The sequence below is a fragment of the Girardinichthys multiradiatus genome, chromosome 18 (assembly GCF_021462225.1).
Source record: "Girardinichthys multiradiatus isolate DD_20200921_A chromosome 18, DD_fGirMul_XY1, whole genome shotgun sequence".
Taxonomy (NCBI): Eukaryota; Metazoa; Chordata; class Actinopteri; order Cyprinodontiformes; family Goodeidae; genus Girardinichthys; species Girardinichthys multiradiatus.
Genome location: NC_061810.1, coordinates 44564321 through 45059398, shown reverse-complemented (window position 1 = coordinate 45059398; position 495078 = coordinate 44564321). Strand labels below are relative to the sequence as shown.

The following is a 495078-nucleotide window of genomic DNA, read 5'->3' as shown; positions in this document are numbered from 1 at the left end:
GCCAGATGTACCATTTGGTCTCACCAGTCTTCTCACAACTGAGCCAGTTGCGTCAAAGCAAACTACTGAGGGGCATTTTTTGGACAATGCCTTATACACATGTAGCTGTGTTTGACTCCAATAGTGGCAGAAGAACTTGTCTAGACCAATGTCTCTTATACTACCACTGTGAGGTGTGCTATATTTTAATAACTGCAAAGACAAAATGGGATCTTTGTCACCTAATTCCAAATCTCTTCTCTCCTGCTTAGCTTTTCGTAGGGTGGCCAAATTTGGAAGGTGACTTGGCTCAGCATCTCCAATATCCATCAAATCTGATGCCTTCGCTGACCTCCATACAGCCGGCTCCATCCTGCCCTCACACAGCTCTTTTGAAATCTGTGCACGAAGGTTTCCAGACATGAACCTCTTGGATTGCCCAGTGTGCAGGGAGATATCAATGTCTTCGATGGAGCACTGAAGCAGCATTTGGCTGTTTACCGTTGGCTCTCTAGCACAAGTCATTTTAATATGGCCTTGACACTCTTTACAGAAGCCTTTGATATCTATATATTTGTTTGTGACAGTTGGATAAACCTTTGCTCTCTGGAACACAAATGTACATGTGCTTTTGATCTTTTTCCAAATCAGATGGTTAATTACATGACTCCAAGTGCCAGGCTTCAAAATCATGTATTCCCTTTTGCCAGATGATGAAAACTTGTCATTATATTCCACTTTCTCAGGTACAAATTTGATCCATTCCTCAAAAGGAACTTCAAGCTGAAAACCTGAGCAGTCGTCTTGTCCAGGAGAAATGGAGCCAGAGTCAAACTCTGTGTCCACACTGCTCTCACGATCACTTTCCTGCTCACTGATCTCCAAACATGACCAGATGTTGTGTCTGTTAGATTTTACAAAAGTGTACAGGGCTTTTGGAGACATCTTGTTTTCCAGCTGCTGACTTAATACTGTCCAAATAGTGGCAGCTGGAGTGGCTATTTTGCCATTTAGAAGGATATCCTCTTTGGAAGTGCAGAGAACTGCAATAAGGGATTCCCTGTCTATTGATGGCTGTCGAGGCATCTAGTTAAAGAACGAAAAGGCTTTGATTAGCATTAATCAAAATATTATTCTGGCCTATATAATCTCCCAAAGCCACAAAACATTGATATTTCAGCATTCTATCACAACTCAAAAACTCAGTTTAAATTGTTCTCTCAAATCTGTATGCCATTTATGCTGTGTTGTAATTATAGTATGTTTTTATTTTATTTTAAATGTTGAATTTTTTACTACTACTTGTCTTGTGAATTTTCAATTGAAGTATCTGTTCAACTTTAAAAATGTGTCTTAGTTCTGTGGAGTCTACTGATGTGCCTAAACATCAATGACTAAAAATGAATGGAATAGTTGCAAAATGAAACCTTGCCGAATCTTTGTTTCAACATTTTTTAAAAGTCTGGACTTTTAAAAAACAGTGTTTTATCTAAAACCTAAACATTATTAGCTTACTTACCTTGTACAAGTAGTAAAACGTTTAAATTACGGCCAAAACAAGGTAAGTGGTGGGGGTCAGTACGTGGGTGGAGCCAATCCCTATGACATTGTGTGAGAACTTAGTAAATCAAAGTTGCCAAGCGCTTTTAAAAATTCTCACATTTAATGTCAGAAATTAGAAATTAATGCTTGATGCATTTTAAAATTTTATTTGAACAAAAAGTAAATTACTTGGTTATGAACTTTGAGCCAATGACCTACTCGCACTTCCGCTTTTGTCCAGCGTACACGAGCTGAATTAGATTATTAAAACCACAACAGTAACACAGAACAGTTATTGAAATTATAAACATTACATCATAGTGGTCGCAGACCATGTCAGGTTTTGGGCAAGGAATGTGTAGCTGCAGCTGGTGGATTTTTCCCCATTTGTGAGAGGATAATATTGAATTACTGTGTAGAAAGATAAATGTATTGGTGACTTAGTAGACATATTTAAAGCAAATTTCTTTGAGACCAAAAAAGTTTCATAATCTTAAAGAATAAAGTGCAAAACACTATAACAAGGCATACATTTTACAACATCGGATAAAAACACAATTTAACTTGCATGATGAAAGAAAAACACGAAATTAATAACTGCTTGCTTGGTGGTGATGATGTTCAGCGCAGGCCATAGACGTCATCGATTTAAGTCGTCAGTGATCACCTGAAAGAAAATTATATAGTTTGTACATAAAAGCGGCACAAACAGCATTAAAAAGGTAGACCACTCCGGTTCAATTTGGAGCAAAATGGGGGGATGGTGACCTCTGGATGACCTAAAAAAATATATTATTTAATATCTCATAAACCAAAACAGCAGAAACAAAAATTTTAACGGCACAAACCTGCACAAACGAAGCACTAAAAAATGAACCCACTCCGGTTCAATTCGGAGTAAAATGGGGGGATGGTGACGTCATCGGCCGAAATTAAAACTTATAATATCTCAGAAATTAAAACAGCACAAACGAAAATTTTAACGGCACAAACCTGCACAAACGAAGCACTAAAAAATGAGCCCACTCCGGTTCAATTCGGAGTAAAATGGGGGGATGGTGACCTCTGGATGACCTAAAAAATAATCTTTAATATCTCAGAAACCAAAACAGCACAAACAAAAATTTTAACGGCACAAACCTGCACAAACGAAGCACTAACCATTCTGTCTATTTGCTTGGAATTTTTCAAGTGGGTGGGGTGTCAGCTTCACGCAGAGAGCTGCTCGCTCCTTCACGGGGACGCGCCCGATCTTACCCGATCAGTTTTTGGCAGACCATCACTTTACGGCACAACACCGGCATGATTGGCCGACATGGTGGAGGCACCACAAGCTAAAAAAGCACTAAAAACCTTAAAAGGGTTAAAAATACTATACGCAAATAAAAAACAAGAAAAGATACCTAAGACGCAATAATTAAAATGGTCTAAAAATATCACAAGACACAATAAATATACTATAAACTAAGCAATTTAAAAACGCGTGAAGAAAGTTTCAACTACTTCAAGTTTATCTTTTCTGCACAAAAGAGAAAAACACTTCTGTCAGATGAAAGCGGCTAAACCACAACAAGTAAGACTCTCACCACCCAGAGGTGTCGATCGCTGTCTTAGCGAAAAGACCGAGAAGCGAAGATTATTGTTTTATCATTAATATATAATTTATCATTGAACATATATGGGAGGTGCACCGTTCCTGGAGGTAATGCAATACCAGGTCGATGCGTGGAGTGGACGGAGCAAGCCCCTATTCCATCTCCCTGTTCCAAAAATCAATTTAATATATGGTCCCCGGGTAGGGGACGTATCAGATATTAAACTGATAAGAACAGATTTTTCTTTCGAAAAAATTTATTGACACATACATTCAGAGCACAGTTCTTCAGGTAATACAATACATTGCAATAATACAATAATAAAACAATAGGATTAGTCCTCTGATCTTAAGAGATGTTTAAAACGTCATATATATTGTTTTTTTAAAGTGGCAGTGCAATTTTTAAAATATGTGTAGGAGCGGGGTGACTCCTTAAAAAGTCATAGAAAACCATCTCATTCTCCCGAACAGTCATGGTGCTCAGAGGGGATCCCCACCCTGATGCTCCTTCCCACCTGCCTCACCCGGAGAGCCAGGCCGGCGCTGCTTTAACCTTTGTTTGTGTGGCTCCGGCTCCTTCGTCCGAATGGGCACAGAGGCGATGCTTCTTTGTGGCTGTGTCCTAGGCCTGCCGCCGGCAGCTGTGGTCGACTTCCTTGTTGCTGCTGCCATCTGGATCACAGCCACGGGGGGAATCTGCTTGTGCTTCCTTACCAGCAAGCTTCTGGAGGTCCATATGGCGTCTTTAATGGCGGCAAGGGTGAGCCACATCTCGGCAAAGTCCTTTTTCTCTGTGTGTATGCCACGGCTCACCCCGTAAAGCACTAGTTGTGCTGTGAGGACCTCCCTTGCCGGTAAGTACGGGAATTGTAAGGAGCCGGCCTTTGCCCACTGGTCTACGGCAGCGCTGCACTCCCAGAGCAGGTGCCTCACCGATTCAGGCGCGCCACAACCTGGTCGGGGGCACACAGATGTTACTGACATGCCCCGAGAGTGCATGACGGTCCTGACTGGGAGGATCTCGTGAGCCACCATCCATGACAAGTCTCGAAGTCTGTTTGGGAGCCTGGGATGGTTCACATTGAGCCAAACTGTCTTGGGCTCCCCAAAAGAGAGGCCGCGCACTGGAGTCACTTGTTCCCGCTCCTGCACAACAGAAATGAGAGAGCGGTGGTTAATTAAAATGTTCTGCTCTTCTTTTTCCAAGTTAAAATGCAATAAAAACTTCTTTATAAGAGAGTAAGCTGGGGGCATGTTAAAAGCCACAGGTATTCTAAGATCAGGGCTTAAAAGTTTCAACTGTCTCAAATAAGATCCCATCCAAAATCTCGTCATCGCTTTGGTTTTTGGATTGCTGGAGGGATCCATAGCCTGCTTCAGGTGGGTGCTTGTGTATAAGCTTCCTAAAAACAGGTACAGGTCAGGGACCCCTTTTCCTCCCTTCTCCTTTGGCTTCTTCATTATGTCTCTTCTCAGTCTTTCCCATTTGGAGCCCCACAAGAAATAAAAAATGGCACGTTCCAATTCTAAAATCACTCTCCTGGGTGGTAAAAAAACAGAACTGGTCAATAAAAGCAAAGGTAAAATCACTGCTTTAATGATTAAAACCTTGCCTTCAAAAGTCAATTTCCTAAGTCCCCAGAATCCCAGTCGTTGCTTTACTTTACCTATCATGTCCACCCAGTTTGTGTCTCCTCCACCCACATTGTTAAATTTGATGCCCAGTATTCGTTGGTCAGTCTGTGTCACATCTAGTGGAAGTCCTGTCGTTTCGGTTGTCGCCCATGGTCCATAAAATTGTGCTCTCGTTTTATTTTTATTTAGTTTTGAGCCAGAGGCTTGTCCAAACCAGTCGGTCACGTCAAGAGCTCTGTTTACAGATAAAAGGTCAGTACATAAAATGTTGATGTCATCCATGTATAAAATGCATTTTGTTGTTTGTCCTCCTCCTCCTGGTATTCCTACCCCCCTGATTTGTGGGTCTCTTCTCAAGATCTGTGCCAACGGTTCTATACAAATCACGTACAGGAGGGCAGATAACGGACAACCCTGACGGACACCGCAGTTAATTTTTACTGCTTTTGTCAGATGCCCGTTTACCATGAATTTGCTGGAAATGTCCCGATACAGCAGTCCCACCCAGACTAAAAACCTTTCAGGAAAACCCATTTTATGCAGTACCTGGAAAAGGTACTGGTGCGAGACCCGATCAAAGGCTTTCTCAAAATCTAAATTTAGGACTACTAGCCGAATGTTTCTGTCTCTCGCAAAACAGATGGTGTCTCGAATCAGTACGAGGCTGTCGGTGATCTTCCTGCCTTCAATGGCACAGGCTTGATCCGGGTGGATGATTTCTTTTAAAACCAAACGCATACGTATGGCTAAAAGTTTGCTAAAAAGTTTGCAGTCACAGTTTAAAAGGGTAATGGGTCTCCAGTTTCTCAAGTCAGTCTTGTCTTTATCTTTATAGATAAGAGTCACTATCCCTTCTCTAAAACTGTCTGGGAGTCTGTCCAGTTGGCTAAAATCTGTAAAAACAACAAGTAAGTCAGGTGCTAAAATGTCCCAAAAAGTCAAGTAAAACTCTAGAGGGAGTCCATCTGATCCTGGGGACTTCCCTCTCTTAAAACTTTTAAGACATTTATCGAGCTCTAAACTGGTAAAATCCTGACCTAAAAGCATGCCGTCTTTGACAGTTTTTTCGATAAAACTTAAGGTTTCTGTGATGTTCTCCATGGATACAGCTTTTTCTTTATATAATTTGCAATAAAAATCTTCTACTGTTTTGGTTATTTCTTTTGTACTTTTAGCTAGACATCCATGTTCCTGTCTTAGCTCTGAGATAAAGCATGGTTTACTTAAAATTTTCTTTAAAAAGTATCTCGTACATTTTTCACCTTCCTCTATTTCCCTCTCTCTACTTCTTAAGATAACTCCTATGCTTTTTATGTCAGTCAAGGCTGACATTTCTCTTTTAATTTCTTTAATTTCGTTATTAAAATTAATTCCCTGTTGATTTAAAATGTAGTACCGTTGCAAACGTTTCTGCAGCCCCATCATGCGTCTGTTTTCTTTTTCTTTTTTCCTTTTCCCGGCCAGTCGAAAGAAAGTCTGGGTCCTTCCCTTCACCATCTCCCACCACAGTGCACGTGTTTCGTATAAGTCCTGGAGGGTCTGCCACTCCCGATACTGCTCCCTATATTGGTCGGCCAAAGCCTGGTCGTCCAAAAGGGAGCAGTTGAGCTTCCACAGACCTTTCCCTGTCGTCACACCCAAAGAAAGTGAAAGAGTGCAGGACAGCATTAAGTGATCGGAAAAGAACACCGGTGTCAATCTAGCATCCGTTGGTGAACAGTCCCGAGTAAAAACATAGTCTATGCGAGAGGCTTTGGAACCATCATCACTGACCCAGGTGAAGCCCTCCTCTCTGGGATGCATTGCTTTAAAACAATCGACTAGTTTAAAATCCCTAACTATTCCCTGCAGTAAAAGCGATGTCTTATCCACCTTAAAATCTTGTTTTGCTCTTTTCCTATCTTTTCTGCTTAAAATGCAATTAAAATCTCCCCCGACGATAAGTGGTTTCTTTCCAAGCATGTGGGGCCGCAGCTCCTCTAAAAGGTCATACCTGTCATGTTTGTCATTAAAACCATAAATATTTAAGAGGTTAAAATCCTGTCCCATAAAAGTCAAATTTGCTAAAAGTGCTCGTCCTTCTCTCACCACAGTGCTTCCCTTCACCAGAACCTGAGGATTTTTTATTAAAATGGCCACTCCATCATTTTTATTGTCGTTTGATCCACTCCAGATCGACGTCTGTGGCCACATGTTCTGCCACTGGGTATAGTTAGTTAAAAAAGGTATTGCACATTCTTGAATTAAAAGCACATCTGACTTTACAGAACTTAAAAAGGATAAAACACTTTGGGCTCTAACTCTTGACTTCACACTTCTAACATTGATTGTTGAGAAGGTGAGGGCCATGAGTATGGTTAAAGTGACTAGGTTTGACATTTTAGAGGTTAAAACGGTTAAATATAAATAAATACACTTAAAATCCAAAAGGGGTGGGGTGTCTAGTTTAAGTAATTTCTTGTGAATGGAGCTCCTCCTTCACTTCACAGGGTGGGCAAGGAAGGGATTGAGCTCCATTCCCCTTCCGGACTCTAGGTGTTGGCCTCTGTTGCAAGGTTTTATTTAACATTGTGTCCTTTGGGGTTGATTGAAGAGCTATGTTCAAAAAAGAGACCTCATTTGGTGAGTCAGAGGGGAAGACTCTGGGCTCCTCCTCAGATGAGTTATCTGAGGGGTTCCCAAGCCTACCCCTCTTTTCCAAGGCAACGATGATCTCAGGAGACAACTCTGATGCTGGCCTCTTTGCCAGCTGGGCATCGGGGAGGGGGGCATCCTCACTACTCTCATCTGATTCCATTTCCTCATCCTGAGACATAGCTCCGCCTTCTGCCTGCATGTCCTCATCTTCATTGGATGTTTCAGTGTGTGGGGACATTTCAGGCCCCTCCCCTGTTCCCGCCTCCACCTGTTCCTCTCCTCCAATCACAGGTTTTGGCGGGAAATTTAAATTTTCTGGCCCAGCTGCTTCAATTAGCTCTTCAACTGTTGTAATTTGGCTTACCTTTTCAGTTTGTTCACTTACTTTTCTATTTTTAAGCTTGTTTGCAAAGGACTTTGGGCAGTCTCGAAAAAGGTGGTCCTCCTCTCCACACAGGTTGCATTTTCTTCCATTTGTACATTCATCGAAAGTGTGTCCAACTTCTCTACATTTCCCACAAAACAATTTGTCACAAGCTTCAACCAGGTGGCCGTGCTCTCCACATCTCCGGCAGAGCTTAGGCTGTCCCTGGTAATGGATATAGCCTCTGTTTTCCCCCAGGACTACCATTGAGGGGAGATGTTTCAGGCCCTGGAAACCTTGGGGGTCTTCCCATTGTTTAATTGGGACCCTCCAAGCACAGTTCCAGATGCCATCCATATCCCTCACCTTCATAGCCTGGCCTTTCACAGTGCAATATCTCCCCAGCCACATACAAATGTCTTCAGCATTAACTGTCTCATTGAACATCCTGACAATAACTGTTTTCAAGGTATTATCAGTCAGCTTCTCAACGTTGAATGCTGAAAATGGGGGTTTTTCATTTTCAAAACGTGTCCAAAACTCTTGTAACAGCGCACTTGTGCAGAAACTTACATCAAATCCTTTGTTGAAAGGCAGGGTCAGGATACAGTTCAGGTCATTTGCAGTAAACTTCAATGTCTGCTGGATCAGCTTCCTGGAAAAGTCTAGTCTGGACATTACCATTGGCTTACCATCATTTTCTTTGAATAAAAAACGGACGCTGTGGTGCCTCCGCATGCCGGCATGATTGGCCGACATGGTGGAGGCACCACAAACTAAAAAACACTAAAAACCTTAAAAGGGTTAAAACTACTATAAACCACTAAAATGGGAAACAAGAAAAGATACCTAATACGCAATAATTAAAATACTCTAAAAATATCACAAGACACAATAAATATACTATAAACAGTAAGCAAATTAAAAAAGCGTGAAGAAAGTTTCAACTACTTCAAGTTGATCTTTTCTGCACAAAAGAGAAAAGCACTTCTGTCAGATGAAAGCGACTAAACCACAACAAGTAAGACTCTCACCACCCAGAGGTGTCGATCGCTGTCTTAGCCAAAAGACCGAGAAGCGAAGATTGTTGTTTTATTATTAATATATAATTTATCATTCAACATATATGGGAGGTGCACCGTTCCTGGAGGTAATGCAATACCAGGTCGATGCGTGGAGTGGACGGAGCAAGCCCCTATTCCATCTCCCTGTTCCAAAAATCAATTTAATATATGGTCCCCGGGTAGGGGACGTATCAGATATTAAACTGATAAGAACAGATACTACACTTGATCTTAGCCAAAAGGCCGAGAAGCGATACCAGAAATACCTCGGAGGAGACCAGGTCATTCTGACAGACCTCAGTTTGACTCACGGTTCAGAAACGTTAACATTTTATAACTCACAACACACACAGTAACGATAATAAATCACGATTACCAACATTATATGCAGCTATACAGCGGTAAATCAACGTAAACAAGCCACATCAAGCTAATAAGCGCTACAAAAGTAAAGCCAATTTGTTTATTTCCGGTCACGCGGTACACTTTTGTCCAATAGGAAGATGAGAAGCGATAACAAACACAGAAACGACAGTTTCATATGGTATACGATCATAAGTGAACACAGCATTTATATAAAGCTATACAATCAATTTATCGTGCATTATATGAAGCGTAAAAAGTGTTTATAGGTTAATACGAAGCTTTGACGGCGCAGTCATGAAAGCTGCGACAGCAGCCTCTAGTGGACAAGCGTCCTAACTGCAGCTCTTCATGCTATGCTCCTCCACACAAATTAAACATTCGAAATAAACGCCTAGAAAACCACACCAAACTATTTAAAATGTGTTTTGTTATTTTTTGATACATTTAGGCTTAAAGTAAATTAAGTTTAAATGAAATGTATGTAGCGTGAGTTAGTTATGATAGCGTACCACACACAAATTGCCATTAATTAACCGAGGCCTTCAAATAACCACCACCACTCGGACAAGCCGACTCGCTCAGTTAGCAACATTTAATGATTTTTCATTCTAGTTTTCGCAATTAAACTAACTAAAACGCTAAATCCACAGACAATAGCAACAACATGAAAACCAACAACGATTAAAGTATACTTATTAAAACTTATTTTAAAAAATGCAACCAACCGTTTTAATGAGTTAGCAGCATACGAAACTTAAATTCACCTCTCAGTTGTTGCTTTTCATAAAGTCAACACGACAGATTTTATATGAAAAAATGTAACGTATTAATAAAGGTAAACTCACGGGGAGATAACATCCGCGAAGCCGCCTTGTCCATCGTTTAGCTAGCTGGAAATAGTGTGAAAATACATCAAAAACAAAACATAAAACTTTAACACATTTTGAATGACTCATATCTCCTACATTTATTGTTTCTGCAGAAACATCATTTCTAGTGTAAGTATGATGAAAAAGAACAAAGCCTAATTTAGCTCAAAATGTGAAAAGGTCAACATGCAGATTTATTTTTAAAATGGTCTTTTCTTTTTTTGTTGACAATGTAAATGTGAGACAGACTTGTTCATATATGATTTTAAACTATCTGGAAAATTTAAGCATGTTCAAAATAAAACCTCCAGTCCCCAAACATGTATGACCCTTTCTGAGTTCCTCTTTTTGGATCCCAGAAGAAAAACTACATATATTGAAACTGAGTGACTACTTTGGGGATGATAGAAAATCTGCTTAGGCAGACTATAAAGAGGAAGGTCTGTTAAGCAGGATGATAAAACAACTCCCCCAGGACTCAGATGTGGAGTGTCTTAGCAGTTAAAGTGCAAGCAGTTAAGTACAGCAAGGTGGATGCTGGTTCAGTCAAGAAAACTGCAAAAATCAAAACTGTAAAAATCTAAATAACAAGTTTTAAGAATATGCAAATACACATTAATGGGTAGGCCTTTTCAACATGTGTTCTGAAATTCTTGACCAAGAAAATGTTATTAGAAAATAGCAAATAAGAAAAATCATCTAGATGTGGTGAAGATGACTTCCTGAAGATCAAACAAAGCATTAGAATGAGGAAGAAAGTGGATGAAAGTTACTTTGAACGTAGCATGATTGTTGTTACCAGAAGAGCTGATCCCATTATTTCAGAAACTGTTATAGTTTTTCATTGTTTAGAGAACTCCAGAGGAAAAACTGAATGCAGATGTCTAAATGACCAGGAAAACAGAAATCTGAAGGAGCTCCGGAGAAGGAATTTCAGGGCGAGAGAAAGGAAAATGAGACGAACAATGATATACTAAAATTAAAAAAAAGGGTTGGTTTCTTCTCAGAGAATGAAGCAACTTCCTTATTAGACAGGAAATGAGAAATCTCTTGTTTATACTTGAATACTGTTTCTGAACAAGAAGCCTGATCTGAACAGGTTCAACCCTCAATATTTATGGAGGTTTGTTTATAGTTATGTTGTGCTTTTGTTGCAGCAGTAACTCCAGAGATTAAATGGCCTTGTGGCAATAAAAGGTTCAGATAACAAAACAAATCTGATAATCACTGTTATATCTGAGAGATAGACAGTTGTTGTGTCGAGAAATAAACAACCTTAGTGAAAAAACAAATACTAGGATCTGATTATTTGATCTATAATAGAAAAATGTATTAATGCTTTGAAGGAAATAAAGTTGGACCCAAACTTTACACACCAGGAGCTGGTTTTGAAAATTATATACCAATGGTGTGCGAAAGTTGGTTGAAGAAAACTTCCACAGACTCGTCTGATGCAGCTCTCACAACTGTTTCCTTTTAATACAGCAACAAACATGTTCTGGTTAGACCAGGAATCGGCAACCTTTCCGGTCCAAAGAGCCAGTTTTGCTCTTTTTTTGTTTCCATTTGAAGCAGATATATAGGTGAAAAAAGGAAAAACATCAACCTTTTACAGAAAATGAATGCAGATTCTTTAATTTCATGTTTACACAGAATGAACTATAAGACATGTAGTTTCGGACCTGAGGACAAAAAAAAAATGAACAAAAATGTATTTTGAACCATCATTGTAATTCTGTTGGAGAAAATATGCTAAAAGTTTCCTTTTTTATTATATTAAAAACACTGCTCAGCTCTCCAAAGTTTTATGAGTCACTCTGGAAACCTTTGAGAACCAAATATGACTCCAAGCTGCAGGTTGCAGAACCCACTAATAGACTGATGAAGAGGAGGGATCTGTACTTAAATAATCTGGATCAATACTTCTGAAACTCTAACATCATAAGAGTTCTCTAGTAACAATGTCTTGTTATTAGAAAAAAGTTCACAAAAGCAGCTGTTACGAACAATAACGTATTCAGGATCTAATGTAATGTAATCTGCTACTGCCTACCTTTAGGTCACCAGTTTGTCAAAGGGAGACACACAGATACACAACCATACACCCACATTCTCAAACTTAAGGACAATTTAGGAAGACAATAAACCTGACATGCATTTTTTTGCACAGGGAGAATGTGCAATCTCCACGCAGAAAAGGGAGTTGAACCCAAGACCTTGTCGATGCAAACTTTCCAATGAAAGTTCATGTGTTTTTGGGTCAAAATTTACAAGACGATTGTCGTGTAATTTTTTCCTTCTGTTTTTTATGCAACCATTATTTTTCTGTTCCAGCCTAATTGTTTTCAGGGTTCAGGGTTGGGGTGTTCCCCAACATCAAGACACACATGGGATAAACAATGTTTAATGCACACTAACACGTCTAAGAGCAATTCAGTACCGCCAGCAGGCATATTGTTGGATTGTGGGAGGAAACTGGAGCACCTTGACAAAACGGATATTCCACACAGAAAGGCCCCAGCCTCCCTGGGATTTGAACCCAGGACCTTGTGGCTGTGAAGAGTAAGCACATGTCCACTGTTCTGTCCTCTAAGCCTGTGAGCTTTATTTTCTTTCATTTGGCATCATATTATTGGATTTGTGTATTTTCCCAGTCAGGAGTCAACACATAGTAATAAAAATTCCTCGTGTTTATTTCCATTGGCACAGCATTTCTGCAATATTTCTACATGTGCACCATTGTACAGTAACAACTCAATAAATAAATGTTAATATTTTAACGCTTGAGCTGTTTACATTTGAGTGCTGCATTCAACAATACGATCTTCATCAGTTTCCTCTCCAAGTCTCCGTGATAAATCAGAAGCCCTCCTTGTAGTTTTATCCGCTTGCTGTTCTTCATCCTCCTCCTCTACCTCAATGGGGATCTCAACGGGTGCATCCTCACTGGTAACGTCATTCTCAGTTGCCCCAGGATTCTCATAGAAGCCTTCCTCACAGTTTGAGGAGGAAGAAGAAGAAATGCTGGTGGCTGTGGGAATGGTGGGTGTCGGCACAGCGTTGAAGGTGATGAAGCCAACGAGGATGACCACAAGGGAGACCAGATAGAGTCCAGAGAACTGAGGTGATATAGAGAGCAAAAAGTTTATAGCTATAAGTTCACAAATATCACAGATGCAAAGAGAAAAATATAATGAAATTAAATACGAGATGGTGATAAGATGAGAAAATTACTTGTCTCTTCAATGCTCAGGATGTCACATACACAATAAAACATGCTGCGACTAGCATATAAACTTATGTGACATCCAATTCTTAACCCACAGGGTTCATAATGACATTGGTCCATTCTTTGCAGCTCTAACAGCTCCAACTCTTCTGGGAAAGCTGTCCATCAGGTTAAGGAACGTGCTCATGGGAATTTCTGAACATTCTTCCAGAAGCACATTTGTGAGGTCATACACTAATGTTGGATGAGAAGACCTGCCTCTCGCTCTTGACCTCTGAAGGTCCCACAGCATTTTAATCAGACTGATGCATTGACTTTGACTAGGGCATTTTAACACTTGAATCGTTTTCTGTTTTGGTCATCCTGTTGATCACCCAATCAGGCCATGCTTTACCTGTCCACAGATGTACTCCTATTTGACTCTAGAATACTTTGTTATATAAAGGACTTTATTTTACTCAATAACTAAAGGTGCCCTGGTCCTGTGACAACAACAAAAAAAATAATAATAATCACACCTCCACCACCATGCATGCTGGTTGGTATGAGATGTCTGTGCTGATTTGCTGGGCTTTCTTTTATATGAACATCTTGCTGTGCATTATGATCAAATATCTCTATAGGTCTCATCTTCTGCTACTATTTTCTGTTTAAAGGCCTCCTATTAACCCTGGTAAATATTTTTCTAACTGCCCTGTCAAAAATTTCAACATGTGAGAGAACACTTTCTGAATACAGATGACTGTACTGGTGAATGATGTTTTGTTTCATTTAAAGACTCAGCTTTTTAACCTGGCTTTTAATTCAAGTCAAGCAGAAATATCAGGCAGATTTTATTAACAAAGTTTTTTGTATTATTTTAACTTCTCTTATTCAATTTGTTTTACTGTAGAATTTATGTTTTATTTCTTAATTCATATTTATTTTTATTTGTTTTCATTTTATGGACCTGTACAGCACTTTGGTCACCTTGGGTATGTAAAGTGCTCTATAAATAAAGTTTGATTGGTTGATTGACTGTGAGATTGTAGGTTAACTTCAGTCATTATTCATTAACACTGCAGAATCTCTATAAAATCTCCAGGTTACTGTGACCCAGAGAAGGGCTCTGACTTTGGACTTTGACTTCAGATTAACCTGCTTCCAACATGTGTTAAAAATTCACAATAGATGGCACAAAAGGCTTCATTTTCTGTCATTTTGTGACTCATGTTGTCAGTTTACAGCTATAACCTTCAGGTTTTTAGCAGTGCCGTAAATGTTTTCTTATTCTCAGTGAGAACACTTTTGAAGATGACATAACTGGATCAGAATTAGACAAAGTAAGAAAGTTAATGAGTAATTATATGGAAATTAACTCTCCGGTAAATATGCAAATGTGTAAGGTCACTCACGCTGTACTGGAAGAGGAAGATTCCTAAGAAGAGGCTGAAGAGGTCAGCGGTGAGCAGCGAGAGGTTGACGGAGGTGGCGCTGCTCAGCTTCATCACTATGGGCATGAAGCTGTACAAAGCATACATGCAAAAAGCATATGCAGAGAACAGGAGCCCTGAGAGGAGACAAGTGCAGTGAAGTCAGATAAAATCCCACTGTCCAGTAAAGAAAATCCAAGTAACTTAATGATTGGGTTTTGTTTGCAGGTGAGCTGTTTCCTCAGATGCGGCCTGTTGTTGTTATAAACAAAATGTTGGTGTGTGGGAAACATTTCAATAATAATAGAAAAATAAGGGATACAGAACAGTGCAAAAGATCTCGAGTCATCTCATTTCTTTAGTATTTCTTCAATCATAATAGGTTTTCTTGTAATCTGAAAACCAGAAGCTTAAATGCTGAGGGAAGAGTGGAGGATGCAGGTTAGAGTTAATTAGGGGCTCATGTGGTGCAGCTGAGGCAGCAGGACCACAAGGAGACTGAAGGAGGGAGACTAATTAACACAGAGAGAGCTAAAGTAAGACACAAATAAACTTTAAAGCAAGGCAAGGAGAAAACAATAACACTGAATTAAGAGAAATTAATCCAAAGGCACAAAGAATAGTAATAACAATAATATGGAAACACCTTACTAACAACAATGAACACATAGAAAGGAACTGAATATGGCTAGACCTATAGAACATACATAAGAACATACATAAAACCAAAACCCAATCACCTGTGGACCAAGAAAAATGCAGCCAAAAGAACAACATTTTTAAAACCAAATCTTAAAAAAACAGATGAAACTTTTGATTTAGACGAAAAGATTGCAAGAAAGTCTGGATCTTTCAAAATCAAATTAATGGTTCATTATCAGGCCTTTGTCAGGTGTAATTTAAATATTTAGCACACAACTGTATAGTTCTTGCTTTTCTTTGTCAGCATAAGCCACCATGGAAAACATAATTTAGTTTCATTGACCTGTAATTTTGAATAACAAAAAATCTTTGCATGCTTACCTATTTCTGTTTTCCACATACTTAATATTCAACGTTTTTCTGTGTGAAATGAGTACTAACCGACTTGCCAGCTCCAGACGATGGCAGAGACTTCATTACGCTCAAGGATCACCCTGCATGCAGTGGAAAAAATGTCAACCGCCCCCCCCAGGTTAAACATGATGTTAAATGAATTCATGTTGTTGATGACGACTCACATCTGGACGGTGCTAATGATGCTCCCAAACAGGCCAATCATTCCCAGGAACTCCACTCTGCTCAGATTCTTCACCGTGTACTCCTGAGACACGTTAGACACACCGTACAGAGCAGCACTGAGCAGCACCAAGCCGTCACCTAATAAGATGTTGGAGGCTGCAGAAAGAGGAGAATCAACTTGACTATAAAGACATAAGAGGAATAAGTGAACAGATGGGGAGCAGCTGTGAGAAACTAGGAAGCTGAGGCACTGAGGGAAGCGAGTAATAATAGAAAACAACTAAGACATAAGAGACTAGAAATGGACCAAAATGAACAAACTGAGCTCAAAATCCTACCCATCCTGACAAATACTTTGTCAGAATTTACTCAAAACAAACAGCCTCAAAATGCAAAAATGGGGTCTAAAAAACCACGTACACCTACTAATGTTATTTAAAAACTAGGTAAAAACATCACAGGTGTTCTTACGAGAGCCCTGATCTCTTCTCGCCAGCAGGTCAGCCCCCACCATGGCCCCCACTCCCAGCAGACAGATGCTGACTGCCACATAGTGGATCAGTCTGTAACGGGTCTTCAGGATCCACCAGGACAGAACCATCAGGACCGGGATCACAAAGCAGTCCAGCAACTGGGGTGGGAAGACAGGCAAACTAACTAAAATAAAATCTATTAAATACAGTCACAGAAAGTACACCCTATTGAAAATTATAAAAATGATCTTGTCTTCCAGAGTTTATTTTAACAAACATGTGTTTAAAACCACAATTGACACTCTCATCAGTTAACACAGATAAAGCCTAAATGAAAAAGCTAAATGAAATACTAAGTACACCCCATGGTCCAACAACTTGTTGAACAACCTTATGCAGCAGTGACTTGTTGTTTTCTTCCTATTCCTCAGTTTGCATGGATTTGTTTCTGCACCACTCAGAAGGTCCCCCCAAAGCTTTTCATTCATGTTTTGGTCTGGACTTTGACTAGGCCACTGCAACACCTTGTTGTTCTTCAGCCATTCTGTTGTAGGTTTGCTGCTGTGTTTGGGATCATTGTCCTGTTGATGCCCCAGTTTGGGCCAAGCTTCAGCTGTCAGACAGAGGGATTCACATGGGCTCTAGAATAATTTGGTGTACAGAGGACTTCATGGTCCAGTCAATGCTACTTTTAAACCGATGAAAACAGGAAGGGTGTACTTAGTTTTCAACATACAGCATACAATATTGTTGAAAATTATAAGCCCTTCTTATGATTTCTTTAGGCAATAGTGGCCTTTATTTTTAATTTTTTGACAGGAGGCAGACAGGAAAGAGGGTTAGAGAGAGGGGGAGACATTCGGCAAATGTCGCTGGGTCCGGGACTTGAACCCGGGACGGCTGCTTCGAGGACTGTAGCCTCTCTATATGGTCGCCCGCTTTAACCTCTACACCATCAGCGACACGCCCCTTTATCGTTTCTAATGTTAGAAAGAATCTTACATACTACTGGAGATCATGAACTGATTATTTAACAGCTATACAAAATTCACAACAAAACAGACTTTGTCCAAAGTGACAAACATTGTACACAATATAAAAAAAATTTCTGTCTGTAAAAGATCAAAAAACCGCTGCATACAAACATCCTGTACGCACCTGCACACTGGTGAGAGTGGTGTACTGATAGGCTTTGACCACAGTGTAGTTAGCCTCCACATCCACCAGAGCTAGCAGCAAATACTTCCACCATCTTCTCTTAAGAATCTGCAAGATATTTCCATCCCCTTCGTTTTAAAGGGGATCACCCCTGAGTTTCAGTAATGAGGGGTCTGTTTCTCCAGCAAGTTTAAGGACAGTTACTCAGACAGTTAAAAATAAGTTGATCAGATGAAATACGTTTTAAATTTTGCAGACAATGGTAATCTGATAAAACAAATCCAATAAACTTAAGAAAAATTGAAGCGCAGAAAAGCTTATAGCTGCAATTATCATTCTAAGGCGTGAAAAAGCAGCAAAAGTCCAAATGAACGTCTTTTTAAATTGGAAAAACTCAGAAGACCTTTCAAAATCCTTCAGAGCTATTGATTAGCTGTGCAAGAAAACATGGAGGAATTTGAGCTATAAAACGTTAGCATGCAACTATATCACTAAAAATAGAAATGTTTTGGATAAAGCAAGCATTCGGGCTATTAGCATTAGTGCTACCTCTCCTGCAGAATAGCATGATAGTGTAGGTGATACACAGTAGCATGTAGTTCAGGAAGCTCTGCAGCATCGGCGTGTTCAGGTGGAACTCTGTGGCCAGGTACTGAGAGGTGACTGCGGTACCACAGATGAGCCCAGCTAGACCCTGACCCATGGCCAGCGTCTTGGCGAGCTGCCTGTGAAAAAAAATGTATCAGTGGTTAGAGACACTTTTATTTATATGTTTCCCAGACTAATGAATAAATCAATGAGAAAACCTATAATCTCCTCACATTTGTATAAAAGGGTGAGGGTCAACATTAATGCAACACACTTTACAAGTCTTGTAAGCAATATGTTTTATTTAATTTCCTTCTTTTTTTATATAAACCAAAATATAAGAGGCTAAATGGAGAGACATTTTAATCTTTTAAAACTGCTAAATTAAAAAAAGTGTGGAACGGGGTTTTATTCTAAAGCTTTGTTATTCTGCTGCTGGGCATCTGTCAGGGATAATTCATATATTTTTAATGGGCTGGAGGGTGGGGCTTTGAAAATCGCTTTCAAGAATCTAAATGTTGGCCTGCTTAATCAAATTTGATCATTTTCCTGTTGGACCCACTTTGTAAAGTGCCTTGAGACAACATTTGTTGTGATTTGGTGCTGTATACACAACCCGAATCTAACCGAATTAAACTGACAACTAGAAGTGTCTACTTGTTGGTAACCAGGATTAGCAAATGTTGGATATTACTTTGGAAGAAAAAATGATCTCTAGACTGATGGAGACTTGTGGCTTGGGAGGAAAAACTGATGTGGTTCCTACATGGGGTTGCTCTTACAAGGGACATTTTGTACAAAACCCCCCCTTTGCACTAACTAAACAGAAATCAAGATTAAGTTGAGGGTAGTAGGGTATTTCCATGAAAGTTTACATTCAGAGACTTTAGTTACTAATAGACAACAGCTACAAATCATCAGTTTCACATCTGCAAACTATTCAGAACTCAGCTGCCAGACCTCTTACCAGATCTACAGGTCCTTCTCAAAATATTAGCATATTGTGATAAAGTTCATTATTTTCCATAATGTCATGATGAAAATTTAACATTCATATATTTTAGATTCATTACACACTAACTGAAATATTTCAGGTCTTTTATTGTCTTAATACGGATGATTTTGGCATACAGCTCATGAAAACCCAAAATTCCTATCTCACAAAATTAGCATATTTCATCCGACCAATAAAAGAAAAGTGTTTTTAATACAAAAAACGTCAACCTTCAAATAATCATGTACAGTTATGCACTCAATACTTGGTCAGGAATCCTTTGGCAGAAATGACTGCTTCAATGCGGCAATCAGCCTGTGGCACTGCTGAGGTCTTATGGAGGCCCAGGATGGTTCGATAGCGGCCTTTAGCTCATCCAGAGTATTGGGTCTTGAGTCTCTCAACGTTCTCTTCACAATATCCCACAGATTCTCTATGGGGTTCAGGTCAGGAGAGTTGGCAGGCCAATTGAGCACAGTGATACCATGGTCAGTAAACCATTTACCAGTGGTTTTGGCACTGTGAGCTGGTGCCAGGTCGTGCTGAAAAATGAAATCTTCATCTCCATAAAGCTTTTCAGCAGATGGAAGCATGAAGTGCTCCAAAATCTCCTGATAGCTAGCTGCATTGACCCTGCCCTTGATAAAACACAGTGGACCAACACCAGCAGCTGACACGGCACCCCAGACCATCACTGACTGTGGGTACTTGACACTGGACTTCTGGCATTTTGGTATTTCCTTCTCCCCAGTCTTCCTCCAGACTCTGGCACCTTGATTTCCGAATGACATGCAGAATTTGCTTTCATCCAAAAAAAGTACTTTGGACCACTGAGCAACAGTCCAGTGCTGCTTCTCTGTAGCCCAGGTCAGGCGCTTCTGCTGCTGTTTCTGGTTCAAAAGTGGCTTGACCTGGGGAATGCGGCACCTGTAGCCCATTTCCTGCACACGCCTGTGCACGGTGGCTCTGGATGTTTCTACTCCAGACTCAGTCCACTGCTTCCGCAGGTCCCCCAAGGTCTGGAATCGGCCCTTCTCCACAATCTTCCTCAGGGTCCGGTCACCTCTTCTCGTTGTGCAGCGTTTTCTGCCACACTTTTTCCTTCCCACAGACTTCCCACTGAGGTGCCTTGATACAGCACTCTGGGAACAGCCTATTCGTTCAGAAATTTCTTTCTGTGTCTTACCCTCTTGCTTGAGGGTGTCAATAGTGGCCTTCTGGACAGCAGTCAGGTCGGCAGTCTTACCCATGATTGGGGTTTTGAGTGATGAACCACGCTGGGAGTTTTAAAGGCCTCAGGAATCTTTAGCAGGTGTTTAGAGTTAACTCGTTGATTCAGATGATTAGGTTCATAGCTCGTTTAGAGACCCTTTTAATGATATGCTAATTTTGTGAGATAGGAATTTTGGGTTTTCATGAGCTGTATGCCAAAATCATCCGTATTAAGACAATAAAAGACCTGAAATATTTCAGTTCGTGTGCAATGAATCTAAAATATATGAATGTTAAATTTTCATCATGACATTATGGAAAATAATGAACTTTATCACAATATGCTAATATTTTGAGAAGGACCTGTAGTAAACACTCTCATATCACCCTGGCATTTTACGCTCTACACTGGATCCCAGTGGATTTTAGAATCCAGTTTAAAGGTCTGGTTCCCACCTCACCTCACAGCTCCTGATTATATGTATCAGCTTTTACCAAAGCATTTTGCTGCTCGTAGCCTTCAAGCCCAAGCCCAGAATCCCTTGGCTGTTCCTAGTTCAAGGCTTTGAGTTTGTGTTTGTGATGGGTACTTTATAAATAAACTTTACTTACTTACTGACTTACAAAGATTACATTTTAATATGAAATCAGTGTTTTATTTTGTCAACGATAGTTTCTAGTTGGAGGTTTTGGGAATCACTTGCAAGATTGTATTCATGACTGAAAATAAAATGTATGTTTTTGACAATTTTTAAGTAAAAAATTACAAAATAATTCTCCTGAATCCTTTACATATATGTTTCCTTGGAAAAAAAGATTTTAGCCCAAGAGCTCTTTAAAAAGAGGTCTCCTACACAAATTTCACTTAAACGGGGCTTTGTCAATCTTGCTTTGTGCCGAGATATCTGCAAACATCATTACAGAGTAACTGTCATATCGTCAAATAAGTTATTTGATCCACTCACCGGGTGAGAACCTCCTTTGGTTTGAATTCCCTGAACCTCACCAGAAATCCACCACGCTGGTGCTCAGAGCTCATATCCCCGCATGGTTCCTCCGATTGTTTAGAAGCCATGTTCTCTCACTGGAGTGGCTGACAAGTCCTCACAGTTTCAGTTGTTACAGGCTTTTCAAAATCCTTTCCCTTCATTGTCTCGGAGCTGAATGATTAACGGTCTCAGCGGTCAAAGATCATTCCTTTACTTATCTATGTTTTTAAAATGAATGCAGGAGAAAATCAGCAGGACGTAAGATAAGAGCTTGTGAGAGACATGATGATGAAAGATTTTGCTATAATCATGCTTTTGCTTTAGTAACTATGAAACAATTTGAAGAAGAAATCACTGTGTTTCCTCTGCTGATGAGATCAGTAACAGTATTTGTTCACCTTTATTTCAGACAAAATTGGTCCATATCATTAAAAAAGAAAAAACATACATCTGTGAAGAAAACCATATAAGCATCACTCTTCAAGCAGACAAAACTTTCACAAAACATATTAACGGTAGAGAGATTAGTTACTGTTTTTTATGATGAAAACTGTGTAAGTAGATTATTTAAACATCTATCAAATTTATTTCCCGTGATATGAAAAGTGAACATGTAGTTTCAACATACTTATTTCTGTGTTCTGTGTGCCATCTAAATGCATTTTTATGTCTTTTAAGTCTTATTCAATTTTTGTCATTTGTATGTCCTCTCATCTTTCCGTCATGCCTTTTAATATTTAACCCAACAAGCAGAAATTTGATGAACGTTGTGCAATGACAGCGAAGGTATTGAATTAAATTAATTTAACAATTTATTAGGACCCTGTATAATTTTCAATTATTTAACTGCAGAAACTTTGCATCTTTAAGAGCTCAAGCACATTTTGTCCATTTTTATTTTTTTCTTGTTTTTATGGTGAGTCAAACAACAAATAAAGAGACTGGAATTGATGTTTTTAGATAATTTGCTTCAATTAAATGAAAGAAAAACCTTTCATTATTTTAGTTGTCATAGTTGTAAGGAGAAGGTGGGATTTAACAAGTGTACACTTCTTCCCTATTCTTTTTTGGTATATGTAAACTAAATAAATGAAGAAGGACTTTTAACATTGCTTTTTTTTATTTTATTTGCTTGGCTTTTATTATGTGTATAAATGTGTATGAGCATTTTGTTTACATCTTAGAAATAAAAAATAAAACCAAATAAAAAAATATTGTAAAAAAGCCTTTACCTGATTTATTAGAGCTTGATGAAATAAACAAGGAAAAAACAAACCATTTAATTGTATTTTTTATATACATATCTTTAAGCAATTTTAAATTTACTTCTGTTCACACATTGTAATATGTTGCTCTATTAAAACTAAAAGCACCAATAAGACATGTTACACTTAAAGAACTTCAAAAATTACCTTAATATATACTTTGAAGGGAAAACGTTCTCTAAATAAAAATTATTGAACAAAACTAAATTTCACTTTTCTGATGTGTGTTAGATTAAAGCTTTGTCACATTTGTATTTGAAAGTGCAAATCAATGCCCAATGAAAAATAAAGCTGGATAATATTTGCCTTGGAAGGATGACTTTCCCAGTCGCTTCCACTTTGGTCATAATACCACTAAAAGCTGACTGTGGAATAGGTAGAGGAACTATAGTGACTGGACTTATTTGTACAAGGCAAATGGCAACCTATCACAGCACCACACTGATTTTCACTGAGCTCCTGGATGCGACCCAACCTTTTATAAATATCTATAGAAGCCATTTGCATGCCTAGGTGCTGGATTTTATATATCTGTAAAAAAAAACAATGAATGCAAAATAGATGAAACATAAACCAAAAATAGGGACGCCAGTTATGTTACGTTAGTTTCACTCTGATGTGCTTTTTATGCTTGTTTTTATATTATGTAGAACTTAAATGTGATTTATGTTGTATAGCACTTTGTGACTTTGTGTCTGTGAAAGGCGCTTTATAAATAAACTTTAGTTACTGTAGTGGGTTACTGGCTCAACATGAGCTGGGTCCATGAAGGCTCTGCATGTATGACTTGGTTGCATAGTAAACTTCTTCTTTGACGTTAGAGTTAACGTTTAAGAAATGACAAGTTTGTTCAAAAACAATTTACCCTGGAGGCCCAAAAAAACCCTTTCCGACTCACTGTTAAAACAATGATCATTGCTAGTACTCAGACAGAACAAAGTCTGTGTGTAGATCCGTTCTAACAGATTTAATAAATAAAGGGAAGATGTTTTCCCAAGTTTTACTTTTATTTTATTATCTGAAACTGGCTGTGTTAGGTATAAAGGTCAATCTCCAGCTTCAAGATGGTTAAAATATGTTATTTTAAGGATTAAGATCCAGAAATCTTTCAACCTCACCTTATCTGTTATATTCAAATATGTTTAGTTTAACGATCATAGTAAATATCTTGTCCAGTGTTGCTTTTTTGGATTTTATTCCCTGAGAAATAAAACCGGACGAATTTTTATTTTAGTGAAATAGATTTAAATGTATTTTAACTATAATCGGAATATTGTATTACACATTAAGAAAAGACTAAGTATTTAACGATGCCAATAATAAGTCTGTTTTTAGAAGCAGGAGAGTTTATTTCTGTGAACTGGGTTACCATTACCTAATCCTGAATACCTGTCTCGCGAGAATCCGCGAGGTGATAAGTTGGAGAAACATGGCGACGCCTAATTTGTTAAAGGTAAGAAGCAACTGAATTACATCAAATGTTTATGTACACATTTAGGTTCTTTGTTGCTGTATCTTTTTAGGTTAACTGCAGGTAAATGTTCTCGGTGCTTTGGCCTCCACGCGTCTCCGCGGATTTCAGCATTTATGTAATAAATGCTGAAAAAGGTGCGCCTGAAGTGGTCGCTGCCGTTGTTGAAGTCCGGTGTTATGCCGGGGTTTGTTTCCCCGATCATTTTTGTCCCTTATTACCTTTAGTTTAACCGACACTGCTGTAAAATTATGAATTTAGCCTTCTTCCCGAGATTCCGAACCGAAAACAGAACCATAGCCGTTAGCTATTCAAAGATTGTTTTCGTGGACCAATCCGAGAGATGAACCAGAAGCGGCTCTCAGTCGAAACGCTGGAGGAAAAACATTGGAAACACGTCTCGAAAGGAACGCAAACCTCTTTAACAAACCCACAGCGGAGCCGTCAAGTTGCTTCTGTTTAGACTATTATGACCAGCTAACCTTTCAACCACGAGTAGCTAAACCTAGCGTCTGTTTCTGAAAGGCCTTTATAAACATTATTCACCTCAGCCGAAACTTTAGTCTGCAGAGAGAGCTACGTAAATCTGATCTAAGGACTTTAAATCTCCAAATATCCGCTAACATGCCGGGCAGCGTCAAAACCAACCCACTAATGTTTGCTCCAGTGTAGGTCTTGTGACCTAGATAACACATTAAATGGGATATTAACGCTCGCTTTCTCTAAATACACCTGATGATTCTTACATGTGATTAGAAACGTAGCAGCACACACAGTCATGGCTAAATCTAGGTACTACCAATGAATTCCAGAGGGAAATTATAAGACAAATGCTGATAATCAAATGCATCTGATTAAACTGATCAAAAACGTGTGTGAACGTTTTGGAAGTTTGCTGACCTGGAGTCTGCAAACCTGCAGACTTTTACACAACCTCAGGGTGGAAAGACATCAGCAATGATTTAGCAGGACAATTGTTGGTGTTCATCAATCTGGAAAGTCGTATATAGCCAAATCCAAACAATTAGTAGTCTGTCATTACAGGGTAAAAAAACAAATATTGTCAATTAACAAGCATTTAAGACAGTTGCTAATCCCTCATTCCCTCCCTCCATCCAGGACTTGTAGAGGTCTAGGGCAGGAATAGGGCAGCTAACATTTCTGCAGACCCAACACATCCCAGACACAAACTGTTTAGACTTTTATCCTTAGGACGGTACTACAGAGCGCTATTTTCTAAAGCCAGCCGCCACAGAGACAGTATTCTCCCTCAGGCTGTCACTCTGAACACCTTACAGCCTGATTAGTTTGCTACTGCGAACTAAATAAGCATATTTGCACTATGACAACCTGTCTTTTTTACAATATAGAAAAAAAGGTTGAACATACATGACATATTGTTCCATTTATCTTTTATTTTATTTCCTCTAAGTTTATATATTTATATTTAATGTCCCTGCACTGTGAGCCTGTAAAACTAAAGGCACACAATCTTGGCCAATAAAGCTGACTTTGAATCTTACCAGGAATGTTTGTCCCTGCAAATCCACCCCAAGGCCAGTGTGCTGTTACCATAGGAATTATGAAAAGCCCAACTGCCAAGTTAAAAAAAGACTGGATGAGTATTGCTTGCTTGAAAGAGCTGAACTAGAAATACAGTTGACTTGGGTTTATGAAGTTGTATCTAAAAGGGTGTAGGGCAGTGTCCAAATTATTAAAAAATCTTTGTTGTACAGAAAGGAACATTATTCATATATGCAAAACCGTCGAGAGTTGTTAGGCTTTCTAGAATTGGTCATTCCATCAAATTCACCCCATGGTGAGACCCTGCAAAGCTGAAATGAAAAGAAAAAAACCCAACTAGCTCCATCTCTGACGTTGCTGGCCTCAATTAGCTCATACCAACTGTCAAGCATGGTGGTGGAGGGCTGATGATTTGGGCTCGTATTGCAGGCACACGACCCGGTTACTGACTTGATCATAAACTCCTCTGAGTATTTCAGTCATGATGAGTCACCAGCAGGGCAGTGATCCCAAACATAGCTGCAACTTTCCAACAGAACCGCAAAAAAACAACAAGAAAATGAAGGTGTTGCATGGGTCTAGCCAAAGTACAGACCTCAACCTGATTTAATGCTGTTTTGGGAGATTAAGTTAGCTCTGCAGAAAAGAATGTTTACCAACCTCAGTCAACTGGAACAACTACACATATTTTAAAAGTTGTAGCTATGAAAATGCTGCCGTGTTGAATTGTGGAGTAATCTACTACATGTTGTCTAAACCAGTGTTTCTTAACCCTGGTCCTCTTGGCCCACTGTCCTGCATGTTTTAGATGTGTCTCTGCTCCATCATACCTGATTAAAATGATTGCATGATCTCCTCAGCATGCGATCTAGTGCTGCAGAAGCCAGTTAGTCACCCATTCATTCAAGATAGGTGTGCATCAGCAGAGAAACACCTAAAACATGCAGGACAGTGGGCCCTGAGGAACAGAATTAAGAAACCGTGGCCTAAACCACTTCCATTTTTTACAATACCTTTTTACAGATAGGCCGGTTGCCAAATTTTGTATTAATTCTATAAATAGAAAACTGTTAAAAACCTTATGTCATTGTCAGAGTTTTAAAAGGTTTTCTTTAGCACTAACAGTTAGAAATCTAGCTATACTTCTGCCCCGCTAGTACAGATACCATAGTCTTTCTGTGCAGTCTGACTTTTACTCCAACTAGAGATGCACCAATTCAATTCAATTTTATTTATATAGCGCCAATTCACAACACATGTTGTCTCAAGGCACTTCACAACAGTCAGGTTCATACATTCCTATTAATCCTAACAATTGAACAGTGCAGTCAGAGTTAGCTTTTTATTCAAATTGGATAAAAATGTTTTCTATCTAAGGAAACCCAGAGATCAATCCAGAGATCGGAATTGGACAATCTTGTGTCATGATGAAGCAACGGTACTATTTCTATCAAAGAACCTGCATTGCATTTTTCTGCTGTATGTGGTATAGTCCTTAGAAACAGAAGCGTATTCATTACAACTGGAATCGACAGGTCAGACCTCAAAGACATCTGTAATCCGTATCGGCCAGGAAAACCGTGATCGCTGCATCTCTTCTGCAAACACTTTTTCTCACTCCCAGCTTGTATTTTCTCATTTTTGTGCTGTAATATTAGATTGTCCTCCACCCTTCCCACATGTCTTTCTGGCAGAACAAGGGGTCCCTGCAGTTTGAGGACAAGTGGGACCTGATGCGGCCCATCGTTCTCAAGCTGCTAAGACAAGAGGCCGTCACCAAGCAGCAGTGGTTCGACTTATTCTCGTAAGAGATGCTCTTTGCTCTGTCGCATCACAGCTGCTGCTTCAGTGAAAAACAGCTGCCTTTTAATGCAGATTGGACAAACAGACAGCAGTCAGCTATGCATTGGGGGTGTTGTGGCATGTACATAATCTTGTTCTGCAAACAGTCCGTTTGATGTTAAAGCTGTCTGTGCAAGACTCTAGTCTTCCAAAGAAAATGTGGTTTATTTGCTTCTTAAAGAAGCTTAACCTCGTATTCAAAAGCTATTCTCATTTCATGTGAGGCTGTTCACACCTCGAGTGTTTTTGAATATTCCAAGATTTATTATGGTAGTTGTCATCCAGACTGATCACGCACCCAGACTGCATGTGAGATGTTGCAATCAAGACTTGATTAATGGCTGCATTCACTGTGGCTAATTTTTGAGGACAGAAGTCACCACCTGTTCTGAGGGAGTTTTCATCCAAATTTCAATCCATCTACCATCTCTGTTGAGAATGTGTGAATTTCTCTCTTCAACAAAGTATCTATTAGAATATCTTTTAAGAGGTAATATTGATTGGTGTAGTAATTTTAAAATGTGAGTAAAAGTTTCAGGAAAAAAAGATGCAGAAACATCTAAGGTAGGGTTTTTTTTTTTTAATCTCCTCTGGAAAGTACAATAAAGATTAGAGACTTGATGCCAGAGTTTGAGGTGAATAGTTTGGAGTCACATACAGTCATGGGAACAGCTCAGTGCACCCTTGCTCGATCGCATTATGAAAAAGATGGAAAGTACTTGCCAGTTGCAGTCGATTAAAGCACTCGATTAACTGATCATCATCAATGACACCACTGTCTGCGAGAGCAGCTTTGGCAGACGTCTGGGCTGAAATATGCTGCTGTGTAGTAACACAATGCCAAGGGAGAAAGACAGTAGCCTTAGAAAAGCAATTGTTTCCTATCAATTTGGGAAGTGTTAAAAGGCCATTTGCAAACATTGTTAAGTATATTGTGTCTGGTGAAAATGCACATTGCAATAATGGAAAAACAATTTAATATTTGGGGGGGTGCGCTTCAGGCAATGAAGCAACGTTGTGAAGAAAATCGAACGTTTTAAACAGAAAATAATCACCTGAGCTTGTTGCTGCTGAATGGGCTCCTACATGTTGAACCATGAGGTGTATTTAGATTTTCACACTTTTCATCTTTTTTTTTATTGAATAATGTTTTAAATCTGTTTTTGTTCTGTACAATTCAGGTTAGATAAAAATATGAAATAAATATAAATAATTTTAGAACCTGATAAAGAGCAGATCATCAAGGTTATATCCTCACACCTGAAACCCTAGGGTGCGCTTCATTTTTAAACAGACTGTATTTAGAGTTGCGTAAATGTCAGAAATATTATATTTTCTGTATAAAACAAGATATTGTCTTTCTCATATGTCTCTCCTTTCTAGTGATGTCCATGCTGTATGTTTATGGGATGATAAAGGTCCTGCCAAAATCCACCAAGCCCTCAAAGAAGACATCCTTGATTTTATCAAACAAGCACAAACTGTAAGGAGCTGCTTTATTTCTGTTTTTTGTTGTTGTTTTAGTGTAATTCTCTTTCAGTCATTTAACGCATGTTGTTATTCTAATGTCAGAGTTCTCTTTCTCTGTAAAGGACCCAGACTTTCATGTTACTCTCTGCTGTGGTTCTGACTAGTTCAGGCTTTCTGAAGGTTTTCCAAAGTTATTCTTTGCCCTTTGACTGCTTTTTCACTCTTTTACTGACCATCCTTCAGTTGATCAACTACTGTCTGCCCAGTTTTCAGCTAACAACTAAAAATCACCATGTTGCTGTTAAAATCTTATTTTCTGTTTGTCTGACTGTTTGTCTTGGTATTTTTAATAGATTTAACAAAATAAATTAACAAAGTGAGTCTTTGTGTCTTGCCACTAATAAAGAGCAAAAATATCCAATATAATTGTTTTTATTTTTTTTCTGTAAAGTTCTCTACTATCTGAAGACAGTGTTTCATCCATAGAGTCTAAGAGCTTTTTTTTATGCCTTATGAATGATTCAAAGGTAATTGACTTGGCATACTGTAGAATAGCCAGTTCATTCTAAAATAGTCCACCACCAGACTGAAAATTGGTGAAAAAACAGCCAAAGTCTATGAAAAACTTCCAAAAGGTGGGAGAACTATTGTTTAAACAAACTTTAGGAAGGAGCAAAGTACAAGAAAAAAGGGGATGAGTAAAAACGTTTGCACTTTCCTGCAGGGCTCTGCAAAGCAAATTTAAAGACCTCTCAAAGCTGGTTTGCTTTTACTTCTGTGGATGTGTTGGATGACTGTTTTCACGAACAGTCTGTTCCTGGGTGACTGTTGTAATGTAACGCTTGTTATCTCTGTTCAACCTCTTCATTGGAAAGTACCTAACACTATTAATGGGAGTTTTCAGGAAGGTTTTCTTTTTTAGAAAGCATTTTTTGGGCTAGATCTGTATCACCTTTCACATTTATTGCCATGGCAGCGTGTCCTGAGCCACCAAGATGACACGGCGCTACTGAAGGCCTACATCGTGGAGTGGAGAAAGTTCTTCACCCAGTGTGACATTCTTCCCAAACCCTTCTGTCAGCTGGAGATTACGCTGATGGGCAAGCAGGGCAGCAACAAGAAAACAAACATGGAGGACAGCATTGTACGCAAGGTGAGACTGCGGGATGAGCTGCCATTAACTGGGAAAGCTTCACAACTGCAAGTATGAAAACAGATAGGAGGTAAAAAACTGAAGACAATTTAAAAAAGAGAACTGTGTGAGCAGCAAGAAGGGAAGTCAGTACAGAAGCACAATTTTACATGTTAGCAGACAGAAAAAGAATGAAAAATGATCAAATCCCAAAGATATTGGGGAGCAATAGCAAGAAACCGCCTTAAGGGATGTTGAGAAAATAGAGGTTCACACATTTTTCTAATTATCAGCAAACAACAAGACAATACAGAGCATCTATTGATCCGCTGTCTTACAAATCCTTCTGGTAAAAAGTGATTTAAAGTATAGATCACGTGTCTTTCACTTTCAAAACTTAAGAAAACTGCTTAATTGTTTAAAAAAAGTCACATTTTAAGTACAAGAATATAATTTAGTTGGCAGATATTTTGTGTAAAAAGCCTTTGTTATTAGGTGTTCCTGATTGTTATTTTGCATCATAATTAACCATTTCTGTGCAGTTTTAACATGCTCACTTTGCTCTCTGCAGCTCATGCTGGACACATGGAATGAGTCGATATTTTCCAACATTAAGAGTCGCCTGCAGGACAGTGCAATGAAGCTGGTGCACGCCGAGAGGCTGGGAGAGGCCTTTGACTCCCAGCTCGTTATAGGTGTACGTGAATCATATGGTAAGAAAGATTGGAAAGTCAGCTCATAACGATAATTGAATTGAATTAAAGTGTGTAGAGATAATCAACTTTACCAGCAGAAACAAATCCAATACTTCATAAAAACACATGGTTTTTGCAGACACACAAATGTTTTGTTTTCCAGGTTTTGTGGTCACAGATCAGGTTGTTTTAAGGTTTTTGTTTTCCAGGTTTTGTGGTCACAGATCAGGTTGTTTTAAGGTTATTGTGCTTAGTAATCAGTTTCGGTTTATTTATATAGCGCCAATTCACAACACATTTCGTCTCAAGGCTCTTCACAAAGGGTTTGGAATGGTGCGGGGTTGTTGGGGAGGTTAGATTAAACTACTGAGTGTTAGAGTTTGGCCATTTTAGAATGGACTATGTGTAGGAGTACTGAGTAAAATAATACACTGATAAAGTGTGTCCATCTAGAGCCCACTGGTGGCCATTGTTATACTAAAAACCACAAGGTTTGGGGGTACATCTCTCTGTCAGATTGACCATAACTATTGGAAAAGAGAGGGGGTCGCACAGGAACCAGAAATGGAGGGTGTGTTTGCACCTCAACTATAAATGAGCCGGTTTAGGCTAAACCTGACTCCCCCTTACTCCAACCAACAGGGAGGGAGGAAGGCAGAGGTAAGAATAATTGGAGAGTGTTGTTTCCTGTTGCATTGTGTGAAAATTGGGTAACTTTAAAATGGGCTAAGTCAATTCAGTCGAATCATATAGATTTCAAGTCAGGTATATGCATTCCAATTAATAACTAATCATTGAACAGTACAGTCAGATTCAGTTATTTATTAAATTGGATAAAAAGTTTTTCTATCTAAGGAAACCCAGCAGATTGCATCCAGTCAGTGACTTGCAGCATTCACTCCACCTGGATGAGCATGTAGAGACAGTGGACAGTCACTGGCGTTGACTTTGCAGCAATCCCTCATACTGAGCATGCATGTAGCGACAGTGGAGAGGAAAAACTCCCTTTTAACAGGAAGAAACCTCCAGCAGAACCAGAACCAGGCTCAGTGTGAGCGGCCATCTGCCACGACCGACTGGAGGTCGTGGCAGATGCCTTTTAATTTATTTGTATAGAACTTTTTATATAAAGCTTGTTAACAATGATCAGCGTCTGTATGTCTAGCCCTTGCACATAAATGATCAGCTAACTTTATTTTAGTATGATAAATCATCAAGCAGTAAAGGAGTCCTCCTAAAACTCATCCAATGAACCAAACTACCAGAATGATTTCTGTAAAACAAGGAGATGTGCATTAAATCGTGGACGTCTTCTGTTATGGATAGTTACCTCCAGCGAAAGCATGCAGCCTTGTGACAAAATGGCTTCACATGCAGAAAACTGCAGCCAAGAATATTGCACCTGAAAGAACATTTTTCTGGATAATCTTCCAAGTGGGAGGCTGTCCTGTAAGGAAGCTCCAGGACGGCTGCACCTGGATCAGTATGCTACATTGTTTTGCGTTGCCACCGTTGCAGAGCTTGTTTGTCATTCACATAAGGTGGCTGTAAGTGCACATGCATGCACAGTAAGGGGAAAACTTTGCCAAGTCTTACAACAGGAAGTACAGCAAAGAGGCCACCAATTTTGAATGTTTCTGACTCTGGAAAATCCTTTTTCTGGAGAGGAAACGCAACAAGTCGTTATGGGTGCCAAGGTGAAGCCTCTTTATTCTATCCATTTGTGGGGGTTCTATCATCCGATAAAGTGGGCTTTGCCCCAATTCTGCCCAAGAACAGTCCCTTGAATAAATAATGGGATGAAAACATCCTCTAGGAGAAGTCTCCTCCAGCGATTTAGGAACAACTTGGTGATGATTTGTGGATTTTTAAGCATGTCGGAGCACCGTGACAGAAGACAAAGTGATTATTGACATTTTAGCCCCGTTGTCAGGACATTCCACTGATCCTAACCCCACTAAGAACCTGTGGTTGGTTCTCAGAAACATGGTGGAGAAACAGAAACCAACAAACTGAGAAGGACTAATAAGACATGGATGGACAAGTTGACACGTGTCAGAGAAATGATCTGAACCTATGAAGAAGATAGGCCTGTACTGAAATGTCTCACTCTTAGTATAAATTAGATATATTTGCTAAAAGAAATGTCCAAAATCTCTTTTGTCCTGACTGTAACAGACCAGCGTGAATTGTGTTTTCCTCACTTTCTGTCCTCTCTCCCTCCAGTCAACCTGTGTTCTAACCCAGAAGACAAGCTGCAGATCTACAGGGATAACTTTGAGAAAGCCTACCTGGACTCCACAGAGAGGTTCTACAGAACCCAGGCACCGTCCTACCTGCAACAAAATGGTGTCCAAAACTACATGAAATATGTACGACACAATATTTATTTTTTTCTAAGTTAATTCATTAGTAAGGGTTCCCTCTTCAGTTAATTATAGACTGAGTTTTCTGACAATCCTAAAGTTTTATGATTAAATTAATGTTGCCCACAATCATCAATGAAAAATGCACAAAAACAAAATACTGATCATTTATTTTTTTTAACCTGTTCAACATTAACAAGTAAAATACAACATTTTAATGAAACAAACAAAGTAGTTTGATTTTTGTAAGTGATCTATAAATCATTTTAGATCAATACACAAAAAGAGAATTTTGCCATTTTAAAAGAAAGACATTGTGGATTATAATTTATCTATTTTTTATTTTTGGGGCTTTTGATGTTTTCAAGGGAACAAGAACAGAATATGAGTCACTATGTTTGGAAAAACACTCGCTATATTTAGCCATGTTTGATGAATGGGTGTGCCCAAATCTGCTTTAGTGTTCCTACTACTATTACATAAACATTAAAGCAAAAACAACAACATTGTAATAAAAGACTTTCATTTGTAAGCAAACCGCATCAAGCACCTGTGATGGGGGATCAATTTTATATCATTTTTGAATTGCAGTTGGGGAGGGGAGGATAAACTCATTTCAGCTGCAGCATGTGACCCCCGGGCTGCACTTTGGACACCCGCAAATTAAGTCACACCTTCTTAAGAGTTCTAGTAGGGCATCTGTTTAAAAAACTAATTGGCAGGGATCAGAAGCGTGGCGAAGCGGCAAAGCACGCGACCCATATTCAGACGTCTCAGTCCTCGACGCAGCCATCTCAGGTTCGACCCCTGACCCTGCAGACCTATGCTGTAGGTCTTCCCCTTCTCTCAACCCCTCTTCCTGTCAGCGCTACTTTGGAAAAATAACAAAAGCCACTTATGCCGCAGAAACATAAAGCAAAGACTAATCGGCATACTGCAAAGTCAGGGCAGAATTTTATTATTTTAATGTATTTCAGTGAAAACTTAAACCGTTTTTTTGTCTAGAAAGTTTCCCTAATGTTCAGTCAAAATGCAGACTCTTGTCTTCATGTCCCTTGAAGTTTTGCCCACAAACTCTATAAAGTATTTTATTGGGCCTTTGTGTGATTGACCCACACAAAGAAGCACATAACTGAAGTGGAAGGGAACGAATAAAAATCTGAAGCTGTATTGGGTTGTCTAAACCTGACCCAGTCTCACGTCAGCCTCTAACAGGTTTTCTACCAGGATTATTCTGTACTGAGCTCCATCCATCTTTCATCTTCTCCGACTAGCTTTCCTATCCCCACAGCATGGGGCATATTTCCCAGTGGGCCTGGTATGGTACAAGGGGATGTTCAGTGTTAGAGCTTTACAACACATAGCCTTTCATAGGTCTGCCAAAAGGTCAATTCTTCTCTCAATTGACACCAGAGCGCCTTGTTCCGCATGTTTGTCCCCTACTGCTTCTCCAAATTGCATTGATGTATTACATAAAATTCCTAATAAAATAAACAGAAGTTTGTAGTTGGAACATGCCACTTTCATTTCATTGTTCATTTCCTTTTCACTGCAGGCTGATGCAAAACTCAGAGAGGAGGAGAAGAGAGCACTTAGATATCTGGAGACACGTCGTGAATGTAATTCTGTTCAAGCAGTAAGTGTCTTTCATGTGATCTGGGGTGTCAAATGCAATTTATTTTCCTTTCATTCAACCATTTTCACCTATAAATAATGGAAAGAAAGTAATTTTCTGATTCTGTGAACAGATAGGACTCAGTATGACAGCCCAGCAGATTTTAACATTGTAAATATATGAAGAACCCTTGCAGGTGCATTAATGGATTTCCTTAAAGACTCTTGTTTATTTAATTTCACTTACTTTGTTTGCTGGAGAGGGACATTGTGCATTAATGAACATTTTGAAAAACATAAATAAGGTTGATTTTTGTTGATTGTCCCCCTTCCTGATGGTACAGGCTGAAGGACCTAAAATCCATAAAGTAAAAACAAACAAGGGAAGAATACATCAAGACAAAATACATCATATAAGAAATTGCGTATACACAACATTTCAGGCTAGTTGTTGGGTTCCATATGTAAACTTCATACACATAATATTGCAATTTTATATGGCAAGAAGATAAACATTAATTTACACAAGTGTGTATCCGTGCTCATGCTAGACTTATTTACATACCTGTGTGTCTGGGTATGCACATGCAGCAAACACACTCACACACCCTGTATTATACATGATCCCACTCTGAATTACTATCTTTTTGGTTTGGGTAGGTTTATAATCTCGTGTACATGTTAGATGCCAGTTTAAACATCGTTAAATCCGAGTGTGTTTCCTCCGTTTCTCCACAGCTTATGGAATGTTGTGTTAACGCTTTGGTGACTTCGTTCAAGGAGACCATCCTAGCCGAATGTCCAGGGATGATTAAACGCAACGAGACAGAGAGTGAGTGCTTCTGCACTGGTGGAAATGATTGCCATATTTATTATTCTTGTATACTTGCTCTCTGGTGTCAAGTAATCTTAATTGTTTTTGTCCAAATAAATCTGATATCCGCCGCTGGCGCATCAGTTTCAACAGGGCGTCAGCCAGCTTGACTTTAAAAATAGATTATAGAAATATAGAAGTTTTCTAAGCTTCAGTTTCTTGCTAGGGAGGGGGAAGGGACACACACCATGACCGGAAGTGTGCATGAAGTCTACTATTGGCACTGTAAAAACATTCACTTAAATATTTATTTAGTAATCATACAGTTTGTTTCTTCAGTTGAAGAAACTGGAAAATATGTCTCTGTGACAGGCTGCTGGTAACATAGAAAGATGCAAGATCCAGTTTAAAAGTGGTTCTTTGCTAAGTTTCTGTGACATGTAGACATAACACAGATTCACCCCCCTGAGTTCAGAGGTCCTTTTATGCCTAAATGATTCAGAGGTCAGAGTTAAACAGCTTATCGAAACAAAACAACATTGCTCTGAAAATGGTCCGGACTGAAAGAGATAAACTTTGTAAGGCGTTTATAAAGCCTGAGTGATTATTGCAACACACAATTCTGTCTCATTTGATACCTGGTATGGTTTTGAGCTCCACAGATTTGAATTCATCCACAATGCTCTGTGTCTTGTTTGTAACTCTGATGTTTCCATTCCCTGAGCAGAGCTGCACCTCATGTTTTCACTAATGGACAAGGTTCCCAGTGGGATTGAGCCCATGCTGAAGGACCTAGAAGAGCATATCGTTAATGCTGGACTGGCAGACATGGTGGCTGCTGCTGAGACAATTACTACAGTACGTTGGCAGTTTCACCTGTCATACCAGATATTATCAGCAGGAGGTGGTTTCTCTTCCTGCAGGTCATTGTTTTTAAATGTATTTTCATACAGGATTCTGAGAAGTACGTGGAGCAGCTGCTTACTTTGTTTAACCGCTTCAGTAAACTGGTGAAGGAGGCTTTCCAGGATGACCCTCGCTTCCTCACAGCAAGAGATAAGGTTTGTTTTTAGTTTAATCTTCAAACCACGCAACACTGAAAAGGATCACAACAAGCACCTTTAACTGTTATAGTTAGTCATGGAAACACGTAGACCCTCTGGGATTTATCTGGTTTTCAACTATTTTAATCTAACCTCAAGTGCACAAAAACATAACAGAGATTCCAAACTGTAATTATTTGTTACAGATAAAGCCAACATGGAGATGGTATGTTTGGAAAAACGACCTTCTTCCTTAGGGTTTAAGATGGAAAGTAGCATCCATGAACAAAACCAAAGACTTCTATCTGAGTTTCTCCACTCCTCAGTATGTGAAATGTTAAAGTTCATAACAGGACAGAAAGACACTAAACCTAATGAGACTCATTTGGATGGATGGATATCTTGGAGCAAGCCTCTTCGCTGAATGTTGCAAAGTTGCATCTAAATAAGCAACAAGGCCTCTACAGCAATCTCTTTTAGACGATTGGGACCAAAGTAGAGACATCTGGTCATAATTGCGCAGCATGACTCAGCATATGAGCATAAATAACTGCTGCCATCTGTAAAGACCAGAGGTGGAAGGACAATGATATACGTCTTCTAAAAAGTGGGTCAATCTTGAACTCCACTGTATATCTGAGTCTGTTAGAGTAAAACATGTTGAATTATTGGTTAGACTTGGCACATGGCTTTTCCATTTTGTTCTTAGTAATTAAGTAATATCACCAGTATAGAATATGTTGTGTATTGTTTGTACATTTAAGTGTAGATTTAAACAATTTTAGAACCTAATATGTCCTTTAATAGGCCATTTATTTTTTTCCAAGTATAGAAATACATTGAAACGCCCATAGAAATGCAATTATTCTTTTGTTGGATTGGAAGCACTTCTCAATTACTGAGAAGAAAGCAGGTTCCTGAAAAGGCAAAAATGTTTTTTGTAACTTTTAATTAGTTTTTTTCCCTTATTGCAGTTATTTTACCTACAAGAAATAAATAACAGTTTGAAAATAACACATTTTTAGAAAGTTTCTGATAAAGCACGGCGACATTTCGTTTTTTTAGGCAATTGCTGTAATTTTTTTATTCTTTTGTTGTTTTCATTCGTCCAAGGCTTACAAGGCTGTTGTCAACGATGCGACAATCTTCAAGTTGGAGCTGCCTATGAAACAGAAGGGGTGAGTTTGAAATAACACATGAAAATGTGTCACTGTTGTAAAGTTAATGTCGATGTGTAACTGTTTGCCTTTAACCAGCGTGGGGATGAAGACTCAGCCAGAGTCAAAGTGTCCTGAGCTGCTGGCGAACTACTGTGACATGTTGCTGAGAAAAACCCCCCTGAGCAAGAAACTTACCTCTGAAGAAATTGAGCTCAAACTCAAAGAAGTGGTGAGTGAATCTTTCAACCCCTCTGCTTATTTTCTTCCAGTTTTAGTGCTGGTTCTAGAACTTCTCATCTGTTGCTGCAGCTCCTGGTGTTGAAGTACGTCCAAAACAAAGATGTGTTCATGCGTTACCACAAAGCTCACCTGACGAGGCGCCTGATTCTGGACATTTCAGCCGACAGCGAGATTGAAGAGAACATGGTGGAGTGGCTGAGGGTGAGTCAGACTCTTCTGGTATTCGTCATAACAAAGACCCAGGGGGAAAACTGACATCATTGTTAATATGTAGCAATTTTATTTCAATGCATCAAACTTCTTATTTTCATAAAATCTGCTGTCAGGTTGAAACAGCTGCTGGTTGGTATGTTGGTTTGTGTCTGAACGCTGAATCTGATTACACTTCTTAAACTCCGAGAGATTATATCAGTAGATAAAATGTTTTGCCCTGTTGAAACATCCTTATTTTATAGTTTTTTAACTATATTTAGGGCCTCTATTCATTTATAAGTAGGTTGAATTTTGTTTAATGAGCATTAAGCAGGTCTTGATGACATGCTGGTAAAGATTTAGTCATCCAGGAATTGGTAAACCCAAAATAGGTTAAAAAAACCAAACCACCAGACTTAAGTTCTTGTAGCTGAAGATATTTTCAAACCAAATCACACCTTCTTGCATGTGACCAAAACATCTCTTGGTTATCCAGGCTAACATCGGCACTAATGACTCTCTGTTGTTAGGGGAGTCTAACTGATGTGTGGAATTAGATGTGCAGAACAGCACCAGCCAAACAGCTTAAAAGGAAGAATGAAGAACAAAACATCTCCAGCTACAAGAACTGAAGCTATTTCGGAGGTTCTGATGACGTTTGATCAAAAAGAGCTTTAACTCATCCGTCCCCATGACCGAAAACTGTAAAAACATTTATTGTTTAGAGAAAAAATTTTTTTCAAAAAACAGAAATAAAATTTTAAAATTGGATAAAATGAAATGACTAAATAAAGAAATGCAATTCAATAGGGAAAAAGATGAAATTAATAAAAGTATACAAATAAATAAGTACATGCAAATTAATATATCAAAAATAAAATTAAATAAAGTATTCAAGAACAGGCCCCTCCTTGAACCGCCACCTTCACGTAGTGGAGGGGTTTGAGTGCTCGAATGATCCTAGAGGCTATGTTGTCTGGGGCTTAAATGCCCCTGGTAGGGTCTCCCATGGCAAACAGGCTCTAGGTGACGGGTCAGACAAAGAGTGGTTCAAGAACCCCTCATGACGACCACAAAATCGAGGCATGTGACGTCGCCCGGTACGGCGGAGCTGGGGTCCCACCCTGGAGCCAGGCCTGGGGTCGGGACTCGTCGGAGAGTGCCTGGTGGCTGGGTTGCTCCTTGCGGGACCCGGCCGGGCCAAGCCCAAACGAGAGACGCGAGACCATCCCCCAGTGGGCCCACCACCTGCAGGGGGAACCGTGAGGGACCGGTGCAAAGAGGATTGGGCGGCGGACGAAGGTAGAGTCCTCAGCGGTCCGATCCCCGGATGCTTAGGCTGGCTCTAGGGACGTGGAATGTCACCTCGCTGGGGGGGAAGGAGCCTGAGCTTGTGCGGGAGGTCGAGAGATATCAACTAGAAATAGACGGGCTCGCCTCCACGCACAGCGTGGGCTCTGGAACCCATCTCCTTGAGAGGGGTTGGACTCTCTTCTACTCTGGAGTGGCCCACGGGGAGAGGCGGCGGGCTGGTGTTGGTTTGCTTGTCGACCCCCAGCTCAGCCGTCTCGTGTTGGGGTTTACCCCAGTGGATGAGAGGGTTGTATCCCTGCGCCTTCGGGTTGGGGAGAGGTCTCTGACTATCATTTCAGCCTACGGGCCAAGTGGTAGTGCAGAGTACCCGGCCTTCTTGGAGTCCCTGTCGGGGGTGCTGGATAGTGCTCCTCCCGGGGACTCCATTATTCTGCTGGGGGACTTCAACGTCCACGTGGGAAACGACAGTGACACCTGGAGAGGCGTGATCGGGAGGAATGGCCTCCCCGATCTGAATCCGAGTGGTGCTTTGTTATTGGACTTCTGTGCTAGTCACGGATTGTCCATAACGAACACCATGTTCAAACATAAGGGTGTCCATCAGTGCACTTGGCACCAGGACACCCTAGGCAGGAGGTCAATGATCGACTTAGTTGTCGTATCATCAGACCTTCGGCCGCATGTTTTGGACACTCGGGTGAAGAGAGGGGCTGAGCTGTCCACTGATCACCACCTGGTGGTGAGTTGGATCCGCTGGGGGAGGAGAAAGCCGGACAGACTAGGCAGGCCCAAGTGAGGGTCTGCTGGGAACGTCTGGCAGACCCCTTGGCCAGGGATGTATTCAACTCTCACCTCCGGGAGAACTTTGACCAGATTCTGAGGGATGTTGGAGACATAGAGTCCGAGTGGACCATGTTCTCCGCATCTATTGTCGATGCTGCTGCCCGTAGCTGCGGCCGTAAGGTCTGCGGTGCCTGTCGTGGCGGCAATCCCCGAACCCGGTGGTGGACACCGACAGTAAGGGACGCTGTCAAGCTGAAGAAGGAGTCCTATCGGCTGTGGTTGGCTTGTGGGACTCCTGAGGCGGCTGACGGGTACCGTGGGGCCAAGCGTGCCACGGCCCGGGCTGTGGCAGAGGCAAAAACTCAGACCTGGGAGGAGTTCGGTGAGGCCATGGAGAAGGACTACCGGTTGGCCCCGAAGTGATTCTGGCAAACCGTCTGGCGCCTCAGGAGTGGGAAGCAGTGTTTCGCCAACACTGTTTACAGTGGGGGTGGGTAGCTGCTGACCTCGACTGGGGACATTATCGGCCGGTGGAAGGAGTACTTCGAGGATCTCCTCAATCCTGCCATCACGCATTCCGTGTTGGAAACAGAGGCTGGGGACTCAGGGTTGGACTCTTTCATCACCCAGGCTGAAGTCACCGAGGTGGTTAAAAAGCTCTGCGGTGGCAGGGCTTCGGGGTTGGATGAGATCCGCCCTGAGTACCTCAAGTCTTTGGATGTTGCGGGGCTGTCATGGTTGACACGCCTCTTCAACATTGTGTGGCGGATGGGGACAGTGCCTCTGGATTGGCAGACTGGGGTGGTGGTCCCCCTACATAAGAAGGGTGACCGGAGGGTGTGTTCCAACTACAGCGGGATCACACTCCTCAGCCTCCCTGGTAAGGCCTACGCCAGGGTATTGGAGAGGAGAGTCCGGCCGATAGTTGAACCCCGGCTTCAGGAGGAGCAGTGTGGTTTTTGTCCCGGCCGTGGAACACTGGACCAGCTCTATACCCTCTACAGGGTACTCGAGGGTTCATGGGAGTTTGCCCAACCGGTCCACATGTGTTTTGTGGACCTGGAGAAAGCATTCGACTGTGTCCCTCGTGATGCCCTGTGCGGGGTGCTCCAGGAGTATTTGAATCGGGGGCCCTTTACTAGGGGCCATCCGGTTTCTGTACAAGTGGAGCAGGAGTTTGGTTCGCATTGCCTGCACTAAGTTGGACCTGTTCCCGGTGCATGTTGGACTCTGGCAGGGCTGCCCTTTGTCACCGGTCCTGTTCATAACTTTTATGGACAGGATTTCTAAGCGCAGCCAAGGGCCGGAAGGGGTCTGGTTTGGCAACCAGAGGATTTTGTCTCTTCTTTTTGCGGATGACGTGGTCCTGCTGGCCCCCTCTAGCCAAGACCTACAGACTACAGCTCTGTTGTTTTCAAGCTAGTGTCGAGTAATAATAATATATATATATTATATAATAATAATAATAATATAATAATCTCTGGCAGAAAGACCAGGAATTTGGCTGTTTGGATTCGCCTTTGAGAAGCACCAGCGAGACTCTCAAGGCTGATGGAAAATTCAGCCTAACCCAAATAATTGTTGTATTTCTGAATCTGGCTCCCCTGCACGGCCTTGATGGCTGGCTATCTTCAACTTCTCCTGGAAGTTATGTAAACTTGACGCTCTGCTCCCTCTGCCCCCTCCCTTCCCTGAGGACATCTGTGGACCTGCTCAGAACTTTGTGGCCGGTTGATGAACATCCCAACGTACCATCAAGGACAATGGCCTCTGTGACAGTGCTTCATGGACTTACTTGCACACACACACATGCTCAAGATAAACATATGCACCCCCTGACACCACCTTCACCGTTCCCGGCATGATGTTGTTTTGTTAACTTGTTGCTTCTTTGTTCTGAGGTTTTTTGCAATCTCAAACTGTATCCTGCTAAGGATAAAGTGTGAAATATGATTTTTTTCCCTCTACTTTCCTGATGTGGCCTCTTTTCTCATCTAGCAAGGGCAGCGCCTGTGAGCGGGCAGCAAAGCCTCGGTGACCCGTCCCCCCCTTGTCTTGTGTCATGATGTCTGTTTGGATGGGTTGTACTGGAATTCTAATTTCCCCTCGGGGATCATTAAAGTATCTTTGAATTGAATTGAATGGATAATAATAATAATAATCTCATCAGCCTGTCCGGGGTTTGCCTCAAGACTTCCTCCCATGGGAGCAGGTGTAAAACACATCCAGAGAGCATCCTGATCAGATTTCAGAACCACCTCATGCTGCTCAGCACATGGGAAAGACTTTAAGCAGAAATGTAACCTTTTAAAAATGAGGCTTCATCTCCAGGGTGACTAGAGCAATCTCATTCATACTATCATTACCCGCAGCTCCTGAACACAGGTTGGGGTCGGAGCGTAGATCAAACTGAAAGATCCTCCTTTAGGCTCAATTCTCCCATCTTCACATCAGAACGGTACAGGGTCTGCATGGAGGTTCCTGCTCAGTGAGGCCCGAAAGAGAGCTTCTCGTGCAAAAATCAGCAATAAAATCCAGGGCCCCTGAAACTACAAGAACAGCAAAACATTTTATCCATAAATGTTTTGAACAGAATTGTGACAAAGGGCCAGGCTGGTGGAGTCCTGCCCTTACTGGAAACAAGCTATTACTGGTTACGAACCTCAGTCTGGGTGTACGGCAATTAAACAGGCTTCAGTGATAACCAACAGCTGCATAGGATGAAAGGATGTGGGACACACTCTTAAGAGATCCAAACGTTTTTGGCACAACTTCACCAACTTCCAAGGTGCATGAAGAGGTGCATAATCTCATTAGGAAAAAGAGAGAGGCATTCTGGATATTTTACCTAAAGAGTTTAGCTTCTACAGGTATGAGTGAGGATCTATCTATTAATGAGTTTCTGTGACTGACCCCATTGTTACGTTATGTTTTGATTTTTTTTTATTTCCTTAGTTTGGTATTATAGTATCTATATGTAGAAACACACTTGGAATGGTGTTGCCTATTGCTGTTATCAAGTCCAAATTGTTATCACAATACTACTATTTTTAGTGTTTTTAAGGGTGCAGTGTGTGGCTTTTGTCTGTTTGAATTTACTGTGCATTTCTGAGAATGAGGGGCTGTTGTAAGCGGGATGTTATGTCCCCTTTTAAGGCAAAGTGTTTGCAGCCAGGACCTGTCTCAATACTCGCACTTCCACCTTTGTGTCCCTGAATTGCGGGTTCCGGTTGATGGGTTCGAGTGCGTAGTGTGACCCAATTCTCCAGAGTCGTCCTTAGCCCCGCCCCCTCTGTGCCCTCAACCCGCCCTTCGGCGAAGCCCGTATCTAAGCGGACTTCGCCGAAGTATATTACCCACAATTCACTGCTGCAGATGAAGTTCTGAGCAAAAACCAATCACAGCCGTCAACGTAACCAGACATCATTTTTTTTACTGGTTTTCCAGGCTCAACATTGTAAGTTACCACTGGGTTCAGAGTGACTCTAGGCAGTCAGTAGGCCATAACACTGAAGTTACCTTTCAAACAAACACTGACGCGGCGAGAGTCTGGTGTATAAACCTCCGTCGCTTCCTGCACTTTCTTCTCCTCAAAACAACTGCTTGTTGCAGTTTTAAATAGTTTTTTTAGCAGCAAGACTGTGAAAACAGCGCCGGTTCCCGCCCTTTTTGATGTTGCAGTTAAGGTGCAGAGGTGCAAGTCGATGACGTAACCCCTACTGTCCCAATTCTCCAATTTTGCAGGTTGTAACCTGCGCACTTCAACCCCTACATGCACTTGTACAAAGTACACACTTAAGAGGGGCGTAGGGTGTAGTGTGGGAATTGGGACAGGGCCTGGTTGAATCAGTCAGTAAGTACCCTCTCCCCTGTAAGCTGATTGGTTAGTTGGTGTATGTGTTTACATATGATTGGTTTATACAACTTGTGTGGTGGTTTGTAATGACCCTGAAGAAGGCCACAAGCTGAAACACATTGGTCTGCTACTACAGTTTCTTCTAAGTACCTCAAGTGTTGCTGAAGTTTTCACCTTATCAGGACACACTCTTAAGCCTTCTCTAAACTAATAAAACACATAAAGACCAGTTGGTGAAAGTCTCATGCAGCCTTAAAGCAACCTTGCAGTGGTGAGGAACAGTTCCTCCTAAATCTTTAGCTTCTCTCTAGCTCTTGTTGGTCTAATTTTTAAGGATTTTTCGCCTACAGTGCATTAGTTTTGAAGATTTGTCACCATCAAAAGGTTTTCTACTAACAGGGATTTGATAAGGGCCTTGTTGGCTGTTGCCCAGGGTGGCACAAAAGGAAGGGGTGCACAAGCACCCTGATTTTAAAAAGAAACCAATCCACCATATGCGCCATTGTGAAAACATTTTGTATTGCCTTTATGCAATGCATAAGGCATAGGCACCCCCACAGTGTTGTGTTGGCACCCCCGCATACTGCTGAGACTAGAGAGATCAGTCTCTCTTTGCTGTCAGTCACACTGAGCTCACATAGAGAGAGGTGTAAGTCACCAAACCGAAATCATGTTTACACAAACTGCGCTGTAGTAGCGGTAGGGGCGCCATTTGTGTAAGAACCGCCGCTGACAGGGATAACTAAATAATGACACAAAACCTGAATTTTTGTACTATTCCTACAGACCTTCAGCTAAAAGTCCCTAAAGTGGACACACCCAAAAAAAGACTGAGCCCAGATGTGGTGCAAAGAAATACTCACCTATACTGTAATTCATTTTTCAACCTCTTTTCTCTTACTTTTTTGTTGTTCTGTGTTGTTTGTGTAATTCTTTTTTCTTTTGTATGATTATGTGTTTGTAGGAAGTAGGGATGCCTGCTGATTATGTGAACAAACTGGCCAGGATGTTTCAGGACATCAAGGTCTCAGAGGACCTCAATCAGGTCTTCAAGGAGATGCACAAACACAACAAGCTGGCTCTCCCAGGTACAACATCAACAAAGACAAACCAGGATGTCCCTTTGTCTGAGAAACAACGTTGTGCAGAAAAACCAGAAACCAAGTCGATAAACTGGAATTAAGTGGATGTTTTATGAGTTTGGGCTGCCAGTGCAGTCAGGAATTTGATGAGGTTTGAAATATTAACATAACTAAAACCTGTTCTCTCTTTATCAAATGAGACAGCTTCATGTCATGTTTGGTAAAAAAAACTAGCGTCTGTATTTCTGAGTCGTTTGGAACCTCTACAGTGGTTCTTCCTTGTGTTTCCCTTCCTGCAGCGGACAGTGTGAACATTAAGATCCTGAATGCCGGGGCTTGGTCACGGAGCAGCGAGAAGGTTTTTGTCTCGCTGCCAACGGAGCTGGAGGACCTCATCCCTGAGGTGGAGGACTTCTACAAGAGGAATCACAGTGGCCGTAAACTCCACTGGCATCACCTCATGTCCAACGGCATTGTGAGTAGATATAATCAATATAAAAGAGCCAATTTCACTTAGACCAACTAAGAAAGAATTTATTTTTATTTCTGCAACTTCTTTCACTTTAATCCTCCAATTTCAGCCTCGGTTATGCATTTTTCTACTCCTAGTTTATTTTCTTCTGTTGTTAAGTCTAACTGTTGACTCTCCCTATCATAGTTTCTGGCTGCATAGATTCAGAATCACTCCATGAACATTTCGGTTCACAAGTTGCAATTGCATGGATTTGCTCCCATCGCTGTTTGTTCTCCTTGATGCTCAGATCACCTTTAAAAACGAGGTGGGCCAGTACGACCTGGAGGTAACGACGTTCCAGCTCGCAGTGTTGTTTGCCTGGAATCAGAGGCCCAGAGAAAAAATCAGCTTTGAGAACCTCAAACTGGCCACAGAGCTACCTGATGCAGAGCTGCGCCGAACACTTTGGGTCAGAGCATAAACCTCTGTGTTTCTTTTAGTTTGCCAGCTACATGAACAAGTTTGAGATTTTCCATCCTAGCTCAATGACATAGGAAAACGGGGGATGTTTCTGATTCTGACCATTAAAGGAAACTCTTCCATTTTCTACAATTTGGGTGAGAAATTTAGATACTGTCATTATGGACATGAATATCCTTTTAATTTTGGGCTTAAGATGTTTTACTAGGACTCAACTTCACCCTGTAGGTGTTTGAACAAGCATGTATGATCTGTAGAAACTTTTCTGTAGTCTTTTTAAAACGTTTTACACTCTAAAAAAACAAAAAAAAAGGACCAAGTAAATGAATGATAGCCTAAACATTAATATGACATTCACACTTGTAAAGAGAAGATGCCAACGTCTGACTGAAACCGCATTAAAATAAATAAAACAGACGTTGTTGAAGAAGAGCTCATTGTGTAAGATTCATGCAGGAAAAATGATTGTGGCAAAATATATTTATTACCTATTTGTAATTAAACAAGTCATGTTCCACGGTGCAAAATGTATCTTCTCAACATATTAAACTATTACTTAAATACCTTATGTTTTGTATTTTAAAGCCTAAATCTGTTTTTGTTTTTTTTTTCTATCCTTACAGTCTCTGGTTGCTTTTCCTAAACTGAAGAAGCAAGTCCTGTCGTATGACCCTTCAGTTAGCTCGCCCAAAGACTTTACAGATGGCACGCTCTTTTACGTCAACCAGGAGTTCTCGCTCATGTAAGTTATGTCACTTGAAAAGAAAATTAAGTACTTGCTTTATTTTAATATAAAAACATGTCAGTCTTCTCAAAAGCTAAAGAGTCTGAGAGGAAATGTTGCTGCTCCCATGTGTTTAAAAATCAGCCATGAATGTTGCTCCTTTTACAAATGACCTTCTAATCTTTGGGATTTCTTGCGGCCCTGCGTATTTTCTCAGCAAAAACTCCAAAGTTCAGAAGAGGGGGAAGATCAATTTGATTGGTCGGCTGCAGCTCACGACGGAGCGAATGAGAGAGGAGGAGAATGAAGGAATCGTACAGCTTAGAATACTCAGAACTCAGGTATGTTGCACAGTTATCCTGCTGTTTTCTGAGCCATAACAGGGGAACCGCTCAGGTCAATAGCTCCTTTCATTTTAAGGTTAATAGTTCCAGGAGGCACCAAATCAAATATACAGCAGAGTGTTTACACTTTAAACATGCTAATGCAAGCATGCAGTAACTCCAATATCAGCAGTTATCTTGTGTTTTCAGATATGCAGAACTAGACTCCTCTGTGATCAGTCCATTTGATTTTTAACTATGTCATTTTATTAAGGATCTTTCCTTCTGCAGCTTCAGTAAACATGTTATTTATTTTCTTATGCATGCCGTTCTAACTGAAGCTCTGTATTATACCATTACCCTACTTAAAATGAGGTAAATAATTTTGATTGACGCTTCTTTAACCAGTAAGTTGGAACAACAATGTCAGAGGTTTATTTGTGTTTGAAAATGGGTTGTGTGGTTGTATGACCTTTTTTATATTGGCCCCAATTTAGGGTCTCAATGAAGGGCCCTAACTTAAAGAGCGAATGTATTTTAAATAAGCCCCAAAAAGCTGCTAATAAATAAACAACTCAAGAAACATGCATTGCTTGGTAAGAATTTAAATTTGAAAAGTGTGGTGTGTAGAACCGCCAGTTTTGGTTACTGCTGCAAGCCTTTGGAGGGTACGTCTGTACCGGCTTTGTACATCTGCTATTTATTTTATTGCATATTCTTCTTTGCAAAATAGCTCAGATTGGATGGAGATCATCTGTCAGAATCAAGTCCCGTCACTGACTGTCAATTGGATTTTGCTCTGGACTTTCACCGGGCCATTTTAACACATGGATATGCTTTGTCAGAAACCATTCCAGTGTATCTCTGGCTGCACATTTAGTTTTTGTTGTGCTACAGGAAGGTGAATTGTCACTTTGCAGCATCTAACAGGTTTTCTTCTACGATTTACCTACGTTTAGCTCCATCCATCTTCACACTTCTCTTGATCGGTTTTTCTCTCTGTGCTGAACATAGCCACATGTTTGCTGTGTCCCCTACGTGGTTTGTGGCAAACTGCAAACAGGACTTCTTATGGATTTTTTTAATCAACCTTTTTTCTGGCCACTCATCTATAAAGTTCAGATTTGTGGAGTGTACAAATAACTATCCTGTAAACAGATTCTACCACCTGAGCTGTGGATCTCTGTGGGTCCTCCACAGTTACAATGAGCATCATCTTTGCTGCTTCTCCTTACCTGGCCTGTCAGGTCAGTTGGGGGTCCGTGGTCTGCAGTTGCTCCATCCTCTTTCAGGAAAAGGATGGACAGAACGGAGTTCTCCGAGATGTTCAAAGCTTGGAATGTTGTTTGAGAACCCAAACCTCTTTCTTTCTGACCTGTCATCTTTGGTCCTTGGTCTTCATGGTGCTGTTTGTTCGCTAACAAACCCCTAAGGTCTTCCCAGAACTGCTGGATTAATATCTAAAATATAGGCCACGGATGGATTCTTTTTTTAGTTATATTACTTCTGAATGCAATTGGTTGCACAACATTTTATTTAGAGTAAAGGTGTCACATACAAATGCATGCCATTCCCAAAATCTGGATAAAATATTTTGATGTTTGTGGTTGGAAAGTCACAAAATGTGGAAAGGTTTAAGGGCATGAATAATTTTGCAAGACACTATAGATTCAGGACATTGAGATTGATGTTTTTGTGTTTTTGGAATCAGTAAAGTTTTGATACAATCTGCATTTTGTGTCCAGGAGGCTATCATCCAAATCATGAAGATGAGGAAGCGCATCAGCAATGCCCAGCTGCAGACAGAGCTGGTGGAAATCCTGAAAAACATGTTTCTGCCTCAGAAGAAGATGATAAAGGAGCAGATCGAGTGGCTTATCGAACACAAATATATAAAGAGGGACGAATCGGACATCAACACCTTCATCTACATGGCCTAGGCACTGAGGAAGGAATGTATTTCTGCTGTTTTTCTTTTACCGCTGGCCTGCCACTGGCGCTTTATGATCCTGAAGAGGAGATGAACGAGGAGTAAAAGGACGTGTCTAAAATAACATCAGGTCTTCCTGATGATGGACGAAGAGGTTATGAAGGGACAAGGTTGAGCCTTTTCAACAAAAGTGTGGATGTTTTTTCTGTTTGCGTGACGCCAGTGTGTTAACGGAGTGTCATTTACAGATGTAGCGTTGAGTCATTGAGCTATCTGTTTGTCTTTGCTGCCCTCTAGTGTCCAATCTGAGGAGAAGCACGGCAGTGTGGGCCTTTTACCCAGCAGCTCAGAAGAAAAACAAAATAGTTACATACTAAAATTAAATACTTCCGCCTTACTTTCCTCAGCAGTGAACTGCAGAAGAGTTGGTGGTGAAGTGAGCAGCGAAGGGAGGACGAATGGAACAAGCTCGTATCAGTTTATTGCTTTCTCTTGACACCTCAGCTGCCATCTTTGCGGCAGTCATCTTGCATCCCTCCTATTTGCTATTGCTCTTGTTGAACACAGAGAATTGCAAGTGAAAGTTGCCAATGAGGAGGAGCAGAGACTAGTTCAGAGTACCGAGGAGTATTTTTGCCAAATTGTGCGTGTGTTGCGTGTGTGTCGCGTGTGTTTGGGTGCATGATGTGTATCTGTTGTTTTACATGTGTGTATCTGTATGTGCACTTTCAACAGCATGCTGCTCTATGATTATTTTTTTCCATAAATGGAAAGTCTACCACTCTTTGTGATTGTGTGCGAGATTGCTGAGAACTGAGGATCTACCATCATTATAAAGTTGATATTTGATTTTCTTACTATGCCCTGTGATTGCAGTTAAACAGTTTATATTTTTAGTCTTTGTTGAACAGTTATCACAATGCAAACTATTTATTTGGTGTGTCAGAATCCATGCTCTGGACATTATGAGATTAAATTCCAAGGCGGACAAAGTGAAATTAATGACCAGGTTACTTTTTTCTGTCCATAAGCAGTTCAACAGGAAAAGATCATTTCTTTAATTTCTGGTCAACAAAGAACAAAAAAAAAAAAAGGATAGGTACTATGATTAAGTCCGAACTCTCAGTTCAGAAGCAGTCATGGAGAAAAAGAAAGTGCACCCCTTTTTCACCTCTAGAGTTTCACATATTGGGACATATCAAAGTGATCTGGTCTTCAACGAGCTCTGAAATCACCTTTATCTAACATTAAGATGAAAACAATTTGGTCAGTATTTGAAAAGCAAAATTAGCAGGTACACCCTTACTGCTTCCACAGGAGGAGTGGGACATAGCAGCTAGGTGCTGAGAATCAAATGCAACTGAGCATCTGCTTGTGTACAAGTGCATCTCCATAAATAAGACTATAATCCTAAACAATTTATTACATTTATTACAATTAGAACAGGTAAAGCTATAATATAGACTCATTACACACAAAATTATCAAAGTGTTTGTTTCTGTTGATATTTATTGTTTACAGCTGATAAAAGGTCAACATTCAGTTTTTCAGAACATTTTAAAATGCATATGCTCAATAAAAATAAAAAGATTTTTAACACAAATATCTACCTTCTCAAAACTATGTCCATCTACTGTTCAGTATATACACTGAATACTTGGTTGGGGCTCCTTTTGCATGAATTACTGCATCAATGTGGCGTGGCATGGAGGTGATCAGTCTGTGGTTCTGCTGAGGTGTTCAGGAAGCCCAAGTTGCTTTGATAGCAGCCTTCAGGTCATCTGCATTGTTGGTTCTGGTGTCTCTCATCTTCCTCTTAACATTTCTCCATAGATTCTCTATGGGATTCTGATCAGGCCAGTCTGAACTGGCCAGTCAAGAACAGGAACACCACGGTCACTGAACCAGCTTCTGGTTCCTTTAGCAGTGTGGGCCGGTACAAAGTCCTGCTGGAAAATGAAATCAGCATCTCCATAAAGCCTGTCAGCAGAAGGAAGCATGAAGTGCTCTAAAATTTCCTGGTAGACTGCTGTATTGACTGTGGACTTCAGAAAACCCAGTGGACCAGAACCAGCAGATGACATGGACCCCTACATCTTTAGTGACTGTGGAAACTTCACCCTGGACTTCAAGCAACGTGGATTCTGTGGCTCTCCACTCTTCCTCCAGACTCTAGGACCTTGATTTCCAAACGAAATGTAAAATGTACTTTCATCTAAAAGGAGGACATAACTCAGAGACAGTATAGCCTGTTTTTCCTTATTCCTGGTAAGACGTTTCTGGTTCAGAGTTGGCTTAACACAGTGAATCCACCTGTTGTAGCCCATGTCCTGAATACATGTGTGTATGTGGCTGTGGCGCACCGACTCCAGCTCTCTCACCAACTCTTGGATTGACATTGCTTACCAATTCCTTCAAAGCTGTGGTTATCCCTTTGGCTTTTGCACCTTTTTTTTTTTACCACACTTTCTTCTTCCACTCAACTTTCCATTAGATACAGCGCTCTGTGAACAGCCAACTCAGGCAATAATGTTTTGTAACTTACCCTGCTTGTGGAAGGTGTAATCTTTGTGTAGGCCAAAACATTTCTGTGTTCAATCTTTTAAATTAATCTTATTTAATATTTTATTTTCTCAGAAATACAATGTTTTTGGATTGCATTAGCTATAAGCCATAATCATCAGAATTAACAGAAATAAACACTTGAAATGTATCACTCTGTGTGTAATGAGTCTATATAATGTACACGTTTCACCTTTTTGAATTTGAATTACAGAAATAAATTCCCTTTTAACAATATTCAAATTTATTCAGATGCACCTTTGGATTAGAGGTTATTTTTCACCTTAATAAACCACTAAAAGACTTGACTCTTTGCACAGGGAGAAACTTCATGTTACGCTTTTGAGTCCCTTCTGCCGATAGAAATGCAATTTAATGAGGTTAAGATGAGCTGAATGAGCAGATGAATCATGAGGGCTCTTCTTTTTCATTGTCCTGGAATTTATTCTCTGCTAATGTTGCTTTCTTATAAAGCCCTTTTAAAACATTTGTGTTGACATCTGTTCTCTTCTTCATTAATATATCCAGTTGACAGCACACAGAAACACCCACTTCAAGAAAGTTTTACATTTTTAATTGGTTTTCCTTTTGTATAAGTTTCAGTGACAGAAGATCTATGCAGCACAGAACCTCTTACTGCTACTATATATTTTATATTGACACTTTAAAATGTAATTTTCATGTTTAAACTACCTAACTTACAAACCAGGCTCTCAAAAGATGGGAGTTTATTTTTGTATCTGAGTTCAGTAAATCTGTTTTCTTCTACTGGGCCTTCTTAGTCAGGAAAAAAAATACCCACAATGCATTTTGTCTTCAATCTACAGGTAAAAAGGCTTAAAAGGAACTCCGCTTTTATTGCAGGATCGTAATCTCACAGTGAAAATGTTAGAACAGTCCAACCTTTACTTGAAAAATCACAGGCCACAATTAACTTTATTATTATTGGCACCTGCTGTAAAAGAAAAGTACCAGAAGCAAGCATGTAATTTATAGTTCACTTTATAAAATGTTCAGTTAATTGTTGATCTTTGTCGATGATTCTTTTGCCTCAAAGACGAGACCTGGAGGAAGAATATAATATATATTTGAATTCAAAAAGAAATCCACAAAACCCAAAACAAAACTTCAAATCCTAGAATCAACCTAAATAAAGATGTTCTAAATATTTATCAATTAAAGGCAACAATGTTTTAATATATTATGATGTTTTACTGATAACTGTCAGTAACCAAACTGAGACTGATACAGCTCATAAGTTTACATACCCCAGCAGAAATTCTGATTTTTCTTTTGCAGATACAAAACACTTTTAACTCGTGGTTCGTGGTAGGGTGAGGTAATTCATAATTAAACAGCTGTGTTTATTATTTATATCATAATAACAAAAAGTGCCCACCTGACTCTAAGAACAAACTTACCAAGCCTGGTTCTGAATGCCCTGTATTGCCCCTTTTAACATCAATGATAGCTTGAAATCTTGTATGGTAGTTGTATAACGATCCTTTTAAGTGTCATGATGCGTTTTATTTTGTCAGAAGGTAAAGATGCCTGTTTTTTCTTGGTAAAAGCCTCCAACTCCTGTACATTTTCTGATTCTTTTTGATCAACCTCCCTAGGCCTTTGTAGCGGACGCATCCGTCCTCCTCTCTAAATGTCATGTTTATGGCTGTGGCCATAAAGTTTAATCATGGTCTCATCAATCCAAATGACTTTGTTCCAGAGGTTTGAGGCTTTTCTTTGTGCTGTGATGGGTTCCTTTCTTCTGGTAATTTCACCATTCACCCTATTTGTTTTTCAAAGGGCCTCCTTATTGCGCATCTTGAAACAGCCACACCGCCTTTTTTAACCAAGCTGTGTATGTTAGCTGAAGTTATTTGTGGGCTTCTTTTCAATTCCATATCTTTAATATCTTGTTATAATCTTTGTTTAACTAGCTTTCGTTCGGCTCTGTATCCAGCAAGGTCAGTGCAGCACTGGATGAAACATGCAGGGGCCTTTCAGGAGCCCAAAAACTGTCCAACTTTTTATACACACACTAATTACAAGCAAACAGACCAAAGGTAAGGATGGCTACCTTTAGGGGATTTTTAAATTCAATTAAATTCAAAAATACTTTATTAATCCCAAAGGGAAATTAAATGTTGTAGCTCATTATGAAGGTTTCTTCAAAGAGTTGTTGTAGATGCTGATGGTTGTGGGCAGGAAAGATCTCCTGTAGCGGTCCGTCATACAGCAGATCTGAAGACGACTCTGACTGAAGACACTTTGTTGTTGTACAACAGTCTCATGAAGAGGTTCTTCATTTTATGAAGAATCCGTCTTTCCACAATGATCTCCAGAGGAGTCCCCAGAACAGAGCCAGCCTTTTTTATCAGCTTGTTGAGCTTTTTTAAGTCCCTGGCTCTGATGCTGCTTCCCCAGCAGATGATGGTAGAAGAGATCACACTTTCCACAACAGACTTATAGAAGATATGCAGCATCTTGCTGCAAACACCAAAGGACCTAAGCTTCCTCAATAAGTACAGTCTGCTCTGTCCCTTCTTGTAGATGGCTTCACAGTTGCATCTCCATGAAAACCCAGGTTTTTTAACTTGAGTGGCTAAAACGTCCAGATTATGTGAAGTTTGATGAGGTTCATTTGAGTAGTTTCTGTTGTCAACATGGTTTAAAAAGAGGAAACAGCTGTTTGATTATAAATGGCTTCAACCAACCATTAACCATGAGTGCAGGAAAACGTTTGTATTACTACTTGTATTTTCTCCATATATACATAAGATGATGCAACCCTTCCTGTTATGCAGGGCTTTCTCTATGCATAGACTTATCTCTGTCAGTAAGCAGCAAAAACTATTGCTTTTTATTTCTTTTTTATTTTAAACTCATGTGAGTGCAGAAATGCAGAATTGAGGCCATCGGGTGCGGCGGTGGCGCTGGGGTAAATATGTGATCCATATTCAGAGGCTTCAGTCCTTCACACGGCCTGTCACAGGTTCGGCTCTCAGCCCAGGTGGCCTTTGCTGCATGTCTTCCCTCCTTATATCCTCCTGTTTACTACAAAGATAAGAAAAGGCCACTAGTGCTACACTAAAACAAAAAAATATATGAGGCCAGAAAACTTTAATGAGATTAAATCTATCCTGAGGTTCACAGAACATCTAAGACAAAAGTTAAAAATAATGATCCTTTTAAGTGTCAAATCCCTGATGTCGTATGCGTATTTAATTAACAGCTTTCAACTCTGTTCAGTAATAATCTACTAATTAAAATGGTGAAATAAAGAAATCTACAGTTATGGGTGTAATTCTCCCCTGAGCTTTCCCTTAAAGAATCATCATGGTTAAATTTGAGGCTTCTTGTGCCTGCTTTGATGTCAGATGATGATTTGAGCTCTAAATGTTGGGTCAACATCGTCCAAACATCACAGGAACCCAATAAAACCACATTCTAAGACATGATCGTTTTTACATGCCAAAACTCCAAAGGTATTGCAATGAGTGACTATTGCTTTGGAGAGGAGTGACGTTGTTTATTGTATTGGTTTTTTTTGCAACCCGAAATTGTTTGACTTTTCAGACGCTTTCATCATTTTTTAGGGGATCGGGATTGTTGTCAGTTATGTTCTAGCTTAGCTAATACCGTCTTTAATCAACTGTGCTTGCGGCCCATAAGTTATGGAACAGGTTGCCTCTACATGTTAGGCAGGCTCCTTCACTGTCTTCCTTTAAATCCTTTATGAAGACTTGTCTTTTTTCCCTAGCCTTCAACGCAGCATTAGTTGTTTGTTCTATTGTGTGAGATGTTGTTTTTATTTTACTATTTATATTTATTCTCTTAATGTGCAGAACTTTGGTCAGCCATTTTAAATTATCTTCATAAATAAACTGGATTGGATTGGTACCAAGAGCAGAAGTGAGGTATAGCAGAAAAGTGTGTTTGGGTGATCCAGGACATGTGCAAGGACAGCGAGACAGCGGTGAGGTGTGTGGTAGGAGTAACAGATAGGTTCAATGTGTTGGTGGGATTACATTTGGAATCACCTCAACTCTATAGTACTTCTTGTTTATATTGTTTATGGATAGCTCAAAGGATGAGGTCAGACAATAGTGCCTATTGGCTGTGTTGTATGCAGATGACATTGTGATCTGTTTTGCAAGTTGGGAGCAAATGGAAAAGAGCAGGTGGAGATGTGTTCTGATAAGAAGATGAATGAAAAGTAGAAGGGTAGAACAGTTGGGCTTCAAGGAATACAAAGGTACTGACAGTGGGTGAGTTTAAGTATATGGGGTCAACAATTCAAAGTAGCGAGCAGTGCATAAGAAAGTACAGGCAGGGTGTAATATATGGAGATGGCTGTCTGGGCTGGCCGTGGTGGCCTAGTGGTTAGAACAGGAGGTTTGTGTTCCGAAGGGGTCACAAGGGGCCAGGTTTGTATCCCACAGATTACCACTCTGGGTCCCTGAACAAGACCTTTAGCCCCAGAATGCTCCCCGGGCACCGCACAATGGCAGCCCACTGCTCCCTGTAAAGGATGGGTTAAATGCAGAGGACAAGTTTTGTTGTAAAGTACATGTGCAATGACCAATAAAGATGATTATTATTAAAAATTAAGTGATGGTAGAAAAGCTGCAAGAGGGAAACAGAAGGCTTACAAGATGGTTGCAAGACCAGGTTTAATCTATGGTTTATAGAAGGTGGCAATAAGAAAAATACTAGAGGTATAAATAGACCTGGTAGAAATGAGGATTTCCAGACTATCATTGGAAATGAGGAAACTTAAAACTACTTTGTCAGAGAGATGCTTCAGATAGAGCAGCGTCGAGGTTGGAGAACAAGGGTGTGATGATTTGGACATGGACATAGGAGGGGTTGTAGATGTCTTGGAATATATGAAGGATATTAAATATGGAACAGGCAGGGAGGAGAAAAAATAGAAGACCATGGTGAAGGTTTGTGGATGTAGTGAAGAAAGATATGCAGAGGCATGGTGTGACAGAGGAAGATCAATTTGGATAATGAGATGGAAGCTGATATTCCACTAAAGGGAAAAGCCAAAAGAAGATGGACCAGTTCTGGTGTCCTAAGAGCTTTTATTAGCTTTGAACCCGATGTTGCTGTCTTGACAAATTGCTGTAAAGCAAATATATATTTCTTCACCACAACTTCATGTAGGGTAAAATCTTCAAGCCACATGTTGATGTTACAACTGAAAACAGTGCTCATCTTATTCCAATTCCACCTAAACCCATTCACTAAAATGAATACAAGTGTTTGGTTCCTGCCCATTGCTTTTTAGTTTATACAAAAATGATTTGCTGTACTCATTTCTCCTATTTGTATGTTTTCATATATAAAATGGTGAGACGGTTATATATCTAGCACAGGGCCAGTCAGACTGAAGTCAGTCAGACTTAGTATCACATTAAAACTGAAGCAGTTACAGAACGACAAGTTATTCAATCATTAATGGCCACCACGTTTCCTTCTCTTTGAGTAATTTATACATCCCGCCTTCTATTTGCATCCACCATAACTGTGTCTCTTTGTCTTTTCACAAAAAATAGTAATATTGCAGTGATGAAATGTTGATTTGAACATGTGGATGTTTGAATCTCAGTAAATCAGTTGCATACATTGACTTTTACGACCTTTGATATGTTGCTGCTGTTATTGCATATATAAAATGCTAAGAAACGCATTCTCGTCAACTAGAACTGTAAATGTAATTAGTGAGCTTATTATCTCTACACCACAGTTAATTTGTTCATTGTTACCATGCAAATAATAAGTGAATTTGTCTATTGCCAAGTAGAGGACAGCTCCTTTAAGAAAAACAGGAGATTTTACTTCTTCTGTTTGTAGGGTGGATTTAGTCTTCCTCCGTTTTTTCCACACGAATTTCTACTATGTGATTCAATATATTTTGTATTTTTATGTCCACTAGACGTTGCAATTCCAAACACAACTGAGAAAACCCTACCATCCAGCGGTGGTTTATTCTAGAAGTCGCAATGTTAATGCACTCTCCCCCCGCTTTGTGATGGTATCGCCCACTCCCACGGAAACGCCGGTACAGCTGAAGCCTCAGCACAGTGTGGAAAGCAGGTGGAATTAAGTTGTCAGGTAGAGTGAAGCTCAACACAGTAAGTGTCTCAACACGAGTTAAGAAGTTAAATTAGTAGAAATTAATAATTTAGTAACTACTGTAATATTGTTTAAGTTTAAAAGGGCGTGACTTTATTAAGCGTTTGAAGCGTGTTGATAAACTAGCCAACGTCAGAAAAGCAACCCAGTGACCCGCGATGTGCCGTTAGCGTTAGCTTGCTAACAAAAGAGAATTACTAACAGTCAAAAATATGTATTAGACTGTTTGGTTTTAAGACATTGTTTGCATGATTTCATTTAACCTCAAGTGGCTTTCAATGATTATCTTATAGCGGCATCTGGTGGGAAATTTTAATCATGAGCCCCCGTGACTGGCTATATGGCTGCTCCTGCTAACGTTAGCCTCAATTATCGTATTTGACTAAACGTCGAAACCTCAACGTTCAAACACTTCATGTTAAGTAAAGTACAAAACCCGACAGAAGTGGTCCGAGCCGTGTTTTCGGTTTAACGTGAACAACCACGTATTCTTTTTCACGTTTGAATCTGGTTTCACAGTCACAGATTTGATTAAAACTATCACGGGTTCCCATTTTCAGGCTTAGGAAAAACGAGCCTGTCTTGGTTCGAGTAACATTTCGTGCTCTGGGTGATTTCCTTTTTGTCTTAGGTCGGTGTGCGAAACAAGTTATGAACCAGCTTCAAGTCTGGACACGGTTCGGGAGAAAAATGCAGCCTGTGACGCAGTTGTTGTTTCCCGTTACTGTGTTAGATGACAGATGGTTATGGTACGACCCGAACCAACCGCAGTCCCAGCGGGTCTATGCTGCAGCTTAGAAGCGTTAATGAGCTCCAGCTCCTTTTTTTTTTTTTTTTTTTTTTACATAAGAGGAATTTGCGTTTATAAATGACGTATATCAAAATCACGTCTAAGCTAAAGCTACTCGTGACACGTTCATGTTAAATCAATTCACTTTCCATATAGTTTGTCACCTATAGAGCAACATGTCACAAACATTTTTTATGTGTTTTTTTTTTTTTTTTTTGTGAATATGTACTGCGATAAAAATCTATCCTCCCAAAACAAGCTTTTACACGCCTTTGGTGACGTCACATAAAGTAAGAGTTTTTCTTTCTACTGCCATTAATGTTTTTCCTCTTTATTTGTATGTTTTTGATGAAATTCGACCTTCCAGGGAGTTTTAATCTGCATGGCTTTAAAAAAAAAAGATTTAAGCTACATATTATGACTGCATTGATTTCAGGGAAACTTGACATTAAAATACATGGAAGCAGTTTTTGAAGAGGACCAGAGCAGCTTCTGTCATATTCAATAAATTAGAATATTATTGAAAAGTTATAGGTTAAATACACAGACTGATGTCTTCAGGCCTTTAGTTAATTATGATTTTCCACTTGCAGCCAACAAAATTGACATTTAAGATTAGAATGTCACGACAGGCCAATAAAATGTACTTTTATTCTGACAAACATGTCCTCTCTGGAACGTATATTCTAATTTATTACATTTGATTGTAGATTTCATTAAAATCTTTGGTGGTTATTTGGAGCCAAATTGATATGAAACCTGGATTTGTTCAATTGGGATGATATTAAAGTCCCAGTTATGATTTATTCAGACCTGCTGCATCATCTGGTACTTTAACTCAAAATTAGTTAGATTTGAGCCCAATCCCATCAGCCTCCAATTGCTCCACAGTCAGAGAGTTGTTTTTCAGGTAAACTAAAGTGGTTTAGACTGCTTTAAGTACAACTACAGAATTTACTAATTTTACAAGTAGCAAATATCCATGAAAATCAGTTAGGTGAAAATATTCAAATAGGAATATAAATAAGTTCATACCAATTAAAGTTAAATAGAGAATTATTTTCACTTCCCGCCTCAACAGTACCATCCATGGTAGTGTCCATCATGGCTTGCAGAGTCATCAAAGTCGAACCTGGGCTCAAACAGGCAAATTTAAACCTCCTCTTGGAACTCAAGAATCCGAAAACTACAGAATCCGTCGAAATTTGTTTAGAGTTGTTCATCCACCATATTGGTTACTAATACCAGCTGATCAAGTAGATGCTTTTTCCTCTTGTGATGATTTACTAGGAACATATTTGAATATTATGAATTTAATCCAGTTTTACCAAGATGATTTTACACTTAGTTAAAACTCTGCAGTGATGATTTTACATTTTGTTCAATATTTCTGCTTCTATGTTGCTTTTTGATGATAATTCTTGAAGTGTTTAGCTGACATAATGAAAGGGATTTGTTTTTAAATCACAAATTAAATGAGAAGATTGCCAAAAATGACTTCAAATACTTCAAATTGTGCTGCAAGGGATGCTTGCAGGCCAGTGATAACCTAAAGCCAACAACAAGTTGACATTTGTTTTTCGGGATTTAGAGACCAGCCTGTGTTTGTGTGACAGGTCAGTGGATCGACTTGTGCGGTCTGGCAGACATCAGTAAAATTTCAGAAACGCTGGATAAGCTTGTAAGTTGTTTTTTCCTTCTTTTTTTTAAAATAAAGTTCAACGTTTAAAGTTATTTATTTATCATGATGAACTTTGCTCTGCATTTGTTTTAAATGTTTTGTTGAATTGGTGTTGCTGTTTTAAGGTTTAATCAGAAACGTTATTTTTGTTTGACTTTAGAATCTTGTTGATTTGAATGGACAAGGCAGCCAGAGGTATACAGGTAAGAACCAGATAACAGGCATAGAGTGCTGATTCATTGGTTGATCTTCTGTTTACATCCAAAATTAGAGCTTTGTTTTAAGTTTTAGGAGCAGAGGTGATGCTATAAATACTAAATATGGGATTGTAATTTTATTTGAAAGTTATTGTGAGCAAATAACTCTTAGTTTCATTACTATTCATTGTTAAAAACACGATGAGTCATTTAAATTTCTTTCTCTTTAGAATAAAACTGTAGTTTTATGTTTTTGCACTGTGTTGATTAGCAGCTTTTATGAATAATTCAGCAATAATAGAAGTAAATGGGAAAGGCTGTGTATATCGATTTAACTGGTGTAAATGTCTGGGTCGTCACCAGTAAGCTGAATACACGGATAAAGTTGATTTTTAATTCACATTTTATTACAGAGAACCTTAAACTAAACCTTTAAGGTACTCTGTAAGCCGTTTTGGGCTTTGCCTGCTTAGTATTAGGAACTTGTTGTTGAATATGATGATCATTATTATGTCTGTTGGAATAAATCCATGTTTTTCTCAGTCCTGTAATCTGTTATTACTGTGCTTCTAACACTCAGAGCTTTAGCATCCAGGCAACTTTAATCTGTCAGGAGTAAACATCTACTGCAGGGCCACTCTGTCCAGTAGGCCATATATATTATTGGCCTGCAGAAAATGAACTCCTGTACTATAGAAGGCTACAGAAAATGCATTTAAAACATTCCCTTGTGATGTTAAGATTGCAATCAGATATTTTGCGGCTTTATTTTAATTGTATGCTTATAGTGTTACTATCAACTTTGCTTATTTATTTCTTAGTTTTCTGATATCTAAAACATTTAACTGCAACCGGTTTATTAAATAAGTCTAGTTCTGTTAGTCTCTTATTTGCTGATCTGAGATGTCGGCGTGTTCTCAGTGGACACAGCTCCAGTATCTCACTGCACTGTCTTGACTTTGATTGCTTATTTCATAAACATGATTGTATGTTTACTGAGACTTTAAATGGCCACCAACAGTAAAACTACTTACTTGCAGGACATTAGTAGGTTAACGCCTCTGAGGAATTGTTCGTTCAGGTGGATCCGTTAATGTAACACCATTCCTGTGTACAGGTTTTCTGCCAGTTTCAGTAAATTAAACATTTTAAGGCTCTTATTAAAGTTTAAAACCAACATAAACACCAAAGAAAGAATTAACCTGGAATAAATTGACTTTCCAAATTACTTAAAGGTTCTGTAGATCCAACTTTGCCAAATTAAATTAGATGTTTGTTGAACTATGGCATGTGAATCCAGTGCTTTTAATTTGAGGTACCAAACCCAAACATCTTATCCTTAAAAGGGCCACTGTTGACTGGTCTTTGCCAAAGATTAAATCTATAGTTTTAGGCCAATTGTTAAAGATACGCTTCCTCATGATGGAGATGGATAATGTAACAATGGTGCTTTGTTTTTAATCGCCTAAAGATGCAATAAGCCAGTTTCAGAATCATAAACATATTTAAAACAATTGATCAAAGCAATAAAGTGGAAAGAGTACAAATTTTAAATGCAACTTAAGCAAACTCTGGACATATTTAAGACTTTTTAGGGATATAAATTTAGTTTTTATTATTACTATAATTAAGAATTGTAAAAGCCCCGCAGACCATTACTCTGATTTTTGCCATTTTCTGGTTATTCTTGAAATCTGCAACAATCAAGAGCAACCAGCCAGTTGTTTTTCTAAGCTCCAAAACTCTTTACTTTGTCTTGTTCTGTGTAGCCCAGGTAGTAAAGACCAATAAAGGTTCCATAATGCCTGTGAAGAAGAGGAAACTGCCTGACTCTGAGGATCATGGGCAGAAATGTAAAATTACAAGGTAAATTTCTCTTTTTATGTGCTACACTCACCGGCCACTTTATTAGGTACACCTTGCTAGTACCGGGTTGGACCCCTTTTTGCCTTCAGAACTGCCTTAATCCTTGGTGGCATAGATTCAACAAGGTACTGGAAACATTCCTCAGAGAGTTTGGTCCATATTGACATGATAGCATCACACAGATGCTGCAGATTTATCAGCTGCATCCATGATGTGAATCTCCCGTTCCACCACATCCCAAAGGTGCTCTATTGGACTGAGATCTGGTGACTGTGGAGACCATTTGGGTCCAGTGAACTCATTGTCATGTTCAAGAAACCAGTCTGAGATGATTCGTGCTTTATGACATTCCTGCTGGAAGTAACCATCAGAAGATGGGTACACTGTGGTCATAAAGGGATGGACATGGTCAGCAACAAGACTCAGGTAGGCTGTGGCGTTGACACGATGCTCAGTTGGTACTAAGGGGCCCAAAGTGTGCCAAGAAAATATCCCCCACACCATTACACCACCACCACCAGCCTGAACCGTTGATACAAGGCAGGAAGGATCCATGCTTTCATGTTGTTGATGCCACATTCTGACCCTACCATCTGAATGATGCAGCAGAAATCAAGACTCATCAGACCAGGCAATGTTTTTCCAATCTTCTATTGTCTAATTTTGTTGAGCCTGTGTCAATTGTAGCCTCAGTTTCCTGATAGCTGACAGGAGTGGCACCCGGTGTGGTCTTCTGCTGCTGTAGCCCATCCGCCTCAAGGTTCAACGTGTTGTGCGTTCAGAGATGCTCTTCTCTTCTCTTGCCTTGGTTGTAACAAGTGGTTATTTGAGTTACTGTTGCCTTTCTATCAGCTCGCACCAGTCTGGCCATTCTCCTCTGACTTCTGGCATCAACAAGGGATTTGCGCCCACAGAACTGAGGCTCACTGGATATTTTCTCTTTTTTGGATCATTTTCTGTAAACCCTAGAGATGGTAGTGCGTTAAAATCCCAGTAGATCAGCAGTTTCTGAAACACAGACCAGCCCGTCTGGCACCATCAACTGCGCCATGTTCAAAGTCGCTTAAATCACCTTTCTTCCCCATTCAGATGCTCGGTTTGAACTGCAGCAGATCGTCTTGACCATGTCTACATGCCTAAATGCATCGAGTTGCTGCCATGTGATTGGCTGATTAGAAATTTGCGTTAAGGAGCAGTTGGGCTGGTGTACCTAATAAAGTGGCCAGTGAGTGTATGCTCATGTATCTAAAGAGCTAGAAATATGTTATATGTTGAACTCCGCAGTGGCCAAAAAAAAGTGTGAAAAGGCTTTCTTTACCTGATAGAAGTCCAACAGAAACATTCAACACTCTTTATTGCGCTCGATCTCGTGAGGTTAGAAATCTCTTTTTGAAAATCTGCCCCTCATTTGTGTTGCCTGCAGTTCTTGGCAGGAGAACTGTGAAGGGAAACGCCTTCGCTGCAGTTCTTGGTTTGAGTGACCTGGTTGAGTAACGCGGCATGTTCTAAAATTGGCCATAAACATTAGCATTTATAATAGTGGGGTTTATTCCTGGACTGCTGTGTGGGATGGCCATGTTATGTTGTCAAGACTCATTAAGATAAGTGCATAAAGCTTCTCACTCAACCAGGAACATGCAATTAATGGAAATAACATTCTCTTAAAAATTTATTAATGCTAAAAACTAAGATTCAGTTAAAGGTGGATGTCCGTTAGTTTTCTATTAACCTCTTTAGTCTCTACAGTCTGGAAAAAGAAAATAGACTGCGAAAGAATATTTGTATTTCATAATTTCATCTTATTTTGTGAAAATTGTCTTTGTTTGTCTGTCCTCATTCCCCTTTATCCCGCAGTTTATCCATCAAACCGAACATTTATCCATCCAGCCTCTCAGGTGCTTTTTGTTTGTGGGTTTTGTATTTAAAACCTGAAAAAATTCATAGAGAACCTTTGGAAAGTGATGAATCTAGATGTGGAAAATGTGTGGAAACATCATTGAGCTCATGAAACTAAACAATATGATATTATTGCACTGTTCGCTAAATAATAATTTGTTTTGAGTCTGCTGGATTTAACTTGTGGTCTGTGCTGTAGTTTTACTCGTCCTCAGGTCCGTGGTGTGAAGCCAAACAGCAGTGAAAGACAGTTTTCCGGTAAAAAGTGTCTGGCATGGTTCCACAAGTATGCCGGACCGGATAAGGTGATTGGTCCGGAAGCGATGGAGAAGTTCTGTGAAGATATCTGTGTGGAACCAGAGAATGTGAGTCAGACTTGGATTAAATGTGGATCCCGTTTACCAAGATTGCAATAAAAACCTGAATCCTGCTCATAATGGTTTTTTTTTTTTTTCAGATTATAATGTTAGTTTTGGCCTGGCATCTAGAAGCTGCAAAAATGGGATATTTTACAAAAGACGAATGGCTTGGGGGAATGACAATATTACAGTAGGTGCTTTTCATTTTACCATTGCATTTTTGACCAGAATTTGCATTTCTAAATGATGCTGACCTTTTTTGTGTGTTTTCAGATGTGACTGTACCGAGAGGTTAAAAGGCAAACTCGATTACTTGCGCAGTGAGCTCAATGACGCCGTAGCCTTCAAAAATATCTACAGATATGCTTTTGACTTTGCCAGAGTAAGTTTGTTGGTGCATGGTTTTATTTTTCTCAACTCATTCTATAGTCTACTGCTTTTGATTTGCTGCTCTACAGTAATTTAACTTTCTACTTATAGAGGTACTCCTTGGTCTTTTGATTGCAGCCAAAGCTTTTTGTCATAGTTCCTTACAGCTGTGCAAAGCAGAAAATGAGTTAAGGTCATTAGGTGATTCTTTCTAAAGGTAGATGATCATATGCAGGATTTAGTTGGTCTTAAACCTGTTGGTTCTGGATGCCTGGTTTAAAAAAACTCTTCTAAACCATTAGGATTTTCATAACCAAAAACACAGGTTTTAAAGTTTGTTCCATCTGCTTTTAGTTTACGCGTCATCTGATTGAAAGGCTGAATGTTTGGATTAAGTGGGTCGTAATTTTTGGCCATGTGACATAATGATTAAAAAAACCCAATTATTTCTAGAGTTGTTAATGCTTCTTTTATTTACTTAAATCACTCAAAGTGCTTTTCGAGTCAGTAACTCCAACAGTACTGATTCAAGATTGTCGACCTGTTGGTTTTAATGTGATGTACGCAGTATTTTGCTTCCTAAAATTAAATGTCACTTTTTGAAGCTCCTGTTGGCGCAAGTGTGGGTTTAAAAGAAATTCAGGTAGTCCCAGTACCTGCACGGCCCGCTCAGTTGTGTTTTTGTTGCTAGGATACAAACCAGAGGAGTTTGGACATGGACACCGCTACATCCATGCTGGCGTTGCTGCTGGGGAGGACCTGGCATCTCTTTCCTGTCTTCCACCAGTTCCTGGAGGTAAATTACTGGGCTCTCATTTGTTTCCAGAAAGTGTGACGCTGGGTCTAGATGTCAAGGCATCTGCACTTGTACACCGTAGGACGAATAGTTTATTTGTGCTGAATAATTAGACGACATGTTTATGCTGGACCAAGAAGTCAGCCAGATGAGTGATCTGAACACAAGACTGGTCTAGGAGCAGTTTAGGTTCTGATTCCTGTCGCTGTTGAAAGGTTTTGGCACAACTTTTCACTGTAAACTTCACTGAACAATATAAGAAATCAGCCTTTTCCACCTAAATGTACTTTATAACAGTCAGGGGGAATATTTTATAAATCAGAAATTGTAGAAGCCTTTGTGTCAATCCAAATGGTTTACAGTTTTATAATTTGATAACTCTGGTTTTCGGTACTATGGAGAGTTTATCTCGGTGGAAGCACAAACAACTGGTGACTAGTAAGCACTAGCACCAGTTCAGCACTGGAACCGGTTTGGTGTAAAAGGCCCAAGCGAGTTTGATCCTTTACATTGTAAAATATAAAACATTTGACCTTAGTCAGCTTAAATAAGCAATTGTCAACTATTCTACAATATATTAAAGATGACCAGAAATATTTAGTCTAAAAAGACTTGTCGTTTGCTATTTTTAGTTAAGTTTCAAATGGTCTGGTCGCTGGATGTAGCCTGAGTGTTCTCATATTCAGTACCTTTAGCAGATTGTCCTCTTTGGTGCGATGAACATCTACAGTTAAGACAGGCTTTTAGTCTGTTTTTAAAACCTTTTTCTAATGACTCTTCTCCTGCTCTGTCCACACCCCTTATCTTCCACAGCAGTCCAAGTACAAAGGACTGAATAAGGACCAGTGGTACAACGTACTGGAGTTCAGCAGGACCATCAACACAGACCTCAGTAACTACGATGAAGACGGTGCTTGTGAGTATCTCACCAACAATTGCACCACGTTCAGGTGGCAATCAGTCCAGCATCCTGACTTGCTACTCTCAAAGGGAGAAACGTATAATGGAACATTTATTATATTTATTTAAAAAACAGGAATGAAATGTGAGATTCTGTCGAGTATGAAACTTGCAGAGATCACCAAATACGAGTTTCCAATTTGGTGATGATTTCTTTGTAAAGAACTCTTCAGGGCAGTATATTGTAAAGAGTCAAGTATTTATTGTACATTTTCACGTGTCTTTTTTGTAGTAGTAATATTACAACAGCCTTTCTACAGCCAGCTGCCTGGCAGTGAGACATGATACCCTAGGTTACTCTCTGCTACATACAGCCAGAGAAAACTTTTGGGAAGTTTTCAGGAATGTAAATAAAATAACTTTAAATCATATGAGGGTATGATGGGAAATTTTAATGGGTCTAAATGTTAACTAAACTCCTGACCTTCACCATAAATGACAACCATGAGCAGATGATCACTGACGATTAGAAACAGGACTTAGAGCTGCTTTAATTTTAAAGTTAATTTTAATATGTAGTCACCATAAAATGAGCAGCACAGTTAATGCTCAGTCATTTAATGGACTTTTTTCTGCAGGGCCTGTGCTGCTAGATGAGTTTGTGGAATGGCAGAAGACAAGGTCAGCATCTAGGCTGCCATACATCACCAACAAAAGGGAAGGAGAGCGAAAACTAACGGCAGAGACAAAACCGCTGACATGAGAGAAGAAGAACAGGAAACAAAAAAACACGCCTAACATAAAAACATGGACTGCAGAATCATCGCTGTAGGACTCACTCACATCCTGTCAGAGATGGTCTCTGCCAGCGACACGCCGTTGCGGGGTCCTTTCTCTGAGTAGAAGTTTTTTTGTTTTCCTGGTTTTAATTTGGAAAGAAGAATGTGGGGAAACAAAATGAGCTGAAGGAGTTGTGGAATTTGCTCCCTGATAATTATTTTGTTTTGCTTTTGTGTCTTGTTTAGATGTTTTCACTGGTATTAAAAAGGAGATGAAACTACAAGCTGTTTCTTGTTGAATCCTACAGGGTACACTGTTATTTGTGACACAATTTAAAAACGGCATTAAAAGCGGTAAAATACTAGAAAACGTCCTAGAGATTTGTATTGTGCCTGCTACTTGGTACATATGGTTGCTGATTTACATCACTTGTTTTGTCATTGCCTTCTAAATAGAGGCAACATAAAGCTTTTCTTTTGAAAGTCCAAATTAATAACCCTGTTGATGGCTTGCTTTTAGGCCCATTAGGTATTTAAAATCTACTCCTGCAAAAAGACAAAAAAACAATATTTTATTAAAGTGTCTGCAGGTAATACTTTAAGTGCCAGGTTTAAACCACTTCCTGTTAGGAGCATGCTCGGTACATGTAGTTTCTGGTTGCCGTGGCAATTATTTTTCATCAGTTGAGGGAGGGAGAAGGCAACACCTGCCCTTTCTCTAGATGCAAGGCGATTGGTTCAGAAGTGGGTCGTATCTGAAAATCTGAATGGAGGACCAGGTTTCCATTCATTGTTCTGGCTGAACACGCAACAATTTTTGTTTTTTAAATTCATTAAAGTTGCATAAACAATTTACCCTGGAATAAATCTGTATCAATCCAATTCTCATGATTAATGGATAAATTATTAATGAACTGGACATCATCAGTTAAAATGTCATGAAAGTGGTTTTTAACCTTCCCCCAAAACCCAGTTGGATTCTTTTAGGTGGTTTTTAAAGGTCGATGTTTTCACTTGTGTTTTTGCTTATAGAATAAATATTTTTTCAAAGGTTAATGGTTTGGATCACAGTTAAATACTGCCTGTTGACTTCTCTTCACACACGGTTTAACATCTAGCCATACCTGCTGAAACACAAAAATCAGGCTACAATAAAAGCAGTCGCGACCCTGGAGGGTTAGGAGACGGTTTACTGTAATTACATTCCTGCTAGTACATGACAAATGGCCAAGAATGTTCCAATATTTTAGCATATTTAAATCCATTAAACTCAGATCTGAGTGTTCAGGCTTGTAAAACATGTTTTAAAAGCAGTTATCAATGGTAAAAATACCTACTGTGAATAAATACTTCGCCTGTAGCTGAGTGACAGTAAGGTTGGATATGGAGGGACGGAGGCACAGTAATCAGTCTGCTTTCAACAAACTGCAACCTGTAATATTCTACCTGGCAGAGAACATTTATATATTACCAAATAATCTGCAGGGATTTGTTTATAGTACTACTAGGGTGTAATTAAGTTTTATTTATAGAAAATTCAAACCCCAGCATACAGATCTGAGCATTTGTTTGTGTTTTTCACCTTTTTATGAAAAATAAAATACGAGAAACATTTATATCTGCTACACTTAAATAGGTTAACTGAGAAAATAAGCGTCGTTCTTTAAAGATTATACAAATAATTATGTGATCATTTCAGTATAATTAAAATTTTTCTGTGATTTATTAAAAACAAACTTTCAGAAATGTGTTTCTTAACAGCATATAATTATTTCAATATTTATTAATTGTTCCTGTATTACAGTACATCGATTTATTTAACTTGTCAGCCCTACCCATAAAACTCAGTGGGCAGAGCTAAAACGGCCATACACAATGTGATTGGTCTGGAGTTCAGCTGCTTTACACGTTAACCAATCAGATGTTAGGGTCTGTTTAACTCACACTAGCGCTTTACATTTCATGATTGGTTGAGGCACAGGAAATAAGGAGCAATTTTGATCATCACACATAATGAATTCAAGTTTTAAATTGATGACTTCAACATTTAATTTCAGAAATTAAAATTCTAGATATTTATTTAATGTCTCTCCATTGCCTATACCCATATGTCCTTGCAGGGTCGTACGGGGAGCTGGTACCCATTTCCAGCAGTTACTGGGCGAGAGCCGGGTCACACCCTGGTCAGTCACATGTCAAACCAGATTTATTTAATGAATTTATTAGAATAAATTCATTAAATAAATTCATTTATTTAAATTTATATAATATGGGCAAGAAGCGGGTACCAGCTCCCCCTTGACCCACTATGGAATAAGCGGTATAGAAGATGAATGAAGGAATTTATTAGAATTTTATTTGATTTATCAGACATAGACAACTAATTTGTTGGATTTTGGGATATTTGTGGCTTGATAGTTGCTTGTTTCCAAACAAACAGTGCATTAGTCTCTGAGGTGGTTTGCCCCTCAGATTCACTGCTTCCTGGAAAAGCTTTTTAGATTCCACATCATCTCCCTTCTGTATTGAAGTCTTAAATGTCCATGCGGAAGAGTGGCTTTTCCTCGCCTTTCTCCTTCGACTCCATCGGCCCTGTGGAGGCTGCTGCCATGATGGCGTTCAAGCGCGTTAGAGACAGGGAGCGCTGTTTGAGCCTGGGAACTGGTTCTGAAGCCTTGTGGGGTGGATCCGGGAGGTGGCTGTATCTCTGGCCGTCCTCGTCATACTGGTACAAGCGGATAACACGTCTGTGACGCCGGGGAGAAGAGGAAGACACGTCTTCTCTTGTGGTCTCACCTTTCATCGTCTCTGTGTCATTTTTATTGCTCCTCTCTTCATCTGTTTCTGTAGATGCCTGCTCCAACTCGTCACACTCATCTGTTTGTTGTCTTTCATCCTCTTCATCTCTCATCTCTCTACTGCCATGCTCCCTTGCTGCATCTTGTTTCTCCATTCTCCAGTCCACCCTCTCCCCACTTGCTTCTCCATCTTCTTCCTCTCTGTCCTCACTGAACTTGTCCTCCTCCGTTTCACTTTGACTTCCTTTATTGTCTTCTAAGAAGAAAGAGAGTTTTGTGGTCTCCTCCTTTGCTTCACCATCACACCCTCCTTTCATCCCCTTCGCCCGGCTGTAACCACATCCTTCTAAGTATGCAGCGCCTTCCGGTTGTTCTTTGTGCCGACAGCTTCTCTTGGGTTTGGCAGGTGGAGACGGGGTTGTAAGTGGAACTGGTGGTGTCTCTGTGGTTCTGTAGACTGGAGAGTCATGGTGCATTGCTCTCTTTTTAAAGGCGTGGGTTTCATACATGGGTGGCAGGGTTGTCACAGTTACCTGGGAGCCATCTGGCTCGTCAGTTTTGTGTCTTCGCCGCTTTGGTGACAGCCTCATGCGGACTGCCTGTAAACATCTGAAAGGAATCAGTTTGAGTTAGTAAATATGCTGAACGTTGTCAGCTACAATCATCTTCATTGAGGCCTTCCTTGAGCAGCTTCGGTACATTTTTACTGTTCTAAAAAGAAAAGTAGTGCTTTCTAGATTTTGACTTTCTTCAAGTCCCGTGCTCCAGAGACTTGTAGAACCCCCTTTAGCAGCGATACCTTGAAGAGTTTGTTTCATCAGTCAGCAATTAGGAGTTTTGGCCCAATATTCTGTTCAACGTTGTTTTAAATCTCCTCCAAAGCATGGAGGATGAGTATGAAGGACAGCCGTTGCCTCCTTCATACTCATCCTCCATGGATTTTGACTGGGCCATCATAGCATCATGAGGATCACTGTCCTGTTGATGACCCATTTTAGGCCAAAGTTCAGCTGTAGGACAGGTGGCCTCACATTTGACTCTAACGAGAAGTTCATGGTCAACTCAACAACTACAAGGGGCTCAGTTCCTGTGGCTGTAAAACAAGCCCGCATCCTCAACCGTCCACCACTGTGCTTGACAGCTGGTATGAAGTGTTTGTACTGAAATGCTGGACTTTGGTCTGATATCTTTCCAGAAGTCTCGATGTTTATTCAGAAGCAGCTTTGCAAACATAACAAAGCATGTGTTTTTTTTCCTGGCAACCATTCAGAACAAGTCATACCTCTTCAATCTTTTTCCTATTGCACTGTCGTTAACTGTAACATTTAACATGCTAGCTGAGGTCCGTAGAGAGCAACATGAGCTCTTGGTGTTTTGGATTTTTTGAGCATTGCAGCTTGTAGTGAATTTCCTGGGATTGGCACTTCTGGAAAGATTGGTAGCTGCTTTAAATGTTGTCCACTCGAGAATATTTCTTGGTGTGGAATGTTTGGATTTTATAAAGACTGTCACTTGAAGTGACAGTCGGTTAATTAAGTGCGTTAATTAGCATTAATTAACTAACCCTAATCATAATGAAGACAAAAAGGTGTACTTAGTATTTCCCATGACAGTATGCAGATTTTGACTTAACGTCTGACTTAAGTTAATTTTAACAGAAGTTTAGTCTTTCTAGCTAGGATCACTCTGGTCTCAAATCATACAGATGTCGGTTCAGCTATAGTCAATAAATCAGATTAAATAACTGCAGTAAATGGCAATTTTCTTTATGTTTCAAAGTGCTCTAAACTGAAACTAGTTATACTAATCTGCATAAACTGCATTATTTTATTCATATTGAAACCAATGTACACTGCTCAAAAAAATAAAGAGAAGACTTAAACAACACAATATAACTCCAAGTAAATCAAACTTCTGTGAAATCAAACTGTCCACTTAGGAAGCAACACTGATTGACAATCAATTTCACAGCTGTTGTTCAAATGGAAAAGACAACAGGGGGAAATCTTTGGTGATTAGCAAGACACTCAATAAAGGAGTGGTTCTGCAGGTGGGGACCACAGACCACTTCTCAGTACCGATGCTTTCTGGATGATGTTTTGGTCACTTTTGAATGTTGGTGGTGCTTAAACACTCGTGGTAACATGAGACGGACTCTACAACCCACACAAGTGGCTGAGGTAGTGCAGCTCATCCAGGATGGCACATCAATGCGAGCTGTGGCAAGAAGGTTTACTGAGTCTGTCAGTGTAATGTCCAGAGCCTGGAGGCGCTACCAGGAGACAGGCCAGTACACCAGGAGACGTGGAGGAGGCCGTAGGAGAGCAACAACCCAGCAGCAGGACTGCTACCTCCGCGTTTGTGCAAGGAGGAACAGGAGGAGCACTGCCAGAGCCCTGCAAAATGACCTCCAGCAGGCCACTAATGTGCATGTGTCTGCACAAACGGTTAGAAACCGACTCCATGAGGATGGTATGAGGGCCCGACGTCCACAAATGGGGGTTGTGCTCACAGCCCAACACCGTGCAGGACGCTTGGCATTTGCCAGAGAACACCAGGGTTGACAAATTCACCACCGGCGCCCTGTGCTCTTCACAGATGAAAGCAGGTTCACACTGAGCACATGTGACAGACGTGACAGAGTCTGGAGACACCGTGGAGAGTGATCTGCTGCCTGCAACATCCTTCAGCATGACTGGTTTGGCAGTGGGTCAGTAATGGTGTCGGGTGGCATTTTTTTGGAGGGCTGCATGGCCCTCCATGTGCTCGCCAGAGGTAGCCTGACTGCCATTAGGTACCGAGATGAGATCCTCAGACCCCTTGTGAGACCATATGCTGGTGCGGTTGGCCCTGGGTTCCTCCTAATGCAGGACATTGCTAGACCTCATGTGGCTGGAGTGTGTCAGCAGTTCCTGCAAGATGAAGACATTGAAGCTATGGACTGGCCCGCCCGTTCCCCAGACCTGAATCCGATTGAGCACATCTGGGACATCATGTCTCGCTCCATCCACCAACGTCACGTTGCACCACAGACTGTCCAGGAGTTGGATGCTTTAGTCCAGGTCTGGAAGGAGATCCCTCAGGAGACCATCCACCGTCTCATCAGGAGCATGCCCAGGCGATGTAGGGAGGTCATACAGACACGTGGAGGCCACACACAATACTGAGCCTCATTTTGACTTGTTTTAAGGACATTACATCAAAGTTGGATCAACCTCTAGTGTTTTTCCACTTTCATTTTGTGTGTGACTCCAAATCCAGGCCTCCATTGGTTAATAAATTTGTTTTCCATTGATAATTTTTGTCTGATTTTGTTGTCAGCACATTCAACTTTGTACACAACAAAGTATTCAATGAGAATATCTCATTCATTCAGATCTAGGATGTGTTATTTGAGTGTTACTTTTATTTTTTTGAGCAGTGTACTAACTAACAAAACCTAATAAGAAAACAAATGGCTTGTGGTATATGCTGTCCTCTTCTGTTCTCACCTGAGAACATGGGTCCTTGACAGAGCTCCAGCACTGAATCCCACCACAAACGTCAGCAGAATCGTTGCGGCCACAGCTCCTACAAAAATCTCCTCTGAAACCACAGATTTTCTTTCACTTGGAGAACCTGCATTCCTCCTGAACCTGTGTGAGGGACAGCCATTGCCTCCTTCATGGTCATCCTCCATGTTTTGGTTGCTTAAACCAACATAAAGTTCAAAGGGCCACAGTGTAGATCCCTCTGTGTGCTGCAGGATGCAGTAATAGAGCCCACTGTGGTGGATGCTGGAGTTTGGGATCACAAGGTTGCCATCTTGGTGCGTAAACACAGGGTCCAGATTAGATAGTGAGCCAGAAGTCTGGAGGTCACCAAATGGGGTGTGCCAGAATTGGACCACACCTAGAACACAAGGAGCTGCACAGTTTAATAGCTATACATTTAGAAATACCTCAATAAGCAATAATGTTGAAGCTGGTGGCTGTTATTGTGCATCCATCAGTATTTATTCAGGCTTTCTGGTTTTTATTTTATTTTTTACTTTAACTGCTTTTCCACTTATTTTAAATCTAGTCCAGCTTAGAGTGCCACAGTTCAATAAATAGATGTGTGTTCATTTAAATAAAGGCAAGGCAAGTTTATTTATAGCACATTTTAGTAGCAAGACAATTAAAAGTGCTGTACATGAAAAAAAAAGAAAAAGAGACATTATAGGAAAAGTACATTGCAGTGACATAAAGGTATTTAAATAATTAAAGATAATAAAAAATAAATAATTAAAAAGATACTAAAAAAATTAATTAAATAAAAAATTAATTATAAAATTATTGATAAGAAAATGAAAAGGCAGTTGGACAGAAAACTTAACTGATAATGTTTAGATGGCCCAGTCAAAGGCCACTCTAAACAAATAAGTTTTAATCTTGATTTAAAGCAACTTTGGGTTTCGGCGCTTTTACAGTTTTCTGGCAGTTTATTCCAGATTAGTAGAGCATAAGAACTAAAACTGCTTCTCCATGTTTGGTTCTGGTTCTGGGTATGCAGAGTAGATTTGAGCCAGAAGACCTGAGAGGTCTGGGTGGTTGATCCACTGACAACAAGTCTGTAATGTATTTTGGTGCTAAGCCATTCAGTGATTTATAGACTAACAGAAGTATTTTAAAGTCTATTCTCTGAGATACAGGGAACCAGTGTAAGGACTTTAGAACCGGGGTGATGTGCTCCACTTTCTTAGTTGTCCGATTGTGTTTTTAGGCAGAACTGTGAAGACACCGTTGCAGTAATCAATTCTACTAAAGATGAATGCATGAATTAGTTTTTCAAGGTCCTGCTGAGACATTAGTCCTTTAATCCTGGAGATGTTCTTTAGGTGATAGAAGGCCGACCTTGTTACTACCTTTATGTGCCTCTGAAGGTTTAGGTCTGAGTCCATCACTACACACAGGTTTCGAGCCTGACTGGTGGTTTCTAGCTGTATTAACTGAAGCTGTGTGCTAACTTTAAATGCTCTTCCTTTGCTCCAAAAAATTATTAATTCAGTTTTGTTTTGATTCAGTTGAAAAAATGTTGGCCCATCCATGCATTGATTTCTTCTAAGCATTTACCCAGCGCTTGAATGGGTTCATAGTCACCTGGTGACATCGTAACGTATAGCTGTGTGTCGTCTGCAAAGTTATGATAACTTATGTTGTTGTTTATTAAAATTCTCGTACTCATCATCTACTGCTTTATCCAGAACCGGGTCACAGGGGCAGCGGACTACGCAGAGATGGCCAGACTTCTCTCTCCCCAGACACCTCCTCCAACTCTTCTAGGGGAAGCCTGAAACGTTCCCAGGCCAGCCGAGAGACATAGTCCCTCCAGTGTGTCCTGGGCCATCCCCTGGGCCTCCTCCCGGTGGGACACACCTGGAACACCTTCCAGGGGAGGCGTCCGATACAGATGCCCAAGCCACCTCAACTGATTCCTCTCAATGTGGAGGAGCAGCGGCTCTACTCCGAGCTCCTTCTGGATGGCCGAGCTCCTCACCCTAGCTCTAAGGGAGTGCCAAGCCACCCTACAGAGGAAGCTCATTTCAGCCGCTTGTATCCGGGATCTCGTTCTTTTGTTCATGACCCAAAGTTCGTGGCCATAGGTGAGGGTAGGAACGTAGACCAACCGGTAAATCGAGAGCTTTGCTTTTTGACTCAGCTCTCTCTTCACCACAACAGACCGGCACAGCGTCCTTATTACTGCGGCAGCCGCATCGATCCGTCTGTCAATCTCCCGCTCCATTCTCCCCTCACTCGTGAACAACCAGCAACCTGAAGAGGACAGACCACCCTTTTCCAATCAAGAACCATGGCCTCGGGCTTGGAGGAGGTGATCCTCATCCTAGCCGCTTCACACTCGGCTGCAAATCACCCCAGTGCATGCTGTAGGTCTTGGCTAGAGGGGGCCAGCAGGACCACGTCATCTGCAAAAAGAAGAGACGTAATCCACTGCTCGACAAACCAGACTGCCACTGGCCTTTGGCTGTGCCTAGAAATCCTGTCCACGAAAACTATGAACAGGACTATTGACAAAGGGCAGTCCAACATGCACCGGGAAACGGGTCCGACTTGGTGCTGGCAATACGGACCAAACTCCTGCTCCTCTTGTACAGAGACTGGATAGCCCTTAATGAAGGGCCCCTGACTACGAACTCCTGGAGCACCCCCCACAGGGCATCACGAGAGACACAGTTGAATGCCTTCTGCAGGTCCACAAAACATGTGGACGGTTGGGCAAAATCAAATGAACCCTCGAGTACCCTGCAGAGGGTGTAGAGCTGGTCCAGTGTTCCACGGTAGGGACGAAAACCACACTGCTCCTCCTGAAGCCGAGGTTCGACTATCGGCCGTTTAAAATCAAAGAAATCAAGTAAATTAATTAATTTATGGGATATATGTAATATTTTACACTGGTAAATAGTTTAGAAAATACAAAATTAGATGAGAAAATATTTTTTAAAATCTGAATTCATTATGTAAAAGCATATATAATTTTCAGTATAGTCCTGTTTTGCAGCACATGAATTTATTTTATGTCTGTTTTTTTTAAATACATCAAAGTTGAGCCTTCACTCTTATACTCAAGGTGATTGGTCAAAAATATAGTAAATGAGTTAAAAAGGAGTTCAAATTATTTCAGGGTTGACTGTAGCAAAGGAAAAGGGAAATAACACAAAAATTATATGAACCTTTGAAATACCCATTGTTTTGATTTAATGTATTCAACAAGTTAAGACGGCCTTTGGTCTGTTCAAGCTCAAAATCACATACCTTGTATTTTACAGATAAAACACATTAAAAGGGGAAATACTTCTGGTAAAGGGCTGAAAGATCTAGTTTTAAAATAGGTTGTTTTGTGTTGAATGAAAACCTTCAGAAACCTATAGAACTGATGATCAAGACCACTTTACATGAGTCTGTTTAACAGGATTCAACTGAACAGAAATGAGGTGGTTCTAAACTTTTGCACAGAAATTCCAGCTCCAGAGTATTGTTATTGTAGGTTGTTCATGAAATCTGATGAAATAAAATCCTCACCTTCATTTTTGCCATCTCCACAGTGTAAAATCAGCTCTTCCTCTGGTTCACCTTTGACCCTGCAGGTTGATGCAAAGGTCACTGAGCCCCGACCGGAAGCTCTGCTTCCCGGATTTATTGAGCCAGCCAGAAAAGCTATGAAAGTTAACCACCTCGTAAACATTTTAAACCTGTGGGGAAAGCAGAGTCCGCTGGGTTTTTCAGTTTCACCCCAAGTGAACGACTTAATACTGCGATCCCGGCAGTGCTAATGGCAACAGCATAAAAAAAACTAAAATTAAGAATAAAACTACAGAATTTAGTCACATTTATCAGGTGGTACATCGTTCAGATTTGTTTTACCTGCTCCACACAAACGCTTGTGATTTCTTCTTGTTCTGCTGCCTTCAAGTAGAACAAAAAGTCATTATTGGAACTTTAAGCACAAGTTGAAACTAAAAGTTTCTGTATAAATCTCAACATTTTGATCCATGAATTTAAATCAATGTTTCAAACAGACATCATTTAGCAGTTTACCAGCCATGTGCAGTTTCTCATGTTTACCTTGTTTTTATTCCCAAATGCAGATATTTTATTTCTCCGTGTGTGAAATGATGTTCTCTGATGGTCGTGTTTCTGGTGAAGTTTCCTCCAGCTGAGTGTAAAGTGCAGTTTCTCACATGACACTAGGGATGTTTTCTCTTCTGGTGTTAAAGATTAATAGCATCAGCTGCTGTTTCTCTACAACAGCAGCGGAGTCGAACACCGTGAAGGGTTAAAACACTGTAGTGTTGGGACCCAGCCATGGAAACAACATTAAAACTCCAGTACACACTTTTCTGGAACTTTCAAAATAAAATGCATTTAACTGACTTCCAGCAACTGAGGAAAGGGGGGTAGCAGCAGACTTCCCATGATGCCACTGTCTGAATAAGAGCACCCACTTTCCAACAAGCCGACCTCTTCCACGCCGGTGATCATCAGGAATGGACTTCAGAAAGAATCAGTTGGGGCTCATGTATTTCTTTACCCTCACTAATGGTCCCAGGGGTGTCAAAGTCCAGGCCTCCAGGGCCGGTGTCCTGCAACTTTTAGATGTGCCTGAGGTCCAGCACACCTGAATCAAATGGCTGGATCAAGTTAATGACCTAATTCTTGGACTCAGGTGTGTTGAAGCAGACACAGATCTAAAAGTTGCAGGACACTGGGAGTTTGGAACCTACAATCCAAAAGTGATCTTGAATGGAACAAAAAGTACCTGTTGCACTTTTCATTTTCTTCAAAATGTTTTTCTCTACTTCTAATCAGTAATCCTTTACATTTTTCATTCAGTAAGGTCATCATTTCCTTTTTTTGCTTGACAATTTCCTCAGTCAATTGAAAACCAAGGTTGAGGAGTCTATAATATCGTAGTCTGGCTTGTTTCTGTCTTACCACCACTCACCTATTGAACTGAACAACAGGTGTAAAGTAAACCATTGATTTAGCTTGCATTTGTACTTGAATTTTTTTTTATTGTATTACTAAATAAGCTTATATTTAGTTTCCTGAGTTTTCATTGAAGGGGCTTAGTATATTGAAAGTGCCAGTCAGCATAGGTTGATCTGAAAAGGACATTGGGTCTATTATGCAAGAAGTAGGAGTTTTTTTTTAGTAGTACTGGACATATAATCAGGACATGAGGAAGACCTTCCATTAGACCAGCTATATCCAGAATCCCTGGGATTAAGGCACCTATAAACATCTCTTAATTAACAGTCCTCAACTAAGTCTTTTATTACTTGGACAGAGGTGTACATAATGTGTACTTAAGTATTTTTTTCCAGTATCTCTACTTTTAACATGTGTTTTACTGAAGACTTTACGTTTACTCCCTAAATTTGAACATATATATCGATACTTTCTAACTGGCTAGTTACTTCTATACGTCTCAATAACGACATGACATAAAACTCATAACACAAAGGCACAAAGGTGGGAAATCAACTACATGGAGACAAAGTACATGGGTAAGCGTGTATTTTTAGGTTAGGAGCTAATTTAGCAGGCTAGTCAGCTTTCAGTTTTGGTTGCTAACTGAACTAGTTATTTTTGATGCATGTATGATCTAATGACCAAATTATTGTAGGTTATATCATGAGGGACAACAAAATTATATTAATGATCAAGTCCCTATGAATTCCTGGAATAAGTTCACAGTTAGTAGATCACGAATTAAGGAATCTAAATCAGTTTCTTCAGACAATAAGAATTAGCCAATATTTTAATCTAATTCCATCCAAAAGCATCACCACCAGCTCAACTCCATGCCACAAAATTTTACCTTTTTTTCTTTTTTCGTGTTTTCCAAGTCTCAGATAAGTCTCTGGCCGTGTCTTTTTCATCTTCTACCTTCATTATCTGGGTGACTCCAGAGAAGGTTGCCAGACCTTGCTCCTCCAGGAAGGGTGTGGGGTTCTGCGAAACAGCTGGCCAACTTCCTTTTTCTGTCGTCCTCCCCGGAGGATCTGGGGGTGGAGGCTTCTCCAAAAACAGTGGAGCAGTCCTCCCTTGCGAAGTCTCTGACCCCAAGCTCTTAGTATTGTGCGACCAACCCAGAATCTGGCAAAGAAAGGCCATATGGATTCCGATGGTTTCTCTAGACATGCCTTTATAATCGGCGTTACGAACATAGCTTTTAGTTTTCCTTCAATGTTGGGGTCTGCTTTCCCTCCATTTTTCAGGGATCTATATAAAATCTTCCTGTTTAACCTCTCGTGTTGGCCACTCCAAAAAAAGGCAAACATGGTTTTCCGAAGTGATACAAGTACTTTAAAGGGGACTGGGAGAGTAGTAGCTAAGTGAGCAAGGGAGCTAATAACTTCCGCTTTTAACACTAAGACTTTACCACTAAAAGAGAGATCTCTGTCCTTCCACTGGAGGAGTTTCGCTTGGATATTAGGCAATTTTGTTTTCCAGTTCTTTCCCTCCATATCTTTTCCTATATACACACCTAAGATTTTTATTGTTTCACTTTGTTCCAAGAGCCCCCACTGCTCTTTTTTCTCTCTCCAATTAAGGTATAAGATTTCGCTTTTCTGGTTGTTAACTCTCATTCCAGAAGCACAAGTAAAAACATCACAAGTCTTCAAAACACTATTAATAGATGTATTATCTGAGATCGTCATAGTTAAATCATCCGTATACATTGTAAATTTTCCCTCTTGGCCGTTACTACCAGGGGGGGAGGGTCCCACAATATAGGGATTTTGTCGCAACGAACATGCCAGAGGTTCCATAGCTAAAATAAACAAAATCGGGGACAAGGGGCAACCTTGTCTCACCCCCGATTTGATCTTGATTGGAGGTGTAAGCCTGCCGTTTACCAATACAGCGCTGGCACAATTATTGTATAGGAGATGAATCCATTTTTGAAAATTCCCACCAAACCATAATCTTAAAACTTCTTTTAAATAAGTGTGACTTACACTATCAAAGGCTTTTTCCAAGTCAATCCCCAAAATACATAGAGGATGCTTCCGTTCTTTACAATAAAGATAGCTGTCTCTTAAAAACCCTAGGCTATCTGTTATTTTACGTCCTACTACTCCACAAGTTTGTTCCATCCCAATTAAGTTTTTCACAACTGACTGCAGCCGGAAGTATAAAGCTTTGGACAATATTTTAACATCAACCCCAAGCAGAGTTAATGGTCTCCAATTTTTCAAATCTTTCTTAGAACCTTTTTTGAATAAAAGTGAGATCATACCTTTATTAACCGATATTGGTAGTTCTCCCTTCTCAAAAGCTTCCTTATAGAATCGAAGGAGTGGGCCCTTAAGTTCCTCCCAGAAAGTGTGATAGTATTCTTTAGGTAGTCTGTCAAGACCTGGTGATTTGTTACTCTGCATACTTAACATGGCTGTTGTTATCTCAGAGAGGGTCAAGTCAGTGTCTAAGCATTCTTTATCTATTATTTCTAATCTGGAATTAACTTTAGAGAGCAAAAGGAACATCTCCTCATTTGAGATGTTTTGGTTCTCATACAATTTCTCATAGAAGGAAAAAACCTCCGTGACAATTTGCTGGGAGTCTTTTAGCTCTACACCGTCCTCGTTAACAATTCTATCTATAAGTGTTTTGGATTTTATCATCTTCCTAAAAAAATATCGAGTGCATTTTTCATTCTCTTCAAAATGTTTCACTCTACTCCTAATTAAAAGCCCCTTGCTTCTTTCATTCAGCGCCGTCATCATTTCCTTCTTAAGTTTGGCAATCTCCTCACTCACTTGAAAACCTGCTTTGAGCAGTTGATAATACCTTTGTAGTCTTGCTTGTTTCCTCTTTTGCCACTGTCTTCTCACCCCTGCCATTCTATTCCCTTCCTTAGTGAAGAAAAACTTGGTTCTCTGTTTTAAGTCTTCCCACCATTCACCAACCGAGTCATATAATGAGATTAAAGTGACCCATTGTTGTAACTTGTGTTTATACTTTGACACCACACTAGCGTTACTCAGTAAACTGGTGTTCAATTTCCATATTCCGGGATCAAGTCGTATGGGATTTGCTATATTAAGAACACAAGTCAGCATGTGATGGTCGGAAAAAGGGAAGGGGTTCACCGTGCATGAGACCGGTATGATCTTATGAGATGTAAAAACAAAGTCTGTTCTAGAAAAAGATCTTCCATTCGACCAGGTATACCCTGGTTGCGATGAGTGGGAGGTGTTTATACACATCAGTGAGCCTACAATCATCCATAAGGTTCCTCAACACCTGAGATCTAATATCAGGTTTTGTTGCTGTGCTGTCCCCTAATATCGTAGCTTTTTTCCAAGATGCAGTTGAAATCACCTGCGAGTATTACATGTCTTCTGTTACATAGAAAGGATTGAAGGGATTGCAATAAAGACACCTGTTCATGTATGTCAGTATGGCCATAAACGTTGAGCAGTCTAATTTCATACCCATTTTTGTTCACATCAATTAATAAAACTCTACCTTCTATAACGGTCTCAACCCTCTCTACTTGGAAAGATCTGTTGTTAAACAACACTATGACCCCTGAGGATCTGTTGTAATTATCACTAGGTGAACCACCTTCTTGATCATACACAGGGCCGCTTAACTATTCATATTAGAATGGATGTTAATTTACCTAATTATATCAACCACAACTTTTATAACTAAAATATGTGTAATTGACAAAATAGATGAATAATGAAAAATGGCACCAAAGAACAACACTGGTACCAAATTAAACATTTTTCATTTAACAATAAATCAGGGGAGAGCGCGAACGCAGTCCCCCACTACCACAAATTATGCAGTCGAGATTCCCACATTTGGGGAATTCGCAGGGGTCAGCACAACCGGAGTGCAATGGCCGAGCCTCACCCTGGGTGAACCACCTTCTTGATCATGGTATCTCCCCTGCCAGGTAAGTATGAGTTGTTCTACTCACACACCGGGATGTCTTTCACACACACACCTAAATGAATCATGGTGCCAACACACTCACCTAACAAAACCAGTACCTGGAAGCTGTCTTGCTACACCAGTTAAAGCATACTGGAATAAATGTTGAAGAAAATTCAAAAGCAGTTTACATCTAACGTTTAAAGAAAAAACTATTTTATTACCCACAATGCAACACTGCATTAGCATGGCTAAAGCTAACCAACATCTGACATATTTCCACTATTTGTAACTTCTTATAAAGTCCCAACAGCCAAATAGAGAGCTCATGAGTTAAAGATACATCAGTCTGAAATTAACTAATTCATCCACATCGCAGAGAATAAATATGAAACATGTAATGATGTTTGTTTTACTCAGTCTAACCACTTCCTGTTTCTTTGTGACGATGTGAAAAGTCCTGCTGCTGCCACCTGCTGTTCACAAGAATAAACTGCATCCAACTGTGTGGAAACAGAAGAGACACAATTAAGCTGCAATTAAATTGATTGTGAGTCTTAAACGTCATGAGAAGAGGCAAAAATATCAATATCTGTGACTGAGTCCAGTTTTCAGACTCATCACAGCCCATATGATAATGTTGGCTGATCTCCTTCACATAACTGTAGTTCAGGACATGGGTACATATTAGATGTTGTTCCTCCTTATGTTGTTTCTTGACTTTGAAGTCAAGAGGAGCTAAAATCATTGGTCATATAGAAAAATCATGTATGCCATTCTTCAAATAAAAACAGATGGTCATTTTTTATTTACAGTATATATGGCTGGAGTCTCTGTTTGCAGCACTGCTGGTGTGAAGCTGTGCCCCGGCAGGGGGAGATGAATGTGGTTCCATTTGTAATCAAAACCAGTTTTAACAACTATTAGCTGCAGGGTACTATCTATATGTTGATAGTTTGTGTTTTGTGGCCATTTAAAAAAAAACAAGCATCACAATAAAATAGAATATTATTAAAAAGCAGATTTTAATAATTCAAATTCTAACTCACATAGGCTCATTACAAACACAGCTATATTTAAAGCTTTTATTTCTGTTCATTTGGACAATTATGGCTAACAGCTAATCAAAACCCAAAATAGAATCTCTGTATCTGTTCAGCAGTACAGCAATCATATCTGATAAAAATGTGGCACTAATAATGCACAGAAACCTAGTTACTCTGATAATTCTGGCATATTTAGATGTGCAACGCTTTAATATATATATATATGCTTCACTTCATTAATACCAGTTGTAAATTCAGCTCTTCCTTTCTATTCATGGTTTTCTTTAACAATTAATCAGGGGAGAGCGCGAACGCAGTCCCCCACTACCAGAAATTATGCAGTCGAGATTCCCACATTTGGGGAATTCGCAGGGGTCAGCACAACCGGAGTGCAATGGCCGAGCCTCACCCTGGGTGAACCACCTTCTTGATCATGGTATCTCCCCTGCCAGGTAAGTATGAGTTGTTCTACTCACACACCGGGATGTCTTTCACACACACACCTAAATGAATCATGGTGCCAACACACTCACCTAACAAAACCAGTACCTGGAAGCTGTCTTGCTACACCAGTTAAAAATACTGGAATGACTGTTGCAGAAAATTGAAAAACAAAGTTTTAAGGTTGGATTTATGGTTTAAAACGCAGTTTGACTACCCACAATGCAACACTGCTTTAGCATGGATAAAAGGCTAACTAAGCTAACTGACAGAACATCTCTATTTTCAACCTTCTCCAAAAGACCAACAACCCAACAGCGCTCATATGGGTTGAAAATATGTTTGACCTTTAATAACAACTGTTTGATGCACATCTTAACGCCAAAATAAAGAATAAAAATACATTTTAAAACGTATTGTTAAAACGTACAGCACAACCACTTCCTCCTTCTTGATTTTCAGACTCCTGCTGTCGCTGCCTCCTGCTGACCAGGAGGAGAAATTACAGCCATTTTTTGAACAGTGTGAACAGGCTGGAAGAGAAATAAATAAATTAACATCAAAATATAAAATACATATTATAAATCTCATTCATAAACAATATCTCATCTCCCTAAAGACTGATCTTTTCCAGCAAAGTTTTGAACCAAATCTTTGAGCATCTCAATGGGTGACTTTATTTCCTGAACACGAGTTACTGCAAATCATGATTGTGGACTGTGGCTCCCTCCATATTATGTTAGCATCAAAGTGGGAGAATTTCTCATGGATAAATACCATTAAATCTGTCTATTCTTTGACAAATATGTCTGTGGGATTCCTACAGATGCCAACTGCTGTGTCTACAACCCATCTGCAAAAAAAACCTTCAGTAAAAAGGTGATGATTAATTTGAATGTTATTCATTCATTCATTCATTCATCATCTATACCACTTATTCCATAGTGGGCCACGGGGGAGCTAGTGCCTATCTCCAGCAGTCTACGGGCGAGAGACAGGGTACACCATGGACAGGTCGCCAGTCCATCGCAGGCCAACACAGAGACATACAGGAAAAACAACCACGCACACACTCATTCACACTTAAGGGCAATTTAGAGAGACCAATTAACCTAACAGTCATGTTTTTGGACTGTGGGAGGAAGCCGGAGTACCAGGTGAGAACCCACGCATGCACGGGGAGAACATGCAAACTCCATGCAGAAAGATCCCCAGCCAGGGGGGTCAAACCCAGTTTGAATGTTACAGAATAAAATCCTCCAAGTGGACAAATGACAAAGGCTAAAGAGAGCAGGAAAGTGAGAGTAAATAAGAGAAAATAAATACCACACACCAGGTAAAGATAGAACAATTATGAGAAACAATTGATATAGCAGAGTTTTTGCTGGTGTTACACTTCCTGACTGATGTGAAGGTTTGTGTTGTGTTTTTCTGTTTGTCCTCCCTCACCTCTTCAGCAGGGTGTGACTGACAGGCTCCGCAGCTGCAGCTCGTTGAACCAATCAGGAGGTGCTTAAAAGGAGCAGAATCCCTGAAAGACACCAGGTTGTTAGCTCACATAGTATAGTAATCAGGCCAGATCTTGCTGACTTCTTCATGAAGTATTTTGATTGCTGATTATACCATTGTCTCCTTCCTTCTAGGATCCTGCTCCAGTAAACTTTGTCAGGTTTGTACCTTGATGGCTGGTGTTCCTCAGTCTCTGGATTTTCCAGAAGATCCCTCCTTGATCCTTGTTAAGCTGCAGTTTGGTAAACCATCCATCTCTTGCCTCTCCATCCTCTGTTAACTGAGGTGTCTCAATCAGCCTCATTCTGGGGAAGAACAAACAGATGCCCTTCCATCTCAAACACTATCAATCTGCCAATCTTAGACTCAGGGTTGCTTATCTTCTCTGAACCTCCATCTTCATCACCAAACAGCAGGCCACTTATTCAACCTATTACAAGACCCCATATTCAACCTAACCTTACCACCAACTAATCCTGACCTTCTCCTTCCAGTGTTTGGCCTGGTCCTGGTGCAGAAACCTGATGTTTTCTACCTTGTGTTTTCTATAAACCTCCTAAAACTGCCAGGTGAGTCTGTAATTGCTGCTGCTTGAACCAGAGCCCAGCCAACATGACTATGCCAGCTGGTCCTAACACTTCGGAACAAATATATTTAATAAAAGTCAAAACGTTTGTGACCATCTGAAGCCCATGAACCCCTTCATAAGTTATGCTTCCCCTGCTGGACATTTAAAGAAAATGCAATTTTCTTCCGTCACTGCTTTTAAAAACGCCATTAAAAGCCTTAAACTAAAACCTTAAACTAAAACATACATAGTAATAAAAAGGTTGTTTAGGTGAATCCTATTTATCTCTTATTAGTGACCAGAATTGAAAAAAAAATACACAAAATGAAATTGGACCGAGCAGGTCAGCGGCCCACACAACGAGGTAGCGTAATACACTTATTAATATCTACATTTAATCCAACCTGTGCTTTTCTAAACACGGACAACCCATTTATCTGGTCATTTTGTTTGCATTAATCGTCTTTTAGCGTCTCAGGTGAACACAACCTGCAGAGAAACGCTATGAGCCAAACATGGCGCCGAGGAGACGCCGCCAGCGCCCAAACCTCGGCGAAAAGGTGCTAAAAACCCCTGAAAATGTTCATATATTTAGTTAAAAAGCAATATAACGAAACCATAAATGTCACAGATTAAACAAACCGACTTACTGGTAAGATGCCATGGCACAATGAATTCCCTTCACATCGACTCTAAGTTATTTGGACTCGGACTCCATCGTTGGGTTGCTCCAGGCCAATTATGCAAATGAGCCTTGATCAGGCGGTTCAATGACACGATTTAATGTGTTTCCAGGCCAGAAGAATAAAACAAGAAAACTTTATTGAATACAATAATTAAGACCAACAACAGAACTTCAAATAATAAATCACAGAAATAGAAGGAAGCCTTTCAGCGGTTTTATTACAAATACAAGTAAAAGCAACAACTAACAAAGTTAAACATTTAATCTTCCTTTATAATGTCTGAAAGGTAACATCAAAATATTAAAGTAGAAACTTGACATAAATATAGCAGCAATGGCTGATTTCAAATTCTTTACAGCTTTATATATATTTTATTAACTTTAGTAGTGACTTCAATGTTTAGAAATGGAGCTCAGGGTATTATGTTTCGCTCCTGAAACACACCAATAGAATATTAAATAATGCACCTGCTTGCTTACTGCAGTCCACTTTTAATTTTTCAGTGAATTAAACCTTTATTTTAAACTTTTTCATGCTATGAAACAAATAAAACAAAGTGCATTTTATTGCATTAATTTCAACCTTTTCTTTGAAACTGTGGCAAACTCCAAGATTCTCATAATGACAGAACCTGATCACTGGACCCTTGCTGGCCTGCTTTTTCTCTGCAAATAAACCTACTAATTATTTCCAGGAGGTCTAATTAGTTCAAATATTTAAGAACATTATTTTTTTTGTTTTAAATTTTAAACATGTCAGTGTTTTTCTGCTTCTTATCACATTAGAGAAATATATAATATCTCCATTGATTAGACTGGAGCAGTTTAGGAATAATTAAACATATACCTTCATAATGTCTGGTTAGTGCGAGCAGCACACGAGTGATGCAGACGGCTGTAAGTGACCTGGTCCATGATTACAAGGGATTCAGAGTTATAACATTAGTTTGGTCAGAGGAACAAAACTTTTTCTTAGTGCAGTTCTTAGTTTAAAAGCAAAGAAGCGGGTCAGAAATACAGCTGCCTGTCAGAAATTAAAGTATTTCACTTGAAAAAAAACATCTGAAAAGGAATATCAATAATAGATTAGGTTAATTTCACTGGGACCTGGTACATTAAAATGCACCAGAGTTGGCCAAGAAGCTATTTTTCATCATAGGTTATAGAGAACTGGCTGCAGTGGATAGTGGCGTCATATTTTTGAATTCACATAAAATTACTGACTTCAAAATATAAATTTCAAGCAGTTCCTAATAGTCTGTGGCTAGAAACTGGTCTAAGATCTGCTGATACGTGTCCAGATGTTTCTGTCCCTCCTTCCTGAAGGCAGAAGCAGGAACATTGTCTGACTGGAATAGCGAGGACCAGAAAGGGTCTGCTGCTCCTTGCTTCTACAGTGCTGTTGTAGAGCTCCTGGATGGCTGTCAGTTCAACCCTGCTGATGTACTGTGCTGACTTCACCTCCCTCTGCATGCAGTCTACATCATTACAGCCACCATACCAAGCAGTGATACAGCCTGCTAAAAGACTCTTAATGCTCCACAAGTGGAAGGTACTCTCTACAGCAGCTGTTTCTCCCCCTCTGCCTCTTCAGTGCTTTCTGGGTCATATTCTCCTCCACGTAGCCTTGATGTGTCCATGAAATACTATATTGTAAGATTAAACCATGTATTGTACATTGATAACATAGTTTTCCAGTTGGACTCTAACAGCCCTTAATTCCCACTCTTGGTGCATATCTTAGGTGGCCTATTCTCCACAGTCAGAGAATACATCATAAGTTAACTGTAACTGAAATAATCATTTCAAAATTATCATAATTTTCCTAATCCCAAGTGGCTCTACTGATGACATTTGATTTGTTTATGGCTGTACAGTCATGAGTAAACAGGCTTTACAACAGGGTGCTGTTGTGGAAAATTATTTTAATGCTCTGACCTTCTTTTTACCCCTCTCATCTATGACCTCTGTGTTTGGTTACTTAGAGGAGATGGGTTCTAAATTCATTATCAGAAGAGTTTATGGTTAACACTCCCTGAAGTGTTGTATCTCAAGGGATGGTAGATGGGTGCCCTCATAAATAACTTTGTTACCTCTGACCCAGGGAGGGGTCTAGGGGCTATATTTCCAAACTGTTTTAAGTTGAGATAACACCCACATACTGGTACAAATACTGTCTGTAAATGTTGTTCGGGGCTCTGCTTCACTGACTCGTTCAGTGACAGGGTCTTCAAATGCTGCATGCCTTTGAATAAATTTATAAAGATAAAATCCGGTCTTTCTCTTGTTAATGAGTTGTCTTCTCTCCCACTTTGATTAGAAAATCCACAACAGTGCTTAGCACACACCCCTGTGGGATACCAAAGCTGATTCTTGCATCTCTGGTGGGCTGGTAAGGAAGTCCAAGATCCAGTTTGTAAAAAGAAGAACTGATGCCGAGATCCTGGAACATCAAGTGTGGATGAAACTGTTTAATTAAAAGCACAGTTTTGCTCAAAATATTGAAATGCACACAACATTATGGGTGACATACCAGAGTTCAAAAGAGGACAAATTGTTGGTGCACGTCTTGCTGGCGCATCTGTGACCAAGACAGCAAGTCTTTGTGATGTATCAAGAGCCACAGTATCCAGGGTAATGTCAGCATACCACCAAGAAGGACGAACCACATCCAACAGGATTAACTGTGGACGCAAGAGGAAGCTGTCTGAAAGGGATGTTCAGAAGCTAACCCGGATTGTATCCAAAAAACATAAAACCACGGCTGCCCAAATCACGGCGGAATTAAATGTGCACCTCAACTCTCCTGTTTCCACCAGAACTGTCCGTCGGGAGCTCCACAGGGTCAATATACACGGCCGGGCTGCTATAGCCAAACCTTTGGTCACTCATGCCAATGCCAAACGTCGGTTTCAATGGTGCAAGGAGCGCAAATCTTGGGCTGTGGACAATGTGAAACATGTATTGTTCTCTGATGAGTCCACCTTTACTGTTTTCCCCACATCCGGGAGAGTTACGGTGTGGAGAAGCCCCAAAGAAGCGTACCACCCAGACTGTTGCATGCCCAGAGTGAAGCATGGGGGTGGATCAGTGATGGTTTGAGCTGCCATATCATGGCTTTCCCTTGGCCCAATACTTGTGCTAGATGGTTTAGTTATGCAATAACTACTGAAAATAATAATAAGCAGGTATAGATTAACCATTTCTAAGAGATTTCGTTTTCTTGATAAAAACAGCCGGCTTTGGAAAAGGTTTGGACTCGACTGATCTGGAAACTTTGTCACATATACACATTCGGCGCTGGTAAAAATTAACCGGGATTTACTCCTTTGTGTAAAAACATTTTGAAGAACAAAAACATGGAGTCACGGCCCAAAATGAAGATCAGACTAAATGTGATTCAACCTTTTTTCTTCTGAATGAACTCCAACATTACAGTGAAACTACGAAAACAGACAATAATTCAGCTGTAAGAACATTAAACCTCCGCTTTAATACTACAGACAGTTACACCTGCCCATCATCTCAATACCACAGTCAACATCATCACAAAAAAGGCTTTCATTAAAAATACCCACATTTTGGTAAGTTGCACATTTTTGTTCATATTATTTCAATTCTGCTGAGGATTTGTGCAGTTATGGATCGTGATAAACATCTATCTTTTTTAAACAGGAAAATATATTCCTAATATAAAAGCTTAATGCATCTGTACATCAAAGATATCAATAAAGAGATCTGAACTTGAGAAAACAATCCAGTCCTTCAGCAGAAAAATCAGCTTAGACATTCATATTATTCATTATTATTATTAAGAAAATCATGACCTGAAAACATCACAGTGGTAAACAACAAACCACACTATGGTATTCCCATTTTAAAGCATTAAAAACATCCTGAAATGTGAATGACCATCTCATTAAAACTAAACGCTCCCAAACGGACATCGCAAATTAAAATGAATGCATGCATTTAAACATTTTACTTAAAACCCAATAAGCAGATTTTATATTCAGCTTATCCAGCAGATGTGTTCTTCCTCTGGATTATGTGCATCCTCAGAAGAATCTGTCACTTTAGAGATGAGATGAAGCAAACAATAGATCTGCAGTGCAGATTCAAACAATAATTCAGCTAAAGTCTGAATAACAGATGATTTGATTTCAGCTTTGCTGTCAGTGCAGCTCCTCTGATGGTGCTTGGTCAAACGATAAACTCTGGGTATACTTTGGTTTTATAGTGTTTTTAACCATCACATCTGAAATACAAACAGTTTAACAAACAAATTCAGTGAAAGCCTGAAATCCCAACCAACACACGTTTTAGTCTTTTGACGTCAGTTTCAAGTGATTTTCCATAAGACAAAAGGAGAAAAGGTCAGCTCCATGTTGATGAATCCACAGGTTCAGAGCATCTTTATGGATCCATCATGAGTAGGGGCTGCAGTTCAGTTCAATCCAGCCAATCACATCACTCGCTGACGAAGAGTCCCGCCTTCTTCAGCTTTGCAGCCTGTCTCGTCGGTTCCTGGCAACAATGGACTGAGCTCTGAAACAAATAACAAAATTCAATCAAGATTCATATTCCTCACTACTGTAACCTGGCAGCATATTTGTTTGTCATTCAACATCTTTTTATCTATAATAAATCAAATTTACCTGCTTTGGTCATTGTTCAATGCATTTGTAATTTTTTATTCAACACTTCAGTAATGGGTATGCACAGTTTCTATTACAATATTGATCACACAGTGATAAGAAATTCATCCTTTGTTCAGATCTGTCTGCTTTTATCTGTCATTCCTGTTTGTGTTCTGAAAAACCAAATGCATCAACTGGAAACTGGTTTTCCTTGATAAATTTAACCCAACATAAAAACTGTTAAAACAGAAAACATTCTTTCAAAATTTTTTATTTCTGTTTTGAGTTTTAGCTAAACATGCTAAAAGGCAGCAGTCTATTAGAAAACGTATTCTGCCAGCTGCATGAGTCTCTGTTTAGCAAAATGAGTAAAAACCCAAATAGAAACAGCAGAATAATCTGATTTAATTTTCTTTTTATAAAAAGACAAACAGTGACATCTACTAGTGATTTATTACAAAAGCAATGGGATTGACATTTCAAGCTGAAATACTTTTAAACCATGAAATTACCAGATTAAAGTTCAGATCGAAGCCTGTTTCTTTAATTGTCAAACTAGGCACAAAGGTGGTTCTGTGAGCTCAGCTGCAAGATGAAATAACCAGAATAAAACCAGAACAAAGCACAAGTGTTTCTTTTCATTCAGACAGAAGATCACCAATTAGTGGAATGCATGACTTTCATTTGTTTTAATGCTTTTCCAGAGTTTCCTGAAACCCAGTAAATCCAGCAAAGATTGTATCTACCTTGCATCTCTGCTTCCATCTTGATATCGTTTCCAGATGTGGAGTTCGGATGGCTGAGGTTGTTCAGAGCTGCCTCATCGTTGGCTGCTCCGCCAGCAGCATTCATTTTGACCTGATCCAGTTTGGCCGTGCTTCTCTTTCCATCCACGGTATCCATCTTTACCAGGCAGAGGGTCTGCAGCAGCCCCACGGTGTCAAAGTTTTCTCCTGAGCATTCGCCGCGCTTCTTTAACATCTCCAACACCTGCAGAGAGAAAATACACACGTTCAAACAAATGTTTAAACAAAATACGACAGTGTCTGAATTATTCCAACATACAGACAATCCAATTTATTTACAAAACAGCAGCTAAAAATATGAAATAACTAGTGATTGTCTTCTGCTCATCTGAGATCAGGCTTTAAAGGTAGCAGACATACCCAAACATCCACGCCAGCAATACTTCAAAGCTAGATCCAGACGGATCCCAAGGTGCTAACAGGCCAGGAGGGTTTTATCATCTGCCCAGCGAGTTCTGGGTCGGGCCCAGGGTCTTTCCTCTATAGGAAAACCTCCAAATATCTGGGATCAAAGTATTTCAGACATGTGGAAAATTTACTGCAATGAATTTAGACCAATTTCCTCTTCAAGCTCAGCCTCTTCACTCTGACGGACCGGAGCAGCGTCCTCGTTACTGCAGACGAATCCTACATTCCACTGTCAGTCTCCTGCTCCATCATACCACCACTCACAAACGACACTACAACATAGTTGAACTCCTGTTTTAAAAAGAGATTCACCTCCAACAAAGGAGCACTGGAGTTTACATCAGCCTCTAATTCTCTCTGAAATAATTTATTTAGTTTGTCTTTGCCTGAGCATTATTACCGTCCAAATTCTGGAGCAAACAGTAATGAGTTTCATGATGAAATGTTCTGATCCCAGGATAAGGTCAAATTAGACGCTCGGGAAAAGGTGTAGTAAACACACCTTTATGTACTTGTATGACTTCAGCTCGCTGATGTTCTCCTCCATGTAGAGCATGTACAGAGAGAAGTCATCCCATTGGCCATCAGGGGAGGGCAGGACGCTCACAGTGGGAAGTGACTGGTAGGTTTCCAGGAATCGGGCGTGTCCCTGGCTGAAGAAGGGGCGGAGACTGGCATAGATTACCACTGGCATCAGTGCGATGAACACGGCCAAGTTCACGCCACTGGACAGAGAAATAAACAAAGAGGCTACAGTCTGATATGAAAAGAGAGGTTATAAACCTGCAGAGACCCTAAATGATCACAAGAGAAAAACAGACAGTGAATGAAAACCTACCCTTTGTCTTTTTATCACCTTCCATTGACATACTGAACAAAGCAGTTAGACAGCAACTAAAAATTTCTGGATCTGTCTTATTGGGCAACTTTTAAGAGATTTTACAGCAAGTAATAAGAGCCAAGCAGCACATGTTTTAAAGTGGAACCACACTGATGATTTGCATGCTATTCAAATCTACCCCAGAGAGCTGGAGTGATGTTGCTGATTCATTCTCATTGGATTTATTGTTCTATTTCTATTCACAGGGTGGCTACACACTTTCCTTACAAATTCTTAACCTAGGATATAAGAAAGGAATAGAGGAAAGAAGGACACAGAGAAAGAAGGATGGAACAAAAAACACATTGGAGGAAAGAAGGAAGACGACAAGAAGAAAAAAAGCAAAAGGACCCCAGAAATAAAAATCAGAAGGAGACAAAGAAGGAAAACATGGAGCATCCAAAGAAGGATTTAATAAAAGATACATGTACACAAAGAAGGAAGGACACAATGAAGGAAATTAATGAATGAAAGATGGAAGGAAACAAGGAAGGAAACACAGAAGGAAAACATGGATGGAATAATAAAGGACAGAATGAAGGAAAAGCAGTCAGACAGAGAGACAAGGATTGAAGTAAGGAAATATCTTTTACACAACGGAATAGGGAATAATTGCTGGGAATACAAATATTTTCCTGTATTATTAAACTTTTCACACTTATCCAGACCAGAAAAATACTAAAATCAAATCAGACTACCAGACCATGTATGAACTCTGTATTTATATTCACTGTATAGCTCTTCTGTGCAGCTGAAATAGTCTTTAAAAGTGCTTTATAAAAATAAATGAAAATGAAATGAACAAGAAAAATCTGTATATTCATTAAAGTGTACGTAAAAACTTACCGGAAAAGGACTTTAGACATTAATCTTGTAATTTTTGAGATTGTTCTGAATATTTTGCTCCTCTCTCTCCAGCTTCATTCGATTACTTGTTTCTAGGATGACCCAAATATGTCTTTATACCATATTTTCAGCATTGAACTTTTATGTTATCAAGTTTAAATCATTGAGACAAGTTAAACTGAATGACTTAATTAAAATGATCGACAACTTGGGGCCGCATTCCTCTGACTGATATTTGCAGCATTTATATTTTTCCACACATCTGCATGCATCTTTATGATTTTGTAAAGAAAGTAAAATTTAATGCTCTCAATGATCTTGTTTCTCTTATAAACAATGCTGCACTTTTATCGTGTAGTACTATAATAATGAGAAGGTGATGTTGTGCACAGCAGACAGTTTTTAGTCCTACTTTATATTCACTCTATCAAATTTCCAACAGTGCATGCCTGAACAATGATACAGAACCATCAGTAGACCTGCAGAAGCATTAACAAAAAAAAAATACCTGAGCAGAGAGAAGACTCCCACAGCAATGAGCTTACACTGAACCCTCTCAGGGATGCTGGTGTCGTTGACAAGGAGGCCGACACGCAACGGGCAGCCGAACTCGTCCGTGACGGAGGCCAGCCGGAGGTAGTAACCCAGGTAGAGGCAGGCACAGAGCAGGGTGACCAGAGTCAGGCCGCGGCAGAGCAGGTAGTACAACAGCAGCACCCGCGAGCAGCGCTTGGTCATCATGAACCTCTCCACCAGCGGGTAGTTGAAACATCTCTCAGTGTGGTCGCTGGGCAAAGGGAGAGAAAGAAACTGTAACTTCCTTCAGATGAAACTGTTTTTTCATGTGATAGTAGATAAGCTTCTTTAAAACTGAACATAATTACTGATAAAACATAAGTTCATTCATGTAAATTATCACCTGGGGTTTAAACAGTCTAAAATATGAATTTCCTGTATTTTTTGTTGTGGCTGAGTAGGTCACTCTCCTCAGACATCTCTGCAGATTATTAACAGATTTAAACACATTTTCTTAAACTGTAGCTCTCACTTGATTCTAAACAATAGAATGATGCATGGAGGCATATAATGTTAAAGTTTTAGTGAATCACTACTTGTCTGTGCAGGATGAAGTCCCTAATGTTAATTCAAAGCAGCTTTAAACCATCTCATTTCTTATCGTTTTGCAACATTTTAGAAGAACCACATAAAATGGTGTAAGATACAGAAAATAACTGAAATCATGAACTGATTTTTGGTTTGTAGAAGGTTTTTGCCCAAAGAGTCACAAGTCACATAATTGCTTTGCAGATGTAAATGCTTTACATTGGGCTTTTTAGTGTGTTTGCCTTTATGAATATGTAAAACATGAGATAATAACCTAAAACCACAAATTTATGGGAGGAGGATATGAAAATGTAATTTCTTACCACATGTAATGCAATTTTAAACCTGATACATGTTGTGCCATGTTAAATAACTCGATTTGAATTGAGGGATATTCAAATCAAGTGGGGAGGGGGGGTGTTGCCGAAGGAGTTGTCGGAGTGTGTGCCGGGGGGGTTGTTTGAATGAGTTGCCGGAGGTAAATACAGCTGTTAAGAGCTGCATTCCAATAAAAGTCTGGGGATGGCTGTAAGCTTTTCTAGGTTTTATAATTGATATTTTATGGGTTATTTGTAGCTTTTAGTATTTTCATGTTTTTTAAATTGTTTTACTGTTGTTTTGTAAAGCTTTAAGATATTTATATAAATGCAATTTATTATTATTATTATTATCTCCAACTCCAGGCCTTCAAACTTCATCTTTCTTCTACAATTGCTCTGCTCTCTGAAATCCTCTACTATGACAGCCAGAAGTACACGTAATTTCCTCATTCAAATATGACGGTCTGCACCACTTTTGCACCTGTTATCCACTGCGCACGCAATCTACAAAGATTGCCTGCAACACGCCCACTTATTGCACATGCAATTCTGTTTTGCACAAACAATTTAATGCTTTTATCTGGAGTCTTTGAAGATCCAACCGTTTGTGTCTTAGATTGTGTCCCTTATTTATGAAGTCATAAATAAGTGAGTAATGAAGGCCAAACTGAACACAGACTCAAACCGCTGCTGGGCTTAAGGTACACATAAGGTTTTCTGCAGGTGAGTGTACCTATCTGAGGTGGGCAGTCCTGGGGTCGCCAAATGCTTGGCCAGAGTGACGGCACGGTTGTAGCACCGATCCAACTCCTCCAAGATGAATGCGAGGTCCGACTGCAGGAGGGGCGCAGCTGAAAATCTCCAGAACAAGGCGGGGGAGTACATCAGCAACGCCACCAGCAGCAGGATGTAGGGAAAGAACTGAAGAGTCAAGATGAGGGTGAAAGATTAACAGTGAGTGTTTTATCATTGCAAAGAAGTCCAGGTTTTTTAGATGAAATCCTGCAGACTGACTTGAGCCATGCAGTAAGACTGACCTTCCTATTCACACATAACCCTAAAATGATGTTGAATTGACACAATGACCCTAAGAAGTAACTACCAACTGTTGTATTTGCAAAAAACACATATGGTTCATGTTTAAGATCTAATTTCCATTAACAAACTTTAACTTTTTTTTTTATTATTACCGATATTTTACATTTAATGCTAATAAAACATGAACTCTCCTCAGCAAAATTAGAGTATAGCTTCCTTACTTAGTAAAAAAAACAACAACACTTTAATCATGAAGAAATAAATAGATATTTTTGACATATTGGATTTCAAAGCAGTGAGATCAAGTACGGACCCGTTTAAAAAACGTTCTGAAAATTTGTGAAATATAAATAAAAACAGATTAATTCGATTGCTTTACAACTGGAAATATTAGAAAGACAAGTTCCTAAATGTTCAAACTGAACTCTCTTGTTCTTTTAATAGGGATATACTTTCCTTATGATGCAGCAATAAGACTAATTAGACTAATAAGTCTAACACAGCAATAGGAATGTGAACAGACAAACACACCCGTAAGCTTCAAACATGTCATTAGAAAACTTTTCCACCACACCCTTAAATTCATGCAACACAAGCTGTCTGACAGCACAGCTTTTAGATTTTAAACCATTAAGAAAATTAACAACTTACATGTAAGATCTTAGATTTTTATCATTTTATAGTATATGTATTTTGTCATATTACAACCACAAACAAAAAGGAAAATGTTTTTTTCAATGTTAAACCATGGGGATGGTGTGTTCAGGGTGATGTGCATTTAGCTTTCTGCCAAAAACAGTGTTTAGCATTCAAGCCGAAAAGTGGTCGAATCTTTGGTCGAATGTGGCCAGAGGACTTTCTACCCCGTGCTTGCTGTGTCCCCTTCATTTCTTGTGGATAACTTCAAATAGGACCTCTTATGGCTTTCTTTCAAGCATGGTTAACCATTTGCCCTCTTCCAATAAGACCAGATTTGTGGACTGCAACTGTCAACAGATCCTCCCACCTGATCTGGATCTCTGCAGCTCCTCCAGAGTTAGCATGGGTCTCGTGGCTGCTTCTCTGATTAATGCCCTTATTTTCTGGTCTACCAGGAAGATTGACAACCGTTTCTTTGTGGGTTTTCAGTTTTGCTATGCTCTTTTCGTTTTCCCAATATGTATTGAATAATTCCCAAGTGAGATGTTCAAAGATCAGGTTCCTCATGTACGAAGCGTGCAAATGCACAAAAAACCGCATTGTTTTACACACAACTCAGCATGTACAAAAATGAAAGTTGCATGAAAGTGTATGGAAATCCACCCAAATTTTTGAGCTTCCGTGAAAATATGCAGCAGCCAGACAAACCTTTTCAATGACAATAACAAACTACAGAGAACTAAAACACTGAAAGAAGCCTCCATCCATCTTTATTTAATTCATGCAGCATCAAACCCGATGTTTTTGCATGAGTTTGAGCTTTTACTGTTTAAACCCGAGGGATGAAACTGAATCATATTGGGCCTCATACATTAACGTACCACACCTCAGAAAATAATGGAAACAACCTCAGTTGGTTGTAAACTGTAAAACTTCCTGTTTTTTAATCACCTGTAGATGTAGTTGCGCATCAGTCTGTGCACTGAGGGGCATAAAAGGCATGTGAATCATTTAAGGGGCACTTTCATTCTCACTGAAAAAGATAACTATGGGTCGCGGCGCTGATGGTGTAGGGGTTAAGTGCGCGACCATGTACAAAGGCTACAGTCCTCGAAGCGGCCGTCCTGGGTTCGAGTCCCGGACCCGGCGACATTTGCCGAATGTCTCCCCCTCTCTCTACCCCTCTTTTCTGTCTGCCTACTGTCAAAATAATAAAAAAATAAAGGCCACTAGTGCCGAAAAAATAAAGAAAACTGTGTCGGATCAGCAGATTATTTCCAAATAAGTCAAGTTTGATGATTGCAGCGGTGGACAAGCTGTAGACAATCACGTCTGTAAATAGCTGCATAAAGTTGTGTGTAACTGTGGAACGATGGCAGCTTTGGCACAGCTTGAGGACATCCCCAATGGAAGAAGTCGGAGGCAGCATTTTTATTCAGCCCTGGTTTAGATTGCCCAGGGCAATTTTTTGGAGCTCTTCATGGAGCTGACCTCAGTGTTACAGAGAGAAACCAGGAGGAGCTGTATGTCGCCAGTGCCAGAAGTACACTGTGGTCCTTTCAACCAGAGCTTTTCAGAGGGAGCTGGCTGACAGGTCATGAATTTAACAGTCATCCCTGAGCTGGGCCATGCCAACCATATGGGACGACCTCATCCGTATGTTGCTCAGATATATAAAGTTCCCCTAAAGTGTGGCTCTCATTTGCAGCGAGGAGCCGATTTCTGAGTGTCATCAGAGCTATGGTCTGCACTCATACTGTTATAAGACCCCATCTGTAAGTGAACATGCATTTGTGAATTAGACGCTAAACGCAAATTAACTACTTAAAAATCACACAATGTGATTTTGTGGATTTTTGTGTAGATTGCGTCACTCACAGTTGAAGAGTACCTGATAAAAGCTGATAAAAAGACTTCTACATGCTCAGCGAGTGGGAAAACTTGCAAAGTTGGCAGTGTATCAAATACTTGTTCTTCCCATTGCATGTGCAACCTATTTGTGATGCGCAACTGTGTCTCACAAATGCAAGGCACGGTGGCCTTCTCACCTCATGATTCCTATATACTATAATTATAATCGTAGTAGCTGTGTTGAGAAAAAACCTCAAGCAAGCTCTGTGCGCGATGGTTGGCTTTTAGGTGTTTTTTAAATTTATTTTATGGGAAGTCCTGAATGGCTGTTAAGGTTTAAAGTACTTCAAATAGGCGCCCAGAGGGCATTCTGATCACATGCCTGAACAACCTCAGACCCCACAAACTCCTTTCTAAAGTTTGTGGTTCTGCTGTGATTCTACGGGTTCTAGAGATGCATATATTTTTTTACAAGGCCCTGCAATTTGCTCCTGTGTTAAAACCTGTGAGATTTATATAATCTTCATCTCTAGGTAAATCCTCTGTGTCACAAAACTTTGGCAGAACAAGAGTCTGATGATGGTGTCTTAGTCTGGACTAGAGGGACACGTTTTAAACAACAAATTAGTGTATGTGTGTTTGTGTGTGTGTGTGTACCTTGTGAAGCCACAGTGGTATAGTGTGTGTGTGAACCGCTGCCCAGCAGTATGAATCCACATAGCCAGCCTGTTTCCAGGAGAAGTTGGTGGGAGAAAAACAACTGATCTGAGTACCTGGAATAAAAAAGTACAAAAACAAAAAAAGTAAGAGTCAAAAGCCTTTTAGAGTAAAACAATAAAATAAAATGTAGAATTATTTATTATTATATACCTCTTTGGCTTAAAAATATATTTAAACATCTACTCTTAAACAATGCTAGTAAATTTTTTACTTAGCATATTTGCAGAATTGCTGCTTATTACACATATTTACTTGTGTTTCATATACGTTCATCAGAGGATAAATTAAATAACTTCTTTATGACAGTGTTTTTAGTTTTAACTATTTAATCCAAGCCGAGGCTCCTGAAACTCAGGACATGAGCCAGTGTCGTGTCTACACCTAACAGACAACATGAAACTGATCTAGTCTTTTGTTACAAGCCGCATATCACAAATACATATTTTTTCCCATTTCATTACCTGAATCTAAGAAAACACAGGTGTTACAGACAGATCAGCTAATAATGCAAATTTGTCCTGATTAGAAGCAGAGGATCTGATCTGACTCACCCACTGAGACCTCCTGAGCGAAGGCCAGCGAGATGAAGAGGAGGGGCAGCCCAACAGTCACGCAGGTCACCATCTTGTCCACAGCCAGCTCTGTTCGGATGTTGCGGTATCGAGCCTGGTCTGGCTCCTTCAACAGAAAGTCGGTGAACACATACTCTGTAGCCACGTGGGCGATAGCCATCTCTCCTCTCTGAATTTATCTAGACAACAAACAAACATCTGATTCGTGATGCCTGAGTTAATTTCCATCTGATACATTTCTCTTATGCCAGTTTCTCTAATTAAATTTTGAAGCAGCGAGTTAGATAATCAGCAGGTCGAACATAACAACATTTTAACATAATATTCACTTATAGTCTTCGGTTTTATATTCTGTAGTTTAGTTTATTCCCAGCAATTTCTGCTCAAAGGTCATGCATACTGTCACATATATTTACATTGTGGGAGCAGAGCATTTATCTCATTCATACCTGGATGGGACTGATTGAGTCAGATTAGCCTGTTGGACGTTTACCTCAGAATTGTGCAAAAATAAAAGCCATCCTGAGAGGTTTTATAAAGCTTCAACTTTCAAAAGTGCTACAAATTGTCACACTGCTCCTTTGGTTAAAGTCCAGTAAATGAGATGTAAGAGAAAGCCCCAGAGGGACCAGAGTGTTCTCCTGCTGAATTATATTGCTTTGTACACTGGGGCACAGTCAGGGAGCACACCCAAACTGTCTTATTGTAGGAACTTGAAGCATTAAAGGGGACATATGCAAAATCCACTTTTTTAGCCCTTAAATACATTTTGTTGTTTACTTGGGTCTGTAGGAGTGATGAAAAGTTGAATTTAGTCTCTCCGGGCGTTGCGTAAATATCTTTTTTATCCTGTTTGGGTCATATCTTTCAGTCCGTTCAGTTTTCTCTATCATCGGTTACATCACAGTATTTGCTGCGGAACAGCTAAACAAGGTCATGGACTTCTGGGTGATCGATTTTGCACCATATCTTTTTCTTGCTGCGATTTTGTAGTCCAAGGTCAAGTATGTCCACGCTGAAAGAGTAAAAGTTTGGTTCGGTTGTTGGGTGTATTCACCCACACAATTCATTACACGTCCACCAGCATCAGAACCTCTTCGAAGTACCTGGTTAAATTTTATTTTTCATGGAAGAATGTTTTGTTTTTATGGCGTTAGATAGTTGTTATCAAACTACAAAAATGGCCAAACTGGTTAAAGTGGAGGGCTGTGTGACCTGGAGGGTGGCAGGGTGTGAAAAGTGCCTAAGAAGCATTTAAAGAGACGGCACCAAAACAACTTGCTCTCAGCCGCACCTCCAAACAGGCAAAAGAGGAGCCTGTGGAGCTACAGTTACAGAGTTCAGACTAAAGCATTGATGTTCAACTTTATATAGACTACAAATGAATGATTTAAGTGTGAAAAGGAAGGATTTAAAAACATGACATGTCCCCCTTAAGAGATCATTTCACTCCAACTACAGGGCCATGCCAAACTCTTGAAACACAACCCCACATCATAATCCCCTTTTTGGATCTCACACAGAATCAAAATAAACATTTAAACTACATTAATATAAGTTTAATAATGAATATGTTTCATTATTTGGCAGGAGTAGGGAAGGAATTAGATCATAATATTCATTTTTTTCTTTAAGTTTTGTACAAATAAAGTGAAATTTTGGTATTTTTGACATTCCCCCAAAATAAGCTGTAACATTTTTTATGGTAGCAGCAACTATGAGTTTCTCAGACAGGCAGAAGGTGATGAATGGATGGATGGCTTTAGCACTAAAACTACTTCATAGGTCTCTTCAGATATAAATAACAACTTACCCACCTCACACAAACAGGGTTTTATGCAATAGATAGATAGATAGATAGATAGATAGATAGATAGATAGATAGATAGATAGATAGATAGATAGATAGATAGATAGATAGATAGATCTTGCCAGTTTCCCTCAATAATATTCAGTTGAGCAACTTCGTGAGGTTAAAGTGGTGAAGCATGAGACCAGGCTAAAAACAGCCCGTGACTGGCTTCAACATCAACACACATTTCTTTGTTTACCAGCAATTTCTTTGTTTAGAAGCATATTTGAAAAAGATTCAAATCACAAATATTTTTTGTTATAAATAAGAAGGTTACAACAAAAGATTGATTTGGAGGTTGGAACTATTCTTGCTACACCAACGTCACATAACTTTAAGAAAAATAAAGAGTGACAATTAAAAGAAACGTACCAACACTGTGTGTCTAACTTGGTGACTTAAGTGTCATTGTTGTGATGTGCCGAAAACGGTCGCTTCAGAAAATGAGATTTACTTGTTTTTCAGGACTAAGTGATGTGGCAGCACGGCGCTTCAGATGAACGAACAGCAACAACTTTCGAAATCACCTTCTTCCTTTAAGGCTCCAAACTTCTTCCGCCATTCTTACAAAACTGCTGCGTTCACGGATTCGCCGAAAATGTCGATTTTCCTTCGCTATGCTGCATTCAATGCAACTCGGTAATTTGTAATTTCAGCAATAAAAGAGAGTAATAGCGAAAACAAAAACTGCTTAATTATTCTAACTTAGAAATCAGGTTTAAATTAATCTGCAGAAGGTTCACAAAGGTTAAAGCTAATCAAGAGAGCAAAACATAACACTGTCGGATGCAAAAATCTAAGCATAGGCTCTGTGATGAAGAGGAAGTCCTCTATGAGAAAACTTGATGAGTGGTTTAATTTACCTGTGGGGAAGGAGATAAAAGAGAACAGGAGTAGAGACAATGAAGACAAAGAAGCGGTTTTCTTCCTGTTCATGTTTGACTGCGGACCAGGAGGGAGGTGCCGTTTGCAGCAATTAGCCTACAGATAGGTGGAGGAGCTGCTCCTCTGAAAGGAGGAGGGACGAGTTGCCTCTGTCAGGCAGCCAGGGACTGGGAGTTAGGTATGCCCATTAAGCCAGATTCTATACGTCTGGTGGAGGAGTGTTACATCTACCTCAATTGGACCTCCACCTGCCGACAGGTGTTGTACCTGGCGGCGGGGAGGGTCTTACCGCCAGAATGGCAATTTAAGTGCACATTTTAAAACTTTATGGACTGTGTCTTTTTCGTATTCATTGAATGTTTTGACTATATTTTGGGCCGGTCCGCTAATCCTAGAAAGCAACACCAGATGCCTTGAGGTGTGCTGTGCAGTGGTTTAGACCGCGGGGGGCAGCCGTCCTTTTGGTTTGCAGGTGGTGTGGGTGCAGTGGCATGAGTGTTTTTTTTTTAATTCTTGCTGTGACTGTGTGCTGTGTGGAGTCCTGGAGGAGGAAACCTTGCCTGATCTAGCCTTGGATGTTTGTTTAATTTGGTCGGGATTCCGAGTCCCTCTTAAACGTTTTTAAAGTAAATGATTTATAAATAAATAGACGTTTTCTATACAGTTTAACGATTCTTGTGCATTATTCTCTGCCTCACTTTTTTATTACAAGTAAAATAAACAGATATTAAGACATATTTCACAAATATGTTTAATATGTCCATTATTGTTGTTATTATTAGAAATAACTTTATTGTCCCACAGTGGGAAAATGCAGGTGTGTCAGCAGCTAAGTAAAAGACAAATGGAAGCACACAGGTACTCACAAACGTAAAAAACTAAAACGATCAAAAAGTAAGAGTAGACTGTACAGTAAAGGAAAAAAAAAATACAACATAAGAAAAATAAATACTGTACAGTTATTAAAAATGTCATACTCATGAATAAAATGTGTAACTTTGGAGAGTGACTTGAAAATGTACAAAAAGTATTATAAATGATAAAGTAAAGACGTGTAACAATAAACTTTTTAGTTTGTGCTTATATTTCATGGAGAAAAAAATACTTATAATTTGTAATATATTTTTTACTCTTAATCAAACGTAATAACTATAAAAGTTGTAACGAAAATGAGCTTCTGAAAGCCTCTCTGGTCAAAGGATTTTTCTGCAAAATCAATATAAACATTTGAAATTCTAATTTGGACTTGTGAGCTGTAATTTTAACTTCTAAATCAAGTAAAATATTAATTTCTTTCTTTGTGTTTAAATTTCTTACAGTCCCTAAAGGCAGCAGCTTCTAACCGTCTACCCATGAAACGTGCCAAAATTTATGTTTGGAGTTAAATATATAGTAATTACAATTGCATAGGCGGTCCACACGTACATGGGGAGTTCTGATTTTATGCAAGAGAAATCTGTGAACACTCAGTTGGTGCGGAAATATCTGAGGAATGAAAACCAAAACCATTTTGATGTTGATGTTAGTCAGTCGCGATGGATTCTGGGCATTCTCGCTGTGCCCTCTGTGGTCCTCCGAAACTTCTCGGAGCTGCATCAAGTTGAAATAAATCACCATACTTTTGTCGGAAGTTCTAAAATGAGATTTTCAAAATAAAACTCAAAAAGTGCAACAACAACAACAACAACAACAACAACAAAAAGTCACGCAAATGCAAGTTCCATCTAAAGGGGACGTGTTGTGGTCACTTCGAGAAAAATAAAACAAGATAAAATCAAATACTTTTGATTTTAGTTTCCATGTTTGAAGACTGAAAGCAACAATGCCTAGAGTGATTTAAAATGAAAATTGACCAAAAAAGCTGAAATACAACATCATTCATAAAGTCAAATGAAAGAAATAAAGGAAATAATTTTATTTTCTTAATAAGGTGGAATCAAACAAACCAGCTTTGGCAGATAGACAAATATGTCTAAAACTTGCGGACAAAATAATTACTTTGAGATGGTTGTGGTGCAACATCTGTATTTTTGTTTAGGAAGAAAACTCAGTTGACCTTGTTTTCAACATTTGACAATTTTACTTTTTTTCTTAGAACTGAAATATTTTGACATAGAAAACAGTCCCCAATTAAATGTGTACTGATGTCTATACTCATTTTAAAGTAAAATAGTTGTTTATTGATGTTGTTCAGCCTGTCCAGGGTGTACCCCGCCTCTCGCCCATAGACTGCTGGAGATAGGCACCAGCTCCCCCGCGACCCGCTGTGGAATAAGCGGTAGAAAATGACTGACTGAAGTTGTTCAGTTTATGCCCCTCTTCTGTGCTAAGTGCTTCATTTTAAGATTTTTCTGTTGTTGTTCCTTATAGTGGTCCGGAAAGTTTGCCTTTTGGTTTTGTGTTTTTATTTACTTTTTTTTGTAGGTATTTAAAACTGCTGTTGTCGTAATCAGTTTATTGAAAACTTTTGATCTTGACAATTTACGTGTTTTACTATAGCGGGGAAACAACAACAAAAACAATAACGAAACAAAATCAAACCCTTTTTGACTTATTCAGTTTTCCTTCTTTTCTAATATAGTTTGACATTTAGTTTATTTTTATTTTCACCCTGAGGCCGTTGTCAGTAACTAGATTATTTTGAAAGTATATTCCGGAAGTCAGCTTGTTTTCCGTTGTCTAGTTGGACACCGGTAGATCCTTCATCGCCTCCATTCATTTCATTCGCGCACAGTCGCATCCGAGCGGCGAACCCTCCCCTTACATTTCTCTCTCCGCCTGGAAAGATGGCTGCTCCGGTGGTGGCGAGAAGCTCCGGCCCGCCGCTTTGCCCGAGCTTCGCGGAGGTATGTTCGTTCCTGGAACGGTACGGAACAGCGCTGGACCTCCCTGAGATGACTTTCCCGCAGATGGAGAGATATCTGCGTGACACGACGGCAGGTGAGAGCTCGGCGGCGGTGGGCAGAAAGAAGTGGTGGGAAGCTGCGACACTCGAAGGCGAAAGGGGCCAGCACCACCACCACTGATACCTTCATCATCGTGATGGTGCTGGACTGTGGTGGAAAATGTGGTGTTGTCTGTGAACCCGACAGAGCAGCGTCACGGCCGGATCTTAAGCTTTGTAATGGGACCGTTATTTTACAGATGATGGCCCTGGTCAAAGCCAGTTTTCCTGGATAGTCTGACAGTTTCTACCCCGAGTTTGTGTCGTTCAGGTTAAGCTTCGTGTTAAAGTTTGGAGAATACGGGCACACACGGGGAGCACAACATGTGGCGCCATGTTTTTTCTCGGTGTTCAGTGAGAAGCTGTGGACAAATATTGTCAGAGCTGAGAGATTGATCTATTAAAGTTGGACTGGGAGCCATGATGCAGCTCCGCCGAGTGACCACACGCAGCCAACCGGTTAGCTCCGGAGTGTTGTCAGGTGTAATTTTTCACCGGCCTTGTCTCGCAGGCAGTCGGACGACATTAAAACAACTGTTCTTGATGTGATGCGGAGCAATTGGGAACCACGGTCAGTGGCTGTCAGACCCCAGAGAACCGTGTTCGTTCGGAACATTGGATGTTATTTTCTGGAAGAGGGTAAAGTGGCAGTCAACTTGCGCAAGCGCACTAGCCACGAGCTAACGAGCTAGCTGGATTTCTGTCGAATATTTGTAAAATTAACTATTGGATATTTACAGCTGCTTTACAACACCACGGCTAATTGCAAATGCGTTATTCAGAGTTATACATATATGTAGGGGTTGGACGTCTAGTTTTAGTGCGTAGTTTAAGTTAATAGACTAAAAATTTAGACTTCGGGTTAGCGTGTCGGGTTAGAGAAATCTGGAATTTCCTGAAATTTAAAATGTTCTGTGACAGCCTCGCAGCAGACCACCCATAGTGCCCTTTTGTAACATTGTACCTTTGTTATCATTATCAAAGTAAGCATAGTGGATCTATGTATCACAACATTAATCTAAAGACAAGCCTAAAAACACGTATTTGCTATTTTTATAAAATTATAAGAAAGAAATTCTAAGTAAACTTTATAGTAAAATATGTAAAAATATGATAATAATCTAGTATACCTTGATGTTTCTTCTGTAAATGGTGAGAAGCAAATCTGTACTAACCTTTTGGAGGGATGATTATGTAAATCAGTGACTCTCAAACATTTTAAAATAAGAACCACATCACTAGTGTCACCAGAGTGTCAAGATGTTTAAAAACATAGCATAACAGGAGCTGGACTTGTTATGTTGCGTTTTGTCACAAAATATAGAAACAACAACAAAAAAAACCTCTTATCAATTTATGCTACATATAGGTAAAGTTTTTCAGGTTGAAAGAAGAAAGAGAAAGGCCACTTGAAGTGAGAATTCAAAGAGGGAACGATCCAGGTTTCTCAAAATCCAGTACGGATGCCCTGCATTTAACGTTTATTAATGGTTGGTGTAATTAATAGTTTATTAGCACTTTTGGCAGTTGGTATTTCATAAAATCTTCACACACATAAATACAGATATAGATTTAATATGCAAATATGTTTGTTTAGTCTTAGAAGGCATACAACATGGAGACATACATTGCTATAGCTTGTCTTGCTAACAGCAGCCTGGTCATTCAGTACGAGTGGTAAATCTTACTGATCTAACTTGTCATTAGAACAGGGTTAAACTGGGTTTGATGTTATTCGGAGATCCAAGTTCCGACTTTAGAGCTTGATGGATTGGAGCATAAATATACACCAGCACTTGGTTTTAGTTCGGTCTTTTGGTTCAGTGTTTTATTGGGGGGTTGTATATGCTCCATTGTGTTGTGTGTGGGCTTATTAGCTCAAAATTATAGCTAATTTGGCTAATATTTACTTTGTAAGTAGTTACAATTTACTCCTTATCATAGATTACTTTAAGCATCATAGAAAGTAGCCCAAGTACCCCTGCTTGAGAAGCTTGAATATAAATGATCATATCCTGCTCTGTTTAGATGTAACAGTAAGCATGGGGCAGCAAAGAATTCTGGGAGTTTGTTAACCTTCAGTAAAAACAACACAGTGTAATGGTATTTACGCAAAAAAAAGCTAAACATATGATAAAATTACATTTACTTAAAACCAAGAAGCAACTGTTGTACAACTGATTGATTAATAAACTTATAATAATTTTTTATGTCTGGAAATCACTAACAGGAATAAACCTCCAGCAGAAACGGGCTCAGTGTGCTGTGATCACCATGACTGTTCCTTTTTGATAAAGCTTATAGTCAGAGTGGCTTAGTGGCTGAGCTATCTTCCTTATTTTTTACCTCCGTCTTCCTCCCTCCCTGTTGGTTGGAGTAAGGGGGAGTCAGGTTTAGCCTAAACCGGCTCAGTTATGGTTGAGGTGCAAACACACCTTCCATTTCTGCTACCCGTATGACCCCTTCTCTTTTCCAATGGTTATAATCAGTCTGACAGAGGGAGGTATACCAATCCTTGTGGTTTTTAGTATAACAATGACCATCAGTTAGACCCTTTGTGAGGTGCCTTGAGACAACATTGTTGTAAATAAGCACTGTTTAACTAAATAATCTGAACTGAAACTATCTGTGTAGTTATGCTGCTATAGGCTTAGGCTGCTGGAGGACATAATGACCACTTTCACCCTCTTCGCTACATTCTCACACTACTCTCCAATTTTGCATTATTTGCTGTTATTTCAGCTTTTAACTTTGTTCTCTCTTTTCTCTTCCTAGAAGCTACACCTGGCCTGACTCTGTGTCTACCTGTGACACCTTTCTGGAGAGGGGCATCGTCCGAGCTTCTGCTGGCAACAACTTAATGCTCACCTTCTACCAATGATCCACATGGCCCTGTCTTTTAGTGTTTAATCCTTTCTCTCTCCTAGACATAGCGATTGACTGAGCTTTTACTGTGACTAACTCTATGTGCTCTCTTTCAAACTCTAACCTTGAAAACCGGCTCAGAGTTTATCTGTTCTTTCTTTCTAGGTGAAACGACAAAAAGGAGCTACATCCACTAACATTTACTTTTCCTTCCCATAGAAAGTACTCCTGGATCAGTGCTTCTTTGTTCTCTTTGTGTCTCTGCTCTGTTCTCTCAAACCCCCAGTCGGCCGTGGCAGATGGCCGCTCACACTGAGCCTGGTTCTGGTTCTGCTGGAGGTTTCTTCCTGTTAAAAGGGAGTTTTTCCTCTCCACTGTCGCTACATGCATGCTCAGTATGAGGGATTGCTGCAAAGTCAATGCCAGTGACTGTCCACTGTCTCTACATGCTCATCCAGGAGGAGTGAATGCTGCAAGTCACTGACTGGATGCAATCTGCTGGGTTTCCTTAGATAGAAAAACTTTTTATCCAATTTGAATAAATAACTGAATCTGACTGCACTGTTCAATGGTTAGGATTAATTGGAATGTATGAACCTGATTGTTGTGAAGAGCCTTGAGACAACATGCGTTGTGAATTGGCACTATATAAATAAAACTGAATTGAATTGAATTGGTGGTGTTGGCATCTGGAAATATTTCCAAATAGAAAAATTTGTCTATCTTGAAAGTAAAGGAAAAATGTACTAATGTTCTTTTGGTTAGCTGTCCTGCAGTGTGCAGCAACAGATGGGATGAGTGTAACTCTGTGCAAACTCCTGTCACTATAGCACTTCCTCTGGCGTTTATGAAAAGAACTTCAAACCATAGGAACAATATTACAGAAGATTTTAGCAGCTTTCGACCCATAACTTTTTAAAACCATTGTATATCGTTATACCAGTAACTTGCCCATGCCTATCTGTGTACTTTACAAAAATCAAATCTTATCCTTATATTTTGCGATATTTATTCCTGAAATAAACCTTTTCTTCCCTTTTAGCATGCATGAAAGAATAGTAAAACAACACATGCAGATGTTTTTATGTTTACTAGATTTTAGGCCTTTTATTGTCTGCTTTCCAGTTCCGAAACCCTTGGTGGAGCTCCATGTGAAGCTGCTCAGAAAACTGGGGAGGTCTGTAACCACCGACCGCTGGGAAAAATACCTGGCAAAGGTAGGAAGATTTTACATAGGTCTACATATTATTCCTCTGTGACGTCACCAGACAGCATATTTTAACTGTATGGGGTGGGAATAAGTTCGGTCTGAACTGACATATAATTTGTGTAGGTTTGCCAGGAGCTGAACAGCACATGGGCCTGGGAGTTGGAACAAAAGGGTTACCAGGAGATGTCAATGGAGTGCAAGTCAAGCATACTCAAGGTATGACGGTTTTACATTAACTATGCTGAAAAGTCTTGAATAATTGCATTACATTTACCTTCTTTTCCCCACACATGCTTTTTATCCCTTAGTATCTGTGTGAGTGCCAGTTTGATGACAACCTGAAGTTCAAGATGGTGGTCAACGATGAGGACCCAGAGAAGATGCGTCTGCAGCCTATTGGTCGGGACCAGCAGGGCTTGATGTACTGGCTCCAGCTAGACCAGGAGCAGAACATCCGGCTCTATACAGAGGAGCAGGATGATCTGGATGGATCCACGTGGAAGTGTATTGTCAAGACCCGTAATGACCTAGCTGAAGCTCTGGAACTGCTGAAGGCTCAGATTGAGTCTAATCAGTGTCAGGATCAGGACCAAAACCAGAATCAGGCAGGATCCCACAGCACCAGCCCTGCAGAGAAAGACACAGGTATGATGTGGAAACCAGCAAGTAATTCTCTAGACTTAGCAAGTTACCAGTGCTTTCAGGTTTTACAAAAATTGGGAAAAAAATGACTACAAAATTTGTTAAATTGTAAGTTAACCATTCAGTGTTTTAGTTCTTCTTTTCCCCTTTAAGTATTTAATCATCTATAACAAGTACATTTAGTTATAATTTAACTAGATCGACACTGATGGGGTTAAAATGATCTAAATCAGTTCCAGTTTCTGTACTTTTTATATTTTTTTTGTTTGTGATCCATAGCTAATGAAGACTTTGGAGTCAAGAATACCAACCCGCCCAAAACATTTGCGGAACAAACTGATAAGAAGGCCAATCCTGTCACAGAAAAGAAACAAATAAAGCAAGGTATCAAACTTCTGTTTCATTTTGTATTCCTTATGAATAATGACTAGTTGTTCTGTCAAAAACCACATATTAACTAAAAACTAATTACTAGTGACAGAACTTTTATCTTCAGGCTTAAATTATTGGTGTCAAACTGAGCGCAGTGTAAACGAGTACGTGTTATAAAGGCTGCATGGTTTTTGTTTTGTTTTTTAGGCATTCCTGTTAATGTTTGGGTTACTTTTGATAGCTTTTTTAACCTTTATTACTCAGGAACATTTTAGTGCGTGACTATAAGCATTGATTATTTTACAGTTTACCGGCCCAGCTGGTTGGTGACACCATCCTGACCTCATCTGCACTGCTCAGTTTTATATAGTTTATATCCACGCCTGCAAAAATGTTCTTACTACTTGAAGTTTTTTACATTTTGTCACATTTCAACCTCAGACTTCAAACTATTTTATAGGAATTTTATTAAATAAAACAAATACAAAGTAACACATAATTGTGATGTTGACACAAAATTGTACATGTTTTCCAACATTTGTTAGACACAAAAAGCGATGGATATGAATTTATTCTTCTTGAGTCAAGACTTTGTAGAACCGCTATTCTCTGTACTTTCAGCTGCACGCCTTTCTGGGTATAGCTCAAGCTCAATCAGACCAGATGGAAAGCATCTAAACATGTACTTTCAGGTCTTCTGAGTCTCAAATGGATACAGATCTAGACTTTACTGGAACATGAATGTGCTTTGATCTGTATGTTTAAGTTGTCCTGCTGCATTCTGGACCTCCGCCACAGTCAAGTCTTGTTTTCTTCCTGGATTGCCTTGTACTTAAGAGCCCAGCATTCATGTCCCTGCTGAAGAAAAGAAAACACATAGCATGATACAGCCACCACCATGTTTCACCTTAGGGATGGTTTGTTCGAGGTGATGTGTAGTGTTAGTTTTTTGACCACACATGGCTTTTTGCATTAAGGAAAAATGTTCAGTTTAGCTCCATCTATCTTCTCACGAACCCTGACCAGCTTCTCTTATCTTCTCTAAAGACATGATGCAGCCACCACCATCTTTTACCATAGAGATGGTATAATTAGAATGATGTGAAGAGAGCATTTTGCATAAAGGCAAATAGTTCAATTTTAAGAACTCTGACCAGCTTCCCTTTTGCTGCTTAAACAAGCATCACCACAGGATGATGCTGCCACTACCATGTTTTACCATAGGGATGGTGTGATTTGGATGATGCCAAACAGAGCATACCACCAAGAAATTCAGTTTTGGTGACATCTGATCATAACCCCTTCTTTTGCAGTGCTCCAGTTTGGAAAACTGCAAACAGGACGTGTTATAGTTTTCATAATGAGTGGAATGGCGTCATTCTTGTCAGTCTTCCATAAGGGCCAGATTTGTGGAGAGCTCAACTAACAGTTGTTGCATCGACAGAATCCTCCACCTGAGCTGTGGATCTTTGCAGGTCCTCCAAAGGTGCATGGTCCTCCGGGCTGCTGCTCTGGCTAATACTCTCATTGACTGAACTTTCTGTTTAGGAGGATGCCATTCTCTTGTAGACGTTCAAAGCTTGAGATATTGCTTTGTAACCTAATCCTTCTTTATTGGTCTTCAGTGGGTTCCTTGGTCCTTGTGATACTTTTGCTCGAAAATAACTATTTATTACCAATACAATTTAGGTGACTTGGTAACGCTTACTTTTATTTGTGTGTATGATAATAAAGAGGACTGAATGGCTCTCCATACTTGTAGAAATTATTCCTTCCACTTTACGGTATCAGATTAAACAAACTACTTTTAAGGTCTGTGGTTATAACAAGGCAACATTTGAAAAAGTTCAAGGGGTATGAATACTTTTGGAAGGGATTGTATCTGTTCTTTGCTTGATGTGTCTCTGTGGATAATCATTTAGTCCTTATTGTTTTGCAGTAATAAAGGAGGAGGAGGAGATAAAGCAGGAAAACACTGAATCCAAGATGGAAGAGAAGATGGATCGTAAACTGGCTGCATTTGATAACCGCGTGAGCACGATCACCGCCATTAAATCGGAACACAGAGACCCTGATGGACCTAAAAATGCTGTATCGGTTCTTATCTCACCTAGTGTGAGTTTGATAAAGATGAACCCAGAAGATGAAGCAAAGAGGACCGCAGTCAGATGCAACCAGCAGGCCAAGATACCCCTGAAGAAGAGGGATCTTAAGCTTGCAGGCTGCTTCCACACCAACCACCTTAACAACACCAACAGCAGCAGTATTATTGTCTGTAATCCCTCATTGGTCAACAGTAAAGACTGTCGGGGAAGAGATGGGAAGGTACTGAACTCATTAGCACCCCAAGGAAGTCCAGGATCTTCTCTGCAGCAGCAGCAGCCGGTTGTCATTGTATCAAGGCAGGAACTGACCAATGGTGGAGCTTCTCATCTGCCTCCCAGAGAGGGTCATAATGGGGTTATTGGTCAGGTTGGAGTTGTCAGTCATGTCGGCGTCATCCGCAGTCCACCTGAGCTTCACAGAGCTCTGGGTGCTGAGCACCGAGAGGAAAACGGGCCAATGTCAGAACCCTCTGGGTTGAGGGCTGCAGAGGAAGGTAACGAAGTGAGCAGGCAGTCAGTCCTGGTTAAAAAGAGACAACCTGATCAGGAGACGACACCAGCTCCCTCCACTCTTCCTCTTCATGCAACACCACCATTCACATCCCTGAAAATGGAAGTTATAGAGAGGAAAGTGGAATCTGTTAGTTTCTCCTCTCTGAACACCACAGAGACCAGTAGACAGATGGGGGAAGACCAGAACACCAAAACAACAGAAAAGATGGACGAGGGGAGGACCACTGATCATAACAGCGGTCAACAGGAAGAAGGTGATCCGGAGGAGAGCAGAAAAGAATCAAGCGGTGTCATCTCACCTCAGAAAGCAGACAAGCTGAATAAAAAGGACCAACAGGGACAAGGGGTCAATGGTGGACTGGTCAGTGTAGTTAAGCTGAAGAAGATTGGATTTGTATCAGAACAGAAAAGGCTTCCCCTGGAGGAAGCATCTTCTGAGCTCCAGAAAGAAGGAATCAGGCTGAAGATCAAGATCCCACCCCACCGGAGAAACAAGTTACGGAGAAAAGAAGGAAAGGAGGAGATTAAAAACAGAGAGCAGGAAGTGGAGAAAGACGGGAGGCCACTGAGGAGATCTGCAAGGATATGCAGGTGTGTGAGCAATGAAAAATCTAAATCTTCTGCTGCAGTTGATTGTGACTAAATATTCCTCACATATGCACCTTTTTTCTTGAAGATCATCTGCTTTGCCAAACTGCAGGCCAAGCTCGAAGGTGACAGAGAGCCAGAGAAAGAAATCACAAAAACAAGAGACGCCACCTGCCAGTATGAGGGAAGGTGAGGAGGCGGACGAGGAAGAAGATGATGAGGAGCAAAGCTCTCCTTTGACAAAGAACCAAAAACAAGAACCTTCTGGAAAATTTAGCAAACGAAGGGTAACCCATCTGTAGTTTAATATAAAAATATATATTTAAAAAATGTAATCATTTAATTGATCCTTTTTCATTCTTACCATTTTGAAAGTCTGTCTGTTACATCTGTTTTTTTTAGGGTAAACGAAGGCACGGGCGACCCCGATGGACCAACGTTCGCCCGAAGAGACATAAACCAAACGAGGAGGGGGACGAAGAGGACAAGGGGAAGAAACGAGGAGAGGAGGAGGAGAAAGAAGGAAGTGCCTCAGAGGAGGAATTATGTAAATCCAAGGAGATTCCCGCTGAGGATGCCTGCACTCACTGTGGCCTTCCCAATCACCCAGAATTGGTACGAACTCGCAGGTTTAGAAAACGTTTCATCACTGCAACAAATGATAATTACTTTACTGCAGGGGCGCTCCAGTTTTGTGGCAGTTTGATAAATGGACTCCAGTTATGAAGCACTTTGCTATTCTTGCTTAACATTCCAAGTGCTTCCCAACACTAATCACATTCACCTTCAGTGCAAAGGAGGAGCAGTTCAGGGGATCCAGAGATAAAACCAACATACAACGTGATTAACTGGTCTGCCTCCTCAGTCTGAGCCACAGCTGCCCCGAGGTCAGGAACTGATGGGAGGGGTCCTGTTAGATTACAAAAGTGAAACCTTTGGCATCACTGGTTTAAAAACAAAACAACAGATTGTGTTTTGATATATTTTTTCCACATATTTTTTTACTGTGAAGTAAATTTATCCAAGATCCCATTCTATTCTGTCACAAATTAAGACTTCTCACAATGTTAACTTTACACTCATGAGCAGAAATTACAGTTCTGAAACTAGCAAAGAGATCAAAACATTGGCATAAATGAATAAAACTTTTCTTCTTAATTTTGATTTCTCCTGAAGCAGTAAAGTCGAAGATGTTTGTGTCATTCGGAGGTTTTGTGTTCAGCTTTCCCATCAGTGTGTATTATTTCAGTGTATTTACTCATACATTTGTGTTTTTGCTCAGATCCTGCTGTGTGACCTGTGTGACAGAGGGTACCACACCGCCTGTCTGCGGCCGCCGCTCATGCTGATCCCAGACGGAGAATGGTTCTGTCCACCTTGCCAACATGTAAGCTGGAAAAAATGACCAACACGTTATATGTTTACGGTTTTGGTATAAAATATTATAATCAGTAAAAGTATAATTTCATACTGATTTAGGGCTTTTGATCATTCATTTAAAATGTTCTGTTTGCTCCATCTTATTATTCATACCTGCTTATTCAATTCAATTCAGTTTTATTTATATAGCGCCAATTCACAACACATGTCGTCTCAAGGCTCTTCACAACAGTCAGGTTCATATATTCCTATTAATCCTAACCATTGAACAGTTCAGTCAGATTCAGTTATTTATTCAAATTGGATAAAAAGTTTTTCTATCTAAGGAAACCCAGCAGATTGCATCCAGTCAGTGACTTGCAGCATTCCCTCCTCCTGGATGAGCATGTAGAGACAGTGGACAGTCACTGGTGTTGACTTTGCAGCAATCCCTCATACTGAGGATGCATGTAGCGACAGTGGAGAGGAAAAACTCCCTTTTAACAGGAAGAAACCTCCAGCAGAACCAGAACCAGGCTCAGTGTGAGCGGCCATCTGCCACGACCGACTGGGGGTTTGAGAGAACAGATCAGAGACACAAAGAGAACAAAGAAGCACTGATCCAGGAGTACTTTCTATGGGAAGGAAAAGTAAATGTTAGTGGATGTAGCTCCTTTAGTCGTTTCACCTACAAAGAAAGAACAGATAAACTCTGAGCCAGTTTTCAAGGTTAGAGTCTGAAAGAGAGCACATAGAGTTAGTTACAGTAGAAGCTCAGTCAATCGCCATGTCTAGGAGAGAGAAAGGGTTAAACACTAAAAGACAGGGCTATGTGGATCATCGGAAGAGGGTGAGCATTAAGTTGTTGCCAGCAGAAGTTTGGACGATTCCCCTCTCCAGAAAGGTGTCACAGGTAGATACAGAGCCAGGCCAGGTGTAGCTTCTAGGAAGAGAAAAGAGGGAGAACATAAAGTTAAAAACTGAAATAACACTAAATAATGCAAAATTGGAAAGTAGTGTGAGAATGTAGCGAAGAGGGTGAAAGTGGTCATTATGTCCTCCAGCAGCCTAAGCCTATAGCAGCATAACTACACAGATAGCTCAGGATAACCTAAACCACTCTAACTATAAGCTTTATCAAAAAGGAAAGTTTTAAGCCTAGCCTTAAAAGTAGTTTGTCCATCTAGAGCCCACTGATGGTCATTGTTATACTAAAAACCACAACGATTGGGATACCTCTCTCTGTCAGACTGATTATAACCATTGGAAAAGAGAAGGGGTCATACAGGTAGCAGAAATGGAGGGTGTGTTTGCACCTCAACCATAACTGAGCCTAATTATCTGCCTAATGTTTTTGGACTGTGGGAGGAAGCCGGAGTACCCAGAGAAACTCATTTATACATAGGGAGATCGTTGCAAACTCCATGCAGAAAGACCCTGGGCTATAATTTAAAGCTGGAACCTTCTTGCCGCAGGGACACAGTGCTAACAACTGTGCAGCCCCTAAATTGTTCTTTCTGCAGGTTGAAATGACTACAATAATTTTTTTTTAAATAAAAGCATTAAATTCGGGTGAAAGTTTGAATTTATCGGGATTGTTCTGTAATCCAAACATGGTCAGAATTATAGATCCAGGCTCAAATATATATGCATACATCCCCAACAATATTTAGCTAAATATCCTTTAGCAGGTTGCTGCTTGACCATGTTCTTTTTGTAGCCACCAAAAACTTCTGGGGTGTTTCTGCCTGGATATTTGGCCACTCTTCATTGCAGAACTGGTACAGATAATTTTATTTCTTTGGTTTTGTGATATGGATCAGCCTTTTAATCATAGTTAAACATTTTGCAGTATTGTTGGAGTTAGGGCCATTATAAAACCCTCATTACAAAGCCCCACTGTATGATGCCGCCACCACCGTGCTTGACAGTTGGCACATTATTCTCAGCTTTAAAAGGAATACTTCTTATCATTGTGAAGAAACCATAAAGCATGGGAGTTTGTCAAGCTTGAAGGTGTAGGGTTTGGGGTAGGGGCTTCTTTCTTTTCTTTCCATTGTCCTAAAAAACTGGCTTCTCTGTCAAAAATGACACTGGTTTATGATCGGCTTGAGCCATGCTGGGTCCTGGGCTGTTCGTGCTCATCTGAAGGAGACAGTTCAGGTCTTCTTCCAGACCTTCACAAAGTAGTGACACATCTGAGTAACTTTTTCTTCTGTACATTTCACTAATGATCCTGGAATCTGCTGTTTATAAATAACCTCTAGGGCAAGGTAATAGGCCTTAAAATGCTTTAAAATATCTAGGTGAAGATATAGATGATTCCCAGTTCCACGTACTGAAACCACCTCCAATGTTTCACCGTTGTCTTTGGGTTAAAGGCCTTAAGCAACAGCTCTCACTAGTTTCTTTCCTGGGATTCTTTTAAGTCTATCTCCTCCTATCTTTACCAGGCTTGTTCTATGAGTGTAGCTCTGTATGAATTTCTAGACAATACTTCTACCTCCAGCCCTGGACACTTGAAAAGCTGTGATAACTTTGTTTAACCGTCTCCTGCTTTGTGAGCAGCAACAATTCTTTCTCAAGTCTAAACTATTGTATTTTGCCATCTCTAAATGTGCACCTCAAGTCTTACTAATATATATCCTTAATTGCATCTATATATTTTAGCCTGCATGGATCTGTTAATAAATTACACTTGTGTAAACAGTTCAGTTTCAAATCAGTTTGCTTATAAAGCGTTAATTCACAACAAATATTGCCTCAAGGCAAATCAAGTCAATTTAATGTAATTATACAGACGGATTTAAAGGGGGCATATGCTTTTCAATCCTTCCTTTTCACACTAAAATCATTTAATTGTGGTCTATATAAAGTAGAACTGCAATGCGTTGGTATGAATTCCTTGTTCTTGTAGCTCCACAGGCTCCTCTTTTACCTGTTCGGAGGTGCGTCTGAGAGCAACTCGTTTTGGTGCCATGGAGAAAGGAATTTCCCCACTGATGTGGGAACATTTCCATGAAAATTAAAATTTAACCAGGCACGTCAAAGAGGTTCTGATGCTTGGGGACGGTGTAATGAATTGTGTGGGTTAATACACCAACAACCGAATCGAACCTATCCTCTTTCAGCGTAGGCGTACTTGAGTTTGAACTACAAAATCACAGCAAGGAATAAATATGGCGGTAATGCAAAATTGATCACCTGGAAGTCCATGACTTTGTGTAGCTCTTCCGCAGCAAATAATGTGACGTAACAGTTGGAAAAATGTAACAGGAGGTAGAGAAAACTGAACGGACTGAAAAATATGACCCAAACAGAATATAAGGATGTCTACGCAGCACCCAGAGAGACTAAATTCAAAGTTTCTACATTCCTTTAGACTCCAAGTACACAACAAAATGTATTTAAGGGCCAAAAATGTGGATTTTACATGATATGTCCCCTTTAAAGTTCCAGTTGGATCCTCATTATCAGACAATACAGTCCGATTCAATTTTTTATTTAGATTGGTAAAAAAAAACGTTTTTTAAGGAAATCATGTATGTTGTATAATAACTTTAAGCTCAAAATTAATGACTGTTTGTTTGTGAACACTTATTGTTCAAACATGCTTTCCTTAAGATCCTTTTAAATGTTGCTGTTAATTACTAAATCATTTAATTTTCTTTTTGTCTTTTTATTCATGCTTTTTTATTGCGTCAGTGTTTTTGATGTCTTTGTGAATCTTTTTATTTTGTTTGGCAGCTTTAGAGTCTTTTAATTTTGTTATTTTTCGAAAGTAGGCAGACAGGAAGTGGGGTGGAGAGAGGGGGAAGACATGAAGCAAAGGTCTCCGGGGTCTGTATATGGGTCGTGTGCTCTGCCGCTACGCCTTGCGCTGCACCACGTCACTTTCACAGATTTTTATCTGTAAAAGGTTCTATATAGATAACCATTGCTCACTTGGTTACCTACTAAACTTTCCAATACAACCGTAGCACACTATTGGAAGTCGTGGTTGGGGTTCATCGCTTTGGTTTTCAAATCAACAGTAAACTTTGATATCTGGTATCATTGATATCTAGTTTATAAATCTGATGGTGAGCGGCTTGTGGTTTTTCTCCTTGTAGAAGATGCTGTGTGAGAAACTGGAGGAGCAGCTACAGAACCTGGACAGCGCGCTGAAGAAAAAAGAACGGGCAGAGAGGAGGTAAGCCCACCCACCAATAATATGATTGTTTTTCTAAATTCCACTGAAGGTAAAAATACAACCACTTGACGTTTTTTCTCCTCCCAGGAGGGAACGGCTGGTGTATGTGGGGATCAGTGTGGAGAACATCATTCCTGTAAGTTTTACCAGCTGCTTTAGAACCTTTCATTTAATCTTAAGCTTGCGGGTTTTTTCTGTATATATTTGCTCATTTTGAGGTTTTACGAGGGTTTTGTTTGCAGTCAGTTGATGAGTAAACTGCATCGCTTCTGCTTCTTAACAGGTGGTGACATCCTTTGTGTAGGACGTTTTTCTAGAGAAAAAGTTTATTTCTGTAGATTTTTCTGTAGAAACACTAAAAGTAACAACATCTGTCTTTGTCAGGAGGGAGATGGGGAGGAAGGCGGGGAGGAGGAGGAGGAGGAGGAGGAGGAGGAGAAGTCTGCGAAGAAAAAAGATCCCAAAAAGACCAAAACTCTGGGGAGGAGATCAACCAGAACCAGAAAACACATCAGCTACAGGTGGGTGTGGTGTTGGTGCAACTGGAGTGGCTGTTTGTGTGATGGAGTATCTGACCCTTTACAGCCACATGTTGTGCTGCAGGTTTGATGATTTTGATGATGCCATTGATGAGGCTATAGAGGAGGACTTCAGGGACCTCTGCAGTGGTGAGTGGTCAATGGAGAAAAAGCAGTTTGAGTTTGGCCATTTTGTGTGGCATACTGTGCCCTCTTTGTCACCCTGTAACCACAAACCTTAGGTCTGAGCTTTGACTCTGCCATTCTAACACATTAATATGCTTTGATCTAAACCTTTCCAATGTGGCTATGGCTGTATGTTTGGAGTTATTGTCCTGCTAGAACATGAACCCTAGTCTCAAGTTTTTGCAGCCTCAGTTCTTCTTGCACCATTTCTTCCTGTATTAATCTATCTTTAGGGAAAAGCTGGATTTATACTAAGATTAAATCACTGTAAAGCTGTCACCTTTATATAAATAAAAGCTGTATATAAATGCATGCAACACGTTTCATGTTTTATTGAAAACGTTTTGAAGCCATGTAATGTTTTCTTTATTTCCTAACTATGTGAGACTCTGTTGGTTTATCATATAAAATCCTAATATAAAACATTTAAGTTTGTGGTTGTAACGTGACAAAATGTAAAAAAATCTCTACAGCAATTTCCGCAAGGCAGTGAGATTGAGGGCCTAGACTGAGTGTTTTTACTCTTACTGGGCTTCAGGAGCAGAAACGGGCAAAGAAATCCCCACCGTTCTATCAGAAGTCGTAAAGGAAAACCAGCGGCCTATCAGATCCCAGACCCGTGCAGTCAGGAACAAGAAGAAACGGAGGCTGAACGACCTGGAGAGCGACAGCACGGCAATAGAGAGCGAAGAAGAGTTTATGCTGAGTAACAGGTTAGACTCAGGGTTTTCTATTCAGAGTCCTCTTCTTTCTCCCTCCCGGCCAATCATCTCATTTCGTCTCGCTATTTTCCTATTGCAGCTCGGAAGAAGAAGAATTTGGTGCGTCGGGTGGCGATGATGATGAGGAGGATGCAGGCAGCGAAGGCGGCGGCAGCTGGGACAAAGGAGCACGTCCCAAACGGGGTTTGAGAGGGGTGCCTAAATACAAACCCAGGAGGGCCCAACGCAGGGGCAGAAAACGGCGGCGGAGACGGTCCAGCGAGGAGGAGAGTGATATAGGGATGGGTGAGTGCACAGTACTACAGCGCCCCCACAATTAGTAGCACTCTTGGTGAAGATGTGTAAAAAGCACAATCTTCAACTGAAACTTTTAGAGAATCAAACTTTTGCTTTGAGAATATCGATTTGTTCCCTTGTTAAGAAACTATTTCCTTAATAAAATCACTGGTGGTACAATTATTTATTATGTTAATGCAGCAAGGTTGCGAATTGAACACCAGACTGTTGCGTCGAGGACTAAACATCTTTGCACAATAACATGTTATTCCTAAAAAAGGCCGATTTAGAGTTTTTGGCCCTTTAGACCGTCTTAGATCCAGTTTTTACGGAGAACCTTTGTCTGAAGTATACCCCCTACTGTAAGGTTTTACAGACATAACGTTTTTGTAAGAATCTGTAGGATAATTCAGTCCAGTGACATCAATTTTGAAACTGACTGATCTAAATTGGTCTAGATGCCTAAGAAAGTGGTGAAATATCCCTTTACCATACAGCCAGTGGAGTACAACTGCAGCATCGTGTTTTTGCTTGATTTGTAGAACACGGGTGTTCTGTAGGTTTTAGTTCTGTGGTGATGATCATAGAAAAAGGGTGATTTTATGTCTGCTTTTGGGTTACATCCATGTTCAGTTTACCAGTTGAGTCCAGCAGATGTTTGTTGTCCCTGATGCCCCATTAGCTCATTCAAATTGGCCTTTGTGTCATATTTATACTTCTGGAAAACATTGTCGACATCTTCTGCTTATCTGGGACCAGGTCGCGGGGGCAGCATTCTCAGCAGAGACGCCTACACTTTCTTCTCCCCAGACATCCCCTCCAGCTCCTCTGGGGGAAGCCCAAGGTGTTCCCAGGCCAGCCGGGAGACATATCCCATCCAGCGAGTCCTGGAGCCTTGAAGGCTCTATGTGTTTCGGCTGGCCTGGGAACACCTCTGAAAAACATATGGTCATATTTTACTTTTTCAAAGTTGTTTAGAGTGTATATGGCATTTCATTTAGTAGTGTTAATTAAAACACTTCAGTTACATGCATTTTATAGGAATTTAGAGGGGTGCCTGTGATTTCTTTTAATTTTTTTATTTAATGGGCTTTATTTTTCCTGTTTTTAAATTAAATTAAGTTAAAATTTGGATTATTCAAACTTTTTCTATGATATGTCGCTTCAGTAAAATTAGAATTTAATTTAAGGCTAAAACACCAACATTAAAAATAAGTAATAAAAAGTAATTATGTATGAATCCTAGATATTTAACTAATCCCTGAAATAATTAACAGGCAAAAAACTGGACAGCAGCTTTAACAAAACACAGAGCTTCAAGTGTTGCACATAGAACAAGAAAAAAGTAAGACATTTACAGAAAAAGCCAAATATCTGATGTGACGTGTCTCACCAATACAGCAGAACACAAACTGCACAATCCTGAATGTTTCCTGTCCTGGACCGGTCTTGTTTATTTTTGTACCACAGATTCTGATCGGTTCAGTGACATGACGGACAGCGACACGGACAAGAAGAGGCGTGGTCTCAGGCGGGGCCAGCGCCAGCAGGTGAACTACCGTGAAACATCAGAGTCATCAGACAACTCCAGGACCTCCACCAAAAAGGAGCAGGTGAAACGACGCGGCAGACCACGCAAGGAGCATTTTTCAAGCGACTACAGCGACGGTTAGCCCCTCTTCTCAAATCTCTTCAGAAGAAACAGGCTCCTGTAATCTGCATTTTATTAATAATAAAGTAAAATTATGTATATTTTGTCTTTAGTGTCAGCTTATTCGAGAGATTCTGAAGAGGATGATGATTATGATGAGGAGGAGGCAGATGGCCGGAGGAGAGTGGACAGGAGAAGAAGAAGAAGAGAGGAGGCAGAAGTCCGGAGTAGCAGGACAAAAGAGAGGCGGAGAAGATATAAGGAAGAAGGAAGAATGCGGTTGAAGACGAGGCAGCTGGGGAAGGATGATGTTGGGAGGAGATCATCAGCGAGGACGGACAGAGAGGAAGAGGATCCGGAGAGGATGGGCAGAGGGAAGAGGAGGGAGATTCTCTTGCAGCAGCGGCGCAGACGTCTCGCTCAGATGCTCAAGAAACGGCGACCTTCGACTGACGATGAGGATGAGTCAGAGTCAGACGATTCACAATCTTCATCAGGGGATGATCGTCCAATCCGCAAAAGACTCAATCGCATCGACTCTGATGACGAGGAGGATGAGAAACACAGCGATTCGGATGACGAAGCAGATGAGGATAAAGGGCAAAAGATAATAAGTAAAAGGTCCTCGGGGGCGGTGCAGAGAGCTGACAACAAGAACGATGGTGGCGCTCAGGAAAAAGGGAGGGGACGCAGCCTGTCTCCATCAAACAGACATCAGACCTGCAGAGACCCTCCAAAGCCTGGGACTGGAAGTCCAGCTGTGCGCAGGGACAGTGCAGGCTCAGGCAGACAGGAGAGCCATAATGGGCCCATGCATCTATCCGGAGAGGATGAAGATGAGGAAGGCCAGTCGGACTCATTAAACTCTGTCCAGAACAGCCCGAAGTCATGATAGCTGTGTTTGTGTACATATGGGTCACATGTTTTTGTTTGGTTCTATGATCCAGAGATCAGCTCTAAAACTGGACCTCCCTCTCTCACCATCACTTCTCTTCTTTTCACTGTTACTCTGTGGTAGAACGCTACACCCGAACACCATGCCCAACTTTCCGGACCAAAAGTCTCCTGACTGCTCGTCGCGGGAACATTTTTAGACTCTCCTCGCTGAGTAACGGACCCTAATGGATCCACGTGACATGGAAGCAGCAGGTTCATTATATGGAGTTGATTTGAAATGCATCCTGAAGCTCTTCATCATTCTCGTAGCAGAAACTCACCTTAGGAGAGTGTCAGGTCAAAACATTTACATCGGATCAGTCTGCGTTTGTCTCATGACGGTGAAGACAATTTTCCCTTCCTTATTTTAATAAACAAAATCTTCTGTCTCCAGTATAGATCTTGTTGGACAGAAACACCTGAAAAGCTTTTAAGAAATTATGATTTTTAGGATTTGGTATTTTATTGGCTAAGTTTAAACACACGTATAGTAAATCCAATGAGAACTATTGTAATTAGTTCCTGTTTGATTTATTTTTATACACCCGCCTGGCTTCTCTGTATTTGTACCTCTCTAACTTTTTCACATGTTGTCGCGCGACGACCACAAACTTCAGTGCATCTTTTGCTTCATAGACCAGTACAACAAAGGTGTGTATCTTTAAAGAAAAGACAAAATGATGCACAACTTCCAGCATTTTCTTTAGAACAGAAATCTGAAGAGTGTGGCATGATTAGTAGAGCCACATTTTGTTGCAGCAATTAAGCTTATTAGAGTGGGTGAGATTTTTCATTGCAAATGGCTTCTCTTAGGCTTAGACCATCTACTGAATGAAAGAACTAAAGGAAAGCTTAAGATTGGAGTCAGGATACTGCAACATTAGCAGCAATTGGTACCCTGACACACTCTGATGTCCTTACAGATAGTCCCACTCTATCCCCTACTGTGACCCACGCTGTCATTCCAGGTGGGAGTTAAACTAGTTCACCTTGAAACCATAGCATGTCTTTGAATGTTTACTCTGTCAGGAACCATAAACTTATATCTTAAAGTAAAGCACCAAATTAAACTCCCAGAAGTGAATTTCTGTGAATAAAACAAAATCTAAAACGGTGTGTCTCTTCTTTCCAAAGGATCCCCAAAATTTCTCCTCAGATGGACTGTGACTTCCCCCATAGAGATGACTTCCGCTGGTTGTGGCAAAAGGGACCGAGGCATTTGTATCATCATAGACTTGGGGTGTCTCTGCACAGCAGACAGATGACCTCTGACCCTTGTTTCCATTGTTCTTTGCAAAATAGCCTAGGCTTAGTCAGATTAGATGTGAACATCAGTTCTCAAATGTTGCTCTCGATTAGATTTCTGTCTACTCTGATCTAAACCATCTCATCGTAGCTCTAGTTGCATGTTAGGGTTGTTTGTCCAGCTGGAACAGGTTTTCTTACACACTTTTCTTGTTAGGCTCCATCCATCTTCTCTTTCTGCTGGCTTTGCCGAAGCTGTCATTTTAGGTGGGCAGCCATTTCTTGGCTCTCTGTGAGATGTTCAAAGCTTGGGATATTGATACAGCCTAATCCTTGGTCTTCATGATGCTGTTTGTTCTCTGACAAACCTTTGATGGCTTCACAGAACAGATTTTTGTCTAACAAAAGATCTAAAACGTTCCTTTTCATCCACTTTATAATCATACGTTACGTTGTGTTGGTCTATCACAGAAAATGCTGCTTAAAACATTGAAGCTTGTGGTTCTAATGTGCCAAAACTTTGAAAAGGTTGAAGTGGTATGAAGGCTTTTGAAAAGGCACCGTATGAGACTTAATTATTACATATATGTGTTCTTTAAATACTGAATTGTACAGCAGAATGCCTGCAAATACATCCCCCCTATTCATTTGATTTAAATGTAAAAACTACTTTGGATTCACAGTGTTCAGTTTCAGGCCACTTAGACCTGGAGGGTCCATGTTTGCTGTACATACTGTCTGTACGCTGTTCTTTGTAAGATAATAGATGTCCTGTTTAGTCTTCTAGTAAAATATAGTGTTATATTTTCTATAAGAAGGTGAGGAGGAGGGATGCTGCTGCGAGTGACGTGTTTAGATCGATCAGCTTTCGGCAGTTTGCTCGTTTTCTCTGACATTCTGCCGTGGAAAAGGAAAAAAACAATAAGACACACATTAGATGATTACCTTTTATTTTTACGTGTGTTTGGAGCCTGAAAGAGCTGAACACTACTTACAGTTAGCTACTAGTCTTTTATAGGTTTTTAACATTTCATGTCCTGATGAAAGGAATAAAACAAACAAACAAAAAAAGAAATCCACCCTTATCGTTTATCTGACGGGTCTCAGGTCTGGTTCTTCTGACTAACATCACTGTCGGGAGGCGACCTGAAATACCTTGTCGAGTCAAATAACTTTAGGTTTTAGAAGTGTTTTGGTTGTGCTTTTAATGGGAAGAACCTGTTATAAACAGACACTTATTAATAATCACATGGAGATGTATTTTCTACCCGTTATAAGTTGCCTTTTATGAAACAAGTTAGGGTAAAAACTTACACTACATAGTCCTAACATACAGTATACAGGTAGAAGTACAAACATTCATTAAGTCTGTCTGGAAGGTATTTTTCTTACTCGTTAGTATTTTGCGTGTTTTTTTTCCAGTCACAGCACCAAGAAAAAACCACACAAACAATTTAATCAGAACCTGGAGCTGCTGTTAGTAGCGATGCATTGTAAAGTGTTTATATACGTAATGGTTTTGTTTTGGTGAAAGAGTAATAAAACACCTAGGACTTTGAGGTTCGCTCGGTTCGAGTTTTTTGTTTTTAACACGATCGCAGTTTAAGTTTCATGAGTTTTTTCTCTCTTTCCAGTTAAGAGTCCGATGACTCGAGCTTCTCACCATGTGACACATTTTGATTTAAACTACATTCATCCCTGTTGATTCACCTCCATATGTAGTTTATACATCTAAATGTAGGCTGACAGTTTTTTTGAGGCATGAGAGGTGCTGCAGGCTCTCTGGCTGCTCTAGAAAAGGCAGGAATCACCATAACGACCGAAACTTCCTACTCTATGTTTGATTTCCTTTGTTGGCAGAAATGTGACCAGAACTTTTCTTAGTAGGATGGGAAAACCATTCGGCTTCTTTTAGGCTTTCTGTTTGTTCAAAACTTTGCTTAAACTGAGTTTTTAAAAGCTTGACCCATGACGAGTCTGTGATACCTTTGCAGGTCCAAACAGAACAAAGGTCAGCCGATGTCCTCCAGGATGTTTTTTGCAGCCATAAAAGTCCTGTGCAATCTTTATTTTTTAAAGATTTTTTGTGTAAAGCTTCAAAAAGGTACCATTTCACAATTGATTACTCTTTAAACAGCCAACTGATTATTTTATTTGAGGAGGTGCAAAAAGATCAACCTATTTTTAAGAAATGGCAAGTATTTCCCTGATGTTTATGCATAAATGTGTTTTAGGGTAAATCTGTCTTGTTCCTTATTGATTTGCACGATGAAGAAGTTAAAACGTTTGACAAGAAATTGAGATTTATAAGAATAATTGCACCACCTCTTTAATTTATCACTGTTGCTTGTGCCTGAGACAATGAGAAAAGCTCAAACTAATAAACGACTGCTCAAAGGAGGGTGAATAAATAAATCTTTATAAAGTGTTAAAATGGTTAAAAATCGGTTGTGTAAACTTTACATTTTCTTAAAGGTTTAGCTTTTGTTACAGGTGGCCGACGCTTTGTAGAAACCACCAAAAAGCTGTAAAACTTGGATGGTGGGAAAAGTGTTTTTTTACCTAAACAAAATTGGGTTTTAAGTAAGTAACCAAATGTTCTTTCAGGTACTTCCCTGTGGTTGTTCAGCTGTTGTGGGATTACATTACAATACACACCCTCTTCTACCTGGGTTTCAATAGCTCCTAATCATGTTTTCTTCTCATCAAAGAGTTTAAACGATTTCCTGGATGCAGAAATGTGATGATTTACATCGATGTGGAAAAAGGGAGCACATTTTCTGGGATCTGACTGTTTAAAATCTGTGTCAGTAAACGTCTGGTTCTTTGAAGTGAGATGAAACATCACAGTGCGGTTTTTTATTGCCACCATTCCAGCATCGTTCCAGCTGTGCTCCGGTTTCATGATGTATAAAACTGGCACCACTGGATGTGAATGTGGCTCCTTCCATTTTTCTCTGTTGTACTGTTACTGTAGTGCTGCTGTAACAAATGTTTTCTAAGTTATTAAAACCAACATCTCAAGCATCTCCTTCATGACACGCCCTGTGGTTCTTTTCTTTAAAGTTGTTTTGTCCGCTCCGACTAAAATCACTCAACATTCGACAGCTCTGTTTAAAAGATCTATTAGAAACGGTGCTTTGGAGAAATTTCAGATGTTTTCACATAATATGTGCATTAATAGATCAATCTCTTAAGTTTGGACATTAACTTTTAGGAAAACATCCTGCACTTGCATCTAAAATGCTCAGTTTTGCTAAACATCCAGCATCTAAAATTGTGAACAAATACAGCTAAAAAAAAAAACTTTATGAAAAAAAATATATATTTTTGTCACTCGTTTCAGAAAGTGAAATTCCTATATTACATAGATTCACTATGCGTGTCACAAAAAGAATGTGTGAAATAGTTGAAGCATATTCATAGAAAGGTGGAAGGAAAACATGGTAGGAAAAGGTTCACCGGCAACAGGGACAACTGCCGCCTTGAGCAGATTGTCAAGCAAAGTCCATTCAAGAATTTGGGGGAGCTTCACAAAGAGAGGACTGAGGCTGGTGTCGTTGCATCAAGAGCGACCCCACACAGACGAATACTAGACATGGCCTACAAATGTTGCATCTCTCCTGTCGAGCCACTCCTGAACCAGAAACAGCATCAGGAGCGTCTTACCTGGGATAAGGAGAAAAATAACTGGACCTGTTGCTCTGTCGTCAATTGCAATTCATTTGGAAATTGAGCTCCCAGAGTCTGGAGGACGAGTGGAGAGGCACAGAATCCACTTTGCTTGAAGTTCAGTGTAACGTTTCCACAGTCTGTGATGATTTGGGCGTCCAGGTCATCTGCTAGTTCTGGTCTATTAGGTTGTCAATACAACCATCCACCAGAACATTTTAGAGCACTTAACATTTCCTTCTGCTGACAAGCTTTAAGGAGATGGCAATTACATTTTCTAGCATGACGTGGCACCATCCCACACTGCCAAAGGTACAAACAGCTGGTCCAATTAACATGGCGTTACAGTGCTTGATTGGCCAGCTGACAGGCCTGACCTGAACCCCATAGATAATCTATGGGCTGTTGTCAAGAGGCACCAGAACCAACAAGGCAGATGACCTGAAGGCACCTATAAAAGCAACCTGGGCTTCCTGAACACCTCAGCAGAACCACAGGCGGATCTCCTCCATGCCACGCCACATTGATGCAGTAATTTATACAAAAGGAGCCCCAACCAAATTTTGAGTGCATAGAAATTAACATACTTTTCAGAAGTCTGACATTTCTGCTTAAAATAACTTTTGTTTTACTGATCTTATGTAATATCTTACGTTTCAGAGACACAGAATTTGGGGTTTTCATTATCTGTAACCCATAATCATCAAAATTCCAAATAAATGTACTTGAATCTATGAGTTTCACTTTCTGAAGTGAGAAAAATGTCAAACTTCTTCACTATATTCACATTTGTTTAGCTGTACTTATCATCTAAAGCGTTTTAGATTTAATTAGAAAAATTGCATTTGTAAAACATTTATGAGCAATAGTCAGGATTTTACTTATTCTCACAATTGCTCATTTGCAGCAAACATTTTGGTATTTAATAAAAGGGACCAAGGTTTGTGTGTGAAAACCTAAATACACACTCGCTAATCCCCTTGCATTTCAGCAGGAGCCAGATGATAATAATCACGACCGGAAGTTCAAAAATAAGCAAGGGTGAAGTTATGGAGCTTGGATGACTATGGTCTTTAGATAAGAAGCTGTTGCTTGTCAGTCTGGGAAGGGTTATAAGGCCATTTCCACACAATTTGAAGTCCATCATTCTGCAGAGACAATATTCACAAGTGGAAAACATTTAAGGCAGTTGCCAATCTACCCAGGTTTGGTCGTCCCAGCAAATTCACCAGAAGTCAAGCTTTACAACAATCAGAGAAATTTCAAAACAACAAACTCTCCAGGCTTCTATTGTGTTAAAGCACATGAGAGGACAGTTATAAATTCACAGAATATGTATGGCTTGGTTGGAAGGGTTAAAAGAGAGCCAGTTCTTGCTGAAAACATCTCAGCCCAACTCAGGTTTGCTGACATCTGAATTAACCACAATACTTCTGAAAAATGTCCTCAGGACTTACGTGATCAAAGTAGGGATGTCTGGAGAACACAACCATCAAGCGCGGTGGTGGAGGGCTAATGATGTGGGCTTCTTTGGGAGCCACAACACCTGGACACATTGGAGTCACTAAGTGGACCATGAACTCCTCTGAAAGCAAAGGTATTCTAGAGTCAAATGTGAAGCCATCTGTCAGCCAGCTGAAACCTGGCCCAAACTGGGTCATCAACAGGACAATAATCCCAAGCAAATCTACATCAGAAAGGCTGAAACAGAAAATAATTAAAGTTTAATAATCGCCCAGTTAAAATCCAGACCTCAGCTTGCAAAGCTCAATGAACTGAAGCAACCTTTACAGAGGAGTGGACCAAAACTACTCCACAACGATGGGATGGATGGATGAAGGAGGTATACAAGGTAACCCACAAGATGCTACATACAAGTAAAATTGTAAAATATTTAAAACCCTTGAATTTAAATATGTGCTTTCTTTTCATCCTGACATTTTTAGCCGTATCTATGTTGCTGTGCAGTTAATCTTAGATTGAAATAATTTCAGAACCAGGTTATTTCTACAGGGTTCTAAGATGTAAAATCATAAGACTGAAAGTAACTTTTTTCCACCATTGTAGCCGTTTTATTTTATTTAAGAACTAAACTAAATGTTTAATCCTGTAATTTAGGCAGATTGGTGCTCTCATGTCTTCAAAATGTTCCTGTTATGTTTTTGTTTATGCCTCGATCTGTTTTCCTGAAGGTGTGGGGAATTTTTGAGTTTTCGAGTGCAATTAGTGGTCATTTTGTTTCATTACAGATCTTTAAAAAAACATTTAAGTGTTATTGTTGAACACAACCAGTAACACAGCTTTGGGTAAATATAGACTTTAAAAAAAATTACATACCCTAATTTTAACATCGAAAGATACTTGAACTCCGTACATCTTATGCTGGAAAAGTTTAATAAATTTATCTTACATATACAAATAGACATACAGCTCTGTAGGGCTTTATATTATAACATTACATCACAAATCAATAAAAATGAAGCAGAACAGATTAAAACAATTCATGCTCAGATCACTAACCAAACATTAAAACGATTTGTTATTGGTCCGCTTTGATTTGGCAAGAGAAAATTTTGCCGACAGTGGAGTTAAACCCATTTTTAAACTCGGGCTCAGTAAACTGGTTCCCAGCAGAAAAACAGTTGGGTTTGTCATTTATTCCCAACACAGAAATGAACACGCAGGCTAGTGTGTTTGGCAGCAATGACATGTAAACAGGTTTTAGCAGGAAACAAGTAAAAGCACATATGTGAGGTGAGACTTATCTCTGTGAATTCACTCTGGTTGTAAAACTTGGCACTGTTAATACGCAGCATCACGCCGGAAGGCAATGTAGTTTATATGAAAGTCACAGAAAGATCAGACCAGAAACATGAGATATTTGGAACAAAAAGCACACAGTGCCACCTACAGGCAGAGGTGAGGCTGTGATTTTAGTGGATTATATCACATGTGGTTGAAGCTCTGTCATGCAGCATCAGTTTAGAGAGATATCGCAAACATTCAGCATATCTGAGACACAACTGGATTCAGGTGTTGACTGGGAAACTTGAATCATCCGAACCAAAGCAGGGTTCAGTGTTTCAGTTTCTGGAATGTTAAAACCAGTTAAAATAAAAACAAATTAAAAAAACTTTAACACCAAGCATGTTGGGTAATTCTGCCCATTCTGCCATGAAATCTGCTTTCACAGGAAAAATAAAGACATACCAGAAGGAGGTGAATCTTTTACCTCGCCGAGGCATTTCTCTCTGCTGATCAACAACCAAGAAAGTCAGCCTGACCTCTGACCTTTCTAGTTAAAAGTGTTTGTTACACTAAACTCTGCCATCCTCTGCAGGACTGTATGCTTTTCACTGATGCCACACGAATGACCGGGCAGATGAGAAAGCAGATGAGGATATCAGTTAATACAATCATGTATTAATATGTGTTGTTTTTATTAATACTCTACAGTTTAAACTAGAATGGACAGAATGGAGATAAAAGTTGGCTAAACATTCACAATTTAAAGTGCCACAGACAGAAAAACAATATATCTGGTAAGAAATCAAAGTTGATGGCATCGTTTTGATACCCGGTAAGATGGAGCTCCGACATTTAATCTTCAACAGGAACTACAGAGATTACCTGAAAACGTTCAAACTTTATACTGTTAGTCAACTTTAAGGAAAGTAAACAATAGTCATAAGAAATCATTAACGTGTTTTTAAGTATGTGGTGATAAACCCAGAGGATTTGTTTATATGTTTTGATTCGCAAACACTATGTTACTATACTGAATATATTATTTTAAAAAAGCATTAGTCTCAGATGCTGGTCAGCACCGAGCTGGTTTCTATGACCAGAGTGATGGTACCAGGGAGGTCGTTATCGTTCTCGCCGCCTTTATCCTTTAGGTGAAGCGTCTTCTGGATTCTTCCCTGCTCAGCCGGCACCGTCACCTGACCCAGGAAGCCGTCCTTAAGAATGTTGTGGTTGTATATCTGATGAGCAACATGAGAGAGGAGGTCAACATCATCGTCCTGATTAACAAACACTTCAACAGAGACCAACACAAACCTCAATGCTGATTGGTCGGTTGGCTTTCTTCCTGTAGAAGAGTCCTTTAGTGTCGAAGTTGGGAGCGCGTGTGTTTTGACAGACTGCAGATTGGACCTTGTCTCCTTCACAACGAATGATAACATAAGGATCTGAGACTGGAGACACAAACAGTTTGTGTAGGTTTTTAGTTTTTTTGTATTAGGGACATCAAAATAACAACTTTTGCAAATATCCTCAAAAGATAAAAACTTTAAGGATTAAAAATGACCCTAAATTAGTTACCAGTTATATGAACTAGTTTACAAGTTTTCAGAGCAAAATATCCACTTCATAGCTTGACTATTCCTGACATGCATCTAGCACATAGGTTGATTTAAGAAGAGAATGTATTGATCCTCTCAACTAAAAGCACATTTACATGGTTTCGCTTGTTTGGCTACTTGTTAAAGAAAGACTAAACAGAAAAAGATTTCACTGTTACCAAATTAGTTGAGGGCTAAAGGTAGATTGATGCTCACAATTCCTTTAATATGTCTTTAATTCATGACAGAACAGAACATTCGACATTTCTCCTCCTTCAGCTGCGTTTGTGAATCTGATTAGAAAGCCCAAAAATCTATTGATAGATGAGACTAAACATCCGGGCACATGTTTAAGGCAGAGCAAAGTTGAGAACTCAAAATTAAGTCCCTGAGTACTTCTGGCAATTAGAAACATGAAGAAGTTGCTAAAAATTGATAAATAAATAAATTGTTAAATTGTCCTTGCAGGGTTGTGGGGGGCTGGTGTCCATCTCCAGTGGTCATTGGGTGGGAGGAAGGGTACACCTTGGACAGGTCGTCAGTCCATCACAGGGCATACAAGGACAGACAACCACGCACACACTCATACTTTAGGGTGATTTCAGAGAGAACAATTAACCTAACAATCAACTTTTTGGACTGTGGGAGGAAGCTGGAACACCTGAAGAGAACCCAGGCGAGCCTGGAGAAAACATGCAATCTCCATGCAGAACGACCCTAGGCTGGGATTCGCACCCAGAACCTTCTTGCTGCAGGGCAACAGGGCTACCCAGTCCACTGTTTATTTTATTCCAAATATAGTTCAAATCCATCAGAGCAGATGTGATAACATCTTCAGAACGGGTTCATTGTTTAAGATTACAAAACTGAGTAAAATTATGAGTTGTTTTTATTTGTAAAAACTTATGTAGTATTATGTTAAAAACACAACGTAGTTCAGTCATGTGACAGCCGATTGTTTTAAAGACTATAACACCACTCTTAAAATATAAAATGTTGTAAAAATAATAAATAATTATATTTTGTAATCAAACAGGGTTTGAATTACTAGGGGGAAAAGAACATTTTAATTTTTTAATTTTTCAAAGCAAATTTATAGTATTCAAATATAAAACAAAAAGGAGAAAATACCTCCGTCTGAGTCTTGTCCTGCGAGTCCGTCAGCCTGCACCACATGGACCTGTGTGACAAGTGAGGGATAACCACACATCCCAGACCAGCAGGTGCGAGGTGGCTCGTCAAGCGTCAGCTCCCTGCAGGACAGAGACAATATGGCAGAGTGGCCGTCTATGTGGTTACGATTTTAAAAGAGGAAGGTGCACGTTGAACTGTTGGCTCTTTAAATATGATTTGAATAAATCAAGGTAATACTTGAACTAAATTAGGACTTTATCTTGACACACACTGAATCAGACACAATGTTCTGTGTGCAGCAACCACAAAATAAACAACAGTTGCAGAACCTCAAGGTAAATCACAACAAAGTGTCCATACTTGCAGTCAGTGGGAACGTCGGCAAAGACGCGGAGCAGAAACTCTCCTTCCAGGCCGGCATTAAATGTTGTGGGAATGATGACGTAACGGCCCTGGGTCAGTTCGATGCGCAGAAACACAGACCTGGAGTTGATGAAGATGCTTCCTCCAACCTTCTGCTGGACTGCATGCATACGGTAGGTCCTGTTTAGCTCCACCTGAACACAGTTAAACATGTTAAAGCTTAGTTTTACAAATGTTATAGCACTAATTCTATTCTTTGATGTGTATTTCTTCAACACCTTCTGTATGTCGAAGCCAATTGCCAGGTTTTCTCCTCGTCCTTCTCTCAGAGTGGCTCTGCGGTCTTTTTGCTGCAGACAGACCAGTACCTCGTCGCTTGGCTTCTTCACATCAAACACGTACTGCAACACAAAACAAAGATGCATGCACACGTTGAGTCCTTACAGCTGAATTCAAATTCAAATTCAAAAAGAAGAAGCTATCTAAGACATGGTACATCTTGCATAAACTGAAAGAGCACCTGTGGGTTCTGAAGAAAGGAATGCTTGTTATTGCTGCAGCCCCCAGCACGATTGCGAAGTGGGTCATCGTGGCGGCTCCAGGAACTCCGCATCACAGCCTCCTCCCAGGTCTTATGTAAACTCAGATAGGATGTGTTGATGAGACTACAGAGGATGAGGTCTGTGAAGTTAGCAATGAAGTCATCAAACGTCATCCTGCAGACAGAAGAAGATGGACAGAAATTGTTATAAAGGTGACAGTGAGCACACAAAAAAGACTTGGACCAAACTGCTATTTAAACTTAAAGCAGTTGTTGCTGTGAATAGTTTCAGGTAACTTTACTTTTCCAGCAGGTGGCAGTGTTGCACTGAAACTCACCAGAACTCTCCATCATCCTGCACAGTGACGCCCATCCGCTCCCTCTCACTCTTACTGACCTTCTTCCACTCTTCAGAGCTGCAAGATGACAAATGTTTAGATTCACCTAAATATTTACTGGTGAGACTATGTCATAAGAGTGAAACTTTTAAATGAAACAAAACAGATGTGCAAAAGTAACGTGATTAAGATAAATCCGACTAAAGAGGAAAAATGTTGCGTTGGAAGTCTCATATGTAAAGATGTTACAAAAGGTGGCCCAATTTATTAAAACAAAAACAGAAGTATTTGGTGTTTCATCTTGAGGAAAAAAACGGGAAGGAAGTCTGGGAACACAATCCCAACTGAAGTACGGGGTTGGCAGCATCATGTTGTGACAGTGCTGCTGCAGGAGGATTGGTGAACTTCAACGGCATCATTAGGAAAGAAACATATGGAAATATCGATGCAACATCTCAAGACACCAGCCGGAAAGTTAAAGCTTGGGAGCAAATGGTATTTCAAATGGGCAATGACTCTGAGCATACCACCAAACGAGTGCATTAACGACAACAAAGACAGTGTTTTGTAGTGACCATCACAAAGCCCTGATCTCGGTCCCATAGAAAATCTGTGGTCGGAGCTGAAAAGGTGCGTGTGAGCAATGCAACCTACAAACCTGACCCAGTTACAGCAGTTTTGTCAGGAGAAATGGGCCAAAATTTAAGAAACTTGTGGAAAGAGACCCAAACCATTTGACCCAAGTCATCCAGATTTAAAGGCAAATCTACCAAATACTAAAGACATGTATGTAAACCTAAAAGTATTTAAAAATGTCTCATTTATTATTCTGATGTTTCGTAAAAAGAAATTTAATTTACCATTTACCAGTTTGATAGCAGCAGTTGCAGCAAAGGAGTTTGTTTAGGTTTGTAATGAGCTGTAACCGATTAACTGGTAACTGGTTAGCTAGATGTTTTCTGTTTTGTCTGTTATAACCACATACCTACAGATATGTCCTTTTGACGCTCAGACCTGACCAAACATTCCTATTTGCGCCGCTGTTGGCAGATACACCTTTAATCAGACGAAGCCTAACCTGTAGCTTCAGCTAGCACGTGCTAAAGTTGGAGTATTCTGCAACAGATGAGGAATAAAGGCGAAAGTGGCTGAAGAATCTAAATTTATCACAATGACTTATTGTTTTTCAGATTAGCATGCTTTAAATCTCTGGTGTCCAATGATATTTGGCCACTGGTATAAACTTCTACTGTCCCTTATGCTGATAAAGCTCTGATCCTGATCAGAAAGCTAAGCAAAAGTGATAGGGACATTTTTAAGATGAAAAAGAAAGCAGGAAGTGAGGAAATATTGCAACCTCCTATCATGAAGTCCTCTACATAAATTATTTTTGAAAAAGAAAAGTCAGACAACTTTAATAAATAAAAGTTTACGGAATATCCAACATATTCAGTCTCAAAGGCAAACAGTATGTTTCAGAATTTTGGAAAAATACCTTTTTAAATGAATATTGTGAGCCAGTAAACTGTGTTTCATTTCAAACATGCTTCTGCAGCACCAACAACCAACTGAACATAAGGTTTCTTTTGAAGAAAAATGTATGAGTTTTAATATTATCTCACATTTTTAACCAAATTATCTCCACATGCATCTACAAAAAAAAGGTATTATATGCTTTTTAATAAAAAAGGTTCAGTATTTTTAATGACTTTTATTTCATTTCATCTAAATCTGGAGGGAGGGGGGTTTACCTGTCGCTCCAGGGCCCGTTCCACTCTTTTTGACCCCAGGGGTTTCTCATGCGGATCATGCTGAGTTTATCGGACTTGAAGAAGGCCAGCAGACCGTGCCCAAGCCTTACTTTGCGGACATCAGTCACTGCATACGCGTGGCCCTTCACCAGGCCACAGGCTAGTTTGGCCTCCATGTCCTGTGCAGTCATTGCCTGGAACAACAATCAGTTCTGTCACATTTTGTTTTCTAAATAGTTTCAAAGATTCATCCACCGTGGGTTTGCCTTCGTCTCATTCTCACCTTGATCGAGCAGCTGATGAGGCCCCCTCTGCTGTGCACCTTCAGGACTCTTTCAAACAAGTCGTGCAGTTTCTCCTCTTCGTTTTTGTACCCGTTCTCTATCAAGTCTACCGGCTCAGAAATGCCCCCAGTAAAATCCACCAGAGCGTCGGCTGTGTTGCCCCCGTCCAGACCTTCGTAGCACCCACACATCCTTAAAAACACAAACAGGGAACACTTTTAGATGTTTCATCTCAAACTCAGTTAATGTGTTAAAAGGTTAATTTTCCAACAGTTTTTTTTTTAGCATTTATTCTAATAATAATAATAATAATAATAATAATAATAGTAATAATAATAATAAAACATTCACTGAATGAAACAGCAGAAATAAACAGCAACATGGAATGACAACAATGAAACACACTCCTCTAATGCTTTATTATATTATGAATCAATGTGAGATAATACGGTATAAATCATTATTTTAGTATAATTATTTCATTTTAATGTCATACTGTTTAAAACATGACAAATGTCTTCCAAGTAAACAAAATATCTTCTTTTGCATAAAACATACATAGACTATGTTGTACATTTATAATCTCAGTCTCTTCTTCTCAGACTTCTTTAGGGATGAGAATCACCGGGCAAAATGTCTTAAAATACCACAGAATGGAGAAACCAATTAAAGGAACTAAAAAAAGGAAATATGTAAAAGCAACTATCCAGGAAGAGCTCAAGTTTAAAACAACACTCAGTATTAGCAGTAGTGATCAGTACATTTCTGTGCAGATATATCTATAACAGTCATGGGGATGAAGAAGGTTTTTCACCACACTCCACCCACTTCGTCTCTCTCTAATCGGCACGGTACAGGTTGTGTTTCCACAGACCCACTAATGGCTGGAAGTCCGCCTCCAGCTGTCAGTGTAGTGTGCTGTGCTGCTGTTAACATTACTGTGAGACATTGTCACATTAAAGCAATCTGTGTGAAACAAACAAATAAATAGAATAAATAATAATAAAGAAATAGGAAATAAAAACATAAATAAACTAAATACTAATAATTGTATGTATTATTATATTTGCTAGAATATACATGTTTTTTTAAAGATATTTTTTTTCAGCACTAGTGGCCTTTATTTTTATTTTTTGACAGTAGGCAGACAGGAAAGAGGGATAGAGAGAGGGGGAGACATTCAGCAAATGTCGCCAGGTCCGGGACTCGAACCCGGGACGGCAGCTTCGAGGACTGTAGCCTCCGTATATGGTCGCGCGCTTAACCCCTACACCATCAGCGCCACGCCCCCAAGAATAAACATGTTTTTTTCATGTATGAAATTATTCACTGGGATAATTATCTGGACCACAGCCCAACCAGAACTTATAAAATAAGCCTCAGGGGTTCTGATGTGAGCAGAGAGGAGAGACGCTGCCATCAGGTGAAGCTGCAGAGTTTGCCTCAATTTTAAAATTTTAGGCTTTATGAGGAAGTTTTTGTCTCAGCCGTGGCGATAATGAGGAAAAGGGCTTTAATACACAAAACCGCGGACCTTTGAGCGCGGTGAAGTTAATTTTAGGTTTTGTTAGGTGTTGTATTAAGTGATATTGGACATTTGTGCTCCGCAGATACAGTGGGTTCTTCCTCCTGTTTGATCAGATGCAGGTAGTCTGATTATGGGCAGCTGCTTTCTGTCTGCTCCCTCCTCTTGCAGACGCTGGTTCGCTTAAGGACCGTCAGTAAATCTCCGAACCAAACATGCTGTTGCATGGTGGTTTTGTTTTGGAGTAAACAAAACCACCATTTTATGTGTGATCGGCTGATTAAGGATGTTTTTAAATACAGCGCCCCCTACCTGCAAGTAAATCAGAAAGCTGATGTGTCCTTAATATCATTGTAGTCACTCTTGAGTCTTATTAACTTTTCGGGACCAAAACAAGTAGTTAGCGGTTCGGAAAAAATTGTAACGGAACCGCTCCCAAAGCGGGCCGAGTGGAGTCAAGTAGGGCCAAAAATGAGCCAGTGGAAAAGGGACAAAAGACCCTGAACTTTCTTCGGGTTTCACTACAGTGTCTGTTACCTCCACAAACCAATCTCGGATATGCAGAAAATATTAGATGGACGAATGGAATATATGATTTAGGGCTTAGAAAACAATGTTCTTACAGCCCACATACACACTGTGGAAATTAGAAGGTCATTCCTAGAAATTAGCTTTAAAGTTGGAGTCTGGGAAAAAAAAAAACATTTTCCACACTCATTTTGTTGTTCCATAAAATCCCCACTTGGAAAATGCTTAAAACTAATTGCATACTTTTCAATAGGAACCCTGGTATTATTCTACATCCAGCCTTCACAGGTAAACCTGTTTTGAGATCTATAACAGCTCTGACTGGAAGTTATTGAGAACATAAAATTAAATAAATTCATATGATTTCTGTTCACTATGACAACCCAGTTCCCGCTCAACAAGTGTAGATTGTTAATAATAGCAATGAAGAGAAAAAGAAGGTGAAGAAGAAAAAGGTGACATAGAAGAAGAAGACAAAGACTGCGGAGAGAAGACGATGAAGAAAAAGAATCATTTTTGTTAGTAATAATTATGACAGTCAAACAAACCTGAACGAAGACAAGAGAAAACACATTAATGGCTCACTTTGCGTAGGCTTTCTCCACCAGCGCGCTCCAGAACTCATTCCTGTCATTGGAGTGGCAGTAAACAAGTTCTCCGTTCACCGTCGGAAGCCGGTCATCAATCACTACATCTACCCACTGACCGAACCGCCAGAACTGGAAGTGAAAGATGCCAGCATACGTTTCTGGTTTTTCTTTGTTCCACTCCTGGTCCTTCCAGTCTGGAATTACCTGTCAGAAAAACATAAAAAACATGCAGCACTGAATACAAGGATTGATTTAGTGACATAGGAATAAATTGCTGTTCCTGTTGAATCCATTTCAGTTTTAAAAATAAAACTTTTCCACAGCAACAAACAGTTTCAACCAAACAACTCAACCTTATCCAGACAAACACGCTAACATGAAGTAGATCAACCTTCCAGTTGAGGCTACAATCACCCAAGCAGCTGAAATCTAACCAACCATCACCACCAACATGTCCATCTTACCACACCCCGCCATACAACTGGGTTTTTCTGAGTAATACCAGCATTTCCATTTGTTTTCAACTCTTCCAAGATTTACAAGGTTTTTAAACCAATCCTTCCATAAATCCCTGTTGACTTTCCATCAACGTTGATGAAGCAGACTAACTCAAACCTGAGTGAGGTGGGGGATATTAATAAATACAAAATCCACTGAGCTAAGACAAGCTGAGCTCCCAGAAGCCCTCGGGAAAATCTCAGCGTTCCCTCATGGACGTCATCAGTATCCCAGTTGCCTAGCATCTTCAAACATCACTCACCAGCTCAACACCTTGAAAAAAAAAAAACCTCTGAGACTTTTCATTCGACTACCAGAAGTTTCTCATAGTACTCTGCTGGGAGTTATATTTCCACTGCTGGAAAGTAGTAAAACAATAAAATAAAAATCACACCTTTAAGAAAAATGTGAAATACTTCAGACAATCTGATTTCTAGGAAGAATTCATTGTTTTTAGCTCAGTTTCTCCCATTAGAAGTAATGCCGCTAAATAAATGTATTATATGAAGGAATTTGAGTGGATAATGGTGTTTACATCTTAATTTAAATTAGAAACAAAATGAAGCTCATCACATGTAATGACTCTGATGACTGTAATACAATCAGAACCATTCCTTTTTTGGATCAATCTCATGTCCTGTTACTCTTCGCCATCCATTCATGACAGTCGATATGTCCTAACCAAACTACCCCGAGGGCAGGAGGGGGCAGGATGAGGCAGGATGAGGAGGCTGTGGGCCAAAGACGGAAACCAGTACACTGTGATGGAAACAGTTTGGAGCGGAGGGGAGGGAGGAGGAGTATGAGTCTATTAAAAGTGGGAGGGAGAGATGAAGAGGGTGAGATTAGAAACTCTGCCAGAGCTCCATCCATCACTGCATCACTCCATACAGGCAAGCATTTTCCTCACCTGATTCTCGGAATCTGACGGACATGGACAAATCTTCCTCAGAGAAGTTGGTGCTCGAATTTAAGGAAGACACGGCTCTGACGGAGGTGAGGTTCTCACTTTCCCAGACACACAACAGCAGCTTCAGAAAATGTGTTGAATTAGTGCTTCACACTTCAAATAAGAAATGTTTTATCATACAGTTAAAAATGATATCTTTAGAAGCAACTGATATGTTATTTCAGGTTTGCAAAGCATGTATATCGTAAACAAAAATATAATTTTTGCTGTTGGAGGTTGTTTGAAGGTTCCTTTACCCTCCATTAAGAGCTAGATGTACATTTTATATTCATAAATACTTTGTATTTAACTTGAAGTAATCGTCCCAATAATATTTATTTTTCTCTTTTTAAATAGTGTGGTATAATAATCTTTAGGTTTGCACAGGTTAGAACGCCGCCGACAAACTTTCAGCCTAAAAACAAAACAAAAAAAACACAATAGTGCGTCAATAATGTCAGATCATTGAGAGTTACACAATCTGAATGCGGCAGCCACAGAGGGATGCCTTTAAAGTCAGAGTCTAAACCTGAGTCATTGTGTGCCAAACATCTCTTCAGACTACGCTGAAAGAGTTTTTTAATGCTCCGATTGGTTATGGTGGCCAACTAAATGCAAGCGGCAGCTTCCTAGTAGCATTTTGTAAGGTGCTATAGAGCCATCTCTTGGTAAAAAGAGCTAAAGTATCCATCAGTCCACGTGTTCCTATTGTCGTTAAAAAGTCCTTTGTCTTTCTCTCAAAGTCCACATCAAACACCAGCGGACCTGCCTAACAGCAGGAATCAGAGCAATGTTTCTGCTCAAAACACTGTAGTGTATACACTAATTTAGGGCTGAAACAATTAATTGGATTAATCGTGATTAATCAATTATTGAAATAATCGTTAACTAATTTGGTAATCGAATAATCGTTAACTGGAGTATACAGACTCAACAATATGCCATTTATGCCAATTACTGAATAAACAACCCACTCAGAGCTGTAATTAGGCCAAAACTGTGCAAAAATATATACATTTTACATTTAAGATGAAAAACCTTCTTTGTAAATAGGCTCTGTCCAGAACTCCTCGAGTGGCATGGTTGAATGTCTGTAAAAAATCTCCTATTAAGCACCTTTTGCTATCAGATTACTAATTGAATAATCAGAGAAATAGTCTACAGATTAATCGATTAGCAAAATAGTCGTTAGTTGCAGCCCCACACTAAACAAGTACTTCTTGTTCTGCAGATGATGCGTCGTCGCGTCTCATCTCTGCAAAAAACAGGGCAGAAGCGTCAGGATGGTGAGCGACTGCTTCTCCCCTTCGAGGCTGTGCATCGCCTGGACTTCCCCGTCCAAGAGCTAAATTTCTCCCGCTGGTACTTCTCCCTCTTAGGCCACGGCAGAGTCACCATCACCGGCATTTCCCAGCACTGGACCCCTGATCTCACCAACCTGATGACCCGTCAGCTTCTGGAACCGATTGGGACATTTTGGCGAAACGCTGAGGATCATGAGGAGTCGCCACTGAAGTGTCTCGAGGCAGACATGCAGGAGTTCGGGGAAAGGATTGCGGAGCTGGCTAAAGTGAGGAAGGTCATGTATTTCCTGTTTGCTTACAAGGATGGATCCACAGCAGCAAACCTCAGCTGCACGATTGAGTTCATACCCGAGAAATGACCCTCTCCATAGAGATTTCGTTTTAATTTCAGCATGAATATTCTCCTTCAAACCCATTAAAAGTTTTTCATAAATCAATGTTTTTCATCATTGTACACATGCCATTAACTACTGCTACTGGCCAATTGTAATGATTTCCAAAACCAAAACAAAATTTTTAAAGCAAAATTTAAAGAAAGTATTTTCCATGATGTAATGTACACACATTTGATTTAAAAAACAAACAAATAAATTGAAGAAATTCTAAAAAGCATTTTTTCTAAGAAACTTCTTGTTGGTAGTAGTAAATAAAATCTGAAATATCCCCAATGCATAACTGCTGCCCTGACAGATAACAGAGACCAATGGAGCAAAGATCAATAAAACAGCCTCTGAAAGCTGTTTGTTTTCACTGGGAGGGATGTGGGAAGGGAACAGACACAAAGGTTGACTTTCACACTGATGAGTGTCTTAATATTTTTCCTCCAGTCTACTTTTTGGATAACAACGATTTAAGTTGACCAGTTAATTAGAAGGTAAAGCAACACTGCAAGATGAGAGAAGAAAAATAAAAATATTTGAGAGACGCAGTAAAAAGGTGAGGAGAGAACAGAGGAATAATCAGTGTAAATAGTCTGTTGGATTTATAATAATAGCCTCCAACTAACTCATACCTGCACAAGAGGAGGGCTGATCTGTGTTTCCTGATGTATTCAAATTAACGGTTTTCCAGTGGTCTTTTCCTTGCAGTTTAAATACAATAGGAAGAAACGTCAACACAGGCACTTCTATCCAAAAACAGAAAAATGTCATCCCCACTGACAGATGTGTGTGTCATGTTATTCCTCCTAATTTCACTGGGTAAATAGTAGGGTATTCCATTAGATGCAGAGTTTCTTATGTTAATAAAAGATTTTCCTCTATGTATCCTACAGTTACTCATTCTGATTGATCCCCTCGCTGTCTTGTGATGTTGCCAATAAAGTGTTTATAGAACTTCTACCTCTGTCTGTTTTTCTGTCTCCATTACATTCTGCTGGATGATGCTGAATAACAACATCAGGCTTTAAAATATTCTAGATGTAACTAGAGGACACATAATCTCCACACTATCTCACATCAGATCAAGTGGGAGGAAGTTTAGGCAGAAATCACTTTGGCAAAAACTAATAGATTTAAACTAATTGATTATATACTCCCTAGCCAGGGTGAGTTTCAATTTCTTGTATAATGTGGATTCTAAGTATTCATCTTAACAATAAAGCTGGGAGCAGGAAAGAATGAGAGTTCAAAAAGAGGAAGGCCTACTGACGTCCAGCAGGTTCTGAAATTAGAAAACAGTTATATTCAAAGAATAGACAGGAGCAAAAAGGCAAAACATAACTAAGCTTGCTGGAACTTTAAAGATTAGACGGTGAACACAGCAAAAAGATACGGTGGTGGTTCTGTGTGTTTCTCTGTCAGACGTCTCTTCTTCTAACTCAGTGTTGAGAACTTGGCTCTAAATGTGTTTGACACGTCTCTTTCGGACAAATGGATTCAACCATTTTTTAAACCCTACTGACAGATAGTTCAGAGTCAAAGCTAGATGAGATATACTACTGTCCGACAGCGGTGTCCACTCTATGTGCATCTGTGTATGCAGATGTATGCAAAACTTTCTATAACACTAAATTGTATTTGAATTAACCAATAGACTAAATTAATAAACTCCTGAATGTGAAAAATGTTTTTGGAAACACTATTACAAAAGAAAAGAATGCTGACTGCTCTTTATCTTCAAAATGGAATTTAAATAGTCTTGAAACTGGTCACCGTGCTGGTCTTTATCATTGGAGAACTAACAAAACAGTTCAGAACCCATGTTTGTTACCGAACCATGCAGGGTGTCTAGACAACTATCAGGTCCACAGAGACAAAATGACACTGGGAAAGAGTTTAGTTGCCTTTCAGCTAATGGAAAACGGAGAGCTACAGAGGACCTTTGAGACAAATGGAAGGAACAGTGGAAAAAACACAGAGGAAACACAATCCACAAAGGCCGGACACAAACCACAGACCAGGAACCGTAATAATGTGAGCTTATCGTGTTCCAAAAACCTCAAAATGACTCAACTTAAACAGGTGTCCCTAGGTTAGAAGAGAAGAAAAGTGCAACAAAAGGCAGAAAACAGATAAAACCCATGTGGGACAGCAAATATCCACAAGTACTTTTTCTGTCTTCTACAGAAATATTTATACCCTGAGTAATCACTGGTGAGCGCCTTATTCGCCAGAGATAAAAAAGAAACAGAGCACTTCTAATTGCCAACAGGGTCCTCCAGTTCTCCTCTGGGGTTTTGGAACATTTTCTCTAAGTCCTTTGGTTTGAAAGCATCTTTATTAACTATCAGGCAACAATACTGAATATGTTATTTATGTCTACACTTAGATATCACCTCTTTTATTCAAAGAAATGCAGCTCAAAAGTATTCAGACAGGTCTTCTTAAAGCTTAGATGAGCTTTAATGTCCTTGTCTCATCCCACTGAGATCAGATGTGTAGTGTCTTGTCTAGATATGTTGGTAACAACACTGCTCAAACTTATCTGTCAGAAAACAAGCCTTGAGAAACAGTTGATCTGCCAAAAGGACGAGGATCTAAAACATCCAGCCAAAGTGTTGCAGAAGCAAACAAAGAATTAGAGAAGCTCAGAAACTCTCAGTGGAAACATAGCAAGAGAATGGTGGTATACTATAGGGACACGTGGATTTCACATGTAGATGTAATGTCGGATACGTTCTACAAAAGGCGCTTGAGGAAAAGATACAGTTTGAATGGGAGTCAATGCAACTTCTGGGGTTTTAGGTCTAATAAAAGCTTAAAGTAATAAACCAAATGTGTTTTGTAAGTTTTAGGTGATTGAATATTATGCTAGACCAGACTACTATGTGATGTAGCTCCTAGTCACTGATCAGCAAAGTTAAAATTAAGTTAAAAATAAGTGGCCAGAGTCTGTCACTTCAGCCTGGCTGCCCTGAATTTGAAACAACCCTAGAAAGAGGACCAAGCTTTCATATCTAGACACATATATAAACCATGTCTTTGAATTTCTTGGTAATCTAATAATAAAAGCACCTGAATCTATTTCAAAATAACAACTTTTTTTATAAAATATTGAACCAATTTGTAAATTACAGTATGAAACAATCCTCTTTTCAAAAAGGCAAAAAAAAAAAAAAAAGATTTTGTAGAAAAGCTCCACCGTAATGTTCATTGTGTTATAGATTAAAAACTGCAAAAATGTATTTTGCCATTTAAATTTAAAAGCAAATAAATAATGGGAAATTACTTGGAAATTGCTCTGTGCCGTTGCTGGGGTTGTTTATCCACTTCAACTAAAGCAGGCTGAAGTAACATACCTTATTTCCAATTTGTTTTATTGTTATAATGTTGGAAAAAAAAACATTTATTTGCTTATTTTATGCTTTTATTACACCAAGCAACTCAGACGTTGTATTGAGTACCATTCAGACTGTAGCGATCTTTTTGTGTAACGGCTAAGTACCGGATGTGTTGACATTTTGGACGTTTGCCTTTTCAGTAAAAAACATAGAAGTCATTCCCACAAGCTGTTGCAGAACTGATCCTTGATAGTCTCAGTTCAAATAAAAAGAAATCATAGACTGATACATTTAAAAATCAATACAAATAATAAAAAAGATCTTTAGACCCCAAAGAGGGGGTGATGGACTAAATGTTTTTAGGTATAACTGAATATCAAACTGTGCTCTAAACCAGCTGGTAGTTGACAGCTTAACAGAAAAAGGAAAAAAGAGAGAGACTTTATTGATCCCCCAAGTTGAAATTATGTTGTTGCAACACAAACCTTACAGCAGCAGTGCAAAACAAAGGAGTCCAAAATTATTAGGAATATTTTTTATGTGAGTTTAAGATGCCTTGGTTGAGTATTTATCAACCTGACATCAATGTCAGATCAATAATATAGTTATATATGTAAACTATATTATTAATACACATCTTTTTCCATCCAAAGTGCCTTATAGTATGCTCACACATGAAATAATGACACTGCCTCTGAGCAGCAGGATTATAACAGTTGCAGGTGCCACCTTGTGGATGATAGATGCTGCTTCCCAGGTGAAGCAGGATCCACTTGTTTTATACAGGTGAGAAGTTTGTTTGGTATCTGCTCAATTTAGAGTAGTACTTTCATTAGTCTTCTGAAAGCTCTTTACTGAAACCTTAATGGCTCTAAGCACTGATCCGTATGCCCAGTTCCTAATGATAACAAGTGACAAATATATGATTTATAGCTTTAGCCTACACTATTAGAAACATAAACACATGCCACAACAGCACAAATGTTTAGCCTTGAAATAAACTTATGCAGATCACGGAAACACAAACAATGTGTTACTGAGTGTTGATTGCCATGCAAAGGGAGATAAACGGCACAGATGGCAGCACAGAGCACGATGTAATGGCAAAAACTTCATCTCCACAGTCCACACATAATGACAAGTTTTACAAAACAGAACAATTTTACTCCAGCTTTTTAAAAATGCTAATTGTGAGGGGTCAATAACTGTGTTAACATCTGAAAGATGCACAAGCATGGAAATATCTACAGAAAGGTTTATGTTTTTACTAAAATTACTAGAGAATACACACTAAACAAGGCAAAAGCACGCCCAATTACACAAAACTGACTCGCATATGTGTATAGACCCAAACTAACACTACAGACACAAAGGAACAAAATCTCTGTTAATGCCTACAACCTTGTTTTAGGTTCAGCAGATAATGCTTTAGCTGTACACTGATATCCTCTTGGGACTGGAATCTGCATCACGGATGAAGAGGTGTGACCCATTTAGCAAACAGAAACCCGTTTACTACCCAGCACTTTCAGAAGTGACTATGAATCTGAGATGCGTTTACCTCTCTGTCCATGTCTCACCTTTTGCCAGAGTGCTTCTCTGGAAGCCAGACTGGAACAAGCAGCAACGAACCAGCAGTTTCCCAGCTGACCTTGATGCAAGTCATGAGCACTGATCCCATCCACAAACAGGTGAGGGTCGCTGCTTAAATCCTACAAGGAAAAAGATAAACGCTATTAGTATTCAAGCTATTTTTTGGCATACAGATATACTCCTAAGTAAGGAAATGTTTCTTTAATTTAATTTAAAGCCATTTTTCTCTTTCATGTGGTGAATCCACTGCATTTATTCAAGGACCCACTGAAGTCTGCTGCTGCTGGTGTGCATACATGAAGGACAGGGTGTTACCCAGAATACTCAGTCAATCATTAAGAGTTAAGTAAAGAGTAAATACACTGTTCAATTAAGAAAAAGCCACACAGAAACGGAGGCGGAGAACCTGGACAACAACCAAATAACAGAGCTAGAATAAGCCACTGGCACACACCCAGCAAAACCACTAAATATGTGGAAACAAGCACTGGTATGTTAGTTGAGAACGTCTGAAACTCTGAGGTCTTGTTCGTATTAACAGTAGAGAACATTTAGGCTATTCACACACACGTTTGCCTTTTTTCTATAAAAATAATTTTTTTAAGGTTTTCCAACCCTGGTGTGGTTGTGTTTAAGTCCCTTTCCTGACATTTGAAATAAAAACATGTTGAGGCAGGTAGCTGTCCTATTTAAGACTGGTAGAACTGGATGTTTCGGACTGCAGAAAGGGAGTTCTCCTTTTCACCGTCACCTGCTGCTTTGTACTTGGTCAACACAACAGTCTGAACTAATGTGAAATTTAAACGAAATCAAGTAGTTTTCTTTGGTGGATTACATTTTTACACACAAGTCTGCACACAAGCAAAAAAAGAGACCATAGTTAACCATTTCTAATCATTTCCACATATAATGTGAAATGTGTCCGGAAAAAGTAAAAATAAAACAAAAATCTGTGGGTGTTAAATATACAAAAGTTGCAACAATCTGTTAACACAAGTGTGCACATCCTTTAATATTTTGTAGAAGCAGTTTTTTATTCAGGGGATGCAAGACAGAAGCCTCGTCTTCTAAAGAAATCTAAGATCTAAGAAAATCTAAGGCAATCTAGGAAATCAAAGGCTGGATAAAACATGTTATCTGATGATTTCTCATGATTGCTTCAAAGGGATTGATGCAACTTGAAAAGAAACCAGATGGCATAATGAAATCAACCCTTAACTGTTGTGGTTCAATTTTAAAAGAGGTATGTTTGCCACAAAAACAATTCTGTGCATCAACAAAAGACAACAACCACAGTAAAATACACTGGTGGCAGTATCATGCTCTGGAGTTGTGTTTCTTCTAATCAACCATGTTTTTTTTTGTTGTTGTTTTTTTCCAGCACTAGTGGCCTTTATTTTTTGACAGTAGGCAGACAGGAAAGAGGGGGAGACATTCGGCAAATGTCACCGGGCCCGGGACTCGAACCCGGGACGGCCACTTCGAGGACTGTAGCCTCTGCATGTGGTCGTGCGCTTAACCCCTACACCATCAGCGCCATGCCTCAACCAGGGTTTTTTGTTAAGGTCAGTGTAATTATAAACAGCTCCCAAAGACAGTGAGCTTTGACCCAAAATCTTCAGATATCTGCTAGGGACACTGAAGATGTTCAGAAAAGTAGCGTTTTGGAAAAGCCAAGAGAGCCCAGACTGAAATCTGACTGTAGTCTACCTGAAGAGGACTGTGGACAATAGATGTCTCATAAAATCATAGATTTGGTAAAATTCTAATAGGCTCCTACCAAAGGACAAAGAATTAAACCAAATGATGCTTCAACTTTTACTACGTTTCCCCCTAACCTATTTCTTTGTTTTTCAACAGAACTACAGAGGATAAATACAAGACATGCTTACTGTTCTCTGGGTACATGTATTATGATAAACTGTCCTCCAACACTAAATTTGAACTTTGAACCATTATTAGATAAACTTAACTCAGCCAGAAAATATTTTGAGGCATTTTATGCTCAGATACCTCAGTAAATATTAACTTCAAACCCTTACTATAATTGCCTTGAACTTGTTTTTTTTTAAAAACAACAATTTATCTACAGAGTCTGGCCACTGAGGCCAGGGAAAAAGACAACTTAATGAGCACTGTGTGAACACAAGTATTAAATATTTGTATCCTTATAACTAATAACCCTGTTATCCACTAAAAGCCCTCGGGAAAAAACATTTTACGTCTTGTCTTCTTCCTGTGAGTATAAATTGAGTCCATATATGAAGTAAATGTATACATGTTAAACCAACCAAACAAATTGTAAAAACCTGAAATATACATTGTGTGACCTGTAGTGTTAAACGATTAAACTGTTAGGTCAAAAAACCCGAGATGTAGACCCTGGAAACCCCAGAGCTTTAAACAGGGTGCTCACAATGTTTTGGTTGGCTGATGAGCACGCATCTAGAAGCCAATGAAAGCGGTTCTTTCCTCTGGTCGGTTGGCACCAGTTTACTGGGGCCAGAGCTTGAGTGGTAGAAATACAAAGAGCTAGAGCTAAGTATTAGTTCTAGCACCAGTTAGGCAATGAAACCAGTTTGCTAGAATGGCTCCACTGAGACGTGGAGGTGATCGCATCTTTGCGGTTGCTTATCCTGCTTTGTGGAACGTCTTGTTGTTTTGAAGAATCACTTTTGGCTTTTCGCTCAGGTGGAGCTTAACATCAAGATTTAATTTTCAATAACATTTTCTATTTATTCCATTTTATCTCCATGGCTATATTTCATTGCTTTATTAAATAATTTTACGACCTTGTTAGTTGGTTTAATTCATTCCTATTGAAACACTCTTGTGATTTTACCGTTTTGCGCAGTATTGTTTAATTGCTCTGGGTTTGGTTTACTCAATTCTCTGCAGCACTCTGTGTTTAAAATCATGCGTCACTAAAGCTGATACTGACATTCAGTAAATGCCTCCCCCCAGATGCTCCCGTTACCAAATTTGCTAATCACTTTGAAATTATTCTACTGAATTATGTGGCAAACAAACTGCAAAATTGATTTCAACCTTAAGAACTACTGTCCCTAAAGAGATCCATAATTTTTTTTTATTGGAAAGATTAAAAAAGCTAATGTTACACTCATACCAATAAGAATGTTTCTCCTATCTAAACAGATCAGTAATATTGATTTACTAGTGCACCTTAATCCACCAGTTTAATTATTAATTTACTCTAAATATTAATGATTGACAGTAGAACCATTTAAGTGTGCTCATTTCATTCAGGCGTAAGTGTTTTTATATTGTATGCAGTTTGGAAAAAAGTATAGAATTACATAGTTAAAACTTAAAATTATTTTATAGAGTGTGAACAGACTATGATGGAGGAAAATGCCCAGAGCTGAACCTTGCATCGTCATAAACTAAGCATTGTCTTCTCGGTCTTAAAAAAAAGAAATAACACAAGCTCCTGGTAATCTCTCAGCTGTCTTTTTATGCGTTTTAAATAGGTGTGTGTTTTTATTATGAAGATAGTACTCAGGACAGATAAGATAAATCTATTTATGGAAGTCATTGAACATTAATTTCATACACAGTGTCATTTCAGGACTCAGCAGCAGCATGAATTTGCTATTACACTCCTGAAAACAAATAATTAGGTAAAAGTTTCTGAGGCTGCTTGTGGATTTTAAACAGATTCGGTGTTTATTCTAGGCGTATGTGATTATTAAAATGCAAATCACTTTAAAATAGAAGCAAAAACTACTTATTTTATATTATTTATGACATAGATATGACAATAATATTAGTTATATGTTGTAAACATTTGTCATTTGCTCTTTAACTAAATTTGCTTTTATACATCAAACAGATGTTCCAGCAACTTTCTGTTAGGTAATATTGAAAATATAACCTAACAGGTTATCTCTTAAAGGCTACTTATATAAGTTCAGGGACTTAAATTATCTTCCGATCAGGCTGATAACTTGTTTCGTGTCCCATTTTCAAGTGAAACCAGTAAATTAATGTAGACTATGGACATTTTGTGCCCTTTAGAGGGAGATTTCAGAAAGAATTTGAGGATGTAAAAATGAATTAGAGTTTGGTTTCAAGCAGCCTTCTCGTCTACAATGCATGTGCGGCACTCCATTAAAAGGTTGATAAACAACAGTTTATCCATTTATTTTTTTGTTTTTAAGTACAGTAATCTGTGCAGTAGAACCTCAACCACAAATTAAAAAAACAAATCCCCATTTCCTTCAACTTACAGATAAACATCTCAATGAGCTGTTTGGAACCATGCAAACAAATACATAAAAGGATTTGTTCTTGCTGTTTGGATTTCAGAAAGGGTAAGAGAAATTCCTTAAATTCTTCTCCATGTTCACCCTATTCAACATCTCTTCTGTTTATATACACTCGTGTCTCATGATCACCACCCCTCTTTTTCCCACCTAGTGTATCTCTCCATCTGAGAATCATTTCACTAAACTTGTGTTGTTTGAAAAGCAGAGCCTGCATCTCTTATGGTGATATCAGTAACTGTTCATTGTTGAGGCACTCCAATCCTCACAAGATGTTCATAAAGTTTGCCTGAACACAAAAACAAATGTTGAGATATAAGGTTTTTGGAAGAAAACCCTTGCTAGGGGCATCCTTGGCTGAAGTTAGTCATGTTTTTTCATTTTCTTACCTTGGGCCTTTTCCAGGTGACGTGGCCAATGTGATTTCTCTGGTAGAACAGAGACTGGTCAGATGCCGGGAACAGGGGGTCTTCAAACAGGCTTCCATTCTGTCTGCACCGCCTCCTCAGAGCAGCAAAAGACTGGCCTTCGTATAAAACTACCATCCCCCCTGCACACAATGAAACTCAAAGTTTGAGACAAGGGCTCTACAACACCACCAGCTCCAACACTTATCATATTAAAGGGATTTCTGTGTGTCGCTGGCAATAGGGTTATGGAGAATTATTTAGACAACTTCAATAAAGCCGGCAGGGCATGAGCTTCCTGAAGCAGTTTAAACTTCAAGGCAACAAACTGCAGCCAGCAGCTTTGCTTCAAGCTCTCATGGTGTGTGGAGAAGGATTAGCAACAAGGAAATGCTCCTAAACAAATTTATATGTAAAAATGAACCAACATGTCATGTGACAAGATGACAAACAGAAAGCATTATACAGTGAGTAGACACATCTTCCCATAAAAAAAATTCCTGAAAGTGAATTTGGTTTAGCTCAGTTTCCATAACATCTCGCAGGGCTCTAAACAACATCCTTTAGAGGCTACTTCTTCAGTACAGGAAATAAGTGAAAAACCAAATCAGAGCAGCATTTAAAACCCACACTGCAAGCAACACAAAGCAAGCAGGTTTTCTTCTCTATGGACCAAATGTTTGGAAGCAAAGTCAATAAAGGTGAAACTTTTAAAAGCAACTTCAAATTTCTGTTGGCAATGATTTTCTTAAAACCCCAAAATGTGTTGTATGAGAATAGCATTGCTGAATACGTGTTAACGGAGACAGAAGGGCTTAGTTTTAAGGTTGAGGAGACTGGCAGGAGTCACACCTTAATTGTAAAAAACAGAAAAACAAATAGTCTACAAGCCCTGGTGTTGTAAGTGTCAGATGAGGTAACTTTGAAGAAGAAAAGCCCAAACACCTGATAATTTTAGTAACTGTGTATTTGGGTAGCGCTGGGTAGCTGAGCAGTATTGCGTTAGCAGTAATGCTCCACTTGTGAAAGTAAATCTGTCGGGCTCCTTCTTATCACTCAGAAAACCACTCTGAGTACTACTCTGCCGGACAGGACACGGTTAAAAAAAATATACCACAAATTGTTACCATGGAGAAAGTTAACGAGGCTCATCATAGAAGTCACTAATTCTATCAGTGTCACTTAAAGTCTATACAATAGAGATGATAGTGAACAGCAGAGTGAAAGGAAGAAGGTATATCTGTGTTTTAGTTACAACTTTGACTCAGGGTTACAACACACTTTTTTGTTAAAATGCCATATTTTTCCAGATTCAAATTTCCAGAGTTTTAAGTCCTTTTAATGAACATTTTAAATTCTATTTCTACGGTTGTCAGGGTTTAACTATGGAACCTGCAAAAACCACTAACAGCACAGAAGAGGATAGGCAGACAGGCTGATGGCTGGGTGGATGAGCATATGGATGGTAATGATAATGCACAAGACTTTATGTTGATACAATTTTAAATCCATATCACTCATCCCTACTGGGTGGATTTATGAATTTTTGGATGATGGACAAATGGACTGATGGTTTGACAGATAAATGCATGATATAGGTAAGGAACTTTGTTTTCTTTTTTTAAATGTTTCTGATTTAAAAAGTGTAATTCTATACTTTTCCAAACTGTAAGAACCCTGTAAACTATACAGCTGTTTAAAACTAGAAATAATTTAAATATACACACTTTAAATCAAGTATACAAGCAAAGAATATTAACATTGAATTACATAGGTCATCCATCTATCCATTTTCTGAACCCGCTTCCTCCATACAGGGTTGCAGGGTAGCTGGTGCCTATCTCCAGCAGTCCACCGGCGAGAGGCAGGGTATACCCTGGTCAGGTCGCCAGTCCATCGCAGAGTACCACGGAGACACACAAGACAAAAAACCATGTCCACACCCATTCATACCTAAGGGCAATTTAGAAAGACCAATTAACCTAAGAGTGATGTTTTGGACTGTGGGAGGAAGCCAGAGTACCCAGAGGCAAACCACACATGCACGGGGAGAACATGCAAACTCCATACAGAAAGACAGGGAATTGAACCCAAACAGTGCTACCAACTGCACCACCGTGCAGACCTCAACCTAGTCCCAAAACGTGAAAGCATATTGTTTTCCTAATAAATGTTGATTTTTAACATACCTAACAAACTGGCAGTTCACAAAATGTCAATTTATTGAAGATGCAATGTGCTTATTTTGTGCTTGTTTTTGGATTGGATTACTTATTTGTAAAAACTAAATTGCCAAGAAAATACCCAATCTGGCTAATATTTGTAAAACATGTAACAGCTTCTGACTCTTGGGTTGGTTTAATGAACAAAAACTGATAATGCCCTGAAAAGGTGCAAAGAAAAAGCCTCGCTGGGTATATTGGGTTTAACTGTAGCAGACTAGGGAATACTTCTAGATCATTTCAGAGCAGAGCCTTAAAAACGTCTTTCCTGAAACAGATTTCAGCATCACATGTTAATAAACAAATTTCACACCCTTCTTTAACAGAAAAGGGCATTCAGGTTGCTTGTTTACAGTCTACTATAACACAACAGTACTGGTAAAATAAACCATTAGAAAGTCATCTGGGTTTAATGTCTAATTACTGAAATGTATAACCAGAACAAGAACAAGTTATAATAATTAAAGCTGCAAGCAGCCTTGAAAGCCCTCGCACCTCAGCGCAACTCGGCCTGTGCAGCGACTGCGGGAGCTTGGCATCACCAGCTGCGCAAGACCGACGAGGCTGCCATTAGATTCCACACATCGCCACTAGGAGGGACTGTGAGCAACATGTCATATGATCTTCGATAGTGCAGAGTTCTCATCTGGCGAGAAGCATTTAAAATTTGGGGGAAATCTGATCTTCCAGATGGAAACTGCATTTAGTTGTTTATTAGTGCGCGGAGCTGAAACAATGTCATGAACTGACTGTGGCAACATGTTCAGCATTGATCCCTGATGATGTATACTACAATTCAAGTGGATCCGATGATGTATCAGGGAGATAGAGCACTTGAAATGTCCTAGGGGGCGCTGTTGATCCAACTTTCAATGTAATCCAATAGAGCTGTTTGGGGGCTGACAAAGATCAACCATTTTCAATTTGGAGTGAATCGGACCATGCATGTGTAATTTAGAGCCAAACGTATGGCCGTGGCGTAACATCAGAATTCGCCACGCCGTCATAGCCACAACCTCCAGCCAAACCAATCAGTACTAGACACAAACCCAAACCATCATGTTATCTGTCAGTTGGGACAGTTTCATGTTGATTAGGTGGAGGGGATCAAACATGGACCACATGAAACATTACACTTCCTGTTCTCGGGGGGCGGGGCTTCAGTTATGTCAGCATCTGATCAGTGAATATTGTTCAGGCCTAGAGGCAGATCAATCCCAGAAGGTTTCATGAGTCTGTGACTTTCCTTGTTGGAGCTATATCTATTTCGTCTTTTATGGCGAGAAGTCATATTTTGAGGCGTGGCCACGCCCACACGCTTTCATGTATCAAAACGTTTTTGATAAGTTTTGATCCCCAATGCCTTAAGAGTATACTGACAGATTTTGAAGTCTCTAAGTCAAAAGCTGTAGGAGGAGTTTGTTCAGATATGCGGGCTAGAAACGGCCAGAACAGGGTCAAAATGGCAAATTCAATCCAAAATGGCCGACTTCCTGTTAGGTTTGGACCAATGCTCCAAGAGACTTTTTTGTAGGTCCTGAGAAGTTACATATGTGTACCAAATTTCAGATTCCTCGGTCAAAGCATGGCTTGAGGCTGATTTTTTTTTTTCTAGGGGGCGCTGTGGACGAATTAGGCCACGCCCACCAAAGATGTCATCAGATCTCTGTTGGGGACTGGACAAGGATCAATCACATTGAATTTGGTGCAGATCAGATGATGTATGTGGAAATTAAAGCCAAACGTATGGCCATGGCGTGATGTCCAAATTCGCTGCGCCACAATGCCCACGCCCTTTTATGAAAAGTCACTGTGCTTCAAACGAAGTTAGACCCACTAGTTATCAGTCACCTGACAGTTTCAAGTTGATTGAGTGTAGACAGCCAGATAGCGACTTTTCCCAGTAAAATAAGTGACTTCCTGTTCTCAGGGGGCGTGGCTTTGATGATGTCAGCATATGACCCTATAGGATCGTCGGGAACCCGAAGGTCCTCCTTCTTGCCAACTTTGGTGTGATTTGGCGCTTCTTTGGTAAAGTTATTGCATTTTTTCACTTTGAGCGCGAATGTCAAGTTCGCGCCCCGGCCACGCCCCCTACACATGGCCAAAAACTCACGATTTTGATAACTTTTAATCCCCCATGGCTTATCTGCATGTTGACCAAATATGAAGCCGATAGCTCAAAATCCCTAGGAGTTCGTTAAAGTTCAAGGTGAGTAAAAGTGAAAAACACCCAAAAATCGGCCTTTGACCCAAAATGGCCGACTTCCTGTAAGTTTTAGGGCATACCCCCAGGAGACTTTTTTTCTTTCTTTGAGGAGCTCTAGCAGTGTGCCAAATTTCAGATCTCTACAACTTACTGTTCAGCCTATCTCACTGACGACGACAAAAATTTTACGCGGGGGACAATTTAGGGTAAAGTCTTACGTGTTTTGGTTCATGACAAAGCCCCCATATTGCCCCGCCAAAAGTCCCCGGAATAATAATAAATAAGAATTCTTGCGATTACAATAGGCACTTGCAGGCTTCCTGCTCGGGCCTAATTATAGAAGAAATAGCAGAGGAAGCTGCTTATGATCAGGAGTTAATCATGAAATACTTAAAACTAAACACAGACTGGTAGTGACTTTTGAAAACACTCGACTGGAGTCTGAAAGGAGAGCAGAAAATTCTGATAAAAGTAATAAAAATAAAAAAGTGAGTTTTTCAGCCTTAACAACAAGCATGACCAGAAAATGACTCATCAAAAGGAAAGATGGACACAATGGCTTTTCTGTGTTTCTACATCACGTTAAACGATGCATTCACACTCCCATTTAATTCCTTTAAAAAAACAAAAACATTATCAACTTACGACTGATCTGAACTCACTAACAAGAAGCGGTTTGACAACGGAGCAACCACAGGAGGGATACCAGCAAATTATGGGTGTGGTTTCATGAAGACACCACTGAAAGCTACACAACAACCAGACGTAGGTGTTGAAATATCATAAAGATGTTTCAGTTGTTTGTAGACGGAGGCCAAAGCATCAATATAGCTTTATGCATCTCTGCAAATCATTTCAGCCACTGTATATGACAATAATACGGTTATTTCTAGACATCTTTTCCGAGATCCGAGATTTTTAGGATCTGTGAAGCACGCAGGATATGAAAATGTGATTCTGAAATACTAAAATAAGCCTTCAAAATATGGTTAAATCTTTTTCTTCTTGTTTTTTTTTTATTTCAACAATGTTAATTATATTAACCTGAATATTTCCTCTGCGCAAAAAAGTCATTATTTGAAGAGAAACGTTTCTTCACATTTAGACGTCCGATAACTGACATAACCACGACTGTTTAAAGGTGCATTAAAATCAAATCCATGAAAACAGGTTGAAATTACACGGATTAACAGATTACCAAAGCAGTCAAACCTCAGAAACTGACTTCCGACTTTATTTTTACTTTGAAAGGCCCCGCTTGCATCTTTTTTTTTTTTTTTTTTAAGTTGATAATTTTAACAATAAAGTTTGAAAAAGTTATGTGGGAGGAGATTGAAACGAAACAAACAATTAATAAAAAAAATGCTTTATTATTCAAACGACTGGTTAAGACCGTCTCTATGAAGTTATGGTAATTTTCTAAGGTGTTTTAAGCGTTCAATCAGGTGTAGTTAAAGTAGAACAAACTGTTTGAATTAACGCAGCTGTTGGCGGAGAGATTTCCAGATGTAATGTCGAGTTAGATTAAACTGTAACTACCTTTTTATTGTTCCCCGGATGTTGCACTCGGTGAGACGGTTTCGCTGCCTTCTCTCACAAATCCCTTCAGTGAAGAAGGTTTTAAAGCGGAGCGGAGTTAGTCTACGACCCTCTAAATAAAACACCGCTGAGACGAGAGGAGCTCCAGCGCCGCTTCCGGAGCTCAAACACTCAGCAGCCCTCCTCCAGAGTCCCCGCCTCTGCTCCAGTTACTTCAGGCGGTGCTTTCACGGTCCGCATGTACAAACCGTGTCCACATGATTTTAAGCGCATTTTAACATCGGTATCAGTCAATCGGTCAGTCATTTTCTACCGCTTATTTCATAGTGGGTTGCGGGGGAGCTGGTGCCTATCTCCAGCAGTCTATGGGCGAAAGGCGAGGTACACCGTGGACAAGTCGCCAGTCCATCGCAGGGCAACACACAAACAACCACGCACACACTCATTCATACACCAAAGGGCAATTTAGAGAGACCAATTAATGCCTAGCAGGCATGACATCGGCAGGCACTTTACAAAGTCAGTTAAATCAAATCATACAGATTTGAAGTCGGCTTCATACATTCCAATTAATCCAAACTAAAGTTTTTCTATTTAAGGAAACCCAGCGGATTGCATCTCGTCAGTTACTTGCAGCGTTCACTCCTCCTGGATAAGAATGTAGAGACTGTGGACAGTCCCTTGCATTGACTTTGCAGCAATCGCTCATACTGAGTAGGTACAGGGGTCGGACAATGAAACTGAAACACCTGTCATTTTAGTGTGGGAGGTTTCATGGCTAAATTGGACCAGCCTGGTAGCCAGTCTTCATTGATTGCACATTGCACCAGTAAGAGCAGAGTGTGAAGGTTCAATTAGCAGGGTAAGAGCAGTTTTGCTCAAAATATTGATATGCACACAATATTATGGGTGAAATACCAGAGTTCAAAAGAGGACAAATTGTTGGTGCACGTCTTACTGGCGCATCTGTGACCAAGACAGCAAGTCTTTGTGATGTATCAAGAGCCACGGTATCAAGGGTAATGTCAGCATACCACCAAGAAGGACGAACCACATCCAACAGGATTAACTGTGGACGCAAGAGGAAGCTGTCTGAAAGGGATTTTCAGGTACTAACCCGGATTGTATCCAAAAAACATAAAACCACAGCTGCCCAAATCATGGCTGAATTAAATGTGCACCTCAACTCTCCTGTTTCCACCAGAACTGTCCGTCGGGAGCTCCACAGGGTCAATATACACGGCGGGCTGCTATAGCCAAACCTTTGGTCACTCATGCCAATGCCAAACGTCGGTTTCAATGGAGCAAGGAGCGCAAATCTTGGGCTGTGGACAATGTGAAACATGTATTGTTCTCTGATGAGTCCACCTTTACTGTTTTCCCCACATCTGGGAGAGTTATGGTGTGGAGAAGCCCCAAAGAAGCGTACCAGCCAGACTGTTGCATGCCCAGAGTGAAGCATGGGGGTGGATCAGTGATGGTTTGGGCTGCCATATCATAGCATTCCCTTTGCCCAATACTTGTGCTAGATGGGCGCGTCACTGCCAAGGACTACTGAACCATTCTTGAGGACCATGTGCATCCAATGGTTCAAACATTGTACCCTGAAGGCGGTGCCGTGTATCAGGATGACAATGCACCAATACACACAGCAAGACTGGTGAAGGATTGGTTTGATGAACATGAAAGTGAAGTTGAACATCTCCCATGGCCTGCACAGTCACCAGATCTAAATATTATTGAGCCACTTTGGGTGTTTTGGAGGAGCGAGTCAGGAAACGTTTTCCTCCACCAGTATCACGTATTGACCTGGCCACTATCCTGCAAGAAGAATGGCTTAAAATCCCTCTGACCACTGTGCAGGACTTGTATATGTCATTCCCAAAATGAATTGACGCTTTATTGGCTGCAAAAGGAGGCCCTACACCATACTAATATGTCTAGGTTATATAACCTAGTGTTCGAGTAGTGCTTGTCTTTTCTAAGCTTTTCAGCTTATTTACCACTTATAAAATAAACATGTGTTGCCAATATACATTGTTATATTAGTCCTACCTAGAGGAACTCCACAATCTTAATCACATTGAGCATCCAACATTCAAAACAACTGGCGTGATAGAAAAACATAACATATTTTGTGAACTTCAATTTTTACTGTTATTTGTTAAAATCTCTGTATTTTAGGACAGGATTTAAGTTTAAAAACATTGTCTGTTCTGTTTTTGTTTGCCTTATTTTGAGAATAAAGTGTTAAAAATAAAGATGTTTTAAAATATCTGCTTGTTGACCTTTATTGCACATTTGGTTCTCATTAAGGCTAATTTAAGGTTTTCACTGTACTTACAACACCAGAAATAATCATGAGCTAGGCAGGGCAACCACTGTACACAATATAAATAATTTAAAATGTGTTATTATTTGATATTTGGTGATATTCACCGTTAGCTAAAAATTTTTTAAGGTCTCGAAGTTTGAGCATGCGCAAATGAAAGCAGACAAGCTTATCGTTAGCTCACTGAGCAACAGGGCATGTTTGAGGATAACGCGACCAATTTGTGAGTTTTCATCTTATAGTTATTTTATTTGAGTAAGTAATGTCATTTTACTAATAAATGTAATCGTGTTGACCGTATAAATAGTTAAAATTGAGAAGTAATTTAAAGTTTCGTTTAGTTGCTAACACATGACGACGCGCTGCCGTTTTTCACAAACGCCATTTACAGAAGTTTCTTGGTTTGATACTTTTTCTATTTTTGACGTTTTCACGTTCTGGTCTATTATTGCCTGTGTTGTTACCGTTTTTAACTACTTTAGGGGAATTGTGGGCAGAATGAAAAATTTTCTGACTCAGGGCTTCGGAAGGTGGTGGCAGTGGTGGTGTGCAGCCATCGGTTACTTTATGACAACTATGAAGAACATTTACACTAAATTCTTTATTTTTTTTATTGTTAAAACAAACTGAAAACGTTAAGAATATTGCCCAGTATTATTTTACGTGTAAATGCCTCCCTCCCCTCCCCCAACTCAGTGTTTAGTTTGTGCAGAACAGGCCAAGCTGCAATAACACGTGATCGCCACTAGAGACCGCTGTAGGCACTGCGTCTAGCGTCAATATCGTCAAAGGCTTCATCAATTTCAACCGTACAAGTTTACTCAACCTAATCGAGTGCAAATGCAATGACTTTTACACACATATATCATAGTTACGTTCACATTTAAACGTAAATGTAAGAGGAAATGTACCTTTTTAAATTTTCATCTTAAAGGTGCCCTATTGGAGGAAAGTGTACCAGGTGACCAGAAATATACAAATCGGCTTGTTTTTCAGTGACGTTTTTTAGTTTGAGCTAGGTCATTTTACTTTATTTTCTTCCGCAGAATCAGGTCGGTGCCGTGTAATCACTATTTTTTCTTGTCGCTATTTGTGTTGTGAGCTAATATTTGTTAACGTTTCCGAACCGTGAGTCAAACTGAGGTCTGTCAGAATGACCTGGTCTCCTCCGAGGTATTTCTGGTATCGCTTCTCGGCCTTTTGGCTAAGATCAAGTGTAGTATCTGTTCTTATCAGTTTAATATCTGATACGTCCCCTACCCGGGGACCATATATTAAATTGATTTTTGGAACAGGGAGATGGAATAGGGGCTTGCTCCGTCCACTCCACGCATCGACCTGGTATTGCATTACCTCCAGGAACGGTGCACCTCCCATATATGTTCAATTATAAATTATATATTAATAATAAAACAATAATCTTCGCTTCTCGGTCTTTTGACTAAGACAGCGATCGACACCTCTGGGTGGTGAGAATCTTACCTGTTGTGGTTTAGTCGCTTTCATCTGAAAGAAGTGTTTTTCTCTTTTGTGCAGAAAAGATCAACTTGAAGTAGTTGAAACTTTCTTCACGCTTTTTTAATTTGCTTACTGTTTATAGTATATTTATTGTGTCTTGTGATATTTTTAGACCATTTTAATTATTGCGTCTTAGGTATCTTTTTTTGTTTACCATTTTTATTGGTTTATAGTACTTTTAACCCTTTTAAGGTTTTTAGTGTTTTTTAGTTTGTGGTGCCTCCACCATGTCGGCCAATCATGCCGGCATGCGGAGGCACCACAGCGTCCGTTTTTTATTCAAAGAAAATGATGGTAAGCCAATGGTAATGTCCAGACTAGACTTTTCCAGGAAGCTGATCCAGCAGACATTGAAGTTTACTGCAAATGACCTGAACTGTATCCTGACCCTGCCTTTTAACAAAGGATTTGATGTGAGTTTCTGCACAAGTGCGCTGTTACAAGAGTTTTGGACACGTTTTGAAAATGAAAAACCCCCATTTTCAGCATTCAACGTTGAGAAGCTGACTGATAATACCTTGAAAACAGTTATTGTCAGGATGTTCAATGAGACAGTTAATGCTGAAGACATTTGTATGTGGCTGGGGAGATATTGCACTGTGAAAGGCCAGGCTATGAAGGTGAGGGATGTGGATGGCATCTGGAACTGTGCTTGGAGGGTCCCAATTAAACAATGGGAAGACCCCCAAGGTTTCCAGGGCCTGAAACATCTCCCCTCGATGGTAGTCCTGGGGGAAAACAGAGGCTATATTCACTACCAGGGACAGCCTAAGCTCTGCCGGAGATGTGGAGAGCACGGCCACCTGGTTGAAGCTTGCGACAAATTGTTTTGTGGGAAATGTAGAGAAGTTGGACACATTTTCGATGAATGTACAAATGGTAGAAAATGCAACCTGTGTGGAGAGGAGGACCATCTTTTTCGAGACTGCCCAAAGTCCTTTGCAAACAAGCTTAAAAATAGAAAAATAAATGAACAAACTGAAAAGGTAAGCCAAACTACAACAGTTGAAGAGCTAATTGAAGCAGCTGGGCCAGAAAATTTAAATTTTCCGCCAAAACCTGTGATTGGAGGAGAGGAACAGGTGGAGGCGGGAACAGGGGAGGGGCCTGTAATGTCCCCACACACTGAAACATCCAATGAAGATGAGGACATGCAGGCAGAAGGCGGAGCTATGTCTCAGGATGAGGAAATGGAATCAGATGAGAGTAGTGAGGATGCCCTCCTCCCCGATGCCCAGCTGGCAAAGAGGCCAGCATCAGAGTTGTCTCCTGAGATCATCGTTGCCTTGGAAAAGAGGGGTAGGCTTGGGAACCCCTCAGATAACTCATCTGAGGAGGAGCCCAGAGTCTTCCCCTCTGACTCACCAAATTAAGTCTCTTTTTTGAACATAGCTCTTCAATCAACCCCAAAGGACACTATGTTAAATAAAACCTTGCAACAGAGGCCAACACCTAGAGTCCGGAAGGGGAATGGAGCTCAATCCCTTCCTTGCCCACCCTGTGAAGTGAAGGAGGAGCTCCATTCACAAGAAATTACTTAAACTAGACACCCCACCCCTTTTGGATTTTAAGTGTATTTATTTATATTTAACCGTTTTAACTTCTAAAATGTCAAACCTAGTCACTTTAACCATACTCATGGCCCTCACCTTCTCAACAATCAATGTTAGAAGTGTGAAGTCAAGAGTTAGAGCCCAAAGTGTTTTATCCTTTTTAAGTTCTGTAAAGTTAGATGTGCTTTTAATTCAAGAATGTGCAATACCTTTTTTAACTAACTATACCCAGTGGCAGAACATGTGGCCACAGACGTCGATCTGGAGTGGATCAAACGACAATAAAAATGATGGAGTGGCCATTTTAATAAAAAATCCTCAGGTTCTGGTGAAGGGAAGCACTGTGGTGAGAGAAGGACGAGCACTTTTAGCAAATTTGACTTTTATGGGACAGGATTTTAACCTCTTAAATATTTATGGTTTTAATGACAAACATGACAGGTATGACCTTTTAGAGGAGCTGCGGCCCCACATGCTTGGAAAGAAACCACTTATCGTCGGGGGAGATTTTAATTGCATTTTAAGCAGAAAAGATAGGAAAAGAGCAAAACAAGATTTTAAGGTGGATAAGACATCGCTTTTACTGCAGGGAATAGTTAGGGATTTTAAACTTGTCGATTGTTTTAAAGCAATGCATCCCAGAGAGGAGGGCTTCACCTGGGTCAGTGATGATGGTTCCAAAGCCTCTCGCATAGACTATGTTTTTACTCGGGACTGTTCACCAACGGATGCTAGATTGACACCGGTGTTCTTTTCCGATCACTTAATGCTGTCCTGCACTCTTTCACTTTCTTTGGGTGTGACGACAGGGAGAGGTCTGTGGAAGCTCAACTGCTCCCTTTTGGACAACCAGGCTTTGGCCGACCAATATAGGGAGCAGTATCGGGAGTGGCAGACCCTCCAGGACTTATACGAAACACGTGCACTGTGGAGGGAGATGGTGAAGGGAAGGACCCAGACTTTCTTTCGACTGGCCGGGAAAAGGAAAAAAGAAAAAGAAAACAGACGCATGATGGGGCTGCAGAAACGTTTGCAACGGTACTACATTTTAAATCAACAGGGAATTAATTTTAATAACGAAATTAAAGAAATTAAAAGAGAAATGTCAGCCTTGACTGACATAAAAAGCATAGGAGTTATCTTAAGAAGTAGAGAGAGGGAAATAGAAGAAGGAGAAAAATGTACGAGATACTTTTTAAAGAAAATTTTAAGTAAACCATGCTTTATCTCAGAGCTAAGACAGGAACATGGATGTCTAGCTAAAAGTACAAAAGAAATAACCAAAACAGTAGAAGATTTATATTGCAAATTATATAAAGAAAAAGCTGTATCCATGGAGAACATCACAGAAACCTTAAGTTTTATCGAAAAAACTGTCAAAGATGGCATGCTTTTAGGTCAGGATTTTACCAGTTTAGAGCTCGATAAATGTCTTAAAAGTTTTAAGAGAGGGAAGTCCCCAGGATCAGATGGACTCCCTCTAGAGTTTTACTTGACTTTTTGGGACATTTTAGCACCTGACTTACTTGTTGTTTTTACAGATTTTAGCCAACTGGACAGACTCCCAGACAGTTTTAGAGAAGGGATAGTGACTCTTATCTATAAAGATAAAGACAAGACAGACTTAAGAAACTGGAGACCCATTACCCTTTTAAACTGTGACTGCAAACTTTTTAGCAAACTTTTAGCCATACGTATGCGCTTGGTTTTAAAAGAAATCATCCACCCGGATCAAGCCTGTGCCATTGAAGGCAGGAAGATCACCGACAGCCTCGTACTGATTCGAGACACCATCTGTTTTGCGAGAGACAGAAACATTCGGCTAGTAGTCCTAAATTTAGATTTTGAGAAAGCCTTTGATCGGGTCTCGCACCAGTACCTTTTCCAGGTACTGCATAAAATGGGTTTTCCTGAAAGGTTTTTAGTCTGGGTGGGACTGCTGTATCGGGACATTTCCAGCAAATTCATGGTAAATGGGCATCTGACAAAAGCAGTAAAAATTAACTGCGGTGTCCGTCAGGGTTGTCCGTTATCTGCCCTCCTGTACGTGATTTGTATAGAACCGTTGGCACAGATCTTGAGAAGAGACCCACAAATCAGGGGGGTAGGAATACCAGGAGGAGGAGGACAAACAACAGGATGACATCAACATTTTATGTACTGACCTTTTATCTGTAAACAGAGCTCTTGATGTGACCGACTGGTTTGGACAAGCCGCTGGCTCAAAACTAAATAAAAATAAAACGAGAGCACAATTTTATGGACTGTGGGCGACAACCGAAACGACAGGACTTCCACTAGATGTGACACAGACTGACCAACGAATACTGGGCATCAAATTTAACAATGTGGGTGAAGGAGACACAAACTGGGTGGACATGATAGGTAAAGTAAAGCAACGACTGGGATTCTGGGGACTTAGGAAATTGACTTTTGAAGGCAAGGTTTTAATCATTAAAGCAGTGATTGTACCTTTGCTTTTATTGACCAGTTCTGTTTTTTTACCACCCAGGAGAGTGATTTTAGAATTGGAACGTGCCATTTTTTATTTCTTGTGGGGCTCCAAATGGGAAAGACTGAGAAGAGACATAATGAAGAAGCCAAAGGAGAAGGGAGGAAAAGGGGTCCCTGACCTGTACCTGTTTTTAGGAAGCTTATACACAAGCACCCACCTGAAGCAGGCTATGGATCCCTCCAGCAATCCAAAAACCAAAGCGATGACGAGATTTTGGATGGGATCTTTTTTGAGACAGTTGAAACTTTTAAGCCCTGATCTTAGAATACCTGTGGCCTTTAACATGCCACCAGCTTACTCTCTTATAAAGAAGTTTTTATTGCATTTTAACTTGGAAAAAGAAGAGCAGAACATTTTAATTAACCACCGCTCTCTCATTTCTGTTGTGCAGGAGCAGGAACAAGTGACTCCAGTGCGCGGCCTCTCTTTTGGGGAGCCCAAGACAGTTTGGCTCAATGTGAACCATCCCAGGCTCCCAAACAGACTTCGAGACTTGTCATGGATGGTGGCTCACGAGATCCTCCCAGTCAGGACCGTCATGCACTCTCGGGGCATGTCAGTAACATCTGTGTGCCCCCGACCAGGTTGTGGCGCGCCTGAATCGGTGAGGCACCTGCTCTGGGAGTGCAGCGCTGCCGTAGACCAGTGGGCAAAGGCCAGCTCCTTACAATTCCCGTACTTACCGGCAAGGGAGGTCCTCACAGCACAACTAGTGCTTTACGGGGTGAGCCGTGGCATACACACAGAGAAAAAGGACTTTGCCGAGATGTGGCTCACCCTTGCCGCCATCAAAGACGCCATATGGACCTCCAGAAACTTGCTGGTAAGGAAGCACAAGCAGATTCCCCCCGTGGCTGTGATCCAGATGGCAGCAGCAACAAGGAAGTCGACCACAGCTGCAGGCGGCAGGCCTAGGACACAGCCACAAAGAAGCATCGCCTCTGTGCCCATTCGGACGAAGGAGCCGGAGCCACACAAACAAAGGTTAAAGCAGCGCCGGCCTGGCTCTCCGGGTGAGGCAGGTGGGAAGGAGCATCAGGGTGGGGATCCCCTCTGAGCACCATGACTGTTCGGGAGAATGAGATGGTTTTCTATGACTTTTTAAGGAGTCACCCCGCTCCTACACAAATTTTAAAAATTGCACTGTCACTTTAAAAAAACAATATATATGACGTTTTTAAACATCTCTTAAGATCAGAGGACTAATCCTATTGTTTTATTATTGTATTATTGTAATGTATTGTATTACCTGAAGAACTATGCTCTGAATGTATGTGTCAATAAATTTTTTCGAAAGAAAAAAAAAATCTGTTCTTATCGCCCCTTCTTCAGCCAGGGACACGCCCGCTTCCTGGAAACCTACCAGTCACTTCCCACTGTGAGCGTCCAGCCCTCCCCTGATGGCCAATGGGATGAGAGAATTAGAGGCTGATGTAAACTCCAGTGCTCCTTTGTTGGAGGTGAATCTCTTTTTAAAACAGGAGTTCAACTATGTTGTAGTGTCGTTTGTGAGTGGTGGTATGATGGAGCAGGAGACTGACAGTGGAATGTAGGATTCGTCTGCAGTAACGAGGACGCTGCTCCGGTCCGTCAGAGTGAAGAGGCTGAGCTTGAAGAGGAAATTGGTCTAAATTCATTGCAGTAAATTTTCCACATGTCTGAAATACTTTGATCCCAGATATTTGGAGGTTTTCCTATAGAGGAAAGACCCTGGGCCCGACCCAGAACTCGCTGGGCAGATGATAAAACCCTCCTGGCCTGTTAGCACCTTGGGATCCGTCTGGATCTAGCTTTGAAGTATTGCTGGCGTGGATGTTTGGGTATGTCTGCTACCTTTAAACCCTGATCTCAGATGAGCAGAAGACAATCACTAGTTATTTCATATTTTTAGCTGCTGTTTTGTAAATAAATTGGATTGTCTGTATGTTGGAATAATTCAGACACTGTCGTATTTTGTTTAAACATTTGTTTGAACGTGTGTATTTTCTCTCTGCAGGTGTTGGAGATGTTAAAGAAGCGCGGCGAATGCTCAGGAGAAAACTTTGACACCGTGGGGCTGCTGCAGACCCTCTGCCTGGTAAAGATGGATACCGTGAATGGAAAGAGAAGCACGGCCAAACTGGATCAGGTCAAAATGAATGCTGCTGGCGGAGCAGCCAACGATGGAGCAGCTCTGAACAACCTCAGCCATCCGAACTCCACATCTGGAAACGATATCAAGATGGAAGCAGAGATGCAAGGTAGATACAATCCTTGCTGGATTTACTGGGTTTCAGGAAACTCTGGAAAAGCATTAAAACAAATGAAAGTCATGCATTCCACTAATTGGTGATCTTCTGTCTGAATGAAAAGAAACACTTGTGCTTTGTTCTGGTTTTATTCTGGTTATTTCATCTTGCAGCTGAGCTCACAGAACCACCTTTGTACCTAGTTTGACAATTAAAGAAACAGGCTTTGATCTGAACTTTAATCTGGTAATTTCATGGTTTAAAAGTATTTCAGCTTGAAATGTCAATCCCATTGCTTTTGTAATAAATCACTAGTAGATGTCACTGTTTGTCTTTTTATAAAAAGAAAATTAAATCAGATTATTCTGCTGTTTCTATTTGGGTTTTTACTCATTTTGCTAAACAGAGACTCATGCAGCTGGCAGAATACGTTTTCTAATAGACTGCTGCCTTTTAGCATGTTTAGCTAAAACTCAAAACAGAAATAAAAATTTTTTAAAGAATGTTTTCTGTTTTAACAGTTTTTATGTTGGGTTAAATTTATCAAGGAAAACCAGTTTCCAGTTGATGCATTTGGTTTTTCAGAACACAAACAGGAATGACAGATAAAAGCAGACAGATCTGAACAAAGGATGAATTTCTTATCACTGTGTGATCAATATTGTAATAGAAACTGTGCATACCCATTACTGAAGTGTTGAATAAAAAATTACAAATGCATTGAACAATGACCAAAGCAGGTAAATTTGATTTATTATAGATAAAAAGATGTTGAATGACAAACAAATATGCTGCCAGGTAACAGTAGTGAGGAATATGAATCTTGATTGAATTTTGTTATTTGTTTCAGAGCTCAGTCCATTGTTGCCAGGAACCGACGAGACAGGCTGCAAAGCTGAAGAAGGCGGGACTCTTCGTCAGCGAGTGATGTGATTGGCTGGATTGAACTGAACTGCAGCCCCTACTCATGATGGATCCATAAAGATGCTCTGAACCTGTGGATTCATCAACATGGAGCTGACCTTTTCTCCTTTTGTCTTATGGAAAATCACTTGAAACTGACGTCAAAAGACTAAAACGTGTGTTGGTTGGGATTTCAGGCTTTCACTGAATTTGTTTGTTAAACTGTTTGTATTTCAGATGTGATGGTTAAAAACACTATAAAACCAAAGTATACCCAGAGTTTATCGTTTGACCAAGCACCATCAGAGGAGCTGCACTGACAGCAAAGCTGAAATCAAATCATCTGTTATTCAGACTTTAGCTGAATTATTGTTTGAATCTGCACTGCAGATCTATTGTTTGCTTCATCTCATCTCTAAAGTGACAGATTCTTCTGAGGATGCACATAATCCAGAGGAAGAACACATCTGCTGGATGAGCTGAATATAAAATCTGCTTATTGGGTTTTAAGTAAAATGTTTAAATGCATGCATTCATTTTAATTTGCGATGTCCGTTTGGGAGCGTTTAGTTTTAATGAGATGGTCATTCACATTTCAGGATGTTTTTAATGCTTTAAAATGGGAATACCATAGTGTGGTTTGTTGTTTACCACTGTGATGTTTTCAGGTCATGATTTTCTTAATAATAATAATGAATAATATGAATGTCTAAGCTGATTTTTCTGCTGAAGGACTGGATTGTTTTCTCAAGTTCAGATCTCTTTATTGATATCTTTGATGTACAGATGCATTAAGCTTTTATATTAGGAATATATTTTCCTGTTTAAAAAAGATAGATGTTTATCACGATCCATAACTGCACAAATCCTCAGCAGAATTGAAATAATATGAACAAAAATGTGCAACTTACCAAAATGTGGGTATTTTTAATGAAAGCCTTTTTTGTGATGATGTTGACTGTGGTATTGAGATGATGGGCAGGTGTAACTGTCTGTAGTATTAAAGCGGAGGTTTAATGTTCTTACAGCTGAATTATTGTCTGTTTTCGTAGTTTCACTGTAATGTTGGAGTTCATTCAGAAGAAAAAAGGTTGAATCACATTTAGTCTGATCTTCATTTTGGGCCGTGGCTCCATGTTTTTGTTCTTCAAAATGTTTTTACACAAAGGAGTAAATCCTGGTTAATTTTTACCAGCGCCGAATGTGTATATGTGACAAAGTTTCCAGATCAGTCGAGTCCAAACCTTTTCCAAAGCCGGCTGTTTTTATCAAGAAAACGAAATCTCTTAGAAATGGTTAATCTATACCTGCTTATTAATATTTTCAGTAGTTATTGCATAACTAAACCAATAATATTTTAATTAAACAACCAAAGTAGTCAGTTTTTTGTAGTAAATGGATTTGTAGATCTATGTGGATCCAAAAAGCCATTCTTCTTGCAGGATAGTGGCCAGGTCACTACGTGATACTGGTGGAGGAAAACGTTTCCTGACTCGCTCCTCCAAAACACCCCAAAGTGGCTCAATAATATTTAGATCTGGTGACTGTGCAGGCCATGGGAGATGTTCAACTTCACTTTCATGTTCATCAAACCAATCTTTCACCAGTCTTGCTGTGTGTATTGGTGCATTGTCATCCTGATACACGGCACCGCCTTCAGGGTACAATGTTTGAACCATTGGATGCACATGGTCCTCAAGAATGGTTCGGTAGTCCTTGGCAGTGACACGCGCCCATCTATCACAAGTATTGGGCCAAGGGAAAGCCATGATATGGCAGCTCAAACCATCACTGATCCACCCCCATGCTTCACTCTGGGCATGCAACAGTCTGGGTGGTACGCTTCTTTGGGGCTTCTCCACACCGTAACTCTCCCAGATGTGGGGAAAACAGTAAAGGTGGACTCATCAGAGAACAATACATGTTTCACATTGTCCACAGCCCAAGATTTGCGCTCCTTGCACCATTGAAACCGACATTTGGCATTGGTTGAAGTGACCAAAGGTTTGGCTATAGTAGCCCGGCCGTGTATATTGACCCTGTGGAGCTCCCGACGGACAGTTCTGGTGGAAACAGGAGAGTTGAGGTGCACATTTAATTCCGCCGTGATTTTGGCAGCCGTGGTTTTATGTTTTTTGGATACAATCCGGGTTAGCACCCGAACATCCCTTTCAGACAGCTTCCTCTTGCGTCCACAGTTAATCCTATTGGATGTGGTTCGTCCTTCTTGGTGGTATGCTGACATTACCCTGGATACTGTGGCTCTTGATACATCACAAAGACTTGCTGTCTTGGTCACAGATGCGCCAGCAAGACGTGCACCAACAATTTGTCCTCTTTTGAACTCTGGTATGTCACCCATAATGTTGTGTGCATTTCAATATTTTGAGCAAAACTGTGCTTTTAATTAAACAGTTTCATCCACACTTGATGTTCCAGGATCTCGGCATCAGTTCTTCTTTTTACAAACTGGATCTTGGACTTCTTTACCAGCCCACCAGAGATGCAAGAATCAGCTTTGGTATCCCACAGGGGTGTGTGCTAAGCACTGTTGTGGATTTTCTAATCAAAGTGGGAGAGAAGACAACTCATTAACAAGAGAAAGACCGGATTTTATCTTTATAAGTTTATTCAAAGGCATGCAGCATTTGAAGACCCTGTCACTGAACGAGTCAGTGAAGCAGAGCCCTGAACAACATTTACAGACAGTATTTATACCAGTATGTGGGTGTTATCTCAACTTAAAACAGTTTGGAAATATAGCCCCTAGACCCCTCCCTGGGTCAGAGGTAACAAAGTTATTTATGAGGGCACCCATCTACCATCCCTTGACATAAAACACTTCAGGGAGTGTTAACCATAAACTCTTCTGATAATGAATTTAGAACCCATCTCCTCTAAGTAACCAAACACAGAGGTCATAGATGAGAGGGGTAAAAAGAAGGTCAGAGCATTAAAATAATTTTCCACAACAGCACCCTGTTGTAAAGCCTGTTTACTCATGACTGTACAGCCATAAACAAATCAAATGTCATCAGTAGAGCCACTTGGGATTAGGAAAATTATGATAATTTTGAAATGATTATTTCAGTTACAGTTAACTTATGATGTATTCTCTGACTGTGGAGAATAGGCCACCTAAGATATGCACCAAGAGTGGGAATTAAGGGCTGTTAGAGTCCAACTGGAAAACTATGTTATCAATGTACAATACATGGTTTAATCTTACAATATAGTATTTCATGGACACATCAAGGCTACGTGGAGGAGAATATGACCCAGAAAGCACTGAAGAGGCAGAGGGGGAGAAACAGCTGCTGTAGAGAGTACCTTCCACTTGTGGAGCATTAAGAGTCTTTTAGCAGGCTGTATCACTGCTTGGTATGGTGGCTGTAATGATGTAGACTGCATGCAGAGGGAGGTGAAGTCAGCACAGTACATCAGCAGGGTTGAACTGACAGCCATCCAGGAGCTCTACAACAGCACTGTAGAAGCAAGGAGCAGCAGACCCTTTCTGGTCCTCGCTATTCCAGTCAGACAATGTTCCTGCTTCTGCCTTCAGGAAGGAGGGACAGAAACATCTGGACACGTATCAGCAGATCTTAGACCAGTTTCTAGCCACAGACTATTAGGAACTGCTTGAAATTTATATTTTGAAGTCAGTAATTTTATGTGAATTCAAAAATATGACGCCACTATCCACTGCAGCCAGTTCTCTATAACCTATGATGAAAAATAGCTTCTTGGCCAACTCTGGTGCATTTGCAGCGATGCTATTAATGTACCAGGTCCCAGTGAAATTAACCTAATCTATTTTTGATATTCCTTTTCAGATGTTTTTTTTCAAGTGAAATATTTTAATTTCTGACAGGCAGCTGTATTTCTGACCCGCTTCTTTGCTTTGAAACTAAGAACTGCACTAAGAAAAAGTTTTGTTCCTCTGACCAAACTAATGTTATACAGGTCCTTCTCAAAATATTAGCATATTGTGATAAAGTTCATTATTTCCCATAATGTAATGATGAAAATTTAACATTCATATATTTTAGATTCATTGCACACTAACTGAAATATTTCAGGTCTTTTATTGTCTTAATACGGATGATTTTAGCATACAGCTCATGAAAACCCAAAATTCCTATCTCACAAAATTAGCATATCATTAAAAGGGTCTCTAAACGAGCTATGAACCTAATCATCTGAATCAACGAGTTAACTCTAAACACCTGCAAAAGATTCCTGAGGCCTTTAAAACTCCAAGCCTGGTTCATCACTCAAAACCCCAATCATGGGTAAGACTGCCGACCTGACTGCTGTCCAGAAGGCCACTATTGACACCCTCAACCAAGAGGGTAAGACACAGAAAGAAATTTCTGAACGAATAGGCTGTTCCCAGAGTGCTGTATCAAGGCACCTCAGTGGGAAGTCTGTGGGAAGGAAAAAGTGTGGCAGAAAACGCTGCACAACGAGAAGAGGTGACCGGACTCTGAGGAAGATTGTGGAGAAGGGCCGATTCCAGACCTTGGGGGACCTGCGGAAGCAGTGGACTGAGTCTGGAGTAGAAACATCCAGAGCCACCGTGCACAGGCGTGTGCAGGAAATGGGCTACAGGTGCCGCATTCCCCAGGTCAAGCCACTTTTGAACCAGAAACAGCGGCAGAAGCGCCTGACCTGGGCTACAGAGAAGCAGCACTGGACTGTTGCTCAGTGGTCCAAAGTACTTTTTTTGGATGAAAGCAAATTCTGCATGTCATTCGGAAATCAAGGTGCCAGAGTCTGGAGGAAGACTGGGGAGAAGGAAATGCCAAAATGCCAGAAGTCCAGTGTCAAGTACCCACAGTCAGTGATGGTCTGGGGTGCCGTGTCAGCTGCTGGTGTTGGTCCACTGTGTTTTATCAAGGGCAGGGTCAATGCAGCTAGCTATCAGGAGATTTTGGAGCACTTCATGCTTCCATCTGCTGAAAAGCTTTATGGAGATGAAGATTTCATTTTTCAGCACGACCTGGCACCTGCTCACAGTGCCAAAACCACTGGTAAATGGTTTACTGACCATGGTATCACTGTGCTCAATTGGCCTGCCAACTCTCCTGACCTGAACCCCATAGAGAATCTGTGGGATATTGTGAAGAGAACGTTGAGAGACTCAAGACCCAACACTCTGGATGAGCTAAAGGCCGCTATCGAAGCATCCTGGGCCTCCATAAGACCTCAGCAGTGCCACAGGCTGATTGCCTCCATGCCACGCCGCATTGAAGCAGTCATTTCTGCAAAAGGATTCCCGACATAATTGGCCTGGAACAACCCAACGATGGAGTCCGAGTCCAAATAACTTAGAGTCGATGTGAAGGGAATTCATTGTGCCATGGCATCTTACCAGTAAGTCGGTTTGTTTAATCTGTGACATTTATGGTTTCGTTATATTGCTTTTTAACTAAATATATGAACATTTTCAGGGGTTTTTAGCACCTTTTCGCCGAGGTTTGGGCGCTGGCGGCGTCTCCTCGGCGCCATGTTTGGCTCATAGCGTTTCTCTGCAGGTTGTGTTCACCTGAGACGCTAAAAGACGATTAATGCAAACAAAATGACCAGATAAATGGGTTGTCCGTGTTTAGAAAAGCACAGGTTGGATTAAATGTAGATATTAATAAGTGTATTACGCTACCTCGTTGTGTGGGCCGCTGACCTGCTCGGTCCAATTTCATTTTGTGTATTTTTTTTTCAATTCTGGTCACTAATAAGAGATAAATAGGATTCACCTAAACAACCTTTTTATTACTATGTATGTTTTAGTTTAAGGTTTTAGTTTAAGGCTTTTAATGGCGTTTTTAAAAGCAGTGACGGAAGAAAATTGCATTTTCTTTAAATGTCCAGCAGGGGAAGCATAACTTATGAAGGGGTTCATGGGCTTCAGATGGTCACAAACGTTTTGACTTTTATTAAATATATTTGTTCCGAAGTGTTAGGACCAGCTGGCATAGTCATGTTGGCTGGGCTCTGGTTCAAGCAGCAGCAATTACAGACTCACCTGGCAGTTTTAGGAGGTTTATAGAAAACACAAGGTAGAAAACATCAGGTTTCTGCACCAGGACCAGGCCAAACACTGGAAGGAGAAGGTCAGGATTAGTTGGTGGTAAGGTTAGGTTGAATATGGGGTCTTGTAATAGGTTGAATAAGTGGCCTGCTGTTTGGTGATGAAGATGGAGGTTCAGAGAAGATAAGCAACCCTGAGTCTAAGATTGGCAGATTGATAGTGTTTGAGATGGAAGGGCATCTGTTTGTTCTTCCCCAGAATGAGGCTGATTGAGACACCTCAGTTAACAGAGGATGGAGAGGCAAGAGATGGATGGTTTACCAAACTGCAGCTTAACAAGGATCAAGGAGGGATCTTCTGGAAAATCCAGAGACTGAGGAACACCAGCCATCAAGGTACAAACCTGACGAAGTTTACTGGAGCAGGATCCTAGAAGGAAGGAGACAATGGTATAATCAGCAATCAAAATACTTCATGAAGAAGTCAGCAAGATCTGGCCTGATTACTACACTATGTGAACTAACAACCTGGTGTCTTTCAGGGATTCTGCTCTTTTTAAGCACCTCTTGATTGGTTCAACGAGCTGCAGCTGCGGAGCCTGTCAGTCACACCCTGCTGAAGAGGTGAGGGAGGACAAACAGAAAAACACAACACAAACCTTCACATCAGTCAGGAAGTGTAACACCAGCAAAAACTCTGCTATATCAATTGTTTCTCATAATTGTTCTATTTTTACCTGGTGTGTGGTATTTATTTTCTCTTATTTACTCTCACTTTCCTGCTCTCTTTAGCCTTTGTCCACTTGGAGGATTTTATTCTGTAACATTCAAACTGGGTTTGACCCCCCTGGCTGGGGATCTTTCTGCATGGAGTTTGCATGTTCTCCCCGTGCATGCGTGGGTTCTCACCTGGTACTCCGGCTTCCTCCCACAGTCCAAAAACATGACTGTTAGGTTAATTGGTCTCTCTAAATTGCCCTTAAGTGTGAATGAGTGTGTGCGTGGTTGTTTTTCCTGTATGTCTCTGTGTTGGCCTGCGATGGACTGGCGACCTGTCCATGGTGTACCCTGTCTCTCGCCCGTAGACTGCTGGAGATAGGCACTAGCTCCCCCGTGGCCCACTATGGAATAAGTGGTATAGATGATGAATGAATGAATGAATGAATGAATGAATAACATTCAAATTAATCATCACCTTTTTACTGAAGGTTTTTTGCAGATGGGTTGTAGACACAGCAGTTGGCATCTGTAGGAATCCCACAGACATATTTGTCAAAGAATAGACAGATTTAATGGTATTTATCCATGAGAAATTCTCCCGCTTTGATGCTAACATAATATGGAGGGAGCCACAGTCCACAATCATGATTTGCAGTAACTCGTGTTCAGGAAATGAAGTCACCCATTGAGATGCTCAAAGATTTGGTTCAAAACTTTGCTGGAAAAGATCAGTCTTTAGGGAGATGAGATATTGTTTATGAATGAGATTTATAATATGTATTTTATATTTTGATGTTAATTTATTTATTTCTCTTCCAGCCTGTTCACACTGTTCAAAAAAGGGCTGTAATTTCTCCTCCTGGTCAGCAGGAGGCAGCGACAGCAGGAGTCTAAAAATCAAGAAGGAGGAAGTGGTTGTGCTGTACGTTTTAACAATACGTTTTAAAATGTATTTTTATTCTTTATTTTGGCGTTAAGATGTGCATCAAACAGTTGTTATTAAAGGTCAAACATATTTTCAACCCATATGAGCGCTGTTGGGTTGTTGGTCTTTTGGAGAAGGTTGAAAATAGAGATGTTCTGTCAGTTAGCTTAGTTAGCCTTTTATCCATGCTAAAGCAGTGTTGCATTGTGGGTAGTCAAACTGCATTTTAAACCATAACTCTAACCTTAAAACTTTGTTTTTCAATTTTCTGCAACAGTTATTCCAGTATTTTTAACTGGTGTAGCAAGACAGCTTCCAGGTACTGGTTTTGTTAGGTGAGTGTGTTGGCACCATGATTCATTTAGGTGTGTGTGTGAAAGACATCCCGGTGTGTGAGTAGAACAACTCATACTTACCTGGCAGGGGAGATACCATGATCAAGAAGGTGGTTCACCCAGGGTGAGGCTCGGCCATTGCACTCCGGTTGTGCTGACCCCTGCGAATTCCCCAAATGTGGGAATCTCGACTGCATAATTTGTGGTAGTGGGGGACTGCGTTCGCGCTCTCCCCTGATTAATTGTTAAAGAAAACCATGAATAGAAAGGAAGAGCTGAATTTACAACTGGTATTACTGAAGTGAAGCATATATATATATATTAAAGCGTTGCACATCTAAATATGCCAGAATTATCAGAGTAACTAGGTTTCTGTGCATTAGTGCCACATTTTTATCAGATATGATTGCTGTACTGCTGAACAGATACAGAGATTCTATTTTGGGTTTTGATTAGCTGTTAGCCATAATTGTCCAAATGAACAGAAATAAAAGCTTGAAATATAGCTGTGTTTGTAATGAACCTATGTGAGTTAGAATTTGAATTATTAAAATCTGCTTTTTAATGATATTCTATTTTATTGTGGTGCTTGTTTTTTTTTTAAATGGCCACAAAACACAAACTATCAACATATAGATAGTACCCTGCAGCTAATAGTTGTTAAAACTGGTTTTGATTACAAATGGAACCACATTCATCTCCCCCTGCCGGGGCACAGCTTCACACCAGCAGTGCTGCAAACAGAGACTCCAGCCATATATACTGTAAATAAAAAATGACCATCTGTTTTTATTTGAAGAATGGCATACATGATTTTTCTATATGACCAATGATTTTAGCTCCTGATGACTTCAAAGTCAAGAAACAACATAAGGAGGAACAACATCTAATATGTACCCATGTCCTGAACTACAGTTATGTGAAGGAGATCAGCCAACATTATCATATGGGCTGTGATGAGTCTGAAAACTGGACTCAGTCACAGATATTTATATTTTTGCCTCTTCTCATGACGTTTAAGACTCACAATCAACTTAATTGCAGCTTAATTGTGTCTCTTCTGTTTCCACACAGATGGATGCAGTTTATTCTTGTGAACAGCAGGTGGCAGCAGCAGGACTTTTCACATCGTCACAAAGAAACAGGAAGTGGTTAGACTGAGTAAAACAAACATCATTACATGTTTCATATTTATTCTCTGCGATGTGGATGAATTAGTTAATTTCAGACTGATGTATCTTTGACTCATGAGCTCTCTATTTGGCTGTTGGGACTTTATAAGAAGTTACAAATAGTGGAAATATGTCAGATGTTGGTTAGCTTTAGCCATGCTAATGCAGTGTTGCATTGTGGGTGATAAAATAGTTTTTTCTTTAAACGTTAGATGTAAACTGCTTTTTAATTTTCTTCAACATTTATTCCAGTATTTTGTAACTGGTGTAGCAAGACAGCTTCCAGGTACTGGTTTTGTTAGGTGAGTGTGTTGGCACCATGATTCATTTAGGTGTGTGTGTGAAGGACATCCCGGTGTGTGAGTAGAACAACTCATACTTACCTGGCACGGGAGATACCATGATCAAGAAGGTGGTTCACCCAGGGTGAGGCTCGGCCATTGCACTCCGGTTGTGCTGACCCCTGCGAATTCCCCAAATGTGGGAATCTCGACTGCATAATTTGTGGTAGTGGGGGACTGCGTTCGCGCTCTCCCCTGATTTATTGTTAAATGAAAAATGTTTAATTTGGTTACCAGTGTTCACTATTCATCCATTTTAACAAATACACATATTTTAATTATAAAATTTGTGGTTTATATAATTAGGTCAATTAACATCCATTCTAATATGAATAGTTAAGCGGCCCTGTGCATGATCAAGAAGGTGGTTCACCTAGTGATAATTACAACAGATCCTCAGGGGTCATAGTGTTGTTTAACAACAGATCTTTCCAAGTAGATCTGTTTGAATGTTGTTTTTTTCCACATTCTGTTTAAAATGCTATTTGTAATTTTCAAAATAAACTGTGTTTAGAAATTTAAATGAAGTTGATGTATTGTTAGGTCAAATGGAAATAAAATACATTGGTGACAAAAACAATATTGAAATTTATTAGAACAGCTTAAAACTTTAAGAAACAATCTGAACAAAACTTAATATTATTTCTTATATAGCACCTTATTTCAGTACCATTCTTTCTAAGATGGAAAACAGTCTGTCCATTCTCTGTGCCCTCATGTCCTCCCTGATCATATCCATAATCTCTTTCCCTCTTTCTTTTCTGACCCCTTCCTGCTGGCTCACTGTCTTCCTTCTCCATCTGGTTGCCCACCGCTCTGCTTGGCCCTGGAGTGTCCTCAGGGATGGAGGCAATTAGGACAGGAGGTGTTGTGGAAGACCTCTGTCCCAACACCTCATCCATAAGGACAAACCAGGGCCAAGTAGCAGCAGTGGGCTTTTCACTGACTCCCTCTCCTGACCCTGAATACTTACAATCCTAAAGTTAGAGGGAATAAAAGAAGAGTTGACTAAACAGAGAAACCAACAAGACTTTTAGAAATATTTTTTATTTGTGTGTGACATGAGAACTTCTGAACAAACTTTATATTTCTTTTTCATATTGTCCCACTTTTTGTTGGCCTGCAAGGGGATGACCTTCCCCTGTTGGACCATCTTCTCCAGAATTGTCCTAAACAAGCAAAAAGAAAGAGGGAAAACCAAAAGAAGTATGTTAATCACTGGATGGATATTTATGAAAGTTAGAAAGATAGGAGTTTTTGAAACTGGACAGAAACTGACAGCAAAGAATGTTGTTATTGTACCTCCAAGCCACGGTGGCTGAGTTTTTAGCTCCAGTAAAAAGGTGGTGGTTCTCACCCCTGAGCTTAATAAACTGGCCCGTCTGCTCCTTTGTACCTAAACAACAAGAAAAACCATCTTGCTTAATATCAGTGTAAAACAAGTCTTTTTTTTTATTTTACATTTGTCTTAATTTGCAGAACATATTAAAATATTTCCATGCAAATGCCTAAAACAAGCTCTTTCAAACTTTTCACTTCTTTACTGAGATTTGCTTGCATTTGAAAGTGTATTTCTCTTCAGCTGTATCTGGAATCACGAATTATAAAGCTAGCTGAATTATAAAGACACTTTTAAAAACACATATAGCACATTTCTTTATCAAAAATGAATATTTAAAAGCTTATTTGTTCTCAATCACACTCTTCAGCGAAACGGTAAGATTACATAAAATCGTCCATTTATTCAGGTTAACTTTAATATCACCTGTAATGTCAAATCGACTTACATGAACAAATGACACAATACATTGAAATAATACTAACATAAACTGTTAGAAATCACTTGTGTTTAACGTTCACTGTGATGACTGGCAGCAGGAGCTCAGTGTCGATAGTCCGGCCAGATCTCTACTGGGTCTAGATCGCCCCACCGCCGGAAGGACTGGTGAAGCAAACCGGCAGTTACTACGGTGGGAGCGGAAAACTCAGAACACGTCGGAGCACGTTTGAAATTAAGCGATGTCTTGATAAATCAAGCAGATTTTTCACGTCTACACAGTTATATTCCCGCACTAAAAACATTGTAAAAGTTCATTTGTGTCACAGAAAGTGTAATTTTTCACAGTTTACTCACAGCTTTTGCCACTGTGGTCCGCCATGGCTGCCCCTGTTTGACCAAACCGCTTCGACCCGCAATGAATCATGGTAAAAGATGGACCGCGAAGGATACTCACAACGCATCCTTCAAATCGGGCAAAAGAAGGACACATTTGTCGGCAGCATCTGACAGACCTTACACGCCGCGCTGTGATGTAATCAGCCCACAAGTACGCACTTGGAAGGATCCAGCCCCTGAATTGGGACACACCCTCGGCCAGCACATGGATCCTCCTCCTTCCTGTATATTGACCAATAGGAGAGGAGCTGGAGAGAAGAAGGCAGCCCTCCTCATTTGCATAATGAAGCAGAAATGCATACGGTAAAGGAAAAAGAGAGGTGAGGAAATGTCAAAAGAACAAAGGCATGTGTAAGGAAAACGAAAAAGAAAACATTTACATTTCTTGATGAAAACGCATGTGTAAGGAAAAGGAAAAACAAAATATATATATTTCTGCTTTTATTTTTAATTTTGTCAGTATCGGTCCTCCATACATTCAGAGCAATGGCTGCGGAGAATATTTCAATTTCTTTGGGGAAGCAAACACGAGAAATTGAAGAGAGAGCTCATGTGTAGACCATTTGAAATGGGAGGAAGAGCAGTTTCAGTTATAGGAACTAAACTCAAGGCAATGTCAAGGCATTTAACCTCAAACTGCCTACCAATCTGCATATCGGTGTATGAATATGTGCGCATTTGCTCAAAGGGTGCGGCCTCTACTTTCTCCATGGTTAGGATCTGTCTATGTGTCCGTTCCACGTTGGGTTTTTTTTCCCAGCAGGTTCAGTTGGAGGGTGGAGCTGCGCGCTGCCTCTCACACCTGTGTCGTTAGGCTCGTTATGGCAGCTTCTTAAGGAGAGGGTTGCTGTGTATTCGATGCCTGAGTGTCGTCCTTTGTGGTACCTCAAGCCCTGTATCCTGTTCTTGTTTTACATGCTCTCTGAGATCTTCTTGTGACCTAGCGCTGTTCCTTTTTAAGGTGCTTTCCTTGACGGGCCTTATAAAGACAGATATCAAATCACTGTTGCACAGAATAAACAATTGTGACCTCCGTTAACTAGACGTTTTATTGTGAGATTTTTGAGTTTCGCACAGAATGTTTGTGAATTAGGGGATATTTTGACTAGAGTTTGCTCAGTTCTGCTGCAGAGGATAAAATAATCTTTCAGAGGTGTTTGTTGTGGATGCAAGGTGAAAGTTGGTTTAACTTGTGGAAAATTTTAAGTTAATTTCCAGCCGGCCAGCCTGCTGCAGTAGCTGCAGAAAATCAGCGCTGATAAGCAGCAGACCTGCCCCCCGTGTCCGCTGGGCGTAATTACAGTTGTGACCAACATCCTCCCAGTCAGGTAGAGAACAACACCTACATCTGGTGACCATTTAATAAAATTGCAGCTGCAGCTGGATTTCCCAAACCGCAGACCTGCACTCGGTACCATCTGGTGGTCACTAGTGAGAATTGCATTTCCTACCTTGATTTTGATCACTCAATTCATTAACACAGGCAAGAACAGGTGTAAGTAGTCAGAATAGGTTCAGTGGTGCGGTGCCCCACCCCACTGCAATCAGCAGCCATGAACGGTGCCTTCCTGGATCCTTCTGGTGGTTCCTGTGCAACCTGTTCTCACTCTTCTTCTGAAGTTCCCCGTTTGGATCGCGGGCTTACCATCACCTGGTTCTAGACGCTCAGCTGCCTAACCTGTCCGCCCTCCAACGAACTGCTTACCTTTTGGAAACACGGACCTTCCATCCAAGAACTGACCACCCCTCCCGGACTCCATTCCTGCCAGCAACAATAAGCCTTCATCACTCAATCTTCCCCTCCTCACTCTGAAACAATACTCACCGTTCTGCTTTCCCTCCTCAGAGGACGTTCTGCCGGAGCCGCCCTGAATTCCTCATTCATGTCATATCCCTTCTGAATAAATCTCTTAACACTTAATTTGTCTTCTGAAAATGTCTGCATGTGGGTCAAGAAGCTCGGTAAAACTATGACATTAACTGTGTCAAAGATGCACTTTGGAAGGCAAGAAAAACGTTTAACTAGTGGTGTTCCCATCGATCGGCCACCGGTCATTATCGGTCGGTTTCTGTGAAAAAGTATGTGATTGGTGCATACCGATTAGTGCTTTTTGTTGCAGATCACAAAACCCTATCACCTGTACCTCGTACTTTGCAGCCTGCAGAGGCCCTGTGTGCGCACAGCAGCCAACCTAAACAAACATGTGTTGGACCACTTGTTTGCTGAATATTGGACCATTTGCACGTTGCTGGACGCCACTGTGCCTCTCTAACGTCATCGGCCATTTTGTATCCAGGACAGTCCGTTCCTACAAATCCCATCGGACACTACGACTGATATGACGAGGCGTCCCGAGTCTGACGTCACAAGACGCTATATAGTAAGGCGCCCATTTTGAGGGCTCGCCTTCAGCTGGAGACCGTGACGCGGTGACCACGCAACTGAAGCATTATCTGGAGAAGAGTCCCGAGTAGATTTCATTTATTCTTCTTCGTTGGCCATCGAAAAATTCATAAAAGAGGTTTCTGGAATAAGAAGGCCAGAAATTTCACTTTTGCCGATCGAAGACGTGAGCTTAACACCCATGAAGTTTCAAGGAGACAAATTGCCACCTTGTTTTGTTTTCTAGTCAACTGCTGATGGTCAGCTCATATTTTTCCTTTTTGCCAAGGAGGCCAGAGGACGAAGATTGACCGCTTCTTCTGAAGTTAACTGTGGACACACATTAACTTCAAACTTTCCCCTTCCTCTCTCTCAACTGTGCTCAGAAGGAAGACTTCAACAAAGTAAAACACATCCTTTTATTATTTTTTTATTTTATTTCTTTATTAGGAATAGCCGGGCAGGATAGAGGAGATTTCTAGTGCGATTAGAGTCGCCATTTAGAGTCTAATGTGTTCGGAATTGTATATGCATGCCATTGTTTTGAAACTCGCTGGTACTTTCGGAGACCGCCGTGTCTCGCAAGTGTGTCTTTACCGTGCAAACACCTGTGCGCAGGTGCGCTGTGTAACTGGACTGTTATAATAACCTCATGGTGAAATTCACCATTTTCTTTGTCTTTAACCTTACTGCTTACTAGTTTGCCGCCAAAAGTTTTATAACCCTTTGTCTGCTCACCTCGCCCAGCATTGGGGAATGTTTTATGACTGATTATAACTGAGTTACAGTTTGAGCTGCGCTCCAACCTCCACTCACTACCACACCCCTTTTGTCATATTATAATTTTTGCCATAACTGCTGGTTTGACCCCATATGCACCCACTGCTGTTTTGCTTTATTTTGTTTAGTTAGATATTTTACCCCTTTTGTGTAGAACTTTGCATGTTTGAGTAGGTGAAGATCATTAAATCGGAAGAACGGATTGTATCAGCATGTGATTTAATAAATGTTCACATAGATAAACAGAAGGTGTTTTGTGTTTATTTTGTGCAAGAGTGACTCGTCAGTCAAGATAAGGTTGAAGTTCCACACGTTTCGGCAGAAACGGTCGAGTAAACAGTGACATCTCTGGTAATAGTTATTAATTATTACTGAGTATTTAACGGTTGTAATTATCAAAGGCGTTGAGCCACAATTACAACACCAGAAGACATCTCTAGTCACGATTCATAAATGAGGATTTTGGTTAAGAAATTAATTTAGTCAAATTATGATTTTTTTAAATTATAATTATTGATAAAGATTAGTTAATCAATAATCAAATTCCAACACATGCCTGCCGTGTGAAACCTTTACACTTCTCTGTAAGAGGGATTTAAACTTTGCATCCTGCGACACATGCATCGAAAAAATACCTTGGGGGGAAAACATGTCAAAATGCTTCAACATAAGAAATTTAGTACGACATTTACAGAACAAACACTTGGCGGAGCGTGATGAGCTTTCAAGGCTCACTGCAGAGAATGAAAAGAAGACACCCGGAGCAGTTAGGCGGTAGTTAATGCAACCCACAATTGCCAACACTCACCCGTATGAGCGTGACAGTCAAAAGGCTAACCCGAAAAAGAATTGAATTCTTCGGGCTAGAAGACCAGCCTTTCTCAGTAGTGGAAGACGCTGGGTTTTACCGACTCCCCTGTTACGTACTACCGGGACGTTAATATTTCCACAGACATAGCCCTGCTTGAGCTCCACCAGACAGTGTACTCTCAGATCGAAGGTGTCAAGAAGGTGTCTAATCCTATGTAAATTTCACGACCGATATATGGAGCTCGGATTTCAGTCCTGTGTGGATGCTGAGTTTAACAGCTCACTAGATTGATCCAGATTTTGAACTTTTTGTTGTCTGATGAGCTAACCTCTCCCTCCTACTTTCCTATGTCTAAAGGGATTGCTCAATCCAGCTCTCCATCCAACGGGTCCGGACTTCCCTAAACCTGAAAGGTCTTACTAAGCAGGTTTACTGAAAGTTCTGTTTAAGCTGGTGTCGGGAAATGACTCGCCTAGCCTCTGACAGCCTTCATCCAAAAGTCTCGCCCTTCAAACAACTGGAGGTCTGGACGACTGAGTAGCCTATCGCAGTCATCCACACTTTCAACAGTAACTATTGCTCATGGCTGCTCATTCCCTAATTTTACAACTGGCTCTTGGTATATGGGCTAGGTTAATTTTAGTAGCTCAGCAAGAGTCCCAAGGGAGCTTTTTTTTAACAAACTTGGCTAAGGCAACCTATAAAAATCTCCTAAAATATCTTGGAACCAGGCAACAAGACTTTTTACCACCAATGAAAAACCAACAATACGGTGACTCAAATAATTGAATGTCCACGATTTAACTAGAACTTTATATGCTTTCTTTAATTAGTAACACTTTTGCAGGGGTCAGTAACAGCTTAAATTTGGCAACACAAAATTATTTCAATAATAGAAATAAATCAATCAACTCATCCTGTCTTTCCCTGATGCTGAAACTAGTGAGTTTGGAGAGGCTTTGAAGACGGAGGCTCATCCATGCACCTGATGGAGATGTTTCTTCTGGTAACGAGTGGTTTCTTGAAGGAAATATGACTTAATCTTCAGTTTTCTTCCTTTAAATGACAGGCACTGATGCTCCAGGCTTCGATGGTTAAACAGGATCTTTGTTGTCATATGTCTCCGAAGACAGTAGTTTCCAGAGGCTGAAGAGTTGAAGGAAACCCGGGGACATAAATGAGGTTGATTCAGGACTTCCAGAAGCCCGAATCTTAGGGCAATCAGCTGTTCACCGATCGAGTTCACTTCTGTTGTCTGGATAAAAAGGCTTTAGATGAAATCAGATTCTTAATCTTGAGGCACAGTCCTTCTAAGGCAAACGGGTTGATCCTCTTTTTTTAATGCAGTCGATCAGCTGGGCTGTGTCTCTGTTCCTTTTCCATCCAAACTTATTTTCTCCGTCCGATCTTGTTCGCTGGTCTTCTGCGAGTAAACAACCGAAGTTCCCTCCTTCAGCATTGCCTTTATAGTGCTGATGCTTTCACCAGTCAGCCCCTTATTAGGCTTCTCAGTTATTGGGCAACCTACTCTGCACAGCTTCTCAGTTATTGCTCAATACTTAGTCAAGGTCATCGTGACTTTCTGGTTCTGTTTTTTGGCCTTGGAGATGCCGGTAATAGCCACGGAGCTGGCTATAGACTCATCCTCCCTTCCTTGCGCTGGCCTTCAAAGGATTCGCTGTCAGCATGCAGCTGGCTCTCGTCACCCCAATCATCCTGCAGTTCTCTCCCTAATTTGCTCAGTCTTAAACTTTACACAGCATTACACATTCCATTCTCAGCTTTCTGCATTTACTTTAAAACACAATTACAAAACCATCCCTTCATTCTTTTTAGTCATACATCACAACTGATCAACATTATATCTCTTTTATATATAGCTGATTTTTTACTTTAATTATCAGTTCTTAACCATATTTCAATCATACATCTTTTAACTTGATAATCAAAGATTACTAATTTCATTTAATACTTGTAAAAGAATGGAAAATCATCATACATAATTTCTTTGGATACACTTGTTTATATTTTTGCAAAAGATAAGACAGATAATATGTGGCTCCACACAGGCCTCTCCAGTCTCTCTGTCCCAGAATATGAGAATATGCTTGTTTCACTCTCCACTGCTTCAACTGTGTATTTAAATAATTGTTTTATGGATTACACATAAGGATATAAAGATATTTATTGTAACTTTTATGGATTTAACTGCGAGCAGTTAATGAATGTTGCATGGATTACATGGAAAGATCTCACCTTATTTTGACAAACTTCATAAAGCTGTTCTTCATGCCTAGGAGTTTTCTGGCTCCCATACTGTCGTAGTTCTAGCAGCCACATTTGAGAAAATGTTTCAAACATGGCAGATTCCAAAAGACAAGGTACATGTGATACTGAGAGATAATGCCAGAAACGTGGTGAAAGCCAAGGCAGATGCTGGGTTACCAAGTTTGGGGTGAATGGCACACAACCTGCAGCTGTCCATCCATGAGGCAGTGCTGTCACAGCGCATTAAAGTGACATTATTGCTAAAGCTTTGTGGAGCACTTCAAGCAATCTCCATTAGCATGTGCAAGACTTCAGAGTGCACAGAAAGAAGTCAGCCAGCCCACCAAAAGACTGCGACAAGATGTCAGTATTAGGTGAAATAGCAGATATTATTTGCTCCACTGTCTCCTTGAGCAAAAACGAGCATTGGGTATTAGCTGCTGACTTTGAGCTTCCCGCTGCCTTTACATCTCAGTGGGAATTGATTGAAAACATAACAGTTCTGGAACCTTTTGAAGAGCTGACCAAGGAAATATGCTCAATAACTGCCTCTGCTAAAGTGTGGGGCGAGACTTCTGGGAACCCCATCATGGCCGCAGCTTAGAAGGCGAGCTACCCGACCCAGTTATTTGTAAGCCCGATTATTCTGACAAAACAGTCACAATAAATTCGGTAAAAAAAAAATAATAATTTTGAAACAGGCATTTACTATGACAAGAGGGAAATACAGCAAAAAATCAACGGTAACGAAACGATAGCTCTGGAGCTAACTGACTCGTCTAATGAAGCAACAGAGGACCCAGACTCAAAGCTAAAGAGTCAAACAGCAGAGGCCCATTCCGGCTTAGATATGGCACATTTGGAAACTATTCTTAAGGAGTTGCGAGATTTCCGTCAGTAGAACTCGGACACTCTAAAAGAAATTAAAGAGGAGATTAGAGTTGCCAGTAACCGGATTGACAACGCAGAGAAGAAGCGGAGGAACATCTGCGGAACATTGAGGACGCTACAATTGAACTCCTGGAGCTGCAGAAACAGTTCAAAACACGACTTGTGGATCAAGAGGGGCAATCGAGGAGAGGGAATATTAGGATTCATGGACTCAAGGAAGGTGTTGAGGACGGCGCCGGTTTATAGAGAAACTTTTGAGAGAGAAGCTGGATCTGCCGCCATCCTTTCCCCTCCAGATAGAGAGGGCTTGTCGAGCTCTACCGCCGCGTCCCTCCCCAGATTCGCCACCGAGATCTATCGTGGTAAAGTTTATGAGCTTCAGAGTGAAAAAAGAGATTATAAAGAAGGCATGGCAGAAGAAGGGATTCATGTATGAAGAGAAGAAAGTATTTCTGGATCATGATTATGCTCCGGAGGTGTTGAAGAAATGGAAGGAATACATGGAGGCAAAAAGAGTTCTATGGGAGAAGAACATACGGTTCCAGTCGCCATTCCCGGCGAGGCTGCGCGTTTTCTACGAGGGAGAGACGCGTGTCTATAATACGGCGGAGGAGGTGACCAAAGATATGGTGGAGCGAGGGTTGCAGGTGGCGGTGACCAGACTGGCGGAGAACAGTTTGGAGAAGATCAGGCACCTAACGTGGAAGACCATCGGGGCCAAGAAGGGACAGACACTCAGGGATACGGCAGAAGGTTACAAACAACCACTGCACTGTTTTAGGTGAAATCAGGATAAGATTTAAGGACCACTGTCTTTAAGAATGAGGTATTTAAGGTAGCTTATTTCTTTGGGTAGTTTTGTTCAACCTTAAGGTGAGATACGTGGGATTTGTCATACAGATAAATTTTACTCGGGTCAAATTTTTATTTTAATAAGGGAATTTTCCTAAGGTAAATTTTAAGGGGGTCGAGGCACTCCCTTTTTTTTTTTTCTCTGAACATTGGAGTTGTGGAATGAACATGGACAAAGCTAACTGCAACAGAAAGGGCCCACTCCCTCTGGCAGGGAGAGGTCATCCCTTGGGGCAGATATTCCATCATGGCTTAAAAAGGGTCAAAACGCAGACCCCATTCATGGACGTTTCTTTGTTATTCACAGGTTCGTCAGTGAAAGTTCTAAAATTGTTCTGTTTTGTGTTCGTTATTATTTTGTTTATCTGTAGCCTAAGGGTCCCTCTGGGTGTTGAACTACTAAAATCATTTCGAGATACATATGGCAAAGAAGGAGACCACGGATTAGATTTAGAACCTTGCAGTTACCCAAGGATAGAGGGGGGTTAGCCCTGCCCTGCCTGAAAAGCTATTATTTAGTGGCTCAGCTAAAACCTCTCCTTAACATATGCAATCTATAATTTTCAGCAAAATGGAAAGTGTCAGGATGTGACATTTTGGACTTTGTTTTGCCAGATGTTTCTTGTTTGTGTTATGATTTGGGGTTGTTTGGTTTTTGGTTTCTGGTTTTTTTCTTATGTTTTTCACAGTTAAGGTTTTGACTCATTCTTTTGTTATTATTTTCCTGTTTATGCTTTTGTTTCATGTTTTTCTAGTTATATTTCTGTTAGTTTGTTTCTTTGGATTTGCGTTCTGTTCAAGCCATGTTTTGCTCCTGTCACGTTGTGTTCTCTGTCAATTAAGTTTATTCGGTTCACCTGCACCATGTTAATCATTTTTGTTTTCCACTTGTACCATGCTCCATATATACACACCTGTTCAGTTAGTCGTCGCGGAAACATCTCTCATTCTCATGTCTAGTTTTCATGCTCAAGTCTTGTTTTCGAATCATGCCATGCTTGTTTCGCCTGCCCATTTGTTGTTTTGTTCCTGCTGTGAGTGAGTTTTTGTTTTTTGCCATTATAACCTTTTTACTTACTGACATGCTACCTTCTAGTCTGCATTCTGGGGTCCTATATCTCGCAAGTCGTAACAGTTTGAGGTTTTGTATTCATGTTTATTGCTTTCTGTTTTGTGACAGTTCTGGTTTCCTTTTGCCTCCCAGTGTGTTCTCCTCTCGCCTTTAGTTCCTTTGGTGTTTCTTTTCTATTTATGTAATTAAAAATGTATTATTATTATTATAGTCCCCTGGTTCCTCAGCTGTGCTCTCGTTTTATGTTCATGGTTTGTATTGGTTCCTTTGCACTCTCCTATTTATTAGTTTATTTTCTGTTACTCCTCTTTTCATTAGTTTTCCTCTTTTAGTTATTAATTACTTAGTTTTAGTCCCCTTTACATTCATTGTCCCTCTTAGCTTTGTTTCCTCTAGTTTATCTTTATTCTCCAGTCCCTCCTTTATAGGTTATCTTTAGTTATTGTTTACTTTTATTCTTGTCCTCGTTTCCTCTGCTTCATTCTCAATTTGTTCTATCAGTGTTGGTTTTGGTTTGTTTACTTTTGTAGTCAGGGTTTCTTTTTGCTAAGTCCTTAGATCTTAGGTTGTTGTGTTACCCCCCCCCCCCGGTTTCTCAGTTTACTTTAGTTCATGGTTATTCTAATTTCTTATGCTTCATTTGATTATTTATCTTGTCTATAGGTTTGCTTGGTCTGTGTTTCTCTTTATTGTTTATTAGTCACTTCGTCCTTGCTCAGTCTTTGTATTTGTTTCACCTGTTCCTTCTGTCTCCCTGCCTCCTTGTCTCACCTGTTCTTAGTTCCTTTGCCTTTGTTCTCCCTTAGTATATTAGTTGGTTTTGTTTAATCGTCCTTTGCTGGTTCCTTCGTTCGCAACTCTCTGCACTACCCCCGTTCATGCCATGAGTTCCTGCAGTGTCTAATGTAAGTTTTTGGATCTGACTCTGGTTAGTACCTGCAGTGTGTTTTTATGTTTTGCTTTGCCCTGAAACCTTTGAATAAATCTCTGGATCCATTCACAATACTGCTGCTAAGTTCCTGTCTGCCCTTTGGTCCACCCCAAAACCACAATGTGACAGAAAGACATAGAATGTGCTATGTCACCCATGATACCACTACAAGCCATTATAAATGATAGAAAATTGAGAATACACCTTGGAGAGGAGACAAATCCATGGTTGGGCTTATCTCTTGACATATGGAACGACATTATATCAAAATATGGGTTGACAGTGCAAAGTAGAGTACTTAGCTGGATTGCACATGAATCAGATTTCAAACCTAATGTATCAGACAAAACATTTAGTAAATGGGAAAAGGGTCCGAGGATATTTGGGGAGGTGGTTAAGAAAAATACTGGACGAAGCTTTGAGGAAATGAAGAACAAATATGGTTTAAATAATAAAGACTTCTTCAGGTACTTACAATTAAGGCACTATGCGGAGAAACTATTAAAAAAGATTAATTTAGTTGAGCTGGAATCTGGGATCATTAAGATGTTTATGCTAGCAAATGTGGGGTTTGGGAATAATTTCCAAATTATATACAATTTTGGAAAATTTGAAAGGAAGCAACACAATATACAGGTCCTTCTCAAAATATTAGCATATTGTGATAAAGTTCATTATTTTCCATAATGTAATGATGAAAATTTAACATTCATATATATTAGATTCATTGCACACTAACTGAAATATTTCAGGTCTTTTATTGTCTTAATACGGATGATTGTGGCATACAGCTCATGAAAACCCAAAATTCCTATCTCACAAAATTAGCATATTTCATCCGACCAATAAAAGAAAAGTGTTTTTAATACAAAAAACGTCAACCTTCAAATAATCATGTACAGTTATGCACTCAATACTTGGTCGGGAATCCTTTTGCAGAAATGACTGCTTCAATGCGGCGTGGCATGGAGGCAATCAGCCTGTGGCACTGCTGAGGTCTTATGGAGGCCCAGGATGCTTCGATAGCAGCCTTTAGCTCATCCAGAGTGTTGGGTCTTGAGTCTCTCAACGTTCTCTTCACAATATCCCACAGATTCTCTATGGGGTTCAGGTCAGGAGAGTTGGCAGGCCAATTGAGCACAGTGATACCATGGTCAGTAAACCATTTCCCAGTGGTTTTGGCACTGTGACCAGGTGCCAGGTCTTGCTGAAAAATGAAATCTTCATCTCCATAAAGCTTTTCAGCAGATGGAAGCATGAAGTGCTCCAAAATCTCCTGATAGCTAGCTGCATTGACCCTGCCCTTGATAAAACACAGTGGACCAACACCAGCAGCTGACACGGCACCCCAGACCATCACTGACTGTGGGTACTTGACACTGGACTTCTGGCATTTTGGCATTTCCTTCTCCCCAGTCTTCCTCCAGACTCTGGCACCTTGATTTCCGAATGACATGCAGAATTTGCTTTCATCCGAAAAAAGTACTTTGGACCACTGAGCAACAGTCCAGTGCTGCTTCTCTGTAGCCCAGGTCAGGCGCTTCTGCCGCTGTTTCTGGTTCAAAAGTGGCTTGACCTGGGGAATGCGGCACCTGTAGCCCATTTCCTGCACACGCCTGTGCACGGTGGCTCTGGATGTTTCTACTCCAGACTCAGTCCACTGCTTCCGCAGGTCCCCCAAGGTCTGGAATCGGCCCTTCTCCACAATCTTCCTCAGGGTCCGGTCACCTCTTCTCGTTGTGCAGCGTTTTCTGCCACACTTTTTCCTTCCCACAGACTTCCCACTGAGGTGCCTTGATACAGCACTCTGGGAACAGCCTATTCGTTCAGAAATTTCTTTCTGTGTCTTACCCTCTTGCTTGAGGGTGTCAATAGTGGCCTTCTGGACAGCAGTCAGGTCGGCAGTCTTACCCATGATTGGGGTTTTGAGTGATGAACCAGGCTGGGAGTTTTAAAGGCCTCAGGAATCTTTTGCAGGTGTTTAGAGTTAACTCGTTGATTCAGATGATTAGGTTCATAGCTCGTTTAGAGACCCTTTTAATGATATGCTAATTTTGTGAGATAGGAATTTTGGGTTTTCATGAGCTGTATGCCAAAATCATCCGTATTAAGACAATAAAAGACCTGAAATATTTCAGTTAGTGTGCAATGAATCTAAAATATATGAATGTTAAATTTTCATCATTACCTTATGGAAAATAATTAACTTTATCACAATATGCTAATATTTTGAGAAGGACCTGTACATAAAATTGAAATGGGAAAAAGAAGCTAACTGGAGGCTTTTAAAGGAGAATTGGGAGGAGATATGTAAGCAACAGTGGAAAACATCTTGTTCCCTCTCATGGAGAGAGTTTGGCTGGAAGAATATTGTAAGATATTTCATTACACCAGCACAAAAAATACCAAGATACAAGATGTTGGAGGAAATGGGGTGAAGGTAGAGCTAGTCACTTCCATGTGTTCTGGGATTGCGCCAGCATAGTTCCCTATTAGCAGGATTTAAAGAATTGCATAGATAAAGTGCTGGGGGTGAATACTCCTTTCACATTTGAGTCTCTGTACATGAAAAGAGGGGTGGATAGGTTAACAAGATCTGCTGATAAATATTTGTATAGAATCATGTTAGTAGCTAGTAAAAAAGCTGAAGGCAGAGGCTCCTAAAAGGGAAGATTGGGTTGATGTAATGCATAATATATATACGATGGAGAGGCTGACCGATTCTAATCTTTTCCATCAGATTAGAATCTGGCAAATTTAATAAGTATTGAAAAAATTGGATGGATTTTAATTCGCCATTGACATCAGATTTTGTAGAATAATTTTGGGTTTGGGGGTACCCTTATAGTGCTACAGAATGTAAATAGTTTGTTTGCAGGTAATTCTTAGTGAGAAGACCTTGAGGAGAAGAACGGACAAGAAAACTTAATTGTTGTTTGGAAAAGTGCTGTGAAAGGTTGTGTAATATAAAGGATGCCAAAGTTGGTTTTGTCCATAATACATAGAGATTGTGTCTACAGCTTCTCATGGTTGGCATCTACGGGATGTTTAAAAAAAATGGAAAAAGGTTTGGATGTACACCCGTTTGGAAAATAATTTCAATTAAAAAAAAATATATATAAAAAATAACTGCATCTTCTGCTGATGTCATACCCTGTGTGATGGTTTTAAAGTGTCTTCTTGCAACAGATCATGGTCTAAAGACAACCAAGGTCTCGCTACTGGAAGCTGTCACCAAACAATTTGCTGGCATTAAAGAAGAGCTCCTCTACAGTTTGGCAACAGTCATAGACCCAAGGTGAGAAAATGATCAAAAAATGACAGAATAATAACCATTTACATAAACATAGCTAATCGTTTTATTCTCAACTTGTCTGAAATAATGAGATTCATGTGAAATTAATGTGATCCCATTTCAAGGTGCAAAGACAGAGTTTATTCTGAAGACTGAAGAGCAAAACTCGGACTGCTTTTTGATCTGATGACAGAAGCTGCTCAGAGGGACCCAAACCAGGAACCTGAAGCTAACAGCACAGGGGAGCCAATAGAGAGAGTGTCATGACCAGGATCCTCGTCTTCTATGTTTGGTGAAATCCTAGCTGAAGAAACCATGCAGCAGGCTCACGCGGACACTGCAACACCATCCGAGATGATAATCTACATCTCAGAGCCGCCCATCTCTCGGAGTGCATCATCATTGGAATACTGGAAAGCTAATAAGGAATGCTTCACAAATACAGAGAGGAGGTGGAACACCCGGTGCAGAGAAAACAACCTCTGCATCAATGTGAAGAAGACTTAAGGAGATGGTGGTGGACTTCAGTGTGCACATATCCAATGACCTCATGTGGAGTGCCAACACTTCCCATCTGGCCAGGAAGGCTCACCAGTGTCTCTACTTCTTTAGGAAACTAAGGAATGCTGGACTTGAGAACTCAGTCCTGAGGATTTTCTACCACTGTGCGGTGGAGAGCATCCTCTGCACCTGCATCACCGTATGGCACGTCAGCTGCACTGCTGCTGAGAGGAAGGCTCTGCAGAGGGTGCTAAAGGCTGGGCAAAGGACTGTGGGGAGCAGTCTTCCCACTACTTGGACCTCTACACATCACAATGCAGGGGGAGGCCCCTCTGCATCATGAAGGACTCCACCCATCCCGCACACAGACTGTTTCAGCCCATCCCCTCAGGCAGGAGGCTTAGGAGCATTCAGAACAAGACCACCAGGCTCAGAAACAGCTTCTTCCCTGAATCTGTCAGACTGCTGAACTCGAGCCACACTCTGTAGACTCTTTTACTACACACTGGCCTGCACTAAACACTTCACCCACCAAAGGTGCAATATTTCACTCACTTAAGGTGCAATATTAAAGATTAAGTCATGCTTTACATATGTATTTAGTATTTTGCAATGTTAATTTCAGCTTCACGTTTTAACTATGTATATTTATTTATGTTTGCTCTTTGCTGCATATATTTTTGCGGATTGCTATTTATTGTTGGATTTAGCTTTGTATGTTACACTTAGTTTTCTTTTTACTTAAGTATTAGGCTTCTTAACCAGGACCTGAGTATGAATTTCATACCTTAACATGTAAATGTGAGCTGGTATGAGAGTACAAATCCTTGAATCCTTGAGTCCTTTCCAGACCTTGCTAGAGTAGCAAGAGCTTACCTGTCTGCACCCTGCACAAGCGGAGAGTGAGCGCTTACTCAGCGCTGCATCCATCATTAAGAACGAACACAAGACTTATGGCTGAGATGCTTCTCTTAATTAAAAAGAATCTTCCCACAATGCTTACCAGCAAGTAATAGGCATTTAGCACGTGTAAAAAGCTGTTCAAAAATGCTCAAACATTTTGCCCGTTCAAAGCAAATGCACTGCTGTTTTTCGTGTTTTAAGGTCCATATTAATGATGTTTAAATAGCAAATGGACTATTTCATTTTACATATGAAGCAACAGACCCGTTGTATTGATTTCTTTGATTAATTATAAGAAAGGTAAACACTTGTTTTCTTTGACAATGCACAACAGTTTGCTCATGTGCAAAACAGTTAGCCATGCTTAGGTTGTTTTGATTTTGTAAGTTCTGATAGTTTATTTGAATGCTGCCTGCATTTAACTTTGAATGTTGCCTTTTTTACTTGACATTATTTGATTTAGGCAATGTTGTGAGATTTATTTGACTTTCTACATTATTTAGCCTAAGACTCTCTTAGGCACTGAGACTAAGAGAGTCGTAATGTTTTATATCAGTTAAAGATTGTAATAATGATAGTAGAAAAGTGAGATTGTGTCCAGCATCACTCAGATTAAGCTGTTTTATGCAGCTTAACTTTTAAAAATTAGAATCTCAGGGGACTCTTCCCAAGATTTGTTTAATCACAAATAAATCAGACATCGTAACAGTTACAACAGTGGTTCCCCTTGTAAAAATATTGTTGTATGTCTTAGCTTTAAACAGGTACCAAAGGTTTGCATGTAGACTACCGGTCAAAAGTCTTAGAAACAGTTTCTCATTTAATGGTTTTCTTTTTTTCCTTGACCATTTACATTGTACGTAGATTCTCACTGAAGGCATCAAAACTGTGCATGAACACATGGAATTATGTAGCAAACGAAAAATGGTGAAAGAACTTTAATTATATTTTAGATTTAGATTCCTTAAAGTAGCTGTCATAATGTTAATGGCCGACTTGACCCACATGCAGAAAAACACAACTAAACAGAGAAGCGTTTAGTAAGAAGTTTTATTTGCAGAACCAGGTACTGGAAACCGAGGATGCTGAGCGACTGCAAGAGAAAAGCAAACGCAGGTAAGACATGTGAGAGCTTACGTCCGGTTGAGTTAGGTCCGCCAGGGAGAGAGGTTATGATCCTGGAGGGGCTGTGAGCAACACTGCAACGTTGGAGCAAGGTAGTCCTGAGAGGTTCAGAGGAGGGTGGACAGGGTTCGCCTGGAGCTATGAAGCAAACGTCTACTCCGGCAGCCAGCAGGTAGAAGAGCGAGAATCCAGAAACCATAAACTGCTAGAAGTCTTCCAGAGTTTTCTTAGGAACTAGGCTTTGGTATCCTGAGACAGATAAGACCATTAGTCAAGGGAATAAACAGAGTCTTCACAGAAGATCAAAAACTTCACAAAATCATGAAATTGGCCAGGCTGAATACCACAAGGAGGCAAAACACTCAGGCGTCGAAGTACTGGCTCGCCTCCTTCTTATAGTCCTCCAGCTGATGACACTCATGCGATACACCTGACCACCCAGAACTCAGCTCCTAACACCCCTACTGGTGGAAAAGGGTTAGTAGCAGGCAAAAATAACCAGGATCTGACAGTAGCGCCCTTTGCTGTGATGAGTGAAATACAGGTCCTTCTCAAAATATTAGCATATTGTGATAAAGTTTATTATGTTCCATAATGTCATGATGAAAATTTAACATTCATATATTTTAGATTCATTGCACACTAACTGAAATATTTCAGGTCTTTTATTGTCTTAATACGGATGATTTTGGCATACAGCTCATGAAAACCCAAAATTCCTATCTCACAAAATTAGCATATCATTAAAAGGGTCTCTAAACGAGCTATGAACCTAATCATCTGAATCAACGAGTTAACTCTAAACACCTGCAAAAGATTCCTGAGGCCTTTAAAACTCCCAGCCTGGTTCATCACTCAAAACCCCAATCATGGGTAAGACTGCCGACCTGACTGCTGTCCAGAAGGCCACTATTGACACCCTCAAGCAAGAGGGTAAGACACAGAAAGAAATTTCTGAACGAATAGGCTGTTCCCAGAGTGCTGTATCAAGGCACCTCAGTGGGAAGTCTGTGGGAAGGAAAAAGTGTGGCAGAAAACGCTGCACAACGAGAAGAGGTGACCGGACCCTGAGGAAGATTGTGGAGAAGGGCCGATTCCAGACCTCGGGGGACCTGCGGAAGCAGTGGACTGAGTCTGGAGTAGAAACATCCAGAGCTACCGTGCACAGGCGTGTGCAGGAAATGGGCTACAGGTGCCGCATTCCCCAGGTCAAGCCACTTTTGAACCAGAAACAGCAGCAGAAGCGCCTGACCTGGGCTACAGAGAAGCAGCACTGGACTGTTGCTCAGTGGTCCAAAGTACTTTTTTCTGAACTTTATCACAATATGCTAATATTTTGAGAAGGACCTGTATTAACCTTTAGCCGTCTCTCAATGAACCTTTGGGAAGTTCTTTCAAGACTCTTTGGAAAACCATTTCAGGTGAACACCTCATGTATCAAATCTTTTGACTTTTGTCCTAAAACGTTTGACCAGTAGTGTAGACTTTATAACTGTGGAGCAATACTTGATTTATTTCAGTTATGTAAATCCTTAGGGCTTAACAGGTTAAATAGATCTCCTTTAGAACCACAACCAGTAACTATTTTCTAGGATTTACTGTACATGCCATCTGTTTTTTCATTTGACTTTGGTTTTCAGCATCTGTTGGATGGGTGCGAAAACTTGTTATCACTCATGTAAAAACTTTGTGTTGCAAGGCACCTGCACTATGCCTTCCTCCGTGTGTGTGAATCATTGTTATCTCCGTGAGAACCAGCCTCCTTTCTGTCTCACACACATACACCCTGTCTGAACTGTCTGTTGAATTGTGTATATAAATAAAGAGATAGGGTGTCAAAACTTTGTAGTTGCACTGCAAAGTGGGCTACCCTTGCTGCAAGTAACTCTGACTGTATCGTTCTTACCTCTGAGTTGACTAAATAATACCTAACATTGTTGGTCCTTCGAAGCCGGATTAATTCAATAACCTTATTTCTCTTTGCTTTAACAGTGACTCTGGGATCCGTGGGGGAAGCCTGACGTCGAGCGAAGCACCGCTGCACAGCCTCCATTAGCCGGAGTGGCTGAAAGTCCCGGTGTGTGTGAATTCACACCTGACCAGTGGGTTATCGCCTTCCTCGGCGCGGGGTGACTCTCACAGGGTCCAGAGAGTCACCAAGAAGTCAACTCCGAGGTGAGACAGTTTTAAAATACAGTTCATAGGAAAAGTACTTAAAAGTCGTTGATAGTGCGTCGCCGGTAAGGACGCTGCATTGGGATGGTTTTATTCCACCGTGAAAGGAATAGTGACAAATTAAGGTAGGGCCCCGCCAAGAAGGGGGCCAAATAAAACGACTAAGGGTTATTCCCCTGCAAGGGAATAGAATAAGCGCTATAAAAGTAAAAAGAACGGAGTAAATTGAGCTCATAAAATAACACCAAGTTAACTTAGAAAAAATTACAAACTAACTGTGAAACTAACTGTGTGACTGTGTTATGTGTATATTGAGGACTAAGCATTTTAATAGAATCATAGCAGGATTCTGCTAGTCCTGTGTTTTCTTTTGCCCAGATTAAAACTACGTACTGGTGACTTTGGAGATTCAGGTCGGATTTCATTCCAGAAAATTAACACCGCTGCGAATTAGTCGCAGTAGAAGGGCGTGTTAATGTCCTCTCCTTAAAGTCTACCCTTGCTGCAAGTAACTCTGACTGTATCGTTCTTACCTCTGAGTTGACTAAATAATACCTAACAGCATCCTAAACTGCAGCCATGACAGAAACGCATCACTGATCGGAAAAATCGGTGCCAGCACCAAAGTTTGTTTTCCTGCAGGTGCTATAGAGAAGCTTGTCTTTTAAATGAAGGTTCTGTAAAGTGATCATAGGTTCCAACAGTTCTCTACAACACCTTCATCATATCCTACAATCACCTACGGTGTGCTTACAAAATAAATGAACAACCTCTGGATAGCCGAAGACACCATACAAAATAGGACTATTGCAAACCATTTATTTAGAAACAATCTTGGTCTTTTATACCAAAACTCAATAGTTAACAAAAGGGAAATATTTTACTTAGTATAAGATGTCTCCAGCCTGCCGGTCGCACCCTGCTGAAGAGGTGGTGAGAACAAACAGAAAAACAACACAAACCTGCACATACGTCAGGGAGTGTAACACCAGCATTATGTTGTGACTTAGTTATTTAAAATGTTACTAATATAATTTGGCTGCAAAAACTCTGTTCTATCAATTGTTTCTCATAATTGTTCTATCTTTACCTCGTGTGTGGTATTTACTCTCACTTTCCTGCTCTCTTTACTCTGTTATTTGTCCACTTGGACAATTTTATTCCATAACATTCAAACTAATCATCATTTTTTGACTGAAGGTTTTTTGCACATGGGTTGTAATCACAGACGTCGGCATTTGTAGGAATCCCACAGACATGTTTGTCAAAGAATAGACAAATTTAATGGTATTTATCCGCGAGAAATCCGCCGCTTTGATGCCAACATGATATGGATGGAGCCACAGTCCACAAACAGTAACTCGTGTTCAGGATATGAAGTCACCCATTGAGATTCTCAAAGATCTGGTTCAAAACGTTGTTGGAGAAGATCAGCCTTTATTATTGTTTATAATTGAGATAGATTGTATTATATAATATATATGTTATAATTTGATGTTAATTTATGTCTCATCCAGCCTGTTCACACTGTTCAAAAATGGCTGTAATTTCTCCTCCTGGTCAGCAGGTGGCAGCGACAGCAGGAGTCTGAAAATCAAGAAGCAGGAAGTGGTTGTGCTGTAAGTTTTAAAAATACGTTTTAAATTGTATTTTTATACTTTATTTTGAGCTTAAGCTATGCATTAAACAGTTCTTATTAAAGGTCAAATATATTTTCAACCCATATGAGCGCTGTTTTGTAGTTGGTCTTTGAGAAGGGTGAAAATAGAGCTGTTCTGTCAGTTAGCTCAGTTCAGCGCTGGTTAGCCTTTTATCCATGCTAATACAGTGTTGCATTGTGGGTAGTCAAACTGCGTTTTAAACCATAAATCCAACCTTAATAACTTTATTTTTCAATTTTCTACAACAGTTATTCCAGTATTTTGTAACTGGTGTAGCAAGACAGCTTCCAGGTACTGGTTTTGTTAGGTGAGTGTGTTGGCACCATGATTCATTTAGGTGTGTGTGTGAAAGACATCCCGGTGTGTGAGTAGAACAACTCATACTTACCTGGCAGGGGAGATACCATGATCAAGAAGGTGGTTCACCCAGGGTGAGGCTCGGCCATTGCACTCCGGTTGTGCTGACCCCTGCGAATTCCCCAAATGTGGGAATCTCGACTGCATAATTTGTGGTAGTGGGGGACTGCGTTCGCGCTCTCCCCTGATTAATTGTTAAAGAAAACCATGAATAGAAGGGAAGAGCTGAATTTACAACTAATATTACTGAAGTCGAGCATATATATATATATATATATTAAAGCGTTGCACATCTAAATATGCCAGAATTATCAGAGTAACTAGGTTTCTGTGCATTAGTGCCACATTTTTATCAGATATGATTGCTGTACTGCTGAACAGATACAGAGATTCTATTTTGGGATTTGATTAGCTGTTAGCCATAATTGTCCAAATGAACAGAAATAAAAGCTTGAAATATAGCTGTGTTTGTAATGAACCTATGTGAGTTAGAATTTGAATTACTAAAATCTGCTTTTTAATAATATTCTATTTTATTGTGATGCTTGTTTTTTTTTAAATGGCCACAAAACACAAACTATCAACATATAGATAGTACCCTGCAGCTAATAGTTGTTAAAACTGGTTTTGATTACAAATGGAACCACATTCATCTCCCCCTGCCGGGGCACAGCTTCACACCAGCAGTGCTGCAAACAGAGACTCCAGCCATATATACTGTAAATAAAAAATGACCATCTGTTTTTATTTGAAGAATGGCATACATGATTTTTCTATATGACCAATGATTTTAGCTCCTGTTGACTTCAAAGTCAAGAAACAACATAAGGAGGAACAACATCTAATATGTACCCATGTCCTGAACTACAGTTATGTGAAGGAGATCAGCCAACATTATCATATGGGCTGTGATGAGTCTGAAAACTGGACTCAGTCACAGATATTGATATTTTTGCCTCTTCTCATGACGTTTAAGACTCACAATCAACTTAATTGCAGCTTAATTGTGTCTCTTCTGTTTCCACACAGATGGATGCAGTTTATTCTTGTGAACAGCAGGTGGCAGCAGCAGGACTTTTCACATCGTCACAAAGAAACAGGAAGTGGTTAGACTGAGTAAAACAAACATCATTACATGTTTCATATTTATTCTCTGCGATGTGGATGAATTAGTTAATTTCAGACTGATGTATCTTTGACTCATGAGCTCTCTATTTGGCTGTTGGGACTTTATAAGAAGTTACAAATAGTGGAAATATGTCAGATGTTGGTTAGCTTTAGCCATGCTAATGCAGTGTTGCATTGTGGGTAATAAAATAGTTTTTTCTTTAAACGTTAGATGTAAACTGCTTTTTAATTTTCTTCAACATTTATTCCAGTATGCTTTAACTGGTGTAGCAAGACAGCTTCCAGGTACTGGTTTTGTTAGGTGAGTGTGTTGGCACCATGATTCATTTAGGTGTGTGTGTGAAAGACATCCCGGTGTGTGAGTAGAACAACTCATACTTACCTGGCAGGGGAGATACCATGATCAAGAAGGTGGTTCACCCAGGGTGAGGCTCGGCCATTGCACTCCGGTTGTGCTGACCCCTGCGAATTCCCCAAATGTGGGAATCTCGACTGCATAATTTGTGGTAGTGGGGGACTGCGTTCGCGCTCTCCCCTGATTTATTGTTAAATGACAAACTCGAAATAAGAACTGTCTGACTGTGTTATGTAGATGTTAGTTGTGCTAATCACTGAGTTGGTAATGGTTTAGGGCCAGTTTCCTCTTTGCTAATGCAATGTTTATTCTTATTATGACTTATTTGTAATAAGCAGTTTGTGTCCATGAATTATTGGTAATAATTTATTTTATCTTGGGCATTGAACCCTTAGCAAAACTCCTTGCAACAAAACACAAATATAAGGGCCGATATTCACAAAGAATCCAAAGACTAAAAGTAAGCTCCTTGTGACGTCATTCTAAGAAAAATCATTTAATTTCTTGAAGTCCAATGCACCAAACGCGATTTCTGCGAAAGGAGCGGCCAATTTACATGTTATCCCTATGTATTGGCGCGTCCAGGAGCGGAGCCGCACTGCGCGGTGCGGAGGGCGCGGCAAGCGAAGCGGCGCGATGGACGAGTTGAAAAATCTGAACTTTTTCCTAAATTCGCGTCGCGTCAACCAATCAGGGACTGGATGTGGCTGTGACGTAGGGTGAAAGACCGCAGCGGAGAAGAAGCAGTTGTCAGTGAAGATGGAGGACCAGATCATAGTGGCGGTGTGCATCAAGCCAGAGTTGTATGACTCAACTAATTACTTTTACTGAGACAAGTACAGAAAGGACCTGGCCTGGTTATGTTTAGGCACAAATATCTTATATTTAGGAGATGTGGACATTAAAAATCGGCTGTTTTTTTACTGAGCTGAGATTTATTTACTCACCGAAGACAGATGGACAGGCGTTCAGCAGCGGGGATACAGCGCCGGTAGACCGCGGTGAAGTTAGTTTGAAGTTGGATGTTCAAGCTCCGCGGAGTTAGCGGCATCTAGCTCACGGTTGATCCGATTCAGGCACTCAGATTTTCCACGATTGTTTGGTTCGGAAACTTATTGACGGTCCTTAGTGAACCACCGCGCGTCAGAAGAGGGAGCAACAGAGAGCAGCTAGCCCTAATGTGAGGAAATGTTAAGAGTAGTGATGAGGACTTTTAGTGAGCCTAAGAGTGTCTGAAGCAAAGAAGATGGAGGAAAGAAAGGATTAATTTGCGGGTCTCCAAACAATGAAGAACCCCAAATTAATAAAACGCTACCGGCTCGATCGCACAGGGATCCACCCCTTTAATAGTCAAATAAATGAGCAAATAAACATATTTAACAATCGTACAACTACTAATATAGACATAAGATTAACTATCACACCCCCCTACGGGGAACATCAATTAGTTTCAGCAGCAGGACAGGATAAAGGTCAACCTCTAGTGAGGTAATACTAGGAAGGATTAATAAATTCATAGAAACAATAATAAATAACCATGAATAAAAAGTGAAAAAAATGACAAATAATATAGTACACAATTCAATATTTACAGACTGTAAAATGCTGTCAAAAAAACATTTGGCAAATATTTGAAAACTTTTCTCCACCTTTTTTCTCTGCTTTGTTTTGGTCATTTTACCAAAATAAACCTTATTATACAAGAAGGAGGTCACATGATCACATGAGATCAATGCTGAATTTTAACAATAATATGAAATGAATTAATATGAAACAGATGCAGTTTAAAAACGACCAGCATGGAGAGTAAACATAATAATAAGCAAATCAAAATAATGATGAGCATGTAAATAAGCTACGTTCAAACATTTTGATGCTGTGTGACAATTAATTTTGCTATATTTTGTCATCATGATTTAAACATTTCTGAATCCAGTCAAAATTCTACCACCAGTTAATTTCTCTCCACTGATTACTAGGAGGACATTTTTTTTCTTTTTTTTTAACAACCAAACACAGCTCTTAGAAGACAATGTCACACCTAGCAACGGGGTCAACCACACCTGACTAAGCTAGGAATTTCTGTCGTCTCCTCGCTCAGAGTCGCTCTCAGCAGCGAACAGACTCGTTCTTAAGCTAGGAGTGCTTGGCAGGACTTTTTAGGCTAAGACAGGAGTTCTCTAAGAATCTCTGAGAATCTTTGTGAATATGGGCCCTGAAAGGGATTTCCTCAGATTCAGTCAAACTTTCTAAAAATAACCTGCCAATTGTATCTGCAGAAATCCTTCTTCCTGAGCAGGCATGTGACGACAGCTGAAAGGAACAATTTTCTCCTATGTAGTTAACACCAATACCTTTACCTGCTTTGTGTTGCAGGTGTTGTTAAATGACTCGATTCAGCTGAGGAAAAACATGACCTACGGCCTATTGGATGACACCTTGTGGCTCCGACGAATATGCAGAGAGGGAAGTAATCTCACGCCTGTAGTTCTACAAGGACAAATCAACTGTATTCAAGTGGCTTTGTTATGAATTGAACCTCAAAATCATCTGCATCAGTTGGAGCCCTTTAAGTTTTTACCCCAATTTCTCCAGATATATTGGAGAGATCTGAAAACTTCTCCCATCCAACCTGATGGAGGTTGTGCTGTACTGCAAAGAAGAATGGACTAAACTACCTAAAGATAGGTGTGCTAAGCTTGTGGCATCTTATTAAAAAAGACGTGATGCTGGTATTGCTGCCAAAAGTATAAAGCAAAGGCTACAAATAGTTACCTAAAAGTGATTTGTTTTCTTTTTGTAATAAATTTGTTACAATCTCAAACCAACTTCTTTCACATTGTCATAATATGGTATTGTGTGTAGAACTTAGAGGAAAGAAATTCATTTGAAACCATTTGGAATAAGGCTGTAACATAACTAAATGTGGAAAATGCAGCGCTGTGAATAACTTCCGGGTGCACTGAAAGTTTTCTTTTTCTTTTCAGTTGAACTAAAATACATCCAAAGCACAGAAAAGTCTGCTGATTTGACATTTGTCCAACAGACAGTCTGACACCCTCCACAAAGAGGGTTACCTTCAAAGGGTCATTGTCAAAGAAGCTGTCTTTTCAAAGTGCAGTATGGAAAAATTGTTTGTGGAAAGTTAGGCGAAAGGAAAAAGTGTGTCAGAAAAAATGGAAACATGTCCCATGGATCACTGCAGCCTCCAGAGGATTATAGAGTTCAGCACATTCAAGAGTTTGGGGGAGTTTCACCAGAGACATCAGAAGCATCTTACCTGGGGTCAAAGAAAATGGACCTTCTCAGTGCAAAGGGCTTTTTTTAGATGATAAATGAAAAGAGTGGAGAGACACAGAATCCAACTAAACAAACAAAAAAATGTTGTTTTTTTTTGTTGGTGTTTGTCTGCTGTGTTCCAAGTATTGTCAAGAGGAACATGAACCAACACTTCCAGTATAGCTGAAGGCAACTATTTAAACAAGCTGGGCTTTGTTAACACCTCAGCAGTACCACAGGCAGATCAGCTACATACCACAATACTCTGATGCAGTAGTTCCTGCTAAAGGGCCCCTGACCACATCCTGGGCAAATACAAAATACAGTACATAAGCATAATGTTCTGTACCAAAAATATTTTTTTAAATCGAACTTACGTATTACATACTACAAAGTAAATCACTTATGTAATTTACTTTGTAGAGAAACTGGATTTGGGGTTTTCAGTGACTGTAAGTCATGCTGAAAATTGAATATGTCTAATTAATTTGACCATCTTTTATTGCTTTTAATTTCCTGTCCACACTGTGGTAACGTTGATGGTGGTTAACGGTGACGCACCTTTATAGCTGATCTGCCATAAACAGCCCAGGAAGAAGAACGTTGCTTTCTGGACTGAAGGGGGCAGCATCTTGTCATCTAGCCCTACCTACCCGAAGAAGAAGTAGAGCGGGTGGGAGCAGTGGAGCGTCTAGAAGCGTTTTGTTTATCCTGTTGTTCAAGTCAAACACATTACCGCAACGGTTTAGCATTACTGTCTCTGGGAGTTCAAACAAGCGTCTGAGGAGTTTAAATGGCGGCTATAAGCAGTATGAGCAGAATGTCAGGGCTCTGTTTCCATGCTGTTCGTCAAACGGCTGCACGTAAGGCGCTGAGGCTGCTGCAGCGGAGGTCCTTCAGAGTCACTGTGAGTTTAAACTTCTTTAATTTAAGTTACAATAAAGTCTACAGCCGCTTTAGTTGTTTGTGTCCTGAAGAGGTCACTAGAGGCCGAGGACAGGCGGTGTACATGGAAATAAGAGGGTGACGGCGAGCTTATTATTTGTCTTCAGGAATGCAAGAAACTACAGGAACGCGTTGACTTGGGTTCTCGCGGTAGTTGTAAACCAGATAGTTATTTTAGCATCTTCTCGGTTCTAACGTACCTCTCTTATGATGTCCCTCCAAAGCAGTCATGTGACGACACACTAACATAATGTTAATCCATTAATAAGATCCCACTATCAGTTAGGTTTTTTTGTGAGCTAGTTTGCATTTCTTGTTCGAACTCTGACGCTAGCTATGTTGCTAGCTGACCCGGCTAAGATTTTGGGTTGCTCCCTTCCTATTGGTCAAACAAAGGGGCGTGAGGACTCTAAACAACCTGGTACCAGAAATTGTATAACACCTAAAGGGCGGCCAGGTACCGGTGTTGACTTAAAGCTTTGTTATAAACGTAGGACACAGTTTATGATGCTTTTAATGTACTAATTAAAAATCACAGTAAGAAAATATGAGCTGTAAATGTAGTGAAGAAACTATTTACTGCAGGGTTTTCCAAAGAGTATATACACTCACCGGCCACTTTATTAGGTACACCTTGCTGAGATTGTTCGTGCTTTATGACATGGTGCATTATCCTGCTGGAAGTAACCATCAGAAGATGGGTACACTGTGGTCATAAAAGGATGGACATGGTCAGCAACAATACTCAGGTAGGCTGTGGCGTTGACATGATGATCAGTTAGTACTAAGGGGCCCAAAGTGTGCCAAGAAAATATCAACCACACCATTACACCACCACCACCAGCCTGAACCGTTGATACAAGGCAGGATGGATCCATGCTTACATGTTGTTGATGCCAAATTCTGACCCTACCATCTGAATGATGCAGCAGAAATCGAGACTCATCAGACCAGGCAATGTTTTTCCAATCTTCTATTGTCCAATTTTGGTGAGCCTGTGTGAACTGTAGCCTCAGTTTCCTGATAGCTGACAGGAGTGGCACCCGGTGTGGTCTTCTGCTGCTGTAGCCCATCGGCCTCAAGGTTCGACGTGTTGTGCATTCAGAGATGCTCTTCTGTATGCCTTGGTTGTAACGAGTGGTTATTTGAGTTACTGTTGCCTTTCTATCAGCTTGAACCAGTCTGGCCATTCTCCTCTGACCTCTGGCATCAGCAAGGCATTTGCGCCCACAGAACTGCCGCTCACTGGATATTTTCTCTTTTTTGGACCATTCTCTGTAAATCCTAGAGATGGTAGTGCGTGAAAATCCCAGTAGATCAGCAGTTTCTCAAATACTTAGACCAGGCGTTTGGCACCAACAACCATGCCACGTTCAAAGTCACTTAAATCACCTTTCTTCCACATTCTGATGCTCGGTTTGAACTGCAGCAGATCGTCTTGACCATGTCTACATGCCTAAATGCATTGACTTGCTGCCATGTGATTGGCTGATTAGAAATTTGCGTTAACGAGCAGTTGGACAGGTGTGTGGTAATAAATTTCAATTTTGTAGACAAGTTAATTTACTTCAATAGTTCAGTTCAAGAAACAGAATAAATACAATTCTTTACTCTGTTATATATTTCAGGTGGGGGTTTTTATGACAATTTTAAAGTCAGATGATATTTCTCCCCAAATCAACACTGACTATGGAAACTTCACTCTGGACATCAAGCAACCTGGATTTGTGCCTCTCCACTCTTTCCTTCAGACTCGGGGATCTTGATTTCCAAATAAAATGCCAAATTTACTTTTTTTCTGAAGAGAATCTTGGACCACTGAGCAATGGCCCAGTCCAGGGGTCTTGGTGCCTGGTCTTCAGGGCCTACAATTCTTCATCTTTTAGACGTGTCCCTACTCCAACACACCCATTCATTTAAGTCAGATTTGTGGCAGTAGGGAAAGACCCAGAACATGCAGGGCCGTGGGCCTTGACAGCCAGGTCCTGAGAACCACTGTCCTAGTCTCTTTTTGCCATTAGGCCATGGAATACATTTCCGATATTGTCCCTGGCTTAGGAGTGGCTTAGCACAAGGAAGCTGACAGTTGTAACTCATGTCTGTGTGGTGTGTCTCTGACTTTAGCAGCAGCCCATGCCTTGTAGCTTTTCTCCAAACTCTTCAATGGGATTATGTTATCCATGTTTATTGTTCACCTTTTCCCAACACACATTTTTCTTCCACTCAACTTTCCATGATTATGCTTGGATATAGCACTCTGTGGACAGCCAGCTTCAGTAGCACCAACATTTTGTGGTTATACTTTCCTTGAGGAGGGTTTCAATAAGCTTCTTCCCAATTATTGTCAAGGCCATAACACGTCCATAACATTTCAGTCTTAAAAATCATAATTTTAAGTAGTGTGTAATATTCTAAGTTTGTGAGAATCTAAACTTTGGGTTTATATTAAGTTTGAGCCCTAATCATCAAACCTAACAGGGATAAATGCATATATATTGTACCGTGTGTAATGACTGAATATTGTGTACTTTCAACCAGTTGGGGCATCCTGCTGTTACAGTGGTTGACTGGGGTCATGCTTTTTAAATCTAATGACTCCAACTGCATCTATTCCTTTGACCTTTTCTCTCTGACCCCACATGAAAAATCCAGCATCACCAATTTAGGTGTAAAAATGGACCCCAGCCTAAAATGTGACTCACGTTTCAACGCTGTGGTGAAGTCCTCCTTCTTTCAGTTGAGACAGCTGTCAAAAGTCAAGCTACTTCTGTCTAGACGCCAACTAGAGACACTGATCATTTATCACCTCACGTCTGGATAATTATAACTGTCTTTTGACTGCAAAGCGCTGCTTCGTGTTTTTTAACTGGCACAAGCAAACGATAACTCAGGTTTTTGTCTCCCTTCAATGGTTTCGAATTCATTTTAAAATTTTGATTTGTTTTTAAGCCCCTTAATGGTCTTGGCCCTTCTTACTTAGCCGAGCTGCTTCACCTTGACATGCCAGGGCATGCTCTTAGTGTACGATAGCAATGTCTGTTATAATTAAGGACTGTATAGGTGCTAGTTCTGGTGTTGATATCCGCCCAGGGTGGCGGTAAGGAGCACAGACTGGATGCTGGAATAACTTTAGGGTCCTTTAATCATCGAACAGATGGCAAACAGCAGCCCCCATATTTACATATATTGGGATATGTATATATGTATGTGGTGTTTGGTCAGCTACGCACACATTGAGCTGCTGATGCTGATTACATGACCTGGCTTTGTATCGGACTGATTAAAGTGTTGCGCATTTCAAACCAAAGAGCACTCTTACCAGTGTTCATCACCACTAGAAGACTCCCTACGCCTTAATATAAACTAAACATTTCTCAGAGCTACAAACTCACTGCCTTTCCCACACTTGGATCAGCTGACCAGATGCTTTTGACTATCCTGAAGAAAATTCAAAGGAGAAAAACGCTTTGGTTGTAAAATGTCTTTTTCTCCTTGGCGTTTAACCCAGATTTTTTTCTGTGTTTTAATCTTTAACACTTTTGTATGTACCTGTGCTATTTTAAATTTTCTAGAGCTGCTATGTGGTAATGTATAGATGTTTTATTGCTCTATTGTTGTTCTCTTTCTTGCATTTTTTACAGCACTTGGTCAGCTGTTATGTTGTGTTAAAATGCTTTAGAAATTAAGTTGTATGTTCACACGCTATGACCACCCAACCTCATTCCAGCCTAAAATCTGATTCTTATCAAAGTCCTGGTGATTGAGTCCAGTGTATCTATGAGGCATCCTCTGTGTTTGGTGACATTCACTTATTGTCAACTGTCAGATGCTCCAATGACTGCCTGCTCTACCTTTCTCGGCTCCTGGCACCACTGATGCTTATATTTGATGTGTCGGGTTTTGGTTATTTGACCATAGTAATGAATACGTAACCCGTCACTGATTTCTAACGTGTAACATCTTAATTAAACCATTGCTCTTCAATGCATTCATTGTTTCTTTCAATAACTGTAAAACATTTTTTTTCCAGCTGTTCCTTTGCAAGGAAGAGACACACAGAAAATACAGAGTAAAACCACTAGCATGTAAATAAAATGATTTAATATGTAAAAATATATGTAAAGTTGTTTTGCCTTGTGGACTGAATATTCTCCATAAGTGTGATTTTGTGTTATGTTGCAGTTTTTAGTAATTTGTTCAGAGTTTTGTGTTCATAGTAGAAAGGTTCTGATAGTCCAAGTCTGTCTGAGGTGGGCAAATCAGATAATGACCATGTTAAGCTTCATCCGAGTCTGTTCTTGTTTTTGTTGACCTGTGGCGCCACTCAGAGGGAAGCAGCTAAGCTTGATCAGTTGGTTTTAGGAGTCTTTGTAGTCTCAGTAACAGAATAACAGAAATTCAGGAGGTAGGCTTGTAGTAAGTGTAAACTTAAACATAGCCGTTGATTACTCAGACATTCCCCTTGTCTTTAAGTAAAGCATCATTTATTTTGGAGCTGTGTGAAGACTCTTCATGGAGTTTCCACTTAGTTTCTTTCTTATTTTATGTAAACAAATAGTATGTTGGTTTAATTGTAAAAATATTGTATCAAGGATTACAAAAAGTCCAGTCAGATCTGTACATTTTTAATGTATTTGGATACTTTCATGAAAATATAAATTACATCTTCAAAGGAAGAGTTTGAATTTTCTTTTTCTTAATATCCTTGCTTTTACTCCTTCAGGCCATGCATCAGCAGCAGCCCTTTGACTCCTCTCTGGAAAAGCCCCAGTTTCCTGGAGCCTCAGCAGAGTTTGTGGACCATCTTGAATTCATTCAGCCCAATGTTATTTCTGGGATCGCAGTGTACCGGGTGATGGACAGGCAAGGCAACATAATCAACCCCTCTGAGGACCCTCAGGTAAAGCCAGTCTACCTACATGTGTCATTGTTAAAAGTGCACATTAGGAGGTCTACTCCAGTAAAGCTGTTTCTTTCCCGTTCAGCTCTCCAAAGAGACTGTGTTAAATTTTTATCAGAAGATGACGCTGCTGAACACAATGGACCGGATTCTTTATGAGTCACAGAGACAGGTAGGGTTTTCATTTTTTACTTCATAGTTTAACCAGAGAACAGGTGGAATTTGATGTCAAAAATGTGATTATTTGTGTCTGTTTCAGGGTCGAATCTCCTTCTACATGACCAACTATGGAGAGGAGGGGACACACATTGGCAGTGCTGCTGCTCTAGAGTCTAATGATTTGGTTTTTGGTCAATACAGAGAAGCTGGTAAGTTTCATCCTGCAGGTTGTGATTGTTGAATTTGTGTTTATGGAAACAGTTGGATGATTGATAAAGCTGCTCTTATACTTTGTGACCTTTTAACATTTCAAACAGCACCGTGCAAAGCACAAACTTGTTGCCTGAAGGTTGTTTTTCACTTCATGCAAACAGGCTAGTTTGTGTTCCTTTTTTATACTTAAACAACTGCATAAGTTTGCACACCCTTAAAGGTATTTCACATTTTGTCAAATTACAACCACCATGTATTTTAGTGGATCTGTATGTGGTAGAACAACACAAAATAGTGCAGAATTGATGTGGAAGAAAACTTATACATGAGTTGAAAATCCAGAAACTTTTGGGCCAGGGTTAGAGAAACTTGTTAATTTGCTTAAGGCGGCAAGAACCAGAACAACAGCTTTTCTGGCCAGGACATTTTATACTTCACAAGAACTGAAATGCAGAACTCCTGCACTCTGTCATTTTAGTTACAACACCAGGTGGGAGATGGGACAACTTTTAGTCATGTCCTCCACAGACCTGACCTTTTTTTATTTATTTATTTATTTTTTGTGGCACTAGAGGCCTTTATTTTTTCATTTTTCCGACAGTAGGCAAACAGGAAAGAGTGCAAAGAGAGGGAGAGACAATCAGCACCGGGTCCGGTACTCGAACACAGGACAGCTGCATTTGGGACTATGGCCTCTGCACATGGTCGCTCATTTAATACCTACACCACCAGCGCCGCGCCCCGATCTAACCAAAATGAAACGTTTTAGCCTTTTTGCAGAAGCCCATGTGTGGCAGAAAACTCTAAACATACTATTCCCATTGGTAGTGGCAGCGTCAGGCTATGGGGTTTCTTTTTTTCAGCAGCAACAGTGAAACTGGTAACAGACCTGTTAGAGGCTGCAAAAAGCTTGAGACTAGATAGGAGGTTCTCCTTCCTGCAAAATAACCCTAAACATTCAGCCAGATTTGCAGTGGAGTAGTTTATCATGTGTTTTACTGAGACATGGCTGCAGGATCATATCCCCGACTCCAGTGTCTTTCTGCCAGGCTTTTTAACCATACGAGCAGACAAAGATTTAAGGAGGAGCAGCAAATGTAAAGGAGGTGGACTGGCAGTACTTGTGAACAACAGATGGTGTAATCCAGGACATGTAACTGTGAAGTGTCATCTCTGCAGTCCAGATATTGAACTGTTGGCAGTAGGTTTTCGTCCATATTATTTACCCAGAGAGTTCACCAGTGTTATTTTGGCAACAGTTTACGTTCCACCTTCCACTGTTGCTGACACTGCATGTGATGCCACCAGCTCAGTTGTTGCTAAGCTACAGACACAAAACCCCAATGCTTTTGTGGCAATTTCTGTTGATTTTAACCATGCTTCACTCTCTGCTACACTTCCAACGTTTCAACAGTTTGTCAGCTGATCTACCAGAGAAAACAAAACATTGGATTTGTTTTATGCAAATGTCAAGGATTCATACACCTCTACAGCAAGACCTCCTCTAGGCAAATCAGATCTTGTTTTTCTCTGCTCGAAATATAAGCCCCTTGTTCAGAGGCAACCTGTAATAAAGAGGACTGTGAGAAAATGGTCACAGGAAGCTGAAGAAGTTCTGCAAGGTTGCTTTGAGGCAACACACTGGGACGCACTGTGCCAGCCACATGGAGAGGACATCAATGCCATGACTGAGTGTGTAACCGACTATATAAACTTCTGTGTGGATAACATCATCCCCACCAGAACCGTGAGATGCTTCCCCAATATCAAACCTTGGATCACCAGTGACCTGAAGGACCTGTTTAACAAGAAAAAAAGAGCCTTCAGAGAGGGAGACAGAGAATGATTGAGGATTATACAGAAGCAACTTAAGGTCAAGATAAGAGACAGCAAGGAGGTGTACAAGAAGAAGCTGGAGAGCAAGCTCCAGCAAAACAAAATCAAAGATGTGTGGTCAGGGATGAAGAAGATCACAGGCTTCAAGCAGAAGGATGATCAGACCGATGGAGGTCTGGACAGAGCCAATGAACTGAACACATTCTTCAATAGGTTCAGTTCAGAAACAAGCTTCGCATCTTCCTCTCCTGCTCACAGCCAAACAGACATTCCACCTTCCTTTGACCCACAGGACCCACAGCTGTCCAGTAACACCTCACATTTTTTATCATCCACCTCAGCCCTAGACCCTTCTGCTTCTACACGTTTGCCTTCAACCATATCAGAAGATGCTGATGCTTCCTTTGCTTCCCCCTTCCACCTGTGTGTCTCAAGAAGTCAGGTGAAGAGACAACTGGAGAGACTGAATAGGAATAAGGCTGCAGGTCCAGATCATGTCAGCCCTAGAGTCCTGAAGGCCTGTGCAGAGCAGCTCTGTGGGATTCTGCAGCACCTCTTCAACCTTAGCCTGGCCCAGAAGAAGGTTCCGGTGTTGTGGAAGACCTCCTGTCTTGTTCCGGTACCAAAGAAAACTCACCCATCAGTCCTCAATGACTATAGACCTGTTCCCCTGACATCTCACATCATGAAGGTCCTAGAGAGACTCCTGTTGGCCCACCTGAGTAAGCAAACAGTAAACCATCAGGACCTCCTTCAGTTTGCTTATCGCTGTGGAGTTGGAGTTGAAGATGCCATCATACACCTGCTTCAACAAACCCACTGTCAACTGGACAAAGCCAGCAGCACTGTGAGGATCATGTTCTTTGATTTCTCCAGTGCATTTAATACAATCCAACCTGATTTGCTTTGTCAGAAACTCCAGAAGACTCAACAATCTCCTGGATCAAAGATTACCTGACAAACAGACCAGAGTTTGTGAGACTGAAGGGTTGTGAGTCTAACCAGGTAGTCAGCAGCACAGGAGCACCACAGGGGACTGTACTCTCACCATTCCTTTTACTCTGTACACCTCAGACTTCCAGTACAAGACAGACTCCTGTCATCTGCAGAAATACTCGGATGATTCTGCAGTCGTGGGGTGGATCAGAGATGGACAAGAAGCTGAGTACAGGAAGGTGGTGGACCGCTTTGTGGCATGGTGTGGAAACAATCATCTCATTTTGAACGTGACTAAAACAAAGGAAATGATTGTAGATTTTAAGAGAAACAGGAATAAGTCAAAAACTATTTCTATCATGGGAGAAGTGGAGGTGGTGGAGGAGTACAGGTCCTTCTCAAAATATTAACATATTGTGATAAAGTTCATTATTTTCCATAATGTCATGATGAAAATTTAACATTCATATATTTTAGATTCATTGCACACTAACTGAAATATTTCAGGTCTTTTATTGTCTTAATACGGATGATTTTGGCATACAGCTCATGAAAACCCAAAATTCCTATCTCACAAAATTAGCATATTTCATCCGACCAATAAAAGAAAAGTGTTTTTAATACAAAAAACGTCAACCTTCAAATAATCATGTACAGTTATGCACTCAATACTTGGTCGGGAATCCTTTTGCAGAAATGACTGCTTCAATGCGGCGTGGCATGGAGGCAATCAGCCTGTGGCACTGCTGAGGTCTTATGGAGGCCCAGGATGCTTCGATAGCAACCTTTAGCTCATCCAGAGTGTTGGGTCTTGAGTCTCTCAACGTTCTCTTCACAATATCCCACAGATTCTCTATGGGGTTCAGGTCAGGAGAGTTGGCAGGCCAATTGAGCACAGTGATACCATGGTCAGTAAACCATTTACCAGTGGTTTTGGCACTGTGAGCAGGTGCCAGGTCATGCTGAAAAATGAAATCTTCATCTCCATAAAGCTTTTCAGCAGATGGAAGCATGAAGTGCTCCAAAATCTCCTGATAGCTAGCTGCATTGACCCTGCCCTTGATAAAACACAGTGGACCAACACCAGCAGCTGACACGGCACCCCAGACCATCACTGACTGTGGGTACTTGACACTGGACTTCTGGCATTTTGGCATTTCCTTCTCCCCAGTCTTCCTCCAGACTCTGGCACCTTGATTTCCGAATGACATGCAGAATTTGCTTTAATCCGAAAAAAGTACTTTGGACCACTGAGCAACAGTCCAGTGCTGCTTCTCTGTAGCCCAGGTCAGGCGCTTCTGCCGCTGTTTCTGGTTCAAAAGTGGCTTGACCTGGGGAATGCGGCACCTGTAGCCCATTTCCTGCACACGCCTGTGCACGGTGGCTCTGGATGTTTCTACTTCAGACTCAGTCCACTGCTTCCGCGGGTCCCCCAAGGTCTGGAATCGGCCCTTCTCCACAATCTTCCTCAGGGTCCGGTCACCTTTTCTCGTTGTGCAGCGTTTTCTGCCACACTTTTTCCTTCCCACAGACTTCCCACTGAGGTGCCTTGATACAGCACTCTGGGAACAGCCTATTCGTTCAGAAATTTCTTTCTGTGTCTTACCCCCTTGCTTGAGGGTGTCAATAGTGGCCTTCTGGACAGCAGTCAGGTCGGCAGTCTTGCCCATGATTGGGGTTTTGAGTGATGAACCAGGCTGGAAGTTTTAAAGGCCTCAGGAATCTTTTGCAGGTGTTTAGAGTTAACTCGTTGATTCAGATGATGAGGTTCATAGCTCGTTTAGAGACCCTTTTAATGATATGCTAATTTTGTGAGATAGGAATTTTGGGTTTTCATGAGCTGTATGCCAAAATCATCCGTATTAAGACAATAAAAGACCTGAAATATTTCAGTTAGTGTGCAATGAATCTAAAATATATGAATGTTAAAGTTTCATCATGACATTATGGAAAATAATGAACTTTATCACAATATGCTAATATTTTGAGAAGGGCCTGTATACATACCTCGGTGTTCACCTGGACAACAGACCAGAGTGGAGATGCAACAGTGAAGCCAACTACAAGAAGGGACAGAGCAGACTGTACTTCTTGAGGAAGCTTAGGTCCTTTGGTGTTTGCAGCAAGATGCTGCATATCTTCTATAAGTCTGTTGTGGAGAGTCTGATCTCTTCTGCCATCATTTGCTGGGGAAGCAGCATCAGAGCCAGGGACTTAAAAAAGCTCAACAAGCTGATAAAGAAGGCTGGCTCTGTTCTGGGGACTCCTCTGGAACCTCTGGAGATCATTGTGGAAAGACGGATTCTTCATAAAATGAAGAACATTATGGAGAACACTGAGCATCCTCTTCATGAGACTGTCCTACAACAACACAGTGTCTTCAGTCAGAGGCTTCTTCAGATCTGCTGTAAGACGGAGCACTACAGGAGATCCTTCCTGCCCACAGCCATCAGCATCTACAACGGCTCTTTGAGGAAACGTTCATAATATGAGCTATAACAACATTTAATTTCCCTTTGGGATTAATAAAGTATTTTTGAATTGAATTTTGAATTGAATTTAGTTAAAAACATGTTAGAATGGCCTAGTCAAAGTCCAGACATAAATACACTTAAGAATCTTATTTATATGGCAGCAATTTGCTACACATATCATCTAAAGGCACTAAAAAAAAAACGACAGTGGAAAGAAAAAATCTCCTTTTAACCGAAAGAATCCTCCAGCACAACCAGAACCAGGCTCAGTGTGAGCGGCCATCTGCCACGACCGACTGAGGATTTCAGAAGAAAAGTAAACGTTAATTTCAGTAGTAGCTGCTTTAGTGGCTTCATCTAGGAGAGGAACACAGCTAAGCAGGTCAGATTTGAGGCAGTTTTCAAGTCTGTAGGATGAAAGGGAGCACATACAGTTAGTCGTAGTAAAAGCGAGGTGAAACGTGCAGCAGTAGCTTGGCCAATGCCCACCGCCATAAAGGTCTCACAGCTAAACATGCCAGGCCAGATGTAGCTTCTATGAACAGAAAAACAGAGTGAGAACATTATGTTTCAAAACTGAAATAACAGCAAATAATGCAAAATTGGAGAGTAGTAGGAGAATGTAGCAGAGTGAAGAAAAGTGGTTATTATGTCCTCCAGCAGCCTAAACCTATAGCAGCATAACTACGTTAGCTCTGGCCAGTCTAACTATAAGCTCTACCAAAAAGGAACGTTTTAAACCTAGTCTTAAACAGGATGTCTGCCTCACGGACTAAAACCGGGAGCTGGTTCCACAGGAGAGGAGCCTGATAACTAAAGGATCTGCCTCCCATTCTACTTCTAGAGACTCTAGGAACCACCAGTAAACCTGCAGTCTTGGAGCAAAGTGCTCTGTTAGGAACATATCAGATCTCCACTGTACAATAGATATTGAATATTAATGGCTTTATATGTCAGAAAGAGAATTTAAAATCCTGTTCTGCATTTAACAGGATTTCCATCTTGTTGCTTGCTGTTTCTGTATGTGTTTTGCCAGGAGAGGGGGTTGGCAACGTGGCATTTCTTTGGTTTTGTGATGGTGATGGTTAACTGAAGCAGAGAAGCAAAGTCCCCGGTGTGGTCGTTTTTTTCATGCGGTCAAAAGGGCAGGGAAATGTATATAATACCGCTTATCGGCCATAACAGTAATATTAGTACCAGATAGCGATATCTGCCTAAATTTTCACATTGGTGGATCTCTATCCTTTTACTTGAGGATTGTACGCCACCTTGTGTAGGTCCAGTCCTCGAGAGCTAATGTCCTGCAACTTTTGTATGCATACTTGCTCGAAGAAAAAAAAATATTTAATCAAATTGCTGAACTCCCTCATCAGCATGCCACTCAGCTCTGCAAAGGCCTGGTGAAGAGCCATTTATTCGATTCAAGTGTGAAGAAGGGAAGATGGCAGCTCTTGAGGACTTGACTATGGCACTCCAGGTCTATCACATAAAAGCTGAATAAAATACATTGAAGTCTTTGGTTGTAATTTAACACAATGTAAAAAAGTTCAAGATGAATGAACGTAAGCAATGCTCTGTATTTGAGGCAAACATCGTCCCATTAGAAGTCTTAATTACCATGAATATTTGGGGTTTTCATGTATAAGTATTTCCATGTGGCCCAACAGGAGTGCTGATGTACCGTGGTTTCCCTCTGGATCTCTTCATGGCTCAGTGTTACGCCAATGCTGATGACCTCGGGAAGGGCCGACAGATGCCTGTCCACTATGGCTGCAAAGAACGGAATTTTGTCACAATCTCGTCTCCTTTGGCCACACAGATTCCTCAAGGTGAGGCTGCATATCTACTTTTACCCCAACTTTGTAAATGTAGACAGTGCTGTGACAAAAAAGCAGAAAGGTAAGAAATCTGTATTTTCACGACTCGTTATAATCATGATCCTGTTTTTGTCAGCGACTGGAGCTGCGTACGCACTGAAGCGGGAGAACACAAACCGTGCCGTGATCTGTTATTTCGGGGAGGGAGCAGCCAGTGAAGGGGATGCCCACGCCGGATTCAACTTCTCAGCAACTCTCGAGTGCCCGCTGATATTCTTCTGTCGCAACAACGGCTACGCGATCTCTACCCCGACCAACGAGCAGTACAGGGGGGACGGCATCGGTAAGCCCGAGTGGGGTTTCTGTTGAGACCGATTTAGGATCTGAATAGTTCAATCACGCCTTTAATTCCCTCCAACAGCTGCTCGTGGGCCTGGTTATGGCATGCTGTCCATTCGCGTTGATGGGAACGATGTGTTTGCCGTGTACAACGCCACAAAGGAAGCACGGCGCAGGGCTGTGGCTGAAAACCAGCCTTTCCTTATCGAGGCAATGACTTACAGGTTAGTAATGACATGCTGAGCAACATTAAGGGTCTTTGTGAGCAATCACAGCTCTGTTTATTAGGAATATTTGTCCTTTTTCTGTCTACTCTCTTTCTCTTAGTGGCAAGATTCAGGGGTTTCTAGATAGACTTTTTTAGTTTGGTCAATTTAAAAAAAAAAAGTTTTGTTTTTGACATTTGAAAGACTGTGATCAAACCTAAATCCACCCTTCCTCATGGCACAGCCCTTGATGAGCTCCTCAAAGCAGGAAATCTTGAGCCAAAACACCTTATTTTTATTATTAAAATCTGTAATAAAGGCTTTAAAACAAAAATATATAAAATAGACAAGAAAGCCAATTTTTCCTACTGCTTATAAGTAGGAAAAAAATGAAACCAGTAAAAGTTATTAAAAAAAAGCAGCATAGTTTGATCTGTTTTACTTTCTGCCTTATATGTCTACGTCTTGCCATTTTTCACACACTCCATTCCATGCTTATTCTGAAGTTAAACATAACAGTCAAGTAGTGAAAGGCGAAAAGAATAAAAAATGACCTTTAATAAGTTGCTAAAAGGTGTGTGATGCAAAACAGGCGACTGATGTAAATGTATTTAAGCACAATAAAAGATATGTTGACACCAAAATGAAATATGACCTGTTTTTATGAGGGCAGCCTCGGAAAGTTGGGATTTCACTTCTAAAGTTCATTTTACATCTTAAGGTGTGTTCCTGACAACCAGAAGCAGACAGTGCTGTTGGATTTGAATAACAAATTCTTGTCAAGGAGAAATCCTCGAAAATCATTTGTTTGACGTAATTACTCTCAAATCAGTCTCAAATGTTTGAAATGGTTCCTTGTTCGAATCAAATTACCACTAAAAGGGGAAAGCTTCTATAGAAAAGTGTACTAGATTAGATTGACAGTATGTATAGAAATGCATTGTCACAACACCTTTAAACTCAATACCATTTTCGGCGGCCCTTTTTTTTTTGGTGCAGTGTTCTTTCTAATAAATTGCAGAAAATATTATCAATCACAATTTGGCAATTTTCCAAACCAGTAAATAGAAATTTATCACCAATTTAGAAAAATATACAATTTAAAAGTTTTGCTTCCCTGGATTACAAAACATTAGACAAAATATTACTTAGTATTTTATTTTTTACTATGATTGCTTATCTTTAGTGTGTTTCTGTGTACTTTCACTTGCCTGTCAGTGTAGTGCTGATACGTTTATCTTCAGTGATAGAGTGACATCAAAGATAGTTATATTCTAAAGTGGGTTAAACAAGTTTTAACACGGATCTGCTCCATGCAAATGTGCTTGGCAGCATACCTTTCAGTTTTTGTTTCTTGTCATTTTGCACCATATTGTCTTTGGTGATCAGCCGGTTGCTACGGCTGAGTGATTTCTGCTATAATTGTCAAACTAGTCTGGGTCCAATGTTTAAAGTTTACATTATTTTACTATTAGCCGCTATTTCCTTTACAACTAAACAGGAGTAATGTTGGGAGCACGCTGGTCATTTTATTGCTTCACTGTTAAGTAGTGGACGCAGCTGTCTGCTGAGGGATATTTTCCCGCGTTTATGTATACCCGCTGTAAAACAGAGTGTAACACGGTGCCAACTGGGCAGCAAAGATTGACTTAACATTGCAACATGGCTATCTATAAGTAGCTAATATGTAAACAGATCGCATAAGCTTAAGTCTTCCAGGCGGTTTACTGCTTCACTGTTGCAGATACAGGAGCTTTACTGACCTTTTCAAGTTGCTCTCAAACATCAGTGTTAGTTGTAGTGTTAGCCAGCTAAAATCTGGCATCCTACAGCATTTTCTATTCGTCTTTCTATTGCATTTCTCATGTCTGCTAGAGAATCGGAAAGTCTTTAATTCTCAGCCTTTGCGGCACCATTGTCTGAAGATGGGCAACAACTTGGATAAAAATCGGTCCCTTTGTATGGATTTTTTGAGGCAAATTTCTATCTTTGAATAATTCTTTTTTTTTGTATCAGTAATATCTACCCGCAGAAATATACGTCAATGCTATTTCTCGTGGTTTAAGATGTTCCAAATTAGGCCTAATTTAGCTAATTAGCATACTTGACACCTACAGGAGTTGGACAATGAAACTGAAACACCTGTCATTTTAGTGTGGGAGGTTTCATGGCTAAATTGGACCAGTCTGGTAGCCAGTCTTCATTGATTGCACATTGCACCAGTAAGAGCAGAGTGTGAAGGTTCAATTAGCAGGGTAAGAGCACAGTTTTGCTCAAAATATTGAAATGCACACAACATTATGGGTGACATACCAGAGTTCAAAAGAGGACAAATTGTTGGTGCACGTCTTGCTGGCGCATCTGTGACCAAGACAGCAAGTCTTTGTGATGTATCAAGAGCCACGGTATCCAGGGTAATGTCAGCATAATACCAAGTAGGATGAACCACATCCAACAGGATTAACTTCAATGGTGCAAGGAGCACAAATCTTGGGCTGTGGACAATGTGAAACATGTATTGTTCTCTGATGAGTCCACCTTTACTGTTTTCCCCACATCTGGGAGAGTTACGGTGTGGAGAAGCCCCAAAGAAGCGTACCACCCACACTGTTGCATGCCCAGAGTGAAGCATGGGGGTGGATCAGTGATGGTTTGTGCTGCCATATCATAGCATTCCCTTGGCCCAATACGTGTGCCAAGGACTACTGAACCATTCTTGAGGACCATGTGCATCCAATGGTTCAAACATTGTATCCTGAAGGCGGTGCCGTGTATCAGGATGACAATGCACCAATACACACAGCAAGACTGGTGAAAGATTGGTTTGATGAACATGAAAGTGAAGTTGAACATCTCCCATGGCCTGCACAGTCACCAGATCTAAATATTATTGAGCCACTTTGGGTGTTTTGGAGGAGCGAGTCAGGAAACGTTTTCCTCCACCAGTATCACGTATTGACCTGGCCACTATCCTGCAAGAAGAATGGCTTAAAATCCCTCTGACCACTGTGCAGGACTTGTATGTCATTCCCAAGACGAATTTATGCTGTATTGGCCGCAAAAGGAGGCCCTACACCATACTAATAAATTATTGTGGTCTAGAACCAGGTGTTTCAGTTTCATTGTCCAACACCTGTAGATTTATATCTGCTGTAGGTGCAAATCAACACTTTCTGCTTAGTTTGGAATCTGACAGGAAAACTACAAATTATATAATTGTAAATTTACTCTGGGAGCAAAGGGTGAGCAACTTGGCTCCTCTGTAGCATGCACCTCTGGGTGATGAGTTGTCATGAGAAACTGAAAAACCAATCACAAGTGGACTTGGAATACCAGATCTTGAGGACTGGTTGCACTTTTCATGTTAATCCAAATTATTTTTATACACATTAGAAGCTGCTGTATAATGATATTTAGTTTACGTATAACCTTTTTAAGGGGAGAGCCCAAGAGTTAAGGTTTATGTAAGAAGTTTATTGTAATTAATGCATTTAAAGGTACACTCTTGACTAACAGAAGCACACTATGCAGTTGAATTATACATCAAGCTGTTGTGGAGAGGAAATACTCTCAGGTTGTTTTGAGAAACTACTTTCACTGTTTAATGTTTTAAATCTGAAAAGCCATACCTCAAAGACATGTCTGGACCTTCCTCAGAATCGGGCATCACAGCACAAGTGATGACAGCTCAGCCTACCGCTCTGTGGACGAGGTGAACTATTGGGACAAGCAGGACCACCCCATTTCCCGGCTGAGGCACTACATGACTGCACGCAGCTGGTGGAGCGAGGATGACGAGCGCAGCTGGAGAAAACAGTCCCGTAAGACTGTGATGGAGGCGTTCGAGAGGGCCGAGAGGCGCCTGAAGCCCAACCCTGAGCTGCTGTTCACTGACGTGTACCAGGAGATGATTCCTAGCCTGGAAAAGCAGAGGGAGTCCCTCTTTAGGCACATCCAGCAGTATAAAGAGCACTACCCCCTCGAACTGTATGAGAAATAACCGCAGTTGTGGCAACGTTTAAGTGAACAAATGTGGTTGTGTGAAGACTGAAAGTAGCTGTGGTACACTGCTGCAAAACACATAAGGTATTCATAGAGCAGTTTTGATGTGTCATTTCACTCTGCGCACAATATAGAAAGAACTTCTAATGGTTTTTGGTGCCTTACGGTAGAAGTAAAAGCCACAATTCACATACATGAAATACTTCCAGGAATTTTGGTTTGTTTTGAATGCTGATCCAACAGACGCATTAAAAAAAAGGACATCAGACAGCAGGATCTGGATATCTTTACCCCCTTTGTCTATGTATCTTTCATCACATCAGTTGATGAGCAGATTTCCTTGAGTGTCATTGATGTCATCTGAATTGCTCAATAATATAATCTGCATCATTAGTTTTTGTTTGTTGAGATGCTGTTACACCATATCCTGTTTCCCACAACTGTAGATCTGATTACATAAATGGGTTGTTTTGTTGAAAATAAACTGTAAAACAATGGTTGTCTTAGGAAGTATTTATTTATAATCAACACCATATCAAAAGGGAAGGATAGTTGACATGTAAATGTAGATTGACTTTTTGCTGGGAACGAGGTATGAAGTTCATGAGTCTGCAAAAACAAACTGGTTTTGCAATCTTAAATGTTCTGTAAGAACACAGATTCACTGCTTTGCTGAAATATTCCAGATTTATCCTGAGTTTTCTAAACAAGCTCTGTGTTCAACTCCCCCCTCTGTTGCAAGATGGTAAAAAAAGATAATTTCATTGGAGGCGACTTTTCCCCCATCAGTTTAACAAGACAACAAGGGGCTATGAATGGCTTTCCACATCTTCTCCATTTCCCTTGGTGAGCGCTGGTGGATCAGAAGATGGCTTTTGTGTACACATACGTTCTCCCGGTCTTCCCTCTTGACGTCAAAGGTCTGAAATCCTTGATGCCACTCGGGGTCAATTCCCAGAGCCTTCATGCACATCCCCATGTAAACGTCATCAATGGGGAACAGAGGAAACCGCTTTGAGACAAAAGAAAGGGACTGCATCAACTCTCCAGAGATGACAAATCCTCCTCCGCCAACGTAAGCAGGGTATGGGCCGCTGTAGAAGGTCAGAGGAATGTAGTATTTGTTTTGAGGGTCCCTGTGGGGACTCGCTGTGGACATGACTTGTCCAACATACAGCCGAGATGATTTAGAAGCGTCCAGAGACTCCAGGTAACTGATCAGTCCAGCTGTGTTGACAAAAATATCATCATCCCCACTGAAGACGAAGGACACCTGAGGACAGTTTCTCACAGTCCACTGGAGGACCATGTCCATTTTGAGAGTCAGGTTCAGAAAAGAGTCGTGGAAGTCCCACTGCACAACGTCTCCAAAGTGTTTGGCTTCAAATGACAGCAATGCGCCGAGGTTGGGGTTGTCGGGTGGGTAGCTACCAAGGAAGAACACCAGGCGCACTCTCAGTCCGTTCTGATACACCCCCTCTCGGCCCCATGTGTCCCGCACCGCCTGTCTCCTCTCGAAATTTGCTGGGGACGACTTAATGGCAAAGAGCAGGAAGGTCTGGTTGTTGCATTTGAAGGGCTGATTGAACAGGATCGGCGGAGATCTGCAGTTCATGCCCTTTAGAAAAGTCTGAAACAGGGGTGGGTAGGAGTCAAAATCATGAATGTTCAGTCTCAGAAAGTCCAGATTCTCCTCCCTGCAGACAGACCAAGGGATCTCTTTCTTTCCGGCGTTGAAACTATTCATTGCTGAGTAGAACAGACGGTTCCAGTACGCAGTGTCTTCAGGGATGATCTTTTTTAGGTCTTCAGAAGCTGCCGTGATGTGCGGTTTCAGAGGGGGCATTGTGAAGTCCACCTCCTCTGGGAAATCTGTGGCTATCCTGTTGGTATTGATCTCCAGATTTACAGTGAAGAAGTAGAAGAAGAGCAGAAACGTAGTGGCAAAAGCCATTGCCCAGAAGGTCTGCTTATACTTCATTAAATCAGAGCTGTTGGGGATGGTGTTCTTTCAGTGGAGATGATTGACCTGAGGTGACACTGAATGGTCCTGCAGGACAGAAAAGTAATGCATCAAACCGGGAACCCAGACATGAGAAGACCAGGGTAGATATACATGAGACTCCTGCTGTTTTGCATGAATTACAATTTTATTTTGGATTTTCTCAAATCCACAAAGGGTCAAACTTATACATATACAGGTCCTTCTCAAAAAATTAGCATATTGTGATAAAGTTCATTATTTTCCATAATGTCATGATGAAAATTTAACATTAATATATTTTAGATTCATTGCACACTAACTGAAATATTTCAGGTCTTTTATTGTCTTAATACGGATGATTTTGGCATACAGCTCATGAAAACCCAAAATTCCTATCTCACAAAATTAGCATATCATTAAAAGGGTCTCTAAACGAGCTATGAACCTAATCATCTGAATTAACGAGTTAACTCTAAACACCTGCAAAAGATTCCTGAGGCCTTTAAAACTCCCAGCCTGGTTCATCACTCAAAACCCCAATCATGGGTAAGACTGCCGACCTGACTGCTGTCCAGAAGGCCACTATTGACACCCTCAAGCAAGAGGGTAAGACACAGAAAGAAATTTCTGAACGAATAGGCTGTTCCCAGAGTGCTGTATCAAGGCACCTCAGTGGGAAGTCTGTGGGAAGGAAAATGTGTGGCAGAAAACGCTGCACAACGAGAAGAGGTGACCGGACCCTGAGGAAGATTGTGGAGAAGGGCCGATTCCAGACCTTGGGGGACCTGCGGAACCAGTGGACTGAGTCTGGAGTAGAAACATCCAGAGCCACCGTGCACAGGCGTGTGCAGGAAATGGGCTACAGGTGCCGCATTCCCCAGACCTGGGCTACAGAGAAGCAGCACTGGACAGTTGCTCAGTGGTCCAAAGTACTTTTTTCGGATCAAAGCAAATTCTGCATGTCATTCGGAAATCAAGGTGCCAGAGTCTGGAGGAAGACTGGGGAGAAGGAAATGCCAAAATGCCAGAAGTCCAGTGTCAAGTACCCACAGTCAGTGATGGTCTGGGGTGCCGTGTCAGCTGCTGGTGTTGGTCCACTGTGTTTTATCAAGGGCAGGGTCAATGCAGCTAGCTATCAGGAGATTTTGGAGCACTTCATGCTTCCATCTGCTGAAAAGCTTTATGGAGATGAAGATTTCATTTTTCAGCACGACCTGGCACGTGCTCACAGTGCCAAAACCACTGGTAAATGGTTTACTGACCATGGTATCACTGTGCTCAATTGGCCTGCCAACTCTCCTGACCTGAACCCCATAGAGAATCTGTGGGATATTGTGAAGAGAACGTTGAGAGACTCAAGACCCAACACTCTGGATGAGCTAAAGGCCGCTATCGAAGCATCCTGGGCCTCCATAAGACCTCAGCAGTGCCACAGGCTGATTGCCTCCATGCCACGCCGCATTGAAGCAGTCATTTCTGCAAAAGGATTCCCGACCAAGTATTGAGTGCATAACTGTACATGATTATTTGAAGGTTGACGTTTTTTGTATTAAAAACACTTTTCTTTTATTGGTCGGATGAAATATGCTAATTTTGTGAGATAGGAATTTTGGGTTTTTATGAGCTGTATGCCACAATCATCCGTATTAAGACAATAAAAGACCTGAAATATTTCAGTTAGTGTGCAATGAATCTAAAATATATGAATGTTAAATGTTCATCATTACATTATGGAAAATAATGAACTTTATCACAATATGCTAATTTTTTGAGAAGGACCTGTAGACTAAAAAACAAAGTAAGGAACTTTGGGTTTTGTATTTGCTCTATAATGCTTCTTGGGAATAACATGGCTACAATTTATTCTGTTATTAATGCCGTTTGTTGTCGTTTATGGTACTGAATTATTAAAGTTTGAAAAACAAGGAAGAGACGTCGGGGCCTCGATATGAGGAAGAACCGCACAATCACCCCCTCAAGCTGCTCACCAGCATTGTTTGCACATTGTTGCGGGATCGTCTCCCAGTATTCAACCAGTTAAGTCAGCCATCGTGTTTGTATCAGTTACTCTGGTTAAAACATTATTAATAAACTACGGTGGTAATATTAGAGCATGTTTGCAGGAATCCTGGAATAAATTATAGCATTTATGTGGGTATTTTGTCAGCAAGCACCGTGATCCTTCACAAAGACACGATAACTGGGTCTAGATCAAGCCCTACTGGAGGAACCCTATAAATGAGTTGGAGATTTTAAATTGAGAAGCTGAAATACTCTATATATTGTTTTTTTTTATTGAGATGCCATGTAATTACTTGGAAAAAGTGCCAGTGAAATTTAATTCAGTTAAGCGCATTAAATATACTATTAAGGTCAAGATTATAAGGACAACTTAACCGCGCTTACTAAAATATGCTTACATTTTTATATAAACGCTTACTGTAACTGTAAACATGTTTGCAGGAGTGTAGGTAGGCTTATTTTCAGTTAAACGAAATGAATCTGCTTTAGTTACTGGTTGTTTCCTGAAAGACCTAGGGTGACGCACCTGATCTCAGGTGTTCAATTAGAAATAAACCAGCCGGAAGAAATCCCAAAGCACCTGAACGCTGAAAAAACAGCCTGGATCATTATATCCACACAACAATATGTACCGCTTTATTATTCATAAAGGTCCCATTTAAAAAAAAGTCGGTTCTATTTCAATTTATTCTAAAATATCGTGACAAATTGTCACGATATTTTAGCCAAGATCAGACATAAAACTTGAATATTAGGTCAAAAAGGTCGGAAATTAGATACTCACAGTAAAAAAATGAAGCCACTGGTACAAAAAAGTTGAAATAATTTCCACTTGCTCCGTAAATCCCGCTCTGGAAATGATGCGAGCTGTTGGTCTCACCTCATATTTCCAGTTTAACCACTGACGCCTTGTTTCAGTTCAGTAAATATAGTGAATCCAGATCAGCCAGCACAGGACAGAAACGGGGTGGAGACCACACCCACCGACATGCTGCAGGTACAACAAGGTTTATTCAACAGGAAACAACACAAACTCTTTTACATCAAATGTGTCACAGGATCATCAGGAGGAGATACCAGCACAGTGTCAGGATCAGTAAAGATTTTTTGCGTTGATGTATTGCATCTCCAGCAGGCCATAAAAACTGATTTTTAATCAGCCTGGTTACAAACATGAGGGTTACAAAAAACCAAAACAGCATTCGTTCACTGTGGAAAACCACTTGAACTCCTTAACCACTCTTCAATTCAAAGCCATGCAACTCTTCACAAAGATCAAGGTTAATTTTTTAAAATCTATTCAGGAATAAAATAACTGAAAACAAACATACAAGATCACTCCTAATCCTTATGATCATTACTTTATTGGAGTCAAATTCTGCCATGCATACCCTGAGAGCAGCTTAAGGCAGAGGAGGGATATTTCCTGTGGCAAAGCCTCGGACTCTTCCAGCATCTCAGCAGCTGAAGAGGCATTTAATTAGAAGTGCCCTGATGTGACCTGCAGAACTCCTTCAGCATCCATAAGAACCAAAACCCAAATTTTACCGCTTCAGGCAGAACACGCATTTCAGTTAGTTTAGTTTATTCTGGACATATCAAACTGTTGGCCTAGTTGTCATTCTCTCATACATCACATGACAGTGAAATTAAAATTAAATCTTTATCATACAAGTATGCTGGTATGATTATTCGGTATTGCATCCCAATCATGAATATTCTGACCAGAACTGGGCCAACACCTGTTGCAAAGTAATGTATAACTAAGGTATTGGGTGCGGAGCGCACTCAGGGAAATAGTGTTCATGTGTATGATATAAAGACTTTTCTGATTGGAATAAAAGGCAACAAAGACACAACATAGATGGCAGAAAAGAGTGCAGGGCTCATAAACTGATGAAAATAGCGGGAATAAAAGACGGAGCTTCAAGGCAAAAACAAGGATGTAAGCTGGTTGTTGAGAGCTGGGAGGTAAGTCAGCGGAGGTCACTCTCGTCGTCTTGTATGGTCTTCTTGATGCGTAGAAGCATGGTGGTGAGCCACTGGTCTAATCGGGAAATGGTGTCAAATTCCTTCACCTGCAAGTATTCCGAAAATGTTAGGAAACACTTCAAAAACCAAAACACAGATTGATGTGGATATCATGATGGTGTGGGCTAAATCAATAATTGGCGAACATTTTTGGGGAAACCTGGTCTGATCTGGAGAGACGGCATCCACCCCACTTTGGATGGAGCTGCTCTTCTTTCAAGGAATCTGGCCGAATTTATTAGTTCTCCAAAACTCTGACAACCCAGGGTTCAGACCAGGAAGTAGGGTCGTAGTTTAACCCGTATCTCTGCAGCTTCTGCACTGATACACACCCATTACCCTATTAAGACCCTATTAATCAAAATTAAATAGATTAAAAAATAATCAAAAAGGAAGAAACTATGAAAATCGCACTTTCTTATTTAATGACCTGATTTGTGGCAATGAGATTGTTTTATTTTGTCTCAGAAAAACCTGGCTGCAGCAAGAGGATTATGTTACAATAAATGAGTCAATTCCTAATTATTAAAATTTTCACATACCTCAAAATACTGGGCGAGGAGGAGGAGTAGCAACCATCTTTCAGTCTGATTTATTGATTAGTCCCAGACCAATTAATAGCCACAACTCTTTTGAATATTTAATCCTCAGCACTAAAACCACTTGTGTTTGTTAGTTAGTGCCGCCCACCAGGCCCTTCTTCTCAATTTTTACATTAGTTCTAAGACTTCTTATCTGATTTAGTATTAAATATAGATAAGGTCATTATAGTGGGGGATTTTAACATTCACGTTGACACTGAAAGTGAAAGCCTAAATATACACTCACCGACCACTTTATTAGGTACACCTGTCCAACTACTTGTTAATGCAAATTTCTAATCAGCCAATCACATGGCAGCATATCAATGCATGTAGGGATGTAAACACGGTCAAGATGATCTGCTGCAGTTCAAACCGAGCATCAGAATGGGGAAGAAAGGTGATTTAAGTGACTTTGAACGTGGCATGGTTGTTGGTGCCAGACGGGCTGGTCTGAGTATTTCAGAAACTGCTGATCTACTGGGATTTTCACGCACTACCATCTCTAGGGTTTGCAGAGAATGGTCCGAGGTCTGCCAGAGGTCAGAGGAGAATGGCCAGACTGGTTCAAGCTGATAGAAAGGCAACAGTAACTCAAATAACCACTCGTTAAACTAAAGCATGCAGAAGAGCATCTCTGAACGCACAACACGTCAAACCTTGAGGTGGATGGGCTACAGCAGCTGACGACCACACCGGGTGCCACTCCTGTCAGCTACGAACAGGAAACTGAGGCTACAATTCGCACAGGCTCACCAAAACTGTTCAATAGAAGATTGGAAAAACGTTGCCTGGTCTGATGAGTCTCGATTTCTGCTGCGACATTCGGATGGTAGGGTCACCAACATGAAAGCATGGATCCATCCTGCCTTGTATCAACGGTTCAGGTTGGCGGTGGTGGTGTAATGGTGTAGGGGATATTTTCTTGGCACACTTTGGGCCTCTTAGTACCAATTGAGCATCGTGTCAACGCCACAGCCTACCTGAGTATTGTTGCTGACCATGTCCATCCCTTTATGACCACAGTGTACCCATCTTCAGATGGTTACTTCCAGCAGGATAATGCACCATGTCATAAAGCACGAACAATCTCAGACTGGTTTCTTGAACATGACAATGAGTTCACTGGACTCAAATGGTCTCCACAGTCACCAGATCTCAGTCCAATAGAGCACTTTTGGGATGTGGTTGAATGGGAGATTCGCATCATGGATGTGCAGCCGACAAATCTGCAGCATCTGTGTGATGCTATCATGTCAATATGGACCAAACTCTCTGAGCAATGTTTCCAGTACCTTGTTGAATCTATACCACGAAGGATTAAGGCAGTTCTGAAGGCAAAAGGGGGTCCAACCCGGTACTAGCAAGGTTTAACTAATAAAGTGGCCGGTGAGTGTAACTTTTAATGCTATCTTAGACTCAATTGGCTTTGCTCAAAACATTAACAAACCTACCCACCTTTGTCTTCATTCTCTGGACCTTGTGGTGACATTTGGCATTGAGTGTAAAGAAATAATATTTTTTCATAACCCTGTCCTGTCTGACCATTTTTAATAACATTTGATTTTAATATAACTGAGTTCTCCACACCGAAAATAAAACTTCAGTGCTGTAACAACCTTTTAAGAGTCTGTTCCGTTTTTTATTTCCTCATTATCACACAAAAATAAATAAAAAAAATTAAAAAAGCAGGTAATTATTCATGAGTCTGGTTACCTGGTTTTATTCAGAGCAGCACATTTTAAAGCACAGTGTTAGAAAATTGGAGAGAAAAAGGCAAGAGGAGTACTTAATGTAAAAAAAAAAAAATAGTCAACTGTTGCATAAAAAGACACTTTGCCAAGCTATAATAGCTTATATCTCATCATTAATAGAAGAGAATTAAAATAATCCTAGGTTTCTTTTTAGTACAGTTGCTCAACTTACAGAGTCATAGCTCTGTGGAGCCATTCATTCCCCCAGTTCTCAGCGGTCATGACTTTAAAGGATTATTTTTAAATAAAATTGATTCTATTGAAAATAAATTCATCTGCATACTACCGAAAATGATAACTTCATCCTCAGTAAGTGAGAGAGCATTGGTAGTAACTGTGGAAACTGATTTGTGTTTGGACTGTTTTGATCCTGTGAAGCTTCCTGAGTTATCAAAAATATTAGCTTCATCTAAACCTTCAACTTGTATGTTAGACCCAATCCCAACCAAATTATTTAAGGAAGCGTTCTGTTTTATTACTGCCCCCATTTTAGATATGATTAATCTATCCGTAGTAAAAAAGTCCCACTTTTATCAGACCACAGAATATTTTCCTAAAACTCTTCATTATGGTGTTTTTTGGCAAATGTAAGATGGATCAGTGTGTTCCTTTTGGTCAGCAGTGGTTTTATACTTGGACCCCTCCTATGGATGCCATTTTTACCCAGTCTGTCCTATTCTTGAGACATCAACACTGACCTTATGTAAGGCAAGTGAGGCCTACAGTGTTTTATGTTATTCTGGGATCTTTTATCACCTTCTAGTAATTTTGGTTGACCTGCTTCTGCTTGGAAGGTTCAACACTGCTGCATGTTTTCTCCAGTTGTGAATTACTGGCTTTAACTGCTCTCAGAAATCTGTGTGTAGCGCTTTCCAGAGTGACAGACCTCAATGGCTTTGTTCCTCCCCTATTCTTTAGCTTCTTGAGATTGGGTCATGATGTGTTGCTCTTTCAGATCTTTGGGCCTACTTCATGTTGTCAGACAGGTTCAATTTAAGTTATTTCTTGATTCTACAGGTCTGGCAGTTATTTAGAGCTAGGGAAACTGAACTCAGCTCTCCAAAAACATGTAGGGCAAGTAAGTAGGGAACATGTTATAGTATCTTACAGGGGCAGGTAGGATAACTGTTTTACCTTAATAAATTAGATAATCTAAAACCTGATTGTTATAATTATTCAGATTATCTTTATTATACCAAAACGTATTTGATTATCTAAAATATTTAACTCAGACAAAAAAAATGAGGGAGCAAATACTTATTCTCAGCACTGTATACCATACCCACCTCCAGGAACAGGTCATGCCAGTCTCTGATTCCCTACTTCATTCTTAACATGTTGGTGAACCCTGACTGTTGCTTTCATCATATGTCGTCTATTTAATAACCATGACCTGCTATAAGCAACAAGCCTGGATTTGTCTACTCACCGCATCAGTATATGCATCCACGTTCTGTTCTTCATATGCATCTAGAAGTTTCTGTTGAGACAAAACCCACTATATTTAAAATGCATAATAAGGAAAAATTGAATACACCGAAACAAACGGTTCCACCACATAAAGGTGTGTTTGATTACACAACCATGTGTAAAATAATCACAGCTGATAATCCAATAATCCAACAACATATTATAATTCATGTGTAGATGTCAGCCATCCATAAACAATCTGTTTACAACAAGAAAGTTGAAGACTTTCCTGTGTCAGTGTCACGTTACAGTCAAAATTTTCTGCAGAAACAGGACTGTTGGTTTTGTTGTTTCCCCCTACCTAAAAGATGTCATCAAATGTGTTACTTCAGCTAAATAGAGCAGTAAAACCCAACATTTCTATAAGTTTTTGATTGCATGAATGTTATACACTGCTCAAAAAAATAAAGGGAAGACTCAAATAACACATCCTAGATCTGAATGAATGAAATATTCTCATTGAATACTTTGTTCTGTACAAAGTTGAATGTGCTGACAACAAAATCACACAAAAATCATCAATGGAAATCAAATTTATTAACCAATGGAGGCCTGGATTTGGAGTGACACACAAAATTAAAGTGGAAAAACACACTAGAGGCTGATCCAACTTTGATGTAATGTCCTTAAAACAAGTCAAAATGAGGCTCAGTATTGTGTGTGACCTCCATGTGTCTGTATGACCTCCCTACAACGCCTGGGCATGCTCCTGATGAGACGGTGGATGGTCTCCTGAGGGATCTCCTCCTAAACCTTGACTAAAGCATCCACCAACTCCTGGACAGTCTGTGGTGCAACGTGATGTAGGTGGATGGAGCGAGACATGATGTCCCAGATGTGCTCAATCGGATTCAGGTCTGGGGAACGGGCGGTCCCGTCCATAGCTTCAATGTCTTCATCTTGCAGGAACTGCTGACACACTCCAGCCACATGAGGTCTAGCATTGTCCTGCATTAGGAGGAACCCAGGGCCAACCGCACCAGCATATGGTCTCACAAGGGGTCTGAGGATCTCATCTCGGTACCTAATGGCAGTCAGGCTACCTCTGGTGAGCACATGGAGGGCCATGCAGCCCTCCAAAGAAATGCCACCCCACACCATTACTGACCCACTGCCAAACAGGTCATGCTGAAGGATGTTGCAGGCAGCAGATCTCTCTCCACGGTGTCTCCAGACTCTGTCACGTCTGTCACATGTGCTCAGTGTGAACCTGCTTTCATTTGTGAAGAGCACAGGGCGCCAGTGGTGAATTTGTCAATCCTGGTGTTCTCTGGCAAATGCCAAGCATCCTGCACGGTATTGGGCTGTGACGTCGTTTGTCATTTGTGGACGTCAGGCCCTCATACCATCCTCATGGAGTCTGTTTCTAACCGTTTGTGCAGACACATGCACATTTGTGGCCTGCTGGAGGTCATTTTGCAGGGCTCTGGCAGTGCTCCTCCTGTTCCTCCTTGAACAAAGGTGGAGGTAGCGGTCCTGCTGCTGGGTTGTTGCCCTCCTCCACGTCTCCTGGTGTACTGGCCTGTCTCCTGGTAGCGCCTCCAGGCTCTGGACACTACGCTGACAGACACAGCAAACCTTCTTGCCACAGCTCGCATTGATGTGACATCCTGGATGAGCTGCTCTACCTGAGCCACTTGTGTGGGTTGTAGAGTCCGTCTCATGCTACCACGAGTGTGAAAGCACCACCAACATTCAAAAGTGACCAAAACATCAGCCAGAAAGCATCGGTACTGAGAAGTGGTCTGTGGTCCCCACCTGCAGAACCTCTTCTTTATTGAGTGTCTTGCTAATCACCAAAGATTTCCCCCTGTTGTCTTTTCCATTTGGACAACAGCTGTGAAATTGATTGTCAATCAGTGTTGTTTCCTAAGTGGACAGTTTGATTTCAAAGAAGTTTGATTTACTTGGAGTTAAAGTACAGACCAAAAGTTTGGACACACCTTCTCATTCAAAGAGTTTTCTTTATTTTCATGACTATGAATATTGTAGCTTCACACTGAAGGCATCAAAACTATGAATTAACATGTGGAATTATATACTGAACAAAAAAGTGTAAAACAACTAAAAATGTCTTATATTCTAGGTTCTTCAAAGTAGCCACCTTTTGCTTTGATTACTGTTCCGCACACTCTTAAACTCTTCTTTAAGTGGTCCCTTTATTTTTTTGAGGAGTGTATATTTGCCAGAGTCAATTTGCACTGTAGAGTCTTCTTCCTAGGGTCTGTTGGTCTGACATGCTGGATATGAAACTCTAAATTAATAACTAATGGTGACCCATTCTTGTCTCTACTGGCTTCTGTTTCTTCACCAGCTTCTTGAGAACTAGTCACATGGTTTTAGTTGGGTTGAGATCAGAGAAGCTATGTTATCATATCTGCCTTCTGAAGGCGCTCCATCAAGCTGCAAAACACAAAGATCACCAAACGGATCCAGGACTGTTAGAGGAAGTTGATCTTGGAGGATACTTGATTCCAAATCTTTATTCCAGACAGTGTTTTTAGGTAGAACTGCCAGACATTTCGGGATGATTCACTGTTGGCACCACACAGAACTCTTGGTCGCTTCAGCTTATTTTTCTGGACAAATGATTTTCCAGACATTCTAAACAATCAGAAGAAGGATTTATCGGGGAGAATAACTTTGCGCAGGTCTGCTGCTGTCCATCCTTGGACTTCAATGCTGCTCTTCTTGTTGCAACGACAAAGTTTAGCAAGCTCTGCACTGGTGGTGATATGATCCTAACACACTACTTGGTTAAACATGACCTTGGTTGTTGCTGGACCTTCTTGGATGTCCCGGTGTCTTTTTCCTTGCAGCTTGACCTCTCACCTTGAAGTTGTCAGTGAACCAGAAAACAGTTTTGCCTGCTGCAGTATTTGTAGTAGTGATGTCTTCCTTTGAGTTGAGGCTTTGAAGCGTGTGTTGAGTAATGGAGGAAACTTTTTATGAAGCGCGTATCAACGTTTGTCTTGACGTATGTACCGCAGCTGGACTGATGCTGAAAATGGTTTTGTGTGCAATTTTGAAACATTATTCATTTATTTATTTTTTAAATGGAGCAAAATTAAATAAAAATGATGAAAATGGCGTCTCTTGTAATATGATGAAAGTCACAAACAAAGGAACACAGACACATTCCAATTCTCTCCCCAATTTGTTTCATGTTTCTACTCTCTCCATACTATTAGAAAAACAGGCAATATATTAATAAGAATAGTTTTTGCTTTTTGGCATAATCATTTAGTCAAAGTTAAATTATAGGCTTCAAACACAAAAGCCACTACAATTAGTCTGCCTGCTTTACATTTATGGTCCACTTGATGGAAGCATAAAGCACAATGAAGCTGTGGTCCTGGCAGTTAACGGACTAGATGCAAAGCTTTAGTGCTTCGTGAAGCCTCCTCTCAACATCTCTAATTCTGAGCAGCAGTTTCCTTTCGAGGCCCTGATGGCTGCTCACGTAGCTTTGAAGGTAACTATTGCAAACACAGGAAGACAATGATTCCAACCACATCGGCTCCTTTTTTACAAGAACCAGTCAGCTAATTAAACTGTGTGATTACAGCTAGGCTCTTTCACGGCTTCACTTGTGCTGATGATGCAAATATACAGAAATAAAGATGGACCAGGGTAAAAATACATGTTTTTTCCCTTAAACTATAATTTAAGTCGATAAAGTTATCTGCAGTTATTGGAAATGCTTGTGATTATTCTACCAAGTGAGCTAAACAGGAAAATTTCAGCACAGAAACCTAAACCATTGTAAAACAATTGAGTCACTATCAAAACCTTTGGTTGTTACCAAAGTTCTCATAATCTGAATATCTGTGGCTATATTTAGACAAGGTTTAGTCTCCATATTATAGCTCTCACATCAACAACCAAGACTAAAATGGGAAGAACATGTCAATTTCAAGGTGACTGGCCTTTTAAACCTTATTCTAAACAATGTTTCTTAATGCATTTAACCAAATTAAGAATTTTCAATTAAAATGCCTTTCAGACTGCACACAGTGTTATATTATGGTAATTTGTAATTAAAGCAACAAAATGTCACTAATTGTACAAGAAAAAGAGTTATTTGTTCAGTCATTAGGCTGCAAACTACATGTTTTTTCTTCTTTATTTTACACAAGTAGGGCATCTTCCATTCAGGAACTTTTTTTATAAAAGTTTGATACCTTTCTTTGTTCTGAAACCTAAAAGAAGAAATAAAGCTGTAAATCTTTAACTAACCCAAAAATCGAATTTAATATAATTTGAGTTATCTTTTGTTCTCCCCATAAAGGTCATGTATATTTTAGCAGCTCTAGAAGATTTTTACTAAGTAGGACAAAAACATCTCTCTGGATAGTAAAGTTTGATGACCGCTGGTCTAACAGGATGTGGGAAGAGCTCTTTAATTTATCTTAAATGCATGATCTTCAACAACAGTATCTATTCGTGGCTGTCAATTAACCATAATCATAGCAAAATGTAACTTTAACTACAGACCTGGACTTGTATAAAAATATCACTTTTGGACTATATTTTGCATGGTTTTAGCATAAATATCTATTATGGATAACCTAAACATAGGGCTGGGTATCAATCAAACATTTTCCGGTACCAATACCGATACCTTCACTTTGATATCAGTTCCTGAACGATACTTTTTTCGATACCAGTTTCATAATATAAATTCTAACAAAAACAAAATTACATTACATATTAAAGTACAAATCTTGAATCTTATTTTTAACTTATTTTTTCCATTCCAAGCACTTTTCTTACTAGGGATGGGTACCTTTCACATTTGTACCGATACGGTACCGATTATCAGTACCTAGGAATCAATACCGGTACTCAACAGTACCAGTTTCCGGTACTTTTGTGTTTGTTTATGTGGTAATAAATTTTAATTTGTTTAATAATAAAATCTCAAAAACTTTCAATTTAACATATTTATTTCTCAATATACAGGTCCTTCTCAAAAAATTAGCATATTGTGATAAAGTTCATTATTTTCCATAATGTCATGATGAAAATTTTACATTCATATATTTTAGATTCATTGCACACTAACTGAAATATTTCAGGTCTTTCTTTGTCTTAATACGGATGATTTTGGCATACAGCTCATGAAAACCCAAAATTCCTATCTCACAAAATTAGCATATCATTAAAAGGGTCTCTAAACGAGCTATGAACCTAATCATCTGAATCAACGAGTTAACTCTAAACACCTGCAAAAGATTCCTGAGGCCTTTAAAACTCCCAGCCTGGTTCATCACTCAAAACCCCAATCATGGGTAAGACTGCCGACCTGACTGCTGTCCAGAAGGCCACTATTGACACCTTCAAGCAAGAGGGTAAGACACAGAAAGAAATTTCTGAACGAATAGGCTGTTCCCAGAGTGCTGTATCAAGGCACCTCAGTGGGAAGTCTGTGGGAAGGAAAAAGTGTGGCAGAAAACGCTGCACAACGAGAAGAGGTGACCGGACCCTGAGGAAGATTGTGGAGAAGGGCCGATTCCAGACCTTGGGGGACCTGCGGAACCAGTGGACTGAGTCTGGAGTAGAAACATCCAGAGCCACCGTGCACAGGCGTGTGCAGGAAATGGGCTACAGGTACCGCATTCCCCAGTCCTGGTCTACAGAGAAGCAGCACTGGACTGTTGCTCAGTGGTCCAAAGTACTTTTTTCGGATGAAAGCAAATTCTGCATGTCATTCGGAAATCAAGGTGCCAGAGTCTGGAGGAAGACTGGGGAGAAGGAAATGCCAAAATGCCAGAAGTCCAGTGTCAAGTACCCACAGTCAGTGATGGTCTGGGGTGCCGTGTCAGCTGCTGGTGTTGGTCCACTGTGTTTTATCAAGGGCAGGGTCAATGCAGCTAGCTATCAGGAGATTTTGGAGCACTTCATGCTTCCATCTGCTGAAAAGCTTTATGGAGATGAAGATTTCATTTTTCAGCACGACCTGGCACCTGCTCACAGTGCCAAAACCACTGGTAAATGGTTTACTGACCATGGTATCACTGTGTTCAATTGGCCTGCCAACTCTCCTGACCTGAACCCCATAGAGAATCTGTGGAATATTGTGAAGAGAACGTTGAGAGACTCAAGACCCAACACTCTGGATGAGCTAAAGGCCGCTATCAAAGCATCCTGGGCCTCCATAAGACCTCAGTGCCACAGGCTGATTGCCTCCATGCCACGCCGCATTGAAGCAGTCATTTCTGCAAAAGGATTCCCGACCAAGTATTGAGTGCATAACTGTACATGATTATTTGAAGGTTGACGTTTTTTTGTATTAAAAACACTTTTCTTTTATTGGTCGGATGAAATATGCTAATTTTGTGAGATAGGAATTTTGGGTTTTCATGAGCTGTATGCCAAAATCATCCGTATTAAGACAATAAAAGACCTGAAATATTTCAGTTAGTGTGCAATGAATCTAAAATATATGAATGTTAAATTTTCATCATTACATTATAGAAAATAATGAACTTTATCACAATATGCTAATTTTTTGAGAAGGACCTGTATAAGCTTTTATGAATATATCAAAACAACATCCAGCTGTCTGTATTGTAACATCTCAGATGTTTCAAACATTTCTTTAACATTAAAACCCAAACTGACTACGCTGTGTAATGCACAAATAAAACCCAGCCATGTTGCTGGTTGCAGACGAGTCGCTAACGAATGCAGGCGTGCAAACGGTGCTGAATCCAGGAGTTGTAGCCGTAGATGTGAGGCTGACGAAAATTGTCTCTTCAGCTTTGATAAAAATCTTGTGCTTAACCAGGTCAGTGTATGTACACACACTCAGAAGAATATATAAATGGCTGGGCCCATGGTTTCCTCTGACGGCAGCCTGTTTAAACTGTCTACATAATCCACAGAACATGCTTATGGAAAAAAACCTCTGAAATGTTTATTTGTCATCTATCTACTGTATTTATATATTATGTCTATATTCATCTTTCTGTCTCTTTACCACATCTTTTATCTGTTTTTGTATCTTTCTTTCTTTTCTCTATCTATCCTGTATGTATTTAATTACCAAGCCAGTCTTATAGATCCAGATGAAAGCCAGATGAAAAACTTTTATTCAGTGGTGACTGGAGCAGGAGAGTTAGCCCTGGTGCTGCTCGCAGGAGAGGAAGTGCTGCCATCAAAACTAAATTTGGCACTTTTTAAAACCGCAGATATCCTTGTCTGCTTTCTAGGTTTTTAGTGGCATGTTTTTCTGTCGCTATCAGGAGCTTGTATTCACCTGCGTGCGAGCGCACGTAACTCAGTGTGTCAGCTAGGTGACAGAGTAGTCTGGTTGGCGGTGCAAAGCGCCCCCCCTGAATAGTGGTGGGGAAATGCTGCAGGAGCTTCCTCAGATTAAAAGTATTCCCGCTGCTGCCATTGCACATTTCATCACAAATATTGTAGCGAGGGAATCTGCACCGCATTTTGAAAAGTGGAGCCATACTTTCAAACGCTTTCTATCAGCCACACTTGCTTTGTTGACAGTACCAGCGGCTACTGACATCATTACGCTCTTGTGCGTGCAATGCTGTCTTCATGTCCGCATGGAAAATCGCCCACTCTTCCACTCCCTCAGTGTCACAATGATGCGTTTAGGTACTGAAACATGGTACCGTTTGATTTTACGTGAATCGGTACGCAGTAGTATCGGCAGAATTCGGAACCCATCCCTGCCTAAAAGTCTTTTAGAAGGGTCTTGAACCCAGTAATGCTCCCTGAGAAATGTTTCACTATGTTTAATGGACATTTAAATATTTTTTTGACAAACCCTAAAGACAAAAAAAAGACTAAAGCCCACCTTCAACAGCTTGCACTCTCTGGAGTCTGAAAATGCTGGAAACATTTCTTCATACTTCTGCACGGCAAGCTGAGGGGATGACAGGGTGGATGTTAAAATGGAAGCTCATGCTACGCTGGCTTCACGGGAGACACCTTTCATGTAAATACATTTACCTTTGCATTTAGCATGTCTACACAAAAGTGACACAGAGCTGCCTTGAAGAAGTGATCCTTGGCACTGTATTTCAGGAGCGTACTGTCCATTGCATGGGTGCCAACCTGAAATCAAGAGTTTACACTTATTTTACAGGTACTTCGCTCACCAAGTTGTCAGATGTTAAATGTTATTGTTGATTATCTCACCTGTTCATAGATCTCTATAGCCTTTTGGTACTGCTCCAGCTGAGCTGCATAGGTCGCCACTTTCAGAAGGCACTTGTTTGCTGAACTGAAAAAGGAAAATCAGCAAACATCTTGTTGAATAAAACCAAAGTCATAAAAAAACTTGAAACAGAAAACAATACTGGAAAAAAATACTGGTAATTGTGGAAATATGTTTAGATATCAAAATAGTCACCTGGTGGATTCTTCACCTTTATAATAATCTGCTGCTTGTTCATAGTGGGCAATGGCCTGTAAATAAATACGTTGTAAACATAAATCGTAAAAACGTATACAGAATTAGAAGTTCAATTAAAAGGCCTGTTCATTTATTTATTATTATCCTACCTTCTCGATGTCCACCAACTCTGTCTCATATATCTCTGCGATGCTGATGTGATGTTTTGCTGCGATGGTGAAACGACCCTGAAAATGGATTTTAAAAAAAATCAACAAGCAAATCAGATGCAAAAAATTTTTTAACTCCAAATTCAATTAAAACAAAATAAAAGGAGTTTAGAGAACCAAACTCACCATATCTGTGTATATCTCGATAGCTCGGTTTAAGCAGTTGATAGCCTCTGTTGAGAGAAACAAGAGCATTTATCCAGTCATTTTAAGAGGGCCTCTTCTAACCTCTTTGAGGAAGATGTTTTACTCCCTGCCCTTGCTGTAAGGACAAGAAGAAAACATTTGGTGCAGCCTGTAGCTGTGACGGAGTCTTTATGGTGTTTTGTTTCTGAAATTATATACCAGTTCACTTACTTTTAGCAACCTTAAAAGCCATTAAAAATCTTTATAGTTACGTTTTTTTAGTGGAGTTCCAACATGACTGGAAAATAAAAGAGTAAAAGAAACAAAAATAATAAATTAACAACATATATATTATTTTAACATTACTATTGATGTGAGGTTTGTCGAAATTGGTTTATTTATTCTTCAAATTCATTTTATTTAATCAACAAGTAATTTTTTTGCTAGTTTTTTTATGTTACTCTTGTCAGTTGGTGGTCACCATAGCAACCAGTAACAGTCAGCTCTTCCCCTTTTTCTGTTGCTGTCAGTTACTGTGGTATGTATTAGGATCAGCTCTGAGTTTTCTTAACAAATATCATTTTTTAACATATATTTTAGATTAATTTAATTATATACATTGTTTCATATTCGGTTTTGCCATATTTTGTAAATGTTTTAAACTGTTATTGTAATTCATGTTGTGTATTTCAGCTGTGTTTAATGTTACAACTGCTAACTCTTTTATCAACTGTTCATTTGATTACTCTGTAGTTTGTTTAGAGTTATTTATTGTATTTTATTTAATGTACAGGGGCAGAAGCTGCTGGAGCTGCTAACCACCAACTTATTTGTCTTTTGTTAGGTATGTTTTACTTTTTGATACAAAGTAACAATTCAGTTGCCAATTGTACGATAGTCTTTGAATGTTAAATATTTGTGTGTACTCTCTTTCCTTTACCACAATATATGTATTCATTGCTAACTGAGTTAAGTATAATGTAGAATATTGATGTAAATTTATGTTAAAACCACTATACGATCACAGTCAGCTCTTCCCCTTTTTCTGTTGCTGTCTGTTACTGTGGGGCAGAAGCTGTTGGAGCTGCTAACCACCAACTTGTTTATTTGTCTCTTGTTAGAATAAATACAGAGAACCAGAATGTGTCTGTCGTGAAGTCAACCCGCTGGATCAGAACGAACAAGGACGGTTACATATAAGCAACAAATATTTCACACTATTCACAGTATAAAAGCTCAATGTTTGGCTTGAAATACGGAAGGGGTATGAACTAGTGTAATTCTTTATCATCTAAAGTTTGTAACAACATAAGCAATCAAAATTTACACTATTCCATTTTTTTTTTCCTTCCAATCAGCTAAAATTTCAACCCTGTGTTGCCAATTTTTTCCAACATGTCGTATCCAGGCATTACCCTTTCATAACAGTGTACTAATTAGGGCTGCATGATTTCAGAAAGCCTTGTGATGGTGATAATATTGGTAAATATTGTGATGACAATATCAGTTGTGATATATGCCTATTTTGTTCTTTCACCTCCTTCTCATCTGTGCTTCCATCACTCTGTGTCTTTTGTGTCTGCTGTGAGCCTCTGTCAAGCTGGCTAAATATTACAATAGCATGAAAAATACATGTTCATAACATTTGGAAAATATTAGCCAACAATTATTGCACTTCAAAAAGTCCTTTGCGATGATGTTATATTTGCAGCCTTAGTATTAATCATTGCAATTTTATTGTAGTTTAATTGTTTTTGTGGCTCCTTTTCATACCCAAAATAGTCTGGAGTGAATGGACCACAACAAAAAGTATATAAAATTAACATATAACATTACTTTTCATTCTTTGTCCTAACCGAAGCTCTCTTAGAGTAGGAGGCCAGTCTTTAGGTTGGTGGTGACTGAAGCTGCATTAAGTTTGTGTTTAAAAAGTTTCTCACGGTCATTCTGTAGCTTTTTAAACTCTGTTAACAACATTTGGCAGTGGGGGTTCTGACAGACCCACCAAAGACAGTAAATCAGAACAATAAACTCTTGTATTCTGGTAGCAGCTTTCTTATAAGGAACAAGTAAAAACAATTGCACTATTTAGAAATGTGTGGCATCATCAGATTGGGCTAGAGAAAAATGGTGCTGGAACTTATATATCCAGCAGCTATATTTTACACCCGAGTGCCTTAGAAGTCAGTAGAAATGGGGAAAAAAAAACTAATTATTTTTGTTCCTGGGAACAAAAAGTCTTTGAGTCCTAACAGTCAAACTGCTCCTTTAAATCCAGCAACAGATGGTCAACCCCCCACAGAGCCCTTACGGAGAATCACTCTAAGACAAGACAAACCAAACTCAGACTTTAAATCTGCACATGAACGTCAGAATGCTGTAACAAATCAGCTTCAAAAATGATTAACATGAAAGAATGCACACGTATGCAGAGATATGCTGCTTTATATTTGAGATGTGGGGATCTGTATTACATTACCTGACAAATAATAATAATGCACAATATTTTAAAACCATTTTTTCTTTACTTACAGTTTCTGAAAGTCTTCACACAGAATGCCACATAAGCCTCTAAACATTACACAGCAGCTTGTAAAAATCAGTGTAAGCTTTACCAGCTGACCACCCTGTATTACATGAGGAAGACTCACCTTGTGGATCTGCTTTTTTGAAAGCGTTTCCAGCATCTATCAGGTTAGTTGCTGCATCGTGTTTGCTCTGCATTTGCAGGTGAAGATGAGCAGCCTTGGAGAATGCATTTCCTGCAGCTGAAAGGATGAGGTGGTACGTTAAAAGGGTCATCATAGTTACATACACGGAGAAAAACGATGACAGGATCATGGCACTCTTACCACACCAGTTCTTGGCCATCTTGTACATGTTGGCTGCCCTCACATACATGTCACAGGCCTCTTCTAACTTGGAGGAACTCCTGGAAAACAGCACATACATCCACTTAGGCAAAACACGATGAAAAGGACAAACACCCACTAAATTCAGTTGTCAGTACCAGAAAATCAAAAGAGTAAAAACAGAAATTTGTGCATCTCATTTAAGTTTAATTGGCTGGACAATATTTTACTGTTAAGTTAATTTGCTGTTATAGTAACAATCCTGAGTTTATTGTTGAATAGTGAAGACAGATCTATATGTGGGAGTTAGCTTTCTCATATCTGATCATTTCTGTCAGGTTTTCAAAAAAAAAAAAAAAAAACAACACTTTTTTAAATTACTTGCTACTGAAGCTTTTCATATAAAAAGGTCAGGCTTTTCAAAGCTGAGACGGATTCCTGTTCTACTTCTAAGACTGAACTGCCAGTTATAATTTTTTTTTTTTAAAGGACTTAAACAAAAATAAAAAATAGGAACGCGCTGCAGCTGATGAGAATCTGGAGTATATTACACCTGTGAGGCTAAAGTACGGCTCCACTGACAATCCAAATTCTTGAACTAAATACTGAGGCACCTTGTTTCATTGTGTATGCGTTTGTCCCCAACTGCTAAAATATTGGAAGACAGTTGTTCAAACTTCATGGAGTATTGTTGGTGTGGCACTACCCAGTCAAACAAAGATTTATATCGAGACATTTATACAGAGGTCTTTGTGGCCAACTCATAAACTTGTTTTAATAAGTTTTAACTCCTGGAGGTCAGGAGAATTATATATCTTTCCAGGAGCCAAACGCATGTATCTTCAACAACTGTCCTGGAAACACAGGCCTATATGACTAACAAAGTGGAAAAGGAATTTGAGGAGATTCAGAAGCCCTTGGTGGGCTTGTTTATGCATTTTTGTTAAATTTTCAACAAGACAACTTTGCACTAGCAACACACAACAGACACAAACTGACACTATTAATTTGTGAAATTGCAGTAAATTTATGGTAATGTGCAAGTGTTGAGTCATCTGTGTTATTTTTTTTTATATTTTGCTTCAAAATTAAAGCAGTTTTAAGCAATAAGTATTTAAAATTTTGTAAATCCTTAAAACATTGGTTAATTTTTTACTGATCTTGAGCCAAACCAAGTCCCTGGCCGGTTTTTACAAGAATGTGGTTGTTAAAAACACTTTATCTCCAACCAATGACAATTCAAGCATTAGGAAGGTGCTTAAAGGAAAAGATCTGTTGTTTCTATACATAAAATCTTAGTAAAGCAAACAGTATCTTAAGGCTCAATGCTACTAGCAATCTGTCATTTTATTGAGCTCTAATTTACAGAAAATGTCCGTTTAGCACCAGCAATGTGCAAACAAGGTGCCAACAGTGGCAGGATCAACTGTCTTGGATCAGGTATTTTTCCTTAAGAGAAATGCAGAATGGTGACTTGGTTGTTAGCATTTTTGCAAGACAGCAAGGAGGTCCGGCTTTCAAATCCTAGCAGGGGCTTTCTGTGGGAAGTTTGCAAATAACTCCCTGTGCATGTTTATTCCAGGATCTCCAGCTTCCTTACACACACCAAAAACATGCATGTTAGGTTAACTGGAAATGGTCCTTAAGTGTGATAGTCTGAGTGCATGGGTGTCTGCCCTGTGTTTGACCTCTAATGAACTGGTGACTTGTCCAGGGTGTAACCCGCCTCATACCTAAAGAACGCTTTCAGACTTTAATGCTCAGCCTTGCCACGGTGTTTTTGTCTTCAGTTTGCAAACCATCTCGAGAAATTACATAAGAAAATAGCTCTTAATGGAATCACCTTGTTGCTTAAAAGACTCATTTTGTTCTTCCTTAGTTATCACACAATTGATTTCCTGAATAGTTTAGGGATCTCGGGGAGCTTATTGTAATATCTGAATAAATAGTTTTTATAGTTTGCTACTAAAAACAAACGTGAGTGGCACGTGACTTGCACATAATGACTTTCCCTTTAGAAGGCGCTACAGCAGCGACATAAAGAAAGTACATAACGAACTTTATACTTGAGATGTCCTTTAGGTCACATATAAGCAAGTAATTGTCTGCTGTATCAAAATCTATTAGTAACGGAGTTGTCACAATATATGTCACTGTTTTCAGCCGTCAAAAAGTAACATTTCACACCTTGCTGTTTCCAGACAGTTTCTGTTGCGGTCCGAGGACACATTTTTAACACTCGTTAATAACCTGTAGCGTTAAATACTACCGACATCTGCAGTGATATTTTATGTTTTGCCATCAAACGTGCGGCTAACTGCTCAGCTAGTCGCCTTCCGCATAGTTGGCCCTCGCAGGCTAACTATCACACACGCACTCACCCAAACAACGAGCCGAAAAACGACTGGGAAGACTTTAACTTCTTCTCCGCCTCCGCCATTAAAGCCGCGGCTTCTTTTTCTTTGCCACTGTTGTCCATTTTTGCTAGGTTTTTCCCAACGATCGGGAGGAGCGAGTAATTGCGAAAGTCAACAAACTTAGCTAAAGAGTGCTAGCAGCAGCAGTGTCACATCACCAACCACAGACGGTCCTCTATCACGTGACAGAGAAGGGAACCCCTTTGATGCTGCGTTCAGGTGACATTCGCAAACGCGTACACGGCCCCTTTTTTTTCCCACAATTACATATTGTGGCTCCCCCAAACTTTTAAAAATGTCATAATGTTCCTATTTTCATAAATTTACTTAAATGTATAGTTACACAGAAGCGTTAAGTTCTACTGCTGCGTTAAATGTATCGGAAATCGGAGCTTTAAATAAAGTCATACCCGAGTTCTATTTTATCACGTTTACCTCTGTTTATACAGACTTTAGAGAGCCAAAGTAAATAATACATTTCAAATAACGTGTGACGAGAAACAAAATAACATTTAAGTAATGTCGAGCAACAAGACAATGGTTTTCCATGAAAAAAGAAAGAAAAACGAGAACAACAACATTTGCATGAGTACGAATCACAGTTACAAGGCAACAAAAATATTTACGGTCTTACAAACTGTTTTTGTAATAACATGATCTGATATTATATGAGATATGATCCAAATTTGTTGTATAAGACAAAGAGGGACGTTTCCCCACGAACTTTAATTTGTACAAGAAATGGCAATTCTAATTAATAAATAGTGATAAATGCACTTTCTTCAAATTTCTTGTGATTTTTTACCAATCCTAGCATAACATGTTTATACGTTTGAAATTTTTCATACGTCTTTTTAAAAATAGATCTGGAGAGATCCGATCTTTGTGCTATAGGAACAAAGTAAAAAAAGATGAGTTAGGCCTACAGGAGCAACACAGCAAATGGTACAGGTTTTGCCAACGCTATAGGAAAATGTTTAACTTTGTGAAAATTTGTGTTTCATGAAAAATATCTCCTCACTTTATCAGTTATAAAATATGTGTGTGCTAATAACCCTAACCTAGGGGAGATCTTTGACACACGTGTTGCAGTTAGTGATCACATATCACTTTGTCAAAATTTTATTTAGAAGCAAATTACATATAACTTAGTTATGTCTCTTAATGGATAAAGAACAACAAACCTTTCCCCATTAGATATTGATTTGAATAATCAAAGTAGCATCAGTTTAACATGGGCCTTCTTGAAGTAATAATGGAGAACAACCAGAAATAGCTTTTCAGCATCAGAGTTTATTCAGCAGGGGAAAAAAGTTTGAAATAACAGACAAAAGTAATATAACTCAGAAATGATCCACTTGAGATTATTAACTGGCTTTTTTTTGTTTTTTTGTTGTGCAATTACTTTTTACAAGATATTTCTGTTATGATGCTTGAATGTCTTCAATGGTAAACCTAAACATTTCTGTTTAAGAACCTGAACATTTTGCTTGCTACACATTTTAGATCCACTTGACATGGAGCAGATGACATCTTTTGCCATTTTGCCATCCTAGATGTTAATTTAACTGACAGCTCTCTTCTTGGAGCCATGTTTTGTTTGTTTAGGCCAAGTGCAAGTTCCAATAAATAAAAAATTTAAATTATAAACTAAGTCAGTTAATTTGCAATATATGATTAATTACATCTGGAAACATAGGCAGGAGGTGACCTCTTGTTGTTTATATTTCATTATTGCTCATTTACCTTTTTGGCAGTTAAGGATGTAATGCCCTTAAATTGCACTGACAGGTTGCTTCTGACCTCCGTCTGCCAGTAACACTTTGCTCTCCACTTAAAAAGAAATCTTCGCCCACTCTGCTTCATCATGACTTCTGCAAGGGTCAATTCCTGGCTGAATGTAAGGGAATGTACCCCCTTTTTTAACTGCAGACATACACACGTAATCAGGTTTGTTCAGGTATTTGTTGAAGAAATTCAGATTAAAGGTAGATTCTGCAATTTCTTTTTCCCTCAATGATCCAAAAACAAACAACAAAACATCCCAGTTACTACAATATAATTTATTCCTTTATGTTTTACATAGCCATAATGTTCATAAATTACTTTGTGCCATATATTTTATTGCAACTAATTAAAACAACTTACAGTATATTCTCTAAAAACTGTTAAATATTTTTATCAAAGCCTGTATGTTTGACAGGCTTTACTTTAATATTATATAGTTAGATAAGGAAACATTGGTATCCAATGGGAGCTGCAGCATCATCAAGATTTAATGCCTGAAGACAATGCTTTTAATTACAATCTTCTATGTCGGAAGCAGTGGTGGTTTTGGTATGGGCGATAAGACTCTCAGCCCAGGTCATCTTTCTGTCGGGGGGTGGCACAAGCACTTTAAAGCAGTTTTTTGTAGCAGCCAGAATGAGATTTCTATTGATTATTTGAATTTCTGTTGTATGGGTGGTGGTTACTCCCTTGTGCTGTAATCATGGTAACAACATATATGATATAAACCTAATAAGCACCAACAGAAAAAAATAATAGTTGTTTAAGCATATTCCTGGTTGCTTTATCATAAACTTCTCAAAAGAGAAGTGCAGAACTACCAATGCAAACTGAAGTAGACGACGTTCAGGTTGTTGCATTTGCTGTTAGTTCTAAGTTCAAAACTAGGCTTTGGTATGCACAGTAATACAAGCTAATTATTTATTGTCAGGAATTTGTACTTTCAAACACATGTTCACTAAAGGAGAACATGTGGCTATACTGTTTGAAAGTAACCTGTTCGCTAAATAAGATTTTCTTTTAGTACTGTGTGAGTGAAGAGTTGCATACAAACCACCTCATCATCCTAAAGCAGCAAAACAGCCCCAGACCATCACACTACCACCTTGTTTGACTGTTGGTATGATGGTCTCTTTTAGACATGGTGTATTAGCTTTGTCAGTTTCTGAAAACCAGTAAACTGGCAAATGAATTTTTCTTACAAATTTGGCACCATTTAAATGTAAATAATCATGCTTTCCAACGTTAGTTGTTAGTTGGCTAAAAAGCATGTTACAAACAGACATAATTGACCAAAATTGACCAAGCACATAGATAGATAGATAGATAGATAGATAGATAGATAGATAGATAGATAGATAGATAGATAGATAGATAGATAGATAGATAGATAGATAGATAGATAGATAGATAGATAGATAGATATAGATAGATAGATAGATAGATAGATAGATAGATCATTAATGTTTCATTGTTTACACCAGTGACATGACATGATTCACAAAAAACTATTTAATTTCAAATAAAATTTGATTATACTGTTAGAAAACCCTTTTAAATCCCGTCCAAAGTGTCCGTATGAACAACGCAGATTTCAGTCAGGCAAAGCGGAAGTCTCCAGTTTCCTGCCTATACTCGGGTCCTGTTGAGCAGCCCGTGCGAGGCTGTCCTGGAGACCCCGCGCTGCCTGCACCTCTAACGTCTCGGGTGAGTTTGTTACAATGTAGCAATTTCTCTATTAATCCGAATAACCGTTACAAAGCTGCAATATCTGCCAACTGCGCACAAAACACGAACCGTATCGCTAACGCAATCGAAGTGCCACGTTGCCGCACCATACCGTAAAAACGCTAATTTTCCATCGAATTCCCAAGCATACCCCCCTCATCCAAGAGTATTCCAACATTAACTCATATTTTGCTTGCAATTAGCGATAGCTCGCTACGTAGTTGCGCTTACACGTCCCGGCACACGGCTCCGCTTGGTCCTGGCTGAACTGCGGTTCCGCTGTGTAGCTTCGGTGTTCAAATTGTGTCACTCGATGGTTTGTTTTGAATGTCAAAGGCTCAAGCTAGCTGTACGTCTCAATATTGTTGATAGCAGGTTAGCTTGCTAGGCTAATGTAACTCAGCAGAGCAGCATCAAAAAAGACCAGAAATAGTGGTGAAAACTGGATTTTAAAATCAAAAGTTTGGTTTCATTTGAGCTTTACGTCAGATGTGCTGCTGTCAAATGTTATGTGTTGTGAGAAATAATTAAAGATTGCTGGTAAAGCTGTTTAAAAACACCAGCTAGCTTGTAGCCGTCCGTTTGCAGTGTCTCCATTCATATCCTGCGCACTGGGTTTGCTCTAACCGAGCAATGGCTCCGACCCGTTGCCTTCAGAGCGGCAACCGAGCTACCTTTACAGTATTGATGGCCGCTCAGCTTAAACGTCTTGTTTATTTGTTGTGTTCGTGTTATTGGAAGCAATATGCACAGTTGTTACTTATGATTAAGTCAGTGGGAGCCCGCACTCGGAAATCCTTCCAGGCGGTGCGAAAACCGCGCGTTTTCAGTTTGTTGTCTGCTGTTTGTCGGTGTTTAGCAAATCTAAGTTTTGTCTGATCTGTGCACGAGTTCATCTTAACCGCATCAGTGTTTATTATTACTGATCCTGCATGTGAAAAGATGACGCGTTGCAATTCATCATGAAAATAGTGCAGAACAGCAAACTCTGTCTTATTTATTTTAGGACCAAATCAAACAACCACGCGAATTCAGTTGTGTTATTGTAACATTTGTTCATAGCTGCCTCTCAATTTGCTTTATTCTAACACAAGCCACATATGTCTGAAAAAACAGCAGATTAGATGATGCCGAGGCAAGTGTATTTGTAAAGCCCAAGAAAATTTAACTTTACAGGATAAGTCAAGAAATACGCAAAGATGTAAGCAGTACATTTTAAGAAATAATATGGAATACAAAAAAAAAATTAAAACCATACGTGAAGAACTGATAATATAAGCTTTTCACTTTATAGGAAAGCCACAATAAACCATGTTTTTCATTTTGTTTTTGTTAAGCCATGATTGTCTGTACATCTCAGGTTTTCATGTGGTTGTTTCTACAGGTAAACTGTATATAAACTAAGGGTTGCCTTGCTTTTTGTAGTACAGTTCATAGGAACACTGAGTTAACAGGTTTCTGATAACATAAGGAGTCTAGGTTGAATAGTAATCTATTATTTTACAGGAAGCCACTGTAGCAATTGGAGGGCTGGTGTGATATGATCCATTCTCTTGCTTTTAGTCAGAACTGTAGCAGCAGCATTTTGCTTGATGGTCTTTTGTAATCTTAACAGAAATTGCAGGCATTATTTTGTTTCCCTGTGTCATCTTTTAAAAGGAATGCTTCGATTATTACAAGTTTTAAAGAATTATGTAGGCTTGATTTCTGTCTTGGTCTGTTATTTATAGAATCAACAAGTCCTGCTGATCGCTACATCTCAAGCCTTGAATTTTTGGGATCGAAAACAATGACTTTGGTCTTTTCTGGATTAAATAATAGATTATAGCCCATCAACTCCAACTTTGGTCATTAAGCAAGATATGAAAATAAATTTGTCATCAATATAGATGTAATAGGGGCCAAAGAGCTGATCCTTGTGGCTCAGATTCAAAACTGCCCTATGCCTCAAAGACAAGCCAGCCACTATAACAGGCTTCTTACTTCCAGTCTGATGTATTGTTTATGGGCATTATGACCAATGTAAATGCTAAAAAAAAAAAACCTACAAAACTTTAACTTCAATAAATATTGTTTTAGACATTAATTTGCCATTTTCTAGAATTGTATGTCACAAACCTTTAAGGATAATAAATTAAATATTTCTTATTAGAAATACATAGTATGAGGAGGTTTATACTGTCTTTGACCCAAAAAAATGATTCTCCTTTAAAATATACTTAAATGATTACTTGCTGATAGGATTTTTCAATGTCACTGCCTATCGTTATTATACATGCACCTGCACAATGCTGCTTATGGTTGTGAGTAGAGGCTATCTGCTGCGGTAAGCAGGCAAGAGGTATGGTATGTCCTGGACAGGTCCCCAGTCAGACAAACCGTGTTAAACCGACCCAGCCAGATTAGTTACTAATGGGAAAGGGGCATAAGAGAACCCTTTCAGGCAAATCCTGTCACTGTAGGCATATTTACATTTTCCATTTAAACAAATCTGTATGTTTCTGGACACTGGGAGAAAAACCATTTATATTGTGAAGCAACAGCATTAATCACTGCTCTGTCGTGCCACCCCTATCTTTATTATTGCGTTATTGGAACAGGGGCTACAGGTGTTTAAATCATTGTCTCATTCCAATAAGGTTCCTGGAATCAGTTCCCGATAGAGATACTTCTGCATAGAGTTTGAATGTGTGGGCTTTCCTTCCTCAGTCCACAAACATGGATGAAAACTGGCCTATGTTGCATCTAGGTGGAAAAGTCTGTGTCACGTGCATGGTTGTCTGACTTGAGTGTCCATTACTTGCTCTGTGGTGGACCTGCAACCTGTCGGGCCGTCTCTTTCTCCACACGCGCTCACTGATAGAGATGGCGTCAAGCCCAGATATCTACACCAAACCCTTCAAGGATTTATGGGGGGGATGTCATTGCTGTTTAGTTATATGAGATGGAAGACCATTGCTCGGTTTACATTAAAATGAACTGAAACCAAAAAGAATCATTTTGGATTAATCCAAGGGTTCAAACATTTAAAAATGTTTTCATGCATACTGGTGGTGCTGTTATTAATTGATTAATAATATTATTACCTCTGCATGTTATTTAAATACATGATATAGTCATGTAAGGCTGAGAAACATGTCTGGGCATTGAATAGGTATGCTCAGTTGTTCTGTTGATGTACAACTAAAGGAGCTTTCTGTAACTATAAAGCTTCAACAAATGTAAAAAAAAAAAAAAAGCAGAGGTGTGGTGTAATAAAAACCAAATTATAAACTTCTAATTTACTTTATTAAATACAATCTGGTTCTCAGTTTCTTTCTGTTATTATACATTTGTGTTTTTTTATCTTTAACAGTTGTCATGGATGATGAAGATGGCAGGTGCCTTCTAGATGTAATTTGGTAAGTTTTGACTCAAAAAACACATTCCTGTAACAAAATGTTATTAGATAAAACGGTTTAGATGTGTGTCTTTCTGCCTTATGTCATTGTGACTTACATTCGGGTTTTTTTTTTCTGCAGTGACCCAGAAGCTCTAAATGACTTTCTTCATGGATCTGAGACCCATGTGAGTATATGAATTAAAAAAGTGGTCACATGTGGAAAAAAGGTACATTCTGGATACAAAACACAACCTTTTAGTTGATAAACTTGTTTATATGTTTATTTTTGGTGCCTGAATTATTACTTAATAGCAAAGTTGTGTTGAGATCACAAGTTGCTGCCTCCATTTACATTTTTATGAAAATGGAGCGACAAGAAAGGCTAATACTAACGCTTCCCAACTCTTGAGTTATTCCCTTCATTTTATTCCTCTGTCGCTTATCTCTTTTCTGGTGCTTTTGGTTATTCTGAACTGTGCTCTCCCCTGTCCTCCTCTGTTTTTGATGGTCTGAATGTTCATCCTGGTGACTTTTGACCTGTTGCTTTGGGTACCTTCGCTTTCTGTCTGTCTTACCCTTGGTGGATGTGTCTGTAGTTGGACACTGACGACCTTTTGGATGGTACGAGTGACCCCTCCAGCTCGTTCTTCTCCACCACTGGGGTGAGTAAAATCCCCCAATCTTCTTCCTGCTCTTGTCTATCTGTCTATGTAGCATGCAACTTCCAATCCCCTTTCCTTCCACTAACATATATTCAATTAACAAGCTTCAGTTAGTTGCAGTTTGATGAGATGTTTTTTGTTGGGTTTCCATGTTAACTCTTGGTATAAATTTAGTTACAATCCCTGTTGTCACATGTAGGCATGGTTTTTCATAGTTCACCTGGTTTCACTTCTTTCCTCTTCTCCTGTACTCAAAGGGCCATATTTCAGAGGTCCAACCTGCGGTCCAGCTGCCAGCCAGTGAGTCGGCGGGCCTGCCCAGAGTCAGTGTGGACTTGGACTTCCTTGAGGACGATGACATCTTGGGTGGATCGCCAGGTGGAGAAGGCGGTAGCAATGGCATTGGAGCAAACCACGAGCCATGTGACATTCTGCAGCAGAGTTTGGCTGAGGCCAACATTACAGAGCAAAGCTTGCAGGAAGCCGGGACTGAGCTGGACCTGGTGTCCTTTGGAATTCCTGGCCTTACCCAGGTGGTTCAGACTTTGCCTGATGCCAGTCTGTCTGCGGCTGGAGGCACCGCTGTTGGAGTAGGCACTGGTGTGGGTGGTGCAACGACAATTTTCCCTGGGTCAGCCCCGAGCACCACTGGTAATCCCTCCAACGCCACAGCTGACATGCTGGGGTCCGTGCTCGCCCACCAGGGCCTTCAGCTCCAGCCGCAGGTCATGAACAAGGCCATTAATGTTCAGCCTTTCATGCAGCCTGTTGGCCTTGGAAATGTGACGCTTCAACCCATTTCCAGTCTTCAGGCTCTTTCTAATGGGAGTCAGTCAGGACCTTTGGGTATTGGACAGATTCAGGTTGTGGGACAGCCTACAGTCATGACTATCAATCAATCGGGGCAGCCAATCCTGGCCAAAGCCATGGGTGGATACCAGCTACAGTCGTCGGGACCAGAGGTATCAGCTGCCAGCTCTCAAGCGGGCCTCGGAGGCTCTGGAGGTGGACTTTTAATCCAGGGTAACAAAGCCACTGTTGGCTCTCCAGCTTTAAACGGACCGGCTGTTTCTGTCAGTAGCACAAACAGCATTAGTGCTGCCACAATGACTGCTCCCGCTGGGCTTGTTGGCTTTGGAAGCACCCCTATAAACACAGGAGTGGTTCCTCAGACGCAAACTCAAGGCCAGATTATGCAGAATGTGATCATTCAACGCACACCAACACCCATTCAGCCCAAACCCCCACAGGGGGGAAACATTCATCCTAAACTCTTCAAACCACAACAACAACAGCAGCAGCAGCAGCCACCGCAGCCTCAGGCAGCACCGCAAGCCCAGCAGAATGATGCTCATAAGGCTCTTGGGCTCCAGCAACTTCCCGTTTCTGCTGCTCAGAATGTAGCCTTCCTAACCGGAAAGCCAGGCTCCAATGTTGTCTTAAGTACTCAGGCCACAACACAAGGCCCCCAGTTTCAACAAGCCCTGTTCAAGCAGCAAGCAGCACAACCATCTGGCAAGCCCCTCAGTTTGCACCTGTTAAATCAACAAGGCAGCATCGTTATTCCTTCTCAGACTGTTCTGCAAGGCCAGAACCACCAGTTTCTGCTGCCTCAGCTGCAGGCTGGTGGGCAGATCCTGACCCAACACCCAGGGGGCCACATCATAACGAGTCAGGGTCCTGGCGGACAGCTCATAACAAACCAGATTTTAACTGCAAATCAGAACATCAATTTGGGTCAGGTGTTGACGTCACAGGGCCACCCAGGGGCCGCCCACATTCTTTCTGGACCCATTCAGCTTCAGCCGGGTCAGATGGGCACACCGACCCTTTTTCAGATGCCTATTGCTTCTTTGGCTCAGAGTCAAAATCAGACGCAGACTCCTGCTGTGTCAGGCCATGCTCAGACAGTGATACAGGGCATGCCTATCCAGAATTCCCTGACCATGGTGAGTCAAGTGGAGGGACTGAGCCCTGCCATCAGCCTTCAGACCGCACTGCAGGCCCAGCCGGGTGGGGTCCCCAGCAGCACAGGAGTAGCTACTGTCTCTCAAGGCCAGGCTGGAGAAGCTGTTACTGTGCTGGGAAGCTCCACAGATCAGGCTGCTCATCCCACTCCACAGCTTTTACCACAGTCATCTATACTTGCCATGCAGCCAGGGTCGTCTGTGTCGGCTGCTTCCGTAGTGTCCTCCTCTCCGTCCATGTCTGTTTCAACCTCTTCCTCTGTGACAGCTGTGGGGCTGGTCACCTCTCAGGCTCAGAACAGTCCAGGAAGGTTACTATTCACCAACCAGGGTTCAAGTATGATCCTTAGCCAGGAGTCCCTGCAGATGTTCCTCCAACAGGTCAGTGTTCCAGCTTTTGCATGTTTTTGCTTTTCATGTGTTCTTGTTAACATTGTCTTTTAAAAGTAACTTGCATGAGTGTTATCTTGGTTTGATCTCTTTGGTTTACTATTTTACTGCTCATTCTCCCAACCCCCCTCCTTCCCTTCTTCATCCTGAATGGTAATTGTACTATCAGGAGCCGCACCACCAAACAGAGAATGAGTCAACCCCCTCAGTGGGCGTCCCAGCATCTGTAATCGTCAGCAGCAACAGCATCACTACTGCGACCCCTGCTGTCCATGACAGCCAATTAACCGCCTCTTGGGTGGGTCAGAACCACAGTCCTTCCCCTGGCCCCTCCCACATGACAGCAGTGGTAAAGGTAGAATTGCCCCTTTATGTTGAGCCCCACCCACTTGTTGCTGCTGCCGCTGCCACGATGTTAGGTTTTCCTACCTTTTCCCCATCACAGTTCTTTATCTCTCCTGCTTCCACAGCTCTCACCGGCGTTGTTTAACTCCTGGGAGTAAAAATTAGTCCTTTGCTTGCAGCATCTGTGCTTTCCCCACTATTCTTCATTTTTAGTATAAGCATGATTGTTCCTGTTGTTCGTTCCTACTGTGTAATTTTAATACTCAGTTAGAGATGCACTGATCAGAGATTTATAGCGGATTTCTGGTGTCCAGTTTTGATTGCTGATAATTTTTGTCGATACCAATTTCTGAACAACTATAAGTAAAAATAAAAGCAGCATTAGAAGTTATAAATAAATCCCAGGCTTCCTGCTATGAACTGTCATTAACTATTCATATTAATGATTAGCTTCAGCTCCTGCTACATATATCTTACACTATGTGTGAGAGCGCATTCAACATGCAAGTTGTTTGTTTGTAACCTTAAGTGGCTAAAACAACTTTTTAAGTGCCTTTCTTTAGACACCAGCGTAAACCAAATAAATTATAATAGATGGCAATATAGTGGGAAAAATGAAGCTGTCTGCCCTCAATGAGCTACCTAAGGCTAACTTTATAAAAATAAAAATTTTTCCAGTTTTATTTTTCTAAAATAAATATTTTTCAGAACTAAACTCTTTCTTTAACCTTTATACAGATTTAGTCATATGGTTATGTAGAAAATTTAAACAGTTTAATGGAAAAACAATCCAACCTTACTGGGATTTTTTTTAATGTTTAAATATTTTTATTATGAATAAGTAACACACCTGTTTCATATGAAAGTAATAAACCAATCCTTTCACACCACATTTGATCAGCATTATATGGTCTTCAGTAGTAATGTATAATAGCTATAATCATTTTTATTAACTTTTTTTGGCAGTGATCAAATAGTCAAATTTCCTGATAGTTTCAAGCCAGCCGTCTCTGCTCCTACCCAGGGTTATCTGGGTTTCAGGAAGTCACTGTAAAGTATTAACAACACTTTGCCTAAAACACTCATAGCTTTATTAGTCATTATTGAAGGACTGTCTTACTCGGTGCATACGGCTATCAAACATCTTCAGTGCATGTCCATGCCACTCTGCTTGCATAAAGCAATCTTTGCTAAGGTACTAGGCTAACGTTAGCTGTTAGCCTAGTTAGCTTACTGTTTTGATATGACTCATTGATAATTTGGTTCATAAAAGGTTTCCTAGTGATTCCAGTTACATAATGTCCCATTTTATAAATGAATTCCTTTGTCTTTAGTATCATAATTGTTAGTAACTACTGATATAGCAGCATGCTCAGCTCTGGTCTCTCCCGCACGATCTTTGATTGAGTCTCTTAGTTGAGGGTACCCCAAATAATAAGGTGTTGACTGGCCATATTGTCTTGGCATTTTGGTCTGGATCTGAATTATTCCAGACTTTGAGAATCGCTTCCCTGGAGAATGCAGAGTTTCCTTAACTCCTTAACTAGATTTCAGCAGGCTGCCAGCATCCGTCATTCTTCGTAACAGATAGAAGTTTAAAGCTATAACGGATAAAATAAAGCATGTTTGCTTTGCTTCGTATAGCCTTCCTGTTATCTGCTGAAAGTCTGGCTCTCTGTAGGTCTCTCACAGCTTAAAAGAACCACAGAAATATCTCCATGTCGCAGGAAATGAAGTTCCCTTTTAAATACCATCCAATGTCTCTGTGATTTAGCTGACCTTAATTTAAACACCTTGCTGAAACTTAAAATAACTGACTTCCAAGTCTTCTTCTCTCAATAACAGTATCCACACTGAGCTGTATTATCAGTGCCGCCTTAGGTATGATGCGTTCATTGGTTTGAAAAAGATTGGATTTTTTAGTTTCCAGCCAGCTGGTTGCAGGTCAGAGCCGATCGAGCTGAAACTTGGTACCAGCCGATTTCTCCGTGCATCTCTATTACTTAATGAATTCATGTAGAAAGTTTGGCTGACAGTCAATATTCTTTTATTTTGATATTTTTAATAATATCCTAATTTTATTATGTTCATTTTGCAACTACATGCAGGTATGCTTATTTGAAATAATTTTAATTTTCCAACAGCACCCTTTTCACCTGCTTTGTAGGAATTAACTCACCATTGTCGGCTTTACTGCTGATGAATCAAGTATCTGCTCTCCATCTTGCATGTGTCATTTGGTCTCGGTACACTGTCACTTTTACTAAACCTCCAGTTTGACCAGTCGAGTCTCCCAAACCCAAATGATTTGGATCGTTCTCACGATCTTAAGATCATCTTCTAAATCAACTTCATGGTCCCACAGATCTTGCTTCTGTCAACAGATTTTCCTTTTGGTTCACTGAGCAGTCACCCCCCACTCCTTTATGTGTTTATCTCCCTTAAACACAGGAAAGAGAAAAATCTGTTTCCTTTAACTGTTTTACTGCAGCGCCTTGTAGAGACTGAAGGCTAACAGTCCGCTTTTGTGTTGTTTGTTCTTGTTTGACTTTTGTTTGTGTGCCCCGGGGTTGGGCGACACTTTTTATTCATAATTTATAAGTTATTGAATTTGTATTTTACCTTTTATTTTACCCTTAGATGTAATTAAAGTTACACACAATATATTCCACACCAGTTTGTGATGAAATGATGTCGCCCAGCTCTGATGTTGGATCAGATTCTGTTAATGTCTTTGTATTTTGTTTCTTTTCTTGTTTGTTTTGTGTTTTAAATCCTGATTTGTTTTCATCTGCTTTCCTGAATCTTACTGGTGTATGAACTGTGATTCCTGTTCAGGTACCCTCAGGTGGAGCTCAGCAGGCTCTGAAGATCCAGGGCATGTCCTCTTCACCGGTTTTGACCTCTCATTCCACGACGCCTCCAGTGGCAGAAAGTCCACAGCCTTCCCAGTCTCCTTTGACTCTGAGCCAGCAGATCCAGTCACCTCACCATCAACAACAGCAGCAGTCACGTCCTCCCTCTCAGCCTCAGCCCCAGGCCCAAACTCCCTCGCGCTCATGCACGCCATCAGCTCAAACCAAGCTCTTCATCGTCCACAATCAGATAACAGATTCTCCCAAATCTATTCCCCAGGGTCAGGTGCAACAAACACCACCCCAGCAGGTGCACATTCAAGTTCAGCATCAGCCTCTGCCTCGACCGGCCTCGCAGCCCACTCCCTATCAGCAAGAAATGCCTCCATTGTCACAGTCTCCCAATCCTCCTCTGGCACCACCTGCACAGCACCAGTTTGTTGCACCTCCTGTTGGTGCCTGTACTGCAACTGTAGTAAAAACCCAAGTTCCCATCCAGGGCCTTACAGCTGGGCAACAACATAATCTGCAAGTAGTAGGAGCACAAATTCAGACTCTTTCGTCCATCACTCAGCCCTCACCTCAGCATAAACAGCTGCTGGAGAAGCTGCACCAGGTATTGTTTCAGTTTGACTGTATGAAAATGAAAAACATTTCTGTTATTGCACATCACCAAAAGGATTTTAATTGTTCTCACTTTTTCGTCCACTTTTTTCCAATAAATGTTGTACTGATCTAGAACGAAATACTTTCGATTTATATTTATGGTTGAATCTTTTTTATTCAGTTCATTATTTTTGATATATATACAAAGCATTGTATACCTTGGTTGAGTTAAGTTGAATTTTTGATGTTTTACTCTTTAAAAATGCTTGACAAAGGCTTGCAAAAGCATTTATACGCCTTGAATTTTTTTTTTATGCTATTGGGATTTTATGTGTAGACCAAAAAAGAATTGTGCATAATTGTCCAGTGGAAGGAAAATAATACATGGTATTTTCAAAAAAATTAGGAAGTGTAGTGTCCATTTGTTTTCAATCCCCTGAGACTAATACGTTTTAGAATCACCTTTCGCTGCAGTTTGGACCTCTAGAGCAGTGGTGGACAACTGCAGTCCTCAAGGGCCGGTTGTCCTGCAACATTTAGATGTGTCCATGGTTACCTGAATCAAATGTATGGCTCATTACCAGGCCTGTGCTGAGCTTGACTGCATACTGAGGAGTTAATTCAGCCAATTGAATCAGGTGTGTTGGACCAAGGACACATCTAAAGGTTGCATGACACTGGCCCTCGAGGAATGGAGTTGCCCACCCCTTCTCTAGAGGCTGAAAGTTATTCCCATTCTTTGCTTAAGCTCAGTCAGATTGGGTGTCTGAATACTATACTTCTGAAGTGTCTGAAGATATAGTTTGAAGTATCCTTACTCTAGTTGTACATTTAGGGTTGTTCTGCTGGAAGGTGAACTTCTGCCCCGATCTGTATTAAGTATTTTCCAACCTCTAACAGGTCTTCTTTCAGGGTTCCCCTGTATTTAGCTCTATTTATCTTCTCATCATCTTTGATCAGCTACCCTCCCCTGCTGATCATAGTATCCACAGCATTGCCATCACTGCAATTCACCACGGAGATATGGAGATGGTGTGTTCAGGGTTATGTACCGTGTTAATTTTCTGCCACACTTAACATTTTGTTTATTACATCCTTTATTTACTAATTAAGTAATTTCAAAAGGCATTTGGTTGCAAAGGGTGCACAGCATTTTATTTAGGGGTATCGGAGTAAAGCAGTGCCCTGTTTTTCCAGGGCACTGTAAATGTTCAGGATCATGACGAACTTAGATTGAAAGTATACTTAAAAAACAATATTTTGCGTAACTTTAAAAACAGTCTAGCCCAAGAGCTCTAAATGCTTCAGATGTTTTGATTTGGACATTGCGCTACAGACGGCACACCCTGATATGCCAAGTTTCTTTTTAATACCAGAGTGAAAAAGCATTAAGCAACGGCTCACCAGAAAGCTAAGCGCTATAAATGATGTAACTGGTGCACAGTCCTGTACAAATCTGCAACCTGTCTTGTTTTTTTTTTTTTATTTCAGGTCCAGCAGAACATCATGCTACAGGCAAAGCCTCAACCTCAAGCCACGGGTCAGTTTAATTCACAGCAAGATGTGCCTGTTGATAAAGTGGTTCTTGCATCATCAACGAGCTTTGAAACATCTGCTCAGCTTCCCACGATGCTGCAGCCAACCTCGGTGCTCGTCAAAACCTCCACCACAGGTAGATCATTAAAGACTGTCAGGGATGCAGGCTAGAGGACCATGATTACCTTTTTTAATGAGTTTTTTTCTCTTTTTGTTTAGGATCAAGTGACTTACAGGTATTCTCAGGAGCCCAAGGGCAAGCTGGAGCAATGGTTAATCAGACTGTCACTCCTGTCAGCCTTACCCAGCCTGTACAGGTGGGTTGTGTTGCTATAAACATATGTTTTCCAGATTAGTATTTTATAAGCATTTGGAACATAATTTTTTTGTTGTTGTAAATTTCCACACAGGTTCAGCCAAAGCCAGGAGTGATCAGCTCAGTGGGAGGGATGACTCTGGGGAAAGGTGCGATGAAGATCCAGGTGCTGGGACCTACTCTTACTCAGATGTCTGTTCCACAGCCCCAGGCTCCTGTACAAACTCAGGTAAAAGCAACGTCCCTAGCTAGCAAATGCGGAATTTAAGTATTTCCTAGGTCTAGATATGTTTGGGAAAATTTGCCAGACTTTATTCAATATCCCATTTCTTTAAAAGAATATCTGTCCATTGTGTCTGTACATTTGTCTTTTCTTCTATTGTTCTTCTGGCTTCCCTTCCTTGTAGTCCTTCTACCAGTTTAAGTGTCTATCCCTGTCCAATCGTTTTTCTATCCATCGTTTGTCAGCTTGGTTTTCCATTTGTCAATTACTCCATTCACTGATCTGTTTGTCCATCCATCCCTGTGCCATTGATTTCTTTCTATCGATATGCCCATCCATATGTCTATCTATCTGTTTTTCTATCTTTTCACCCTTCCTTTGTCATTGTCGATTTGGTTGTCTGGCCGTCCTCCTGGCCGTCATTTTGTGCATCCATCTGTCCACCGATCTGTCCCTCCACCTGTCTCTGTACATCTGCCCATTTATACATCTGTCCATCAGTCCGTCCATATTCAATTCAGTTTTATTTATAGAGCGTCAATTCACAATATCTGTCTTCTCAAGGCACTATACAAAGTCAATTCAGTTGAATCATACAGATTCCAAGTCAGGTACATACAGGGGATGGACAATGAAACTAAAACACTTGTCATTTTAGTGTGGGAGGTTTCATGGCTAAATTGGACCAGCCTGGTAACCAGTCTTCATTGATTGCACATTGCACCAGTAAGAGCAGAGTGTGAAGGTTCAATTAACAGGGTAAGAGCAGTTTTGCTCAAAATATTGAAATGCACACAACATTATGGGTGACGTACCAGAGTTCAAAAGAGGACAAATTGTTGGTGCACGTCTTGCTGGCGCATCTGTGACCAAGACAGCAAGTCTTTGTGATGTATCAAGAGCCACGGTATCCATGGTAATGTCAGCATACCACCAAGAAGGACGAACCACATCCAACAGGATTAACTGTGGACGAAAGAGGAAGCTGTTTGAAAGGGATGTTCGGGTGCTAACCCGGATTGTATCCAAAAAACATAAAACCACGGCTGCCCAAATCACAGCAGAATTAAATGTGCACCTCAACTCTCCTGTTTCCACCAGAACTGTCCGTCGGGAGCTCCACAGGGTCAATATACACGGCCGGGCTGCTATAGCCAAACCTTTGGTCACTCATGCCAATGCCAAACGTCGATTTCAATGGTGCAAGGAGCGCAAATCTTGGGCTGTGGACAATGTGAAACATGTATTGTTCTCTGATGAGTCAGTCACAAGGACTACCGAACCATTCTTGAGGACCATGTGCATCCAATGGTTCAAACATTGTATCCTGAAGGCGGTGCCGTGTATCAGGATGACAATACACCAATACACACAGCAAGACTGGTGAAAGATTGGTTTGATGAACATGAAAGTGAAGTTGAACATCTCCCATGGCCTGCACAGTCACCAGATCTAAATATTATTGAGCCACTTTGGGGTGTTTTGGAGGAGCGAGTCAGGAAACGTTTTCCTCCACCAGTATCAGGTAGTGACCTGGCCACTATCCTGCAAGAAGAATAATCCGTTCCCTCTGACCACTGTGCAGGACTTGTATATGTCATTCCCAAGACGAATTGGCACTGTATTGGCCGCAAAAGGAGGCCCTACACCATACTAATAAATTATTGTGGTCTAAAACCAGGTGTTTCAGTTTCATTGTCCCAACACCTGTACATTCCTACTGATCCTAGTTATCAAACAATGCAGTCAAATTCAGTTTTTTATTCAAATTGGTTAAAATGTTTTTCTATCTAAGGAAACCCAGCAGATTGCTTTGAGTCAGGGACTTGCAGCATTCACTTCTCCTGGATGAGCATGTAGAGACAGTGGACTGTTGCTTGCATTGTCGTTGACTTTCATTAAAAATTTTCAAGGTTTCTTTTAGAATAATTTTTAATTCATTTTGACCGTGGGCAAGACACTGTCTTAATGGGATAATGGGTGGGTACAGAAGCTGCAGAGAGGAGGGTTAAAGTACGACTCTGCTTCCTGATCTGGAAGCTGGCCATACATCCGTCTATCCATCTGTCTGTTGGTCCATTCATCAATCCATCAATACATTTCTTCATCCTTCCACCCATCCATCTCTATAACTCAGTCTATATGTCCATCAATTGGTCTATCCTTCCTTCGGTCCATTTCTTTTCTCCCAGTTAGAGATCTTTTTTTTTGCAGGTTCCATATTTGAAGCCTGACCTCTGTATGAATATCCATAGTAAATCCACAGTAGAGCTTCATACTTTTTGTGTTCTGACTGTTTGCATCTGAAATTTGTTCTTCAAAATGAAGCTTTTAATTGTTTCCTTTTTTACTGTTTCTACTCACATCACAGACACCAACGGTAAAAATGCCTTTAAGTACTGAGCCCAGTAAAGAAGCCAGGTATGTGCTGCTTTTGTTTTAAAGCCTTACTTTAACTGTCCTGTTTCTGGTATATTTTTTGATAGTTTATGTATACACACACCTCTTTGCAGGATGCTGGAGCAGCTAAGAAAACATCAGGGTTCAGTGCTTCAACCCAACTACAGTGCTCCTTTCCACTCATTTGAGGACACTCTGCACAGACTGCTGCCTTACCATCTGTACCAGGGAACTGCCAACTCCTCTCAAGATTATCAAAGAGGTAAAACCTGAAACATCATCCTGGATATACTCCTTACTTAACCTTTCAGAGTTCTTACAAGCATTTTGGTTTTCCTGGACACAGTGGATGATGAATTTGAGAGGGTCTCCTGCCAGCTGCTAAAAAGAACCCAGGCCATGCTGGATAAATATCGCTACCTGCTTTTCGCAGAGTCAAAAGTAAGTTTATAACCCAATATTCTCTAAGGATGAACCACTTTTGTTTTGTTTTGAATTGATTTTGAACCGACTGTTTTCGGCCTTTGAACCTGAGCAGAGACTGGGCCCCTCGGCAGAGATGGTGATGATCGATAGGATGTTCATACAGGAGGAAAAGGTCGCTTTGAACCAAGACAGGATTTTAGCCAAGGAGAGACCAGGTTTGTGGCCACGCATGGTTTACTGGTTTTCAGTGTACAAAATACCTCAAATTTCAAAACAGTACTGTGGAAATATCTTTTGAGTTAAACTGAATTATTACACAGGGTTCGTTTGCAGTCTGGACTTTAGAAAGAAAGTTCAATTTCCTGGTCTGGATAGATATAGAACAATTGAGTATGGAAAAAATATTTCTATTTCCAGAAATTATATCAAATTGTCTCAATGGTCCTTTGACCTGTCCATCTTTTTATCCATCCATCTATTTTCTTTCCCATCTTTGGTTTTGGCAGGTTTCATATTTAAAGCTGGACTAATATTCATTGCAAACGTTTTTCTTAAAATGGTAAAAATTGGCAAAAAAAAACCGATTGAGAACTCATTTGGAATTTTTATATTTAAATATATGGAAACCCAGATCACTATTGTTTTGGTGTGAAGTTGATTTTATTTAATATCATGCAAGTGTACATACATTTTATATACACTTCCCTGCATTCACATTATCTTTGACCCCGTTTTATTTTCTGTTTGTTACAAGGATTTCGTCTAATTTGTGTTTACTGCCATTTTTTTCTTCATGTATTTTTAATCCAGCTATGATGAGAACTATTGCCCCTAGTTCACACTGACTACGTTCTATGTCTACTCCGTCATCCGTTGCAAATTGTGCCGTGCGGCAGTTCACGCTGGATGAGTTCTAGGATCGGTTCATGCAACCTATAACAGCTCTATCATCCGTCAAAAAATAGACTTGATCCGTATCTGATGGACGGCGGAGGAGGGCTTTCCCATGCAAATTACTGCATTGACTAGAATGGCTTCGATTTCCGACGAAAAGCAAAACAGATACTTGATGACAGAGTTGGCGTGAATTAGGGGTTATAGAGGTTTTTGAACTCACCAGCACATGTTGTTCTATTGGGGCACAGGTCACTCTGACCTTGGCCATTTAGTCCCGTCCCTCTGCCTTTTCATACCTGTAAAGATCATCTACTTAAACTGTTGTGACCCAGTTTAGTTTTTTCTTTGTGAATTATGAAGATAAATTGTTCAAAAAAAAATCTCATGTTATTTAATTATATATATTATTTTTTTACACCCCATTTTATTTATTTTGGTTTTCATGGACAAACCAGAATAACTAAGTGATCTCTTGGTTGTAGACAGTAAATTGTAAGTAGATTTATGAAATATTAGTTTAATTCATCAGGTTTTAATGCAGCAATAAAAGTTCCCTCTGGCTGAAACAAATTGAGGCAAGGCTGGTTTGAAAGGTCTTGTGGTAGACGTCACCACTTTAAACTTAAAGATGTTGTGTACAAATTAGCAAAGAGGCAAAGTGACCCATTCTGAACTACCTGTATATCATTGGTGTGAATCTTTTTATTTACTTGCAGAGGAGTTTGCAGCAAATGTGCGGATTTTGGAGAGTGGAGTTTCATCCCAACAAAAATCAGCACCTCCTGAGATCCCATTAGAGAGTCCTGCTGCACCCACAGCTGCTCCTGCTCCGCTACCTCCTGCTCCTACCCCTCTTCTCAAAATTGCGCCAACTCTTCCTGTTCCTGCGCCCGCTCCAGTTCCAGCTCCTGCTCCAGTGTCTGCTCCGTCTCCTACCCCTCCTCCTGCCCCTCCTTCCCATTCACCTTTCCCTCCTACCAAACTGGTCATAAAGCACGGAGGAGGTGGAGCATCTGTGTCCTGGTCCACCAGCTGTCCTCCAGCGTCGGCAGCCAAACCAGTGGCTGAACCCGTCATCCAGAGCTCCACCCTTAGTCGCGCTCCAGCAGCATCGTCCTCATTATCCTCCTCGGCGTTAAGCTCCCAAGGAACTGACGATGATGACGCTCTTCCGCAGCGAACCAGCAAACCGCCCATCAAGACCTATGAGGCTCGCAGCAGAATTGGCTTGAAACTAAAGATCAAGCAGGATCAGACGGGTTTCAGCAAGGTAGTCCACAACACTGCCTTGGACCCCGTGCACACACCCCAACCTCAGCTGAGCAGTCGTTCCACCCCAGAGCCTCAGCCTCAGCCAGAAGCTGCTGCACCACACTCAAAGTCCCATCACTTACCCACCCCTCCCAGCACAGTCATCAGAACTCAGTCCCCCACGTGCACAGCATCTACTGGCTTTTCAGCTTCTGTCACAACCACTCAGAGTAACCCTTCGCTTAGAGGAAATGTTCCTCCGTCATCCTCCTCTTCAGTGACTCAGATGAATGGCACGTTGGACCACCACCCCACCAAACACAACCCTACTCCCTCACAGACCACCTGCCGCCTGCCCCTCAGAAAAACCTACAGGGAAAATATTAGTCCCCGCGTCAGACCGGGTGTCCCAGGAGGATTAGATGAAAGTTTTTCCTACCCTAGTAGCACGCCGTCGCCCCCCAGGCATGAGGCCTCCACTCCCCCCTCAGAACGGACAGTTATAGCAAGTGTAAGGGTGGAGAAAAGAGACAGGGAGTCCTTACACGCTCAAACAGATTCGAGTCACGAAAGTGGGCGTTTAGGGAACACAATGCAGGGTCTGGACAAAGTGAACGAGGTGTTTAACCGAGGGGTCAGAACCACGCAGCACCATCATCTCTCTCTGCTCCTGGACAGGGAGGTGGCAAAGGAGAGGGAGGAAGAGCACACAGACCAAGAGACTGATGTAAGTAAGTACAAAAGGTTCTGTGGAAAAAATAAACACAGGACTGGAGGGACTTTCAGAATGGACCAACATGCACCCGGACCTCCATCTCCGGAGTCCTCTTTCACACGAGACTCTTTGCTTCCTGCCAAACGCTGCAAGTCAGACTCACCCGACATGGACAACGCCAGCTTCTCCAGCGGCAGCCCCCCAGACGACTCTCTGAACGAGCACCTGCAGTGCGCCATCGACAGCATCCTGAACCTGCAGCAGGAACCCGCGGTCCGCGGCCACCACATCAAAGGAGGCAGCGGGAGGACCCACCAACACCAAAGTCAGCGCCAAGACTTGACAGTCTCATCACACAGACCTCCAGTCCCAACTCCCCCGTCTGCTTCTTCATCCTCCTCGTTGGCTCCACACCCTCAGGTTGGTGGGCGGGGCCACAATGGCAACCTGGTCCCCCAGACTCAGAGCAGATAACAGCCCCTCAACCCCAGGCTGGACTGACCGGGGGTGTCTCAGACGGTTCAGGAGGAACGGACAGGGAGACAGTGACTGTGACAACAGTCTTACTGTACTACTTTCCCAAGCTGTGTTGACTTTGTTTGTTTATTTGAATTGTCCAAACATTTCTTTATCATTTACAGCCTAAACTAAGCCGCCCCAATAGATTAAATGTGGTAAAAGTAAAACAATGAACTGCAAACCTGATTATGCCTGCTTTTTATGTGTTCTTTCAAAGGCTGTCCTTTTATTCTGCTTTCTTTTCCTTCTCTTTATGTTTACATTCCTTCAACATGTTCCCAGGAGCAGACTCTTTCCACAGGGGTTCATCTAGTTCAACGGTGTCCTGTTGAGCATCGGGCTCTTCACAACTCACAAAAGATGAGCCAGTGGGACGCTTTAACGTGTTCCCTGCACCTTACACATTTGACTCTTATCCCAAATACAAACAGCACATTTTAATTGCAGGCCACAACTGTATCTGTATGTGAGGCAAGTTTAAGTTGCTTTGGTTGCTTTTGCTGACAAAACAGACCAGGTCAGCCCAGACCATGTCTGCATTTACTTAAATATAGTGAGGAAATAATTAGAAAAACTACCTGTCAACTTGTGTTTCTTTTTTGGCTGCTCTTTAATGCTGTAATACCAAGATGCCAGAATGTAAATGAATTTGTTTCAGCACCTAATGTCCAATTTGACCAGGTTTCTGTTTGTTGCTCATGAGGACGGGTTAAAGCATTGTGTATGTCAGTCAGCAGGGGGCAGACCAGTTTTAACTGACTCGCCTCATTCTTTCAGCTTTCTCCCTCAGCTCTGTTTGGATTTTTGCTTTTTTTATTTTTAGGCCTGGTGGACAATTCAAAAACAAACACGGCACAAGCATTGAAATGGAAAAAAAAAAAAATGGAACAATAATAATGTACAAAAACACCCGAAGAGAATTTGAAGTATAGTATTACAGATTAATTTTTGTATTGTATTTATTGTGTATAATGACACTTTTTAAAAAGAAATGTACATTTAGTAAAACTGTAAATTAAACCTCGCTTCTTTTATGAATCACGTTGTATTCCTGGTGATCTGTGGAGCCGTGTAGACCAGGTGTCTGTTACCTGTAGCTTATAAACATGCTGAGCATATTGGCTTATATAAAGTGTCAATAGGAAAGGCTAGTTTTAGCAGCTCTTTTATGTGCACATTTTTTCTGTAATTAAGAATTCAACTTGCCATTTCTTATTTCTCATAAAGCAAAAAAACTGTCTACACATGGTTGTTTTATTTATTAAGGGGGAAAAAGCTATCCAAACCAACCTGGCCCTATGTAAGCAAGTAACCTCTACCTAAAACTAATGAACTGTTTCACCGTTGATAGCATCTGTCATCTAGCAGTTACTTAAACTTTTAATAAGTCTCTTATATCACTATGGAGGTATATTGGTCTATCCTTCTTTGCAGAACTGTTTTTATTCAGCCACATTACGGATAGGACTTATGTGTAGACTTGGACTAGGCCACTCAGATACTCTAATTTCATGTTTGTTTGGGGTTTTTTAGCCATTCAGAGATGGACTCGGTGGTGTACTTTGGATATTTGTCTTGCTGCATAACTCAAATGAGCTTAAGCTTAAAGTCTGTATGATTATCCTTTTCTGAAATGCTGTTAGTTTTTCACCAGTTTTTATTTGGACACAAACCTGCCAAGAAGCTCCTCTTTTATCTGGACAGTTCACAAAAATATTTTTAGCCAAAAGCATTATAAAGAGGCTTTTGCTAAATTTTAAACTTGTCCACCTGCCCAGTCTCTTTCCTCTTGTTGATTCATGAACTCTGACCTTTACTGAGGCAAGTGAGGTCTGCAGAGCTTTAGGTGTTTTGGGTTCTTCTGTGACCCTCTGGATGAGTTGTCAATGAGCTCTTGGATTAATTTTGGTAGGTTGGTCACTTCTGGGAAGGTAAATCACAGTTCCATATTTTTCTCTATTTGTGAATATTGGTTCTCGTTGTCTTTTGCTGGGAACCCAAAGCCTTACAAATGGTTTTGCAACCATTTCCAGACTAATTGATGTCAGTAACTTTGTTTTTCAAATGTTTTTGAATGTAATTATATATATATTTATGGATCTGTCGTCATCAGACAGAGCCTATTTAAGGGAGTGATAACGCCAGGGTGTAGCAAGTAAAAATGGACCAAAAATGTGGACAATCACAGTTAATTCATGATTTAACATGGGAATTAAATTTATTTTCACACAGCGCCAGGTTGGTTTGAATAGCTTTTTTCCTCTCTTAATAAATAAAATCCTTATTTGGCAACTCTGTTTTGTATTTACTCAGGTTATGTTTGTCTGATATTGAAATTAGTTTGATGATCTGAAACATTTAAGTGTGGAAAAAAGGAAATGCGTCAGAAATTTGTATGGGGCCAGGATGAATTCCATTGTTTAAGTAATGATTAACATTCAGGAGGGAATGGTGTTAATGGTGGTCTCAGTGGGGGTGTTTTCTCCATCATATTGCCACTAGGTGGTGCTTGTACAGTGAGTGGAGTCAGAGCTGGTTTAACCTAGGAGCATTACTGCCTTTAGGAGGAGTCTTTGACAGATGGGAGGGAAAACACTGTCCTGTTTGTAAATATTGAACACATTCTTTCAGATTTAGTAGAAGAAAACATGGCTGCGGTCATATGATTTGAAATATGGACAAGGATGTGTCATTTAAAAAAAAAAAAAAAAACACCACCCCCCCAACCCACCTCAGAAGGTCCACGCCTTCTGGCGATCCTCAGCTCATGTGTCTGTAGAAAGTTAGTGTTCAGTGCCCACTGTACTGCTAGGCATCCCTGTAAGAGGAGGAGGAGGCTCTGTCAAACTCAGAAAGCAAAGGGAGAGAAAACAATTCTCCTTGTGTGTGCTTTGCCTTGTGTTTTTCCAGCAAGCACATCCAGAGCTCATCTGAAATGTATTAAAACCCTGGAGAAAGAAGGATCCTCTGTAATCTAGCTGCGCTGACGCTCCACAGAGGGCTCCTATTTGCTGCTGGAGGTACACCCATACATGTAGCTGCAGCTCCTCCAGGACGAGTTCTTCTGTCTTTGATTCAAAACATTTTCCAGGCTCCTGAGGGCGAGACCGGAGAGGGAGAGATCAAGGTGCTTTGGGAAGAATCCACTACGACTTGGTAAATTCAGCCTTTTAAAATGTCTATCTTTCAGTTAATCCTTTTCAGTACCTTTTAATTGTGATGCTTTAGTAGAATATTACTTTTCTTCATTTTAAAAGCATAAAAGTTGTGCTTTTTCCTGTACTTGTTGCTCCATCAGTTTATAACATAAGTGTCCTTGTTCCAAGTCCAAACTTGTGTTGCAATTGTGGTTCTGAAACCAACAAGGCATTTTCCACCATGCTTTGGCCTTATAAACTAATCCCAGAGTCCTAATCAAAGTTTGGATTTTCACAGGACTCTTATTAGGCAACTTTTATGCTTGGCATTCGCAGAGCGATTGTTTGTGATGGCAACATTTAATGTCTCTCCAGAATTCGCCATTTTGACTCTTTCTACAGTGGTCTTGTGACATGTTAGAACTGTGTTCCCTGGTCTCCTCTGGGCAAGGCTGTTTTATTACAGAGTTAGAGAAAAAAAGAAGTTCTCCACAGATGAGTTGTCGCCTGCTAACATGTGTCTCACCTCTCTGCCTTCTTGCTGCTCTGCTTCTATAATGAGTTGAGGCTTCATTTCCCAACCCAGTGCTTCTGTTTATGTAAACTACAGTCAAAAGATCGTGAAATCTGTTTTTCCAAAGCTACCTCGTTTCCTGACATGAACTATCCTTGCACGTATTTGTGGAAACGCAGGACATAAAAGAAATGTCTTACTCATTTCACTGTAAAGCAATGAGGTGGTCCTGTGCAAATCCTCATGCTCCTGGGTTTGCAACATTTTCCAGAGAGAGCACTCTTTTCCAGGCGTGCACTGACAATGCTTGGCAGTCTCTGATTTTAGATTTTGGGAGGCTTTCATTACCAACTGCAGGAACATAAAGATTCCCTTTGATATCTTATACCTTCCCTATTTTTTCCACATATTTGATTTACCTGCTTTCTTTCTTTGGTCCACATTTCAGGGGCTAAAGGTTGCCAGCGTTAGGACTACTTTCAAGGAAAAACTCACAGCTTCAAACAAAGCTTCAGCCCTATCATTCCTCGCGCTGTGTACAGAACCCAACTCAAGGACAAAGTGAGCGCTCTACACATAAATACAGGAAGCACCTGAAGTCAGATACAGGAATTACAGATCCAAACAACAAGCATCCTATAGCAATTTTGTCTTATCGGTTATTAGAAATGTCACGCTGGGGGCGTAAAAATGTAAAGAAGGCGCCTGAGGTGATCCGCACTGTGACAGAAGGGCTGAAGTCTATGTACCGTAAGAAGCTGCTGCCTCTGGAGCAGTATTATGGTTTCCATGACTTCCACTCCCCCAGTCTGGAAGATGCAGACTTTGACAACAAGCCCATGGTTTTGGTCGTGGGACAGTACTCCACTGGGAAGACCACATTCATCAAGTAAGACCCTGCAGGTTAACTTATGTGATTGCACAATTTGTATAGAAGTATAGAAACTTGCAAAACTCTGTATGCACCATTGTAACCCTTTTCCACATAGAAACCACAAATTCCAATGCATTTTATTGGTATTTTATGTAAAGTACCAACACAAAGTAGGGCATATTGTGAAGTGGAAGAAAAGTACATAATTTGAAACCGTTTTTTACAAATAAGAAATCAGAAAAAAATGACATGCATTGGTATTTCAGCACCCTTTAATCTGATACCCCTAAATAAAATGTGGCACAACCAAATGCCCTCATTTTGTGAGCATAATGCAGCTGTGTATGATCTAATCTCAGTATATAAATACAGCCAAACTGTAAAAGTCTCTAAGGTTTGTTAGAGAACATTAGTCAACAAACAACATCATGAAAGAACACAGCAGACAGGTCAGGGAGAATGTGATGGTGATGTTTAAAGTCGGGTTAGGTTCTAAACTGCCTAAAGCCTAAACATGTCACAGAGCTGTTCAATCCATCATCCAAACACTGAAAGAGGGTGGCACAAATGAATCAGAGAAGCAGACAAGAAACCCATGGTAACTTTGGCGGAGCTGCGGAGTTTCACAGCTCACATGGGATAATATTTCGACAGGACAGCCTTTAAAAGGCGTTTATGGCAGAGTAAACGCCATAAAAAGTCTTGTTTGCAGTTTGGCAGAAGCCATGTAGGAGCCACACCAAACATGTGGAAAAAGGTGCCCTGGTCAGATTGGATCAAGATGGGACTCTTTACATGCAAAACATTATTTGTGGTGAAGAAACAACTCTGCACATCTCCCTAAAAACACAATGTCCTTGGGGATGTTTTCCTTCACCAGGGATATGGAAGAGTTTATGGGACAGGACGATGGTTAGTCATGTTCTCCACAAATCTGGACTTTATGGAAGAGTATCAAGAATAAAGACATTGTTAAAGTAAAGCCATAAGAAGTCCTGTTTACAGTTTACTATGAGCCACACAAAGGACACACTGAACATGTGGTAGAAGGCGCTACGGTCAGATGAGATCACAGTGTAATTTTAAGCCTACGTGTAAAACACTGGGTGTGGTGGAAAACTAACACTCCATATCTTCCTGAAAACACCAACACTGTGGTGAAGCATGGTGGTGGCGGCATCATGCTGTAATTATGCTCTTCTTCAGTAGAGACAAGAAAGGTTTTCAGAGCTGATCAGAGGATGGATGGAGCTAAATACTTGTAAGATCCTGCAAATGGCTTGGGTCTGGGACAAAGCTTCATCTTCCAACAGGAAAACAGCTCTAAGCATTCAGCCAGAGCTTCAGTGGAATGGTTTATATCAAAGCATATTGATGTGTTTGAATGGTCCAGTCAAAGTCCAGACCAAAATGTAAGTGTAAATCTTTGGCAAACTTGAAAATTTTTGTTCACATATGTTTTTAATCCAATTTAACTGAGCTTGAGTTGTAAATAAGAATAGGCAGAAGTTTTATCATCTGGTAGAGACATAAACCAAAAGACTTGCATCTATAACTGCAGTGGAGTTTATTACTAACTGGGGAAGGCGGGGGAGTTCATTACAAATGCATGCCTCACTTTGCAGATTTCTATTGGAAAATAATAAACCAAACACTGAAAACCATAAATCAGCTTCCTTCCACATCACAGTTGCACAGTTCTTTGTGTTGATCCATCACATAAAATACATTAAGGCTTCAAGGCACTGTAACTTTGCAGTCAGGACCAACCGAATATAACCAGCCATGCATGTGATGGACAGGTATCTACTGGAGCAGGATATTCCTGGGAGCAGAGTGGGTCCTGAACCCACCACTGACTGCTTTACTGCCATCATGCATGGAGAGGTGGAGGGAGTTATTCCCGGGAATGCTCTCATCGTAGATCCCAACAAGCCATTCCGTAAACTCAACCCATTCGGAAACACCTTCCTCAACAGGTGAGACTTGGGGAGGGTTATTCTCAGGGTTTTGTAATATTTCCACTGAGAGGGCAGGAGTCAGTATTTGTATCTGCAAGGAATGAACAGACTGTGTGAGGGAAAAACAGGGAAGGAGTGGGAAAGTTTGCGCAAAGTGTTTTAGCTCTTTGGTATTTCAAGAGCTTGTGCCAAATTTCAGAGAGGAGGCCCTCTGCCTTATTTGTGGAAAAGAGGGAGCGATTTGACCCAAGTGGGTGATGAAAGAGAATGCGCGCAGACATGAACTCTAGAGTACACAATTTAAAAGACAAGGTCAAAGGGCTGCACAGCCCCGCAGGGAAAAGACAAATATTTAAAGGTAGACTTTAGGAGAGAAAAAAGGAACAAACTAGAAGTTAACTCCACCCAAAATCATCTTCCAAGCTGCCAGCTTTTTGTGACAACTGTTAAATCAAAAAGGCAACTGTGGTATGTTTTTCAGATGAGAGCGCACTGACGTCACAGGAACATGCAGAGCTCCTGCTAATGGGAGCTCAGTCTGATGCGAGTTTTCCATCAGGGTCATGTTTGTGAACAAATCTGCGTCTCCTTTTGCGTTGACTTCCTGTCTTGGGAACCAGTGGGGCCCATTAAGCTCTTAAACTGCAGGAAGTAGGGTTGTTGTTCTTAGCCACAGATCGCTAGCAGATCTTATTGTTTGATTCTGGCAGTAATGGTCATTTTCCTTCAGGAAACCCAAAGCAGCCGAGGCTGGCCTGCACACAATAGACTGCTGGGTGTGTGTGGGGGATCTTTTGATCATCCTGGCCTCTTACCATTTTCCAGCTTCATTGACTGTATTTTTACCAAAAAAAAGTTTAATTTTATTTGCATTGATTTGACTTTTTCTCCTGCCTGTTGATGGATATACCAGATTTCAGTGTGCCCAGATGCCCAACCAGGTTTTGGAGAGCATCAGCATCATTGACACACCGGGGATCCTGTCTGGCGCCAAGCAGAGAGTAAGCCGAGGTGAGCGGGGTGACAAAGGTGAGGAAAGGGCATGGGGTTGAAGGGCCTAAAAGGACAGCCAGAGAAAGAGAGAGACGTATCCTTCATCATTACTCCATAAACTCATCTCCTCGCCACGCCCGGCTAACTCATGGGACCGGTTTGTTCTGATACCAATAACACTTGACAGCAAGACTCACAATCATCCCTGCAGCACATTGAGCAGCCATAAATTCATAATCAAGAGCAGAGACAGAGATTCTGTCAGCACATCTGGAAGAAGGCACTGTTGAGAAATCTCTACCATCATCTTCATCTTCATCTTGCAACCATTTTATGTTAACCCATTCTTCAGATACACCATTAATGAAATCAATCTGCTTGCGATACTAATGACTGTGAAAGGTCTGGGAAAACAAAATCATTAACATGTTTGGTCTCTAATGATGGACTCTTATGAAAAAGAAAGTTTCAATGACTGTCAAGGCAGTAAAAAAACTAAGCAAGACCCTGCTGCTTTTATAGGGTTTAATCTGGAATATATTTCATTAGCCAAGTGCTGCTAATCAGCCAATCCTGATTAATTTATCAGCAGTAGGTATGGCCATCTCTGGAGTATGTCAAAACAATGCCAAGCTGAAAAGACATCAGCAATGGCTTAGAGAACCAACTGCTGGACCATCAATGTGAGAAGGCTTACAAAACCATTCCTAAACTATTTTAGGTCCTTCATTCCACAGTTAGAGTATTTATTTACAGGTGGGAGACATTCCAGACAGCAGCTAATTTTCCCAGGAATGGGCATCCCAGTTAATTCACCCCACGATTGCGGCACTCCGATATTTTGCAAGAAACCCATGAACTCCATCTCAGACTCTACAGGGTCCATGCATATTGTGGTTGCTGATTTTTTTTATTTTCATCAGAAACTAGCAATGAAATGCAATACTTTTTAATTTTTTTGTTTCAAAATACGAAACTTCAAATTGAAACACAAAACATCTTTCTCTATAAAAATTGATAAACATAAAAAATTAATTGGTCTTTTTTTTTTGCGTTTAAAATAATAAAAACTTAATCAGGAAAGAGAAACAATAAATTGGCTTGTTTCCAATATTGTGACACAATACACTCTTCAATTTGTGCAAAGTATCTTTTTCACCCCGTGACATCACTGGTCATATATGGTAAGATTGATATGATAGGCTTGAGTATGTTTGATGAGCTCCCATCTAGGAAAAAAGGCAACAAATGTTTTTAATAAATACTTATCAATATCAAAACTTTAAACTTGTTTATTTTATATGTTCTTGTTCATCTGTATTTGTTGTCTAAAAAAGAGCACCTCCTAAAATCAAAGTATAACAAAGGTAGTTAGGTAAAACAAATGGTAAATTTAATGTTTCTCTTTGATGCTGATTAGTTGTTTTTTTTCTAACGTAAAAAGAAAATTCAAACCAAATTAAAATATCTTTTCATGTGTTTTTGACCACTCGAAAAGGAAAACGGCTTAAATTTACTGTATTGTATTTTGAAACAAAGATAAAATATCCACTCTTTTTGTTTGTTTCATTTGATTTTTATCTCTGGTTTGTGATGAGAACATCCAATTACCGCAACATGCATGGACCCTGCAAGCCTTAGGAGAACACTGAGAACAATTTGAAAAAGATAGAGAACTAGAATTGCTTTTCTGGAAGAGTTTCCAGGAGATAGCTTCCTTTTTCTAAAAGAATGTGGTAGCACAACTTTAGTTTGCAAAGTTGCATCTGAAAAAACCACAAGACATCTGGAGCAAAGACCTTCAGATATGAAACCAAAATAGAGATATTTGGGCATAATGTCCAGGGCCAAGTTTGGTAAAAACCAAGCAGAGCATATTAGGAGAATAATTTCATACCAACTGTCAAGCACAGTGGTGAAGGCGTAAAGATGTGGGATTGTTTGGCAACCACAGGATCTGGGCTTTTTGCAGTCTTTGAATCGACCATAAATTCCTCTGTGTGGCAAAATACTCTAGTGTTAAATCTGAGGCTATCTGTCTGACAGCTAAAGCTTGGCCCAAATTGGGTCGGAAACAGAACATTGATCCCAAACACAGCAGCAAATCCTCAACATAATGGCTATAAAGCAAAGATTGGTCCAGTCAATGTCCAGACCTCAGCTTGACTGAAACACCCTGGTTTGACCTGGGAAAACTGTGCAGAAGTGAATGTAAGTGAACTTTAATGGACTAAAACAACTCTAGAAAGAAAAGTGACTACTTCAGATTACTGCTGCAAAAGCGGTTTCATAAGCTATTGGATCTTGGGGTGTACTTACTTTTTCTCATGACTATATGTGGATAGTTTACAGTTTACTGGTTTAGTTTTTCAAATATCAGTCAAGTTCCTCCTCCAGCTTAAAACTGCAGAGATAAGTGGCATTTGCCGGTGGCGCTGACAGAAATTAATCACATTTTTAACATTTTAAATCTTATACGCACCTTTCCAGAAACAGTCTGGCTCCATTTCTTTTACTTTTCAGCCCCACAACACAAAAATCATTCAGTTAAAGTAAACTCAGACAGGAGAAACAAACACAAAATGCAAGTAAAGAAAAAAATGTAATAAAAGTTGTAAAACATGTTCTGTTGTAATTGTGATTATGATGACACTGATGAAGCAATTTATAAAGCTAAAAATATTTTCTGGGAGTATGTTATATCTAATATTTGGTTTTATTGAAAGTTTAAAAGGACAGCTGCAGGGGATGCGCAGATCCAGATAAAACGGGTTTATCTGTGTCAAGCATCTCTGCTTTCCTGCTCTCATTCTGTCCTTCCTCTGTTGTACCAGGTTATGACTTCCCAGCTGTGCTGCGCTGGTTTGCGGAGCGTGTGGACCTTATCATCCTGCTGTTCGATGCCCACAAACTGGAGATCTCAGATGAGTTCTCCGAGGCCATCGGGGCCCTGAAGGGCAACGAGGACAAGCTACGGGTGGTGCTCAACAAAGCTGACATGGTGGGGACCCAGCAGCTGATGAGAGTGTACGGAGCGCTGATGTGGTCCCTGGGGAAGGTGTTCGGCACCCCAGAGGTTCTGCGTGTCTACATCGGCTCCTTCTGGTCAGAGCCACTCCTGGTCACTGATAACCGTAAGCTATTTGAGCTTGAGGAGGAGGATTTGTTTGCTGACATCCAGAACCTCCCTCGCAATGCAGCTTTACGCAAGCTCAACGACCTGGTCAAGAGGGCGCGTCTGGTCAGGGTAGGAGACAGAAGTTGTTGGCAAAGCCAATCACTCCCCTGAAATGTGGAAATAACTAGGCTTTTCTTGCTGCAGGTTCATGCCCACATCATCAGTTATTTGAAGCAGGAGATGCCATCTGTCTTCAGGAAGGACAATAAGAAGAAGAATCTCATCTATCAGCTGCCAGTTATCTTCACTAAGATCCAGCTGCAGCACAACATTTCTGCTGGGGATTTCCCAGATTGTGCTAAGATGCAGGTTAGTCAAAGCGTCAGGTACAAAACATTAACAGTACTTTGTACAAGTTCTTGTCCTCCTTTAACTTTTCTACATTTTGTCACATTTAGTATTAAATGAACAAAACTATCAACCTCTAAAAATACATCCTTTAACCAAAAATTTACACCAGTAAGTGCCCCACTCCTCCAAGCTTGGTTGTACTGCTGTTTTAAAATGACCAAGACTGAGGTAATACTTGGGGGGCTGGATGTTTCCTAAAGGGCTTGAGAACCACTGATCTAAACTCATTGACTGTAGCTCTGGCCGTATGTTTAGGGATGCCCTGCTGGAAGGTGAACCTCATCAAGTCTTTTGCAGTTTCTGGCATGTATTTAGTGCCATATACAGTATCTTCCTGTTATTTCTTACCAGCTTCCCTGTCCCTTCTGAAGAAACGCTTCCCCACAGCAGGATGCAACCACTACTGTGTTTCCCTGTGGGGACGGTGTGTTCCGGGTGATGTGCACTGTTCTTCACAGCTCCTCTAGAGTTACCAAGGGTTACCAAGGTTGGCTGCTTCTCTGATTGATGCTCTTATTTTCCTTGCCGGTCGCTTAAGGTCTGCAAGTTGTGGACAACACTACATGGTCTATCCAAAGCTTGGGATATTGTTTTATAACCTAAAACCACTTTAAATGTCTCCACAAATGTATCCTTTACCTGTCTGCTGTGTTCCTTGGTCTGGATGATGCTGTTTGTTTACTAATGTTCTCCAAGAAATCTCTGAGGCCTTCAAAGAACAGTGGATTTTTACTGAGATTAAGGTACACACAGGTGGACACTATTTAGGTAACTTCTAAAGGCAGTTAGTTGCAATGGATTTAATTCAGGGGTATCAGAATAAGGGAGGCAGAGAACATATGCACACTCCACCTTTATGTTTTAAAAAAGTATTGAAAGTCCTGTATCATTTGGTTTCCACTTCATAATTATTATGTGCTTCTCTGTGTTGGTCTAACAGATAAAATCCCAGTAAGGTTTCTGGTTGTAATGATACAAAATGTTAGAAGGCTCAACTAGTATGATGATTAATGCATTGTACTGTAGTGAAAGCTATATCCAAACTACGGGCTAACATTTCAATACTGCTGCTTTCTTAAAGGAACAACTGATGGTTCACGATTTCACCAAGTTCAAAACTCTGAAGCCAAACCTGATGGTGGCCTTGGATGAGCTGCTCTCCTCTGACATTGCCAAATTAATGCCCCTGCTGCGCCAGGAGGAGCTGGAAGCAGGAGATCAACTTGGCGTGCAGGGCGGTGCCTTCCTGGGGACCCGGGCCGGGCCCTTCACAGAAGGTGGCCCTTTTGCTGAGGAGAATGGAGAGAGATGTGAGGAGGACGAGGACTGGGTGGTGACCAAGGACAAGCCCAAGTATGATGAAATCTTCTACAACCTCGCCCCCAACGAGGGCAAGCTGAGCGGCACCAAGGCAAAGGACTGGATGGTGAGCACGCGCCTGCCCAACTCAGTGCTGGGTCGCATCTGGAAGCTGTCAGATGTGGACCGCGACGGCATGCTGGATGATGAGGAATTTGCCCTGGCCAGTCATCTAATTGAGGTGAAGCTGGAAGGCCACGGTCTACCTCCCGAGCTGCCCTCCCGTCTGATCCCGCCTTCCAAACGCAGGCAGAAGGGCTCTGACGCTTAGACACATCCCAGCAGCTGAGAGATTCTTCTCCTATCGCTGTCACACTTTTGCTACTGTTTGTACTTGCTTTTGTTTCCTCAACCCACATGAAAATGTTATACATACGTTGCTGGACAAAAGTTTCATACCACACATTTATTTCTTGAGATTTGCCTCCTGAGGTGTCAGACGTTCTTTTTATCTTTTAAATTCGTTTTTATCAACAGTTCTTCAGGCTTTCTGAAAGACATGAGCTGCTTTTTCGCTCATTTACAGAACAAAATAGTTTACACCTGACCACAATGTCATGTTGTGTTGTTTTTGCAAGAAAAATAAAAGAAATGGACCACTGTCAGACCTAAGACACCTATTAAAAGCAGATGAACCAAATCTAAAAGCCTTTGAGAAAGAAGAAATAGTTTTCAAAATAGTGTTATATTTAGATTTAGAAATAACTTGGGTTTTAATTGAAATCCCTCCCGTGCTCCAATTTGTATACTCACTGTAATCCTTGCAGAATCCTGGAGGAAGTTTGTGCCTTCCTGCAGTGGTCAATAGGCGGGAGGCTGGGTGGCGTTCACGCTGAACAGGTCACCAGGTCATCACAGAGAGACACGTGTGCACTCAGGACAAATAATCATGCACACAATCATGTCTGAGAGCAATTTAAAGTGGCCTGTAGAGAGTGCAAAAATTTACAGGTAGAGCATGAAAACTCTATCCAGTAAAGACTCTCGAAAATAGTCAGGTACTGAATCTGAAAAAGAAACAAAAAACAGTCCAAAAGAAACTTCTAAAAAGCCTTCACGAAGCCTGGAGATCTTTTAATCGGATCATTTTAAAAGATGACAACAGTCTGTCTGCTTGGAAGCAAGATATTAAGAAATGAATGACAACTAAAACGTTTTTGCTCAGTGTTGTATAATTTCTTTCAGACTAACTGTACTCTTGCACAGCTGAACATACTTTATTTAAGCGTAACGTGACCGTGACTTTCTGCAAGTGACCAAGTTTGGGTGCTTCCTCTCTTTGGCTCTTGAAAATGTGTCATTTTTTATGATGAGCTTTTGAAAATGTATCTACTCGTGTTTGCAGAAGGTAAACGCTCAGAGTGAGCTCATTTGTTAATATAATCTTTCCATATAGCGTGCACCATCTGTAGTTAGATTCTGAAGTTATTTTGCTATTTGCCTTCTTCCTCCCACATTTCGTCTTTCCGGACGAAGACCAGCTTAGCTCACATGATTCGTTTATAGCATTTTCTATAAAAAGAAAACGGCTCAAACCTAATACCGTTCATGCATTTCACTCTGATGCTTTACATGGTTTTGTGCATATTTTATATGTTATTTTTTTATTTTAACTGTTGCTTTAATGTTAATGTACAGGAGCAAGTTGCATAAAAGAACATTACATGCTGAGATAAACTTTTTCTTTCAAAGAAGACTGAATGACTGATAAGTAACTGACTACTGTACACTGCTCCACAAACTGTTTGTATGTTAACTATTATTGCAAGTAAATAAAATTCCTTGACTGTGACTTGTTTGTTGTTTGAGGAAAAACTTACTATATTTAGCAAAGCTATTCCCACCTACTGTACCTTTCACATTTTGTCATGGCACAACCACAAACCTGAATGTATTTTTGGGGGAATTTAGACGATAGACCAACACAAAGTGATGCCTTATTGATTTTTCAAATAAAAATATAAAAATGTAGTGTGCATTTGAAGTTGTTGGTGAAGTTGCCTTACAGCAGAAGTTCCTGGGTTCAAATGCTGGCTGGTGGTCCTTCTCCATGGAGCTTGCATGTACTCCCAGTGGATGCCCCCAACAACCCTAAATGAAATACTTTGCATCTAATTTCCATCAGAATTCACGGAATCACCTATTTAGAGACTATTAGAGAACAAACAACAATTCAGGACCTGGGAGGAAGACATGAATGCTGAGAATGACATGAGCTAAGATGATCATTTGTAAGGTTTAGATTTAGAGATGTCTCCCCCCTGATCCGACACTGGTGGTGGATTGGCGGCCAGGGAGCGAGGAAGCCAGGAGTAGATGTGAAGGAAGATGGTGGAGTTGGGGTGGAGGTGGGATGAGCTCAGCTGACAGGTGAGGATGAACACTGCTGAAGGTCTTTTAAAAACAAGACGTCGGAAGGTGATTGGATGGAGAATCAGACGGACAGGTGCTGATTGGAAGGCCGGGAGACGCACAGAAGAGTCATTGGAGGCAGTGAAGGTGAGTCTTTCATTCTGAATTTTCGTCTAAACTCCATTACACCAGACAGGCTAGGAACAGAGTTGTGGGGATGTTGAAGCAGTGTTGGGTTGTAAAAAGGTTCTAGAATAACATCCAAAGCTTTAAACATCTTACAGAGCATTGTTCAATTAACCATTCAAAAATAGCAAAACTATGGCACAACTACAAAGCTGCTGAGACATAAAGGCAAGTAGAGCAATAATCAGAGAAGGAGCAAAGAGGTCTATGGAGGAGCTGCGAAGATCCACAGCTCAGGTCTGAGAAATGTCTGACTTTTATTTAATAGTGGCAAGAAGAAAAGCCATTGCTGAGAAAAGGCCAAGAGAAGTCTTAATTTTCTTTTTGCCACAAGCCATGTAGAGTACAGCAAGTACATGGAAGAAGATGATCTGGTCAGATAAGACCAAACATTTAACTTTGTGGCCTACATGTAAGATGATATGTGTGAAGGAAAGCTATCAACCTGAACAGTGTAAAGAACAGTGCACATCACCCTGAACACATGATCCTCACGGTTAAACATGGTGGTGGTAGCATCATGCTATGGAGATACTTTTCTTCAGCAGGACAGGGAAGTTGGCCAGAGCTTATAGGAAGCTGGATTGGGCTAAACACAGGACAATCTTGGACAAAAACATTTAAGAGGTTGCAAAAGGCTTGATGGGGTTTACATTGCAGCTAAAATAAAAACCTTAAACATATAGTCAGAGCCAAAATGAAATGGCTTAGATGGTAGCATATTCCCCTTCTAGAATGGCCCAGTCAAAGTTCAGACCTAAATCCAGTTGTGAATCTGTGGAAAGACTGAATATCAATGTTCAGAGATGCTCTTCTTCCAATCTGACTGAACTTTCCTATTTTGCAAAGAATCTGCAAAATTTCAGTCTCTAGCTGTGCAAACCTGGTAGAGACATGCCCAAAATGACTGTAATTGCAGCAAAAAGGTATTTCCTCATAGTACTGACTCAGACGAGCCGAGTACAAATGCAAGCCAGATGTTTGATTTGTAAAATATTTAGAAAACCACTGATAATTTTCCTTGCTTTTCATGATTGTGGCCTATCACATTAAAGTTTTCCGTTGTACTAAAAAAGTTCAGGGGGCATGAATGCTTATGCAAGACACTGTGGATAAAGGGGGCTAAAATTCAAGAAACTAAGAGCTGTGTGTATTTGATTTTTTTTCTACCGGCCTTTCTCTGTCTCCTGGTGACAGGCCAGATAAACAGTGACTCACACTCTCCGCTGCCAAGTCCCTGTACCACCATTTTCCAAACCTCTCTCCCCTCTCACTACTGCTATCTGAAGCCTTTTCTCCCTCTCACACAGCATTTGTTCCCTCTCAGCTTAGTTGGGATTTGCTCTAACATTCTCTCAGCCACGCCTGTTTGTCGTGGGTTGTTTTTTTTTAGTGTAAACTATGCAAGTATGAGCAACAGACGAGAATCCCGTGGAAAGCCAAGAGGCTTTCTGAGGTTTTCTAATGATGGGGAGGCCTCGACGCCTCCTCATTCCAGTCCTGCGTGGAAAGAAACACAAATGAGAAACAGAGGCAATCTAGCCCTTTCCTCCCTGCTCTCTGGCTTACAGTGACTCACATGTGAAGAATGTAGAGGGCTGATCCTAGGAGTTATTAATATCTCCTTTCCTTGGGTCTGCTAGCTAAACACTGTACCTTTATGAAAGATTTCCCTATTTGAGGGTTTTGTGTGGAAGATCTGCAGGACACCACACCCACTGTGTGTTTGAGAAGGAAAATCTGAGGTAATGTGAAAAACAAGAGAAAATCCAGTAAAAATTAACCTTATATGGTTATACACTGCTTCTTTGTGTTTTTTAAAGTCACAGCATGTTTAGAAAGTAGGATAAAAAAAATCCAAGAGGCAGTTTGAACAATACTCGCCTGTTACAAACATAGACTGGAATGAGTCATAAATCATTTAACATATTTGCTGCTTAGATCAACACTACAGTGTAGCCAGAGCAACAAAGGGAGAAACTAAGGAGCACAACCAGATCTCAGCAGATGACCCCACCAGCATGAGAGATCCCCCAACAGCAGAGCTTACTCAACAAAACCAGGGTCTCCTCTCCTACGTCACGGAGCGTACATGGGGGGAATTCCTCACTTGGGAGAAGTTGAGGTGGAATTAAAGCTGTGGCCATCTGCTCCAGAGAAGGAGTGACATCTGGTGGCAGAAGGTTTCCTGGGAGGTTTCCAGCTCTACAGTCACAGACAAAAGCTTTGGCAGTGACACAAATGTTCTAACTCCAACATTTTTTAGATTTGTTTACATTTCTGTGATATACTGAAGAATAATTAAACTATTTTTACATGTTTATTACCTTTAACAGCAAATATGTCAATCTTGATTAGTTCTGTAATTCCCCGTGACACGCTGGATATCATCTTCTATACCTGTTTCTTTTTAGTAATGCTTGGATTTTATCACAGTTTGTTGGTTTTTGGTTGCCCACCTGCTTTTTGACAGCTCCCCGCGGGTTCTCACGATTTCAGTGTTCTTCTCGTTATCACTTTCTTCTTGTGACAGGGATCTCCATCGTGCTGGAAAATCCACAGATCATCACCAAGGTGTTCCTGGATATTTGGAAGAATTTACTCTTGGAAGATTTTTGATCCCACTTTTCAACCATGGCTGCGTCCTCGGGCAGAATTGGGCGGAAGACCACACAGTTGCAGCAGCCCCGCACAGAGTTTGTATTCAGATACACAATGGAAAGCCAAAACTCCCACAATTCAACAAATAAACATTTATATTTATGTGACAGGTAAACATTTTTTTATAGTTGCCTTAAATAAATTAATATTTAAAATTTAAATGTTTATTCATTATTTTAGAATCATAAGGATGATTTTGTTATTTTATTGATGTTTTTAAAACCTTTTTTTTTTGGCATTTAGATTACTTTTAGAAATCAAAAACCCAAAGTTTTGTTGCGCTTTTAGTTTGGCTTTGAATTAGTTTTACATAATTGCATTTCCTTATTTGTTTGTTCATTTTGTCATTTGCTTTTCAGTGCCTCCTGTTTTTATCCTAAAGCCCTTTGTGTTGTCTTACTGTTTGAAAAATCTTCTATAAAGAAAAACTAATTATTTCTTTAACCATTTTGTAGTCATATATTGCAGCATATTATGATTTTTTAAAAATATTTCAGGCCCATAGGTCACATGCAGTGGGCGGTGCTAAATTGATACATGACATATTGTTATGCAAATTAACCAATCAGACATTAAGGTTTATTTAGTGATCAAAAGTGTCCGTTATTAATAGTATTTTGTTATGTACTATAGTGCAGGAAATAGAAAATAATATAAAGAACATGACTAATTAGATTGTATAATAAATTATCTTTTTTATAATTGATTTCATTATGAAATTGTTGACTTAAACTATTCAAGTGTTAGAAAAATTTACATTTATTTATTTATTTTTAAAATACTTCTCATTCTAATTAAATCATCGCACACAAAAGTTTTTAGTTGCTTTTAGGTCTTGCTTGCAATTCTTGTATTTTCCCACTGATTTCTGTCTGTTCTTGAAGTTTTCCTTGGACAGAAGTGGGGTTTTTGTTCCCTTTCTTGTCACAAGGCTGTCGTCCATAAAGACGTTTTCACCTCAACGTGTGTCTAGTTGCACGTTACACCTGCTTGCTGCCAGAGCTGAACAAGCTCTGCACTGGTGGCAATGTGATTCTTTAGTACAATTGTGGAGCATGTTGGGCCATACTGAAATCTTCTTCAATGCAGCTGGGCCTCTCACCTTGAAGTTCCTGATGGTCAAAAAATCGTTTTTTCTGCTGCAATATTCTAAGCAGCAGCTTCCTAAATGTGACTGAAGATGGCAGACTAGAGGTATGAAAAAACAAAAGCCGCCATCTGACCCTGTGTGTATAAAAGACAGGCTGTGGGTATGAAAGATGTGTCCTCACCTTTCAGAACTTCTCTGACCTAAATGTAAAAACAGATGACTGGACATAAATAGAGCACACTCATTGAAAATTATTCTATTATTCTTTTGGAGCTAAGCTTCTCAAACTTTCAATAAACTTTTTTTATTGAGGGAAAAATTTATAAAAAATTTAAAATCAGACAAAATGACATTTTATTACCATAAAGTGTTCAACCCACAACACCGAAAAATGAAAAATATTGAAAACTGGAGGACTCACATTTAATTGAAATAGCAAATATAAAAATGTTCCATGTTTAAAATAATTACTGAACTATACAAAATGTACTGGCCGATGTTTTTTTGAGATCATGTCTGCCCCTGACGTGGTGGATAATTGGTGCAAAGTTAGATGTTGTGGAAGATGAAGGCAAATCAGAGACATGAGAACTTGGCAGGAATGTTTGCAGATTTGGTGGACTCAGACAATGTAGTTGTAAGTTCATACATGTCTCTGAATAAATGTGTGAAAGATTCATTTATATCCATAAATCAACATAAAAATAAAGGCATACATTGCAAGAAGTAATCAAAGTAAATTTGATGCCTATTACTATTCTTATGTTGTAATTTTTCCCTTTCCGTACAATTGGTTCTTATTTTGTTTTTATATTTTTTTACCTTTGTGTGTACCTGCAGGCCTTCGCCACTGTGGGACAATACAGGAGATTTCTGTTTTTCTATTTTATGACAATATGTCAGAATAGAAGAGTCATAAACTGAAATGTAAGACTTTTTAAGATGCTATTTAAATGCGAGACCTACTGGAAATATAGAAAATGACTTTAGTTATTAAATAACCTTATAAATCATACTTATCTACGTAACTTAAGCAAGTTAAATATAATTCTGTCAATTTAACGTTTAACACCTCTGGCAGGCGAGTCCCTAAATTCAACGCCTTCCCATGATATACATTATCCTCCAAACATAACATAGGATGGGTTTTAGTCAGCTATTGAAATCCATGATTTCAAGCCAAACCACATTTAATTTATAATTTCTTACAACTCAGTAACGGATGACCTAACCAGTACCTTTTCTGTAAAATAACCTAAACAAACCCTGAAAAAAAGGAAAAAAGCAATAAATAAACAAACGTACACACTGAAAACTTATGAGGAACTAAAATGGAAAGGATGAAATTTAAGACTTTTAAAGTCCTTGTAGAGCCTGAAAAAACAAAGAAAAGTGAGTTCAAAAACCTAAACCTCTTGCACTGCTGTTAATATGAGGTTTAACTTAGAACTGGTTAATACAGCTTAGCAAGAACAAAAAAAAAAATAGATGGAAGTTTATTTGCTTTATTCTAAAAGTTGACAAATCACATCAAAAATAGTATTTTTTCTTTGAGTGTTAATCTATTTACAGATCTTTTTCTGCACTTCCACATTGATTGGAATGAACAACGATGGCACACATACGGTTAGAATTTTCTGGTGAATTCGCTTAAACAACTTTTCAATAAATGACAAAAAGGCAAATTTGTTAAGTGGCTGAAGACAAAAAAATTAAACATGTTGGGACCTTCTGCAGAGTTTAGAAACTGAAGTGATTTTTAATGTCTTTGATCTGCTTCATCATGTCTCCGATCTGTTGTCCCTGCTCTCTAAGGACATCTTGGACCACCTTCTTCTGCTGAGCGTTGAGCGGGACCGTCGTCCTGGAGGAAGACATGTCCTTGTCCACTTGCTTCTTCTGGTACTCCATCTTCATGTTCACCTGCCTGATGCAGTTGTCCAGGTGTTTAAGCTGATCGTTGATGCTCTGCAGCTCCTTCTTCATGTCCTTCTCGCTGTTGGACAGAATGGGCAGTTGGCTCCGAAGGCTGGACAGCACTTTTTTCACCCTGTTCATGAGAGCCTCCTGCCGATACTTGGCATCTTCGTACTTGTCTGCCAACCTCTCTGCCGCTTCTGTCAAACTCTTCTTCTCCTCCCTGCACAGAGCCAGCTCCTCCACCTGCTTGCTCTTCTGACCCGTCAGGAGTTTCACCCTCCTCTGCATCTCTTCGCGGGCCATATCCTGCTTCATAACGTATTCCTCACGGAACACCTGTGTGGCTCTACTGAGGAGCTGCAGGCACTCGGCCGGTGGCGGGGAAGCCTCTTTGTCGCCAGCCTTGAGCACAATGGGATTGGTGGAGCTTCGTGCCAGGATGCTGCGGATGTGCTGCTCGAAGGAATCATTGGCCAGGCCACGGAGAGGTGAGCTGGCAGAGCCGGGACCTGGATGGGAACAAAGCAGTGGAGGAGAGGGAGGGCGAATGGAGCTCAGCAGTGGCAACATGATGCACTCGTAGCTGGCTGTGATGCAGATCATGGTGGCTCCCAGAGAAAGGTCAGACATGATTAAGAAGCCATGAACTGGAGCCGACTGGCTGCTAAGCAGAGGTCTGGTGCAGAGAATGTGCTCCACAATGCAGCGCTTCTCAGCAGCCAGTTCCTGCAGATTGTCCTTGTCCTCCTCATTGGACTGGAGAAACTTCTGCAGCTTGTTGAGCCATATGAGCCCCACACTGTGCACTCCTGCCTCATGGGTGCAGTGGTACCTCTGCTGACACAGGGGGTCTCTGTGCAGCCTGATGGGACAAGTGAAATCAAACTCCTGAGGCTCGTCTTCTTCTGTTGCCACTTTGAGTGTGAGTTCCAGCTCAATGCATTCAAACACATAGAGAGATGGGACTGCCTTTGAGCCTCTGATCCACTTCTCCATCGCTCCAGCCTCCTCCTCCTCCTCAGACTCCAGCACTACGCAGTGATACAGCGTCCCCGTCTCTGTCGCGATCACCAGGATGCTAGGGATGCACGGTAGGCACAGAATGGCGCAAGCGTCGTAGCCGTAGTTATCCTCCGCAGCAGGATACATGGGGAGGGGTCCGAATGGTTTACTCACGCAAAGGCCGTTTGTCTGGCTGGTGTAGCTCACGTAGGTTTCCCCGTTTTCATAGAGGATGTAGAGAGGATAAACGGGCCGGTCTTTGGAGCCCTGTGCTGCCAGATGCCGATGGGGGGAAGAAACCGACCCAAAATCAAAGGCAACAGCTATTTCTCCCAGAGACGCTGCGTAAGAACGCACCGGTGGGTGGAGGCTGGTTTCATCCTCCGACTGCGACACGGGCAGCACTTTGGCGGGGGTCTGAGGCGACCTCAGCCCGTAAAATCTAATGGTGTTGTCGGATGAGAGCATTACCAGATGGGGCTCGTCAGTCTCGCTCGGGTACCAAGCCGCCTGTCGCAGGTTCACCGACGGTGAGCTGGTGAAGAAGCGCTCCGCCACCGGGGTGGTCTTGCAGTTTATCGTGTCCCGTCCCCCCTCGAACTCAGACCTCTTTCCCCACCGCTGAGGGAGCTCCAGAACCGAAACCCCCCTCAACCCGACCAGCGCGACATGGTGCTGTGTGGGGCTTAGTAGCACCTGGCAGACCTGGAACAGAGGGGGGTTGATGCACTGTAATGTCTGGTACTTCCCGCTGCTTTCAGGCTCAGCGGAGTTCAACTGCCGTAGGTTGGTGGTGTAAAACACGCCTTCAGCGTCGTCCCAAAGGAAAAAGTCTCCACCCAGACAAAACGTGAGATTTTTTGCGGTTCCTTTTTCATTTGTCCCGGACTCTGAGTCCAGCCTCTCTCGTACCTTCTTGAAAATAGTGTGATTTGGTAAATCATTCAGCCACCGATCTGCGCCGAATGCCGCCATCTTGATCAACTAAACGGCCTTCATCATCATCTTCTTCTTCGTGTTTAACGAAGCATGGCACCCAGGTTTGCGCACTACAGCCATCTACAGGCAGGTGTTTGTACAAAGCTGAGTGTCAAGTTGAGTCCCATTTACTTTGGAAATCGGGTATTAAATATTTGACCGACTTAACTGTGTGATTTGTTAATTGTTTTGCCTTGTTGTCAGACTCATTGCCACTAGTATTTTTGCCATGACTGAAACGTAAATACATTATATTGGAACTGTATGTTTATTTATTAAAAATCCAACTTGGATCCTCGTCCATCTCCCATTATTGTTTATGTGCATTCCGTTTGTATTTAGGGGAATCACACATCTTATGCAGCTGAATATTTTTGCAATTGTATGTTTTGTTTTGTTGTGGCGAGTGGGAGATGTGTGTCTATTTTTTAGTTTATTGTGCTGACTGTTGCAGCATATTTAGGTGCCTAAGCTGAATAGACACAAACAAGGAAACCCATGAAAAGGAAAACTAAATCAGCCTTTAGTTTAGGAAAAGTCAGTAAGGCTTATTGAAATATCTGTTTTTTTTTCTTTACTTTCTATTAAAATTAATTTGGGCATATGTACTCTAAAACTGATAATATATATTATTTATGTAATTTTCTTTATAAAGACCTTTTGGACACATGGTGTACAGTTTGAAAATATAAAAGTTTATCTTTAAGTAACAATTTGTTAATTTCCTGTCCAGTTCTTGGGATTCTAACATGTTAGAACCCAACATTTCTATATTTGATTTGATGAAGATCCAAGTGGGACTAAACTGTTGTCAGTAAATGCAGTGAAGTTCAATTGTGGATAGACCAGAGCAAATTAGAATGCTGAAAAGTGTGGCATGCATGTGTATTCAGCTCCTGCTGAGTCAATACACTTTTTACATTACCCATCAGCTTTGCTCATCTTAAGACTAAAGTTGTTCCTTCTGCTTTGTAGAATCAAACACAGACAGATTAGCTGAAAAGAATCTGTGGAGAATAATTTATTTTCAAGTCTTGGTAAGGTTGGTAAAGGGGGCTGAATACAAAAGCACACAAGATATTTGAGATTTGAATTGGAAAAAAGATGTTTAGAAATCATGTAGAATTTTTCTTTCCTTCATTAATCTCTACTTTGGGTAGTCATTTACATAAAATCCCAATAAAATAATTTAATGTTTGTGGTTGTGACAAAATCAGAAAAATTTCAAGTAGTATGAATACCTTTGCTAGGCTTTATACCATGGAAAATATTGCACCTGAAATCTATTGGTACCATATAGAGTACCATATAAAGCAAAGCTTACATAACCAGTACAGCTGATCTGATAGTAAAGTCCTGTACAATGCACCACCTTCTCACGTACTGATAGTAAAAATAACTAATAAATAACCTAATGCACTCTCCAACTTCTGACACTATTAATATTTAATGCTACATGAAACATACCCAAACAGACAAGACATCGGTTACCGATGTAATTGTGTGATAGACCTGGAACTGATACCAAGATAAGGGAAGCTGAGTATAAATATTTGTGACCCTATATAGTTTCAGTGGCAAAACCAGTTCATTTTCCCTGTATAATCATTAAACAGTTCTCTCAGGTTAACCTTGCCAATATGGCAGACTCTTTGACGTTCCAAACTGACAACGCGTCAGTTACGTGTTGCCCTTGGCAACACCTACGAACGTATTGTCGTGGCTGGTGTCGTACAATTTGCAGACTCACCATGGCGTTGAAAGAGACCGCGGGGCTGTATGAGACTCTTAAAGCTGAGTGGAACAAGAAAAACCCGAACCTGAATAAATGTGGGGACCTCCTGATCAAGCTAAAGGTGATAAATATGTGTGCTTTATTTATTTGGTTTGTATGAGTGAAGTAAAATCAGGGTTTATGTCTTACTCTGCAGCAATAATGCTATATAAGCTAACCTAGCTAAACATGCTAACAGCCTAGTTTAGCTAAGATAATGTTTTGCCGTTATCGCTATTTAAATATTTGATGGTACTCTGTTTTTGTAAGAATTTTTAATGTCTTTTTTTAGGTTTAGGCATTTAAATCGTTTTTAAGTTATATTACAACACTCGAGAAACAAATCAGTTATGTGCTAACGTTGACAGGAGTTAAACCGAAAAATCTGAACAGAGAAGTTACCCAAACATCATTTATCTATTTTAAAAGAATAGATGTTTCCTAATACAGAACAAGTCATTGTATGAACAAGAGTAGAAGGGATATAATTGTATGTTGAACACCTATTGAATGTTCTTTGAGAAGCTCAGACATAAAAAAAAAACCCAATATAATCTGATCAAATAGAGAGTAATTATTCTGCTATAAAAGCGGATTAAAAGAAGAAGTATAGTTATTCTACTTGTATAGATAATTTAAAGTAAAATATTGCCCAAAAGCTTAAAAATAGCCTAATTTAAAAAACGATAAACGCATTTATTCGTACATGGACCTTTTACTATAAAAGCTAAACACTAATCTTAATGAAGTCACTTTTTTAAACCTGAGAATATTGACCTATAGACATTTTTTTGTTTTTGGGTGATTGTAGAAGTTGTTTTTTGCAGAAATGTTGTTTATTTATCTGTTTTTATTTGATTATTATTAAATTTTGGTCCTAATCCCTGTTTGAACTTGTTGATTTGTGCGACAGAGAGATTTTGACCCCCAGTCAAACCAAAATAAATGAGTAACATCCTGCTGGTAGATAATTATTATTATCCCAATTACCCCCTTTCACTAAAAGTAACTAATTATTTTTATGGTAGGTCACATTAAATCTTCATTAAATCTTAAAAACGTCCTAGAGGAGATTTGAAGGCATGAAAAAGACATTTATGATGGCTCATTTCCATTCCTACAAAGGTTTAGGGCGAAGGAACCAAAACTGTAGATGAGGTGAAGGACTAAAGTAACTAGCAATTGTTTATTTACTTGTGAAACAGATGGTTTTATTAAGTCCCTTAGGTTATTTTCTGTTCCATGATAAGCCATTCTTCTTTGTAATTTTTCCTCTTTTCAGTTTCTTTTTAAGATACTAATTTGTTAGTAAACATTTCAGAAAACCGTCGTTTATCAACATTGATATTTTGTTGAAACTCTGAAAATATTTTTTGCAGGTTTCCCTGCTGGATCTGAACTTTTTACCTACTAGTGGATCGGCGATCACCAAGCAGCAGCTTATTTTAGCTCGTAAGTAAAACGGAATCAGATTGAGCTACATCAGTCATGCATGGCATCATAGTACATGTATTGATATCTGTCCTAATGTAAATGTACACGTTTCAGGTGATGTCCTTGAGATTGGAGCTCTGTGGAGCATCCTCAAGAAAGACATACCATCTTTTGAGAGATACATGGCTCAGCTAAAATGTTACTACTTTGATTACAAGTAATATCCCCTGTTTGTCTTGCACATTTTTGTGAGAATGTTTTCACAAATACTTGATGGTTTCTATTGTAATGTAAATTTTCTATATTTTACACTTGTCTTTTAGAGATGAACTTCCTGATGCTGCCTACATGCACCAGTTGCTTGGACTAAACCTGCTCTTCTTGCTCTCTCAGAACCGTGTGTCTGAGTTTCACACAGAACTCGAGAGACTGAGTGCTCGAGATATTCAGACCAACGTGTACATCAAACATCCAGTCTCACTAGAACAGGTGCAGTCATTTATTCCTGGACGCAGCAGAAAGTTAGAATAACAAATTGGCTTTTTTCCTTTTTTAATTAGTTTTCTACATAATCAATCCTGACATGTAGAACACTTTTTATTTCATTGCCAAGAATGGTAAATGTGGGCTTGGACATATAACACCCTTAACTGAAACACATTTCACATGTGCACTTCATTCTTGACACACAGATGTTGCAAATATTTCCAAAGTTGTTTCATTTTGGATCTAAGGTGAGGTGTCTTGTAATAACTGCAGAAAACAAATTTGTGAAAACACAGCAGATCTGCTGAGCTGTTTGTAACATTTTACCAGCTTCTCACATTTAAAGTTTATGCAGATTTCTCATCATAGTCCTCTAAATACTGTAAGCAAAGCACTACTACTTATCTCTTCAGCCTAGGGTATTCATCGCTGCATCAGCAGGTCAATCTGGTATATTTCCTGTTTTGTTCCTTGTCTCAGTAAAAACGTAGTTAATGTTGCTTATCTTCATGTGTACCTGGGTAATAATATAAAAGATTTAAACATAAGCTTCTTCAGAGACAAGCTCCTGAAGCTGTTTTCATGTGTGAAAACAGCTTCAGGATTTAATAGTTTACATTTAGTTCAGGTTTTTGCCTGTTGGTGGTGGATTTGCTGTTTTATAATATGTTGTGATTACTAACACTATGTCCATAATAAACCAAGTTAATATGAACAAATCATTTATTCTTTTTGTCCTGTGATTTCAGTACTTGATGGAGGGAAGCTACAACAAGGTATTTCTTGCAAAAGGGAACATTCCTGCTGAGAGTTACACCTTCTTCATAGATATTTTGCTGGACACCATTCGGTAAGGACCAGCAGACTATGTATGTCTATTCTAAGTAAAAGTTTTCAGTTTTCCCCCTAGGATTTTGCTCTTGAAGGGGGAGATGACGTGCTTCTTTATAAATGCATGCCTGAAACATGTGCATACAGGGCCAGGTAAATTAGTTTTGGCCCATATGAGCTTTCATACAAGGTGCATCACCGCTAATTTTTCTTTTCCTCTTCGCTTGGCACTCTCCAGCGTTATTTATAGAAATAAATCAGAAAAGATTAACTTGACTGTCGGAGGAAAGGGGGCCCACCACGCTCCTCCACAAAAACTAGAGGGGAACACTTATGTTTCTCTGTGTTCTCCCCCTTCCCAGACCCTCGCATGTGCATCTGCACGGTGCAGCCTTACATTAAGACTTAAATAGTTGTGTTCCTCCGCCATAAGCTGGAAACAATGTAGTTCTTTTTCCCCAGCGGTAAATTGGTAAAATGCTGCTGTTGTATGGAGATGCACTGATCAGAATTTTGTGATCTGCCATTTTTTGTAACTGACCTTCAGAGACAGATTTTGGCCAAATCAGACTTGACTTTGAGAAATATAATGTTAGAAGGTAAGAGAAAAGAAATCACAATATCATATCCATTCTCTCTTGCAGCCTGAGAGGAAGACTCGGGCTACAAGAGAAACAATGTAAATTAGCTTCTTACCTCTGTTTCTCCTCCTACTTCCCTCACTGACCTTGGAAACAGCTAACTCTGGGTCTTCTTCACCCAGGAACAGCATCCACACTGAAAACTGTTGTGGTAAGCAGTGCTCAGGTATGGTGTATTCACCTATTGGAAAAGATTTTTGAGTTTCAGTTGGAGCAGTTACCTGTTGGGGCAAATCAAGCTGAAAATGACCTGATTCTGGTTAACAGCTGATTTCTTAGTGCATCTTTCATCTCGTTTGGTTTCGTAGGCTCTTGATTATGTTTTTTTTTCTATATTTTTATTTCATCTGGGTGAGATGAAATAAAAATCTGCTTGAAGCTGGGGTCAACTATCCTGGTATCTTTTTCACAAGTCATGGTATGATAGACGGATGTGGGCCTTGTCTGCAGTGTTGCGGGCGTTGCTCCACTCTGTCGTGGTCAAGAAGAAGCTGAGCTGAAAGGCAAGGCTAGCAGTTTACTGATTCTTCCATGGTCCAACACTTAATGTATGCTCATAAAATGTGGATCATCACCAAAAGAACAAGATCCTAGATACAAGTGACTGACATGCTTTCTCTGTAGCTCACAATAGAGCCTCTTAAGTTCCACCTGGAAATGAATCAGTTGAGGAAGTTAAGAAGACTTCTCTGTCCTGGCATTGCTGGAGAGTATTACTGGGAAGAAAGAAGGGCTGATAAACAGATAGATGAAGGGAAATATGATCTCCTAATTAAAAATTTAATGTTTTTGCAGTTTCATGTATGTTTTTCAAGCTGTATTTAAAAAATCTCCCCCCCCCCCAAAAAGCTTGAATACTTAAAAGTCAGAGGAGTAAAACGCTGCTCAAAAGGAATGTGAAGATGTATTTGTTTTCAGGGAATAGGAATCACTCATCAATCTTCTAAAGTATTGAGAATGCTAATGTGTTTATTTATTTATTTACTAAATTTCCAGTGACGAGATTGCTGGTTGCATTGAAAAAGCATATGAGCAGATCCAGTTCAGTGAAGCAACCCGAGTGCTTTTCTTCAACTCTCCAAAAAAGATGACGGACTACGCCAAGAAGGTAAAACAAAATCTTTATTCAGAGGGGTTTTATTAACGTTAACGTTCATTTGAAACTACAAATGTATCCTTTTTTTTCCCATTGTTGATGTCATCATGATTAGATACTCTTCATAATTTGAGTAAAGAGAAAGTTCTGATGCTTGGTGCTGATACAGTTTTTACCTACAGTGTGAAATATTAATAGTTTGGTGTTTTAGTTTTTTGCACAGTACTTAAGAAAAACAATAAGCAAGGATGATTTTTGTCCTGTCTGACTTCAGAGAGGCTGGACCCAGAACCCAGATGGCTATTACACTTTCACCAGTCAGCACCAGCGGACAGAAGAAGTGACCATACCCTCCACAGAGCTGGCACAACAGGTCATCGAATACGCACGACACCTGGAAATGATTGTGTAATCCGCCCCCAGGAACACTCATCCATGCACAGACACGCTCGGATAAACGCGCCACCGGTCCAGCATACTTCCAGTCATCTCAGACAGATTCACCCAGGGATGGAACCTTAGAGTGGTTCATTTATTCCCTCATGATTAGTCCTTAAATGTATCTCCAGGTTCTTCTGTCTGGTATGTCATGAGAAACCAAACTGAAAGTATATTAGTTTAATCTTTGGTCTGATGTTACCGAAGCCAGTCGTTAATCTCCGAGAAAATACAGTTTTCAGCCCAACTACAACATCTACAAAGTCTCAGACTTTGTTGTTTTTGCAGCTACTTGAGGCTTGGTTAAAGCTGTCGTCCTTATTGTTTTCTTTAGTCCAGAAGGACTTTTGTATTTCGTGTTTTTTTTCTCTAGTACCTACAGAAATTTCCTGCCCTTCTTTGTGCCCACAACTAAAAGGATTTCCATTAAAGTTTGTTTTCTAAGCGGTAATGTCACTTCTTCTTCCCTGGATGGCTTATATTATGACAGAATTCTTTGTTTGCAATAAACTGTTCAGAAAATAATCCTTTTTAGTTGGTTTACCTTTTCATCAATTCATTTAGTTCTATTATTTGGTTCCTGGCAAGCAGGTCAGTATTTGTAGCTTAGTTTTAAAGATTTTGAGTTTTTACCAAGAATATTGAATTTCTTGAAACGTTAAAGGTTTAAAAAAATTATGACAATGCAAACAAAGTAGGAAATTATGTTGTAAAATATATCATAAAATAGATTTTTGATGGGTGTGCTGTTTTGAACACCTGTTGTTTTCAAGGCTCGACAATTTGCCAAGTTTAAGTTCTATTCTTGCAGTTCTACAAAACATGAGAGGCAAGAAAAGGTTCAGATGCTTTTTATGCATCGTTTGTTGACATCTGAGCATCTGTGCTCAGTCACAATCAATTACATGTCATAAAATAATAATGGTAATAGATACGTGTACATTTGAATGGCTGAACGGGTTCAACCAAAAGTTATTTATGTATTTACAGTGGATTTTTAAATGTTTTTTTTTTTTTTTTTTCAAAACATAGTTTGGATTTTTGAAGGATTTCAGAAATATCTTGTTTTTACTATTATTTTGTTCCTGATTCTGGCAACAAATCAAAACAGCTTTGGACGCTTAAAGCATTACTTTCCAGCAACATCTGAACAATGTTCCAGATTTGTAAACTCTAATTAATGCCAAGTACAATAATAGTAGCATTAATGATTTCTTATATTTCAAATAATGATTCAAGTCAAAATAATGATCATTTTCTTATTTTTTAACATTAAATAGTAACAAAAAAACTGTTTTGAAGCAAGCGTGTCCAGCAGGGATGCCTAAACATGGTTTTCCATATTAATTTTAGATTATTTTTTTTATTCAAAATATTCACCTTTCTGTAGTATTTTTTATCCATTTTTTTGAGACTTCAGTGCCTGAATTTAGTTTATTGTTTACAATAAATTCGATTATTATGACATAAAAGGCATTAGAAGAAAGAGGCCAGGATGTCACCATATATAGTAACTTTATATATTATTTCTTTAATATTAATGTGATAGTGTATACATTTTATATTAGAGTCCATCAGATTTTATTCTATTGTGTCTTGAAAGTCGAAATTGGTCTGGAAAAATCATTTAAACCTTTTTAGTGAGTTACACACTGTTTTAATATATAACACAGTAACAGTATCATAAACAACAATGTTGCTGGTCCTTACTTTTGCTCCTGTTGTTTGGAAACGGGAGCAAAAGTAACACATAGAAGTTCAAGAACAACAGTTTGAAATTCTACCCTGGATTTAGCATAGAGCCAGTTAAGCCAATAACTAATTACAAAAGTCATTTCTTAAGGTAAGAAACTAAATCGTTTTTTCTACGTGTTTCTAATTTTGGCAATATTTCACAGGTAAGAGATGGGCGTCTCTGAAACCTTTTGTAATATAAGACTTTAAAAGACATGTCCTGGTTAGGACCTGTCTTCCAGATGTTGAAAATTATCCAACATCTGAACCATGTGGTGCTCCATATGCTATGAGGTAAAAAGAACTACAAGAAAGAAGCAAGATGTCACCACATACAGTGACTTTAAAGCTATTAATATCCTTTGAATCTTTTCCCCATAAGCTTTAGTTCAAGGATAAAGTTGTGAAGAACCTTAGAGCAGAGCACAGTTCAATCCATCATCTGAAAATGGAAAGACTATGGCTTAACTGCAAACCAATGAAGACACTGCTGTCCACTTAGACTGACACCAGCAGTATGGCAGAAAATAAACACTGCACATCAAAATAAATTCCCCCATGGTTAAACATGGTGGCAGCATCATGCAGTGGGGATGCTTTTCTTCAGCAGGAACAGGAATGTTGGTCACAGTTGTTTAGAATATGGATGAAGTTAAATACAGGACAATCCTTGAAGAAAACCTGTTTGATGTTACAAAAGGCTTACTAGTGCAGAGGTTCACGTCACAGCAGGACAGCAACAACAAACGTGCAGCCAGATCCACAATAAAATGATTTAGATCAAAACTTGACAATAGACGTTCGTGGGTACCTGACTGAGCTTTGCTATTTAGCAAAGAAACATAGGGAGAAATTTTAGTTTGTATGTGAATGGTACTTAAGGGGCTGAACACAAATGCACGCCACACATACAGGGGTTGGACAATGAAACTGAAACACCTGGTTTTAGACCACAATAATTTATTAGTATGGTGTAGGGCCTCCTTTTGCGGCCAATACAGTGTCAATTCGTCTTGGGAATGACATCTACAAGTCCTGCACAGTGGTCAGAGGGTTTTTAAGCCATTCTTCTTCCAGGATAGTGGCCAGGTCACTACGTGATACTGGTGGAGGAAAACGTTTCCTGACTCGCTCCTCCAAAACACCTCAAAGTGGCTCAATAATATTTAGATCTGGTGACTGTGCAGGCCATGGGAGATGTTCAACTTCACTTTCATGTTCATCAAACCAATCTTTCACCAGTCTTGCTGTGTGTATTGGTGCATTGTCATCCTGATACACGGCACCACCTTCAGGATACAATGTTTGAACCATTGGATGCACATGGTCCTCAAGAATGGTTCAGTAGTCCTTGGCAGTGACGCACCCAGTGACTCATCAGAGAACAATACATGTTTCACATTGTCCACAGCCCAAGATTTGCGCTCCTTGCTCCATTGAAACCAACGTTTGGCATTGGCATGAGTGACCAAAGGTTTGGCTATAGCAGCCTGACCGTGTATATTGACCCTGTGGAGCTCCCGACGGACAGTTCTGGTGGAAACAGGAGAGTTGAGGAGCACATTTAATTCTGCCGTGATTTGGGCAGCCGTGGTTTTATGTTTTTTGGATACAATCCGGGTTAGCACCCAAACATCCCTTTCAGACAGCTTCCTCTTGCGTCCACAGTTAATCCTGTTGGATGTGGTTCGTCCTTCTTGGTGGTATGCTGACATTACCCTGGATACCGTGGCTCTTCATACATCACAAAGACTTGCTGTCTTGGTCACAGATGCGCCAGCAAGACGTGCACCAACAATTTGTCCTCTTTTGAACTCTGGTATGTCACCCATAATGTTGTGTGCATTTCAATATTTTGAGCAAAACTGTGCTCTTACCCTGCTAATTGAACCTTCACACTCTGCTCTTACCGGTGCAATGTGCAATCAATGAAGACTGGCTACCAGGCTGGTCCAATTTAGCCATGAAACCTCCCACACTAAAATGACAGGTGTTTCAGTTTCATTGTCCAACCCCTGTATATATATCTATGTAGATATATATATAGAACATACTGGAAAATATCAAGTGGTATGGATGCTTTTGGAACTGTAGATTTAACTGTGTACAATGTAGTTTAGACTGCGCAGCCGCAGTAAGGAGCGCCAATTGGAAAGCTTGTCGCTGTCCGCGGTGCTGAAACCTTCACTCCGTTAATGAATATAAGAGTTTTATTTTCCTCCTACAGGCAATATAATCACAATTTATATTTATAAAACGAAAAAAACTTTATTTTTTTAAATTTCACATGTATTGGATTCATTTTTGGAGGATCAACGTAAGGTCATTGATGCTTTATGACACCATCAGGTATAAAAGCACCTCGGCTCTCATTTCCGATCATTTACAGCGTGTTTTGAGAAAGTCAGCGGCCCACCTCAAGCGGAGATGCTGTCAATGATTAGTGCGGATGTGCTGGCATAGGGCAGGTAGAGAGGGGGAGAGAGCGAGGGAGGAAGAGGAGGGAGGGAGGCTGGATGCTGCCAGCGGAAAATGGCTGCTGCAACCTCAAGCCTATCCTGATACACCGAAACGACATCAAGTGGAGAGAGAGAGAAAGAGAGAGAGAGAGAGACGGAGGAAGATTACGAAAATGAGACCAGATGGAGAGAGAATGTGAAGCGAGTCTGAGTGTTTCCTGAAAGGAGGAATAAAAACAAGAGGGGGAGAGGAGAGCCTGGGGTGGGCTGCTGCAAGCGGCGGGCAACACCGAGCCATGGAGGGCGAGTAAGTCCTTATTTTATTTCTACCATCCTTCATTCACACAGAAATAACCGCCGAAACGGACAAAAAGACGCCAACAACATCAGCAGCCCTGCATCCTGGGCTGTTCTCGAAGTCGGCGCTGTGCAGCTTAGCAGGCAGCCGAGAATAAAAACACCATTACGTAGTCTTGAATCAACAGCATACACCCCATATCCGATATATCCATGCCAGTGTGTGATAAATGTGCGGCCACCTTCATGTGGGAGCCGCCGCTCGTTATTACACGCGAGAAAAACGACACACACACAGCAGAAAGACGGCGTTTTAAATCCAACCTGAATCAATGCAACGACTCTGATTCTAATGCGCCCTGCTTAAAAACAATCACAAAATCAGTCAGTGTGTAAAATGCATGAAGGAGAGAAAGGGGGAAAAAAGAAGATATATTGCGAGTTTAAGGGCCAGCATCCCTCCTTTCAAATGAGATGAGAGAGAGATGAAAGCGCTGTGATTTTTATCAACGTGTCTCGGGGTTTCATTATGATTTTTAAAGCCAAACTTTATGAATGAAATCTGATTTTTCCCTCTCTCTCTCCCTGTCTCGCTCTCCCTTATTCTCACCCCTCCTCTCATTCTTCCCTTTTCTAATCGGCCCCCTCCCCCCATCTTTCTCGTTTCCTCTCCATCCTCTCACCCACTCGTTCTTCTTTTTCATTTCTCCTTGGATCCTTCTCTCATTTCCACATTGTCTTTAGGCCTCAGTCTTATTTTATTGTATTATTATTATTTCTGGTGGCAAGTCTAAGGCGCAGTGGGAAGACGAACCCAGTCCCATTCATAAAAACCTATAACATAATATCGGGGTGCGTTAATGAGTCCGTGCAGCAGGGGCGGAATGGAGAGAGAATAATTGCAACAATTAAAAGAAATCCAGCGTGATGTGGAAATAGAGAGGGAAAAGGATGAATTTCTGCATGGAGTTCATTCATATGTTGGTAAAAAAACAATGCGGTTCTCAGTTATTCAGCCGAATGGCGAGTGTGCAGCTCATTTATATATTTATTTTTTTGCTTTGCAAGAATGCCTGGGCCTCTGATGTCGAATGGGTGCGTTCATTGATACGTCTATGTGGGAAACACTCATTCTTCATCCCTCCTCCCAGTCCTGTCCTCCTCAGAGGACTCTCTGTCCATTTGCTTCCGCATTACTCTGCCCGTGTACGTTACAGGTAATTTTTTGTTGTTGTTGTTGTGGTAAAATAACGCATCGGAGCCCGGTTAGAATTAGGAGAAAATGCATTGGGAGGCCTTTCAAAGCGCCATACAGACCATAACTCCCAGCTCTTTGTGTGAAATTTACCCTGGTGCACCATCATTCACACAGAAATCTGCGTTTTTTTGTTCTACTGTTTTATGATTTATGTCCTTTTGACAGCCCATTAAAGGGCACTGTAAAACATGACTGTAAAAACAAACAAACAAACAAAAAAAAAAACAACAAAACAATGTGTGGAGCATGTTACAGTCCTTGCTGTTAGTTTCCCACATTATCAGCTTGGAGCCACATTATTACTTCACTAAAACATCTCTTCCTGTAAATATTTGATCCTCCATCTGTTGTCCTTGCAAGGAGATATTTCATAATCAGCTGCTTAATTTATAAATGCTGTTTTGTCGTGCTTATGAACACTCTTTCCTGAACCTGAACTTTTAAACTTAGAAAGGTATTTCTGAGTCGAGCAAAGAGGAACTGCATTTCTAGATACTGCTTAAAATAGTGATTGTAACTGCTCCTCTAAACAGTTAAGAAAATGTTGTATTTGTTTTCAAGGGCAGAAATCATTATGCATGGATGGTGCAACGTGCAATTCTGTTTATTTACAAAACAACTAGAAGGAATAAAGAAAAAAATTTAAAAAATGAACTAAAATGAAAATAATGCAAAAACCTTTTTGCAGAAGTGTGCACCTATAAAATAATACTTTGTTTAAGCACGTTTTGATTCAGTTTCAACATTCAGTCTTCTTTGGTGGGTCTCTATCAGCATCCCACTTCTTGACTTGGCTATATTCACCTAGTCTGCCTTACAACGTTCCTCAAATATCTCTGATTGTGAGCACATTTCTTGTCCATATCTGTCTTCAGGTGAATTCGGACGTATTTAGTTCTGGACTCTTGTTGGGCCATATCAAAGCTTCATCCTCAGTTTCATTTCACTGTATGCCTGGTGTGATATTAGTGATGTGTTCCTTTGAAATTGTGGCCCAAAATGTATGTTTGGTTTCATGAGACCATGACATTTTCTGCCAATGTTTTGGGAGATTTTAGCCAGGATGTTTTCTTTGAAATACAAGAGTTCTGTCTTGTAGTCCTACTCTTTAGTGCAAACACATGCAGTAAATTGGAGATTGTTGTAAGATGTAGAACACAACCAGGTCTCTCCAGAGCATCCTTCAGCTCCTCCTGTGTCACTGTTAACCTTCTGGCACCTCCATGACCAGTTATCTCACGTTTACCTTTATTTTGGAAGAAACTGAAGAAACAACCAATTTGGATTTTTCTTCTATATTCTATTACTTTATTTTGATATTTTAACCTTTCTGCAAAATGTGGCTTTAGGTAAAGGAGAGCTAAACTTTGGTTCTGATTCATCACATTTACTATAATTAATGGCATGTATGAACTCAAAACACATTTTTTTACATATCTTTTTTTTATATACCTAACAGATGTGTCACATTCCATCTGGAAATAGTTTTGAAATAATTTATCATGTTTCAATTTTTTAATCACTAAATCCTGGTATTTTAACAGGGCAATGTCGACCTAAACACCTGTATTTAGATGCACACGAGCAGAACAAAATATGAAAAGACGGGCCGAGAGTAATAAGCTATGTGACCGGAGGGGTTTTATCTGTACACAGAGTTGGAAAGTTAAAATGTTCATTGAAGGAAGCCTTTAATTGTTAAAAAGATTTTCTCTACAGCTGGGAATGGAATGAGATCCTTGGATCATAAAAAAATGGAGAGTTGGTAAATTTCAGAGGAGTAGGATGTGACATCCTTCAAACAGGGAAGCAGAAGCAAGTATTTTGTATGGCAGGTGCGTAGTTAGACCTGGGCTTCCGGGGCGGAAGCCCCAGATGTTTTCTGAATAGACCCAGACTTCTTGATAGAAGAAATTTAGAAGTATTAAAAAGATGCAGCCACAAAATGGTATTGGACTTTGCATTTTTATCTAAAACAATCAGATTTTTTCAATTGTGTTCCATACAATCACGTCCTGCTTCACCTAACCCTACAAATGAGTTAAAAGGAGAAGACAAAAATACTTATTTGCGCACTCGCAGCACCACGAATGCCCAGAGACGGACTCCATTCTGGAGAAGTCCTGAACAGCAGTTTACTCCAGGTCGACCTGCCTCCTTCATTACCTGAAAAGTTACACTGAGCGCCTCAAACAGGGATTATTTCAGAGCAACCGTGAAGCCAACAGAAGAGTGGGAGGCCTGGTGGGTGTGTGTTCAGGAACAGGTGGACGCCGATCGGTATAACCCAGACAAAGATAGCGGTAAATCCTGAATGCTGACTCGGAATGGGCTAATTGTAAGTTACAGCTAATCACTGATTCACCCAGCAAGACATGAGGTGGAGGTTCACTCTAATGAGCATCTTCAGGGTCATAATGAGGGACTTTCACCTGAGCTACAGGTAAAGTTAAATGATCTGTGATAGAAAACAGTAGGAACCTTCTCTGTGAGCATATAGCGGGATTTGCATCATAATGTGAAAATATCTGGTCCTTTACTTCAGTCAAAATAAAAGCATTTAATCCTAACGTAGCTGAACACATTAAAAGATCCTTCAGATCAACACATTGCATCTCATTGCTGCAGCCAATCTTATAGTCAAGTTCTACATGTAGACAGAAAAAAGTGTTGCTCAATAAACCAGGAAAATATCTCCTGGTTCCAGTAAGACGTAGTAGAAAGTGCAAAGCCTCCCTCTTCTCTTTCATATCTTCTGTGCTGATTCTAAACTCTAAGCTCTGGCTTTAAAGATGCAGGATAATTAAGAAATAAATCATAGCACTTAATCACAGGTGGACCATTGATTAATTAACTATTTTATTTTTCTGACTTACACATGTAATATTATATAAACTAAACTAATTAACCAAGGATACAGTTTTACTGAAGGTGAGACATACATACCATATGTATACAGTTATTAATAACTGTGATATTAGCACTGATAAGGTCCAGGATGAGGCTTTATGTTATATTTTAAACACCACAACTTAACACCCTTTCCTCTCAAAGTGTTTAATTGTAAGAACTGCAATAATGTCTCACATGTTCAATGCAGAACAAAAGACTGTGTTGTAAAATGTTTCATTTATTATTTTTGGCAGGCCAAATTTCTTCAGAAGTGGAATGAAGGGCTGAAAAGATGGAGATAAAATAGAACAGGGTCATAATAGAAGGAACAATTTTAATAAAATGTTTCGAAAGCTCTTGGCATAATAAAATAAATGTGTTTTAGGATTTTACCATTTGACTAAGATTTAGGAAAATCAACTTTATACCACTTTCCTTTTTTGAAATATAAGAATAAAGACAATGGAGCCTCAGGAGGGGAACACTTTGATGAAAATGTAACGTTTTAAAAAAGGTCAATTATGTAGATGACAAAAGAAGCACATTTATCTGGCCCATTGTAAACATCTCTGAGTTTAAGAAAAACATTTGTCAGCAAAAATTCAGATTAAGTTCTTTTCTAAATACCTCAAAATGTGTCATTATTTGCTTCAGCAAAATGGTTTTTCATCAGGCCTAAACTATGTTTCTCCTTGTCCTTCATTCAGCTTCTAACAAAAATGAAAAGTAAAATTATTGCAAACCTTTTTTGTTTGATTCACAATAATTTACGTTCAGTCTAAAACCAGCCGAGACGGAGAACTGGTACAATATGTCCTATATTATTTTAATTTTAAATTACCTATAAATTGTCTTATTGAAATCTAAATATTTTGGATTTGGGCTAAAGCCCCCAATGTTTTGAGACCCTAAAAACACCCCTGTTGTACGGCATGGAAGATGGTCAATAATAACACAAACTCCAGGAAGAGAAGTAAGAGTTACTGCTGTTCAAGTCCAGCTTTCTGTTTAAGATGGAGATCAGCATTTTTATGGATTGTTTTTTCTCAATATTTTGATTGTCAATTTTCATAATAACAAACAATATTCAAATAAAAAAATACATAAACACCCAAGATAGACAAAAGTAAATGAATAAAAATAAAAATCAGCAAAAAAAACCTCATACATTAATCACATACAGAGAGGCTTAATGTAATAACAGAACTAAATGACCACTTAGCTATATCACATATGACAGAATAGATTACTTTCATTGGGGTCAAATACAGCTTTAAATAGTCCAGGATAGGTCTCCAAACATCATTAAATTTTTGCAAGTTGTTCGATATCTCGTGTCTCAGTTTTTCAATATGAAGGATTCCTGTCATCTCTCTCGGCCAGGTCTCGAACCCAGGTGGGAAGTCCGATTTCCACGTATTATCCAAAATATAGGAAAAGCCAAGTAATGTAAAGTAAAGTAATTTTTATGGTTTCTGTCCTAAATTAGGCACATTGAAAGTGAAACTGACTGACAGTGGTTTGAATGGTTGCTGCTCCCCATGAGCCCACCTTCAGTTCTTGATGAAAGTAAATGTTTTTAGCTGAGTTGGAAGTTTTTCCAGGAAGGATTGGTGCTTTTGCTGGTGGAAACAGCAAGAACGTGAGCTAGGCAGGAACTGGTTCATTTTTTTGGGAAACAATGTTGAACCAGTTGGTGTTTGATGGCAGCCACATGGGGTGTAAACTCAGAAGAATAGGCAAAGACCGAGCCTCCTATAATTGATTCTTTTCATCCAGCCTCATGCTAACTATAACTCTAGTCAAATTGATTCAGAACTAGTAAAGCTGTCTATTGCGTCTATTACTGCATTCTCCATCCTCTGTATCTGATGACCTTCACTCCCGGTTTTCACTGTTTTCACTGTTTTAACTGTTGGACGCTTCAGTAACTGCCTGATAGGACTATGGTTCATCTCTTAAAACCACCACAAATCCACTCTGGAGCCTGTCTTAGATGTGCCAGCTCCCTGTTAATTAAATCATTAACATACCAGACACTGGTCTCCATGGGTACCAAATTATGCCCAAATTTGGTCATTCCTTTTGGGAAGTTAACTCTTTCTGTCAGTGAGTGAATTTAAGTTTGATGCTTAAGCAAAATACCGTAAACCTTTGTTTCTCTGTTAAGGTGATTTTAATAAGTTAAATGAATAAGCTGAAATATTGAATCATGCAAATCTGTATTATCTTATCTAAAGGTGTTGAATCGTTGAATTATATTACTAAACAATCTTAAATCCAGCAAAAGGTGGCACTAAAGATAGTTTTATCATCAAAACAGGTTGACTGGACTAATGGAGATAATGATGCAACAAGTTTAACCAATCTGATCTCGCTCTGAAGTCAAGTTGACCTTTGACATTTTAACAAAAATATACCGTATTTCAGTTCATAAAGCTTTTGAACCTGAAACATTTATTAAACAGTTTTTATGTGTTTATTAATAAATAATCAGCTAATTCTCCTCTGTTTCCCTGCCAGTGTGCGTGTTCGTGCCGTGGTGATGACACGTGATGACTCCAGTGGTGGTTGGGTGCCTCTCGGAGGTGGCGGTCTCAGTCACGTGGTCATATGCAAGGGGCGGAGCCACGACGGCAGGGGGCGGAGAGAGTACATCATCCGCGGAGAGCGACTGCGAGACCGAGCAGTGAGTGTGTGCGTGTGTTATGGCTGTCTTTGGTGCCACCACCTAAAGACTGTAGTTAAGTGTTGCATGTAGGGTGGAGGTCAGTGGTGGTTCACACAACAAAAAACCCTACCAGTTTTCTGAAGAGGCGTATTCTACAAAATCTATAGATATACATTATGTGAAGTTCTTAAAATATAGATAGATCTTTATTTATCTGATGTCGAAACAGCTTTAAACATATGTTTTGCGTGTTTTAGTAAATGCAATACGGGTGAATATCAAATTGCATTGAAATACCTATCAAGAGAAGAATCATCCATTTCAGCTATGACGAGTCAAGATTTTAAAGAAGTCACAATAAAATGCAGTTCAAATTCCTTGGAAACCAGTGAAATAGCCTTTATATTTATCACAAATTTTCTTGCTGCTCATTATTTACCGATTCCAGCATCAGTAGCCACCCACAGTGAAGGGTTATTTATTGACAGTGCTTACACTCTGCACAACACAGAGGGCATCCATTCTCCACTGACTAAACATGTAGTTGACATAATGACAAAATTACATAATTTTTTATCCCATCTGGGGTCCCCAAGTCCGTGCCACCCTGGCAGTGAGCCCTATTCTACCAGCACTGACGTGCAGCCCATTTGAGTTGGCACTGGGGTGAAAATGGGCCATGAATGGGATTGCCTGTGGGTTTCAAAACGGTACCGTGTCAATTGCTTATATAAAGGACAACTCTGGGAAAAACTGAGACCTATATGGGTACTAGATAAGTTGCTAAATTTGAATTGATTTTCTAACTAGTCATTTGAAATGTAGTTAAGATATAGAATGTTAAATTCAGTCAACCCTAATGAGTCCCATACAACAAGCCTGTTGTGAATCCAAGTTCGAACAAAATCCACATACATGTTGGGTCTTGTTTATAAAAACTTGCCACAAAGTTGTTATTTTAGAAGGAGTCTGAGCTTGGTCTGAACTCCAATTCAATTCAATTCAGTTTATTTATATAGTGCCAATTCACAACACATGTCATCTCAAGGCACTTCACAAAAGTCAGGTACATACATTCCAACACCCATCCTTGCTGCTTGTGTTTGTAGCCAGTACTGGAGTGTGCGGTCCAAAAAGGGTTGGTATACAACAAGGTGAATCCCATCTTCCATCACTGGAGAGTAGAGGATCGGAAGTTTGGCCTTACATTCCAGAGTCCTGCCGATGCCATCTCCTTTGAAAAAGGGCTGCAGACTGTCTTAGACAAGCTCGACAGAGGTAGACATACACAGTCCCAATTTTAATTTGAATTTTTTTAATTGGAACTAGTTTTAGGACAATTCTCTGAACATCCAATTCTCATATCATCAAGGCTCTGACTCGCCATCGTCCTCCACACCAGAAGAGGCTGACACAGAAGACGACGGCCAAGCTGTGAGCTCATTGAGTATTTTCCTCATGTGGGTCTTTTTGGTTTTAGCATGTGTGGTTGATCTCCAACCTCTGTCAGTCCCATACAGGAAGTGAGTCGTCATCCAATAGCAGAAAGGAGATGCTTCCCAAACCAATCACCATAGTGACAAGCGAATCCTCATCCAGCTGCTTTGTGCGGCCCGAAGAGTTCAGCTTTGGATCCAGCCATGCCGTCACCACTCACACGCCTGTTCAGGTTGATTGCACTCAAATGTTCTTCACAATCATATCTTGGTTTATTCCTCAGCTGATTTTCCATGAGTCAGTGGTGTCCAAAACCTGTCCTCAAGGGTATTGGTGCCCTGGATACTTTAGATGTGTCCCTGCTTCAACACTGGTTCATATTGTGAAATCACCTGCTCAGTATATCATGAACTTCGGTAGATGGTTGGTAATAAGCCATTCATTTAAATCAGGTGTGCTGAACCAGTAAAACATGAAATCTGGAGGAAACAAACACTCAGTGAGTGCAATACAAGAGAACTACCTTAGGTGGTTCCCAGCAAAGTAACAAATAAAGATCGTTGGAGTTCTTCTACTCATCCTGCACAGTGACTTGCATGGTTTAGATGTTCTTCTGTTCAACCACACCTGGTTCTAGGGAACAAATGACCTAAAGATGTTTTCATCTGGGTTTGCAAAGTCTCTTTCTTTAACCTTCAATTAGGACCAAGAATGTAGTGCTATCAAAACATCAACAGTGCGGTGCAAAAGTTTTAAATCACACCTACTTTCTTTCTGCTTTGCTTTTGCTTTGACCTTCCTGCCATAACTTTCTAGACCTTCAGAAGGTCTTTTAAAGTTTTTATTTTGGACTGCATGCACATTTTTTAAGCTTTCAGAATTTGAAACAGCTTTATTGGCCATAGTTGTGCACAAAAAGAATACATTTGAATTCAGTTTTGTTTTGCTATCAGTATACAGACATTTTAAATATCCACGGTATCAATTTGGGACTTTGGCTGCTAAATGTTTCTCAGAGAGACAGCCTGAGGGAAGAAACTGTCTCTTTGGTGGCTTGTCTTTGCAAATAGCGCTCTGTAGTACCGACCCGAAGGTTAAAGTCTGAAAAGTTTGTGTCTGGGATGTGTGAGGTCTGATGAGATTTCAGCTGACATTTTCCTGACCATAGACCTGTACAATACCTGGATGGAGGGAAGATCAGCCCTGTTTATCCTCTCTGCAGACCTGGTTGCTCATTGTAGTTTGGACCTGTCTTGTTTTCTGGCTAAGCCAAACCACACATAATGGATGTGCAAAAGACAGACTCTCAAACTGTGTTGCCTTAGCTTCAGCTAAAGATTTTGGAACAAATTGGGTATTTGTGACTGGCAGCTGGTAAGGAAGAGCTTTAATATCCAATCGCTATGTTGTCTGTTATGTGTTGACACGACACTTTCCTCTCTTGACTTTGGAAGCATATTAATGCCAGAATGACTGAAAGGTCTAATTGCTAAGAAACAGAATATTTGTGAAAAAATTTCCAAATTCCCCCCAAAATTCTGAAAGACCCTTAGAAAGCATGTAGAGAAGATTAAAACAAAGTATCTACTTGGAATCAGAAGGACAACTCAGGACCTTTCCACCAAACACCCTCAGGACATTGTGTCCTATGGACCAAGATCAGAAACTGCTGTTTCACAGGGACATTTTAGGCAGCTTTGTGTTTCCTCAGATGGAAACCTTCTACATTCAGAGCTGCAGTGCACTGTGTTCCTTACTCACTGTGTAACTCTACACCCTCTCTACAGATCCACACCAGGCCGGGACAGCACCAGCTCTCTCAAATGACGACTGTGTTGAACCCCCCTGCGCCACCGCCCCCACCGCCTGCTCCACCAACTCCTCCTGTGGGTCCCCCAGCCTCCTCTCCTCTTTCCCCTTTGTCGCCCACCATTTCGCTGCTGGAGGAAGGAGATCTGCGCAGTGTGGACCCTTGCAAAGATCTGTGGGGTTCACGAGGTTATGAGGATTACAGACGCGCAGGTGCGACAAGGACCATGGTTGGGGGGCTCACGGGGGGAGTCGTCGTTGGCAGTGGAGGGAGTCTACAGGACAAGTCAGAGCTGTGCGTGGTCCGCTTCGAGAAGGAATTGGCAGGCGTGGGGACGGCTGGCTGTGAGGTGACCGTGAGCCTGGACAGCAAAGCCTCCCAGCGCCTGTCCTCGTCGTCCCCCACCTGCATGTCTATGCCCAATGCCGTGTCAGGAGTGTCCTCAGGTGCTGGCTCGCCCCAGGAGACGGGCAAAGGCTCACCCTCCCCCTGCTGCATCCACACCACGCTGGCCGCGCCCCGGTCGCGGACTCGTAAGAGAGGAGGAGGGGCCAGCAGCAGCGACCCAGGGGCTATCTCGCCCGATGATGACAGCCCATGCCCTCAGGCATCATCGTCGTGCTCATCTCGCTGCGTGTACTGCCGCTCAGTTTTCAGCGCCTCAGAGAATGGGCGGGGCCGCTGCAGGGACGCCCCTGACCCGGCCCTGCACTGCCTCCGCCAATGGACCTGTGTGTGGTGTGCGGAAAGCCTGCTCTACCACTGCATGTCAGACTCTGAGGGAGAGTTTTGGGAGCCTTGTTCATGTGATGACTCTTTGGGGGGCCACCCAAACCCCCTCTGCTGTGCCCGCTGGTTGGCCCTCTTGGCCCTGTCCCTCTTTGTGCCCTGCATGTGCTGCTACCTGCCTCTGCGCGCCTGCCTGCGATGTGGGGAAAGGTGTGGCTGCTGTGGGGGAAAGCACAAAGCAGTCCGATGAGGCCAGGCTGAGGGGTGGGAGGTCTGCCGTGGACCGAGGGGTCTTGGTATCAGTTGGGTGGAACAGGCGCTCTCAGCGGAACATCCGGTCCTCCAAAGCCCCACAGCCCTCCACTGATTTCAGCTCTTTCTCCTTTCAACTGAGGGCCTTCCTTAATGGTCCTTGCCTGCCGGATGTGCTCTGCACTCAGACCTGGCTCTTTGGGAGTCATCTGGAGCCTTCATAGAGGATTTACTGGGGTGTTGCTGATTTAACCGTCAGCTGTCAATGACGTTAGCAAAGAAGGAGGGTTGGCAGAGGCAACAATGGTGTGTACACTGTTTCAAATGTCTGTTTGTTTTGGTTTTTTTTATTTAGAAAGAAATTTAAAAAAAACAACAAAAGATGTTTATATATATAATTGTTATAATTTTAATTGGTATATTTTAATTAAATGTAAAACACATCGACGGAATCCCCAAATGGCCCACACACACAAACACACCTTCACATATTCACAGACACAAGGTCTTGGGGAAGTTATTTGTTTCATGTTGAGCAGACGTCACCCTTTACCTCTAATTTTACCTCAGATGTTACTTAAACCTAGGTTAGAGATAAAAAAAAAAACAGGAGGGGGGAAGGTCCAGAACAAGCAAGCACAAAGAAGTGCAGTCTTCATCAAAGCATCTGAGACCACAGGCTTTGTCTTCTAGTAAAGTGTAAGAATTATTAAATGCAACTAGGCAATTATTGTTAAGGGAAGCTGCAAAGACAACTACAAAGACTTACAAATCATATTCTGGTTCATATTAGTCTTCAGTGACCTGAGTTTTGGTTCTGGAATGCTTTTCAACAGAGTCGGCCGATGTTTTGGTCTGTAAGATAAATTTGAGTTGGGGGGGTGCACTTCCCGTTAAGCCCATCAATAAATGACCACTACTGATAGTTTCAATACAGATTCAGAAGAGTCAGAAAGAAGGGTCCAAGTTTATCTGGTTACACTCACAAGCAACCATGATGATTATTTAGATGTGCAATAAATCAATCAATAAGTTAATTCATGGTGCTGTAAAAAATAATTTGGCCCCTTACAGATTTATTCATTGTTTTTGCTTTTCTGTCACACTTAAAAGTTGTAGATCAACAAATGTTCGATAATCTGAGTAAAAGCAGTTTTCAGATGATGATCTGATTTATTGTTAGGTATTATTTAGTCAACTCAGAGGTATGATCTGATTTATTAAGGAAAAAAAGCTACAAACCAACTTTGCCCTGTGTGACAAATGCTTGTTAAATTCTGAATTAACTGTAAGTAACCACATTTCTGTTGGAAAACTGGGTTTAACCAGCCTCGCTAAACCCAATTAAATAGAACCTGTTTGACAACATGAAGTATGACTGAACACAGCAATTTATTTCAGCAATTTTATTCAACTAGTGAAACTTATCTAGTTTATAGATCACTTACCAACAGTGCGATATATTTAAGGCTGATTAATACATTATTTAATTATACAGCTAATGAGAACCCAAACTTCTGTTTTTCAGAAAATGTGAAGATTTTGTTAACCAATAACAATGATTTTAAATATAGAAATGCCTAATGAAAACTATGACCACATACTGAACAGTATCTGCACTCAGTTGTTTGTTAGGGCTCCTTTTGCATGAATTACTGCGTCAAAGCAGCATGGCATGGAGGTGATCGGCTTGTGGCTCTGCTGAGGTGTTAAGGAAACCTATGTTGCCTTAATTGGGGCCTTCAGCTTATCTTTATTGTTGTGTCAGGTGTCTCTCATCTTCCTCTTATCAATACTTTACTGATTCTCTATGGTATTTAGGTCAGGTAAGTCTGCCAACCAATCAAAAACAGTGACACCATGGTGGTTAAAGCAGGTAATGTGGGCAGGTTCTGTAGGAAAATGCAGTTCGTATTTTCATAAAGCTTGTCAGCAGAGGAGAGCATGAAGTGCTCTAAAATTTACTGGTAGATGACAGTGCTGACTTAGGACTTGAGAAAACAGAGATGGTAAATAGTAAAGTAAGTGGCCTCCACCTGTACTTGTATAGCGCTTTATAAAGATGACCAAGACCAACAAATGACATGGCTCCCCAAATGTTCCCTCACTGTGTCAAATTTACATTGGAACTCAAGCAATTTGGCTTCTCTGCCTCTCCACTTTTCCTCCAGACTGTTGGACCTTGATATCCAAATCAAATGCAGAATTTACTTTCATCTGAAAAGAGGAGTTTGGACCATTTAGCAACAGTTCAGCCCTCTCCCTCCTCAGGCCAGTTACAATGCGTGTGATGTTGTCTCTGGTTTAAGAGAGGTCCGACACAAGAAATGTGACAGGTGTAGCTCTTGTCCTGAATAGGTCTATGTGAGATGACCCTTGAAGCTCTGACTCCAGCCGCAGTCCATGCCTTGTGAATCTTCCCGCATTCCTAAATGGGCTATGCTTCACAATCTTGGCAAGGATATCAGTGTTACCTCTGCACACTTTTTCCTTCCACTCAGCTTTCCAACAATATGCTTGGATACAGCACTCACACAGCTTGTTTAGAATTAACTTTTGTGGTTTACCCTCCTTGTTGAGGGTGTTATAGACTGTCTACTAGTCAACTGTCAAGTCAGCAGACTTCCCCATACTTATGATGATCGTTACCAAACATGTAGTAGAAAAAAATCCCTTTTTTTGTTAGTCTTACATCATAATATCAATTTTTTTAAGAAACTACGTTTTTGGTTTTCATTAGCAGTAAACCACAATCTTCAAAATCAACAAAAATATTGCCTGAAATGTATCACTCTGTTAAAAATGAATCTATATTCGAGTTTCACTTTTCGAGTTTGAATATTGAAATAAATGTACTTTTTGCTGACTTTCTAATTCATAAAGATGCATCAGTATAATAATAAACAAAACTGAGATTTTTCTTTATATTTATAACTAGTACATTTGCCAGATGTTAAAAATTTAAAATTTAAATAATTTAGAATAAAATTTTGCAATTCCAAAACCGAAAAGCTCATTTTCAGTAAAAAACCCCTAAATAAATCAGGAAGGTTTACGTTAAATGTTCAGTCTGTGATCTGAAGTATTCTTGTGGGGCCCCCTGACGGTTTTTGGGGCCCTAAGGAGTGGCTTAGTTTGCTTACATCTTGGGCCGGCTCTGTGTGTCAATCAGTAAAAACCATCACTTTGCGTGTTTTCTGCCATTTTGCCATTAAGTTTTGATATTAATCATAAAAACCATCTCATCCCACACCTGTACCTATTGAACCAGACAAGGTGCTTAAAACTGAGGCCTCTGATTGAGTTTATTCTACCTAACAGACACACAGTGACCCTACAAGATCCAGATTTAACGGAGAAAGCACCAACAATTCAAGTACAATGAACAATAAACGGTAGGAATAATTATGTACCAGTTTTCTGGGATGGGAAACAGAAACTAAAAAGTGTAAAATGTTACTATGAGTTGTTTAATATTGAGCTTAAAAGCTAAACAGAATTGGAGACTAAATATAAAAAAGCTGCTGCAACTACTGGAAAAAACAGTCTGTCCTATTGGAGGATGTTCAGTTACTTCTTAGTTTGCAAAAAAAAAACAAAAAAAAACAAAACAAAATATGACACAAACCTATTGTATTAAACAGCTGAACATTCTGGCTTTCAACCCATATCTGATAAAAATAAAATTGGACTGTTGTGATTAATGGCATAACTTTTCTGATTAACTAGAGGAAAAATGTATAAAAAAAAAACATCGGGTGCACCTTCTCTGGCCTTTATGAACTTTTAGAGGATTTCCATGATGAAATACAAAACTCTTCACCAATCGGGTTTAACACTCCGGTCTTTTTTGGGGGGATGTTTCCTCCTATTCAGCCAGCTGCACCTGTGTATTTGGACCTTCAGATACTCTCTTTTAACACTATACTCAGTTTAAGAATTACACCTGTGCAGGTATTTGTTTTAGGAATTCAAATTTATGATGATCCTATTATTTTTTCTCCATATTTGTTTAGAAGAAATGTGCCATAAATGACAAAAATGCAATTTACTGAGGCATGTTTTACAAAGCCAGAATGCTAAGCTGTGAAAAAAATTTGATTTCTTTTATGTTTGTTCACTTTTTAAAAAAACGACTAAACATAAGACAAGTTGTAATTCCCCATTCTTTGCCAGGGGTTTTATTTCAAAGCCTTTCTCCAACATTATTGGGGCTAAAAATGTCCACTAGCTCCACAGAGTCTGAGGTCTCACATGAAAAAACGTCTGATTGCTGGAGATAAAGACATATTTTACCCAAGGTGTTATAAAAAGTACCTTGGATATCTGCTTATTTCGTTTATCAGAGGTATTCTTCTTCATTCAGATTCATGTGATAGCCGGTTGTCTCAGTCCCAGATTGAACTAAAATCCCAACAGACTTCCCACAAAATCAGAAGAGCTGCAGCAGACTTTACAGTTTACATTGTGACATGCCGTGAAAAAAAGCAGGAACAAGTTTTGGGAATGTTGAAAAATAAATGATGATAATCTGATATATCGAGAGCCAAAGGTGCCACAATTCAATACACAAGTTGTTAAATATTTATATAGGTGATTAATGGAATAAAACTGAAGGAAACATACAATATATAAATAAATTTATCGATAATTATTTAAAAATTGTATTTTGTATTTAAATATTTTATAGTACTGTGTTGCAGCACAATCTGTCATCCTAACCCATCAAAGCCAGTGGGCGGGACTAACACAGCAATATGCAAGGTGATTGGTCTGCAGTTTAGTTGCTGTGCAAGTTAACCAATCAGCAATTAGAATCAGTTTGATCAGCCATAACTGCTGAACTGTAGCACAGGAAATATAAAATAATTAAATGGAAACTGCAATAGTTGTGATTTCTCATATACTGTAGTCAGGTTTTAATTAGTAATTTTTAAATTTTTTAGTTTTGTATTTAATATATTTTTGACACATTTGACAAATTATAGATTTTTTTTTACATATTTATTACAGTTTATTTCCATTATCACAGATATAACAAATTGGTAAATTAGTTAATTAAAACTCAGATTCACCTTTTAATCAATGATTGGCTAACTTTATTGTGTAATTAACACATTTGACACAGATACATAATTCTTACATTATTTCTAGAATGTATTTACAAACGATCTTATGTCAATTATCATGTTTATAAAAATGTATTTAAAATGAATAAAAATTTAAAGAAGTTCTGATTAACAACTTCCTCATATGATTAGTGTATTTAATAAATTATTGACACATTTTAATAATCATTTAAATTTTGTTTATTTATTGCATTTAATGTAACTTTATCAAAATAATCATAAACAATTGCTTTACAATTAAAACTTTTAGATTTCAAAAAAATATATTTTCTATTTAATAAATTACACATAACTAGATATATTTTTCTTTACTTAATGTATTTAGTATGGTTTTACTTAAATGATCACATATATAAAAATGAATAGAATTATAACTTGAATTGCAGTTTTATTTGTGGACAGTTATTGACATATTTAAATAATTATAAATAGTTAATTATTTAATAACTACATACAACTATAATTTTATTTAAATATGCATAAAAGATTTTTAACAATATTTGTATGTATTGGATAGTGGTGTTTCTCTGGCCTCAATAGATGAAAACTACTGAGCACCAAAGAATAAAATCACAAAAGTGGGCGAGGATCTGTGGACTTCTGATGTCCAGGATTCCCATAAAAAAACAAAACATAGGTGGAAATAAATATTTACATAACTTTTGGCAGAATGAGCCTTTCAGAAGCTTCATATGATTTGTAGTTTAGATTTAGCCAAGAACGTTTTTCCAAAGTGACTTAAAAGCAGCGGGGTTCACTCAGGACACGCTCAAGAGGCGCTGCTGGACGCAGCCTCCAGTGGAGAAACAAAAACAAACCAACGTCCGGTCTCAGTCAGCTCCTCGATTGTAAGTTCGTACGACACACCAACGCCGTCCCCACCGATCTGCGACCTGTGCGCACAAACCAGACGCACGAGTTCACCTGATGGTGCAGATTAAACAGAACCGGGAAAGCCATCGCACACAGTTCGCTCCTTCTGGTTCAGAAGAGTCATGCAACCACAACTGCAGGTCCCATCCTTACATCTTAATAAATGTGCCTTTTGATTTGAGTAATCAATAGCTTTTGATTTCTAAGTAACTCTGTATTAAGTACTTTTCCTTTATGTTTGGGGGTCACTGATTTCTGCCAATGAGCATATTTTCACATGTATGTATTTATTAGTTTGAAAGTAATTATTGAGATATGACCTGTTTATTTATTTATTGAGATATTTATTCTGATTCTTTATTTTTTTGAGACAGGTTTTTATCTTCTGTGCTGTCTTACTTCTGACTTTGTGCCAATGTGCTGCTTTGAGGTGTTACATATCGTGGGTTTGTATCATTATTAAACCCTCACTCTATATTTTAAATCTGAGTTTTCTTTTCTTACATTTATGAAAATTAGCCGGATAGGGAAATCTATAACCTATAACTATTTGACAGCATAATTTAAAAAGAAAAACATCCAAACATCCAAACGAGATTTATGTTCATTCTCTTACAATAATGACATATTTATCTTTTTCTTAACAGATGCAGTATAGATGTTTTCTTTTGCATCTTTGCAGACTGACAGAAAGTAAAACCTGTGACTATAAAGAACATCAACAGGTTCAAAGGTCCAAATGAGAATCCAGTCACTTTGCAGAAAACATGTGCTGCCTTTTATGTTTAAGGATCTCTGTTGAGGTGAGCTTCAGGTCTTCATTACAGACGTCACAATGATAGATCCTCGTTAGACTCGATGCTGAGGAGGAGCCGGCCGGTCCACCTTCTGATTCTGAAACAGACACATGATTAGTCTCATGTTCCTAATAAAAGAAAACAAGTAGACATCATTGTGAGAATTTCCTCACCTTTTTCCACCCCTTGCAGCTCTCCAGCAGGCCTGCAGGACGCCTCATGATGCATTCGTTCCAGAGGAGTCAGAGGCATGTAGAGTTCACAGTTTGGGCAGCTCCAGAAAGTCCGTAAACACTCGCTGTAGAGATCCTTGGAATCCTGGCAGAAGGAAACTGACTTTTAGTTAATGAGAGAAGCTGCACCGTTTCACTCAAAAAGTGTCTACAGCTGTTCTTTAGACTTTGAGAAGTCTTTCCTTGGACTTTGGCAGCTTTTTTCCCCATCAGTCAAAAAACCCCTTTAGTGTGCTTTATGATCTCAGGAAGATGCTGGTCCTTTCACCACTTTTTTATGCAGCTTTGGTTGTTTTGGACGTGACTTTTTGAAGTCATCTATGCCTCAGTCTGCACCAATGATTTACTCCAAAAACTATTCCCTACCAGCATGGGGTTGTCAGTTCAGACGTTTACATACAGTGCGATTTAAGCCCAGGTAATGATGTCATGACAACATACGAGTTAACTGGAGGTACATCAGTGGATGTACTTCATGGTAAGCCTCAAATACGCTACTTCATGTGAAATGATGGGGGAAAAAATCACGATATCAGAAAGAGGACTGTGAACCTCCACAGCTCTGGTTCATCCTACAATTTCCAGATGCCTGAAGGTGCTGCGTTGAACTACCGACACCATGGGAACGCCCAGACATCGTATCAGAAAGCAGACAGGTTCTGTTTCCCAGAGATGAACATGTTTTGGTGTAAAATGTAATCCTTTAAAGTGGTCTTCATTAACAGTTTCCCAGGTTTTCTTTTAAACTTGGCAGCTTTTCCACTTTTTTTATATTCATAAAACCAACTAAAGGATGATGGAAATCTCAGGTCTGGTGTCATAATTTTTCCTAATAACACGACTTTAACTGTTAATCTGCCAGGAATTAGTTTTAGGCCTAAAATTTCTTCTTTTCTAAAACACATATCCATTTTGTTCAGGCATACCCTGAAGTCCTAAAGGACTGAAAATTAGTTAAAAGGCAGGTAAAAAATAAAGATAAAACTTTGGAAGAGCTTTAGAGCGCCTGAATAAAGTTTGTCAACACCACCTTAAAAGACTGCATGAATCTCTGGCTGTTTGTAAGAAAATATAAAGAAATAAAGGATGTACTTATTTTTATTTCACTGAGTGAAACTGTACCCCCTTGAAGGAGTAACCCAACAGCTCACTAATACAGGTCCTTCTCAAAATATTAGCATATTGTGATAAAGTTAATTATTTTCTATAATGTAATGATGAAAATTTTACATTCATATATTTTAGATTCATTGCACACTAACTGAAATATTTCAGGTCTTTTATTGTCTTAATATGGATGATTTTGGCATACAGCTCATGAAAACCCAAAATTCCTATCTCACAAAATTAGCATATCATTAAAAGGGTCTCTAAACGAGCTATGAACCTAATCATCTGAATCAACGAGTTAACTCTAAACACCTGCAAAAGATTCCTGAGGCCTTTAAAACTCCCAGCCTGGTTCATCACTCAAAACCCCAATCATGGGTAAGACTGCCGACCTGACTGCTGTCCAGAAGGCCACTATTGACACCCTCAAGCAAGAAGGTAAGACACAGAAAGACATTTCTGAACGAATAGGCTGTTCCCAGAGTGCTGTATCAAGGCACCTCAGTGGGAAGTCTGTGGGAAGGAAAAAGTGTGGCAGAAAACGCTGCCCAACGAGAAGAGGTGACCGGACCCTGAGGAAGATTGTGGAGAAGGGCCGATTCCAGACCTTGGGGGACCTGCGGAAGCAGTGGACTGAGTCTGGAGTAGAAACATCCAGAGCCACCGTGCACAGGCGTGTGCAGGAAATGGGCTACCTGTGCCTCATTCCCCAGGTCAAGCCACTTTTGAACCAGAAACAGTGGCAGAAGCGCCTGACCTGGGCTACAGAGAAGCAGCACTGGACTGTTGCTCAATGGTCCAAAGTACTTTTTTCGGATGAAAGCAAATTCTGCATGTCATTCGGAAATCAAGGTGCCAGAGTCTGGAGGAAGACTGGGGAGAAGGAAATGCCAAAATGCCAGAAGTCCAGTGTCAAGTACCCACAGTCAGTGATGGTCTGGGGTGCCGTGTCAGCTGCTGGTGTTGGTCCACTGTGTTTTATCAAGGGCAGGGTCAATGCAGCTAGCTATCAGGAGATTTTGGAGCACTTCATGCTTCCATCTGCTGAAAAGCTTTATGGAGATGAAGATTTCATTTTTCAGCACGACCTGGCACCTGCTCACAGTGCCAAAACCACTGGTAAATGGTTTACTGACCATGGTATCACTGTGCTCAATTGGCCTGCCAACTCTCCTGACCTGAACCCCATAGAGAATCTGTGGGATATTGTGAAGAGAACGTTGAGAGACTCAAGACCCAACACTCTGGATGAGCTAAAGGCCGCTATCGAAGCATCCTGGGCCTCCATAAGACCTCAGCAGTGCCACAGGCTGATTGCCTCCATGCCACGCCGCATTGAAGCAGTCATTTCTGCAAAAGATTCCCGACCAAGTATTGAGTGCATAACTGTACATGATTATTTGAAGGTTGACGTTTTTTGTATAAAAAACACTTTTCTTTTATTGGTCGGATGAAATATGCTAATTTTGTGAGATAGGAATTTTGGGTTTTCATGAGCTGTATGCCACAATCATCCGTATTAAGACCATAAAAGACCTGAAATATTTCAGTTAGTGTGCAATGAATCTAAAATATATGAATGTTAAATTTTCATCATTTCATCACATTATAGAAAATAATGAACTTTATCACAATATGCTAATATCTTGAGAAGGACCTGTATTTGAGGCATTCTAACAGGAACCCAGTTTATTAGACAGACTCACAGCGAGACAGTTGTAGGTGAAGAAGCTGGTCACCCTCAGGCCTCCTTTAATGGGATCCGGCTTGGCTTCTGCTCCTGGAAACAACGAGCTCAGATCTGGAACCTCAGAATAAGATGAGTCCGGCTCGCCCCGAGGTCCAATGTATAGGTTCTGGGCCTGGAAAGCTGTGAGTCTCTGAAGGCTGTAACTGACCTGGACGGGAAGTGTAGAATGAAAAAAAATATTCCAGGAAAAAAGGCTAAAAATGTTTATCAAGAGGGTTTCTCAGATAAAAGCATGGAGTTTATTGGTTCTGTTAGAAATTCTTGAATTAAACTGTGTTTACTATTAGAAAAGCCTAATTCTAAATTTTTTGTTTCATTTTACTGAGATATAATGTTTGGTTTGGAGGTAAAAATATATATATATTGGACAGCAGATGTTTAGTATGGAGCTGCTGGAGGAGGAGAAACAGAGTGAGAACACAGAGAAGGTTCATGGAAGCAGTGAAGGAGGACATGGAGAGCGCTGGCGAGACAGAGGATGGTAGAGATGAGGTGAAATGGATTCAGATGATCTACTGAATGTCGCAGACAAAAGACGACCACGAGTGATGAATGAACGACACATCACAAACTTTCTGACATCAAGAGAGATAAATATCTGCCTCTGAAGGTCCAGAATCAATCTGTGGACTGTTTTTGATTTCTTTATCCAAACCAATCATTTCCCTCATAATGTTCTTCTGCTGCCAAAAGCCACCCTCCCAGATTCTGGTTCCACTGAAAAGTCCTAACCTTTACTTGGACGTTGGGGGGGTTGAAAGCCACCCCACCCTGACATGTTATTTCTAAACAGTAAAATAAACATCTGTGTTTTAGCCATATTTATTCTAACAAGTCAAATATTATGGTTTAAAAAGAAGGAAGAGAAAAATTATCAAAACATTTTCCTGCATAGCAACCGTAGATACATTTTTCCTCATATTTTCTACTTTATTTTTGGTATTTTCAACCCCCTAAATGGTTCTGAACACACCTGTAATAGACAGTTGCAAAACACAGTATCAAGGTACAAGAAGAGCAATGCATTTCACTGAAACATCCACGTTTGCTACATGTGTACCTCAGTGTAGAGCAGGAAACGGAACAGGCTATCGCTCAGCTTCTCCATGTCTCTGCGGGACACTCCCTGGCCTGATGGTTCCCTCAAGGAGCTTTGTCCCAGCTGGGCCTTCAGCAGACGCTCCCACTCTGACCTGAGACTGATGGCTGTGGAAAGGACCCTCAGGGCTTCCTCTGGCTCCTTCAGCTCCAGCTCCAGCCAGCCGTCCACCACCAGCCGCGTGCAGTCAGCATTGGTATCCACCGAGCTCGCCACCAGCAGCAGAGCCTGGTTGTCAGAATGTTGAACAGATGATTGATGTTCCCACATTATCAACAGTGACTTGCAGAAATATTCAGCCGTTTACATTAATTCACATTAGGTGGTTTTCACATTTTTTTTTTTTTTACAGATGAAAATCTGGAAAATATGGCTTGCATTTGCATTCAGCTGCCCACCTTTTGCTAAAATTACAGCTGCAAATCATTTGGGGTCTTTCTCTGCCAGCTTTCCACACCTAGAGACTGAAATTTTTGCCCGTTCGTCTTTGCTATGTGACTCAAGCTCAGTCAGACGGGATGGAGATTTAGGTCTGGACTTGGACTAGGTCATTATAGTCCAATGGTATGCTTTGATTTAAACAGTTTAACTTTACTTCTAGCTATATGTTCTCTGGCTGCTAGAAGGCGAACATCCACAACAGTCTCAGTGTTTCCAGCCTCTAAGCGTTTCTCTCAGAACTGTCCTTTCCAGCTTCCCAGTACCTGGTGAAGAAAAGCATCCCCACAGCATGATGCTGCCAACACCATGTTTCATGGCGGGGATGTTGGGTTCAGGATGATATGGAGAGTTAGTTTTCAAGCACACAGAGTTTTGCATACAAGCAAAAGAAGTTTAATTCTGGTCTCATCTGTTAAGAGCCTCTTCTTTTACGTGTTTGCTGTGTTCCTTATGTGGCTTGTGGTAAACTACATTTATTTACCTTTCTTTGAAAAAAAAAAAAAAAAACAACTTTCTTCTTCCCTCTCTTCTATTCAGGTCAACTTTGTGGAGTACACAACTAATTGTTGCCAAGTTGACGATTGACCCACCTGAGCTGTGGACCCCTGCACCTCCTCCACTGTTACCATGGTAACAGTGATAACAGGCTGATTAACGCTCTCCTTGCCCGATCAGACATTTTATATGGACGGCCATGTCTTGGCAGGTTTGCTCTTTGTATTTCGAAGGCAATTTGTGGCACCGGATTTTATTTAGGGGTATCAGAGTAAATACTAATGCATGCCACACTTTTCAGATTTCTAGATTTCTATGTTTCCTTTTTCTTCCACTTCACAATGATGCACTACCTTGTGTTAGTCTGTTACATAAAATCCCAATAAAATACCTGGAAGTTTGTGGTTTCAAGCGACAAATTGTTGAAAATTTCAAAGCGTGTGAATACTTTCTCTCTAAACACCTGTGTGCTCATGCGGATCTTGACTGATCCCAATTAATAGGAAAACAACGTTGCAGTTTGAACTCTGGACGTCCTGCACCCGATGCTCACCTGCAGAGCTGGAACCCGGACACAGTTGGACAAATACGGCTTGTTGGTCTCCAGCAGAGTGACGAAGGCCAACAGCTGATGTCTGCTGCTGTCCTTCCTGTCAGGTCCTGCAGGGAGGAAACAGGAGACGAGAACAAAGATAAACACATTCAATGAGAGGAAGGATTAGCTAGTATTGCAGAAGTAGTTACACTCTAGGGCTTTTTGCAAGTGCCTTAAAACGATTCAAAATTGTCAACATTTTTAAGCTACTTATAGTTTCATGATCTTCAACCATTTTGTCTATATAAATAAACTTGACCTGACTTTGTCACAAGCAACATCCACACCGATCAGGCAACGTTGGCTGATGCCATCCAACAGTACAATGCTTGTTAAAAAGTCCTGAGTTGTTTATTTCCTTGTATTTTGCTTCTAAGCACCTGAACCTTCTTGAAATATTTTCAAGCTGTTCTTCAGGCTTTCTGAAGCTTTTCTAAAGGTTTTCTTTGGCTTTTTCTCTTATTTTCAGTCCAGTACCCGACCATTTTCAGAGGTTAATTAAAACCACTTCAAGACTTGGCAAAGAACCAATTTTAAAACTGGATCTTCAGACAGTTTGTTACCAGACACAACTTGTTCCCATTTCAAATCTATAAAAAATTTGGAATGCAATGCATCAGGTCGTGTGTTAAGCCTTCGATGGATTTCTTAAAGACACAATGTTAGAAAGACACTATTAATCTGCTGGAAGGTTTCCTCTTTACTCTCTTGTTTGTCCACTTTCCTCACTTTTGAGGCACAAACTGCGTTTAATCATGAGGACTGTATAGAAACAGTGAAATAGGTAAAGAAAGCCCATTTCAAAGAAAAACTAAAAGAAAATCTGCAGGTCAACATTACGTGAGGACCTTAAACCTGGTTTATGAGCTGCTGAGGTCCAGTTAAATCAGGGAAACCTCTAAGATATGTTGGACAGAGTTTACCAGTAACATAAACAGACAATTGCTTTGACATTAGACTTTTTCTTAAATAAGTAAAATCTCTGTAATGCTGACAGTCAGGCCAAGAACTGGACTGAAACTAAGGGAAAATTAAAGAAAAACTTCAGAAGACCTCAGAAAGCCTTCATAACCACAGATCAAGACCTCCTCAATAGATTGTAATAAAGTCAGTACGTGGCCCAGTGTCCGAAGGGCTGCACTGGTGTGGGAGGCATCGTTCCATTTCCTTTTGTCTGATTGATTGAGAGAGACTGTCAATCAATGGAGTGCCGCATAGTTTTTGTCATTCCCATTGAATGGTTGTATTTGAAAGTAGAAATGTTTAAAGGTTTCGGTGAAAAATGTGCCAAAATTGTAAATGGAATGAACAACCATAGAGAAAAATCAGTGGAAAATAATTAGTTTTCCAGTCTGGAATGAGACTGGAATGGCAAGTATGGTCCCAAATTGTGTCCAAATGGCAAATTTGTTAGAGCTGCCTGGGCAAACCTTTGTAATAAACGTCTTTAAAACTACTCTGGTTCACTTGTTTAGCATCTAAATTTACACAGTTACCCTTTAGCTACAATCTAGTAACTCCTACATAAATTTGGCTAGCGTGATATGATTCAAAGCTGGTTTTCAATCTAAATAATGTGTTGTTGTTTTAAGTCAGAGATATTAAAAAAAATGCAATTCTCTACTGTTTTCCAGGTGAATTACTCTGACACAGTCATATATATCTTTATTCTGGTACCTTTGTATTAACCTCATATGTGCTGACCTTCGTTTGAGAGAAGGATCATATATGCAACCCTTGTAGTTTTCAGGATATTCTCCATTTTTTTGGGGTGGAAGTCATTTTGGATCGGTTTATAACTTCTGTGTAACGGAGTACAATTGTCTCAAAATAGCTGCAGCCCTTGAACTATATGTGAAAATGTAGAACTACATGATCAACAAAGAGAAATCAAAGCATCAGTAAAATATTGAATTAGAAATTAGACTCCAGGAAGACAAAGAATAAAAATCCTTACTGAGAAAAACAATTGATATCAGATTAAATGAATTCTTTATGTGTAGACTCCGTGCAGTCTGTGTGAAGGTAACACAGTTTGAATTGTGTTTCAAAGGTTATTTTGTGGTTTTTGACTTTTTAAAGATTCTCAGCTGTTGTCCATCTGAGTGAGATCACCTGTTTCTCTGGAGTCGTCCTCAGGAACATGCAACACCTCTGGATCGCTGGCGAACACACTGGTCGGGTGGATCACCACGCCCTGCTTGTTCCTTGTGTGAAACACCTACAAGGTGTCAAAACATAAATAAATGTGACTTTTCAAACCAAATCTCATATCAAAGCCAATAAACAGCACCCTCCATGTTAAGTGCTGCCCTTAAAATTAAGTAACGTCTTACTGAAATAGCACAATCAATTTCTCCACATTACACTGACACATTTTTTATATATGCTTTACTTTTTCCACTAAGTTAACAATGTCTCCCTTTTTTGTAAAAACACTGCACATACACCAGTCCTTTAGAAAATAAAACGGATGCTAGGAACTAATGTGAATGCCGGAAGACTCATTTGGGGGCGACACAATAAACAAAACGAGCAGGGGAAACGTGGACAGATCCAGAGAGGATGTTCTGCCTGTAAAATGAAGAAATATATTACAGGGGCAAAAAGAAAAACAGAACATGTGTGCAGTGGATGAAAGCCTCGTTGTAGTGAGTTAGACTGTTAGGTTAGTTAGCACAAACTGACTGATTCATCTTTGTTGCAAAAAATAGTTTTTTCTTTGCACACAAACAACTTTATTATTACTGATCTGAATTATATGATTACACATTTAGTTGTTTCTATCAGTTTTGAAGAAGAAGAATCATAGTGTCTTTTTATTTTGTTTCCCTTTTTATATATTTATATTTAAAATGTCTTAAAATGTCTTCGTGTGCACAGACTTGGTAAATAAGGCTGATTTTGATTCTAGATTAATTAGTGTGTCTAGGAACTTTATACTGGTAATGAATGACTTACAATTTCCCTTGGGTATAAATATTACGTGACACAGAGGCCTATTTCTCTTTGAAGCTCTTCAACATGGGAAAGACAAGAGAACATGGTTTTGAAGAAAGGGAGATGGTTGTTGATCGTCAATAGGCAGGAAATAGCTACAAGAAAATACTCCCTCACCTTAACTCACCCATATCTACAGTCGGAGCACTAATTAAAAGGTTTAAACCAACTGAAAATGAGATGAACACGGCTGGACGAGAACCCAGGTTTATCTTCCCAACAGTGAGGAGGGACATAACAAACTTATCCAAATCTCACTGTGAGAGAACTGCTGCAAAGAGTGGGATCTTAAGGTCACCAAGTCTCCATAACAACCAACAAATAATATCAACATGTGAAATGGTGGTTTGGGAGGCGTGCCAGGAAGAAGTATTTTCTGTCCTACTATTACAAATAAAAATGTGTGAAGTTTGTTTGGAGACATGTGGGTAATATGTGGAAAAGTGCACCTATGTCCACTGTTAACCCTTTCAACCCTAACGCCTATATTTAGTTTTCCATACTCAGGAAAAGGTTTGTTTACAGACAGAAACATCATTTCATGGAAAACAGCAAAGGTAAGACACATTTTACAATTGCCGTGTTGGAAACGACTTCTGTTATTTTCTGGCTTCTGTCTTCCTGATACTTTGGTGTGGAGCGTTGCGGCACACACTGGAATCTCCACAGATGTTGCGCATGCTCTCCGTTCAGCATGAAGTGCTGCAATGTTAGAGCCAGCAATGTGTTGAATATCTTGGCATGGAGCTGATTTATATCATTTAGCTGTTATAAGAGTTATATTTGGGGCCGGTAAATATAGATTAGATGGTCTTGTACCCGGGTTGCACGGTGGCGCAATTGGTAGCACTGTTGCCTTCAGCAAGAAGTTCCTCAGTTCGACTCACGACTGGGGGTCTTTCTGCATGGAGTTTGCATGTTCTCTCTGGGTACTCTGGCTTCTTCCCACAGTGCAAAACCATGACTGTTAGGTTAATTGGTCTCTCAACATTGCCCTTGGGGGTGAATGTGTGTGTGCATAGTTGTTTGTCCTGTGCGTTGCCCTGTGATGGAATGGTGACCTGTCCAGGTTGTTCCCCTGCCTCTCACCTGTTGACTGCTGGAGATAGGCACCAGCTCCCCTGCATGCAAGAATAGTGTATAGATAACTGGTGGATGCATTGTCTTGTAGCCCAGGTTCTCCTGTTGACTGTTGGTGTGTCTTGTCTCACACTATGTCTGCTAAGACGCTTCTGAAAGTCCCTCAGTTAACCCTAAAACATATTTAAAGGGTTAAGTATGGTGGAGGATCTGTAATGCTGTGCGACTGTTTCTGTTAGACTGATGGACTATTTGAAATACCAGGACATTTTTAATGAACATCTAATGGCCTCTGCCAGGCAAATGAGATCTGACGTTTCAGGAGGATTATGACCCAAAACATGTAGCCAAGTCGCCACAAACAGCTTCTTAAACAAAATCAACCTTTTTGCATTGCTGTGTCAGTTCCCAGACCAAAGTCCAAAAGAAGACTTGTAGGGTGAGCTGAAGAGAACATAAGCAAGAACCCAGGAGGATCTAAACAGATCAACGGTCAAATATTCCTTTTTATTTTTTACACCCCAACTTTAACATCATTAATTACTGTTTATTTGGCTACAAACAATAATTTCTGAATGTGGGTTTGTTTTAACACTGAATAAATGTGTATGGGTCTGATTCTCTAGTGTTAGACTTTCCTACTGAAATAAAATAATGTATCATAAAGCTTTAAGGCCATCCCTCTTTTCCAGGGGTTCTAATTACTGTGCAGGATTTGTTTTTGCTAATATGAGGTTCCACTTTGTTGGTGCAGCAGGAAATCAGACCTGTTCCGAGTCTTTCCGGGTGGAGTTATGCTCATCGGGAAGAGCCAGCTGAGGGTAGAGTCCTCGGCAGAGCAGCAGCTTGAGCAAGGCTTGGTGTCGCGAGGACAAGTCCTGACTGCCGCTGACAGCCTTCTGGAGCTCTGAGACGTTGTGACGCAATTTAAACTTCACTTCCTATTTTAAAACAAACAGGAAGTTATCTTATGCTTTTTACAAGGACCCAAATATTCCCATCTCTGACACCTTGTGGTTGTTCTATTAAAAAATGTAGGTAATGTAGTTTGTTTCTATCGGTGTGAACAGCTCTAGCAGTTTTGTGAGTTTTTCCAGAAACATTAAAAAATTCAGGCTATAGTTCTTGAAATGTATTTTTAAATAGCTGCAATCCGCTAGTTTAACATAACACCAATGTCCAGACTGCAATCATTTTGTACTTCTTGTTCTTCAGTGAAATCTATAAATTGTTTATACATAACCCCACAAGAAGAAGGTGAATAGCTTTACAGTTTCGTCCAATAATTTAAACCAGCTGCTCTGATTTTACTTCTATATTACAACTACTGGGGAGACCTGTAACATTTGTATTGTTCTTTGAGCTTACCTGGATGTCCACATCCTGTCCTTGTCCCTCTTTGTCCTTCCTGCCTCTGCCTTTGTCTTCTGTGTCTGATCCTGAGGAAAGCTCTCCATCCTGGCCCTCATCCAGCCTCAGGACTTTACGCTTGCTCCCCTCCTGCTGCTCATGGTCTCTTTTCAGCTGGTGCAGCTTCTTCCTCTCTGTGAACCTCTCCCTGCGCTGCATACGGTCACCACCAGAGGGAGCCCTGTCCTCTGACTCCAGAAGGCTGTGGCTCTTCAGCAAATCCTGTAAACCAACAAGGAACTCCATCTATGAGGAAGGTAATTAAGTAAATTAGGATGATGATGAGGAGAAACCTGCCTTGAACTGTCTGCGTAGGTTGACCATCTCATAAAGTCGCTGCTCCTCCAGGCCTCGCCTCCTGCACCACTTCCTCGAGCCTCCGCCTCTATCTCCTTTTACCTGTTGTGTTCAACGCTCAGTCAGCTCCTTCATACCTCAGACATCACAGAGTTAAATCAGTTCATGCCAAGAAGACACCACCATATGACATCTCCACTCACTGACCTCCACCCAGGCGTTGAAGGTGTTCAGCAGGGTAAAGGGGTCTCCCTGGTTGCTCTGCAGTGGTTGGCGGGCAGTGTTACAGTCCGGGTTGTTCTGCGAGCTGCGCAGGAATGGTGACTGGACGCTGAGGGCGGCTGCGACGGTCAGCACGGGCTCCACCAAGTTAAAGAGAGAGCCCAGCACCAACATCTTCCCTGAATAATGAGCATTTAGTTGTTAGGATTTAGGTGACCGGGATGCACACAGATGAAGGTTAATTTATTGTCTACTGAACCATGTCAGTGTTTATTTAACCATATGTTTTGGATCATTTTCCTGTATTAACACAAAATCATGGCTCATTTTCAGTTTTCTTAAAGAGCCCCCCTGATTTTTATTTCCAAGAGTCTATGATGCCATCCCCTCTAACACAGTTACACCAAACCCACCTGAAGAGATTGTTGCCAAAGAGTCAGTCTTAATCTCATCTGACCAAAGCAAACACTTCCAGTAAATGCCCCAGGTCAGAAACTGAAGCATAACTGGGAAACACTGAAGCAAAGAAGGGGATGTTTGAAGAATAAATGCAAGTCTGATAAACGTAAAACACAAAGACCATGAAGGATTTTCTTTCTAAAACCAAGAATTCAAATGAAGACATTAAAAACTGAACTGACAGTCTTCTCTGGACAACCTTACCTATAACAACATCAACAGGCAGCTGAGCCAGCAGTCTACCAATAGATGTTAGTTCACCGCGGCTGTCTAACGCCCCCTGCTCCTTCAGGTATGTAACTGCAGTCTGGATACTGGCAGTTGGAGGAGGATCAATAAAGACAAAAGAAAGTGGATCTCCAAGATCCATACTCTTCATCTGCAGGGACAAGGATGTGTTAATGAAGTCTGAATTTTGTAATGGAAAATTAAATCTGTCTGCATCAGAATGCTCCCACCTGCAGAACTAAGGAGTCCAGAGCCACTCTGTGGATTTCAGGCACAGGATACGGAGCGAAGGCATTGTAGTCAGACTCTGAGTAGAGACGGTAACAAACACCAGGACCCGTGCGCCCAGCTCGACCTTTCCTCTGCTCGGAGCTGGCTCGGCTGATCCAGAACTCCTGTAGACGCTGCATCTTGGCCTTCGGGTCAAAGCTCATTTCCTTCACCTTTCCTAAAAAACAGAGAGCCTGAAGTGGAACCGTTCAGAACCTTCGACATGTGAAAACTCATTCCTGGGACGGTTCTGTACCTGAGTCCACAACAAACCGGACCCCATCTATTGTAACTGAGGTCTCAGCAATGTTGGTAGAGATGATGCACTTTCTTACACCAGCAGGAGCAACATCAAACACCTGAACAATGTGATCAGTTAACAGTTAGAACTCGTAAATTATCCCTTTTATATCAAACATACATCAAGCCTACGCCGACCAGACCTTGTCCTGCTGAGCGAGAGAGAGGGTGCTGTGCAGTGGCAAGACTATCCAGTGGCGAGTGTGCGTGGCGTAAACCTGACAGGCCTCTTGAATGGTGGAGATCTCTGCCATGCCGCTGAGGAAGAGGAGCAGGTCCCCACGCTCCTCTGGAGAGTAACGCTGATCAATGCCCTGCAGGATGCGCAGGTAGGGTCTGGGATCCAGTTTCTCAGAGCGTGAGGGCTGCTCCTCAGGGGGAATGGGCTGGTAGATTACCTGGGTACAGGACACAGAGAAAACAGCTAAATCTGAGGAGGCCAGCTCCAAAACGAGCATGTCAGCATGCGTCGTTACTGTTGTCTGCTGCTTACCTGAATGGGAAACAGCCTGCCTGGTACCTGCAGCACAGGGGCACTGTGGAAGTATTCAGAGAAGAGTTTGATGTTGATGGTGGCTGACATGAGGATGAGACGGAGGCCCGGACGGTCTGCTAGCAGAGAGCGCAGGACCCCAAGGAGGAAGTCACAGTGGAGATGTCTCTCATGGACCTCGTCCACGATCACTACCTGGTACTGATCCAGAATCTTGTCCTGCTGGATCTGTCGCAGCAGCAAACCTTCAGTGAGGAAGAGCAGCTTGGTGGCCGCGGTCCGAGAAGTCTCAAAGCGGATCTGATATCCAACCTAAAAATGTAGGAATAGATTTAGTGGGAGTTAAAATCCAGATCATCGAACAGCAACACCAGTTCAAACTTGTTCTGTAAGTAGATCTATATTTCTTAAACAATTTAGTTAAAAATTAAGATAAAATTTCTTAGTCTGATATTATTTGAAGGACCAACACAAAGTGAAAGGAAAGGGATTCATGGGTTTCAGTTTTTTTTTAACAAATTGAAAGTGTGGAATGTATTTGTATTTATACCCCTAAATTTCATTTCAGAAAGTGAAACTCGTTATTTAGAATCGTCACACGTAGAGCGATATATTCCAAGCCTTTGTTTCTTGTTATTTTGATGATTATGGCTTAGAGGTAAAGAAACCCCAAAATTCAGTGTTTCAGAACATTTGAACATCACATTAGAATAAATCAAAAAAGGATGTTTTAAGCACTAAGTCAGGCTTTTGAAAAGCATTTTAATTTCTATGCACTCAATAGTTGGTTGGGGCTCCTCTTGCATGAATCACTGCATCAGTGCGCCGTGGCGTAGAGGCGATCATTCTGTGGCACTGCATAGGTGTAATGGAAGCCCGGGTTGCTTTGATAGCTGCCTTCAGTTCATCTGCCTTGTTGGTTCTGGTGCCACTCATATTCCTCTTGACAACAGCCCATAGATTCTCTGTGGGGTTCAGGTCAGGCCCATTTGCTGGCCAATCAAGAACCGGGTACAGTCCTGATGAGACTGAAGTTTTTCCAAACTGTTGCACTAAAAACAATAAAACCCTCTTTATTATAGCTTCACTAGAATAAAAACTAAACCAAGTGCAATGTGTGCATCTTTTAATTAATCTAATACACGCTAACTATCCTAAACGAATATCTACCACCATTTTCTGTACTTGACCTTCCAGGACTAACCTTTGATCCGTACTGGTTGAGGCTCTCAAAGCTGACCCTCTTTGCAAGGGAAATGCAAGCGATCCGGCGGGGCTGGGTGCAAGCGATGTGGCTGAAGCCAGCAGAGATCAAATACTGGGGCACCTGGGTGGATTTCCCACAGCCCGTGTCCCCCGCCACCACAACCACTGGGTGAAGGCGCACCAGCTCCACGATCCGATCTCGGTACTGAAAGATAGGCAGGTTCTTTTGCTCTCGGCGAAGCTTGGCCAGTTTTCCAAAACTTTGTTTCTGTCTGAAGTCTAGAAAGTGCAGTAGAGCCAGGCGGCAGTCTGACACCTCCTGAGGACCTGGACCTGAGGATCTCTGCCTGCTCCTGGGATCTGACTTCCCCATTCGCTTCTCGATGTCACCGGTACACACAGATACATTAATCCGGTACCGAGCGTCGTACTGTTTAGGAAGCCCCAAATCCACCTTATTAGAGCCAGTCCTTTTCTTCTCTTTAACTTCATCTCTGACTCCAGAACCAGACATGTCCCTCTTTGCTTTAAACCGCTGGAAGCGGTCAAAGAAACCCCAGAACTCTTTGTGTTCGGGAGACCCGGCTTGAATGTAATCCTGTTCACGGAAAAATATCTGATCCATCTGGGCTCGGCTCTGTGGGCTGTTCCAGTCCCAGCTCCGTCTGTCTCTCCTTCTGTCCCCGTCCATGTTTACTGGAAATTATCTACATCCAACTACAGCAGACTGTCTGCAGGTCACTAATAATAAACACAAGACACCAGATCAGAGCTGCTACATCACAATGAACGACAAGCTAACGAGCTTCCAGCCGAAATAAATCCAAATTATTTAACTTTTATTTACTCAAATCGAATCAGTAACATCGCCATACATTCCTGCATGTGGTCATACTGAAAAGGTGTTAATTGACTATGAAAAAAACCCCTCACAAATAAAAAAAGAAAACACATCATAAACAGCGACTAAGAGGGAACAATAAAACGGTGGGACCTCTTCCGGTCCATGCTTCAAAACAGTCCGTCACTTCTCGGAAAGTATCTCGTATGAAAAAATGTAAGGAGTCAGCGTATAATTTTAGTTCAGAAATGAAAACCGTTAATATTCGATTTTTTGTGTAAATAATTGTTTAAATGTCCTGGAGGCGTGGCTTTATCAATCATATCCCAATATATAATTTCAGTGCGTCTCTGTAGAACCAAAGCCTCATATTACAAGTATTTTTTTTCTTGTAAATAAAGTAAATGCCTATCAGTAGAAAGAAACTCAGTCAAATACGTGTGAAATTAAACAAAAACACCAATTGGACACTGATACCGCCTGTAAATTCTAACATAGTGTAGCCGGAACAGTCTGCAGTCCCAGCCACACTGCGTTGTGTTCAGGTGCTCGACACTCTAAGGATACTGACGACCGGCTCTTTTGGGCACTTTATTGCAGCCTTCACAAAAATAATAAAGAGCACAAATGGAGAGTCAATCCTCACCGTTGGAACAAGCCTCTCCCAGCCACGTACAATACAGACTAGCGAGAGATAGCAGATAATACAGCCCATACCCTATAAACCACTAGAGGGCACTGTGACGCCCACAAATAAAACTCCCAATACAAACAAACACACATATTTTGGTGAAATAAACACACCATACATTCTATATGAAGATAAATTATATAGAAAATAAAGAAAGAAAAAAAATATAAATAAAATGTCTGACAGAAAACACAGTGCACCGACATTAGCAGATAACATGGCACCTCAAATCATCCCTGACTGTGGAAACTTCACACTTGACTTCAAGCAATGTGGATACTCTGCCTTTCCGACCTTCCCCCCGACTCTGGGACCATGATCTCCAAATGAAATGCACACTTTACTTTCATCCAAAAAGAGAACTATGCAACAGTCCAGTTCCTTTTCTCCTTTTCTCCTCAGCCCAGGTAAGATGCTTGTAGGCCATGTACAGGATCCGTCTGTGCATATTGATCTTGATGGGCTGACTCCAGTCTCAATCCACTATTTGTGAAGCTCCCCCAAAGTCTTGAATAGATTTCAGTCAATTTGAAATGAATACACATAAGTGAGTGACAACAAATATTAAACTTATTCCAACATTCAAAGTTTTTGATTTGTACTTTTACTAGTGAGGTGATCTAAAAATATTAAAATATGCAACTTTCTCCAGATGGCTAAAGTACACTGAATAAAGAATTTGAAACCAGAGCCATTACCACTACAGCAATAGCAAAAAGCTTAACAAATAAATACATTAGTACATAAATGCATCTTCAATTTTCTAAAATGTAAATTTAATAAAAAACTTTAAAAATAAAACTCAAAAGTGTGCTAATGCAGCCACTGCCTGACCATACACATTACATCAGTCAAATCATCAATCAGTACTGCAGCAGATAGAAACACAGGGTGAGTGTACACAAAGAAAATGCAAGTTTTGATACAATAATTGTATGTCTTGAAATGAAGCTGTATAAATTAAACTACTTTAAATCCAAACATTTCTAGATAATTCACAGGTTGAAAAATTTGTACGTAGGCCCAAGAATATACCACAAAGTTTCCAGATCCTACCATCCAGACATTCTTTGATGTCTTTTTCTGGTTCCTTCAAATGTGCGCCTATTTTAGTAAGAATTGCAAGGTTTCAAATTTAACACCAGTTAACATTTTAAGGCTGGCATACACTTCATCTGTAAGTAAAGCTATCTCCAGGATGTATAATATGCTGATCCAGGCCAAAAATGAAGAGATGTTGCCCAAAAAGGAAAAATGTGAGTGTGAAACGAGAATAAACAAAGTATCTGAAGTGGACTGGGAAAATATACACTATTTAAAAAAGTTAGGGATTTTCTGCTTTCAGGTGAAATTTCAGGATGAACCTAAAATGCATGCTAACATCTCCATGTGAACCTAATGTGACCTTCACTAAACCTTTTAATGCATAGGTCCAACTGTTTAATGTTTCGGTACTTTTTGCACAACATCCTGTTCTCTATTAAGGAGTTTAATGGCAAAATCCACAACAGGTGCACACACACAAACAGTGCAATTTTTTAAAAGAAACTGAAGTATTGGTTGAAAGCAAACCAGTTATGTACCCATTCATAACGTCTTCCACTGCTTATAGTGTGGAGGGGGTGTTATCCTGTTTTTGTTGTTTGTTAGGTTAAATCAGAATTGGTATTTAAACAGTCCTCATAACCTTGCTGTTCACATTTTCACATTATCAGACCAAGACGACACCTAACAAATGAACAACAGTACCTTGCCATTGTGAGGCCTCAAACAGGATTCTGAGGTTCGAACAGAGACAGAGAGACTGGAAGAGTCTCTCAAAGTGTTACAGTGTGGGCAGGTGTGTCTAGTCAAACTGCCCTACACTTTCTGAACAGTGATAAGTCCATACTATCTGTATGACATCATTATTCCAATCATTGTGCTCCTGCATGAACAACACAGGCCTAATTTCATCTTCATGGACAACAATGATCCAACTCATCTAGGTTGCATCATTGGGGAAAGGCTGCTGGAGACCTAGAAAAAAAAAACCTGGAATGGAGTGGTCTGCACTTTCTCCAGACCTGAATACAATAGAAAATCTATGGGATTAGTTCAGTCGCTGTCTAGAGGCTCATAACTCTGTACCCCAGAACCTTGATGTCCCGAGGGCCGCCCTTCAAGAAGAGTGGGACACCATACCTCAGCAGACAATAGGTCGACTTGTTAACAGCGTGAGACGTCTTAATCACGCTGTTATTGATTCTCAAGGGCACATGGCACGTTATTGAGACATTGACATTTGTTGTGCTGGTAAACCCACCACTATTGTTGGCTTTTGTTTCAATAAACTGTTTAAGATGAGGAAATCACTATTGCATGCTTCTACTTAATAATAATGCTACATTTTATTTGAGGGTGCCTTTCTAAAACAAAAGCACACTTTACAGAGAAGAGCGAATAAATAATCAATAAAACAATTGATTAAAATAGCAAGTAAGTAAACAGTAAAAATCTATGTTCTGAAAATCTATGCGTGGGTTCTCTCCGGGTACTCTGGCTTCCTCCTACAGTCCAAAAACATGACTGTTAGGTTGGTCTCTTTACATTGCCCTTAGGCGTGAATGAGTGTGTGCATGGTTGTGTTGCCCTGCGATGGACTGGCAACCTGACCAAGGTGTACCCCACCTCCTGCCAGTAGACTGCTAGAGATAGGCACCAGCTTCCCCGTGACCCACTATGGAAGAAGCGGTAGAAAATGACTGACTGACTGACTGACTAAAATCTATGTTGTGAGGGGCAGAGCGACTGAAAGCTTTGTTCCCCATGGTGATAAGACGGACAAAAGGAACAATAAAATAAGTGGCAAAACTTTCATGAAATATCACTGTAGCCTGGGCTTTTTATGTTTCCATAAATTCACCCATTAGCCAAATATCCCTAACTTTTTGTGAGTAGTCGCTTTCAATAGTCCTCCAACTCGGAGTGTAGGGAATATTGTTGGGAAATGTTATAAGATTCCCTATGAGGGCAAATATAGGGATGCAAACCCTGTGCACTGAAGGCAATGTGGTTCAACAGAAGAAATCATTATGACATATTTTGGGAATGCCCCAAGTTAAATAGATACGGGTTGATATCAATCATGTATTAAATGCAGTGTTTAAAACTCAAACCATAAATAGATATAGAACATATTTTTGCATCAGAAAAAATTTGTTTTACAAAATGAAATGAAAATAATAAAAGACTACATTTAAACTCAAAGCAAAACAACAAAAAAATTAAGATTTGAAAACACATTTGACAAAATCCTTTCTCTGATTTGATAAAATATAAAATTTTCTACTGGACATTATAATTAAAGATTTTTGTTTTATCTAAATCACCAAAACTTTTACTTCAAACGTTTTGTAGTGAAACATACAAATGTAAGTGGCTTTTTTCACATTGTGAAAGCTAAAATTAACATCTATCAGAGGACAAAGACAAAAGGGTGCAAATTCTATGGCAGACCACGATTAACCCTCAACCTTTCTCAGGTTCCTAATGTTATTTACAACAATCTGTTTTGTTTAAAATCAAATACAAACTGATAGACAGCCCAGAGGCAAAATAACAAAAAATAAGAGTTGATAAATGCTTACACAGAAGGTTATAGAAAATATTTTTATTAAAAGGAAACTGCTAAAGATACACACAATCATTTTAGAACTGTTACCTGACCGTTAACCATGTGAAGCTTATGATAAGCAGTGTAGTTCTCTGGAAATATCATATCCATGATGGAAACTTATGAAAAGGTGAAGAACAAATTTGTCAAGTAATTTCTGCTAGACTTAAATAACCAATACAGAGGGGGTAAGATCGAACGAGCTTGAGGTCAATTAGTTTTTATTCACACAATTCATGAAGACTGCTCTCAAATATAAATTTGTGTAACAACTGCACCTTAAAACTACGTCCTATGCATCATATAACATTTGTTCTTCATCAAAGCTTAATAAAAAAACAAAAAAATAAAATGTCTATGTACAATTAAAAACAGTTAACCAATCACCATCACCCTAAAAACATAATCACAGTAAGTTTAAAAAGGCATGGCACTTGCTGTAAAAGCAAGGGGTGAATTCTCCACTGTAGTTAGAACCAGAAGTTCACTGAATCCACTGGATGGGCAGTCAGTTTGGAGTCTTACTGGATCAAAAATAAGCAGTTTATATCCTTAATGATCTTGTGCAAAAGTGGACTAGACTCCCGTCTTCTCTTGGATCCAGTCACGGAATTTAGTGACCGCAGCGTAGATGCCTGGTTTGTTCCTGCGAGCGCAGCCGTCGCCCCAGCTGACCACTCCTGCCAGGAACATACGGTTGCCTTCCGGACTGGACAGAGGTCCGCCAGAATCTCCCTGAAAAATAGGAAACAGAGAGACAGTTAATGCGGTATTAACATATAGGCAATAGGAGAGTAACAAAAACTCGTGATTAAATATTTTGTAATCACAAAATATTTCTCATCAAAGTGAACTCTCTCATTTGAGAAGTGGCATCTAGTTTCTGTTGGCGTGTAACTTCGTCTGAAGTAAATGTAAGGCAGTATTTTGAGGTTTTGATGTGAAGGTGGACACTTTAAGCTCCAATAATGTCTGAGACTCTTATTTTGAAATAAGAAAGGAAGTAGTTCTCAAGCTACACTGTTGACTTGATGAAAAAGGCTAACAACCCTTGGTTATAATGGCATTATAGAAGCTTCCGCTACTCAAAAATCATCAGTGTGGCAGCATTTCAAGTACTTTGTAGAAACAAGATAGAAAAGATATGAACAGATCTATAAGAACTGAGAATACTGCAACTAGCTAGCAATTAGCTACTAACGATGCTAAAGGTAGCGTTTGCTTTTTAGCTTCCTACTGATGCTAGCTAGGCATTTGATCACCTCTAGTTCTACAAAAAATACTTAGATAAAAGCTGAACTGGATTATTCTACTCTGAAAACAGATTTAAGGTTGCAACACAACAATTATTTAACAACCACTGAAAATTTATTTTAATTGCAAAATTGCTCTGGTGTTTGTAGTAACTAAATTACATAAGAACTTTAAGTACTTTAACTAGTTGAAGTAAACTAATATTACATTATATTAAGGACAAATTCAACACAAAACCATACTTTTAATGACTACTGCAGTCTCAAAATTCAAACAAGACAATTAACCCAAGTATATCTCAGAGTGGGTTGCATGGTGGAAGAGTTGGTAGCACCGATGCCTTGCACCTAGAAGATCCTAGGTTCGAATCCTGGCCTGGGGTATTTCTGCATGGAGTTTGCATGTTCTCCCTGTGCATGAATGGGTTCTCACTGGGTACTCCAGCTCCGTCCCACATTGCAAAAACACGACTTTTAGGTCAACTGGTCTCTCTAAATTGTCCTCTGATAGGAGTTTGGATTGATTCTCCTGTGTGTCTCTGCATTGCCTTGTGATGGACTGGTGACCCATCCAGAATGTTTAATTTGGAGAAACCACTTGTAATGTTAGTTGCGTAGAGCTACTTAAATTGTTCTTGTTTGATTTGTTGATTGCTGCTGATTGATACGTTTCAGTATACATACACTGTAGTTTAAAATACACACAGATACTTTTAAAGACAGTTTGTGAATACTTCATTAAAGAAAAAGGATTTCTTACTGTTCCTCAAGCTAATGCTAAAATTTAGTTTCATCTTGTTCTCTCATATATGTTGTATCATATTGTCTTGTGACCTGAATGTTTAGTCACCCCCCTGGCAGGCAGTGAGGAGTATTATTTATCATTACCAGTAATTGTTTTTATTTCCAGCTCTCTCCTAGCGACTTCTTCCATTTCTTTTATGCCATTTCTAACCAGATCTTTCTAAACAAAATTTAACAGAAAAATGAACATGACAGCATTGTTTTATAACTAGGATCAAATTGAAATATATCTAACTGAATTTGACTCTGACTATATGATTGTTGTATACATATTGGATCCATTTTGTAAATGCCTTGAGATAACCTTTGTTGTGAAACTGCGCTACATAAATAAAATGAAATAAAATGAAAATTCAATATGTTAGAAAGAAAATGCCGAAATAGACCCAAAGTAAGATGAAACATAGACCAAGAAAGGTAAAGTAAAGGACAAATAAGCTGCTTACCTGACAAGCATCCACTCCTCCGGTCAGTACTCCAGCACACAGCATCCGGGATGTGATTTGACCTCTCATTAATTCGTTACACACTGTTCTGTTTATGATTCGGACCTGAGCTTTCTGGAGTACCACAGCAGCGCTTCCTAAATTTAAAAATAATAAAAAAGATCAATAGAAACCACCTTCCCACTGATAACTAGCTCAAGGAGGACAACATCTAAACAACAAAATATTTTATTAACATCAGCACGGTATAATAAAAAATGAGCATTGATACAGGAAATGCAAAGAAACGCAAAAACCTTGAAGATAATTGTCTAAAAGTATATATTTATCAATCAAATAGCAAATGAATAATTAATGATGGCTCACTATAGGAAGGCAGGAAATGCACAATTTCAGTTATGTTCTTAATATCTTCTTAAATTATAGTTCTTACATTTTTATTGAGTCATTTATATATTCTTTATTCATTCTTGATCTTGGAACTTCTGGTCCTTCATAGTAAAAGGTGGTGAAAAATACATTGCCCTGACTAAATAATTCAAAATCTGATGCCCGTTAATGAAATAAATACTGAAATAAATGTACAGTATGAGGAAGCGGTTGAACTCATTTAAGTTAAAATGTATTCCTGCATACTCACCTCCCTCTCTGGTTGCTCCCCACCCTGTGATCCACACATTGTTGCCGGTCTTAAAGTCATGTTGGGGGGCTGGTAAGCAGATGGGCTGGATGTGGTCTGAGTAGCTGACTGGACTTTCCAGCTCCATGAGGGCGATGTCATTGTCGAAGGTGTGATGGTTGTAAGAAGGGTGAGAAATGATCTGCTTCAGGTTCCTTTTCACAAGAGAAGACCCTTGCTTCTGCTGGCTATGAAGGCCGAGGTAAACCTCCCAAGACTTGGGATCTGAGAATCTGAGATCAAACAAGGAAGCCGATTAATTCCTAATCTGATTATTTCTGGGAGACGATCAGATTAAATGGCAAAATAATAAATAAAACGTTCAACGTTTACAGAAAGCAACAATTTACTTTCTGAAATGTTTTAGACTGTTTTCTAATTGTATAATTGTAAGAATAAACTAAAAACAAAACTGACTATTTAAGGACTGAACAGGTTCAATGAGAGCAACTCGAAAAGAGTTTTGTTATTTCAACCATTATAATGTTGCTCCTTGTATAAGAATCACTAGTACAGACAGTATAGACTCACATAATTTAGATTGAAAGGTACACTTAAAAATAACTTTGGATGTCACATAATGAACAAAAAACCTAAGCACCAAAGATCAGACAGTGTTTATAAAGGGAGCTGCAATAGATATCTAGATATTCAGTTGAAAACGATTGTGAATGCAGTCCTATGCAATGTATTTACCTCCATTCTGAATGTGACAGGCAATATTAAAAGAAAGTAGAGATTCAAGCTAAAAACTGGGATTGTGTTAATTTCAAACCCACACATTGCATTTTGTTCCTTTCCTACTTCACCTTTTTTGATCTACAGACAAACCATTTGTACCCATGTACCTAACCCATAGTGTAAGAGTTTATGTTCATTGTAGTCATGTATTTTAATGAATGATGGGGATAAATGTTCAAAAAAATCCTCAAATCTTTCATGACTATTAAATTTTTATGCTGCACTCTCCTCCCATAGGGTTTGGCTGTGATCTGTTTGGACCTGCTGGTTCCTATAAAATATGACAGATTAGGAAGACTCATTAAACCAGAACAAATAAGAGACCTTCTGATGCTGCCTATTGGAGCCATTTAAACCATATGTACTTCTGGTAGACTTTGAAGAGATGATAGAAAATTACTTTAAATGACCAGTTTTCAAAGCAGATACAAAACATCCTCCTGGTTGGCATGAACTGATGAAACGAACCAAAATTTCAAAAGCTACACACTGACATTGAAATAGTTAAAACAGAAACTAGTTTGGTTTGAAAGCACCCCGATTTTCCTTGAATCTGAGTTAATTCATTGATGACTGAAATTGGTACAAACTAAGACAATTTTTCTAACATTCATATTCCAGATAAAATTTTCTGTGACTACTTTGATGTGAAAAAAATAACTGCTAAGGCACAAACACATTCTCACATGTCTTCACTTAGAACTTGATCCAATCTCTCTTTACTACTATTGTTTATTATGAAGTCCAAAGGATAAAGTATGTTGTGTAGGCCAGCTATTAAAATGGGACCAACTGAAACTTTACTTGATGTTGCCGTCGTCTTGCACACAGTGGGCCGCAGTGACCAGCCATTTGGTACCGATGACGGACGCTCCGCAGACATGTCCGTAACGTTTGACATGGAGGCTGACTTGCCATGGAAACTCTCCATCATCTGCGTCTTGTCCACCCACAATACGTGTCGCCGACTTGAACTTTTTAGTCCCACAGTCTGCAAAGCAAAAGAGCAGATGGTAACAGGAAGGTCTGTGGCAACTTGCTGTCAAACAGGTGAAAGGTTAAACCCAGTTTGGTTAGGAAGGCTCAGCCCAGGAGGTGAAGATGGGGAAGGGGTGTTTTATCTCAGACATGTTTTATTTGTGACATACCACAGTTCTCCTCATCAGATCTATCGCCACAGTCGGGTGTTCCATCACACTCCGGGTTCACCTTATTGATGCATTTGTTGTTTTTGCATTTGTATGTAACATCAGTGCATTGGAGCTCAGACCCTGGGGAGAAAATTGTTTTTAAATCTACAGATAAGATTAGACTGTAAAACTCTATCAGCCTTGCAAAATAGCTCAAACTCAGTCAGATTGGACCAAAAGCTACTGAACAGCAATTTTCAAGTCCTGCCACATATTTTCAATTGGATCTAAATCTGGACTAATGTCGTCTCCCCGGCATCTTGCCATGGACATTCCCTGGGAGTATGAGGAGTGTAACCTCCCACTAGTGGTCCTCCACATCCTCTGGTCTCAGAAACCACCAACACAATTTACCAATCCAAATATCACTGCCCTCAACTTATGTGATGTTTCAATGGTGGGTCTAACAAGAGCCAAGGCCACTCTAACTCATGAATATGCTTTAATCTAAACCATTATATTGTAGCTCTGGTTGAATGGTAAGGTCCACTGTCCTGCAGGAAGGTGAACACCTGTCCGCGTCTCAAAATCTTTTGCAGCCTTTGACATTTGTTTGTCCCCAGAATTGTCTTGTATTTAGCTCCATCCAGGTCAGAGGACACGCAGGACCAAGGTGTCAGGGAGAAGATTTTAGCTGACATTCAAACTTTGAATTCAGAGAGTGAGAGTGAGAAGCCCAGCTATTTAGGAGGCTCCTCCACCTCGAAAACAGCCAGAAGTGTTAAGACTACATTCCAGGCATCTTCCAACAGAGGGCTTAGATACTCTATACTGCCAAAAGTATTGGGTCACAGCACCAAATCAATAAATCACAGTGTTTCAATCATTTCCATGGCTGCAGGTGTATAAAGCTTGGTGTGGATAAATTGACTGGCCTGCAGTCCTGACCTAAATCTTTTTGAACACCTTTGGGATTAATTAGAACGGAGGCTGCACTTCTGGTTTTCTCATCCAACTATGAACACATTCCTAAACCTTGTGGATGATGCTTACAGAAGAGTTAAAGTTGCTGTTGCTGGCAATGGTGGGTCCATCAACAAATTGGACCTTTGTAGACTGACAAGTACCTTTGGCAATATAATGTATATATTAGGGATGCACCTATATGGAAATTGAGGCCGATATCGATATCCGATTTTAATATGAAAAATGACCACACTGCTGACATTGCCTCTCTGCCTCAGTTAAACACCCTACTGTCCTGCACTGCATCACTGTCACATGCCTAAACAAACACCACATGGCCACCCCTACCTCTCCTGAAATACATACACAAACAGCAACAAGATGGTAATCAATATTGGTTTTTAATGTCAGCCCAGTTGTACTTGTCAGACAGATACCGATATTTTAAAAAATGACTAAAATCATCCGATAACGATGTCAATGCAGACTGCGCTCCTAGCAGTACTTACTTCACAATTACTAGTTCCTATCTAACTATATTTGTCATATTTATCCCACCACGGGGCAATTCTTATAGTAAGTTTTCATTTTTCTGCAAAACATCTTTTAGCCTTAACAGGTGGCTGTTGTACGCCATTATAAACACACATTTACAGCAAAATCAAAATACAATGATAATACTTAATATTGATGCTGTTTAATAGCTATTTTAATGAGTCTCTTGACATTTTTGCCTTACTGGAAAGTAACTCTCACCTTGTAAAGATTTTTTTGTAATATCTTTGAGTTTACAATGTGCAATTCAACTGACAAAAAGAAAAAAGAAAATGATCCACTAATCTTACTTCCTCCACAGTCAAGCTCATCGGAACTGTCTCCACAGTCATTGCTACCGTCGCAGTGTTTCTTCTCAGAGACACATTTTCCGTTCTTGCAGGTGAACTCTCCAGATGAACATCCACCTTAAAAAAAAGATGTATGATAAACTGGTTTGCAATCCTTCCTGTAAAAACAGCAGCGGCAGCGGCTCGTACCACAGTTCATCTCATCTGTGTTGTCTCCGCAGTCATTAACGCCATCACATTTCCAGAACTTGGGCTTACACAACCCATTTGCACAGGTGATGCTGTCTGAGCTGCACTCTGGAGAAGCACATGTTTAGAAAAACTGTGTTATGGTGACTCAGTAATAAAACTGTGGCTAAAACAAGCAGTCCAAATGTACAGTGAGTAAATAACACATACTGCAGTTCAACTCGTCAGTCATGTCTCCGCAGTCATTCCAGCCGTCACACGTGAGGTTATGGTTGACACACCAGCGATTCTTGCAAAGGAACTGATTAGGGCAAGCTGTGGACGACACAGTGTGAAAAATAAAGGAACATCTTGCAGAGAAAGGTTAATCTAAACGTAACTCCGCTACTTACGGTCTGTGCTTTCAATGGCTTCATACACCGCAGTGAAGCCTCTGTCCACATAGGAGTTATCAGAGTGAAATTGCACTTTTACTACGTTGGTTTTGCTGATTTCGACTAGTGTCCCCTCAAGGTTCTTTCCACACAGTCTGAGAAACAGATTAAAGAGCAATGACAAACCGGTTTACGTTTTCTGATTGTAATTTTTTTAAAATCCCAAACTAATAATTGCTGAACTTACTTTTTATTATTAATCATCACATAGTCTTTGTTACAGTTCTTGCCGTCCTCCTGGCCGGGCTCAGCCAAGAGGAACATTTCGAAAGTTACTTTCACTACTTTATTCTCAGGGACCTCAAAGAAAAAAGGAAGAGTGGAAGCATGCAGAAATACAAGAAAAAAATAAATCATTGGATAATGTGTCTTTGAGGAACACTCACCTGGATTTCCCAATCACAGTCCATATTAGGGGGATAGTAGTGTGGAAAGTTGGGGGTAGAGAACCTGCCTGTTTTACCCGTCAGTTTGGAACCGCAGCTCTGACCTAGGAAAGAACCCATAGGGTCAGGTTGGTCTGGATAGATTTTATTCCCCTAAATGAATAAAATAATGATTTGAAAGCTGCTTTGTGTATTTACTCAGGTTATCGTTATTCAATATTAAAATGTGTTTGATGATGAGAAACAATAAAGTGGGACAAAAAGCAAAGACAAGAAGGCGGAGAGCACTTTATCACAGCAATGTGTATACAAACAGTATATAAATAAAGTAAATCAAGGTTTCAACCCTTACTCATACTTCCGCGTGATACTTGTGAAACCTTTGCTTGAAATCCTGGGAAGTTGTGTTCCTCATTTGTGCCCATTGTAACCAGCATGACATTTCCAGAAGAATAAAACGTTGGTGGTGCACTGGGTGAAAAGTATCCACACAATCTGTGGAAAACAGATTCCAAAGAGATAAGTTTGGAGAACCAACTCCTGACCCTGAGGTGCGAAATATATTTTTTTCCACAGAATCTGGATTTTTTACTTACACAGGTTTTAGTTTTTTTGGGGGGCTGGTTATATCTGGCAGATATAACTATACAGTTCAACTTTTATCCCCAAAACATAACATGGGTGTATCAAATTTAGTCATTTAAAAAGAGGAGAAAAGCTTTAATGTAGAAATATAGGCAGCGGACGCATGTATCTATCCACAATTAGGCTGTCACCAGCAGATTTCATCATCTCATGACAGCTCATGCTGTTTTTTTTCCATTAAGCAATTCATTTAAGGTAAAGATTAAAGTAAATTTATGAGAAGGTATAATCCTGTACTACTGTCAATCTTTTTCCTGCCACTGTAACTTCTGGATCTCTATTTACAGATCTCTAAAAGAACATGCAACCAGTTTTATTGACACGAACATCCAAGCTCTGGTTAGATGACCAGCCAGTGATCTTAACCATTACACCAGACAGTTCTGCAGGCTGCTGCTTGTTGTTTACAACTGTGTCCACTCCATACATTTGACAAGTAACATAATTTGTTCAATCTTCAGGAAAGCAACGATAATATGCAAGTTAAAAAACCAGAGGACCATATGTAGAACCCTGAGGTACACCAACAACGCTATTAACCATTTGAAAAAGGTCATTTATGTGAACACACTTTTTTTTCTCAATGATTTTGTGCAGTTCATCGAATTAAACTAATTTCTTTGTATTTAACATGTATTTCTACAGTCACGTTAATTTTCTTCACTTCTGAGTGTTACCAGCAGAGGCTCCTAAATGAAGTACAATATAAAGCATTCTGTGTTCATTAAAGAATACAACGTGTGAAAGGAGAAATATACTCACTCTACCAAAGCACGGCTCTCTGTAGCCACCAGAGAGTCATAGATTTTCACAAAGTCATTTTTGCAGTCCGGCTCCAGATTAATGGTGTCAAACTCGAGCTTGACAATGTTTCCCCGGTCTGCTCGCAGCTTCCACTGGTTGAAGGTGTTCTCGGTATATGGAGAGTCAGGGAAACCAGGGGACTTAATCCAAACAATCTCATTGGGCTTTGTATGTTCTGAAAAAAATGCTTGTTCTGACACACACATGCACACACACAGAGAACATGTAATGCAATAAATTCTGTTTAACAGGTCCCAGTCACTCACAACCAAGAACTGCCCATTCACAATAGAGCCTACAAATTGTATCCTATTTTCTAATCCTGATTATAATCATTTACTGAGAAAATTAGATCATGGACCAAGAGAGCACAACATTGTGACCACTGACAGGTGAATAACACTGATTATCTCTACATCATAGCACCTGGTCTTGTGAAGGAAAACAGTGGTGAACTGGCAACAAGGGCTAGTGTCCAATAGAAGAATAATGTAAAATTGCTCAAATTGCTCCAAGAAGTTTATGATGTTTCTAATAGAAAGGGGACATAATAAACTCTACACCACAGTCTGTTGCGTACAGGGCTGGATAGCAGCAGACGTGTCCCGGCACCCATGGCAAACCTATCAAAAGCAGCAAAAATTTGCACGTGAACACCAGACCTGGACCTTGAAGCAATAGCAGTACGTGAGCCGGTCTGCAAAGAATGTGGTAGCCAGCTGCATCTATCATGTTACTGGGGAAGACATGGAACCAGGATGCACTATGGGAAGAAGGGAAGCCTGTGGAAACAGTGCTATACTTCGGCCAATGTAATTTGTTTCTGTCGTTCACGTGGGTGTCACCTGGACATGTGCAACCCACCTAAGCATTGTTGCAGACCTTGTACACCCTTTTGTGGAAACCATTTGTAATGACTGTGGCCCCTTTCAGCAGAATAACATACCCTGCTGCAAAGCAAACAGTGCACAAATGCTTTAACGGCAGCGAGTTTGAGATTGGAAACAATTGCACAACTTTTCATAGCCTAAATAAATAGCTCAAATAAATAAAATCATCGTTGCAATTTTTTATTTATCTATTTGGGGTTTCGTTGTCTGATACAGTATAAAGGCGGCAAATGAAAAAAGGAGCAACAAGTGAATATTTTGGTTAAAGCTTTGCTTTTTTTATTTCTCTCAATATTAACATAATGGTTCTCCACCTAAAATGGTTACGTTTTTTATCATCCCATTTCTCTGTCCCCAAATGTGGCTTTTGGCTGGGGTTTCTGTGTTAAGCTGCTTTGCTTTTACCACATAAAAATATTGTTACTGATGTTTTATAACATGAACATATTTCATAAAAGGCATCAAAAGGTAACAAAAAAAGACAAACTTGGACACTTACCCTTAAATGACAACAATCTCTTATCCAACACTGCAAGAGGAACCAAAAACAGACAGAATGAGATTAAAAAGTACTGCCAGAAAAATAGCAGTGCAGATGCAGACTGAGTGACAAACAGTTACCCGAGGTCTTCATTTCTTTAATATCCAGGTGATTAGCTTGTCTGTTCGGTGATGATACAGATTTTCTCGCATTGTTGTCCAAACTAGACACAGCAATGTCAACAAATACTTCTTGGCCCGCAGGAATTTTAAACTCCGACAGGAAGTAGGCAATAACGCTGCCCTCACTGGAAACATCACAATCAGAATTTATTATAGCCGCCAAGCTTATAAACAACCAGGTTAAAACACATACTGAACATAATCTTTTAAACATGCTGTCATATTAATATTAAAAATTCCAAGATCATATATGTGACCAAGAGGATCAGAGATATGACTATATTCCTCCATCTTCATTCATACCTGAACGCCTGAACTGTAGAGCCGACGTAGTATTTCTTCAGCCTTGCATCATTGGTGTAAGTGGTTTTGAGCTGAAAAAGGTTGTTATAAAATTAAAGAAAAAAAAGAAAGAAATATTTGGTTACAAAATAAAAATAAAAACTTCTGCATGTATTTGATACGGGAACCCGGAAGCCTTACCTGTTTCACCACCTGCTCAGCCAGAGCCTTGAACTCAGGAGTGCTGGAGTTCTCATAGGCGTCTTGAAACACCTGGTTGTCAATCTTTATTGAGCCGGTGTACATTCTCTCGTGTGTATTTTCACGGACTGAAAGAACACAAAAACACTGAGTATGCACACTTGAACTCTATTAGATCAATCTACTGTCACTACAGCAGCTCATCTTTAATTTTACATGTCGGTTAAAGTGTGTTGTGAGGCTTTTTTGGCTAGAGATTCTGCACCGTTGGTAGCAGTGAAGCATACTGGGATCTATGCATGAGAACTGAAAAGTTAAAGTGATCATTGTTACCAGTAAAAATTGGTAACGGTTTCAAAAACACTTGGGGAAGAAGGAAGGAAAAATGAATACTTCCCCAAGCTTTCGATTTCTTTTCCATACTTATCCAGGCCTGGAAAATACTGAAATCATAGCCCAAGCTTTCTCACACTGCAAAAGAACCCTGCCCTGCAGATAGCCAGACTGACAAACCAGCTAATAACATCTTATACTTGTGTAATCTGCAACAGGCGTCTTCTGTTCAATTTTAGTGAGGTGATATCAAAAACTGTTTTTAGATTAATTAAGATTTTTCTTGCAGATTTTTCTGCCGGTAACCCTTAAGCCCATGTGGAGTTGGTTAATATTTCTATTGAAGCTAAATCCAGCATCCTGATAGGCAGCCTGTAACTCAATATTCTGGGACCAAACTTGGCTTTTTGACAAGTAATTTCCTGTGTTCCAAGTATAGGTTTAGGTGGGAATGACTCCTTAAAGTATGTGTTTGAAGTAACTCCATCCGTGTTACAGAGCACATGTCTCTGAAGACATGAGGCAGCTAGATTAAAAGAAACATGCTTAAAAAAATTCAAATGGATTCCCATAAATTAAGATTGAAAACATACTGCATTTGTTTCACCTAACAGACTAAATTTGATTTTCTTCCCAAAATTATTTTTATCATTTATGTCCCTCAATTCTGCATTTTCCAACCTTTACATTATTGTAAAGTTTGGAAAAACTTGTGGTTTGTTAGGAAAAGTTCTTAAGATCACATCAACATATATGAACAAAGTTTCCAGATATTCCACTTTTACAGCAGATTCCTCCATCTATTGGTGGAATTAATGGATGGAAAAATTAATTACAAGGATAATTGTTTAGAGCAAAAATCAACATTAAAATGCAAGTTTAAATAACCGCACAGTCCCACTTGATTTGGGTACGGATTTAGACCGCGGCCCATTATTTTGGGACCTCTGAAGGAGCAAAGGAGAATAATGCTCTGTGCTAATAGCACTTTTATGCAATTATTTTTGCATGCATCATAGTCAAAATAAAAACAAACAATAAGAACAACTAGAACAGTTTTGTAACTGTAATAAAAACAATATTTTCCTTTAGCAGCAGTAGGAAAATTGTGACTTTTCTGTTTTAAAATAAAGCAATGAGATACACTTATACCTTTTATTTTAAATGGTTGTGAAGCTGTGATGTATATTATTATTATTTTACATAGTTATAATCTCATTAAGACTTGGGGCTATGTGGAAACACCAAGAACCACAGAAATTAACAGAGCTAGAGGACTGACTAACCTGTCAGCATTATTATTGTTAGAAAAATTACTTTGTCATTTCATGTGGATTTATTTATTTATTTTAGGTGCATTTTCCTTTAAATGACCACAAGAAATGTAGCAAGTCTAACCTGCTTTTGATTTCAAATATTTTTTCATCCATATTTACCAAATGATTTCATAAAACAGGAGTAAAACTGTTACTCATCAAACTGATAGGTAAAGCACTTGATTTTTTTTAAAATATATTTTTCAGCACTAGTGGCCTTTATTTATTTATTTATTTTTGACAATAGGCAGACAGGAAAGAGGGGCAGAGAGAGGGGGAGACAACCGGCAAATGTCGCCGGGTCCGGGACCCGAACCCGGGACAGCCGCCTCGAGGACCGCAGCCTCTGCATATGGCCACGCGCTTAACCCCTACACCACCAGCGCCATGCCCAAGCACTTGATTTTAATAAAAATAACCATTTCTAATCAACCAGTGTATCAAAGAACCTTAAAAGACAAAGGCACCTTGAGGGTGAGAGAGTTTAGAACATGCAATTCTTCCCAACTCAGCACAACCCTTCATCTATTAAAAGGAGGAGCTACTTACAGTGGAAATGCCAGACCAGCAATCCGATCATGATAGCAACAACAGTCGATAAAATCACCATTCCGATCAGAGCGCCTCTCTTCCCCGGACTCTTTTTCTTCTCCAGCTTTTTGTTGTCTGATGCTTGAAGGAACTGCACAGACTCGAACTCTTTTCCCTGAACAAAACATAAAAAGATGAATATGTAAGACAATTAATTGTGGAGGTGCACCTGTAAAAACTGTTCCCCTAGAGAAGCTAGAAATTAATAAGTGAGAATTTAAAAGTAAAATATTCCTTCTACAGGTAAACTGTTTTTGCTTTTTTGTCACACTTAAATGTCTCACATCACCACATTTTAATATCAGACAAAGATACTCAGAGAAAATACAAAGTGCAGTTTTAATATGATTTTATTCATCAAGGGGAAAAAAAAGCTATCCTAACAAACCTGACCTTATGTGAAAAAGTAATCACCCATAAACCTAATTGTCCCACCTTGGCCATAATAACTCCCATCAAGCATTTGTAGCAACTGGGAATGAGTCTTAAATCGCTGTGGAGGAATTTTGGCCCACTCTTCTTTGCAGAATTGTTTTTTTATTTTAGCCTCATGGAAGGTTATGGAGCATGAACTGCCTGTCTATGGTCACCACAGCATCTTAGTCACATGTAAGTCCAGACTTTGACTAGTCCACTCCAAAACACCTTTTTAGAGTCATTTAAAGGTGGACTTGCTGGTGAGCTTTGGACCAGTGTCCTGTCTCCGAACCCTAGTTCATTTGAACCTAGGTTCTGCTACAGAGCAGAATTCATGGTCCCATCAGTTACATTGAGTCCATCAGGGTAACGCCGCCATGTTTGATGGTAGGTACGATGTTGTTCTTCTGAATTCTGTGTTAAGTTTTAGGCCAGATGTAACTGGATGTAAAGGTAACTGAGGCCTGTAGTGGTTTAGATCAATGTGTCTCAACTCTGGTCCTCAGGACATATTATCCTGAATGTTTTAGGCGTTATCCTGCTCTTATACACCTGCCTTAAATAAATAGGTGACACTTGGTGGCATGCTGAGGAGGTAATGCAGTCATTTGAATCTGGTGAGCTGTGGCATCTAAAACATGAATGACAGTGGGCTCTGGAGACCAGGAGAGAGAATCACACCTTTAGATATAGTTCCAGGTTTTTGTGGTTACCTTCAGAATGAATATTCAATGCAATGTTGGCAGGTTGTTCACCTCTGGGAAGGTTTCTCACTGTTCCAAGTTTTCTCCATTCATTAATGGCTCTCACTAGGGCTGCATGATATTAGAGAATCTTGAGATGGTGATAATAATAATAAATATTGCAATGATGATATCAGGTTATATATATGCCTATTATCCTTTCTCTTCTTTCTTATCTGTGCTTCATACACTCTGTGCTGCTTAATATTTTGGGCTACTAAATTAATGTCCTGTGTAAGCATTTGCTGATGTGAGACTTTCCAACTGGCTAAATATTACATTAGCATGTAAAATACAAGTTTGAAACACTTGGAACATATTAGCGAACAATCACAGAACTCCAGTTTATCATTTGGAGTAGGACTACTGCACACGCTGATATCCCAATGACGATATATTGGCGATATATTGTTCAGCCCTAGCCCTCACTGTGGTTTGCTGAGTCCCAAAACCTTTTTCACACAAATGTCAGTGACTTTGTTTCTCATTCTGCAGCAACTCCTCAACCTTAGCCTGACCCAGAAGAAGGTTCCAGTGTTGTGGAAGACCTCCTGTCTTGTTCCAGTACCACAGAGATCTCACCCATTAGTCCTCAATGACTATAGACCTGTTGCCCTGACATCCCACATCATGGATGTCCAAGAGATACTCCTGTTGGCACCACCTGAGTAAGCAAACAATAACCTATCAGGACCCTCTTCAGTTTGCTTATCGCTGTGGAGTTGGAGTTGAAGACGCCATCAAACCCACTGTCATCTGGACAAAGCCAGTAGCACTGTGATTTGCTCTGTCAGAAACTCCATAAGACTCAGGTGGAGGCCTCAACCATCTCCTGGATCAAAGACTACCTGACCAACAGATGACAGTTTGTGACACTGAAGGGTTCTGCCATCATCTACTGGTGTAGCAGCATAGGAGCCAGGGACTTAAAAAAGCTCCACAAGCTAATAAAGAAGGCTGGCTCTGTTCTGGGGACTCCTCTGGAACCTCTGGAGATCATTGTGCAAAGAAGGATTCTTCATAAAATGAAGAACATTATGGAGAACCCTGAGCATCCTCTTCATGAGACTGTCCTACAACAACATGTTTTCAGTCAGAGGCTTCTTCAGATCTGCTGTAAGACGGAGAGCTAGAGGAGATCCTTCCTGCCCACAGCCATCAGCATCTACAACGGCTCTTTGAAGAAACCTGCATAATATGAGCTACAACATTTAATGTCCCTTTGTGATGAATAAAGTATTTTTGAATTGAATTTGTTACTGAATTTCATTAGACTGACGTGATGCTTTCCGAAATCATTTGGCCTACTTCATGTTGTCAGTCGGGTTCTATTGAAGTGATTTATGGATTCTACAGGACTGACAATAATCAGCATTGAATGTGACAAACATGGTGAATCAAAGTTAATTCATGATTTAACAAAGGAGGAAAAAGGTTTTTCTTTTTATACAGGCACAGGTTAGTCTGGATTTATTTTACCCTTGATAAATAAAATCATCATTGAAAATTGCATTTAGTAATTATTCTTTGTCTATTAAAATTGGTGCTACAAAACGTTTTTGGATTATCTGACAAAAAATAAATTGGATAATCTGGAAAAAAGCACAAAATAAAGAAATTTGTAATGAGGCAAATACTTTTTCACAGCACTGTATCACATTGGGTTCACACCTAAAGACCATAACTCTGGATTTTAAACAGTTTGGGTTACCTACAAAACAGCTTCTAAAGAACAAGCTATGTGCAACACTCGTTTCGGTTTCATTCAAACATTTATTCTAATCTAAAGAGCTAGTAATGCAACAGGTGGGAACTTCAAGCCTGAGTCATGGATGATTGTGCAGTTACTTTCAGGATGTTTCACACAGGGGCGGTGGAGGAAGGGAAGGAGTACAAAGGTTTCACAACATGAAATCCTGTCTAACCTGCTCAGAAGCAAACCGCAGCCTGACAAGAAGCTCCCTGACTGTTCAGAGCAGCAGACAAAAACTGAAAAACAACCTGGTTTACATATTATTGAACAGATCACACAAAGTGTTGTGATGCTTGAAATACATAAGATCATCCCCAGCTTTGGATCTCGCTGTTCATTGATCATGTTTGACAACAAAAGTGTGACATATAGTTTACCGTTTCATAAACAGGAAGCAACACTTTCAGTACGTTCAAACCCGATACTCATGCAGAGCTAAAATAACACGCTGTACTGCAGCCCTGAGGGCAAAGCTCACCCATTTCATTCTAATGAACATGACACACACACTTAGGCCTGATTTTACATCCCGTGGAAGAGAAATTTCTTCCAATCCAGCATGTTTTGGTGGGATCATAATCACAGATTCACATGCGTGACACATACATCATGCATATTTTCCTGGTCCCTCTTGTGAGGCAGAATATACATGAGGAAACTCAGAAAATCCATCATTATATTCAAAACATTAAGACTGAATCAGACAAACGTGTAAATATTTCAATGATATTATAAGAATATAACTTAATATATTAATATAACAATTTCCAGGTTGCTTTCATGTCTTAAAAGCACATTCCTAAACCTTTGTCTGACTTTTATTGAACTCAAGAAATGTACATGCAGTTGAGTGTGGCGTTTCGAGGCATTTTACAAACACTATTTGACCTGCTGATCACAATTCAGATCAGATCCCCCATCATAGGAGGTTGATTCCGATGGCCGACCGATTGGTACACATCAAACTTCTTCTGAAATCTGTTTTTTATTATTACTAGGCAATCAAAAATAACCTTAAACATCTCGTTGAGGGTTTTGTAGTGCCTCAAATAACAAATCTTTCAAAAAGAAAAGGGTTAGTTTCTGTTTAACACCACCCTGCGATGCTGTAGTTTTATCTCACTTTTATTCAGGACAGGGGTGAACAGGGTCACAAATAGGGTGGAGAAATCTGCAGGAATGACTTTTGAACTGTCAAAAGAACTTCTGGAAAAACATGTTTGATCAAAAGGCTGGTTTAGTTATGAAGCTGTGTTTCTAAAGAAGGAAGTGAACCATGGATCAAGTTCTTTTTACTGAGCCAAGTTCTAGGAAAACACATCCCAGAAAAAAAGGTGTGTGCAGTGGGGTATTTATCTGTTTCTCATTTTATGTTTCCCTGAAGACATTATCAGAAACAGAAATCAGGTCACCATCTTATTGTGTGAATGCCTTTATGTCCAAGGTAACAAATAACAAACCTAAGTGTAACTTTATTTATTGGTCATTAACCCTCTGAAGAGCAGATTATAAAGTCCAATGTTGTTGTTTTGTATTTATTTATTTAATGCTAAGGCCAAATAATTGCCAAAAACAGAGAACAACCACTTTCCTATTTTCCAAAACAACTCCAACCTTCAGTATCAGAACGTTTTCAGTATCGATAAACTTTTTAAGTTTATGGTTACATTTCTTTTTTTATCCTGAGGCAAACAAGTGTTTGGACCTGCTGAGACAGCCCCCAACCTGAATACTGGTATGTTTCTGTATACAATGAACACAAAGCCCTTTCCTTCATAACAGCTAGATGCAGGTTTAACAAACAATCACGCGTGGAAACCTTACCATCTTTGGGGTGTATTTCGATCCACTGTCCATGTAGTCCATCGGATCTCTAGTTTTTTTTTTTATTTAAAATTCCCCAAACGGTCCTTTTTATTCCTTTTCTTAGTTCTGTCCGTGAGTTTCAGTAGATGGAGCCCGAAGGCTGCTTCCAGAGGCCCAGCACCAACAGGTGAATCCTAGGTTTATCAACGAAACTACAGATTAAACAATTAAAAACCCCGTAAATAACTAGAAAATAAAGAATATATAAGAAATCTCCAGTTGAGTTGTTGTTCAGTTTCACCTGCGTATCGCGGGACGGGCACGGAGAAAAAACTGCCTTCTTCCGGGAACCTTGCCGCTTCAGTGGGCGTGTCTCCGCCCTAATCACCTGAGAGAGCAAACCAGACATTAGTAACACAATCAGACTTATTCCCATCACACACGTTTAATCTAAAACCTATGTGCTGGTTCTGGACACAGTTCTGAGCACCTTGGCTGTCAGGTTCAAACTTAGATAGTCTGGTTTGTTATCTCGGAATCTAACTACAGACTCATGTGATCTTATTCACGCTTTCGGTTTATGTAACAAAGATGACTCGTCTCCATTTTTTTTTTTTTTTTGCATCATTAAGGCAAAGAGTATGAATCAATATTTCCATTTTATAAGCTGTTTCACATACTTTGTTTTGAATATTTTAATTGCAGAGCCTTTTTCCCATTTTGTCACCTTAAAACTACATATTTTAGTGTTTGAATGGGTACTATGTGTGCGTGATAAGCAAAGATAATGCACATTGCAGGATAATAATGCATAGCTTTTACATTTTTACAGATAAGTATCCATATGTGCTAAACCAAGCAAGATCTGCTGGGATGGCAGCAGGGACTAGTAGCAACTCCTCAGCAGGAGACCGTCCTGGAGCTTTCTGCAGAAAATCAGTTAAATCACTTGATGATCTTGCAAACTGTTCTTTTACATGCAATATTTTTACCAACGGTTTCCTGAATGTGAGGTCATTTTGATGCAAAATGTTTCTCTTTGGAAGTAAAAATGACTGAAACAAAACAGCAATTTTATAACCATTAGTCTGCTAAATAGACTGATAGAGTTACTGTTTCGCAGTTTAGCCTGTGCTGAAAATATAGATACGCATATAAAATAGCTGATTTTGTTTTAGGGCAAAAATACAGTGAATATTTGTTACTGTTTTGAAATTAATCTTATAAGCTACAGGGGTTGGACAATGAAACTGAAACACCTGTCATTTTAGTGTGGGAGGTTTCATGGCTAAATGGGACCAGTCTGGTAGTCAGTCTTCATTGATTGCACATTGCACCAGTAAGAGCAGAGTGTGAAGGTTCAATTAGCAGGGTAAGAGCACAGTTTTGCTCAAAATATTGAAATGCACACAACATTATGGGTGATATACCAGAGTTCAAAAGAGGACAAATTGTTGGTGCACGTCTTGCTGGCGCATCTGTGACCAAGACAGCAAGTCTTTGTGATGTATCAACACCACGGTATCCAGGGTAATGTCAGCATACCACCAAGAAGGACGAACCACATCCACAGCTCCACAGGGTCAATATACACAGCCGGACTGCTATAGCCAAACCTTTGGTCACTCATGCCAATGCCAAACGTTGGTTTCAATGGTGCAAGGAGTGCAAATCTTGGGCCGTGGACAATGTGAAACATGTATTGTTCTCTGATGAGTCCACCTTTACTGTTTTCCCCACATCTGGGAGAGTTACGGTGTGGAGAAGCCCCAAAGAAGTGTACCACCCAGACTGTTGCATGCCCAGAGTGAAGCATGGGGGTGGATCAGTGATGGTTTAGGCTGCCATATCACGGCATTCCCTTGGCCCAATACTTGTGCTAGATGGGCGCGTCACTGCCAAGGACTACCGAACCATTCTTGAGGACCATGTGCATCCAATGGTTCAAACATTGTATCCTGAAGGTGGTACCGTGTATCAAGATGACAATGCACCAATACACACAGCAAGACTGGTGAAAGATTGGTTTGATGAACATGAAAGTGAAGTTGAACATCTCCCATGGCCTGCACAGTCATCAGATCTAAATATTATTGAGCCACTTTGGGTGTTTTGGAGGAGCGAGTCAGGAAACGTTTTCCTCCACCAGTATCACGTAGTGACCTGGCCACTATCCTGCAAGAAGAATGGCTTAAAATCCCTCTGACCACTGTGCAGGACTTGTATATGTCATTCCCAAGACAAATTGACGTTGTATTGGCTGCAAAAGGAAGCCCTACACCATACTAATAAATTATTGTGGTCTAGAACCAGGTGTTTGTTTCATTGTCCAACCCCTGTAATGCAGCTCTTTGTAATAAATAAACTTGCATCTCCTTGTTCTGCACAAAATCCTAAAAGTGTTTGCAAAACAAACTGACTTACTGTCAAACCTTTAGACATAGGTTTCCTGAGACCAACTAGTCTACTGTAATTTCAAAGTTATGAGATTCGATAGTTTCTGTATTTTTCCATTTTATTCATATACCAATTTGAAAAAGAATGACACGTTCACTTGTTTGTTGTGAGTTTATTGATGTGTAACCCCTTGTAACCAGAAATCTGTTTCCACTGGTGTTGATCAGTTTTAAATCACTAATATACATATTATAATTATAGTCCCCGGTCCTCTTCCACAATCAAGCAGGCAGTTACAAGATTGAAGCTGTTTGGGTGCATAGTGAGTCAGTCACATACAGATATACTGTCACAGAAAGAGGAAAAAAGAAATTGGAAAATAAAATTTAAAATAGATTTCATATAATGTCATATAAGAACAATGCACACCACAGAAATCCTCTTAAAAAAAAAAAAAAGCCATGATCGCAACATCAACTATACAGGCATACAAAGACGATACCAAGATAGAGAGGATTAGGATTTACTTGTTTTGTGTCATTCTCTACCTATAAAAATACACACAATTGCATTTTGTGTGTCAGAAACCAGCTCTCTGAACCTTGTCTCTCCGAGTCGCAGTCCGCCTGCACAGACCTCCAGCTCCAGCCGCGTACAAGTGGCTTTGATCCAGGGCTCGTCCAGCCTTTTCAGGTAACACAAATCTTTGCTTTAGTAGATTTTTGTCCAGTGAATTTGGAATTGATTTTCAGCCCAGCTGAACACCAGCACAGCCTCCTGCATCAAGGCTACACATCATCCATCAATTTGTTGCTTTAGAAGTGCATATCTAGGAATTCATGGTTTAACTTTGCATAATTTGCAAAATGTAAAAACACAATTGAAAAGGCAAAGCTTCAAGTGAAGCATATACATAGTATGGAAAAATACATTCACCTATGTACCATTTGGACATCTACAAATTTGTACAGCTTCCTGACAGGTTATGTTTGTGTGTATGAGGGGGTAAATGACCACATTCACTTGTTTTTATTGTTTTGTGTGTGTGTGTGTGTATCTTATTCCTGCAGCTTAGGCAAACGGTACAGTGGATCTGGTTGCTTTGCTGTTTCAGCTCAGAATTGATATTAATCTGATGCACAATTGACTTGAGTTACTGGCACAGCAAAATCTGACCAATTAAAGGAACAAAAGTAGACATTCACTCACTAAAAAGGTTTTTGGGCGATGTGTTTAAGCTGGGGGTCTGCGCAGATCATCACCTTCTCCAACACCTGCAAACATTCGTAACCACCAAATAAAACAAAAAAGAAGATAAAAATAAAATCCCAAACCAATTTATAGTCTCTTCCTTCAGGAAAAAAGGTGGAAATAAAACATCTAATTTTATATATATTTATGCATATTTAAAAATTATATGTATATTTGTTATTATAACAAAGCAAAGAAATAAATTGTGAATTTATCCCCCCCCCCTCATGTTTTTTTCCCACTAAATATTTTGATTGGTACAAAGAACCTTCATATACAAGCAATCTATTGAGATTAAAAAGAACACATTAAAACACCGATTATTTAATGAAACCCATGAGCGTCGCATGATGAAAAAAAATGTAGTGCCAGTTTGATTACTAAAAAACATACGTTTGATTTGCTTTTCACATAATAAAAATGTCAGAAGAAATGTTATACATCTTGATCTGTCTTGATAATTACAGATAAACCATTTTCTATTTTGCGAACTGGCAGAAACATCAGACACATGATCAAAAAGATCTCTATAGTACAACAGTAGCAGTAGTAGAAGTAGTAGCATTACTTTAGGATTGTTTTGAACAAACCAATAAATGGAGTTTGGATGTATGCAAAGGATTTTAACAATAGCATCATGTGTTATTGGTCAGTAGTATGTTCCCCCTGTCGGAGACTGTTCTCAGACAGGCTCCACGGCGCCCCTCTCAGGTTCAGGTTAGATCTGCATCTGCTCCAGGTATTTGTAGGTGGGGTTTTCGTAGCCATGGTTTTGCATCTTGCTTAGGTGTCGCTCCTCTGGCGTCAGCATGGGGTCCACCTGTGAGTAAGATGCAGATCATTATTAAAAAGACAATGCAGCCTCCAGAGATGGCTGAACATGCTATGTGAGCTAAATGTAAATGATTCAGGAATTTAAATTGCTTTGTACCTACTTCTGCACTTAAGATTTTAATTTTTTTTGACACTCGAAATATGATGAGTCTTACCTCCACGATGCCATGGCTGATGGTGCCGTACTGCCTTTTCCTCAATAGCACCAGGCTGATCACAATCACAGTTGCTATGGCCACGGCTATCACCAGCAGGCCAATCAGTGCGGTGCTGCTGAAGCTCAGGTCCTCTCCCAGGGGGCGGTAGGACTCCTGACAGGCAGGACAAAGTGAAAGAAGGAAATTACAGAGAAGCATGAGGAGGCAATGCATGTAAAAACAGCTCATTTGATAGATCTGTTTGGCTGGAGAGATGGAGGCTCTTTTTTCTTTGCTCATTAGATGTTATCAATTCAAAATATGAAATTATAAACAATAAAACCATGAATTTGCATTTAAGTTTTGCAGTTTTCAAATCATCTTATCCTTGCTGCTATTTGCACACACTGCAGTTTAGGAGAAGATTTACAAGGCATAACTATCAGGATTCACATTCAATTAGACACAGAGTTGTCTGTTATTACCAGTAATTTTATTTTACTTCACAAAAAAGATTTGTAGTTATTACCTCCTCAAATCAATGCAACACGATCAATACAGCAGTTTCTGGCGTTATTCTCAAATGTCAGCATGTGAGGTGTTGAGAAAATGATGATCAATAGTAATAATGGAAAGATACGAAACTCCTGTATTTCCAATTACAATTTCAAAAGTAACTCAGTTTGATGAGTAAAGTTTGGTTTTTATGCTCTTCACATAAACTCAGTTTTGATCTGAAAAATATTGAAATCAAAATATTCAAAGGAGATGGTGGGTAATGTGACTTTTTGCACATCAAAGTTCCTTGAAGTGGCTTTGAAGTGCAAAAATAATCTACTGGAGGAGCTTTGACTCATGGTGCATCAGGGACTACATCCCCTAGGGTAGAAACTGTGAACAACATTATATACCCAGAGTGAATAAGGACACAACCACACACAATCATGCCAAATGCTGTTTGTGGATTACCAGTTCAATTTACACAAACCTTTCACGTAAAAACCAACAATAGGTAATCTGCATATCATTTTATTTCCAAGCTGTGTTCTGATGGAAAATATTAATCTTAGACTGATATAAACCAATGTTGATGTTACTGTGACAAAATCTACCTGACCTAATGCTACCCACATAATAGCTATAAAAATATCCGTCCCCTATCAGGCAGTGCAGTTCATTAAGAGGCAATGAAAGGCCTTGAGGAATGATTTTAAGGCGGTAACATTTTTTTAAGCCATTAAATTGGCTTAGTTACATAAAAGCCCATGAGCAGCTAAACAAGGATTAGCTCCCAAGTACATCTTATTGCCGACCTTTTGCTTTCATTCAGGCAAATACATAAGCTTGGTTAAAAGGGAACCATTTGTATACTAATACCTAGTAATGAATTTTGGATTAGGTTCTGGTAAATAGTTAGGTTAATAGTAAACTGCCAGCTGTTCATAGTGTAATATTGAGCATCTGGTCACATTCTATGAAATAGCCGAATATAAGCTAATAGTTAATTATTAAAAGATCAATACATAATGTGGCATGTGGATCAAAATTTGGTTAATGGCTAGTTAGCTATTAGCTGTCTATTGTGCAATACTGAGCTTCAAACATTTAGATGTTTAAAAACTGTCATCTAGCCAGTTGCTCACTAGTTTATGAGGCTATTTGCTATATAAATATCATCTATTGAACTCCCTAAATGCTTTTAAATTTTGGCTAATAGGCATCTGATAATGACTTAGTTGTTAGTTAACCATTGCTCCAGTGTGTAATTGTGATCGTGTTTGGCTGACTAGCTACTAGCTAGTTCGAAATTATTATTTGCAGCTTAACATTACCACATGATAATTTAGGGCCATTAGTTGGATTATTCTCTTATGACTAACTCATAAATATTTTAAAACCTAATATTCAACTCCTGATCACGTTTTGTAAAACAGATAATGACTCGTTTATAGTTTGGATATGGCTTGTGTGTGTGTTACTTTATTACTTACAAATTCATTTCTGATCAGTCTTTGTTCAGTAGCTAATAGATAGTTAATGGTTAGTTAAATATTAGTTAGGAAATGAATTCCTGATCATATTTGCTTAAATATTTAGGTAATATTTATTTTTGATATTCAATTTTAAACAAGCAGGGAACAAATCAAAAGCTAATGGCTGATGCTAATAGTAGCTAAAGCTAACAGGTGGTGAAAAACATTTAATGGTGTTTGGTTGAGTAACTTATGGTAAGACAACTGAAACGTTAAGTTGGAGTGCAACATATCAAGGACTACTTGCAGTTTAAGAGTTGCCTCAAGATTAGCTATACAAAAAAAAAATCAATTATTTATTAGCAGTCAATGAGGTAATCATTACCTCATAATTCATATCTTTCCAAATCTGTCAAAAACGATAAACAGCTAGAAATTAGGTTAAAAATTTAAATTATCTTAAAATTAACAACGAACAAATCAGGTACTAAATGCTAATGCTAATATTGGCTAAAGCTTATGGCTGATGATAAACTCCTTATTAAGATAAGGTGAGAAACAACTGTAACAATAATTTGGAGAGCAATGAATGAGGGACTTATCACAGAAAAACAATGACCTCATCATTAACTTTTTTTAACAAAATCATCCCTTCATCAATCGCAGTTTAGCATTAGCCAGTATTAGTGTAATCCGACTGTAGTATTAACAATTAGATCACAATTTATTCCTTGCTCCCTTAAACCAGAACTTTAGGGTATAGTGTTAGGGTTGGGACTATGGGTTATGTAACAAATGTATGGTCTTTAATTATTTACAGAAGTATGATAGGTAAACGTTTTGTAATATTTATCTAACCCTTTTCACATTTAGTTGACTATTTAATAAACTATTTAATAGTTTTTCATAAACAAGCTTTGTTACTATTATTTGTAATCATTGTTCAATCACTAAACATTTGGTCAAAGTTTTGTAATTATTAGTTTAAAATGATCAGGAAAACAAATTAGGTACTAAATGCTATTGCTATTGGCTAATGGCAATAACTAACGATAAACTCGTGAAGGTTTGCTGAGTCACTTGAAGTAAGAGGTGACTGCAACAGGTGTAGAGCTATGAATCAAGGACTAACTGTTGATTAACAATTGTTTCATCATTAGCTGTTTAATAAAATCATCATTAGACAATGGGCACTTAACAATTAACTAACATTTAATACCACTGTCTATTTATCTAAGAGTAATCTGTACTTTATCATGTAGTGGTTAACAAGCATTTGTTTATAATTCATTCTCTACTATTTCATGTGTAATTTAGCATATTTTATGGCCCAAAACGATGAAAACGATAAATCCAACCCCCAAATCACCATTCTCTATTCCTAAATTAATTGAGACTTAACATGAATGACCTGAAGAACCTCAAGAGAAAATAGTTTCGATGCTGGAGCTGATCATATCTGAGCTGTTGTGCCACAACCCGGTTTTGATTTTAATTTGGCACATATGACACAGTCTGATCATATGTGGACAGCTGCTGGGGAATTTCTCACTGCTCATTCCCCCACAAAAACTGAGCCATGTCAGTTTCTGTTGGTTTTTTTATGTGTACATTCAGGTACATTCACAAAACAAACATGCTCCCATGCAGGAATGACAAGTTGTTTTTTTTAGCTTGAACAGAAAACTTTAACACAACAAAAGAGGGGTATAAAGAGGGTCTGCTAAAACGTAGTTTCGTTGCACACTCCTACACTCTCCTCCTCCTTTCACCTTCTCCCAACTGCTGATAGCTATAGTTTCCCAGAGAGCCCGGAGGAGGGTGGCGCTATACTCACCAGCTCATCACCATGCATAACGCTGACTCTCTCAGCACTGTAAACCACTTCTTTAACATCCAGGGACTCATCAATCACCTGTCAACAAAGACAGGGGAGCCCATGTTACACTCACAACAATGTGTGTGTGTGTGTGTGTGTGTGTGTAATAATTTGGGTTTCTTTAGACAGAAATGGAGAGGCAGGAAAGCAAGAGAGTGTGAATGTGCAGCAAGCGTTTAGGTGATGATACGCTTGAAGTTTTGTTGTTCAAACTGGAAGGAGAGAGGGAGGGGTGTTGCAAGAATTAATAACATGCAGTGGATTTAATAGTCTACACACCCCGCTTACAATGTTGGATATTTGTGATGTAAAAATTAAAAGTCAGTTCCTTTCCAAACTCCCTCCCTCCCTCCCTCTAGACTTTTTATATCCACTGTATATTATTTCAGCCATACAGTAAACAGACCATCAGCATCTCATCATTGAATCAGAGGGACACAGACAGTGCTTTCAGGAGACAGAAAGAAGTACAAATCTGCTTTTTGCAGAGAAAGAACAATCCAGATTCTATATAATGCTCAAGAAAATGTTTTTAGGTGTCACACCAATTGGGTAATTTCACCATCAGATTGCTCTATCTCAGAAAAACAGCCTTCCCAGATACAAGCAAAAAAACCTCATGCACTCATAATCCTGATCATGCACACAAACATGCAGCGTCATCGCTGGGTGTTGGTTTAGCATGCAGAGCACAGGACACAATCAGAGGCCAAACATGGTTTGAAAATCGTTGAGGAGGCCTGGCAAGTTTGGCGAAAGAAAGTGAGATGCAGTGACTGCCGAACAGAGCGTGGAGCCAATTTGCATGAAGGCTGGCTGGAGGAAGCCACACACAGACACGCAAATAACCCAGAGTGAGACAGATGTAACTATGACAACACAGTTACTGGAATAATCCATCAAAGTAAAAGCTGAAATTAAGAGAACCGTGTGAAAGCGCCTGGTAGTCTCAGTCATCTCAATCATCCTCTGCGCCTCACAGAGATCTGGGCAAATAAATTAACCTGTCTAGAGTCTGTCCTGTGTTTAGCTTTAGCAAAGCTGCTTTCAGGTCGCAGAAGCATTATCTGGATGACGAAACACTTACCACGTTTTCTCCCATCTTCGGCTTGCTGTTAATGATTCTCTCCTCTGCACCGATCAGACCGTCCAGACCAGCCATGGCGGAGCCTGGAGAAGGTAAAAGGGGCTCGGTCAGCAACGCCAGACAGGCACAAACAGACAAAACAAACAGACAAACAGGGGTGGTAATGTTGGTGGTGGACAGCTGCACAAAGGCATCCAAGATCCTTTCGTCACAACTGTTGCATCAGTCTCCTCAGTGCACTGGTGACAACAAAACCCTTTCTCCCATTTAGCACAGAGAAAGGACTGTGAACACAACACTGCTCCGCTACAAAGGCCCTCTCAAGCTAGAGATGTGCCTGTAAAAATCCAGATTTATGCAATCTGTCAATAAACCATGGTTATTCTCCACTAACAGATTTTTTTAATGTACAGGTCCTTCTCATAAAGTTCATTATTTTCCATAATGTCATGATGAAAATTTAACATTCATATATTTTAGATTCATTGCACACTAACTGAAATATTTCAGGTCTTTTATTGTCTTAATACGGATGATTTTGGCATACAGCTCATGAAAACCCAAAATTCCTATCTCACAAAATTAGCATATCATTAAAAGAGTCTCTAAACGAGCTATGAACCTAATCATCTGAATCAACAAGTTAACTCTAAACACCTGCAAAAGATTCCTGAGGCCTTTAAAACTCCCAGCCTGGTTCATCACTCAAAACCCCAATCATGGGTAAGACTGCCAACCTGACTGCTGTCCAGAAGGCCACTATTGACACCCTCAAGCAAGAGGGTAAGACACAGAAAGAAATTTCTGAACGAATAGGCTGTTCCCAGAGTGCTGTATCAAGGCACCTCAGTGGGAAGTCTGTGGGAAGGAAAAAGTGTGGCAGAAAACGCTGCACAACGAGAAGAGGTGACCGGACCCTGAGGAAAATTGTGGAGAAGGGCCGATTCCAGACCTTGGGGGACCTGCGGAAGCAGTGGACTGAGTCTGGAGTAGAAACATCCAGAGCCACCGTGCACAGGCGTATGCAGGAAATGGGCTACAGGTGCCGCATTCCCCAGGTCAAGCCACCTTTGAACCAGAAACAGCGGCAGAAGCGCCTGACCCGGGCTACAGAGAAGCAGCACTGGACTGTTGCTCAGTGGTCCAAAGTACTTTTTTCGGATGAAAGCAAATTCTGCATGTCATTCGGAAATCAAGATGCCAGAGTCTGGAGGAAGACTGGGGAGAAGGAAATGCCAAAATGCCAGAAGTCCAGTGTCAAGTACCCACAGTCAGGGATGGTCTGGGGTGCCGTGTCAGCTGCTGGTGTTGGTCCACTGTGTTTTATCAAGGGCAGGGTCAATGTAGCTAGCTATCAGGAGATTTTGGAGCACTTCATGCTTCCATCTGCTGAAAAGCTTTATGGAGATGAAGATTTCATTTTTCAGCACGACCTGGCACCTGCTCACAGTGCCAAAACCACTGGTAAATGGTTTACTGACCATGGTATCACTGTGCTCAATTGGCCTGCCAACTCTCCTGACCTGAACCCCATAGAGAATCTGTGGGATATTGTGAAGAGAACGTTGACCTGAAATATTTCACTTAGTGTGCAATGAATCTAAAATATATGAATGTTAAATTTTCATCATGACATTATGGAAAATAATGAACTTTATCACAATATGCTAATATTTTGAGAAGGACCTGTAAATATACCTGCATGTGAAATAATTAGGACAAGGATATACACTAATAAGTTGAGGAGATTCAGTCCCTGCAGGGTGTGCATGGTGCTCAGGCAGCTGCAACGACACTCTGAAAACAATGAGACCTGCCGTCTGCATATAGAGTGGCGTAGGAATTTAAACAATTAATACTATAAAATGTGCAGAAAATGTGACAACTATTAAAGTTATTTATTGAACTATTATGACAAGTATTCAGCTATAATAATGCCATCAGGCTTTCTTTGATCATTTTTCTGTTAGTACAAATTAATATCTGTGTAAGAGGAATATGCACAATATTTTCACAGTAAAAGTAAATCTTGTTAGTAAGACCTATATAGTGTTTTATAGAGTAATCATACCTATTGAATTTTAATCTTCTTTTTAAACCAATAATCGGTTTTTATAACGTTTTATAAACATGCATTTGCATTCAGCCCCCCTTTTAATCTGACAGTTGCCTTGAAAATACACCTAGTTAATAAGGTCCACCTGTGTGAAATTTTAATTTAGAATAAATACACAGGATCACAGCAGGGACCGAGGACAGGTCAGCACTAAAGTTATGGAGAAGCGTCAGACAGCACTGTACATAACCCGTAGTGGACCAACCATGTGGTGAAAAATGCATCCACATGGTTGATGCTCAATACAAGGCAACCCAGCAAGAGAACAAGCTAGACTGGAAAAGACCAATGTGAATGTTTCCCTTCCAACAACAACCCTAAACAAACCAGTCCGGGCTACAATAATATGGTTTAGATCAAAGCATATTAATCTGTTAGAATGGCCCAGTCAAAGTCTAGAGATAAATACAATGAGAATCTGTGGCAAGACATAAAAATTGATGTTCACTGATGCTTTCCTTTCAGTCTGACGGAACATGAGCTTTCTTTTGAAAACATGAAGGGTTGCAAATCTGCAGATGTGCAAAGCTGGCAAAGACATACCCTGAAAGACTGTAATTGCAGCAAAATACGCTTCTACAAGGTATTGATTTAATGGCATGAAATATGAATGAACACCACCCTTTTGAGATTTTAATCTGTAAAAAAATATTGAAAACTATGCATCCTTTTCCTCGTTCCCCACAAATATACACAACTTTTTGTCAGCCAAATACGTTGATGATGAATGCGGAAAAAAGGTTCAGGCAGTATGAATACCCTAAAATAACAACAGCAAAAAGTATTCATAGTGCATTTAGAAGTAACAGTTAGTAGGTGGTATAAAATCACAAAGTCTGCATCGACAGAAAAGGTCTGCATCTACAGAACCCTGCAAAAGTCTGGAGTCTTGAATCATCCAATCCTCATCTGTTATGCTGTTTCCTGACTGGGCTGCAAATTACACACAGTGTAGAAAAGGCAACAATTTGTTTGAAAAATGGCTGCTTTTACACCACAAATAAAAGGTAATCAATAGGAGAAATTAAAAAAGTCAATTTCCTAAGACATCCCACTGCCCCAAACTAAGTGGGCAACTTTTTTCTTGGTTTGCAGCAATTGGAAGTATGAGGATTGCATTGATCACTGACTCAAACAATTATATCAATATATTTTCCTTCCAGGTAGCTGAACGTTCTTGGAATCTTTACAGGCAGTCCTCATCAATAGTTCTCCAGGTCCTTGAATGCCTGGTCCAGCTACCTGGAAGCTTTCCTTAAGAAAGCTTTGCCTGTAACAACATCTGATTTAACACAAATAATAAACGCGTCCCTTTTGTCAGTTGTTTTCCCCCAGGCCCTGAAAACAGCAATTATCAAACCTCTATTGAAAAAGAGCAACTTGGAAAAGCTGCTACTACAGAACTAAAGGCCTATATCAAACCTCCCCTTCATCAGTAAGATTATTGAAAAAGCTGTGTTTCAATAGTTAAACAACTTCCTAACAACGACCAACCGCTTTGATGTCTTCCAGTCAGGCTTCCTGCTCACCACAGTACACAGACTCCTCTTGCCAAGGTGTTCAAAGACATCTGTATAAATGCAGACTGTGGAAGTACCACAGTGCTGGTATTATTGGACCTTAGTGCAGCATTCGACACTGTTGATCCCTCCATTTTATTAGAGCGCCTGGAAAACTGGGTCGGCCTTTCTGGTACAGCACTCAACTGGTTTAAATCCCACTTGAAGGACAGGGACTTTTTTGTGTCAGTAGGTAACTTTACATCAGAGAGCACAAAAATCACATGTGGCATTCCCCAAGGGTCCATCTTAGGGCCCCTCCTATTCAATATCTACATGCTCCCCCTAACTCAGATTTTAATAAACAACAACGTAAGTTATCATAACTATGCAGACGACACACAGCTATACGTTACGATGTCACCAGGTGACCATGAACCCATTCAAGCGCTGGGTAAATGCTTAGAAGAAATCAATGCATGGATGGTCCAAAATTTCCTTCACCTGAATCAAAACAAAACTGAAGTAATAATCTTTGGACCAAAGGAAGAGCATTTAAAAGTTAGCACACAGCTTCAGTTAATACAGCTAGAAACCACCAGTCAGACTTGAAACCTGGGTGTAGTGATGGACTCAGACCTGAACCTTCAGAGGCACATAAAGACAGTAACAAGGTCGGCCTTCTATCACCTAAAGAACATCTCCAGGATTAAATTAATTATTAAATAATCTTTATTGATTATTGCACATGTAAAGGACTAATGTCTCAGCAGGACCTTGAAAAACTAACTCATGCGTTCATCTTTAGTAGAATTGATTACTGCAACGGTGTCAGTTGCAGTTGATCCAGAACGCTGCTGCCCACGTCCTCACTAGAACTAAGAAAGTGGAGCACATCACCCCGGTTCTAAAGTCCCTACACTGGCTCCCTGTAGCTCTGAGAATAGATTTTCAAATACTTCTGTTAGTCTATAAATGGTGAATAACGTAGCACCAAAATACATTACAGACTTGTTGTCAGTGTACCAACCACCCAGACCTCTCAGGTCTTCTGGGTCAAATCTACTCTGCATACCCAGAACCAGAACCAAACATGGAGAAGCAGCTTTTAGTTCTTATGCTCCACTAATCTGGAATAAACTGCCAGAAAACTGTAAAAGCGTCGAAACCCTAAGTTGCTTTAAATCAAGACTAAAAACTTATTTGTTTAGAGTGGCCTTTGAAAGTGTTATCTAAACATTATTGGTTACGTTTTCAGTCCAATTTTCCTTTCCTTTTTATATCCATCGTTCTATTCTCTTTATTTTTTTTAAATTACCTCTGTTGTTTGATTTTCTGTATCATTGTAATGTTTTTCCTTGTGTACAGCACCTTGAGTGCCTTGTTGCTGAAAAGCGCTATATAAATAAACTTGACTTGACTTGGTGTCTTAGGTATTAGGACGTTTAAGGAAGGTAGGGGTGATTTTAAATTTCTGTCTGCCCTAGTTTCTGTATTTGTAGGAAAAACTACATGAGTTTATTTCTGGGTGTGGGTAAGCAGTTTGAACACGGAGTTTAGAGAGGCACATGACATTTCACAGCTCCTATTAGATTCTAGACTGCTGGTGAGAACAATATCCACAGAGTGAAAGGTCTTTCTGAGAGGGGATGTTAAAGCTACCAGCTTTTCTACAAAGCATGAGGTGATAATCCAAATGTGTGAGGAAAACAAAAGAACAAAAGCCAAAAAATAAGTGATAAAACCAGGGTGGTCAGTAAGAAAGGGTCAAAGGGAGAAGAAAAGCAAAGGAAAAAAGGTAAATGCAAATGGTTTATTTGGATGAGGAAAACAAGACGCAACAGAGGCACCCACCTTTCTTGAAGGCACGTGGGGAGTCTGATAGGTCGCCTTGACGTTAGAAATGACCAACAGAAAAACAGAAGATCAGAAAAGGGACGGAGAGAAGAGAGAAAACTTAGGTGAGAAGAGAAAAGGCAGGATTATCAAGCTCTGTTAACTGATTGACCAAAAAGCTGAGCAGGGAGGAGCAGGAAAATAAATTAGAGAATTAAAAACAGAAGAAGTTTCCAATTTGGCACACCCTGTCTGAGCCCTCTGGGCTGCTGGCTCGTGTCTTAAACGCTCTTCGGGGGTTTCATTGTAATTTGCCTTCCTTCTTGCTGGAAATATTCCATCCATCATTTGTCTCCCTCCTTAAGGATTCAGTCTTTTGTTTGGCACAAATATGATGAAAACAGTCCAAACTGTTCATTTTCCCCTGAAGCGACTGGGTACAGCTCAGTTTAATCTCAACAGTGAAGCTGTGTTAAAGGCTCGGCCTCAGGGAAACATGCAGGCACTGATAAGCCTCACGCCTCGACTCCACAACACGTTCACATCAGTAAACAACACACTGGGAGCTTTCCTCTGTCAGTGGGCAGCGGCTCCACTGTGCTGCGTCACCAGAGCCCTTCAGAAACTTCTGTGTGACCTTTTGTACCTGCAGCAACAGTGCTGTTCGTCATGCTGCATACCTTCTGGCTCTGAGCGGGACCCCAGAGAGGTGACCTGGATGGGCCGGTAGGGCTTGCCCTCAGAGACGGGGACTTCCACGCTCTCCTCTGACGACACGGTGACGTCGGGCTGTGATTCAGAGATGGAGGACAGGAACTGCTCCATGTCGGCCTTCTGCTCCTGGAGCAGCTCGTCTGAAAGAAAATTTATGACAAACTCAAATAAAGCGGCAACAGGAAAATTGGAGTCAGGAATTCTTTCATGTTTCATAAAGGGACATTCAGACACTTTTTAAGCATTTTCAAGGCCAATGATAATCCTCTTTAACCCCCTAATAATAATAATAATAGTGCTTTTTTTTGTAACTGCATTTTAAAAGCAGCTTCAAGAATTTAAATCAAACAGCAAAAACGTGTAGTGAGAACAGTTATTCCAAATTTAATTGATTCCTCCACTAATTATAACTCTTCTGATATCAAGTCATTTTATTTTATATACATATTTTTTCATTGTATTACTGTGATTAATAAACCTTCTTACCAGATGTTGCAAATAAAAGCAGAATTTAGTTTAATTTATCGATTAAATTTATTAAAGAATTTATCTTCATCATCTTCCTCATCATCATCATCATAGCTGCTAAACCAACATCAGCATCTTTATCCTGATTTGACTCATTAGTTTTGTCTTTTGTTTTTATTGTTTGTCTCTCATTGCCTCCTGTTTTTATCTTTTATAAAGCATCTTCTGTGGTTATTGTCATGCTGAAAAGTGCTTCATAAATAAAGAGTGTCTGATTTATTGATTGTAACATAACCTAAGCTTTTGTAAATATAAGGCATCACAGTCCCATAGCATGATGCTGCCACCACCATGCTTGACACTTGCTACAGTGTTTTTAGGTTTTGCCTTTGTCTCTTCTGCTTTTGGTTTGTCCAGGTAGACAGCTGAAAATGTCTGGCCAGCTTGAAGGTGTCTGTGGTGGTGTTAAACCAGCCTCATGGAGGACGGAGACACTGAAGTTCCAGCAGTTTCCTTCCTGGTTCCTGGGTTGCTCTTAAACATCTTATGAAACTTATTTTAGCCCTTGGTTGACAGTTTGGGTTTTCTCTCAAACCTTAGTAAAGTAGTGACACATCTGAATAACTTGTATTTATATACAGGTTTTTAAACTGATAATCTTGGAACCTGCTGCTGTTTATGAAAGGCTGTGAGAGACGTTTTTTAATATAAAACTGCAGTTTTTCTTCTTAGATCTCTATGGTGTTCATTTGGACTTGCCCATTGTTCTGAGCATCTGTGCTGTCAAACAAAACATTTTCTTGCAGGCAGAGACAAACTACCAGCTGCAGTCAATCATTATCACCAACAAGAAGTAATAGACCTTAACCTTTAAGTTTCAGCTTTGAGCCTGCATGTATCATTTTGATCCTGAGCCGATTGGAGAAAATTCACCATAAATTCAAACTTGTGCAACGGGTTCTTGTTTTGAAATTTCCCTTCAGTCGTATAATTATTCCGCTCAAGAAAAAGAAGGTTCAAATAAATCAATATTAGCCCCAAATTAATATTCATGCCTATGGTGAGTGTTTACAGACTTCTGACTGAAACTGCAGAAACCAAGAAGAGCGCCACCAGCCACTGTTTTCTCATTTTCTAAGAGTGGTGACAGCTTCTGTTTCTGCTAACTACCAATTAGTATTTCTCTGAAAGCTGTTTTTCACATAACTCTGCTCTGTATATCCCAAACGAACACGGCTCAGTGAAAGCTGTGACCCAGTTCTGTCATTTCAGTAACTCAGCTTTAATTTATGCCTTAACTTTACACCCCGTTTCCTTTCAAATAAAGCAGAGAAATCAGAAGAACATTTTAAAATTCTGAAACTGGGATAAATAGTTAGGCGTGAAAGTGAGAGCTCGGGAGAGGATTGGACTTAAAAACGGAAGGAAGGCGTCTTTGTAAAATTTTTCACTACAAGCTCGTGGCTGAAGATAAGACAATGCTCATGTGGTTCTGAATAATTGGATCACAGTCAGATGTTTAAACCAACCTTCTGGTCCTTGCTTGTATTTGCATTTCATTTTGTAAAAAGTAAATCCAGTTTGCTTCAGATAAAAAGAAAATCCATGTGAGCCGCAGAATGAAATGTATTGGATTTATCTGACAGGAGTGTGAATTTCATTTCACTTCATTCTCCTGCAGGCTGCCTGAGGGTCTTCGACTGAACGCAACTCACCAATTTCATCCTGAATCTCCTCGGCCACGTAAGGTACTTTGTAGAGCAGAGATAGACTCTGGTTCATCCTCTCCTCGATCACCCGCAGGTGGGTCATCACCTGACATCGGGAAAGCAGAAAAATAAGACGCCAAGCAAACAGAATACTGATTTATGGCGTTTTAACTGATGTTGCTGCTCTTCATACAACCCACAGTAATGTGTTTTCCCCTGCAGATGTTTGATCATTTAATGCAGGTTTTCAAAGGCAAACACCTACAATTCATTTTAGATTTTTCCCTAACGGAGGAAATTAAAAATACAAAACCCAGGTAGAGGCTTTTATTAAGATAAAGACATCTGAATCAGGCATTTAAATGGTTGCTCATCAAATTCATACTAAAACCCCTGACATTACCTACATTAGGAGGAAGAAAAAAATAAAAATCAGCATCAAGCGGTAAAAGAATGATATGTTTCATCAATCCCGTTGCAACATCCTCACACAGCAGCTGACAGAGCAGCTCTGCAGGAGGGATTCTTGTCATGCACTATTTTCTTCACCATAATTTTTCAGCTTGATTGAGATCTTGATTATTTTCTTGGGTTGAACTGCCTTTTCTAAAAAAGAAAAAAAAACAACATTTGAACTTTCTTTGCTCAGTGGAACAATGCATCATTATTCTCAAACACGACTTGATTTTCATCAGCAAACCTACAAGAAAATGTCCTGCTTCTGCATTTCCTGCAGAGGTAATAATACCACTTGCCCTGCTCCTTTATCTGACATGCATATCACCACTGGCTGTAAATGCGCTGCAGCACAGCCTCTTGATTCAGCACTCCGACACATTCTTCTTGAAAAGGTTTCCTACTGGTCCAGGATAAACTTCCAAAGTTGATATAGTATGTATGTACTGCCATACTTGCACACTGATCATCTGCACTGTTGTATTGCTCTTGCATCTTATACTGCTCTATACTTACTCTCACTCACTTAAAACTGTGCACATATATTTATATTATATTGTAGATATGTTTATACTGTTTAATTTGTACTGTATTGCACCGACTACGCCAAAACAAATTCCTTGTATGTCCAAAAACGTACTTGGCAATAAAGCTTTTCTGATTCTGATTCTGATGTATGGATGGATGGATAAATTTGAGTGGATGGATGGATAAATTTGAGTGAATGGATGAATGTATGATGGATGGCTAAATTTGAGCGGATGGATGGATAAATTTGAGTGGATGGATGAAGTGATGGATGGCTAAATTTGAGTGGATGGATGGATACATTTGAGTGGATGGATGGATGGATAGATACATTTGAGTGGATGGATGGATAAATTTGAGTGAATGGATGAATGTATGATGGATGGCTAAATTTGAGCGGATGGATGGATAAATTTGAGTGGATGGATGAAGTGATGGATGGCTAAATTTGAGTGGATGGATGGATACATTTGAGTGGATGGATGAAGTGATGGATGGCTAAATTTGAGTGGATGGATGGATAAATTTGAGTGAATGGATGAATGTATGATGGATGGCTAAATTTGAGTGGATGGATGGATACATTTGAGTGGATGGATGGATGGATAGATACATTTGAGTGGATGGATGAATAAATTTGAGTGAATGGATGAATACATTTGAGTGGATGGATGGATGGATGGATAAATACATTTGAGTGGATGGATGAATAAATTTGAGTGAATGGATGAATACATTTGAGTGGATGGATGGATGGATGGATAAATTGTAGTGGATGGATGAAGTGATGGATGGCTAAATTTGAGTGGATGGATAAATGGATGAATAAATTTGAGTGGATGGATGGCTAAATTTGAGCGGATGGATGGATGATGAATGGGTGGATAGATGGATAAATATGCTAGTTGGATGGTAAAATTTGAGTGGATGGATGGATGGATAAATACATTTGAATGGATGGATGGATCAATTTTAGTGGATGGATGAAGTGATGGATGGCTAAATTTGAGTGGATGGATGGATGGATAAATGTATGACCCCTTCTCTTTTCCAATGATTATAAATAGCCTGACAGAGAGAGGTATCCCAATCCTTGTAGTTTTTAGTATAACAATGACCATCAGTGGGACCCTTTGTGGGGTGCCTTGAAACGACATTGTTGTAAATAAGCGCCGTTTAACTAAATAATCTGAACTGAAACCATCTGTGTAGTTATGCTGCTATAGGCTTAGCCTGCTGGAGGACATAACGACCACTTTCACCGTCTTCGCGACATTCTCACACTACTCTCCAATTCTGCATTATTTGCTGTTATTTCAGCTTTGAACTTTGTTCTCTCTATTCTCTTCCTAGAAGCTACACCTGGCCTGGCTCTGTGTCTGCCTGTGACACCTTTCTGGAGATGGGCATCGTCCAAGCTTCTGCTGGCAACAACTTAATGCTCACCTTCTACCGATGATCCACATGGCCCTGTCTTTTAGTGTTTAACCCTTTCTCTCTCCTAGACATGGCGGTTGATTGAGCTTTTACTGTAACTAACTCTATGTGCTCTCTTTCAGACTCTAACCTTGACAACTGGCTCAGAGTTTATCTGTTCTTTCTTTCTAGGTGAAACGACTAAAGGAGCTACATCCATTAACATTTACTTTTCCTTCCCATAGAAAGTACTCCTGGATCAGTGTTTCTTTGTGTCTCTGCTCTGTTCTCTCAAACCCCCAGTTGGTCGTGGCAGATGGCCGCTCACACTGAGCCTGGTTATCCGGGGGGTTTCTTCCTGTTAAAAGGGAGTTTTTCCTCTCCACTGTCGCTACATGCATGCTCAGTATGAGGGATTGCTGCAAAGTCAACGCCAGTGACTGTCCACTGTCTCTACATGCTCATCCGGGAGGAGTGACTGCTACAAGTCACTGACTGGATGCAATCTGCTGGGTTTCCTTAGATAGAAAAACTTTTTATCCAATTTGAATAAATAACTGAATCTGACTGCACTGTTCAATGGTTAGGACTAATTGGAATGTATGTACCTGACTTTGTGAAGTGCCTTGAGACGATGTGTTGTGAATTGGCGCCATATAACTAAAACTGAATTGAAATTGAATTTAATGAATTTGAGTGGATGGATGGATGGATAAATTTGAGTGAATGGATGGATGGATGGATGAATACTGAACAAACCGTTAACACAATGCAACTAAGAAAAAGACAGAGAAAAGCGATGACATAGATATAGATGAGAAATGGAAAATAAAATAAAAACTCAATCAGTTTCAGACCAGAAGCCTGCAAGATGTCCCACAAATGAATAAATCCCTAATACAGGACAACCAAGATCCCAGATGACTGATCTCAGACTGGTTTTACATTGTAAATTCAAACAGCACAGTCAAAGAGATTATCTCTCTAGGTGGGAACATTTTCATTAGTATGAACTACGACTTGTTCAAGCAACAAACACGCAACATAAAACAAGCTGCAGCATGTCATATTCTTCTCCCTCTGAACCCATATGACAGGATCTGCAGCTTGTCTGCTCCAGTCTTCAACCACCACATCACAGTCTCAGAGAAACATCGTGTGTCGGAAAAGGTTCAAAACTCTGCATATTTCCAACTGTTTCCTCCTCATGTCTGCAGGGAAATCATATTTCTACAATTCTTCTGCCAAGGTCTGACTGGCACAATATAGCAACATTCACCTGAATAGTTCTTCTCAGACAACTGGTGTTTAACTCCAATTTTAAGCTCTGCATGTTTTAATGTGCAGTGCACCACAACGAGCAACAGGTGGCACTTAAGCGTCTTTGCCATTAGCAGCGTGCTGCAGCGCCTCCAGCTCCTTCCTGACAAACAATCCTCATCATGAAAGATTACACATCTCATAGCGGGAGCAGAAATTCTGATGTATTAAACAATCTCGCTGGCTCCAGTTATTTGAAGTTATTGCCACACGAGAGCTGCCATAAGCCCTGAAAGTAAAGGTTTAATAAAGCACAGATTCTTCTGGGTCATGACTCAGAATCACAAAGGAGAAGAAAAACTAAAACTTGCTGAGGAAAAGACAAATGAAAGCAGCTTGATATGTCGCTCAGAGGTTCACCTCCTCCAAAATCTGCTATTTATCTAGATAAAAACACTCCACTCCTCCCCCGATACCCATGTTCCACCTCCTTGTGTTGTTTCATCCATCTGCAGTGTTATCTAAAACTATAAATGGTGTCGAAGGGCACCAATACACACAGAAGAGTGTATGTAGTGGAGGAGATTCCATCCAAAGTCCAGTGTTACACAAGACCTGTGCTGTGTTAATCTCCAGCTCAGGCTGAAGTGAATGAAACAGCCTCCCTCCTTCTGGGCTCCGACACAGAGAGACGCACGTTCTCTATGCCGCCCACACATTTACAAACAGGGCAGAGAAGAGCAGGGTGAGACATCATTATCCCACCTCTGTCTGAGCAGCATCAGGAGCAGGATGGAGAGATCCAACATTGACTCGGCGCACGCTTCCAGATTTACTATCCAGATTTGATCATTTTGTCATTTTTAGAGTATAAATAAAAAAGTTCACAATGATGTATGGGCAGATATTTTCGACAGACTTTAATGGAAACAACTTCTGGGAATAGAATTTTCTTCCATACCTATTCATCCATCCATCTATCCATCCATTTTCTATACCCACTTCTTCCATACTGAGTCACGGGGGAGCTGGTGCCTATCTCCAGCGGTCTACAGGCGAGAGACGAGTACAACCTGGGCAGGTCGTCAATCCATTGCAGGGTAACACACAGGACAAACAACCATGCACACACCCATTCATGTGGGAGGAAGCCAAAGTTTCCACGCCTGCATGGTACCATACTTATTCAGATCAGAAAAATATGATTGGGCAATGAAGAAAAGCTGTTTATTGTGCAAGAGCACCTGAAAGTCAAAAATATTGAAGATAAGCAAACTGAACACGGACTTATACTTCATGACTCCAGGTACGTTTTCTTGGTGAAACAGACTGGAGAAAATAAACCGGAGAAAATGAGCTAATTAGAAAGTTGCACTTTGACTATTAGCTACTCATAACATGGGCTGTCATGATACCAAAATGTTAAACTTGATTTCTCAAATGATGATTTACGAAGCATAAAAAGGCCACTTTTGAGTTAAGAAAGTTAACCTAACTTAAAAAAACCAACCTGAGACTTCATCTGAGCTGCTTTTTCTGGATCCACAGCAAGGACGTGTTGGTAGTGGCGGATGGTGTGCTGGCGGTCCTTGTTCTCCGCGCGGACGTACTTTCTCAGGGCTTGCAGGATACGGTGGGGCTGAAACAGACACAGAGCAATGGTCCAATATCTTCAGACTCATGCTTTCAGTTTAAAAATTCTACCTCTAAGACTGATCTCAGTTCACGTGAAGGCCTGGAACGTAAAGATGTGCCTAAGGTTGTCACCAAATGAGGTGAAAAACAACCTGGTGCATGTGACAGAAAATAAAATCTTATTGTTTTTCAAATCAACATCCATAAATTTGGAAGCTCACTTAAACTACAATCACTGCCCTCAGGTCAGATAATGATCCTACATTTACATCAAGCCTTTACAAAACAAATACAACACTGGTGGTTGCAGACAGCAAAACTGTGCGGGCAAAAAGGATAAAAAAAACATGAAATGAAAGGAATTAAAAAATAACAACAAAGGGATTACGGCTCTAGGTTCAAAAGTGATTGATTTAGTGCTTTTTTTGGGGATTTAATCTGTCTTTCTTACGATGAGATGAATTTCGATAGGGTTTTTAATTTTTGACAAGATATGAAATTAAATACAGGTCATAAAGCTCAGCGAGGTCAGACAGAGACGAGCTTTCCAGACAGCTTGTTTCAGTGGTGAAGAAGCAAAGCAGGTGGAGAGCGATGAGAAGGTAAGAGAAGCTCTCTGAGTCTGCTTCCGCGTCAGAGTGAATCCCATTTCACGGATCCTGCTTCAGATGTTGGTCTTCTGCCTGAGATGTTTTCTGTTTGTTTTACATTTTACACATCTTCTTTTGGTGTATTTCTTATTCAGGAGATCCTGGTATTGTGCAATAACTGCTCCAAAAATGTCCACAAACCAATTTTCTCACCAGAACCACAACCTTCCAAGAAACACCGATTCGTATGAACCTGCAAAAGTCAGCAAGCTTTCATTCAGTATCTCTAAAACCCAAAGATCTTCATGAATTAATCAACACATGGACATCTTATCTTTTCATTTTTAAAGAGCAGCTTGGGCTTGATTGCTTTCATCATCTCCAGGTATGAAGACCTCAAGCTCATTTTGTTGTTTCATAATCTCATTACCCTGAGATAAGATTTCAGATTGTTTTTATAGAGAACATTCTCATTATCTGACATGCCAAGAAGTTCATTTTGTTGTGATCATTTTATAACCTCCTCATCTTGATATATGAGGTGATGACTGCAGGCAAATTTTGTCATGATAAAAATGTCATATTCTCATTATCTTGAGAAAAACCCTCACTTGATTTCAGCGAGAACAGCATTATTATTTCATTACCTTCACATAATAGGACCTCAAGCTAATTTTGTTGTAATCATTTAATAAACTTTCGAATCTCATCTCAACATTACAAGGCCCCTGGTCATAAATAATTTTCCTATCCTTATATAACAAGATGTTAAGCTAATTTTGTTTTCATAATATTATCTTAAGATCTGATTCGTTTTTTACTGATAACATTTTTATTTTTTTTTATTTTTATTCTCCAGTCATCATCTCATATTTTCACAATGACTGCAGAATAATTTAGCCTTGATATGAATTTCAAAGCTAATTTTGTTTTACTAACATTTTAATGAATTATCATTTCGAGATAAGTCATTTTTAATGATAGCCGTTTTATTTTCTCAAGGCCTAAATAATAGAAGCTTCAAGCTTATTTTGTGATAACAACTTGACAACCTCTTCAGCCAACAAGATCTTAAGTTCATTTTATTCATTTAAAGAATGCCGTTTCAAAATCCCATTCTTTTGACTCTAAGATTCTGAAATGCTCAAACTCATTTTGATATCAGAATATTTTAATCTCTTATTTTGAGATAAGATCTTAAGCTTGTTTTCTAGAGGCAACAGTTTCCTTACCCAACTGTCTTAATACAACACGACTTCAAGATCATTTTGTCACCATCAATATTAATCCAGTTTTGTTGTGCACTTTTATTATCGTGAAATAATAACATGTAAGAATTAAACAGCCTCAATATATTGAGATAGTAAGACATAAAGCTCATTTCATTGTGACAAGTTCCATTATTTAATTATCTCAATATATCAAGATCAAAATAAAATTTTGCCATTATAACAATTTGATTATTTAATTATTTTGAGATAACAAGGTCTCAATTTGGTGTCTTTGCTATAAGTTTCTTTGTCACATTATTTCAACATAAGAGTGTAAGAGGGTTAAACTTTATGTTTTCATAAAGTTTTCATATACAGGTCCTTCTCAAAATATTAGCATATTGTGATAAAGTTCATTATTTTCCATAATGTCATGATGAAAATTTAACATTCATATATTTTAGATTCATTGCACACTAACTGAAATATTTCAGGTCTTTTATTGTCTTAATATGGATGATTTTGGCATACAGCTCATGAAAACCCAAAATTCCTATCTCACAAAATTAGCATATCATTAAAAGGGTCTCTAAACGAGCTATGAACCTAATCATCTGAATCAACGAGTTAACTCTAAACACCTGCAAAAGATTCCTGAGGCCTTTAAAACTCCCAGCCTGGTTCATCACTCAAAACCTCAATCATGGGTAAGACTGCCGACCTGACTGCTGTCCAGAAGGCCACTATTGACACCCTCAAGCAAGAGGGTAAGACACAGAAAGAAATTTCTGAACGAATAGGCTGTTCCCAGAGTGCTGTATCAAGACACCTCAGTGGGAAGTCTGTGGGAAGGAAAAAGTGTGGCAGAAAACGCTGCACAACGAGAAGAGGTGACCGGACCCTGAGGAAGATTGTGGAGAAGGGCCGATTCCAGACCTTGGGGGACCTGTGGAAGCAGTGGACTGAGTCTGGAGTAGAAACATCCACAGCCACCGTGCACAGGCGTGTGCAGGAAATGGGCTACAGGTGCCGCATTCCCCAGGTCAAGCCACTTTTGAACCAGAAACAGCGGCAGAAGCGCCTGACCTGGGCTACAGAGAAGCAGCACTGGACTGTTGCTCAGTGGTCCAAAGTACTTTTTTCGGATGAAAGCAAATTCTGCATGTCATTCGGAAATCAAGATGCCAGAGTCTGGAGGAAGACTGGGGAGAAGGAAATGCCAAAATGCCAAAAGTCCAGTGTCAAGTACCCACAGTCAGTGATGGTCTGGGGTGCCGTGTCAGCTGCTGGTGTTGGTCCACTGTGTTTTATCAAGGGCAGGGTCAATGCAGCTAGCTATCAGGAGATTTTGGAGCACTTCATGCTTCCATCTGCTGAAAAGCTTTATGGAGATGAAGATTTCATTTTTCAGCACGACCTGGCACCTGCTCACAGTGCCAAAACCACTGGTAAATGGTTTACTGACCATGGTATCACTGTGCTCAATTGGCCTGCCAACTCTCCTGACCTGAACCCCATAGAGAATCTGTGGGATATTGTGAAGAGAACATTGAGAGACTCAAGACCCAACACTCTGGATGAGCTAAAGGCCGCTATCGAAGCATCCTGGGCCTCCATAAGACCTCAGCAGTGCCACAGTCTGATTGCCTCCATGCCACGCCGCATTGAAGCAGTCATTTCTGCAAAAGGATTCCCGACCAAGTATTGAGTGCATAACTGTACATGATTATTTGAAGGTTGATGTTTTTCGTATTAAAAACACTTTTCTTTTTTTTGTCGGATGAAATATGCTAATTTTGTGAGATAGGAATTTTGGGTTTTCATGAGCTGTATGCCAAAATCATCTGTATTAAGACAATAAAAGACCTGAAATATTTCAGTTAGTGTGCAATGAATCTAAAATATATGAATGTTAAATGTTCATCATTATATTATGGAAAATAATGAACTTTATCACAATATGCTAATATTTTGAGAAGGACCTGTAATTCTCCCGAGATAAAACGTCAACCTTGTTCTGTAAAGATAATAGTCTGATTATTATTTTAATGAGATGTCTAGGTTGAAATATGATCTTGGGTTTTTTATTTTGGATAAAGTTGAATTATCTCAAATGAATAAGACCGTCAGCCTGTTTTGCTACAACAGATGTTTATCTTATCAAATATCTTGTCATATAATCAATCTAAATCAGGGGTATCCAAGGGCCATATTTGGTCCTTGAAATGATTTTGATCAACCGGCGCCCGCAATTCAACAATTACACAAACTTTGGCCGCCAACACAGGCGGTTGATGCACGCAGATACTTATAACGAGGGCAAGATTTTCACTGACAGATTAAACATTTTCTTAGATATCAAAAACAACTCAATTGACTTATTTTTGTATTCACTTTAATTTCATAGTAGGCAGATACCACAAATAGTTATTTTGACCCAAAAGCAGACTTAGACCCACTCATTCATTAAACTTCGTTAATATAGCAAGAGTTTTATAGGAAAGTGAAATTCGGTGGTCCACCTTGTTTTCTAAAAACATTATTTAGATTCTCAAAATAACAACCGAGTCAGCTATGATCTTGAGGAAACTCGCATTAAAATGTATCCCAGCAGGCACAGCTGATCTTTTTTCTATTAATCTGTCATGTATAATTAGTCTAAAAAAGCACTTAATTTGTTTGAGCAATATATATATATATAAAAAAAACAACTCTAATGTTAATGCTCTGGAAAACGAAACCCAGACAAAAGCATGGAAGCAAATGTTTTTTTCCAGAACCAATTTTATTATTCCAATACTTTATGACTTCTGGAATGAAGAGGTAGAGAGCTAAGGGATAACCTGTCAAAAATGAGAGCTCTCCTTACCTTGGGGGGGTCGGCCTGCAGGGCAGCCAGGTAGTTCTCCAGGGCCACGCGGCGGCGGTCATTCAGCATAGCCTCCACTCGGGCGAGGTGAGTCTCCACCAGCTGCTGCTTCTCGCTGGCAGCCTCCTCCTCCAGGGACTCCACCATAGCTTGGAAGTGCTAAAAAAGCAAAGCCACAAACATTAACAGATAAGAATAGAGTGGCACTCATTTTTTTTCTATTAAAGACAAAAAATGTAGTTCTCAGCTTCAGTCTTCCTGCCTCCAGGGCATGTAAAGGGAGACTCATTTAGACATCTCCCTACTTAGACAATGTCCTAATTTAGCCTTAGAGTGGTGAAGATAGACCAACTAGAGAAAACGGATCATTATTGGAGCGGGGACTCTGAGCCTGTGAGCCGTCATGTCTCACCCAAACAAAGTGACAAAGGTGGGGGACTCCCAGAGGGGAGGATCAGGGGCTTACCTGGATCAAGGTCTGTCTCTCAGCTTTGGGCAGATTCTTAGCCTGCCGATCAGCCTCCTCCCATTCTTTTCGTACCTGCAGCAACAGAGATGTGCAGATAATCTTTTAGTTTTTGTTTAAGTAAAAAGAACAAGAAACTGTCTTTCATGTAAGTGGTGGAAGATAAGTATACTTAATGAAAGTCATTACAGTAAACAACTGAACTGTCTCAAAAATACAGTACTGTTGGCACTCATGAGAAAAACTTCTACTCTTTCTAAAAAAAAATCAATTTCTTCTACTTCACAGTTCTCTCAGTTTCAAAGAAAATGATGGAAAAATACAAGAGATTTGCAGAATTTGCTAACTCACCCGCTCCATGCGGTTACGGTGCCGGATCTCCAGCTGCTCCTTGGCTTTCTGGAAGCGGCTGTGCTCCTTGTCATCAGCAGGTGTCTCAAAGTAGATGTCCACATCGTCGGTGGGCTGAGGAGTCGGGGGCAAGGCTGGAAATTCAGAAACAGATGTGAATTAAGAAGATAATCAAGGAGATGAAGGCAGACAGGAAGACAAAAAGAGACAACTGAAGACACGAGAGAGAAAGAGCTGAAATAGAGAGAAAGATTTGTTACACAGAAGCACTCCTCTCATTGGTGTTCCTCCACCCACAGTAAGGCTGATATATTTGAGGGAATCTGACAGTCTTTCCATTTGAATTTTCCTTCATTGGCTTTCAACTGATAGGTCGCATCTCCAGCTGGGTGGACCGGGTGGCCCTTTTTTTCTTTTTCGGTTTTTCACTGCATAGTTTCCCCGCCTGCATCGATGTGAGTCACCAAAACATTAACGCTGCGGGGTCGCAGACAGGAGGAGACCGTATCATGTCGCTACATCATCAAAACAAAGGGGGCAGAGATAAACTCCACGTTTATGCTCCAAATGCCACTACTTCATCTACTTATGTAATCTTATTTTTATAAATGTCACTAAATCCAGTTGGATAAGTTCCTGAACTGTGTTTGCCCCGATAAAAGCAAATCAACGTGGAAATAAAATCACAAAACAACAAAAAAACATGGATGCGTAACGACATCCTGGTGAGTTTCTAAAAATAATGGCGGCGCTCTGTGGGTAAACAGAACAAAGAAACATGAAGAAATGTCACAAAACAAACACAGACAGGGAAGCAAAAATGACAGAAAACATAAGAATGAGCATGCATGTAAACAGACTTAATAAAAGCAGAAAAACAAGACAAAAGATTTTTAATATCAAGCTGTGGCTTGATGTGGGACTGGGTTAGAGTTTTACCACAAACTATATGTTGTTCTGCTGAATATAAAAACATATTTTATTAAAACTTTACGTTAACCTTTAGATCAGTCATTCAGTTCCTGACAGTTAACAACACTTTGCACAGAAATCCTAAAGGAGAGTCAAATAGCTCCAGATTTTTAAACTGGGGATTTGTTGAGAGGTTATAAGCAGTGAATATTTTCTATGCAAAAGATAAATCTCGTTTTCCAGCTAATGACCAGTCAAGATAAAAGTGTGAGTCTACATGTTAAAGCAACTCCAATTTGAAAATTGTCTTAGAGGTTTATGAAGACTACTTTATACCGACTAGTTTGCATTAAATGCTTAATTACAGTGGTTGACCTTCCCATGTGAAACACAGCAAAACATAATGCTTTCCGCATATCTAGCCATAGTTACTACAGCTGTGTGAAAAACTAAAGAACGGTTCACATATCAATGTCTATTCTGATTTATGTTACTTATGGATAAGGATTTAATTGATTTTGTTGCAATTAACAAAAATTAACCCCATTTTTCTCATAGACAAAACTTGTGAAAAAAATGTTTTCTGGCTGATCTAGCTTTCTAGATCAACACATTATGTTTATAATGCTGAGAAATGTTTACATGCTTCTCCTGACTGATACTTTTGTACAATAAGGTCCTTTTTGATCTCCTTCAACCTCGCTAAATTATAGTTTAGCTAAAGGATGTAAATGAGCACTTATGCAACAAGGTTATTACAGCGTCACAAACTGTTTTTCTATTTTTCTTTCAATAGATTTAAGTTTTCATTTGTATTGTAGAGACAATGTGCCACAAAAAAATTTTAAAACAACTTTTTTTTACTATGTCCTTTTTATTAACCTGGGTGTACACTTTCACGAGCCACTGTTCACAATAACATCCACATTTTTATTTAATGTATCATATACTACAAATAAAAGTTTTTATCCGCACGTTTGCCTATAAGCAAGTGCTTAACCTGCTAATATGAAGACATCAACCGGATTTCATTGCATATACTGTAAATGTACAATGAAAATAAATACTTGGACTACTGTATCTTGTCTGAAAAAAGTAACTTTTTCTTTAACATAATTTATTTCTGTCTTTTTTAATAATGCTATAAAACAAAATGTTCCCTGGTAAAGAAATGTTTTTATGTCTTTTCAAAATGTATTTTAAAACATGATATAGTCATGGAGAGAAATCAGAATAAAATTGTTGTGATGGAGGTGAGATGATTTCAGCAGCTCCCGTGATCTGATTAGTGACCAGAGGAGATCATTTCAGGTTCTTCTAAATCAGAGGAAAACTAAATGATCCGCAGTGGTCCTCAGGCCAAGAAATGGAGAGGAGAAGGTGCAGTCATTCAGGCCTCTGTCACTTTAGACTTACTCAGGTGTTTGCACACGGCCATGCAGTACTCCTCAGAGTCGAAATTGTTGCGGTTGCCGGCGCAGCCCCCGTATATGAAGCTCACACACTTCCTCTGCCTGATGTCGAAGTGCCAGCGAGGCATGGAGGCACGACAGGGGCCCGTTTCAGCCTCCAGGGTGCACACCGCTGCCAGGGGACAGCTTTGTTAGATCATAGAGCCTCTACAGGGCCAGCACCTAAATCCAGTCTCAGAAAGCTACCAGCAAGCACATCTTCATGACTAAATCTACAAATATGGTCAATCAAAATACTGGAGCAGCAGGTTTTTACATGATCAGGGGCTTTATCAATAGTATTACAACATATAAGGCAGGATGATCTGAAATGTTTAATGATGAGTTGTGAATTGAGGTAAATAATAATCATGAGTTTCCATTTAGGAATGAACGGAGGATAATATGTGATTATCTTAAGAAAAAAATAATACCAACCTTTCACTTCTTCTACAATCTTGTCATCATCACGTTTCTCTGATGCTTTGCTGCTTTCCTTCTTCTGATCCTCATCATCCCCATCTGCCTCCTCATCTTCATACACATAGTGGTACTCCTCCTCATCTTCTTCCTTCTCCTCATCTTCATCTTCGTCCACAGGCTCCTCCTTCGGAGTGGGTTCCTCATTAGCCGGAGTCTCACTGAGATAAAAACGTGGATAGATAAAACATAAAAACTGGTGCCTCTTCTACCCAGGACTTGTGACAAAACATTAGTTTACATTTGGATGGACATGGGTGCCCTTTACAACACAGCAGACACTGAACGTGATTTCACAAGCGGAGAAAGTCAGCAGTTTTATTTGATCATTTTTTGTTACAACTTCAGTGGTTCTTTATAATCATTCCATGACACCCATTCTTATACCTGCATATAAAAAATGTAATGTGAGTGTGTGACTGGATCAGAACCCGACTATGATTGGATTGCATTTATTCTGGACCCCACTGTATATATTTGTACTAAATTGCAGCGGTTGTCTTTAAAGATGCGTTGAGATTACATGAAGCTGCTCACCTCTCCTCCAAAGCCTCATCATCATCCAGGTCGATGTCATCATTCTCTACCTGCTCGTCTTCGTCCTCCTGGGAGGGGAGGGAAGGTGGGGCTGACTCTCCGGAGCGGGATGCAGGGCAGCAAACGTACTCTGTGCCGTGGAACTTGTCGATGTCGCAAGGCAACAGCATGCCGTAGCTGTGGAGCACCATGAAGCTCCTGGAACAGGCCTGAGGGGGTCACACGAAAGAGCTTTAGGTAAAACCTGGAGGTCAGACCAATTTCTAATTTCGCTGATACGTGAAGCCCTTTATCCCCGACCGTCTACTGTGTTCCTTGTTTAACCGGAGAATGACTAATTAGGTGGTTTTTGAAGGAAATTGGTTACACTGGATTTTATTTGTTCATTTTATTCATCCTTTTCCTACCTCTTCATACTTATGCACCAAGTTTTCTTGGTCTATCACTGGAAATCCCAAAGAAATACACTGAAGTTTGTGGTTGTACCTTGACAAAACGTTAAAACGTTTGAGAGGTATGAACATATAGCAAGGGACAGTGTGATTAATTCTCCACATTTTCACAAAGTCACGTTGTCCCATAGGTGACCTGCTTTTCCTCAACACTTCACCTCCTCTGGCAGTGCGAAGGTATCAGATACGAGCTCAGTTTGAAACTCCACCGGAGCAGAGAAGGATTAGCTGCCCTGCCTAACATCTCAGCAGCAGGCTGCGAAACGACACGCAATGTTTTCCAATTAATATTTCACATTTTCTCCGCTGGAAATGTTTAAATGTACTGAGACTTTGCATTAAACTATGTGGTGAAAAAGAAAAAGATAGAGGGTGATGAAAGCAGAAGTTTGAGGAGAGCTCCAGTCATGGTCAAAGTGGGCTAACTCTGCAGCCTCCTGAGGGGATTAGCAGCGTTAAAGCCACAACACTAATCTGATTAGAGGCTGAAATGTGAGGGCTCTCAGTTGGCCCTCTAATCACAGAGACTCACAAACAGGTGGAAATGTATTTAGGGAGGACAGGTGGAATTAAAAACAGACATATTATGGATCTTTTTGGATTTTCTGTGCTTAATATTAAATATTTGAAACAACCTTCCTTTTTAATACCTTCTTTCATTTTTAAGGCTCAGAAAAAGTATTTTTTTTGGGCTATAAATTTCATCTCAACGCTTCATTCGGTAAATTGTTTATTCACATGTGCATTTTAAAGAAGAGAAATCTTCCATCTTCCCCTTTATCTCTTAAATTTAACCAATGATCCATTTTATTTTCTCTGCAAAATACTATACCCAAAGTTATCATCTGATTTTATAAATTGTACTTTAAAAGAATTACAACAATAACATCATCATTTTGTCAAACATTTTACAACCAAACTCAGAAATCTGACTTATTGTAGACGCTTCCTAATTTTCATTTATTTATTTATAAATCTTGGTATTGCACATTATACCTAAGTCTGACTAACAGGTCCAAATAGAGCCTGTTTTTTTTAAATTGTAGTACACAAAATAACTTTAAACAAAAAGTTACACCTAGAAACTTTTAAAGATAATGTTATGATGCTGTTTGCTGTCAGGCTTGGTGTTACTTTGCTGTTTGGAATCAAGCCCTAACAACATTGTTGACGTCTGCTGCAAAGCTGCATAAAGAAAAGACGACGCTGCATCTGATTGTGATTTTGTTTGTGTATTGGCTTCTTGAAGGGGTTCTTATATTAGAAGGAAGCATTTTAACCACTGCTTCCCACTATTTTAAATGGTAGGTCAAAGAGACACAACTAAATAAATAAATGAATGAATATGTGTGCCTATATTTAATACGAATAGTAAATAAAGAATGTCTTTTTATTAAAAGACACAATTAATAAAAAATATTTTATTTACAAATAAATGTCCATTCCATATGTCAGGGGTTCCCAAAAGTGGGGGTTAGGACCCCTCGGAGGGTCGCAGACACCAAATGGGGGTCGCCAGATGAGTTTCAGAATCATCATGGTGTGAGCGCTGAGGTGTATGGAGGGCCAGAAGGGACAAAATAAAATAAACAAAGGTACCATGAAATTTCCAATTAAATAATTAAAAGATATATGATGAAATTAAATAATCAAATGTAATAAAAAAATAATAATAATTGAAACATACATATAATTATTTCACTCTATAGAGTGTACAAATATATGTATATTTAGGGGCTCGCCGGTCTGTAGCACTATTATTTCTGGGGTCACAGGCTGAAAAGTTTCGGAGTCCCTGCCATATATTGATATTTATTTAATCATTTTGGTCTCTAATGTTGCAGCACATTATAAATGTATTTATTTAGAACAGAACAGGAACTACATCTTAATTAAATATATCTTGAAATACTTAAATATACTATTAACATACAATAAATCAAAATCTTTCCAATTTCCATTGTATTATGTACACTTATTTAAATGTAATGTATTTATACATATTTGAAAACAGACGGATTTCAATTAAATGTAATTTTGGTGAAATGTTTAGTATTTATTTAATGTATTTATTTAAATGTTTTAGTGGCACATGTTTTAGTGTACACAAGAGTGAAATTATTCATATGGTTTAATTTAATTTATTTATGTTTTATTTATGTTTTTGTGGCAATAGTTGTCTATTATTATTCATCAGTAGCTGGACAGGAAGAAGGGCAGAGAGAGGAGGAAGAAATGCAGCAAATGGCCCAGGGCTGGGAATCGAACCGGGGACAACGGCGTTGAGGACTGTAGCCTCTGCATTTGGTGCACCTGTTCTACCACTGGACCATGGCGCTCCCCTTATTTAATTGTATTTTGATCATGATTTATTCATTGACTGATTTATTTAGTTACTTGTCAATCTGTGTTTTTGTTTGATTCAAAGATAAATCTACATTTGTAAATCTAGGAAATGGGATTCGGCCTAAAACTCTGCTGGTTTGAGTCGAGTTTGCTGCAACAACGATGGTGACCTGTCTGTTTCAGTACTGTAGATAGTTCTGGTGTCACAGAGTATAATTTCTACTTACAGAACTTTGAAACATCCCCCCCCCCCCCCAAACTCGCGGACGATTTTTCCTCAAGCCTGGCTACTTAAAAGGGATTTATTTATGTGATCCTGCTGAATTTTGGACCAAAGCAAGTCGAAGACATTTTATTAAGACTCTCAGAACTCGTGTCGGTTAGAAAAAAAACCAAATGTCTCCTGTAAGCAAAGTGTGGCCAATCAGAGACAGGTCTGAAATGTGGGAAGTTAAATCTCTAAAGACGTTCGATGCAGCTCCTGCCTCACTCTTCCGACGGCATTAATCCTCTCTGGAAAACCTCCCACTGCTTCCTATGAAGCGGCTCCCGGCTCACCTCCTTGGCCACGCCGTGCCACTGCTGGTGGCTGACGCACATGTCCATACGCTCCTTGTGGAAGAACCTGCACTTCTCCGGGACCAGGAGAACGTCACTCACAAACTCGCCCACTGAAAGAGAAAAATCACACAGACCAATATGGCCGTTAGTCACAGCCCCAATCTGTCTCACAGAAAGATCCATTCCTCAAAAACAGCGCCAGGGTTGGAAGCAATAAATCATTTGATAGGACTAAAAAAAGGAAGATTAGATGAGAATATTCAATAATTCATAGCTGCCTCATCCTTTAATTTTCTCTAAAGATGAATAAAAGACGGCGTATGACATTTGCACGTGTGTGAGCCCAAAACTAAAAGGGATTATCTATCCTGTTTAGCTGCATCTCTAATCAGAATGGCAGTGGAGAAAATCCATTTTCACACTCTGACTCTTGTAAGGCAGTCAAAACTCTTCCTGTGACTCAATGATATCATTTGCCTGATGATTTATATTCAGCCATGTTTTATTCATGGAGCAGGAAGACGAATCCAGAGGAAATAAATGGCTTGAAAGGCATCTTGTGACTCTATGAATAGTTTTAGTCTAAAATCCATACAGATCTAAATATGGAGCAGGGGTCTGATGAAGATTAAATGGTTGGCTGGCTATGTGAGAAGGTGCTCAGGTGGAGACGTCGGAGACAGATGGAAAGGCAAGGGGAAGAAAATGGATGCATGTATGAAAGCTGTTAAAGAGTAGGCAGAGGGTTGGTGATGTAGGCTGGGAGCAGATTTATACCTGCTCATTTAGTGGCTTGCCATAACCTCGGACTGGGGGAACGCTGCTGGAGGTAAGGAACAGCCAAACCAGCCTTTAGAGAGAGGAAAGGCAATGTTTTGGAAAATGAGAGGGTAGGATAGAAGGAGAAGAGGGCTACAAATAGCAGAGGACTCAGCAGCTGCTTCTCATTTCTGTATGGGAGGTACAGTTACAGAAACAGACAACATTTACACTTCGTGTCAGCCTGCTTTCCATCCACCACTGACCAAACACACAACAGATCCTTTTACAAGCTAATAAACCTGTCCTTAATGAGTTTTAATATCCTGCAAATAGTGGCTCCAAATTAACAAGATGAAGCTTACATTTGATCTAATTGCTCTGCACAATGAAAGCTTTTACATGTCATATTTTAATTAATTTTGCAAACAGGGTTCCAAACTTTTCAGAGAGAAGATTCCCAAAGTTCTTGGTCAATGCACTTGGACTTTTATCCCTTCTCTATCTTGCCCCTTAGTGCTAGTAAAGATGGCAGGGCCAGACTGACAGGCATATTTTCTTTGTTAAAATGAGTCCTAAAATCAGCTTCCTTCAGTCTCCCAGCAACCAGCACAGGTGAGCTTAGTTGCAATTTGGAGGTGCGTGTGATTCCCCCTGCCTGGGAGCTCTACTCCTAATCCAACAGCATGAATCCACTTTCTATCTGTGGGAATGCCTAGACATGATGTAGTATTTAATAAGCAGGAGAGTGCAGGTTCTTGCAGCTGCTTGTCGACAGACTTTTGATTAAGACCAGAACAACATCAGGACACAAAGCACATAGCAGCCTACTGCCAAGAGCTTTAAAATAACCTACTTGGAGCACTACCAGCCTGCTATGGTCCGGATTTGAGGCCTTGTAGCCTTGACCTGACCCCAGCATGGCCAATCCTGCTTTAGATGACAAGACTACCAAGCTCCTCCATGCCTGACACCAGATCATAAAGTGCTGAAACCGCAGAAATAAACCACCGCGGAGGTTTTGTGTATGCTCAAAACAGTTGAGGAATCCTAAGAAGCTATGCTGGATAACAGGAGCCTTATGGGTCTCAAGATCTTGCTAAGAGCCATCAAAAAATATCTTTGTTTGCTGAGCTTCACATCCTGGACAGAGGATGTTATCCCATTCACTCACACTCTCCTCATTTCATTTCTATAAGTCACGTCCGAGCACACTCTGCAGTTTGTTTGACTGCAGTTGGAGTGCAGCTGGTGAAGGACGGAAACTGTTTGGATCCCAGATGTATGCCAGGTCGTCCCCAGCGGGCACAGAGTTCCGGCGGGCGACCAGGAGGTCGTCCCGAGCAGACACAGAGTTCCGGCAGGCGACCAGGCCTGCACCAAAGACGTGGAGGCCGACTGAGCAGAGTAGAGGACCTCCCAGACGCTCTGTGGAACTCCAGAGGCGTGGAGCCTGGCGCACCCTCAAAGGCAGAATCTGAGGCGTCAGCCGGACGCTCAGTGGCATGAGCTGCATGCAAGCAATCCCTCACTGTGTGTACAAGAGCATGTACTTAACTTTCTTTGCAACTCCACTGTCACCCAGCTTCCCTCACATCTACCCGAAAACAAGGTGTGTGGGGATTACCTGTTAAACGAGGAATTAAAAACTTTTTCCCTTCCTTTGGCTTCAGGCCCTTTTAAAAGGAGGTGTGGGGGTGAGTTGTATGAGTAAAGAGCAGAAAAACACTCTCTTTCCCCACTTGTTTTTGTACACTGCTGGTCAGCTGGCTGAAAGAAGGCTAATACACTTTCTCGGCAAGCTATAAATGGTCTATCTGTTCAGTTTTCAACTGCAGACTCAACCAGCTAATATCATTGCTAATCTATAGGAGCAGGGTAACAAAAGATGTATCATGCTGTAAAAACGTATGTAGCCCTTCACAGATGTTACGTAACAAATAAAATCATGATTTGAAAACTTCTTTGTTTTTCCTTAGGTTATCTTTCTTGGATATATATATTTATTTGTGATCTAAAGAAGCAAAAACTTTGCACAACACTATGACAGCCAATTGTGGACAATAACCGTGTTTAGTGAAATTTAAAGGGTGTACATTCCATATGTTTGCTTACGTTTATGTAAAAAATCTAAATAACAATAGAAGTAAAAGTTATAGACACCTCTGCTATAGCCATAGTGATCTCTGACTGCAGTAAAAATGTTGCTTCTCTGTTTTAAATTATAGCAGTTAGACTGTTTATATTTTATTCATTCCTATTTAATGGTTTTATACCATGAGACCCTCCTTAAAGCTGGTGCATACAAAAAACAGGGCCAACAGCAGCAAATACTCTGGCTGGTGGCAGTGGAGAAAGTGTTTGAGGATTGCTAAGGTAAGAAAAACAAAAATATAAAGGTGCTCTTTCTGCAAGGAAGCAAATAAACAATCTGCAGCTCAGCCTTGGTGCTTTATAGTCCCTCCAAATAAACTCTGCTGCTGTATTCTTTGGATCAAAGTGTTTGTGAGATAACAATAATTCAGGATATTGGAGTTTCCTCTTCTCACAAACTAACTCGAGTCCAAAAATGATAGAACATGATAAATAATGACAAAACAGCTGGTATGTGATCTTATTTAATTTTCTGCACTAAGGGTAAACGTTTGCTTGCCTTTGCATCACAGACTGTGCAGAACTCAGATCCTGCCAACGGGAGTTTTGGAAGAAGTTATGAAGAAAAAATTCGTAGGTAGCTGGAGGTCAGGATTGCATAACAGAAATATGTTATTACAAACTCCAGGTTTCACCCTCCATCTCACACACACACCTTTTTCAGCATTTGTATCTATACTCACAGGTCCCGCGTATCACTGTTATTATTTTCCACGCCTCTCCTCTACCCAGGCTCATTATTCTGTGATTGTTAAGGATTGTTTGGTGCACATTAATATGATTCAGGGTTTAACGCTCAATGCAGAAAAAGTTCCAGGGAGATGAAGGAATGCAATAACCTCAGGCGCGGCACTCTGAAACAAGCCCGAATTTGTTGTCAGCGCAGACGCTCTGCCTTTCTGAGGATTTGTAAATGTGGACTTTGCCCTTTATTAAACCCACAAGCTTAGTCAACAACAGAGGAGGAAGAAAATTATTTAAATGCTTTTTTTCCTGATAGGTCGAAGTAAAAGAGAGTAAAGGATAAAAGACCTCTATGAGAGCATCAATACTGAAGTGAAACACAGGGTATATATATATGTGTGTATAAGATACTGTGCAAATTGAGTTTGAAATTGCTCCCAATTGTTTTTCTTATCTTCCTTCCATCTGACAAATTTTACTATAAAACTGTCTTAATATCCATATTTTCTGAAGGTTGTGGGAAACATATCCCATATTTTAGCCTCTATATCTGTTGTTTGAAATTAGCCTCTGGAGTGAAATTTTAAATGATAATCCATGGAAGATTAACAAATTGAATAAGAATGGACAGGACTCGTAATAGACATGTTCTGTCCATTCCTTTTCAACTGTATTCATCAACTCTGGAAACAAACTATCCTCCCATGACTTAGTTCCCATTAAATTAATGCTCTCACTCCAACCAACCTAAAAGAATCCTGTGCTGTTTGACAAAAACATCATGCTATAATCCATGAAAAGAAATAACCGTAATTCGCCTTTCTTTGTAGACAGGAGACATGTAGGCACTAAAGCAGTGCATGAAAAGACTCTGAGCTCCTTCTGTATGTTTCTAAAACTATCAACTTGACATGGATGCAGAATAATCATATCCTTCCAGACCATCTTCTGCATTTAGTTTATTCTTTATTCGATTATAATTGCTGTACACCGATGAACATAAGCCAGACCTTCCAGTGGAAGCGCTTCCAGAACATTCAATTAACATCCAAATATTCAGGTATCCATAACTCTGCATTAGAAAAAAAAAACATCCCCAAATATCACTGACAGAGAACTGAAGCACAAACTGTCATCCTGTGGTCACCAGGTCTCCATAGCAACCAGTAGATACTTGCTGTTTGGGAAGGATGCCAAAAAAGGGCCTTTTTTATCCCACCATCATGAAGTGAAGCACCTGGAGTTTGCTAAATTTTATGTTTTTGGGGGTTTCTTTCCTCCACAGAATGAATGTACTGAAACTAAAAAGGGGATTAAATGCATGTGTACAGTTTTAGATTTTGCTATTGGAGTAAAAGATAAACAGAAAAGATCTTTACTCTAAAACTAAGAAAGAAGAGCAGTTCCCAGTTCTACAGTCCTTACACTGGCTCCCTGTATCTCAGAAAATAGACTCTAAAACACTTCTGTTAGTTTATCAATCACTAAATGGCTTAGCTCCTTCATACACTGAAGATTTACAGGGGTTGGACAATGAAACTGAAACACCTGTCATTTTAGTGTGGGAGGTTTCATGGCTAAATTGGACCAGCCTGGTAGCCAGTCTTCATTGATTGCACATTGCACCAGTAAGAGCAGAGTGTGAAGGTTCAATTAGCAGGGTAAGAGCACAGTTTTGCTCAAAATATTGAAATGCACACAACATTATGGGTGACATACCAGAGTTCAAAAGAGGACAAATTGTTGGTGCACGTCTTACTGGCGCATCTGTGACCAAGACAGCAAGTCTTTGTGATGTATCAAGAGCCACGGTATCCAGGGTAATGTCAGCATACCACCAAGAAGGACGAACCACATCCAACAGGATTAACTGTGGACGCAAGAGGAAGCTGTCTGAAAGGGATGTTCAGGTGCTAACCCGGATTGTATCCAAAAAACATAAAACCACGGCTGCCCAAATCACGGCAGAATTAAATGTGCTCCTCAACTCTCCTGTTTCCACCAGAACTGTCCGTCGGGAGCTCCAGCGGGTCAATATACACGGCCGGGCTGCTATAGCCAAACCTTTGGTCACTCATGCCAATGCCAAACGTCGGTTTCAATGGTGCAAGGAGCGCAAATGTTGGGCTGTGGACAATGTGAAACATCTATTGTTCTCTGATGAGTCCACCTTTACTGTTTTCCCCACATCCGGGAGAGTTACGGTGTGGAGAAGCCCCAAAGAAGCGTACCACCCAGACTGTTGCATGCCCAGAGTGAAGCATGGGGGTGGATCAGTGATGGTTTGGGCTGCCATATCATGGCATTCCCATGGCCCAATACTTGTGCTAGATGGGCGCGTCACTGCCAAGGACTACCGAACCATTCTTGAGGACCATGTGCATCCAATGGTTCAAACATTGTATCCTGAAGGCGGTGCCGTGTATCAGGATGACAATGCACCAATACACACAGCAAGACTGGTGAAAGATTGGTTTGATGAACATGAAAGTGAAGTTGAACATCTCCCATGGCCTGCACAGTCACCAGATCTAAATATTATTGAGCCACTTTGGGGAGTTTTGGAGGAGCGAGTCAGGAAACATTTTCCTCCACCAGTATCACGTAGTGACCTGGCCACTAGCCTGCAAGAAGAATAATCCGTTCCCTCTGACCACTGTGCAGGACTTGTATATGTCATTCCCAAGACAAATTGACCCTGTATTGGCCGCAAAAGGAGGCCCTACACCATACTAATAAATTATTGTGGTCTAAAACCAGGTGTTTCAGTTTCATTGTCCAACCCCTGTATAGTCACTGTATCAACCTCCTAGAACACTGATGTCTTTTCGTTCAAGTCTACTCTGCATCCCCAAAAGAACCAAACAAGGAGAAGCAGCATTCAGTTCTTATGCCTCACTTACCTGGAACAAACCTCCAGAAGATCGTAAAAATGCTGAATCCCTGAGTTCCATGAGTAAATCAAAGTTACAAACTCATTTGTTTAAAGTTATCTTTGACAGCTCTATTTAAAATAACTGAAACATAATAAAATTTAATCTGTAGTCCAACTGTTCTTTACCTCACTTTATTATGCTACTGCAATGTGCCTTATAGTACCTCTATGTGCTGCAATGCCTTGTTTAATTTAGGGTTGAGATAAACTGGAATCAGATCTGAAATGGATTCGATACTTAATAGAAACTAAGTTTAAAAATGAACAGTTCCTTCAAGACAAGTTTGAAATACACAAAATGTCAAAGACTCAAAAAGATGTAAAAACTGTGGCTTCAGGACATAAGACATAAGGAAACTTTTGAAACCAGCTATGTTTGTGAATCCTTCTCATCTCTATTCCCATCTCGGCTAACAAGAACTAGTTCCACTTGAGTGTTTGATGTCTCACAAATTCCCCAAAACATTCTCCGTTCTCAATTTGCCATAAAAGCTTGCAAACAGAGGACAATTTAGTTGTCCAATGGAAAAAATATTGTTTTCGATTCTATAATGTGGCCCAACTCCATCAGCAAGAGTCCAACAACTATTTGCACCATAGAAGATGTTCCCTTTTTATAGCAGGAAGGAGAATCTTTGTTTTCAGGAATCCATAAAATTCCTTCAGCCCTCTGAGGGAGACGTGTGGTGTAGTTTTTGCTTGTCTGAGGCAAACTCTGAGGCTACATGCGGCATTTCATAAAGGAGAATACAGCCATGTTGCCGCTGCCAATTACAGTGATGCTGCTGGGAACAGAGGAGGAAGGGAGTCGTTTGTGACAGTGAAGGCAAATGGAGGAACGAGATGTAATAAAGCAGGCCCTCTGTTGTTGACCCCATGTGTCAGTGTGAGTTTATGACCACTGTCTGAAGGGGCAAATAAGATTGTGCTTTATTGCTCAACAAGCCTCCCCAGCAATAAAATCCTGCCCCCATCAGCCATCCGTTCTGGGAGACATTAACTCCCCATCCAGCGTGGATTGGCTCAGTCTGCAGCTAAAGGCTAGAATTAGTGAACCAAATCCAATATCACTCAATGTCACCTCTGCCCAAGGCTAAAATGACTCATAAGTTCTTCTTTTTCCAACACTGGGAGAAGAGCAAAGAAGGACTGATTTAAAGGAGCATTGACAACTATCAGAAGCAGAAACATCTGCTTCTTACACAAGCTTACCTAAGCACATGTAAGGCACCACCATATGGGCGTGGCCTTTGCACACCTTCTTCTCCTTCTTGCACCAGTTCTCAATGTGGACAGGCTGGTTGGCTTCGACTACGTTGGTTATTTTGAGCTCTGGATACATCTGTTGGAAAAACAAGGAAATGTTGATATTAAACACTGTTAGAGAAGCCTTATCGTGCTGTGTTCTTGGTTAAGTGGAGCTTCAATAGATCCTTTAATCTCAGCTTTATACCCTCTTCTTGACATCTGCTCAACCGTGAAACAGTGTACAGGTTTGCCCTTTCATTAAATCTAATGAAAATGTCATCTACAAAATGCACCCGAAGCATCTGAGGATGGTTGCTCCACAAAAAAAAAAAAACCCAACAGGATTACCACCAACCTTCTCCGTTAACAGATACAGGCCAAGACAAGAATGAGGACATACATGGTATGGAAAAACATCTCCTTAATGTCAGAATGCCCAGAAAATGACAGGCAGAGTGTCTGGTAATTGAAATGCCACCCACTACAATAACATTCGTCCTCCAGGAAAAGCTTAATGGCATCTGAGGACAAATTACCATGAAATGAAAAGGGACTTATTCAATCTTCCCAGCTAATGCAGAGCCTCACCTGAACTAAAATGACGTTAACTAAATGGAAACTAATTTCAAAATTGTTTACATGATACACAACCTACGAATTATTCTTATTTAGCTTATTCTGAACTTTAAAGAAATTTTGGAGAATTTAATTTTCATCTAAAAATGTGATACAATATAAGAGGTTGTATGTGCTTTTCAACATGTTCAGACCTTTAATTTTGTACCCAGACAGGATCCTGTATCAGTACAATATACAGCTGCAACCAGATATTTAAATACACTGAAACATTATCATTTATTTCTCACAGCTTGACATTGTTTGGTCCAAAAGTACTGCTATATACAGGTCCTTCTCAAGAAATTAGCATATTGTGATAAAGTTCATTATTTTCCATAATGTCATGATGAAAATTTAACATTCATATATTTTAGATTCATTGCACACTAACTGAAATATTTCAGGTCTTTTATTGTCTTAATACGGATGATTTTGGCATACAGCTCATGAAAACCCAAAATTTCTATCTCACAAAATTAGCATATCATTAAAAGGGTCTCTAAATGAGCAATGAACCTAATCATCTGAATCAACGAGTTAACTCTAAACACCTGCAAAAGATTCCTGAGGCCTTAAAACTCCCAGCCTGGTTCATCACTCAAAACCCCAATCATGGGTAAGAATGCTGACCTGACTGCTGTCCAGAAGGCCACTATTGACACCCTCAAGCAAGAGGGTAAGACACAGAAAGAAATTTCTGAACGAATAGGCTGTTCCCAGAGTGCTGTATCAAGGCACCTCAGTGGGAAGTCTGTGGGAAGGAAAAAGTGTGGCAGAAAACGCTGCACAACGAGAAGAGGTGACCGGACCCTGAGGAAGATTGTGGAGAAGGGCCGATTCCAGACCTTGGGGGACCTGCGGAAGCAGTGGACTGACTCTGGAGTAGAAACATCCAGAGCCACCGTGCACAGGCGTATGCAGGAAAAGGGCTACAGGTGCCGCATTCCCCAGGTCAAGCCACTTTTGAACCAGAAACAGCGGCTGTAGCGCCTGACCTGGTCTACAGAGAAGCAGCACTGGACTGTTGCTCAGTGGTCCAAAGTACTTTTTTCGGATGAAAGCAAATTCTGCATGTCATTCGGAAATCAAGGTGCCAGAGTCTGGAGGAAGACTGGGGAGAAGGAAATGCCAAAACGCCAGAAGTCCAGTGTCAAGTACCCACAGTCAGTGATGGTCTGGGGTGCCGTGTCAGCTGCTGGTGTTGGTCCACTGTGTTTTATCAAGGGCAGGGTCAATGCAGCTAGCTATCAGGAGATTTTGGAGCACTTCATGCTTCCATCTGCTGAAAAGCTTTATGGAGATGAAGATTTCATTTTTCAGCACGACCTGGCACCTGCTCACAGTGCCAAAACCACTGGTAAATGGTTTACTGACCATGGTATCACTGTGCTCAATTGGCCTGCCAACTCTCCTGACCTGAACCCCATAGAGAATCTGTGGGATATTGTGAAGAGAACGTTGAGAGACTCAAGACCCAAGACTCTGGATGAGCTAAAGGCCGCTATCGAAGCATCCTGGGCCTCCATAAGACCTCAGCAGTGCCACAGACTGATTGCCTCCATGCCACGCCGCATTGAAGCAGTCATTTCTGCCAAAGGATTCCCGACCAAGTATTGAGTGCATAACTGTACATGATTATTTGAAGGTTGACGTTTTTGTATTAAAAACACTTTTCTTTTATTGGTCGGATGAAATATGCTAATTTTGTGAGATAGGAATTTTGGGTTTTCATGAGCTGTATGCCAAAATCATCCGTATTAAGACAATAAAAGACCTGAAATATTTCAGTTAGTGTGCAATGAATCTAAAATATATGAATATTAAATTTTCATCATTACATTATGGAAAATAATGAACTTTATCCCAATATGCTAATTTTTTGAGAAGGACCTGTATATGAAAATAAATGTAGAATTTGGAAATCAAGGTCCCAGAGTCTGGAAGGAAGAGTGGGGTGACTCCAGTTTTATGTTTTGATTCGGGGAGCCTGCTGGTGTTGTTCCAAACTGCCATCTACCTGGGAATGTAAGAGAAATCCATGCTTCCTTCTGCCAGCAAGCTCTATGGAGATGCTGATTGCAATATTTTGTTCCAAAAGGACTCAGTACCTGCCCACACTACCAAACGTACCAATTCCTGCTTTAATGACCATGCTATCACTGTCTTGGACTGTCCAGCCTGACCTAAACCTCATAGGAATGTGTTGTCAAGAGAAAGATGAGAGCCACTGATGAGCTGAAGGCTGATGTTAAAGGAACCTGGGCTTGAGGTGTTAAACCTCAGCCCCAGGCTGAACACCTCCAGGCCATATGGCACTGAGGCAGTAAGTCATGCAAAATGAGTCCCAACTGAGTACTGAGTGCACGTTTCAGTAGGCTGACATTTCTGTACTAAATGTTGTTGGTCTTGTGCAAAATTCTAATTAAACTAAAATGACAGAATACTTGGAATATATCAGACTGTTTTTAATTAATCTGAATTTAATGGGTTTTACTTTGAGAGGAATTATTGAAATAGATAAACTTTTCAAATATATTCTAACGTATTAAGGTGCACATGTAAAAACTAACTTTAAATCCTATCCCTTCATTACCAAACCAGTCTAAGATTAAAGGAACTGAGATAAGAATCCACACTCATTCCCAGTAAATGATGATGACCTGCTTTGTCACTTCCTTCCTTTAAGTGACTTCAGTGGCTGGATTTCAACACATCTCTGACATGAACATGACGGTGAGGCCTCTTTGTCACTGTGACTCACCTCCTGGCAGTACTGCAGCACGCCCTCTTTGGTTCCTACGCAGCTTTTGGTTCCTGACGGGTCAGGTTCCCAGCGACCAGTCTGAATGTTGACGTGCATGTTGAGTTTCCCGCAGAACATAGCCACCTGTGGCTCGGCCACAGCAGACCCAGTTCCTGCGTTGGCAGCTAGAGCCTGCAGAGAGAAGAGGAACGTATTGGTCGATGTGGTCATTTTAAATCCAATAAAAGCTGTGAAGCTGTCGCTCTGACAGACTTGAGTAACTGTCCGCCCGGAACACTTTTTGTCCAAAAGCACTGTTTTATACTGAGAAGTCAGGCCAGATAAAGCAGATTCAGCTCATCAGCTGCTATAGATAACCATATCAGATGTGATGGAGCAGCATCAGTACAGCTACTGCTGCAGTGCTGAGGGAGCAGAGTGGCTCAGACAAGACACAAACTGAAAGAAACAGGAACATTTGCAGAGTTGACATTAATGTCTGATTAGATGTGTGTTCAGAACTTTCTAGATCTCATGTCTACTCAGTTGCAGCTCACAGATCAGCAGTTTGTTATGTTTCACCAAACAGGACATTCGTATTTATGGCAGAGCTCTGCTTGAACGGCTCTCCTGGGACCAAAGCCTCCCCACAAAGGACGCATCATTTATCCTTTAAGGTAAACAAGGAAGCAGAGTGATTCTACCAGCATTATATTTACAGACATAAAAATACACCTTTTATACACAAGGTAATTCAATGAGCTTTAAAGGAAATAAAGGAGCGTAGGTAAATAAACTGTGAAATCTGTAAATAATGTAAAAGATAATAATTCAATTTAAGTGAAGCATGACATAATAAGACACGATGCAGATTAGCTGATAAAATATTCTTTGATGTTTATGGGTAAGCTGCAGTGGCAGAGGAGCTGAGGAGCATAGAAACTAAATGTTTGGTTCTGTTCTTGGGAAAAAGAGACTAAACAGGGCTCTAAAGTCCTGCAGGGTTTACATGGTTCATACCTGACAAGCAACTCTGAGATTTGTCTAGGCTAGTTAGATTTTACTTACATCTCACTTTTCTCAAATAAAAATTACAAAGACAGAGTATTAAAATTAAAACATGAATAAAAAGACAGAAAAATAAATGATACAAATAGTTGAAAACAAATAAACAACATGTAAAACGAAAGATCATTCAGTGCCCTTTAGACCAATAATTAATTTTAGAATCTATACTTTTAAATCTAATTCTAAAGTTGTGTGTTATCAGCATACATATGGAAAGAGATGTTGTAGGACTCCAAAATTAGAACTAGACCTCGTTTAACTTAGTGGTGGCATCAGCCATCTTCTATGGTGTAGTTTGTTGGAGCAGCAGCTTATCTGCAGCCGACAGGAAGCAGTTTGATAAGCTCAACAGGAAGGCCAGCTCCATCCTAGGTTGGCCCTCTGGACACGGCTCAGGTGGTCGGAGACAGAAGGACTCTGGCAAAAATAACATCACTTTTGGACAACGTCTCCCCCTGCATGAAGCTGTTGCAGAACTGGAGAGCTCCTTTAGTGACAGACAGCTGCATCCTAAGTGCACAAAGGAGCGCTATCGCAGATCCTTCCTCCCTATAGCTGTTGGACTTTATACCCATCACTACTCCCAACAAACTCAGTGTTTTCATCCATACTGATTGTTTTGCAGTTTTTCCATTTCTATTTGTTGCTTTTTGTTGTATTCATTACTCCCAAATGACCCAAAAAAGTCTCCCGTCTGCCACATAATACCTGAACCAATCTATCAGAGTGCCTGATAATCCCACTCACTTTTCTTATCAATCAGCATGCTATGATCAACTGTTGAGTCATGTTTTCAAGTCGTAGTGATAGAATTATGTAATGAAAACCGGTTTCTTCGAGATTTGTTTGAATATGTCTTCCTGCATGAATCTCCCTCCCTTGCTCACTATCCTAACATTTGAACATGTAAGGAATCCTGCTTTTACTCCCATTTAGGTCCTTACTGTCATCGTATACTGAACTCTGTAGGAGGAGGAAGGATAAGCATCAAGATTTCTTGTCGTTAAATCCTCTTTAAAGAGAAAATACATTTCTAATCAGATTTAAGAAGACTGATGTGCTGGCATTAGCTTCTAACTGAAACAATAAGTCATGGCAGCTAACACTTGCCTTATGCTGAGTCTCTGATTAACTTTTAAAAGGGATGCAGCTCTGAAATCCAAACGAGCCTCCAAACAGGAAGTGGATTGGACGTTTTTTCCTCTTGATGGTATCAGATCATCAAAACAATTTTCAAACCCTTCGAGACATCCAGGAATGATGAAGGACAAGCTGTTTTCTGGTTCCCCAGCTTTAACAAAGTTAAGAAGGCAGACAGAGGGAATCCCTTATGGTGGAGAAAAGGGAGGTGTTGGGGACAAAACCCTCTGCCTGATTCTGAGCTGGCAAAAGGAACAGACAGAAAGGACAAAACAAGTGCTGTGTAATCAGCAGTTGGCTGCTATGTGTGATGAGCTGCACTGAATCAAGCTCCAGCCACAAATACGCGTTGCACAAGGACACAGCACTCAGAAAAACCACAATCATGAGCTGAATTCAGTCCAAAAGGCATAACAATCCCTCCTCTGTCCTCGCTCTACCCATCTCTGCCCCAGATGGAATTCAATGTTGTGTAAGCGCAAACAGCGATTATATTTCTGTTATTGGAAAATGGACCTCGGGAAGATAAACAGTAATTAAAAGGGGTCCAATTAAGCAGCAAAGAAACAGCCTTGTTTGCTTTCCTTCCTGTGTTTTCATTCACAGGGTGGATGAGAGGCAAAAAACGGGGGGCGGGTTGGGGGAATAAAGGAGGAAGATGACGAAGCATTGGTCTCACATGTAATGTTAATTCTTGTGCATCACAGAGGAGCGGAGAACGGAGAAAGTTACCACGGCTGACTTTAATCTGGAGTCACATGCATCTTCAGCCTTTGGAAACGAGGCTTTCTAAGCTTGACCAACAGAGAGATGCAATGCGGCGGATTACACGCCTGGAGAGAGAAATGGGCATGACGCAGACTAAATGTTATGAGTTCCAGGCTCATGTCCAGAATTACAGAACAAGAATGACAGGAAGGTGTTGAAGCAGTGATCGATACATTTCCAAGACATCTTTTCATCATGTCCCACAGGGCGCCAGCAAAGAGAACTGAGAGAAAATGATAAAATTAACATAATTTTTAGGTGACATCATTAACCCTAGTGTAGGCGCAAATATCAGGCATATTGACATACATGTTGGACCTTATTAACTGTCCGTTAAGTAACAGCAACAGGCAGTATGTATAAAGCACAGGTCTTTTCTGTTTGAATGAGTATGACAGCAGCAACACACCAGGACCTTGTATCCTTATAAACTTTATTATTTAACTAATATCACTGCTCGTCACAAGAAGAAGTCCAGATATCTTGGTGTGCTATTCACAGATAATGGCAGCAGTTACATAGATGGATCTGAACTGGGTCTGCATGATGTTGTTCTACTCTGTTGTAAAGAGGGAGATAAGGCCGAAAAGCAAGGATTGTCAGTTTTCTGCTTCATCTATGTTCCAGTCCTTACACAAGTTCATAACATATGGATCAGAACCAGATGAACAATATCCTGGATATAGCACTGATAGATGTATGTATGGATGGAAGGATGGACGGGGAGACGGATGGATGGGCAAATGATCACAGGCCAGTTTGCAGTTTCCCTGTATTATTATTTGACAACACTCATCTAAAATTGAATCTGAGGTGCTCAAAACCAAAGTAAAATAGAACTGGGTTTTTTTGTTATGTGTTGTTGCATTTGAAAATAAAACAGAAAAAACAAGCTTCCAAACTTTACTAATTTGACACAAACAGTGGTCTTAAGGATAAGTAGCGTTTAAGTTTCATTAGTTAATCAAATACCTGATTGCATTGTTAACACCAATTAAACCAAAGCACCTAACTGGTTAGAGATGACTACTGCAGGTAAGTCAGCATGGTAGAGAAGAATGTGTGGCTGGATTATTTAATAATATCTAAGTCTATGTGATCTCATCACACACACACTTTATGGAAAATTTGGTGTCACGCCTAGCAAGCGAGCCTTCTCATCTCTGCTCATCTCACTGGGATGTAATATCACGTGTAAGTGTGAACACCTGCTCCTGTGTGAAGGCTTATCCACACAGCGAGAGACAAAAAGGAGGGAGGAGAGGGAGTGGAAGCTGGGAAAAAGGGAGAGGCAGCTCGATGAAGGAGCTTTTAGGCAAACTGGGTAAACAGCAATAAGACGCAGTGATTGGCCTATGAGTTGCTGTGAGTGTTATTCTCATCTGAATCCAGACTTTAAAGCAATAAACAAAACACTGCGTGGGCTGAGGATCATTCCCAGTCTGCCTCCAGCACAAAAACATGGTTTATTGGGTTGCTCTGTGTGGCCTCAGCCATATTTGGCCCTGGAACAAGCCGAGACATGGCGGTGCTGCTGGTAAAATAATGGTGAAGCTTCTTGATGCAGTGGATAAATACACAGTCTGATTGACTTTACCTGGTAACAACTGAGCTCTTTGGCTGCATAGATTCACTTTTTCTCATTGCATCAACAGTTATAATGCCAAGGACTTTCTGAAAACAAAATGAAAAACAAAGATCTAAGAATAACATCGAATAATTTTGCTTTCTGCACATGCAGTGAGTGAGCAGAATGTAAAATGAATGCATTCACAGGGAAATGAAAAAGTGACAAATCAGAGAAACCTTGACAGGAGAAAATGATGGGCGTCCGTTTCCAGAGATGAACATTTAGCTCAGGGAAGTCTGAGGGTGAGATTTTACTAAACGTTAAATGTGGAGAATTGAAGCTTGATCTGTGCAGAGGTTCTGTTACAATCTCAAACTTCAATGTATCTTATTGGGACTTTTTTTTGGAATAGACCACCACAAAGTAGTGCCCCATTGTGATCTGGAAGAAAAATTATACACGTGTTTTTTCTTAATTTTTGCAAAACTAAAAACAACAAAAACACAAACTGTTGTGGGCATATATATTAACCCCTTTTATTCTAATACCAACAGGACAAACAACAGGTTGTTTGTCCTGTATGTCTCTGTGTTGCCCTGCCATGGATTGGTGACGTGTCCAGGGTGTACCCCGCCTCACGCCGGTAGACTGCTGGAGATAGGCACCAGCTTCCCCGTGACCCACTATGGAATAACCGCTATTGAAGACGAATGAATGAATGAATGAATAGTTGAATACCAGTAAATGTAGATGGCCAGGAAAAGAGGATTAATCAGAGATGCATTCAAAAGCTTAATGTTGACTGAGGAGCTGCAGAGATCCACAGCTCAGGTAGGAGTCTAGAAATCTGTCTTTAAAAAAAAAAGGCATAAGGAAAGCTTTGCTGAAAGAAAACAATAAGAAGTTCAGTTTCAATTAGAACACAAGTCATTTAGGGGACACGGTGGAAGAAGGTACTCTGGTCAGATGAGACCCACTCTGAACATTGTGGTCTCCAGGCAAACCCTATATGTTGAGGACAAGTAACACATCACTCTGAAAACACCATCTTCATGATGAAACATGGTGCTGGGAGGGAGCATCATGCTGTGGGATGGTTTTCTTTAGCAGGGGCAGCTCAATACAGGGGCAATCCAAAAAGAAAACCTGTTAGAGGTTCACCTTCCAGCAGAACAACAATCCTTAACATAGAGCCAGAGCTACAATGAGAATGATTAGATCAAGCCATTTTCGCCTGTTAGAATGGCCCAGTCAAAGTCCAGACCTACATACAACTGAGAAACATTCCAGTATCAAGATGTGCAGAGATACTAGTAACAAACCCTAAAACATTTGCAGCTGTAGTTGCAGAAAAGAGTGGTGTTACAAAATACTGACTCAGTGGGCCGAACACAAATACATGCCACAGTTTTCAGATTTTTATCCTAAAAACACCTCTCAGTTAAGACCTACCTTCTGGTCTAGCACAAAACATCCCAATAGAATACTCTATTCCACTAAGGTGGAAAATGTTTTTCCAGGCCATGCAACAGGAAGTTAAATACCAAAACGAGTGGGAGGCCTTAGAAAAAGCCTCCTGGAAGGGTGGGGTCAGTTATTGACCCTTCACAAATCATCTGGGCAAAGTCCAAAGAAGCTAATCCAATTTGTGTGTTTGTCTGTGTGTGGCCCCAAGATGAGTGATCCGCAGTGTGAGCTCAGGACACACACTGAGAGGATAATCAGGAGAGGGGTGTGTGGACATCTAAAAGAGCCATAATGTTTAAAACAACCAGGTTTTAGTCTGGGTGATGACCCGTCAGTGCAGACACACACAGATGGGAACTGAAAAATTAGTCGAAGAAAATCGAGCAGACCTTTTCTGCACACATACAGATGGTACCCGGCCTGACATTTCTGACATGTTTTCCACTAAACTGCCCGAGTTGCGTGTAAAAACACCCCCTCTGCCTTCATCTCCAGTGTCAACCGGGCTATAAACCTCCATGGGTCCTGCTCAGCCGTGGCAACTGGTCTAAATTTGGCAGAGGTGCGGCGGGGCAGCTCCTTTAAAATGAGACGCCCCTCAGGATGGGTGGGTTACCCAACGTGCATGTGATTGCGCAAAGAAATGCCTGGCACCAATAATCCGGCTAATCCTTCCCGGTGGTGAACCCAGCGCTTAAATAAGACATAGCTGTGAGAAAATACGGGCAAAAACAGACACAAGGAAGAAGAATCAATCCTGATCCCTCATTGCTTTCCACATAAAAGGCAGGAATTACTGTAATTAGAGTCATATTTCTGCATTTGCTACCATAATACACCATGTATTTTGTGTTTTGTCACATCAGTCACTGAATTCCCATCCAGCCTAAACACCTTCTTGTTATTTTTCTTAAGCAGGCTTGATAGAGACTTCCGCTACTCTACCCCCTTCATTATTTTTCAGTCCAGAACTGCACCATGTCTGACAGAAAATGAGTAAAAAAACAGAGATGACCCAAGACCTTTACACAGGACCGTATAATATCGCTCTCAACAACACAACGGCACGCCATGGTTTGATTCAAACATCACCAACATCAATTTAAACCACAAAAAATAAGACAATTTCATTCCCTGAAAGCAGAAAAGTGGTTCATGTCTGTTCCAGAACAAAGACATGGGTTTTTATCATTTATCCTACTGATTGCAGATATACCTGTGGCTTAAATGCATTTTTAAAAGATATTGTTGCATTTTGTTGAATATGTACTATATACTCAGGCCAGAGAATAATTAATACAACATAGGTAGACTGGCTTTATATTTAATACTTGTGTTAGCCCATCTCCTTTTATAACAATTAACTCTTTCATTTTGCATCATATTTTCAACAATATATATTTTTAATCATAACTTTTATATACACACATTTTTATTTCTACCCTTTATGCTTCCATCGTTGTTGTTGTTATTATATTTCACACTACAATAATCAAAGGAGTGCTTGGCTGCCTGGATATAAAGCCGCACAATATCAAGAAAATATCAAATTAAGATACTGTTACTCAAGAATATACAATGATGAGATCAATTACAAATGGTTCACATTCTTCTGGCTCTTTTCTTTTACCATTATACAACGTTGCCACTGCTCTACATGAGTTTTAATATCTCAGCCATGAAATAAATAAATCAGGTGAGGGCATTAAGGCCAGTTAAGAGACCAACCAATTGGCCAAATATGTTATTGATATGATGAACTTAACGTTAATGCAAGACTATTCAAATATAATATCCTACAAATTGTTGCAGTTGTTTGTGATTGCAACATTGCACACACTGATATATTATGACAGTCGATATGTTGTGCAGCTCGAGTAAAATGCTATACTCCCAGTGCAATACAGGAAAATACCCATGCACACCCATAATATATTTATACGATGGATTTTTACTGCCCTTAATGCTCCCAATGGATGTATATTTTTAGAACCTGACATGCAAAAAGTGGTGGGGGGCATTGTGATGAAGGAATAGGCAGGAAAAGCAGCCCTAATCCATTATCATCTGTCCATCGTTTTATCTATTCATCCCTCCAAGCACAAATTATTTAATGTATCCTTTTAGCCATCATAAGTTGACTGCATCCATCTATTAATCCACCAATCTAGTCCAATATTTTTCATCTATATGTCCATATATCCATTATCCATCCTGTTATCTGCCTCCTTAGCCATCATTTTAACATCTGGCAATCTCTCTATTTATTTGGCCATCCTCTTAACTACGCCTCCATCAGAGTGGCAGGAGCATGACTCCTGCGGTCATAAAGCAGGTGGGAAGGTTGTGACCCGAGCCACTGACACCATCACAACAGAAACAGATCAGCAGACAGCAGCTGAAAGAGTGGAGGACACTTCCTGCCAACCTCCACCACCTCTAACATTAAAGGAGAGATGAAAACCAGAATAATTAAATATAAAGGAAGGGGCAAAAGCCAGAACAGAACCTGCCGCCATCATCACTGCAATGTAAGTGAGAGAAAAGGCCTTTCTGTCTCCATCTCAACTTGTTCAGAGACTTGATGAGTCACCACTCCAAACTCTGGGCATGTGTAATGCCTTCACTGTTTGGGCAACAGTGGAGTCCAGTAAATGCCACTTTCTGAACACAAAACCAAAAGCGGTGAAATTTACAGTTGCACATAAAGCTCAGTGTGGGTTTCTTCCCTCTCTAAGGCAACGCAGCTCACAGTCCAGTTCCTCTGACTTCCAAGGAGAATTCATAGGGAAAGTACAAAATAAATTCCTGCAAAGGACATTTTAATTAGTTCTTCTTCAATATTAAAAGTTCTTCTTCGGTATGTGCAAATAATAAGTCTTGTGTTTGAGTTATGCTGCTCCAAAAAAAACTAAGCGGCTGTTTCCTTTCAGCAGGCATCACCTCTGCACGGCTTATTAAGCCCATAACCAGACAGAATCTTTGATCCTCTTTAACTAAAACATACCCAGAAGACCAGAAAACCACCCGCCTCCAAGAACAGTGGTGTGACCCACTGATACCGGGCCCAATTCAGACTTTTAGCCTGTAATCCTTTCTGCTCAACCTGGTACCAACCAAACGTGACACTGTGAATAAAACTGTGGAGCTGCCATAAAGTGCAAAACTGTGGAAACACTGTGGAGTTTGGCTGAATCTCATTTCACCTCTTCACCTCCAGCGCTCAAACAATAATTTTGGGTCACAGTTCCAAATATTCATGGAATTATTTTCATATTTTAATGCTACAATAACCACTGGGATTGTCCCAATAGATTACATTTAAAATTTACCTAAAAAACATCAAACAGTCAGTTTTTTAATTTAAACTACATTATAATCACAATAACTGTTATAATGTGTAGTGTAAGGCATGGCAGCATATTTTGCTTTGTAGCATCTTTAGTTCTTCTTAACAGGCCAAAAAACATTATATATATCTATATATATATAGATATATAAAAAGTTGCATAGTATTTTAGCCTAAAACCAGGCTTTGGTCTAAACCTTTATTAAAAATACAAAGGATTCCTAATATTAGCATAAACATTTTAAACAGCAATTGTATGTAACAATGTAGTTTATATTATTTAAAGCTGAAAAGCAGCAATTATTCCCAATCATATTATAAACATAATAATATAACATAAGATAATATATGATTACTACAGTTAATAAAGCAAAACAAAAAACACAACCCCACTAAATCTGGTTTAGATTAATTAAAACTGCTCTTTATGGAGTGACACAAGGCATTTTTAGAATCACAGCAAATGTTTATTAATATCCTGACATCTGTAGTCTGATTCAGATCAGCTTTAAACAATTTTTAAATATTCGATTTTCAGTTTGGGTTTATTTGATTTTCACTACATTTAACTTACAATTTCTGTCAGCAAACTAAAAACAAACAAGAGACCAGAAAGATGTGAGAATATCTAGTTTAAATGAATTAAAAGTAATTAAAAGATTACCATAAACATTCCTCAGAAGTAAGAAACACATTAAAAAGCAAATGTGTTAAATTCACATCATAACAGCAAACATCAATGTTCTTCGTGACTCGTGATCAGGTGAGAAGCTGAATCCTGTAACAATATGAAAGACTGGAAGAGCAATGTTGTTGTTTCAAAATCAAAATAGACTTCTTTTGTTTGTGTTTTTTGGGGCAAGTGAGGTTACAAGATTGTCATTTTCTGCATATCAATGCTTAAAATGTAAATATTCACTTGGAATTTAGAAGAAATGTGAGTAGTGTATTAACAAAATTTTCATTTTTTACTAAAATAATATGCCTACAAATAGTGAAGTCTGCAATTTTTGCAATTGCAATTTTTATGTTGTTGATGTTAATCATCATACACCACATACTGTGGCTCAGTAGGAAGAGTAGTCGTCTTGGAATCAGAAGGTTGTGGGTTCGATTCCTCCTGCCTCTTGTTGATGTGGCCCTGAGCACTTAAATTCCAAGTTAACTATACCGATCTGCGTACTGGTGTATGAATGTGTGAGCGTTAGTGAGTGCGATTGGGTGATCTGTATGACTGGAAAGGCGCTATATTAGTTCAGTCCATTTACTTAACTGCATGTTTAGTTAAATATAAATAAAGTTTTATTTCCCTGAGAACAAGTCTGACTGTTTTCCACGAACTGAGACCTAATTTGTAACTACTGGTTCGGGCTAGTTTCAACTTAACCACAAGGCCTGTGTGCTGTGAACTACCCGCACAGTAGGGGTCGCTAGCGATCTCTGCAGGGGGTCTGCGCCAGCAGGGAAAATAACAGTTCCAGTCACAGAGTGGCACCAAACACACACCAGAGAACAAGAAAAAACAGGTCGGATTGTGAGCAGGAAATTAGCACCAAAGCTCAATTTAGAGAATTCAGGAGATTTCTACGGTTTTCCCAGTGTGGATAATTTATCTTTAAGGGACAAGCATATAAAACTGCATAGATATTCTGATTAGAAATCACTTTATTCCTGATCTTTTCTTCTTCTACTCTTTTGACTAGATAGTGTATAAACAGGCGCATGATTGCCCTCTATGAACCTGTAGCTCTCAGAGTGGATTCTTTGTATGAGGTAAAAATAGTATAAACAGGTGTGAGTTCTGTTCTTCAAGGACCAAGCAGTTCACATACAGACACAGAGAGGTATGTCAAGCATTTAAGCACAACAATTTAACTTCTGTAAATGAATATTTAGGTCCATGGTCTAAAAACGAATCATTTGATAGCAATCTCTTTTTTCAACATGGGCTTACATTTCTCAGAGCAACATGCTTTTGTCTATGTTGGGCAACAGAGGCTGATTCCAATGCGCTTTGCAAGAGGATGCTGATGTAGGAAACAAAAGATGTCTCCTTCAAAATAAACGCCATTTTTGAATATGCAAATAAGTAACACTTTATGCATATTTAATTTCTAATTTTTAAGCAGTTAAGGATGTCTAAAGGGTCCGTGGATCTGTGGCTCTGTTCAATTGTTCTTGGCTGTCAAGCTCGGTCTGTCATGGAGCATGCTTGAATTTGGAGATGTTGGCAGCTTAATGGAACAGTTAAGGTAAGGATCTACATTCCCCTGGTAACAAGCACAGAAACTGGTGTTTCTATTTAGCAATGCTAACCATGCTAAGCCTTAATATAAAATTATAAACACTGGAATAATTTTGTCTGTTTTAGAATGTGACTAAAACACACACTATGTGACGTCACCTACTAATATAAATAATTACTGACTGCTCAAGGCATGCCGGGTCTAAATAGCTAAAAATGTAGTGCTGGCAAGTCAAAGCTTTACTATAACTGTAGAACAGAAATCGGCCCCAAAATTGTAATCGGTTCATCCCTTTTTCTCCTTGGCCACAGCTGGGACCAAGGCTCTGTGCTGGAGGGGGCAGATAACATGGCATCTCTCCAGTTTACAGCAAACGGACAACTTTCTCAAATGTCCCGTCACCGTGGAAACCATCTACAAAAGCATCCCAGCTATTCACCAAGAGGAAAGAGGTGAAGGAGAAAAAAAGGCAGTGCAGAAGAGATGGAAGAGGAGGTAACAAAGAGTGGAGAGGATGAAAGTAGGGAGATAGATCATCGGAAGCCCACAGCGACAGAGCGGGAGGAGAGATAGAGGAGAAAAAAGATTAAAGGTAGGAAATAATAATGGGAAAGGGGGCCTCAGTTATAAGAGGCTGGAATATGAGGGAATGTGAGGGATTTATGGAGAAAATGAAACCTTCAGCTCCACTACACCCTTGTATGAAAACAAGAAAATGACCCTCAGCTACACAAGCTGAGGAATTTCTCAGGATACACACACACCCAGAGCGGAAATACAGCCCACAAAGCCATGTCTGTCCTCTGAACAAAGCAAACTGCACCATTGCCATGGCACAGTCCATCAGTGTGTTCAGACATCCCATCACCAGCAGACACTGATTGAAGCTCCATTCTGCTGAAACAGAGTTTTGGGAGCAATCCTGACCAGTGAACACTGACTGGAAACTAACAGTGGTGATAAGTCATCAATCACAATCTCAATCCAGGAATCCTGTAATTTTCCTTCCAAAAGGTCTGATATCTAGATAGATCAATAGATCTCCAGACTTTGTGAAGGCCTTTTTAAGGTTTTACTTGGAATTTGGCTATTTTTTGACCTAATTTCACTTGAGTATCTGACCACTTTCCTGAGAAATGTAATTTTTCTTTGTTAGCATGTTTAATCAGACATATGAACCATTCAGACAACAAGGCTTGACCACAGCTTATCAGTTCATTTCTCTTTGTGGGTCAGTACTGACCGTACTGATGAACACTTTATAGTACACCCTAATTCCATTCATTGTGGTTCTGATGCCAGTTTGAATTAAGAAATATGACATTATGACCAGTAATTAATACAATATATATATTAATTAGGGGTGTACACACACAAAAAAAAATCACGGTTCGGTAGAACTGACTGGAGATTCGGTCGAATTTCTTTTATCAATAAAGGATGATTGGTGGTGCGGCTTAGCGGTAGAGCACGCGACCCATGTACTGAGTCCTCAGTGTTCAACGCAGACATCCCAGGTTCAAGTCCCGACCTGGCAAGACCTTAAAAGTTTGTCCACTTTGAAATAAAGGACCATGTTCCTGTTGAAAAATGCCTACGCTGACATAAAGTTCTAGTTCGGTCCACCTTTCTTTCTCCACTGTAGCTACATTACAAACCCTAATGTCTCTGCATAAGAGTTCAGTGACAGCTATGTGTTTTGTTTTGGTCTCACTTTTTAAGGTTGCTCTACAGAAGGTTGGATTGTGCACCTAGTTCAGCACTTTCTGCATGTGTTCAGGTATAAAACAACAATGTACTCGTTCAGGACATGTGTGTACCGTACCGACAGGGCTGTACCACATATTTTTGTACAAATAAGTGTATTGTTACATGCCTACAATTACTTAATCTAAGCAGGTTGGTACCAAATGTCCAGAGGCAGATGGTTTCTTTCTACATCCCAAAAGCTGGGTACAAAGAACCAGGGCCCGTATTCACAAAGAATCCTAAGACTCAAAGCAGCTCCTAGTGACGTCAATTTTCCATCTGTAAGATAAAAGTTATTGATGAAGCATCTCAGGCCTTAAGAGAGCTCCTAAAGTAAACAAATGTTAAGAGTAGTGAGGAGGACTTTTAGTGAGCCTAAGAGCAGAGAAGATGGAGGAATGACAGAGAGAAAGGAAAGATACTCTCCAAACAATGAAGAACAGTAAATTAATAAAATGCTACCGGCTTGATCGCACAGGGATCCAACACCTTAATAGTCAAGTGAGCACATAAACCTCTATAACAGTCATACAGTTATTAATATAGAGATAAGATTAACCTTATCATCCCCCTAGGGGGAAATTACATAGTTTCAGCAGCAGGATAGGTTAAAGGTCAACCTCTAGTAAAGTAATATTAGGAAGGATTAAAAAATCATAGAAACAATAATAAATAACCATGAATAAAAAGTGAACAAAGATACAAATAATATAGTACAAAATTATTTAAATATGTACAGACTGTAAAATGCTGTCAAAAAATTAATTTGGAAAAAATTTGAAAAACTCTAAATAATATATATATGCATAAATACAAACTCTAGACAACAGTAAAATAATCTAAGCACTATATACATAGAAGGTAGATGTAAATGAGTTGAATAAGTATTTGCTATATTGTAGACGATGTCAGTAGTCTAAATGGTCATCTATAACGCTCCCCATCTGTGGAGAAGTTCTCTGGCTTGCTGCTATCTCCTCTCTAGCTTCTGATTGCAGCAGGTACCAGAGCTGCTCACATTCCAGCCTGATGCTGGAAGCAGAGGGAACGACTGGGAATGCCAGTTTGTTTCCACTGTGATCCCAGGACCAAATCTACCTTTCAACACTCCTCTCTTCAGGTTCTGCTCAGTTGTTAAATTCAATTTTCTCCACCTTTTCTTCTCTGTTTTGTTTTGGTCATTTTACCAAGCTAAACGTCATTATACAAGAAGGAGATCACAGTAAAATGCTGAATATTTAATATTAATATGAAATAGATGCAGTATGAGGAAGACCAGCATGGCGAATAAACATAATAATAAGCAAATCACAATAATGATGAGCAGGTAAATAAGCTCCATTCAAATATTTTGATGTGACAATTAATTTTATCTTGCTAAGTTTTATCTTCATGATTTACACATTTCAGAATCCAGTCTAAATTCTATTTTTGGTTAATTTTTTCTCTGTTGATAACTAGGAGCGCATTTGCTTTTGTTTTTTTGGTTTTTTGCAGCAACCAATCACAGCACTTGGAAGACACCTAGCAACGGGATCAACTACACCTCCTCACTAAGATAGGCAGTTCTGTCATCTCTTAGCTTAGAGTCCTCTCAGCAGCGAACAGAATCATTATTAAGCTAGGACCTTCTGGTAGGAATCTTTGTGAATACGGAGCAAGAACTGCAAAATAGGAAAAGTTGACAGGGTGAATTGACCAGCCCTCTCAGGGGTGTTTTCCACCAAACTGGTTCAATTGTTAAAGTGGTGCAAGTGCACTACTGATGCTACCCCAGTTTCAACCTGGAGTAGGATCAGAACCAAGAGAGGGGTCGTGGATCTGTTTTTGATCTGCTTCATTTAAGACAGAAAACTTTAGAAACACATTAATTGAAAAATATCAGCATCAGATCAACATGAGCTCACTGATCATCCTCCTGTTTATTTTGATATCACCCGTCACAAAGTTTACACAGGCCAACGGGCTGCACAGACCTGCATTCGCAGCCCATTTTTTTCAGCTGAGTTTATACTTTTTAACACTATCTGTGCTTTAATATCTTCATGTTGATAAATCCGGCATCAAACAATGTGCAGAGTTAACTCGGATTGTCCAGCTCTGACAATGCTGGTGAAATCAGAGATCAGCTCGTCAAGATTTTGAGGTGTTCACAAACACGCTAGCGGCTTCAAACCCTGTTAGTAAATTAAGATATCAGGACATCTGTGAACAGGCATAATGAAATAAACATGATTAATGTGATTAAATCGCACCCCTGCAGTCTAACCATTCACAAAAACATACAGGTCCTTCTCAAAATATTAGCATATTGTGATGAAGTTCATTATTTTCCATAATGTCATGATGAAAATTTAACATTCATATATTTTAGATTCATTGCACACTAACTGAAATATTTCAGGTCTTTTATTGTCTTCATACGGATGATTTTGGCATACAGCTCATGAAAACCCAAAATTCCTATCTCACAAAATTAGCATATCATTAAAAGGGTCTCTAAACGAGCTATGAACCTAATCATCTGAATCAACGAGTTAACTCTAAACACCTGCAAAAGATTCCTGAGGCCTTTAAAACTCCCAGCCTGGTTCATCACTCAAAACCCCAATCATGGGTAAGAATGCCGACCTGACTGCTGTCCAGAAGGCCACTATTGACTCCCTCAAGCAAGAGGGTAAGACACAGAAAGAAATTTCTAAACGAATAGGCTGTTCCCAGAGTGCTGTATCAAGGCACCTCAGTGGGAAGTCTGTGGGAAGGAAAAAGTGTGGCAGAAAAAGCTGCACAACGAGAAGAGGTGACCGGACCCTGAGGAAGATTGTGGAGAAGGGCCGATTCCAGACCTTGGGGGACCTGCGGAAGCAGTGGACTGAGTCTGGAGTAGAAACATCCAGAGCCACCGTGCACAGGCGTGTGCAGGAAATGGGCTACAGGTGCCGCATTCCCCAGGTCAAGCCACTTTTGAACCAGAAACAGCGGCTGTAGCGCCTGACCTGGGCTACAGAGAAGCAGCACTGGACTGTTGCTCAGTGGTCCAAAGTACTTTTTTCGGATGAAAGCAAATTCTGCATGTCATTCGGAAATCAAGGTGCCAGAGTCTGGAGGAAGACTGGGGAGAAGGAAATGCCAAAATGCCAGAAGTCCAGTGTCAAGTACCCACAGTCAGTGATGGTCTGGGGTGCCGTGTCAGCTGCTGGTGTTGGTCCACTGTGTTTTATCAAGGGCAGGGTCAATGCAGCTAGCTATCAGGAGATTTTGGAGCACTTCATGCTTCCATCTGCTGAAAAGCTTTATGGAGATGAAGATTTCATTTTTCAGCACGACCTGGCACCTGCTCACAGTGCCAAAACCACTGGTAAATGGTTTACTGACCATGGTATCACTGTGCTCAATTGGCCTGCCAACTCTCCTGACCTGAACCCCATAGAGAATCTGTGGGATATTGTGAAGAGAACGTTGAGAGACTCAAGACCCAACACTCTGGATGAGCTAAAGGCCGCTATCGAAGCATCCTGGGCCTCCATAAGACCTCAGCAGTGCCACAGGCTGATTGCCTCCATGCCACGCCGCATTGAAGCAGTCATTTCTGCAAAAGGATTCCCGACCAAGTATTGAGTGCATAACTGTACATGATTATTTGAAGGTTGACGTTTTTTGTATTAAAAACACTTTTCTTTTATCGGTCGGATGAAATATGCTAATTTTGTGAGATAGGAATTTTGGGTTTTCATGAGCTGTATGCCAAAATCATCCGTATTAAGACAATAAAAGACCTGAAATATTTCAGTTAGTGTGCAATGAATCTAAAATATATGAATGTTAAATTTTCATCATGACATTATGGAAAATAATAAACTTTATCACAATATGCTATGGCGCTATTTTGAGAAGGATCTGTATGTGTCAATCGACTTGATTGCTCTGATGACCTAAATGAAAATAACTGAGAGCAGAGTTCTTGTTTCTGTCAGAACGAGCGTTTCGCCATCGGCTTTTTGTGGCTGAAAGGAACCAGCTGCAAAATCCCTTCATCTGTCAGATTGAGATGGGAAATGAGAAGAAAAGTTTTCACGGAGATCTCAGGGCCAGCTGAGTTTCGTAAAAAACGTCTTGGTTTGCAGCCAAAGATTTAGTTGGGGATATTCCAGGTGGGTGTATCTTTCAGTTTCCCGTCACATGTTATAATGAACATATTATCATGGTTGGAACCTAAAAAATACATCCCTTCCAGATTAAACCTCTCATCCAGTCAATGCTTGACCCTCAGTGGCTTTGGTTTGTCATCTCCTTTATGGGCGAATGCTTTTTTTTCTGTTCCAGTCTTTCTTAGAGGATCATCACATTATCACAGGCAAACCCTTGAAGCACTGTCACTCTCACCGCTGCCTTTCTTACTTGTTAGTAATTATTCCCTGTTTTATTTTAAGTGCCTGTGGATCCATGAGCCAACTGAACGGCTGTAAAAGCAGGGAGGTGGAGCAATTCTTCCAAGAGAAGAAGAAAAAACGCATTTAATTAGGGCAAAGTACCCCCTTCAGTCTTTTCCCTGGGAAGAACAAATCTCTGGACTAGTTTTAAGAAATCAAGTTCTTCTGACCAGGTCTCATTCAGAGAGAAAAATAAACATTCAAAATCAAAAGGAAAGTATTATGTCTATACTGGTATTTTGAAAAAATAGGATTTGCTACATGACTGACAGCTTTAAAAACTGATGCCTGAGGAGTGATTTTAATCTTTTTGTTTCAGGACAGAAAACATAAAATGATAAAAAATTAATTAGTTTAATAAAATATAGGCTGATATAAACAGTAATTCTAAATAATGAATCAAGGAATCAGTGTCTTATTTATCTCCCCGTCAGGCCGTTCATTGTTCCTCTTAACATGATTTCTCATTCATCTTTGACTTATGAGTGAACCATCACGGTATAGATGTCGTCAAAGCCTGCTCCACGCAATTAAATGGGGAATACATTAAGGTCCTTGTTTAGAAGATGCACACAAATGTTTTTATTGGTGTTTGACACGAATAGGAATAATTTATTGCTCATGTTTATTATTAAGAGTGGCTTGGAACCAATTTCTATCAGTAAACTTTGAAGAATTATTAATTATTATTACCCCCAAGGATTATAAGTGTCATTTGATTTGTTTTTCTGTGTCTGTATCTGTGTTTATTTTCTTTGTGATTGTATTGTAATTGTTCTTCCTCATGTACAGTGCTTTGAATGTCTTGTTACTGAAAAGCGCTATATAAATAAACTTACCTTACCTATGTGTCTGAATACCTTCTTTGCCTTCAACCAACAATACACCAAACATACACTGGTTCAAAAATAGGAAAAACATTGTCAGGAATGTGCCCCAGGCCATAGGATATAATCTGAAACACTCCACACCAAAGCAATGCATGAAAGACTTGAGACAGTGACATGCCTTTTAAAACGTACTCCTTTTTTATTTTAAATCAGAAAAATATTTTGTGTCACCGGTGATCTTAAATAACAGTGGAGAGTTGAAAAGCCTAAAGGGTCAAAATAAAAATATTATAAACCAAGAATTTAACACCGGCCTTTATCAACCGCCACCTGGCTTCCAAACACTGTCATGCCAGGTAAGTTAGGAGTATTTTATTTATTTCACAGTTTCACGTTTGGAGGAGTAATTCAGGTCTGCATTACAATCTATTTTACATAAGGTCAGTTTATATGTAAAGAAACACCTCGTCATTTTTAGGTTTGTGCTGTTTTCACACCAAGTTTAACATATGACCTGTAAGGCAGTTTTTAAGTAGTTCCAGCGGGACATGTTTTCATATTTTATTTAGAGCCATTTTGATAACTAGTTTCTCTTTTTCTCCTGTTTAAAATAAGCAATGTACCAAATGTTGACCCTAAAACAGAACTATGTAATAAATTATAATTTATATGTACTCTTAGCATGGCCTGGTTTCTCAATATAAAAAAGTATATCAAATTTTTTAAGATTTTAAAACCGATAAATTTTTAATAATGCCACTGCTGCGCAGTATTATAGAGTAAGTTAAAGGTAAAGTGCTGGGAAAGATTGGAGAACTTTTCAGCTATAGCTAGACCTCCCCCTTCTCCACCTGTTGCTGCACACTGGCACAGTAAGCTGTTTGAAGATATTTTCGGCAATGGAAAATAGCATCACTATGTAGGCAGGACAGGTTAAGCTGTACTGTAACTAATGTTGGCAACAAACTGCGACTGGAGCCATCAGCTAAAGCTGCAGGTTCCCTACCGAGGCAGATGACATGACTAATGAACCTGCTATCATCACCTTGTCGTGTCAGAATCAGGAACGACCATCAGAAATGAACTAATGTTTGTATGAAGCTTATTTATTGTCGGGCTAGGACTTCGCCCCATATTTCTTCCTTTTGTTACCATTTTATCCTGACGTACTTCCATTTTGTTAGCATGTATTTGTTTATATATCATTCAAGACAACCTGTTGGATCTCGGATTTTCTAGCCCATAATTATTTTAAAATCAGTGAGAAACTTCCATATGTTCTCTCCCATTTCCTGCTGTGTGTGTCTGCTTGTCAAAATCCAACTGACTCAAAATAAATACGATAGATAATATATTTTAATCAATAGTGTGGCATAATTTGTAACTGTTTTTATTTAAAAGCAATTAGACTGTATTTTAGGTTTCTACATATTCTTTTATTTTTGTTTTAATATTGCAATCCTGAGAAACAGTGCTATTTTTGTTTGCTCAGAATATTTACAATCAATTTGCCCTTCTGTTTATTTTGTTGCTACCGCTGTGGTACAGGTTGACTAATTATTGAATAGTTCATACAAAGATTTATAAAGTACAACAGCCACAAATTGAACACTGAAAGTCAAGTAAAATCCATACAGGTCAGCGAAGACAATTGGAAAAAATATTTAGATAAAGTTGCAAGTATTTTAAATAATAGAGATTACTTCATTAATGGTTCATTGTAATGGGCCCGTATGATTTCAGCCAGAACTTTAATATTCGGAAATGTTTATGAGTTTTTTAAAGACAGGATAATTCACAGGTTTACCCATCCATACGCCCTTTTCATACCCTTGCATTGCAGTTTTCTCCCTTCCTACTTCCACTTCGTACTTGTAGACACGCCATTTCATACCCATGTACTTAACCACTGTCTGAGATTATTTCTCCTGTTCAGTTTGTATTTTTGATTAATTATGGAGATAAACAGTCATAAAAATGCCCAGGTTTCCTTTAAAAATTGAGCAATTTAATCAGTAATTTTTCAGATTTTCTTAAGGTGTGATAAAGCGTTTTTGGACTTTCTCTGGTTTTTAACTCATTTTCATTTAGCTAGCATGTCTTTTAAGCAGTAGGCTGCAGGCTAGTTACCCAAGCAGATAGCTAAACTAATTAAACAGCTATCAGCTTGTTTGACTCTTTAAGCTACTCTATGAGCAGAATAATAAAAGAGAATAATGTTTTGCACGATAAGCCTATTTACTTGAACTGTACTGTAATAATTAATATGTAATAGGTTAGTTGCAGTTGGAATAATTGTTGCTTTTTCATCATGATATACATCTTTGTTTTTTAATGTCTCCGTTACCACTGTGATACCAGCTAATGACTAATTGTGCGTTTTATAAAGACGAGAAAAGCTGACAAGAGGAGGAACAAAGAGAGGTGTCAAGTGTAAATAAAACATCACGAGTCCAACAGTAAACAAAAAATACCAGCTGTAGATGAATGAGTATGACTGATCATTTCGAGACTTTAAAACCTTAATCAAAAGAGACACACTGCAAAATGTAACATTACAATAATAGAAGATTTAAGCTTTTTTGTGCAAAATCTAATCAAATCAGAGGTGCCTGAGGTTGTAAGAAAGCTAAATCTTTAGATTTAAATAGGGATTTTTTGGTTTTCTTGTAATTCTTATAATTGTATTGCAAACAAAAAGTTAGTCCGTTAAAGTCTTTGTTGGAGACTTCTGAGAAATGGGTCTTCCTGTGACTTTAACAGAAAAATCCATGAACTTTTTGCAAAGTGTTAGTTCCAAACACACACAAAAAAAATCACCAGTAGGAGTAGAAATGATCACAGTACAAATGCTCCTTTTTCTGCAGATTCAAATCTTCACTCAATCCTTCCCTGCAACACATCTTGTCAGGCTTGTAGCGGCTGCCACCATCTTTCCCTCTCCTGTTTTCTCCTGCGTCAGACAGAAAACACAAAGCCACTGCTTGTGAACATTCACTCAGTGGCTGACGGTCGACATCAGGATGCCTGCTGCATCCTGTGTTTGATTATCCTTACATTCTGTCAGCCGGGAGAGGAGGGAGCAGGGCAGAGCGGGAGGAGACTGAGGAGCCATTTCCCTCCACAGATTTCAAACAGGATCTATAAACCTGGCTATTCTTTTTCACCTATCCAACACAGTCGCACACAACCCTTGGGGTCATTCACAGCAAACATCAGATTATATTTGGCTTTATCTTCCTACCTGCTTATATTATGGGGCAGATTGGTTTCTATCTGGAGATCAGCAGAGAGGATGGAGAATGAAGACTAGTGAAGACAGGAAGGAAACTTTGCTTTGATTCCTCACAGGAAGAACTGCCAAATATTAGGTAAGGGTACATGAAGTGTTAGCGAAAAGATGGATAATGTTTTTGTGTCACGTTTGTGTAAAATACAAAACCAGATATAAACCAGATGAATTCAGGAGATGTTTTGGCAAATCAGAACTGCTGTATTGTTCCCAACATTTGCTTCATCTCCAAATATTCATCCATTCACCAAAGAGTACTGTGTAAATGTTTTAAACCATCCCACATTTCTTGATGTTTTTCACTTCTGTCAGACTTTCTCGTAATTTTCAAACCGTCTGTTAAAGCTTTTATGGACTTTTTATTATTTTTAACTCATTTCATTTAGCTAGCATGTCTGTTGAGCAGCAGGCTGCAGACTAGTTACCCAAGCAGATAGCTAAACTAATTAACCAGCCATCAGCTTGTTTGATTTTCATAGCTTACTCTATGAGGAGCAGAATAGTAAAAGAGAATCATGTTTTGCACAATAAGCCAATTTACTTGAACTGTACTGTCTTTTTCATCATCTTTGTTTTAAATGTCTCCGTTACCACTGTCATTTTTATTCAAGATTGTTATGCAGTGAGAATCTGATACCAGCCTATAATTGTATGTCCGTTATATAAAGACCAGAAAAGTTGACGAACAAAGAGAGGAAGTGTCAGGTGTAAATAAACATCACGAGTCCAGCAAAGACCTAAGCCAGGACCTGAAAGATGAGTCAACCTTCAGGTAATCATGTATCACCAACTTGATGAGAAAACATTTTTTGTCCATCAACCTATGTTATCATTGTTGTTTCTCTAAAGCAAACGAAATAGAGACATGTTTTTCTATTGTGACAGGCCACTGGTTTAGTGTAAAAAGATTTATAACTGTTCTTTGTCTGTTACATACAGGGGTCCAGACAGTTCAACGAGATACAAAAGCTTGCAGCTTGTGTCGCTGTGTTGCAGCTTTTGTATTTTGTTAAAACTTCTGGGCCACCGTAGGTTAAGTGTCCATACAACACTGGCTCATCTATCACCCACTTTGAAAGCTAAATATTAATTTAATAAATGTTCATAACAATGATATGTCACTCATATTACACCACATGTCTCACCTTTTATGCTTAAGTGTTTAATAAAGCAGAGCAAACTGACTTAACAAGCCGAAAACAATCCTTCCTCTGAAAACAAGCCAGAAAAAATGAATGCAAAAACAGCCGAAGTCTAAAGAAACACTTTAGAAGACCTTAAAAAAGCCTGAAGAACAACTGACTCAAGACTCCAGTATAATACTGTCTTTCTCAGGATGACCAAGGAACAGGTTGGTTTTCCTGTTGCTTACCATCATACAGAGATTACGATGAAATAAATCAGAAGCTGTAACCGGACTGAATGTATTTGGACCTGAATACAACTGTATGATTACATTGTATTGGAATGAAGTGGCTTAACTTGAATTTATAGACTAAATACAATTCTGTTGAGCTGCGTATTAAATTTGCTCTGTTTGAAAGCCGGACAAACCACTGCCCTCTGCAAAGAAAGGGGGAAGCAGAAGAAGTTTTATCGAATAAGAGAAGTAGAACTGTCCTGTGTTCAGTGAACTGCTTTCCAACATCATATAGAGCTAAATTTAGGGGAGCCTTTCAGCTGTTAAACCAAATATGGTGCACAAACAGTCAGGTTATGAAGACGTTGCTTTCTGAAAGAAAATTAGGTGTGTGGAAGAACACGACATGTTATCCATTACTGAAACACATCTTCAACTGGTTTTGTCTCCTAAAAACATCAACAAGTTATTATAACTGAGAACTTGAAATGAAGGAAAGAAATGTTCAAGCTTCTATAAATTGGTGTTTATTGCTTCATATTTGCAGTTCTCACTGGGGTGTGTGAATTTGAGATTACGATGCGAGCACAGCACAATAAACCTGACATTTCTGAGTGCGAGGTGTGTGTGATAAAGTCAATCGGCTGAAAAATATCTGCTAAGGTTGAGTTGTGACGATAAAGAGATAATCCCACTGAGGCCTTTACCTGCAGCCTGATGTTCGGAAGACTAAGCAGGTGTAACGGCACGTAATTAGGATGAGAAAGTTTAAAATATTTATTTCTTCCACAATGAAGATAATTACTTTTCATTTATGGCTAATGACTAGGAACTGTAGTTTATTACGTTACCGAAAATAATTTAGTGATCTGGTCTGTGGATTTGTACCATTAAGCCCAAAATTATTCATACCCCTGGCAGATTTAGGTTTAAAATAATCCATATTCAACCAACAAGTTTGTTTTGGATAGTAAAATGTAGTAAAAACTGTTTTTATTTACACTAAATAGAAAAAATGACAATGAAGATTTTTTATTATTATACCCTTCTCAATAATCAATGGAAAAAAATCTTAACAGCAGTCAAACCCTTCCTATAATGGCTGAGCAGCCTTTCATATTTTTAAGCTGGCATTAGCTGTTGCCAGATTAATCTTTTTCATTGAGCTCCAAGTTTTCAATGTTGGAAGACCACCTCGCCATCACCCTAATCTTTAGCTCCTGACACAGATTCAAGTCAGGACTCGGTCTGGACCAGAAGATTGTCTGCATCCTTTAAATATAGAGGACCATTTCCCTTTCAGTATCCTCCTTCTGATTCATTTCTATATATTTCTGTTTGCCATTTAGAGGGTTTTTTAAAAGGCCCATTTAGCTTCTAACATTCATGTACCAGTTTAACTTTTTCCAGGTCTGCTGTCAACTGACATATTTTCTTTTTTAAAGGACCATCACAGCTGTTCTTCAAACACCTGTTCCTGTCCTGCTGTTGGTACAATTAACCATTCTTCTGACACCGTCCATTAAAAGCTCTCTCAGTGAGCAACCTTTTCAATCCTCCACAGCCCTCCTTTTATCAGAGCGCTCTGAAAAACTCTGTATGAATCCATTTGCTGTTGCCTCGGCTTTCTCGATAAATGTACCTCCCCACCTGCCTCCCCACCTCGCTGCCTCTCTGATCCACGTGACCTGGCAACCCTCTCAACCTTCTCTATCTGGGCTTAAGAGTCCACGTGGTGTGGAGCGGATTACTCTCTTCACATCACCAGGCCAGATGTTTATGACTGAAATAGACAGCCTCAACCTTCGACTCAGACAAAGCCGCCATCCTTGACTTGATTTCTGTGTTATAACTGTGCGGCCTTCTTGGTATCTCAGAGTTACTTTATTGGACAAGCTGATGTTACTGCAGATTCAGCACTGAGCTCTCTCCTGTGAGCCAATAAAGAGATCAAATAGCCAATACAGTGCCCTCTGTAACATACACATTAGCATGATTAAATTGGCCGTTGCCTGCCCATTTATTAAACGCCTGTGTCTGCAGGGTGGGAGGTCTATTTAGCTGGTGAGTTGAGAAAGGGAAGGATGTGTGTAGAAGTGTCAGGAATGTGCCTGAAGCCAACATTATCCAGGTTAATAAGGGTTACCGGCTTACTTCTGACACCAAGAAGGGGGTTTTGGGCTCTTTTCCGGTTCTCAAGTCCACCTTCAGGATCAGTGGTTAGAGCTTCGGCACCAGTATCTTTGGTAATCATGTGTAAAACCTGTAACGATGGACTTCGGCTACTGATGGGATGTAGCTAGGTGACCTCATCCACCATTACAGTTTTAAAAACAATGGCAAAGACCGTAAGACCATGCATTGATGTTAAATCAAATATTAATGCTGTCATGTGTATCAAGTGCCACATGTTACTATCAGTAAGACCTCTTCAAAGATCTACCCGGACAAAAGGATGCCCACAATTCCTTGAGGAGAAGCAAACACCAGGAGTGCTGCAGTTCAGCACATGCTGCGGTGACACTAACGAATAGAACAGATAAAAAAAAAGAGGTCTGGGTACTGGTCCTATTATTGGTGAAATATCTGACAACCAATGTGGGGTTCGTTTGCACACTATTGGCTGTTATTTCACAGGAAATTGGGAGAGAGAGAAGGGGCCAGAAAACAAACCCAGGACAGCCACGTCAAGGACTAGTGTCAGGACATGTGGTGCCGGCTTTACCCACTGGGCCGCACAGCCCCCCAGGTGTGGTAAAGATGCTGTGATGAAAGAAAAGAAAGAATCTTATGCCAGCCTGAGTCTTTGTTGAACCTGAGGGATTTCACAGGGAGTTCATTGGCACTGACGACCAGTAATTGTTTTTTCCAGGTCTTTTAATATCATCAACTGCTGTATATAAATCCTGCTGCACCAGCATGAGAACCTCCTGTTTGTAGCCTTCCTCAAAACTACCAATCAAAGGTATGAATTCCCCTAGCTGTTCTTCAAAGAGGTAGACTGCTAATAAACTGGTAAGCTGGTAATATTCAGACCTCTCTTTGCAGTGTTTTTAATGGAGCCAGTTGAGACCCAACCAACCGGGCCTGGTTTCACGACTCTTTGTCCTGTGGTTTCCTCACTTAAATCGGAGTACATAACAGCTTTATCAGAAGAGATGTTAAAGGTGTTTGAAACGACATGGCTCTGCTGAATTTCTCTTGGACAAAACAGACAACTACAATAGTCTCCAGCACCAGCAGCTTTGAAGAATCTCGTGAACTGCTTTGGTCAAACAGAGGCAGGAGTGATTTCACAGGAGATTTTGGGGCCAAAGCAATTGTTAAACGGAGCTCAGTTTGTTTGAAAGCTCGTGCCCATGTTTTCCCACAGGCCACTTTCTGTGGATGCAGACTCTTTCCCCACTTTGTTCTGCTCTCTCAGCACTTTAAAGGAGGGATTAGACCAGGAGCATGTCTCTCTCCAACGTTTGCTGGAGAAAAGAGTCGCCTAATCTTTCATGCTGAGAGGAGCCAATTTGGGAGAAGTGACCTGTGCTCACTGCACTCTCACCTTCCGCTTCCTCTCATTTCCTCGAAGTTCAGCACAAACACATCGCTGCATCCTTCCTTTCTCCAATTCATCACTCCCACTTCTGCTTTTCCATTTTTCTGCTAGATAACGCCACACTCATCAGCATGCAGCACCGTGCAGCTGCTCCTCAGGACCCAGCACGCTGGCAGACAGGCAGGCCGACCTGTCAATAAAAGAATCGCGGTAACAGGGCACCTCGGCGAGGCCTCTAGTTCTGCACAGACGTCTCTCTCAGCAGCCTGCACTCTCTCAGTTAATGAGCATGTAATTGTTGAGTAAGCGAAAAAGAAAATTGGAAAAGTAAGGCAGCAGGAGTGGCGATGAGGTGACAAATATAATTGAGAGGTAATACACTGAGGGAGAAGCACAAGTGCAGGTTGTTTATGTGGACAACGTAAAACATAAAATAGACAATTTGTTTTAAAATTTGAACTGCAGGAGAATTGGTGCTGAGAGGAGTGGATGGTGGCAATCAGAGGAGCTGCGGGGGGAAAAACTGTGGTGCTCGGTGGGAGGTGATATTGAGTTTCAAGGACGATGTGGAGAAATCCCACTGAGTCCCCACAATGTAGACATGTGCTGTGGTGGAGCCTCACTGGAGCAGTCAGGATCAGAGTAAAGAAGATCAAAGACACGGAGCTGTGTTCCAAAATTATTTTACATTTACTGAACGCAAGAGGAGAGGAGGCATCTCCTTTTGAACGCATTATTATTTATGTACATTTGTTTAGTAAAAATCCTTTTCAGGACTTCTTTTCCACAGTCAGACTGAATACTCTTGGGAGTTGACATTTTTACAAATAAAATACACCTGGATGCCTCCATTTAGAGTTTTTCTTGGCATGTCCTTCCTGGAAAAAGACCCTGGGGCATCCAGGGGGACTATAATGTCCTTCTGGACTGGTAACAGTTTGAGGTAACCTTGGAAGAAGTTTCAGTGCGTTGCTGGGAACAGGGTTATCTCGGTTTCACTAATGGATAAGTGAACCTGATTCCTGATGGATGGATGGATGGACGGACGGACGGACGAGATGGAATGGATGGAATTGTTTTTGTCTGTTAACACATCTAGATGACAATGTTTTAATTGCGTTTTCTGTGCCCACCACACAAGTAGAAACGTTAGAAACGGTGTCATTGCCCTGCCAAGCCACTAGCAGGCAGTATGTTCTTTGAAACTCAACATCATGTGTATACATACAAAAACTCCTTGCTTAAAAACAAGATAAAAAAATGTGCGCTTTGTTGGACAACCGTCATTATATTCAAAAGAGTCAGCAGCACAAACATTACTCTGCAATCTGTGTCAGCATCAGTAATGCTGCTCACTAATTTCTACTGATTGCCGTCATATTGCGAATTTGACTGGGCTTCCCCATACATAAAGATTCTGATATTCCTGCCAACACGACAACAGAGACCAGGACGTTTTCAGAACGTTACACTCTGGAACCCATTTTTAATTTGAGTAGTTTTCAGAGAAAATGAGCGGCGTTGTGGCGTACATTAACAGAGGAAACACAACAACTCTCCAGTTTTCACCAAAAAACGTCATCGTGTGCACAGGGCCTAAGAAGGTCGAATTAAGCAGTCACTGTTTTTGTAGCTTCTCAACACAAGGTCACATTATTTGAACAAAACAGTATACTAAACTGATGTATACTCGTCAAGATTAAAGGGATAGTGTGAACTTATTAAGTGTGGCTGTGCAGTGCAGTTTTACATCAATCCAAGACAGAAGAGTAAAATCTCAGTTTGGAAACTCGGTACAATTCTCATGGTGGAGTTGATCTAAGAGCAAATTTCCACAATCTAATTCACTCTCCTAAAGAATCTCTGTCTGTTGAGGCCCTAAGATTAGGAAGGTCGAGATGGTTCACTAACTTTAAAAGCACAAATAAACATTATTGAGGGGCGAAATACCAGCAATGTTAAAATTAAAAAGCAAAATATCATGATTATAAAACTCAGGAAAAAGTGTTTCAGTTTTATTTTTGCTTCCATGTAATTCATGAAAAGTTGTGTTAAATAATCACAATTAATTGGCACCAAGTCTGGACAAAATCATTTTTGTCAATGAAGACATTCGTCATCAGTTTGAGTCACAAACCCTTTGGATTGATGTTCCTCACGCAAAACAAATTACAGAGTGACATTTTCCAATAAAAATGATCTTTCCATGTTATTCCAACTGGGTTTTTATGGTTATGCACTCAGTGCCACTCTCCAACAGCCACCCAAGTTAATTTTAAATGAATCTATGTCTCGATCGAAGAGCTCGCAGCTTTAGATCGCCCATCCTAAAGAGCCAGAGCAGCGAAGCATAAAACACGATGCTCTTCCCCAGGCAGCAGAGGCCATCTTTACTGGGGGCAACATGATGGATGTAATATACGTAGCCTTATCTGTCATTAAGCCCTGCTCTGCCCTCCCTCTGCCTCTCAGCAGGGAGAGGACAGAAGGGCTTCAATCAGATTAGTGGGGAATATAACTCCAGAGAGACAAGGCGAGGCTGAAAGCTAATCAGTCATGTCTGCATGGAGAAGACACAAGCTTCGAAGCAGGGGCATCCTTCTCTGAGACACTCTGACTTGACTTGGTTTATGTCAGCTGTCTGACCTTGTTCCATCTCCGCCTGTTTCTCTTCCCAAAGTTAAACCCCCCTGCAGCTTCCTGCTACCCACCGGGGAGTGATGTTGGGCAGTGATACGGTCCTACTGCATCCCATAATATCTGAAAAACAGCAGTAACTGACTCGTTTACCTAAATTTATGCCTGCCGCTCTTGCACAGATGAGTAGTTGCTTTTCGGTATAGAATATAGTCTCTTTCTAACTTTTTTTTGTGCCGTTCCTGTAAAAATGCTAATTGTATTAATGGCAACTGTTGACAAACTCATCAACTAACAGAATCATAGTGATTATTATATAAGTAATTTATGGTAATGTCAAGGTAATATTAAACCAACAATTTGTGATTGTCTTATGTAGCTGGAATATAAAAAGAGTAAAATGGATCTCAAGCTCAAAAAGCTGGCTGGACATTTGCTCAGTAAGTTGCTATACGTAAGATGTCGCAGTTTAGGAATATACTGAAAACATCCTTAAAATGTTTCTGTAACACATCAGTTACTAGGATTTTGTCTGTTGTTCACCTGTTTGTGCTATATCTGAATAAAATGAATTAAAGTATCTGCATTGATCTGCATTGAGTTAAAGTATCTGCAATCTTGTGAACTACATAAGCTAAACCAAAGAAGATTATGTTGACTTGTTAACGCTTCAACTGTTTATAATAACGCCATGGCCGGGAGAATAAAGCTCCATCTTCAAGATTGCGATCATACAAGCCTTCCCAAACACCACTTTAAAAGGATCACACCATGAAAAAAACCTGGCAGAAGCAAAACTGACTGGCCATTGTTGAGAGAAAGCCGACAACACCCACATTCCTCCCATGTGAGACCTAAAAGTATACCTTTAGTTCAGGTTTTCAACAGTGTAAGAAAGTTCACAGCCCATTGGATCCCGTTTTGATTTGATAAGAACATGCTACTATTCCAGCTTGAGGAGATGTGGATAATTTATCAATCAGAGACAACAAAGACACAAAAACTGTTAAATTCTTGGCATAATAAAGGAAGTGATAACTGCATAGGGTGCAGTATTGCAAAGTTCCCATTAGTTTGCACACCTGGATGCAGAAATGCATGTCTTTAGCTTATAGAAATGATGGTCAAGAAAACCAAGCAATATTCTGCAGATTGTGAAACTGCATATTATGGAGGAAGGTTAAGAGCAAGTGGATGTTATCTAAAGCACACACAAGCAAGTGGAAAAAACATTCTTTATTGCACATATGCAGATGTTTTATGGGATTTTTCAAATAACTTTGTAGATTAGCTAAGACGTTTCACTAAAAACATACTGGATATTTCCAAAGGAAGCTGCCCAGATAGAACCCAAAACAAGTTAATGTTGGCAAGTCTACTATGATAAAACAACTGGTGCAAAAGGAAAATTTGAAACATTTGCAACACAGTTGACTGCTTGCCAAGTCTATTAGATTAAAAACTGTAGCGCCAAAGGTTACACCATGGAAAAATGAGCAGAAGCAGAGCTGACTGATTATTGTGAAGATAATAGTTACCTTAAAGGATTTCTGTACCTTTTTATTAACTTTTTTCAATACAAATACAACAGTACATTATTAGTGTAACACAGTATAAAGTTGTTAGGTTGAGGGTAAAAGATGCATCATTTAGGTTTTTTAAAAATTAAAGCCTAATCTTTTCTAAACGCCATTATCTGGCCAAATTTATTCCAAAAAAAAAAACCTAAACATACAGACACTGAAGATGTTAACTGAGCCATTCTTTTCGGTCACTTATTGATTCATTAATGAAATGTTAGTTCTTGGAGATTTAAGCTCTTTAGTTCTCATTTGCGGAAATTTGAGGGTCAGAAGCAAATTAATGCACCATGACAGTTTATGAACTTGACAAATCTCTCAGATGACTTGACTACATTGTCTGCACGTCCGTCAGCTCCCAGCACTTCAGAAATAGCCCAATGACCCTTTTTGTTAAAGATAAGAACATCTAGTGAAGAGGAGGGAAAAAAGGAGTGGTTTGGAGGGGAGGTGAAGAGTGAAAAGGAGGTAGAGGCCGGTTAGGGCGTCTTGCTGCCCGGAAGCCTCTATAATTAGCCCGCCACCGATCAAATGACTTAATGGGTTTGAGTGAAAACAGCAGACTATTTCAGCTTTGCGCTCATATCTCATCAGACTAATGGAATACTCCGGAGAACTTGATTGCTTTTTATCTCTGATCAAGATGGCTGATAGAGGTGTGCAGCTGCAGCATTCATTAAAAATAGTCCTCATCTCAGGACAAAATTATGCAAAACAGAAACGGCTGTGAGAAAAAAAAGAAACGACAGCTCTTCAACTCATCTCCCTGACGAATCATTTCCCATGGATGTGTAAGCGAGAATGGGTTCATAATAACTTCATGTGACAGATATGGGAAACCTCTGCTGGTCATTACTTAGGGGATAAAAAGAGGATGATATCAGGGTCACAGCTCAGACACCAAGCATCAGCCGTGGGTGGACAGAGCTTTGCTGGAAAATGTTAAATATGATCCCTGCAATTAGGCTCTGAAGATCTCAGCAATTCCTAAAAACTGAGCAGAGAGCTGCTGCGTTTCTGCTTACTTTTTTGTGCAGTATAATTAAGTTTATATTGATTGGAGTCAATTTGGGATTAGTACTTCGCTCCTCGTAAAGAGATACACAGATCAGTGTTTGCCCGGCCGATACCAATTTTTACATTTTCTTTTGAGATTTACCTGCCAAGTCCGTGGCTGACAGATTCAAATTTACATTATTAACAAATTTAAAACAAGTGCAACTGAGCAATTACTGCGTGGCTAAAACAGTCGCAGAAATCCGCTCTTTTTATAACCATAATACTTTTATTTGGTATTTTCTGCTGTCTGATAGTGCTTCCACCCCTTTTTGAAGGCTGAATCCACATGTATTTTGAAGAGTCAGCTACAAGTAAAGATGGCAGAAAAACGAGAGAAGGAACGGCAGCAGCAGCAGAGGAAGCATTCATACTCGTCATCTTCCGCTTTATCCGGGACCGGGTCGCGGGGGCAGAAGACTCAGCAGAGACGCCCAGACGTCCCTCTCCCCAGACACCTCCTCCAGCTCCTCCGGGGGGAGCCCAAGGCGTTCCCAGGTCAGCCGAGAGACATAGTCCCTCCAGCGTGTCCTGGGCCGTCCCGTGGGCCTCCTCCCGGTGGGACTTGCCTGGAACACCTCCCGAGGAAGGCGTCCAGGAGGCATCCGGCATAGATGTCCGAGCCACCTCAACTGGCTCCTCTCGATGTGGAGGAGCAGCGGCTCTACTCCAAGCTCCTCCCGGATGGCCAAGCTCCTCACCCTATCTCTAAGGGAGTGCCCGGCCACCCCACAGAGGAAGCTCATTTCAGCCGCTTGTATCCAGGATCTCGTTCTTTCGGTCTGTGACCCAAAGTTCATGGCCATAGGTGAGGGTAGGAACGTAGACCGAGAGAGCTTCGCTTTTCGGCTCAGCTCTCTCTTCATCACAACGGACCGGCACGGTGACCCCATTACTGTGGCAGCCGCACCAATCCGTCTGTCGATCTCCCGCTCCATTCTTCCCTCACTCGTGAACAAGACCCCGAGATACTTAAACTCCTCCACTTGAGGCAGGAACTCCCCTCCAACCTGAAGAGGACAAGCCACCATTTTCTGGTCGAGTACCATGGCCTCGGACTTGGAGGAGCTGATCTTCATCCCAGCCGCTTCACACTCGGCCGCGAACCGCCCCAGTGCATGCTGTAGGTCTTGGCTAGAGGAAGCATTCAATAAACAAAACAGTCAGTTTGTTCATGTAGGAAATCTTTGGATTCTAAGACAGACGAGCAAGATTTGTTCCTCTGGGCATGCAATACTCTCAGGGGAGCTCAATTATGGAAAATATTATAATCATAATTCTTTTGGTCAACGTTGAAGTTATGATTATTTAAAACTTGTACTAATTCAGTTTGGAAACAAAAATACATTTATTGAACTTGAGCAACAATTCATTTCTTCGATCAGGAAATTTTACCTTGAACTTTGAACTTACCTTAACTTTACCTTGAAATAACTGACAAAATATTTATGTGAATGTTGCTTATTATATAAAAATTACACACAAATAAAATAACCAGTATAGTGAACGTCAATAATCTCTGAAAGAACAAAATACTAAATAAAAATGAGATTCTTAAAACCCCAGCTGACTCACTTTGGTCTACCTTTCCAAATCCTGGGATTTTATTTACTGTCCATATTTTAACTGCAATTCTAACTTCGTGCAGAAGAGAAACTTAATATGTTTGCCTTAAGGGAAAATGATTCTCTGTCAGCATCTCCTCGTGGAGGCTGCAGTAATTTCCTTCAGACTGAGATAAGTCTTGTTTTTGCTTTCTCTTCTCCTTAAATTATACAGCGCACAAACATCCCATGTTTATTGCCACTGGGAGGAGAACTGCAGCCACCTCATCTTGCATGAACACCTATAATTAAACAAAATGTGGCATACGAAGGAGGAAGCTTCAGCAGCGTAATTAGGGAGAAAAGCTCGAAGGAGACATTTCCATCTAGTCTTTGAATGATGGCGCATTAACAGTGAGCAGCAGCCGTCCCTCCTTTTTGAGCCATGCTGCGTCTGTGCGTCTCATGTGAATCGTCCAACGGGGCCGCTGCGTCCTTGGCCACCTTCTCCTTGAGAAAATGCTGCATCAGACAGGCTGCTAATGGGGCAATAACATATCCTGATCACCAACAGGAACAGAAACAGCGGCAGCAGTAGTCTCTCTGGGGGTATTCAGTTACACTGCAGTGCTTCTATCTTCTACAGCTCTGACAGTTTCATCGCTCCTCCAACGACAAGGGTATAAAAAAACGATAACCTTAAAACACATACAGTCCTTGCTGCTCTCATTTCTAATCTGAATGATACGAATTGGCAACAGGATGCCAGAATTGGCAGAGAGAGCTTTGGATGAAGCTCATTGGGGAGCAGATTGACAGGGAAGCAGCTGGAACTAACAAGCTCTGTATTCTCTGGCGGAGGATGCAATGTTTGTGCAGCCTTGCTCAGCAAAAAGCAACAGCAATGTGGCGTACCAATCAGTCAGGCAGCTATCAGGAAAACAGCGCCGTGCCCTTCCTCAGCCGTGGGCCTTGGCGTACAGCTGCATGATGATAAGTTCGGAGAGGAATCTAATTAAACAGGACTTCTTGTGCAGCACAAATCATCACAAAGAGAAATAAAAAGGAACAGACACAGCGTCTCAGGTTATGCTACAAGACATCCTGATGCATGTAAATCATGACAGCCGTCAAAAAAACAATCCACCCTCATGCACCGAACCTGAAGTAATCATCTATTGTCGAAAATGAAAATTTTCACCACTCTTCTTTACAACAATGCTTCAGTTCAGTTCATTTTCAATTAGGTTGAGCTCCGTACATTAACTAGGCCATTTTATTCCATTGACTCTTTTCTTGTTTAGCCATTCTGGTGTAGATCTGCTGCTGTGTTTGGGATCATTGTGTTGATGAATCAGTTTGGGTCAGCTGTCAGACAGATGGTCTCACAACAGAGTTTAGAATATTTTGATTTAAAAAAATGCCCAAATCATTATCCATCCAACACTGTAATTTACACACAAAATGAGGTGGTCAAACATCCCCATTTTGGTCTCATCTGTTCAAAGAACATTATACCAGAAGTTGTGTGGTTCATTTAGTCTTTGCAGCCTTTGTTTTGTTGCTACTTTCTGCTGAAAACATGTCCAAACAGCCCATATTTGTTCAGTCTTCTTCTGCTTTGTCATAAACTATAACATTTCACATGCCAACTGAGGCCTGTAAAGTCTGAAATGAAGCGCTTGGCATTTCAGGATCTGACAGTGGGCTGAGTTTGCTGTGACGCTCACTCCTGGAAAGACTGGCAACCATCTTAAATGTTTTTCAGCTGTGAATAATGTCTGTGTGCAGCATGGTGGACAACAAACTGTGTGGAGATGGTCTGATGTCTTTTCTCCTCGGAGTTGGGTTAATAGACATCTGTGTGGTTCAGATCAGAAAAATGCTAAAACTTCAACTTTTATTGAGTTAGTCACAGTTTCTGATGTTCTATCAGGGTGTTCATAGTTTTTCCTACAGTTTCCTAATTTTTAGTGTGTAAAATGAAAGAAGGTGTGCTTTCTTTACCCCATGGCCTTTATACACATAGCAGACCTGATAATGTACAAAACAGCAAAAAAGTTGTAAAAATACTGAAAATAAAACCCCAAGGATATGAATTTCAACTAAAGTTATGTTCAATAACAATAACAATAGAAGAAAAAAAATGAACAGCAGTTGAGTAATTCATATTCATACACTTTCTGCAAACCACAGGAATGAATCTGCTCTTGCTAAATCTATATTGTGCAAATCAGAGAAGGGGCCTCGCCCATGCTGGCACGCGAGTCACTAAACTCCCATAACCAGAGCTGCACACCTGGATAAAACCAGGTGGGGACAAAGTCCTCTCCACACGTGGACGAATGCGGGTCCCTTGTGGATGAGAAAGGCGGCGCCGCAGGCAGCTGTACAAGCCCAGCGTTGACGACAGCAGAGCAAATATTTTATTCATCGGAAGAAAATCTAAAGGAGTGCGTGTGACTCAGAGCCACGGGGACTCTCAAACACACACATGCACAGCGAGAGCAGGGTTGACAGGGTTTAACTCACCTACACCAACAGAAAACGCATAAAAAAAATAACGACTGAAATCGCAGGGCTTCTTTTATAGAGATTAAAGAGGACGCCGAAGTCTCTTGAATGTTCCCCGGTGTAAAGTTACTTTCAGGCCCATCACAGGAAGGGAGCAGCTTGCAGCACAATACAGAAAGGTGTTTGCACTGGAGGCGATGCATTCTTCAGCATGTGAGCTGACAAAAGAAATCAGCCTGTGCCAGGTTTATCCAGAGAGGATTCAGGTGTTGCTGCGTTCACGTTGTTTGGAGGATTGACACAGCGGTGCAGAGGGACTAAACTTTCCAGAGTTTGGAGAACTTTACATTGAAATTAAAACAAAATGTATTAGTTTTGTTTATTGCAGATCTTAATACAGCAAGCAGGATATGAAAATACCAGAAACTGAATGGATGTATGGATGGATGGATGGACAGAAAGAAGGAAGGACACAAGGATGAAAAATGAAATGGAGAAAAAAACTCTGGAGATACAGATATTTTTCATACTCTCGTTTTGTTTTTTCATACTTATCCAGACCTGGAAAATAAAGACTGCATAGGAAACTCCACACTGCGGAGGAAACCAGCTACATTTTGCAGCAGGCGACCTAAGTGATGTGCAGTCATGGGTGAGTTGATATGAACCCACTCACTCCTTTCCAACTCCCCGCTGCTTAGCATCTCTCATCGAAAAGAAGAAAAAAAAAAACCTGACTAAATATGTCATGAGTTACAAGATGATTCACAAAACATTCGCCCACGCAGACACAACCAGCACACTTTTCCAGCCGCAGATAAACAAGAGAGACACCTCAACTTTTTTGGGATAATTAGAGCTCACGCTGAGCCTAGGAAACAAAGGCCGGCGTCGAGAGAACAAGGCTCGCCTGATGAGGCCTCTATTTAAATCCTCAGGATGAGGCAAGAGCGTGCCGTTCGATTGAACTGCTCCAGAGGACGAGCACAGATGGAGAGGAAACTTCTTTGAGGGAATAAAAGAACCTAGATTAAAAACTCAGATTCAAATCAGACATTCCTTCCTGGTGTTAGATGTAACAGGTGAGTCACTGTCTTCGGAGCCACTTTGAAGTTGGATCGTCCCTGAAGGGTGTGGAAATGAGGGAAAGAGTATCTGTTGGAGCAGGGAACTGGGATTAGTAGCTTTCTACTGGCAGATCCATAAGCAGCTTGCGTTTCTTGCTGCTAAGAGGATTCAAAGGACGTCCCAACGAATAGGAGCAAGGTTTTAGGCTCTAATCTACTAACTCAAGAAGCAGAGAGGCTGATTCTCTGCTGGTGGAGTACATGGTAACACCTTCAACCTGGAAGACAAATCTAAACATGAAGGTCGGACAAGCAATCTTTGGGCTGTGGGTCGGTCTGCTCCTTCACCATTTGAACTAGCAGGTTGCCATCTCGTTCAGTCCTACTTCCATTTTGCTACTATAAACAAACCATTTTGTACCCATGTGATTAACCACTGCATATCAGCTTTTTTTCCATGCAGTTATGTATTTACGTACACTACGGGTCAAAAGTTTTAGATACTCTTTCTCACTTAATGGGTTTCTTTATTTTCATGACTATTTAAATTGTAGAATCTCACCAAAGGCAACAAAACTATGAATGAACACACATGGAATGAAGTAGTAAACAAAAAGTGTGAAATAACTCTAAACATTTTTATATTTTACACTCTTCCAAATAGCCACCCTTTGCTTTGATTACTGCTTTGCTCTCTTGGTATTCTCTCCATGATCTTCATGAGGTGGTCACCTGAAATAATTTTCCAAAGGGTCTTGAAAGAACCTCCCAAAGACGGCCAAAGGTTAATATTTCAGTCATCACAGCAAAGAGCGGCTACTTTAAGGAATCTAAAATATAATACATATGTAACGTTCTTTTACCATTTTGTGATTGCTACATTATTCCATATGTGTTTATTCACAGTTTCGATGCCTTCAGTGAGAAAAAAAGTTGAAATCTCATGGATTATTATGTTTAATTGTACAGTTATGACAAGAATTAAGACACCCTATGAAACAGCCTAGACATAAGGATACTTAACATCAATTTTAACACAATATTGAAAAATTCAACTTAATAACCAAAAAATAAAACTGCAGAAAATACCGTTTCAGATTTCTGTTCAATGTAATAAAAATTGAATTTCTGGTGAGGAGTTTATTCTCAATAATATCACATAAGTATAACACATCAGAGATACATAATGAGATCATTGTTACTAAGCATTTTCAAGGTTTGCCCCGTTTCAACCTCGATATTTAATTTGTATCGTTCATGACTGTTGAATCTTGATCAAAATCTCATGTATACTTTAACTCAATTGTACGATATTATCTAGATGTTTTGTATCCCACTTTATTCTCGTACTTTGGGAAGACAGATGTGGATGCACAATCATACCTAAATAGCTCTTAGCCACCTCCAGCTGGTAGATATATTTTCATCGGTGTCATATAACCATATTTTCTATGTGTGGATTAGTTAAAAATGACTTGAAATCATTGAATGTCTAACCTATTTCCACAGAGAATACGCATATGTAAGCAAACAGGTTGGTATCAACACTGGACTATAACCACTACAAACACACATGAACTCTGGATGATGAGACGAGGAATGCTTCTGTTGCAAGACGGCTGCAACCACAGAGCAATAAGCACAGCACCACAGACGCTGCTTAGCTGCCCAGCTCTTCTACATGTTTCCGATTATCCAGCATAGCTGCTCCGTTCCTTATTGGATCTGCCGTTCCCGTTCCTGATGGCCTGTTGGCTGAAATCACTTAATCAACTCAAATTCTCCTTGCTGCATCCTTACTAAAGATTTAAAGCATTTCCTTTCTTCTTCAAAGAACCAGATTTTCTTGGAGTTTTATACAGTGGTCTTCATCAGTAGTTCCCCAGGCCTTTTCTTCTGGCTTTGGCTACTTTTTAATTAAAATACTGCAAGAAATTAGGCATGGATAATTGTGAGACTGTCTTGATATGATAAACCTAAATAATGCCATGGATTTATACAGTTTACATTATCTACTCACTTTTATTTAAAAAAAGAAAATCAACATATATTTCTACTGCTGTCAAAATAAATGTATAAACACCGGGTAAATGTATTTGTATACTTATTGTGCATAATTTTATTCCTTTTCATTATTCTGTGCATAGAGTAACAAACCATAAAAAAAGAGTAGCTGTTTAATTAGTGGGGCTACCTGCTCACGTAGCTATTCTGCAGTTGGTTAATTAGCTTTTAGCTTGTCAACTGTAGTTTTAAAACAGTGTAACCTTAATGTCCTTTTTTCGAAACGTAACTTTTTAAACTGATACCAGTAACTGGACCGATATCTACAATAAATACAATGCATCTAATGAAATGAAGTGTGGTTTTAAATGGTTCCAGATTGCACTATGTTGAAGTGACAAAGCCAACTGGAATGATATGGTTTTAAAAAAAATATTCAGCACAAAAATGTAATGTTATGTTACATAACAGTTTGTAATGTTGGAGATAATCCTCGGAAGCTTAACTCAGCAGAGAATAAAATGTACTGTCTGCATTAACCGTTCCAGATATTCTATTCTTTAACAACCCAGAGGGAGCCATATCAGCAAATACCTCAGAGTGATGCAAGTCTCTGGGTGAACCGGATAGATGACACTAGCCTGCACCCCGTTTTTCATATTATCTCCAGCAGAGATCCAGCTGTTCCCTCTGGATTTCATACTCAAACTAAACTAAACCCTGGTTGTTGCTGCATATTTTTTGACATAAAATAAGATGGAATCTGCAGCACAGATGCTCACATAACTGAGGTTGGAAATTCACAGCTGAAGAAACAAAAGCTCACAATACGGCCCCTCCTCACAGGTAGCTGCCAAAACACAACTGTTTACGCAGCTGAAGAAGCTGGCTTGGCCTCAAACCGAACCAGGAGAGACAAGGAAGAACTGAGCAGCTCCCAGCAGCCCATAAACTTCGGCTGAAGGTTCTGGAGAGCAGCGAAGCCTGACAGAGAAGCAATATGTAACTCTGCAGTCCGATTCCCTGGCAAACAGCCCTTACATGTCGGCAGCCGCTTTCTGTCTGTCCTGCCCCAACATCAACAGTTTCAGCTACTTTCCCATCATATTTAAACTTCATTTTGAACTCAAATGAATTTTTCAATTGATCCAGTTATACATGCCACCTTGTGACAGGAAGCCTGTAAATATTGGATTTTTGCTCTCTCCTGTCTCCAACTCTGAGCTGTATGGCTAGAATAGTATTAAAATATGCAGCCGAGGAGGGAATGCATATTCTCTGCAAGCAAAAAACTAAGAAAAAGGCCTTGTTTTTGAACATCAATCATTGATTAAACCACATGAATCCTCAAGATGGGTCCGACAGTCAACACACAAAAAAAAAACCAAATCTGGATTTTAAACCATTAATCATTTCAGGAGAATCTGCAGCATTGACCTGCAGGTTTGTGGCACAGGAGGGACAGGCCTTTATCAGGGTGCAGCAACACAGATTTTATTGTGGACATAATAACAGGCATTGCCCCCCCCCCCCCCCCCACACTGCCTTCACACACAATCATCGCTTCCACAGCCTCAAAATGGCTGAGCTGTTAACCTTTTTTTGTTGTTCCAAAAATGAGGAAGGATAACAAATTTTTGATAAGTGCCCGGCAGGGCCAGGAGACATCTTGTTGAAAATGTTTGTCACATTTGAGCAGAAAAAGATTGTTTTCACCCTTTGGAGGGGGGCTGGGGGAATGAATTGTTGTGCGGGGGTCTGTTTGCCGTAAAAATGAGAGCATTTTTGTATCAAGACACACGTGTGACTGCAGGCATCACAATCTGCAGTGGTAAGAGAGCAGGTAAACAGGACATCAAGCTTGTATTCAGGATTTTGATCATAAAAATGGAATAAAAGCCTCTGTTTTCTTAGTTTGTTATGAGAATGAATGTAAATGCATTAAAACAACCTGATTACCAATGTGTTGGTTTATTTCTGTCTAATCTTTTATTTGTTTTATTCAGTCACAATGTTTGCTTCTTTATTCCTATTGATTACTCCAAACAAAAGCAAAAACATTCAGCTCAGTAGGGGATAAGCAGGAATGACTTGGTGAAGTTAAATAGTAAAGTGTTACATTTTAAAGGGATTTTGGCGAAAGCAGAGAGAAAACTGAGCCTTTTTCGTAGCGCCGTAGCTCACTCGTATTTTACTGCAGCAACACCTTTCAAAGTTTAAATAGGTTACTGAGAGGTGGTCCTTATGTTACTAAATTTCAAAATATCGACTGACTGAAAAAGTCTGAAAAACTTTTAGTTAAACCACTTTCACGCCTTTAGTTTCATGCTCACTATGCACTGCACAGGGGAGATGAAACTATAAGTCCTAAAGCACGTCTCCCACTGCTTTAGGACGTCTAGTTATATAGAGGGAACGGCCGATCAGCAGAAGACGTCAACATTTGCTCTATAATAACACGTGAGAACTCCATGAACTCTTTGGAGCTCCATAGTTCAACCATGTTTTACAGCAGGAACACCATTCAAAATTTGGGAAGTTGGACTTTAACTGAATTAATTGATATTTTAATACCTATTACAGTTTTTACACGATAACATGTTTATTTTGTGTTTATTTTTTGATTTTACAAGATATTGGTCAGCTTTGGGTGTGATGATGTCGCACTCTGAAGGTGTAAAATATTCAGAAACATCCATTTTAATTTTCCCACCATAGCCCCTGTTTGACTGAGGCCTACATTTTTATTTCCTTTTGCTGTTTGATAAAACAAAAGTGGTGCGGTGGGCTTTTTTGTCCTATATTAATCCAACATGGCCATCCCAATAACATAATCTCAGTAATTGTGAGCTCTCTGATTAGAATTTGATAGAAAGGAAGAGATTTTAACTGTGTGCTTGGGTTTTTTCTTCCCATAGAAAGTACTCCTGTACCTGTTCTTCCATGTTTTGTTTTTTTGCATTGGTTCCAGCATACAGTCGCTCATACTGCTGCCGGTTTCTACCTGTTAAATGGGGGTCGTGCCTTTCCACTGTCGCCACCTGCTTGCTGACGACAAGGGATTGCTTCAAAGTGAACGACTTGATGTAATCCGCTGGACCTCCTTCGACAGACAACGTTTCACCAATTGGAAAAATAAACTGATTATGACCACATTGTATAGAACCTAGGATCGACTGAAATGTATGCGTCTCTCTTTTTGGATTGTACTGGATTGGTCTGATTAAAAGTGCTGAGATGGCATTTACTTTGAATTTGGTTGCTATATAAATACACAGAACTGAACTGGCTAACACAAACCCAGGCAGTAAAAGAAAATTGGTACCAATCATAAATGTATTGTAGAATAGAAGTTGATCATAATTTGACACTTTGATGGAAGGAGGCCATCCTCTTACACCACATTTTGGACCTGAGGTAAAGGATTTCCTCTCCCCACTGTTTATGATCCACTGCAGAAGCCATTGTGTCCCCTGAAGGCCCCTCTGAGCGTCTTTCATTTGATCTCTGCAGCAAAACTCTGCTGTTATTCAACCTCCTACTATAGGACACCCCAGCCGCACATTGTCCACTGACTCACTGACAAAACTGCAATCACAGCTCAGGAATGAGGCGGAGATTGACCTGGAAGCGAGCTGATTAATTATTAAACCCACCTCATAATTTTATGATCTTAAATTCAAGCGAAAAAGCAATAAGAAATGTGTAAACAACAACAGAGGAGATCAGCCCTGCTACTTGTTGGCAAAAAGCCCGATCAATACAGCTCACTTGAAGCCAGATAATGCGCAAGAAGAAGGCAGATAAATAGGTCGTCATGGTCGCTTATTATTGGTCCACAGACATGGCTGGATTTTAAACCAGAATAATTCATCTGAAACATTTACCTCTATGTATCCGGCCAGGCCAGGTACCACAATGCCCAAAACGAGGACAGATATCGCTGGGACTGAACCCATCTTCCAGGCTCCTGATCCGCTCTGCTGCGAATAACTTATCCTCTCAGCTGTGTCTGCGAGCAAGGCGTCCGCAGGAATGAAGAGCAAACAAACCAGGTCCTGGGAATATTTCAGGAGTTCTTTTCTCCCACCAAAGAGGCCAAAATAAGAGGCTCTTTGCTTGTTTTGTTCACGGAGCTCGACTGGAAAGCACCTCGGCGTCGGACTGCTGTGGAAATGTGGACAAATAGTCGCTTTGCCTTTGCTGCCTCCTCCCTCATTTACGCCCCCTATCTGAGCTGAGCCACAGGAGAGGGAACAGCGCCACCAGGCGGCCTCCGTGTGGGCTTAATTAAAATAACATTTCACCAGTCTTTCTGAAGGTTTTCCTGTTTCTCATTAGACTGCTTTTTCACTCATTTTCAGTCCAGTGTGCTCTACGTGTGTTTACTGGGCCACTTCAGAAATTAAGAACAAAATGATTCATACCCTGACAGATTAGGGTTTAATTATTTAATTTTATTACCAATGTTTCTTCTGACTGGAAGTAATGTTTTGTAATGGTTCAGTAAGACTCCCGACATGAATCTGATAGATATTCTGTAGAGGGAGCTAAAGATTAGGGTGATGGCAGGAAGGCCTTCCAACCTCAAAGACTTGAAGCCCTTCACCAAAGAAAAATCCATAAATGACCAGTGGAAACATGCAACAAGCTGCTCAGCTATTATAAAAAGGGTTTGATAGTTGTAATGCAAAGAGAGTTTTCCATTGTTTATTGAAAAGGGTATTAATAGTTTATGATATGCATTTAAAAAAAAAAAAAATGTTAATAGAAAGGATAATTTATTATTGGTGAATTGATACGCATTTTACAATGTTTCCCTATTTTTTGAGAGATGTCCGTCTCATTTCCAATCAGAAACTTGCTTCTTGGTCGAGTTAAAATCCTTTTAAATCTAAATTTGACAGAAGTATAAATAATTTTGGGCTTTAATTCAAATATTTCTAAAGAACCAATTTTACCTTTTGGTCAGCATTATATTTTTTATTTTTCATAAATTCAACAAAATAAAACAGTGTCAGAAAATATAATTAAAACAATAATTAATTAATTAATAATAATTAATTTAAAAAATAATAATTAATTAATAATAAATAAATTGAAGGATTTGAAAGTAAATTGACTAAATTTATTTAGCACTTTTCTAGTAGACTGATCACTTAAAGTGCTTTACACTAGAGCCACATTCACCCATTCATACTCACCATTATGCACAAATTTCTACACTGATACGCAGAGGGGTAGGCAACTTAGGGTTAAGCACCTTGCCAAAGGGCACATCAACATGTGGCAGGAGAGCAAGCTAGAATCGATCTCACAACCTGGGGTCTGGCAGGTTGTGATGGCAGAAAACAGCTTTAGCAACAGGTCAGAATAGAGTACCTATTGGGTCAGACAGCTGTTTACTTCCTCAGAACAAACATGGACTTCTCCTGGTTCTATCAGCTCTCTCGGCCAGAAGGACCATCAGCCTTTGTTTTCTCAGGTGTTCTGTCTGCTAGGAGGTGCATGTTGTTTTTGTGGCCCTGTCTGGACACCCAGGAACCACATGTTTGAATTAGCTGTTTCCTGCGGGCAAACACCAAAAACATGGAGCTTGTAGAAGATTAAAGAATAACGAGGTGAACAAAAACAGAACTGGATTTTAAAACAAGTGGATCAGACTCATCCATTTGTTCAGTTCGGTACGACCTCTGATGGTTCTGTGAGTCTGTTAGTCAGACCACCATTCTTTCCCCTTTTAACTCTCGTCTTTCTCTTTGCCTTGACTCAGCACCAACCAGCACACAGAAGTTGCCCCATCATGATGTCATCAGAAGCCGACCACACTGGAATGATTTCCCATGTCTCAACTGCTGCTAAAAAAAAAATAGATTCGCTTTAAAGACCGTAACTTTGACATGACTGGAAATGCTTCTTAATAAACAGTTTATTGTAGCAGCGTAATATTCATAAACATCTCTACAATGTCAGGAGCACAGTCTGTGGCATCAAAGATTATTGTAACTCAATGTAATGTCCCGATGAAGGCCTTTTCCACAGTCTTGGTCTGAGTGTGATATGTTTGATTCAACGTAGGTGCAAAGTAAATTTTCTTGAGAATTCAAAATGCTTCACAGTGGCTGATTAATTGCATTGGGTTCACAGCCTCCTTGTAAACTAAACAGTTTTAAAATGCTGCTCATCATTCTTAAAATCAAGTGTCACTCAACAGTGTATCAATAAAAAACAGATGTATGTTGAGTCTACTTGCTCTTTAAGCTTCCATCGATCTTGTATCAAAAAAATAATGATTCACATTCTTTATTGCAATAAAATGTTACGCTCTACAACACAGTGGAGTCCAAAAAAACCCCCAAAAAATGGAGTTTTCAAAATTTTAACAAAGCAAAACTAAATGAAGGGAGAAGAAAACAGTTTTAAACATTGATGTTATGGTAAAGAATATAAAGAAGGACCAGTTATTGACACCTCTGGCAAACATCAGCCTTAAAATAAATTGATAGACTTTGTGACCAAAAGATGCCACTTTTTACTGTATTTCTTGCAAACTTGTGTCCTCATTCAGCCGTGTAGTTGTTTTATTTTTTTCTATTGCTGTCACAAGATATGGGCAGATGTAGGCAAGGTCAAAGCAAGTTCATTAGTCAGTTCATTAGTCAGGTTCTTGGATCAAAATCTGCAGCAAACTAAAAGGTTTTCAATCGAGATTTAAAGGAACCAACCTGCACAACTCAGGTTTTCAGGGAGTTTGTTCTGGTGCTAAGGAGCATAAAAACTAAATGCTGCATCACCTTGTTTAATTCTGGTCCTGGGAACACTGAGTAAGCAGGTACCTGAAGACCTCAGGGGTCTACATGGTTCATACTTGTCAAGCAACTCAAAATGCACCTTCCCTCCATCCAGGACTTATACAGGTCAAGGGTCAGGAAAAGAGCTGGAAAAATCTCTGCAGACCCCACACACCCTGCACATAAACTGTTTAGAGTACTACCCTCAGGCCGTCATTACAGAGCACAGTTTACAAAAACCAGCCGCCACAGAGACAGTTTCTCCCCCCAGGCAGTTTCTCTGATGAACATTTAATAGAGTACCAAACAACCTCATACTGAAGTTGCAAATCCACCTTTGTATATGTGTATATTGTATATATGTATTTATGGACATAAGGATATATGCAGAATATATCTTATAACACAAAAAAACAAAAAACAAACCCAGAAAGCAAAGTGTACCGGAGCCAAATTCCTTGTTTGTTGTATGTGCGAACTTGGCAATAAAGCTGATTCTGATTCTGATTTTGACACAAGATTATTTAGTGATTTATAGATCAATAGCAGAACTTTAAAACATATTCTGTCAATCAGGAAGTCAGTACAGACTTATATAATGGGATCCATTTTCCTGGTGCTGGTCAGGAAGCAGGTGGCGGTTTTTTTGTAACCTTTCCTAGACTTACCAACATTAACACACTTTCTTCCTTACTTGAGTGATGTGTTCTCTTGTCTTTCCAATCTGAAGAAAAAAATAAAGGGACTTCTGTATCACTCCATATTTATACTCCAGGGAAACAGGAAGTGGATTAATAATAAAAACATTCTGAACAATAATAAAGAAGAAAGTATGTATTTTTAATGCTTTGGTTTTCATAGTAATTATTAGAGGTGCAATTATTGTGACTTCAGCCATTCTCACACCAGGTCTCAGAAACTCAAAAAATAAAATTTTTTGAAATTCATAAATTAAATGTGTTGTAGGATCCACAGCTTGATATTAATTAAGTTTCAAGTTATTGTGATGTCATTGTTCAAATAACAGTGTACGACATAATAAGACTGCAGCGTTGTATTTATTTATTAATTTATTTGAGATTAACATCAAAATAGAAAAACTAAATTAACACCCATATGAGTCAGCATTTGAAAAATGTGTTTCATCACTGGTAAAACGTTTTAATGTTGTGTCCAAACTCTGATCAATGAAACTTCTACATTTAAATCATCCACCACCTGTTTGCTGAAACGTCTGCACATTTTGGAACTCTGTCATTAAGGAGGCATTAATAAAGAAAATACAATAATCTGTTCTACTAAAAAATAGTCTGTACTGTCGCTGAACATTTGGCAACATGCATATTAAATCTATGGACAAAAAAAGACATTTTCTTTGTTTTGTTAATTTAAGAAATTCAACTTCTGTGTTTTGATTACTCCCATTTTTCCCTCAGATGGCTCATTAAAAGCTTCATGGCCTTAATTTGTTTGAGGTACAGATTTTCAACAAAACGTCAGTCAGCAGATGTGTAAAATTATCTAAGTTTGCATATGTTATAGGTGTCCCTTGAGACAAAAACCCTAAAATAAAATAAGAAAATATGTTTCCTAAAGATAACAGAAGTGTGGAATGGGCAATAAGGTTAATTTGTTTATGAATAACAATCTCCACTTCTCCATTAACAGCGTTTGTAAAATGTAAAATGTAGTAAAAGCTCCCCCAACCACTCTCTTTTCTGAATTAATAAACTTTCTTTGCTCGGTTATGTGAAGCCTAACTGTTTAACTGTGTCTGCTGCTAATAAGATCTCGGTACACACACAGTAGGATGCTACCACTGCAGAGGTGGTATGCACCACATGTGAAGCTCTTCTCGATGTTCAACAGACATTTTACTTTGCCCACTAGTGGAGCAGATCAATACAATGTCTCATTAGGTGGGAGAATATTTCTACTTGAAGCTAACTGAGAGCTTTGAAAACTCTAAATGATTGATGCATCATTAATGTTGCTCTGGCTGCTCTGCCAGAAGCCTGATGATGACCTGCCGGATATTTTTTTCCTGAGGATTTATTTATTTTTTGACAGAGGATTTCTACCTCCCATTTAAAGCAAGCATCTGTTGAATTGATCAAGTTCCAGTTGCTTGGTTTCTGACTACATTAGGAACATTCTGGTAGTTTCAGCTCCCAATGATGTGATTGCCTCAGGAAATCACTGAAGCTATTTGAATTCAAGCTTAGAACATAAACTCCAAAAAGGGGAAAGTACCTGATGGCGCTCCTTATAAAAAACTTCTCTATGTACCATCATAGTTTTGTATTCATGAGACTAATTATGATTTTGTTTATTCTTGATTAACCATTACCCCATTAATATTTTAATTTATTTATTTATTTTGTATCTGTTAATGTTTGGCTCCCTTTTAGTGGTTACTTTGAGAAACTAGGTCATGAAATTCCTTACAGCTTTTTAAGCATACTACTTTAACCAGTGTATCTATCTAAAATTAAATCTAAATATGTGCATTATTATTATTGACAAAGTTATACTTGTAAAATACAAAGGTAAACATAATAATATAATATAATATAATATGATATAATATAATATAATATAATATAATATGGATGTTAATACTGCAAAGGCTAATATCTTGAGTTTAAAATATCATTGGACAACCTCGGAAATAAAATGTTTTGATTGGCTGTGCTTTTGTACAGTGAAATTCAAAGGTTATGTCCCGGGGTTTTAAGAGACCTGGATAGTGGCTTTAGTCAGAAAGCAAAAATGTGGAAAATAATTAAATTATCGGCTTGACTTGTAAAATAATGTTGTAAAACAGCTTATAGTGCCTCTGTGCCAACGTGTACAGCCACCAATCAGAGGCCGCGCTCTGGCGTGTTGCTAGGCAGATTATGTTAATATATGCAATGCAGCCATCTCTGCAGCTACCATTCTGAGGTAAGAACAACTTGTGCGTTTTCCACAAAATGTAAGAATTCATAGGATTAAAATGCGATCAGGTCTGTAGCTCGATTGTACGGAGGAGTTTACGTTATCGCAAAATAAAATCTCGGTTTGTTTTTGCGCACATCAGCCGGTGGATAATATATGTATTTTGTGTATGTCTCTTTGGATGTAGCTGCTGTTGTTAGTCCCACCCAAAATGGAGCCCGGTCTTCCTTGTTTCACGACAGACTCGAAGGGCTGGGCTCAACTAGAAATGGGGGACGGGTGGGTTTAGCCAAAAATTTCGGTCCTTAATGGTGTAAAAATTCTGTTTGTTTAAAAGTGGATAATAAGTTAGGTTTTCTGCGGTGTGAGAAGTTGTGTTAGTCGGACTGTGCGGCCTCGCTTCGGTGCTACGCGGCCGTATTGCTGATGTTGCGCCGCAGCAACTGCCCGTGTTTCCACAGCGCTGCTTTCTGTGGTATGGTCCGGTTGGGACCGGCAACCTGCGGGGTTAAAATAGGGGGGAATTAACATTTTATTGATTATACCAACTAGGGTAGTGAATGAGTGCAAAGAATCGGTGTTTTCCTGTTGGATTTGCCGCTCTGTTTTAAGATGGCTTTCCACGGGCGGCCTGCTGATCGAACCGGCCTTTTTCTTCCAAACGTTCCCCCGCTGAGAGGCTCGTGTGTCCGCTCTGTCCACGCAGCGACACGCCGGTTTATTTTGGCAATCCCTGCTTGTCAGTGGACCAAAACTGTGGCTGAATAATTCACGGCATCCCATTTACATGTCATTAATAAATACACTTATTAATATTTTGTCCTATATCCATGCTGATACAGAATACAAATGACTAAACGTACATCCCTGACCTTTCTTTAAAAGACTACAGATACAAAAAGCGTTTGGCTCCTTAAAAATGTTCTGTTTTTTTATTTTAATAAGCTTAAATACTTCAGACAGTAATACAAAAATAACCTAAGTAACTTCAAAATGCAGTTTTCAAATAATAGAATTTGTTGATGAAAAATGGTGACTAAACTAACCTGGCACCACATAAGTAACCAGGCCCTAAACCTCATCAGATGTTTGTGTTAGCTGGCAGTGAGGCTTATATGTCTGTGGTGGGATTTTGGCCAAATTTGAACAGATTTGTTTTAATACTGTCACATTAGAAGGGTTTCAAGCATAAATGGCTTGGTTAAGTTCATGCTGCAACAACATCTCAACAAGATTTAAGCCTGGACTTTGACTAGGCCACTTTAAAACCATCACGTTAACTTTTTTTTTACCACTCAGAGGTGGACTTAGAGATATGCTTTGTTTTTATTGTACTGTTGCACAAGCAAAATGAGCTTGAGGTTAAGGTCGAAATCTTACGGCTGGACATTCCTTCCTGGTATAACTTATGGTTCCATCAATTCTGGCAAGTCCTCCTGGTTCTGGAGCAGGAAAGCAGCGACATAACATCATACAGATTATGACATCTCCTGTCTCCCCCCACAAAACCCAATTGTTTTTGTTTAAATCGTGTTGTCATCTGATGACAGGGAGGAAAAGATGGAGACACAGAAAAGAAAGTTCTTTAAAGTGGTTGAAGGAAAGTAGGTAAGTTATGTCAGAGTATGAAGAGGAGAATATTCAGGTTAACTAAAGCTACTACTAGTAAAATGACTATTGCTGTCCACCTGTGTACTGATCAGCATAATCTTAGATGGAAGTGTAGGAACGGCCACTTAATATTAAGTTATTCATTTTTAAATATTATTTATATTGAAAAAGTGCATTAGCAAGATGTCTCATTTATTTAACGCTATTAAATAATGCTTGATTGACCGTGTGACTTAGCGGAGAAGAACACAGGCAAGGGATGAAGTATTCCCACCATGCCTCTGACGGTTGCATCTGCAGAGTGATCCTTTAATAAGCTGAAGCTTATCAAAACATACCTTCATTCCAGTATGGGCAATGATCGCTTGACCCAGTTAGCAGCAATCTCCATTGAAAACAGTGTGGCACGGTCTATTTCATGTCATGCCATTCTTGATAAATGGGCGAGTGCAAAAGGCAGGATGTGTAACAATATAGCAACAACATTCTTACATAGCGTACAAGCTGTTCAGATCTCATAATATCATATTTCCACTACAGAGAATGTATTGAGTCCTAGGTGCTGCTGCATTTACATATTGTTACATTATTATACAGTATTTTTTGTTGTTAATTGAGTTGATCACCTGCTGTAATAAAAACATAAAAGTTTTATACACGTAAAGATAAAACCAAATGTCCAGCGGGGTGCATGGGGGCGCCTGTAATGTGTCTGCATACCTTGCAGAAAGTAGGTGTCATGTGTGGCTTTTTGAGTTTTTTTTAGCCTACTTCATGTTGTCAGACAGGTTCTTTTAAAGTGAGTTCATGATTGGACAGCTCACACAGTAACCTACCTTGTGGCTAGTCAAATGAAACTCGATATTCCAAATGTGTGGTTACTTACAGTTAATTTGGGATTTAACAAGCAGGGTAATTACTTTTTCGCTTAAGAAATGACGTCATCATATGAAATAGTTTTTTTTTTATCTACTCAGGTTATCTTTATCTGACTCAGAAGTTTGATTGATGTGTTGTATTTTAGTGTTACCAAAAAGCCAAAACAGAAAAACAGCTGGAATGGAGTAAATATGCTGTAGTTTGTCGCCTATAGAACCAGACGTCATGGTCAGTCGTTCTATTTGTTTAGCTATTTTGTTATAAAACATTACTGTAACAATATAAGATATATCCTTTTTAAAACAGTCAGGTGAACTGTCCACAGACGTTTAAGATTTCATAGTAGTTTCTGTCATGGTGTCATCGGACAAGGAGGAAGAGCTGATTTGCCTTGTAGCTTTGGAAAAACAAAAGAAAAGAAGGAATATGTAAGGCCATCAAACCAGACTAGGGACAAAGAAGGGGAATACGCCTGACTGGTTGCTTGGACCAGTGTGTCACATATTAAATAGTTCGATGAGAAGACCTTTTCCCGCCGAGCAGTTTGCTGTGTGACACCACGTACGCGGTCATAAAAATGTAGCTTTGCACAGATGTGTCCGGCGGTCTGGTCAACTGCTCAGAGTTTAAAAAAAAAATGTCCCTAATAAAATTCCTGCCTGTTATTTTTGTTGTACTGTACGGCTGAAGCAAAACGTTTGAGCCGTATGTGAGGACACTGCAGAATGACTCGAATGCATCAGAACCTATGCTGAGATCACACGTTTGTCATCGTGTTTTTTAATGGCTGCTAATCTGCTTGATTCTTGTGCCTTTTGTGATGTCATCAACTCAAAGCAGAGTTGGCAGTTTTTTTCTTCTGTACTCTTTTTAAACATTTTATCTTGTTAAATCCTTCAGCAGAAATCCTTACTTTTTTACCCAGCTGGAAGTTTCACTGGGCAGGTTCTTCAAAACCATAGTTTTTCTGTGATTCATCCTTTCTAGCCTCGTAGAGCTGCATGATGACAAAGAAGCAAGAGAAGATTAAGGAAAATGTGGGCTAATCTGAACTGATATTGTCATTCTGATGTTGCTATATTATATTTTCCTAATATGATACAGCTCTGAAATATGTGAGTGTAAAATAATAAGATCAAAATCCGTTTTATTTTATTTTTGTGACAGTATTACTATTAGAATAACAGGTGTTAAGATAAAAATGTCCTAGAAACCATTTATTATTTCTATTGTATTTTAGGCATCCCACCCTGTGTCAGGAGGGGAGTGAGGTGGCTGGCGAAGGTGCTTTGCAGCGATGGAAACCAAGCAGGAACCGTCCGCCGTGTGGAGTCAGACAGTTAACGACGACTCAGACAATTCAACACAGGTATGAAGTCAAACTCAGAGTGTTACAGTAGAGACTGTCAGAAACTGGGTCGAGGCTTCCACTGCAGTAATCAGGATGTTATTCAGGTCTGTATTGGTGAAGAAAATGCTGATTCTAAAGGAGAAACTTTGAATTTACCGACCTTTATGTTTTTCAACCTTCACATATGGTCACAAGATATGTATCATGACCCAAAAGGCCTGAACCTAAAGACGATACATGCTACTTAAAAGCTTCCCCTGTAAGGTGGACCGGCTCAGCCAAAGAAAGGTTGTGGTCTGTGTTATCTGGGCAGAGCTTGGAGTCCGCTTGGGTTTTCTGGCATCTATTCAGGATGCCTTTTGGATGCTTCTCTTTCGTTTTCCAAGCACGTCGGCCTTAGAGAAGACTTCTCCAGAAATTGCAGAAAGGACTACCTATCACCTCTGGTCCGGGAATGCTTTGGGATCCCCCACAACGCCTGGAAAGTCACTGGGAATAGAAATGTATGGAATCCTTCAAAGACATCCCTCTCGTACTGGTACTGGATTCAACTGGACTGGTACTTCTGTGACCTAATGTTACACTAGAAGATAGGGATGAAGCTTTCTCCATGATGAACCAGATGAAGGCCACAAGCCGAAACGCATTGGTCTGCTAATAAAGTTGCTTCCTGTTACTTGAAGTGTTGCTGAGGTCTTCACCTCACATGAAGTTCCATTAGATGCTACAATACTCTACTATCCTAAAAGTCATGTACAACCGTAAAACAAGCATCAGTAATTCGACTTGCATCTACTGAGCCTTTTTTCTTGCAGTGAAGATTTAGAGATTAAAGAGATTCTTCTCTCATCTAAAAATTCATATGCATGAGATAGGAATGCAGATGCTTTAAAGGCTTTGTGTTGCATGCTGCTGTGTTGCAGGTGCATTTTGAAGGCAGCACTGTGGCCCAGATTGTGTACAGTGGAGATCAGGCAGACCGAGCGGAGCAGCAGGTGGTCTATACAGCAGAGGGGAGCTCCTACACCTCTGTGGAGTCTGCAGAGCACACACTAGTCTACATTCATCCTGCAGATGGCGCCCAGGTGAAAACAAAGACAGCTTAAATACAGTTTAGTTTAGACAAGACTAAAGCATGCCCAGAACTCTCTCTCACTTATTGCATATTTAAGCTAAGTTTACATGCACACATTCTTTTCAATGTTTCCTCAGACGGTGTTTTCAGATCAGCCACAAGTGGCTTACATCCAGCAGGATGGCACCACTCAGCAGGTCTGTCTGGCTTTCCTTTCCACATTTCTGACTCGCTGCGAGTTGCATTGTTTTCACAAACCGAGATGTCAAAAACGTTCCTCACCTACAGGTGACTGTTCTCCTGCCTGGTGGACAGAACGTGAATGCTGCCAATCTGCATGTTCTCAGTAATGTAGCAGATGCTCCACAAGCCATCCTGGAGCCTGTGTCCCAGGTGGTGATGCATTTTCCAGCTCTGCAGGAAATTTAAAGACCTCATTTAATATCAGTTGGCTAATAACTTTCCCACACAGGAGCAGCTGTCCAACTCTCTCACAGACATGGGTGACATCGCAGAGCCTCCCAGTAGCCCGCTTGGAGCCACGGACTCCACAGACGACTCAGACGAAGTGGAGGATGAAGACTCCGAGATGGACGACTGGGAGCTGCAACACCCTCAATCGTTTGACCCTCACGCCCTCTGTGAGTGAAGCTCTCCGCTGCTGCCTGTGGACACAACATGTTGAACAAAACACACAAGATAATTTCACTTTACCCTTTGCATTAGTCCAATAAACCTAAAAACAAAGCTAAGTAACCATTTCTGCACTTCCTTTAACCTATTCCTAAGTCAATTACTGTTAGATTCTGTTTCTACACAAATATACTTCTAATAAACAAACTGTATAATCATAACATATTTAAATGTCAACTGAAGAGACTGACTTGTGGCACCAGCTGTTTACAGGATTAAAATGCAGTCCTAAAAAGGTTGAAAAAAGTTGAATATGGGGAATGTTTGAGTTTTCAGATTTTCCCCGTTTTAAAAGAATTAACTACAGCTGTACCCACCTATATCTAGATCTAGTTTGATGCTTTTCTTGTTGATATCTGTGGTGTCTCAGGGTGTGAGGAGTGTAACAGTGCCAACCCTTCAGACTGTCCTCTGCATGGCCCCCTGCATCCCATCCCCAACCGGCCCGTGTTATCCAAAGCCAGGGCCAGTCTTCCTCAGATCCTTTACATTGACCGCTTCCTGGGAGGAGTGTTCTCAAAGAGGCGCATCCCCAAGCGCACCCAGTTCGGCCCTGTGGAGGGAGCGCTGGTTCCACAAAGTGAACTGCAGGACCACTACTTTCAATTAAAGGTAAGTAAGACAAGACCATGGAGAATTCAGTTGATTTAGACTGCACATAACTGACTTGTGTAGTGAGTTCAAGCCAGCTCTCCATGAGATCATTATGGTAAAAGATGTCTCCAAAACCTACAGCAGGGTCCTGCTACTGTTGACATGAAAGTGCATGCCTGTACAATCAGAACAGACTGTACCAATAATAATTATAATTTTGGACTACCAGGTCTGCAGTAGAAATAGAATAGAAGAGTCCAGAAATAGAAACTCGCACTTACTGTAAAGCATTGAGGTGAAAGCGTCATGGTTTGGGGATGCTTTGCTGCTGAAGTATATGGCTAGCTCTCCATCACAAAATCCACCATGAATTCTTCTGTGTATCAGGTGATGCTAAACATCTCGCAGCTGAAAGTGAGGAGCGGGGCATACTGGTATGTCCCTTTTTCCACAGACTCTGCTTAGGCCAGCTCCACTCACACGGTTTTGCAAGCATTTCCATTACCAGTTGTTCTGGCCCAGTACCCACTTTCTTGGTTCCTGCTCCTGAGCAGGTACGACCGGGGCTGAGTAGGGACAACATGTGACGTGAACAGACTGCTGTTCACGGATTGGCCATGGGACCAGGACAAATGAGATGGTTTTTGAAGAGGTTGTGGAGGGAAAAGTTAATAAAACTCAAGAGAAACTACAATAATATTAAGGACCACAGTGGCCAGAACGGGTCAAACCGAAATTTAATTTTACTATCTACAAATGATAAATTACGCCTGAAGGCTGAAAGAAAAAAGACACATCAGCTTACTGAATTACAAGCAGGTAGGGGGCGCTGTATTTAATAACATCCTAAACCAGCTGATCACACATAAAATCAGCTGTTCAGACACACAAGTTTCCCCCAAAACACACAAAACAACGTGAAACAGCGTTTTTGGTTTAGAAATTTATTGATGGTCCTTTAGCGAACGAGCGTCTGCAGGAAGAGGAAGCAGGCAGAGAGTATTTGGTTTATTTATGTTTTATTTCCTATTTCTTTATTATCATTTCACGCAAATTACTTTAATGTGACAATGTTTCACAGTCAGGTTAACAGCAGCACAGCGGACTACACTGAAACACAACCGGTACCATGCTGAGTAGAGAGGGACCGAGTGGAGCCGGAACCTTCAATGGAAAAGGGGCAGTGGAAAGCTACAAGAGGCGCCTCAGTGAAGTTATTTCAGCCAAAGGGGACGAAACTCTAGTTATTAAGGCTAGCTATTTATTGGCAACCTCTGAGTAAGATATGTGGAAGGCCTTAAAATAAAATCATCTCATATCAACTCTAGCATATTCTCACAATGAAGAACCTTTCCATACATTTCAAATAATTTATTTATTGGGGGAAACAAATCTCATATTTAGAAATAATAGTTTTTAAGCAAATTCTTCTTGCAAAACTTATTGGCACCCCTGAACTAAATGTATCTGAATCAATTTTACGCATTTAATTTTTTTAAGTTGATCAGAGTTTGAGGATTTTGTTAGTGATACACGCCTTCCTGTTTCTCTGGGATAAAAATGCATCTCATCGTGTCTGGCTGATTTCGTCGTCAGCTGTGCATGCTGGATCCAGAGAAGGCAGCGGAGAAGTCAAGCGATGTGTGGTTGGACCTTTCTGATGAGGACATCTGCAACTGGATGATGTTTGTGAGGCCGGCGCAGAATCACCTGGAGCAGAACCTGGTGGCCTATCAGTACGGCTCCGAAATCTTTTACACCACCATCAAACACATCCAGCCCAAGCAGGAGCTGAAGGTCGGTGAGCTTCCACATGGTGGAGGATGTGATAAGACCAAAAGAAGAGAGGAGTGAGAGGTTATTTAGGTCTGTGATTTATGTTGCAGGTGTGGTATGCAGCCTCGTATGCAGACTTTGTGAATCAGAAGATCCATGATGTTACAGACGAAGAGCGGAAAGGTGACTTTGCTTGACACAGTTTCAGTCTGGTACATCAGGCTGCATTTTCCTGTCCCGATACACACCTTCTCTTGTTCATGCAGCTCTCCAGGAGCAGGAGTGGAACTGGCCGTGTTACGAGTGCAACCGCCGCTTTGTGAGCTCGGAGCAGCTGCAGCAACATCTCAACATGCACGACGACAAGTTTAGCTCTGTTTCCAGGTTAAAACATTTGTTTATCATAATCTTGGTTCACCCTCCTTTTATGACCACATCAACTGATCTCTGTGACTGTCTGCTGTCAGATCCAGAGGCCGCGGCAGAGGGAGAGGCAGGAAGAGGTTCGGGACAGGGAGAAGACCAGGACGCCCCCCAAAATTTATACGCTTGGATCCACCTGTAGACACCAATGGGGACAAGGCAACAGTAAGGAAACTTTGTTTATATCAGGAATAGTTGGTGCAGGAAAAAGGAAAAGAAAACCTCAGTAAAACCATGAATCTACAATTATTCACACTCTCAGCAGATTCAGGTGTAAAGTAGTATTTTAACAAATGTTTCTTCTAACTGGAAGTAAAATGAACATTTTGCAGCGGCCCGGCCAGAGTCTCAACTTATATCTGATAGAGAATCTGTGGAGGGAGCTAAAGATTAGGGTGATGGCAAGGAGACCTTCCAACCTCAAAGACTCATCACCAAAGATAAAACATCTTAATATCAGTGGAATCATTCAAAAAGCTACTCATCAAGGTTAGGAAGACTTTATATGTCATAATACCAAAAAAGATATTTCAACTGATTTTTGCGAAGGGTATAATTTGACATGCCATTTTTAATTAAATATAAATAGAAACAAATAATCTTTTTCAAAATTGATACGTCTTTTACATTGTTTTATTTTCTTTTAGAGACACCTGCCTTGTTTTCTAACAGAAACAAGGTTCTTGGTTGAATAAAAATATCTTTACATCCAAAATCTGACAGAGGTGTATATTATTTCATATTAACCCTCATATTTTTAATTGTCCAGTAGAAAAGGAAAAGTCTACTTATACCCCTTCCTCAAAAAAGGACAACGAAGTTACTATTATTATTATTATTATTATTATTATTATTATTATTATAAAAACTCAATGTAGAAATAAATGACACACATTGACTAGTAGGACCGATATATAAATTGTAGTAATGTTTTAACAACTTGCAACCAACAGTAATGTATGTTGAAAAAAGCATAAAACAATAAGAGATGAATGGTGGATTTCTATGTACATAAACATATGAAAGTGTTCTTACTATTTTTATCAGGAATTGCTGGATTTGACAGAGAAGGTGTTGGTGGAACATGAAGGAGGAGCACAGAACGGGCTGAAGGAAGTGGACATGGAGCCTGAGGGGGATGCTGGGACCGAGGACGAGGGTCCACTGGAACCTCCTACCGAGGAACCGCTCCTACAGTCCGAAACACCATCTGCTAATACAGACCTGCCTGTTTCCCTAAAGGAAGACCTGGCACAGAGCAGCCAGCCAGAATCCCATCTCACCTCCCAGGACATGCACCGTGCCAAGAAAATCCGGGTGAGACTGCAGACTCTGTTTCTCCTGAAGAGTCCCAGATTTTAATGCTGTTTTATGCTTTACAACAGTGTGTCTCTTCTTCCTCAATGTGTGCTTCCCTCACAGACGGATGAGCAGGTAGGTAAAACCTGGAAGATGACGAGACAACAGATGTTCTGTTTATATCGGACACATGTGACAGGACACAGATCGTTCCACGATTTATGCTCCAGTTTTGTTTTTAAGCAGAAACCAAAAACACTCTGCAGGTTTGTTCCAGCTGATCTCCTCCTGTTCTTCTACCCCAGAACGCAGCTCTGCAGCACCTTTTCATCAGGAAGACTTTCCGTCCTTTCAAATGCACGCTGTGCGGCAAGGCCTTCCGGGACAAAGACAAGCTGGATCTGCACCTGAGGGTTCACGGTCGTGACGCCTACACCTTCTCCTGCCACTTCTGCACCAAGAGTTTTGTGAGCGACTCGGCGCTTGAGGACCACCTACTGGTGCACACGGAGAGCCGCTCCTACTCGTGCCTCTTATGTCCGGATACGTTTGAAAGGTTGGAGATGCTGAAAGATCACGTGGAGGTGCATTCTGTGGACGGCTACTTCACTTGTCCTTCCTGCAAGAAGACCTTCACAGACTTCATCCAGGTTGGTAGTAATAGCAGTACTTTAGTACTAGGTGAGTAGCTTTTGTGTGTGTGTGAAGTTTTCTTCTGCAGGGAGGAGATTTGAGCTTTGAATGCAGAGCTGAAGCACAAGATTCCACAGATCTGTAGAGGGATCTCCTGAAAAGGTCCCAATGGGTGTAACTCAGCAATTCCCCTTCTTAGATCTGGACTGAGTTCCTTGGAGGTTCCCATTATTCTGATCACTAACCAGATGTTCATGGACCTTGTTCTTATCAAATTAAAACACTATCCAGAACCTTCAGCAACACTTTCTAAAAGAGTCAGACTAATGTCTGTATATATTTGAGCCAGCGTGGATTAGGGAAAATCTACAGTAAATCAACCATTTTTTGTTTTTAAAAATCAATCTCATTAAAACATTAAAGCCCTGAGATAGTTTGACATTCATGCCCTAAAAAAACATGTAAATCTGACTGAAACTCTAACTTTTAGGAAATATCCATTGATGTGCTCCTCCATAGGTGAAGAAGCATATCCGCTGCTTTCATTCAGAGAAGATCTTCCAGTGCCCAGACTGTGAAAAAGCCTTTTGCCGACCGGACAAGCTGCGGCTCCACATGCTGCGGCACTCTGACCGCAAGGACTTCCTGTGCTCAACATGCGGCAAACAGTTCAAGGTGACCTGCAGAAGGAAACACCTGAAGGATGACAGTTAGCCCTGTTACTGCAGTACCTAATCCCTAATTAATGTTTCTTTCCTAGAGGAAGGATAAGCTGCGCGAGCATATGCAACGCATGCACAATCCAGACAGAGAAGCCAAGAAGTCGGACCGAACCCACCACTCCAAAACCCACAAAACCAAAGTCCCTGCCACCGACCTTGACAGCTTTGTGTTCAAATGCAGACTGTGCATGATGGGATTCCGACGCAGAGGGATGCTGGTGAGATGCAGGTCTCTAGACTTTGCTCGCTGCTAATTTCCAGCTCGCTTGGCTTAAATTTTTTATTTGCAGGTTAATCATTTGTCCAAACGGCATCCGGAGATGCGGATTGACGACGTGCCAGAGTTAACACTGCCGATCATCAAACCAAACAGGGATTACTTCTGTCAATATTGCGATAAGGTTTGTTTTCTTTCACTTCTGTTTACAGAGAGTTTGGACGCTTCACAACGCTACAGGTTTATTTAATGAATAGTGTTTCTGCAGGTGTACAAGAGTGCCAGTAAAAGGAAAGCTCACATACTGAAGAACCATCCAGGGGCCGAATTACCTCCCAGCATCCGGAAGCTGCGTCCGGCTGCTCCTGGTGAGCCAGACCCAATGCTGAGTACTCACACCCAGCTGACCGGAACCATTGCAACAGCGCCGGTCTGCTGCCCACACTGCGCAAAACAATACAGCAGCAAGGTTAGTAGAGCTTGATCAGACATGTTATCTCCTCACTGGGAAGTTTGCAGTAATTCCTAACAAAAAAAGTGCTCCATTTCCAGACTAAGATGGTGCAGCACATCAGGAAGAAGCATCCAGAGTTCGCCCAGCTAGCTAACACCATCCAGACCCCTCTGACCACGGCTGTCATCAGCAGCGCTCCTGCTGTCATCAGTGCTGATGGTACCGCTGCAGAGGCAGTAGTGGTGAGAACAAACACTTTTCAGAGTCACTGAACTCATTGTTTTCAAATCTACAAATGTTGAACCTGTGTCCACCTTGCTTTGTCTGCATACTGTGAGGGTTTTATTTCCAGCTCCAGATGAGGGGAGAACATTACAAACAGTTCTGGTAACAAAAGATCAAGAACTGATCCTGAACCGAATAAGCAGTATGCATTTGGTTATAAAAAACTAACTGGAAACCACTGCAGAAATGTGAGATTTTCCAACTGACACCTGAATTTCCCCACTGTGGACAATAACAGGTATTTCAAAATACCGAAAACAGAGCTGATGTAGGACCTAATAAATTCACAGAGAACAAACCAACAAAAAACATAGAATAAAAACATGCATGTGTCAAATAATACATGAAACTGAAACACAGAGGGATACAGCGCACACTGAGCTGAAGAATGCGATGTGTCTGACTGAAAGTGATTGTGGGACAGGAAGAGAAATCTTTTGTTGAGCAGGTCCCTGGTGATCTGATGTAAATATTGGCTACTGATGTGATAGCGACAAACGTGAAAGTCTGAGAGCAAAAATAAGATGTGCAAAGTGTCCTACCCATAGTAAATATGGCAGAAAATCCCCCCAAAATAATAATCTCATAAAATATTCTGCTTTCTCATTTATCCGTTTTACATAAAGGTATAGAAAGTCAGAATGAATCAGTGGTTAAAGCACAGAGCATGTAAAGCCTTATGGGTGTGCTACAATGAGCTGTTTTTGGACAGATATTAGCTGTTAATGCTTCTGATCTTTACTGTGTTCTTTCTGTTCCCACAGACCACAGACCTGCTGACCCAGGCCATGACGGAGCTTTCTCAGACCCTGACCACAGACTACCGGACCACACAGGGAGACTACCAGAGAATCCAGTACATCCCAGTGTCCCAGGCGGGGGGCGGCCTGTCGCATCCGCAGCACATTCAGCTACAGGTGGTCCAGGTAGCTCCGGTAAGTAAATTCGGTTTTTTGTGCATCCTTAGAAAAGCAAGTATCACCACACACTGTCATTTTGAGGAGTTATGCTGCAGCTGAAAAGATTTTTGTTTCTCGCTGTATTTTACATGATTTCTTTGCTCTCTGCAGGCCTCCTCTCCTCACTCACAGGCCCAGACAGTCGATGTGAGCCAGCTGCATGATCCTCACGGCTACAGTCAGCACTCCATCCAGGTCCAACACATCCAGGTCTCTGAGTCCTCAGGCACTGCACAAGCTGCCACACAGGTAAACTATTAGAAAGAACCTTATTCTGTAACACTATTATACATTTCTGTTGCCAATTGGTAATATTAAAGTTGATTTCAGGGAAACAGTCAGCCTCTGAGCCCTGCCTCCCAGCAGCCCAGTCAGGAGCTGAGCCCGGCCCAGCTGACCCCCGTCACTTTAGCTCAGAGTCACACCCTTCAGACAAGCAGCACCCAGCAGCAGGGGACGGTGCAGCACGCTTACATCCCTGGAAACTGGAACTACCGAGGCTACCGTGAGTCACTTTAAATTTCCAGCTAAATACTTTTTTTTTGTGCCATGTGCTTACATGTGAGGGTGAAACCTTGACCTCTGACCGTTCCAGCATCTGAGATCCAGATGATGACGCTGCCTCATGGGCAGTATGTGATCACTGAGCCCAGCACCCCTGTGTCTGGAGTCAACAGCAGCCAGGTGAAAACGGTGAGTGAACACCACCGAATCATAATAACCGAGGTACATCAGAAATTTACAGGCGTAAAAGTTGCAAATGCTATGGCAAGTGACATTTCTAAGGAGAGGATGCAGTCTGCCCATCTGTCACGGTGGGATTCTCTGACTGGACTTTATAGGGAATGGGGATGCACTACCCGGGTTCTGTCATGGTTGTTTTAACAGTTCCTCCACAGCCGTATGCTTATACCATCACCTAAACTTGAACGTTTTTCTGTTAAAACTACTGCTGCACGAAATAAGAAAATCCATCACCAGTGATATTACTGGTAAATATTGGGATAAATCCACATTTTCCTCACTACTTTCTTATCCATTCTTCCAGCACTCTCTGTCTGCAGCATCTAGGACACTGTTATCTGTGTCAGGTGTGGGCATCTTCTGCGAGGCAGGCTAAATAATACACTGGCATGAAAAGTGAAAAATACACTTAATGCACTCAAAGCAGTCCTTCACAGCATTAATATTCCACAGGTTGATAATGTCCTGACGATATATTTGCCGTATATTTTGCGGCGTTGATTAAAACTGGAGAGAGTTCCACTCCCTCCACTGGAGAGAGCCAGCGGAGCTGTTAAAAAACAATGGCTAGCTTGGGGAAGCTGAGCTGGCCTTATTATACTCTCACATCTCAATTTTGGGGTTTATGTACATAAATGTTAGTGCAGTGAGATGTAGCAGCCTGTAATCTCTGTGCGTATGTTGCAGGTTATTGCATACACAGCCGTGTTGTTTCAAAAGCAAATGCAATTTTTATTGCAAGCTGTTTTTTTAAAGGTCTATTTCTGTAGAATTGCCTTTTTAATCATCACTGGTTGGCTTATTGTTAAACTAAATTATGGAGCTGGAATCTCCCTAAAACTAAACAGAATTATCTATATGCATCCAAAAATAATTAGTGACACTCCCTACCTTTTGATTCAGATCCTAGGCAGTTTAGAGCAGGGCACCTGCGTTCATTTATTAACTGGAAACGCTGTCGCCTCTTGCAGACGCACTTCGTTATCTCTGAGGGTCAGAGTGAGCTGGAGACGAAGCAAACGGCTCCTCAGAGCACAACCCAGGCCCAGACTGATCACCTGGAGCAACAGCCTGCGGGCCAGCAGGCCCCCACACAGTACATCATCACCACCACGACCAACGGCAGCGGCACCAGTGAAGTTCACATCACAAAGCCATGAACTCCAGACGTGGAGTTCAGACCAATCATGCATGGACCTTTTTCTCTGGACGTTTGCTCCTATAAATGAAGAACAATGCCGTCGATCCGTGTGTGTGGATCTGTGTACATGTAGAGATAAAACGCTCCCAGCACAGTTTTATGTGTCTGAACGTTAATGAGCTGCTGCCAGAACTTTATCAGGAAATAAAATAAAGCAGAAGAGGTTTCTATTTAGAAAAGAATATAACAATGATGGAATAAACACACTACCTTTAACAACATGCACTGGAAAATAAAACTCAATGGTAGTTTGTTTTTTTAATAAATATTTTCAGTTCTTATAGGGAGTGGAAGCTCTGTTCTAATCCAGGTTTGATATGTTACAAACACATTATATAGCATTTTATTTGTAAATGACCAGAAAATCCAGTTAAATCCCAGTTCTCACCATCAGTTGGATGTTACCGCACAGTGTTGTTGATGATTTGTGATGTGAATCAGTTTACTCTTTGGAGCGCACAGGTCAGGTTTTTATTTTCCAGCTAGATTATTATAAATTCATGAAATATGAATGAGATATTTTAATATCTGAATGTGTTGTCATCAGTTTTTATAATAAATGTTGGAAAAACAAACACGGTTCATACTTCATTCTTCAGGATCACACAGTTTTAACCTTCACTAAGTCTTTGTCTGCATTAGGTAAGATCATAAAGGCGTTTCAGAGGTAAAGTTAATCTTTTAATGGTCATAAATCCTAAAGGTTATTATCGCAGACTGAAGGTAGTTTACAGCTAATCTGTATTTTTGCTTCTTTCTTCATCAAATTCTATTTCTTTACATGTTTATCAAGGTAGCACTGTTGCCTTGCAGCAAGAAGATCCTGGGTTTGAATCCCGGCTGAGGGTTTTTCTTCATGAAATTTGGGTGTTCTCCCCATGCATGAGTGGGTTTTTTCCGGGTACTCCGGCTTCCTCCCACAATGCAAAAATGACTGTGAGGTAATTGGTATCTCTAATATTCGCTTTTGAGCAAGACAGGAGGTTGTGGAAGACCTCCTGACTTGTTCCAGTACCTGTTGCCCTGACATCCCTCATCAAGAATGTCCTAAAGAGACTCCTGTTGGCCCACCTGAGTAAGCAAACAAGAAACTTTCAGGACCCCCTTCAGTTTGCTTACAATGTGGAGTTGGAGTTGCCATCATACACCTTTCTTTGATTTCTCCAGTGCATTTAATACAATCCAACCTGATTTGCTTTGTCAGAAACTCCAGAAGACTCAAGTGGAGGCCTCAACCATCTCCTGGATCAAAGACTACGTGACAATCAGACCACAGTTTGTGAGACTGAAGGGTTATGAGTCTAACCAGGTAGTCAGCAGCACAGGAGCACCACAGGGGACTGTACTCTCACCATTCCTTTTCACTCTGTACACCTCAGACTTCCAGTACAAGACAGACTCCTGTCATCTGCAGAAATACTCGGATGATTCTGCAGTTGTGGGGTGGATCAGAGATGGACAAGAAGCTGAGTACAGGAAGGTGGTGGACCGCTTTGTGGCATGGTGTGGAAACAATCATCTAATTTTGAACGTGACTAAAACAAAGGAGATGATTGTAGATTTTAAGAGAAAGAGGAATAAGTCAAAAACTATTTCTATCATGGGAGAAGAAGTGGAGGTGGTGGAGGAGTATAAATACCTCAGTGTTCACCTGGACAACAGACGAGTGGAGATGCAACAGAAACGCAGTTAACAAGAAGGGACAGAGCAGACTGTACTTCTTGAGGAAGCTTAGGTCCTTTGGTGTTTGCAGCAAGATGCTGCATATCTTCTATAATTCTGCCATCATCTGCTGGGGAAGCAGCATCAGAGCCAGGGACTTAAAAAAGCTCAACAAGCTAATAAAGAAGGTTGGCTCTGTTCTGGGGACTCCTCTGGAACCTCTGGAGATCATTGTGGAAAGAAGGATTCTTCATAAAATGAAGAACATTATACAGAACCCTGAGCATCCTCTTCATGAGACTGTCGAACAACAGAATGTCTTCAGTCAGAGGCTTCTTCAGATCTGCTGTAAGACAGACCTCTACAGGAGATCCTTCCTGCCCACAGCCATCAGCATCTACAACGGCACTTTGCAGAAACCTGCATAATATGAGCTATAACAACATTTAATGTCCCTTTGTGATGAATAAAGTATTTTTGAATTGAATTAAATGGGTGAGTTTTTGGTTGTTTGTCTTGTGTGTCTCTGTGTTGCCCTGCGATGGACTGGCAACCTGTCCAGGGTGTATCACACCTCTCACCCGTAGGAGACCAGCTTCCCCGCAACCCTGTGCTGAAGAGGCGGGTATGGAAAATGGATGGATGGTTATTTTTGCTTCTTTCTGCATCAACTTCTATTATTTCTTTACCTATTTAGCAAGGTAGCTCTGTTGCCTTGCAGCAAGAAGATCCTGGGTTTGAATCCCGGCTCGGCGTCTTTCTGCATGCAGTGTGTCTCTGTGATAGGCACCAGCCCTACCCGGGTTCGAGTCCGGGACCCGGCGACCTTTGCCGAATGTCTACCTCCCCTTCCTGTCTGCCTACTATCAAAAAGAAAGGCCTCTAGTGTCGATAAAAAAAGAAAAACAAGTAGGTATAGCTGATGAATGTTTGGGTTTATTAAGGCTACAACCCCCATTTTGTGACCACACATTGTTATTTTCTTCTATTTCGTACCCATTCCTCCTGCTGGTTAAATATTTTAATAACTTGTGGAAATAAATAATCCTAACATTGCACACATCAAACATATATTTGAATTTGTTTAACCGTGTGTTATTTTGTGAAGATTTTATGTTACACTTTTTCCATTGGCTTTGGTTCTGACTCTTGTTTGAAGCGGTTCACACTGACAAACTTTGATTGGGACCCTCAATGATCAAACCAGAATAACTCTGAGCAGGCACCTGCTGGTTAAACCACATATTCACATTATTGTTGTATTTTTTTTTTTTTTTTACAGTAGATTGTGGATAGTTATTAAAAATATTGTCAGAAATAATGAATGGTTGGTACAAAACCTTTCATGGCAGATTTGTGCTCAAAGAAGCTGCTCTGTCTACTGCGTTTATAACAAACAACTGAACTCTAGATTTTATTTATCATCATAACAAATTTTCTGAGTGAAGTTTCACTTCTTTAAACTTGTTTATAGCACCAAAATGTCTTTCTTTGTCCAGAATCAGTGCTGCTTCAGCTGCTCTTGCTGATACGCAACAAAAACAACTAATCCATTTATTCATTTGTAAGAAAGTTTTTTAGTTAATAAAAAAAGGCCTTTATGAATGGGAGTCATTCACGTTGTTATTCTAATCCTCAACGCTAGATGGCAGCATGACCTCAGGTAGCAGCAGTAAATCCCACAGCATTCTGAACCTGGCAGTCAGTGCCTCAACATAAGTAAGTTTGTGACTCAGGGAGTCGTTTGTTCTTGCTCCTTCTGGGTGGAGCAAGGATCGTTCTCTGCGCCGGTCCGTCTTGATCTGTGTGTCTTACACATTCCTGTTTGGCCAGGAAAGGGAGAAAAACTCTATCTAGATGAGAACAAATCCTCCAGTTAGGCCTGTTTAGCTGGATTGTCTGGTTGAATCATATTCTGAGCAGATGGACATTGAACGCCTATTGCCTCGGACGCAGTTTTAACCAGGATGTTTGTGTCTGTGTCTCTCCCATGCCTTGGATAACAGTCGTCCACCACAAAGGTCAGAGGGCAGCTGGACAGGAGTTAGACAGGAGGCTGGGAGTGGGCCAGTAAACCGATGGAGGAGGAGAGGGAGGATGGAGCGGGCGCAGCAGCAGAGAACCAACAGCAGCAGAGGTAGGCTGACCTTTGCGACTTTCACCAGGCAACCTTCTCAGGCTAGCACTGATTGTCTTCACTGTGACTTGATGGGACGGGTCTATAGCGTAAATCTTTTCCAGCTTTCTTAAGACAGAATGCCGTCATCATCTGTCAGTTCACGTCTTACTGCTGATCAGGAGCAGAGCTCTGAAGTGACTCTAAGAATCATTACCTTCCTTATTTCTTAGGGTTTGACAGCTTGTCACTCATTTAAAGGTGCTCTGGAACAGTTTAGATCTAAATCAGAGCCTCACGATAGTGCAGTATGAGTCAGGGGTCATGAGTCCGTATGCTCTCTCGCACAAATAGGGCCCTCAGTGAGCCCCTTTTCCTGTGAATCAAAACCAGTCAAAGCAAAAATTCAACGTGCTTCAGTTCTGCACATCGGAGAGTCTCGGGTAAAGGCACCCCTTTTCACCAGAACAGCTGGAGCCACACTCAGTCCCGTACTACAGAAAGTACCAAAACAGTCACAATCTGGCCTTTAATTCTGGCTCTGCAGGCCTCTTTATTTACTACGCCACCAAGGAAATATCATCTTGACTTGAATTATGTGTTTTCCTGTAATCACCATTGGGTTGTAACCATCTTTGTCATTAACCTCCACGATCCAAGCATCCATAGAACTGCGTCTTGATTGTGAATACTTGGTTTTTCCAGATCTACTGGGTGGAGCTCACTGCAGTGAAAACAATGACAACTTTAACTTGTGTCTCAACTCACGTGGGCTCAACGATCTTTACTGTTGTCAAGTGCAGTGCCTTAAAAAGTAATCACCCCTGCTTACACATCTCATTATAACCACAATCCTCAGTGTTTTTATTGGGATTTTACGTGACAAAGGGTAAGTGGTGCTCAATTGTTAAGTGGAAAGGCAAAAAATACATGCATATGACAAATCCACTGTAAACAGCTGCATTTGAAGTCACCTAATTAGTAAATAGAGTACACATCTGTGTGTAATTTAATCTCAGTATAAATCCAGTTGTTCCGTAGGCCGAAGGCCTTGGAGGTGTGTTAGAGAACAAACAGCATCATGAAGACCAAGAAGCACACCTGGAAGGTCAGAAATAAAGTTAGGGTGAGGTTTAAAGCAGGGTTAAGTTATAAAACGAGCTGTTTCATATATGTTGGAAAAATGGAAAGAATGTAGAAATACTGCAAACCTACCAAAACATGGCTGCCCACCTAAACTGGCAGGCCAGTAAAGAGTATTAATCAGAAAAGAAGCCAAAAGACCCATGGTAATCCTGGAGGAGCTGCAGAGATGCACAGCTCAGGTAGGAGAATGTATGAAGAGGACAACTAATCTATGTGCACTCCACACATCCAAACTCTTTGGAAGAATGGCAGAGAAATCTTTCTGAGGTTTATTACAAGCAGACATGTGAAAGAAGCTCTCTGGTCTGATGAGACTTATTTCTTTGGTTTACATGCCAAATCCTATGTGTGGCAGAAATGTGTGGCATTGAAATTAGAGGTCAAAGAATGAATGCAAGAATACAATCTTTATTTCCAACATGTAAACAACAAATGTCTGCAAAAACGGTGTAATAAAGCAAAAATAGGAATCAAACATAAAATAAAACTCTCATATTCACTTTGGGAAAGAGCAGAAAGAAGTCACTCGTACTCGTACTCGTCGTCTTCCGCTTTATCCTGGACCGGGTCGCGGGGGCAGCAGACTCAGCAGAGACGCCCAGACGTCCCTCTCCCCAGACACCTCCTCCAGCTCCTCCAGGGGGAGCCCCAGGCGTTCCCAGGCCAACCGAGAGACATAGTCCCTCCAGCGTGTCCTGGGCCGTCCCCTGGGCCTCCTCCCGGTGGGACGTGCCTGGAACACCTCCCGAGGAAGGCGTCCAGGAGGCATCCGGTATAGATGCCCGAGCCACCTCAACTGGCTCCTCTCGATGTGGAGGAGCAGCGTCTCTACTCCGAGCTCCTCCCGGATGGCCGAGAAAGAAGTCAACGCCTTTTAAATCCTAGATCCATTTGACTCATTTGTAAATCTTGCATTTCAGTCTAGAATATCTAAATACTTTCCAGATTATAAATATTTCTACCTATAATTTGTCCCCCATTTCACAATAATTCAGTCTACACTATCCATGAATGTACCTACAGTATACAATGAATTCATTGTTATACAGTCTACAGCATCTACACCTATAACTATAGACAGTCTCCTGTTAGATATCCATGCTGCTACACTGATCATCAGCCAAAACAACCAAACACTATCCCACCAGATTCAACCAGCAGTATGCTATCCAGATCCTCACTGTCTACTTTAAACTCTGTTACATTCATAATGCTTTCTAGTTGTTTATGATTTTTTTAATAGCTTTATATTCATACAGTGTTTCACATCCATACTGTTCCACAAATTCACTCTACAGACCACTATGCACATTTTCCTCTTCGTTGGTCTCGCTTTTTGTTTTCTAAAATTTAGCTCTCCCCTTTAACTCGTAAGTCTTTCCTGCACATTTGTTTTTTATACTTTCTGGTAACTGGTTATTTCTTGCTCTATATATTATTTGACCAGTTTTGAATTTGACACAATCTCATAAGTTTTTATCATGTTTGACTTTAAAAATAAGGAATTTGTGTAAGCGTCAAGCTGTGGGGTTGCTTTTCTACAACAGGAACGGGACGGCTGGTCCGAGCTGGTGGGACGATGGATGGAGATACATACAATGCTGGAAGATAACCTGTCAGAGACAACAATGGACAAGCTAAACATACAGCCTGAGCTACAGTAGAACGGTTTACATCAGGGCATATCCACATGTCACAGTGGCCCAGATCCAAGATTTAAAAATATCTGTTGACAGGTGGCCTCCATCCTATCTGCTTGAACTATTTTGCAAAGAAGAGTGAGAACAAATATCCCTAGATGAGCAAAGCTGTTAGAGAGAACCCTCAAAAGGTGGTTCTACGAACTGTTAAATCAGAGTGGTGAATACATGTGGATGCCACACTTCTCAGATAAAAAGGAAATCAGAAAAAGTGACCTATCACAAATTAAAGCACTGAAGTTTATGAAGTTTAAGTGAGAAAATGTTCAAGAGGTATTATTATTTTTTATGAGGCAGTAAATGCCTAGTGTTGGTGAGCATCTGTTGTGGAGTTGTGCAGGAATTCATCTGAATTTGCTAAAACAAGTGAAAAAACGTTTCTGGCAATCCCTCACTAACCTAAACATCTAGTCACCCTTTTAATTTCAGCAGACAACTGGTGAGCGTGCAAAACATACCATGCCTACCCCCCAACCTGTCCACCATTTGAAACTGACATGATAAAATAAAAAATAGAACATTTGTTCTAGGCCCAATTTGAAGTGCTCTCAGCGCCCCCAAACCTGTGGCACCCTGGGTGTCGAACAACCTCCTCCATATTATCCTGTTAATATTAACCATCCTTTATTGTCTCTCTGTTTCTCCGTTTCAGTTTGATTCAAACACAAAATGAAGGTCCGCTCAAAGGGAAATTATGGTCCCAGACTCTGAGGACATTCTGCTGTTTCGTCCCAGTGGCTGCAGTGTGGTTTGTCTGCCAGCTGGAGGCGCTGCCGCACCCCTCTCTGCCACTGGAGCATGTGTGCTGCAGGGTGTTGTTAGTGTGTTTGCTGTGGGCAGTTCTGGCAGCAGGTATTTACGTCCTAAGGTGCTGCCTGCGGCCAGGACAGAACCAGGTGAGCAAAGCCGCATGAAGAAAGTCAACCTCGAGCCTCTTTGTTTTAAAAAAAATGTATTTTGTTTATTCTGTAATCTTGTAATTTAAGGATAAACCTCTACAGAGAAAACAGCAGGTGGTCAAGCCTGGAAACCACAGAAATCTGTATTCACGGTGAAGCTTCAATAATTTCAAATTAATTTTCAGCGTTACTTAACATCTATGTTGTCGAATAATTAACATGTTATAATTTTTTAATCATTACAAATTGCAGTCAGCTCTCCAGGATGCCCTCGACAAGGACCCCAGGCATTGAGGTTCCTCTGGCCCTGGCTCTGACCGACAGTCTGCTGCTGTGTGTGCTTCAAGAGCCCCTGGAGGACCCCTCTGTGTCCCACATTGAGGCTCTCCACTCCAGGCTGGAGGTGAGATGAAGCGAAACACTTTAAAGAAACAAACTTCACCCCCTCGCTCTGACATGCACACACACACACGGATGCCTTCGGCAAAATTTGCTCTGTTTTGTTTTTAATCACTCTTTGCAGGCAGATCAGTTTGAATCTTTGTTGGGAATATCAAAAGGTAGACATGTTCCTCTCAGGAATACACAGATATTTTAGCCCCAGGCTGCACACAACTGCTGCTGTTCTGTATTCTCAATCAATGAGACCAGCGAGAGGGAGAGATTTTAACGTTCCATTTCCTTCTGCTTTACCTGAAGAAGCCCACAGCAGCAACTCAAAGTTTTCATTACTCTCCCATTCCCTGCAGGCGGTGGCTCACACACTGGAGAAGGTGAACTTTGGGTCGGAGGTGATACTGGAGGAGGTGGGCCAAGGCACAAGGCTTTCAGGCAAACTAAACCTCCTCTGTGCTTACCTGGAGCAGAGGTGAGTACACACACACACACACACACACACACACACACACACATGGAGAGGATGCTGCATGACGGCCAAAAGTGGCACTCAGACCATCCGGACCTCAGCATCCTTTCATCAAAATGAAGAGTGTCATGCAAAAGTATTCACACCCTTAAACCTTTCCACATTTTGCCTCATTAAAACCAAAAGCTTCACTTTATTTATTATGATTTTATGTGATAGATGAGGTAGAGGATCCTGGTGTAGTGGAGAACGAATTATACATGTTTTCATCATTTGTTTGAAAAGTGTGGCATGCATTTGTATTCAGGGCGCTTTACTCTGACACCCACAAATAAAACTTAGTGCAACCAACTGCTTTCAGAACCCAGACAAGAGAGCCTCACTGTGTGTAATTTAATCTCAGTCTAAACGCAGCTGTTTTGTGAAGAACTCAGAGGTTTGCTGGAGAACATTAGAGAACAAACATCCTCATCAAGAACATCCTATAAACCACTGTTCAGTCCATCATCTGAAAATAGAAAGAATGTTGCAAAATTGCAAACGTACCAAGACATGGCTGTCCACTTTAACTAACTGGCAGGGCAAGGACTCCCATGGCAACTCTGGAGGAGCTGTAGAGATTAATAGCTCAAACGGGGGAATTTTACACTGCACATCACCCTGAACACACCATTCCCCAAGTTGAAGCATGGTGGTGGTAGCATCATGCTGTGGCGATGCTGTTCTTACGCAGGGACAAGCTGGTCAGAGTTGATGGGAAGATGGATGGACGAAAATACGAGGCAATCCTGGAAAAAAAAAACATGACTAGAGGCTTCAGAAGACATGTGACTGGGGTGGAGGTTCACCTTCCAGTGGGAATTACACTGGAATGGTTTAGACCAAAACAAATTCATATGTTACAGAGGCCAAGTCAAAGTCCAGACCTAAATACAGTTGATAATCTGTTGGAAGACTTGAAAACTGAAGTTCATAGATGCTTTCCATCCAATCTGACTGACCTTTAGACATTTTTCACACAACATCCCAGTAAAAAGTTTGTGGTTGTAGAGTGTAAAACTGTGACAAAGGCCCAGGGGTATGAATACTTCTGCAACTCACTGTGCATGAAATGTTTCCTTTACATGCTTATGGATATATTAGCTAACATAATTTTACATGTAGATGTAAGAAAGGTTTTTCTAAACATTTTTCAGCTGGGTGTCAGGATAATAATCCTTTGAATGTGCAACAGGTAACGATATCCGACCCTGAATGTGTGACATGTAGTAAACTGCCCCCATGGATCAATTTGTTTTAGTGAATTTACTGGTTTAACTCATTGTAGCCTGAACCCTGTATGAACGACAAACGTCCCACTCTGACAGGATTGGATCCCTGCAGGCTCTGGTCCAGGTGCAGACAGATTTTGAGTCCAGTGTTAAAGACTTGCTGCAGGGCCTGGATGGGCTCTGGAGCCAGTTGGAGGAGCTGCACACTGGGGTGACACTAACCAAGAAGGACAGCCAGGGCAACAAAGACCCGGCTTCAACCCAGGCAGATGCTGAGGTAGGCAGGAGTGACTGCATATCTGCAGGAATGCAAACACATTTTCTTTTTGTTTTCTCAGTTTTATTATTTCTAATATTCTCCTTGTTTGTCCAAGTGCTTGGTTTCAGTGTTGGCTCAGTATCAGAACAAACTGCAGTCCTGTCAGGATCATCAGAAGGACAGCACGCAGCTCTTACAGGTGAAACATTCCTCCCAACACAACAAATCTTTGACATTTTCTGTTCTCATTTCTATAGCCATTTGCTTTGCTTCCTCAGGACTTAACCTGGAGTCACACTCACATCAGCAGCAAGGTGAACAGTGGCAGCGAGTCCGTCTGGCCCGAGCTTTTGCTTCAGTCCAACATTGAGGAGGTACCTTAAACTCTTCTCTGAAAGAAAACATGTTTAGATTGATTTGAAAGCTAAAACACCCGTCCTTCTCCAGTTTGACAAGGTCCAGGAGAGTTTCAGCTCTCTGGAGCAGCAGACCGCCACCTTCAAGACCCACCTCCAGGGACTTGGAAAAGAAAATCAGACAGAACCTGTTGGGGCCCTTGTTTATACTAACGGGGCCGATTCGATGGTACTTTTGGATTTGCCTCTGAGGAGTTCAACCCCTCTAGTGACAAAAACACGCTCTCCTTTATCACTGCGCGAGAGGTCAGCGCTCAAGTTTCCCTCCGCGATGGGATGCCTGCCCAAACCTGGGAAGAAAAAGTGATTTTTTTTTAAAGATACAGTTTTCACACATTAGGTGTTTTATGATCAGAACTGTTTTAATTTATAAATGTTTTGGCAGATGTTGATCATTTGCTGGCTGCTTCAGAATTGAGTATTTATTTTTGCATTAATTACTTTGTATAGAATGCTGCTTGCATATTTTTATCCAGAACTCATAGTTTTAGTGATGCCGGTTTGTCAGCAGGTGGATTGAATATTTTAAACGCTAGGGGGCAGACTTATACCAGATGTTACAAAAATGAGCAGAACCACTGCCCACCCATTTCTTCTAAAAATGCAAAACATTTGATTAAGCCTAATTTTTAAGTGTATCGTTCTTTTAACTTAATTACAGTGAAAAATATAAGTCATCATGTGTTTTATACTTTTTTAACATTTTCTCTTCTCAATGAACATACAAAAAACTTTCCAGCATAATTTATGATTTATTCTAAAAACACACAGAATGTGCCATGCCAGAAATAAATTTCAATAGATTAAGGAAAGCTAAAAAATTATATAGAAAATATTTTCATGTTCAGGTATTTTTTTCCATCAAATAGAGAACATTTTCATCTTTTTTCACAATGCAATTCTCTTAACACTGTTCAGTTATTTATTTCTTTAAGTTTTGTTTCTCGTATTCCTTTAAATTGGCCTTTATCAATACTTTAAAGCTTTCTACAGTTTTTTTTAGTTATTGTATATTTTAGTTACTTTTCTTTCATTTTGAGTCTGTTTTCAGAGGATTGTTGCTCTGACCTACAAAACTGCTCTGTCATCATAGAGTGGCTGAATGCAAGCAGTCTGCGGAGGCAGGCGTCTGAGGAACAGTCTTTAAAAAATAAGAAAGGTTCATCAGAAAAATGCTAAACATGCAGGGGAAATAAACATTTATCCATTCTGTAAACCCGGTTATCTTTGTGAGGTCGCTTGTGCCTATCTCCAGGGGTCATTGAGCAAGAGATGGAATACACTCTGGACAGGTCGCTGGTCCATCACAGGGCAACACAGTGACACACAGGACAAACAACCATGCACACGCACAAACACACACACACACACACACACACACACACACACACACACACACACACACAAACACACACGCACGCACACACATCTATGTTTTACTATCTTTATGAGGACTTTTCAGTTACTTCCATTCATTTTCCTTGATTTTTAGTGCCTAACCCTGACCCTAAAACCCACCCTAACCCTAACCAGATCATACCTAACCCTAACCATAACTCAATTCATACCCTAGTCCTCAACCTAGCCCCAAACAGATAAAACACAAAGTAAGTGCAATAATGTACAGAGCATGATCTTAAGAGCAGTTCAGAATTTTTACAGCGGGAAGCTGTCTGGTTGTTCTGCGTTGGTAGCAGGCTGAAAGGTTCATGGATAGTGTAAGGGGGGTCTCTAATAAATTTCAGGACCCCGTTCCTGCATCAGCTCTGAAAGAGATCCCAAACAGATGGTAGGGACATTCCAATGACCCTTTCAGCTCCCCTCACTGTCCCCTGCAGGGCCCTCATCTGGCATGCTGCAGCTGGAGCACCACAGAGGTTGTGACAAAACCAATGACAAAAGATCTGGTTACAAAGTTTAGACAAAATAGAGCAGAAATACTGGACAGTGGGATTACTGAATTGATGGCAGATGTGCTGATGAGCAGCATTGTTGGGAGCTGAAAACATTTACTTGGTAAAAGGATAAACCAGGTGGGGTCCCTCCAACCTGGTTCACATTTAAACGCTTCTGCAAAACTTGACTTGAAGTTGCTGGGGTATTTTAATCATTTGAATCAGGACCAGTGGAGACGCGGAAACCTTTAACCTACAGGAAAGTGTCAACCAGTTTAAAGAAGCAGATTCCTTTGACTTTATTTAGACTTAACCCAGAAGAGGTACTGTCTCCATGATGAGGTCCGGGTCCAGGTCAGAGGACTGGATTGAAAAGTTAGAAGAACAGATTTTCTTCAGAGAACTTTTAGAACTGCTGCTCATCACCTTGTTTGATTAAAAGATACTCTTAAAGCAACATTTTGCTGAAAAGATTACCTCTCTTTTTGTCTAAACATTTCAATGTAGCTAAAAACTAATAGGTGAAAAGATTTCTACATGAAGACATCTGTTTATGTCTAAAGTTGGCTTATCAAACAAACCAAACATGACAATCAGCATCATTGTTTTTGACCACATTTAAACAGGAACCTTAAGCTAAAAAAGTCAAATTTTAAGCATATTGTTTTGGGCTAAGCATAACCTCTCCAACCTAAAATAGCAGTAAAACAATTCATAGGTGTCCAGCATTTAGATGGAAGTTTGGCTCCTGGAAAGCAAAATATATAGGTGATCAGTGGCAGAGGACTCAAACTCCAGTCCTCAGGGGCCACTGTTCTCCAACTCCAACATGTCTCTGCTTCAACATATTTGAATCAAATAATCGGGTCATTAGAAGGACTATGTTATATAAAACTTGATTGCATGCTGAGGGGGTAATGCTGGCATTTAATTCAGGGCGTTAGAGCAGGAATGCACCTGAAAGTTGTAGGACACCGGCCCCCAAGGACTGGAGTTTGAGACCCCTGGTCTAAAGGTTTGTTATGGTGGCGGACATCCAACAGTGTAAAATGAGATCAGGATTTTATCAAAAAAGCTAAAAGCTCCTCTCATTTGAATAACAAAATCTGAAAGAACCCATTGGTTTCAGAAATTACATAGTTTAGTTCTTGAATCTTTTCTGATGCAAGTCTTGTTCATTGTGAGTTTTTGTTGCTGGAATAGTTCCCTGGTTATGTTATGCATGTTTTTCCTCAACTTAAATATTTTTCATTCCTTTTGTCCCTCTTTGTCAGTGTCAGACTAAGTAACTGGAGCAGCCTGAGCCATTTAAAACGGGGATTGGAAGTTTGGGGCTGAGGTGGAGGGAGAAAAAAGCAGAAAGGGGGCTAGTAAAGGTCAACGCCGGAAGCCTTTCTGTTATTACTAAAAACTGAGCAGCCCTCTAGACCTTTACAAAAGGCATGAATGGCTTTGATCCATATTCAATTACCCCTGCAGCCGACACCACATCTTAGGCATACAAGGGGACATAGTTTTCACCAGCAGATTCCTTTTCAGGCCGGAGTATAAAAGAGCTGTAATTGGCATGTGGTAATTAATGGCAGCCGTTAGGCAACAGTTGTGCGGACTCTGTACAGTATGCATGCCACAGATGTCATCTGACCGTGGACTTGGCGACCATCTGCCGGATCGTGCATCTGTCCGATTCTCTCAAACTAAGCAGAGAGAAGCAAAGAAGTGGTGAAGGCCTCGGATGAAAGGACAGTGAGTTGAATATTAAAGGATCCGAGATGTCAAAACACCAAAGACACCAATCTGTTTGCTGCTTTTGGTCTAATGAAAGTAAAAAAAAAAACAACATCATGTACATCAGTCAAGAAAACACAGAACAAACATTTAAACAAATGTCTGTTCTTCTTTAAGAAGTATTTTCGTCAATAAACATCAGTGGGAAGAGTTTATTTTACCAGACAATAGGAAAAAAGCAGCATTTCAGTACAAAACAAGCTCTGTCTAAAGCACCTGGTGCCTCATCTTGCTGCAGTTTGATGCTTTGGCCAGTGGGGGGAGGAAGCCCAGGGGAGGAGCGCACAGCATCAGCTTTCTGCTTATTGTCAGAGAGTGCAAATGAAATTACCACAGGCTTTGTTTAGCTACACTAAAACACTGATAACGAGTTTCCTCACTGCTCTGATCCTGCAGGAGAGGCTGTTTCAAAGCCAGCTCAAGTGTGTGTTGTTTGAGAAAATATGGTTTGTGGCAGAGGTCAATCCTTCGACTTATTCCAGCAATTACTCAAGATCAGGTTTCACTGGCGTTACACATAGCACACATTTGAGCTGATCCCTCCTCTGATGAGACTGTGAGGCAACATGCTGCAATATAAGCGACTGCTATCTGATACAAACAAACTAAACACACAAAAACGTTCTTAAGAGTATAATTCAATTCAATTCAATTCAGTTTTATTTATATAGCGCCAATTCACAACACATGTTGTCTCAAGGCACTTCACAACAGTCAGGTACATACATTCCAATTAATCCTAACAATTGAACAGTGCAGTCGGAGTTAGCTTTTTATTCAAATTGGATAAAACGTTTTTCTGTCTAAGGAAACCCAGCAGATTGCATCCAGTCAGTGACTTGCAGCATTCACTCCTCCCTGATGAGCATGTAGAGACAGTGGACAGTCACTGGCATTGACTTTGCAGCAATCCCTCATACTGAGCATGCATGTAGCGACAGCAGAGAGGACAAACTCCCTTTTAACAGGAAGAAACCTCCAGCAGAACCAGAACCAGGCTCAGTGTGAGCGGCCATCTGCCACAACCGACTGGGGGTTTGAGAGAACAGAACAGAGACACAAAAAGAACACAGAATTCAATATACTGCTTAAAAGCTGTCCTTAATGCTTGACACTGGGATTAACAAAACTAAAGCTTCAGATTAAAAGTACAACCAGTATCAATTATACCAAGCAAACAGCATCACTGTTAAAAAAAAGACACTAAACAGAGGATTAAATTGTGGAAGAACAGCAGACTTCTTCTTCTTCTCTTCAAAAGTGCACTGTGAATGCTGTATGAATGCTGTAAGTTAAAGTTCCGCCGGTCAGTGAAAGCAAAAGCAGAAACATGTTAAAGAAGGTATAGTCAAAGCAGACTAACCACCTGAGCCAGAACCCGTTAAAATATTTTAGAGCTGAGGAATCAGCAGCTCTAGAATAAAAGGTCAAGTCCACTGAAGATGTTAAACGGTAGCACATCAAGACGTTTATGAAGTAAGCTTGAAAGGCAAAAATAGAAAAACACAGACTATAATGGTGCTAACATGTTAGCGGTAGTGTGCAGAGGTGGGTAGTAAATTGTTACATTTACTCAGGTACATTAACTTGGGTAACCTTTTGAACAAAATGTACTTCTTTACTGCACATACTTTTTATTTCTACTTAAGTAATATGTTGAAGTAACACTACTCTTACTTGAGTACAATTTCTGGCTACCCTAACCCCTCTCTAGGTACTTTACTGAATGATGTTTAAACTAAAAATGAACCAGACACCGACAGAAAAACTTTTGAAAAATTATAAAAAATTAATGAAGCTTGTCTGAACGCAAGCAATAAATTGAAATGATTTATGCTGCTGAATTTTATTATTTTGTAGAGATTTGATTTATTTTTGCTCATTGGTTATTTTATTCTTTAAAATAACTGAATTTGCACATATTTTGTCTGTCTAATTACATCATTTGTTTATAAATTTTATCAGATGTTTTGGTCAAACAGTTACTTGAGTAGGCTTTTCTTTGGACGGGAAGGCTTTTTACCACATAATGTTTTACTCTTGAGTATTTTTTGCATGACTACTTACTTCTACTTGAGTAAAATTATATTAAAGTGATGCTACTCATACTTATAAGTAATTTTTTGGCTACTCTACCCCCCTCTGATAGCATATTTGCTAAAAGTATGCCAATCATATTTTATATACCTGTGCTAGCTAAAATGCCATCATGATAACATTGCCATATGTTATAGATAGAATACTATCAACTGGTAGGCAGGTCATAAGCAGGAAAGTTCACTTCATTCTCAGGCAACACCACTCTGAGCCCTTATCCAGGTCATAACATTGTTGCTATTATAGCTAGTGCCAAACCCAACAGTAACACTGACCTCTTACCCCCTAAACGTGACCCCCTCCCCTAAAACCCATTAGGTGAATAAATCATTAAATCATGTATTGTTTACTTTTCTATAAGCTGCTTTGAACCAGAAGAGAACTTGGATTTAGCTTTTTTTATGCTTGTACCAACTGACCAGCAGGGGTTTCAAACTTTGGGGTCTTGAGTGGTGATTGGCGTAAAGAGTCTGCAGTGTGCTAGCAATAGCTAATATGCAACATTTGCTAACATGCTAATAGTGTCATATTAGCCAGCTGTGGCTAACGTTATGTGCTATGCTAGAGTTAGCTAGAATTCTAGAGTTAGCTAGCATGACAGCATTAGCTAGTATGCTAGCGTTTGCTCACATAGTAATAAGCCTGTTTGATTCTAACCTTAAGGAGTGCCGAGAAACCAACGAGTGTTTCACCTTTTGACCCCTCAGTGACACCATTGGATCACAGCCTAAAAGGTATTCCATGAAATCCAGAAACAATAATAGCTGCATTAAGCATTGTTTGAAACAGATATTACCACCACTCTGTATGTTCATTACTGGTCAGGTATAGTAAATGGTCTCAATTGGGTCAATGTGTGGAACTTGTGGAGAAGTGTCATATAAATTAATTCATGGATATTACGCTACCAAGCAGTACTTGTTGAAATTTAAGAAAGATATATGTCCGGTTCATCCAAAAGAAGGTTGACTCTAACTTTCATTTAAATCGGAACAAAGTACTGTTTGGAGTCCATGATATCAAAAGCAAAAAAAAATCTAATAATACTCTTAGGACTAAACTCAAAATCTGTTGTTAAGTTCACTGACTAAACAACTTGAGGTTTCATTGTTGATGCATTTACCAAACAAAATTATCCTATTTTTCAGTATTTGACCTGGCATCACCATTCAGAGCCTAATAAGAAAAAATGGACAGTTGTTAACCACTCAGACTGATCTATCACTAGTTATTTTTGGTCGTTCTCATAAATTTGACTAAAGAAATGGGAACAAATTGCTGCTAACTAAGAGTAAAACGATTCATTTTTAAACAGTTTCTTTGCTAAACTATCTACTAGGTGTAGACAGGACTGACTCATCCATTAAGTTTTGAGGAATTTTTATGTCTGAATGATTCAGAGTGGCTCAACAAACAAAAAGCCTCAGAAACAGGATTGGACGCATGGACACAAAATGTTTAAAGAAGTAGCCAGAGTCCAGAGATTCAATTTGAAAAACCTTCAGAAAGCACTAAGAACTATTTACCAAGACTACTTTAATTGTTTTTAGTTTGGAAAATGTACCTGTGAATTCAATATTTTGAGACAAAATATGTCCTTCCTTATCTATAAATATTAATCCTGGCATGTGTATGCTTAGTGTCAGTTTCTGAATGAAAGCCCTGGGTAGCTGTGGGCTTGATGGATATTTCACCTTCTTTCAAAAGTGATAGTTTTGCTTCATTGCAAGTCAGATTTGAGGCTTTGCACAAAGACCAAAAGGCTGCTGGTGTGATCACACCACATGCATGGTTGCTATTAAAGGGCTGGGCAGAGAGAATGGAGAGCTGTGCCACCTTTAACCGGAGGCTGTTGGAACGGACAGCTGCACACTGAGACAAAACATCAAAACGCCAGCCACAGATGTACGCAATTAGCAACATGGTAGACATTTAGAGAGCAAAAGGTCCATAAACTTGCAACTTATTACGGTTGATCTAATGTGGCCAGAGGGAAGCCTGAACTCAACAACGTTAATGGGCTTTTAGTTTGGCTTGAAACGTTCCACCATCCAGACTTTAATGTCAAAGAAGGCTTAACTCCTCTTAAAATCTTCCTAATGCAAGATCTCTACTCTGACATAAATATCATCCCAGACAGTCCATGTGTGTGTGTACATGTGTGTGGAAACGGTATGTATAAATGAGCGGCGAGGGGGGAGAAAACGACACAATTAGTCCAGGGGGAGGGTGCAAGCGCCACGCTCAACATGTTTTCAATCATTAGGAAATGCTAAGCTTCCTGTTTGTGTAAATATTTTCTTATTTTGCTTTCCAAGAGAGCAGGGAAGAATAATCAAGCCTGACCTCCCTGCCCTCCTGTTTTTCCATCACATAGACGGGGCTTTCCTTTGTGGTAGAAAACAGTCCCAGGTTCTCTGCAGCTGCCAGGAGAGGTTCAGGGATGGACTTTATAGGGTCACTAAAACCAGTTGTTGAACGCGTGGAGCACTTTTGAACAGAATTCTTCTAATATATCTGCATCGAAGATTGATAATCATTGATTCTTTTTTTGGTAGGGTAGAAGTCCCAGTTATTATTCGTATGAAAATCTCACCAACCTGCAGGAAAATTCCAGATGCAGCCGTCTGCAACATTACATATTGCATAATAAATCTTTCCTCTTTTACATTTCTTGGAATAATGCTGTTAAACCCTCTGTGTGCAATATATCACCTGCCTTTCATCTCTCATTTATCTTTTATCTGTGTAGCCAAAGGAACAGACAGTTTGATTTCTTAGCATCTCTCCCAAAGAAATCTTTTCTTTTTGGATTTGCTCTAAGGCATCTGCAAATGACGAAGCTTTGAACTTTGCTTTTCCTGCTTTTGGTCGCTCCATAAATTCTTGGCTAAAATGCAGCACATATCTTAAATCGGTTCCTTAATAAGAATAGTTTTAGGCTGGGCGTTCCGAGAAAATATGCTGCTGAAATGATAATTTCACCAAGGAAATGTAAAAGGTTTATGAAAGTGTTTTTATGTAACAGAGTTTATTACAGTAAAGACAACAGCACAAAATCCACCATAAAATATCAAAAATAACATTATTTTAAAAGATGCGGTCAAATTAGACCCTCGCCACAGAAAACATTTTCTAAAACATAAAACTGAAATATTTCAATCTCTTCTTTTACTGTTTTTGAAATCTAATTGTTTAGTTTATATAAAAGGTTGCCTGAGGGAAAATATGCTTTATACTTAATTTTTATTATCAGGTAATTTGTGGACTGAGTGTGATTCTTAATACTTTTATTGACATACAACACTGCATCATTCACAACAATGACAGAATTAAACATACAGTCACAAGCAACTACTATAGATCAGGTACACAGTGCTGGTACTGGTACCATCAGAACTGCCTTAATTCTTCTTGATAGACATTCAACAAGGTGTCGGACATATTCCACAGGTGACATCATCGTGCGGTTTCTGCAGATTTCTCTGCTGCACATCTACACCTCCACATCCCGAAAGAGCTCTGGTGGGTGTAGATTCGGTGATTGTGCACGTCGTTGGAGTAAAGTGAACTCATTGTCATGTTCAGTAACACTATTCTCCTGGAAGCAGCCACAGGAACATGGATACGCTGTGGCTCTAAAGAGATGAACAGGTAGGCTTTTTGTTTAAACAAAGCTCGGTTGACAATAAACAGCCGAAAGTGGGTCAAAAGGTATCCCCCACCATTACATCACCACCAACAGTCTGAGTTGTTGATATAAGGCAAGGATGATGCCTTTTTTAGTTTCCTAGGAGAGATCAACAGATTTCTACTTAAAGTTTCCTGGCATTTCTAAAAGTTGTGTGGATTTTTTAAAGAGAGGAATAGAACTATGAGTTAATAAAAGGCCTAATGGCAGGCTTGTCTTGTGTTTAATCATTGTTTTCTGTTGCGTTTTTGTTTTTCATTGTAAAACTTTGTAACTGTTTGTTGCTGTTGTGTTTAATGTACGTTGTCTCCTTTCACAAGTTGTTTTGCCCATGACCCATGATTGGACTGGCTTACAATCTTGAAATCCAAGTTGTTTCATGCATCGTCTCCAAGACGATGCATGACGAGCTTCTCTGGCTTCACTTTTTAGCTTCCTGCCATTGCTCATCTCTTCCAGGGAGAACCAGCAATGTGTGAGGCGGCTCCGTGAGGAAAGGCTAAACAAACAGGCTGACCCAGGCACAAAGAGTCCACCACTCAAAGACATGTGGCAGCAAAACCCTCTCAATCCACATCCCTACCCCTCAACACCCCTCACATTCCCAACTGAGACACACCAACTCTTTCTTACACCCTGGATGTGGAGCCAAGAGAAGCAAAGATGGAGGAGGAGGGGGAGAAAGTTCTGATTCCCATTCAGTGGATGTCACCTCCTCACAAAGGCGACTGCATGACACTGCCACTAAACCAGAGTTAATGGACTCCTTTCTCAGTCCTGCGAACATGACAGGGGGCGTGTATGAATGAACAGGACAGGAGCTGGTGAAAGTGCCTCTCTGGCGCTCTGAAGGGGCACATGTGCCAATGAGGGTGCATGTTTTGCAGTGGCATTAAGACCTTACCCAATGGAAAGACCCACTCCCTGTTTAACACTCATTTGTCCGAGCAGTCTGTAAATCAGATAGTTTGGCGATGTTAAAATGATGAATGTTACTCAGATGGCTTGTTTGACCGTTGTGTCATGACTCTTTCGGCTCCGCAGATTTGTATCTAAGAACCAGAACAACATAACATTAATCACTGACCACTTTAATAGAAAACAGTGCACCTCATAAACCCTGTTGGTGCAAGGGCAATCAATCAAACTCCAAAGATGAAGGTATGGGAATCACCAAACAACGGGATTATGGGGTGACTGTCACTTTGCATGTGAACATTTATGACACAATGAGAAGCCAGACCGGGAGACAACAATTTTGGAGCCGTTCATTATCCTCCCTACAGTGCACTACCCAATACAAGCAATCCCACCCGCTCAGCACCCCGTCCCGGCATCAAAGTCCACAGCTCGCAGTCAACTGTGGAGATGAGTGAAGATGGCATTGGTGTCACTTGGCAGGTATTCATAGCCGGCGCTGCCCCCTTTTGTGTTTGACTACACAGGGGAGATGCAGAGAAAAAAAGGTGGAGAGACATGGAGCCCCAGGTATCAACCTCATTAGCAGATAAAAGCAACCTTTCTCTGCGACCCCTGACCCTGGAGGTTGCCATGGAGCTTCCTAGTCAAGCTATAGATGAAGCATGCAGGGAATTATTTCACAGCAGGGTGGGGGATGAATATTAGCTGCTGTGAGAATTATTGGGATCCCTCCACCCCCGTCTCTACACATATTTGTCTACTTGATGAGCTTTTAAAGGTTACACTGGTGCCCATGTCTCTCGTTTCCTGCTTTGTTGCAGTTGTCCTAATACCAGTTAAAATGTTGAGCTCATTACTTCCCTGAGTTCCCCTTTAATCAGGGAGGAAAAAGAACAAAATGAACAACACACCCTTGACTTTCTTCTCTGATTGTTCCTACTGAATACATTTTTAATCTGAAATATTTGGTTTCCACTTTTATCTTGGTACTTTCTGGAGAATTTGTAAGCAAATGAATGGCTTAAGGAAACTAACAGCTAACAGCTGAAAAAAGCTGTTATTTTGACTCCCTTTAAAAGTGAAGGGAGTCACACCATAGATATAAACACATAGATGTTGACTGGAACCCCAAATCATATATCAGGGTCATCACTACCTTGCTTCAGGGGACATCTCCCCATGGTTGGAGCTCAACTGTCAATCAATGAAGTTATTCTTCCGGATCGTTCTTTGTAAGGTATAGATGACTCAGGATTTTCAAATAAATCAGATATTCTCAAAATATTTTGAGTCTCATAACTCAAAATACAGAACTCTGACTAAAGTAATTCACAAAGTCCACTGGGTCATGGCAGATAATGATATATTCTGTTTCATTCATTCATTCATTCAAGCACTGCAATAACAATAATAGGTTTATTTGAACAGCTCTTTCAGTCAAACACTGGCAAGAGTACACATATCGTTAAGCAAAGACAAATTAAAGATAAAATCAATACAAGTAACATAAAAATCATAAACATAACAAAAAGATTAAAGATAAGAACAATAAAATGAAAAGTGAAAATGATGAGTGCAAAGAAAAGAAATCATACTGACGATAAAAGGAAGTCCTGTCACTTTAAAGCTTATATGCTGTAAATGGGTCGTTGGTTTTGACCTGAAAACCCAGAGCAAACATGCCTGATATCTAGTTGTAGATGGTTTCATAGTTTTTATGAAAAATCTCAAACACCCGCTGTTTCTTTGCAGATCCTGAGGATGCTTAACAAGCAACTATCCTACAATATTATCAAAGTTGTATAAAACTCTGTGCATGTCTGATTTAATGGAAAATAAACTGACAGACGTGCAAATAAACAGTCTGCCGCTACAGCCATAAACCACTGTACATCCAGTCACACTGGATTTAGGAATTTCGACTGTCTGAATCAATCTTCCTGACTTGAAACTTGGGAAGTCAGACTTCTGCATTCAAATGAAATGCCGAAAGTCATTGTTTAAAACTTAAAGCTTAAACTATCCCTTCAAAATATGCTGACCTACAGCTTCAATGTTGAAATTGTTCTCCAGTGAAATCTTCTGTTAAATAAATCTCACGCATCATCACTTTGTGTCAGCCAACGCTAAAATAAATAAAAGCTGTTAAATCTCAGACAAATAACAAAACAGATAAAATCCCCAAAGGTCTGTTTTGGAATACTTTGTAATATATGATGTAGGGGAAAGTACTTTAGTACACCGTGTATGTGCACGTACATGTATGTATTATGTGTAAGCGTGTGCATGTGCGGTCTCTTAGGATTGGGGGGGGGTTATATGTTGGTCATACTGACTGAGTTTTATAAGCTGTGGCTAACCCCACTCCCCACAGCTGACTGAATATTAAATAAACAGAGCCAAGTGGCTGAACTCAGCAGAGTGAGTGTGTTCAGGCCGGAGAAGCACTATTTTCCCGGTGCTGGTGCCTCCCTCATGGGGCCCCCACATCAGCCTGTCTTATTCTTGGCAGCTGGAGTGGAGAGAGGCAGGCTTCGGGGTGGTGTATTGGATGTAGTGTACAAGGGGGAAAGCCGGGTGCTGTAGTCAGCTGAAGAGGAGGAGGAGGAGGAGGGGAGATGGATGAAAGTTGGACACAGTAAGAGAAAAAGAAAACTGGAGGCTGTTGTGAGTTCATGAAATTCCAAACAGCAACAGAGGAAAACTGAGCGTTGAAAACAATCGTTGACTGAACTCTTCTTGTGGTTTTGAAGCGGATTGAATCTCTTCTTCTGAGCCTTACTGAAAGGCAGTGTGTCAGTGTCACTGAGCTAAAATCCAAACTGAAGCTCATGTTCAGTGGTTTGTGAGGTGATGTAATATAATCTAATATTTCTGGATGAGTCTGTTTCCAACATAAATAAACAGTGAGGGTAAAAACAGAATCAACGACAAAAAGACGGAACATATTCCAGCAAAACTCACTTGGAACAATCATTTTTCAAGTGAAAAGTCATTTTGTTTTTGTTTTCTATGGAAACAGATAACATTATTGACACTACTGATTGACTGACTATATTTATTCCTATTATCCAACAGCATTAATAGTTAAACTAAAAGGCTGTCTGTTTGTGCCTCCTACAAACAGGAAACATGGCTCTAAGACTAAAGTTCCCAGAGAAGTACAGTACAGACCAAAAGTTTGGACACACCTTCTCATTCAAAGAGTTGTCTTTATTTTCATGACTATGAATATTGTAGCTTCACACTGAAGGCATCAAAACTATGAATTAACAGATGTGGAATTATATACTGAACAAAAAAGAAAATATGTCTTATATTCTAGTTTCTTCAAAGAAGCCACCTTTTGCT

The 495078-nt window shown here is 40.2% G+C and overlaps 21 protein-coding genes, 5 long non-coding RNA genes, 8 other non-coding genes and 1 pseudogene across 68 annotated transcripts; 19 read left to right on the top strand and 16 right to left on the bottom strand.

The window, feature by feature from the left end:
- Positions 1 to 3201: 3201 nt before the first annotated feature.
- LOC124884796 lies at positions 3202 to 3376 on the bottom strand (annotated as a pseudogene).
- Positions 3377 to 8882: 5506 nt separating this feature from the next.
- LOC124884783 lies at positions 8883 to 9073 on the bottom strand. The gene has a single exon (XR_007042506.1). It is a non-coding gene; the product is annotated as a U2 spliceosomal RNA (small nuclear RNA).
- Positions 9074 to 12722: 3649 nt separating this feature from the next.
- Positions 12723 to 21499, bottom strand: LOC124884010 (solute carrier family 35 member F2-like). Its single transcript, XM_047391592.1, has 8 exons — positions 21306 to 21499; positions 18096 to 18271; positions 17547 to 17674; positions 16387 to 16546; positions 15915 to 16071; positions 15778 to 15830; positions 14677 to 14831; positions 12723 to 13172 (listed from the first exon to the last, which is right to left on the bottom strand). The coding sequence occupies exons 1-8, from the start codon at positions 21413 to 21415 to the stop codon at positions 12846 to 12848; spliced, it is 1266 nt and encodes a 421-aa protein (XP_047247548.1). The 5' UTR covers positions 21416 to 21499; the 3' UTR covers positions 12723 to 12845.
- Positions 21500 to 23977: 2478 nt separating this feature from the next.
- LOC124884007 (cullin-5) lies at positions 23978 to 50706 on the top strand. Of its 3 annotated transcripts, none has more exons than XM_047391590.1 (19): positions 23978 to 24047; positions 27284 to 27393; positions 28815 to 28914; positions 29878 to 30054; positions 30605 to 30746; positions 32955 to 33100; positions 34650 to 34730; positions 35447 to 35540; positions 36250 to 36380; positions 36476 to 36583; positions 37679 to 37743; positions 37822 to 37954; positions 38035 to 38166; positions 45075 to 45198; positions 45492 to 45667; positions 45954 to 46115; positions 46750 to 46868; positions 47068 to 47191; positions 48919 to 50706. In XM_047391590.1, the coding sequence occupies exons 1-19, from the start codon at positions 24024 to 24026 to the stop codon at positions 49111 to 49113; spliced, it is 2343 nt and encodes a 780-aa protein (XP_047247546.1). In that variant the 5' UTR covers positions 23978 to 24023; the 3' UTR covers positions 49114 to 50706. The 3 variants fall into 3 exon arrangements, with proteins under 3 accessions (XP_047247546.1, XP_047247545.1, XP_047247547.1); XM_047391589.1 differs by having other exon boundaries at positions 24009 to 24047; positions 27248 to 27393; XM_047391591.1 differs by lacking the exon at positions 37822 to 37954 and having other exon boundaries at positions 24009 to 24047; positions 27248 to 27393; positions 37995 to 38166.
- A 6979-nt stretch (positions 50707 to 57685) lies between these two features.
- On the top strand, positions 57686 to 67726 carry dcun1d5 (DCN1, defective in cullin neddylation 1, domain containing 5 (S. cerevisiae)). Of its 2 annotated transcripts, XM_047391793.1 has the most exons (11): positions 57767 to 57808; positions 58859 to 58889; positions 60216 to 60280; positions 60441 to 60483; positions 62247 to 62343; positions 64439 to 64604; positions 64697 to 64788; positions 64872 to 64980; positions 65659 to 65763; positions 66577 to 66679; positions 67302 to 67726. In XM_047391793.1, exons 5-11 carry the CDS (start codon positions 62279 to 62281, stop codon positions 67424 to 67426), a joined length of 765 nt encoding a protein of 254 aa, XP_047247749.1. In that variant the 5' UTR covers positions 57767 to 57808; positions 58859 to 58889; positions 60216 to 60280; positions 60441 to 60483; positions 62247 to 62278; the 3' UTR covers positions 67427 to 67726. The 2 variants fall into 2 exon arrangements, with proteins under 2 accessions (XP_047247748.1, XP_047247749.1); XM_047391792.1 differs by lacking the exon at positions 58859 to 58889 and having other exon boundaries at positions 57686 to 57808.
- Positions 67727 to 69141: 1415 nt separating this feature from the next.
- On the bottom strand, positions 69142 to 78343 carry LOC124884118. Of its 2 annotated transcripts, none has more exons than XM_047391791.1 (5): positions 77842 to 78343; positions 77641 to 77682; positions 77299 to 77545; positions 73732 to 74131; positions 69142 to 70849 (listed from the first exon to the last, which is right to left on the bottom strand). In XM_047391791.1, exons 3-5 carry the CDS (start codon positions 77459 to 77461, stop codon positions 69976 to 69978), a joined length of 1437 nt encoding a protein of 478 aa, XP_047247747.1. In that variant the 5' UTR covers positions 77462 to 77545; positions 77641 to 77682; positions 77842 to 78343; the 3' UTR covers positions 69142 to 69975. The 2 variants fall into 2 exon arrangements, with proteins under 2 accessions (XP_047247747.1, XP_047247744.1); XM_047391788.1 differs by having other exon boundaries at positions 77299 to 77468; positions 77842 to 78342.
- Positions 78344 to 82540: 4197 nt separating this feature from the next.
- Positions 82541 to 82704, bottom strand: LOC124884813. The gene has a single exon (XR_007042529.1). It is a non-coding gene; the product is annotated as a U1 spliceosomal RNA (small nuclear RNA).
- Positions 82705 to 83024: 320 nt separating this feature from the next.
- LOC124884496 lies at positions 83025 to 86963 on the bottom strand. 2 transcript variants are annotated; one of them, XR_007042452.1, is made up of 5 exons: positions 86889 to 86963; positions 85839 to 85975; positions 85611 to 85692; positions 84592 to 84694; positions 83025 to 83177 (listed from the first exon to the last, which is right to left on the bottom strand). It is a non-coding gene; the product is annotated as an uncharacterized LOC124884496 (long non-coding RNA). The 2 variants fall into 2 exon arrangements; XR_007042451.1 differs by lacking the exon at positions 83025 to 83177 and having other exon boundaries at positions 84287 to 84694.
- On the bottom strand, positions 84017 to 84180 carry LOC124884780. The gene has a single exon (XR_007042503.1). It is a non-coding gene; the product is annotated as a U1 spliceosomal RNA (small nuclear RNA).
- On the top strand, positions 85576 to 89128 carry LOC124884497. The gene is made up of 4 exons (XR_007042453.1): positions 85576 to 85706; positions 85805 to 85830; positions 86165 to 86239; positions 88254 to 89128. It is a non-coding gene; the product is annotated as an uncharacterized LOC124884497 (long non-coding RNA).
- A 1269-nt stretch (positions 89129 to 90397) lies between these two features.
- Positions 90398 to 103529, bottom strand: LOC124883650 (pannexin-1-like). Of its 4 annotated transcripts, none has more exons than XM_047390839.1 (8): positions 103463 to 103529; positions 100727 to 100926; positions 100113 to 100228; positions 96661 to 96848; positions 95012 to 95290; positions 93280 to 93502; positions 92310 to 92553; positions 90398 to 91471 (listed from the first exon to the last, which is right to left on the bottom strand). In XM_047390839.1, the coding sequence occupies exons 2-8, from the start codon at positions 100905 to 100907 to the stop codon at positions 91389 to 91391; spliced, it is 1314 nt and encodes a 437-aa protein (XP_047246795.1). In that variant the 5' UTR covers positions 100908 to 100926; positions 103463 to 103529; the 3' UTR covers positions 90398 to 91388. The 4 variants fall into 4 exon arrangements, with proteins under 4 accessions (XP_047246795.1, XP_047246794.1, XP_047246792.1 ...); XM_047390838.1 differs by lacking the exon at positions 103463 to 103529 and adding an exon at positions 103127 to 103208; XM_047390836.1 differs by lacking the exon at positions 103463 to 103529 and adding an exon at positions 102972 to 103187.
- A 2649-nt stretch (positions 103530 to 106178) lies between these two features.
- rsf1a (remodeling and spacing factor 1a) lies at positions 106179 to 128835 on the top strand. Of its 3 annotated transcripts, XR_007042382.1 has the most exons (18): positions 106179 to 106424; positions 110419 to 110510; positions 110627 to 110719; positions 110812 to 111148; positions 111425 to 111529; positions 113457 to 114726; positions 114812 to 115010; positions 115126 to 115338; positions 116006 to 116110; positions 120195 to 120274; positions 120362 to 120410; positions 120659 to 120795; positions 120878 to 120942; positions 121517 to 121691; positions 121780 to 121985; positions 123447 to 123644; positions 123741 to 124904; positions 125698 to 128835. XR_007042382.1 is itself a non-coding variant. In XM_047391711.1 (17 exons), exons 1-17 carry the CDS (start codon positions 106271 to 106273, stop codon positions 124517 to 124519), a joined length of 4233 nt encoding a protein of 1410 aa, XP_047247667.1. In that variant the 5' UTR covers positions 106179 to 106270; the 3' UTR covers positions 124520 to 128835. The 3 variants fall into 3 exon arrangements, 2 of the variants coding, with proteins under 2 accessions (XP_047247667.1, XP_047247666.1); XM_047391711.1 differs by having other exon boundaries at positions 114836 to 115010; positions 123741 to 128835; XM_047391710.1 differs by having other exon boundaries at positions 123741 to 128835.
- A 3020-nt stretch (positions 128836 to 131855) lies between these two features.
- On the bottom strand, positions 131856 to 159803 carry capn5a (calpain 5a). The gene is made up of 13 exons (XM_047392487.1): positions 159609 to 159803; positions 153621 to 153781; positions 148933 to 149064; positions 140876 to 141084; positions 138237 to 138429; positions 137954 to 138147; positions 136203 to 136280; positions 135844 to 136039; positions 135602 to 135724; positions 135321 to 135517; positions 134958 to 135079; positions 133543 to 133679; positions 131856 to 133466 (listed from the first exon to the last, which is right to left on the bottom strand). Exons 2-13 carry the CDS (start codon positions 153774 to 153776, stop codon positions 133290 to 133292), a joined length of 1914 nt encoding a protein of 637 aa, XP_047248443.1. The 5' UTR covers positions 153777 to 153781; positions 159609 to 159803; the 3' UTR covers positions 131856 to 133289.
- Positions 142247 to 144971, top strand: ompa (olfactory marker protein a). The gene is made up of 2 exons (XM_047392488.1): positions 142247 to 142374; positions 143559 to 144971. The coding sequence occupies exons 1-2, from the start codon at positions 142312 to 142314 to the stop codon at positions 143988 to 143990; spliced, it is 495 nt and encodes a 164-aa protein (XP_047248444.1). The 5' UTR covers positions 142247 to 142311; the 3' UTR covers positions 143991 to 144971.
- A 3321-nt stretch (positions 159804 to 163124) lies between the features above and the next one.
- LOC124884782 lies at positions 163125 to 163315 on the top strand. The gene has a single exon (XR_007042505.1). It is a non-coding gene; the product is annotated as a U2 spliceosomal RNA (small nuclear RNA).
- A 9990-nt stretch (positions 163316 to 173305) lies between these two features.
- Positions 173306 to 177232, bottom strand: LOC124883620. Its single transcript, XR_007042253.1, has 4 exons — positions 177216 to 177232; positions 177092 to 177117; positions 176683 to 176757; positions 173306 to 174209 (listed from the first exon to the last, which is right to left on the bottom strand). It is a non-coding gene; the product is annotated as an uncharacterized LOC124883620 (long non-coding RNA).
- LOC124883618 lies at positions 175950 to 206668 on the top strand. Of its 2 annotated transcripts, none has more exons than XR_007042251.1 (6): positions 175950 to 176033; positions 176947 to 177083; positions 177230 to 177311; positions 201861 to 201962; positions 203391 to 203477; positions 206221 to 206668. It is a non-coding gene; the product is annotated as an uncharacterized LOC124883618 (long non-coding RNA). The 2 variants fall into 2 exon arrangements; XR_007042250.1 differs by having other exon boundaries at positions 203391 to 203790.
- LOC124883619 lies at positions 178401 to 197095 on the top strand. Its single transcript, XR_007042252.1, has 4 exons — positions 178401 to 178667; positions 179742 to 179818; positions 195534 to 195642; positions 195765 to 197095. It is a non-coding gene; the product is annotated as an uncharacterized LOC124883619 (long non-coding RNA).
- Positions 178741 to 178904, top strand: LOC124884812. The gene has a single exon (XR_007042528.1). It is a non-coding gene; the product is annotated as a U1 spliceosomal RNA (small nuclear RNA).
- LOC124884781 lies at positions 180215 to 180378 on the top strand. The gene has a single exon (XR_007042504.1). It is a non-coding gene; the product is annotated as a U1 spliceosomal RNA (small nuclear RNA).
- Positions 202385 to 202548, top strand: LOC124884803. Its single transcript, XR_007042519.1, has one exon. It is a non-coding gene; the product is annotated as a U1 spliceosomal RNA (small nuclear RNA).
- Positions 203864 to 204027, top strand: LOC124884792. The gene has a single exon (XR_007042513.1). It is a non-coding gene; the product is annotated as a U1 spliceosomal RNA (small nuclear RNA).
- Positions 206669 to 207748: 1080 nt separating the features above from the next.
- On the top strand, positions 207749 to 225446 carry bckdha (branched chain keto acid dehydrogenase E1 subunit alpha). The gene is made up of 8 exons (XM_047391049.1): positions 207749 to 208030; positions 212792 to 212968; positions 213054 to 213140; positions 213228 to 213336; positions 220254 to 220415; positions 220540 to 220746; positions 220825 to 220966; positions 224606 to 225446. Exons 1-8 carry the CDS (start codon positions 207917 to 207919, stop codon positions 224946 to 224948), a joined length of 1341 nt encoding a protein of 446 aa, XP_047247005.1. The 5' UTR covers positions 207749 to 207916; the 3' UTR covers positions 224949 to 225446.
- Positions 225447 to 225448: 2 nt separating this feature from the next.
- b3gnt2l (UDP-GlcNAc:betaGal beta-1,3-N-acetylglucosaminyltransferase 2, like) lies at positions 225449 to 229878 on the bottom strand. Of its 2 annotated transcripts, none has more exons than XM_047391050.1 (2): positions 229741 to 229878; positions 225449 to 227000 (listed from the first exon to the last, which is right to left on the bottom strand). In XM_047391050.1, the coding sequence occupies exon 2, from the start codon at positions 226929 to 226931 to the stop codon at positions 225741 to 225743; it is 1191 nt and encodes a 396-aa protein (XP_047247006.1). In that variant the 5' UTR covers positions 226932 to 227000; positions 229741 to 229878; the 3' UTR covers positions 225449 to 225740. The 2 variants fall into 2 exon arrangements, with proteins under 2 accessions (XP_047247006.1, XP_047247007.1); XM_047391051.1 differs by lacking the exon at positions 229741 to 229878 and adding an exon at positions 229483 to 229724.
- A 70-nt stretch (positions 229879 to 229948) lies between these two features.
- Positions 229949 to 248969, bottom strand: napab (N-ethylmaleimide-sensitive factor attachment protein, alpha b). 3 transcript variants are annotated; one of them, XM_047391054.1, is made up of 11 exons: positions 248747 to 248968; positions 246366 to 246442; positions 246165 to 246281; positions 243514 to 243560; positions 243328 to 243405; positions 243176 to 243231; positions 242962 to 243046; positions 242773 to 242877; positions 242618 to 242686; positions 234752 to 234802; positions 229949 to 231034 (listed from the first exon to the last, which is right to left on the bottom strand). In XM_047391054.1, exons 1-11 carry the CDS (start codon positions 248842 to 248844, stop codon positions 230933 to 230935), a joined length of 885 nt encoding a protein of 294 aa, XP_047247010.1. In that variant the 5' UTR covers positions 248845 to 248968; the 3' UTR covers positions 229949 to 230932. The 3 variants fall into 3 exon arrangements, with proteins under 3 accessions (XP_047247010.1, XP_047247009.1, XP_047247008.1); XM_047391053.1 differs by having other exon boundaries at positions 246366 to 246445; positions 248747 to 248967; XM_047391052.1 differs by having other exon boundaries at positions 246165 to 246445; positions 248747 to 248969.
- On the top strand, positions 244321 to 271826 carry bicra (BRD4 interacting chromatin remodeling complex associated protein). 7 transcript variants are annotated; one of them, XM_047391039.1, is made up of 15 exons: positions 244338 to 244357; positions 255654 to 255699; positions 255820 to 255865; positions 256277 to 256342; positions 256600 to 258690; positions 258869 to 259054; positions 261883 to 262515; positions 263997 to 264177; positions 264261 to 264358; positions 264452 to 264586; positions 266952 to 267001; positions 267094 to 267242; positions 267327 to 267421; positions 267501 to 267621; positions 269020 to 271826. In XM_047391039.1, exons 2-15 carry the CDS (start codon positions 255659 to 255661, stop codon positions 270741 to 270743), a joined length of 5616 nt encoding a protein of 1871 aa, XP_047246995.1. In that variant the 5' UTR covers positions 244338 to 244357; positions 255654 to 255658; the 3' UTR covers positions 270744 to 271826. The 7 variants fall into 7 exon arrangements, with proteins under 7 accessions (XP_047247000.1, XP_047246995.1, XP_047246999.1 ...); XM_047391042.1 differs by lacking the exon at positions 244338 to 244357 and adding an exon at positions 252231 to 252277 and having other exon boundaries at positions 267519 to 267621; XM_047391040.1 differs by lacking the exon at positions 244338 to 244357 and adding an exon at positions 252231 to 252277 and having other exon boundaries at positions 267516 to 267621.
- A 1749-nt stretch (positions 271827 to 273575) lies between these two features.
- On the top strand, positions 273576 to 284947 carry ehd2b (EH-domain containing 2b). Of its 3 annotated transcripts, XM_047391047.1 has the most exons (9): positions 273577 to 273808; positions 273880 to 273944; positions 274888 to 275000; positions 275106 to 275328; positions 277116 to 277292; positions 278188 to 278303; positions 281102 to 281514; positions 281590 to 281754; positions 282878 to 284947. In XM_047391047.1, the coding sequence occupies exons 4-9, from the start codon at positions 275108 to 275110 to the stop codon at positions 283424 to 283426; spliced, it is 1641 nt and encodes a 546-aa protein (XP_047247003.1). In that variant the 5' UTR covers positions 273577 to 273808; positions 273880 to 273944; positions 274888 to 275000; positions 275106 to 275107; the 3' UTR covers positions 283427 to 284947. The 3 variants fall into 3 exon arrangements, with proteins under 3 accessions (XP_047247002.1, XP_047247003.1, XP_047247004.1); XM_047391048.1 differs by having other exon boundaries at positions 273579 to 273944; positions 278188 to 278285; XM_047391046.1 differs by having other exon boundaries at positions 273576 to 273944; positions 274888 to 275328.
- Positions 284948 to 290933: 5986 nt separating this feature from the next.
- nup88 (nucleoporin 88) lies at positions 290934 to 293575 on the bottom strand. The gene has a single exon (XM_047392793.1). The coding sequence runs from the start codon at positions 293339 to 293341 to the stop codon at positions 291185 to 291187; it is 2157 nt and encodes a 718-aa protein (XP_047248749.1). The 5' UTR covers positions 293342 to 293575; the 3' UTR covers positions 290934 to 291184.
- A 1472-nt stretch (positions 293576 to 295047) lies between these two features.
- On the top strand, positions 295048 to 300569 carry psmd8 (proteasome 26S subunit, non-ATPase 8). Its single transcript, XM_047390572.1, has 7 exons — positions 295048 to 295200; positions 296498 to 296570; positions 296667 to 296769; positions 296876 to 297041; positions 297788 to 297888; positions 299507 to 299618; positions 299881 to 300569. The coding sequence occupies exons 1-7, from the start codon at positions 295096 to 295098 to the stop codon at positions 300016 to 300018; spliced, it is 798 nt and encodes a 265-aa protein (XP_047246528.1). The 5' UTR covers positions 295048 to 295095; the 3' UTR covers positions 300019 to 300569.
- Positions 300570 to 304291: 3722 nt separating this feature from the next.
- Positions 304292 to 328029, top strand: spred3 (sprouty related EVH1 domain containing 3). 2 transcript variants are annotated; one of them, XR_007042207.1, is made up of 7 exons: positions 304292 to 304544; positions 311208 to 311373; positions 312465 to 312633; positions 312728 to 312789; positions 312866 to 313024; positions 314580 to 315889; positions 327553 to 328029. XR_007042207.1 is itself a non-coding variant. In XM_047390556.1 (6 exons), the coding sequence occupies exons 1-6, from the start codon at positions 304534 to 304536 to the stop codon at positions 315579 to 315581; spliced, it is 1569 nt and encodes a 522-aa protein (XP_047246512.1). In that variant the 5' UTR covers positions 304292 to 304533; the 3' UTR covers positions 315582 to 322069. The 2 variants fall into 2 exon arrangements, 1 of the variants encoding a protein (XP_047246512.1); XM_047390556.1 differs by lacking the exon at positions 327553 to 328029 and having other exon boundaries at positions 314580 to 322069.
- dhx34 (DEAH (Asp-Glu-Ala-His) box polypeptide 34) lies at positions 322164 to 340893 on the bottom strand. Of its 2 annotated transcripts, none has more exons than XM_047390552.1 (16): positions 338558 to 340893; positions 335865 to 336176; positions 335515 to 335769; positions 335328 to 335430; positions 335032 to 335249; positions 334778 to 334952; positions 334100 to 334293; positions 333893 to 333994; positions 333554 to 333817; positions 332953 to 333126; positions 330221 to 330326; positions 328064 to 328170; positions 326536 to 326802; positions 325432 to 325623; positions 322556 to 322700; positions 322164 to 322479 (listed from the first exon to the last, which is right to left on the bottom strand). In XM_047390552.1, exons 1-16 carry the CDS (start codon positions 338624 to 338626, stop codon positions 322337 to 322339), a joined length of 2826 nt encoding a protein of 941 aa, XP_047246508.1. In that variant the 5' UTR covers positions 338627 to 340893; the 3' UTR covers positions 322164 to 322336. The 2 variants fall into 2 exon arrangements, with proteins under 2 accessions (XP_047246508.1, XP_047246507.1); XM_047390551.1 differs by lacking the exon at positions 338558 to 340893 and adding an exon at positions 337069 to 338087.
- A 1346-nt stretch (positions 340894 to 342239) lies between these two features.
- On the bottom strand, positions 342240 to 360962 carry st14a (ST14 transmembrane serine protease matriptase a). 2 transcript variants are annotated; one of them, XM_047390554.1, is made up of 20 exons: positions 360876 to 360962; positions 360593 to 360768; positions 355814 to 355970; positions 353616 to 353743; positions 353436 to 353506; positions 353091 to 353257; positions 352969 to 352998; positions 351538 to 351772; positions 350483 to 350625; positions 350131 to 350234; positions 349932 to 350044; positions 349703 to 349839; positions 349521 to 349625; positions 349311 to 349418; positions 349122 to 349238; positions 347329 to 347451; positions 346985 to 347171; positions 345401 to 345672; positions 344761 to 344897; positions 342240 to 342992 (listed from the first exon to the last, which is right to left on the bottom strand). In XM_047390554.1, exons 2-20 carry the CDS (start codon positions 360632 to 360634, stop codon positions 342834 to 342836), a joined length of 2535 nt encoding a protein of 844 aa, XP_047246510.1. In that variant the 5' UTR covers positions 360635 to 360768; positions 360876 to 360962; the 3' UTR covers positions 342240 to 342833. The 2 variants fall into 2 exon arrangements, with proteins under 2 accessions (XP_047246510.1, XP_047246509.1); XM_047390553.1 differs by having other exon boundaries at positions 360593 to 360786; positions 360876 to 360960.
- A 2166-nt stretch (positions 360963 to 363128) lies between these two features.
- On the bottom strand, positions 363129 to 450539 carry aplp2 (amyloid beta (A4) precursor-like protein 2). 5 transcript variants are annotated; one of them, XM_047391463.1, is made up of 18 exons: positions 450242 to 450539; positions 407155 to 407328; positions 403740 to 403869; positions 395993 to 396105; positions 392637 to 392845; positions 392058 to 392260; positions 391585 to 391752; positions 389257 to 389390; positions 388906 to 388980; positions 388440 to 388598; positions 383645 to 383773; positions 378481 to 378580; positions 376264 to 376437; positions 375602 to 375637; positions 370133 to 370215; positions 369004 to 369081; positions 365212 to 365367; positions 363129 to 365042 (listed from the first exon to the last, which is right to left on the bottom strand). In XM_047391463.1, the coding sequence occupies exons 1-18, from the start codon at positions 450311 to 450313 to the stop codon at positions 364941 to 364943; spliced, it is 2295 nt and encodes a 764-aa protein (XP_047247419.1). In that variant the 5' UTR covers positions 450314 to 450539; the 3' UTR covers positions 363129 to 364940. The 5 variants fall into 5 exon arrangements, with proteins under 5 accessions (XP_047247419.1, XP_047247421.1, XP_047247423.1 ...); XM_047391465.1 differs by lacking the exon at positions 369004 to 369081; XM_047391467.1 differs by lacking the exon at positions 391585 to 391752.
- Positions 450540 to 455896: 5357 nt separating this feature from the next.
- On the top strand, positions 455897 to 471576 carry prdm10 (PR domain containing 10). Of its 6 annotated transcripts, none has more exons than XM_047392456.1 (24): positions 455897 to 456091; positions 459816 to 459944; positions 460850 to 461011; positions 461139 to 461198; positions 461290 to 461397; positions 461474 to 461642; positions 462065 to 462306; positions 463885 to 464085; positions 464175 to 464247; positions 464331 to 464448; positions 464532 to 464652; positions 465535 to 465804; positions 465910 to 465921; positions 466092 to 466436; positions 466939 to 467094; positions 467180 to 467359; positions 467432 to 467542; positions 467627 to 467827; positions 467911 to 468054; positions 468862 to 469032; positions 469168 to 469305; positions 469387 to 469561; positions 469652 to 469749; positions 470772 to 471576. In XM_047392456.1, exons 2-24 carry the CDS (start codon positions 459873 to 459875, stop codon positions 470958 to 470960), a joined length of 3516 nt encoding a protein of 1171 aa, XP_047248412.1. In that variant the 5' UTR covers positions 455897 to 456091; positions 459816 to 459872; the 3' UTR covers positions 470961 to 471576. The 6 variants fall into 6 exon arrangements, with proteins under 6 accessions (XP_047248412.1, XP_047248413.1, XP_047248411.1 ...); XM_047392457.1 differs by lacking the exon at positions 455897 to 456091 and adding an exon at positions 456134 to 456364; XM_047392455.1 differs by lacking the exon at positions 455897 to 456091 and adding an exon at positions 459453 to 459690.
- A 2863-nt stretch (positions 471577 to 474439) lies between these two features.
- On the top strand, positions 474440 to 482012 carry si:ch211-151h10.2 (uncharacterized protein LOC567699 homolog). The gene is made up of 9 exons (XM_047392433.1): positions 474440 to 474800; positions 478278 to 478521; positions 478612 to 478676; positions 478777 to 478927; positions 479274 to 479392; positions 480757 to 480937; positions 481035 to 481118; positions 481198 to 481293; positions 481367 to 482012. Exons 1-9 carry the CDS (start codon positions 474742 to 474744, stop codon positions 481640 to 481642), a joined length of 1275 nt encoding a protein of 424 aa, XP_047248389.1. The 5' UTR covers positions 474440 to 474741; the 3' UTR covers positions 481643 to 482012.
- Positions 482013 to 495078: the final 13066 nt, after the last annotated feature.

Bases quoted from the DNA above. Each gene is read 5' to 3' on its own strand.
- capn5a (XM_047392487.1), bottom strand. From the start codon at position 153,776: ATGGTAGTTTTATACGAAGGCCAGTCTTTTGCTGCTCTGAGGAGGCGG. The intron at 141,085-148,932 runs GTGAGACATGGA...TTTTTCTGACAG, and splicing joins GAGAAGCACTCTGGCAAAAG to GTAATTCCAGACTGGAAGGA. The intron at 133,467-133,542 runs GTTTGTGTTGGT...GTTGCTCATCAG, and splicing joins ACCGACCAATCAGCATTGAG to ATATACAACCACAACATTCT.
- bicra (XM_047391039.1), top strand. From the start codon at position 255,659: ATGGATGATGAAGATGGCAGGTGCCTTCTAGATGTAATTTG. The intron at 264,587-266,951 runs GTAAAAGCAACG...CTCACATCACAG, and splicing joins AGGCTCCTGTACAAACTCAG to ACACCAACGGTAAAAATGCC. The intron at 267,002-267,093 runs GTATGTGCTGCT...ACCTCTTTGCAG, and splicing joins GAGCCCAGTAAAGAAGCCAG to GATGCTGGAGCAGCTAAGAA.
- bckdha (XM_047391049.1), top strand. From the start codon at position 207,917: ATGGCGGCTATAAGCAGTATGAGCAGAATGTCAGGGCTCTGTTTCCAT. The intron at 213,141-213,227 runs GTAGGGTTTTCA...TGTCTGTTTCAG, and splicing joins TTTATGAGTCACAGAGACAG to GGTCGAATCTCCTTCTACAT. The intron at 213,337-220,253 runs GTAAGTTTCATC...GTGGCCCAACAG, and splicing joins TGGTCAATACAGAGAAGCTG to GAGTGCTGATGTACCGTGGT.
- LOC124884007 (XM_047391589.1), top strand. From the start codon at position 24,024: ATGGCGACGCCTAATTTGTTAAAG. The intron at 45,199-45,491 runs GTACAACATCAA...CCCTTCCTGCAG, and splicing joins CAACAAGCTGGCTCTCCCAG to CGGACAGTGTGAACATTAAG. The intron at 46,116-46,749 runs GTCAGAGCATAA...CTATCCTTACAG, and splicing joins AGCTGCGCCGAACACTTTGG to TCTCTGGTTGCTTTTCCTAA.
- ompa (XM_047392488.1), top strand. From the start codon at position 142,312: ATGGACAAATCTTCCTCAGAGAAGTTGGTGCTCGAATTTAAGGAAGAC. The intron at 142,375-143,558 runs GTGAGGTTCTCA...CTTGTTCTGCAG, and splicing joins AAGACACGGCTCTGACGGAG to ATGATGCGTCGTCGCGTCTC.
- rsf1a (XM_047391710.1), top strand. From the start codon at position 106,271: ATGGCTGCTCCGGTGGTGGCGAGAAGCTCCGGCCCGCCGCTTTGCCCG. The intron at 120,275-120,361 runs GTAAGCCCACCC...TTCTCCTCCCAG, and splicing joins AAAGAACGGGCAGAGAGGAG to GAGGGAACGGCTGGTGTATG. The intron at 123,645-123,740 runs GTTAGCCCCTCT...TTTTGTCTTTAG, and splicing joins TTCAAGCGACTACAGCGACG to TGTCAGCTTATTCGAGAGAT.
- napab (XM_047391052.1), bottom strand. From the start codon at position 248,844: ATGGACAACAGTGGCAAAGAAAAAGAAGCCGCGGCTTTAATGGCGGAG. The intron at 243,232-243,327 runs GTAGGATAATAA...ATTTATTTACAG, and splicing joins AGTTGGTGGACATCGAGAAG to GCCATTGCCCACTATGAACA. The intron at 242,878-242,961 runs GTGAGATAATCA...TCTTGATTTCAG, and splicing joins CTATAGAGATCTATGAACAG to GTTGGCACCCATGCAATGGA.
- dcun1d5 (XM_047391792.1), top strand. From the start codon at position 62,279: ATGCCTGTGAAGAAGAGGAAACTGCCTGACTCTGAGGATCATGGGCAG. The intron at 64,789-64,871 runs GTAGGTGCTTTT...GTGTGTTTTCAG, and splicing joins GGGGGAATGACAATATTACA to ATGTGACTGTACCGAGAGGT. The intron at 65,764-66,576 runs GTAAATTACTGG...TATCTTCCACAG, and splicing joins TCTTCCACCAGTTCCTGGAG to CAGTCCAAGTACAAAGGACT.
- si:ch211-151h10.2 (XM_047392433.1), top strand. From the start codon at position 474,742: ATGGAGGAGGAGAGGGAGGATGGAGCGGGCGCAGCAGCAGAGAACCAA. The intron at 478,677-478,776 runs GTGAAGCTTCAA...TACAAATTGCAG, and splicing joins CACAGAAATCTGTATTCACG to TCAGCTCTCCAGGATGCCCT. The intron at 478,928-479,273 runs GTGAGATGAAGC...CATTCCCTGCAG, and splicing joins CTCTCCACTCCAGGCTGGAG to GCGGTGGCTCACACACTGGA.
- LOC124884010 (XM_047391592.1), bottom strand. From the start codon at position 21,415: ATGGCTTCTAAACAATCGGAGGAACCATGCGGGGATATGAGCTCTGAG. The intron at 18,272-21,305 runs GTGAGTGGATCA...TTTTTTTCACAG, and splicing joins CCAAAGGAGGTTCTCACCCG to GCAGCTCGCCAAGACGCTGG. The intron at 16,547-17,546 runs GTGCGTACAGGA...TTCCCACCCCAG, and splicing joins CCACTCTCACCAGTGTGCAG to TTGCTGGACTGCTTTGTGAT.
- st14a (XM_047390554.1), bottom strand. From the start codon at position 360,634: ATGGACTACATGGACAGTGGATCGAAATACACCCCAAAGATG. The intron at 350,235-350,482 runs GTAAGGGTTGAA...GTTCTTTCCTAG, and splicing joins AGTATCACGCGGAAGTATGA to GTCAGAGCTGCGGTTCCAAA. The intron at 350,045-350,130 runs GTGAGTGTTCCT...TTTTTCTTTGAG, and splicing joins ACTGTGATTGGGAAATCCAG to GTCCCTGAGAATAAAGTAGT.
- spred3 (XM_047390556.1), top strand. The intron at 311,374-312,464 runs GTGAGTGTGTGC...TTGTGTTTGTAG, and splicing joins AGCGACTGCGAGACCGAGCA to CCAGTACTGGAGTGTGCGGT. The intron at 312,790-312,865 runs GTGAGCTCATTG...AACCTCTGTCAG, and splicing joins CAGAAGACGACGGCCAAGCT to TCCCATACAGGAAGTGAGTC.
- ehd2b (XM_047391046.1), top strand. From the start codon at position 275,108: ATGTCACGCTGGGGGCGTAAAAATGTAAAGAAGGCGCCTGAGGTGATC. The intron at 275,329-277,115 runs GTAAGACCCTGC...TGTGATGGACAG, and splicing joins GGGAAGACCACATTCATCAA to GTATCTACTGGAGCAGGATA. The intron at 281,755-282,877 runs GTTAGTCAAAGC...GCTTTCTTAAAG, and splicing joins CAGATTGTGCTAAGATGCAG to GAACAACTGATGGTTCACGA.
- psmd8 (XM_047390572.1), top strand. From the start codon at position 295,096: ATGGCGTTGAAAGAGACCGCGGGGCTGTATGAGACTCTTAAAGCTGAG. The intron at 295,201-296,497 runs GTGATAAATATG...TATTTTTTGCAG, and splicing joins ACCTCCTGATCAAGCTAAAG to GTTTCCCTGCTGGATCTGAA. The intron at 299,619-299,880 runs GTAAAACAAAAT...GTCTGACTTCAG, and splicing joins TGACGGACTACGCCAAGAAG to AGAGGCTGGACCCAGAACCC.
- prdm10 (XM_047392456.1), top strand. From the start codon at position 459,873: ATGGAAACCAAGCAGGAACCGTCCGCCGTGTGGAGTCAGACAGTTAAC. The intron at 461,398-461,473 runs GTGATGCATTTT...TTTCCCACACAG, and splicing joins TGGAGCCTGTGTCCCAGGTG to GAGCAGCTGTCCAACTCTCT. The intron at 469,306-469,386 runs GTAAACTATTAG...AGTTGATTTCAG, and splicing joins CTGCACAAGCTGCCACACAG to GGAAACAGTCAGCCTCTGAG.
- LOC124883650 (XM_047390839.1), bottom strand. From the start codon at position 100,907: ATGGCTATCGCCCACGTGGCTACAGAGTATGTGTTCACCGACTTTCTG. The intron at 93,503-95,011 runs GTATTTTTTTTT...TTCTCTGTCCAG, and splicing joins GGAGTCTTCTCTCTGCTCAG to TGGCGTGAACTTGGCCGTGT. The intron at 92,554-93,279 runs GTGTGTTTACTA...TTCTCTCTGCAG, and splicing joins AGTCATACAAGTACATAAAG to GTGTTGGAGATGTTAAAGAA.
- dhx34 (XM_047390551.1), bottom strand. From the start codon at position 337,761: ATGGACGGGGACAGAAGGAGAGACAGACGGAGCTGGGACTGGAACAGC. The intron at 333,127-333,553 runs GTAAGCTCAAAG...GTTTTAAAATAG, and splicing joins GACAGGATGTGGACATCCAG to GAAGTGAAGTTTAAATTGCG. The intron at 322,480-322,555 runs GTGAGGAAATTC...TGTCTGTTTCAG, and splicing joins GCTGCAAGGGGTGGAAAAAG to AATCAGAAGGTGGACCGGCC.
- nup88 (XM_047392793.1), bottom strand. From the start codon at position 293,341: ATGGCGGCATTCGGCGCAGATCGGTGGCTGAATGATTTACCAAATCAC.
- LOC124884118 (XM_047391791.1), bottom strand. From the start codon at position 77,461: ATGTTTACGAGGTGGTTAACTTTCATAGCTTTTCTGGCTGGCTCAATA. The intron at 74,132-77,298 runs GTGAGGATTTTA...CTTGTGTTCTAG, and splicing joins TGGAGATGGCAAAAATGAAG to GTGTGGTCCAATTCTGGCAC. The intron at 70,850-73,731 runs GTGAGAACAGAA...GATTCCTTTCAG, and splicing joins TCAAGGACCCATGTTCTCAG to ATGTTTACAGGCAGTCCGCA.
- aplp2 (XM_047391463.1), bottom strand. From the start codon at position 450,313: ATGGGTTCAGTCCCAGCGATATCTGTCCTCGTTTTGGGCATTGTGGTA. The intron at 403,870-407,154 runs GTGAGTCACAGT...TTTTTCCAACAG, and splicing joins TGCTGCAGTACTGCCAGGAG to ATGTATCCAGAGCTCAAAAT. The intron at 376,438-378,480 runs GTGAGTTGCGTT...ATTTTCTTTCAG, and splicing joins GGAGATTCAGGATGAAATTG to ACGAGCTGCTCCAGGAGCAG.
- b3gnt2l (XM_047391050.1), bottom strand. From the start codon at position 226,931: ATGAAGTATAAGCAGACCTTCTGGGCAATGGCTTTTGCCACTACGTTT.